This window comes from Mesoplodon bidens (assembly GCF_964165515.1).
Source record: "Mesoplodon bidens genome assembly, chromosome: 3".
Classification (NCBI taxonomy): domain Eukaryota; kingdom Metazoa; phylum Chordata; class Mammalia; order Artiodactyla; family Ziphiidae; genus Mesoplodon; species Mesoplodon bidens.
This window is the reverse complement of record NC_138178.1, coordinates 139,611,086-140,187,801: the sequence shown is the minus strand read 5'-3', so window position 1 is coordinate 140,187,801 and position 576,716 is coordinate 139,611,086. Positions and strand designations below refer to the sequence as shown.

The 576,716-nt window shown below is 37.4% G+C and overlaps 1 protein-coding gene and 1 pseudogene across 2 annotated transcripts; one reads left to right on the top strand and one right to left on the bottom strand.

Annotated features, from left to right (window-relative positions):
* Positions 1 to 106,852: 106,852 nt before the first annotated feature.
* Positions 106,853 to 466,239, top strand: KCNH5 (potassium voltage-gated channel subfamily H member 5; the record flags this gene model as incomplete). Its single annotated transcript, XM_081228128.1, has 11 exons — positions 106,853 to 106,925; positions 144,527 to 144,650; positions 155,307 to 155,413; positions 159,732 to 159,860; positions 184,542 to 184,657; positions 189,773 to 190,165; positions 211,127 to 211,553; positions 353,631 to 353,830; positions 391,591 to 391,843; positions 407,758 to 407,954; positions 465,292 to 466,239. The coding sequence occupies 11 exons, from the start codon at positions 106,853 to 106,855 to the stop codon at positions 466,237 to 466,239; spliced, it is 2,967 nt and encodes a 988-aa protein (XP_081084254.1).
* On the bottom strand, positions 119,665 to 120,540 carry LOC308614454 (ferritin light chain-like; annotated as a pseudogene). The gene has a single exon. The product of its transcript is annotated as a ferritin light chain-like (transcript).
* Positions 466,240 to 576,716: the final 110,477 nt, after the last annotated feature.

The window sequence follows — 576,716 nt, the reverse complement described above, 5'->3', positions numbered from 1 at the left end:
GTATGTGGACGAGGCTTGGTTATTCCTTAGAGGAGAGAAGGAAAACCCTTTCCTTGCCCTCAATTCTAGACTTTTCCAGAACAGATCTTATCCTACTGTTAAGCCATTGTACTTTCCAGGTCAGCTGGGTATGTTGGACAGGTTGTTTACTGCCCAAGGGTGGCTGATTGAGGAATATGGAGGAGGCTAGAATCTAGGCTGTGCCCTACACAGCTCTGCAACCAACTGGGAGGGGCATCTTTTTATAAAGAACACAAAGATGCTGTCCACTTGCCAAGAGCTGTGTCGATAGATTTACCTTTGCATGGACAGGATGCCTTTTCCTCATTAGCATAAAGTGTTATGTGGGCTTATAGCCCAACCTAACCCTTAGACCTCCAAACTGGGATCACCATCCTTTCAGCTGCTGGGCCAGCAGCACCCAAGTCTTCGTCCTGACTGCAAATAGAGAGCTTGTAGGACTCTGCCCAGGGGTGAGAGCACCAAGTCTGGCTCTGAACAGTGTCTCCATTCTGATTAGGGAGGCTTTGCCCTGAGACCCAGGTTTCCCATTTATACTTAAGAGATATACTTTCTTGCCTTATTTTTTGACCCAGATTGATGTCTCAGATACATGCCTGGTGTCTTGGTCCCTTTAAACCCAAGAACCTGTTTTGGTCAATTCGGTGTGCCAAGGAGTCAAGCACTGCCCCTGCTCCCCAGCCTGGATGGTGCTCTGAGTTTCCCCCATGGCTCGTTCCTGCTTGGATCTCAGAACGTGACCTGCTGCAGGGTGAATCTCCCCTTATGGTTCCACTTGCCTGTCTGCACGCTCCTGCCAATTTGTCTTATGTTCCTGAAGCTGACAGCTTGCTAGACCATCTCCTTTCTCTGTTGCTATGAATCATCTGGATACTGCGTTCTCTTTCTTGGCCTGGGCTTGTCCTTAAAGCCTAGCTGTCTTCATTGGGTGGGTCTGGTTCTCTGTCTGTTCTTCCCTAGGGTGCCTCATCCTACCTTAGGGAAGGGGGCACATACCTGTCCATCCTCTGAGATGAGGCGCTTAGTTCCGAGAAGGCCCAGCTTTATGTGACCAAATAACCACTTAAATATTATAATGAATACTTCCTAAAACTATCTCCCTACCAGGTACACAGTGTCTGAAATTCTACCAAAGGCATGGCTCCCTCCAGGAGTCCTCTGCAAAGGTAAGGGACAGTGACCAGTCAGTCACCAGCTGTGCCCTACACAGCTCTGCAACCAACTGGGAGGGGCATCTTTTTATAAAGAACACAAAGATGCTGTCCACTTGCCAAGAGCTGTGTCAATAGGTTTACCTTTGCATGGACAGGATGCCTTTTCCTCATGAGTATAAAGTGTTATGTGGGCTTATAGCTCAACCTAACCCTTAGACCTCCAAACTGGGATCACCGTCCTTTCAGCTGCTGGGCCAGCAGCACCCAAGTCTTCGTCCTGACTGCAAATAGAGAGCTTGTAGGACTCTGTTGCTCATCACCAACACTCATCACCAAAGTTGGTAATATCATGATCTTCCCTAACGACAGGAATCCAGGGTGGTATGTGGGCATAAGAGGTCTGGGGAGAGCCGGGCAGAAGAGACTTATACAAGGAACAAGTAGCATGGGGGCGGGGCACTGAGGACAAATTTCCCATTTTTCTGCTTTTCTATGGTCCCAGTCTTGGGCAAACAGTTCACATAACTTTAAGCTTTGATGTGGTTTGGAATATCATGGAGGCTGAGAGCAGACTGGACAAAAACATTGTCTCTTGGGGCTAATAGAGAAAGAAACAGAAACAGGATTTGGTTATTATTTGGAAGTAAGCAGAAGAACTGAGGAAAGAACCATAACTTCACCAATTCAATAGATTATCATGTAAAACAGGGATCAAAAAATGCCTAGTGTCAGAAATGCATTAGGAACAGAGGTCAGGGAAGGGATGCAGGATTACAGGTAAGTCAACCTGCAGTTAGTCCTCACATCTCCAACATTAAGCTTTGAATGTGATGTACACCCTCAGACTCTCACAGACCGTCTCTGGCACAGGTTGGAGTGCCTCACTTCCTCCATGTTAATATGTTAATAGTATGGACTGAGGGGAAGAGCTTAATATGTGATTACTAGGCCACTAAGTGGGGCTGAAGACCTTCCACTGATTTTTCTGAATCACTAGGGTTGCTTCATGGAAATTAACCTTGAGAGGTAGTGATCCAGAGGGGCAGGAACATGGCTTTGGTGTCAGCCAAGACTGGGTTCTCTCTAGTCCTGGCTCAACTATTGATACTTACTAGTTGTCAGAGCCAGAGCACTTAACCTAAGCCTCAGTTTCCTCATCTGTAAACTGGTGCTAAAATACTAGCTACATCAGAGGGTATTATGAGGATCGCATATATTGTTACATGGTATAATATCACAAGGCTCCAAATAGAATGCCCGGCAGAGGGTGAGTGTGAATGGTGCCTCTGTTTTGGAGGAATTCCCTATTTTCCTACAACACAATCTGTTATTCCTGCCAGCAGAGCTTCTCAGATGTCCAAAGAAGTCAGAGCACTTTCATTTTTGAAACCTCTGGTATATGAAGAAGTGAAATACAAAAGCAGATACACAGTTTACATAATTGTATTTAACAAATCAATGTTGGTAACACATGCATGCACACCCAAATAGTATCATGCAACATGGTTGTATTATTCATGTGATCCTGGTGCCCTACAGGGTGGTCTGGAAGGGATCCAAGTTTAAAGTTGTGTGGGGAATGTCTTTCAGTTCTGTTTGTGTCATTCTGTAACTGAATGTTTAATCTTAATTGGAGATAAAGTGAAATAAAGTGAAAAGTCTAAGTTTGAGACTTGGGCTCATGGCCTTCCTAGCCCCTCATGTGATAAGCTCCAGCATTTAGAGAAATCTGAGCTGTACAGACAGACCACTATTCTGTTTGTTTCTGCTGGTGGAAATCAGAGAGTGTCTGCTGTTCTCTTATCAGTGCAACAAACAGACGAAGTGTAGGCTGAACTCGTCTTTATTTCAGGAAAATTGTGATGTAGAATGAGAACTGGAATAGGAGGAGCACTGCCTTAAGGTTTGATTCCAACGACCAGCACTAGGAGATGCAGAGGAAGGTGCTTTTCTTCCCCAGGATTCAATGTCCTGTCATTTGAATGACAGGGCTGGGATTAGCTCTTCCCAAGGTCTCCACTCTGACTTCTGTGATCCTGTTTGTGTGTGGAGTTTGCACATATGCATGGGGCATGCTTTCTTAAAGGCTGATATAATCTAGCAAAGTACAAGATTTGATCTCACAATTTTCAGGTCAACTAAGTTAATTATAAAAGGTAATAAGTGGGTAGTTAATTAATCATTAAGTTGCTTATAGAGGTTTTTCCTTGAAATAAAATTAATGCTTTTCTTTAGGTCAATCGCTATCTTTACAAGATCTAAAACATCAGGGAAAGCAGTGAATCTAGAGATGGAAGGAGTAAGGAATCAAATCTGAAAAGACTTATGGTTAGAAAGGGATGAGTCTGGGATAAAAATCAATAACAAGGTCTTCAGATACAACCCTAGGACCCCATTAGATGTTTTTCCATTCAGTCTTTACTTCTTTCATTTTTTCACTGTGTTTCCTTTTTAGCTTTATTATCTTCTCTATTTTTGTCCATCCACTATTCCACTTTTGTCTTTTCATTTTTTAATAAATTCAAAGTGTAAAGCATAATGACTTGACATATATCTTTTGAAATGATTACCATAATAAATTTAGGTAAGATCTATCATCTCATATAAATACAAAAAACTTTTTTTCTTGAGTGATAAGAACTCTTAGGATCTACTTTGTACATTTTAAAATTTATATAGTATAAGGTTTAAATTGGCAGATGGTAGAATACTCTTGGACAAGAAGAAAATCCTATCTATGAAAAAATTTTGACTTTTTATTTTTCCTCTTTGCAAACAGTGATTAGGTGGAAAGTGGGAAATATTTTCCAGTAAATAACTCACATATTTGGGTATGTTTAGATGAGGGATGAGAAAATAAATGTATAACTTTATTTGAAGAGGAAGTTAAAAATCTATATTTAAGGTCTTTTGTGAAAGTGATTAATTCATTAAAAATAGGAGAGGTGTATTCAGAGGAAAACATTAGAAAGAAAAGGAAAAAAATTATGCTGTGATTTAAAAAGTTTGAAAGATAAAGAATATAGCAAAAAAGCATTTAATAGAGTTAATTTTTAAAATTTACTTGAATAAAAATCTTTTGGCTAGAGCAACAGATTTCTCTACAAAATATTATTTACATAAGTTATTCAAACATAATGGTAAATTTACTATGATTCCAGATCAAGACAGATCTTGGGTGAGTTATGGGTGTGCCAGTCATGGTTCTCAAATTTCACCCTTGAGAGTTTTATTCCTTTAGATTCTGAAGATCTTTTGTCCCTCTGAGGTCCCTAGTAAAAATTCAAATATTTCTGAAGGGTATGGTTGGTCCTTTATGCGTTTTGAGGGAAAGGGTGGTATCTGAGTGTGGCACAGGACCTGGAAGAGGACTCACAGGGGCATAATCCCCTCTATTTCACCCATGTAGCAAGAACTATATTACCAGTGCTGTGTGGAAGGCTAAAGGCTGAGAGGCAGAACAATAACTCATTAATTCAAATTCTGAGGGTTATCTTGATGAGAAGGGCAGGAACTCATTCTTGGAAAGTGAATGCATAGATTCCAGGGAAAAGAATAATGACCCCCAAGTGCATGGAATACTTGGCGTCACCATTCATAGAGATTTCCTTTGTTCATAACTGAATCCAACCTACTATTTAGAGAAGTCACTAAGTGAATCTGGGGAACTAAAAATTCAGTTCATGCCTTTGGCTAGGGGGTCACTGGGTATCTTTCTCCACCTAGTGGCCAATGGCTCCCGACCACAAAGTTAAAAGACAATTGGTTATCATGGCAATGAAACAGGCAAGGTTTCTTGTTTTGCGATACTAGGCTATCAGATCCTAGAATGAAGAAGATATTTAAGCATATGTTTGGAAAAGCCAGTGGGCGAATTAATAATTAGGTTGGCTTACATAGCTTCCATTGTTCAGTTGACATGCTTTGCATTCTAGAGGAGAAAGAGCAGTCGGGAATGCTTGCTGATAAGTAATGTACAAATAGAGTTAAAGCTTGAGGCCAATTTCATGATATCAAATGTTCACATTATAAAATTCACTTTTCAAGGACAGAAAAAGATAAGAAGAAGAGATGCAAAGAAACTTAAATTATTAGTTTCATGCGATTTTTGGATAACCAGTTTCAATTATGCTCTGGGCACACTGTAGGTGCTCAGTAAAAGACTTTTGTATTGAATTGAATTTGATGGATCTGCCTGTGCCTCAATTTTTAAATTGCTCCTGTTGTTTCTATTTTTCCCAACTAAAATCATACTCCATTAAAAACAAATACATATTTAAAAATACATATGTAATGAGCATTTTTCAGTTGTTTTCATGTTGGTCTCTGCAATATTTGATGCTGTTGGATACTCCGTCCTTCTGGAAACTTTTCTCTTCCTCTCTGCTCTGGTTTCCATGACACCACCCTCTCCTGCTTGCCTCCTAGCTCCCTGGCAGGATTATTTTGTGTTTGCTTTCCCATGTCACCCTTCTATCGTGGTCTCTTTAATACTACTGTGGCCTAAGTTTCTATTCTTAGCCCTCTTCTTTTCTCCATTCAACTTGTCTTTCTCTATGATCACTTATTAATATTTGAACTCTAATGTAGATACTGGGGGTTCCAAAGTCTCCATCTCCAGCTCTTACCCATTCTCTCCTAAGTTCCTGACCCAAATTCCTACCTGTCTGTTGGTTATCTCCACCACAGTACCCTGTAGGCACCTAGAACCCTGTGAAGTAACTGAGCTCATTATTTTGTGCCCTTCTGCTACTTGCACTCTTGCTGGCATTGCCTATCTGGGTATGTGTCATTATTATTCAGTATTCAGGATCCAAAGGATGAATAGTGTTTGTATTCCTACAGCACAGAGATGATTCTGATAGCAAAATTAACATTAATAATAAGAACTATGATTTATTAAGCGGTAACTATTTCCCATTTGCTGTGCTTGGTGTTTCATACATTGTGCCAGATAATTTCTGAACCTAATGCCTACATTAGTTTTTATTGTATTTATTTTATTTTTTTTTTGCGGTACGCGGGCCTCTCACTGCTGTGGCCTCTCCCATTGCGGAGCACAGGCTCCGGACGCGCAGGCTCAGCGGCCATGGCTCATGGGCCCAGCCGCTCCGCGGCATGTGGGATCCTCCCGGACCGGGGCACAAACCCACGTCCCCTGCATCGGCAGGCGGACTTTCAACCACTGCGCCACCAGGGAAGCGCCTACATCAGTTTTTAGTGCAGCTATGATGAAAAGTTCTGTGCTTGTTGCTATTATCACAGCTCAAGGACATGCCTCAGCTCTCCTGCCTCAGGGCTTCCTCTGAAGCTGGGGAAGGCTGCTGAGCCAGCGAACAAGCCAGCCATGTTGTGAGGGGAAAGTTAAGCTCCCAGGAGTGACCCTCACAAATGAGGAGTGGGAGTTTGTGGACTAATGCCCCAGCATTCCATCCTTTAAATGTATAACTCTGAGGGCCATTCTATAAGGCTCTTCAGAATGCTCCCTGCAGGATTGAGCCCTAGTTGCTTGGAGTAGTAACCAGTCCTAGAATGCATCCTTAGTGGGCTTGGAGTTTCTCCCTCGTTAACTTACAATCCTGGCTCTGGGAGCACCTCCCAAACAAGCTACCTGAACCCAAAACTATTTTAGTCTCGACTTTGGGAGAACCCAAATTGAGACACACACATTTAATCCTCACTATAGACCTTCTTATGAACTAATACCAGCCTTAGCCCCATTTTATAGATGAGGAAACTGAGGCACAGAGAAGGTTACTAAACTTGCCCAGGGTTATTCAGCCTACTAGTTGAAGAACTGGCAGTCTGACTCCAGAACCTTCTGTCTGCCAAAACAGCGATCTGAGGGGCAAGCAAGAGAATAGCTGGGAAGGATACCCAATTGGCTCTGATATCCATACATCACTGGCCCTTCAATGTCAATAGATTTTTTTCCTCAGCTTTTTCCAGTTTGATGATGAAAATTCTCAGGAGATTTTTGGTTTTATGAAAAAGTAGAATGGAAAGATTGGCAGTTTTAAATATACATGCCTCTAAAAAAAACAAAGTAGACTTGTATTTTATGACAAATTTAAAGGATATTGATGATTTATAAGGGAAAATAAGAATGATTTTTGAAATTTTTGACACTGTGTACTTGAGGTTAATGCTTGGATGTTCTTGTGGATCTCTTTGCTTTAAAAACAGAGGCATCTAAAATGTTTCCATAAAATGAGCACTCAGCTTCATTGTGAAAAAGCATTTTAAAATGTAGATAAAATGCTGATAAGCATTTTAGAAACATTAATGGTTCCTTGTATGATCATACTGAATCAGACAAAGAAGTCAAAGATGGGAATTCACCTTAATTTACAGTAGCAGATGGGTTTTGAAACTTTTTTGAAATTGGAAGTAAGACGAGGAAAAGGAACCATGCTTTGCCCCAGGTTCTTTAGATACGTGATCTCCTTTCACTTTCCAACAACTCTTCAAATATTCCTGTCATTTTTCTTGTCTGGCAAATGAGGAATTAATTTTAAAGGATTTGACAAATTCCTTTTAAGTCACACAGATATTAAGTGGGAAGCTGGGATTTAAGCCTGGTTTGAGTGGCTCTCCAAACCACACTCCCATTACATTGCCTGGGAAATAGAATGTAGAAACAAGATACAAGGATTTTGCAGATGCATATTTATAATGAGAAATCACTGTATTTAAGTTGTTCCAGATTACATGGTATGCCACCTGAAGGATGATGGTGTGTTATAGGATATGCATAAATACATTTTGGTGGACCTTGAATTAAAGAAGACAGTGACCTCCTATGGAATGGCTACTTGCAAAGTTCTTCTGACAATGTTCACAAGAACAATCAAGGATTCTATATACAATAAAATCTCAAAAGTATTCCAATTTAGAAAGCTACCAACCTTGGCTAAATTATTACATTGAAAGAAGTTAACTTGCCTTGCTTTTATGAGAAAAGTGTCCAATGTGAGATGTTATATTTATTTACTTATTTATTTTTAATTAAAATATAGTTGGTTTACAATGTTGAATTCATTTCAGGTGTATAACATAGTGATTCAATATTCTTATAGATCATACTCCATTTAAAGTTATAAAATATTGCCTGCATTCCCTGTGCTGTACAATATATAGCCTTGTGTCTCATTTATTTTATACATAGTGCTATGTACCTCTTAATCTCCTACCCCTAGCTTGCTCCTCCCCCAGTCCTCTTCCCACTGGTAACCACTAGTTTGTTCTCTGTATCTGAGAGTCTGTTTCTGTTTTGTTGTATTCATTCATTTGTTTTATTTTTTAGATTATACATATAAGTGATAATGTATAGTATTTATCTTTCTCTGAAATTTCACTAAGCGTGATACCCTCCAGGTCCATCCATGTTGTTGCAAAATTCCATTCTTTTTTATGGCTGAGTAATATGCCACTGAATATATATGCTACATCTTCTTTATCCATTCGTCTGTTGATGGAAACATGGATTGCTTCCATACCTTGGCTATTGTAAATAATGCTACTATGAACATTGGGGTGCACGTATCTTTTCAAATTAGTGTTCATTATTTTCTGGATATATACCCAGTAATGGAATTGCTGGATCATATGGTAGTTCTATTTTTAATTTTTTGAGGAATCTCCATACTGTTTTCCATAGTGCCTGCATCAATTTACAATACATTCCCACCAACAGTGTATAAGGATTCCCTTTTCTCCACATCCTCTCCAACATTTGTTATTTGTAGACTTTTTGATGATAGCCATTATGACAGGTGTGAGATGATATCTCATTGTTGTTTTGATTTATATTTCTCTAATAATTAGGGATGTTGAGCATCTTTTCATGTGCTTTTTTGGCTATCTGTATGTCTTCTTTGGAAAAATGTCTATTAAGGTCTTCTGCCCATTAAAAATTTTTTTTTGATAAATTGAGTTGTATGAGCTGTGTATATATTTTGGATATTAACCCCTTGTTGGTCATATCATTTTCAAATATTTTCTCCCATTCTGTAGGTTGCCTTTTCATTTTGTCAGTGGTTTCCTTTGCTGTGCAAAAGCTTTTAAGTTTAATTAGATACCATACCTTTGTCTTAGGAGGCAGATCCAAAAAAATATTGCTATGATTTATGTCAGAGAGTGTTCTGCCTATATTCTCTTCTAGGAGTTTTATGGTTCCAGGTGTTACATTTAGGTCTTTAATCCATTTTTAGTTTATTTTTGTATATGGTGTGAGGAAGTGTTCTAATCTCATTCTTTTACATATAGCTGTCCAGATTTCCCAGCATTACTTATTGAAGAGACTGTCTTTTCTCCATTATATATTCTTGCCTCCTTTGTTGTGGGTTAATTGACCATAGGTGTGTGGGTTTATTTCTGCGCTCTCTATTCTGTTCCATTGATCTATGTGTTTGTTTTTGTGCCAGTACCATACTGTTGATTACTGTAGCTTTGTAGTATAGCCTGAAGTCAGGGAGCCTGATTCCTCCAGCTATTTTCCTTTTTCTCAAGATTTCCTTGACCATTTGCAGGCTTTTGGGGCTCCATATACATTTTAGGATTATTTGTTCTAGTTCTGTGAAAAATGTCATGGGCATTTTGATAGGGATGCATTAAATCTGTAGATTGCTTTGGGTGGTATGGCCATTTTAACAGTATTAATTCTTCCACTCCATGAATGCTGAATATCTTTCCATTTCTTTGTATAATCTTCAATTTGAAATGTTATCTTTCATACTAGTGGTTGGCACATTGACCAAATCTGGTCTGATCCCTGTTTTTGTACATTCCATGAGCTAAGGGTTTTTAAATTACTAAATGGTTTTAAAAAAATCAAAAGAAGAATAATATTTCATGCCATTTGAAAATTAAATGAAATTCAAATTTTAGTGTGCATAAGTAAAGTTTTACAGTCATACTCATGCATCTGTGTATTGTTTATAGCTGTTTTTGCACATCTGAGTTGAGTAGTTATGACAGAGATTGTATGGCTCACAAAACCTAAAATATTTACCCTGTTTTATGCTATTTGGTGGCTGAAGGTAAGACTTGGAGCACTCGTTTCCTATGGCTTAATTTCCTAAAAATCATTAAAATGTCCAATGCAAATACAAACTACACCAGAATACTAATGTGCATGTACATTTTATTTATACATGATTGATTTTCTTCTCCAGTTTCATGATAACACTACCTGAAACTTTATCTTTCAGAGTCAGCTCCAATAATAAATAACTATAGGGAGTGAGGACTGAATTCATATGGGGAGTGGGTCATTCTTTGGAAAGCCATTTGCCTTGTAGGAATCATATTAACAGTGGTTATAATGGTGACCTAGCACTTTAGAGTTTAGAAATCACCTTTATTATTTATTTATTTATTTTGTTGCGGTACGCGGGCCTCTCACTGTTGTGGCCTCTCCCGTTGTAGAACACAGGCTCCAGACACGCAGGCTCAGCGGCCATGGCTCACGGGCCCAGCCGCTCTGCGGCAAGTGGAATCTTCCCGGACCGGGGCACAAACCAGTGTCCCCTGCATCGGCGAAGTCACATTTAATCTTGATATTTAACTTTGTGAGATCATATTATGATTACTTTCTCTTTTGTTTACAGATAAGGAAACTGAGGCTTTGTAAGATTAATTTACTTGTCCAAGATCCCAAAATCAGTAAGTGTCATCCAGACTCAGAGTATTTAATTTTCTTTTCTTTTTTTTTTTGAGAGGAGATATTTTATTGTTAAATGGAAACACTTATGTTTTTATATCTCTAAACTATAAGAATGTTTTGTTATCAAAAAAGTGATGGGAATTTACTTAAAAGAACAGTTTTTAGAATTTTGATTTTATTTTTGGACTGCTTTACTATTTCTGGTGTTCTTCAAAGCAACATCCTTTATCACTATAATTGCCAATATTTTATGCCAATTAAATTTCCAGCAGAGAGAGAGATTTTACAAGTAGTGATGCATGTGAGTATATACTAAAATTATTTTTACTTGTATGAGGAAATATGTTCATTTGATTATAGAAAAGTTTCCATTTTAGTATTTTTCTGAATGAAAACCAATATTTCAAATGAATAAAATATATTAAAAAGAAAAGAATCAATGTCCTAAGGCACATGAATGAATTAACAGTGTCTTCACAAAGAGTTTATTTGGATGTGTAGTTTACTAAAGATATTACTGCAGAATATCAAGAATTATATGAGGTACTGGTGAAAGGGAAGAAGGCTTGTGCCTTTAATAAGTTCATGGTTTATGGAGAGATTAGCATGTGAAGCGATAATTACAATATATCTCAGGTTGATACACGTTATCATGAAAATCTGTGTAAAAGTGCTGTGGGTACTAATTAATTCTGACTGTAAATGGAGAATATTGTCAAAGGATGTGTTGAAGAATTGAGTGAATAGATGGTTTCACCTAAGTAGAAAATATAGAAGAAGGGAAGTTTGGGGGATGGAGAGTGAATGACTGGGTGAGTGGGGTGGGGGTGAGCAGAAGTTATTGAGTTTGGTTTGGACACGCTGAACCACGAACAGTTTAAGTAGGGGCTAGCACAGGAAAACAGATGGTTGCAATATTTTGTGAAAAGGGCTGTGATCAATAGCATGAGGTGCCAAAGGAGGACAGAAGACAGGCACTGACTTTGACCAAGAGAGGAAGTCTAGAAGAGCTTCCTGAAGGAAGGAGCCTCTAAGCAGAGATTTAAGGAAAAAGCAAGAATTGTCTGGATAACATTGGTGGACCGGGGCTGTCATGTATGACTGTGTAGACACTGTAAAACTCCAGGGGATGGTGGTCACATAGACTCAGATGTGATTGGAGTTCTCCTGGAGTTCTTCAGTGCACAGCCTATACAACCATATATGCTGGACCTGTATGGGAACTAGGTATTGTGGGTAGAAAGGAATGAAAGAGGGAGAAGGTTCCAGGCAGAGTAGGCCAGAAGAGAAGATAAGGGCTCTGAGGCAGGAGAAAGCATGACATGGTCAAGGAACTAGAAATGGATTTCAGTTTCTGTTGTGCAGTTCAAGAATGGGATAGGGATGTAGAGGAGAAATCGTTACTGACCCTTTCAAGTGGGTCCTAAGCAAGGATCCTCCTGCCAATAGAATGAGACCAAGTTCAGTAGATAAGCAAAGGAAAGCTTTAGTTTTTGATCAAAGAATGGAGAAACGTGAGCTCACGCTCTAGGGCACACACTCCCTGGCAGGCAGGCTGTAGGTGGGGCTGCCTTATAGGGGTCTTGTCGATGCGGAGGGGGTGGAGTTCTTGTAGGGCAGGCGCAGATGCGCTGTTCAGGATCCAGGTTGCAGTGCGGGCGCAGCATCTCTCCACTCGGCCCACTACCATCTTGAATGGCCCTCCCAGCTGAGGTGTCGGTGCATATGTTTTACACCAGGAACTCTGGTCCGAAGGGCTAGGTGCCAGGCCTCTTCACGCAGGCTCTTATGAGCATGTGAAACTAGACAAGGCACCAAGGGAAAAAAATGGTTAGACTTTATTTTATTTCCCAGAGTCTATCTTTATTTCCTGGGAATTGTTAATGGGCTTTGTCAGTAACAAATCCCTCCTCTGCCTTTTGTCCTCCTAATTCTTGAGGGCACTGAGGGGCGCAGGTCTGTCTTCTGTAACTGCTTCCTGCTAAGTCTGGGCATCGTCATAACCCCTGGTGGAGGAGCAGAACTTCTCCCCAGCTGCCTTTAGATGTGTGTGATTTTCTCCTGGCCTTAGTCCAAACTGTTCTATCCCTGAGTGACCAGCATTTGTTAACCTTTTGGAGACAAAGGATACCAGACAATTTCAGGTGCTTGCTTCATATACTAGCAAGAGAATAATAGTCACATGTCAAATTTTTCCTAAAGGCGAAGGCATCTAGATCTTTTGCCTGAAGACACAAGTGTGCCCTGCTGTCGAGGCTCACTGCCCTGGCCTGAGTATCCCTGGTCATACTTTCGTTGTTTTTCAGAAGAGAAGCTTCAGGTCAGACACTGGTTCACACCAGCAGTCGGGGGGTCCATTGCCCCAGGTTGTCTTTCTGGAGGCTGGGACTTGGGGTCCCCTCTTCACTCAAGTGTGATGTACCCCTGGAGTTACCCCTGCAACTTCAGGGCAGAATGGGTGGTTGGGATTACCAAGTGGGGTCCATTTGCTTAGGAGTGAGCTGATTTTGCCGGCTGCTGGTTTTCCAGGTTTTTAGGTTCACCCAGTCTCCTGGCCGGAACGGGTGCAGGGCCAGGTTGGTGGGTGCAGGCAGCACCTGGTTACCATATTCATGAGGGCTTTCGTGGTTGCTCCTATCTGGAGGGCATACTTGAGTTGTTCTATTTCAAGGGGGTTAAAGTGTCCCTTCTCTTGGGCTTGGGGAATGAGTCTACCATACATGAGTCAAATGCACTAAACTTATCCCTTGGGGCTAACTGCATTGCAGAGCAGGACAGTGGGAAGCAACTTAATCCAACTTTCTTGAGTCTCCTGACATTGCTTGGCTAAGGCCTGTTTCAAGGTCTGATTTGATCTCTCTACTTTCCCCCGATGACTGGGGGCCTCCAGGCTGAGTGCAAGGTCCGTTTTAGCCCAGGGCACTCATTATTCCCTTTTCACTAGAGACACAAATGCTGGACCATTACCACTTTGTAGGGATCCGGGGAGCCCCAAACTGGGGAGTATTTCCTTTTGTAATGCCTTAGCCACTTCAGCTGCCATTTCAGTTGTAGCAGGGAATGCTTCTATCCACTCAGAACATGTGTCTACCAGCACCGAGAGATAACTGAAGTTGCCCGTACTCTGGACATGTGAAATCAGTCTGCCAGTCTTCCCCGGGATATGTCCCTCTGGTCTGAATGGGCCTAATCTAGGGTCTCTGGGGGGGTCTGGTGCTGGGACTGTTCACTGTGCAGATGGCGCAGGTCTCAACTATCTGACTGATTATACTTTTCATGCCAGGAGTTACTATGACCTCAACTAACCGATTACATAGGTCTTCCCTTCTGCAGTGAGTTTCTTGATGAGCCTCCCTGATGGCTTGACAAGCTGCAGTTTGGGGAAAGAAGTATTGCCCATGTTCATTAACTAGCCACACATGGCCTCCTAGATCTCTGTGGAAGCCCCATTTTTGGGTTTTATCTAATTCTTCCTTGTGTGGATTGGGTAATAATTGGATGAATCTGGCCTTTGAGGTATGAGGGGGAGTGGCCAAGTTACTTTACTGGTTCTAGGGCCGTCCTTTTGGCAGTTGCATCCACCTTGTTTCCCTTTATTACCTCTGCACCCACCTTTTGGTGACTCCCCCAGTGAATCACTGCCACCTTTTCTGGAAGCTGTACTGCTTCTAAGAGCTTCAATATACTTAAGCCATGTTTCGTTTGTTTATTCTCCACAGTAAGCATACCATACCTCTTTTCTTCCAAATGTGTTTGTTGGATGGCATATGCTTACTGGGAGTGTGTGTAAACATTTACCACCTTCCCTGTCCTGAGCATTAAGGCTCCTGTGAGGGCTACCAGCTTGGCCTTTTGAGCAGAAGTCCCTGGGGGTAGGCTTCTTATTTCTATGACTTGGGTCTATGAGGTTGAGACTCTTAGGACTGTGTATCCTTCCAGTCTTTTTCCCTCTCTGATAAAACCGCGGCTGTTTGTGAACCATCCCTCTTTGGTGTTTGGGAGAAGTTCACTTTCCAGGTCAGGACGACTGGAATAAATCGTGTCTATGGTTTCTATACACTCACACACCAGGGTCACCATTTCTGTGGGTAGCAGGGTGGCAGGATTTAGTGTGTGACAGTTTTTTATGCTTGTCTAAAATCAGAGCCTGAACTTGAATCAACCTTTGGGGGATAGCCATTCTGTTCCCCTAGAAATTACTAAAGCCTAAACCATATAGTGACTGGCCGACCACACATTAACTTTTCAGCTTCCTTTAGGGTTGTAGTAGCTGCTACTTCCTGTGGGCAACGAGGCCATCCCTTAGTGGTTTGATCTAATTGTTTAGAGAAATAAGCAACCACCAGAGTAAGGGGTCCCAGTTTTTGAGCTAATACCCCAGCGGTTATTCCCCTTCTCTCATGAATGTAAAAGTCAAAGGGTTTCGCAGAATCTGGGAGTGCCAGGGCAAGGGTCTGAAGTAATTGCTTTCTCAATTCTTGAGAGGCCCCTTCACATTCTGAATTCCATCCAAAAGGATCATCATCCTTTCCCTTCAGTTTTTCATATAGAGGCCTAGCTATTAGACTATAGTTAGGGATCAGATGCAGCAAAATCTGGCCATCCCCAGGAAACCCCTAAGCTGTCTTCTAGTTTTAGGAGGGGTGAGGCTGCAAATGGCTTCTTTCCTTTACTGGGGTAGGTTTCTCTGACCTTCTGTGAGAAAGAAGCCTAAGTAGGTCACCCTAGTTTGTTATATTTGAGCCATTTTCTTGGACGTCTTATATCCTTTATCAGCTAAGAGGTTCAGAGTGGCTACAGTATTTTTGTCAGAGGGCTCCCTAGTAGGGCTGGTGATCAGAGTATCATCCACATACTGGAGGAGGGTTCTTTCCTCCAGATGTAGGTCTTTTAGGTCTTTAGCTAAAGTTTCCCCAAAGATGGTGGGGGAATTTTGAACCTTTGGGGCAGGACTTTGCAGCAGAATTGTTGTTTTTGTTGTGTGTTTGGGTCCTGCCACTCAGAAGCAAACATTTCTTGTGACTCTGGGGCTAATGGAATACAGAAGAAGGCATCTTTTAAATGCCTTAAATCTAATACAGAATACCAGGTCCTGGTGGTGGTACAGTGACCAGCAAGGTATAGGGATTAGGAACTACTGGATGTATATCCTCAGTGGCTTCATTGACTGCCCTGAGGTCCTGTACCATCTGGTATTCCCCATTGGATTTCTTTATGGGAAGAATGGGGGGTATCACAGGCTGATTGGCAAGGTCTAATAAGACTGTGGTCAGTTAGGCTCTGTGTAACAGGAGCAGTGCTCAGCAAGGTGTTCCAATGGAGAGGATACTGCTTTCTGTTGGGCCATGTATGTTGGGTTTTAGATGGACTATCAGGGAACTGGCTCCTACAGCTTGTCCTACCCATCCTTGGGCCCAGACCTTGGGATTCACTCCAGCAAGGTTGACTTGCTCTGTCTGCGGTCTGTCCTCAGTCATTAACATTATCGTCTTGTGCCCTTAATCTGAGGGGACAGCAGTCTCCAGTTTGTCTCCCATCAGGTGGATAGTAGCCCCCAATTTATGTAAGATATCTCTTCCTATCAGGATATAGGGCATTTGGAAACATATAGGAAGGAATGGGTAAGCATGTGTTCATCCAATTTACATTCTAATGGCTCTATGCATGCCCGTTCTTGGGCCTTGCCTGATACCCCCATAATTTTACAACTCCTATGACTGAGTTTACCTGATCTGGTGTTCAGAACCGAGTAAGTGACACTGATGTTGACTAAGAATTCAATAAGCTTTCCCCCTATGTCCAATGTCATTCAGGGCTCCTGAGGGTCAACTGGAGTGCCAGCTTAGGAGGCCCCAGCCCCATCATTCTTCATCTATTTGGACCATCTGCCTTTGAGGGTAGTTGCTGGGATCTGCCATTTCTGTTCCCTTTGGGAATGGTGAGGGCATTCCCTCTTCCAGCGTCCCTCTTGTTTACATATGGTACATTGATTGGGTCCTGGTTTCCTTGGCTTGCTATCCTTTGGTGGGGGCCAGGGCTCACTCACCAGAATTGAGAGTCTCTGTGGACAGTTAGTCCAGATTCCCTGCACTGACCAGTTGACAGTGGAGGGCAACAGCCAGTAAGGTGGGTTTGCCTCTGGTCCTTTTTATCCTCTGACTTTTCCTCCTCTATGTCTCGGTTATTAAACACCTGGTAGCTAACCTCGACCAGGCAAGAGGTAGGGCTATCTGGTTCTATTTCTAGTTTCTGAAGTTTACACCTAATGTTGGGGGCACTTTGGGAAACGAAATATGACCTCAGGATTGCATTCCCTTCCAATAACTCAGGGTCAGCGGTAGCACAGATTTGGAGGCAGTCCCTGAGGTGCTCTAGGAATGCTGAAGGCTTTCTGTTGATTCCTGATTGATTTCCTTTATGTTATTCCAATGGATAGATTTCTTTCCTGCTGCCTGGATTCCCTTTAGGATCATATTTTTATAATGGGTCAGCCTTTGTCTTCTACCCACTTTTCCATTGTCTTGGTGGGCCCAGTTGGGTTTGTTATCTGGGACCACTTGATTCCTTGGTCTGAAAATAGCATGACCTCCGTTGTTTCTGTTCTTTGTCTGCTTCCTCCAGGGCTTTTGAAAAGACTGTGGCTTTTTCTTCCCCTGTCAGGAGTACATTGAGGGGCCTCTGGGTGTCAGCCCAGGTGGGGTCATGGGTCTGAAAGATTCCCCTAATCAGACTCAGGAACCCCTCTGGATTTTCCCTCAACCCCTTACTATGAGTTTTCTAGTTATATAGATCAGAAGTAGTAAATGGGGTGTGTACCTGGATAATCCTTCCTTCTCCATCAGGGACGTGTCTCAAAGGGAGTGCTTTTCCTGGTGGGATGTTGGACAATGGTTGATAATTAGTTCTGCTTTGTGTAGTTGCTGGACTGGGTTCTGGGAGTGGGGGCTGGTATTGAGGGGGCCTCTTGGGCCTATGGTCCAAATTGGGACATATGAAGGAACGGAGTAGGGAGGCAGGAAAGAGGGTTATGAGTGACTTTAGTGGAAGCAATGTTAGAAGAATGAAGGGGGTAGAGACTAGCACATCCTAGGTTGAAAAGTGAATGGGAACTAGACATAATGGAGAGAGCCAAGGTATATGTTGACCGAAGTGGAAAAGAGGTCGTTAACTAGAGAGGAAGAAGTTTAGTCAAGGGAGAAAAATATCAATCTGTCTGTCTATACATCTATCTATCTGTCTACCTAGTCTAGTCACCAAGGTGATATGGATCCACAGGCTCTGGATCAGCAGGTGGGTTACTTTTGATACCTGCTATATATTAGTTTCCAGAAGAATCAGAGTGCCATCTTCTGATGCATCAGACAGAAATGAGGAGTTCTGCTTTAACTGCTTTCAACCTGCCCACATAAAGCTGCCATGCTTGAGGGGGAGGGTAGTGCCTAGAAAGCTATGGGAAGCCCCAGAATTTGCTCAGAGAGTTATTCCTTCCTTTTATTACTGAAGATCCACCTCACTTCAGTTCCTGCCTTGGTTCCCTCTTCACTTGGTTCCACTTTCTCATTTTGCTCCATTCAGACAGTTTACTCTGGAAGCAACTTGGAAACTCTGTAGGATACACTATTTCTGTCTGTAGCCCCTTGGTACTACCTGCCTTGCAGAAGGTCCCCATGGTACTGCTGGTGATGTTCATGGCTCTTCTCACAAAGAAAGTGATGAGTCACTGAAGTCATTTCTAGGCATGGTTAGAGACTGATGAGAAAAACCCAGTGGGAGGGAGATGCTTTGTCTTCTTGATTATTGAATTCATTTCCAGGGCCTTCTCAAATTCTTATATTTTTCCTCTTACTTTAAAAAATTATATTGTTGACTCATATCAGTGGAAAAATAAAGCATACACAGAAAATTTATGCCTTTCCTCAAACTCTCTATTCAATCTGTCTTTCTCTCTCTCATTTATCTATCTTGTATAATGTTATTGAAAAATAGGAGCTTTTTTCCCCATAAGTAGTAGCTGATTTTTTATTCTTAGGAAAATGTTTTTTGTTCCACAAATTTTAACTGTTGATGACAGAAGAATAGAGATTTATAAAATTAGAGCCTGTGATTCTGTTAGTCTAGAAAGATCTGCGTTAAAGTTTTAAAAATTATCTCAGTAGTCTTTTACAGTGACGATCAAAAACAAAGAGGTTCCTATTGTGGCTATTAAAGTGTTCAATTATTAAGTATCAATATTAGATATTTGTAAAATGTGTCTTTGAAGAGGAATTAGCAAAACTCCCTGAAGTCAAGAGCTGTTTTTCTTCTCATCTATTTATTTATTCATTCTGTTTTGCACCATTCCCCCACCCACCCTCTATCCCCCCAAACCAAGGGCTTAGTATAAATGCTTGTATATATAGTGGTTCTCAATGAAAACTATTGTTGTTTCAGGTATTTGTTCTATTGATTTTCTGTTTTAACTCATTCATTTCTGCTTTCACCTTTGTTAATTCCTTCATACCACTTTCCTCTGGTTTATTTTCTTATTTACTTAAATTTTTTTGAGCTCCATGCTTTATTTATTTTCATGTTTTAATGATGTAAGTATTTTAAAGCTATGAATTTTCTACTGATCATTACTTTAGTTGTAGCCTATAGGTTCTGATATGTACTTTCTTCATTACTATTGTTTTCCAGAAATTCTATAATTTCTCTTTTCATTTCCCATTTGGCTTAAGAGATCAGGATTTTCTTTTTCTAGGTAGAAGAATCTTTATTTTCTGAATTTTTACTTAAATCCTACTTTTGTTTCATTATTATTAGTGATTATTTTCTATATTATTATTACTATTATTAATTTATTTTTTAAATTGCACTTCACTTTATTGTACTTTGCAGATATTATGTTTTTTACAAAGAAAAGGTTTGTGGAAACCCAGTGTTTAGTGAGTCTTTCAGCGCCATTTTTCCAATAGCATTTGCTCAGGTCATGTCTCTGTGTCACTTTTTAATAATTCAATATTTCAAACTTTTTCATTATTATTATATTTGTTATGGTGATCTGTGATCAGTGATCTTTTTTTTTTAAACATCTTTATTGGAGTATAATTGCTTTACAATGTTGTGTTAGTTTCCATTGTATAACAAAGTGAATCAGCTATATGTGTACATATATCCCCACATCCCCTCCCTCTTATGTCTCCCTCACTCGCTCCCTATCCCACCCCTCTAGGTGGTCTATATTATTTTAATCTTTGGGGACTTATTAAGATTTTCCTTGTGGACCAATAAGTAATCAATTTTAAAGATAAGATGCATTTCTGTTTTAAAATATAAAATGAGGGGGGGCAGAGTCAAGATGGCATACTAGGAGGACGTGGAATTCACGTCTCCTTACAACTAGGGAACCTACCAGGTACTGTTGGGGGACCACAGATACCTAAGGGGATGGGAGGAACCCCCAGTGACCCGGTAGGACATGGGGCATGGGGGGAGTGAAGGGGGAGGAGAAGTGGCGGCGGGACAGGACTAGTGCCCCTGAGGGGTGGCTGGGGGAGGGGAAGGGATCCCATACCTGAAGGGGGAGGTTGGGGGACCACTGGGAGGGCAGAGGATCAAAAAGGAGTATGGCTAGGTTTCCCCTGCCCACTTGGGTCCCCAGGAACCTGCTTAGATCCTGGGCCTGATTCTCTGCCCACCGAGGCCCCCTCCAGCCATGCGGGTCCTGATGGAGTGGGAGAGAGGGAAGGGGGAGCAAAAGTAAAGACTGGACCTCCAGGACTGGCATCCCTGAGGGGTGGCTTGGGAAGGGGTGGAATTCCTACACCCAGCATGACCCACCCACATTTAGGGGTCCGACGGCGATGGGGTAGACCCTGGGGGAGACAGTGGGGGAGGGCACAAAGGAACAGAAGGGAATGGGGCCAGCGCTTTCCCTGTCCACTTAGGCACCAGGGAGCCTGTTGGGCTCCTGTGCCTAAACCTCTGACCTCGGAGCCTCCCCTCCTGCGGCGCAGAACCCAAGCCCTGCCCCTATACCCCCACCCAGGGCCCTGCCTCTACACTTGAAGACCCCCTCTGATACCCCTTCCAACACGCTGGGCCTAAACCCCACCCACACACCCTCACTCAGGGCCCTATTTCCAAACTCTGGAACTCCACATTCCAGATGCCCTCCTTTCGATGTGCTGCCTCTCCCCTTCTGTGCAGGTCCTAAGCAGAGGTGCCACCCTACACTTGAAAGTCACCCCGCCTAGGCCCCGCCCCCAGGGCCTTTTCCAGCTACGTGGGTCCTGAGCCTAGGACCCATCTCACGCTCAAACATCACCCTCCCACCCGCCTAGGTCCTGCCCCACCCTAAAGTCCACCCTTGCCTAAGTTCCACCTCTGCCTAAACTCTGCCCCCATAGCCAAGGCTGTTTTTTTCTTTATCCCTCTTTTAGATTGGGGTTCTGTTTGACCTTGTTGATTCATTTTTGTTGATTCTTTTATATTTTTATTTTTCCTAAGAAATCTTTTATTTTTCTAATTTTATTTTATTCTTTATACTTTGTTATTGTTCTCTCCTTTTGGCTTGTTTCCTCCCACCCCCTTTTTTTTCTTTTTTCTGTTGTGGTTTTATATTACCTTGTTGCAGTTGTTTCAATTATAGTTTTATTTTTCCTAATATATTTTTTATCTTTCTAATTTAATTTTGTTTTTTTATTCTTTGATATTGTACTGCTTCTTTCTTTCTTTCTTTCTTTTTCTTTTTCTTTTCTGTTTTTCTTTTTTACCCTGACATGAAAGTTGTGGAATCTTGGTTCCCAGGCAAGAGGTTGGGCCCGAGGTCCTGTGGTGGGAGTTCCAAGTACAAACCACTGGACTAACAGAGAACCTCAGACCCCAAGGAATATTAATTAGAGTGAGGCCTCCTGGAGGTCCTCATCTCAGCACCAAAACCTGGCTCTATCCAACTGCCTGCAAACTCCAGTGCCGGATGTCTCAGACCAAACAACCAGTAAGACAGGAATAGAGCCCCACCCTTTAAAAAAAGAAAAAATAAAATGACAAAAAAATATGTTACAGACAAAGGAGCAAGGTGAAAACCTACAAGACCAAATAAATGAAGACAAAATAGGCAACCTACCTGAAAAAGAATTCAGAGTATTGATAGTAAAGATGATCCAAAATCTCAGAAACAGAATGGAGAAAATACAAGGAACACTAAACAATGATCTAGAAGAACTAAGCAGCAAACAAACAGTGATGAACAACACAATTACTGAAATTAAAAATACTCTAGAAGGAATCGATAGCAGAATAACTGAGGCAGAAGAATGGAAAAGTGAGCTGGAAGATAAAATGGTGGAAATAACTGTGAGGGAACAGAATAAAGAAAAAAGGATGAAAAGAATTGAGGACAGTCTCAGAGACCTCTGGGACAATATTAAATGCAAAAACATTCAAATTAGAGGGTCCCCAGAAGAAGAAGAGAAAAAGAAATGGTCTGAGAAGATATTTGAAGAGATTATAGTCGAAAATTTCTCTAACATGAGAAAGGAGCAAATGGTTAAGTCCAGGAAGCACAGACAGTACCATACAGGATAAACTCAAAGAGAAACATGCTGAGGCACATTAATCAAACTATCAAAAATTAAATACAAACAAAAAATATTAAAATCAGGGCTTCCCTGGTGGCGCAGTGGTTGAGAGTCTGCCTGCTGATGCAGGGGACACTGGTTTGTGCCCTGGTCTGGGAAGATCCCACATGCCGCAGAGCGGCTGGGCCCGTGAGCCATGGCCACTGAGCCTGCGCGTCTGGAGCCTGTGCTCTGCAACGGGCGAGGCCACAACAGTGAGAGGCCCGCGTACCACACACACACACAAAAAATCAGTCAGGGAAAAGCAACAAATAACATACAAGGGAATCCCCATAAGATTAAGAACTGATTTTTCAGCAGAAAACCTGCAAACTAGAAGGGAGTAGCAGGACATATTTAAAGTGATGAAAGGGAAAAACCTACAACCAAGATTACTCTACTCAGCAAGGATCTCATTCAGATTTGATGGAGAAATTAAAACCTTTACAGATAAGCAAAAGCTAAGAGAATTCGGCCCCACTGAACCAGCTTTACAACAAATGCTAAAGGAACTTCTCTAGACAGGAGAGACAAGAGAAGAAGACCTACAAAAACAAACAGAAGACAATTAAGAAAATGGTAATAGGAATATACATATTGATAATTACCTTAAATGTAAATGGATTAAGTGCTCTGACCAAAAGACATAGACTGGCTGAATGGATACAAAAACAAGACCCATACATATGCTGTCTACAAGAGACCCACTTCAGACCTAGGGACACATACAGACTGAAAGTGAGGGGATGGAAAAAGATATTCCATGCAAATGGAAATCAAAAGAAACCTGGAGTAGCAATTCTCATATCAGGCAAAATAGACTTCAAAATAAAGACTATTACAAGATACAAAGAAGGACACTACATAATGATCAAGGGATCAATCCAAGAAGAAGATATAACAATAATAAATATTTATGCACCCAACATAGGAGCACCTCAATACATAAGGTAAATGCTAATAGCCATAAAAGGGGAAATCAACAGTAACACAGTAATAGTAGGGGACGTTAACACCCCACTTTCACCAATGGACAGATCATCCAAAATGAAAATTAATAAGGAAACACAAGCTTTAAATGACACATTAAACAAGATGGACATAATTGATCTTTATAGGACATTCCATCCAAAAACAACAGAATACACTTTCTTCTCAAGTGCTCTTGGAACATTAGCACATCTTGCTAATTTGGGGTCACAAATCAAGCCTTGGTAAATTTAAGAAAATTGAAATTGTATCAAGTACCTTTTCCGACCACAACTCTATGAGACTAGATATCAATTACAGGAAAAAAAACTGTAAAAAATACAAGCACATGGAGGCTAAACAATATGCTACTAAATAACCAAGAGATCACTAAAGAAATCAAAGAAGAAATCAAAAAATACTAGAAACAAATGACAATGAAAACACGATGACCTAAAACCTATGGGATGCAGGAAAGCAGTTCTAAGAGGGAAGTTTATTGCAACACAATCCTACCTCAAGAAACAAAAAACATCTCCAATAAACAACCTAACCTTACACCTAAAGCAATTAGAGAAAGAAGAACAAAAAACCCCCAGAGTTAGCAGAAGGAAATATATCATAAAGATCAGATCAGAAGTAAATGAAAAAGAAATGAAGGAAACAGTAGCAAAGGTCAATAAAGCTAAAAGCTGGTTCTTTGAGAAGATAAACAAAATTGATAAACCATTAGCCACACTCACCAAGAAAACAAGGGAGAAGACTCAAATCAATAGAATTAGAAATGAAAAAGGAGAAGTAACAACTGACACTGCAGAAATAAAAAGGAACATGAGATAGTACTACAAGCAACTATACGCCAATAAAATGGACAACCTGGAAGAAATGGACACAGTCTTAGAAAAGCAGAACCTTCTGAGATTGAACCAGGAAGAAATAAAAAATATAAACAGACCAATCACAAGCACTGGCATTGAGACTGTGATTAAAAATCTTCCAACAAACAAAAGCCCAGGACCAGATGGCTTCACAGGTGAATTCTATCAAACATTTAGAGAAGAGCTAACTCCTAACTTCCATTTATGATAAAAACCCTCCAGAAAGTAGGCATAGAGGGAACCTACCTCAACATAATAATGGCCACGTATGACAAACCCACAGCCAACATTGTTCTCAATGGTGAAAAACTGCAACCATTACCTCTAAGATCAGGAACAAGACAAGGTTGCCCACTCTCACCACTATTATTCAACATAGTTTTGGAAGTTTTAGCCACAGCAATCAGAGAAGAAAAAGATATAAAAGGAATCCAAATTGGAAAAGAAGTAAAACTGTCACTGTTTGCCAATGACATGATACCATACATAGAAAATCCTAAAGATGCTAACAGAAAACTCCTAGAGCTAATCAATGAATTTGGTAGAGTAGCAGAATACAAAATTAATGCACTGAAATCTTGCATTCCTATACACTAATGATGAAAAATCTGAAAGAGAAATTAAGGAAACAGTCCCATTTACCATCACAACAAAAAGAATAAAATACCTAGGAATAAACCTACCTAAGGAGACAAAAGACCTGTACGCAGAAAAGTGTAAGACACTGATGAAAAAAATTAAAGATGATACAAACAGATGGAGAGATATACCATGTACTTGAATTGGAAGAATCAATATTGTGAAAATGACTATACTACCCAAAGCAATCTACAGATTCAGTGCAATCCCTATCAAACTACCACTGGCATTTTTCACAGAACTAGAACAAAAAATTTCACAATTTGTATGGAAACACAAAAGACCCCAAATAGCCAAAGCAATCTTGAGAAAGAAAAACAGAGCTGGAGGAATCAGGCTTCCAGACTTCAGACTATACTACAAGGTTATAGTAATCAATACAGTATGGTACTGGCACAAGAACAGAAATATAGGTCAATGGAACAGGATAGAAACCCCAGAGATAAACCTACGCACATATGGTCACCTTATTTTTGATAAAGGGGGCAAGAATATACAATGGAGAAAAGACAGCCTCTTCAATAAGTGGTGCTGGAAAAACTAGATAGCTAAATGTAAAAGAATGAAATTAGAACACTTCCTAACACCATACATAAAAATAAACTCAAATTGATTAAAGTCCTAAATGTAAGGCCAGACACTATAAAAGGCAGAACACTCTATGACATAAATCACAGCAAGATCCTTTTTGACCCACCTCCTAAAGAAATGGAAATAAAAACAAAAATAAACAAATGGGACCTAATGAAACTTAAAAGCTTTTGCACAGCAAAGGAAACCATAAACAAGATGAAAAGACAACCCTCAGAATGGGAGAAAATATTTGCAAGGAAATTGACAAGAATTAATCTCCAAAACATACAAGCAGCTCATGCAGTTCAATATCAAAAAAACAAACAACCCAATCCAAATATGGGCAGAAAATCTAAATAGACATTTCTCTATAGAAGATACACAGATTGCCAACAAACACATGAAAGGATGCTGAACATCACTAATCATTAGAGAAATACAAATCAAAACTACAATGAGGTGTCACCGCACACCGGTCAGAATGGCCATCATCAAAAAATCTACAAACAGTGAATGCTGGAGAGGGTGTGGAGAAAAGGGAACCTTGTTGCACTGTTGGTAGGAATGTAAATTGATACAGCCACTATGGAGAACAGTATGGAGGTTCTTTGAGAAACTAAAAATAGAACCACCATATGACCCAGCAATCCCAGTACTGGGCATATACCCTGATAAAACCATAATTCAAAAAGAGTCATGTACCACAATGTTCATTGCAGCACTATTTACAACAGCCAGGACATGGAAGCAACCTTAGTGTCCATCAACAGATGAATGGTTAAAGAAGATGTGGCACATATATTACTTAGCCATAAAAAGAAATGAAATTGAGTTATTTGTCGTGAGGTGGATGGACTTAGAGTCTGTTGTACAGAGTGAAGTAAGTCAGAAAGAGAAAAAGAAATACTGTATGATAACACATATATATGGAATCTTAAACAATAAAAGGTTCTGATGAACCTAGGGGCAGGACAGGAATAAAGACACTGCTGTAAAGAATGGACTTGAGGACATGGGGAGGGGAAGGGTAAGCTGGGACAAAGTGGGAGAGTAACATTGACATATATACACTACCAAATGTTAAATAGATAGCTAGTGGGAAGCAGCTGCATAGCACAGGCAGACCAGCTCCGTGCTTTGTGACCACCTAGAGTGGTGGGATAAGGAGTGTGGAGGGTGTTGCAAGAGGGAGGGGATATGAGGGTATACATATGCTTATAGCTGATTCACTTTGTTATACAGCAGAAACTAACAGAACATTGTAAAGCAATTATACTCCAATAAAGGTGTTAAAAAATTAAAAAAAATAAAGTATAGCAAAGAACCAAGGGAAAAAATATAAAATGATATATATCAATCAGATCTATATTATAGATTATGTTGTGTCAGTATCTGTGTCCTAATTTTTGTTCAAATTGATCTTAGACAAAGAGAGGTAAGTTTAGGTCTCCTATTTTTAGTATTTCAATAGTTCCTACTGTAATTTCTGTTTTTAAAAATATTTATTTATTTATTTGTTTGTTTGTTTGCACTGGGTCTTAGTTGTGGCAGGCAGGCTCCTTAGTTGTGGCTCGTGGGCTCCTTAGTTGTGACATGTGAACTCTCAGTTGCAAAATGCATGTGGGATCTAGTTCCCTGACCAGGGATTGAACCTGGGTCCCTTCATTGTGAGCATGGAGTCTTAACCAAAGCGCCAGCAGGGAAATCTGTGTAATTTCTGTTTTATGAAAGTTGCTACTTGGATTTTTTTTGTGTTTAGACATTGAGGGAAAAAAAGAAGCAGATATTAAGGAAAAAAAAAAATCAGCCCCTGATAGCAGAGAATTGGTGCCTGGCCTGGCTCTTACAGGTAGGCCATGATATTCCACTGTTGAACTCGCACATCACAGAACACCAACATCAGACAAGGTCACAAGATAACGTGAGACAAAAAGACCACTCCATAATCATGTGTGAGCAAAGGTAAAATAAAGAACACTGTGCAAGTCAGAAAAATGACCACACATCCCCCTCTCCCAGCTAACATGAGCGACTGCTCCTTCACTATATTAGTCAGGCTTCTCCAGAGAAACAATAGGATACATATGGACGTATAGAAAGAGATTTAGCATGAAGGGTTGGCTCACATGATTATGGAAGCTGAGAAGTCCCACAGTGAGCTGTTTGCAATTACCAATCACAACCTTAACCCTACTCTGTTCTTAATAAACATTATTAAGATACCCAGTCATAGAATTAATCATTCCCACTTTCGGATACCACCTGATCCAGAGCTAAATCACATTTCCTTGAACCCTCCTCCCAATCACCTAACAGACCCAAATCTTTTAACAAGTCCTCCTTAGGTTACTGAGTCACCCCAAGTTTCCCCCTGAGCTGTGGTCTCCCTTCTTGCAGCAGTGTCAGTAAACCCAACTTGGTTGGTGAGCATAAAACATAACTGCAATGTCTTTATTGTGAACTGTGACCTTGAGCAATATAGTACCATTCTTTGTCTCTTTTGATGCTTGATCTGAATTCTACCTTGTATAATATTATAGTCACAACCTCTGCTTTTTTCTTTCTGTTTTTCCTTTATTTTATTTCTTGTGTTTAAAATTAGTTTTAGGCATGTCTTTTGTATAGAGTTCAGAGGTGGATTCTGTTTTGTGATCCTATCTGAAGATCTTTTCCTTTCAATAGATTACTTAAGCTTATGTACATGTATTGATAGAAAAATGTATATTTGGTCTTAGTTCTGTCATTTTTTGTTATGTTGTGACCAGAGACCCCCAGCAACCTAACTTTGTGTTTATCTTAGGAGCAATGGTTCAGGGTTTGCTAATTCAGTGTCTACAGTGACCTTATAGAACATAATTACCATGAACAATGAGAGTCATCTGTATTTGTCTGCAGACTTTATACTTTAGGAAGAGTTGAGCTGTATAAAATCCTTGAGCTACATACATCTTCTTAGCATGAGTATCTTGTAGGTGCTGCTCTGCTGTCTTCTGTGGTCTTTATTGAATGTTGTTGTCAATAAATCTAATCAAGCTTGTTTTTTCTGCCCTATAAGTGACTTGTTCTTTTTACTGTTTACACAAAAGCTCCTTTTTTCTTATTTTAAAATTCAAATAATTTTGTAGAATATGCCTCAGTATTGACCATTCTGGGTCATCTTTCCCTGGTGCTCTGTGTGCCCTTTCTATATGTAAATTAAGCTCAGTCTGTTTTCCTTCCTCTCTACTCCCCACCTCTCCCCCTCCCTCCTTTCCTTTCTTTGTTTCATTTCAGGAAAGGTTTTTTCTGTTGTTTAAATAGTTTAAAATGTTTGTTCTGTTCCATCATTTTGGTTTTGTTTCTTCATTGACATCTATATCTCTCTATATAATATATAGATCTATATAGATCGATCTATCTATAAATAATATTTTAGTCCCGACTTTTTTAATGTAGTCCTTTTTGCCTCTTTCTATTTTATTTTGCATTTTGTTCAGTTTTCTTTTTCTATCCTCTGTATCCTTACTGTGCTTTTTATGGTATCTGCTCTTCCTTGTATTCCTTGTAGTTTAGTCTTCATTTCTGAAGTGACTTTGTCATTTTTTCTATTTCTTTTCTGAGTGCTGTCAGTTCCTCTTGCCTATCCTCCTGTTATTAACTGTCACTTCCTCTTGTCTGACATCTCTTCTCTGAGTTTTTGTATTTCTCCTTTATAGTTTCAGTTGCTGCATAAAGGTTTAAGATTCTCAGCTGGAATGTTAGGTTGCACTTTTTAACCTGTTTTGTATCAATATTTTCCTGGTGTTTTTACTGTCTGTAAGAAAGGTATCTTGCTCTTTTTCATCTTTTCATCAATGTATTTCCTTGTAGTATCTTTGTGTGAATATAGAGCATCTTTTTTGTTGTTACTCATATCTTAATGAGATAGATTTTTTGTGTGTGGTTAGCAGGAAGTTCCCTTGGAGGTATGAGGCCAGGGTAGATTTCTAGGCTTCACAGCTCTCAAGGGTGTCCTCTCCTGTTGCCCTAGCAAAAGACTTAACAGGTGGCCTCTTGCGAAGTCCCATCTTTATTCATTTCACTCATCAGCCTTGGGCTCACCTAGACTGTTCAACAGGAGGTAGAGCCTTGCAGTCCAACTCACCCTTTTATAATTTTTGTATTTGCTGGTTCTTTCTGAGATCATTCTCCCTCAGGCCTCCTCTGCACATCTTTCCTTCCTTCTGGTTCTGCTCCATCTTTGGGCAGCAATTATTTGCAATTTGAAGTTTTCTGATTTTTGTTTTTCCTGGTTTCATTGAAAGTACAATTGATACGTTTATTTTTCATTTTCCTTGCTCTTCTTTGTGGTGAGAAAGTTTAGAACTAAGATGTTTCTGTGTTTCTACCAAAATCAGAACTCTTCTGGGTTGATGGTTCACCAGAGTCAGAATCAATATAATGTAGTGCTTGTTAGTCTTCAAGCTCATTTGGGCCCCAGCCTTGATTCCCCATTTCCCAGACCTGCAAGCTTATCCCCAAGCCACATTTGAGGTGATGGATAACAGTAATTTTGAAGAAAGATAGGGATAAAGACTCAGACTAAAGCAGATAATATTTTAAAATTAAAAATTTTTTTATTGAAGTATAGTTGATTTACAACATTGTGTTAGTTTTTGGTATACAGCAAAGTGATTCAGTTATATATTTATATAATTATAATATAATTATATATATAATATATATATTCTTTTTCATATTCTTTTCCATTATGGTTTATTACAGGATATTGAATATAGTTCCTTGTGCTATACAGTAGGACACTGTTATTGATTTGTTTTATATATAGTTGTTTCTATATGATAATACCAAATTCTAATTTATCCCTCTCTCACCCCCTTTCCCCTTTGGTAACCATAAATTTGTTTTCTATTCTGTGAGTCTGTTTCTGTTTTGTAAATAAGTTCATTTGTGTCATATTTTAGACTCTAATTGTAAGTGATATCATATGATATTTGTACTCTTTCTGACTTACTTCACTTAGAATGATAATCTCTAGGTCTTTCCATGTTGCTGCAAATGGCATTATTTCATTTTTTTAAATGGTTGAGTAGTATATCTATATATATATACTAAATCTTCTTTATCCAGTCATTTGTCATTGGACATTTAGGTTGCTTCCATGTCTTGACTATTATAAATAGTGCTGCTATGAACATTGGGGTGCATGTGTCTTTTTGAATTTGAATGTTCTCTAGATATATGCCCAGGAGTGGGATTGCTGGATCATACGGCAACTCTGTTTTTTGTTTTTTAAGGAAACTCCATACTGTTTTCCATAGTGGCTGCACCAATTTACATTCCTACCAACAGTGTAGGAGAGTTCCCTTTTCTCTACACCCTCTCCAGCATTAAAAAATTTTTTTTAAATTTTATATTGGAACATAGTTGATTAACAATGTTGTTAGTTTCAGGTGTACAGTGAAGTGATTCGGTTATACATTTACATGTATCTTTTAGGTTATTTTTCCCATTTAGGTTATTACAGAATATTGAGCAGCATTCCCTGTGCTATACAGTAGGTCCTTGTTGGTTATCTATTTTGAATATAACAGAGTGTACATGTCAACCCCAAACTCTCAATCTATCCCTCTCCCCCACCCTTCCCCCATGGTAACCATAAATTCATTCTCTAAGTCTCTGAGTCTGTTTCTGTTTTGTAAATAAGTTCATCTGTATCTTTTTTTGTTGTTGTTTAGATTCTGTATATAAACGATATCATATGATATTTGTCTTTCTCTGTCTGACTTACTTCACTTAGTATGATAATCTCTAGGTCCATCCATGTTGCTGCAAATGGCATTATTTCATTCTTTTTAACTGGCTGAGTAATATTCCATTGTATGTATGTACCACATCTTCTTTATCCATTCATCTGTTGTTGGACATTTAGGTTGCTTCTACATCTTGGCTGTTGTAAACAGCGCTGCAGTGAACAGTTGGGTACATGTATCCTTTCGAACCATGTTTTTCTCCAGATATATGCCTAGGAGTGGGCTTGCTCTCCAGCATTTATTATTTGCAGACTTTTAGTGATGGTCATTTATGGCCAGTGTGAGATGGTACCTTACTGTAGTTTTGATTTGCATTTCTCTAATAATTAGCAATGTTGAGTATCTTTTCATGTGCCTGTTGGCTATCTGTATGTCTTCTTTGGAGAAATATCTATTTAGGTCTTCTTGGACTAAAACAGATAATTTTTGACTTATATTTGCATCTCTCTTCTTTTATGCTGAAAATATTTCCTGATGATATTTCTTATTTACTGTATTTAAAAAGTAACGGTGGCAACATTTCTACTAAAAAGAATACAGCTGAATACAGTTTGTGATTTCTTGACAGTTCCTTTCTTTTGTATATGTTCCCAGAGGGAGAGACACTCAAATATGTTTTAGAGTCACTTGAAATAGTTCTTCTGTATATATTCATACGATCAATTTGATATACTATAAGGTACATTTGTTTCAGTTATTTTTACAGAGCACTCTTTTTTATCTATTTTAAAAAATTATGTAAGAGCATTTACATGGTTCTAAAATCAAAACAATAAAGTACATTCAAAGATACGCTTTCATCCTTGTTGCCTGCACCCTATTCTCTTCCTCCCCTATATATAGCAGTTTATTCATTTTTGGTTTATTCATCAACTGTTACTTTTTCATAAATGCATATTGCTATCTCCCTGTCTCCATTCTTAGATAAAAAGTGTCATGTAATAAATATTGTTCTGAGTTTCAATTTTTTACTCGACAGTATATCCTGGAGATCATATCATCACACAGTAGCAATATATAAAGTTCTCCTTCCTTCCTTCCCTCTCTCTCCTTCTCTTCCTTTCTCCCTCCCTCTACATTTTTCCTTTCTTCCTTACTTTTAAAGATGAGGTATAACAACATAAATACAGTAAAGTGCACAAATCCTAAGTGTTCATTTCATTGAATTTTTTCATATGTATGTGCCTGTGTAACTACTATCAGATCAAGATAGAGAAATTTATCACCACCCAAAAAGGCTCCCTTTTGTCTCTTCCCAGTCAGTATTCCAGAAATGAAATGATTATTTTGATGCCTGTTTTCATGGGATAGTTTTGCCTATTCTAGACATTCATATAAGTGGAATCACATGGATGTATAGTCTTTTACATGGATCACATGGATGTATAGTCTGGCTTCTGATATAATGTCTGTGAAATTTATCCATATTCTTGAGTATTTAGGAATTTGTTCTTTTCCAACACTGTGTAATATTCAGTTAAATGAATATACCACAATTTATTTATCCATTCCTCTGCTGATGGACATTTGGTTATTTCTAGTTTTAAAAAAAGTTTTTTAATTTAATTTAATTTATTTTTTTAGACAGCAGGTTCTTATTAGTCATCAATTTTATACACATCAGTGTATACATGTCAATCCCAACTGCCCAAGTTTATTTCTAGTTTTTGGAGAATATTTTATTTTCGTATGCATATCCAGTTGTTTAAATGACTATGTCTTCTCCACTGAATTCCCTTTGTCAAAAGTCTGTTGACTATGTCTGTGAGCCTATTTCTAGAACCTTTACTCTGCTTTGTTGGTCTGTATCTGTCCTTTCATTAGTACTTTACTGTCTTGGATACTACAGCTTCGTATTTTCTTGAAATCGGGTAACAGGAGTTCTCCAGCTTTGATATTCTTTAAAAGAATTGTTTTGACTGCTTTAGTTTCTTTGCCTTTGACATAAATGTTAGAAATAGCTTGTTGTTATCTACTAAAAATGCTAGGATTTTCACTGAGATTATGTGGAGTCTAAAGACCAATTTGGGGAAAATTCACAACAGCATTGAGTCTTCTGATCCATGAACAGTGTGTTTGTCTCCATTCATTTAGATGTTCTTTGTCCCAATTCTGATTTCTTTGATAAGTGTTGTATAATTTTCAATATAAAATACCTGCACATATTTTGTTAGATTTGTATCTGAGGTGCTATTATAAGTAGTGCTCTTTCTTTAATTCTAGTTTCTGATTGTTAATTGTGAGTATGTTCAAATACAATTGATTTTTGTATCTTGTGATTTTGCTAAACACACTTATTAGTTCTAGGGGCTTTTTTAATATTCAGTGGAATTTTCTAATAGATAATCATGTTGTCTGAGACTAGATGACAAACTCCATGGCTTTTATTTCTTTCTTGCCTTATCAAATTTGCTAGAAATTACCTCTTTTATGCTCAAACTCTTCATGTGTAAAGTTCAGGTGTTAGTCAATAACTTGAGGGGAATTTATATACAGCTCATGGGGCTTGCTTTCCTGAGGCTCCCTACCTTCTGTGATTTTAATTTTCAAGTTTTAGCTCCTTTGGCCACCTGAACTCCAAACTCTTTCTCCATAGCTCATTTAGACCACTGTATTTCTGCTAGGGGTCTATTCCTCTGTTTACAGGAAATGGGAAAGCAACCTCAGGGAAAGAGCCAGATGAATATGCTAAATCTCACCACCTGTTCCTTTCTTCCCGCATGTACCAAAGCTCCATTCCCTCCAATGCCTACAGTTATTTTAAAATATTGTAATTTTTCAGTGGAATGATTAGTTTGATACCGGCTATCCAATTATGGCTAGCTTTTAAATGTACCTATTGGAAGCTTTTAAATGTACCTTTAAGTGAAAGAAACAAGAAAAATAAAAGAAGCTGATATCAAGGATTTGGCTGTACAAGTAATTTTTAGACTTTCCCTTTTCTATATGACTCAGGCTCATACATAAGTATTTAAAGGTGTTATGGAACACCAACCAGATTAAGGAGGAACTGCTTTGGGATTAATCACAGAAGATCTGCAACACTGACATTGTTTGCTACCATTGTACAATGGTTAGAATTTCTAAAGTGGAATCCCAAAGTATGAATATGCACACATGATACTCCAAGAACCTTAGGTTTTTCTGGAATCTCTTGATAACACGAGTCCTTAATGTCACTACCCTTATCTTTACTCTTAGAGTCCAGTCTGGGTACTTTGAGTATCCCTACACTTTTCTTGCTCCAAGCAATGACTCAAGAAGTATTAATCAGAACGATTCTACCAAAATGTTGCTGATTCCTATCTCCGTCTGAAATTTCTATTGCCCTTTTCAATTTTTATCTCCGAACTTGAGGCCATTTCTATTATGCCATAAAATGCTTCCATTTGTTACATCTTCCTTCTAAACAAGGTCTTCTGAGTATGTAGCTATACATATTTAATCCTTTCTGGTTTGTTTTACACCTTCCTTTCATAGACTCTTAGCATTTACATTCTCAATCTGATTTCAGATGAGTTTATACCTTTCCTTACCAAAATACAGTGTTACCTCCCATACTCTGGACCCTATGTAGAGTGTACATTTTTTTCAAGAAAAAGACTTTATCATCTCTATATTTTGTGCCTACCTCAGATTGTAACAGAATCCTTTGGTTCACAGCTGTTCTGTAAATGTGCTTACCAGCTAAATTACAGCATCATATAACATTGCCTTTTAGTTGCTATTTGTATAGTTTTTCAAGGTTTTTTTTTCAGATGTTATTGGTTTCAACCTAAAATTAGCTCCTTCAGTAAACAATTTGAAGCACAAAAGCTGCTCCAAGACACCATAAATATTGTTGATATCAATTGCCTGTTTAGTGCTATAGGACAGATTTTATCAACATTTTTCCATAAACCTTAACTTCAGGGATTTATAATTGCAAAAGTGAAAAAGAATGTAAATTAAATTTCAGGAACTCATAATGCTAAGCTGTTTTGGAAATAGAGTTAGTTCCGCTGTATATGTGTTGTAATTTGTTGTAGAAGTATTGGACACTTGGGTCATGTGGTGTCATGTCTGAGGTGATGGTGGTGGTCATTCTGCCATGCACAGCAGCCCTCATTTGTGATCCATTAATCTTCTGAAGTTGGCCTTCTTGTGACCAGATTAATTGCAGTAGAAAAGTGTGGACATTTTATAATGAGGCTCAATTTATTCTGGAAATGAAGACCGTAAATGAATGTTTTTCTTTTTGTATTTCCTGATAGGACTTCAAATTGAGAGACAAAAATAAATGTTCAGAATAGCTAGAAGTTGGTCCTAGAAATTGAAAATGATCATGAGTTCTTTGAATTACATTTCTGTTAACATGGTGGTCTATTCCTTATTCTCCCCACACTGAGCCTTCCTTTTTCTGTCAGATTAATGTTCCTTCCTTATTCACACAAAAGATTAAAGAGGACATATGAATATGAAACATATTCTTTTCATTAATCAAAGTTTTAATTAATCTTGATAGACATCAAAAGACATACATTTCTCTGTTAGAATTAGAATAATATAATACAACTAATATAAAGTGGGTAGCTTTATTTTAAACATGTAAAAGTATTTAATATATTTCTTTTTTTTTTTTTTTTTCTGCGGTACGCGGGCCTCTCACTGTTGTGGCCTCTCCCGTTGCGGAGCACAGGCTCCGGACGTGCAGGCTCAGCGGCCATAGCTCATGGGCCTAGCCGCTCTGTGGCATGTGAGATCTTCCTGGACCGGGGCACGAACCCGTGTCCCCTGCATTGGCAGGTGGACTCTCAACCACTGCGCCACCAGGGAAGCCCTAATATATTTCTTTATTCTCATTTTAGATGAGGAGTTGTGTCATGGGTGATACTTTCCCAACAGGAATCACCCTGCTTTTTTTTTTTTTTTTTTCCTATAGCAGCCTAACCTTTCCTTCTCTTCGTGGGAATGACAAGGGTATTTGATTGGAAGCAGTAGCTCTGTAGAGGGGGAGAAACGGTATCCAGGTGAAGGAAAATGGAGCTAATTTATTGTGATAATACAGTTAGAATTGTAGTGCTGTAAAAGACATTAGAGATGATCTATTCATGATTCTTACAGATGATGAAAACTGATATTCAGAGTAGAAGTGGACTTGCATGAGATCACATCACCATTTGGATAAGCAGGAATATAGCCAGGAAGAATGTTCTTTACCACTCCATAATGGTCACAACCCACAGTCAGTACTCACACTGCTCTTCAGTAGTCGGGAGCGCCCTCAACCCCACAGGGTATACAGCAAGGGTTCATGAGAGGAATTCCTGCTTAGGGAATTTCATGTCCCAGGGAAACTAGGGCATTCATGCTTCATTTTCAAAGATCTTTGTGACAAGGTACAGTAGGGTCAAATGAGCACCTATGAAGGAGCCTCATTCTCATGCAGGGTATCTGCCAGCTCCCCTCCAGCTACTTGTTCTCACACCTGGTGAGCCAGATCCCATCTGCTAAACCAGGAGCACAGCTCAGGTGAGATTTTCCCAGAGGGAGAGGTAGAGGTAAATGTTACACCAACTCTAACACTGTTGACTTTTCTGATTAGTGCCAGGTGGTTTTGGCATTGTAGATAAAGGCAAAGTGGTTAAATGTTGGAAAGTCTGGTATTTTAAAAATCTGAGAAAAATACAAAAATGATACCAAACCAAGCCAAAAATGATTGAAAAATACTTAAATAATGCCAGAGAAATTTTTTATTCCATCCTCCCTTCTTTGCTCCATGATACCCACTGGCATCAGATAAATGAGATTCCACCTCTTTTTCTATGGTTACACAAACAAAAAGAATTAGGATTTTATTTCATTTTTATAAAAATGAAGCTGTATTCTGCATACTTGATTTCTATCCCCAACAATCATTCTTGGATTGCATTCCATATCAGTGCCCAGCTACATAGTATTCCAAATTATGTATTATAACATCTCTGTGCTGAAGGATATATGTCACCTATGATTTTTTACTTAGAAGTAATACTGGAATGAATATCCTACACCTATCTATGTAATCATGTGTGAGCATTTCCTTTTGCTAAATCTATGGAGGTTGAATTTCTTGGTCAATGCATTTAGGCATTGAAAAATTTTCTAGATATAGACAATTCATCTTGAGGATTTGATATATAGGTGAAAACCAAGGAAAAGGGATAGATCTACATAAAAGTCCTAAATGTTCTCAGTACCAAAAATCTACAGGGATAAAGAAATTAAAATAATTGGCTTTTCTTACTCATTTTGGTATTCACTCAAAGTCGCTTTGAACCAGGGCTCCTCAAGATCATACTCAGACTTGATGATTTGCTAGAAGGACTTACAGGATTCAAAAAAGCTGTTATATTCAGTTATAGTTTATTACAGTAAAAGGATACAGATTAAAATTAGCAAAGGTAAAAGGTGAATGGGTGATGTCCAGGGGAACCAGATGTAAGCTTACAGGTCTCTTCTCCCAGTGGAGTTACATGAACATGCTTGATTCTCCCAGCAATGATGTGTGACAACATGTACCAAGTGTTGCCAACAAGGGGAGCTTACCTGAGCCTTGGTATTCAGGGTTTGTAGCTTTAAAAGGTTTCAGGTTGTTCTTGTAAGCATGCAGCATCCACATGATTAACCTTAGCTACCCACTATTCAACCCCCCAGAGATCAACCTGGTAGAACATGGCCCAGGACCTCATGCATCCAAAAACAGGCATTCACCATGGGTCGCATTATTAACATAAATCATCTGGTCAAACTGATACAATCTGGCCCCAAAGCCTCAGGAATATAAAACCATTATCAAGCAGGACATTCCAAGGGCTCAGAAGTTGTCTCCTAGGAGTTGGCCAAGGGCCAGTTCTCTTGAGATCAGGCCTTTCTTTAGAATGTGCAGGGGTTTGAGCAACCAGGCCTGAGTTAACCCTTTTCTGTACAGGCTCCTTGAACTTTATTGGAGTGATTCTGTCATCATAGGTCTAGATCTATTTGAAGAGAAGGAGATATTAGGGCTAACTGGAGGATGTTTGTTCATTTCTTTATTTTAGGACTGAGGAATTTCTACTTATAATGTGGAGCCATAATGCATGTGGTGGGGTCAGTGTCTGACCAGGGCTGACATAACTTGATTTGAATCCTAGTCTGAGCAAGTCCTGAATTTGAGTCTGTAGAGACTCATTTACTCCCATAAAGATCAGGGATTTGTACATGGGAGCAAAGCAAGACTTTTCAAGGATGGAAAGACAGTCGTGTGTTTGAAAGAAGATGTACTTTTGGGGTATTGGTCCTTGGTCTGGTAAGGAAGAAGTGACATTAACAAATGTTAAATATCCAACACCAATTAATATCTATTTAAAAAACACAAACATTTGCTGTATACTTACTGTATGCAGGTACCATGATATCCAGGTGGAGACAGGACCAACAATTTTTCAAGGTGATAGGTGTTAACATTATAAAACGTTGACAACCCAATCAGTGACCTGGCTCTAAAGAGAGTAAAATCCAGGACAAGAATACAATTTCTTGGTCATACTGAGATAGCAGGCAGAGAATTAAAAAATTGTAAATCCTACTCTTAAAGGGGAAAACAAGAATCTAGCCAGAGATGCTGGTCCAGAAATTAGGAACTTAGATAAGGAATAATAAGAAGAAAGGGTAAGGATTCAGTCACTGGGAGCCTGGGTCACAAGTCAGGAAATCAATTACTGATAAACTGAAGTTTTTTATTAGCATGGAACCAGAAGTATAGCTCAAAGCCAGACTCTTACATTCACTGCGTATTATCAAGATTGGGTTCAGAGCCTGAGAGGGACTCATTGGGTCCATTTGTAGATTAGAGCTATTTGGGGACCAGGTGTGAAGGGCTTTATACCACTCTTGTGCCTGTGTATGGTAACTTTTGTTTTATTAAGAAGAAATGTGTTTTATTTATTAAGTGACAAAAAATTCAGTAAGAGATAGGAAAGTATAGATCCAGTTGACTTATGGGAAGAGGGGAGGTGGATGATATGAATTAAGGGGTGATAAGTCAAAAAACATGGAGGAAAGAGTTTCCTAAAGTGCGGTGATTTTAGGTAGCTTATTAAAGAGATATAAACTTCACTCACTGGACAGCAGGTGGTGCCAATTCTATTCTGGTCCATTCTCAGAAAGACTCATCCCTCCTGTTATGGGTTCAATTGTGTCTCTCCCCACGCTCCGAAAAATGAAAAAAGATATACTGGAATCCTAGTGTCACAGAATGTGAACTTTTTGGAAATACAGTCTTGAAAGAGGTAATCAAGTTAAAATGAGGTCATTAGAGTGGGCCCTAATCCAATATGACTGGTATCCTTATAAAAAGGGGAAATTTGGACACAGAGACAGTAATGCACAGTAGGAAGATGATGTGAAAACACATGGGCAGAAGACAGCCATGTACAAGCCAAGGAGAGAAGCCTGTAACAGATCCTTCCCTCATGGCCCTCAGAAGGAACCAACCTTGCCGATGCCTTGATCTCAGACTTCTAGCTTCCACAACTGTGAGACAATACATTTCTGTTGTTTAAGCTACCCAGTCTGTGGTACTTCATTGCAGCAGCCATATCAAACTAGAGTACCTCCTATATCTGCCTCATGGCATTTCTCATCCTGTGCTCTAATTCCAAGGACATGGTCCTTTCTATCTTTGATCCTTATCTTATATTTTCATTTTTTAATAGATTTTTTTTTGATGTGGACCATTTTTAAAGTCTTTATTGAATTTGTTACAATATTGCTTCTGTTTTATGTTTTGGTTTTATTGGCAGCGAGGCATGTGGGATCTTAGCTCCCCAACCAGGGATTGAACCTGCACCCCCTGCATTGGAAGGCGAAGTCTTAACCACTGGACCACCAGAGAAGTCCCTATATTTTCTTATCTATCAGTTCCCCTTAAAAAATATATTTGAGTAAACACAATAGGTCAATAAGATGTCATATTAAGTAAGTAATTGGATAGGTGGCAAGTAGAATATAGACTAGAGGGAAGTGGAGAAGAAAAATAAAGAATACAGTAAGTAGAACAAACACCCTTGTGAAAACACAGAACCATTCAAGGCTATTCAGTTTCAACTAAGTTGCTGATTAGGATAATAAAAGGAAGGTCAGAGAGAACTAATTTTAAAATCTTTGTCCTGGGATAGTTTGTTCCTTCGCTGAATGAATAACTAAAACAATTCTCTAATATATTTACACTACATTAGTGATAAATTTTGACATGTAGTGATTTTATTTTTGTTATTGTCAATCTGAAATTATATTTTGATCAATTTTTCTTTTTATTTGTAATAGTTTTTGCTTTACTTAGTTGATATAAAAATTTATGGTGGTTTGTTCCTTCTGTTAACGTAAATTTCTCTCTTTGCTACTTAAGTCTTTGTCTGTAGTTGGTATGTGTCCCTGGCTTACTTTTTTGTTCTTTACACTGGATAAATATATCTCCATCTTCTTGTTTTTGACCGAAGTGCTCCCAATTCACTTCTTAGTGTCTGGAAGGCGTTCATGTGGTGTGGCAACTGCCTGGTTGAGGTAGGATCTTATTGTATTTCCACTGCTTCTGATTCCATGAATCACTGTGGCATATGAAAAATCATAATTCCCAGCATCGACTTCATCCAGTGCTCTTCCATTTGCTTCCTTCCTCCAAGGTTCTACACCTAGGACTGTACCTCATGTTCCTTTCCGCCTTCCTAGTTAGTTGGTTCCTTGAAATGGCAGCCTCCTGGTGTGTGTAAAAACAGATGTTGTACTGTTTGAGCAATCTGGGGAGTGGTATTTCAGAATGAATTGCCATCACAGGAGAGGGACTTGCTCAGTTTTCCACTAGTGCAAACATGGAATTTCTAACCTGAGGGCAACAGTAAGTATAATAGGTATTGTTTTTGCCCTCTTTTATGCTTTCTCCCATCTTTTGGTATCAAATTCAACTTTTCTTTGAGAGAATACTCTTTCTCTCTTCCCCAGAGCTGATATGGGGTGGGAATAGGGAAGCAAGTGTTCCCCTAGAGCACATTTTCCCAAAGTGATGCTGTCTCAGATAATTAAATCCTTTCAGAAAGTGTGTAGCTTTGTGTGTCCTCACCCACCCTGCAGTTAGAAAGTGACAATAAGTGATGCGGTTCCACTCAGTCCCTGTGTTTTTAAAAGGTGTCCTTCTCTGCATCTAAGGAGGAGACAGGTGGCTCTGGCATGGCAAATCAGAGAGCGCTGCATATTTCCATAGCCACAGTGATTCATTCAAAGGTGGGGTGTGACCTGGGCAGAGCCAGTGAGACATAATTTTCCCAGGCTGAGAAAGAGATAGATGCTCTTTCTTTTTGCATCTGAGCCCAGGAGAATATGATATTGGAGCTGGTAGGGCCACCACATGGAGCCTGAAATCCATTCAATTCAGCCTTTTTGAGAAAAGGCAGAGTCAAAACATGAAGAGGAGCTGAGTCTTATTAACTGCCTGAATTTTTATGCTAATCTGAGTTGAATTTCTGTCATTTGGAAACAAAGAAGCACTGGCTGATATAGTGGCAGAGGGATGGATTGTCTCTCTACTTTCTTTTTGGTCATCTTGTTACCTACGTTCTGGTAGCAAAGGATGACCCATAAGTCACCAATTATTTTTCATTCCTACTTTAATGGCCTCACAGTTAGTTGAAATTCCTTCCAAATTCTTAGGCTACATTAACAGTCAGCCCTAGTTTTCTCTTTCTGGTCCTTGTACATGTCTAGTGGGGGAGGTTGAGTGAGAATTAATGAAGGACTCTTTCAGATGCATTTTAAACTGGAATGGTGATGCTGATGACTGAGCTTTATCATGTTCTCATTTGACAATTTTTCCCAGTCCTCTCATGTTGATCCCTTATTAATTAGACTTTTTAAGTTTGGCTGCATGTAGCAGAAAAACCAAGTGAGAGTAGCTTAATCTAGTTATGTTTTCTGTTTTCCTTACGTAAGGAAAAGTTGGAGGTAGGCAGGGTAGGGACGGCAGGGTGGTCTAGGTTGTCATCAGGGACCTGACTTCTATCTTCTGCCCAAATATCTCAAGCATGGTCCTCAGCCTTCGGGTCTCAGGGCCTTGATACAGAATTCCAGATGGAGAAGAAAAAGACTGAGGAACAAACACCATGTGCCAGCTGAGTGAATTGTTTAAGAAAGCCTTCTTGGGGCTTCCCTGGTGGCGCAGTGGTTGAGAGTCTGCCTGCCGATGCAGGGGACACGGGTTCGTGCCTCGGTCCGGGAAGATCCCACATGCTGCGGAGCGGCTGGGCCCGTGAGCCATGGCCGCTGAGCGTGCGGGTCCGGAGCCTGTGCTCCGCAACGGGAGAGGCCACAACAGTGAGAGGCCCACGTACTACAAAAAAAAAAAAAAAAAAAAAGAAAGAAAAAAAGAAAGAAAGCCTTCTTGGAAGCCCTGCTGAGTGACTTCCACTTACTTCTCATTGGCTCAAACTGTCACATGGCCACTGCTAGCTTCAAAGGAGGCTGGATAATATAATTTCTTAATTGGGCACATGGGTGCTCCAAAGAATAACAGTGTTCTTTTAGTAAGAAGAGAGAGGCTAGGGCTTTCCTGGTGGCACAGTGATTAAGAATCCACCTGCCAATGCAGGGGACATAGGTTCAAGCCCTGGTCCGGGAAGATCCCACATACTGCAGAGCAAATAAGCCCGTGCGCCACAACTATTGAGCCTGTGCTCTAGAGCACACGAGCCTCAACTACTGAAGCCTGCGTGCCTAGAGCCCGTGCTCTGCAACAAAAGAAGCCACCGCAGTGAGAAGCTCACTCACAGCAACGATGAGCAACCCCTGCTCGCCGCAACTAAAGAAAGCCCGCACCCAGCAACGAAGACCCAACGCAGCCTAAAATAAGTAAATAAATTTAAAAAAAGAAGGGAGAGGAGAATGGGTAATTGATAGGTGGCTGGCAAGCTAATCTATAAGGAGAATAGGTACTGGATGGGTAACTAAAAGTCTCATCTGTGAAGTCCTTAATGCAACAACCCTTTCTAACGTACTCGGTGCTTTGTATCTATTCCTGTATTTTTTCGTTTTTATAAATATTCTCTATTTTTTTTTTTTTTGGCCTTGTGTCTCTTTGCTACAGTGCTCTGTTTTCTGAAGTCTCTGAAGCTCACACATACTCACATATTGAAGGATACGAGTAGATTGTATGTTACTTGTGTTCAGAATTGTATTTTACGTATTTAGGCCATGGAAGGACCAGTGGTATGCTGGATCCTGCTCTACTGTCTCCTGAGAGTTGGTTGTTAAATTTTCAGGAATTTTGCAAGATGGCTGTTAAGCACAGTCATCATTAAAAAGTAAATTATGTAAACTTACAATGAAATAGTTATATTAAAAACAAGGGAAGAAACTTACTTCCTAATTATTTTACTCTGTAATTATCCCTATGCTCTTGAGGTTACTTGTATTTAATCTGTGTGATGAAAATTAGATAATAGCATGCTACTGTGTATCTCTTCCCAATTCTGAATTCAGTGACATCATGTTGGTAGCTGGAAGGGGCCATCGTGGGAATATTTACACCATGGAAATCAGCAAACACTACAAATTAAGGCTTGAATTATTATTTTGTTGATTGTCTATCTAGACCTAAGAAAGTGGTGGAGGAAAGGCTAATAATGCAGATTAAACTTAAGTTTGTGATGTTTTTAGCTGTTTCATTGTGAATAGCACAAAAGAAGGAAAAATATTCTTTCAGTATTAGGAAATTATTATCTGGTTCAGCAGAGTTTGTTCACATAATTGGCAAACTGGTAAAGTTTCAACATACATCTTAATTGTTTCATATTCATCTTTCTCACTAACAGTAACCAAAACATCAACCAAAATTCAAGTCAGAATTACACTTAGAGAGCCAGTTGTTAAGCAGTTACTAGTATGTTAGTTACCAGCAGTTACCATGGGTGGAGCCTAAAGGGGAAGGAAGTTATATTCTTGACTTCTAGACTAGAGTTAGTATATGTTGGAAAGAAACATCGAGAACTTGCTTTACTTGTCAAGAGTCAACACAGCATCTCTAGACTCCGATTCCAGCTTCTGTCTGCCTCTTATGCTCAAATGGAATCTGCCTTGTACCAGGTTCACTGACATACTTTGATAATATTCTTTACTTTGTCTGTGGTTTTCTTAAGTTATGCTTATTTGAACAAAGGGCTGGTTTGGAGTTTACCTACCTGTTTACCATTCATGAAGAACAAAGATTACTAAATGAATAGTCAAACAGGAAGGTGGAAGCAAGAATTTTGAAGTACTTTACCTGAACATTTGTAAATGGTTTTGTTTGCTGATGTTGCTAATTAGCTAACCATTAATGCAGATCCTGTGCGCCTCCACTTGGCTGAGTTGTGTCAGTCACTAGGTGTGTTCAACTTACTAAAAAGTAATGTCATTGTATATCCTTACAAATCACCTATAATTAAGACTTTTCACTAATTCAGGTTTTTCTTCAAGTAGACTCAAACAAGTATTATGGTATAGAGTTAGGCATAGTTCTTAACTATTATACAGTAAGTTGCATATAAGCTCACTGGAATGTATTTCTCACTGTTGTCAAAATTTTCACATTTTTTATCCCTTGAGAGTCATCAGCCTCTAGTATCTTTGTGTAGTTGTGTGTGCATGTGTGTGTGTGTGTGTGTACAAGCTAGAGGAGGGAAGAGTCTTGGGTCTTCTCCTCCTCCTTCATTCACTGGATCACTGCTCTTCTGAGTCTTGTCTTCCCACCCACCACTCTTCATTCTACCACTAGACATGGCTGTCGTTGCTAGAGTTAAATCCAACAACAAAAAGTCCATAGTACCTTTAAGACAGTGTTGTTCCTGTCTCAAGGGCCACTGTGGAGAGGGTTGTGGAGAAGGTAGAGGTAGTAAACACTTGTCAGGGCTCACTTCTCTTCGTGTTCCTCCTCATTTTCTTTAAGGACTTCACTGTGCTAAGTTGTATGAACAACAAGGATTATATAAAAGGAAGATATTTAAAAGTTTATTCAAAGTGCTACCTTTCCCATGGTTCTATAGAAATGTATCCAAGAGCCTAAACCATTGTCAGCCACTTTGTGGGCCATTGTCACTTCCCTGTAACATTTCCTAACTTTATTTTTGTGTCCTCAGGTTTACCTTCTCTTCTAATTTCCTCAGGGTGAATCTCTGCTCATCTTTTGGAAACCTTTTCCACAGGGCCAAGTGTGGCTTCAGGATCTATCTCTTTTACCCAGTAGTACATTTCTCAAAGTTTGAGTAATGTAGTGTAGAGATATGCCTTAGGGGCTCTAGGGAGACAGTGTAGGATGGCTTTTGAAAGGACTTCAGTCTGGAGTCTAGTCCTTTCCCTTTCAAATCTCTCTATTAAGATGAGTGCAGATGTGCTCTTCATATTCCTTTTTGAGTAATATTGATAAAAGTTTCTCTCTCTCAAATATACACACAACACTAAGACACACATGTACCCTCTATAGACACATATAAATTCTCAGAAATTAGTTTAGTATAGTATAACTTCACAGATGGAAGAATATTCTCAACTACATTTTAATTTGTGAAGTCACTTATCTCAAAATATAAGATTTCACACTTTTATGCAGAGCATAATTCACTCATCTTCATTCATTCCTCTCCATTGCCTCTAAATTTTGCCCCTTCAGTCTCACTGAAGATTAAAAACCAACCAAATGGTATATTCATCTTAAAGAAAGCATTTAATGAAAAAAAGCCCCAGCTTGTGAGGGCTTCATTAAGCCTTCAGGTGACTTGTCAGCTATTTCTTTAGTTTCTATCTGGATTGGAGAAGGTTTGTTTTTCCATTCGCACAACTCTTCCCCATCAAGCAATCTTTTACTCATTCTTTGTGACCAACTATTGGAAGCTTTTCTCAACTCCATAGACAATTGGTCACTCACTTCTCTTTGCTCCTATATTACTTTATATGTATCTCTTCAACAGTCTTGGTCACCTGGTAATTATTTTTTTATATAATGGTCTAGATTGTATCGTCCAACATGGTAGTCAGTAGTCACATGTGGCTGTTTAAATTAATTAGAACTAAGTAAAATTAAATATTCATTTCATCAGTTGCATGAGTCATATTCCATGTGCTCCATAGCTGCGTCTGGCTAATTGTTACCATAGTGGTAAAAGAAATTATACAACATTTACATAATCACAGAAATTTCCATTGACCAAACTGGTCTGTACTTCAGACTGTGAACTCTTGTATTACCAATCTTTGTGATCCTGGCCCTTAGTGTAGTGCCTGTAATAGATGCTCAATAAATGCTTGTTGAATAAATGAATGATGAAGAATTCCTTTATGTCACTTCTGAAGTCTAAGTTTTCTACAAAATTTCAATCTCTTTTTTATTGGAATGAAGAACCTAGAGTTTGTTTCTGAAGTTTTAAGAGTACACTAGACGTCACAAAGAATGAGTAGGAGATTGCTTGATGGGGAAGACAGGTACAAATAGAAAAACTAAACTTCCTCTAGCCCAGAGAAAATCTGAAGGAGTAGTTGATACCGAATCTGAAAGCTTAATGTAGTCCTCACAAGCTGGGGCTCTTGAGTGGCTTTTGAACAGTGAGGACTTTGCCTGGCAAATAAAATAAGAAAAGGGATTTGAGGAAGATGCACAGAGACAGGAACAAAAACAGGTTCAAAGAAATTTGGGGTGGCTTGTCCATGAGATGGTACCTAGTGTTGGGCCAGGTACTGTTCCATATACTTTACATATATTACCTCACTTAATTTTTAGGGAATAGTATTGTCTCCATTTTTCAGATGGGAAGACAGAGGCACATAGAAGTTAATTTCCTTGTTCAAATAACTCAGGAAGTGACAGAGCCAAGATTCAAACTCAGGCAGTCTGATTTCAAAGCCTAGCCTCTACATCTATAAGTAAGACTACCTCTCCCCATGAGTGGGAAAGGCTTAGAAATTAGGCTGGAGAAGAAATGAGAGCCAAATCATGGTGGGGCTTTCAGGGCCCCCTGAGGTGCTGAACTTTCCATAGCTGTGGGAAAAAACTGTTTGGAGCTTTGTTTTAGAAATATCATTGTGGCTGTAGGAGAGAGGATTGACTACTGGGGGGAGATGTACTACCATGGGATTTATTACAAAAACCTGGCCAAGAAATGGTATGGGTAGTGTACAGGGGGTAGGGTGGAAAGGAGTTGGTTTGAGAGTGATTTAGGTGTTTTTCTCATTCATAAAAAGAGCTGAATGGAGGAAAACACTCCAATTGTTAGCTGGATGTTGTCATCTACCTGCGATATCCAAAATGTTCTAGCTATCTTGTGACCATCAGGGGATGGTCCTGCTCCTGCATGGTAAGTACGCAGAGCAGAGAGAAGAAAAGAACCCAGAGGCTTTAGGATGTATTCTGAAGCTGAAATAATTGGTCCAAACCTGACTCAAAGCTGCCTTTTCCTTGGTTTTCTAGTTATGTGACATAATAAAATTTTTAATATTTAAACCTCTGTTAGTTGGATCCTCCATTACTTGTAGCTAAAAGGATCATAATAGGTTCAACCACTCTTCTGGCATAAAGGTGATGATCCTCAGAACCCATTCATTATTTTACTTTATTTTATTTTTTTAACATCTTTATTGGAGTATAATTGCTTTACAATGGTGTGTTAGTTTCCACTTTATAACAAAGTGAATCAGTTATACATATACATATGTCCCCATATCTCCTCCCTCTTGCATCTCTCTCCGACCCTCCCTATCCCACCCCTCTAGGTGGTCACAAAGCACTGAGCTGATCTCCCTGTGCTATGCAGCTGCTTCTCACTAGCTATTTTACATTTGGTAGTGTATATATGTCCATGCCACTCTCTCACTTCGTCCCAGCTTACCCTTCGCCCTCCCCGTGTCCTCAAGTCTGTTCTCTAGTAGGTCTGCGTCTTTATTCCCATCCTGCCCCTAGGTTCTTCATAACCATTTTTTTTAAGATTCCATATATATGTGTTAGCATATGGTATTTGTTTTTCTCTTCATTCATTATTTTATACATTTAATAAATGTTAATTGAACATGTATGTGCCAAGCATGGCCCAGGTGCTTAGGCTACAGTGGAGAAGAGCACAAGTATGGAGCTGATGTCATGGAATGTTGTAAAAACAGAGAGAAACTTAGTGTGTCTGGAGCTGAGTGAGTAGGGGGGAAGAGTATTGTGGGACACAGAAAGATAGGCAGGAACCAAATTATGCAGGTAGAAAACATTGAAGAATATAAAATGAAGGAGACATGATCAGATTTGAAGTTTTAAAATGACATGCTACCTTCTGCAGAAGCACTGAAGAAAGTTTAGAATAGGGGCAGAAAGGGAAACTATTTACGCTAGTCCAGGTAGAGATGAAATTGGTTTGAACTAGGGTGGTCACCATAGAAATGGAGAAAAATATGTGACTTCAAGTTATAATTTAGTGGTAGAATCATTAGTACATGATGATCATTTGGATCTGGGCACTAAGGGAGAGATCATTGTCAAAGTTGACTCCAAAGTTTCTAGCACTAGGTGGAGAACAGTCCAGCTTTCTAGATAAGGAACACTAGAGAAAGAGCAGATTGAGGTATAAGATTGAGGCATAAGACACAAGAATTCATTTTTGGACATGTTAAATATGAGACAACTGTGAGACATTTAAGTGGAAATTTTAAGAAATAAGTTAGAGATGTAAGTCTGGATCTCCAAAAAGGAGTCTGACAACTAAACACATGGGATTGCAAGATGTCTGCTTATAGGTCTTTGGCCAGGAGATATTTAACAATAAATAGGAGCAAAGTTAACAGGAAAGTGAACCTATGCTCTCAGCCTTATCCTGGTAGACTTCCAACAATGCGAAGTAACCCGCATCTCTATGTCATAGACACTCCTATTGACACAATTCTTAGAATATATCTCAAACTACTTCTTTTGCCCATCATCACTGCTACCAATATAGTATTTCAACTGGACCAATGCCATAGACTCCTCATATCTCTTGGTGGAGATGAACAAGGCAATTAGATGTGTGGTTTTGGGAGTCAGGAAAGAATCTGGAGTAGAGATGTAAATTTAGAGTCATTGGAATAGGTAGGAGTTGGTAGACAAGGGATCAGGGTAGGGAGTATTCTAAGAAGGAGGATAATGTATGAAAGCACAGAAATATAAGGTATTATTGGTTTGGGGAACTAAAAATTAAAAAAGGAAACTAACATTGAGTACAATTAGTTACTGGTGGGGAGGGGGAACCTGGGGCGAAGTGAGAGTAACATCGACATATATCCCCTACCGAATGTAAAATAGCTAGTGAGAAGCAGATGCATAGCACAGGGAGATCAGCTCTGTGCTTTGTGACCACCTAGAGGGGTGGGGTAGGGAGGGTGGAGGCTCAAGAGGGAGGGGATATGGGGATATGTGTACACATATGGCTGATTCACTTTGCTATACAACAGAAACTAACACAGCATTGTGAAGCAATTATACTCCAATAAAGATGTATTAAAAAATAATATGGTACATTGTTATTTAATCAATATAGCTTAAAATATATATGGGTTGGCACATAGTTCTGGGTGAATGGGAGAGATAAGGCTGATAAAGGGGCAAGTATATGGCCAGTCTTGCATGCTACACAAGGTATTTAGATTTTGTGCTATAACTCGATTTGCTTGGACGGTGTCAGAGGAGGCTTAGATGAAGAGGAAAGAAAAATGTTCGTTCAAATTCAACAAATAATTATTGAGAACCTATTATGTAAGCTCTGAGTGATAAAAAATGAGGCCAGACTTGGTTCTGACTTTTGAGATGATCATCTGGTCAGGAAATGAGACGTGCAAACTAATAACTACATAATGAGGTGGAATGTGAGGCCTGAGGGCTTTAAAGTCAGGAAATGTGGGAAATAAAGATGTTCCAGGGAAGGTGGGTGAAGAATGATGGGCATAGACAAAGCTTTTGTGCATATGCAAGTGCATTTGTTGTCTGTGCAGAAGAAGAAAGGACTGAGATTTTCGTAGAGCATGTGGTGCAATCAGGAAGGGATGAAGACAGAATTTGTGAGTAAATGAAAGTCATTCCATGAAATCCAAACAATAAAGATCCAGATTTAAAACAGATAAACTATGTTACCAAGTGATATTTGGTTTTATGAAGGAAGTCACTGTAGAATAAAAGCAGTGCTCTCCCCAAAGATAAGAGAGAATTTTATTCAAAAATTTTTCTTTATATAACTTTCTAGCTCTAACTCAATGCAAGGTCTGTCTGTCAACCCCACACACATGCCTCTAGCACTTCTCTTTTGGCACACTTGACTATACTGCTACATCCCATTGCCTGAACCTGTAAACTGTATCAACCCCAAAACAACTAGGGGCACACACAAAGTAGAATTAAAATGTAGTAATGAAAATAGATTAATAGCTTGAGCAGGTAGTTTGGGTGGCTGCTTTGGGGGAGGCTGATCACTTTGCTTTACAAGATAAGGTTATTGTGTAATGTTGGTCAAAATCTGCCCAGGGGAAGCAAACTGCTTTTATCTGTACTGCTGCTGGTTGGCAAACCATTAGATTGATTTTTGTGTTTGTTTGTTTATTAATTCTCCATTAAACCTGGATAATACTATAAGCATAAAGCAGCAAGCTTAAAATTAGAAAAAAATTTTAACTTACTCTGAAATCATGGTAATACTTTGTAAAGGAGAAGGAAAAGCAAAACTGTTTGTCAAAGCTAGTTATTTTGCTAGAAAAAATTGGAAGGTTCATAAGGTAAAACAAAAAAGTTTTATTTTCATAGCCTGGGATTCAGAGCAAACAGGAGGAAAAAAAGAAAGTCTAAAGATCTTACTACTCATTTAATAACTAGTCCAGTGTCTATTTTAAAAAATTGCAGAATTAAGACTTGGATTCTGAAGAGGTGTGTGTTTTCAGAATACAGGTCTATTGACGCCTGTATTTCAGAATACAGGTCTATTGACGCCTGTTAACCGTGAGCTTCCCAGATTGGAGGTACACTATATCTTGCAGTTGCACGTGTGTGCGTGTGTTTAAAGCTTTTGCTAAACTGGATTTTTTCGTACCAATCTTACAGGAGGATTTGTGGAATCCTTTCCAGATATAATATTGCATTATTGTAAAAGCTTTACTCCCCTTATCTTTGTGGGCAGAGCGTCAGAACGGACTGCATATGAGGATTAAAATCAGCCTGTCCTGGAGTCAAATAAACCGGGATGGATTACACAAAACATTTTAACAAATACTGGAGGTCCTGGCTTGCCTTTATCTTTTACCTCTGAGATTTCAGAAAGTGTTCCAAGAATATCAATTGGAGGAAAACGGAAATCAGATAAAAATTTCAGCAGCCATGAAGGCTGAACTTATGTAAAACATTGATCTTAGTTTCAGGCACCATGTAAATGCTTTAAAAAAATAGTAGAAATATTCTTAGGTCTTCCTGCATTGGTGAGATGGGGCAGCCCTAGGCCTTGCCCTATGCTCTGCTCTACCCAGTCTCTGTCAGAGGAGCTCATTGCCATTCCCTGGTTTCCTTTGTAACCTACCTACCCTACCCTAGTGTGGGTCTGGGCAGTTTTCAGCTGCACTTCTGAGCTTACCTCACATCCGGGGCCATCCCACTGCCTGCGATGCTCTAATTGGAAGTTCTGGAACGTCTCTCATTCCATGTGGCTAAAACATAGACCAGTCTCTTTGTTACTTATTTGTTATGGCTAAAGATTTTGTGGGAAAATATTAACTTAAGAGTATATTAATAGTGTGGTCTAGTATTAATATAATACTTTTTCTCTAAAATGTTATAACCTAAGAACAGTTTTGGCCTGCCAGTGCCCCTAGAGAATTAGTAACAATGCCTCTTGCTACCTCCATTTGAAGACAGGTGTTTTCTGTGTAATTAAATTATTAGTAGGTTATAAGTAATTCCTTAATTAATGTTAGTAAGAGTCAGTTAAAAAAAATCCTAACGACAATGAACAGCATCTGACTTTTGAAGTAGGTAGAATAATTTACACAGGTGAGAGAAATAAACCTCTATTTGGGAGCTGAGAGAGGAGAGGGAAAGAAAAGAGAGGAAAATGGGCTGTTGTCCTGTTCTTCTGGACACACAAATCAGGGAACTCAGAGAAGCTGGTCCATTATTGAGCACATGAATGAATCTTAGAAAAGCAGCAATGCCCAAGCCAAGCCACAGGGAGCAGAGAGCTGAAGTGCTCTGAAGATTAAAGACGGGAATTGAGTTTCAGAGGATTCCTGAGGGAGGAGAACTTGGGAAGCAGAGAAGCATCAAGTCTTTAGGGAATATCTGATGTTCAAATTTTGATTGCCACGCAGTACATGGTACTCAAACTTCATGCCTTGCGTTTTGGGTAGAGATCAAAGAAAAGAGGTGGTGTTCTTTCTCTGACACAGAACTTGGAGGACAGAGAAAGCATGTCTAGAAAAGACAAAAGCAACCTCTTTTACTTTCTCTCTTTCTACTCTGCCTCACTTAGGGAGAATCCCTGGTGAGGATGGGCAAGGTAGCCCGCTTCCACTGCCTGGGCATTGAGAAGTGCCTTCCTAATCTCTAAGGGCATCTGAGTTACACCTGGCTGTAGATGCCAGCTTGTTTGGCATTTTCAAAGGGAATTTTAGAAATTAGAAAATTATCTTTGGAGGCATCCTGTCCTGGATTTGAATCTTGGATCTGAAAATATATAAAACCTATATGACTATGGATACATTTTAAGACTTGTAAAAAATGTTTGACTCCTCACCTATGAATGAGGGGCAATGATCCTTGCCCCAATATGTTGTACTGAATTATATAATATTTTTCAAGCAAGTGGCACTGAGCCTGATATGTGATAGGTATGCAATACACAGTACCTTATATTAATGTCAGCAGATTGGGTTTTTATAATGAAACTTCAGGATGCACTAAAGCTGAGGCAGGAGGAAGCATGGAGGTGGCTCACCCATTTCTCCTCTTGCTCTTTCCTCCTTTTTTTTTTAGAATCTAAATTTTTTATTTTTTGGGGGGTGCATTGGGTCTTCGTTCCTGCACGCGGGCTTTCTCTAGTTGTGGTGAGTGGGGACTCCTCTTCATTGTGGGGCTCAGGCTTCTTATTGCGGTGGCTTCTCTTGTTGCAGAGCGCGGGCTTTAGGCACGCGGGTTTCAGTACTTGTGGCTCGCGGGCTCTAGAGCGTAGCCTCAGTAGTTGTGGCGTGCGGGCTTAGTTGCTCTGCGACATGGGAGATCTTTCCGGACCAGGGATCGAACCCGTGTCCCCTGCATTGGCAGGTGGATTCTTTTTTTTTTTTTTGCTGTACACGGGCCTCTCACTGTCGTGGCCCCTTCTGCTGTGGAGCACAGGCTCCGGCCGCACAGGCTCAGCGGCCATGGCTCACGGGTCCGGCTGCTCCACGGCATGTGGGATCCTCCCGAACTGGGGCATGAACCCGTGTCCCCTGCATCGGCAGGCAGACTCTCAACCACTGCGCCACCAGGGAAGCCCGGCAGGCGGATTCTTAACCACTGAGCCACCAGGGAAGTCCCTCTTCCCTCCTTTTTAACCTTCATTATCATCTGTTCTTCTGTATCAACTGGCATTGGAATGATGTAAGAATCGAAGCCAGGTGGTAGTTCCAGGTGGGTAAGGATTGCTAGCAGAGAGCAAAGAGGAAAGGAAATGCAAAGATGGGCGCTTAGCAGCAAAGAGAAATTTCCTTGGTCTTCTTGGTCAAGGCAGCATTTCCTGTGCTCACTTGGCTGACAGAGGAGGGATGCTCCTCTTTACCTGATCCTATCTCAATCCATCCTGTCCCTCGGGGCAGCTCCTTGTAACTTTGTCTTGGGCACTTTTCTAACAGGCGCTTCCCACAGTTGTCACTACCACGCATTAGGGGTGGATGGAGGTGGGAGGAGGGACTGGACTGTCCTGTGGTTATTGGATCCCCACTGCAGCTGGCTAATTACAGGTTGGCCCTACTGATTTATCATACAGAGCATGTCAGGAGGTAAAACAGCTTCCCACAGCCTGTTTTCTGTCCGTGGTGCCTGGGCCTCTTCTGCTCTGGACAGCCAGTTCCTGCACCTCTGGGTCCTAAATTCTATCTTCACAGAGGTTTCTTACGATTTTTGGTCTTCTGAGTTCCATTGACTTCTTCTGGGCATTTCCAAGTCTCAGTTCAAGGATGAGAAGGCTCAGTTCTACATGTGTCATCTTTTCCCACAACTCCCTTTGGAAATGTTCTTTTTTGCATCTCTGATTCTGCTCTGATATACTCAGCCTATTAGAAAGTTTAATTTTTTAACAGGTCTTTTGAATCTGAATGAGTCTACTCAGTATTGTGGAACCTTGGTTACACAGATTAGGTAGGAAGGGAGGGTGACATTGATTTCAGATAAGGAGAAACTCCATTAGGTGCTCATTCTATGTATTGGAGAGGTATTTTATAAATTGTTAAATGCATATTTTAAAAAGTACTTGCAAATTGACCCAAAGTATAATTTGAGAAAATGGCAAAGTGTCAAGCTTATCACTACACTCTACAGGCTGGGCATCATCAGAATCATCAAGGTAGAGATGTCTTTTTATTTTAAGATCACAGTTAAGTATTCTAGATACAAGATGGAATAACAGATATTAAGAGCCTTCATCACAACATGCAAATAAGCTGTCTCAAGAGGTGAAGAATGTTGGCAATTTAGCTGAATTTGTTTCCTTTCTTGAGGAGTATTTGATCATCTGAAGGCACTGTGTGAAGGAAAACATTATAACTGCAAATCATGCCTTTATGAGAAACAGTGAAAAACCTATTCAAATCGGCTTACTTGCTACATCAGCTTTCTTGTACTACGGAACTTCAAAATGTAATTACTGGGCCAAACAAAGATAATGAATTTAAAAAAAAAGTCATAGAACCAAGAAAAATCACACTCCCCAATGTTTCCTTGGTGGTGTGTAATCCACACTGCTTCCACCCAATAAACAATCCTTTGGGTTTTCTAAAGCTTTATTAATATTACAGTAAATTAAGTATCCTCAGAGAGTGATTATTTTCCCTTAATGAGTAATAATAATTGTTTTGTGCTGGCTTAACATGGCCGCTTTTCTCCAAAGAACTGATAATCTCTGTACTTTTGCTGCACTTTTGTGTTTATATTTGTGATTTTATTTTTATCCTAGGATATTTCAAAATGAGATTATTACATATGCTATATCTGTGTCATTCAAGTGAATTTGTGAGACTAGAGAAAACATTAAGTGTCAGCTGGGCCATTTACTCTCTGTGTTGTCTTGGTCAGGTTAATTAATATCTTGTACTTTCATTTCTTCATCTGTATAATGTGACACAACACATGGCGCTTTTTGAAGACAAAAGAGACTATGAATGTGAAAGTTGTTAAAGCATGATACAAAATACAGTTATTAGTTGTTTCAATTATTTATAAGATAATAATTACCACCATGTGAGAAACAGGTTTATATCATTTACTCTCTCATATTCTGAGTTTTGGAGCATGTCTGCCTCAACTCAGAGGCAGACTGTATTTGAATCAAAATACACAGTGGTAAAAGTCCTTATTTCTAGTTTGAGCTTCTACAGTTACCTTCCTTTTTACTTCTCAGGAGTATATCCCACTAATGAATGATCTGAGGGAAGAGAAACTTCAGCACTACCCCACATACCCTACGACCTGTCTCTGGTGTATCCATCCTTTAGTGTGTACTTTACCTGTGAAAACATCTTTCTTCATAAGTGACCTTCATGCTAACAATCTGTTGCCTTTTAAGAAATTTATTCAGTTTATTTGACTTGATCTATCATCAAGACTCCTGCTTGAGCTTAAGCCATTATGTCCACTGATAGATTTGCAAACCGACATTTTACCATATCTTTGGGTTCTGCATTCATGGTTTGTGTGGTTCAAGTGGTTCCCCATGTAGCATATTTGCCCTTTTCTGTGATCATTGTATAAAGCAAGCACACCAAAGACTTAAGTCACTCATCTGCCCAGAAGGTTAAATTTGGTTCACTCCTTGAATTTTTTTGTAGGACAAAGGGCCTTTAAAAGATGTCTATATCAGTATTAGTTGCTTTGTTTTATTCAATTGACCTCACCCATTTTAGATGGTTTTCAAAAACTTGTTCTATGAATTTTGTTGCTATGATTTAAGTTTGTGGACCTCTGGAACTTATAACAATGCTCTTTTGAAATGATGGAGGCCCATCTCTCTGACTAGGTTTAAGCACTCCAGGCCGGTGTGCAGTAAGATTCACAGTAGCCTGGAGACACTGCCTGGACTAATAGTTATATGATCCCCCAAAATGTCGTACTTAACTGGAAAATGAAACATGTCATACTCTTACATATTTGTCTTTTATCTTCAATATTGTGACTTTGTAGAACATCTTTATTTGATCTATCTGTAAAAAATTTTTTACAGAAATTTCCAAGTGTTCTCATTTGGATTTAAGAGGTCCTTATGCTACCACTTTCAAGTTGATGAAATATGAACTCTTTAAATCCATGCCTTAAAGCAAAATGTCTCAAAGAGATAAATTCCTAAGAAAGATATGCTGCAAATTGAAAGTTATAATTCATTTTCATAGGAAGACAGCAGGGGTTATTTTGATTTTAGATCATTTTATTCTGAATTTCTAAATATTCTATATCAATTTCCAGGCACTTGCTGTATGTTTTTGCCTGCATATAGTCTTCAGTAATTTTTGAAATATGAGTTGTTGGACTACCTTTGTGACCTTAATGGTGCCTTCTGTTCTTCTTTGACGAAGGGGACTTACATTCATTGAATACTAGGTCCTGGGTGCAGTGCTGGGTATATTACCTGCATTATCTTATTTAATCCATAGAGTATTATTATGAGGAAATATATTATTGTCCTTATACAAATGAAAAAAGTGAGGAAAAGAGAGCAACATATTCCGGCATAATAGTAAACAAACTAGTATATGACAGAACTTGGATTAGATGTCAGACTCTGAAGTTTATGATCTTTCTATTATACCAGGTGGAGGTAAGAATGTTTTAAAGAAATCATCCAATTATAGTGAATTATCACAGTGTGCATAAATTTAATGTGTAGGTGTGTGTATGTATTTAATGATAGTCTGCCAACTTGCAAGTAAAGCTTTGAAGTATCTTGGAATCCCAGTGTATGTAGAGACCACAGTTACAGAACCTAAACATGGCATGGTCTAGCATTTGCCTGCACTGCTTAGTCAGCATGGATATGACCCCCTCACATAACTTTGGATGCAGCGATCTTGCCTTTGGGTGTTTCCCTCTGCTGACATCTAGTGCAGGGGTATCATTGCTAATAAATGCAAAGAATTTAGAAAACTGGAATTTAGAAAACTCTAAGTTACCATGAAATTCAGTGTCAGTGCTGTCCTGCTGGTGGGACTTTGAATCACTATGGGACCTAAAAGACGTAAAGTTAATTTAATCAGCCTGAGATGAAGCCAGTGGTCTGGTTACAGACAGTTTTAGAAATCATCACTCAGGACCCAGTACTGATAGTGATTCACACTTCCATCCCTCTTGGAAGGAATAGGAATCCTGAGTGCTGAACAATGGGAGGATTAGGCCTTTTCATGATGACTCATATTTTTTTTTTTTTTTTTTTCTTTTTGCGGTATGCGGGCCTCTCACTGTTGTGGCCTCTCCCGTTGCGGAGCACAGGCTCCGGACGCGCAGGCTCAGCGGCCATGGCTCACGGGCCCAGCCGCTCCGCGGCATATGGGATCCTCCCAGACCGGGGCACGAACCCGTATCCCCTGCATCGGCAGGCGGACTCCCAACCACCGCGCCACCAGGGAGGCCCTCATATTTTTAAAAAATAAATTTATTTATTTTTGGCTACATTGGGTCTTCATTGCTGCGTGCGGGCTTTCTCTAGTTGTGGCGAGAGGGGGCTAATCTTCATTGTGGTGCACTGGCTTCTCATTGCAGTGGCTTCTCTTGTTGTGGAGCATGGGCTCTAGGCACGCAGGCTTCAGTAGTTGTGGCACGCGGGCTCAGTAGTTGTAGCTCACGGGCTCTGGAGCACAGGCTCAGTAGTTGTGGTGCACGGGCTTTGTTGCTCCACGGCATGTGGGATCTTCCAGGATCAGGGCTCGAACCCATGCCCCCTGCATTGGCAGGTGGATTCCTAACAACTGCACCACCAGGGAAGTCCCGATGACTCAGATTTGATACAGAAGAAGATTTTAATTCCCCAATTGAATGGAGACTTGGAAAATGCAGGCTTTTCTTATGGCTCTAAATTAGTAATGTGACATATAGGTAAAATAACCTGGGCAATATGTGGCTTTAAAAATTATTAAAAATAGGGCTTCCCTGGTGGCGCAGTGGTTGAGAGTCAGCCTGCCGATTCAGGGGACACGGGTTTGTGCCCCGGTCCGGGAAGATCCCACATGCCGTGGAGTGGCTAGGCCCGTGAGCCATGGCTGATGAGCCTGCGCGTCCGGAGCCTGTGCTCCGCAACGGGAGAGGCCACAACAGTGAGAGGCCCGTGCACCGCAAAAAAAAAAAAAATAAAAAAAAAAATAAAAAAAAAATAAAAAATCTACCTTTGCTTGAATGTGGAGAAACTGATCATGTAAAGTATAATAACTTCCTATGCAGGGGAAATTATATATGCATATATATAGACAGAGGGTTAGATCCATTGATCCATCGATCCATCCATTGATTTATCCATCCATTCATCCATCCATCCATCCATCCATCCATCCATCCATCCATCCATGTGCAACATAAGAATTAACAGTAGATTATGAGATTTAAGTTGGTTTTCTTCTATGGTCAATGGAACAACTGCAGTAGTAAGATTGAATCAGCAGTACTAATATCTGGATAAAAAATTAAAAAACCCCTCAATACTTGCAGTGACTCCAATAAGGAATTATCCTGGCTCTGTGCTTGTATTTTTTCATTAGCAGAACAATGCTGTCCATGACTTCTCAACTGTCAGAGTCAGGAATCAGAAATTCTACTTTAACTCCTTTAAGTTTCCCCACATGTAAAACAAAAGGGTGAATTAAGTGATCTCTAAGATCCCCGTGAGCAGCTCAGTATATATGGAAATAGCTTTTTTTTTTTGAAGTGACCTTATTTATTTATTTATATTTTTGTGCACTCTATACAAACATACATCTCACTGATATGAAATCAGGTTTCTATAACCTATACATTTTTTTTCCTTTCATGTAATTTTTTTAACATCTTTATTGGAGTATAATTGCTTTACAATGGTGTGTTAGTTTCTGCTTTATAACCAAGTAAATGAATTATACATATACATATGTCCCCATATCTCTTCCCTCTTGCATCTCCTTCCCTCCCACTCTCCCTATCCCACCCCTCTAGGTGGTCACAAAGTACTGAGCTGATCTCCCTGTGCTATGCGGCTGCTTCCCAAGACCTATCTATTTTACATTTGGTAGTGTATATATGTCCATGCCACTGTCTCACTTTGTCCCAGCTTACCCTTCTCCCTCCCTGTATCCTCAAGTACATTCTCTAGTAGGTCTACATCTTTATTCCCGTCTTGCCCAAGGTTCTTCTGACCATTTTTTTTCTTTTTTTTAGATTCCATATATATGTGTTAGCATACAGTATTTGTTTTTCTCTTTCTGACCTACTTCACTCTGTATGAGTGAAGTAGGTCAGAAAGAGACTTACTTACTTCACTCAGTCTCTAGGTCCATCCACCTCACTACAAATAACTCACTTTAATTTCTTTTTATGGCTGAGTAATATTCCATTGTATATATGTGCCACAACTTCTTTATCCATTCATCTTTTGATGGACACATAGGTTGCTTCCATGGCCCGGCTATTGTAAATAGAGCTGCAATGAACATTTTGGTATATGACTCTTTTTGAATTATGGTTTTCTCAGGGTATATGCCCAATAGTGGGATTGCTGGGTCATATGGTAGTTCTATTTTTAGTTTTTTAAGGAACCTCCATATTGTTCTCCATAGTGACTGTATCAATTTATATTCCCACCAAGAGAGCAAGAGGGTTCCCTTTTCTCCACACTCTCTCCAGCATTTATTGCTTGTAGACTTTTAGATGATGGCCATTCTGACCGGTGTGAGATGATACCTCATTGTAGTTTTCATTTGCATTTCTCTAATGATTAATGATGTTGAACATTCTTTCATGTGTTTGTTGGCAATCTGTATATCTTCTTTGGAGAAATGTCTATTTAGGTCTTCTGCCCATTTTTGGATTGGGTTGTTTGTTTTTTTGATATTGAGCTGCATGAGTTGCTTGTATGTTTTGGAGATTAATCCTTTGTCAGTTGCTTCATTAGCAAATATTTTCTCCCATTCTGAGGGTTGTCTTTTCGTCTTGTGTATGGTTTCCTTTGCTGTGCAAAAGCTTTGAAGTTTCATTAGGTCCCATTTGTTTATTTTTGGTTTTATTTCCATTTTATAGGAGGGGGGTCAGAAAGGATCTTGCTGTGATTTATGTCATAGAGTATTCTGCCTATGTTTTCCTCTAAGAGTTTGACGGTGTCTGGCCTTAAATTTAGGTCTTTAATCCATTTTGAGTTTATTTTTGTGTACGCTGTTATGGAGTGTTCTAATTTCATTCTTCTACATGTAGCTGTCCAGTTTTCCCAGGAACACTTATTGAAGAGGCTGTCTTTTCTCCACTGTATATTCTTGCCTCCATTATCAAAGATAAGGTGACCGTATGTGCGTGGGTTTATCGCTGAGCTTTCTATCCTGTTCCATTGATCTATATTTCTGTTTTTGTGCTAGTACTATAGTGTCTTGATTACTGTAGCTTTGTAGTATAGTCTGAAGTCAGGGAGCCTGATTCCGCCAGCTCCATTTTTTGTTCTCAAGATTGCTTTGGCTATTCGGGGTCTTTTGTGTTTCCATACAAATTGTGAAATTTTTTGTTCTAGTTCTGTGAAAAATGACAGTGGTAGTTTGATAGGGATTGCATTGAATCTGTGGATTGCTTTGGGTAGTAAAGTCATTTTCACAATGTTGATTCTTCCAATCCAAGAACATGATATATCTCTTCATCTATTTGTATCATCTTTAATTTCTTTCATCAGTGTCTTATAGTTTTCTGCATACAGGTCTTTTGTCTCCTTAGGTAGGTTTATTCCTAGATATATTATTCTTTTTGTTGCAATGGTAAATGGGAGTGTTTTCTTGATTTCACTTTCAGATTTTTCATCATTAGTGTAGAGGAATGCAAGAGATTTCTGTGCATTAATTTTGTATCCTGCTACTTTACCAAATGCATTGATTAGCTCTAGTAGTTTTCTGGTAGCATCATTAGGATTCTCTATGTATAGTATCATGTCATCTGCAAACAGTGACAGCTTTACTTCTTCTTTTCCAATTTGGATTCCTTTTATTTCTTTTTCTTCTCTAATTGCTGTGGCTAAAACTTCCAAAACTAGGTTGAATAATAGTGGTGAGAGTGGGCAACCTTGTCTTGTTCCTGATCTTAGAGGAAATGGTTTCAGTTTTTCACCATTGAGGATGATGTTGGCTGTGGGTTTGTCATATATGGACTTTATTATGTTGAGGAAAGTTCCCTCTATGCCTACTTTCTGGAGGGTTTTTATCATAAATGGGTGTTGAATTTTGTCAAAAGCTTTCTCTGCCTCTATTGAGATTATCATATGGTTTTTCTCCTTCAATTTGCTAATATGGCATATCACGTTGATTGATTTGCATATATTGAAGAATCCTTGCATTCCTGGGATAAACCCCACTTGCTCATGGTGTATGATCCTTTTAATGTGCTGTTGGATTCTGTTTGCTAGTATTTTGTTGAGGATTTTTGCATCTGTGTCCATCAGTGATATTGGCCTGTAGTTTTCCTTCTTTGTGACATCTTGGTCTGGTCTTGGTATCAGAGTAATGGTGGCCTCGTAGAATGAGTTTGGGAGTGTTCCTCCCTCTGCTATATTTTGGAAGAGTTTGAGAAGGATAGGTGTTAGCTCTTCTCTAAATGTTTGATAGAATTCGCCTGTGAAACCATCTAGTCCTTGTCTTTTGTTTGTTGGAAGATTTTTAATCAGTTTCAATTTCAGTGCTTGTGATTGGTCTGTTGGTCTGAGTGGTCTGATTGGTCTGAATGTTTTCTATTTCTTCCTGGTTCAGTCTCAGCAGGTTGTGCATTTCTAAGAATTTGTCTGTTTCTTCCAGGTTGTCCATTTTATTGGCATATAGTTGCTTGTAGTAATCTCTCATGATCCTTTGTATTTCTGCTGTGTCAGTTGTTACTTCTCCTTTTTCATTTCTAATTCTATTGATTTGAGTCTTCTTCCTTTTTTTCTTGATAAGTCTGGCTAATGGTTTATCAATTTTGTTTATCTTCTCAAAGAACCAGCTTTTAGCTTTATTGACCTTTGCTATCATTTCCTTCATTTCTTTTTCATTTATTTCTGATCTAATCTTTATGATTGCTTTCCTTCTACTAACTTTGGGGTTTTTTTGTTCTTCTTTCTCTAATTGCTTTAGGTGTAAGGTTAGGTTGTTTGAGATATTTGTTTCTTAAGGTAGGATTGTATTGCTATAAACTTCTCTCTTAGAACTGCTTTTGCTGCATCCCATAGGTTTTGGGTCATTGTGTTTTCATTGTCATTTGCTTCTAGGTATTTTTTGAGTTCCTCTTTGATTTATTCAGTGATCTCTTGGTTATTAAGTAGTGTGTTTAGCCTCCATGTGTTTGTATTTCTTACAGATTTTTTCCTGTAATTGATATCTAGTCTCATAGCATTGTGGTCGGAAAAGATACTTGGTATGATTTCAATTTTCTTAAATTTACCAAGGCTTGATTTGTGATCCAAGATATGATCTATCCTGGAGAATGTTCCATAAGCACATGAGAAGAATGTGTATTCTGTTGTTTTTGGATGGAATGTCCTGTAAATATCAATTAAGTCCATCTTGTTTAATGTATCATATAAAGCTTGTGTTTCCTTATTTATTTTCATTTTGGATGATCTGTCCATTGGTGAACGTGGGGTGTTAAAGTCCCCTACTATGATTGTGTTACTGTCGATTTCCCCTTTTATGGCTGTTAGTATTTTCCTTATGTATTGAGGTGCTCCTATGTTGGGTGCATACATATTTACAATTTTTATATCTTCTTCTTGGATTGATCCCTTGATCATTCCATAGTGTCCTTCTTTGTCTCTTGTAATAGTCTTTGTTTTAAAGTCTATTTTGTCTGATATGAGTATTGCTACTCCAGCTTTCTTTTGATTTCCATCTGCATGGGATATGTTTTTTCATCCCCTCACTTTCAGTCTGTATGTGTCCCTAGGTCTGAAGTGGGTCTCTGGTAGACAGCATATATATGGGTCTTGTTTTTGTATCCATTCAGCCAGTCTATGTCTTTTGGTGGCGCATTTAATCCATTTACATTTAAGGTAATTATTGATATGTATGTTCCTGTTACCAGTTTCTTAATTGTTTTGGGTTTGTTATTGTAGGTCTTTTCCTTCTCTTGTGTTTCCTGCCTAGAGAAGTTCCTTTAACGTTTGTTGTAAAGCTGGTTTGGTGGTGCTAAACTCTCTCAGCTTTTGCTTGTCTGTAAAGGTGTTAATTTCTCCATCAAATCTGAATGAGATCCTTGCTGGGTAGAGTAATCTTGGCTGTAGGTTTTTCTCCTTCATCACTTTAAATATGTCCTGCCACTGCCTTCTGGCTTGCAGAGTTTCTGCTGAAAGATCAGCTGTTATAACCTCATGGGGATTCCTTTGTGTGTTATCTGTTGTTTTTCCCTTGCTGCTTTTAATATGTTTTCTTTGTATTTAATTTTTGATAGTTTGATTAATATGTGTCTTGGCATGTTTCTCCTTGGATTTATCCTGTATGGGACTCTCTGTGCTTCCTGGACTTGATTAACTATCTCCTTTCCCATATTAGGGAAGTTTTCAACTATAATCTTCAAATATTTTCTCAGTCCCTTTCTTTTTCTCTTCTTCTTCTGGGACCCCTATAATTCGAATGTTGGTGCATTTAATGTTGTCCCAGAGGTCTCTGAGACTGTCCTCAATTATTTTCATTCTTTTTTCTTTATTCTGCTCTTCAGTATTTTTTTCCACTATTTTATCTTCCAGCTCACTTATTCGTTTTTCTGCCTCAGTTATTCTGCTATTGATCCCTTCTAGAGAATTTTTAATTTCATTTATTGTGTTGTTGATGTCTGCTTATTTGCTCTTTAGTTCTTCTAGATCGTTGTTAAACGTTTCTTGTATTTTCTCCATTCTGTTGCCAAGAGTTTGGATCATGTCTACTGTCATTATTCTGAATTGTTTTTCAGGTAGACTGCCTATTTCCTCTTCATTTGTTAGGTCTGGTAGGTGTTTGCCTTGCTCCTTCAGCTGCTGTGTGTTTCTCTGTCTTCTCATTTTGCTTAAGTTACTGTGTTTGGGGTCTCCTTTTCACAGTCTGCAGGTTCGTAGTTCCCATTGTTTTTGGTGTCTGTCCCCAGTGGCTAAGGATGGTTCAGTGGGTTGTGTAGGCTTCCTGGTGGACGGGACTAGTGCCTGTGTTCTGGTGGATGAAGGTGGGTCTTGTCTTTCTGGTGGCAGGTATGTCTGGTTGTGTGTTTTGGGGTGTCTGTGGCCTTATTATGAATTTAGGCAGCCTCTCTGCTAATGGATGGTATTGTGTTCCTGTCTTGCTAGTTGTTTGGCATAGGGTGTCTAGCACTGTAGCTTGCTGTTCGTTGAGTGGAGCTGGGTCTTGACGTTGAGATGGAGATCTCTGGGAGGTTTTCACTGTCTGATATTATGTGGAGCTGGGAGGTCTCCTGTGGACCAGTGTCCTGAACTTGGCTCTCCCACCTCAGAGGCACAGCCCTGACGCCTGGCTGGAGCACCAAGAGCCTGTCATCCACACGGCTCAGAATAAAAGGGAGGATAATAAATAAATAAATAAATAATAAAATAAAGTAAAATAAAATAAAGTTATGAAAATAAAAAATATTAGAAAAAAATGTTTTATGTAATAAAAAAACCCCACAAAAACGGACAGACAGAACCCTAGGACAAATGGTAAAAGCAAAGCTATACAGACAAAATCTCACACAGAAGCATACACATACACATTCAGAAAAAGAGAAAAAGGGAAAAAAAAAATTATATCGTTGCTCCCAAAGTCCACCTCCTCAATTTGGGATGATTCGTTGTCTATTCAGGTATTCCACAGATGCAGGGTATATCAAGTTGATTGTGGAGATTTAATCCGCTGCTCCTGAGGCTGCTGGGAGAAACTTTCCTTTCTCTTCTTTGTGTGCACAGCTCCCGGGGTTCAGTTTTGGATTTGGCCCCGCCTCTCCGTGTAGGTCGCCCGAGGGCGTCTATTCTTCGCTCAGACAGCACGGGGTTAAAGGAGCCGCTGATTCGGGGGCTGTGGCTCACTCAGGCCGGGGGGAGGGAGGCGTACGGAGTGCGGGGCGAGCCTGCGGCGGCAGAGGCCGGCGTGACGTTGCAGCAGCCTGAGGCGTGCCGTGCGTTCTCGCGGGTAAGTTGTCCCTGGATCACGGCACCCTGGCAGTGGCGGGCTGCAGAAGCTCCCGGGAGGGGAGGTGTGGAGAGTGACCTGTGCTTGCACACAGGCTTCTTGGTGGCGGCAGCAGCAGCCTTAGCATCTCATGCCCGTTTCTGGGGTCCTCGCTGATAGCCGTGTCTCGCGCCCGTCTCTGGAGCTCCTTTAAGCAGCGTTCTGAGTCCCCTCTCCTCACACACGAGGAAACAAACAGGCAAGAGAAAGTCTCTTGCCTCTTCGGCAGCTCCAGACCTTTCCCGGACTCCCTCCCAGCTAGGCGCGGCGCACTAGCCCCCTTCAGACTGTGTTCACGCTGCCAACCCCAGCCCTCTCCCTGCATCAGACCGAAGACCGAGCCTCAGCTTCCAGCCCCTGCCCGCCCGGGCGGGTGAACAGACAAGCCTCTCGGGCTGGTAAGTGCTGGTCGGCACCGATCCTCTGTGCGGGAATCTCTCTGCTTTGCCCTCCGCACCCGTGTTGCTGCGCTCTCCTCAGTGGCTCTGAAGCTTCCCCCCCTCCGCCACCCGCAGTCTCCGCCCGTGAAGTGGCTTCCTAGTGTGTGGAAACCTTTCCTCCTTCACAGCTCCCTCCCACTGGTGCAGGTCCCGTCCCTATTTTTTTTTTCTTTTGCCCTACCCAGATACTTCCAAAAAGCAAGTTTCTTGCTTTTTGGGAGGTTTGAGGTCTTCTGCCAGCGTTCAGTAGGGTAGTGTTCTGTAGGAGTCGTTCCACATGTAGTTGTATTTCTGAGGTATTTGTGAGGAGGAAGGTGATCTCTGCGTCTTACTCTTCCGCCATCTTGAAACTCCCTCAAGAGCTGATTTTTAAGTCTGACCTATGTTTGAATCCTGGCTTCATTCCTTTCTAGTTATATAATTCCTCTGTGTCTTGAATTTTGTCTGTAAAATGAGAATGTAATATTATTTCATATGGCTGATGGAAATATTAAATTAGAATAACAAAAATGGTTTAGTGCACTGTAGGTACGCAAGGGATCTTTTTGTTTCTATAACTATAGGGACTAATTGAAATACTAAAAAGTTAGCTATTATTGTGGCTCTTTATTTTAACGGTTCAGATGAAACTGGTAAAAAGTATAGTATTACATGGGCCAGTAGACAACAACTGCATTGAAATAAGCTGTGGTTAGGAGAGAAATATCTCACAGGGCTGCTGTGGAAATTAAGCAAATAGAACATTTTTAAGTGGCTTGTGGTTTCCTCCATTCAAAATATATTTACTGAAAGGGTGTGTGTGCTGGCACCATGCTGGGTGTACATGGGTGTGTAAAACCAGACGAGGTTCCTGCTCTCAGGAAGCTTACAGTCTAGAGTGGGGAGACTCTCATTATTCAAAGAAGCACACTGAAGAACCACTCTGTAGCCTCTTCCCTTGGGAGAATAAATCCACATTTGTTCCAAAGGGATACTGATTATGGTAGGCTTCTGGTTACTTGGTGGCGAGTCAGGAGTAGTGCATGTGAAGTGATTTTGATAGAAGGAACTCAAGATCCTGTTCGCCCCAGTTTATCATGAGGGCATCTGTGAGCTGACAAAGGAAAGTAGCCAAGAACTGGGACCATTTTAGAGACCTGGGGAGACTCTGCCTCCTCATGGTCTGCCATGGTCTCTGTGCTCATGGTGTCTTTTTCTCTTCGTGGTTTTTTTTGCCTCTTAACATTGGTTTTCCATGACCTACCATGGCCCTGACAAGATTTCATGGCTTTGTTCCAGCTTCTGCTCACTAGCAGCCTCATTATCTTAATAATGTCTACTTAAAATTTCCAAGAGAGACAACTTGGATCTCCTCACCTTTTTGCTCCAAGTCACACCAGAGTCCCTGACCAGCATGGAATGCTGCTCCTGATTCAGATCTACACTCCTTAGCCTATCAGTTGTGGCCAGGGCTGCTGGACTAACTATCAGCAGGAGGGGTGAGTAGGGAGGCCCTGGGTTGTTTACTGTGGGTCATCAGACCTCTACATAAAACCTGGATGAAATATTTACTCAGGCTATTGGCTTCATATACTCACCAAAACACTTTTTGTTAACTCACATATCTTCTCACGTACGTGACCTTGGGAACATGGGGCTGAGAATAAGTTATGAATGCAGTGGTGGCTGGAATGTAATGCTCATGCCACTGAAAATTAGTACACGGATATTTGGTCTGTAGATTCATCTCTTTTTGGGCAGTGACCACCAATCTGACCAGCCTTAGGTGTAATGACAAAACTGAATGTGCAAAGTGGAGAAACACACACTAGAATGGTAACCTTTCCAAGAACCAGGTTTGGTTTTGGAGTCTTTAATCTCATAGCATTTGAACTTGACCACACTCTTTGAGTTCAAATTTGAGAATTAATTTGTTGGGGTACAATATTTGAAATTACTTTATCTACAAAAGTAATACAGAATAAACAGATAAATAAAATACAGATAATAAAAATAGCTTTAATCCTGCTACTGAGCAATAAGTGCTAATCAAATTTTTATGTAATCCTTCCCCAAAGGGTGAAAGAATGTGTACAAAATATACATACTGCTACACTTATAAAAATGGGATTATACTGTTTATACTTTTGTAGTCTGTTCACCTCACAATATTTCTGGAATTTATTTCCATCTCTCTAAATGTTCTTTTAGTATATCTTTATTTATTTTAACATCTTTATTGGAGTATAATTTCTAGTATACCTTTAATGGCTAATGGCATCCTGTTGTATGAACAAAACATATACCTCCTAAATTGTTAGGAAATTAAATGTAGCTCTTGTTATTACAAACAATATTGGAACGAATTATTTTCCCTAAATATTTGCCAACCTCCATGAGGACTCCTTTGGGGTACCAGGTAGATTTGGTTGATGCTGTGCCCAGATACCCTTTACTAGACCAGTGCATCCATCCCCTAGCTGCAGTGTTTTGGTTGCTAATGACTCACAGCTACTCGCTTTCATCAGATAGATAACAGCTCTCAGCTAATGGAAACCTGCTTTCTAAAAGGTTACAACTTCAACTGTTGATGGCAGCTGCAAGCCAAAGACTGACTAATACGAGGATATATAAGACCAATCCTCTTGATTCAAGGTGGGGCCACTCGGCAGGGGCAGTTTAGGCTCCAGAGCTAAACTTTATCCTTACTTGACTCTTTCCTCCCCCAGAACTGCAGTCCTCACTCTCTTAAAAATTTTCCCAAAGAGCAGTCCCTCAATACATTATATGCACTAGAATCCAAGAGTCTGGCTTTGTTTCTTGGGAATATGACCTAAGATAATATGAATACCTAGATGATACATTAAGAAAGAGAGCATGCATAAAGGGCCATTGAATTTTTAAATTACATCTTTACTGAGAATAAAATTCATGTACTATACAATTAACCCTTTTAAAGAAATCAGATCAGGGGTTGTAGAATATTCACAGATATGTTTGATCATCACCACAATTTTAGAACATTTCATCACCTCAAAAAGAAATAGTTTAGCACTCACCCCTTTACCCAACCATCCTTCCCAGCCCTAAGAAAGCAGTAATCAACTTTCAGTTTCTGCAGATTTGCCTAATTTGTATATATCATACAAATGGAATAATATGATTTGTGGCTTTTTGTGACTGGTTTCTTTCACATAGCATAATGTTTTCAAGATTCATCTATGTTCATACTAAAATTTCATCAATTGCCTTGTCTTGTTCTTGGAGAGAAAACATTCAATATTTCACAATTTTGTATGATGTTAGGGGTCTTAGATGCCCGTCCCTTATTAGGTAAAAAAAAGTTTCATTTTGTTTCTTACTTGCTAAGATTTATTATAAACAACTGTTGAATTTTGTTAAATGCATTTTTTGCATTTATTTAAATGATCGTGTGGTTTTCCCCCTTTATTTTTTTAACACAATGAATTACACCAATTGGGTTTTAATGTTAAACTAAACTTACATTTCTAGGGTAAACTCCACTTGGTCATGCAGTATTTTCCTTTTTATTTTGCTGGATTTCATTTCCTAGAATTTTCTTAAGGAGTTTTGTAACTATGTTCCTGAAGGATGTCAGTCTTGATAAAGCTAAAAGAGATGAATTTGAGGCCATAAGTTTATAATGCACACAACGATTGATTTGAAAAGCAGTGTTGAAAGTTTTGACAATTTGTATGAATTTATATATAAAAAAGACTTACAAATCCTCTATTGCAAGTTGTCACATAGATTAAATTCACAAAGAATAAAACTAGAATTTGAGGGCTTTTAGCTTTCTTTTATGTAGCAAAGGTATTCTGTGTTCAGATAACAGAGATTTCTTTATTAATAAATTGTTCTAACTCTGTGTTTTTGAATACTTTTAAATAACTTTGCAAAGGTATTATTTATTTTCTTAAAGTTAAAAATATTAATAGTTATGGTTACATATTTTAAAATGTTGCATGTAACTATTTCTTATCTTTGGACATTTATGACTTATCTTCTGTATTTTTCTGACAAGTCATCTGGATTTTGCCTTTCCCAAACTCAAACCCCAAATTCATAATAATAAAATTATTAAGATGGTCTTTATGTCTAAAGTATGTTTGAATTTCCTGGAATGGCCATCAGGAAACTCAAAGATTTCCTTCTCCTTCATCATTATAAAAGAAAGTGTATAGGAATAATTATGCTTGCTGGGCATTCTCTACATTTTAATTAATTCACAACTATTGTGAGAGCTCTTTTGTTTACCAAACACAGGATAAAGGAACAATATGTGAAATCAACAACTCAGAAGAGAATTTCAGCCTTCCTAGGGTATTTATGTATAAATAAAATATGTTAATATGAATAGATCTCAGTGATTATGTTTCTTTCATATTAAAATAAACATTATCATGTTCATGTACAAAGGCTGACAATTTCTCCAGAAAGGTTTTGTTTCTAGGTTTTAATACTCTTGTCAATCAGGGACAATTATAATACAGTTTATGGGATATATTAAAGGCCTAGAGGTATGTCAGGTTTCTCACTTTTCATAATATAATCTTTCTCCCAGCATAATCAGTGACTAAATTTTTATAAAATTGATTATGTGTTATAGCTCAGTAGAAGGTTCCATTCTCCTTCATTCTGATATTGTTAGCTGTTATAATAAATTAACCGGAGCATTTAGTTTTATTGTCCACAGGGGTTTTTGCTGCTTCTTTTCATTCCCCTAAGGGTCTCTGATTGTAAGATTAGTACCTGGAATGTGTCTTTTGAAAGGAACACCAAAAGAATCTGAGTAAGGGACTGTAACAGTTTCTTCCTCTCTCCCTCTCTCCCTCTCTCCCTCTCTCCCTCTCTCCCTCTCTCCCTCTCTCCCTCTCTCCCTCTCTCCCTCTCTCCCTCTCTCCCTCTCTCTCTCTCTCTCTCTCTCTCTCTCTCTCTCTCTCTTCCTTCCCTCCTCTTGGGATGCACTCTTGGAAAACTGTCACCATATTGTCAGGAAGGCAGGCCATATAAAAGTGTTCTGGCCAACATCTCCAGCTAAGGTCTCAACCCACGGCCAGCATTAACCATTAGTCAAGTGAATGAGCAAGCTTTCAGATGTTTCTAATCCCATCCTTCAAGTCATCCCAGCTGGTGCCCAGTAAATCAGGGATGAACTGTCTTTACCAAGCTCTGCTCAGATTACAGATCCATGAGCAAATTAAATGTTGTTTTGAGCCACTAAATTTTGTAATAATTTGTTATGCAGATACAGTAACTGGAACTGGTTTTTGGTCTGGAACGCAGTAACTGGAACTGATAGTATAGGGGATATATTTATAAGTATCACTGACCTCACCACCACCAACAGGTGACTGAGTCAGTGTTCCCACAATGATTTGGGTTCAGAAGCAGAAAACAACATAAAGCAGGTTGCTTCTTTCCCAGATCATTGGCACAAGACTCCCAGATTCCAAGAGCCACTGATTTCCATGAGCTTCTTGGCACTTTTTGTTTGTTTGTTTGCTTTTATCCTCTTTGTTATTGTTACACTTTTATTTAAAAAGTATTAGTAGGCAACCCTGTTCTTTCGTCACAGTAGTCCCAAATGTTTTATCCTTGACAATTATGAGATATGTGATTAATTCTTCAAATACTGCAAAGTTGAGTAACTCATACCCCAAGTAAAGGAAAGGACAATTGGTTATCTAAGGAGGATCGAAATAGATTATGGGATATATAAGTATGCTTCAAACTTTAACGATAATCTTTGTCACTGGAAGTAGAAGTCTACAAAAATGTTTTTGATGTATTGGAAAATTATTACTCAGGGTAACCACCAACAGAAACAGGTGGAGGATGATTTCTGCATACCGGAATAAACACTTTTTTTTTAATAAGTTAGAAATGTCTTAGTCAATCTGCTAAACAAAAACAGGTATAAATACTTTAAAAATTAAGTATAGCCAACTTACAATATTATATTGGTTTCAGATGTACAACATAGTGATTCAATATTTTTATATAGATTATACACCATAAAAAATTATTATAGTATTATTGACCATATTTCTTGTGCTGTACATCCTTGTGAATTATGTATTTTGTAACTGTAGTTTGTACCTCTTAATCCCCTTCATCTATTTTGCCTATCCTCCCACCCTCCTCCCTTGTGGCAACCACTAGTTTGTTCTCTGTATCTGTGACTCTGTTTCTGTTTTGTTATATTTGCTCATTTGTTTTGTTTTTTAGATTCCACATGTAAGTGAAAACGTGTGGTATTTGTCTTTCTCTGTATGACATATTTCACTTAGCAAAATGTCCTGTAGTTTCATCTATGTTGTTGCAAATGGCAAGATTTCATTCTTTTTAATGGTTGTTTAATATTCCCTTGTATGTATGTGTGTATATATATGTATACTACATCTTCTTTATCCATTTATCTGTTGATGAACACTTAGGTCGCTTCCATAACTTGACTATTGTAAATAGCGGTGCAATGAACATAGCTTAGGGGTCCACATATCTTCTCTAATTAGTGTTTTCCTTTTTTTCGGCTAAATACCCAGAAGTGGAATTGCTGGATAATATGCTAGTTCTATTTTTAGTGTTTTGAGGAACCTACATACTGTTTTCCATAATGGCTGTATCAGTTTACATTCCCACCAACAGTCTACTAGGGTTCCCATTTCTCCATATCCTCATCAACACTTGTTATTTCTTATCTTTTTGATGGTAGCCATTCTGACAGGTGTGAGTTGATATCTCTTGTGGTTTTGATTTGCATTTCCCTGATGATTAGTAACGCTGAGCATCTTTGCATGTATCTGTTGGCCATCTGTATGTTTTTGGAAAAAAATGCCTGTTTCGGTACTCTGCCCATTTTTTAATCAGATTTTTTTTTTGGATATTCGGTTGTATGAATTCTTTATATATTTTGGATATTAACCCTTTATCAGACATATCATTTGCAAATATCTTCTCCCATTTAGTAGGCTGCCTTTCTGTTTTGTTGGTGGCTTCCTTTACTGTGCAAAAGCTTTTTAGTTTAATGTGGTCCAATTTGTTTATTTTTGCTTTCGTTGCTCTTGCATAAGGAGACAGATCCAAAAAAATATTGCTAAGATTGATTTCAAAGAGCATACTGGCTATGTTTTTTTTCTAGGAGTTTTATGGTTTCAGTTCTTAATTCATTTTGAGTTTATTTTTGTATATAGTTTGAGAAAATAGTTTAATTCTTCTATTCAATATTGTTTAATTAGAGTTTAGTTGTTACTAGTACAGTTAAACTTTCTTATGTTTATTAGATTGAAAAAATTTCTTCTGTTGTGAATTGAATGGTCACATTGAATATCTTTCTCATTAATGGGGTGTTCATACCTTTCTATTGATTTGTAAGAACACCTTATGTATATTAAGGATATTAATTGCTTATCTATCATATATTTTCACACAATATTTAACTTGTAAATTAAAAAAATTTTTATAGTGTTCCAACATACAGAAACTTGTAATTATTTTTTTTGTCACTCGATCTAATCTTTTCCTTTATGATCTGCCTTTGGTGTTAGACTCAGAAAATCTTTTTAAACTCAAGATTACAAATAACCACTTTCTTGTATACATTTGTTATTTCAATTTTTAAAATTAAATATGTATATCAGATGTGACTTTTTTCTATGATTAGGATATAAACAGGTTATTTTTATATTTATTATCATAAAGCACAGCAATTAAGATAATTTATCCTCCAATTATTTTATTTAGTTGTAATATAAACTTTATGATGACTATGAAAACACATTTTCCATTAAATATTTTAGTATTTTTAGAATCATCTTTTTGAATTCCTACAGTAATTTCACCATCTTTCCAAAGTGTGTTCTTAATTTTTCCCTTCTTTTCATTCATTGCATACTTATTTATTCACTCACCAAACAATTGTTGAGTCCACTAAATACAAAATGCTGTGCTAAACCTTTCTACAACATATTATCATGTTACTATTAGTAATGTACTAGTTACAACTAAAGCAAGAATCATACGTGTTATAGACAAGGCTGTAATTTAGTTACATATGGGAAATGTTGCCCAGCTTATTCTTATTGAGTTGCAATGTAGATGACCTAATTTGGGCAAAAAATATTTTAATACATATTATAAAAATATTTATTACATATCTGTCTATTTTGAAATTACTGAATAAAATGTATCAAAGTTTGAAAAAAAAACTATCCTGGTGATTTAAAATAAAGATCTAATCCTATACATAATGGAGAAAATTATAAGCTCTAAAATGAGAGTTGTAGAAGAATATGCTATCATTTATATTTAATGGTAAAAAGAATTAATGTCTGAGGCCTATAAAGCACAAATAAAAATATCATAGGGAGAATCATAAATAATGACAAAATTATGAATTCCTCGTGTACACATTATGTATACAACTTATTTGTTCCTGCTAGAAGTTGATTTGTTCTTTGGTAATAATGATACTTGTAGCTCTGTATGTCTCAGATGCTTAAAAATAATTTCCAATCTTGAGACTGTATTAACATGGAAATATTTACAGTTTCTTTCTGAGTGCATTCTCAAGTCTCCTAAATTGACTTTTGCCCTCTATTTGAAATGCTGAAATCCTGTCCATCCTTTAAGGTCCTGGTTATTTTGCACCCTGTGTCAGGGATCTCCAAGACCACACTACAGTTCCATGATTCACTAGAAGGACTCATAGAATTCAGAAAAGTTATTATATTCTTGGTTGTAGTTTACTATAGTGAGAGGATACAGATTGAAATCCACAAGGTAACCAGGTGCATAGGGTAGAATACAAGAGAGACCAGGTACAAATGTCCAGTTGTCCTCTTCCAGTGGAGTTGTATGGACAGTGCTTATTTCTCCCAGCAATGATGTGTGACAGCATGTACAGAGTATTGTCAACCAGGAAAGCTCACTTGAGCCTAGACCTGCAGAGATCTAATTGTAGGTGAGCTAGATAGGTGTGGATCACACATGTGGCTACCTTAGTTACTCAGTCTCCAGCTCATCGGAGATTAAACTGATTCAGTATGGTCCAAGGCACCCCCCCCACCACTGCCAATAATGCACATTGTTGGCATAAACTATCTGGCATTGGCCCAAGGTCCAGGTGTACAAAGACAGTGTTATCAAGCAGGATATTCCAAGGGCTTAGAGGTTATCTCGCAGGAGCTGGTCAAGGATCAGCCTTTTCTTTGTAATGTGCAGGGTTTGGACAACCCAGGCCTGCTGAGTTAACCCTTTACTGCATGTGTCCCATATTTGACATGCTGAAATCCTGCTCATTCTCTGAGGTCCAGATGATTTTGTACCTATCCATGAAGCTCTTCCTGATTCTGTCTCCTCCACTGACTGGCAACAACTTCTACCAGCATTATATGTTTCAAAAGCACTTTTTATTGAACTGGTCTTATTATAATACATAACAATGTGAAAGGGAGTTATAAATTAAGCTAGTGCACAGTGTTTCTTCCCAGCACCTGGGACAAAAGCTTTCATGTAATAGGTGTTAAACGTTTACTGAAAAGAATTACTGCTATCTCTGCTCATGTTTTTGTGCTCCTACTAACTGGTGAACTCATGATCAAGGACCATCTCGTGTTCATTTATTTGCTTTCCACAGAGTTTAAGGCCTTCTGTGGAATGTGATGGTTAATGTTACATGTCAACTTGACTAGCCTAAGGAATGCCCAGAAAACATTATTTCTGGATGTGTCTAAGAGTGTTTCCAAAAGAGATTAACATTTGATTCAGTAGACTGAGTGAAGAGTACCCCCTCACCAATGAGGGGTAGGCATCATCCAACCTGTGGAGGACATGCTAGAACAGAAAAAAAAAAGGAAGGCTGAATTCTCTCTCTCTCTTCTTGAGCTGGGATATCCATCTTTTCTTGCCATTGGACATCAGAGGTCCTGATGTTCTCAGGCCTTTGGATTCCAAGACTTACATCAGTAGACCCTGGTTCTCAGGCCTCAGACTTGGACTGGATTATACCACCGGTTTCCTGGTTCTCCAGTTTGCAGATGGCAGATTGTGGGACTTTTTGCCATTCTGTAATCACATGAGCCAATTCCTATAATAAATCTCTTTATAGATATAGATATAGATGTAGATATAGATATAGATAATCTCCTATCGGTTCTGGTTTCTTTACAGAACCCTGACTAATACATGGAGCTAGGGATCAATATATATGTTTTTAATGGTATATTCATGAAGCATTGGTTACATAGAAAATGTTATTTAATCCTCACAAAGCCCTATGTAGTAAGTACTATTATTATTTTCACTTTAGAGATAAAGGCTAAATCTATGGCCACTTAGCCAGCAAGCAAAAGAACTTGGACTCAGCTGCACAGTCTGGCTTCAGGGCCCTCACTCTTAACTGCCTCAGAGCCTCTCTGTTCTGACCACAGTGCTACAGTACTGCTGGTGACTTCTATTTTATTTTTTTTTTAACATCTTTATTGTAGTATAATTGCTTTACAATGGTGTGTTAGTTTCTGCTTTATAACAAAGTGAATCAGCTATACGTATACATATATCCCCATATCTCCTCCCTCTTGCGTCTCCCTCCTACCCTCCCTATCCCACCCCTCTAGGTGGTCACAAAGCACCGAGCTGATCTCCCTGTGCTATGTGGCTGCTTGCCACTAGCTATCTATTTTACCTTTGGTAGTGTACATATGTCCATGCCACTCTCTCACTTCATCCCAGCTTACCCTTCCCCCTCCCCGTGTCCTCAAGTCCATTCTCTAGTAGGTCTGTGTCTTTATTGCTGTCTTGCCCCTAGGTTCTTCAGAACCTTATTTATTTATCTTTTTAGATTCCATATATATGTGTTAACATACATAGTATTTGTTTTTCTCTTTCTGGCTTACTTCACTCTGTATGACAGACTCTGGGTCCATCCACCTCACTACAAATAACTCAATTTCGTTTCTTTTTATGGCTGAGTAATATTCCATTGTGCCACATCTTCTTTATCCATTCATCTGTCGATGGACACTTAGGTTGCTTCCATGTCCTGGCTACTGTAAATAGAGCTGCAATGAACATTGTGGTACATGACTCTTTTTGAATTATGGATTTCTCAGGGTATATGCCCAGTAGTGGGGTTGCTGGGTCATATGGTAGTTCTATTTTTAGTTTTTTAAGGAACCTGCATACCGCTGGTGACTTTTAAAAGACTGCCTCACCTTCCAAAAATATTGAACATTAGTTTTGACTTATTTCTTAAGCTATGGTTTTCTTATATAACTACTGTTCAGGACTACATTGTCTTAGTTTAAAAATATGCATCAGTGACATTTATTAGTCAAGTAACTTAATTTCACTGTCTCTGAGATTTATCATCCCACTGAGGTATACACTGTTAAATGTTGATGACTGAAATTACCATGTTATCTTTCAACAGTGGAAGCAGCAGGCAGAGCAGAATAATAATTTTATTTTCTGTAAACCCAGCATTGTCACTATCTATATTAGGCATTCTAAAGAAAAGGGAATTTAATATATAAGACAGTGCAGAACACAAGAAAGTTCTTTCTATTTGGCAACTGTTACACTGTTATAATTTTTTAAAGCTTTGCCTACATGGGTGGATTAACACTTGACTGTTTCTACTTCAATTCAGTTAAATTAATCATTATTTTTCTACCTCATGCATCAGAAGGTAGATACTTTTATGATTGACAGAAATCCTTGCATTTGAAAACTTCCAGTAATTGTTGAATACTCCTTGAAGCTTCCAAGTTCAACAGTATTTCATAAAACTATGCAGTTGGCTTTCCAGGTTTTAAAGCAGATAACATACATAATTTGATTGTTTACCCTCTCTTCTGCTTTGTAAACAGAAGTACATTCTCTCCTCATTGGCAATATGCTACTCTAGCATAGACCCTAGGGCAGAGAGCCTAGTCTTTTCTGTTGCACCATGGTTTCTATTTAAAACATGGTTTCTTGCTCCTATCTCACTGTCAGACTGATTCCTCTTGAACAACAGTAGCAAAAATGATAACACTGTTAAGTCTCTCAAGTTTAGGCCCCCCAGGCCACAGACCTATTTAAAAAGAGGGAAGATGTATATTAATATCAATAGTTTCCCCATTCCTCTCCATTATGTAGTGGGTCTCTCTGGTTTCATTTCTATTCCTCTATCTCTCTGACCACACCCTGCCTCTGAGTCTTTTGCTGCCACAGCCAGTGTTTGGTGTCTATAACACTCCAGGCTGTATTTTCTCCCTTCCCTTCCTCCCCTCCCCTCCCCTCCCTCCCTTCCTCCCTCCCTTTTTCCACCCTCTCCTTTCTTTCTTTTTTCTTTCTTTCTTTCTTCCTTCCTTCCTTCCTTCCTTCCTTCCTTCTTTCTTTCTCTTTCTTTCTTTCTTTCTTTCTTTCTTTCTTTCTTTCTTTCTTTCTTTCTTTCTTTTCTTTTCTTTTCTTTTCTTTTCTTTCTTTCCTTTCTTCTCAACTCAGCACTACAGCTTTTGCTCTGATATTTCTTTTCTCTCTTCTTTGCTTATTCATCATTTGAGTCCCAGGATCAACCTACTTTATGAAAATTTTCTTTTACTCACAGACTCTGTCTCCTATGTTCCCATCCTACTTTGTCCATTGCTTTGTAAAAGCAATTTTTGTGTATTGAGGTAATTGAACTGCATACATGTATTTTTCCTTAGTGAGACTGTAAATTTCTTGAAGGGAGAACCTTGTAATAGTTCTCTTTTGCATTCTCATTGCTTATCACAGTGACGTGCAGAAATTTTTTGTTGAATGACTTAATGTATAATTCAAAAGCACAGATTTAATAATTAGACCTGGGCTGGAATCTCAACTCTACAACTTCCTTGCTGTGTAAACTTAGGTGAGCTCCATATCCTCTCTGAACCTCCTTTTTATTAATTAAAATGAGGACATTATGATCTTCCCCACAGGGTGATTGTGCAGTTTAATGAGATTATGTATATAAAGTTCCTAACAGAGTTTAGCATGTATTTTTCTTCTAATAGATAGATAAAAGTAGTTTCATCCCCAACATTTGCAAAATATATGCTCAGTTATGTCAAAAGGATCAAATATAGCAACTGATGATTGAATGTGAGAAAAGAAAGTTATGTTAGAATTGGATATTTGTTACTGGGAATTTATAAAATGAATCATCTACATGTTGATTGAAAATTGACCATCCAAGGGTAGAGGTGGGAATTAGGACTATCGGGTAGATTTATCTTAATTTTATCTTGTAGAGGAAACTGGAAGCAATTTTTCCCTTTGTCTTTATGTGACAAATTACAGTGTTGTCCACAGTGTATGTATGTAGAGTGTACCTACGGCAATAGGTATATTTCCCTGTATACCTGCTGGGGTTGGATACCTGGTTTATCACTTCTTTCATTCATTCTTTTCCTATTTAAATTGGCTAGAAATCTTTTGGTTGCAAGTGACAGAAAACATAATTCAAACTAGCTTAATCAATCAAGGGAATGATATGTCACCCTGACATATCATTATATATGTCAGATTTAGATGCCAAGGATGTACGTGTGGGTATCAATTGGAAGCTACAATTGTTGACCCATTGTAGCTCTAAATTCCTCTTTTTAAGTACAAAAATCACTGCTTTAATTCTAGGCTTCATACTACACTGACTAGGGGAAAGAGAGAAAGCTTCTTCTTCCCAGGAGTGTTTAGTAGTCTTTCCACATCTCTTTGGTTCTGACTAAGTAATGTGCTCATCTTTAAACCAATCATGGTAGACAAAGTAGATAGGAAATGCTGACAGACTTAAGCGAAATAGACTCCTCTCCCAGAGCTGGTCGTGTAGTGGGGTCAAGGCCATCTACACCATGTAACTGAGTTTGGGAGATGGATGCTACCAAAGGTGCTTTGGGTACAGTGGAGAAAGGAGAGGGGGTGACAGGGGAATACATTTCAGAGAAGGAGCAAATAAATACCCCTTCCACATCTACTCTATACCTGGCACTGTGGTGGTAAATGCTGCTATTTTTTTGGCAGCCCTGCTCTCTTTCTGTTTCACAGGTAGAATCTTGGACAAAAGAGAATGCAGAGGAGGTAGGAATGGAATATTCTTTTTTAAAGTGTGCTAAGTAGTACACGTTAATAGCATTATCCTGAATGTTGTTGAGAAGGTGTGAGCTTGCTTGTAATTTAGAATAGAGTCATTTTCTTTCATTTGATTTTTGTTACCATGGGCAGATATATTATGTTGGGTGTTTGCTCAGTTAAGTCCCTTGGGAAGCCTCCTTTTCTCCAACAAAGAGGTGCTTTCTGTTTCCTTTCATATGGAATATAGTTTAAAGCAGAATGGATTTTGAGCATTCCTGACAAAGTGAGTGGATCTTTTGAACATGACATATGGAAAAATATTTTTTAAATCTTAGAGATGGTTCCAGCTTTTTACTTCCTGATTTTATTTCAGCCTAATTCACCTTGTTGCACATAAGACAAAGTGAATTGAAGAGTTATTAACAAATTATAAAAATCTATTGTGTTAATAAACATAATCTCACTCACTGGAAATTTTATTCCAAATACTCCTATTCTAGGTTTCATAGGTACCAGAATGAAAATTTCTTTCTTTCTTCACTACATTTCGGTCAATTTTTCTACATTTTAAATATGAAACATAAACATGAATGTGTCATATAGTATCTAATCATTTTACCAGAAGAGAATAATTTTCTTTATATGATTATTATTATTTTGTAAGATATTAGTGAATATCTGGTTCAGATTTTACAAAGAAAATTTAAAAGACATCAGTAGTGAATCACAAAATAAATAGGAATCATACAAGTGAAGGTTTAATTTTGTGGATCTTTGTTATGGGCTGTATTGTGTCTCCCCAAACTCATATGTTGAAATCCTAACATCCAGTACCTCAGAATATGACTGTATTTAGAGATAAGGCCTTTAAAAAAAGGTGATAAAGTTAAAATGAGGTCATAAAGGCAGACCCTAATACAATCTGACTTATAAGGAGAGGAAATTTGGACATAGAGAGACACTAGGGATGCACCAGCACAGAGGAAAGATTATGTGAGGACACAAAGAGAAGGTGGCCATCTGCAAGCCAGGGAGAGAAGCCTCAGAAGAAACCAAACCTGCTGACTGACACCTTGATCTTGAACTCCCGGTCTCTAGAACTATGAGCAAATAAATTTCTGTTGTTTATGCCAGTCTGTCTGTGGTATTTTGTTACCCTAGCAAAATAATGTAATCGTCTATAAATGTGTATCTAAAGCCAGGTTATTTCCTTGTGAGTTTATTGAGGTCAGGAAATAGGGTGGATTTGTCTGTGCTTCCTCAACATCTAACCAGAGTCTGGCCCAGAGTAGGTACATGGGAAGTGTTTGTTGAATTGAATTGAATAAATAGAAACCATGTTTTGATCACGGCAGTGGCAGAGCAGCTGACTGCCAGCCTGGCTCTTTCTGGTTTCCACCTGAAGTTTCCAGACTGTTGTCTGTTTGGTTTTCCCTAAATAAAAATGGCTGTTTTTGTTCTTTCTGATTATAAAGATGTAAAAGCATACACATATAGAAATGTGTGTTCATTGTAAAAAATAACCTGGTAATGCATCAAAGTATGAAGAAGAAAGTAGAACTCATCCAGAATTTCACCACCCAAAGTAACTGCTAATCAAATTTCAGAACATATGTATTTCTCAAGGCTTTGAGGGGGTTTATATCAATATGGTTATTAATTTTTCTCTTACAAATACATGACATGACTTATATGCACTTGTTTTTGTAATATGCCTTTTCCATATAATATAATTTGTTTATCTTCCATACTAGAAAATAAACAAATATAAATTTATGGTAGCAATTTCAAGTGGCTGAATTATATTACATTTAAGGTATGTGCAATAACTTATTTAGCCTAGCCCCTACTGATAGTAATTGGGTTGTTTCTAGTATTTTCCTAATATGAATACTGCCGTGAGGATTTAGTCTTTTTGTTGTGGTTCTTATTATCCCTCTTTCTACTTCCAATCTCTTTATTTATGAAAAGAAGAAAGTATAAAACAACACACTCTGTAATTGTGGAACAGGTAATGTAGACACAGAGGTAATATATTGATAGATGCCTTAAGAGGAAATCCTTGCAGAATTCCCTTGGCTGGGATAGTTCCATCTGCTCCCAGGACCCAAAACCTTTCCTGGGAGCTCCACACTCAACTTTCAATTTCCTTCCTTGCTGTCTCCATTTTGGATATACCAAATTCAAAATGTCCAAACTGCATCTTCTGATTTTGCTTCTGAAACATGTCTTTCACTAATGGATCTTTCCCATCTCAGCCAATAGTGCCATTGTTCACCCAGTTGCTGACGTCTGGAACAGAGAAGTTATCCCTGACTTTTCGCTTGTCCTTACTTCCCACACCCATTTCATCAATGAGTCCTTGTTGATTTTACCTCCAAAATTTATCTCCAACCTGCCCTCTTCTTCCTATCTCCACTGTTCATTTTGTGGCAGGACACTTTTACCTCTTGCCCAGAGTATGGTAACAGCCTTCTCGTTGGTCCCTCTCGTTTGTCCCACACTCTCCTCTCCGTTTCTTCCTGCTGCAAATTGATCATGCTACACCCTACAAATAAAAGCCTCAATGGGTCCTCTTTGTACTCTGCAAGGAAAAGTTCTAACTCCTTACCTTGGTCTACACACTGAATGATATTGCATTTGTTTATGTCCAACATCACTTCGCATTGCTCTCCCCTGCATTACGCCACTGCAGCCCCACTTTCTTACAGTTTCTTTAACATCCCAAACTTTTCTGCCCCTGCAGCTTATTACATGGGCTTTCCCCTCTGCCTGGTCTGCTCTTCCTTTTACTCCTTTTGGGCTTAGGTTCTTTCCTCCCTCTTAGTGTGCAGCTTAAATGTGACTTCCACAGAGAGACTTTCTATAAACTTTTAATCTAAAGTATGTCCCCTTTCCCTTTATTTTTCTCTTTGATCTCCATCTTTTGTTTTTTCCTTTCTTATAACTTTTTTTGGTAATTGCAAATACTTCACATCTTTATTGGTTTTCTTACCCATTGTCTCTCTCCTCTACTAGGAGCCATGCTTGGATACCAGTGCCAAAGACCTTCAACCTGCAGGCTTAACTCCACTCAGAGGCTGAGGCAGTCTTAGGACTGAAGGAGGTATGTCCCCACCAGATGTGATTTTGCTGCCTAAGCCCGAGATGTGGTGACTGGGGTGAGTGCTAGGGGCTTGCAGCATATTGAGCTGCAACTTTCGTCCCATCCCCTTCTCCTGAGAACCTATTCATATGATGGGGCTTCTGTCTCCAGTTTGGGTTTAAATTTCAGTCGCCAGCTAGGACTGATGGTTCCTTGACTACAAGCATATCTTGGAGATACTGCAGGTTCAGTTCCAGACCACTGCAATAAAGTGAATATCACAGTAGAGTGAGTGACAGGAATTTTAAAAATTTTCAGTGCATATAAAAGTTATGTTTACACTATACTGTACCCTATTAAGTGTGAAATAGAATTATGTCTAAAAAATTATATACCTTAAATAAAAAGTACTTTATTGCTAAAAATGCTAATCATCATCTGAGACTTCAGCAAGTTGTAATCTTTTTGCTGGTAGAGGATCTTGCCTCAGTGCTGATGGCTGCTGGCTGATCAGGGTGTTGGTTGCTGTGCCCATTTCTTGAAATATGACAACAGTAAAGGTTGCTGTGTTGATTGACTCTTCCTTTCACGATTTTTCTTGTAGCATGCAATACTGTTTGGTAGCATTTTATCCACAGTAGAACTTGTTTCAAAGTTGGAGTCAGTCCTCACAAACCCTGACAGTACTTTATTGACTGAGTTTATGTAATATTCTAAACCCTTTGTTGTCATTTCAACAATCTTCAAAGCATCTTCACGTGTTTGTTGGCAGTCTGTATATCTTCTTTGGAGAAATGTCTATTTAGGTCTTCTGCCCATTTTTGGATTGGGTTGTTTGTTTTTTTGCATGAAAGAATGCTCAACATCATTAATCATTAGAGAAATGCAAATCAAAACTACAGTGAGATATCATCTCACACCAGTCAGAATGGCCATCATCAAAAAATCTAGAAACAATAAATGCTGGAGAGGGTGTGGAGAAAAGGGAACACTCTTGCACTGCTGGTGGGAATGTGAATTGGTACAGCCACTATGGAGAACAGTATGGAGGTTCCTTAAAAAACTACAAACAGAACTACCATATGACCCAGCAATCCCACTACTGGGCATATACCCTGAGAAAACCATAATTCAAAAAGAGACATGTACCAAAATGTTCATTGCAGTCCTATTTACAATAGCCAGGAGATGGAAATAACCTAAGTGTCCATCATCAGATGAATGGATAAAGAAATTGTGGCACATATATACAATGGAATATTACTCAGCCATAAAAAGAAACGAAATTGAGCTATTTGTAATGAGGTGGATAGACCTAGAGTCTGTCATACAGAGTGAAGTAAGTCAGAAAGAGAAAGACAAATACCGTATGCTAACACATATATATGGAATTTAAGAAAAAAAATGTCATGAAGAACCTAGGGGTAAAACAGGAATAAAGACACAGACCTACTTGAGAATGGACTTGAGGATATGGGGAGGGGGAAGGGTAAGCTGTGACAAAGTGAGAGAGAGGCATGGACATATATACACTACCAAACGTAAAATAGATAGCTAGTGGGAAGCAGCCGCATAGCACAGGGATATCATCAGCTCGGTGCTTTGTGACTGCCTGGAGGGGTGGGATAGGGAGGGTGGGAGGGAGGGAGACGCAAGAGGGAAGGGATATGAGAACAGATGTATATGTATAACTGATTCACTTTGTTATAAAGCAGAAACTAATAAAAAAAAAAAGAAAAAGAAGCATCTTCACCAGGAGTAGACTCCATCTCTAGAAACCACTTTCTTTGATCACCCATAAGAAGTGACTCCTCATCTGTTAAAGTTTTATAATGAGATTGCAGCAATTCAGGCACATCTTTAGACTCCACTTTTAATTCTAGTTCTCTTGATATTTCCACCACATCTGCAGTTTTCTATTGAAGTCTTAACCCTTCAACGTCACACACGAGGGCTGGAGTCAACTTCTTCCAGACTCCTGTTAATGTTGATACCTTGACCTCTTCCCATGAATCACAAATTTTATTGATTGCATCTAGAATGGAGAATTCTTTTCCAGAAGGTTTTCCATGTACTTTGCCCAGATCCATTAGAGAAATCACTATCTATGGCAACTATAGCCTTATGAAACGTATTTCTTAAATAATAAGACTTGAAAGTCAAAATTACTCCTTGATCCATGGGCTGCAGAATGGATTTGTGTTAGCAGGCATGAAAACAGCATTAGTCTTGTTTGTGCATCTCCATCAGAGCTCTTGGGTGACCAGGTGTATTGTCAATATTTTGAAGGAATATATATTTTTTCTGAGCAGTAGGTCTCAACATTGGGCTTCATATATTCAGTAAACCATGTTGTAAACTGTTGATGTACCATTATCTATGCTTTGTTGTTCCATTTATAGAGTAAAAGCAAAGTTGATTTCACATAATTCTTAGGGGTTCTAGGATTTTCCGAATGACAAATGAGCATTGGCTTCAACTTCAAGTCCCTAGCTGCATTAACCCCTAACAAGAGAGTCAGCCTGTCCTTTGACGCTTTGAAGCCAGGCATTGACTTCTTCTCTCTAGCTATGAAAGTCTTCTTCCAATAGAATGCTGTTTCATCTACACTGAAAATCTATTGTTTAGTGTAATGACCTTCATTAATTATCTTAGCAAGATCTTCTGGATAACTTGCAGCTTCTACATCAGCTGCTTCACCTTGTACTTTTCTGTTATGGAAATGACTTCGTTCCTTAAACCTCATGAACCAACCTCTGCTAGCTTCAAACGTTTTTCTGCAGCTTCCTCACCTCTCTCCTTTCATAGAATTGAAGAGAGTTTGGGCCTTGTGCTGGATTAGGCTTTGGCTTAAGGGAATGTTGTGGCTGGTTTGATCCTCTATCCAGATCATAAGAACTTTCTCCATATCAGCAGTAAGGCTGTTTCACTCTCTTACCATTCGTGTTCACTTGGAGTAGCACTTCTCATTCCCTTCAAGAACTTTTCCTTTGTATTCACAATTTGGCTAACTGTTTGGTGCAAGAGGCCTAGTTTTTGGCCTATCTTAGCTTATGACAGGCCTTCCTCAGTAAACTGAATCATTTCTAGCTTTTGATTTAAAGTGAGAGAAGTGTAACTCTTCCTTTTACTTGAACACTTAGAGGCCATTGTAGGGTTATTAATTGGTCTAATTTAAATATTGTTGTTTTAATAGGGGGGCTCAAGGAGAGGGAGAGAGATGGGGAATAGTCGGTCAGTGGAGCAATCAGAACACACAAAACATTTATCAATTAAGTTCACTGTCTTCTGTGGACACAGTGCATGCCCACAAACAATTACAATAGTAACACCAAAGATCATTGATCACAGATAATCACAACAAATACAGTAATAATGAAAAAGTCTGAAATATTGCAAGAATCACCAAAATGTGACACACAGACATGAAATGAACAAATGCTGTTAGAAAAATCATGCTGATAGACTTGCTCGATGCAGGGTTGCCACAAACCTTCAATTTGTTAAAAAATGCAGTGTCAGCAAAGCACAATAAAGTAAGCCTGTATAACCATACCAGGCTCTCTCCCTGAAATTGGACTTGTTCCCAATTCCATCCCTAGCCATTGGCTAAGATGCTGCCTCTAATCAGAGTATTCTCTTCTACTTGTCCTTCTACTCCTCCCTGCCTGTTTCACCACCTGACTGAAAATTCTACTACTGTCTAGAGCTTCCTGTCATGCTTCACTCCCAGGTATAAATGATAACCTACACTGGAATCAAACTCTCCACTATCCCTTTGGCTATTAGGATTTGGATTGCTTGCTGTCCAGTTTCATTGGAGCCAAACTGTAGGAGGAGGGGTTTTGAAACAAATAGTTCTGAATTTGAACTCTGGTTCTGACACTTATTAGCTGTGTGATCTTAGACAAGTTATTGATTTCTCTGAGTCTCAGTTTCACCATCTGTAATATGGGGGTAAATAATATCTACCTTGAAAAGTTGTGAGGATTAGTGAACCTATGACAAGTAGCTAATGCAGAGCTTAGCATATAGCTGGCACTCAAGCCTCCCTACCCTGCCCACTCTATCCTCTATCCCTAGCTTCCTTCTCCCATTCTACTAGCCCATGGCACAGATTCCGTCCTTTGACTACGGAGTTGCATGGGCTATTTCAGACTGTTCTTTCTCTCTTGATCTGAGCTGAGCTGACTGCTCTAACTTCCTGAGTTTATGTTTTCTTTTTGGCCCATATCCTTTAAACAAAAACTCCTTTTTAACTGCCTCTAGTTTACACATCTCAGCCACTTTGATCTATTTCTTTCTAGCATAAGAGCCATTTGTTCTATTTGGAGGTAAGATGCATGCCATAGTTTTTTCAAAGAACCCTATAGTCATCTCCAGAGAAGATGTTGGCTTAGTCTCCCCGAAGATGATGTGTAGGGTGGATTCATTACATTCACATGCAAAAGATGTTCTTTTGAACAAGAGTATGATGAATTTTTAAGTGCACAATTTATTTATTTTTTTCAAGGTTACAATTAGCATTACATGACCATATGACTTTTCTGGAAGGCATAAAGCTGCTCTCTGGAGCCCAGCACCCTCAGACACCTTGGCAGGAATGGCGGGGATCCCATATGTTTCCTCATTCCTCCTAGACAGCGCTGACATTTGGGGATTTATTCTTAGAGTTTGCTTCTTTGAACATGTTTGGTTCAATTAGTCTACTGAAGCTGAGGTGGAATAAACTGTTTTTTAAAGAAGTGGTACCATATTCAGAACAGGATGTTTGAGACACAACAGATGGGCTTGTGATCAGGCTAAATTGCCATTTATCACATTTAGAGTAAACTTAAGTAGATCCACAGCACTTAACCCAGTTTCTTAAAAAGTAGAAGCTCAAGAAATGCTGCTTAGAAGAAAGAATGAATCATAAACAACTAATGGCTGGAAATCTATTGACACCTTAGGGAAAAGAGAATATTTAAATAAGTTGCAGATCATTTAATCTTAGAATGTCAGATGTACTACAGTGTGAATAAATTGTCACTAATTTTCTTTTCCGAGATTAAAAGGTCAGAGCTGCTTTACGTGGTAGTGGGTTACCATTTGTTGAGGACCTACTGTAATGGACATCTACTCTTTTTGTTTACCCAGAATCTCTGTTCCTTTTGAGGAACTGTGCCTATCGTCGTAGTCAGTGAGATGATCGAATATAGTATTGCCTAGCACATGTTCCACGCTGAGCCAGTTCCTGTACTGTGTACCCTACACAGCCATTCTTGGTACAGGCATAGACATGCAGATGTGTGACCCAGGTAGTTCTCATCAGGGTCTTCCTCTGGACTGAAACATAGATATTGAAAAAAGAGGTTTCTATTTGAACTGGGATTACTATACTCAGAATTGGTGAGTCTGGGCATTAGATGCAGGTAAATGTTTAATGGCCATCTCTGGCTGACTTCCAAAAAATGCATGTAATATATATATATATATATATATTTATTATAAAGTCGACTGATACAAAAGGCATGTAGCACATAATTTTCAAGAAATATTAAGTTATTCAGTACTCTTTCTTATGAATTCCTTATAGCCCATTGATTCTCACAGGATACTTTCACTGATTTTTGCTTAACTCTTGAGTTTGTGGTCAACCTATGGTTGTCATTGAGGATCATGTAGGTCCAAAATAAACACTGGTTGATATTTTCATTTATCTTAATGATAGAAATCTAACAATGAAGCTATATGCTAGATTTTACAGTCATGCTAGTGATATGAGTGACTTCTTTGTTGAATTGTTTAACAGTTTTTGAATACTGGAAGAATATTTCCTTAAATGTTTTGTTGCTATTTGCAGTGTGACAGCTATAGACATGAACACTTTAAAATGTAACCCCCATTATTTATAATCTGCATTTTCTCCATCATTTAGATAATCAACAAAACAGTAAATCATTTAGATTATCATTTAGATAATCAACAAAACAGTAAATCAAACCCTGATTTGTAGCATTAGCCAATATCCATGGCTGACGTCAAGGTTCCAATGTGACATCACTGAACATGGGGTTGAAAATTGATGTGCAGTAGCACACCAGTATAGCGGATTTCCACTGTACAGATATAATAGGAATCAATAGCCTTAAGAACATGGATAATACTAAAATGTAGTAACATAATTAGGAAGTGAATTTTGAATATTGATTACCTTCATTTTAATATAATTCATTTAATTGCAAATTACTATAATTTTTATTAATGATTATTTTTAGCCACTCACTCACTAGATCCCTGAAAATTTAAAAGTTGGCTTTCACAAGCCAGTAGAAGCTAGTTCCAGCACATCACTGAACATGGGCTGTTGTGTGGATAATTCCTTCACCTGATAGAGAGGATCTGTCTGCAGAAAACAGGTTCCTCCTCAAGGGAAGCACTGTGGAGAAAGGGACCAGCAGATGGGATTCTGCCCAGGGATTATCTCCATTTCTTTCTGTTTTCTATCTAGATGGACCCAGACTTTTGTTGCTACCAAATAGTCCTGAAATGTGGAGAGTTCTGTACTTTATATTTATTACTTCCATTTAAAATGGCCTTCATTTTACAGGTGAAGTATTTTGGTTATTAAACACTGTCTCATTTAATCTTGAGAACAATCTATAAGATGTCTGAATGCATGTTTTCCTTTGTTCTCATTTTTCCGATAAGCCATGAGAAGTTAAGTGACTTGGGCTTGGGTGAATTCAAGCCCAGTTCTGTCTGACTGCAAAACAACTTCCTCAGCCTGCTTTCTCAGCAAATGTAGGTTTACTAAGTAGCAAATATATCAGCATCTGTAAGATTACTAAGCTTCTGCCCTAAAGAAAAGAAAACATCTGTTCACTGGCTTCTTCCACCTCTTAGCTCCCTCCCCAGTCTGCCATGATTCCTTAAAGCTCCCTTTTTGGCATTTCTTAGATATTTCATCATTTAATCCTCTTGTTCTCTCAAACCTAGAGATGTTAACAACTTAGGGAAATAAGCTTAGGGAACTAATATTATCCTGAAAGAAGGCAGACAAAAAAAAGTACATATTGTATCATTTATATACTATTCTAGAAAATGGAAACTATAGTGAAAGAAAGCAGATCAGTGGTTGCCTATGGACCAAGAAGGAGGGATGGATTGTAAAGGGGTAAAAGGAAACTTTTGGGGAGTGAAAGATATGTTCACTACTTGATTGCGGTGATGATTTTAACAGCATGTATGTCAAAAGTCAATAAATCCAACACTTTAAATATGTGTAGTTTATTGTATGTCAATTATACCTCAATATAGCTGTTTGTTTTTGAAAACAAGTTGCTTTATACTTATTCCCTAGACATTTTAAGTGTGTGTGTCTATCTTTCAGACAGACTTTTGCTTTGGTTTTTAATGATCTATTTAAACAACTGACAGTGAACATTAACTAGAAACATTAAAGTCAGTAGTAACATGAAATATTAATATATGCTGTGGTTTTTGTTTTTTGTTTTGTTTTTTCGGTACGCGGGCCTCTCACTGTTGTGGCCTCTCCCGTTGCGGAGCCCAGGCTCCGGACGCGCAGGCTCAGCGGCCATGGCTCATGGGCTTAGCCGCTCCGTGGCATGTGGGATCTTCCCAGACCTGGGGCACGAACCCGTGTCCCCTGCATTGGCAGGCGGACTCTCAACCACTGTGCCACCAGGGAAGCCCTTGAAATACTAATATATGGAAAGGAAAAACAAAACCCCAATCTTATAAATCACGATTGAGTCATAAAATCTGTAGCCTTTTACCATGCTCCTGCTTACAAGTCAAAATGTATATTGTAGAAATCAATGAATATGTAATGTTTCACATTACATATGTTTTTTCCATTAGCCTGTATTTTTAAAGATCTTTTCCATATTTCTACATAGTCCGTGAATTTGTCAATTCTAATGGAATTTTGCTTAAAATTAAATTAACATATTATGATTTGCTTGTTGATTTATTCATATCTAAAATTTGGGTCATTTACGTTTACTAGTAAGAATGCATAGTTTAGTTTTAGCAATTTTTATAAATTTATTTTTTCATTTGAATCATCCGCTTGCCATATATTATTGATATTCCAATGTGACATAGGGGAAAGGACATTGAACATGGTGTCTGAAGAACTGGGTTGAGCTTTGACCTGCCACATACTGGCTGAGGATCTTCTAAAAGTCACTTAATATATCTGGGATATTTAAAAAATATGAGCAATAAAAATAGTTATACTTGTTCTATTAATCTCACAAGGTGTGGTTGAGAATCATGGAAAAATTTACAATTATAATTATTATCCATTAATTTATTGGGCTATTTTTTCATTGGAACCTCTTCTATATAGATTTGTATTCATTCCAAGCAGATTTTGAAGAAAAAAATGTTTCCCAATCATATTAATTATGAATAATTTTTCTCATTCCTTCAAATTCTTCTTCATCTCCATTATGCTTTCTGTGTGTGTGCAGGTGATATAGTTTGATGTAATCAAACCTGCTAACCTTGTTATTTATAATTTCCTATGCTTCAGAAATAATCTAGAAACCTATTTTAAACAGTTTTAAAATATTTAACTGAGTAGTATATTTGGAATTTATTGTGGTATATGATGTGAATTGTGGCTAGAAATTAAAATCTTTAATTCTACACTAAAATTTTCTCAACAGCATCGAATAATTAACAAATGAATTTACTTTGTGGCCTGCATGTTCTAGGTAGGCACTGAATAAGAGCTACAGAAACATATATATGGAAGACTCGATCTCTGACCTTAAAGAGTTCATAGTGTAGTGAGGGAGACAAGTAGGTAAAACCAATAACATATATGATATAATTTCAGTGGGTTTCACTTTCTCTCCTTCCTGGGTGACCTATAGAGCATGTGAGAATCATTCCATAACATGTCCATGTGCCCATCAAGGTGTGGGGAATTTCTCTGCTAATTAAGGTCCTATCTCTCCAACAATTTCTCCTCTATGGCCTTCTTGGCTTCCTAGAATTCTACCCAGGAGATGAGGCAGATCTTGTCTTGACTCCCATAAACCTATTGGAGTTTTTGTGATTTTCCTTGGAAATCTAGGGCTCTGCCCACTTTGCAGCAGAGATAGGATGTTCTTACTCTTTGCTTCCTCTCCTGCTTGTCTCCCTTCCCTGAACACAGGGAAATTTTTTCTCATCTAGGCTGGAAGTGAGAGCATTAGGGATAGCTGGTTCCTTTTTGTTATTTACCAAATAACAGTGGTTAACAGAATAGTTAAGCATTTGGACTCTGAAGACAGAATACCTGGGTACATAATCCTGGCTACATCGCATACCAGTTTTGTGACCTTGTGTAAGTTACTTAAATTCTCTGTGCCTCAGTTTCATTTTTTGGTTCAATGGGAATAATCTAAACACTTACTATAGTGCCTGGCACATAAATGTTCAATAAATATTTGTTTAATTGAATGAAATTCAGTTTTCCTCTACTAAAATTAAATGATATTAAATGAGAAAATGCCTGATAAGTACTTAGAACAGTGTCTAGCGCCCAGTAAGAGTACACACAGCCTTTATTATAATACTTTTCTTGTTGCATTTCTGCTTTTCCAATGCCTAGGACTTTGAAATTCGAAAGTCAAGAAGGGGTGAGTTATGGTGAGGAGCAATGATGCAATGATAGCAAGAGAGTAACAGTAAATATAGGGGTTGAAGGGGAACATTTATTAATCTTTCAAAAATATAATCTCTTTATATGCAGGGATCTCTTATTTTGTTTCCCCAATCATGATCTTTTCTTTGGGAGTGGACACCCTTGTCTTATTCCTGATTTTAGAGGAAATGCTCTCAGTTTTTCACCATTGAGAATGATATTTGCTGTGGATTTGTCATATATGGCCTTTATTATGTTGAAGTAGGTTCCCTCTATGTCCATTTCTGGAGACTTTGCATCATAAATGGGTGTTGAATTTTGTCAAAACCTTTTTCTGCATCTATTAAGGTGACCATATGGTTTTTATTCTTCAATTTGTTAATATGGTGATTCACATTGATTGATTTGCATATATTGAAGAATCCTTGCATCCCTGGGATAAATCCCACTTGATCATGGTGTATGATCCTTTAAATGTGTTGTTGGATTCGGTTTGCTCGTATTTTGTTGAGGATTTTTGCATTATGTTCATCAGTGATATTGGCCTGTAATTTTCTTTTTTTGTGATATATTTGTCTGGTTTTGGTGTCAGGGTGATGGTGGCCCCGTAGAATAAGCTTGGGAGTGTTCCTCCCTCTGCAATTTTTTTGGAAGAGTTGGAGAAGGATAGGTGTTAATTCTTCTCTAAATGTTTGATAGAATTTGCCTGTAAAACCATCTGGTCCTGGACTTTTTTTTGTTGGAAGATTTTTTAATCACAGTTTCAATTTCATTGAAATTGATTTGTTCACTGATTGATTTGATCAGTGTGTTCATATTTTTATTTCTTCCTGGTGCAGTCTAGGAAGGTTGTACTTATCTAAGAATTTGTCCATTTCTTCCAGGTTGTTCATTTTATTGACATAGTTGCTTGTAGTAATCTCTTATGGTTCTTTGTATTTCTGCAATGTTAGTTGTAACTTCTTTTTCATTTTCTAGTTTTATTGATTTGAGTCCTCTCCCTTTTTTTCTTGATGAGTCTGGCTAAAAATTTATCAGTTTTTTTTTATCTTCTCAAAGAACCAGCTTTTAGTTTCATTGATCTTTGCTATTCTTTTCTTTGTTTCTATTTCACTTATTTCTGCTCTGATCCTTATGATTTTTTTCCTTCTACTAACTTTGGGGTGTTGTTTTGTTCTTTTTTCTCTAGTTGCTTTAGGTGTAAGTTTAGGTTGTTTATTTGAGATTTTTCTTTTTTCTTGAGGTAGGATTGTATTGCTATAAAAGTCCCTCTTAGAACTGCTTTTGCTGTATCCCATAGGTTTTGGGTTGTCGTGTTTTCATTGTCATTTGTTTCTAGGTATTGTTTGATTTCCTCTGATTTCTTCAGTACTTTCTTGGTTATTTAGCAGTGTATTGTTTAGCCTCCATGTGTTTGTGTTTTTTACAGTTTTTTTTCCTGTAATTGATTTCTAGTCTCATAACGTTGTGGTCGGAAATGATGCTTGATACGGTTTCAGTTTTCTTAAATTTACCGAGGCTTGATTTGTGAAGCAACATGTGATCTATCCTGGAGAGTGTTCTGTGTGCACTTGAGAAGAACGTGTATTCTGCTGTTTTTGGATAGAATGTTCTATAAATATCAGTTAAGTGTATCTGTTCTAATGTGTCCTTTAAGGCTTGTGTTTCCTTATTAATTTTCTGTCTGGATGATCTATACATTGGTGTAAGTGGAGTGTTAAAATCCCCTACTATTATTGTATTACTGTCGATTTCCCCTTTTATGGTTGTTAGTGTTTGCCTTATGTATTGAGGTGCTCCTATGTTGGGTGCATAAATATTTACAATTGTTATATCTTCTTCTTGGATTAATCCCTTGATCATTATGTGTGTCTTTCCTTGTCTCTTGTAATAGTCTTTGTTTTAAAGTCTATTTTGTCTGATATGAGTATTGCTACTCCAGCTTTCTTTTTTTTTTTTTTTTTTGTGGTACGCGGGCCTCTCACTGCTGTGGCCTCTCCCATTGCGGAGCACAGGCTCTGGACACGCAGGCTCAGTGGCCATGGCTCACGGGCCTAGCTGCTCCGCGGCATGTGGGATCCTCCTGGACGGGGGCACGAACCCGTATCCCCTGCATCGGCAGGTGGACTCTCAACTACTGCGCCACCAGGGAAGCCCTCCAGCTTTCTTTTGATTTCCATTTGCATGGAATATCTTTTTCCATCCCCTCACTTTCCATCTGTATGTGTCCCTAGGTCTGAAGTGCGTCAGCATATATATGGGTCTTGTTTTTGTATCCATTCAGCCAGTCTGTGTCTTTTGGTTGAAGCATTTAATCCATTTACATTTAAGGTAATTATCAATATGCATGTTCCTATTACCATTTTCTTTATTGTTTTTGATTGTTTTTGTAGGTCTTTTTCTTCTCTTGTGTTTCCCAGCTAGAGAAGTTCGTTAAGCATTTGTTGTAATGCTAGTTTGGTGGTGCTGAATTCTCTTAGCTTTTTCTTTCTGTAAAGCTTTTGACTTCTTTGTCGAATCTGAATGAGATCCTTTCTGGGTACGGTAATCTTGGTTGTAGGTTTTTCCCTTTCATCACTTTAAATATGTCCTGCTTCTCCCTTCTGGCCTGCAATATTTCTGCTGAAAAATCTGCTGATAACCTTATGGGGATTCCCTTGTAGGTTATTTGTTGCTTTTAATATTTTTTCTTTGTATTTAATTTTTGTTAGTTTAATTAATATGTGTCTCGGTGTGTTTCTCCTTGAGTTTATCCTGTATGGTACTCTTTGTACTTGCTGGACTTGATTGACTGTTTCCTTTCCCATGTCTGGGAAGTTTTCGACTATAATCTCTTCAAATAGTTTCTCAGACTCTTTCTCTTTCTCTTCTTCTTCTGGGACCCCTATAGTTCAAATGTTGGTATGTTTAATATTACCCCAGAGGTCTCTGAGACTGTCCTCATTTCTTTTCATTCTTTTTTCTTTATTTTGCTCTTACAGCAGTTATTTCCAGCATTCTATCTTCCAGCTCACTTACCCATTCTTCTGCCTCAGTTATCCTGATATTGATTCCTTCTAGTGTATTTTGCATTTCAGTAATTGTGTTGTTCATTACTGTTTGTTTGTTCTTTAGTTCTTCTAGGTGCTTATTAACTATTTCTTGTATCTTAATTCGTGCCTCCATTCTATTTCTGAGATCTTGGATCATCTTTACTATCATTACTCTGAATTCTTTTTCAGGTAGATTGCCCATATCTTCCTCATTGATTTGGTCTTGTGGGTTTCTACCTTGCTACTTGGTCTGCAACATATTTCTCTGTCATCTCATTTTGTCTAACTTACTGTGTTTATGGTCTCCTTTCTGCAAGCTGCAGGGGTGTAGTACCTCTTGCTTCTGTTGTCGGCCCACTGGTGGGTGAGGTTGGTCCAGGGGCTTGTGTAGGCTTCTGAGTAGGAGGGACTGGTGCCTGTGCTCTGGTTAGTGGAGCTGAGTCTTTTCCCTCTGATGGGCAGGGCCACATCAGGTGGTGTGCTTTGGGGTATCTGTGAGCTTAGTATGACTTTAGGCAGCCTATCTGCTGATGGGCGGGTCTGTGTTCCTGTCTTGCTGGTTGTTTGGCATGAGGTGTCCAGCACAGGAGCCTGCAGGCAGTTGGGTGGAGCTGGGTCTTGGTGTTGCGATAGATACTCACTCAGGCCAGGGAGGGTATGGTGGCCACAACTGAGGTGTGAACTAATTGCCCACGGCAGCATAGACCAGCAGGCAGTTGCAACAGACTGGGGCATGCTGGCTTTCACTCCAGGCTTATTTTGTACTAGTTCATAATCTCAGAAGAAAAAGTTTCTCTTTCCAATAGTTTCAATAAAAGTTCTGTGGTTGATGGTCATTGGAAAGTGCTGAGTTGCTTTCAGTCTTTGTGTTACAGCCTCCTTTGCTGCTGTGATGACCCTGGCCAGAGCCACCTCCTCAGCGTGTCTTGCTGCCTCCATGCCCCAAGCATGGGCAGCCAGAAACCCCATTTGTCTTTGTTAAGTCTGAATTATACATTTTTAGTCACATGTTATAAGTTTTCCTATTATTATGAATTTCCCTTTTTCTAGCTCTCTTACCTAGAAAGCTTTCCTCCTTCTTCTCACTGAGGGTACCCATCAAAGGGGACAAATAGAGGCTGATGTCCAGTTCACAATAATCTTACCAATTGATGTCCTTGCCTTAGACCTATGACTGTCCAAAGAAGACTTCTTTTCTTAATTCTCACAAAGATGCCAAAGTGGCTAGTGGCAGCTCTGGTGAGAAGATAATTAGGATTTCAACTGTATTTGTGATCTTTTCTTTATAACAGTGAGGCAAATGCTACAATTGAAAAAGCATATGGTGGCACTAGAAGAAGACACAGGAAGGGCTCTTTACTAAGTCTTGGAGAATCAAAGAAGGCCTTTTGGAGGAAATGATATCTAATCTATGATCTGAAAGAATATGCCTGGTGATATAGGATGTGGGTAAAGGAAGAAAGAGAGAGCATGGTAAGCACAAGGAACAAAAAGGAGTGCAGGGTGCAAGGAAGTATGAGGATGTGGGGTTGCAGTGGGGGATGGTGAGTGTTGAGACTGGATAAGTAAGCAAGAGTCTGATAGGGAAGGCTAAAGAAAGCCTAGCTAAGGACTTTGGACTTTCACCTGAGGACAAAGAGGAACTTAGAAGGGTGACATAAATAGATTGATGCTTTAAGAGCTTTAGCTACAGTGCAGGGTGAAGAATGAATTGGGTGGAGCTTGGAGATGGAGATGGAGATGGAGATGGAGAGGAGTATGGCAGGAAAACAGTGTAAGCAGCAAGACAAGTTTAAATGACTGTTGCAGTAATTCAAGTGGAAGATGAGACCCTGCAGTGTTTATTACTGTACCATAACCTAGTCTATCCTGACTGATACAAATTACGAATATGCTTTAGGTACATGAAATTGGGGTAACAATAATTCTCAACCCTGATCTGACCTTGAGCAGTGCCAAGAGTGATAGTAAGAAGTGGGCTCTTTAAGAGATCTCTAGATGGTAGAATGAAGAGGATTACCTGCCAGGGGTAGGGATAAAGAAGCATTGAAGTTATTGACTTGACAACTAGGTGGTTGGAGGTGGTACACACTAGATGCAGAGAATGCTTGGGCAGGCTGCAAGATGATACACTTGTTTTGGATATGTTGAATTTGGGATCCCTGTGAAATTGTCACATAAAGAGAGTCAGTCAGCACATAGGTAGGCATGTCTAGAGTTACAGGAAAGACAGTTATATTTTGGAATTCAGAAATTTGTGGATTTCTATATATTCATATCTCTCCTATAAGGATTGGGGACAGCAATTCCTGTTATCAAACACATTAATGTCTATGCAGCAAAATATATCAATATTCACAGCAAGTGGGATAAAGAAAAAGTACAAATAGCTTCATGACAATTCAGGTCAGCCTTTTCTGACAAATGAGTTTGTGACAAATTTATGAAAAAAAAAAGTTTAGGATTTCAGAGTTTTCAATTTTAGAAATGTTACAAGATACAAGACTGCCTACCACTACTATCTCATTTAATTCTTAAATCAACCATATGAGGTAGGGACTATTACTGTTCTCTTTTTACTAATAAAGGAACTCAGGCACACATGGGTTAACTAAAATGCTGAGGTCATGCAATCATTATTCAAAACCAGGCAGTCTAAGGCATGAGAATATTTCAAGTAGACGGGGGTTGGAACAGAGTCAACCATCATAGGCAGGTAAAGTGAAATTAAGAATGAAATTGCCTCACTTGATTTGGCAATTTAAAAAAGGTCTTTGGGAAGGCAGTTTAAGGGAAGTAGTGAGGTGGGGACCAATCCGTGGTGGGTTAAGGGGTAGATAGGAGACAAGGAAGTGGAGACACCTACTACAGACTACTCTTCTGAGAAATTGACATGAAGGGATGGGAGCGATGGAACAAATGCTGGACTAAAAGGTGAGTTAAGAAAGCATTCTTAAAGCTTATTAGATGTTGAAGAGAGAGGAATGAGGGGACAGTCAGTAAAGTGAAGTCCCTCCAGAGGCATGAGTTAATAGGATCCAGAGTGCTAGTGCAGGGATGGTGAGGGGAATTGCTTCCTATTCACCTAGAAGAAAGAAGAAAAGGAAGAGAGAGCCAAGGCAGGAAGTCTAAGAATTGACAACATCACCTATTCTCTGTAAGTCATCCTCTGAGACTGAGAGTTGAGAAAGTTACATCTGAGGTGTGAAAAGACAGAAAAAGCTTTGAGAAAGCTACTGTAGAGAATGGAATGGATAGTTGACTAGGGATGTGGATAAGGATTGGGCTGCATAGAGAGGCAACTTGATTATGGAGGCCTTGAGTTTATAGTGCATCAGGCTTGGAAGTTTTGTGATTCTCTCCTGAGAAGCTCAACAGCTACAAGTATGAAGAAACTCACAGTTGGATATATTAGGGTTGAGTCTTTGCTGGATGGGTGTAACCATAGGTCTGATCCTTGAGAGTTGGGGATCTTGGCACAGTATCTAAATCCCAGAGATTCTCATAAAGTGCAGCATTGCTCTAGGACAATGGTTCTTAAATTTAATGCACATTGAAATCACCTGGGGAACTTTAAAGACTACTGATGTCTGAGTCTCATGCTCAGAAATTCTGATGTACTTGGTCTGGGGGCTGTGGCCTGGACATTGAGATTTTTATAAGCTCCCAGGTGATTCTAGTATATAGTCAGGGAATTATTGTTCCCCTATATTCCTGTACCTAAAGTAAGTTCATAATCTGTACCAGTCAGGGTAGATTAAGGTACAGTACAGTAAGAAACAGTGCCAAAATCTCAGTGTCTTAACACAACAGAAGTTTATTTCCTGCTTATATAATGTCTACCGCAGGTCTAGGTAACTCTTCCTGCAATTGTTATCCTTGTGTTGCTCGGCATTCCATAGTCACTGAGGTAGCAGAAGAGGAGTATCAAGAACTGAGTCCTGGCTCTTATCTGCTTTTACTAGGAAGTAATACACATCCCCTCCGTTCACATTTCATTGACCAGAATTAGTTTATGGCCATAACTAATTTCAAGGAAGTGGAGAAGGCACCTGGTTATTGGTGAGCTTTAGTAGTGACCACCACCTAGAGTTACTACTGTAAATGAAAGTAGAAGGGGATGAAAAGGGTTATTTACTTAACAAACACTTACATGGTCCTTGTTCCATGCCAGATATTATTTAATAGCTATCGAATAGGATCTCATTTAGCCCTTGTAACAGCCCTACTAAATAGGTAATTTTTAATCCCCATTTTACAGCAAGGGAAATTAAGGCTAAATAACTTGCCCTAGGTTATATAAGTGGCAGGGGCAAGATTAAATTCCAGGCAGTCTAGGTCCAGAGTTGAAGCACTGAACCTCTATACAATACAACCTCTATTCTCCTTTCTCTCAACTTGGATTCTGGGGTGGGAAGGAGAAGGAGGAAGGTTATAAGTTTAAGTGTGGGACTGTGTAAGAAAAGGAATCAAACAATCATTTGGCTATTTCATTGCTAGAGCAGGGGTAGGGCTCTGGGGGAGGCAGAGAGTGAGATTCGGAAAATAGACTGGGAAGGAGGAATGTTTGGACTGATACTGCTGCTGCTGACACCACCACTCCTGGCGGCCAGGATGGAGAGCAACTTCTGGCTTTCTGTTTTCTTCCTTCTGCCATTTCTCCTTCAGAGCCACCCATTTAGCATCTGCAGATTGCACCTTAGACCTCTGCTGAGGTTAGCTCAGAAACAGAGAGCAGGGTTAGAGAGAAAAATCATCCCCCTAGAGAGCAGTGGGTGGGCCATTTTCACATAAGGGATCAAACATTGTCAGACTGGACCGATTTTTAATGCATTTTTGAGGGTTTACACATAATTACAGCTACTGTCAAATAAACGATATTTTAAATCCTCAAAGGAGGATTTGCTTGATAAAAGAAGCCTTCAGCAAACCTATAGTAATTACAAACCATCATTTCCTAATATATCAGTTTTCTAACTTCACTCTTGTCTTGGTTACTGTTAAACTGGAACACACATGCAGCTCAGCCAGCTTTCCTTCATTTCATAGCTGTGACTTAGGAGTTCGCGAACACCTCTGGGTACTGGAACTCTTCGTTCTCACAGACACCACCACTCTAATTACAGTACCCCAAGACAAATGCTTCTGCTTTAAAATGGAATCTCTGCAAGGAAACAAACAAAAAGAAGCCCTTTGTGTGGCATTGAAGCTTTTTGATTCCTGTCTCTCTCACCTGTATATGCTGTGGCTTGGTTACAAAAACTCTGTCTGCAAAACACTTATAAAATGCTGTATTGGCACCTGCTGCAATCTGCCAGCATATTCCTTAGGGCCAGTCGGTCCATACGGTGCCAGTGCTGCTCTGTTTCCTTAACTCTATGTTGATTAGGAGCTATTGCAAGTGATTACCAGCTGTTGCAAGTGATTCTCTCTAGTGCTGCAAAACCAGTGATGGCAGTAGAGATAATTGGATGTTGCTGGTTGTTACCACACTATGCCAATATCAGATTATTTTCTATTATTTACAAGGAGCTCTCACCACAGGATTAGAAGACCCAGTTCTAGCCATGATGTACCTCTAAAGCACAGTGTCATCTTGGATTAGGCACTTCATCTCTCTGGGTCTTGTTTTTTTCTTCTGTAAAATGAAAATTTAAACTAGAGGATTAAGAAAAGTGTGTAAACCAAGGATTTGACACTTTATAATGACCATTTTTTACAATAATTAAAATAATTCCAAAGTTATAATGCTATGCAGTTATTAAGGACAAAGAAGAAAGGATAAATGTCATTTTAATTAAATCTGCAGATGGAAATAAATGGGGAAGTTCTACTAGTAATTGTGTAACTGTGTCTTAACAGAGTCCAAAAGAGTTTCCTCTTTGGGAAGCGTGAGCTAATGCACCCAGAGAGGAGTGATTAGGAACAGGGATATTTATACTAGATGGGAAATGCTGGCAAGCTGAGATTTTATATCAATACCCAGAGGCGAGATGTGGGCAGCTGATGATGTGCAAAATAACATATAGATTTGAGATATCTCCTGTTAATGGTGATGATGGATTTATCATATGTTAGAATTCTAGGATAGCAGTCTATGAAATATATATATTTTTATACATATTTATATATATTTTATTTTAATTTTATATACATATAAAATCAGCTTGCTTGTTCACCACTTCAGTCTGGGAATGGCTGATTAGTCATGGTCTGTACAGTAGCTTAGTCAACATAAACACAGGTCACACAAGACCCACCAGAGGAGAGGCAAAATCCAATTGTGTGTCTAAGCTCAGGTTTCGAGTTCCCCTTCTGCTTGAGGCAGGAGCTAGGTGGACTCCAGGCTAGACATTTACAACTGGCCTCCTATTCACACTTCCTGGGGTGAGAAGAAAATGGGCTCCGGGCCGGACGTTCATTACCAGCCCCCTGTTTACGTTTCCTGAAGCAAGAGACAGATGAGCTCCAGGACTACATATTTATGACTGGACTCCTGTCTATATTTTGAGATCTGCACCTCGATATAGAAACCAGCAACAGAAATAGGGTTAATAACCAGACATTGGACATTTTGATGGCAGGGACAGAGTGGGACTAAACCCTATTAAAAGATGAAGAGGTCATACATTTCCCATCCTTGGGGCAAGGGAAACATTGCACATATGCAGAAAGACTCCTTGGGGGTCAAAAAGGACCCATAATATGTGATGCTAAGGCCATCCCATAGGCCTCCGGGCTGTAATCCATCTTGGAAAAAAGTTGCTCATGTATGTTGGGGAGGGTCCTAGGGCAGGGCAAGTGTGGAAAAAGAAACCAGATAATTGGCCAAAGGTAAACAAAGACCTGGAAGAACTGTGGTATATAGATGACTTAACCACCTCTTTATTTCGCTCCTCCTCATTAGGGAGGACGCTCACCCCCTTTCTCTCCAGGTGTGCATCTCTGCCTTGCTTTTGTCTTAACTAAACAGTTTCTCTGTGTGCTCTCCCACTTGCTGTTGTGCTGTGTCTTTAATAATAAACTTTGTACCTGTTTTTTTTTAACATCTTTATTGGAGTATAATTGCTTTACAATGGTGTGTTAGTTTCTGCTTTATAACAAAGTGGTCAGTTATACATATACACATATCCCTATATCTCTTCCCTCTTGCGTCTCCCTCCCTCCCACCCTCCCTATCTCACCCCTCTAGGTGGTCACAAAGCACCGAGCTGATCTCCCTGTGCTATGCGGCTGCTTCCCACTAGCTATCTATTTTACGTTTGGTAGGGTATATATGTCCATGCCACTCTCTCACTTTGTCACAGCTTACCCTTCCCCCTCCCTGTGTCCTCAAGTCCATTCTCTAGTAAGTCTGCGTCTTTATTCCCGTCTTGCCCCTGGGTTCTTCATGACCATTTTTTTTTTTTTAGATTCCATATATATATATGTTAGCATACAGTATTTTTTTCTCTTTCTGACTTACTTCACTCTGTATGACAGACTCTAGGTCCATCCACCTCACTACAAATGACTCAATTTCGTTTCTTTTTATGGCTGAGTAATATTCCATTGTATATTTGTGCCACATCTTCTTTATCCATTCATCTGTTGATGGACATTTAGGTTGCTTCCATGTCCTGGCTATTGTAAATAGAGCTGCAATGAACATTTTGGTACATGATTCTTCTTGAATTATGGTTTTCTCAGGACATATGCCCAATAGTGGGATTGCTGGGTCGTATGGTAGTTCTATTTGTAGTTTTTTAAGGAACCTCCATACTGTTCTCCATAGTGGCTGTATCAATTCACATTCCCACCAGCAGTGCAAGAGTGTTCCCTTTTTTCCACACCCTCTCCAGCATTTATTGTTTCTAGATTTTTTGATGATGGCCATTCTGACTGGTGTGAGATGATATCTCATTGTAGTTTTGATTTGCATTTCTCTAATGATTAATGATGTTGAGCATTCTTTCACGTGTCTGTTGGCAATCTGTATATCTTCTTTGGAGAAATGTCTATTTAGGTCTTCTGCCCATTTTTGGATTGGGTTGTTTGTTTTTTTGATATTGAGCTGTATGTACCTGTTTTTTTACAGTTCTTGCCTCTGTGAGAAATGCATTTTTCACTGGGGGCAAGAGCCAAGGGGTATGGTGGCTAGGATTCCTGGTTTTCATCCAGGCTACACAGGTTCAGTTCCTGGGCAGGGAATTAAGATCTCGCTTCACACCACCACTCACCGCTGCCTGTCCGAGATCACCCTTGTACACACCCGGTCAACTGCAGGAAGGGAACTGTAACCTCAGCCACATCTCTGACTCCTGTCATGGCAGGCCAACCACAAGGATCCAGTCTGTGCCTGAGTCCCTTGTTATTTAACTAAAGACACCCCAACACAGTTAGAAGGTAGTCTGTCTGTAGGGAAATAAACTTGCACCACAGCCGTGCTTGGGGTAGAAAGCAAGGCTAGACTAGTGTTATTGTACTGAGTCTCTTGATTTTGTGTGGAAAGAATCCTAGCAGAGCAAACTGCTCTTTACCTTGCATCAACCTTCTGGGTTTGCTCAGCCGCCCAAGCACTGCAGGAACGGGTGGAAATTGCAGAGGAGAGGGAGAAAAGGATCCCAAGATGAAGCCTGGATTCTGGCTGTGTATTTATGTGTCTCTCAGCTACAGGCAACGGCCCTTACACCGACTGCTCTGGAGAGGCACTGATGGTAACCTGAGGCCAGTGATTGGTAATCTAGGGGTTTAGGTGAGACATCGCCCCCACTCCCCCATCCGCCTTCCTCCTCGGGTAGGAGCCGAGCAGGAGTTGTTTCCTCTGACCCCTGTCGGGGAGATTCCCAGATTCCTGCTGTCTCCGGGTAACCTAACCTTGACCGTTCCTAACAGGGGTTATCTAGCATATTCTTATCTAGCAAAAGGGGACGCCCCCATCCAACTCTCCTTTCGCCTTCCTACTTAACACTTTGCCTCGCCACCAACCTCTGACCTGGCCGCAGCGCACTTTCTGTCCTCACTCCTTGACCCCGTTTATGCAGTCGTCCTTTCTAGACAGGCCCGGGCGAAGCCTCTGGAGGAGAAGCCGTAGATCAGTTCCTCTCAAACTTGAGCGGGCATATTTATCCGGAGGGCTTGTTAAAACATTGTTGGCCCTCGCTCCCAGAGTTCCCGGTTTCCTAGCTCTTGGATAGAGCCTGATAATTTGCATTTTTAACAAGTTCTTAGGAGATGCCGCCAGTCCGGGACCACTTTGAGAACCAACGCCTTAGATAAAAGAAGGTGTCGGTGCCGCGGCGTGAGCTCCTCCATTTCTTTCCATCTCTTTCCCCGGTCCCTTCGCACTTACGCTATTTTCCCTTCTCCGTCATAGACTCTGGCTTTTGGACTCTGTTTCTAGCGGTTCCCCTCTTGTCGCCGAGCGTTGGTAGAGAAATTTCCTGCCCACACTCCCCAGTCCTGTGCAGCGTCCCACCCCCCGCCCCGCCTTTACTGTTTTTCCACAGCAAACGCTGCCCGCTGCACTCTCCCTCTCTTAGGTGTGAATTATTCACTCTCTTCCCTTACTCCTTGCATTAAGTGCAACCTTTTCCGCAACTTAGCAGTGGCTGGGCTCGCTGCTCGCCTGTGCGCTCCGCAGCCCTGGGAAGCATCCCTGTACTGCCGCCACGCTCCTCCGCGCGCCAGACCCAGCCTGGGGCGCCGGGGCCATTCCCGCTCCTGCTCTGCGCTCCGACCCTATCTGGCTCGGGCTCCAAGGTGTGGGCCAGGGCGGGTGCTGAAATCTCCTCTGTTGAGCTTCGGGCGCCGAAGCCCAGAGGGGGGCGGTAGCAGCGTCAGGTGGCTGCTCTGCGTCCCCGCGCGCCGCTCAGTCAGTCCCTGCTGCGCGCTCAGCCCGGACTGGAGCGGGAGATGATCAACACCTCCGCCCCGGCAGCTGCGTCCCCGGGAGCAGCCAGGACTCGGGACCTTGGCAGGAGAAACTGAGATGTGAACCCTCCGACTGCCCATTGCCCTCTTTGGCATCCTGCCTGCTTCTCCCACTTCCTCTCCCACTCCACGGCCCCACTGGACAGCGAGCGTTTGCCTCGATCTCCGGAGAGAAAGGAGCGGCCACCAGGCGCACAGCCGGGCAGAAGTTGGGCTCAGCTGGGCAGCGCTGATCCAGCTGCGCCGGAGGGGTAGGCTAGGAAGTGGGAGAGGAAGGCGCAGTAGAGGGTCTGGGGGATAGGGCTTTGAGTGGGCTTTTCCTGCTCCCCCGGCCCCGGGGTCGGGGCAGGGGGAGAAATGCTGAGCCCGCGCCTAGGTGATCGCCACCGCGACAGCAGCCTCAGCAACAGCTTCAGCATCAGCACCGGCGGGACAGCGACAGCGGGGGCGGCGCAGGCGCACTGTGCCCCGCGGAGCCTGCAGTTCCCGAGCCCCGTGTGCGGCACCGCCACAGTCTGGGCAGCGGCGGCCGGGGTAGCGCTACTACCATGAACTGCCTGGTCCTCCTCCCCAGAGCTGCTCATCCGGGTCGGGCTGGAGATACAGTCAGGGGACCCCGTCGCCGCCGCCGCGCCCCCTCTTCTTTGGGCTCGATCTTCTCTTCCACCTTTTCCTCTTCTTCCTCCACCTTCTCTTCCTGCATTCCCCCCTCCCCCGCCGCGGATCCTGGCCGCTGCTCTCCAGACCCAGGATGCCGGGGGGCAAGAGAGGGCTGGTGGCACCGCAGAACACATTTTTGGAGAACATCGTCAGGCGCTCCAGCGGTAAGAAGAGTTGCAGTCAGAACACCCCTCCACCTCCATCCTGCCAACCCACGTCCCCCATCCTCCCCGTCCCATCCCTCTCCCAGGGCGGGAGGGGAACGCAGACCGCCCTACCTGGCGGCTGCAGTTAAAAGATGAACCTGATTTTAGGTGGGAGTGGGAATGAGGTGGCAGAGGAAAGTTAGTTGCATCCCCTCCCCAAGACGTACTCTCCCCCCTCCCACCTGTCCAGAGCCCAGAACTGCAGGAAGCCCAGGGGGAGCAGCGGCTAGGGTGTAGGTACATCTGGAGAACAGAGTTGAGTTTCGCTTTGTTGAGGGATATCTTTTTTGTTCATCGTTTCCCTACATTTTTAAACAAGTAGGCTGAAGAGACTGATCAAATTCTTAGAGTTAATCTCAGTGGAAGGGTTCCCTCAAGTTGGGAATGGCTGTGAAAGTGGCTAATTAAGATTTAGTCTCTGGAATGGCTTTCAGGCCCAATGGGCACCGTTGAAAGGAGCCTTGTGTATGAGAGGGTAGCTGGAGTTGAACCTAAGAAAGAGTCAGTTCTGGAAAAATGGGAAGGCAATTATTATGGTCAAATTTGTGTTTAAAGTTTCTTTTTTTTTCTATTTTGCATTGGTCTATATTGATCTATATGGTATATTTGATTTGACTTAAACAGGAGAAATGTAGAAGGGAAGCAGTAGCTACTGTGCTTTTAAAGTAACTGGAGAAAGAATTTTAAAAATGCCATTCTACCTTGCTACTGATGTTAGGGTTTTCTTGCCTTAAAGTGTCTTTGAATTGCCATCCATTTATGCATTCATTTCCTCTAAGATATCGGAATGGGGATGGTTATATATTTCACATTTTAGGACCTTATAAACTTTGCATTTTACTGAAATCTACATTTTCTACTTGCTTTCAAATCTTTTATATAATTTTCAATTTTAGAAGCAAGATATGTAAAATATCCATTAAAGTGTTTTGTTTTTTCCTTCAGAGACCTGTTATTATATTTTGAGATCCTTTGCTTGGAGAATTATGAGAAAGACATTTCTGCATGTTGATTACAGTAGATTTTGGACCAAAGCAGTGGAAATACTCTATGCAATTCCATAATTGTTTATTCATTCATTCATTCATTCATTCAATGAAACAATATTTATTTGGGTGCCTTATACAAGAGACACTCTGTGGGGTCCTTTGGATAAAAAAATGATTAAGACACTTCTGCTCTCAAAAAGCTCCCTCCTTAGTGGCAAGACAGAGGCACACTCAAATGATAATAAATAATTAAATACAATTATGCTCTTCCTGAATTGGTAGATTAGGTTATATTAATTCCTAGGATGATATGATCTCTTGTAAAACTAGGCTTGCAAATATTTCCTCTGATTTGGGGACTATATGTAAGTGTCCCAAGGTATTTTTCATCAATCTCTGATATGGTATTTGGTTTTCATTTGAGGCTTTTGACTTTATTTCTTCACCTTTGGTCAGTGCCTGATACTATACAAGTAGTCTTGAACAGACTTTTTTGGGTTCAAAAAAAAATAGCTAATAGGCCTGGTTTAGTGTAAAAAAAAACCTATAATACTTTTAGCCATTCCAGTGTGATTTCAAATGTGTGTTTGATTTTTTATGATAATATAAAATATAAATTCCTCATGGTAGCCAATTTCTATGTTTATACATTACTTTCTTATATTAATATTGTACAGAAACCTAGAGTACAAGGAGATATTACTGTTGAAACAACCAGTTTGGGAAATTTAAAGGTTATTGGAATTAGCTATTTAAGGTATATCAGTCTGTTTTTCAGCTTTCTCATCCTCTTGGGTTATTTCAACTCCATGAAATTTGGTCTGTGAGAGGACAACTCTTAAAGAATAAAATCTGGAGGCTCTCTATTGCTCTGCGTGGTAACCAGAAAGTAGATGAGAATTCCTTGGCTGAAGTTTACTCATATAGCATCTTTGGTTGAAACTTCTCATACAGACTGAAACTATGAGCCAGTTTGTAGAATATCTTTTATTTCTGATATACCATGAAATTAAGACTTACGTTATGTGGCTTAGAAAGAGCTGCTTCTGTTGCCTCCATTTTAAATCTACCATCCAAGTCAATGAATGTTTTATCTTTTTTACACTTCATGTTATAATTGCTTCACTGGTTCAATGTTTCTTTCCATGGATAGCACCAAGTACAAATGAAAATTTATCTGTTTTTGCATTTTAAGTATCACCTCTAATTGCTTATGGCTAACTTTTAATACCACTACTCAAAACCTCTGAGCTTTGTTTGAAATGTGTTAGATATTTGAGGAAAGTATATGAGCATGTGTATGTAATCAATAACGGAAAGTCTCAGTGCCACTTGTACAGGAAGAACCTCAGAAATTGAGAATTACAGTATTAAATTTTTCTACACATTTATGTGCGAGTATCCCACACTTGTTGCCATTTCTATATGATTTGGCAGAGAAATAGAAAAATTCATTCTGAGAAATTGTTTGAGATTAACAGAAAATTCCCTTCAGGGTTCTCACAGATGGATTGAGTTTGTCACCGTGAAGATTTCATTATTCACTAACTTAACAACATTGAAAGAGAAGTATTGGCAGAGCTTTAGTGGAAAAGAAAAGAGGCAGCACTCCTAATATAGCTAAGACTTGAAGAAAGATGGGTTACTTTTACCCCATGAAGTGCTTCTCTTTCTGATACAACATCATTTTCTTCTTATGAAAATATCAGATCTTTTAGTGAGAGTCTGAGTAGAAGCGTATCTAGAGATACACACAGATAAACATACAGACAGGTATCTACCCAGACACAAAGGTAGATGCAGAGGAAGTAAACTCTCTCTCTGTCTCACACATAGAAAGAGCAAAAGAGAGAGATGTTAAAAGTAGCAGAAATACAGGGAGAGAGGGAAGGAGAGAGAGGGAGGGAAGGAGTGTGGGAGGGAGAGGGAGGGGGGAGAGAGAGAGAGAGGGAGAAAAGGAGGGATACTAGATACGAAAGGGCAATGGACACCAAGAGAAAACGTCAAGCTTTTATTTGTCCATGGTGATCACTAATGAGCTGAAATCTCAGCCAATTAGAAATCTATCAGAAAACTTCTTGATGCAGAAAAAAAGAGCAAGAAGTATGGTATATTTGGGTATAGCTTTTAAACATGAGGATATCCTAATAAAGTTCCAAACTCCTCAGTTGCAATTTCCCAGAATAACAGTGCTGTATTCTTTGCCTTAGAGTAGCACTGTAGCCTATTTGCTGTTATTTTACACCTCTTGAGATTGGCTTTTTATTTTTCTTGTTTAGTTGACACAGTCTGTTATGGGAAAGCATTTCAAATTGTCATTGGTGATTCAAAGTCTATAAAATAAAATAATGAGGGCCATTGAGTAGGATGGATACAAACATACTTTATAGCCAAATTCCAAAATAGTAGAAGTAGGGAATTCCTCTCGTTAGTTTTAAGATAAAAGATAAGATCATTTTTAGACAAATAAAAGGAATTACAGTCATTCTTAACATGTGATTCTAGTAGGTATAGAGTACACATTATTACTCTAAGAAATTGTAAAGGTCAAAAGCATAAATGCAGTAGCAAGGTTTAGATACATTTTTGGCTAGTAGAATCAAAATATGTTGCTAGGAAGGGAAAGTTTGGGAACCATGTGGTAAGTTCATTACCTGCGTGCAGTGTCTCATAGTAGGCCCCTGTCCAAAATGCCTACTGACCGAATCTGTGTCTGGAACATTATCAGGCCATCTTCCCTTATTTAAACCTTGCATAGTATTTATGCAAGCTATTCACCAATATATTTTGGGCCATAGGGAGCAGTACACTTATGGGTAGAGGGTAGGTACCTGAAAGAAAGCAACAGTTTTTTAAGACTTTTAGGTGGAATTTTCGATTAAAACAAAACAAAACAAAACATTTCCAAGGCCTTCAATCTGATTATTGCTTTGGGCAGTACATTTTATATATATGTTGTCTTTGATTCCTTAACAAATAGGCAGAAATGATTAGTTCGGGTGACAGTAAACCTGGTTGCCATCTCGAAAATTTTTAACTATAAAAATAATGTCTTTTAAATTAGAATTTACTGTTCTTTAATATTTTAAACATTATGAAAAAGTAGAAATGTTTTTCTCTTTAGAGAAAAAAGGGGACCAGGAAAGAAGAAAACAGAAAAGGCAGTATTTTATGAACCACTTAACCTTCAAGAGAAGTTGAATATACTCAATTTTCCATTTTGCCTGAAATACCTGGTTGCACAAGCACTTTCTTTACTCAGTGCTCTTACCTATAGGAAAATCCAAAATCATTTTTGTGCTATAATTAATATTTGTAAAAACTAAGATCTTAAATGAGAACCTATAGGAGGGGAAATAAGGGAGCTAGTGATTTGAAAACAAAACAAAAAAGAAATACTAACTCATAATTCTCATCCAATTAAAGAAATTGTGGAAAACAAATGGATTATTGTGGGGTTTTTTTGGTATAGAGTACTTGATATTTTTTCTTGAAAGATCTAAAATACTATTCAGGAAATGTTGATAAAACCACTTAGAGTTTTTGAAGCTTTGGTTTACACAGTCTTATAATGTATCACTTTTACCTTTAAAATATCATAGAGATTGAAATTATATTGACAACTTCCTAAATTATATTTATAAGTAAGCCAGAGGATTGTCCCTTGCTTTAGAGTCCACGCTGCCTTGTATAACAAATGCAGTACTTTGTTGACTAGAGAGTTGCTTGTCCCAGGACATTCTTGTGTTCACTAGAAATTGCTCTGTTTGTTTATCTTTTGCTTGATACCAGAAGTAGAGTATATAAGAAATCCACGTGCCTGGCCATCTGTCAACTGCCCTACTAAAAGAAACATAAAACAGTATTTTTGTTAATAGAAGGGAGTGGCTATGATTGTTTTAACTGATGGTGACTGAGTACATTTCTATAAAGGAGTCTTTTAGTTTAGTCAATATTTATCTTTTACTTTCATTGTTAATAACAGCTGCTTGGTAGCATAGAGGAACAACGCTTCCACCTTCTCTCCAGTGTCTGGTCTAGGAAAAGTTGTACTGTTCTCCAGAGCGCTGTAGTTACGATTCACCACAAGAGGGCACTATAGGTTCTGCCACAGGTGAACTAAGTAGTTAATATCTTTCTGTTTCTCTTTTCTGTCCTTTTCCTCAAGTTTGATTGGGGGTTAAAATCAACTCAGTTAGTTCTTACTCTTGGCAGAAAATATCTAAAACACAAGACATATGGGAAAGTGAAATGAAGAAAGGAACTGCAATCTTATATTAGTTGATGGTGACCTATGTTTTGTGACTGAATGTGGTATTAGTAAAAACAGTTTATGGAAACAAATTCAAATAAATTTTAGACTAGTAGAGTATTTACTTTAGCAGATGAACAAAATTTTATTGTAATAAATCATCTCAGTGTGGTGATAATATGTATGAAATATAAAGTTTTGTAGAATAATAATGTATAAATAATGTTCATACCAGAAGGATGAATATATATTTTCTATTTCAACAAAAATTTTCCTCATCAGATGTCTTGATATAATTTTGATTAAGTTGGTGAAGTAGAATCAGTTCATGACAGTGCTTTGATCTTATTAAAAGATAGTTTACAGATTTACAGTTACTTACCTAGGGTATTATATGATTCTAGTATTTTGATGTTATCCAAACTTTAAAATACAGAGCTAAAGTAAATATTCTTCAAAGTTCTTCAAATTTACTAAACTCTCAAAAAATATGATTGGAGACATATTACTTTAAGAGGTTCTATTTCCTGTCAGTCATCAAGTCTGAATCTTGGTTTTAGGGATTTTTTTCTTTTTGGTAGGGTTAGAAACCATATTTTGAGAGATGTTCTGAAATGTCCCAAACAAAATCATTTTTAATGGGAAAAATTAAAGTATGCCATACAGCACTTTTATGAAGAACAGAGATACATAGTGAAATCAAATGAACATGAATAACAAGTCACAAAACCAGTGGTAATTATTGTTGTGGAAATTGAGGTCAAAGAAAGTAGTCTTGATGTGCTGTAAGAAATGGACATTTGTAAAACATTTTTCTTTACTCATAGAATTTTTAAAACTCCAGTCATATGTTCTCACCACACACACAATAAAAGAAAACACTAGCTATGTGAGATGATGGACATGTTAATTATAGCTTGATTGTATACTTATATCAAACCATCAAGTTGTACACTTTAGATACTTTTTTTGTTTGTTTGTTTTTTTGCGGTACGTGGGCCTCTCATTGCTGTGGCCTCTCCCGTTGCGGAGCACAGGCTCCGGACGCACAGGCTCAGTGGCCAGGCTCACAGGCCCAGCCGCTCCGCAGCATGCGGAATCCTCCCGGACCAGGGCACGAACCTGCATCCCCTGCATCGGCAGGTGGACTCCCAACCACTGCGCCACCAGGGAAGCCCTAAATATATACAATTTTTATTTGTCAGTTATACCTCAACAAGGCTGAAAAGAAAATCCTTAGTGTGTTCCACTAAATACCCTAGCTTAATAATGTATGATATAACTCCTTTTCATTATTGAAGAATGACTAAAAAGAGTAATTTAAATAGTCTCATTTTATATAATACAGAAGTTTTAATATTGTAAAGGCTTGGTCTTGAAAGATACTTGATCAAATGAAAGCTGTGACAATACTGTCACATATATCAGTGTGTTAGACATTACTTTAGTATTTGGTTGTTTATGGATACTGTTACTAATACAGAGAAATATTTGTGTACATTCTAGATAGTAGTTTTGTGATATGTTAAGTTTTCACATGGGAAAAGATAGGAAAAGTAAATAAAAAGTGAAATAGTTTATAAAGGAAGAGTGGTTGAAAAGCTGCTTGAAATTTTATTGAAATGGATTTCTCTCTTTCTTGGGTATGGTCCCATTAGAGAAACATAAGTACAAAGTCCTATTGATTTCACAAGTTATATGATTTGAGATCTGAGCTTAGGTGCACAATCAGCAGTTTCTAGAGGTAATGACATGTAACTGGGAAGTTGTGGAAGTGTTGGTATATGGACTAATCTTGAGGATATGGGTTATACCTTACAAATGCACATAGCACTAAGTACTAGTTGAATAAATGTTTTTTTTGCTATTGCCTCCTAAACTAACCAAGTCTAGAACTGATATTTTTTCTAAAACACTGCTGATTAAATCTATTAAGTAAGCTTGTGTCAGTAATTGTATAGTTTAAAATATTTAGGTAACTGATGTGTATATCTGAAAATGGAAATCATATTGTACAGGGAAAATCAGATGGGACTTATGAGAGCATCAGAGGTGAATTCGTGTATGTGATCTCACACTCATCTCTTATTCCAACTTGATGTACAGCTGAAATATTTCCTATCATTTTTGTTCTAATCTCCAAGGGCTTAAAAGATAGATTTTTATACAGGAAATAACTGTTTAGAAATTTGTTGATCCTAATTATTGTTTCAAAGATGATTTTGCAGTTAGGAGTTATTGATGGTAAGTTTTATCCTTGGGAATTGATCCGTACCAGTTTATGTATCTTCTGAGTGAGTTCTGCCTTGAGAAGCAGCTTGCAGTCCTGTGCACTATCCAGAGGAAGAGGCAGAATAGATTTTGGCTTTTTAGAGACTGCATGGCCAGCCTCAGATCACCAAGTTTAACTGAAAATCAAGCAACTCACTTAGATTGAGGGCAAATTTCATCTTTATCCTGATCTTTTCTGTAAGCCTTGTCTGTCTGCTGGCATACTTTTGATTTGGGACAAGTTATAGCACAGTGAGTTTATTTTCACATATTTATGGCATTGAGAGGATAGAGGGAGTTTTCAATGAAGGCTAAATAATCCCAGAATAAACTCCCCTAAAAATAACTCCCATCCTTTTGCTTGATGTTCATACTCTTTCTAGTTAATCATTCACTAATTCAACGTATATTGTTGAGTGCCCACTATGTGCTAGGCTCTGATCTAAGCACTGGGGATGCACATTGAGCACAACGATAAAAATAACATTTCTCCTTTTTTTTTTTTTCTTTCTGTGAGGGGCAGTGTGCACACTGGTAGGCACCATAGGTTCTGGAGGCTTGCATTAAAGTCCTGGCTCTGATGCTCACTAGCTCTGTGACTTACTTATCTATACCTAGTTTTCTCCTTTGCAAAATGCAAGTAATAAAAGTGCCTAGCTTATGGTGTTGGAGTGAGGATTAAATGAGGAAATACGTGCAAAGTGCTGAGAACAGTGTCTGGCACATAACAAGCACCATATCAGTTATCAGTGTGGTTAGTTATTGTTATTAGTTAGATGTTTAAAACTTGGAATGCACCATCTGTAGCTGATGCCTTTAATTCTTGGTCACCATTTCCTTTTGCACCTCTTTTCAATGGATTTCTATCTAAACCGTAATGTTGAAACTTCTAGAAGTTGACAGGTGAGCATTCTTCTTGTGAATCCAAAAACCTTTTATTTGTCCATATTTTTCTGGCTCTGTAGGATTTAAGACTCTGCTCCCCTACCCTCTCCACACTAGTTCATCTTTTGGCTTTCGTGACTTTTCACTTTCTCCTGCCCTTTTCCCTTCCTTTTTCTATACCCTTTCTATTCCTTTTCTATCCCCTTTCCCCTCCCCTCTCCTCCTCTTTCCTCTCCTGAAGGATGGTTGTCATTCAGGTTTAACCTTCAGCTGTCTTTCTTCCATCTTTACCCTCCTTTTCAGAGCAAGTTTGTCCTCAGTCATAATTTATAAATGTATCCTATCTGTTCTCCAGTCCTGTATTTCCAGTGGCCTATAGAATTTCTCTTGTACACCTCACAAGTTATCTAAAACTCGGTGTGCCCAGAGAATTGAAATATCATTGGTTTTGGCTTCAAATAGACTTACTTTTTTGGTATTTCCCCATTTCTGTCAAAGGTGTCTTTAATATTTTAATCTTTTAGTCTAGAAATATTAGGGTCTTTTTTGGCTTCCCACTCAGTGTAATATTAGTCTTACTTGCTAATCAGATTACTGATCCCTAGGGGTAAGAATTTTGCCAAGTAGTTTTTTCTTACCCTTTATAAGCGCTGTGTGCCGAGTGAGTGAATTCCTGCCCGTTCACTCTACTGACTCAGGGCATGAAACATGTCCATTACCGATATCATATACAGCCAATGTGTATAAGTATGATGGACCAAAGGAGGAGTAACAGGTTGAAAGAAGAGTTGCCTCACTACTAGGCCCAGAAACAAAAGATCTCTGAGAGTGAGGAATGAAAAGTGTGATATGTTCTCCTTGTTCATTCCCAAGCAGCCTCTTTTTCTACTAGAGCAGCCATCATCAAGGTAACTGGTCATCTTTCTGGAACTCTGTGGGGCAGAGAACAGTGCTCTCAACAGAGCAAAGGCATTTCCATCTTGTCTTGACACAGACTTCTGTCCTGACTCTAGCCATTACTCTTGGTGACATCCTAGGGCTCTACAGGATTATAGTAACTACCTTGTGGGTTTGCTGGGAAGATTCAGCAAACCCACAAATGTAGCGGATCTTGCACTGTGCCTCATTATAACAAGGGCTTAATAAATATTCACCTGTTCCTATTTTCTCTGAGGTAGGGGAGATTTACTTTTCCTTTTTTTTTTTTTTTTTTTTTTTTTTTTTTGCGTTACGCGGGCCTCTCACTGTTGTGGCCTCTCCCCTTGCGGAGCGCAGGCTCCGGACGCACAGGCTCAGCGGCCATGGCTCACGGGCCTAGCCGCTCCGCGGCATGTGGGATCCTCCCAGACCGGGGCACGAACCCACGTCCCCTGCATCTGCAGGCGGACTCTCAACCACTGCGCCACCAGGGAAGCCCCACTTTTCCTTTTTTTTAACCTGAAGAAAGCAAAGTATTAAATAGTTAAGGCTTTCCTAAGTCTTAAACTGGTGGATCTGAGATTAAAGGCATTTGGATTCACTTTACCAAGGGCTTACTTATTTGGAGAAAAAAACCAAAACCAAAACAAACAAATAAACACCACTCTTTCCCCCAACAAAAAAAACTACTACTTACAGTCAAAGAAACATCAGTTCTTTTTACCTCAGTAATTGGCAGTGCTTGGAGAAGCTGAAGAAGAAGGCAGAAATTCAGCCTCTTTTTGTAACTGCCTCAGTGAAATCTGGCCAAAGGAGAGAAATGAATTGAATTTGTGGTCTGTATCTTTCCCTTGAACAATTAGCTCCTAATGCATAGATAGTAGAAATTAAAAAAAAATAGGACAACGCTTTAGAAAATTAATCAGATTGTAAATGCATTCAGAAAAGCCTCACTTCTATTTTTTCTACCAGGTGTGGAGCTTAGACTAGTCTTTAATTGAAATTCTCCATTAGTTATCTTGCTATTAGTATTTGATGGCCTTAAAAAGTTAACTTCAAAGAAAATAGAATCCCTTTAAAACAGCTGCAGTTCATTTGCCAAAACAAGGTTTGCTTATTTGCAAGATTGAAAAATGATGCTTAAACATTAAAAATGTAATACTTTATTCCCCCTGACAAACATATCTTGACTGATTTAGCTTTTATCCAAGATTATATAACTAGTGAATGTTTTAAGTCCTTAGGTATTTTAAGAAATATCATTGTAATGAAATTCAGTAAAAATTTGTTCTTATCTACAGCAGGGTAAAGGTTTTCTGTTGTACTATGAGACTACGAATCTCATAGGCCATTATTGCAGTTATCTTTTACTTTTAATGATTCTGACAAGTATACTTTTTAGAAACACATCTTTCATGAACAAAACACCAGTGATTAAAAGTAGAAACTTTGAACTGTTGAACATTTGTGTGTGTGTGTGTGTGTAGAAATATTTTCTATAACAAAATTGCTATTATTCCTACCATTAGAATTTCAGGAATTTAAGTTAAAGTATCTCATGAATTCTGAACCACTTTGGCTAGATGGAAAAATGATGAATTTAATGCCATCAAAGAAACACAGAAACTTAAAAATGTACCTTTGATCTTGAGGGAGATGAAAAGTGAAGGCATATTTTTATCTTTGATGACAGCTGAAAAAGTTTGAATAAATTAACAGATATTTTTTGCATATTTCCAACTTCCACAGTGATGGTCTCCTTAATGTCGCCAATTATCATTATATAATAATTAGTCTCATTGTGGAATGAGACAGGTACAAAGTGTATGTGTCTACACACACACACACACACAGGCACACACACACATTTCCTTGATATAGAGCTGTAGGATAAAAGTGTATTTGTAAGGACATGAAACATACCAGTTTTATATTCTGTTATTGACATAGTAGAAGTGGGTAATGAACCTACCAGAAATCAACATTGTGGATGTGGGCATGACATATAAATTATTTATGCTTTTGTTTAGCCATCTATGCCAGGATTTTATTTAACCCAAATAAAATGTGCTATATGTGCTTCAAGGATAATTCTGCTGTTACTGTTCTCTGAAACTTAAATATATCTATAGATATCACTCACCCACTTAAGACAAGTTTAAAAAGTAATATATGCTCCATGACTTAAATTCAGAAGTTTCCAGAGTTCAGGAAAATCTGTGTCAGAACACCTAATTTTAATTTTTTTACAGAATTGTCAGTTCTTTGAAGAAAAATACCTAGCAAAATTCATATCTATATTCTTGACAATGTCTAGCATTGCTCTAGTAATTATTTATTGGCCGTATGACTTTAAATAGGAATAAGAATTTTTATATTTGATCATTCAACAAACTTTTGTGGATATACAGTGATGAACCAACAGACATCGTCCCTGCCCTCATGGAACTTGGAGCCTGGTGGGGAGATAGGCATTCAACAAGCCCAGACAAAATATAAATTACAGACTGTGGTAAGCACTTTGAAGGAAAAAGGGAGGGTGCTGTGATCAAGTGTAACAGAAACTAATTTTGATTGGGAGATGGTGTCAGGGAAGACATTTCTAAGGACGTAGTGTTGCATTGAGGCCTAAAGTAAGAGGTAACTAGATGATGAGTGGGCAGAAGAATATTTCAGGCAGAGAGAAAACATGTGAACCATCCTAAGGAGGAAAGAGAAAATGAGTGGCTAAGTTTGTGAAGCTTAAAAGCCAGTGTAGTTGGATTGCAGTGGGCAAAAAAAAGAGGAAGGTGGGAAACAAGGGTGGAGAGACAGAGGCTTGACTATTCCGGGTAAGGCTTCTGCATTGTATTCCAAGTGCAGTGGACAGATCTCCTGGCCACAGGGGTCACTTGCTGTATAACAGCAAGTTGGGTTGGAGGGAGGAACGGTGACAGTAGGGGACCAGCCAGGAGACTGTTGCAATTGTCCAGGCAAGAGATGATGGTGGGTTGGCCTGGGAAGTAGCAGTAGAGAAGGAGAGAAGTGGATGCCTCTGCTGGTAGAATTATTAGGGTTTAGTGTTGAGTTGGATGGCATGAATGAAGAGGTGTGAAGGATGACTTTCAGGGTTTTGGCTCAAGCATCGGGCATAGAGAGAGGTAAGGATGGAGATGAAGAAAACTAAGATGGAGAAAACTGGGAGATTGCCAGGTTTGTAGTGAAGCTCTAGAGATCACCTGCATTATCACTTTGTTTTCTAGCTCCCTTTTCATTCCCTTGAAGTAAATAAGAATGCAGCCAAAGAGAGCTTCTTAGTTCAGTGAGACTGTGTACAGAGGTGATTTCTTTTCTTTTCTTTTCTTTTTTTTTTTTTTTTTGCTGCAAAAAGCTTTACTGTTTCCATTTGGTCCAAGGCTTGGGAGAGGGCTCCAGTGTGGTTAACAAGCTGCCTACTGGCTGCAGAGAGGGGCTTCAGGCAGAAGCCCGGACACCAGAGGGGCTCCTCAAAGCCCACTGGGCTCTGGAGGCTCCTAGTCGTGCTTGAGGGTGAGCCTTTCGAAGAGATACTCGCCAGCCCAGCCTGGGGACCAGCCAGCCTGCGGAGGTTGGCCAGGTGGTCACCATCTTCTTGATGAGTTTCACCTCCTCATCTAGGAAGTGGCTCTCCAGGAAGTTGCAGAGGTGGGGGTCTGCGCGGGCACAAGCCAGGGCATGCAGATCCAGAAGGGCCTGGTTCAGGTTCTTCTCCATGTTAATGGCGGCTTCCATAGCGTTCTGAGTTTTACCCCACTCATCTTGAGATGGCTTCTGCACGTCCTGGAAGAGGGTGCGGCCGCCGCGTTGGTTTTGCATTTTCAAGAGACGCTCGGTGCTCTCTTGCTTCTCTTCGGCCAATTCGCGGAAAAAGTGGCCCACGCCCTCCAGAACCACATTGTCGCGGTCGAAATAGAAGCCCAGAGAGAGGTAGGTGTAGGAGGCCCACAGATGCATGTTGACCAGGCGGTTGATGGCGGCCTCCACCTCGGTGGAATAATTCTGACGAATCTGGGAGCTCATGGTTGATCGGTAAGAAGGAGTTCGGCTCAAAAAATGGTGTTGGCTGGTCCCGGTGACCGAGGACAGCTGAGTGGCTGACTCCGAAGGTTGGAGGGGGGATAGATGAGTGGCTGACTCCGAAGGTTGGAGGGTGGTTGGAGGCTGGAAGAAAGGGCGACCCTGGGTCTGTTCCGTCCAAACACTGTTGAAGCAAGAGACAGACCCGGGGAACCGCCGAGCGCAATCTACAGAGGTGATTTCTGTATTCTCCTGACAGAGGTTCAGAAGAGTATCACAAGCCAGATAATTAGCTTGGTCGGTCTGGTTGTTCTTGTGGGTTACAAATATGTAACTTCAGATTTTAACAGGAGGCTAGTTCAGATGAGAAACAAAGTAAATTTTTTTTTGTATGTATGTATATATGTTTCTGAAGTAGGTTTTTTAAATTGAGGTATAGTCGATTAACAACATTATATCAGTTTTAGGTGTACAACATAGTGATTCCAAATTTTTATAGATTATACTCCACTTACAGTTATTCTAAAATATTGGCAATATTCCCTGTGCTATACAATATATCCTTGTAGCTTATTTATTGTATACACAGTAGTTTGTAGCTCTTAATCTCCTACCCCTCTCCCCACTGGTAACCACTTAGTTTGTTCTCCCTATCCAAAATAAAATTTTGAATAAAACCAAGATTCCCAAACCAAATCTAACTTTATAATGAATATTTGACAATCAGCATTGTTGAAATACCCTCTTCAGTACTTTTTACAAAACATTAGTGATTGTTGCATGAGCTTCATTGTGTTGCTTTTAAGCTCCAAATTTCCATCCTTGGCCACTGATTTTTGGAATGTGAATTCTTTAGCTCTTTGAATCAGAGAATTGCAGAGGGTGGGGTAATACCTGGAACTGTGAGCACCTGCACTCAAGTCCTTCCCTCATGGAGGCCCTGGGGTTCTGCGAGAGTGGCTGGAAATAGCCCTTAGCTCAATTTACCGGTTTCTGCCTATACTTCACCTCTGCTGCAGGAGGTCTATGCCAGGGTTTTAGGGCTTTCAGAATAAGGGTGATGATTTCTGGGTGGTGTGCTTCTCCAAGGTTAGGACTAAATGAATATAATGTGAGGGGAAATCTGGTTGACTTTTCTCAGAATCAGCACTAGACCTTGGAAAAAGAATAAGTTAGTGAATGTGTTTTATTCAGTGTGTTTGGTTTCTTTTTGTGAAGTCCTTTCCTTTCTCACCTCCATGTCTTGGTTCTTCCTCAGTACTCTAGAATTTTTTTGTGCCTTAGCACTTCTTAAAAAATCTGAAAACTTCTCTGTGCTTGTGTTTTGAAACTTCTCTCTAGGGTAATTTGCATAAAAAAGATGAGAGGAAGAGAGAGGTTTAACCCCCCCAAAAGGTGTTCCACACTTGTTAATGTCCATGGAATTTCTGGATCAGAGAATGGGGTAGTTTTCATAAAAACAAATGAAACGAAAACCTAAATAACCATCTAGTCATGCCAGATACAGGTAGTGTTGGAGCAGCTCAGAGGAAAAGATGCTTTTCCTGGAATTGCTATAGAAAGGAAGAATACATGCTTTTATATTGTTTTCATTGACTGAATATAGCCTTTCTTCTTCCAGAAACTTCTGCCAGCAGAATTATTGACCTCATGGTTTATATGTGATCTCCTTTAGGAATGGAATTAATATGTAGTGGTATTAAATTTTAGTTACTTTCCTTGGTGTCTGAAGAAATAGCACTGTAAAGAGGAAGTGCTTCCTTTATATTAAATGAAAACAAAAGTTTAAACAGCAGTTCAGAAATACAGTGATGAAATAGAAGGTCTTAGACAGCGAGACCTAATTCTGTCTTTCCCCCCCACTAGATGCCCTTTTCCTATGTTTGCTGAGTCCTCTAACTTCCCTGGCCTGCTTTCCCATCCTTAAAAGGAAAAAAAGGATGCACAAGATGAGTGTAGTCATGAGCTTGGGGAATCACCTGATGATCTTGCTAAAATGCAGATTCTGACTCATCAGGTCTGGAGTGGGTCCCAACTTCTGCATTGTTAATAAATTCCCAGGTGATACTGGTCTACACTTTGAGAGGCAAGGTATGAGAGCAAAATTTCCCAAACCTGGTTGAGAATGAGACTGACCTCTGAGGCTGTATTTTTGTGTTTCAATCCTAGGGAGTCAATTCAGTGTGTCTGCATTAGAATTTAGCAATCTGTAGATTCTATTGCAGCTGCCAGGATTTAGGCGTTATTGCAGTAGATCAGGGCTTCTCCACCCTGGCTGCATATTAGACCACATGAGAAGATTTAAATAACTTATGCCTGGCTCTCACTCCAGACCAATTAAAACCAACTCTTTGGGGCCTAGAATGAGTAACTCCTGTGGCCCCCTCCAATTCTCCTCAACCTCCATCCCAATCGAATGAATAGTCAAAATTGAGAAACACTCATAAGGATCCTAGTGGGCATTTTGAATTAGGGGCTTGCGATTTAGTTTTTGACCTTCTAACACTTGAGGAAAAAGTGCTTGTTTTATTTCATGTCCATCTCTGAGAGGATACTCGATGGTCTTGAAAGAATATAATAAGATGTTTTAAAGCTTCAAGCTCTTGCACAGATCCGATTGAGAATTTGTCCATTTGTAGGATTATTGCTTCTGAAATGTTTTACTGGACTACTACCACTTGGTAGGTATAATTACCCAATTCTTACAGCACTCATACAGGAACATCTGTGTATTTAAAACATTTGGACATGATTGTTTAGAAACATCATCAAGGACTGAAACAGTCTGAATCCCAAGGAAGGTTTAATTTTTCAGAATTCATGGCTGTTGCTGTGCTAAGAGCTGTGAGGACAAATCAGAACTGGTTTCCCTAAACTTGGTTGATGAATGTCAGTGTATTTGTGCTGCTATTACAAAATACCATAAATTGGGTGGCTTATAACCAACAGAAATTTATTTCTTACAGTTCTGGAGCCTGCAAGTTCAAGATCAGGGTGCCAGCATGGTCAGGTTCTTTTGAGAGCCCTCTTCCTGATGGCAGACTGCTGGCTTCTCAATGTGCTCTCATCATTATTATAAGGGCCCTAATCCCAATCATGAGGGTCTCTCCATCCACATGATCTCATTGAATCCTAATCAGATCTCAAAGGTCCTACCTCCTAATACCATCACATGAGGGGTAGAGTTTCAACATATCAATTTTGGGAGGACACAGGCATTCAGTTCATAACAATGAGGATGATGATGGTTACTAAGAATTCTGGGCAATTTCTTTAATGACTTTATGTGTCCAAAACTTCTGAGCTGGTCTTGCTTTCTAGATTTGCAACTAGTTCCTTTGTAAAGAAGTTATCCTTCAGTAAGCGTATTGCTTTTCTCTGCCATGTTTTAAAGCCAAAGGGAATTAAAATTTTCTGGGAAGCAATTTTAATTACTCTGCTATCTTGTTCTTAATATTTGTTAATAATACCAGATTTCACATTCACCAAAACAATAATTTTCGTGACTATAGGGAAATGGAACAGTTGTGTGAATATTTCATATACACATATTGCATTTCAACTAACAGACAAGTTTCCGAAAGAAGCTCCTGGACAATTTAATACTGAGCAACTTCCCTTCGAATTTAGCTTTTAACATTAAAAAAATCTGTTGCCACTTCTTCTTTCTCTCCCCCTTCCTCCTAATATTTTATTTTGTAGTTTAGCGCTCAGTATAATTTTATACGTTTTGGTTTGCAGGGTCAACATTTAAAAATTTATTTTTTCTAGGTTCCTTGTTTATACACACACACACAGCTCACACACAGAAAGCTCTCTCTGAGTATATAATACAGTTGTAAAATAATCTTATATATATAATAAACAATAACAGTTTATAGTTTATAAAGAATTTTTACTCCAATGGGTAGTTTATAAAGATTTTGCCTAACCCCTATCAAACTACCACTGGCATTTTTCACAGAACTAGAACAAAAAATTTCACAATTTGTATGGAAACACAAAAGACCCCGAATAACCAAAGCAATCTTGAGAATGAAAAATGGAGCTGGAGGAATCAGGCTCCCTGACTTCAGACTATACTACAAAGCTACAGTAATCAAGACAGTATGGTACTGGCACAAAAACAGAAAGATAGATCAATGGAACAGGATAGAAAGCCCAGAGATAAACCCACGGACATATGGTCACCTTATCTTTGATAAAGGAGGCAGGAATGTACAGTGGAGAAAGGACAGTCTCTTCAATAAGTGGTGCTGGGAAAACTGGACAGGTACATGGAAAAGTATGAGATTAGATCACTCCCTAACACCATACACAAAAATAAGCTCAAAATGGATTAAAGACCTAAATGTAAGGCCAGAAACTATCAAACTCTTAGAGGAAAACATAGGCAGAACACTCTATGACATAAATCACAGCAAGATCCTTTAGGACCCACCTCCTAGAGAAATGGAAATAAAGACAAAAATAAACACATGGGACCTAATGAAACTTCAAAGCTTTTGCACAGCAAAGGAAACCATAAACAAGACCAAAAGACAACCCTCAGAATGGGAGAAAATATTTGCAAATGAAGCAACTGACAAAGGATTAATCTCCAAAATTTATAAGCAGCTCATGCAGCTCAATAACAAAAAAACAAACAACCCAATCCAAAAATGGGCAGAAGACCTAAATAGACATTTCTCCACAGAAGATATACAGACTGCCAACAAACACATGAAAGGATGCTCAACATCTTTACTCATTAGAGAAATGTAAATCAAAACTACAATGAGATATCATCTCACACCAATCAGAATGGCCATCATCAAAAAATCTAGAAACAATAAATGCTGGAGAGGGTGTGGAGAAAAGGGAACACTCTTGCACTGCTGGTGGGAATGTGAATTGGTACAGCCACTATGGAGAACGGTATGGAGGTTCCTTAAAAAACTACAAATAGAACTACCATATGACCCAGCAATCCCACTACTGGGCATATACCCTGAGAAAACCATAATTCAAAAAGAGACATGTACCAAAATGTTCATAGCAGCCCTATTTACAATAGCCCGGAGATGGAAACAACCTAAGTGTCCATCATCGGATGAATGGGTAAAGAAGATGTGGCACATATATACAATGGAATATTACTCAGCCATAAAAAGAAACGAAATTGAGCTATTTGTAATGAGGTGGATGGACCTAGAGTCTGTCATACTGAGTGAAGTAAGTCAGAAAGAGAAAGACAAATACCATATGCTAACACATATATATGGAATTAAAAAAAAATGTCATGAAGAACATAGGGGTAAGACAGGAATAAAGACACAGACCTACTAGAGAATGGACTCGAGGATATGGGGAGGGGGAAGGGTAAGCTGTGACAAAGTGAAAGAGCGGCATGGACATATATACACTACCAAACGTAAGGTAGATAGCTAGTGGGAAGCAGCCGCATATCACAGGGAGATCAGCTCGGTGCTTTGTGACCGCCTGGAGGGGTGGGATAGGGAGGGTGGGAGGGAGACACAAAAGGGAGGGGATATGGGAACATATGTATATGTATAACTGATTAAATTTGTTATAAAGCAAAAAAAAAAAAAAAGATTTTGCCTACATTACTCCAATCTCCATAAACTACCCAGAGTGGTAGGTATTGTTATGAGGAAACCAATAACCTAATTAAAACTCCCCAGGTTTTTCACAGCAGCTCCCTTGGTAGTATTGAGACAGGATCTAAATGCTGGCAGAAAATTTGGGGAAAGGATTTTAATGATAATTTGATTGTTATGACTATTTACCAGTTGATGACTAGTTATGTGAAGGACCTAGCACTCTAGTTGATTTTCTCAATTATGGTTTTATAAAACATTCAGAAATGATAGGAGCAGTTCTTATGCTTGTCTTCATAAACCCAGAGCACATATTGCTAATGCATAATTACTAAGACCTTGAGGTAAGGGCTAGTATGCACAGAGTCCAGTTACTTTACTCTCTGTTGGTCTAAATTAATGGAATCAAACTTGAAGCATAAAGATAAATGGAGAGCATATTTCCTTGACTATTTTTTAAAACTTAAAAAAAACTTTGAGTTGGTAGGTTTGATTGATTATGCAAGCAAATACTCTAGAGCTTACTTAGCAATTATCTGAATTGTCCATATTCTATGTTATTGGTTAAAATCAAGTATATATTTAAAAAAATAAGATTGAAGATAGGCAATATCTTAACAACTCACTTTTTTAAATTTAATTTTTATTTTATACAGCAGGTTCTTATTAGTTATCTATTTTATACAAATTAGTGTATATATGTCCATCCCAATCTCCCAATTCATTCCACCCCCCCCCACCCCTACTTTCCCTCCTTGGTGTCCATATGTTTCAACAACTCACTTTTGATTCCAACTTCTAAGTTCTTTTTCCTAAACCACTCCGCCTTCATGCTAATATGAATTGAACTCCCCCTGCCGTGAATTGTTTTAGGACTTACCTTTCATTCCTAGTCTTCTACTTTTCTGTCTAAAGCAAAAAATGAGGCACAGTTTCCCCTAGAAGAGGTTTGAAGTTGCAAATGTCTCAGTCAAGAATTAGAATTTAAGGAACCTGGGTGCTAGTTCCTGCTTCTGACCTCCTGGGGCACTTGGTGCTTGGTGAGTCTCCAACTCACTGTGGGATGGAGTTGCATGTAAACATCTGGCCCAACCTGGCAGAGAGTAAGGGCTCTGCTCCCGGTTGCTTTTGTTATTAATTTTGTTAATACACAGAATTACTAGGATGTAAGTGAAATAATAGATCAACAGCAAATGGATAGTGAGAGCAGGGCCCTGCTGAGCTGGAGTCTTAATTTTCCCATTGTAGAGCTATTGAAAATGGTACGTTGGGGTGGGGTTACATTTTTGATAGCAGTGTTAACTAGGAACAGTTAGAACTTCTGATCTAAATCCTAAAAAATGTCTAGAAAACAAGTCTGTTTATGAGAGAGGGAGGTCTGCAAGGCCTTTGGGGATAGTTTGAAGCAAGTTTTTAAAACCATGAGATACAACCCTCCATAGGGTGTAGATCCATTTAATGGGTCTTGACTGGCGCACTAAAAAATTGAAATAGAACAGAAATAGAGTACATCTCATGTAGTAAGAGTGTTGTCTGAGAAATTTTTTCAGTTGTGTGTACATGTGTGCATGTGTGTAAACACACATTGAGTCACTATGTAAAATTTGTTTCTTACTATGAGCTTCAATTAAAGAAAGTTTGAAAAACACTGATTTGGATAGTTTCTGGGGAAAGAAGGCCTCCTGCAGTAGACCCTTTAATGTTTATGGTCCTTCTGTTTTAGAACTGTGGGATTCTCTTTCCTGGGATACTGACAGTTCCTTTAATCAATAAGTAATTACTGTATTGTGACTATTGTATGCATAGTAGGCATAAACTTTATAGTTCTGAGGACTGTATCGTCTATTTGAGAAGACAAAAAATAGCATATATGAAAGCATATATGAAGTATTTAGAGAGGCACTTCATACTAAATTTCATGATATCAATTATATAAAGAGAGATCCCTGCAAGAATCTATGAATGCATTTGTTTATTGATATAGTCAGACAATTAGCAAGCATATATTAGATGCCAGGCACTGTGTTAGGTATTGGAGGATCAAATAGAACTTACAGCTCAACAGGCAGATATGCATTAATCATTTCATGACACAAATAGGTGTCATGAGGCTGTCAGAAAATTGCAACTTTGATAAGGACTTTGAGTGAGAGGTACATCATGTCTAAAATTATTAGGGATGACCTGGTCAGAAGGTCAGGGAAAGATTCACTAGAGTCGTGACGATTGAGTTAAGATCTAAATAAATGTAGGTGTCAACCAAATGCGGAGGGAAAGCAATGATGTTCAGGCAGAGAGAATGTCAAGTTAAAAGGTCCCCCTATGGTGGGAGAGGACTTGAAACTTACAAGAAAAAAGAAAACATCAGTGTGGCTGTCATACTCGGGGCAAGGTGCAGAATGGTGAGAGTTGAGGTTTGACAGACTCTGAGGTCATTATAGGCCATGCAAAGTTGGGAGAGTTCTGAGAGCCCTGACAAGCTATTGACAGATGTTAAAGCAGGGAGGGGATATGACCCAGATCGAATTTTGAAAAGACCTACCTGGCTTCAGTGTGGATAATCTATTGAAGGAGTCACTCAATGATTCCTTCACTGAGAGGGCCTGAGTAAACCGATTAGGTAGCTCTTGGCATGGTCTAGGGGAGAGATGATGGAAGCTTGGAGTTGGGAGATGATGATGAGGATCTAGAGAAATGGAGAGATTTGAAAGGGTTCTAGGAGATAAAATTAATAAGATTTGGTAATAAATTAGCTATAGGGGTAATCAGAAGGATGTTGAAAGATGGCTTCCAGATTTCTGCATAGATGGTGATCTCATTTTCTAAGATAGGAAACACTGGGAAAGCATCTGATTTGGGGAAATGACAGGTCATGGACATGTTCTACTGAGGTAAATTTAAGCTATCTATGAGGAGAGGTGAACCTGGATATAAAGATCTAGAGTTTATAGAAGAGGTCTTGTTTGGAGATAGAGTTACTGAATCTATGGAGATAGGTGAAAGCAGAAGAGGAATGGACATAGAGGAGCTTTAATATACTCACTGGATAAAGAGTATTGAGTCTGCAAAGGAAATAGAAGAGTGTCCAGAGAACCAGGGAATGTTCTATGTAAGCTAAGGACTGAGACATTTTTAAGGAGGGAGTGGTTACCAATGCTTCTGAATTATTAAGTAGAAAGGGGTAAAAAGTGTCCTTTGGATTTGTTGACATGGAGAGATTATTGGTTACCTAGGTTGTCTTGAAGCAGTGAGGACGTAAGCCAGATAGGAGTGAGTTGAGTGAATAGGGGCTGAGAAGATAGAGCCAATGAGAATAGACAACTTTTATGGAAAGTTTGTCCTGTGAAGGGTTGGACACAGACAGATATTATGGTAGCCAGAGGATGTGGATTCAGTGGTAACCACTGAATGTGTCATAGAGAGGGGAGAGTAGAACTGGTTCTTAAAAGTTTTGATAGGCAAAGGGATGAAGAAAAAGTATTTCAAGTGGATAGTAGGCATCATGAGTGAGCATCTTTTGGGGATATAATGAGAAAACTGACCTAACTGCGATAGTATGGACTTGAGGAGTAATGAGAAATATGTTTGCACAGGCAGAGAGGATGAGGCTGGATTTCAGAGGACTTTGTGAGTCTGGGAGAGGATTCAGTGATGTAAACAGTTGGGAGACTTGTTCTGGATGAAGAGTGGTAGGATGGAGGCAGGGCTTGAGGGGGACAAATGAATGTTAGTCTGAAAATCAGGGAGACCATGTAGCAAGCTATATGCGCTGCCACAGCTACATAGTCATGAAGTGAGGAACATATGGATTAGAGAGGTTAAACTGACTAGGACCTGACCTGGGCTAAGAAGGGAAAGAAGTTAATTTTTGATGATCATATTACAAATATTTATAATTGATGCTATATTTAATGAAAATATATATTTATAGAAGAGTTTATATTTTATGAAGCATTTTTGCAGGAATAAGCTCATTTTAATCTCTACTCTAATCACTGTATGTACCAAGGAAACGTAGTATTACCATTCTTATAGCTAGGGTTCAGCTCAAATGCCACTGGTTTCCTAAAACTTGTGGTTCTCTAGCCCTTTGTCCTTCTTGTATTTTCTTTTAAGTTTGAGGTATACCTTATATGAAGTAAAACATACAGATCTTGTATATGGTTCAATTAGTTTTGGCAAATGTATATACCTCTGTAGTTTATATCTCAATAAAGACAGAAAACAATTACCTTCTCCAGAAAGTTCATCAGTCCCTCTACCATCAGTCCCTCTACCATCCCATCCCCCTCAGAAATCATTGTTCTGATCTCTATCACCATAGATTGACCTTGCCTATATTTAAACTTCATATGAATGAAATTATAGTTTCTGACTTCTTTAAATCATCAATGTTTTTCAGATTAATTTGTGTTGCTGCAATCTGTCAGTGGTTTGTTCCATTTTAGAGCTGAGTAGTATGTCTTGTATGAATATGCCACAACTTTTAATCCATTCTCTTGTTGATGGACATTTGCATTGTTTTCAGTTTTTGGCTACTGTGAATAAATCTGATGTGAACATTTTTCTACAAGTTTTTTTGTTATCATATCTTTTCATTTCACTTGAGTAAATGCCTAGAAGTGAAATTTCTGGGTCATAGTTGAATATTTAACTTTTCATGAAACTGTTTTCCAAAGTGATCATACCATTTTATATTCTCATTAGCATTTTGTAAAGAATTTCAGTTGTTCCATATTTTCATCAACATTTTTGTATTATTAGCCTTTATAATCACTCTAGTGGTTAAGCAGTGATAGATCATTGTGCTTTTAGTTTGTATTTCCCTAATGCATGATGATGGTGAGTGTCTTATTCTTGTGCTTATTGGCTATTGTACATCTTCTTTTGTGAAATGTCTGTTCAAGTCATTTGCCCATTTTGTTAATTGGGTCATTTGCCCTTTGGTAGGATTTTTCGGGCCTACTTTGGATAGGAGTTCTTTCTCAGGTATCTGCATTGTGAATATTTTCTCTCAGTCTGTGGATTCCCTTTTCATTTTCTTGACAGTGTCCTTGAATGAGCAGTTGATTTTAATTTTGATAATGTCTAATTTATTTATCAATACTTTCTTTTATGGTGATTACTGTATGAGTCTTAGAAATTTTTGTCTTCCTCAAAGTTGCAAAGATTTCCTTCTATGTTTTCTTTTTAGTTTTCACTTTTGTGTTTAAGTCTATGACCTGTTTTAAATTATTTTCGTGTGTGTGGTGTGAAGTAAGGGTCATGGTTCAATTTTCGCTTGTATGGATAGCCAGTTGTTTTAGCACAGTTCATTGAAGTTGTCTTTATTAATGAAACTGCCTTGGCATCTTTGCAAAAAATCAGTTGACGTTTATGTAAGGGTCTATTTCTGAAGTCTTTAAACTGTTTCATTGATCTATTTGTCCTCACTCCAATTTCATACTGTATTCATTACTATAGTTGTATGTTTCTCCAACTTGGTTCTTCTTTTTCAGGTTTTATTTTGGGTTATTTTAGGTAATTTGTATTTTCACAAACATTTTATAATTATTTTGTCAATTACTTCAAAAAAGCCTGTTGGTATTTTCATTGGGATTGTATTAAATCTATAGACTGATTTGTAGAGAATTGAAGTCTTAAAATATCCAGTCTTTCAATTCGTTCACATGGCATAGTTCTCCATTTGTTTAGAAGCCATTTGTAAGCAGCTTTTTTTAGTTTTCACTCTAGAGGTCCAACATGTATTTTGTTAAATTTATTTCTAAGTATTTTATACTGTTTGATATCATTCTAAGTGAAATTGCTTTTCATTTTCCAATTGTTTAATGCTAGTTAATAGAAACAAAATAGATTTTATATTGACTTTATGTCTTGTAACCTTGCTTAATTCACTCAATAATTTTAGATATCCTTTTGAATATTCCTTAGGATTTTCTACATAAACAATCATGTCATCTGCAAATAGAAAAAAATTACATTTACCTTTAAACATTTATATTTTCTGTAGTTTTTTGGTTTGTTTCTCTCTTTTTCTTTTTTTTCCTTTATTTTCTCAGATGGACCTCTGATGAAATGTTGAATGTAAGGGTTGAGAGTATATATCATTGACTTTTTCCTAATCTTAGGGGGAAAATATTTAGTATTCTAGCTTTAAAAATGATGTTAGCTATGGATTTTTTAGGAGGTATCCTCTATCAGTTTGAGGAAGTTTTCTTTTTTTCTTAGTTTGCTCAGATATTTTAACCATGAATGAGTATGAATTTTGTCAAATGCTTTTTTCTACATCTATTGAGATATAATCATATGGCTTTTCGTTTATTCTGTTGATGGATTGCATTGATTGATTTCATAATGATAAATCAACCTTATGTTCATGAGATAAACCCTACTTGGTTACGATCTATTTTCTTTTTAATATATTGCCGGATTCTATTTGCCAATATTTTCTTCTGTATTTTTGCAACTACATTCATAAGATCTATTGGTCAGTAATTCTTTCTTTAACAGTCCTTGTCAGATTTTGGTATCATAATAATGCTAACCTCATAAAACAAGTTAAGAAATGTTTCCTCACCTATTTTCCGAGAGTTTGTGTAATATTTGTACTATGTCTTATTTAAATATTTGAAAGAATTCCCTGAGCCCATAGCCATCTGGGCCTTTAGTTTTCATTAAAAGATACTAAGCTATTCAAATTTTCCATTTCTTGTTGTGCCTGTTTTTACAAGTTTTTTTCAGAAATTTAATTCATTTCATCACAGTTTTATAATTCATTGGCAAAATATTGTTTGCACTGTACATTTATTACCATTTGCTATGTGTACTATATCCAGTGATGTCTCCTCTTTCATTCTTGATGATGGTAACTTGTGTTTTTTTGAAGTTTACTCTTTGAATGTTTTCTATTTCACTGATCTACATTCTGACCTTTATTTACGTCCTTCTATTTAATTTGGATTTAATAGCTATTATTTTTCTAGTTTCTTCATAAAAGAGTTTATATTATTGATTTAAACTTTTCAAAAAAATAAACCTTTAAAATGAGAAATTTCTCTCTAAGCACTGCTTTAATTGTATACAACAAACTTATTATCATCCAGATTAAAATATCTTCTATATTTCTGTTGATTTCTTCTTTGACCCAGTGGTTTAGAAATGAATTGGGTTACATCCAAATACTGTAGATTTTTCTAGATAATTAAAAAAATGATTTCTGATTTAATTACTTTATTTTTAAATTAGTTTCTGCTTTATAACAAAGTGAATCAGTCATACATATACATCTGTTCCCACATCCCTTCCCTCATGCATCTCCCTCCCTCCCACTCTCCCCATCCCACCCCTCCAGGCGGTCACAAAGCACCGAGCTGATCTCCCTGCGCTCTGCGGCTGCTTCCCACTATCTATCTACCTTACGTTTGGTAGTGTATATATGTCCATGCCTCTCTTTCGCTTTGTCACAGCTTACCCTTCCCCCTCCCCATATCCTCAAGTCCATTCTCAAGTAGGTCTGTGTCTTTATTCCCGTTTTACCCCTAGGTTCTTCATGACATTTTTTTTTTTAATTCCATATATATGTGTTAGCATACGGTATTTGTCTTTCTCTTTCTGACTTACTTCACTCTGTATGACAGACTCTAGGTCTATCCACCTCATTACATAGCTCAGTTTCGTTTCTTTTTATGGCTAATATTCCATTGTATATATGTGCCACATCTTCTTTATCCATTCATCCGATGATGGACACTTAGGTTGTTTCCATCTCTGGGCTATTGTGAATAGAGCTGCAATGAACATTTTGGTACATGTCTCTTTTTGAATTATGGTTTTCTCAGGGTATATGCCTAGTAGTGGGATTGCTGGGTCATATGGTAGTTCTATTTTTAGTTTTTTAAGGAACCTCCATACTGTTCTCCATAGTGGCTGTACCAATTCACATTCCCACCAGCAGTGCAAGAGTGTTCCCTTTTCTCCACACCCTCTCCAGCATTTATTGTTTCTAGATTCCTTGATGATGGCCATTCTGACTGGTGTGAGATGATATCTCATTGTAGTTTTGATTTGCATTTCTCTAATGATGAATGATGTTGAGCATTCTTTCATGTGTTTGTTGGCAGTCTGTATATCTTCTTTGGAGAAATGCCTATTTAAGTCTTCTGCCCATTTTTGGATTGGGTTGTTTGTTTTTTTGCTATTGAGCTGCATGAGCTGTTTATAAATTTTGGAGATTAATCCTTTGTCAGTTGCTTCATTTGCAAATATTTTCTCCCATTCTGAGGGTTGTCTTTTGGTCTTGTTTATGGTTTCCTTTGCTGTGCAAAAGCTTTGAAGTTTCATTAGGTCCCATTTGTTTATCTTTGTTTTTATTTCCATTTCTCTAGGAGGTGGGTCCAAAAGGATCTTGCTGTGATTTATGTCATAGAGTGTTCTACCTATGTTTTCCTCTAAGAATTTGATAGTTTCTGGCCTTACATTTAAGTCTTTAATCCATTTTGAGCTTATTTTTGTGTATGGTGTTAGGGAATGATCTAATCTCAAACTTTTACATGTCCCTCTCCAGTTTTCCCAGCACCACTTATTGAAGAGGCTGTCCTTTCTCCACTGTACATTCCTGCCTCCTTTATCAAAGATAAGTTGGCCATATGTGCGTGGGTTCATCTCTGGGCTTTCTATCCTGATCCACTGATCTATCTTTCTGTTTTTATGCCAGTACCACACTGTCTTAATTACTGTAGCTTTGTAGTATAGTCTGAAGTCAGGGAGCCTGATTCCTCCAGCTCCGTTTTTCGTTCTCAAGATTGCTTTGGCTATTCAGGGTCTTTCGTTTTTCCAAACAAATTTTGAAATGTTTTGTTCTAGTTCTGTGAAAAATGCCAGTGGTAGTTTGATAGGGATTGCATTGAATCTGTAGATTGCTTTGGGTAGTAGAGTCATTTTCACAATATTGATTCTTCCAATCCAGGAGCATGGTATATCTCTCCATCTATTTGTATCATCTTTAATTTCTTTCATCAGTGTCTTATAATTTTCTGCATACAGGTCTTTTGTCTCCTTAGGTAGGTTTATTCCTAGATATTTTATTCTTTTTGTTTCAATGGTAAATGGGAGTGTTTTCTTGATTTCATTTTCAGATTTTTCATCATTAGTGTACAGGAATGCCAGAGATTTCTGTGCATTAATTTTGTATCCTGCTACTTTACCAAATGCATTGATTAGCTCTAGTAGTTTTCTGGTAGCATCTTTAGGATTCTCTATGTATAGTATCATGTCATCTGCAAACAGTGACAGCTTTACTTCTTCTTTTCCAATTTGGATTCCTTTTATTTCCTTTTCTTCTCTGATTGCTGTAGCTAAAACTTCCAAAACTAAGTTGAATAAGAGTGGTGAGAGTGGGCAGCCTTGTCTTGTTCCTGATCTTAGTGGAAATGGTTTCAGTTTTTCACCATTGAGGACAATGTTGGCTGTGGGTTTGTCATATATGGCCTTTATTATGTTGAGGAAAGTTCCCTCTATGCCTAATTTCTGCAGGGTTTTTATCATAAATGGGTGTTGAATTTTGTCAAAAGCTTTTTCTGCATCTATTGAGTTGATCATATGGTTTTTCTCCTTCAGTTTGTTAATATGGTGTATCACATTGATTGATTTGCGTATATTGAAGAATCCTTGCATTCCTGGAATAAACCCCACTTGATCATGGTGTATGCTATTTTTAATGTGCTGTTGAATTGTTTGCTAGTATTTTGTTGAGGATTTTTGCATCTATGTTCATCAGTGATATTGGCCTGTAGTTTTCTTTCTTTGTGACATCCTTGCCTGGTTTTGGTATCAAGGCGATGGTGGCCTTGTAGAATGAGTTTGGGTGTGTTCCTCCCTCTGCTATATTGTGGAAGAGTTTGAGAAGGATAGGTGTTAGCTCTTCTCTAAATGTTTGATAGAATTCGCCTGTGAAGCCATCTGGTCCTGGGCTTTTGTTTGTTGGAAGATTTTTAATCACAGCTTCAATTTCAGTGCTTATGATTGGTCTATTCATATTTTCTCTTTCTTCCTGATTCAGTCTTGGCAGGTTGTGCATTTCTAAGAATTTGTCCATTTCTTCCAGGTTGTCCATTTTATTGGCATAGAGTTTCTTGTAGTAATCTCTCATGATCTTTTTCATTTCTGCAGTGTCAGTTGTTACTTCTCCTTTTTCATTTCTAATTCTATTGATTTGAGTCTTCTCCCTTTTTTTCTTGATGAGTCTGGCTAATGGTTTGTCAATTTTGTTTATCTTTTCAAAGAACCAGCTTTTAGTTTTATTGATCTTTGCTATCGTTTCCTTCATTTGTTTTTCATTTATTTCTGTTCTGATCTTTATGATTTCTTTCCTTCTGCTAACTTTGGGGTTTTTTTGTTCTTCTTTCTCTAATTGCTTTAGGTGCAGGGTCGGGTTGTTTACTGGAGATGTTTCCTGTTTCTTAAGGTGGGATTGTATTGCTATATACTTCCCCCTTAGAACTGCTTTTGCTTCGTCCCATAGGTTTTGGGTGGTCATGTCTCCATTGTCATTTGTTTCTAGGTATTTTTTAATTTCCTCTTTGATTTCTTCAGTGAATACTTCGTTATTGAGTAGTGTATTGTTTAGCCTCCATGTGTTTGTATTTTTTACAGATCTTTTCCTGTAATTGATGTCTAGTCTCATAGCATTGTGGTCAGAAAAGATACTTGATACAATTTCAATTTTCTTAAATTTACCAAGGCTTGATTTGTGACCCAAGATATGATCTATCCTGGAGAATGTTCCATGAGCACTTGAGAAAAATGTGTATTCTGTTGTTTTTGGATGGAATGTCCTATAAATATCAATTAAGTCCATCTTGTTTAATGTATCATTTAAAGCTTGTGTTTCCTTATTTATTTTCATTTTGTATGATCTGTCCATTGGTGAAAGTGGGGTGTTAAAGTCCCCTACTATGGTTGTGTTACTGTCGATTTCCCCTTTTATGGCTGTTAGTATTTGCCTTATGTATGGAGGTGCTCCTATGTTGGGTGCATAAATATTTACAATTGTTATATCTTCTTCTTGGATCGATCCCTTTATCATTATGTAGTGTCCTTCTTTGTCTCTTCTAATAGTCTTTAGTTTAAAGTCTATTTTGTCTGATATGAGAATTGCTACTCCAGCTTTCTTTTGATTTCCATTTGCATGGAATATCTTTTTCCATCCCCTTACTTTCAATCTGTATGGGTCTCTAGGTCTGAAGTGGGTCTCTTGTAGACAGCATATATATGGGTCTTGTTTTTGTATCCATTCAGCCCATCTGTGTCTTTTGGTGGGAGCATTTAGTCCATTTACATTTAAGGTAATTATTGATATGTATGTTCCTATTCCCATTTCCTTAATTGCTTTGGGTTCGTTATTGTAGGTATATTCCTTCTGTTGTGTTTCTTGCCTAGAGAAGTTCCTTTAGCATTTGTTGTAAAGCTGGTTTGATGGTGCTGAACTCTCTCAGCTTTTGCTTGTCTGTGAAGGTTTTAATTTCTCCATCAAATCTGAATGAGATCCTTGCTGGGTAGAGTAATCTTGGTTGCAGGTTTTTCTCCTTCATCACTTTAATTATGTCCTGCCACTCCCTTCTGGCTTGTAGTGTTTCAGCTGAGAGATCAGCTGTTCACCTAATGGGGATTCTCTTGTGTGTTATTTGTTTTTTTTTCCCTTGCTGCATTTCATATGATTTCTTTGTGTTTAATTTTTGACTGTTTGATTAATATGTGTCTTGGCATATTTCTCCTTGGATTTATTCTGTATGGGACTCTCTGTGCCTCTTGGACTTGATTAACTATTTCCTTTCCCATATTAGGGAAGTTTTCAACTATAATCTCTTCAAATATTTTCTCAGTCCCTTTCTTTTTCTCTTCTTCTTCTGGAACCCCTATAATTCGAATGTTGGTGCATTTAATGTTGTCCCAGAGGTCTCTGAGACCGTCCTCTGTTCTTTTCATTCTTTTTTCTTTATTTTGCTCTGCATCAGTTATTTCCACTATTTTATCTTCCACCTCAGTTATCTGTTCTTCTGCCTCAGTTATTCTGCTATTGATCCCATCTAGAGTATTTTTCATTTCATTTATTGTGTTTTTAATTGATGCTTGATTCATCTTTAGTTCTTCTAGGTCCTTGTTAACTGTTTCTTGCATTTTGTCTCTTCTATTTCCAAGATTTTGGATCTTGGAAATAGAATTTTGGATCAGCTTTACTATCATTATTCTGAATTCTTTTTCAGGTAGACTGCCTATTACCTCTTCATTTGTTAGGTCTGGTAGGTTTTTATCTTGCTCCTTCACCTGCTGTGTGTTTTTCTGTCTTCTCATTTTGCTTATGTTACTGTGTTTGGGGTCTCCTTTTTGCAGGCTGCAGACTCGTAGTTCCCGTTGTTTTTGGTGTCTGTCCCCAGTGGCTAAGGTTGTTTCAGTAGGTTGTGTAGGCTTCCTGGTGGGGGGGACTAGTGCCTGTGTTCTGGTGGTTGAGGCTCGATCTTGTCTTTCTGGTGGACAGGTCCACGTCTGGTGGTGTGTTTTGGGGTGCCTGTGTCCTTATTATGTTTTTAGGCAGCCTCTCTGCTAATGGGTGGGGTTGTGTTCCTGCCTTGCTAGTTGCTTGGCATAGGGTGACCAGCACTGTAGCTTGCTGGTCGTTGACTGAAGCTGGGTGCTGGTGTTGAGATGGAGATCTCTGGGAGATTTTCGCCGCTTGATATTATGTGGAGCTGGGAGGTCTCTTGTGGACCTGTGTCCTGAAGTTGGCTCTCCCACTTCAGAGGCACAGCACTGACTCCTGGCTGCAGCACCAAGAGCCTTTCATCTACCCGGCTCAGAATAAAAGGGAGAAAAAGTAGAAAGAAAGAATTAGTAGAAGAAAGAAAGAGAGAGAGAAAGGAAGAAGGAAAGAAAGGAAGGAAGGAAGAAAGAAAGAAAGAAAGGGGGGAGGGAGGGAGGAAGGACGGAAAGAAAGAAAGAAAGGAGGGAGGGAGGAAGGAAAGAAAAAGAGTGAATGGAAGAAGGGAGGGAGCGAGGAAGGAAAGAAAGAAAGACGGGAGGGAGGGAGGAAGGAAAGAAAAAGAAAGAGTGAAAGGAAGAAGGGTGGGAGGGAGGGAGGAAGGAAAGAAAGAGAAAGAAAGAAAGGAGGGGTGGAGGGAGGGAGGAAGGGAAGTTAGGAAAAAAAGAAAGAGCAGGTAAAGTAAAATAGAATAAAGTATAAAATATAGTAGCATCATTAAAATTAAAAAGTAATTATTGAAAAAAAAAACGGACCGATAGAACCCTGGGACATATGGTGGAAGCAAAGCTATACTGAGAAAATCTCACACAGAAGCATACACATACACATTCACAAAAAGAGAGCAGGGGGAAAAATCGAAAATCTTGCTCTCAAAGTCCACCTCCTCAATTTGGGATAATTCGTTGTAAAAAGAGGAAAAGGGGGAAAAGTCTGAAATCTTGCTCTCAAAGTCCACCTCCTTAATTTGGGATAATTCGTTGTAAAAAGAGGAAAAGGGGAAAAAGTCTTAAATCTTGTCCTCAAAGTCCACCTCCTCAATTTGGGATGATTCGCTGTCCATTCATGCACTCCACAGACGCAGGGCACATCAAGTGGACCGTGGAGCTTTAATCCGTTGCCTCCGAGGCTGCACAGAGAGATTTCCCTGTCTCTGCTCTCACAGCTCCCGGGTCTCAGCCTTGGACCTGGCCCCGCCTCTGCGCGTAGGTCGCCGGAGGGCGTCCGTTCTTCGCTCAGACAGGACGGGTTTAAAGGAGCCGCTGATTCGGGGGCTCTGGCTCACTCAGGCAGAGGGGAGGGAGGGGCGCGCAGTGTGGGGTGGGCCTGTGGCGGCAGAGGCCGGCGTGACGTTGCACCAGCCCGAGGCGCTCCGTGCGCTTTCCCGGGGAAGCCGTTCCTGGTTCCCGGGACCCCGGCAGTGGCGGGCTGCACAGGCTCCCCGGAAGGCGGGGTGGACAGTGACCTGCGCTCGCACATAGGCCTTGTGGCGGCGGCAGCAGCAGCCGCAGCGTCCCACGCCCGTCTCCGGGGTCCGCGCCTTTAGCCTCGCGGCTCGCGCCCGTCTCTGGAGCTTCTTTAAGCAGCGCTCTTAATGCCCTCTCCTCGCGCAGCAGGAAACAAAAGGGAAGAAAAAGTCTCTCGCCTCTTCGGCAGCTCCAGACCCTTTCCCCGGACTCCCTCCGGGCTAGCCGTGGTGCACTAACCCCTTCAGGCTCTCTTCCTGCCTCCAGCCCCAGTCCTCTCCCTGCGCTCCGACCGATACCCGAGCCTCAGCTCCCAGCCCCGCCCGCCCCGGCGGCCGAGCAGACAAGCCTCTCAGGCTGGTGTGTGCCTGAGGGCACCGATCCTCTGTGCCGGAATCTCTCCGCTTTGCCCTCCACACCCCTGTTGCTGTGCTCTCCTCCGCTACTCCGAAGCTTTCCCCCTACGCCACCTGCAGTCTCCGCCCGCGAAGGGGCTTCTAGTGTGTGGAAAGCTTTTCTCCTTCACGGCTCCCTCCCACTGGTGCAGGTCCCGTCCCTATCCATTTGTCTCTGTTTATTCTTTTTTCTTTTGTCCTACCTTGGTATATGGGGAGTTTGTTTCCTTTTGGGGGGTCTGAGGTCTTCTGTCAGCGTTCAGTAGGTGTTCTGTAGGAGTTGTTCCACGTGTAGATGAATTTCTGATGTATCTGTGGGGAGGAAGGTGATCTCCGCGTCTTACTCTTCCACCATCTTCCTCCGCTCTCACCTGATTTAATTACTTTGAAGTCAGAAAATATACTTTAGTAATTTCAATACTTTGGAATTTATTGACAATTTTTGTGGCTCAAAGTCAGTTACATCTTGGTGGAATTTCCACACGCACTGGAAAAGAATGTGTATTCTGTAGTGTAGTGTGGGGTGTCCTATAAATGTCAGTTCGTTTGAGTTAGTTGATAGTGTTGGTGTTGGTCAAATGTTCTATACTCTAAATCAGTTCTTCATCTGGTTGTTCTGCTAGTTAAGGCAGAAGGTTAATATCTTCCTTTATTATTGTGAAATTGTCTATCCTAGTTATGTCATTTTTTTTCTTCATGCATTTTGAAGCACTTTCATTACTTTCATATGCATTTGGGAGTGCTGTATCTTCTTAATGAATTGACTCCTTTATTATTATTAAATGCCCCTCTTTATTTCTATTACCCTTTGTCTTCAGCTACTTTATTTTGTATTATCATGGGCAGACTTACCTTCTTATGCTTAGTATTTGAGTAGTGTATTTTCCCCCACACTTTCACTTTCAATTTTCAAATTAAAAATTTTTTAAAGTCTTTATTGAACTTGTTACAATATTGCTTCTGTTTTATGTTTTGTTTTTTTTGTCCCTGAGGCATGTGGGATTTTAGCTCACTGACCAGGGATTGAACCCACACCCCCTGTATTGGAAGGTGAAGTCTTATCCACTGGACCACCAGGGAAGTCCCTATCTATCTCTTTATACTTTAAATGGCTCTCTTAAAATACTAGACTATCAGTTTCTATTCTTTTTTAAAAATCCAGTCTGAAAATTTCTGTCTTATAATTAGTGTGTTTATTCCATTTACATTTAATGTAATACTTGATATAGTTGGATTTAGGGCTACCATCCTGTGGTTTATTTTCTATTTGTCCTATCTGTTGTTTGTTTTTCCCTTCTTGACTTTTTTTGTGGAGGTTATTGTTATTATTATTGTTACTATTATTATTTTTTCAGCTAAAATACCTATTACATTTGTTTTATTGTGATTCTGCTGGCAATGGTTTCTCCCAGCTTTTGTTTCTGAGCATGTCTTTATTTGACCTTCAATTTTGAAGGATATCTTTGCTCTCTAAAAGTCTAGGTTGATAAACATTTTTCTCTCAGTATTTTAAAGATGTCATTCCATTGATTTCTGGCTTCCTTTGTTTTTCATGCTTTGTATGCTGTAGTTATTACATCTCCCCAAAATATAACACATATAAATAATGTATCTTTGTTTTTGATGTTTAAAAACTTTTTCCCTTATTTTTCATTAGCAATTTTACTGTCATCTTCCTACTGTTGCTTCCTTTGGTGTATCTTGCTTGAGGTTTACTGAGCTAAGATCTCTGTGTTGCTATTTTCCATGCTATTTGAAAAATTTTAGTCATTCTTTATCTAAATAACATTTGTGTCCTATTCTGTTTTTTTCCCCCAGACTCAGCTACATATATTTTAGATTGCTTGATATTGTCTCAGGACATCTTTTCAGTTATTTTCTCTTTTTGCTTCAGTTTGCAATAATTTACATTGATATGTTTTTAAACTGTCCTTTCTTTTTTAGTGTCCAATATATTGTTAAATCTATTCAGTTTTTTATTTCAGAGATTGTATTTTTTATTTCTATGTTCCCATCTCAACCTCTCTATTGCCTATTTTTTCTCTTGATTATTGTTACAGTTTCCTGTTTCTTTGCATGCCTAATAATTTTTAATTGTATACGGACATTGTATTGATACAATGTAGAGATTTTGGACTTCATTATTTTCCTCTGAAGAGGATTTCATTTTATTTTAGCAGGTGGTTAAATTACTGGTGTGTCACCTTAATTATGACTTTAATTTTTTTTTTTTTTTAGTATGAGTCTATTTTCTACATTTTTGATCTTAGTCTCAGGTCATAACCCTTTATCCTGAGACTTGATTTTTATTCCTGAAGTAAGCCCTTCTGTGGAATTAATGGAAAGCTCAAGGTATTTGCCAAACTTCTCTAACTTGATAGGACTCGAACTCCAAAATTTCTCCTATAGCTTTGGGAAGCTGATGAAGTTTCTGCCTACCTCTTTAGCCTTCTAGTCATTGCAAGACATGATGGGTTCCTTGTAGTCTCATCCTATGCATGCAGTTTAGGTCACAGAGGAGGATTTGAGGTAGATTTATATACAGGTTTATGGCTCCATATGTTAAAGGAATTCCACCTTAACTTCAAGCTGCTTTGGCAGTCCCAAATTATGACCTTTGACTTTTTAGCCCCATAAGACTTTTCTGTTTGAGCTCTATCACCCATGAACTATACAAACTGAGATGTGCTCTCAGGGGAATGGACAGTTAAATGAATATCTCACCTAATGTGTCTTCCTTTTTTCAAGGGTTTGTCTTTTCCAGTTTCTATCCACTTTTGATTGTCTTTTAGTGCCTTGAAACAGATTTTTTTTTCCCATATGTTGGCCCATGCTTCTTGATTTGGCATCTGTTCTTGTAAATTGTACTTGGTTACATATTTGTTTTTCTTAATATGTAAGTTGTTTGAGAGTAAAGGGCATGGTTTATTGATCTTTATTTTATCCCATTGTCTGATCCAGAGCAGTACCTTTTACTAAGCAGCTACTTAGTCAGTGACTTGCATTGTTATTTATAAGAAGAACAACTGTGAGTCAGAATTTAAACTTCAAGTCATCTACTCATAAGTTAATTTCTCTTCAGTACACCACTCAATATGAGTTCAAAGAAGATTTTTTTAGGTAGATTTTTTTTTTTTCGCGGTACGCGGGCCTCTCACTGTTGTGGCCTCTCCCATTGCAGAGCACAGGCTCTGGACACGCAGGCTCAGTGGCCGTGGCTCACGGGCCTAGCCGCTCCGCGGCATGTGGGATCTTCCCAGACTGGGGCACGAAACCGTGTCCCCTGAATCGGCAGGTGGACTCTCAACCACTGTGCCACCAGGGAAGCCCTAGGTAGATATTTTGAAGTATAGTATTCCCTTAAAAATCTACTTGTAAAATATTGACATTTATTTTTAAAATAATTTTGTTTTATATTTTAATATTGTTTTAATTTTGATGTTAACATATATATCATTTGACCTACAAAACTGCTAAAGTTACTGCCTAAAACTGTTGGATTTTCAATCAAGGTATATGCAAAAGATATTATTTTTTGTATTAATTTTTATACCTAAAGCAAAACCACTTCTCCATGCAAAACAGACCAGAGGTGTTTCTTTTATTTAGAATAATGGTAATTTCCAAATTCTGTGTAGCATGTGGTTGAAAATAATGTCTTTGAATCATTTTATTTTAAAAAGGGACTTTATTTAAAAATTTGATTTTAAATTAGACTTCTCTAGATCAAACTGATGGACAAAGAATTTGTCCCATCATGTCAAAATTACATTAATACAATTTTTGGATGAGTCATCCAAATTTGTCTGTGTTATTAAGTTTATTATTCTCAGTTTGTAGAGAAGTGACTATAGCCCTTAGTCTTAATAAATTGAACTGTTTTTAGCTGTGATTATTATAGTCATTAACATTTATTTAATATTAACCATGCTTTGTTTTCATAGTGTAGTGTTTACTTGAATGCAAAGAGTATTGTAAACTGGCTTCTTTTCAATGGAGTTTTTAGTTTATATGGAAATCTTGTACTCATTGCAGATCTCACTTGCTGATCATGCTAAACTAATAATGCCAGTTTCAAGGATACGTTTTATTATTTGTACCATAACAAACCATAGTTATATTTGTTTATTTTTATGAATTTGTTGTTTTAATTACTTGAAAGAAGTACATTGTTTAATGAAGCTAAAAAACTTCCCTTTTCTTCTTTCTCCTTTAGAATCGAGTTTCCTACTGGGAAATGCCCAGATTGTGGATTGGCCTGTAGTTTATAGTAATGACGGTTTTTGCAAACTCTCTGGGTATCATCGAGCTGATGTCATGCAGAAAAGTAGCACTTGCAGGTAGGTAAGAGAACAGCTCAGGAATGTTTTCTAAAGTTTAACTAAATGTTGAATGTGGTTAAAAGGCTTAAATTTACTTAGACTCACTGTGATTTGGTCTTGCACCCAGTTCTTGGTACAGAGCTCCCAAAACTCTTGGAATTTCTTGTTATATGTTAATGAGGTGACTTTTGGAAAGCCCTTAGGTAACCTAAAGACGGGGTTGGCTGCCAGAGGAACCAACCATGTGATTAGTACCATGCCCTCTCCCCAGTCTCCTGGAGAGGGGCTGGAGGTTGAATCAATACCAGTGGCAATGAGTTAATCAATTATGACTGTGTAATGAAGCCTCCATAAAAACTCAGAGGACAGGTTCTGAGGCCTTCCAGTTTGGGCAACATGTGGAAGTGCCGAGAGTGGCATGTCTGGTGAGGGCATGGAAGCCCCATACCTTGTCCTGTGCATCTCTTCCATCTGCCTGTTTCTGAGTTATATCCTTTTATAATAAACCAGTAGTCTGGTAAGCAACATGTTTCTCTTAGCTCTGTGAGTCTCTCTAGCAAATTATTCAAACCAAAGGAAGAGGTCATGGGAACCTCTGATATACAGCTGTTTGTCAGAAGTACACATAACAACCTCTGCTTGTAACTGGTGCTGAAGTTTAAGAAGGGTGTCATGGGAACCTCCAATCTGTATTAGGTGGGTCAGAAGCACAGGCAACGACCTAGGCTTGTGACTGATTCCTGAAGTCTGGTGGAGGGTAGTCTTGTAGGACTGAACCCTCAATGTTTAACCTGTGGAATGTGATGCTATCTGCAGGTAGGTAGTGTCAGAATTGAGTTGAGTCATAGGACACCCAGCTGGTGTCCCTAGAATTGCTTGTTGTTGGTATAGGGAAACTCTCCACCACCCACTACACACCCAGATTGGAATTGGTAACAGAACCTATGAAAACTATAGGGTAAAAATTATATTAAAATGTTAAGGAGGCTAAACTGTCAATAGAAATACATAGTTTAAGAGCCACCGGTGAGAACTTTTGCAAAGAGCAATATTTTTGCATAACTGTGAATTTATTAATTCATTCAATAAATATTTTTTGATCACCCTCTATGGGCCACAAACTATTCTAGGTGCCAAGCGATCAAAGGGACATCCTATATCAGAGGAACATTGATGTCATCAGCACTTCTTGAGTTGCTAAAACTGTATTGAACAAAGTAGAGGCAACAACCCCAACCAAGTAGGACATGGTTTTTGAACATTTTAAAAAATCAAAATAAAGTTCTTTCATACTGTGTAAATCACACATACTTTGTTATGTTGGTACATTGTACCACTGCTATTTTGTTTGACTTATGTAAAATAGAATCTGGCATTTATATTATTTATAACAATTCTTTTAAAACATTCCATATCTGTGAGCTTAAAGAGACTATTACCAAAAAAGATCATAAAAAAGAAAAGGAAATTCTATATAAGGAACCAATTTAGAACCGAAAACTTTTCACAATATTTCAGTAAGGCCAGATGGGATGTTTTTCCCTTGAGTTAATTTTTCTTTAAAGCTCACACTTAACTAAGTACCAAAATCATGTTATTTTAGAACTGCAAGGGGTCTGAATTATTTTTTACTCCATATTCGTTATTTTTCAGAGGAAAAACTGAGTTAGAGTTAGGTTAAGGGATTTGCCCAGGGAAACAGTGATTTATTTATCTTTTTTTCTACCCATTTGTGCTGCAAAACATTATATGCATACACATATATATTCTACATCTTCATGGAGGGTAGGGATTTCATATGGGGTCTAAACCTGACTATACATGGGAATCACTTAGAGAGGTTTTGCAAAACACAGATTCTCAGACCTCATCTTAAACCTATTGAATCAGAATCACCCCAGGTGGGTAGGTGGGGGCAGAAATCAGTACTTTTAACCAGCAGCTCTGATGATCCTGATGCTTAGCCAGCACTGAGAAATTATCTGTTCAAACATCCTCTTTCTTCACTTATCCTCTCCCAGCAATCCTCATTTTCTCTCTACTAAAGTTGTTCTCATATTCAGCCTTCACTTCCAGGCCTGAAATTGGTAGGTGGGAATGATGAAAAACTGTGGCCCCTCGTTGAGAAACTCTCTTTGGTAGCACGGATGTCTCTTGTGCCTTTTTATCTGCTGGATGGATATTAGCTCTTGGCCTAGCACTGTCACTGAGGTGTGTGTTCTAAATTCTGGGAGGCCAAGGTTTGTATTGAGCATTTCTGCTCCCTTATGTCTGGGCAGGGTTTAGGTTAGGAAAAGGTTAATTTTATGGTAGACCTAACCTGTGGAACAGGTTCTATAGAGAATTCCAGGAAATGTAGATGCTCCCATACCTATTTCCTGACCTCCCACCATCATCATGCCAGGCTTGTTTCAAGTTGCCATCTTCTACCTGAAGGTGCTCATGACTTTTCCTCCTTCGATTCCCTATAGTTCATCATTTGGCACCATCATATGGCCCTAAACTAGTTTTTCTTATCCCTGGGGTTTTCATCGCTATTGCTCTTGTTGTCATTTTGAGATGTATTGCTCTTCATATCTGGATATATTGTAAAGTCATGCTCACATCTCTTCTTGCTTCCCATGTATCTGCCCCTATACCCCAGCCTGTTTTCTTTGGCATGTGCAGTTTTTCCTATAAAAGTTCATTAAAAAATGCTGGCATGTTGTAACTGTATATTCTCTCCCCTTAAAGCATTGCTTTCCCTCCTACCACCAGTGCCAGATTATACATGCCTTGAAGGTAAGGATTCCATCTTGTTCACTTTTGTATGCACTACAGGACACAGCTCAGTGTTTTGTGTCAGTATTGTTGAATTGGTTGGTTTGTTTTGCAATAAACCCTAACCTAGGTCTCACAGACTTCTGTATAACATGTTTTTATTTATTGTATTTTATCCCAAGTGTTATGGTATTTGAGGTGGGTAAGAAAGCAGAGAGATTTGGATTATGTTACACTTTTTCACTGTGGGAAGATGTATGCAAATCTCCCCCCAGTTCTTCTTCACTTTTGTTAGAGATAGTATTTTCAAAATACCAGTATTCTTTTATTTTTTTAACATCTTTAGTGGAGTATAATTGCTTTACAATGTTGTGTTAGTTTCTGCTTTATAACAAAATGAATCAGCTATATGTATACATATATCCCCATATCCCCTCCCTCTTGAGTCTCCCTCCCACCCTCCCTATCCCACCCCTCTAGATGGTCACAAAGCACCGAGCTGATCTCCCTGTGCTATGCGGCTGCTTCCCACTAGCTACCTGTTTTACATTTGGTAGTGTATATATGTCAATGCTACTCTCTCACTTCGTCGCAGCTTACCCTTCCCCCTCCCTGTGTCAAGTCCATTCTCTACGAATACCAATATTCTTTAAAAATTTTTTTCTTGAGACATAGTTAATTTACAAGATTATATTAATTTCAGGTGTATAACAGTGATTCAAAATTTTTATAAATTATACTCCATTTAAAGTTATTGTAAAATATTGGCTATATTTCTTGTACTGTACAGTATATCCTTGTAGCTTATTTATAAATCGTAGTTTGTACCTCTTAATCCCCTACCCTTATCTTACCCCTCCCCTCTTCCCTCTCCCCACTGGTAATCACTAGTTAAACATAACAGTATTCTTAACACAATTATTACTTGATTGCACCAAATGCCCATTGTGTTCTGCTAATCTAAAACTTGCAAGCAATTGAATGCTCTCACAGAGCAATGAAGACTAGCATCTGATATATGAGCAAGTGTTTGAATCCTATCAGGTTTTCTTAAGGCATAGTTTATTTTAGTGCGCGCCCCTTTCAAACTTCTACATTCCGTTTAAAAATTAAACTACACCCATTTTACTTTCATTGAAGCACTTTTTAGAAGAATGAAGACCTGGAAATAATAAAAACGTCTGGTAGTATATTTATTAAAAAATATTATGGCAAAGCCCTAACTTCCTACATCATATGTTGGAAGAATAATGACACTGAAAGAAGCTAACAACGTATTACTAAGTAAAAAAATCAACCAACCAGCCAAATAAACAAAAAAGATTTCAAAACAATATCTGCATCATGATTCCAATTTTTTTTAACATATAGTTGTTTTCCATTTCCTGTATAAATCTATAAAAGCCTTTGAATATGATACACAAGGAAACAGAGGGAGGAAAGAAACTTTTATACACATTTAGAAATACAGTGTTAAAGCTAATGTTATACAGTTTTGGAATCACTGAATTCCAGTTGAATATGGAGATAAATAATTTGATACTGAGGGTAGCCTTATAAACAAATCAAAGAATTTTACTGATTTTAATAATGACAAGTTTTAGACAAACATAACAGAATAAGAAACTACAAATCAGTGAGTATCACTTTGTGAGGAAAAAATGTGAATACTTTATGTGCTGAAAAAGAGTCATCTTTGTATACAACTTGCACTAGATGGATTAACATTGATAGGATTAAAGTGGTAACTGCATAAAGATTACATGTCCTATTTTTAAAATATTCAAATGTGAGTTTTATGGAAAATGACAAATATTAATTTGTCATTTTACAATATCAAGAGGCTAAGATTATTTATACATTACATATTATTATACATTATTTATACATTTGTATATTTATTCTGTTTTCTTATTTTTTTCCTTCTTTGTCTTTCCCAGTCCTTCTCCCATTAGACCAGGTGCATAGAATCAAATTAAACATACTCCTCAGTTTGTCCCAGTATTATCATTTGGATCTCTCTGGGCACAGTCTATTTATTTTATTTTAATTTCCTTTTATTTGTTTTATTTTGTTTTATCTTCTTTTCTTTTATTTATTTTCCCCTTCATTCCATTCCCCTTCATCTTCCATAGTTATTCATTTTAGTGTGTTCATTGTATGTCTTTCTAATCCATCTTCCATGTGTTTAATAAATACGTGTATTCTTGAAATGATGTTGCTTTGTGTGTGTTTGTTTTTAAGGCCTACATAATTCATACCGTGCAGTAAGATATACAGTTTCTTACTCTCTTCACTCACCATTATGTTTTTGATATTTTTTAATGCTGCTATGTCATAATCTATTTCATCATGTCTGACTGTTTTATAGTGTTCCAGTGTCCTCACAGCCTTCATTTTCTTTATCCACTTTACTAGTCTTGAACTCCAACTTTTGACACTTTGTTATTCCAACAAGTTGGAGGTAAACATCCTCATACACAACTTCTTGTGTTCCCATGGGAGAAGTTGTCTGTCTCTATGCCCAGAAATAGGATTGCTGGATAGTAGAATATATGCAGAAATTGTAGATTAACTGCTGTCAGATTGTTGTCCAGAATGGCCCTCTGTTTGTACTCTCAGCAGCCATGAGCAAGGGTTTTCCTATATCCTTGCGCTTTATAATAGTAGCTAAATTTCTATTTAAAAAATCCGATGTGTGCCATGTACTGTCTCATTTTTATTTTAGCTAAAATTTCAAAAAATATTTTAATGAAATTTCTGGATTCCTAGGAAGTTCAAATATTCATTTTACTCTTCAATAATTTCATTTCCAAGCTTTTGGACTGTTGCTCTTTATTGAAGAACACAAAATGTATTGCGTGTTTGAAGGAAATTGTATGTAGATATTGGGGGAATGGCATTTAAAAACATCTGATCTTATCTCAGGACCCTTAGAAAGCCCTGACATTCGAGACATACTGTCATAGGTCAGGTAGAAACCACTTTAGCATTTTACCCTTGACTAACCTGAACCTTTTAAAAACCTGTTCTACTTCTTTTTAAATTTATTTTTCATTTATTTATTTTTGTTTTTTAAGATAAAGGGGTGAGAAGAGCAGTCAGATAGGTAGGGAAGATTGGAGTAGATAGATGCTTTCAAATACAGTTTTTTTTTTTTTTTGGAAGGCCCGTTAATAATTCTTAACCAAACTATCAAATTAGACGATGAAGCAGAGATGTTAAGAGCCACTTTATTGGATGTATTTTCACAGGTAGTTTTATTAACGCAGGGTTACCTCAGTCAACAAGAGAAAATTACACATGATGGATGTCAGTCAGTCTGGTTCCATTTGGCTGAGGGCTCTGCTTCACAATGAGCGAAAGTGTTGAAACATTCAGTGTTGACTGAATGTTTGTGTGCTTATTAGTCCAGGAACATTGTTGACCATTAGCAGATTAAGATAGATTGGCAGCACTCATGATTAGATTATATATTTTTTCAGTTTGTAAGATTCCTTTCTCCTTTGGATGTCTGTCAACATTATAGCCATACTTACTGTCAGGTGTTATAACGAGGCTGGTTTGTGAGATTTTGATGGCAAAACAAGGGATCCAAAAATAAGTAAATCTTGCTATAAACCAAACCACCTAGTCTTAGAAGTTTCCTAGGGTGGGATATACTGCCAAATGCTCAGGCAAGCTGGATATGGCCCAAGCCAGGCCTCAGGAAATCTCCCTTACTCCCAAGATCAAGTCTTCCCACAAGTTAGTTGTGTGGCAAGGTAAGTGACCAGATTATCCAGCAGCAGGCCCTGGGTGAATTTATGCCTCAATGTCATGGGCTCACAAAGAAAGAAGACACACAAAATGATGTGTGTATCCCTTTAAGACACAGGGACCCTGCCCATTAGCAGCCATGGCCCAACCCTTGCCCTAGAATTGTAGAGGAGCAAAGGAGTAGGGTTGGGCTGGAGGGGCTTCTAACCCCACCCATAAGAAGCATTCCAGTAATAAGTCATTGTACAGCACATTATAATTTGCAACTTCATGTGCATTATCCTTTTAATCCTCACCCTCTGAGCTATATTAACATTACCATCATTTTACTGATGAGGGAACTAAGAAGTTATACGACTTGGCCATGAGCCTTACAGATTGTAAGTGGTCCTCTAAGTGCAGTGGTCCTCTGTTATATTGTGGCTGCTCCATATTATAGCAGGGATAGATTGCTTCTGTGCATCTAATTTTATTTTCCTTCCAATAAGAACAGTGCAGTTGTAGAAGTCATTTATTATTACTGAAGGGGAGCTTGGCTATCTAAGAGAGAAATTGGAAGTTCTGTAATTTTTTAGTATTCCCATTATATATTCCTGGAGGATATTCAATAAGAGACATAAAAAGTATTTAAGATTATTATATAGATATATAGTTTCTAAAGTCTGATGATTATCATTTCTAAATCTTGGTTTCCTTCAAATTCCATTAACCATTCAAAGACTGCATTGAGCTTCAGCCATCTGCCATCAGGCTGCAGGAAACCTCGGTAAAGAAATTCAACATTTACACATAAAAAATGCTGAGCAAGTAAGCAAATGTGCCATACACATAAAATATGCAGAAGCATTGATTTAGTCATTTTGGTTTGGACACCTTTGGGTGGAAACACTTTCAAAGTTTGAATTAATCTCCAGAACACTTGCTTTGGAAGGTTGGATAATACATTTCAGACATTCTTTCAGGTCATTTTGAAATATCTTTTGTTATGTAACTGCTGCATTTTACCACTTCAAATATGTGTTCTGTCTCTGGAAATACGTAGTTTTAAAACTTAAAATAAAAAGATGAGTGAAACTGCGTAAGAAATAAAACCTATTTTTGAAAAATTATTCAGAGTATAATAAGCTGGGATTTTTTTCTTAAAATGATCCTATTTTCTTAGGACAGTCTATTTTAGCATTGGGAGGGCTAAAGAATGGGTTATAGAATTTTCAGAGTTTATTTGAGAAATTGCTTGTTTTCACCTTCTCTTCAGCATTTTAGCTGAATCAGACTTGTGTTGTATTTCTTCTTAAGTGGTATTATTACATCAATTTCTAAGACAGTTTCTTCTTTTTAAATTGGAGTTGTAACATTTTTAATCCTATTCGAGTTAATTTTTTACCATTTTTATCCTAGTTGCTTGTTATATTATAGATGATTTCTTTTTTATATTTTTCTGTTGGCCAATTATGAATATTGTGTTTTGGTTTACTGAACTATTGACTCTGACATTTAGTAATAGGAGTAAATACTTTCTCTTTTCTTTAAGACCACAAACATTTATTTAGTTTAATTACCCTTATTATTATTTTTTTTTGTATTTTTACTGTTTTCTCTTTATTAGTGTCTTTAGGTTAAAAATAACAGTCAATAAAAAAGTTTACTTGTCTGTAAAAAATATTAACAGTATTAAATAGTGTTTTATTTGTGGGGAGGAAAAGAGGGTGACTTTGTGCACTTTAACTGAGGAATTCTAATTTAATTATAATGCCCTCAGGAGATTTTCATAAAACTCGCATGAGCTGAAACTCAGATTTTGACAGGAACAGTGGCTTTTCAATGCCCTCTGAAGCTTCATGTGTTAGTCTGGCTATAGGATTATGGAGTTAGAGTCTGTCATCCTATTCTGATATTCTCTTGTTTATTTTACTATTATAATGACAATTAAAAATTCCTTTTTTATAAAAGAGAAAAGTATTGTATTGAAAATGCAGATTGGACAACCTTTGGTTTGCCTCATCTACTTTCTTAGTTTTTAGAATTCTAGTTGCTTAGGTTAGTGTTAACATAAGATGGGTCATTACTCTGTAATTTTTTGGAATTTTTGAATTTTTATTTACTTATTTTTTAATACCGCAGGTTACTCTGTAATTTTTAGTTGTGATATAGTTTCATGGTTGAATGCTGCTAGTTTTGCTGGCTCTTGCTAACAAACTATGCTTTTCATGTTGTAAACTTTCTAGATTGAGACATTCAGGAACAGATTTCCCATGAGGATAAAGAATCTTAACCTTCAGGGGCCTTTACTTGAGTGCATATCTTTCAAGCCTCTGTACCTAATTTTGTTTTATAATTTTGCATTCCTTTCCTTAAAGACGGCCCCTAAAATTGTATAAGCTTCAGGCCCCGCCACACTTGGATTTACCTCTGGCTGATAAGCTACTTTATTGAAAACTCGAAGAAAAGCAATAACAAAGATATACTTGAGCCTTCAAAAACTTAGTCAAGTGCCACACATTTTTTCCTGGTGGAAGAAATGGTCTGGACAATTATAGCAACTAGTAGAACTAGGTATCTGAAACCAGATGCACAACTGATGATTGGGAAAGCATCAGGAATAGGGTTTTATAAGCTTGTAGTTCTTGACTGAGTTCTGTTTTGTAAATTCTCAGACTATTGGTGAGTTTCTCATAGAAAAAATAGATAATTTAAAATGTTAGGAAATGTTTGTGGTATGTGGAAATTCACTCTTTAATCTATGTTTTGTATGTGCTGTAGTAATAGCATATGTCTCCTTCAGTTTCTCTTCTTTATTTTCCCTCCATTGGCTCTACTTGTACATATTTCAGAAAAATCCTCATAAATAGTGAGAATGCCAATGCAGTCTATGTGTAATACAGTCTTCACATTTCATTGTAGTATGGGAGTGTAAAAAAGACCATGCAAGCTGAAACCATGTAATAGGATATTAATACTCAATTGAAAAATTATGATTGTTCTGTGACCGCTAACAGTGTTAAAGCATTAAAAAATCTCTTACTGTTGGTTATAAGTGCAGGGAAATGAAAATAATAGTCAAACTAATATTTATTTTGTACATTAGAGTATTTAGTGATCTATATAACATTAGAAACATTGAAAGTGTTTCATTTCTTTGTAAAAAGCTATCACAAGTCATTTGAACAATTCTTACATTCTCATAATATATTTTATGATATGAAGAGAGCATTTTTTTTTTTTTATCTCTTAGCAAACAGTCATACTCGTTTTAAGTTTGAATTCCACTTTCAGTATCGTGAATTACCTCCAAGGGCTCCTTTAATACGAAGATTTTTTTACTGGTATGACTTCCTCTGGAAAACCTTGGTCTTTCTTGTAACAGGCCCTTTCCTGATTTATGTTGATAAGTTTGTCCTCATTAGGTTCCTCTGCCTGCATATATAGAGCCTCTCAAATGACAGCAGTGTCAACATTCCCACTATTCCTATAGAAGAAATAACTTCATTTATGTTTAATCTGTATTTCACTTCCAGCATTGTCACTTTACATTTCTTTGGTAGACTTTAATCTTTGATGGTGAATTCCTGCTTTTGTTTATCCATTTTTGTAAAATGTCATATTAGTTTACCACTGAGAGACAAGGAGACAACACAACTACACACTTCTTTCTGTGCATGAACTGGGTAGTAGTAGCACAGTAATACTGACAGGCTTTAAAAGAAGTGGTGTGATTTGTCACTGATTGTAATGTGTACTTGCTATTTACTAGTGACTTGTAGACTGATGAGCTAGCAACAAAGTTTATACTTCATGCTATCATTCAGTTAGTATACTATGAAAACCAAAATTTGAACTGTGTTATTGGGAAACTGGTATTATTTAACTAAAGCATAGTAACTAAAATTGCTGCATATTGGACTTGTGTAAAGTGAAGACTGCTTCTCTCTCTCTTTCTCTGTATGTTCAAAATAACTTCTAAAGCTAGATTTTAGCAGGAAGTTTAGCAGTCATGGTTAAAACATGGTTTAAATATTTCAGTTCATTTTGTGGGAGCAACATTATATTTTGTAACTAAATCCGAATACTTAATTAAAAAAAGACAAATATATGATTTTATGTTAGCATTTGAAAAGGAACACAAAACTGAAATGGATTGTTTGGTGTTTTTTCCAGTTTTATGTATGGAGAATTGACTGACAAGAAAACCATTGAGAAAGTCAGGCAGACTTTTGACAACTACGAGTCAAACTGCTTTGAAGTTCTTTTGTACAAGAAAAACAGTAGGTATCTATATTACCAATAAGGTGTGTCAACTCTTTATTAATATTACGTCTTGGTAAGTGGTAGTTAAGCTATAGTGTAGAGAGAATATAAAACTTTTATTGCTTCTCTTGGCAGGAGGTACTTGTAAAAATTAGATAGCAAAATTAATAAATAATACTTACAAAAAGCAACCTTTTGAGGACTGAAAGAAAAATATAATGCATTTTGAATGTGATTTTTTTTGTGTCAGGTGGCAAAATGTTCTGTGATTAATACTCATGGTAAAGATCCTATAGTTGTGACAGCAACTAAAAATGACAGAAATTCATTCATTTCTTCTTACAGTTAAAGGGAAAGTTGATTGGTGTCAATGGGTATGTGTGATTACCTTTCTACACATATGTAGATGACGTGAGTATATGGTATCTACCTGAGGTGAATCTTTACCAGTATGGCTGTTTGCTAGACTCAGACTGTTTTTGTGCTAGACTTTTGAGTGGAAGTAGTCATTACTTTCAGGATGGGCCACTCACATCTGGTAACTTTGTGTTGATTGTTGTTTGCTGTTCTCCATGATGGGATTTGTGGGTGGTCAATTGTCTGTTATATAATCACATAAGACCTCATGATATGGGTCTTAGGCAATTATGGGAGAGTCTGATGAGACTCTCCATTGAAGTTTGGAGGAAAAAACCAACCAAACAAAAAACCAACTAGTACACTCATCAACCAAGTCTCCTTTCTAATTTGTTTTCTTTGAATTGTCACTTACTTTATTTCTTTTTTGCTGCATTTCCAAACAGTTTTTTTTTTAAAAAAGAATAGTCACTGCATAAGATGAGTCAACTTATTTAGTGTTAATGTTAAATGATAACAAAGCCAATTATTATCTTTAGTGGAAATTGATGGTTACTAAATTCTTCCCCAGTTCAGGAAGCATTCTAGCTTCAACAGGAAGCGCTTGTACTGTGTTTAGTGCTGGTTGGGTTTTGTGGAGCATAATTTATCCTCTCCATTGTACCTTAAACATTTGTTCTCTATGGAATATTTAGAATTACATTTAGGTTTCTCTTTTTATTAATAGACCATCATAGGGATAATAACAACCATAGACATTGCTTCACAGTAGTAGTGAAGTTCCATTACCAGTATCACCTGGTTATGGGAGCACCGGTCTTCAGTGGTTTTATTTAAGGAACGTCCTATCATCTTATCTTTCATTTTAGAATCAAGGCTGAAAATGTATTTCTCTTTGACATCATAGCCAAATGTCCATTGGCTTACCAACTAGAAAACAATCCATTCTGAATGATCAGCTCTGTCTTCTACAATAGAAAAGCCAGTCTCTAGGTGCTTTCTGGTTTTTTTTTTCACTAGGTCCAAATACATACTGATAAGCTGTAGTAGACCCATATGCCAAAACTCCCTTTCATTTTTTTTTTTTTTTTTTTTTTCTGTACCACGAGTCTTGTGGGATCTTAGTTCCCCAACCAGGGATCAATCCTGTGCCCCCTGCCTTGGAAGTGCAGAGTCCTAACCACTTGTCCACCAGGGAATGCCCCCTGTCATTTTCATATAGGGTTGTTATCCCTCGAATGACTTCAATATGTACCTTGAGTTTAGCAAGTAATTTAAGAATATTCCGTATTACTAGGGTCATTTAACCCTGGGATTTAAACAGAATAAATGAATCTTTTTCTGATTTTAAAGCTTCAAAGCCAAGTCCATAGTTTCTGATTTTCTCAAAAATACCTTTGTGGAAATTTTGTTTTGTTTAGATCCTTTAAATCATGTTAACAATAGCTTTAATATTACATTTCCAAAAGTTTCCTTCCAAGGTGGTTTGGATAGTTTGCTTTATTTTAATAGCTTGTAATAATTGTCTGACCTTTGTTCAGGCCTGTCTGGTTCTTTTCAGATCTATACAGTATCTATAAACATGTAGCTGTCTGCTTAGAGCCAGTAGGAGTTATGGTCCATAGCACTATAGATTAAAACTCCTGTCCCTTCTGGAAAGTATCTGCATTGAGTTTTTTTTCTTTAATATGAAGAATAGATATTATCCATGCATTATAAGGCAGTTCTACTATACTTAAAAGCAGCTTTAAAAAATCTTGTAAATAGCTAAAGACTTTTGAATAACAACTGAAAAAAGTGTGTTCTTCTGACATTTTTTAATGTTAGAAAAATTCACATGCCTGTAGAGAACTGTTTTGGGAATGCCTGAATGCCAAGTCCTCCCAACACTTCCATTAAATAATTAGCTAAACACCATTTGCAGACAGGGAGATTGAGGTCTCTGATTTAATATGTGTCACGATCGACATTTCAGTTTGCAGCCTCTATTCTTTAGGTCCATTGCTCCGATTAACAGTGGGCTGCTTCTACTGTTGAGAAAGAAGCAGTGGCTCTGGGATGATGACTGAAAATGGATCTTTCTGTTTACACAAAGGCAGAACTGTGATATCTAGGGCAACTCCAAATAATCAACGCCAGGGCACTGCCTCGAGTTTCCAGCAGCTACAGGCCTCTCTACCTAACCCTCCCAGACTTCCTGTCTCCTTGAACCCCAAATCCAGAATATGGATATTTCACCAATCACTCAGCAAAAACTCAGCCTACTTGGAGAAGTCAGAGACTGTGACTAAACCTGAAAATAGTATACCGTGATACCTGAAAACAATTTTTAAAACAGCTCTGACTAAATCCCAAAATTTGAAAAGTTGCTGTTTTCATAGGACGGTATGAACTGTAACATCATCTCTTTCTGTTCAGATTTCTAGCAGACCTTGGAAAACGACTTGTTTTTAATACCCCTTTCTCTCTGTTTATAACCTTGCTGCCTCAAGCTCACTGTGTTGGAACAGCCATAGGCCATGTATCTGCTAGCGTCTGGGCCTGGTGATTTGTCAAACTCTGTACATCACTCACAGTTCCTGGACACACTGTGTAAAATAAGAAGCAGAAAACAAAGAACAAGCCTTTCTGGGAGATGGTGTGATTGTTTTTGAGGTCCCTGTCTCATCCTGTAATCATTTTGGAAAAGGCCATGTCCTCTGTAGGCCCCCTGGGGTTGCAAAGGACCTGGTTGTCTGAAATGAATATTTATAGAAATCTCCTCTCTCGAATTCCCTGACTTCTAGCACCCAGTAGTTAAGTCGCCCATTCTTGGGTAAATGGCAAATTCCCCTTTGTGGTGATATCATTACCTGACAATTTTTGGCCACAGGTGTGGAGGTGCTTCTTATTGGTTTTCATTGGAAGTCACTAACAGGCTATCAACTCTCACCTAGAGATTATTAACAGCTGCACATTTCACTCCCCAAATCCCAAACTGACAGAAGACTTTATGTCTTTAAGAATGAATATTTGGAGAGGCTTTACTGCCTGTGGCTTGGAAAGACTATCATGGAAAATGTGTCTTTTTGATTCTGATGGAACATTCCCTCAGTGTTTTATCATTTAATGGGTAATTACTCCTTTGAAGGCATTTCTTGTGTCTTCAGATATTTATTATTTGACCCATTGCCAGTTTCTAATTTGTCCAAATCCTAAGCCTTGAATGCTTTGAAACTCTGTGTCCTCTGGAGTCTGTAGGAGCCACTGTTTGAAGAACATGGTGACAGAGACCAGCCTCATACTTTGAGCGAGGGAGGTTGGAAGCAGTGTCTCATGAAGATGCCTGAGACTTTCAAGGCCTGGGGACATTTTTTTTTTCTTTAACACTGCCTTAAAGGCTTCAGGTATAGCTCTGTGTACATCAGGCTTCTACTGTTGCTGACATCGTATCTCTCTGATGTGGGGATGTGGTCAGAGCCACAGAGTTATAAGTCTGTCTGACTGATGAGAGAGTCTTGAGATAGAAGCAACATTTCAAAAGTTTCTCAAAGAGGAATACTTATCAGAGCATCAGGTATTGATGTTGAAGTCGACTGGAAAAACTTCTCAAAGTGACAAGGAGGAATGCTCACACTTGGTGAGACTATGGAAGGGAGGTGGTGAGAGCAGCAGTGGTGTAGGGACCCAGATCTAAAGGTGATGCTGGCATTGCTTAAATAGCAAGACTGCCTTTATTCCACTGCATTGTGAAATGACACCCCATGCTTTACTTTCAAATTTTGATATTTTGGGTTGAAAAATATGTTCATTAATTTTTGAGCAACTGGTAGTTGATATAAAATGAAAGGTGTTTTGATTCTTTTCAGCAATTAAAATACTATTGTTTTGGTGCTGATTCCTGGCATAGAAGTTGGCAGCTGAAGGAGGAAGGAAAGCGGGAGATGATTTCATCGTGGTGGTTATGTCACGCTCTGTTGTCCTTTCTCTCTTTTACAGGAACCCCTGTTTGGTTTTATATGCAAATTGCACCCATAAGAAATGAACATGAAAAGGTGGTTTTGTTCCTATGCACTTTCAAGGACATTACATTGTTCAAACAGCCAATAGAGGATGATTCAACAAAAGGTAATTTTCAAAAGAATCACCATACTTAAGGATTAGCCTGTCATTTAAATATATTATTATTATTATTTTAACAGCATCCATTGGTTGAACTTGAAAACAAAATTTTACTGTGTGGCCATTCTTTTGCTTTATTCATTCTAGTAATTGTCCAGAATCATTTTATTCAATCATATTGTTTGAATGGAAGTAGAACATTGAAATATTCATTGGTTAACTTAAATTATAAGTTAAATTATAAGAGGAATTGAGATGAGATATAAGGAAGAGATTTCATAGAGCATTATTAATTTTGAATCAATATAATGGGAGTTTCAACACCTTCTATCATACTTAGCTTTAGAAACAAAGCTTGTGGGATTGTTTGGGTGATGTCCTATTAGAACACAGTTGATTAGTTGAATTTTGTTACATTGATTAGAGCTTGATTAGTTGACTTTTCCAGGTTACTTTTCTCCCTTTACTTATTTGGTTTTTGTAGACTCTCTTGGGTAGATGTTGTTTAATTATGTAAAGAACAATTTTGTCATTCAGAAAGCGGCTGGCAAAATGCAAACATTCTGATTGGAGTCTTATTGACTATAATATTCAGAGAGGCTGCTATAGAAAACATTAGTCAGTGGCATGTGCTTTTACCCCCTTTTATATGTAATTTACTCTCATTTTGTTCTCTCCAATTATGTTTAAATTAGAAACTGGTGTCATATAAATGCAGAATTTCAAATACCCTCAGAAGATTTTATGAAATGTTATTTTTAATAATATCTTAGGGGATTGAAAATGAATGTTTTCTTTACATTTAGCAAACATTGCCTTTTCTTACCTCTTTAAAAAAACTGGCACAGAAGTTTTAATCTTTTCAACTGTAATCATAGTCATAGAAAAATTGCATTAGGTTTATTCCCTGCATATGAATTCATATGTATATTATGTAAGTGTGTGTGTGTATATACATATGCTTAGTTTCTGGTTAGCAACAAATTGCAAGAGGAATATTTTATGATGGGCAGAGCATTTAAAGTATGAGAGAAATTCATTTGTGACTATTTCTGAAAATGTGTGTGTTAAATAATCTCCTGGAAGATCGAATATTCACTTTTTGACATGTACTACCTGTTTCTCTGCCTTTACTCTTAGAGCCAGTGTCTAGGAAGTTTAGGATAAATTTAAATACTATTTTAAAATAGAATAGTCTTTTAATGGTGTTTAGGTTTAATGCTCCTTCATTTTAAAATTCAAGATGCTCCATCCAATAGCAGTAGAATACATATTCTTCTCAAACTTACATGGAACATTCACTAGATAGATCATATTCCGGCCATAAAACATACTTTGACAAATTTAAAAGGATAGAAATCTTGCAAGGTATGTTGTTAGATCACAATGGAGTTAAACTAGAAATCAATGAGAGAAAGACAACTAGAAACCCCCCAAATATTTGGAAATTAACACATTTCTAAATAGCCCATGGGTTAAAGAAGAAACCTTAAGATAAATTAGAAAAATATCTTGAACTAAATGAAAATTAAAATATAACATATCAAATTTCTGAGATGCAGCAAAAGCAGTGCTTAGAGGAAAACGTATGTCATTAAATGCATATATTTGAATGAAGAAAGTTATAAAATTAATAACCTAAGCTTCCACCTTAGAAAACTAGACAAAGAAGAGCAATTTAAGCCAAAGCAAGCTGAAGACAAGAAGTAATAAACTTTAGAGTAGAAATCAATGAAATAGAAAACAGAAAAAACATTCAAGAGAATCACTGTAACTCAAAGCTGACTCTTAGAAAAGAATATTAAAGTTAACGAACCTCTAGCCAGGCTAACCAAGAAAAATGGAGAAGACACAAATTACCAATACAAAGAATTAAAGAAGGGCCATTACAACATATTTCATGGGCATAAAAGCATGTAAAGAAATACTTTGAACTACTTGATAGCCACTGAATTGATAACTTAGTTAAAGTGGGCCAATTCCTTGAAAGACACAAACTACCAGAACACACACTAGGAGAAACAGGTAACCTGAATTGTCCTATATCTATTAAATAAGTTAATAATTAATAAACTTTCCAAATAAGAAGTGCAGATGGTTTCATTGGTGAATTCACAGTCTCTTCCAGAAAATAGTAGTACAGAGAACTCTCCTAACTCATTTTATGAGGCAGCTGTACCATCATACCAAAACCAGAAGACATTACAAACCAACATTTCTCATGAATGTAGATGTAAAAATCCTCAACAAGAGTAGATTGCAATGACATATTAAAAGAATTACACATAATGACCAACTGGGATTTCTTCCACATATGCAAAGCTGGTTCAAAATTCAAAAAACAATCACTCTAATTCATTGTACCAACAGCAGGTTAAAGAAGAAAATTCATTTGATCATATCAGTTGGCATAGAAAAAGCATTTCACAATACCCAACACCTGTTCATGATAAAACTCTCAGCAAAGTAGGAATAGAGGGGAACTTCCTCAACTTGATGAGACACATCTATGGAAAACCTGCAGCTAATAGCTGACTGTATCTTAAAGTGCTATATATATTTTTAAAAATTTTTATTTCTTATTGGAGTAGAGTTGATTAACAATGTTGTGTTAGTTTCAGGTGTACAGCAAAGTGACTCAGTTATACATATATACATGTATCTATTCTTTTTAAAATTATTTTCTTATTTAGGTTATTACAGAGTATTGAGCAGAGTTTCCTGTGCTATACAGTAGGTCCTTGCTGGTTATCTATTTTAAATATAGCAGTGTGTACATATCAATCCCAAATTCCCAATCTGTCCCTCCTCCCCACCCTTCCCCCCTGGTAACCATAAGTTCGTTCTCTAAGTCTGTGAGTCTGTTTCTGTTTTGTAAATAAGTTCGTTTGTATCATTTTTTTTAGATTCTGCATATAAGCAATATCATATAATATTTGTCTTTCTCTGTTTGACTTACTTCACTTAGTATGATAATCTCCAGGTCCATCCATGTTGCTGCAAATGGCATTATTTCATTATTTTTAATGGCTGAGTAATATTCCATTGTATATATATATCACATCTTCTATATCCATTCATCTGTTGATGGACATTTAGGTTGCTTCCATGTCTTGGCTATTGTAAACAGTACTGCAATGAACATTGAGGTGCATGTAACCTTTCAAATCACGTTTTTCTCTGGATATATGCCCAGGAGTGGGATTGCTCTCTAGCATTTATTATTTGTGGTTTATATATATGTCAATCCCAATCTCCCAGTTCGTCCCACCCCTCTTCCCCCCTTGGTAACCATAAGTTTGTTCTTTACATCTGTGACTGTATTTCTGCTTTGCTGATAAGTTCATCTGTACCATTTTTCTAGAATCCACATATAAGTGATATTATTCGCTATTTGTTTTTCTTTCTAACTTACTTCACTCTGTATGACAATCTCTAGGTCCATCCACCTCTCTGCAAATGGCACTATTTCATTCTTTTTTATGGCTGAGTAATCTATTGTATATATGTACCAGATCTTCTTTATCCATTCCTCTGTCTGTGGACATTTACATTGTTTCCATGTCCTGGCTATTGTAAACAGTGTTGTAATGAACATCGGGATGCATGCATCTTTTTTGAATTATGGTTTTCTCTGGATATATGCCTAGGAGTGGGATTGCTGGGTCATAGGATAGCTCTATTTTTAGTTTTTAAGGAACTTCCATACTGTTCTCCACAGTGGCTGTACCAATTTACATTCCCACCAACAGTGTAGGAGGGTTCCCTTGTAGACTTTTTGATGATGACCATTCTGACTGGTGTGAGGTGATATCTCATTGTGGTTTTGATTTGCATTTCTTTAATAATTAACGATGTTGAGCATCTTTCCATGTGCCTCTTGGCCATCTGTATGTCTTTGGAGAAATGTTTATGTAGGTCTTCTGCCTATTTTTTGATCGGATTGTTTGGTTTTTTGATATTGAGCTACATGAGTTGTTTGTAAATTTTGCTAAAGAGCTATATTTTAAAATAAAATATAAATGATTGGCATATGACTTGTGACCTAACATATTCTTCAAATGAATTTCTCCTGCTATCACACATGAATGATAGTCAGACTGAGTAAAAAACTTTTATGTCATAGACTTTTCCCTCAAAAATATTTACACTTTTATTTACATTTATATTTGATGATTATTGTTTTTTCTCATTTACTTTAAGTGATTTCATGGCACAGCTAAAATTGGCCAAGAAAAGTATAGTACTTTCTCACAGTTCTGACCTGCTGAACGTTAATGATGGTGTCTATTTATGGAAACTGAAAGTTGGCAGCATTTTACAATGAGGCTGGGGAAAGGGTGCTAATACTGAAGGGCTGACCTTTATTTCTCAAGTTAGTACCACTCCATTTATCTGCCTCTACCTCCATCTCTCTGCCTCCTCACATCCACTCATTGAGCTCCTTTTCTTTTAAATGCATAATTTTATTCTTACAAAAATGAACTCCATTTAAACAAACTCCAGACAACTCAGACCACTTGATTTTTGAGCTATGTGTTCAATAGAGATGTAAATTAGAATTTTTAGGGAAAATCAAACCCCATTGTGAAAAGCATTAGAGTAAAATATCTCTTTCCAGTGCCAGAATTTGTAGTGGAAGGGCTTATTTTAAATAGACTATTATTTTGAGACTCCTCCACACCTTTCAAATACATAACAGATTTCTGAAAAAGTATTGCAGAATGTAACTATGAATGGTGTATATAAGCTACTTTCTATTATTCGTGCTAGTTGTAAATATATGCAAAATTCAAGAGAAATAAAATATTTATGACCTTAAGCAATCGTCCTACTATCCCTGTGAAGTAGCAGTAACAGAAGGTATGTTTTGAAAACTTGGCACAAAAATGTGTCTTTCAACTTTTTAAATTGAGCCAAGGGGACCATGGAACTTTTGGGAAAGAGCAGATGAGATTTCATGATAATACCATAATATCAAAATGATTTGAGTCTAGAGCATTGAACTTGGACACAGTTATCTTACTTTTGATTCAGCCTTGGGCAACAGAGTTACTTAACATGAGCCTTCTCATGACTCTTCTAGGAGTATTTATTCTTTTCGTTTATGTTATCTATTTTTTTTTTCCCAAGCAAAAATGCTGATTGAGCAAACATTATGGTGCAGAGACTGTTCTAGGTCCTGGAGATACAAAGTTCCTTCTGTCACATACTAATGGGGGGAGGGGGAGGCACGACAAATAAGTAAATATATAGTGGAAGCTTTGTTCTGATTGCTCTTATTTTCTCAGTAAAAGAGGAAACACAGTTATCAACTGAGAGTAAGGATGGTGAGGAGGTGAGGAGGAGGCATGAAACAGCTGTGTAGAGAGTGGAGCAGTGAGTGGCCAAGGTTAAATTCAGCAGGTTTGCTGTGCAGCACTAAGGTCCATGTGAGGCTAGTGGTCATACATTTCATTAGTATCTATGAGCATGATTATGTGTTTACTCCACCCGTGTTTAGTCACAGGTATATAGATGCTGAAGTAGGTGAGCTGGATTTAACCAGAGTGGGGGTTTAGTCAGGTGAGCAAGATGAAAAGAATCAGGGAGCTCAGGGATCAAGGATAAGGGATCAGGGGGCCAAGGATGCTTGCAAGGGAGTAGGTTGAGGGTGTTTGCAAAATGTTGAAGCAATACTTAGGTAATAAAGCCTTGGCCTAGGACATAGGAAATAGTGTTTTAGGATGCAGAACAAACAAGGAAATTCACACATTGGAGAGCCAGGATATAATATTTTTCATCCCAGAACAAGGGCATTTTACCTTCTTAATGTGAAAAGGGGCCAGTGATTGGAGCAAAGGCCCACATCCTTTGAAGATTCGACAAAATCTCCTTCTACTTATATTGGTATTTTTACCAAGAAACTCAGACATATGGGTGAAAGACTTGACTAAACTGGCTAACTGTGAATTTTATTTCTAAATTGTATCTCGGATAGTAACTATAGCATGATGGCAGACAACTAGTTTGAGCGCAGCTCTTATAATGAATCCTATGATCACCAAAACTTCATTCTAGATTAATATTTCCCTTTGAAGTGAATGGCACTGAGTGATGCCAACAATATCTTTGACTTATACCATGATGGTTGGTAGCAGAAACTATTGAAGGGAAAGAAAACCAGCTTTGATGGAGTAGTTAATATGTGTCAGGAGCTTTGTATTCTTTTTTGCTCATTCCTATAATTCTGAAAATTAGTATTATTATCTCCATTTTACTGTTGAAGATCCTGACGCCCACAGTCTGACTGATTTCCAATCTGATGTTCTCTCTATTACACGATGCTGCCTCGTCCTTTCCAGCGGAAACATATTGCTGGGGATTGGCCACCCTAATCCCCTGCTCTTCTTTTTCCCTACAAAGATGAAGCACAAGTTGAGGACACTCTCAACTTGTGCTTTTGTACTGTTTTGAATCAACGGAATTTACTGATAATAATTCAAAGAGGCAAAAGTGTTTTTGTTATCTTTTGTTTCTGGTATTGAGGTCTTACAACTGTTGTTCAGATTATCAGTCAGTGGTACCTGATACATCATTTATAATAATACAAAGGGGAAAAATTACAGCCAAGAAATCCATTCTGTTGATTATCCCTATGTGTTCTAAAAGAGGTGGTCTTAATCTCTGCCCATTTATACTGTACAGTATTTTCAAAGAGATTCCAAAACTGCCAAGACACTTACAGTGTGAAATATCCTGTGCCAAATAGTTAGGGCATCTTTGTGCCAATAATTGAGAAAAAAAACCTTCCTGTAGAATGAAAATAACAGCAAAAATAGCAACCTTCCCCTTGTAGGAAGCCAATGGTTTTCTTTAGAGAGTAAACAACAGATGACATATGAGTAATTATACCATGTGGTCTCTATGGCCAAGAGTATAATTGTTTACCTAAGCTTTTTTCTTATAGATTAGAGTCTTGTGTTGCAGTCTGGTAGATTGATTGAACTGCCTCTGTGACTTCCTTTTATTTTTAAGATTAGGCAGTCCATGACAAAGAGGTTGATTGCAATCCAATAAAGCTAAACTAATGTTTTATTAAGAAGGAGTTGGCATCCTGAGCTTTTAGGAGAACAAATGTTCTCATAATGCCATGAACAACTTATAGAGCAACTATTAGGCTCTTCATATTCAGCAGTCTGTTCACATTGCCCTGTATCGACCACATCTAAGTAACATCAGTGAACTGTGCTGAATAATCAGTCACACCAGTTAGATCTCAGTAAAGGCGAGATCAGTAAATGTACTGTTGGGAAAAGTTAGAATTGCTGATGTGTCTTTTTTTCCTGACCTAGACAGTGTGGCTGCTCAACTTTTTCAAAGTTTGACTGTACAGAGGGCGTTGCTGACAGATCAGATGAACTAATCTATCTAATAACATGGGCAATTCCAGATGTGCCCAAGAGCACAAAGGGATTAGCATAAGGAAATTCACTGGGGCATTGTTAGTGATAGTGAAAAATCTAGAAACCACTTAAATGTTCATGAATAGAATATATACATGATCAGGAAAGAGCAAATGCCTAATTCTCTGAGATAATAAAGGTACAGGCAAGAATCAGGTGCCATTGTGGGTGGGTCTTGAGGTGGAGGTGACAGAAGGGAGGTTGAAGGCTGTTGTGTTTCTTGTGTCTTCAGTTCTTTGATTTTTCTTTTCTTAACTTTTTTAAAATTGGGATATAGTTGCTTTACAATGTTGTGTTAGTTTCTGCTGTAGAACAGAATGAATCAGCTATATGTATACATATGTCCTCTCCCTCTGGGGCATCCCTTCCACCTCCCTCCCTCCCTCCCATCCCACCCATGTAGGTCACCACAGAGCACCGAGCTGCGTTCCCTGCACTATACAGCAGGTTCCAACTAGCTATCTGTTTTACACATGGTAGTGTATATTTGTCAATCCCAGTCTCACAATTCATCCCACCCCCACCCCGTGTTCACACATCTGTTCTCTACATCTGCGTCTCTATTCCTGCCCTACAAATAGGTTCATCTGTACCATTTTTCTAGATTCCACGTATCGGCATTAATATACAATATTTGTTTTTCTCTTTCTGACTTACTTAACTCTGTATGGCAGACTCTAGGTACATCCATGTCTCTACAAATGACCCAATTTTTTCCTTTTTTATGGCTGAGTAATATTCTATTCTGTACATGTACCACATCTTCTTTATCCATTCATCTGTCGATGGACATTTAGATTCCTTCCATGTCCTGGTTATTATAAATAGTGTTGCAATGAACATCGGGGTGCATGTGTCTTTTTGAATTATGTTTTTCTCTGAGTATATGCCCAGTAGTGGGATTGCTGGGTCGTATGGTAGTTCTATTTTTAATTTTTTAAGGAACCTCCATACTGCTTCCCATAGTGACTGTACCAATTTACATTCCCACCAACAGTGCAAGAGGGTTCTCTTTTCTCCACACGCTCTCCAGCATTTATTGTTTATAGATTTTTTGATGATGGCCATTCTGACTGGTGTGAGGTGATACCTCATTGTAGTTTTGATCTGCATTTCTCTAATAATTAGTGATGTTGAGCATCTTTTCATGTGCCTCTTGACCATCTGTATGTCTTCTTCAAGAAATGTCTATTTAGGTCACCAGCCCATTTTTTGATTGGGTTGTTTGTTTTCTTGATATTGAGTTGCATGAGCTGCTCGTATATTTTGGAGATTAATCCCTTGTCAGTTGCTTCATTTGCAAATATTTTCTCCCATTCTGAGGGTTGTCTTTTCATCATGTTTATGATTTTCTCTGCTGTGCAAAAGCTTTAAAGTTTCATTAGGTCCCATTTGTTTATTTTTGCTTTCATTTTCATTACTCTAGGAGGTGGGTCAAAAAGGATCTTGCTGTGATTTATGTCAAAGAGTTTTCTTCCTATGTTTTCCTCCAAGAATTTTATAGTATCTTATCTTACATTTAGGTCTTTAATCCACTTTGAGTTTATTTTTGTGTATGGTGTTAGGGAGTGTTCTAATTTCATTCTTTTACATGTAGCTGTCCAGTTTCCCCAGCACCACTTATTGAAGAGACTGTCTTTTCTCCAGTCTCCTGTATATTGTATATCCTTGCCTCCTTTGTTATATATTAGGTGACCATAGGTGTGTGGGGTTATCTCTGGGCTTTCTATCCTGTTGCATTGATCTATATTTCTGTTTTTGTGCCAGGATAATACTATCTTGATTACTGTAGCTTTGTAGTATAGTCTGAAGTCAGGGAGCCTGATTCCTCCAGCTCCATTTTTCTTTCTCAAGATTGTTTTGGCTATTCAGGGTCTTTTGTGTTTCCATACAAATGGTAAAGTTTTTTGCTCTAATTCTGTGAAAAATGCCATTGGTAATTTGGTAGGGATTGCATTGAATCTGTAGATTGCTTTGGGTTGTATAGTCGTTTTCACAATATTGATTCTTCCAATTGAAGAACATGGTATATTTCTGTCTGTTGTGTCCTCTTTGATTTCTTTTATCAGTGTCTTATGGTTTTATGAGTACAGGTCCTTTACCTCCTTAGATGTGTTTATTCCTAGGTATTTTACTCTTTTTGTTGCAATGGTAAATAGGATTGTTTCCATAATTTCTCTTTTTGATCTTTTGTTGTTAGTGTAAAGGAATGCAAGAGATTTCTGTGCATTAATTTTGTATCCTGCAACTTTACCAAATTCATTAATTAACTCTAGTATTTTTCTGGTGGCATCTTTAGGATTTTCTATGTATAGTGTCATGTCATCTGCAAACAGTGACAATTTAACTTCTTCTTGTCCAATTTGGATTCCTTTTATTTCTTTTTCTTCTCTGATTGCTGTAGCTAGGACTTCCAAAACTATGTTGAATAATAGTGGTGAGAGTGGACATTCTTGTCTTGTTCCTGATCTTAGAGGAAATACTTTCAGTTTTTCACCTTTGAGAGTGATGTTTGCTGTGGAATATCTTTTTCCATCCCCTCACTTTCAGTCTGTTTGTGTCTAGGTCTGAAGTGGGTCTCTTGTAGACAGCATATATATGGGTCTTGTTTTTGTATCCATTCAGCCAGTCTGTGTCTTTAGGTTGAAGCATTTAATCCATTTACATTTAAGGTAATTATCAATATGTATGTTCCTACTACCATTTTCTTTATTGTTTTGGGTTTGTTTTTGTAGGTTTTTTCTTCTCTTGTGTTTCCCACCTAGAGAAGTTCCTTCGGCATTTGTTGTAAAGCTGGTTTGGTGGTGCTGAATTCTCTTAGCTTTTGCTTGTCAGTAAAGCTTCAATTTCTCTACCTAATCTGAATGAGATCCTTGCTGGGTAGAGTAATCTTGGTTGTAGGTTTTTCCCTTTCATCACTTTAAATATGTCCTGCCGCCACTCCCTTCTGGCCTGCAGGGTTTCTGCTGAAAAATCAGCTGATAACCTTATGGAGATTCCTTGCATGTTAATTTTTTGCTTTTCCCTTGTTGCTTTTAATATTTTTTCTTTGAATTTAATTTTTGTTAGTTTGATTAATATGTGTCTTGGTGTGTTTCTCCTTGGGTTTCTCCTGTATGGGACTCCCTGTGCTTCCTGGACTTGGGTGGCTATTTCCTTTCCTGTGTTAGGGAAGTTTTTGACTATAATCTCTTCAAACATTTCCTTAGACCCTTTCTCTTTCTCTTCTTCTTCTGGGACCCCTATAATTTGAATGTTGTTGCATTTAGTGTTGTCCCAGAGGTCTCTGAGACTGTCCTCATTTCTTTTCAATTCTTTTTTCTTTAATCTGCTCTGCAGTGGCTATTTCCACCATTCTGTCTTTCAGCTCACTTATTCATTCTTCTGTCTCAGTTATTCTACTATTGATTCCTTCTAGTGTATTTTTCATTTTGTTTATTGTGTTGTTCATCACTGTTTGTTTGCTCTTTAGTTCTTCTAGGTCCTTGTTAAACATTTCTTGTATTTTCTCAATCCATGCTTCCAATTCTCTTCCTGAGGTTCTGGATCATCTTTACTATCATTACTCTGAATTCTTTTTCAGGTAGGTTCTCCATTTCCTCTTCATTTATTTGGTCTTGTAGGTTTTTACCTTGCTCCTTCATCTGTAGCATATTTTTTTGTCGTCTCATCTTTTTGGATGGGTGGGGCTGTGTTCCTGTCTTGCTCATTGTTTGGCCCTAAGCATTCAGCACTGGAGTTTGCAGGCAGCTGGGTGGAGCTGGGCCTTTGTCCTGAGATGAGGACCTCCGGGAGACCTCACACTGATTAATATTCCCTGGGACCTGAAGCTCTCTGTTAGTCCAGCAGTTTGGACTTGGTGCTCTCACCACAGGAGCTCAGGTCCTACCTCTGGCCTGGGAATCAAGACTCTGCAAGCCATGCAGTGTGGCAGGAAAAAAAAAAGCAACAACAGAAAAGAGCAGAACAATAACAAAGAATAAAAATTAAAATAAAGTTAGAAAAATAAAAAATATATTAGAAAAAATAACAATAAAAATGAAACAACAACAAAACAGAACCACAGCAGCAAAAATAAAATAAAAGAAAATAAAAAAGAAAATTAAAAAATTAAAAACTTAATAAAAATAAAAAATTCCCTGGTACCTCCTTTATCAGTGTCCTTGCCCCCATGGTGAGCTACAGCCTACCCTTGCCTCCCTTGTAGGCCTCCAAGACCTCTAGGTAGGTCTCTGGACCCACTTTTTCAGCCCCACCTCTGCATGTGTTCTTCTCATCAGTGTTTCTTCCTGGAGCTGGCCTGGAGCACATGTGCCCATGCAGACCAGCTGGGGCACAGGCCTCCACAGGTGCACCCACAGGGGCCAGTGCAGCTAGAGGAAAACTTGGAGAGGGGTGGCATTTGGCCCACCTGGACCCATGTCGCCAGAGGAGGCCCTGTCAGGGGCGGCACTTAGGCTGTCAGGACCCGCATGGCCCTTGGAAGCTTTGGTGAGGGTGGGGCTCAGGCCCAGGACCCACTCGGCCGGAAGAGGCTTTGTTGGGGCAGTGCAGGGCTGTCGGGACCTGTGTGGCCCATGGTGGCTTTCAGGGAGGCCAGTGCTCGGGCCTGCTGGGAACTGCGCGGCCCGTGGAGGCTTTGTGGGGGGTCAGTACTCAGGTCCACTGGGACCCATGCAGCTGGAGGAGGCCCCAGCTGGAGGAGGCCTCAGCTGAGGCAGGGCTCAGGTCTGGGACCCACACGGGCAGAGGGAGCCCTGTGGGGGACAGGGCTCAGGCCTGGGACCCACGCAGCTGGAAGAGGCCTTGGCAGGGCAGAGGGGGGTGTGCAGCTCAGGCCTGGGACTCCAGCAGTCTTGACAGTGCCCAAGCAGGTAGAGGAGACGTGGGCTGTGTTCCCTTCTGATTCCCTGATCCCCCGAAGGTCCCTCTTCTTCCCTGCTGATCCCCTTGCTGTTAGTGGGCCCCTCCAAGTGTGGTAACCTCTCCCCTCCCCCAGCCCCCCCTTAGGTGTGCTGGTCCCATCCTGCCTCCACTTTTCCTCCCCCTGCTCCTTACCACATCTTACCTCATCACGTGGGGATTCTTCACATCCCCTTAGGTGTCCGAGGTCCCCCACCAGTGCCTACTAGGTGCCCTAGTTATGAGGAGATGCTAACTCCATGTCCTCCTACTCTGCCATCTTGACTCTGCCCCATCTTATGGTTTTTCAATAATATATTTGATAAGCTAATCTGCTGAGAGTGAGGACAGAGGGGTGGCATAGGGTTCTTGAGAAAAATGCTAACTGTTTAGAACTGAGGACTGCAAGAAAGCCCTAACCAGAGACAAAAAGATCACTGAGCAGTTCAGGGAGTGCATCTTTTTGTGCTCCCTTTGATTTAAACATGAAACAAAACACTCCTCAGCTTTGCATTTGTTTTCTAGCTCCAAGGGCATTTTGATATCAAAGCTCATAAATGGTTACTTGATTAGACCACTGCCTTTGCTTTCTCTAGGAAAAATCCTTCCCAAGTATTTCCTCCTAAACTTCTCTCTTTGAGTAAGTCTGAGTCAGTTTGACAACTGTCACCACCTTTTTTTTTTTTTTTTTTTTTCTGTTAGCAGCTCCCCACTCCTCTTTTTGAGGGAAAAATTATAATCCTCCACACACATCCTCCTCAACCCTCTACCACACCATTTCTACCTTCTCCAACCCAAAGCCCTTCTTTCACAATACCAATGAGTTATATTAGTATCTGCTAAGAGCTGAACATATTTCCTTCCTTATATTCTAATTTTAACTACATATAATGTGGCATGCTGTGTTAATTTCTATTTAACTTTTCTACTAATGTTCTCATTCATTCATTCAAAAATTTTTCTAGTGCCCAGTATGTGCCAGTCATGGAACTAGACAACCAGGGATAGAAAGAATAAGATCTGGCACCTAAAAGTCATATCATGCTGTAAACTCTCTTTTCATCTATGTTTAAGGGTGGTCTCACTCAGAATACACTATGTGAAAATTTTTTTTTTTGCATTTTTTTTATTAGTTTCTGCTTTATAACAAAGTGAATCAGTCATACATATACATCTGTTCCCACATCCCTTCCCTCATGCATCTCCCTCCCTCCCACCCCTCCCCATCCCACCCCTCCAGGCGGTCACAAAGCACCGAGCTGATCTCCCTGTGCTATTCGGCTGCTTCCCACTATCTATCTACCTTACGTTTGGTAGTGTATATATGTCCATGCCTCTCTTTCGCTTTGTCACAGCTTACCCTTCCCCCTCCCCATATCCTCAAGTCCATTCTCAAGTAGGTCTGTGTCTTTATTCCCGTTTTACCCCTAGGTTCTTCATGACATTTTTTTTTTAATTCCATATATATGTGTTAGCATACGGTATTTGTCTTTCTCTTTCTGACTTACTTCACTCTGTATGACAGACTCTAGGTCTATCCACCTCATTACAAATAGCTCAGTTTCGTTTCTTTTTATGGCTGAGTAATATTCCATTGTATATATGTGCCACATCTTCTTTATCCATTCATCCGATGATGGACACTTAGGTTGTTTCCATCTCCGGGCTATTGTGAATAGAGCTGCAATGAACATTTTGGTACATGTCTCTTTTTGAATTATGGTTTTCTCAGGGTATATGCCTAGTAGTGGGATTGCTGGGTCATATGGTAGTTCTATTTTTAGTTTTTTAAGGAACCTCCATACTGTTCTCCATAGTGGCTGTACCAATTCACATTCCCACCAGCAGTGCAAGAGTGTTCCCTTTTCTCCACACCCTCTCCAGCATTTATTGTTTCTAGATTCCTTGATGATGGCCATTCTGACTGGTGTGAGATGATATCTCATTGTAGTTTTGATTTGCATTTCTCTAATGATGAATGATGTTGAGCATTCTTTCATGTGTTTGTTGGCAGTCTGTATATCTTCTTTGGAGAAATGCCTATTTAAGTCTTCTGCCCATTTTTGGATTGGGTTGTTTGTTTTTTTGCTATTGAGCTGCATGAGCTGTTTATAAATTTTGGAGATTAATCCTTTGTCAGTTGCTTCATTTGCAAATATTTTCTCCCATTCTGAGGGTTGTCTTTTGGTCTTGTTTATGGTTTCCTTTGCTGTGCAAAAGCTTTGAAGTTTCATTAGGTCCCATTTGTTTATCTTTGTTTTTATTTCCATTTCTCTAGGAGGTGGGTCCAAAAGGATCTTGCTGTGATTTATGTCATAGAGTGTTCTACCTATGTTTTCCTCTAAGAATTTGATAGTTTCTGGCCTTACATTTAAGTCTTTAATCCATTTTGAGCTTATTTTTGTGTATGGTGTTAGGGAATGATCTAATCTCAAACTTTTACATGTCCCTCTCCAGTTTTCCCAGCACCACTTATTGAAGAGGCTGTCCTTTCTCCACTGTACATTCCTGCCTCCTTTATCAAAGATAAGTTGGCCATATGTGCGTGGGTTCATCTCTGGGCTTTCTATCCTGATCCACTGATCTATCTTTCTGTTTTTATGCCAGTACCACACTGTCTTAATTACTGTAGCTTTGTAGTATAGTCTGAAGTCAGGGAGCCTGATTCCTCCAGCTCCGTTTTTCGTTCCCAAGATTGCTTTGGGTATTCGGGGTCTTTCGTTTTTCCAAACAAATTTTGAAATGTTTTGTTCTAGTTCTGTGAAAAATGTCAGTGGTAGTTTGATAGGGATTGCATTGAATCTGTAGATTGCTTTGGGTAGTAGAGTCATTTTCACAACATTGATTCTTCCAATCCAAGAGCATGGTATATCTCTCCATCTATTTGTATCATCTTTAATTTCTTTCATCAGTGTCTTATAATTTTCTGCATACAGGTCTTTTGTCTCCTTAGGTAGGTTTATTCCTAGATATTTTATTCTTTTTGTTGCAGTGGTAAATGGGAGTGTTTTCTTGATTTCATTTTCAGATTTTTCATCATTAGTGTACAGGAATGCCAGAGATTTCTGTACATTAATTTTGTATCCTGCTACTTTACCAAATTCATTGATTAGCTCTAGTAGTTTTCTGGTAGCATCTTTAGGATTCTCTATGTATAGTATCATGTCATCTGCAAACAGTGACAGCTTTACTTCTTCTTTTCCAATTTGGATTCCTTTTATTTCCTTTTCTTCTCTGATTGCTGTAGCTAAAACTTCCAAAACTATGTTGAATAAGAGTGGTGAGAGTGGGCAGCCTTGTCTTGTTCCTGATCTTAGTGGAAATGGTTTCAGTTTTTCACCATTGAGGACGATGTTGGCTGTGGGTTTGTCATATATGGCCTTTATTATGTTGAGGAAAGTTCCCCCTATGCCTACTTTCTGCAGGGTTTTTATCATAAATCGGTGTTGAATTTTGTCAAAAGCTTTCTCTGCATCTATTGAGATGATCATATGGTTTTTCTCCTTCAACTTGTTAATATGGTGTATCACATTGATTGATTTGCGTATATTGAAGAATCCTTGCATTCCTGGAATAAACCCCACTTGATCATGGTGTATGATCCTTTTAATGTGCTGTTGGATTCTGTTTGCTAGTATTTTGTTGAGGATTTTTGCATCTATGTTCATCAGTGATATTGGCCTGTAGTTTTCTTTCTTTGTGACATCCTTGCCTGGTTTTGGTATCAAGGTGATGGTGGCCTCGTAGAATGAGTTTGGGAGTGTTCCTTCCTGTGAAATTGTTTGGAAGAGTTTGAGAAGGATAGGTGTTAGCTCTTCTCTAAATGTTTGATAGAATTCGCCTGTGAAGCCATCTGGTCCTGGGCTTTTGTTTGATGGAGGATTTTTAATCACAGTTTCAATTTCAGTGCTTGTGATTGGTCTATTCATATTTTCTATTTCTTCCTGAGTCAGTCTTGGCAGGTTGTGCATTTCTAAGAATTTGTCCATTTCTTCCAGGTTGTCCATTTTATTGGCATAGAGTTGCTTGTAGTAATCTCTCATGATCTTTTGTATTTCTGAAGTGTCAGTTGTTACTTCTCCTTTTTCATTTCTAATTCTATTGATTTGAGTCTTCTCCCTTCTTTTCTTGATGAGTCTGGCTAATGGTTTATCAATTTTTTTTATCTTCTCAAAGAACCAGCTTTTAGTTTGGTTGATCTTTGCTATCGTTTCCTTCATTTCTTTTTCATTTATTTCTGATCTGATCTTTATGATTTCTTTCCTTCTGCTAACTTTGGGGGTTTTTTGTTCTTCTTTCTCTAATTGCTTTAGGTGCAGAGTCAGGTTGTTTACTCGAAATGTTTCCTGTTTCTTAAGGTGGGATTGTATTGCTATAAACTTCCCCCTTAGAACTGCTTTTGCTGAGTCCCATAGGTTTTGGGTCGTCGTGTCTCCATTGTCATTTGTTTCTAGGTATTTTTTAATTTCCTCTTTGATTTCTTCAGTGATCACTTCGTTATTGAGTAGTGTATTGTTTATCCTCCATGTGTTTGTATTTTTTACAGATCTTTTCCTGTAATTGATGTCTAGTCTCATAGCATTGTGGTTGGAAAAGATACTTGATACAATTTCAATTTTCTTAAATTTACCAAGGCTTGATTTGTGACCCAAGATATGATCTATCCTGGAGAATGTTCCATGAGCACTTGAGAAAAATGTGCATTCTGTTGTTTTTGGATGGAATGTCCTATAAACATCAACTAAGTCCATCTTGTTTAATGTATCATTTAAAGCTTGTGTTTCCTTATTTATTTTCATTTTGGATGATCTGTCCATTGGTGAAAGTGGGGTGTTAAAGTCCCCTACTATGATTGTGTTACTGTCGATTTCCCCTTTTCGGCTGTTAGTATTTTCCTTATGTATTGAGGTGCTCCTATGTTGGGTGCATAAATATTTACAATTGTTATATCTTCTTCTTGGATCGATCCCTTTATTGTTATGTAGTGTCCTTCTTTGTCTCTTCTAATAGTCTTTATTTTAAAGTCTATTTTGTCTGATATAAGAATTGCTACTCCAGCTTTCTTTTGATTTCCATTTGCATAGAATATCTTTTTCCATCCCCTTACTTTCAATCTGTATGTGTCTCTAGGTCTGAAGTGGGTCTCTTGTAGACAGCATATATATGGGTTTTGTTTTTGTATCCATTCAGCCACTCTGTGTCTTTTGGTGGGAGCATTTAGTCCATTTACATTTAAGGTAATTATTGATATGTATGTTCCTATTCCCATTTCCTCAATTGCTTTGGGTTCGTTATTGTAGGTACATTCCTTCTGTTGTGTTTCTTGCCTAGAGAAGTTCCTTTAGCATTTGTTGTAAAGCTGGTTTGGTGGGGCTGAACTCTCTCAGCTTTTGCTTGTCTGTGAAGGTTTTAATTTCTCCATCAAATCTGAATGAGATCCTTGCTGGGTAGAGTAATCTTGGTTGCAGGTTTTTCTCCTTCATCACTTTAATTATGTCCTGCCACTCCCTTCTGGCTTGTAGAGTTTCTGCTGAGAGATCAGCCTTTAACCTGATGGGGATTCCCTTGTGTGTTATTTGTTGTTTTTGCCTTGCTGCATTTAATATGATTTCTTTGTGTTTAATTTTTGACAGTTTGATTAATATGTGTCTTGGCGTATTTCTCCTTGTATTTATTCTGTATGGGACTCTCTGTGCCTCCTGGACTTGATTAACTATTTCCTTTCCCATATTAGGGAAGTTTTCAACTATAATCTCTTCAAATATTTTCTCAGTCCCTTTCTTTTTCTCTTCTTCTTCTGGAACCCCTATAACTCGAATGTTGGTGCGTTTAATGTTGTCCCAGAGGTCTCTGAGACTGTCCTCTGTTCTTTTCATTCTTTTTTCTTTATTTTGCTCTGCAGCAGTTATTTCCACTATTTTATCTTCCACTTCACTTTTCCGTTCTTCTGCCTCAGTTATTCTGCTATTGATCCCATCTAGAGTATTTTTCATTTCATTTATTGTGTTTTTAATCGATGCTTGATTCATGTTTAGTTCTTCTAGGTCCTTGTTAACTGTTTCTTGCATTTTGTCTATTCTATTTCCAAGATTATGGATCTTGGAGATAGAATCTTGGATCAGCTTTACTATCATTATTCTGAATTCTTTTTCAGGTAGACTGCCTATTACCTCTTCATTTGTTAGGTCTGGTAGGTTTTTATCTTGATCCTTCACCTGCTGTGTGTTTTTCTGTCTTCTCATTTTGCTTATGTTACTGTGTTTGGGGTCTCCTTCTTGCAGGCTGCAGATTCGTAGTTCCCGTTGTTTTTGGTGTCTGTCCCCAGTGGCTAAGGTTGTTTCAGTAGGTTGTGTAGGCTTCCTGGTGGGGGGGACTAGTGCCTGTGTTCTGGTGGTTGAGGCTCGATCTTGTCTTTCTGGTGGACAGTTCCACGTCTGGTGGTGTGTTTTGGGGTGCCTATGGCCTTATTATTTTTTTAGGTAGCCTCTCTGCTAATGGGTGGGGTTGTGTTCCTGCCTTGCTAGTTGCTTGGCATAGGGTGACCAGCACTGTAGCTTGCTGGTCGTTGACTGAAGCTGGGTGCTGGTGTTGAGATGGAGATCTCTGGGAGATTTTCGCCGCTTGATATTATGTGGAGCTGGGAAGTCTCTTGTGGACCCGTGTCCTGAAGTTGGCTCTCCCACTTCAGAGGCACAGCACTGACTCCTGGCTGCAGCACCAAGAGCCTTTCATCCACCCGGCTCAGAATAACAGGGAGAAAAAGTAGAAAGAAAGAATTAGTAGAAGAAAGAAAGAGAGAGGGAAAGAAAGGGAGAAGGGAAGAAAGGAAGGAAGGATGGAAAGAAAGAAGGAAAGAAAGGGAGGGAGGGAGGAATGAAAGCACAAGGAAGAGTGAATGGAAGAAGGGAGGGAGGGAGGAAGGAAAGAAAGAAAGAAAGACAGGAGGGAGGGAGGGAGGAAGGAAAGAAAAAGAAAGTGGAAAGAAGAAGGGTGGGAGGAAGGGAGGGAGGAAAGAAAAAGAAAGAAGGAAAGGAGGAGCGGAGGGAGGGAGGGAGGAAGGGAAGGTAGGAAAAAAAGAAAGAGCAGGTAAAGTAAAATAGAATAAAGTATGAAATATAGTAGCGTTATTAAAATTAAAAAGTAATTATTGAAAAAAAACGGACCGATAGAACCCTGGGACATATGGTGGAAGCAAAGCTATACAGAGAGAATCTTACACAGAAGATTACACATACACATTCACAAAAAGAGAGCAGGGGGAAAAAAAAAAAATCTTGCTCTCCAAGTCCACCTCCTCAATTTGGGATAATTCGTTGTAAAAAGAGGAAAAGGGCGAGAAGTCTGAAATCTTGCTAAGTCCACCTCCTTAATTTGGGATAATTCGTTGTAAAAAGAGGAGAAGGGGGGAAAGTCTTAAATCTTGTCCTCAAAGTCCAGTTCCTCAATTTGGGATGATTCGCTGTCCATTCATGCACTCCACAGACACAGGGCACATCAAATGGACCGTGGAGCTTTAATCCGCTGCCTCCGAGGCTGCACAGAGAGATTTCCCTGTCTCTGCTCTCACAGCTCCCGGGTCTCAGCCTTGGACCTGGCCCCGCCTCTGCGCGTAGGTCGCCGGAGGGCGTCCGTTCTTCGCTCAGACAGGACGGGTTTAAAGGAGCCGCTGATTCGGGGGCTCTGGCTCACTCAGGCAGAGGGGAGGGAGGGGCGCGCAGTGTGGGGCGGGCCTGCGGCGGCAGAGGCCGGCGTGACGTTGCAGCAGCCCGTGGCGCTCCGTGCGCTTTCCCGGGAAAGCCGTCCCCGGGTCCCGGGACCCCGGCAGTGGTGGGGTGCACAGGCCCCCCGGGAGGCGGGACCCGCGCTCGCACACAGGCCCGGCGGCGGCGGCGGCAGCCCCAGCGTCCCACGCCCGTCTCCGAGGTCCGCGCCTTACCTGCGGCTCGCGCCTGTCTCCGGCGCTTCCCCAAGCAGCCCTCTTAATGCCCTCTCCTCGCGCACCAGGAAACAAAAGGGAAAAGTCTCTCGCCTCTTCGGCAGCTCCAGACCCTTTCCCCGGACTCCCTCCGGGCTAGCCGTGGTGCACTAACCCCTTCAGGCGCTCTTCCTGCCGCCAGCCCCAGTCCTCTCCCTGCGCTCCGACTGAAAGCCGATACCCGAGCCTCAGCTCCCAGCCCCGCCCGCCCCGGCGGCCGAGCAGACAAGCCTCTCGGGCTGGTGTGTGCCTGAGGGCACCGGTCCTCTGTGTCAGAATCTCTCCGCTTTGCCCTCCGCACCCCTGTTGCTGTGCTCTCCTCCGCTACTCCGAAGCTTTCCCCCTACGCCACCTGCAGTCTCCGCCCGCGAAGGGGCTTGTAGTGTGTAGAAACCTTCCCTCCTTCACGGCTCCCTCCCACTGGTGCAGGTCCCGTCCCTATCCTATTGTCTCTGTTTATTCTTTTTTCTTTTGCCCTACCCAGGTATGTGGGGAGTTTCTTGCCTTTTGGGGGGTCTGAGGTCTTCTGTCAGCGTTCAGTAGGTGTTCTGTAGGAGTTGTTCCACGTGTAGATGAATTTCTGATGTATCTGTGGGGAGGAAGGTGATCTCCGCGTCTTACTCTTCCGCCATCTTCCTCCGGGCCTCTCGTGAAAATTTTTAGAATGAATAATTAACATTTTTCTTTCAGTTTCTTTCTGCTGTTTAATCAATGATAGTCCTATTTTTACCATGGAGAAAAATGTTGGTGTTTTATTTTCACAGTTTTAAAATTTTTTCTTCCTTTAGGAAATTGAAATAAGGTAAAGGGATGAAGTATTTCTTGATTTTATTGACTTCATGTGTAAAATGAGATATGCCTACACAGGCACATTTGTTTCATATTTAAATGAGGAACTGCTGCTTCCTCATTAAGAAACAGTAGTGTGTGCTCATGATGCTTGAAGTAGAAAACCAGAGGATGACAATAAGCATTCATCATCGTGTTTCTCCTTCCTCACAAGTTTACTTCTTTTTATGATCCTAGAAAAGGAGAGAACACATAGCATTTGATGATTTGTGTTCTTTCATATGTTATTGAATTCATTCCTTCAATATCTCCTTTTATTTTTTGAAAATATTTTCTGAATAAACCTTATCACACACAGGGATTGGATATGTGTGTGGGGGGTGGAGGTAATAGTGAAGGAGGATGGTGAATCTCAAGTGTCTGATTCGGACAGCTGGAAATATCATGGGGCCATTCACTAAGACCAAGAATACATTAAATATGCAGAGTTGGAGATGGGGGGAGAAGGTGATGATAAGATTGATTTTGAACATGTTAAGGGTAAGATGCCTGTAGAACATCTGAGTAAGAGGTGGCCAATGGCCAATTAGATACATAGGTCTAGTGCTTAGAAGAAAAGTCTAAGTTGGTGATATAGATTGCATGATGGTCTTTTGCATTGATGTTGAATTCTTAGAGAGTTGGTGGCATATCTGGTACTTCTTTGTTTCTCCAGCGCATTGCACAGGGCAAGCCTTAGGGTTGCATACAATTCCCAAAGCCTAACATTTTCTGTTCTAGTCACTAGGATGAGGCCCATTAATGAAAAAGAATAAAAGATCTTCTATTAACTAATGCCAGTTTACTTTCTTTCCCAATCCAATTGTTGATACCATAGAAAGAGCTAAATTGGTGGAGCAGTACAAAGCCTAATTGAAGTCAAAGTTAGATTGAAGAATAGCAGTAAAGTATGATGTCACCTACCTGGTATGGTTTGAAAGACATTTGGTTGGTGCCTGCCCAGGATTTCTTCTTTCATTTTCTGTCACATTGTCTGAAAGTTCATCATTACCATTAGAGTCATTGCTTTGGACCATCAGGGGTTTTCATTTTTAAGGAGTTGTTTGGTAAATACCCTAGTTAAAGGTAATACCATGGATAGAGTGTTCTGCCTATGTTTTCCTCTAAGAGTTTGATAGTTTCTGGCCTTACATTTAGGTCTTTAATCCATTTTGAGCTTATTTTTGTGTATGGTGTTAGGGAATGATCTAATCTCATACTTTTACATCACAGCAAGATCCTTTTGGACCCACCTCCTAGAGAAATGGAAATAAAAACAAAGATAAACAAATGGGACCTAATGAAACTTCAAAGCTTTTGCACAGCAAAGGAAACCATAAACAAGACCAAAAGACAAACCTCAGAATGGGAGAAAATATTTGCAAATGAAGCAACTGACAAAGGATTAATCTCCAAAATTTATAAACAGCTCATGCAGCTCAATAGCAAAAAAACAAACAACCCAATCCAAAAATGGGCAGAAGACTTAAATAGGCATTTCTCCAAAGAAGATATACAGACTGCCAACAAACACATGAAAGAATGCTCAACATCATTCATCATTAGAGAAATGCAAATCAAAACTACAATGAGATATCATCTCACACCAGTCAGAATGGCCATCATCAAGGAATCTAGAAACAATAAATGCTGGAGAGGGTGTGGAGAAAAGGGAACACTCTTGCACTGCTGGTGGGAATGTGAATTGGTACAGCCACTATGGAGAACAGTATGGAGGTTCCTTAAAAAACTAAAAATAGAACTACCATATGACCCAGCAATCCCACTACTAGGCATATACCCTGAGAAAACCATAATTCAAAAAGAGACATGTACCAAAATGTTCATTGCAGCTCTATTCACAATAGCCCGGAGATGGAAACAACCTAAGTGTCCATCATCGGATGAATGGATAAAGAAGATGTGGCACATATATACAAATGGAATATTACTCAGCCATAAAAAGAAACGAAACTGAGCTATTTGTAATGAGGTGGATAGACCTAGAGTCTGTCATACAGAGTGAAGTAAGTCAGAAAGAGAAAGACAAATACCGTATGCTAACACATATATATGGAATTAAAAAAAAAATATCATGAAGAACCTAGGGGTAAAACGGGAATAAAGTCACAGACCTACTTGAGAATGGACTTGAGGATATGGGGAGGGGGAAGGGTAAGCTGTGACAAAGCGAAAGAGAGCCATGGACATATATACACTACCAAACGTAAGGTAGATAGATAGTGGGAAGCAGCCGCATAGCACAGGGAGATCAGCTCGGTGCTTTGTGACCGCCTGGAGGGGTGGGATGGGGAGGGTGGGAGGGAGGGAGATGCATGAGGGAAGGGATGTGGGAACAGATGTATATGTATGACTGATGCACTTTGTTATAAAGCAGAAACTAATAAAAAAAAGGTAATACCATGGGAATTATCAAATGGTCTTAATGGAGTCCATAATAGAGCTTTTTGGGATACCTAGAGAAAGGATAATTGAGATAGGAGCAGAGTATGGCTCCTTTTGTTCTACTTGTTCACGTCTCATTGACATTTCCTTGAAGTTAATTAGCTTAATAATGAAAAATTAATGATTTTAATATTTGAAATAATGGAAGAAATTTCTTTCCCATTAAATTCACATTCCTTCCCCTCATAAGTTAAGGTTACTCCTCTTTTGGAAAATATTATTAAGGATTCTAGATATTCCAAAAATAATCTTTAAATATCAATGAAATTGTTAATAAGAGAGAACCTTTGCTATGTTACAAAGAAGATGGAGGTGTGTGATAAGAACCATAGTATGTGAGATTTGTTGAAATTGGGCTTTATTCTCTTATGTGTATATATCTTCACATAAGTATACGATAGGACTGTTTTTATTAGGGTAATACTACCTGCTATAGTAAATAACCCCCCAACTTTAAGTGGTTTAACACAATATAAGCATATTTCTTGCTCATATAACAATCCAAGGAAGTTGATCTTTGACATATGGCATTCTTCTGTGCACTGATTCAGTGACTTTGCCATCCCCTGGGATCTTGTCACTTGCATCCAACTGGTAGAAGGATGGAGAAAATATGGAGAAGTTTCACTTGCTTCTTAAGTTGTTGCATGCATGGATGTGACACACATCAGTTCTGTCTCAATCTATTGGTGAGGACTAGGGACAGGCCCTCACTTAGATGCAGTGAATGCTGGGAAATGTATTCCTGGCTGGGCAGCTGTCTCCCAGTAACAAACCTATACAATGCAAGGGGGAGGACAGAATTTTGTGGACAACTAGCTACCTGGCTATAGGGACTATTTGATAGATATGAGCAAAACACAAAGATCACACATGAAGATTACTTACTATTTTATAACTGCACTTGAAATATATGATGATGTCTGTGTAGAAATTAAATGCTTTAGATTGATACTTTTCATTAGTTCCTCATGTTATGTTATTTCTGAGATCCCTTGAATATTAGCAAGAGTGTAGGCTTCCATATTCATTACGTGTGAAAAACTGAGACTTTCTTTCCTTATTTTTAAGGTTGGACAAAATTTGCCCGATTGACACGGGCTTTGACAAATAGCCGAAATGTTTTGCAACAGCTCACGCCAATGAATAAAACAGAGGTGGTCCACAAACATTCAAGACTAGCTGAAGTAAGTACGAGATTAACTTTACTTCCCAACATGGTGGTGGTCATACATTTTTTCCCCCACAAATGTTTCAATTATTTGAAACATTTATTATTATAAATGGCTATTATTTTACAAACACTTATATGCTAATTGATTTTTCTTTGTAGAATTATAGAAATTTACTATATTTCTTTTTATGCTCTCCTACTTTGGAAATGGGAAGGTAATTTATGACATCCCAGGTGATGTCTGTACAGAATGAAGTTTTCTTTGAGCAAATGAGATAGGGAGTTCACTCATTCGTTAATTTATGTGTGCAGCACACACTTATTGAGGGTTTGCTCCATGCTTGGTACTCTGCAAAGGATGTAAAGATGAATAGGCCATTGGCCCAATCATCAAGGAGTTAAAGATCCAGCAGAGGAGGGAGGGGTTACCTGAATAAGATGATACCTGGGCTGAGTGAATCTTTTTTTTTTTAATTGAAGTATAGTTGATTTACAATGTTGTGTTAGTTTCCGGTGTACAGTGAAGTGATTTAGTTATATATATATATATATATATATATATATATATATATATATATATATATATATTATAGATAATATATATATTGTATGTACTCTTTTTCTTATTCTTTCAATTATAGGTTATTATAAGATATTGAATATACAGTAGGACCTGTTGTTTATCTATTTCATATATAGTGGTGTCTGCTAATCCCAAATTCCTAATTTATCACTTCCCCACCTTTCCCCTTTGGTAACCATAAGTTTGTTTTCTATGTCTGTGAGTCTGTTTCTGTTTTGTAAATAAGTTCATTTGTATCATATTTTAGATTCTACATATAAGTGATATCATATGATATTTGTCTTTGACTGACTTGCTTCGCTTAATATGACAATCTCTAGGTCCATCCATGTCACTGCAAATGACATTATTTTATTCTTTTTTATGCTAATATTCCACTGTATATATATACCACATCTTCTTTATGCATTCATCTGTCAATGGACATTTAGGTTGTTTCCATGTCTTGGCTATTGTAAATAGTGCTGTTATGAACATTGGGGTGCATGTATCTTTTTTTTAAAATAAGTTTATTTTATTTATTTTTGGCTGTGTTGGGTCTTCATTGCTGCGTGTGGGCTTTCTCTAGTTGCGGCGAGCTGGGGCTTCTCTTCGTTGTGGTGTGCGGGCTTCTCATTGCGGTGGCTACTCTTGTTGCCGAGCACGGACTCCAGGTGCGCAGGCTTCAGTAGTTGTGGCTCATGGGCTTAGTTGCTCCTCAGGCATGTGACATCTTCCTGGACCAGGGCTTGAACCCGTGTCCCCTGCATTGGCAGGCGGATTCTTAACCACTGCGCCACCAGGGAAGCCCTGTACTACTTGATTTTGAAGCTACTTTCTTTTCTGCCTTTGGTTGTCCGTTTCTTTCTACAAATCAAGCTAAAGAGTAGGAGCTTGTTTCTGTGACTGCTGACTTTTGCAGTTATGATTCTTACTGGGTCTTAACTTATTTAGTTTTTCTTTCTTTGTTAACACAGTTGGGCAAGAACAAGAGGAAAGAGACCATAGAGAGGAAATTTTTCTGCCTTAGCACCCTGAATCACTCAGGATATTTTTTTCTTCTATATCAAATGGAAAGTTCCTTTCCGCTTGACAGCTCATCATTTTTACTTTTACTTTTGAGGAACTTTCATTCCTGTTTCTTCCCATCTGATTTTTTTTCCTTTTTTTTTTTTTGCTTTGCCTTTTGATTATTATAGTTTCTTTATCAGTCATCCCTAATTCACAAACCTGATTCAAATACAAAACTGCTTTCTGTCAGGTCTTAGGCTAGATTTCAGAGAACATGTGGAAATAAGAAGGTTTTCAACAGAGATTTAGTCTGTATGTGCTCTTAGATCTTCAAAGACTGACCTAGAAAAAGCACTAAGTTAGCAGAAAGATATAATTTTTCCAGTTGTACTCAGAGTCATATAATTTGCTCAGCTTGAGTATTTGGATTTGCTGTTAAGTTTCAGGCTCTTTCACTTTTTCCAACACATATAAATTTTATCTTAATTCCACAAGGCCCCCTAAATTTGGAGCTGATCCCCACTTTCAAAGATCCTGGTCTCCATGTAGGCAGTTCATCTGTTTTCCACAGGTTCTGACATCGTGCTGATTGGCTTCAGCTTCTCACTTGTATCTGTGGTACTGAGTCCTTTAGAGTCAGTGTGCTCAGATATTCAGAGAGAAAGAACATGTCTGTTTCAGTACAAAAATACATCAGTAAATGTGATTTCATCCCCCCTCTACCTAAGGCTTATTGCTTCTGAAAGTACAAATGAAATAACAAAGCGAAGAGTTGTTACTCACTGCCTTATAAAGGAGTCCTAGAGATGGGGCTGAGATTAAAGTAGTGCTTTGCATATGAGAAAGCTCAAAGCTGCAGCACATAGTGAATCCCTTTCTTTGTTCTTGTTGCCATTCTTCTCCTCTCCCTGCTGATCCTCCTTCTCTTTTAGCAGTTTTGGATTGCTTTACGAATGCAAGTCACCTTCTGAAGAACTGAGTTATGAATGTCTAAAGAAATATAAGCAAGGGTTTTTATTTTGAACTGTACATTATAATCACCTGGAAAGATTTTGAAAATATAGATTCTCTGGGAACCAACACAAGATGAATTTAATTATTTTCTGGCATGGGGTCTGAGTATGAGTATACTTTATTTTTTAAAACTTCTCCAGAAAATTCTAGTTTGTAGCCAGATTTAAGAAATACTGAACTCAAGAGTGATTTCATTCCATCTCTAGAGGAGACATCTTACATTTTTCCAGGGTGTTGAGCAGGGCCGACATGTCTATTAACACAGTGTGTAGGGCCCACATGATGTTTGAATTTCTACTAATAGTAGGAGGAAAAAATGAACTTTTAGGTAAAAGAATTTTGAATATATAATATTAATTTATTCATCTTTGTAAAAATACAGTTGTAAAATATAATTTTTATTTTGTTATTTTTATGGAGGAAGGGGTCTAAGAAGGCAAAAATACCCAGGACCCATGAAGGTCCTAATGTACCCTGGCACTGAGTTTATTTTCTAAGTACAATTTCCTTGTGCTCAAACTATAGACTGTAGTAAAATATTAGCATTGAATATTAAGGAAATTTTCATGTTTAACACAGTGAAATTAGAATGAATAGATCAGTGGTTGAAAAGTGAAAGAGAGGCCATAGTTCTGTATGATTCTGTGTATGTAATGCTTTGTCTCAACATGAAGCTTACCTGCCTCTAGGATAATTTGTTGCTAAGTAATTTAAGACCTTATGGCAAAAGTATGACTGGGGCACTGATAATGAGGATAAATATGTAAAAATCTTTATAAATAGTTCTTATAACTCCCAAACTTAAAGCAATAATTATAATATACACCTAAAGAGAATATCAGTGATGTTTTTCACACTTCAAAACAGCAATGATTATATTATATTATATGCTTAGTTTTCAGTTATGTAAGTTCTATTTATGAGAGACTTTTCAGGATAAATCTCAAGTTTCAAAAAATGCTAGTATACTTATTTTGCTTTGTAGCATAAGAATTACATGCTAACAGGTATTTTTGTTTACATCTATTTGCACATTCACAAATTTAGTGCATTTATGATTTTATAATTTGAACTTGTTGACTCCTACTTTCTGGGTCCCATTAGTCCTAGGGACACTAAATACTTGGATGCATAAGATGGTAAAGCTGCTGAAAACATTGTTTATCAAAGTCCCACTTACAAACTCCTTAATACATAGGTTTACTCAGCTTTAGCTTCATTGATGGCATGGAGCAGAGGTCTCTGACCTGCTGCTTCAACTCCTTTTCACAATTTCCAGGTTCCAGGTTCTGGAAGGAAGTGCTAAGTCCTGTGTTTGTTACCTTTGCCCAGGGTTGCCCAGACCTCTGCTCTTGCTCTGTCATCCGTTTTTTCTCATTGTCTCTTTAATGAGACCTAATCAGAGTAAGTCAAGGTTCATATAACATTACATTGAAATTTTTCCATTTGTCGAAAAGGTATGGAGAAGCAAACCTGAATATTTAGGGTTTTTTTTTTTTTTTTCCTAAAGGGAATTTGCCTCTGGGCAGGAAATCCAGTATTCTTTAAGTCCTGATTGAAAGGAAAAAAGGGAAAAGCAGGTTATAACATTCACACCCCTGATATTGCTGTGCCAGTCATTAGGGCCCTGGCTGAGTCCCACACAACAGCAAGATCACCAACAGTGGGGCCCTGGGGTTCAGCAAGGCTGTCAGAATCAAAGTTATGCTCCTTGAGGTGCCAAATATGTGAAGAATGGATAACGGTGAGTCATGCAAATAACAGTTGGGCAGTCAGTGAGAGATGTGTGATTCTAGGCAAACCTGCAAAGTGAGCGTGCAGAACTTACAGAAGTGGGTGACCAGCAGTGCTGTGGATCAGTGCTGGTGCTGGAGGAGGTCATCGAGAGCATGGGACTGAGAGTTGACCCTTCAGCTGGACCCAGGCAGTTGGAGGCTCCTTAGCCACACCCTTGTCCTTGGAATGTATACTCTGCTCACCATTCCCACAATGGGGGCCATTTTCAAGAATGCAGGCTTGAGAGAGTACGGTGTTGTTGAGACCTTCAGGTGTTGTTGTGACCTTCAGTCACACCTGTATATGTGACTGAACCCAGTTAAGACTTCTGTATAAACTTTTAATATTTGGTGGGTGAGTTCAGAGATCTACTGGTCTTGTGGCTGCCCAATAAAGCCTTGTAAGTAAGTTCCCTTGCATATTAAAACTGCCACCTAGCAATCTGGAGTGGTCTGCCACTTTCTTTGGTCTCTCCCTGCCCTCCATGTATGGGGGCCAGTTTTTGAACCAACAGTTGGCCACTGGAGAGAAAGCCAAAGGGAATGGCAGACAGATCAACTTTGGTAGAGAGATTGGACATGGAATGACTTTGAACAAACCTTGATACAACTTAGGAGAAGAGGGAGATGAAACTACAGAGCCTGACTGGCCTTGAAACCAGGAGTCATGATTAATAGGCTGTGGTTTGGCTGTCAGTAAATTTGAATTCATTACTAACTGTGCAGAGATGTCCGGGTCATTATATATACATTTTCTCTCTTTTAGGTTCTTCAGCTGGGATCAGATATCCTTCCTCAGTACAAGCAAGAAGCGCCAAAGACGCCACCACACATTATTTTACACTATTGTGCTTTTAAAACAACTTGGGATTGGGTGATTTTAATTCTTACCTTCTACACCGCCATTATGGTTCCTTATAACGTTTCCTTCAAAACGAAACAGAACAACATAGCCTGGCTGGTGCTGGACAGTGTGGTGGATGTTATTTTTCTGGTTGACATTGTTTTAAATTTTCACACGACCTTTGTGGGACCTGGTGGAGAGGTCATTTCTGACCCCAAGTTGATCAGGATGAACTATCTGAAAACTTGGTTTGTGATCGATCTATTGTCTTGTTTACCTTATGACATCATCAATGCCTTTGAAAATGTTGATGAGGTAAGTTCTTTTTCTTTTTAGTACTTGAATCACATGTTTTGAGAAAATTAGGATAAAAGGAGTTTACAGATAATCCAAACTTCTTTTTAGCCACCACTTTCAATCTTCATCCTACTAAACACTTGCCATAAATTATCATATTTGATTACCTTATAATTTTCATCTGCTTTTTTTTCTTGATTTCTGGTTGAAAATACTGATTACTAGAAAAACGGCTATGGTTGGAGGTTGTGGTTGAAAGAGGTGGAGCAGAAGAAAAGCCACAGCATTTGGAGTCAAATGTGGTTTATGAGCTAGATAATTGATTGAAAGATGATGAAATAGATGTGTGTTTTGGTTATTTTTTTGGGAAAACTGTGGCATTTTAAAACTCTGTGCACCCATAGGTCTTTTGACTCCTTTTCCTCCAGATAGCAGTGCTTGAGTTAACAAAAAGATACAGAAAATTTTATGGAAGAGAAATTCTTGAATTTTTGCCTTTTTGGTTTCTTTTTTATAGTTTTTGCTTTAAATTTTGTCTAAGTACATTTGTGGTTAGAGACTATATTGGATGACTTCTGATGTCTGGTCACATTCAAGATTCTGCTTATTCAATGTTATCTGCACAATGAGAAATACTTAAAACGTGTAATATCTTGGAAGACCATTATATTCAGAGCTTCTTAGCTTCTAACCTCGTAGTGGATGATTTTCAACTTGCTACCCGAAGGATGTATATAAATGAGTCAATATAGAATGTATCTATTATTAAAATATGTTCATAATAATAATTACAAACTTAATTTCCCTGAAGATTTTACTCTGTCCTCATAGACTGTTCAGATGGAAAATTCTGCACTACATTGTTGTCATTGTGTGTGTATTTGGGAGATAGTTTGCAACTTTTCTTCAGTAACTTTTTCCATAAAATTTCTGCATTCAATCAACTTTAATGATATTAAAAATATTTCCCCCCGGGGCTTCCCTGGTGGTGCAGTGGTTGAGAGTCTGCCTGCCGATGCAGGGGACACGGGTTCGTGCCCCAGTCCAGGAAGATCCCACATGCCGCGGAGCGGCTGGGCCCGTGAGCCATGGCTGCTGGGCCTGCGCGTCCGGAGCCTCTGCTCTGCAGCGGGAGAGGCCACAACAGTGAGAGGCCCGCGTACCGCAAAAAAAAAAAAAAAAAAAAAAATTTCCTGAAAGTTAAGTATAGACATTGTATTTTGATGCTGTACATGTAATTGTTACTTTAAAAATTGGGGGAAAAAAGGAATCGTAGTAATTTGTTTTCTAATTTTAGATTTTACCTACATCAAGCTTTTTAAGGTATATTTATTTCTTCCCTATTTACCTTCTGGAAGGGTTGAGAGGGGTTAATTTTGAAAATGGTAATCATATGATAAGAAGATAATAAGTAGTATTTATATGTTCACTTACTAAATGGATTAATATATTAAGATCAATGCATTAAGATTTCCATTATTTAGAACATAGGCATAAAGATTTTAATAAAAATAATTAAAAGATTGGTTTAATTCATAGAAAAGTAAATACATTAATCAGATTACATAATAATAAATGCATTTAATATACCATACAAATACATGAAGAGATCCTCAGACTTACTAATATTAAGGAAAATGCAAAGTAAACCTACAAACTACACTGACATACCATCATTTACCACACACACTAGATTGGTGAGAAGGTGGCTAAGGATGTGCACTGCTCAGATCTCCTTTCATGAAAACCTGCTGCATGGAGCACAGTTAGGGGATTCCTGGATGTGACTCCTGGTTTGGGAAAGCCAATCATTAGCATCTCTTTCAAACTCAGCATTCAGTGCTATCACACTATCACACTCGTAGCTTGAGACTGGCCACAGTGGGAGTATTTACACCCAGAAAGTCACAAGTGCTATGAATAAAAACTTTTCTTTAACTTTCTGTAGAATTAGTTGTTAATTATTTACCAACACACCACTGAACACAGTTGACTGACACCTGCTATGGTTTTCTGATCTGCTGCAGGTCACACATCGAAGCCATATTTCCCCAACATTGTGCCCAGCCAGTGACTAAGAATGGTGGTAACATTATGATTAGTTTACTCCTGCTCAGTAAAGAGCTCCTCTATTGAGCAACTTTTGCTCTGGGACTCCCCATTTACCTGTGCTGTGGTTGAGGCTCTTTCTACACAACTCTTCCTCCCCTCTTTACAGGTTTCAGACCTGCATTGTGGTCTGAAGGTTCCTCCCTCCTCCGTTTCTCCTTCATAGGCATTTATCTCAGTAAAAGTCTTGCATATCTAACCCTGACTTGGCATTACTCTGTCAGGGACCTGAACTGATGAAGCGATGGGGTGAGGCCTCTCATACATTGCTCCAGGGAATGTTGGTAAAACTTCCATGAAGAATAATTGGCAATATCTCATTTTTAAAAAGAAAAGACGCTAGGGGCAACCACCAGGGGCAATCCCCTTCTTTAAGGGATTCTTTGTTACTTGCTTCCATCACCAAACAGCAAGATTATGTACCTACCTCTTGGTTTTTCAGTTTTAGGACTTGTCTTTGACTTCTCACTATGGAATTTGAAGTTTTAGCCTCTTTCTCCCTGCCCTAACTGTATATATGCACTATTTCTATCACCTCAGTCTCAGAATATAGGTATACCATCCTTTTGGTTCCATAAATAGTAGGTATTTATATCATTACTACTACAAATATGCTATTTATAGCTGAACCTTCAACATGCTGTGATTACTTTTCCTTTTCTGCACTTTCCATTTTCCTGAGAGTTGGTTTTATCATTTGCTTAGTTTTATGTACTAATCACTAACTCAGTTGCTAAGCTCTATGCCAGTTGTCTAAATCTCCCTCCAGTACATTGATAGAAGTAATATTCTATCAACATTATTTTCTTAAACAGATCTCTCTACACTCTACCCTCCCACCTGATGGACAGTTTGGCTAGCTATAATATCCTAGGCCAGAGATAATTTCTCCTCAGATTTTGAAAGACACAGTGCCATTACAGTCGACCTTCTAATAATTCTCTTAAGAAACTTTAAACCGTTGTGACCTGTGTTCTCTTTCTGGAAATTTGATGTATCTTCTCTGTCCAGGGTTCTGAATCTTTCCAGTAATATGCTTTAGTGTAAGTCCCATTTTCATCAGTTTTGCTGGGCACTGACTGGGTAGCCTTTTTCAATCTAGAAAAGCATGTCTTCTGTTTTGATTTTTTCCTTATGATGATTTTCTCCATCCCTTTCCCCCCTCTTTTTCATTCTCTCTCTTGCTGGAATTCCTTTTGTTCTTATACCTACTAGACTTCTCCTCTGATTCCTTTTTTTTTCTTCCCTTATTTTCCAATCCTTTATATTTTTGCTGTACTTTCTGGAAGATTTTCTCAACATTATTTTCCAACTTTTCTCGTAACTAATAATGCTTTTTTTTTTTTTGCTTAAAGTTTTTTTGGCTTAATACTAATAGACCTAAACTAGCATTTGTATAGTATTTGATATATGTATTTCTATTATTTAACTTTTTATCATTCTAGATTATTATACTCTAGTTGTGTCTTTTATAAAGAGTCTATACATTCTAAGAGTCTTTCTAACTGGGAAGTTTAGTCTATTCACACTTATTGTGATTAATTACCTTTTGATTTTCTTAGAGCATCTTATTTTCCATTGTAAAATGCTTTTTCTTCACTTTTCTCTGTTTTTATTTTTGCTTCTTTTCTGCCGTCTTTTGGATTGATTGAATTTTTTAAATCTCCTGGATTTCCTCTACAGGATTAGAAGTTTTTCTGTTAATTGATTACTTTTAATATTTTTAGCATCTGTATTTTACTTATGAGTATCTTTGCCCTTCTAAATAAATCAAGGGCTTCTGTTTACCTTCTCATCTTTCAAACTAGTATTGTCTTATATTTTGGTTCCACATTATTTTTAACTTTCTCTTTCAATTATTGGAGGCCTTCTTTAGGACATATTTGTTGTGAGTCTTTGGGATGGTGACGCTGGGTCTCAGTTTCCATATCTGTAAAAAAAGGGAAGGAATGCTTGACTTTTTTACTTCACACAATGGTTTTAAGGAATAGATGGGAAAACAGATATGAATGATTTTTGTTTGTAGAATTGTGCATGTCTGAGGGGATATTATTATTTCATTTGTGTATGTCTGTTTCCTCCGCTTGGTGATAAGCCCTGTGATATTGAGGGATGTGTTCCATCTCCTTGGTAGTCCTTCGTTGCTCTTAGTACATATTGGTGACTCACCGACCTGAAGCAATAAAGTGTTAGCAAGGTTTTCGTAGATTGTACAATGACATAAAACAAAATAGAACTTAAAAATGAGAAATTGAGCTAGTGGTGGCTTGGGAATAGGAGAGTATGAGTCTGAAGATCACAATTTAATCCTTTGACATGCTACGAATGCAGAATGACTTAGAGGACTTAATAACACTTTTTGTATTCAAGATTGTCTCAGTCAACATGCTCTCTTAAGGCAACTTGATTTACTAGGAGTTCACGAACTGGGTATGACATTCTTTAAGAGAACTGTGAGGATGGGAAGACAGAATCCATTAAGGAAATAATTCTGTTTGAAAAGAAGTACGTAATGTAAATTTCCTAGAAACCATAACAGGGGGTAAAAGATGTTATCACCAGGAATCCAAGGAATAGAAACAAGCTCTTTTGTAGCATGCATTTGAATACAGCTCTGGGAGGTTAGGGGGAACTGAATTATAAGACATCAGAGAAAAATGGGGCAGCTTCATGTAACACACAGTTTGGTAGCCTGAGTGGACTTAGGAAATGCGATACATGGGGAAATCAGGGGACAATGAGCGGTATTAGTAAGTGGTAAACATGATAAACTAGGTTAGAACAAATTGAAATTGGAAAAATGTTCACTTATTGTTTCAGGAGACAAAATGATTGGGACAGTGACTGCTAAGTTGAAGTATTATAAATATTTTTAATTTCCAGGGAAGTTTATGGAAAATAATTTTCTAAATTATTATTTTCTTGAATTATGCTTGTCAAGTGGCCACATGTGTTGCTTCATTTTGGCATATCTGTTTACATAGCAAATTTTTATCTCTTGTCTAGTCATCAAAACAAGAATTGGAAATCAAAGAACCTAATTATACTCATAGATTTTAGAGGCTTTTTGTCCCCTTTTGTGGAATTTCAGATGCTCTACCAAGAATAACATTTTAGAAATTGCTATTTAATACAATTTTATCACCATTACTTTTTTATTAAAGCCTGTAGGTAATTGAAATAATGTTTGAGTGGTAAAGGTAAGGATTACATAGTATTTTTTTTTTTAGTTTTACTAGTTTTAATCTTATTAAACCCATAGAAACTTTGCCAAGTCTACCTTAGAACTGATTGATTTTTCTTATCAATGTGTTTGCTCAGCTGATAATAGACTTTTTTAAAAGAGCCGTTTTAGGTTCATGGCAAAATTGAGAGGAAGGTACAGAGACTCCCCATACAGAGATTGCCCCCACACATGCATAACCTCCCCCATTATCAACACCCCCACCAGAGTGAAACTATATTGACATATCATATTGCTAAAAGTCCATAGTTTACAGTAGGCTCACTCTTGGTATTGTACATTTTATGGGTTTTGACAAATGCATAATGGCATATTGTAGTATCATACAGAGTAGTTTCACTGTCCTGAAACTCTGTGCTCTGCCTATTCATCCTTTCTTCCCTCCTAACCCCTAGCAACCACTAATCCTTTTATTATCTCCACAGTTTTGCCTTTTCCAGAAAGTCATATAGTCGGAATAATACAGCAGGTAGCTTTTTCAGATTGACTTCTTTCACTTAGTAATATGCATTTAAGGTTCTTCCATGTCTTTTCATGGCTGATAGCTCATTTCTTTTTAGTACTGAATAATATTCCACTGTCTGGATGTATCACAGATTGTTTATCCATTCACCTACTGAAGACTATCTTGATTGCTCCTAAGTTTTGGCAATTATGAGTAAAGCTGCTATAAACTTTTTTATGCAGGTTTTTGTGTAGGCATAAGTTATCAGCTCATTTAGGTAAATATTAAGAAGCATGGTTGCTGGATCATATGGTAAGAATATGTCAGTTTTGTAAGAAACTACCAAACTATCTTTCAAAGTGGTTTTACCATTTTATGTTTCCACCAGCAATGAATGAGAGTTCTGGTTGGCACACATTCTCACTAGCATCAGTGTTTTGGATTTTAGCCATTATAGTAGATGTGTAGTGGTATCTTGTTGCTTTAATATGCAATTTTGTAATGATATATGAACATCTTTTCATATGCTTATTTGCCATCTGAATATCTACTTTTGTCAGGTGTCTGTTCAGATCTTTTGCTCATTTTTAATTGGGTTCTTAATTTTCTTATTGTTGAGTTTTAAGAGTTTTTAAAAATAGATTTTAGATAATAGTCCTTTATTATTTGCAGATGTCTTTTGCAAATATTTTCTCCCAGTCTGTAGATTGTCTTCTCATTCTTTTGACAGTATCTTTCACAGAGCAGTTTTTAATTTTAATGAATTCCAGTTTATTAATTATTTGTTTCATGAATTATGCCTTTGGTGTTACATCTGAAAAATTATCACCATGCCCAAAGTACCTAGATTTTCTCCCACATTATCTTCTCAAAATTTTATAGTTTATGTTTTACGTTTAGGTCAATGATCCATTTTGAGTCAATTTTTGTGAAGGGTATAAGGTCTGTGACTAGATTCATATTTTTTTGCATTGGATGTCCATGTGTTCTATCACCATTTGTTGAAAAAAACTATCTTTTCTTTATTGTATTGCCCTTGCTCCTTTGTCAAAGATAAGTTGACTATATTTATGGGGGTCTATCTGGGCTCTCTATTCTGTTCCATTGATCTATTTGTTTATTTTTTTCCACCAATACCACAGTCTTGATTACTATAGCCTTACTATAGTTGAGTGTCTGTCCTCTGATTTTGGTCTTCTCCTTCAATATTGTGTTGGCTATTTTGCCCAGTTTTTATCCCTCCACATAATCTTTACAGTCAGTTTATTTATATACACAAAATAACTTAATGGGATTTTGACTGAGATTACATTGGTAGCTTTAGATCAAGTAGAGAAAAATTGACATCTTGACAATATTGAGTATTTCTGTCCATAAACATGGAATATTGCTCCATTTATTTAGTTCTTTTTTGATTTATTTCATCAGAGTTTCATTGTTTTCCTCATATACATCTTGTACTTTTTTTTATTAGATTTATATCTAAGTTTTTCATTTTTGTTGTGCGAATGTAAATGGTATTGTGTTTTTAAATTCCACTTGTTCATTGTTGGTATATAGGAAAGTGATTGGCTTTTGTATGTTGACCATATATCCTGCAAATTTGCTTTAATTGCTAATTAGTTCCAGGATTTTTTTTTTTTTCTGGGTCAAGTTGTTTGGATTTTCTGCATAGACAATTATGTCATCTGCAAACAAAGACAGTTTTCTATTTCCCCTTCCCAGTCTGTATACACTTTGTTTCCTTTTCTTTTCTTGTTGCATTTGCTAGGACTTCCAGTATGAAGTTGAATAGGAGTGGTGAGAATAGACATTCTCTACTTGTTCCTGATCTTAGTGGGAAAACTTATAGTTTCTCACCATTAAATATGATGTAATATGATATAAGCTGTAGGGTTTTTGTAGATGTTCTTTTTCAAGATGAGGAAGTTCCTCTCTTTTCCTAGTTTTCTGAGAGTTTTTATCATGAATAGATTTTGCATTTTGTCAAATGCCTTTTTTTGCATCTATTGATATGAATATATGATTTTTCTTCTTTAGTCTGTGATGTTATGGATTCTATTAATTGATTTTTGAGTGTCGAACCAGCCATGCATACCTAGGATAAATCTTACTTGGCCATACTATATAATTATTTTTATATATTGTTGGATTTGATTTGCTAATATCTTGTTGAGGATTTTTGCATCTATGTACATGAGAGATATTCTTTTGTAGTTTTCTTTTCTCATATTGTCTTTGCTTTTGGTATTAGGGTAATGCTAGCCTCATAAATCTGGGTTAGTTAGTATTGTTTCTGCTTCTACCTTTTGGAAGAGATTGTAGGCAATTGGTATAATTTCTTCCTTAAATATCTGGTAGAATTCACTCATGAGCCCATCTGGGCCTGGTGCTGTTTTGGAAGGTTATTAATTTATTGAATCAATTTGTTTAATAGATGTAGTTCTCTTCAAATAATCTATTTTTGTATGTGTTTGAGTTTTGGCAGATTGTGTCTTTCATGGAGTTAGTCCATATCATCTAGGTTCTCAAATTTATGGGCATAGAGTTGTTCATATGATTCCACTTTGTTGTTGTTATTATTATTATCCTTTTAATGTCTGTGACATCTGTAGTGACATCCTCTCTTTGATTTGTCATGTTAGTAATTGTGTCCTCTCTTTTTTATTTTTCTTAGTTAGTGTGGCTAGAGGTGTATCAATTTTATTGATATTATCAAAGAAAAGGCTTTTAAGATTTTGTTGATTTTCTCTACCAATTTCCTGTTTTCAATTTCATTGATTTTTGCTATATTTTAATATGTCTTTTCTTCTTGTTACTTTGGATTTAATTTGCTTTTCTTTTTCTAGTTTACTAAAGTGGAAATTTAGGTTATTGATTATAGTTTTTATTGCTTTCTAATATATGCATTCTAAGTTATATATTTTCCTCTAAGTACTGCTTTGCTGCATCCCATGAACTTTGTTAAGTTGTATTTTCAGTTTCAGTTAATTAAAAAAGCATTAAATTTTACTTGAAATTTTCTCTTTAATCCATGTCTTACTTATAAGTGTGTTGTTTAATTTCCACATATTTTTGGATTTTCCAGGTATATTTCAGTTATTGATTTCTAGTTTAATTTCATTGTGGTCCAAAATCAGGTATTGTATGATTTCTATTGTTTTAAATTTGTTAAGGTGTGTTTTATAGCACAGAATGTGGTCTATCTTGGTGAATATTTTACATGACCTTGACAAAGATGTGGGTTTTTGTTGTTGTTGTTGTTTTGCTGTTGTTGTATAAAGTAGTCAAAGATGTCAATAATAGCCAGCTAATCGATGGTGCTGTTGAGTTCTGCTCTGGCCTTACTGATTTCTGCCTGCTAGACCTGACCATCTCTGACAGAGGGATATTGAAGTATATGATAGTGGATTCATTTTATTTCTCCTTGCATTTCTATTAGTTTTTGCTTCACATATTTTGATGGTCTTGTTAGGTGCATACAATATAAGGATTGTTATGTCTTCTTGGAGAATTTACCCCTTTATCATTATGTAATGCTCCTGTTCATCCCTGATAAACTTAGTTAGTCTGAAGAGTATGAGACTTTTAATGCAATGAAATGTATTATCTCTGGGATGATTTTACCTTCTATATGGGACTTTCTTAGTTTCTTATTAGCCTGCTTTAAAAACTTTTGCTGCAATTTTAAGTCCTCCCAGTTCTTCTCTGCTTAAGAAAGCACATTAATAACACTAGTGCTTCTAATAATAATAAAAAACCATTTATATTTTTATCGATGATTGGATTAGTGGTTTATCAACACTTGTCTTTCATCTGTGTGCTCAGGGGAAGGTTTATGAGCGACCCTATTTTGCAACCTTCAATTCTACTTCAAGTTAAGAAGTCAAATCTAACAAAGATCTTTAGGAAACTAAGGGTTAGACCCTGTGCTCATTTCCGGAGGAATCAAAATTAGACCTTATGCTTCCTCAGTGCAAAGACTCCGTCTTTCTAATAGCCTGGATTTGCAGTGCCTGACACATAATTGCCATACTATATATATTTCTGGAGGAATCAAAATTAGACCTTATGCTTCCTCAATGCAAAGACTCTGTCTTTCTAATAACCTGGATTTGCAGTACCTGACACATAATTGCCATACTATATATATTTCTATTAAAGTGAATGAGGGATTGAAGCTTACAATGTTTCCTAAATATACCTGTTTCTTGTTAGTAATGGAAAAGTTAGGGCCAAAGGGCAGTCTTTGTGGCATAACCTATCTGTGCCCCAAACTTCTTCATTCAGACAGTAGGACATTATCCTTTGGCCGCTATGCTCACCTCTCTGTTCATAAGTTCCTTTCCATGAATATTCTCACTTAAATAATCTTCCAGTCATATGACCTACACTGCTAGCTTTCCATACATGTTTAGAGGTTACCTTAGGGTTTAGGTTCCTAAGCTGGGATCTCCCACTAGGAGTGCAAAACATTGTAGACTAATGAATACAAAGGTGTACAAGGCAAAGTCACTGAACTCAAATGTACCTACCTTCTAGCTTGAGAGAAAAACTTTCTCAAAAATTATTCAAGAGTGTGAATAAAGGAGGAGTCAGTGTGAAGGAGGAGATGAGGTAAGGATTTGGAGAATGGGTAAGAGTCAGCCACAGGTTCCAAATTGGAGGATAGTGGCAGTAGGCTGAACTTTAAAATTCTATTCCAAGTGGAGATTGGCAGTACAGAATGGTAATAAACAGATTTAAAGATCGATATCTTTTTTATATTTGAAAAATTTGGTGATGCTCCATGATATATTCTTTGCATTAATTTTCTACAGAGACAAAGCAGTCTGCCTAACTGAGGGAATTAGCTTTGGGAGGATAGGAAGTTGCAAACAATCAGGATAGCAATAGGATTCCTTTATTTGATTTTGTTGCTTACAGGAATAGAAATTTTTATCCAAACTGATCTTCATTCATGATGAAGCCTTCCTATTGTTAAACATTAGGGAATAATTCTGACATGGAGGCAAAGAAGGTTGAAATATATTGCAATATGTATACTATAATCCTTAAAATTTTTTGCCTTAACTATCTATGGTTACTTGCATAGAAATTGCTCTTTATCTTTCTGCATAGTAATTATCACTATGCTTGAGAATACATCATTTCCTCACTCTTCTTTGAAGGAAGTTCTAAACCTCCATCCCTACTCCCTTTGGTCTTTCTATTACTTCATTTTATTCCATGATTTTATCTCTGCTTTCACATAACACATGCTAACTCACAAGGAACATGTTTATATTAGAAATTTTCATCTTTAGGAAGTTTGTTTATTATACATTGTGGATAAAGGGTTAACAAAACTATTTCTCCTTCTGCATTGACAAATTTTACCTTTAATCAACTGTCTTCCTTTGTTCTCCCAGGGACTGATGAAGGAAATACGCTATCTATGTTTCTAGGCTGTATTACTTATATTTAAAAAAGATCTCTGATTTGTAAATTACATCTGGACTATGAAGAACTTTTAATGAGCTGTAAATAACCTGATGAGGATACCACAGCTTAAGGGTTCCCTGATTGATACAACTCCAAGCATATCCCTTGTGGAATTCTGAAAGCTATACCTGTGTTGTTATTATAGGTGCTGGGTTGGGTGACATTTAAGCCTAGACCTGAAAGATGAGTAGGATTAACTAGGCAAAAGGAGTAGTTAGCGGGTTAGGGAGAGTGTTTTTAAAATTCTCTTTTGGAGACCCCACCAGGTGAGAGAGAACATAATTTTTTTTTTTTTAATTCTGTAAGGCTTTTCTTTTTTTTTTTAACCCCACATTTGTTTATTTATTTATTTTTGGCTGTGTTGGGTCTTCGTTTCTGTGCGAGGGCTTTCTCTAGTTGTGGCAAGTGGGGGCCACTCTTCATCGCGGTGCGCGGGCCTCTCACTGTCGCGGCCTCTCTCGTTGCGGAGCACAGGCTCCAGACACGCAGGCTCAGTAGTTGTGGCTCACGGGCCTAGTTGCTCTGCGGCATGTGGGATCTTCCCAGACCAGGGCTCGAACCCATGTCCCCTGCATTAGCAGGCAGATTCTCAACCACTGTGCCACCAGGGAAGCCCGAACATAAAATTTTTGAAGAAAGGAAATACATTTTCTATAACTGGAGTACAGAGAGCAGAAGACAGAGATGCACAAGGGAGACTGGAAAAGTAGGCAGGGGCAGGTTGTATTAAGGAGTTTGGATTATTGTAAAGGTGGCAACAAGTTACTGAAGGTTTTAAAACATCTCCCAACCTGGTTTGCTTGTGCATATATCATGATATTTGAAAAAAAAATCGAGACTTAGGCAATATACCTCTTTTTTGGTGTATATTTTGATCATGCCTTATATTCACTCTGCACCAATGGATATTAATGAGAACATTTTTTTCCATAATAAGAAACATTTAAAATTAGTATATCATGGATATTGCTTAAAACAGATGTCTGTCTATCTATCTATCTATCTATCTATCTATCTACTATCTATCTACTATCTATCTACTTATGCCACTGTGTATTGATAAGAATATAAATAGACTAAAACACGTGGTATGTACAAGTTATTTAAATTGAGTTTCTCTACTGAAGCATATTAACTAATGCAGGGAGTAATTAGTATTATTTCTCCATGGATCTCTTGGTAACATTAGTTGGAGAAGTGAGTTCTGAATAGGAAGGAGGCAATAGAACTTGTTATATGGGTTAAAGATGCAGATAACAATTGTAATTTGCTACATTTTCTATTTTACTTAGTTTTCTTTCAGTCTTTAAATTGTACTCTACAAAAGGAAATGGAAATGGACTATTTAGTCATTCATATACAAAATCTACTTAGAATAAGACCCCAATGCTTATAAAACAGAGTGGTTTCTATATAATTGCCTGATATTGTGCTACCCATGAAGATTAAATAACTATTAATTATTAATTACAATATCAGTGCTAGAGGAGTCAGAAATTATTATGAGAGATTTCTGTGTTGGTTAGTTTATTCTTTAATTAGTGTATTCATTTTCTTAATAAATATTTGGTGCTTACACTGTGGCAGGGAGTTCTAGAGTGTGTGCTGGGGATAAAAGAATGAACAAAACATGATATGAATACACAATCAGAAAGAGACAAATGGCACAAAGGGAACATACCTGATCCTTTGAGATTATATAATGAAATGACCTGCTCTAGACCAAAACAGATTTTAGAACAATGGAAGCTATCGTATGATTTTAAACTATGAGTGACTTCAAAAGATAACTCTTATATAGTGTTCAGAATAGAGTGGACGGAGTCAAATGAACGCCTTAAGATTTATTAGAACACTTCCTTAGGTCTAGGAGAGAGATGCTAGTAGCATGGTTTAAGATGGTGTCAGTGGCGATGAAGAAAAGTGAATAAATTGGAAAGATATTTAGGAGTTAAAGTTAATAGGGTTTTAAGATAAATTGGGTATGGGAGATATCAAAGAAAGGGGCAACATGAATACTTCTTGGTTTCTGGTTTGTGTAATCAAATGGCTAGTGCTTATATTTGCTTATATATTAGAAAAGAACCAGGGGCAATGTCTGGAATGGGAAGGTGGAGGGGAGAGTAGTAACATTTTTTTTTTTTTAATGGGAGAGACATGAGATATTTAAATGTCTATGGGAAAGATGTAGTTGAAGGGGGAGTGGCTGGATTTTTGAGCAGAGGAGAGAAAGTTTAAAATATATTGGATAGATGAATTCATAAGAAAAGTAGTAAAATTGCTAGGTAGTTAGGAGATGTTTTGAGATTGATGATAATGAATATCTAGTGGAATCAATCTGCCCTATTGTATTACTTTCTTAAGCAGTTCTTAAACACAGCCCTGAAGAAAGCTGATAATTGAGTTAGAATTTGGGTTTTGATACAGGTTATAATGAAGAGACAGACATGCTAAGGAATTCAGGATGTATGGTGTTGTTGAAATTATAGGGCCACATAAAGAAGAAAATGGAGAATGGAGGGGTTAATAGATTGGGAAAAAGCAGATCTGTCAGTAGACTGGAGATTCAATAAAGTTGAATGTTGATGTAATTGGACGGTTTAGCTCAACATAGAAGAAGATATGGTCAGAATACAAGATGGTTCAATTCAAGATTTCAGAGCTGGAAAATGTTTTATATATGAGAAATTTCAGACTATGACCGCGGGAGTGGGCATCTAAGGAAAAGTGAAAAGATTGTTAGAGATGAATTGGTGGAGAAATGTGAGGCCAGGTTTTCAGTGGGGTCATCCACATGGAAACTGAAGTTACTCAGGGTGAGGGCAAGCTTTAGGTGGGGTTGGATTTAAGAACTATTTAGGAGGTATATGAAGTAATAACTTGGAGTTCTTTGTTCTCATGGAATATTTACTGGCATAAATTCTTGCTAAGCAAAATAGTGACACGTTTCCCAATACAAAAGGTAAATAATATCTAACAATTGCATATTAAAATTTATTTTATATATTCATATCTTACCTATTTGGAAGTATGTTTTGTTAAAATGAGACTTCTATATCACATACATATCTATGTTGCCCCCATTTTAAGTCAAACAAGTATGAAATACTGTGCACATAAATACATGTGCTTTCCTCACATTTGTATCAGTTAGCTTTTTTTTCCCACATAACAAACTACTCCAAAACTTTATGGATAATAACAATCACCATTTATTAAACTAATTTTCCTGTGACCTAACTGAGTGATTCTGCTGACTTTGGCTAGATTTGGCTTATCTCAACTAAGTTCACCCATACATCTGTGGTAGGCTGCTGAGATGGCTGGTGACTAACTGATCCGGGATGGCTCAGATGGATGTCATAGGGCTGCTCCTATGGTCTCTCATCCTCCAAAAGCCTAGTTGCCATTCTTCATATGGCAACTTAGAATGGCCATGGGTTCTAAGACCATGACTGGAGGCTATGCTTCTTGAGGTCTAGGCTTGGAACTGGCACAGTGTCACTTATACCACATTCTGCTGGCCAAAGAAAGTCATAAGGCCAGTCTAGACTCAAGTCAAGATGGGGAAATAGACCCTATCTTTTGATGGGAGAGGTTGCAAAGTCACATTGCCAAAGGGTATGGATGCAGGGAAGGAAGTGACCCGAGCTATTTTTTTCCAAACAATCTACTACACACCCTGTGTGCGAGAATGCTAGACGTAGGTGAAAAACCAAGCAACTCGATGTTATAAGTCCGTACTCCTGCTCTCTCACCCCCACTTAATTGTCATGTGTCCTTGGACAAGAAAGTTCTTTGATCATTCCTCTTTTGTTTATAAAGCAAGGGGGGAAGAAGGTAGGAAAGAATACTAGCTGAGTTATCTGCATACTATCCTTAGTGATAATCAAATGAGAGAATTGATTTGTATTTTAAATGGCTTTATCATTGTAAGCCATTATTTTTATACTGATTACATCCCACATCTCTTTAATGTGGCAATCCACAAACATATCCTGAAGAGTTAATAACACTGAGATATCTCCTGGATATTTTTCTTTATGCTCCTATGGCCTGAGGGGCTTTTCAAGTAAGGAAACTGGCTAGAAAGGAAGGCTGATGACTGAAAGTTCTCCATTAACCCTGCTGTGTTCTATTATGCATTTGATGTGTTTGATATTCTCTTCCACCAGTGGAACCCCAGGGATTTGTGAGCTAAGAGCTCAGAGGTTGGGAGAGAGACAGAATGCCACTGGAGTGCAGAGGAAGGCACAGGAAGATTGGCAAGCATGGAGGGAAATTAAGCAGAAAATGAATGAGCAGCCAAAACTGGTGGAGAGCACAGAATCAAGAGGTTGTTGTAAAAAGGTGTTAGTACAGAAGCGAGTCATTTTATTTTGGCCTGTCAAAGTATCCAGTATTACCATATGGGTTAAATTAAAATTCCCAACAGGGGATTAAAAATAATTTGAGGGGACTTCCCTGGCAGCCCAGTGGTTAAGACTTCACCTTCCAATTCAGGGGGTGTGGGTTTGACCCCTGGTTGGGGAGCTAAGATCCCACATGTCTCGTGGCCAAAAAACCAAAACATAAAACAGAAGCAATATTGTAACAAGTTCAATAAAGACTTTAAAAAATGGTCCACATAAAAAAAAATCTTAAAAAAAATTATGTATATAAAAAAGTATAATTTGAGGACCAAGCTAAAGATTATGAGGGTGAGTTATAAAATAAGTAGAATCTCTTATTTTATATAGAGTTGAATATGACACCTCTTCCCCCCTCCCCAAATCACATGATGCAGAAGAAATCATTAATCTGAATTATGTACCGTGGTGAAATGTTAACCTCAGCAACACAACAGTGACTAATGGATTTTCCGTAACATTGTTTTGATATTTAAATAAGACGTTCTTTAAAAATTACATCAATATTACATGTAGAGCTCAAGGAATTTCACAAAGCAAACACACCTAGTAATTCCTAGTAATGCTGCTGTATTAGGAAACAGAATATTACCAGAGCCCTCTCATGTCTTGCATAGTCACTACCCCTCCCCAAACAAAGGAAGCCACTTTGACTTCTAATAATGTCTTATCCCTAAGAATAGTTCCATTTGTATTTAAACTTTTATAAATGGAATCATGCAATATATACTCTTTTGTGTCTAGTCTCTTTTGCTCAGTATGATACTTTTTAGATTAATTCTTGTTATTTCATATAGTTCTAGTCTGTTCATGTTTATTTCTAGATAGTATTGCATTGAGTGAAGGTGCAATAATTTATTTATCCATTCTACTGGAGATGGACATTTGGACTGTTTCAAGTTTTAAGTATTTCATCAAATTTTAGAACAAAGTCATTAACTTTGAGTTTTGATTATAGTAATTGCATTAAATTCTTTTGGATACAAAACAGTGGAGAATGAGATAGCTAAAAAAAAAACTTTCCAAATAAAGCAAACACTTCTGTATTACTCATTTTGAATAACAGTTTCTGGTTTGATAAGTAGATGAAAGGGACACTGTGGACAAATTAAAAGGTGAAACTTTGGGGTTATGTTTGAGAGCAAAAAGGAGTTTGGTTTGACTGGAGCACTATTGCTTGGCAAAGGCGTGGTTGGAAATGACCTGGCAGTGTGGACAGAAATGGGTTTGTGGACCTTGAAGGCGTGTAGAAATTGTGTTTAATGTCTATAATGAGCCCATGGAGGATATGCTCGATACTGTCTTTTAAGAAGATTAATATTGCAGTGATAATTGGGATAAGGACAGGAAGACTGCACAGCCGTTGGCTATTATGGGAAATGCACGAAGAATCTGAAGGACTAGGTCCATTCCTTGCTAGCTGTGTGACTTTACACAAGTCGTGTAACCTGTCTGAGCTTTAGTGTCTGCCTATGAACAGTGGAGATAGGAGTCCTGGTACTGTGAGAATGAAATGAGTTGGTCCATGTTAGAGAATTGCAGACTCTCTAGGGTTCTGGGGCCTCCACAGACCCCTAAGTGGGCCACTGCTGGGCCTGGGTGGGAATAAATGGGAGGCAAGGTATTTAATCTCCTTTGTTCAGTCTTATAGAGACTGCCTGTATTTAAGCCAATACTGCTGGTACAAATGTGATTTGTTAAATTGCACATTATGCTCTAGATATAGTGAGGTTCAGAATGAGGTCAGACAGTGAAGTGCAAGGAGTGTGGACAAGACTGCCTATATTTGATTCTTGGCCCCTCCTCTTACCAGCTGCAGGAACTTAGTCAAATTATTTAATGTTTCTAGGCTGTGTTTTAGTAATGATACCTATCGCATAAGATTATTAACTATGCCCCCTCCCTGCCCCACCACACACTCAACTCACCCCACCCACATTTTCTTGTGTCATAAAAAGTTTTTCATACATTTATTGAACGTATTGACTGCTTAACCTATTACCATATGCCATACTTTGTAATTGACACTAGGTATATTCTTCAAGGGGTTTAGAGTTTCCTGGGATACCATACATGCAAACAGAGACTTGTAATAAAGTGCTTTTATGATGATTGTTGTAATAGAGATGGGCAAAGGGTACATGATAATACAAAATAAGGACACCTAACTCTCACAGTGGGTGTAACAACGAAGATGGTGGGGGAGGAAAGAAGATGTCAGGGAAATGGACATGGAGGAGAGAGTCTCTGCCATAAACTATAAGTAAGACCCCAACCACCAAGACAGTGGGAGGGAAGAGTGCTTTAAGTACAGGGGACAAATTGTTAATGTGGCATGAAACAGCATGGGCACTCGGGGAACTACACATAGTTGAGCATGGCAGGAGTCTAGACAGCAGAAGGAGGACTTGCTGGGAGAGATGCTGACCAGACAGGCAGATGCTAGGTCCTGAAGGGCTTTGCATGTCATAGTAGGGAGTGAATACTAGATTCTATAGGTAATGAGCTAATACTAAAGATTTTAGACCAGAGAGGGATATGATTAGATATATATGATGTAAAACGATAGCAGGCTGGTAGCCTTTACAGTGTGATCACATAATTAAAGGGAGTGAGAACAGAGGTAGTATGGCTGATGGAGAGGCTATTCCTGTCACACAGTGAGAAAAAACATGAAGCCATGACCAAGGCATGGCCTTGAGATTAAGAAAGAAGAGATATTTTTGAGAGATTTATTCAGGTATATTTTGAGCACTTTGAATGCTGAGATCCTCAAGACTTGATAACCGGTTGGATGTGACAGGAAAGTGGGTGTTCAGCCCAGGTCTGAGAGACTGGCTTCATAATGATGTTGTTCCCAAGAGTAGGGACATATTACCTTTTGAACGCCTATGGAATATCTAAATGGAAATGTACAGCAGGTATTTGGCTTCTGTATCAGGAACTCATAGAAGTCAGTTGAAACATGGGCATGCAGTAAATCAACCAGGAGAGGCTGAGGGTAATCGTAATGAGAATCCTAACACATAAAAGAAGCATGGATAAGGTTAGCTCCAGAAAATGATTTTGAAAGAGATGTCAGCTGGGGAGTTGGCTAAGATCTAGGAGAAAGTGGTGACATAGAACCCATGACAGAGAGTTTACAATACTTACCAAACATTTTGTAACATTTGAATAATATTGGACATGGCTATAGAAAATGGTGCTTTTTGATTAAGTGGAGTCCAGAGTAGGTACCCCTCAGGGTGGATCACCTCCTCTTGGAGAGATCTGCCTACATCAGAGGTCAGGAGAGTGTGTCCTCCTGTTATCTGGGCCTAATTCGAGTGGGTCCTGATTCTTTACATTCTACTTGAGGGTTGTGACTAGTTTTTAGTTTAAATGGGGTTAAAGGTTTCCTCTCTGTTTTTTCTTCTTTTGTTTTTAGCTGTGTTTAGAAAAAAGAATTCAGTAGAAATAATTTTCTCTGTAGTATTGTATTGGCCAAAAAGTTCGTTCGGGTTTTTGTAAGATCTTATAGAAAATCCCGAATGAACTTTTTGGCCAACCCAGTATTTAAATAGAACTAGCACAGTTCCTTTAAAAATTGGAGTTAAGTGGAGGACAACATCTACAATAACACTATTTTTATTTTTTAATTTAACCCTCTGAGTTTTTCATGCATTTTGACTATGGGTTTCTTTAGAGCAGAAGCAAGCGTATTTGTCTTAATGTCCCCAGGACACAACTCAGAGCCTGCCATATAGAAATGCTCAACAAAAACGTATTTTTGTCTTTCTTGTTCATGATTATGTAGTTCCTTTTTTAAGAGCTTCCAAGCTCTCTTGAATCTTCTTACCTTTCAACATCTCATTTCATTGAATTATGCCAATTCATCTTCTGAATTTTATTAATGCTACTCTTACTGTCTAAAGTTCAATATCCCTGCCTTGCCCAAGTGTTCAAGTGAAATAAGAATTGATTTAAGGCTGCGTATATGCCGCAGCATTTGAGAGTAGGAATAGAAATAGAGCCAGGCCTAAGGTTATCGAGGTTGAGACAGAAAACTGTCCGGATGCTCCTGTTCCTTTTTTGCTTCCATAAGGTCTCCTGTTTTTACTTCTCTTTGTTTTCTCTCTCTCTATTTCAAATTTTTATTTTGCAAAATTTCAAATATATACTATCATATAGAGTATAACCAAATGCACTCCCAGCCTTTTTTCACTGTAACTTTATGATGCCATAATTAGAGTCTCATTAATGTTACATCTGTTCTACTATACCAACCAGTTCCTCCCTGTTGATCAGACTTAAGTTCAGAGTAGGTTATGTCAGATGCCTTGTCTCCTCCCTGGGATATAGAATTAGAAGTAAGGAAGTCATGGATTCTGTGAGACTTGGAGGTGATGATCAGATGAGAGGGTCCTGGGTCACTGCTTTATCTTTCCCTCATGCACCAGGAATGGCTTTACCCTCTCTACCTGGGTGGCTTATCACATGCTTCCTCAAAAAGTAACTTTGAGAACTTCACTGATTGAATAAAGTCTATGCTATGTTTCCATTTGGATAATGCTATATTTGATGTTTTAAGCTCTTAACAAAATATGAATTTTCTTGCTGCCATTCCCTTATAGTATTCTTTTCACTGACTCTTGCCAGAAGATGATAGAGTTTTGTAGGTATGTTCCCATTCTAGGTTCAACTCTTCACTTTTTCACAGCTCTACAAATTTAGTGCTTATCATAACTGTGGCAGGAGGTGGTGGAAATAATGGCATTTGCTCATTTTAATATACACAGAAGTATTTCCTGTTTGCTTGACAGTAAAACTAGGATTCTTTTTTCAGAAGTTTTGCTGTTCATAACATTTATAAAGTAAGAAATAAAATTAAATCTTTTAGAGTACAGGAAAAGTTTTGTAGGAAGAAGAAATAAAAGGTCTAAATTCATCACCCTATTTCTATACTCTTGAGTATATTGCCTTTGAGCTATTTTCTCCTTTGGTTTTTCTCTGTGCTATTTATACTCCAGTTATGAAAATAAGCTCCGTCTTCCTTACCTAATGAAAAGGTTTTTTATCTAATAATCTACAAATATCTTATTTCCAGGTGGGAAGGAATCTGCATTTAAAACGTTTCTTTATCACTTCAGCTTTCTGTTGTTGTTGTTGACTTAAAGTCGGAGCTGTAGTATGTGTGTGTTCTTAGTATATAAATGGTGATTGAGTTCATTAAGATGAACCACTGTATTGTTTTCCTTAGCCTTTTCTTTTCTGAAAGTGTTGTGTCATTTCTTTTTTTTTTAATTCAGGGAATCAGCAGTCTCTTCAGTTCTTTAAAAGTGGTGCGTCTCTTGCGACTGGGCCGTGTTGCCAGGAAATTGGACCATTACCTAGAGTATGGAGCAGCGGTCCTTGTGCTCCTGGTGTGTGTGTTTGGACTAGTTGCTCACTGGCTGGCCTGCATATGGTACAGCATTGGGGACTATGAGGTCATCGATGAAGTTACAAACACCATCCAAATAGACAGTTGGCTCTACCAGCTGGCCTTGAGCATTGGGACTCCGTATCGATACAATACCAGTGCAGGGATATGGGAAGGAGGACCCAGCAAGGATTCACTGTATGTGTCCTCTCTCTACTTTACCATGACAAGCCTTACAACCATAGGATTTGGAAACATAGCTCCTACCACAGATGTGGAAAAGATGTTTTCCGTGGCCATGATGATGGTTGGCTGTAAGTATCTTTTATTTTCTTTTTTTAAAAAAATTATTGTTGTTGATAGTTCTCCAGGCTCCAGTCTCTGACAGGAGTAAATGAAACTACTTTGTCTTCAGAAAAATGTTTAATTCATATAATTTACATTGGTTTAATTTTTATTCAGCCTTAGAAAATAAAAAGGCAAAATAACATATTATACTTTTTAGAATGTTTTAGCACATGCAAAGTAGTATGAATGGACTGATACAAAAATTAGAATGGGAACTCTTTGATTTAATTCTGGTCATAGCATTGTACCGGGCAGAGCTATTTCCAAAAGGAGACCAATATCTAGAAAGGCAGCATCTGGCATATTCCATAGGTTTTGTGGGCAATGCATAAAATTCTGAAAAAGTAGACAGGATCTGATGTGAGATACCCTGTTTAGAAAATGTTTTATTTAATAATCAGTTTTATGTAGGCTTTTACAATTAAGACTAGGCAAAGAGTTTATAAATCTAGTCTCCATTACAAAATTCTAGCTGGAATATATTCCGGTCTGAGAGAATGAAAGTATTAGTAAATGTAAGCTTATTCAGCAATGACAAAAGTGTCTAGGATGTAGCATACAGATCTGAGTACTAAATGTCTTGATGACATTCTTGGGAGTAGAATTCTCTCTACAGGAGTGAAGGACCAAGTATTCTATCCTCAGACTGAGACTGGATGATACAGAAGATCAGAATTAAGGAAATACATACAAAAGAAAATGTTGAAAAAGGAGGTTTTTGAGGGAGGCTTCATCACCATATACACCCTCATGTTGACTTTGATGATTTATCCAAACCTAGTTCTAAGACCTAGAGTAACCTTAGGACTGGAGGGTTTTTTTTGTTTTGTTTTGTTTTTTTGTGGTACACGGGCCTCTCACTGTTGTGGCCTCTCCCGTTGCGGAGCACAGGCTCCGGACGCGCAGGCCCAGCGGCCATGGCTCATGAGGCTAGCTGCTCCACGGCACGTGGGATCCTCCCGGACCGCGGCACGAACTCGTGTCCCCCGCATCCTCAGGCGGACTCCCAACCACTGCGCCACCAGGGAAGCCACACGCGGGATCTTTTGTTGCAGCACGCGGGCTTTTCTAGTTGTGGTGTGCAGGCTTCTCTCTAGTTGTGGTGCATGGGCTCCAGAGCGTGTGGGCTCAGTAGTTGCAGTGCGCGGGCTTAGTTGCCCCGTGGCATGTGGGATCTTAGTTGTCCAGCGGCATGTGCGGTCTTAGTTTCCCAACCAGGGATCAAACCTGTGTCCCCTGCATTGAAGGTGGATTCTTAACCACTGGATCACCAGGGAAGTCCCAGGACTGGAGTTATGATTAGTGTTATTAGCACCTTTTAAGCCTCTGGGTCATGGTAATTGGTTTTCGGTCTAAGCCATCCTTTTTGAGATACCACATTATAGAATTTTATATTATGACACTAATGGTAAAAATGTTAGAGTCCAGGAATGTCGGCTGACTTGTGAAAGGTCCATATCTTGGGTCTAAACAAGGTACTTTTCAGAGTTCATAATGTCTGCAAGCTATTGGTCACCAATGTTAACAGTTGTTTAGCCTTCTGTACTCCTTTGTACAGGTACAGAAACAAGAACACACAGGTTCTCTTCACTGCTTAAAAGTAACAGAGGGAGAGTGAGAATTCCAAGTGCTGTTTCCTCCAGAGGCTTTTAGGAGGAAAATGTTCTTACAAAGAGATCTTGATGATCTCTTAATTAAACTACTGCCTACACACTGAAAGTGGTAAGATGTACTGGCAAAAATGGTGCTTTATAAACTCAGAAGACAACATTTTGTCAGATATAGTATTTATTACTGTACTACTTTTAATATTTATATAATGCATTTTGCCTTATACTTGAGCATAGTTAGATTAAAAAATTTATTTTGAATTATAGATTCACTGGAAGTTGCAAAGACAGTATAGAGAGGGCCTTTGTGCCCTTCCCTTAGTTTCCTCCAATAGTTATATCTTATATGACTCTAGTACAAGATCAACATTGGCATTAGTACCATGTGTGTATATAGTTCTGTGTTGTTTTGTCACATGTGTAGATTCTGTAACCACCTCTGAAATCAAGACACAGAATTGATCCATTACCACAGAGATCTCCCTCATGTCACACTCATGGGCTTCCCCCAAGCCTCCCTAACCCTGGCAACTACTGATCTTTTCTTTATCTATATAATTTTGTAATTTTGAAAATGCTATATAAATAGAATCATGCAAAGTGTGATTTTTTGAAATTGGCCTTTTCCACTCAGCATAAGTCCCTTGAGATCCATCTGAGTTGTTGAGTGTATTAATAGTTTGTTCCTTCTTATTCCTGAGTAGTATTCCATGGTTTGGATATACTGCTGTTTAATCATTCATCTATTGAAGGACATTTTGATTATTTCTAGTTTTTGGCTATTACTATAAAACTTCATGCACATTTGTGTAGTTTTTTGTTTGGACATAAGTTTTTAGTTCTCTGGTATAAATACCCAGAAAAGAGATTTCTGGGACATATAGTGTCTATTTATTTTTTTAAAGAAATTGTCAAACTATTTTGCAGAGTAGACATACTAGTGTAGTTTGATTTTTCAACAAGAGAACAACAGAAAAATAAAACCTATGTAGAGTTGAAGGACACCATTATTTACTTTGTTTCTCAGGCCCCAAAACTTGGGAATCATCCTAGTTTCCTGTTTTTCTCATGTATTACATCTATTCATAACAAGTTTATTGGCTTTACCTTCAAAATACTCCATTCAAACCACTTCTTCAGAAATTCTTCTCAATGCTACCCTCCTATAAAAAACCACCACAATGCCAATCACTCTTATTCTCTTCCCTTTAATCTTTTCCTTCATTGTATCTACCAAGACCTGAAACCATGTTTACTCTGTTTTTCTTTTCTTCAGAATGTAAGCTCCATGACACTAGGGGCTTTGTCTACCTTTTTTGCCTCTATATACTCAACTTCTAAATAATAAAGATGGCAGACCGAGAAGATGGCAGACTAGTGTACCCAAAAAACCATCTTATCGGGGTCTGGATGCCAGTTTCTTTTATAGAACAGAGAGGTGAAGAGTTGAGGAAGAAAAGTAAAAAGGCCATTTTTCTTGCAAAATCTTCTTGCTTGGCCTGCATGCTCAATCTAAATTTGTTGTATGAATGAATGAAGTTGAAGGTGTCCCTGATGATTATAATAAGAATCTCCTGTCATTGAATCCATCCCAGTTAGGTCTCTGATGAATATACATACAAAAAAATGCACACTCTTTGAATTTTAGCCATGATTCCTTTGTGAAAGCCCTGGTGAGCTCACCTGTATTGTCTGCCTGTGGTAGTGTAGCAGCTCCGTCAGCTGGATTGCCCCAATCTTAAGTCTCTCATGAGGCCTGATAATAAGTTCTGAGAGGCTAGTCCTTAGAAGCACCAACAACCCTTTCTCCCACCATTTTTTTTTTTTTTTTTTTTTTTACCATCTACGTTCTGAATTTACCTACATTGGAAATTTTCACATAGATTCAGTTGAGTTTTCATTACTTCGTTTAGTTCAGAGTTGGTCCCATTCTTCTCTTCTTCATGTATGGCTAATTATACTGCTATATCAAAATGTCTTTCTCCTCTCTTCGTCAGTTCCTGTCTTAATTTCAAGATGAAGTTCTGGTCATAAAGTGAATCCTTTTCTTCCTGAATTTCTGCTATCTCCTTTCAACACCTGAATAAACCAATATCTGACACCTTTTACCTCTCGAATTTGGTTTTCTTTTTATGCCTCTGAACAAATCCAGCTTCTATAGCCAGAGTGTTCCAAGGAGATGCCTTTTAATTTCCTTCTTAGTTCTTGGGTCCTTAGTAATTTCATGGAATATTTCCTTTGCAACAACCCAAGAAGCTGATAGAAAACTGTTAAGACCCATGAAGTGTTACAGTAACTTCCCACAATTCCAAAACTTATTAGATACACATGCACAAAATATCAACCAAATGTGGCTATTTCAGCTGTTTGTGATCTTAGTATAATTTTTTTCCTGAGATAGTGTTGCCAAAATCTTGGCTCCCTGTACACCGATGCCAAAGTGAGATACAGAGACAGAGTTTTGGAGGAGAAAGAAAGGGTGGCTTTATTCTTTGCCAGGCAAAGAGGGGAACACAGCAGGGTAGCACCTCAAGAACTATGCCCCACTCCCTGGGGAATAGGGAGGGGTCTTATAGTCAGGGCTCATGATCAGGGGTATATGATAAGGATCAAGGTGGTAGCAGTCCTGCATTCTTCTTTCTTCTGCAGTTTCAAAAGGGTGGGGTTGCTGGCAAGATTAGGGCGTGTGCAGGGTCTCAGGTGGTCACTCTCCTAATCTTGATGAGTTTCTCTGGTCCCTTTAATCTTGCCTCAGGTGGTTTCCTGGCTACTCCTCCCTTGATTTGCAACTGTTCAAATCTGCCCTTTGGAACTCAGGGAAGGTCATGGAGGCTGGAGTCTTGCCTATAAGAAATGGGGGACAAAAATGCCTCTGTGCCTGGGAGCCCCATAGGGTCCTGGTCAGTTTCAATAGCACCAGGGAAAACAAAGGAAAAAAAACCATCAGTGTTCTCAAAACCTAATATGTGTTACCAGCCACAGACCTAGCCAGGGATGTAGCGTGCGCGCACGTCTGTGTGTGTGTGTGTGTGTGTGTGTGATGGAGAAGGGGAGTAAGGGAAGAGGGAGATAGAAAACCCGTTTATGCTTTCAGCTGTGCTAGGATCTAGTCAATCTGTGCCGGCTATTTGAGAAGCACCACTCGTAACCTTATAACTCAATAACTGAGAAGGATGTTTTGTCAAAAGTTGTTGGAGATACCAAGTGCCTATTTTCTGTTGAGAAAGTAATCACTGCTTGTAAATGATAGCTTCATTTTTCTGGAGAAAGTCATCTGAAATTTTTGTGCCTTCCAGCAAAATTTAAAAATTCCAGTGGCAGCAATTCCAGTTCCTAGAGATTTTCTGAGCCCTCTTCTTTCTTTAATGGCCTTTCCTCTGAGACTCCTCGGTTCTTTCTGTTACTGAGTCCAAGCTTGCTCTGTTCACTGCGAGACAGGCCAATAAATCGGTAAACGAGGTGTTGAGGCAAGGAAAGACGGCAGACCGAGAAGATGGCGGACTAGTGTACCCAAAAAACCATCTTATCGGGGTCTGGATGCCAGTTTCTTTTATAGAACAGAGAGGCTTCGAAGAGTTGAGGAAGAAAAGTAAAAAGGCCATTTGTCTTGCAAAATCTTCTTGCTTGGCTTGCATCAGGGAGGGGATGTGTTAATTTCTTCTTTTCTGCAGCCATTCACAGGTGGGCAGGGTCAGAATATCTCTCTGTGAGCTGAACAAAGGCCTTTTAGTTTGTCAGGCAGAGGGTCAGGGTTCCCTGTGGCAGGCCATTATGTATACTTACAGCTGTAGATAGTGATTATGATAAGAAAAGCAATGAACAGCAAAGGTAAAAGTTAAAGAAACAGAACCAACATGGAGTCAGAATTCGCTCTTCCCTGTTAGATTTCCCCTTGATGCTAAATTGCACGTAGACTCTGTCCTGGACCACAGTCTCAAAGGTCTCCTTGTTGATATCAGACAAATCTTCAAACAAAGTTTATGACCATGGCCTCCCTTCAATCCCAGTGACCTTATGTTTCCCCTTGATCCCTTCTATGTCAGCAGGATCCCAGAGTATTTCTCTTACCTGCTATCTAGGGATTTCTTAGGCTTATATCCTTTGTTCCTACATTCCCTCAAGGTAGAGAACCCTCCTGCTCAGATTCCAGATCTGGAAGTGTTGTGTCTTACATAGGCCTACCACCATGTGTTTTTTACTTCAAATTTGTCTTCTCTTAGTTTTGGCATGCTGTATGCCTTGAGTGCACTCCTTGGTTCTGGTAGCAGCCATTACTACCCCAGGACAGTCAGTTCTGAGTGAACCTGACTACTCTGCTGATATTCATGAAATTCACTACTAAAGGGCTTTTGTAAAAAAGAGCATTTTCGAAGTTTAGTTCTACAGCAGTTGTGGAGAATAGCATACCTTATTTTTTAGATCAAGATGTGGGTAATCTCTGCTAATTTGCTCAGTAAATATTTAGTGGTGCCTTCCTGAAATATTTTCAAATCCATTTCATTTGTATAATCTTATTATTGAGCCCCTAGTAACTTTCTTTTTTTCCCCAAAGATTAGCAGACTGACTGATTTTGCTTCTATTTAGAAAGCACCTTCATACACTGATGATTTGTTTTGATGGCTATAAAACAAAGGAATATGAATTGGAATATTCTGATATGATTATCCTTTTTGTCTTAATGTATTTTTATGAATCCTCTTTTAAAGATTTATCAAGAAAGCAATTGCTTAGCTCCTTCTTCATTACTAAGTAATCACATAAAATATTTTAGTTTAATCCAACAATTATAAAAAACTTTACATTTGCATCTTTCACTACAATTTTATAAAAAAAGAAACAAAATAAAAATATGAATAACTTTTTGCCATAAATCATGTCCAACCATAAATTAGTTTGCTTTTGTTTGCTTTGTTTTGTTTTAATATACTATAAAATATTAAATACATTAGTAAACATGTAGTCAGTATATTTCAAAGGACTATAAGTATTTGGGTATTTATTTTATTTAAAAACATTTTTCACTCTTTCCATTGTTTCATTGTTTCACTGTTTCCATTGTCTGCTTAGTTGCTAAATTGAGGCAGCCTACCTCACATGGTATATGACACTCAGAATCTGTCCTGGTAGGATGCCATGCAAACTAAGTCCTTAAAAGTAAAGCAAAGCAAAATGAAAAACTACAAATATGAAAATATGAAATATGGAAATTGCCGAGGTTTAATTGGTAGAGAGGAAACCCAGTTATAATAATGCTAATCTTCAATTTTTTTTTTTTTTTTTTTTTTTTTTTTGCCGTATGCGGGCCTCTCACTGTTGCGGCCTCTCCCATTGTGGAGCACAGGCTCCGGATGCGCAGGCTCAGCGGCCATGGCTCACTGGCCCAGCCGCTCTGCGGCATGTGGGATCTTCCCGGACCGGGTCACGCACCTGTGTCCCCTGCATCGGCAGGCGGACTCTCAACCACTGCGCCACCAGGGAAGCCCTGCAATTTTTAAATAGGATGTAATCCATGATAGCTCAAACAGTCTAAGGACTTTCTGTAATTCATTGGCAAATGGTTTAGCACATTTAGAAGAATAGCATGGGAGTGGGATGTGTATGACAGGAAATTTGAATCTCCATGTGGGTGGTTAAGAGCCACCAGGGAGCACTTAGTTACACACTGGTCACTCAGCATTATGCAGCGGAGACTGATGCCACACATCATATTCTCCAGTTCATGGGCTCAGTTAGCACTCTCTGTGGGGTTCAGATAAAAGCCAAGCTGAGATTATGGGCATTGCCCTCAAACCTTCCATAGGAAATGGAAATAAATACAAGATGGTGAGACTCAGAGATTGGGAGAATACAGAATAAGGTGGAGCAAAGGCCTGTGTGACCTTGGATGGTTTTTGGATCTCTTTGAGTTTTAATTTTTTCAAGTGTGAAATGAAGATTTGAGAAAAAATGACTTTTAAGGTTCCTTTCAGTACTAACATTCTGTATATCTAAGATTCGGTTAGTGCAGTTGTGCCACTGTCCTTAGAATTGGACTGGTTATTGGAGATGAGGTTAATATGGAAAAGGAAGGGGTGTCACTTAAAAGTTTTAGTTAGGGCTTTTCATATACAGTGCATATTTTGTTTTATGGAGAATAAGATGTGTCTTATATGGAATATATTTAATAAAGAGTTTAGAGGAAAGAACTTCAGGGAATATTATGGAGAAAAAAAGTATACTTTTGGAAAGAAAAGTGTTTTTCCATATAGAAGTTATGAAGCTAGGAAGACTGGAAGGCATTTGCCTCAGGGCATAGGAATAGACCCCAGGGAGAGTGCCCAGTGGGGACTCTGAAGGATATTTGGCCTGGATGGATATCTAGGCAGGTTAAAAGTGAGTTGTTACACTTTTCCAAAATTAAAAAAAGTTTCTTTACAAATCTTAACATGAAACTTTAGATGACACAGATACAATATTAAGTTATATGTTAAATTTTTTCTTGCCCTCACTATTGTGGTGTAGGTAGGAAATGGAGTGTGAACATCCTGATTTTTAATTCTGGTTTTAGTTTTAACCAGATGGAGGGAGCTTTAAGCTTAATGTTTATTTTAGAACTGGGTCAATTCTTTGTATCTGCTTTACCCCTGCTTGTAAAAAAGACTTTTTCTTTTTCTCTTCTCTTTTCTTTAATGAGCTGAGTATCCCATGAAGAAAAATATTTCGTGGAGCCCAAAGTTCAGGGTTATAGGCACCTTTTTTTATGGTTTAGTAGTTTCAGATGTACAGTCCAGTAGTTTGAAAAAGACTGTGAAGTGGACTTTACTCCCTGTTTCTTATTCAAAATAGAACTTGTATCTTTTGCAGGAATGTTCTTTTATACTCATGTTTCTTTTTATGCCTAGTCACATTTTCACAAAACCTCTCAGATTCTACAAAGTTTGAGTTTTCCTAGAAAACAACAGGAAATTTTCTCATTCGCCTATTAAGTAGCCCACCTCTGTGCAAGGATTTGGTCTCTGGAACTACCTTGTTCTCAAAATTATTGGATTTATTCAGCATTATGCCAGGTGTTCTGGTAGTTATTGGTATTAGGGAGACAGCCTGGATACTTCCTATCCCTCAATAAGTTAGCGGTATGGTGAGTGTCAGACAAAAAAATATCACTGAATCCTCTCTCTCTCTCCCTCTCTCATTCTTTTCAACCCCATCTCCATTCCCATCTCAGTCCCCATCCCCATCGCCGTCCCCGTCCCTATCTCTCCATCTCCATCTCCCTCTCCATCTCCCTCTCCATCTCCATCTCTATCTTCATCTCATCTCTTTTTGTACTGTGAACTAAGAGCTAAGACTTTGAACAGGTGGATAAGGAACTTGGGATGAAGAGTAAGGCTGGTAAGAACAGAGTCTCTGCTTGTCCTGTTTATTGTATTTTTAGCACAAAGTATTGTGCCTAGTTGGTAGCTGTGCTAAGTAAACATATGTTGAATAAACAAATGAATAAACAAGTCCACCTGCCTCAGCCTGAGTAATCCAGGAAGGTTTCTAGGAGAAAGTGACTCTTGAGCTCAGAATACAAAAACAAGTCAGTGAATGAGGCAGGATTTAGGTACTTTCCAGGTAAAGAGAACCCATGTGAAAAAACATAGGAATGAACTGGGTTGGCCTTTTTTGCTGCACTCTGTGTATTTCACTTTGGCTTGAAGAGAAAATAGATGTGGATGGGGAGGAAGAAAGGAACCAAGGTGCCAAAAGGCTTTGTATAGCTTGAGAAGGAGTTTGTCTTTTATCCTAAAGATTACAAGCTAAAGAAGAAGGATTTTATTCTTCAGTGCGGAAGATAGATTGGAGGAGATACAGACTGTGCGCAGAGAAGCAAGTTGGGGGCTGTGGCAGTAATCTAGGAAAACAAATGAGGTGGCAGGGATAGGGAGGATGACGGTATGGCTTAGAATTGGTAAAATCTTTTTTTTTTTTTTGTAAAGGGCCAGATTGTAACTGTCTTAGGTTTCAAGGGCCATAATGTCTCTGCTGCAACTACTCATTGTGCTGCTGTGGTGCTAAAGCAGCCATAGACAGTACACAAACCAATGAGCAGAGCTGTGTTCCAGTAAAGCTTTAAGCAGGTGGCATTTGGCACATGACCCATCGTTTCCCATGGTCTAGCACAGACAGTATCGGCTGTAAAAAGACCATGGACTTTGGAGTCAGACAAATCTAGGTTCAATCTTTTTTTTTTATCACTTATTAAGAATTTACATCAATTATCTAAACCATCATCTGTAAAAGAGAGATAATAGTCCCTACATTACAGAGTTATTTGAAATACTCAGTAAGAGATTATATGTAAAGTTGCTGAAACATTGTTTTAAGTTGTTATGGTGATCAAACGAATGAGTGAGATACGGTAAAAGGAAGAGTTCAAAAGGACTTGTAGATTTCTGGGGAATTCAGCTGAGTGAAAGACAAAGCTCTTTTCTGGGGAATTCAGCTGAGTGAAAGACAAAGCTCTTTTCTAAGATGAGAAAGAAGGGGCAGGTATTACTGGGACAAGAGTGCAGTTCTTTTTTGGACATGTTGAGTGTGAGGGGTCTTCAGGTCATTTGTTAGAGAAGTCCATGGGGTTAGAAGTGATAGAAGTAAGAAGTGTGGCTTTTGGGTTCCAGAGACATGAGGCACTGAGAAATCTCTTTAGGAATCACAGTGTAGAAAAAGGAATTGATGTCAAGAGCATGCAAGATAGAGTCAGAATGAAACTGGTCAAGAGTGGACCCTGGAGGAAGGAGAGCCAGAGAGGTTAGGAAGAGAACCCAGAGGGGTAAAAAGGAAACATGGATCCAGAAGAAGGGTTTGTTGCTAACAAAGAGTGAGAGAGAACTTCAAGAAGTAAGGGGGAACAGCAAGACAATGGATATTGAATCAGGGGCGATCTGGCTGGAATTAGGAGGCCATGTGACCTTCCATGAGTAGTTTCATTGGATAGTTGAAGAGAGAGAGCCACAGGGGCATTTGTCTTTATGAGCTCTAAGTCTTTTTTTTTTTTTTTTTATATGTGAAGGAAAATAATTTTAATCAGTAGCCATTAACCTAGTGCAGGTAGACTATGCTTGTACAGTATTTTTCACTACCAGTGTTGTTTTTATCTGAATCAACTTCCAAGTTCAATAAAATATATTTAAATAAATTAGATTATTAGGTGTGTTATGTATGCATGGAGTTTCCTTTCATGTTACAAAATAGAAAACAAAAAACTGGCTTTGAGAGAAGTTTTTATGAAATCCCACTTTCTACGAACAGGCATTTTAGTCAGGGGAGAATTTTATTTACTGATGACTACAAGATGATTTGGGACCTTAGAATAAATTTAGTTTTGATTTCTGTGAATGTATATTGCCTGGGACAGGTTGTTACCTTGTAGGAGAAGTGGTGCTCTGCCGTAGAGAGCACTGGGGACTTGCATGATCCTTACATAGGTAGTATCAAGGATCAGTGGACGTATGATTTAAATTTTGCTGGAGATAAAATAGTTAGATTTTGTCCCACAGGTTGAAGGACTAACAAGTCCATAGATGAATATATTTTAGAACATGTTAAGATAAATATCATCCCCAAAGACCTTTATGCATGGATTTAAGAACTGCTTTGGAATGCTCCAAGAGGGGATTTTCTTTGGGGCAATTTCTAAGCCAACTAGTTCCCAAGTGACTGCTTCTTACCTACTTATTTAATTTTTACAAAAATTGTAGTGACTGAGGTAGGCCTCCCTTAGAGTTCAGGTGCCAGGCACACGGTCTTGAGTTTGGGCTCTGTGTGTAGGAAAGAAGATTTCTATGGGATGAGAACTATATCCAGGTTGACTCTGGAAATATTGGAGGCTTTTAAAAATTCTCTTTGAAGATAGTTCTGGAACTACCCTTTTAGATCCTATCTTCTTTAAAGTCAAATTTATATTTAACAACCCCCAAATGGCTTAATATGTGAAAGTCTAATTAGGGAGACATACAGATTTAAAATGAATCTGTAAGGGAAGGAAACTTAAATTCATGCCTCTGGTTAGACTTTAGCAAAGCAGACAGGTCTAGTGTTGACTCTTTTAATGAGCCTTTGGGGTGGAAACCAAGACATTGGGAACTTTTCTTATACTGAGCTGCGTATGTGTTTGCCTGTCAGATTCCTTAGAAAAGGCCTCAAAGGACCTTCATAGTAGGTGTGTTCCCCCAACTCCTTCCCTTAGGAGGGCCAGTCTTGAGAATAACATCACTTCCCTTCACCTCTCCCCACCATTACTCACACTGACTCTCTAGGTTCCATTATCCCTAAGCAATTCACAATCTGGATCTACCTGCCTCTTTTGCTCCTGTTCCAGGATTGCTGAGCACTAGCTGGAATAAACCACACAGCCCTGCGTATACGTGCCACTAAAATGCGTGGTTCACAACCTTAGGGATCTTTACTTATTTTAGGTCATCTCCTGCTCCTGTTTGCTGAGCAGCTATTCTTATGCAGCTCGCAATGTTTTCTTTCCACTTCTTTAAACCTATGACGACCCTTCTCCATCTCAGTAGATGGCCCTCCTTTTATTTCTCTGAAAAAGAAAGGACAACTGTAGCAAACATGCACTCCTTTTGTTCCTGACCCCCTTCTGACAAAGGCAGGGTAGAGGAGGGGTGGGGGTGAGAGGGAGGGGGCGGGCAACATGCACCAAACCTTGTAGGCCAAGGTAGTGGCTTTTCTTCTAACTCAGATGGGGGGACTTTTGAAGGTTTGGGGCCAAAGAGTGGTATGATTTGTCTTATGTTTTATAAAGATCAATCTGGCTGCTACGTGGGAAATGAGCTATCAGGGGACAAGGATGCAAGAGGGCAGACAGGTTAATAACAGTCAAAATGAGAGATGATGGTGGTAGTAGTTAGAATTGATTAGATTCTGGACAAATGGTTAGGACCAATAAAATGTGAGGGTATGAGAGAAAGTGAAGGTCAGCATTTACTTTTAGGCTTTTGGTACAAACAACTGTGAAGCTAAGTTGTGCATGGTCATTTGTCATGTCTAATGGGCAGTTACATGTATGAACCCAGAGTTCTGTGAAGTGGTCTTGGGTGTGGACATAGATATGCTTTGTCTCTTGATATTTTATTTCCTCCAATTTTTTGCCTTTCTTTTTTCTGTGTTGTCCATCTCTCTATCATTCTACTGGCTCTTTCTCATCAGCCCATAAACATGGTCATGTCTCTCAATCCTAAAAATACACGTATGTGAATAAAACACTTGACTTTGCACTCTCTTTAACTATTGACTATCTACCAATTCTTCCCATTTTAAGTAGGCTTCCTAAAGCATGTGTCTTTACTTTCTTATCTCCATTTTCTACCTATTGAAAGTGGACTTCTTCTTCTGTACCACCTCTCAAAGTACATTTGCCAAATTTCACAAACAACTTTACATGCATATAGAGACATCTCCCTTGGCTTTGTTGACCTAAAAAACAAGAATCCAGTTCAAGAGACAAAGTGTTTATTTGGGATAAAAGAATTACAATTGAGGGTATACAGATATAGGTAGAAACCTAGATAGTGTTCTGATTATATGAGAGGGGCTCAGGGTTTTCTCTCATGAGAAAGAAAGGAAGATGAGGTAAGTTGTAGTTTTTTAGAAGTGTTCATTGGTACAAGATGATGTAAAGCTAGATTTGTACTTCATTGATTGGTCAGGTGACATAGTCACTAGGTAAATGTTCATTTATCAGTCCTTTCAATAGACAGGATATTCTGGTTTCTTTTGCTTACTTCTTGGAATGGTGGCAGATTGGTCCAGTTCAGAGGTACACAAAATGGGACGTACAAGGTTATTCCTCTGGAATGGTTGTTCTGGCTCTATTTTAAATGGCTCTACTAATGTCATCTTTCACAGCTTCTTTGATGTTTATCTCTCCCTGGTTCCCCTCCCACTGCTCTGGCTAATTTCTTCTCTGTTGCTTTGTTGGATCATTATATTCTGTCTGTCTCTTAAATATTGAACTCTGTGATACTGGCAACAAATTATTGAAAGATCAAGGGCAGCTCTCCTGATAGGCTGAGCAGTGTCTCCCTACCAGGAGTGATTTAAGGGAGCCAGCCATCTTTCAGATATATCCCTGATCACTTCACCTGTTGCTCCCTGCTTTGCACGTCCTTCCCTCCAGAAGGCCCCTGTGAAACTGTCATTTTGTTCTCTGAAAGGTGGAAGTCTCTAGCCCCCATCAGCATGTCAGCACAGACATGTGCTGTGCTGACAAACTAGCTCACTGTCACAATGAAGAGAAAAGAGATGCTGAGATTTCAAAGGAGGGTGGAGAAAGCATTTGGAGCATGGGGTGCTGCTTGGCAGGCAGGGGTGGAAAGGAGCTAAGGTGATGATGCCAAGAGGGAAGAGACTCTTCCAGAAGGATATTTTTTTCTTCCTACCTCTATGGTGGGAGAATAATCAGGGATTGATGATTCATGCCCCCTTTCTCTGGTTTCCTGCCATGAGAACCTTCTTCCAAAGCCTGTCTAAAGTATCCCTGCCCTTTATTTATATCCCATTATCCCTTTATTATGGTCTGTAATTATATTTTTTTATTCTTTATATATTTACTGCTTGTCTCTCCAGCTAGAATGGGAGCCAGGAAGACAGGGAGCTTGTCTGTTTGATTCAACTCTGTATCTCTGTTGTAACAGGAACATAGTAGGTGCTCAACAAATTCTTTAGAAATTAATGAATGGATTTTGGTACTCCATATGTGAAAAGTTGTAAATTAAGAGCAAAGCAAAACCATACTGGTTCTCCAGAACTGAGATTTTAGTGGTGGGTTTAAATAGATATACAGTAAAACTTAGATATATGAATATGTGATTGACTTCAGTTTTCTGTAACAGAGCTCACTTAGTTTGTGACCCACACCCCCCTACTCTTTTCTACCTTTTAAAGTGCCCTTTGATGCTGCATCTGTCCTGTGGTTGTACCTGTCACTCTGTGTCTGTCATGTCCCAGAATTCTGGATGGGAAGTAAGATACACTTCTCTGCTGTTTTCAGATTTTCCCTCAACCTATTTTAGGTTTCTTTTTTTCACCTATATTTCTTTCCATTCTGCCCACCTAGGTTTCACTGCCCCTTCCTCTGACCCCATGTTTTCTGGGAAAACTAAGATTTAACAGTAAAAACAAAGCACAATAAGAATAACAACAAAAAAACCATTTGCTATCTCAGGGGCCTGGCACTTGCAAAGGAAATCTATGCTTTCAAGATTATTGTTTTGGCTATAGGATTGAAAAATGTCTAATTTGAAATTCAATGCTATGCTGCTTTCTTTGTTCTCAGCTGTATTTACACTTCCCTTGAAAAGTGACTGCCACTGTTTCAGTGGGAGGATGGCAGAGGGGCCATTAGGAAGAGCAAGGGATTAGAGGGACGAAAATACTGTGTGCATGTATGTATGTGTGTGCGCGCACACACATACACACACAATCTCACGTGTTCCTCATCCTCAATCATAAGTGAGTTTCTGGCATAAATGAATGAATTTGCCACACTCCCAATCTCTTTCTTTTCATTGCTTATAGAAGGGAACCACCTGGGAATTTAAGTGGTTTGGAAACAACCATATGTACCATAGACAGAATTTGATGATAAAGTTTGAATATTCTGTTCTATAGAGGCAACATAAGGTTAGGACTCTTTCAACTTAGGTCAGAAGCAGAGATAATCATTTTTTGGTTTTTGTTTGCTAAAGAAAGAAAATCATATAAGTGTATTTTAGAGAAATACGCATCTTAAAACAAGTTAAGATAATGGAAAGTGTTTCCATTCACCGAAAGAGAGATTTTACTGGATTTTGACGTTTCGTGAGAGGCTTCCTATAGCTGTGTGACTCTAACGGTTAGTTTAGTCATTAGAGAGAAATTCCCAGAGGAAAAAAAAGTGATTGTAATGGAAGTTGGTTAATATGACAGCACCAGACAAGACAGCTGAGATAAACAAGAAAGAACCCAAGTCACACAGAGGAAGGGACGGAAATCCCAAATATTTTCTGAACCTCTGGTGTTCCTGGCTTCTTTTTAATTTAATTTGCAAGGTAATTCAGATTATCTGCCTGTATTCTTTTTTTCTTAATTTAATTTTTACATCAAAGTAGTACATACACATAAAGAGTCAAATAGTACTTTAAGGTTTATTTTGAAAAATAGAGGTTTACTTTTCTCCAAGCCTTTTCCCACTTCCCAGAGACTACTTTAAAATATTTTTACTTTTGGGGTAATATTTATCTTTTTTTCCTCTAAATACCATGATTATTGGAGAGGATTTTCAGTTTCAGTCATTAGCTATTGACTTACATCTTTGGAAAATGCCCCCTGTCCCTTAACCACCACTTCATACACATATATACATTTCCAATTTTCTATCTTCTCAGTATATTTAGATCATGCTTTTGATTGAATCAATAGTCTGTGTTCATTTTTATGACTTGCAAACACTATTTCTATCTGAGTTGTGTGGTATTCTATCATTATTTTCCCATGCCACATTTGGTTTTCCCCAGGGTAATTATCGTCATCAAATTTTTTTCTTAGTTTTCCATGTGCTTCTCTTTATTTCATTTCCAAAGTCTCCTGTATTGTGTAGCTCTTTCTCAATATGCTCATATTAGGTAGGGATCAACATCTTGTCTTTGGAGGCACCTTTCTTGGAGCCTTCTGACTATTCTGACCTAATCTCTGGAGCCTGATCCACAGCTCTCAGCCTGATACCTGCCTTCATCCATGATCTTCAGGATTCCCTTTGCCTTTCTCTTTTATGGACTCCTTGTTTTCTATGTCTGTTTTCAAGAAACAACTCTTACAATATTAGTCTTCAGAGAAAGGATAGATAAAAGACATTTGGGCGGGGGGAGGATTATACATGTTTTAAAATGGCTTTCATTTATCCTTACACTTAATTGAGAGTTCATCTAGGTAGAGATTTAAAGGTTAGCAATGATTTTATGTCATAATTTTGGGTCATTCCTCCTTTGAATTTTGAATGGAACTATTCAGAAGACTGATTCCAGTTAAGAGTGTTTTATTTTTTAAATTGAGGTATAATGGCCTATAACATTTTTATTAGTTTCAGGTATATAACATAATAATTTGGTATTTGTATACATTGTGAAATGATCATCACAATTAGTCTGGTTAACATCCATTACCTTACATAGTTACAAAAAATTTATTTCTTGTGATGAGAACTTTTAACATCTCTGTTAGCAACTTTCAAATATGCAATATGATATTATAGTCACCATGCTGTACATTACATCACCATGACTTATTTTATAACTAGAAGTTTGTACCTTTTGACTCCCTTCACCCAGTTCTCCCACCCTCTACCCTCTGTCTCTGACAACTGCCACCAACCAATCTATTATCTGTATCTGTTAGCTTGGTTTTTTCATTTTTTGTTTCTGTTTTTTTTTTTTTTTAGCAGGATTTCATTTTTTCATGGTTGAATAATATTCTATTACATATATCTATATACCACATTTTCTTTCTCCATTTGTCCATTGATGGGCACTAAGGTTTGTTTCTATATCTTGGCTATTGTAAGTAATGCTACAATGAACATGGGGATGCATATATCTTTTCCAGTTAGTGTTTTTATTTTCTTCAGATAAACACCCAGAAGTGGAATGGCTAGATCATCTGGTATTTCTATTTTTAAGTTTTTGAGGAATATTTGTACTGTTTTCCATAGTGGCTGCACCAATTTCATTCCCACCAACAGTGCACAATGATTCTCTTTTCTCCACATCCTCACCAACACTTGTTATTTCTTGACTTCTTCGTAATTGCCATTCTAACTGGTGTGAGATGATATCTCATTGTGTTTTTAATTTGCATTTTCCTGATGATTAGTGATGTTGAGCATCTTTTCATGTACCTGTTGGCCATTTGTATGTCTTCTTTGGAAAAATGTCTATTCAGATCCTCTGCCCCATATTTAAATTGAATTTTTTTTTTTGCAGTTGAGTTGTATGAGTTGTTTATACATTTTGAATATTAACCCCTTAAAAGATACCTGAGTTGCAAATATTTTCTCCCATTCAATAGGTTGCATTTTCATTTTGTTGATGGTTTCCTTTGCTGATCAGAAGATTTTTATTTTGTTGTAGTCCCACTTGCTTATTTTTGCTTTTATTGCTTTTGCTTTTGGTGTCAGATCGATTCAAATCTTGATGCTTGTAAATAATATATTTTTCTCTCTTCTTACTTTCTGGAAACCTTTAAAATCTTTTGGTACCGAGTATTAGGAAATACTATGGTGATGTCTTTTTCTTTGGTTCTGTTTTCATCCACTTTTCTAGATTCTCAATGGGCATGTTTCATCATTTGGATATACCTATTTTTCACTCCTGGGAAATTTTCTTGAGTTATTTTCTTGACAGTTCCTCCTTTTTCTTATCTTTATTGAAAATCCTACTGTTTGGAAGTCGAGTCTTCTGGATTGATTTTAAAATTTTCTTATCCTCTTTCTATGATTTTCTGTAATTTTATCTTTTTTTTTTCACTCTATGGTCTAGAAGTTTTCCTCAAGCTCATTTTCTAATCCTTCTACTGAATTTTTTTTTCTCCTAGCCTATGTTAATTTACAAGAGCTCTCGAGCTTTATCTTTGTTCCTTCTTATAACATGCTGTTTTTGTTTCATAACTTCAAAATCTCCTCTTTTCTCTCTGAGGATGTAAGAGAGTTTATATACAGTTTTCATATCCTCACATAGTTTCTGTTTCCTTTAAGTTGATTTTTGGTTTGTTGGTTTTGGTCTCTGTTTCTCATGTTGGAGGCTTTATGCAGATGTCTAGGAAGCCTGGCTTTCTTTTTATGGCTAAATTTGTGACTGTGGCCTTAATGTAGGGAGATCTGATTGGGTCATTTTGTGGCGAATACTCAACATCACTATTTTTTACTTCATTTCTGTTGGGCTGCCCATTTTCCCAGAGAGGAATTTTTCCAATTTCTAGTCTGGATATTCCTTGTTTCTAGTTTTCTGGGAGCTGAATGTGGAAATAGAGCTAGGGGTTTGACATTCAGTTTGTACACTTTCAAATAATCCCCCTGATTTCAGTATGCTACCCCTACTTGAGACTCTCCCTAGTCTTCAGCTGAGGTGTGAAATGGACAATTGCCCAGCTCTGTGGAATTAAGAAGGCATCTGGGAGATGGATATCCATCTACTTTTTGAACAGACTTTCAACAAATCCTCCATTTTCAGCTCCCTTTTGCCCCCTCACTTCCAGAAGTATCTGGGGGTAGCAATTCCTGGGATATTTGGAGGTTCTGTACTGCAGATCAGTTTGGTTCTTGGCTTTCCCTCTGCTGGTTTAAGATTCAGCTTTCTTGGATCTGCTAAGTCAGTTACTACTTGTCCTATGCTTTCCAGCTTTCAGAAGTTTTTGTTGTTGTGTGTTCTCCTATTTTCTTTGTCCTTGAGGCATCATAGTTTAAAAAATCCATTTACTGTTTTTTTTGTGGAGTTTTGAGAAGAAGCAGAGGCACATACATGTGGACAATCCTCCATATTGACCATATTGGCTGAGCCTTTCTGTCTTTTTGCATGGTTCTCTCAGTTATGCTGGTTCTTACTTCTCTTTCCTTTGTTTATTATCCAGATTGATACAGCTCTTGATCTAAAAATTTTCACTGCTATTTACCATTTGTCTCAAGCTACTTGGTTAGTAGGGAATATCCCATCCTTACTAAACCCATCAGAAGTCCACTGCTATAATATCTGTCTACTTAACCTGTAAGTCTGCTCCACTGTCTGCTTGGCCTCTCAGCTATGCTCTATGGTCCCTGATCTTTGGAAGTCCTGTGCTGTTGTGACAATCTCTGCTCAGTCATTCTCTCTGGCATTCTTTCCCCTTGTATTCATTAGAGCCAAGCTTTCTCTTATACTACATTAGTCCTCAAGCCCATCTCCAGCAGAGCATCTTTTTCCAATCCCTTAAATATATAGAATGACACTGTAAAAATGATCAAATACTCTGTCATTAGCTAGATTGAATTGGGTGGGGGTGGGGTCTAACCTTTTCATGTAGGTTTATACTTTAGAATTAAAGGGAGGCACAAAATTTATCAGTATCATGGATGAAGCCAGACCAAAATATATTCACTTTCTTAAAGTCAGGATTCTGTTATACTCTTAGGACTAGAAGTGGTTGGCAATAAAGGAGTGAAAGGGAAAACCACTCTCAGTACTGTGGCCTAAATTTAAGTCAATCAGTGCTAAATTCCTCTTCTATCAGCCTTTAATAAACAGCATTCTATAGTCCACAGTGAATTCAGCACAGTGATGTTTGGATTTTGTTGATAAACCTGTTATTGGTGTTTCTCAGTTTGTATTTGCTCTGAAATACTGTCAGCTGGAATACTTCACTGAGGCAGTCAGTGTGGGATGGGAACATATGTGCCTTTGATGAAAGCTACTTTGCAGTGAAAATCACTGGGATTTCTGTGAAGCTCTATCTTGTGAACATTGTTATATTAGCACTACCTTCAAAATATTTGGCTTGAGTCTGAAATCCTAAATAGGTTTATAGAGTACAGGCCTACCAGCTGAGCAGGAGTAAAAATGAAATGTTCCACTATTGTGTTATGTGGAGCTTTTCTGTTGTCAGATAGAACTTTGAATACATAAATTTTAATCAAGAGAAGCCTGACTAATAAAAAGCATCATGGTTAGTGGTAAAAAGTAAGCTTTAAAGGCATTATGATTAAAGGCTGTGTCCTCATTATAAATCAAGTAGCCAGAATTTCTGGAATGAAGAAGGGAGAAAGTGGTGTGGGATGAGGTCAGAAAGGTAATGGGACCTGATCATTCAGAGCCCTGGAGACTATGTTATTTTGTGGACGGGAACCTCAAGAGTGTTCTGAGCAGAGAATGACATGAATTTGCATTTTAACAGGATCACTCTGGCCACTGTGTTGAAAGTTAACTCTAGGTGACAAGGGATGGAAGAGACAACTCAGGGAAATTCTTGCAGTAATTTTAGTGAGAGGTGATTGTGGCTTGGATAAAGATTGTAGCAGTGGAGATAGAGGGCAGTGGGTAGGTCCTAGTTATATTTGGAAAATCACACATGGTGCATTTTTAAATTAAAGTACAGTTGATTTACAATATTACATTAACTTTAGGTGTGCCAGCATAGTGATTCAGTATTTTTGCAGATTATACTCCATCAAAAGTTATTACAAGATGATGGCTAGAATCCCCTGTGCTATACAATATATCCTTATTGCTTATCTATTTTATACATAGTAGTTTGTATAAACTACTCTTAATTCCAAACTCCTGATTTGTTTCTCCCACCTTCCCTCTCCCCTTTGGTAACCACTAGTTTGTTTTCTATATCTGTGAGTCTGTTTATGTTTTGCATATATATTCATTTGTTTTTCTTTTTTTTAGATTCCACATGTAAGTGATATCATACAGTATTTGTCTTTCTCTGTCTGACTTATTTCACTAAGCATACTATTCTCTAGTTCCACCCATGTTGCTGCAAATAGCAGGATTTCATTCTTCTTTATGGTGAATATTCCATTGTATGTATATGTATATATGTGTGTGTATGTATATATATATATATCTCCACATCTTCTTTATCCACTCATCTGTTGATGTGGGCTGTAAAAGGAAGAGAGAAATTAAGGAGGATGCCAAGTTATTTATTTTTGTTTTTGGTTCTCTGCACAGGTAGGGATGGAGATGATTATGGGGAAACAGAAAGGTGTTTTTTTTTTTGAGCGAGATGTAGAATTAGGAGTTAAATTTTGACAAGATATAAGTTTGGGATGTTTGTTAGACATATAAGATGTCTAATAGGCAGTTGGGTGAGAAGTCTGGATTTCAGGGGAGAGATTCTGGCTGGAAACATATGCATTTGAGAATTGTTGGTATCGAGCTGATATTTAAAGTCTGGGTGAGACTGGTTGAACTCCACAGGATTGAATGTAGATAGAGAAGTGGTCTAAGAAATAAGCCCTGGGGCATTCAGATATTTAGTGGTCAGTAAGACAAGGTGAAACCAGCAAAGAGATGGGAAAAGGTGCTTTGGAGGTAGGAAGAAATCTAGAAGTAAAGTGTCCTGAGGGCAAGGAAAGATGAGTGAGCATCTGTGGCAAGTGCCACTTACAAGTCAAACAGGACGACACCTGGGAATTGATCATTGAATTTTTCAGTCTGGAGGTCACTGGTGATCTTGATGGAATCTCTCTCTTCCTCAAACATCTGTGACAAGAGCACTGTTTTCTCTTTGGCAAGTTCTCCACAGTGTCTTGGGATGAAATCTGATGGGGCCAGAACACATCAACTCTTTTAGAGCTATTGATGTTTTGCTTTCTTTTTTAGTCAGTTTGTCTCCTGTTGGGTTTATGTCTTCTCTTAGCAGTGCTCTTTATAATCTATACCCTAGTCTGAATATCATTCTGCCTGAAGTAGAGGACAGGCCAAGCAGGGGTCAAGGACTTATGTATCCTTTGTGTCATCCATCATCATTTATCTCCAACCCAAGAAGCAGGTACTATGGACTGAATTGTTTCTCCTCAAAACACATATGTTGACGCCCTAACCCCCATGTGACTGTGTTGGCATTAAGGCCTTTAAGGAGATGATTAAGGTTAATTGAAGTTAAATGAAGTCATAGCATGAAGCCCTGATCTGATAGAACTTGTGCCCTTATAAGAAGAGGAAGAGGCCACAGAGCTCTTTCTCCACCATGTGAGGACACAGCAAAAGGCGGACTGCTGGAAGCCAGGAAGAAAGCTCTTACCAGAACCCTATGCTGGAGCCTTAACTACCAGCCTCCAGAACTAAGAGAAGATAAATTTTTGTTGTTTAAGCCACCCAGTCTATGGTATATTGTTATGGCAACCCAGACAGACTAAGATAGTGGAGCTCTGCTTTCTTTCTACTATTGATTCTCAGCATTTTTTCAAACATTAGTTCTCTGGGGACTTTATATCTCTTAACAATCTAGTTAACAATCTAGTTTACTGTCTGCATAGCAATAACTCTCCATTTAGGCTTTGAAATATTGGCAGCTTCTTTAACTGAATCCAACATAGTACTTTGTGCTGAAGAGCATCTAAAAGTTTCATAAATCAGAACAGTTATGAAGATGTACTCCTAGCTTATCAGGCTCTTTTGCATTGAATTACTTTAACTTCCTAGAATTAAAGGTTGGGTTGCTGAGGCAAGCCTATCTTTCTTGCCTTCCTTGCATCCTTTTCTCTCCTCTCACCCCCTTATTTTCTTTCTGTACTAATCACTTGCAATATTTCCTGCCTGAAACATTTTGAAATGTTTACTCTATGGTATTCCAGGATTTATGAAACATTCATCCGGTATTGATCAATATGTAGCATTTGTAATTTTTAAAGCCTTTGTAAGCCTGTAGTGGCAAGAAGAGCTTATCTATTTCTCTGGTTTATGCATTAACAACAACAAAAAAGTCAGTACCTGTGAGGTCTTTTCTCTGATTCTTCCAGATTTTATTTTTCTTAATATGGGCATTTCTTTCTTTAATATTTTGTCAGAAAGCACTAAAACATTAAACAATTATTCGTAGTCTCTGGAAATCCATAATTGGAAATCTAACTTCAGATTCCAGAATTATGTCTACAAGGGTTGATTATAGGCTGCACTGTGGCTATGTGGTCCAGACTATGGACCATCCCTATAACATAGGGACAAAAGGGAATGGCTACTCACTGGGAATTTAATGGTTTAAAGATACCAGGTGTATGTGCCAGGGGCAGTGGAGGGGTTGGTTAATACTATAATTTCTCTATCTTCTACCTGTGAGATGTAGAATGAATATGTAATATCTGTATTATCTATATGTATATCCTATGTAACATGTATCTTATTATATATAAATATATATTTTAGGCTGACACTAATGTTGAAGGATATTTATTATGGTACTCAGGGGAAAAAATAAAACAGTGTACTTGTGGAGAATTTTCAAAAAGGAAGAAGAAACATTTAGATGAACAGTTTAATATGCAAGCTATGGTTACACAAAAGAAAGCCCATATGGTTTAATGTCGTACATTAGTTTGTTTTAAACCTTTTGCAGTTTATTTTTGATTTAAAATGAATATGTGCCTTAATTAGTTTTGAAGTGGGATATGGAAGCATATGTTTTTTAGTTAAACACAGAGTAATTTATGTGGTATTCTCTCTCTTATTCTTGGTGCTAGGTCTTCAAGTTAACCAAAAAAATGTCGTCCAGAGACCCAGGTCAGCCCATCCTTATTGTGTTGAGAATGTGGTGTTTTTTTTTTTTTCTTCTTCTCATTACACTTTAACTGAAAAGAAAGAATTTCTAGGTCTTCATTCATCTAATAATCAAACACTTATTTGACAAATTTTGTATTTATGTATATCTACTATGTAATACAAATTTATGTGTGTCCACAGTGCCTTAATGCCTTAATACCAGAGATATATTTATCTTTGTCTGGCTATCTTTTTTATCTATCTGCCTATCTATCTATCTATCTAATAGAGATAGGTATAGATATAAATATAGATATCTGGGCCTAAGGATACAAAATGAAATAGAATCCTTTTCCTGCTCGCCAAACCTCAGGGATATCAAAGAAAAACTGCCTTATGAAGTTGAATATGGAAGAAGTAAAATTTAGATACCTGAATGCACTCATGTAAGGTGGAACTCAGAATGTATGTCCTCTTCATCATTGTCTCTTGGAATAAACCAGAAAAAGAGCCTTGGTTATATAGATATAATCATACAGTCCTATGTGTGTTATAGTGTTGTTATGAGGTCAGATGAAAGAACACATAATGAACATGTTTTGTTTTAAACTTTTAAGCACAAAAAATTATTGTTGATAGTCTCATAATTCTCAAAATCCAGCCCCTGTGTGTCTGTCTCTGTCAAAAGGAGGCAAGTTAAGATGTATTTTATTCATCATATCTGGGCCCAGAAGGCTGACAGGTGAAAGAATCTGTTCTTGCGCATCCTGAAATCAGGTCATAACCAGCCTGGTGGACACTGAGGGACAGGTCGGTCCTGATTCACTGAAGGCCTTGAGAACAGCCAGTGAGACAGTGCAGAGCTGTTTCTGTGTGGTTCTCTGGTGTGATGCTTTCCCCAGGTTGGTTGTTTGCTCTTCCTGTGTCCAGAGCTGTGTGGCTCTAGAGAGTCATTTTGTGGTCATGAAAAATGATGTGGCTTTTTGGAGATTTCCTAGGATGTTGATGATGCAAAACTTAGTCAGATTTCCCAGGATGCTGATGACTCAAAACTTGGTCAGACCAGGCTGGAATTGTCTCTAAACTTTTCTCGACCGCTTTCAATTTCTAGGTATGAGTCAAAGCCTTTCCTTCTCCTTACTAATAGTCTATCAGACACTACATATCAGTTAGGGTTTTGAAATTCTATCCACAAAGTCATGAAAACACAAATCATACTTTCCTGTGTTTTAAAGAACAAGCTTAATTTATCTTCCATTTATTCATAGGAATGATAGGTTTTTAAGATCCTATTTTTGATTTGCTTTGGATTAATGAGCAGATTTTTGGTAGCAAGAGAGTGAAAATGGAGCCCTACGTCCTTGCAAATGTGTTTAACTACAAACCACGCTGAGCCACATTTGACCATTTTTTGTTTCTGAACTAATGTCAGCCTCTCTAGTCTGCTACAGAACGTGTTTTGCAGCTCCACAACAAAGGATAAAAATAAAATAAATGTTTGGGAAAGCACTTTGAGATAGCTAAAGATAGAGAGCCACACAAAAGCATACAGGCATTGGTAGAATCACAAATTAATTGTGCTGCCTTTAAGTGGTAACACCGAACAATTAATGCACTTAATTGCTTTATTGAAACAAAAAGCTCTTTCATAGTTTGCATGATTTCTTTTGTGTAATGAGAATGTTCATAAATTTATAAGTGAGTGCATAACATCTGATTTAGGGAGTTTTGGTAATGCATCTCTGTTTTTTAAATTTTCAGACAGCATTTTTCTTTCTTATTTTATACATTCAGAACTGAGTTCCTAATGAGATAAATTATTATAAATTGTTGGGAGGGGGAAGGAAGTGAAATTATTTTTAAGAAACTAACAGCTTTGAATAATTTATTGGTGTTTCAGATTTCATGTTTACTGAATCTTATTTTTGAGACAAATTTTAATTTCTTGGGAACATAACCTAAATAAGTTTATTGTGAGGAATTTTTTCAAAACACAAAACAACACTGAGTCCAGTGGTTTTTGAGTTGCATTGGAGAGTTGAAGATTTCTGAGGGGTCAGCCTGGAACTGGAAGAGGGGTGGGGGAGGTGAGCAGGCAGGCACCACCCTGGATGATCCATGAGGATTTTGCACCTCACTGTAATCTGGCACTTAAAGTGCTCTGTACGTTGGAATAAATGAATGAACAAATTGACCCCCACCCCTCCATCCCTGCTTTAACTTGAGAGACTCAGTTCTTCCCATTTTCTTTACTGCACTCAGAGTAAGTTTTCCAAAGTTCACTAGAGCAGTTCCAGAGATGATGTAAAATATTCTCTGGGGGGTCCTGCCCTATTGCTGCTACGCACACACACTGAGTGTCCTGGCTACTCTTGCTGTCATCTGCCTTCTCTTCCACATTTCTCTCCACCATTCTTCCTAGACCTCTAGCTCCCCTGTACCACTAGCCCCAGTGGGAGTCGGTGTCCTAAAGTGCTGGTCAAGCATCAGTCTCTATTTCCCCATTGCACTGGCACAGTGATCAGAAACACTGCCAACCAATTATGGAGATGGGCAAGCTCCCTGAAAACTGTCATGCACTGTGTAAATGCAAGGTATTAGTAATAGTTTTATATAGGAGTTTATTGATTTGTTAAAGTAACTGATATCATCTTGCCAAAATTGGGCACCCTTAGATACCCTGGGATCTTGGCTGTCTGGTCTACCTTCCTAAGCCTTCACTGACCTCTCTACTTTTGGTTTGGAGATATTATATTTAAATTTAATCACATTCAATAGACTGTTTGACCTTTGGTATTCTGAGACAGAGAGAATTATTCATCCTCTCACAGTGTCCTTAGGTGATACATGATGAGCAGGTAGATGATAACAGTAGTAAATATTTAATGTACTTCCATGACAGGGAAGGATGATTCTTTACAGTATCTCATTTTACAGTGAACAGCTGACTTTTTTTAGGGTGTCAGGTATGAATCTAAGTGCTTTACATAATTTGACTCATTTCATTCCCATAATAAGTTTCTCGGTTAAGTGATATTATTGCCCATATTTTACAGGGGAGAGAAACTGAGCAAAGACAGATTGAGTAACTTGTTGAAAGCCACCCAGCTTGTAAGTCATGGGACTTGGTTAGGCAGTTTTCCTCTAGCCTAAGATGTGAGATGCTCTCAGTTTAATCATCTCAGCAATACTGTAGTTTCTTTTTATATTTTCCTTTTCATCCCTGTGAATCCCAGAATGATTTTCTAACCTTATAAAGCATACAGAAAAAAAAATCCTAGAGCAGTTACATTGTTATTAAAATATCATCTCTAGGGAAGGAGCTATAATATTTGTTTGCTAATAAGATGAAAATAGCTTCATTTTTTCTGGTTATAAAAATAATACATACTATTGAAGACAATTGAAATAATACAGAAAATACAAATGAGAGATCATATCACCTGAAGTCCTACTACCTAGAGGTATTTGGGTGAATACATTTTCTGAAATTTCTCCATGTACATATACCTATAGCTTTTTTGTAAGTAAGACAATACTATACATATTGTTTTGTAACCTATTCATATGCTCTCAATGTTTTAGGAATGTCTTTTCTGGGGCAGTGACTATAGGTATATACCATGTTTTTTTTTTTTTTTTCCGTATACCATGTTTTAGAATGGTTATGTCATACTGCTTTGTTTGGCTGTAACATAATGTATTTAAGCAGTCCCATATTGATGAACATTTAAATTACTTCCAACATATACATTATAAACAATATTATAAAGATGATTTCCACAAATCTTCTGGTATGTCGACAGTTGCCTTTTGGGGAGTGGAAGTGGGATTGTTGGCACAAAGGACATTCATATTTTTTTGGGGGGGTTTATAGTGCCAAACCTGAAAGGTTGTAACAACTTAACACTCTAGCAATATATATTTTAGTGTGCCCGTTTCTTTTGTTTCTTTCCATTGTTGATTTTGTCTATTTTAAAATATCTTTGCCTGTTTGATAGTTGAAAAAAATTTTTGTTTTTATTTCTGATACTTCAGTGATTAGTGGGGTTGAATTATTTATTATGCTTATTCACCATTTATATATATGTATTGCAAATTATGTAACTATTAATGTCATCTATCCATTGTTTTTTCTAGTTTGTGGTTTCCTTTTTATTGATTTTTGTTATCTTTTTTTTTTTTTTACATATTAAGGATATTAGTCTTTCGTTTATCCTATGTGTTGCAAATATTTTTTTTCCAGTCAGGGGTTACTTCTTCCACCTTGTTTAGTAGTATACTTATGATTTGTCCATTTATTTATTTATTTATTTATTTATTTATTTATTTATTTTGCGGTACGCGGGCCTCTCACTGTTGTGGCCTCTCCCATTGCGGAGCACAGGCTCCGGATGCGCAGGCTCAGCGGCCATGGCCCACGGGCCCAGCCGCTCCGCGGCATGTGGGATCCTCCCAGACCGGGGCACGAACCCGTGTCCCCTGCATCGGCAGGCGGACTCTCAACCACTGCGCCACCAGGGAAACCCTGATTTGTCTATTTATTATTTGCCATAAACATTTAAAAATTTTTATGTGATCAAACAAATTTTTTAATGGATTCTTCTGGATTTTGAGGCATTCTTAATAAAACCTCCTTTACCCCAACATTGTAGAAATAGCTTCCTCTTAACAGGACACAGACCCAGGCAATGTAACTGTCATTTATTTGTCAATCACTTTTAAGTTTACTAAGCTTTCACAAACACTTTCTCATTTAAATTAGTTTATAATTTAATATTACTTTTAACATTTTTCAGATGAGGGAAATCAGATGAAGAGGATAAATAATATACCTCAAATCACACATCTAGTAAGGATTAGAATGTAGGTTAGTCTGATGGCAAAGCCATACTCTCAGCCATGGCACTTCACTATGCTCTCTTACATAGATGGGAAAACAGGAAAAGAAAGGTTAAATGGCCTGCCTCATGCTGAAAAGTATTCCCCCTTTACGATAGAAAGATTAGGAACTGAATTCTTTACTGTTAATATGATGCTTCTTGTAGTAATTGGATTCCAGTTGAGTCTTTTGAAAGGAATTTCAGTGGAAGAGCAATTAGGCATTAAAAGAAAAGAGCTATAGAATATAGCTGTATATATAGAATGTTAAGATTAAGAATAATGTGGGGAATGCTTTGGATTTTAAGAATTAAGAGGAAGAAGTCCAAGTAGTTAAATGAATTTGTGAAAATGGGTCAATGAGAGAGCACATCAGAGAGCTTGGTCCATTTTGAAGCAGGCGTACTGAACAAATTCTTCCCTCCTCTCATTTCCAGTAAATAGTCAGAGCAAGTATTAAGCAGGATTTTACATGTACAATTAGGAAGGACTTTATCCCTGGTATTATACTGGATTTTGATGCAGATAAATTTCTCATTCACAGAACATTTTCAGTCTTCAGGTCAGAATTTACTGTTAGAGTAAAGAGGTATATGGATTTCAGTTGATATCACATCATTAACTATCAGCACTTGTATGAATGCACTGATATTTTCAGCAAGCACTGTATTTAAGACAATACAAAAAGTAAATATTTCTTTTTGCCCCCTTGTCCCTCTCTAAGGATAAGTTTGAATAGGCAGTAGTAAGTGGATAATTTCTGGTCTTGCAATGAGATGAACAGAGCTCAATCTCATCGAAAATATTAGCACATTCAGTGTGGAACAAAAGAAGCTATGTGACAATGTAAAGCTCAGTAACAGGAGTAAAGCAGATCTTAGGCTGACTATGGCAAAACAAAGTGTAACCTCTTTCGTGGCAGTTAAACATATTTTAAGCTGTAGGGTAGGCTCCAGTTTTTATGCTAGTCTGTATTTCCATTTTTTTGGTGTTAATCCTCAAACCCTAATTTCTCAGATTTCTAGAAAATGTGCCACATTACCTCCCATATGAATTGCTTCTAGATCTTTCAGGATTCTTCTCAGTGATTAAGTGGATAGAAGATTTCCTCACTGTACAATGTGGGCTCTGTTATTTTTACCTTCGTGTGGATCTCTTCCCTTACAGTTGAATTGTCAGTCGTTTGTTGGGATCGAGAGCCCTAAAGGATAAGAAGACTGTTTTCTGAGGCTCAGCATTTACTTGCCACACTGAAAGAATAGTGGTGTGACCCTCTGTCGAGTTGTGCTTCTCTCCTTTCTAATCAAACCTTTCAGTTCCAGAGCTTCTTTCTCTGTGTTCTCAAATCCCATTAGTTGTGTTTTCTGGCCCAGAGGTTTTCAGAACAGAATCCAGAGCTTATATGGTAGTGGGGAAAGATTTTTTCTCTTCAGAAAATAGAAGAGGCACCTTGGTGGTACAATAAACTTAATTGTTTTAGTGTTCTAAAAAGGCTTCATTGAACCAGGGCTTTCCCCTGAAGTTAATTAACTTCTCACATCAGGATTGTTTTTCTAATAAAATAAAGCAGTGGCCTTAGGAAGAAGCCAAATTTTTGACATGTTATAAAAAACAACATTAAGGAATTTGGAGGCTTGAGAAATGTACTGACCTTTTTAGCTGTGTCTTCCTTTCAGTAGTGTCCCCCCATCAATCAATTATGCCAGGTGTTGCTGTGTTAAAGAACATGACTGAACATCAGCCACACTTGGATTCAAAGCCTGGCTTTGCCAGTTACTGGGTGAGTGACTTTGGGCAAGTTGCTTATTTCTAAGGCATAGTGTCCTCATTTGTCAAGTGGGCCTTATAATGCCTTTCTCCCATTGAAGTTGCAACTTAAGATTAAATGAGATAGTGTACACAAAATGCTTTCATAGAACCTGACATCAAATAACTGCTCAATAAAAAAGGATTTAGTACTACTATTATGTACTGATTGTTACCAAACTGTTGGTACTTCCATAAACAGCTAACCTTTCTAAATAACTTTTGGAATAACATTTTACCCCATTTGTATATACTTTTGCTTCAACACCATTTGAGGACCTGCCATGTGTCCAACATTGGGATACAGACAGAATAGTATATGGCTCTTGGGAGCTTAGGAGCTCAGGAGATAATGCCGCCTTTACTTTTACTGCCTTCACTAGTTTCAATATCATGTGTAAATTTTCATGGGATTTGTAACCCCTAAAATGTCTACTGGGAAGGAGTAAAAGCCTACACCCCCTAAGAATTCCATTTCTTGCTTTGGTGTTTCTTCATTAGATTTCTTCTACAAATGACAATAGTTCTGGAACTTTACAAGCCTTAAATATTCTATTCAGTGTGGTGCACACCAGAACATATAGTCCCCATTTTCAAGAAATAGGGAGAGAAAGAGTTAGAAGAATATGCAAATTTACATAGTGAGTTGATGGTATTAATTCAATGCAGAAAAAAATAAAAAAGCATAATTAGTTCTACCCAAATAATTGGTGGGAACCTCACAAGAGTTTTGGCCAGTTAAAAATCACAGAGCCAATTAGATAAAAAGATTGTTATTCTTCATATACTGCTTAATTGGAGCAGGGAGATTTCTGGTTGAGACCAGTGGTATATTGATTTGATTCCATAAACATTTATTGAAGGTTTGTTCTGTGCCATGCACTGGCTCAGCTCTAAAAATACAAAGGTGAATAGACAAAGTACCTGTTCTCAAGGAATATAAAATCCAAAATCTAGTGGGAATTTTCCTGATAATTTATGCTTGAGAATTCACTTTCTGTCTTTCTCACTGCTCAAATGGCAAGATATGCACATTTGAAATGTGAATATTCTCATGAGTATTTTATCAAAGTGTTCACTCTTTGTCACCTCTCGTATGACAATATTGCATATAATTGCCGGATTATGAGGGGCATGTGTGTATTTCTACAAATAAACGCTACTATGTTTAGAAGTAGTGTATTAATATAGTGACTGGGTATTCTTTAAAAAGTAAGAGGAGGGAACATAAAGAAAATATCAAAGAAACTCGCTTCATGATAATTTCTAATAAATACTTTTTTCAGTGGAATCATACTTCATACTCAAGCTGAAAAATGACATAAGTAAAGAAAGATTAGGTAAAAGCATGTCATTGATTTCTAGACTGTCAAACTTTAAAACTTATTAATTTCAGGTCATTTTCTAGACTAGTACCCACAGACTGGAATAAGAATATATCATTCTTCTAAAGAAGAATTAAGGTAACTGGGAATGTGTAGGCTGCTCTTATTATGACAGATGGGTTCTTCTTCTACTTTACTTTCTTAAGGATGGTGGTGCTGGAAAATGGACTGTTAGTTTCCTCTACTGTTGTTACCATTCATAGCTTACTTTCTGAAAATCAGAACTGCTGATGATGGATAACGGTTTTGACCTGTTCTTTCTCCTTCCTTTCTCTCCTATGTTTACTGAGCACTTAATGAACACCAGACACTGTACTCCTGGGGAGAATGATGAGGCATGCATAGAACTGAGGTTACATTTGAGGTCAAAGTAGTAGGTGTAATAATGTAGGTGCCCTAAGACCATGCAGTAGTAATTCTGCACTTCCTGGTTGTGTCACCTTGGATCACTTATTGATCTTTATAAGGTTTGTTTCTTATCTTTAATGAAAGGTAACACCTATCTTATGGGTCGTTGTGAGGGTCAAAGATATATGTTAATTTGTTCAGTCACCAAATATTTATTGCGCACCTACTATGTGTCAGATACTGTTGTGGGCTCTTGGAATACAAGAGTGAGCTAAGCAAAGATTGCTGCTCTCATGGAGCCTACATTCTAAAGGGAAGAGACAGGTGATAAATAATAGACATAGTAAATAAGGGAATTGATAGCATATTAGCAGATAATAATTAGCAGATAGAAAAAGGATAAGTAGAGCAGGACCTGGGTATTCGGGAGGGTTGGGGGCAGGGAGGGAGTCAGGTATGTTCACTGAGAAGGTGATGTTCGAAGAAAGACTTGAAGGTGGTGAGAGTTACCCTGTGCATATCTTGTGAAAGCACTTTACAAACAGAAGCAACAGCTGATGGAAAGCACTTTGGTGGGATTGTGGCTGCCATCTTAATATCTGAGGAATAATGAGGAGCAAGCCAATGTGACTACAGCATTGTAAGGGGGATGAAGGGAAACTACACACATGTAATGTGCCCCACACGGTGTTTGACAAATAATAGGCACTATTCAGTTATATTACTACAGCAGGAGGCCAAATGGTCTGAGGTAGGCATCCAACTGTTTTTGTGGAATCAGTGGTATTTAAGATGTAACTTAAAGCATAGATAGGACATAGACAATACGTGCAAATTAGCCTGAATTTTGTTATTTAGTCCTTGAACCAAAAAGGCGCTAGGACTTTACCCCGAACTGTTTTGTCATCCTAGCAACATGATCTAACCAACTCTCTGCTTTTCATTGCCAAAGGTTGGGTACTGTAAGATTTCTTTCCCACTGATATTCTGCATGTTCCTTACGTATCTTCAAAGAGACATGTACATGTAATAAGTGTAAATGTACATGTAACATGTTTTATGTACATGTAAATGTGAGAAGAGGGAAAGGAGATGGTTTCCTTTTCTTGCAATAGAAAGTTCCCAGGAAAAGAACAGTTCTGGTCACTTATATTATAAAGCTGCATTGTAACCATACTTTTTAAATGAAGTTTTATATAAAATCATGATTTTAATGAGCTGTTTTCAGCTGTTTCTCTGTTAGAGGCCAGTTTTACTTAATTTATTCAGTAAGTCCTAGATAACTCATAGACTGGAGTTCTATGGTGGTACAGATCCCTATCACATTCTTTACCTCTATCCCCTCATTGTATCTCTTGAAATTTAAAAGTGTGGTTTGGGGGCCTCTAGAAAATAAAATCATGAGTGAGACTATCCCAGACCACATTAGGCCAACATAAATGGTGACTCACCGTGAGTAACTCAATTGAGATTGTGATTAATGATTTCTATTTTTGTAGAAGGAATATGGTTCACATCTAAGAGCTCTTTATACATCATTAGCAAATTTAATTTTTTATAATAACTCCTGATATATTTTCCTATTTTAAGAAAACAAATTAGTGTTCATCTACTCCTAAAAATTCATCCATTTTCACTCTGTGTATATCCATTACCAGAATTTCTGTGACTGTGTTTTTTTGTTGATACTCTCTCAGACTTGAGGATGAAGTAAGAATTAATTCTTGATTTTTATACACAGGGTGAGGGATTTTAGTTGGGGAGGTTTGAGGCTAAAATTGTTTCTTCTCTCTCCAAGACTCCATGAACCTATTATAGGAAGAAATCCAAGAGCAATTTTTTTTTGAACCTCAGGGATGTATTACTGCCCTACAGTTACTTGAAAGATGAATAAAATTCTGTGACAAACTATGTTATTTTAGGTGATAGTCATGAATCATTAAGAAACCACAGCTTTTTCCAGTATGCATTAAAAGCCATTTTGGCTTGGATTTTGTAGTGTTCATGCTCTAACTTCTCCAGAGTACTGTAATTTTCTAGGGGATTATATAAATTGAATTTCGAGAGTCTCTATAAATTAGACAAACCATTGCTATATTACCTACAATTCTGAGTCAGTTGCCCACCACTACTTGCCAAATACAGAAGTTTCAAATTTATTTTAACATGTGGTCTATTCTTGATTTATGTCACTATTGATTTTTCATGGCTTATTTTATATCCTACACCATGAAGATGCATTCGATTTATCCTGTGGCTTCATTTGTCTTGACAAATCACTGCTCTAATCCCTCCCCACTTACATTTTTACTCCTTGGGAAGAAATTTTTAACTAAGTACTGATTTAGAAGTCATTTTCAAATAGATGTTATTAGAAAATATAAATATATTTGTTAGGTAAATCTACACAGTTTAAGGGAAGAAAAACTTACCACTTTTTGCTCTCTGTAGTGATTAACAATCCCAGTAGGGGTTTAGATTTAGTAGATAAATGTACCAATCCCTGAAACATGAAGGGAAACATACCTTGCTATGTGTAAATTACTTCAATGTTTAAAAAAACCCAAAAAGTTGAAGCATTCCATTCCCTCTTATTTTCACACTCAAAATGGCTTATAAGAGTGGTTAATCTTATATTTAACTGTGTTGCATTTGTGAATGGAAGATTGCTTTTTTAAAGCTAATTATTAAAATAAATCAAGACATAAGAGAAATTAAAAGATAATAGAGCAAGGTAAGAGAATGGAAGATTGATTCTAATGTAATTCAGCAAACATTCTCAGGACTAAAAGATAAGAATAAGATTTGAGCACTCACTCTGCCAAAAGGCAAGGGAAAGAGCTCTGTGGCTGGCTCACAAGTAAGAAAGAAAACAAAAAAAAGTTCTGTAAAGTGTTCAGCAGCTCTTTGCATGAAGAAACCATGAGAGACTGGAAGCTCATAATTTGAGTTCATTGGTGCAAAACTGCAGAAACACAGCTAATCATTTATTAAGACCACCTTGATGTTTCCCTTAGCTCAGTGAAAACAACTGGTTACTCAAAGTCCCCCCTGATGCCCTTGAAACACATCTCATTGGAGAGAGCTGAGTGGCTGACAGGGTCTTGAAGCTCCAGCTGGGTGTCAGGCCTGTGCCTCTGAGGTGGGAGAGCCAAGTTCAGGACATTGGTCCACCAGAGACGTCCTGGCTCCACGTAATATCAAACGGCTAAAGCTCTCCCAGAGATCTCCATCTCAACGCCAAGACACAGCTCCACTCAACAACCAGCAAGCTGCAGTGCTGAACACCCTATGCCAAAAAACTAGCAAGACAGGAACACAACCCCACACATTAGCAGAGAGGCTGCCTAAAATCATAATAAGGCCACAGACACCCCAAAACACACCACTGGATGCGGTGCTGCCCACCAGAAAGACAAAATCCAGCCTCACCCACCAGAACACAGTACCAGCCCCCTCCACCAGGAAGCCTACACAACCCACTGAACCAATCTTACACACTGGAGGCAAACACCACAAACAATGGGAACTATGAACCTGCAGCCTGTGAACAGGAGACCCCAAACACAGTAAGTTAAGCAAAATGAGAAGACAGAGAGACACACAGCAGATGAAGGAGCAAGGTAAACACCCAACAGACCAAACAAATGAAAAGGAATTAGGCAGTCTACCTGAAAAATAATTCAGAGTAATGATAGTAAAGATGATCCAAAATCTTGGAAACAGAATGGAGAAAATACAAGAAACATTTAACAAGGACGTAGAAGAACTAAAGAGCAAACAAACAATGATGAACAACAACAAAAAAATGAAATTAAAAATTCTCTAGAAGGAATCAATAGCAGAATAACTGAGAAAGAAGAATGGATAAGTGACCTGGGAGATAAAATAGTGGAAATAACTACAACAGAGAAGAATAAAGAAAAAGAATGAAGAGAATAAAGGACAGTCTCAGAGACATCTGGGACAACATTAAACACACCAACATTCGAATTATAGGGCTCCAGAAGAAGAAGTGAAAGGAAGGGACTGAGAAAATATTTGAAGAAATTATAGTTGAAAACTTCCCTAATATGAGAAAGGAAATAAGTCCAGGAATAACAGAGAGTCCCATACAGGATAAATCCAAGGAGAAACATGCAAAAAAACATATTAATCAAACTATCAAAAAATAATACAAAGAGAAAATATTAAAAGCAGCAAGGGAAAAAAATAACATAAAAGGGAATCCCCATAACGTTAACAGCTGGTCTTTCAGCAGAAAGTCTGCAAGCCAAAAGGGAGTTGCAGGACATATTTAAAGTGATGAAAGAGGAAAAACCTACATCCAAGTTTACCCATCAAGGATCTCATTCAGATTCGATGGAGAAATTAAAACCTTTACAGACAAGCAAAAGGTAAGAGAATTCAGCACCACCAAACAAGCTTTACAACAAATGCTAAAGGAACTTCTCTAGGCAGGAAACACAAGAGAAGGAAAAGACCTACAAAAACAAACTCAAAACAATTAAGAAAATGGGAATAGGAACATACATATTGATAACTACTTTAAATATAAATGGATTAAGTGCTCTGACCAGAAAACATAAACTGGCTGAATGGATACAACAACAAGACCCATATATATGCTGTCTACAAGAGACCCACTTCAGACCTAGGGACACAAACAGACTGAAAGTGAGGGGATGGAAAAAGATATTCCATGCAAATGGAAATCAAAAGAAAGCTGGAGTAGCAATTCTCATATCAGACAAAATAGACTTTAAAATAAAGGCTATCAGAAGAGACAAAGAAGGACACTACATAATGATCAAGGGATCGATCCAAGAAGAAGACATAACAATTGTAAATATTTATGCACCCGTAGGAACACCTCCATACATAAGGCAAATACCAACAGCCATAAAAGGGGAGATCAACAGTAACACAATCATAGTAGGGGAATTTAACACTCCACTTTCACCAATGGACAGATCACTCAAAATGAAAATAAATAAGGAAACACAAGCTTTAAATGATACATTAAACAAGATGGACTTAATTGATATGTATAGGACATTCCATCCAAAAACAACAGAATACACTTTCTTTTCAAGTGCTCATGGAACATTCTCTAGGATAGATCATATCTTGGGTCACAAATCAAGCCTTGGTAAATTTAAGAAAATTGAAATCATATCAAGTATCTTTTCCAACCAAAATGCTATGAGACTAGATATCAATTACAGGGAGAAATCTGTAAAGAATACAAACACATGGAGTTTAAACAATACACTACTAAATAACCAAGAGATCACTGAAGAAATCAAAGAGGAAATAAAAAAATACCTAGAAACAAATGACAATGAAGACACGACCCAAAACCTATGGGATGCAAAAAAAGCAGTTCTAGGAGGGAACTTTATAGCAATACAATCCTACCTCAAGAAACAAGAAACATCTGAAATAACCTAACCTTACATCTAAAGCAATTAGAGAAAGACGAACAGAAAACCCCCAAAATTAACAGAGGGAAAGAAATCATAAAGATCAGATCAGAAATAAATGAAAAAGAAATGAAGGAAACAATAGCAAAGATCAATAAAACTTAAAGCTGGTTCTTTGAGAAGATAAAGAAAATTGATAAACCATTAGCCAGATTCATCAAGAAGAAAATGGAGAAGACTCAAATCAACATAATTAGGAATGAAAAAGGAGAAGTAACAACTAACACTGCAGAAATACAAAGGATCATGAGAGATTACTACAAGCAACTATATGCCAATAAAATGGACAACCTGGAAGGAATGGACAAATTCTAAGAAAAGCACAACCTTCCGAGACTGGACCAGGAAGAAATAGAAAATATAAAGAGACCAATCACAAGCACTGAAATTGAGACTGTGATTAAAAATCTTCCAACAAACAAAAGCCCAGGACAGATGGCTTCATAGGCGAATTTTATCAAACATTTAGAGAAGAGCTAACACGTATTATTCTCAAACTCTTCCAAAATATAGCAGAGGGAGGAACATTCCCAAACTCATTCTACGAGGCCACCATCACCCTGATACCGAAACCAGACAAAGGTGTCATAAAAAAAGAAAACTACAGGCCAATGTCACTGATGAACATAGATGCAAAAATCCTCAGCAAAATACTAGCAAACAGAATCCAACAGCACATTAAAAGGATCATACACCATGATCAAGTGGGGTTTATCCCAGGAATGCAACGATTCTTCAATATACAGAAATTAATCAATGTTATAAAACATATTATTAAATTGAATGAGAAAAACCGTATGATCGTCTCAGTAGATGCAGAAAAAGCTTTTGACAATATTCAACACACATTTATGATAAAAACACTTCAGAAAGTAGGCATAGAGGGAACTTACCTCAACATAATAAAGGCCATACATGACAAACTCACAGCCAACATCATTCTCAATGGTGAAAAACTGAAACCATTTCCACTAAGATCAGGAACAAGACAAGGTTGCCCACTCTGACCACTATTCTTCAGCATAGTTTTGGAAGTTTTAGCAACAGCATCAGAGAAGAAAAAAATAAAAGGAATCAAAATCAGAAAAGAAGAAGTAAAGCTGTCACTGTTTGCAGATGACATGACTATACATAGAGAATCCTATAGCTCCTCCCAGAAAACTACTAGAGCTAATCAATGAATTTGGTAAGGTAGCAGGATACAAAATTAATGCACAGAAATCTCTTGCATTCCTATACACTAATGATGAAAAATCTGAAAGAGAAATTAAGGAAATGCTCACATTTACCACTGCAACAAAAAGAATAAAATACCTAGGAATAAACCTACCTAAGGAGACAAAAGACCTGTATGCAGAAAACTATAAGACACTGATGAAAGAAATTAAAGATGATACAACTACATGTAGAGATATACCATGTTCTTGGATTAGAAGAATCAACATTGTGAAAATGACTATACTACGCAAAGCAATCTGCAGATTCAATGCAATCCCTATCAAACTACCACTGGCATTTTTCACAGAACTGGAAGAAAAATTTTCACAATTTGTATGGAAACACAAAAGATCCCTAACAGCCAAAGCAGTCTTGAGAGAGAGAAATGGAGTTGGTGGAACCAGGCTCCCAGACTTCAGACTATACTACAAAGCTACAGTAATCAAGACAGTTTGCTACCAGCACAGAAACAGAAATATAGATCAATGGAACAGGATAGAAAGCTCAGAGATAAACCCACGGACCTGTGGTCACCTTATTTTTGGTGAAGGAGGCAACAATATACAGTGGAGAAAGACAGCCTCTTCATAAGTGGTGCTGGGAAAACTGGACAGCTATAAGCAAAAGAATGAAATTAGAACACTTCCTAACACCATACACAAAAATAAACTCAAAATGGATTAAAGACCTAAATGTAAGACCAGACACTATAAAACTCTTAGAGGAAAACAGGCAGAACACTCTATGAGATAAATCACAGCAAGATCCTTTTTGACCCACCTCCTAGAGAAATGGAAATAAAAGCAAAAATAAACAAATGGGACCTAATGAAACTTAAAAGCTTTTGCACAGCAAAGGAAACCATAAACAAGACCAAAAGACAACCCTCAGAATGGGAGAAAACATTTCCAAGTGAAGAAACTGACAAAGGATTAATCTCCAAAATTTACAAGCAGCTCATGCAGCTCAATATCAGAAAAACAAACAACACTATCCCAAAATGGTCAGATGAACTGAATAGACATTTCTCCAAAGAAGAGATACAGATTGCCAACAAACACATGAAAGGATGCTCAACATAGCTAATCATTAGAGAAATTCAAATCAAAATTGCAATGAGGTATCACCTCACACCAGTCAGAATGGCCATCATCAAAAAATCTAGAAACAATAAATGCTGGAGATGGTGTGGAGTAAAGGGAACCCTCTTTCACTGTTAGTGGGAATATAAATTGATACAGCCATTATGGATAACAGTATGGATGTTCCTTAAAAAACTAAAAATAGAACTACCATACGGCCCAGCAATCCCACTACTGGGCATATACCCTGAGAAAACCATAATTCAAAAGGAGTCATGTACCAAAATGTTCATTGCAGCTCTATTTACGATAACCAGGACATGGAAGCAGCCTAATTGTCCATCAAGAGATGAGTGGATAAAGATGTGGCACATATATACAATGGAATATTACTCAGCCATAAAAAGAAACGAAATTGTGTTATTTGTAGTGAGGTGAACGGACCTAGAGTCTGTCATACAGAGTGAAGTAAGTCAGAAAGAGAAAAACAAATACTGTATGCTAATACATATATATGGAATCTAAAAAAAAAAGTTTCTGAAGAACCTACGGACAGGACAGGAATAAAGATGCCAATGTAGAGAATGGACTTGAGGACACGGGGAGTGGAAAGGGTAAGGTGTGACGAAGTGAGAGAGTGGCATGGACATATATACACTACCAAATGTAAAATAGATAGCTAGTGGGAACCAGGTGCATAGCTCAGGGAGATCAGGTTGGTGCTTTGTGAACACCTAGATGGGTAGGAAAGGGAGCCTGGGAGGGAGACCTAAGGGGGAAGAGATATGGGGATATATGTATATGTATAGCTGATTCACTTTGTTATATATCAGAAAGTAACACAACATTGTAAAGCAATTATACTCCAATAAAGATGTTAAATCACAAAAACAAAGATACAAAAAAAAACAAACAAAAAAAACCTTGAGAATGAGAAGAAGAGAATAAGATTTGATTGTTGCCATCACTCAGTTTTCAATTTATTATTATAAATTGTAAAATAATTATTACTACTTAAGTTACTGTGTTTATTATATGTTAGGGGTATTTTAATACATTCTATTGTTCTTTTACATGTAGCATTTCATTTAATTCTCACAACACTAAAGGTAGGCTTATGTATAAATAATCTTTAGTCATATATATATATTTTTTTCAGTATATTTTTCTCATTAGCTTCATTGAGATATACTTTACCTATAATATTGGGCAAGTTTAAGGTGTACAGTGTGATTAAGTGTAACATGTATATATTGTGAAATAAACAGTGGAGTATGTAAAGCACTTTATACTTCTTGAATTTTTAAACAGTAGCTAGTTAAAATCCTTTATCCGCTAACCTGAAATGCTGCTTTTTCACACACACAAAATTTTCACACTGTGCCCACTTATCTTTCTTCTGTTTTATTGATCAAGATGTCAATTTCTGAACCAATGTTATGTTTTGTTTATTTATATATCTTTGTAATATATTCTGATAACTAGTATGGTACAATTCCAAGGTTTGGCTGTTCCTAAGCATTAACTCTTTTATACGAATTTCAGAATTATCTTATCAAGTTACATAAAAACATTCTATTGAAGTCAATATTATATTAAATTTGTGGGTTAAATTGGGATCATTAATATATTTATAGCATCAACACTTTCCTTCCATGCACGTGGTACATCTCAATTTATTCAAGTATTGTTACATGTCCTTTGCTTAATATTTTTTGAGCACATACTATTTTTAGGACACTGTTATAGGTGTTGGGGATACAACATTGATTAAAATGCCCCTACTCTTAAGTAGCTTATATTGTAGTGGAAGAAGAGAGAAGATAAACAAATAAGATTCAAATATATGGTACGTTTCATTGGATAAGCACCCAGAAGAAAAATAAAGTAGGGTGTAAGGAGAGAGAACAATAGAAGTGTGTGTGTGTGTGTGTGTGTGTGTACATGTACATGCATGCACCCTTTTTGGTTAGGGAAATTTTCACTGATAAAGCAACAGAGTTGAATCAGGAGTGTAAGTGAGCATGTGTATATCTTGAGAGAGAGCTGTTTTCCAGAGGGAACAAAAGATGCAAATCTGTGAGGTAAGAGGCCTGATACGTTGAAAACATAGTACAGAGCCCAGCATGGTTAGACTAGAGAGAGAGGGAGAAACATTTTGTAGTTGTCACCATAAAGATCTTGAATACTTTTCAGTCTTGCTCTGAATATCTTTTTTACATTCTTTCTAAAATTACCTTTCTAACTGGTTATTGCGGGTGTATCAGAGAATTTCTGATTCTTGTGTGTTGATTTTATAGCCTGTCACATTACTGAAGTTAGTACTTTAACAGTTGATATCATTTGATTTTCTATTAAGTGACAATCCTGCCTAATGACTATCTCTTCCCTCCTAACTGTATGTTTTATTTATTTTTTCCTTGTCTCAATACATTTCTATGATGCTCAGTAAAATATGTAGCAGTAGCTATGAAAGTGAGCATTTTTTCCTTTCTCTAATTTTAATGAAATGCTTCCAATTTCTCAATAAAACATGATGTTTACTATGTCTTTCTTTAATGAAGCAGGGGAATTTTCCCCATATTTATAATTTGGTAAGCCAATTTTTTTAAAGTAAAAATTTTTCAACATCTCTTACAAAGCTTGTATGAGTGTGTGTGTGTGTGTGTGTGTAACATGTTAATGTTGTAAGTTGCACCTTTATATAGAACTATTTTTCAATTTTCAGACATACATTGATAAAAAGATATTGTGTCTACAGGTGCAGACAATGTTCTAGGCACTTGAGTTGCATCATTGAACAAAAACCCCCAAATTCCTGACTTCATGGCACCTACATTCTAATGATGGAAGGTAGCAAATATAAACAATAAATATAATAAATGCGAAAATTATATTTTTAGTAGGAAGAGATAAGTGCAATGTAAAACAGAGACAGCAGAGCAGACAAGGGGAATCAGATGTGGGGTGTGGGTTTGTACTCTAATTTAAATGGGCTGACATCACAGGTTCTGAGCACAGTGGCATGACCTGTCTTTTGGCTCTGCTCTGGACTATTAGACTCTATGGAGAACATGAGCAGGGCAAGAAGAAGGAGACATGTTAAGAGCTCATTATATTAATAAAAAAGAGATGGTAGAGACAGATCTGGTAAATAACAGTGGAAGTGATGAAGACCTACTTCTGTTTTGAAGTAGAGCTAACTGGGTTTTCTGGATTTTCAGTTGTATATGGGGTATGAGAAGAAGAGAGCGGTTAAGGTTTTTGGCCTGAGTAACCTGATCACAACCTTTCTTTTAGTAAATGGCTAGCTTTGGTTTGCTAATAATTTATTTAAGACTTTGATGATAGTCAAATTAAAATTATGCTGGGATTGTCTGTTCTTCCATAAGCTTTGCCTGGTTATATTAGCCTTTTAAAATACATAGGGCAGCTTTCTGCATGTTTAGGAGAGGTGTGTATGAATTGAGCTTTCTTTTACCTAAAATCTTGGTGAAGCATGCTCAGAAACTCATTTAGACCTTTGCCTTTTTTTGGGTAGTGGAGGGATGTGTCAGGGGTCTCTGAGACCAACCCCAAGTTTGGTGATTTGCTAGAAGGACTCACAGGATTCAGTATTTAGTTGTACTCGGGGCTAAGATTTATTCCAGCAAAAGGGTGCAAAGCACAGTCAACAAAGAGCAAAGGCATATACTAGTGTGTATATGTCAATCCCAATCTTCCGGTGTACCACTCCTCCCCTCCCTGCTGGTAACCAAAAGTTTGTTTTCTACATCTGTGACTCTATTTCTGTTTTGTAGATAAGTTCATTTGTACCCTTTTTTTAAGATTCCACATATAAGCGATATCATATGATATTTGTCTTTGTCTGACTTACTTCACTCAGTATGATAATAAGGACCTACTGTATAGCACATGGTACTCTACTCAATACTCTGTAATGGCCTATATGGGAAAAGAATCTAAAAAAGAGTGGGTATATGTATATGTATAACAGATTCACTATGCTGTAGAGCAGAAACTAATGCAACATTGTAAATCAACTGTACTCCAATAAAAATTAAAAATAAAAAAGGAACAAAGGCACAGGGCATGGGGCAATTTGGAGGAACCCAGGTACAAGCTTCCAAGAGTCCTCTATCAGTGGAGTCACACAGGCTACACTTATTCCACCAGCAACAAGATGAATATATGTGAAGTGTGATCTACAGGGAAGCTCATTAGAGAATCAGTGCCCAGGGATTTTCTTGGTGGCTGGTTACATAAGCCCCTGTGTATAGCATACATTCAAATTCCAGACAGCCAGAAAGAAAGCAGATGTTTAGCATAAACCATACTATTTACACAAACAGTGTAGGCACAGTGAACCACTCATATAAAGTTTTATGTCAGTGTAGGGAGCTGTTCACCAATCAAGTTCCCAGATGGCAACCAAGGGCCAACCTTGCAAACTGAACTTTCTAAGGATTGCAGTCACAGACTTGTTACAGTAACTCTTTTCTGTCCAGAAGAATTGGGTGTTACAGAGATAGGAGGTAGATCATATTGATTACTGTTTCAATTTCTTCTGTATTTATTGATCAATTTAGATTTTTAATTTCTTCATGAGAAAATAGGGGTAATTTTTCCTCAGAAAACTTGTCATTTTAATTTAATTTCAAGTTATTGACAAGTTTATAATACTGTCATATAACTTTGATGTTATTTTCCAGGCTTTGTTCCCTTTTTTATTTCTAAAATTTATTTGTAACTAATCTCACTTTTCTAGATTATACTTTTTTTTTTAACATCCTTATTGGAGTAAAATTGCTTTACAATGGTATGTTAGTTTCTGCTTTATAGCAAAGTGAATCAGTTATACATATACATATGTTCCCATATCTCTTCCCTCTCCCTCCCTCCCTCCCACGCTCCCTATCCCACCCCTCTAGGTGGTCACAAAGCACCAAACTGATCTCCCTGTGCTATGCGGCTGCTTCGCACTAGCTATGTATTTTAACTTTGGTAGTGTATATATGTCCATGCCACTCTCTCACTTTGTCACAGCTTACAGTTCCACCTCCCCATATGCTCAAGTCCATTCTCTAGTAAGTCTGTGTCTTTATTCCTGTCTTAACCCTAGGTTCTTCATGACATTTTTTTCCCCTTAGATTCCATATATATGTGTGAGCATACGATATTTGTCTTTCTCTTTCTGACTTATTTCACTCTGTATGACAGACTCTAGGTCCATCCACCTCACTACAAATAACTCAATTTCATTTCTTTTTATGGCTGAGTAATATTCCATTGTATATATGTGCCACATCTTCTTTATCCTTTCATCTGATGATGGACACTTAGGATGCTTCCATTTCCTGGCAATTGTAAATAGAGCTGCGATGAGCATTTTGGTACATGACTCTTTTTGAATTATGGTTTTTTCAGGGTATATGCCCAATAGTGGGATTGCTGGGTCATATGATAGTTCTATTTGTAGTTTTTAAGGAACCTCCGTACTGTTCTCCATAGTGGCTGTACCAATTCACATTCCCACCAGCAGTGCAAGAGTGTTCTCTTTTCTCCACACCCTCTCCAGCATTTTTTTTTTTTCTAGATTTTTTGATGATGGCCATTCTGACTGGTGTGAGATGATATCTCATTGTAGTTTTTTTTTTTTTTAAATTTATTTATTTATTTTTGGCTGTGTTGGGTCTTCGTTTCTGTGTGAGGGCTTTCTCTAGTTATGGCGAGCAGGGGCCACTCTTCATCGCAGTGCGCGGGCCTCTCACTGTCGCGGCCTCTCTTGTTGCAGAGCACAGGCTCCAGACGCGCAGGCTCAGTAGCTGTGGCGCACGGGCTTAGTTGCTCCGTGGCATGTGGGATCTTCCCAGACCAGGGCTCGAACCCATGTCCCCTGCATTGGCAGGCAGATTCTCAACCACTGCACCACCAGGGAAGCCCTCATTGTAGTTTTGATTTGCATTTCTCTAATGAGCAAAGATGTTGAGCATCCTTTCATGTGTTTGTTGGCAGTCTGTATATCTTCTGTGGAGAAATGTCTATTTAGGTCTTCTGCCCATTTTTGGATTGGGTTGTTTGTTTTTTTGTTATTGAGCTGCATGAGCTGCTTGTAAATTTTGGAGATTAATCCTTTGTCAGTTGCTTCATTTGCAAATATTTTCTCCCATTCTGAGGGTTGTCTTTTGGTCTTGTTTATGGTTTCCTTTGCTGTGCAAAAGCTTTGAAGTTTCATGAGGTCCCATTTGTTTATTTTTGTTTTTATTTCCATTTCTCTAGGAGATGGGTCAAAAAGGATCTTGCTGTGATTTATGTCATAGAGTGTTCTGCCTATGTTTTCCTCTAAGAGTTTGATAGTGTCTGGCCTTACATTTAGGTCTTTAATCCATTTTGAGCTTATTTTTGTGTATGGTGTTAGGGAGTGTTCTAATCTCATACTTTTAAATGTAGCTGTCCAGTTTTCCCAGCACTACTTATTGAAAAGTCTGTCCTTTCTCCACTGTTCATTCCTGCCTCCTTTATCAAAGATAAGGTGACCATATGTGCGTGGGTTTATCTCTGGGCTTTCTATCCTGTTCCATTGATCTATATTTCTCTTTTTGTGCTGGTACCATACTGTCTTGATTACTGTAGCTTTGTAGTATAGTCTGAAATCAGGGAGCCTGATTCCTCCAGCTCCGTTTTTCGTTCTCAAGATTGCTTTGGCTACTTGGGGTCTTTTGTGTTTCCATACAAATTGTGAAATTTTTTGTTCTAGTTCTGTGAAAAATGCCACTGGTAGTTTGATAGGGATTGCATTGAATCTGTAGATTGTTTTGCGTAGTAGAATCATTTTCACAATGTTGATTCCTCCAGTCCAAGAACATGGTATATCTCTCCATCTATTTGTACCATCTTTAATTTCTTTCATCTGTGTCTTATAATTTTCTGCATACAGGTCTTTTGTCTCCTTAGGTAGGTTTATTCCTAGATATTTTATTCTTTTTGTTGCAATGGTAAGTGGGAGTGTTTTCTTAATTTCACTTTCAGATTTTTCATCATTAGTGTATAGGAATGACAGAGATTTCTGTGCATTGATTTTGTATCCTGCTACTTTACCACATTCATTGATTAGCTCTAGTAGTTTTCTGGTAGCATCTTTATGATTCTCTATGTATAGTATCATGTTATCTGCAAACAGTGACAGCTTTACTTGTTCTTTTCCAATTTGGATTCCTTTTATTTCCCTTTCTTCCCTGATTGCTGTGGCTAAAACTTCCAAAACTATGTTGAATAAGAGTGGTGAGAGTGGTCAACCTTGTCTTGTTCCTGATTTTAGTTGAGGTGGGTTCAGTTTTTCACCACTGAGGATGATGTTGGCTGTGGGTTTGTCATATATGGCCTTTATTATGTTGAGGAAAGTTCCCTCTACGCCTACTTTCTGCAGGGTTTTTATCATAAATCGGTGTTGAATTTTGTTGAAAGCTTTCTCTGCATCTATTGAGATGATCATATGGTTTTTCGCCTTCAGTTTGTTAATATGGTGTATCACGTTGATTGATTTGCGTATATTGAAGTATCCTTGCATTCGTGGAATAAACCCCACTTAATCATGGTCTATGATCCTTTTAATGTGCTGTTGGATTCTGTTTGCTAGTATTTTGTTGAGGATTTTTGTATCTATGTTCATTAGTGACATTGGCCTGTAGATTTCTTTCTTTGTGACATGTTTGTCTGGTTTTGGTATCAGGGTGATGGTGCCCTCGTAGAATGAGTTTGGGAGTGTTCCTCCCTCTGCTATATTTTGGAAGAGTTTGAGAAGGATAGGTGTTAACTCTTCTCTAAATGTTTGATAGAATTCGCCTGTGGAGCTATCTGGTCCTGGGCTTTTGTTTGTTGGAAGATTTTTAATCACAGTTTCAATTTCAGTGCTTGTGATTGGTCTGTTCATATTTTCTATTTCTTCCTGATTCCGTCTTGGCATGTTGTGGATTTTTAAGGACTTGTCCGTGTCTTCCAGGTTGTCCATTTTATTGGCATAGAGTTGCTTGTAGTAACCTTTCATGATCTTTTGTATTTCTGCAGTGTCAGGTGTTACTTCTCCTTTTTCATTTCTAATTCTATTGATTTGAGTCTTCTCCCTTTTTTTCTTGATGAGTCTGGCTAATGGTTTATCAATTTTGTTTGTCTTCTCTAAGAACCAGCATTTAGTTTTATTGATCTTTGCTATCGTTTCCTTCATTTCTTTTTCATTTATTTCTGATCTGATCTTTATGATTTCTTTCCTTCTGCTAACATTGGGTTTTTTTTATGCTTCTTTCTCTAATGGCTTTAGGTGCAAGGTTAGATTCTTTATTCGAGATGTTTCCTGTTTCTTAAGGTAGGATTGTATCGTGATAAATTTCTCTCTTAGAATGGCTTTTGCTGCATCCCATATGTTTTGGGTCATTGTGTCTCCATTGTCATTTGTATCTAGGTATTTTTTGATTTCCTGTTTGATTTCTTCAGTGATCACTTCGTTATTAAGTAGTGTATTGTTTACCCTCCATGTGTTTGTATTTTTTACAGATCTTTTCCTGTAATTGATATCTAGTTTCATAGCATTGTGGTCGGAAAAGATACTTGATACTATTTCAATTTTCTTAAATTTACCGAGTCTTGATTTGTGACCCAAGATATGATGTATCCTTGAGAATGTTCCATGAGCACTTGAGAAAAATGTGTATTCTGTTGTTTTTGGATGGAATGTCCTATACATATCAATTAAGTCCATCTTGTTTAATGTATCATTTAAAGCTTGTGTTTCCTTATTTATTTTCATTTTGTATTATCTGTCCATTGGTGAAAGTGGGGTGTTAAAATCCCCTACTTTGATTGTGTTACTGTTGATTTCCCCTTTTATGGCTGTTAGCATTTGCCTTATGTATGGAGGTGCTCCTATGTTGGGTGCATAAATATTTACAATTGTTATATGTTCTTCTTGGATCAATCCCTTGATCAGTATGTAGGGTCCTTCTTTGTCTCTTATAATAGTCTTTATTTTAAAGTCTATTTTGTCTGATATGAGAATTGCTACTCCAGCTTTCTTTTGATTTCCATTTGCGTGGGATATCTTTTTTCATCCCCTCACTTTCTGTCTGTATGTGTCCCTAGGTCTGAAGTGGGTCTCTTGTTTGTAGACAGCATATATATGGGTCTTGTTTTTGTATCCATTCAGCCAGTCTATGTTTTTTGGTGGGAGCATTTAATCCATTTACATTTAAGGTAATTATCGATATGTATGTTCCTATTCCCATTTTCTTAATTGTTTTGTGTTTGTTATTGTATGTCTTTTCCTCCTCTTGTGTTTCTTGACTAAAGAAGTTCATTTAGCATTTGTTGTAAAGCTGGTTTGGTGGTGATGAACTCTCTCAGCTTTTGCTTGTCTGTAAAGGTTTTAATTTCTCCATCAAATCTGAATGAGATCCTTACTGGTTAGAGTAATCCTTTTTTTTTTTTTTTTTTTCCTTGCCATATGCAGGCCTCTCACTGTTGTGGTGTCTCCCGTTGTGGAGCACAGGCTCTGGACACGTAGGCTCAGCGGCCATGGGTTATGGGCCCAGCCGCTCCGTGGCATGTGGGATATTCCCGGACCGGGGCACGAACCCATGTCCCCTGCATCAGCAGGTGGACTCTTAACCACTGCGCTACCATGGGAGCCCTAGAGTAATCTTGGTTGTAGGTTTTCTCCTTCATCACTTTAAATATGTCCTGCCACTCCCTTCTGGCTTGCAGAGTTTCTGCTTAAAGATCAGCTGTTAACCTTATGGGGATTCCCTTGTGTGTTATTTGTTGTTTTTCCTTGCTGCTTTTAATATGTTTTCTTTGTATTTTATTTTTGGTAGTTTGATTTATATGTGTCTTGGCGTGTTTCTCCTTGGTTTCATCCTGTATGGGACTCTCTGTGCTTCCTGGACTTGATTAACTATTTCCTTTGCCATATTACGGAAGTTTCAACTATAATCTCTTCAGATATTTTCTCAGTCCCTTTCTTTTTCTCTTCTTCTTCTGGCACCCCTACAATTCGAATGTTGGTGCATTTAATGTTGTCCCAGAGGTCTCTGAGAGTGTCCTCAATTCTTTTCATTCTTTTTCCTTTATTCTGCTCTGCAGTAGTTATTTCCACTATTTTATCTTCCAGGTCACCTATCCGTTCTTCTGCCTCAGTTATTCTGCTATTGATCCCATCTAGAGTATTTTTAATTTCATTTATTGTGTTGTTCATTGTTGCTTATTTCATCTTTAGTTCTTCTAGTTACTTGTTAAATGTTTTTGCATTTTGTCTATTCTATTTCCAAGATTTTGGATCATCTTTACTATCATTATTCTGAATTCTTTTTCTGGTAGACTGCCTATTTCCTCTTCATTTGTTAGGTCTGGTGGGTTTTTATCTTGCTTCTTCATCTGCTGTGTGTTCTTCTGTCTTCTCATTTTGCTTATCTTACTGTTTGGGATCTACTTTTTGCAGGCTGCAGGTTCGTAGTTCCCATTGTTTTTGGTGTCTGCCCCCAGTGGCTAAGGTTGGTTCAGTGGGTTGTGTAGGCTTACTGGTGGAGGGGCCTAGTGCCTGTGTTGTGGTGGATGAGGCTGGATTTTGTCTTTCTGGTGGGCAGGTCCACGTGTGGTGGTGTGTTTTGGGGTGTCTGTGGCCTGAATTATGATTTCTGGCTGATAGCTAATTGGTGCTGTTGTGTTCCTGTCTTGCTAGTTGTTTGGCATAGGGTGTCCAGCACTGTAGCTTGCTGGTCGTTGAATGAAGCTGGGTGTTGGTGTTGAGATGGAGATCTCTGGGAGATTTTCGCCATTTGATATTATGTGGAGCTGGGAGGTCTCTTGTGGACCAGTGTCCTGAAGTTGGCTCTCCCACCTCAGAGGCACAGCACTGACTCCTGGCTGCAGCACTAAGAGCCTTTCATCCACACGGCTCAGAATAAAAGGGAGAAAATGTAGAAAGAACGAAAGAGGATAAAATAAAATAAAGTAAATAAGATATAATAAAGTTATTAAAATAAAAAATAATTATTAAGAAAAAGAATTTTTAAAATAATAACAAAAACAAAAACAAAACGGACGGACAGAACCCTAGGACAAATGATGAAAGCAAAGCTATACAGACAAAATCTCACACAGAAGCATACACATACACACTCACAAAAAAGTGGAAAATGGGGAAAAATCATATATCTTGCTCTCAAAGTCCACCTCCTCAATTTGGCACGATTCATTGTCTATCCAGGTATTCCACAGATGCAGGGTACATCAAGTTGATTGTGGAGATTTAATCTGCTGCTCCTGAGGCTGCTGGGAGAAATTTCCCTTTCCCTTCTTTGTTCGCACAGCTCCCGGGGTTCAGCTTTGGATTTGGCCCCGCCTCTGCGTGTAGGTCGCCGGAGTGAGTCTGTTCTTTGTTCAGAGAGGACGGGTTAAAGGAGCAGCTGATTCGGGGGCTTTGGCTCACTCAAGCCGGGGGGAGGGAAGGGCTCGGAGTGCGGGGCGAGCCTGCAGCGGCAGAGCTCGGTGGGATGTTGCACCAGCCTTAGTCGAGCTGTGCGTTCTCCCGGGGAAGTTGTCCCTGGATCACGGGACCCTGGCAGTGGCGGGCTGCACAGGCTCCCTGGAGGGGAGGCGTGGACAGTGACCTGTGCTCGCACACAGGCTTCTTGGTGGCGGTAGCATCAGCCTTAGCGTCTCATGCACGTCTCGGGTCCGCGCTGATTGCCGTGTCTCGCGCCCGTCTCTGGAGCTCCTTTAAGCAGTGCTCTTAATTCCCTCTCCTCGCGCACCAGGAAGCAAAGAGGGAAGAAAAAGTCTCTTGCCTCTTTGGCAGCTCCAGACCTTTTCCCGGACTCCCTCCCGACTAGCCTTGGTGCACTAACCCCTTCAGACTGTGTTCACGCCGCCAAACCCAGCCCTCTCCCTGCATCAGACCGAAGATCGAGCCTCAGCTTCCAGCCCCCGCCCGCCCGGGCGGGTGAACAGACAAGCCTCTTGGGCTGGTAAGTACTGGTCGGCACCGATCCTCTGTGCGGGAATCTCTCCGCTTTGCCCTGCCGCACCCCTGTGGCTGCACTCTCCTCCGTGGCTCCAAAGCTTCCCCACTCCGCCACCCACAGTCTCCGCCCACGAAGGGGCTTCCTAGTGTGTGGAAACCTTTCCTCCTTCACAGCTCCCTCCCACTGGTGCAGGTCCCGTCCCTATTCTTTTGTCTCTGTTTATTCTTTTTTCTTTTCCCCTACCCAGGTACCTGGGGAGTTTCTTGCCTTTTGGGAGGTCTGAGGTCTTGTGCCAGCATTCACTGGGTGTTCTGTAGGAGTTGTTCCACATGTATTTCTGATGTATTTGTGGGGAGGAAGGTGATCTCCTCGTCTTACTCTTCTGCCATCTTCCTCCAAAGCCCCTCTAGATTATACTTGCCAAAAGTTTGCCTCTAATTGTAGATTAACATGAAGTTGTAAGCAATAATACAGAGACATCCTATAGGCCCTTTACCCAGTTTCCCCAACGGTAACAGTTTGCATATCTATAGTATAATACCACCGCCAGTATACTGACATTGATGCAATATGTTAATCTTACTGAAGTTTCTCTAGTTTTACTTCAACTCATTTGTTCTATACAATTTATTTTATTGAACAAGATGTAAAGATACCAAACTTCCACCACCTTTTGTAAGCACGCCAACCTGCCTCGTACATAGACACCCTCCCCCATCCTTAACCCCTGGCAGTCACTAATCTGGTGATCTGTTTTCCATTCCTAAGAATTTTTCTTTCGAAATGTTATGTTTCTCACTCAGCATAATTCCCTGAATATTCATCCAAATTGTTGTCTGTATCAATAATTCGTTCCTTTGTATTGCTGAATGGTATTCCATGGTATATATAAATAGACATCTGGCTATTATGAATAAAACTGCTATGAGCCTGTGTTGACAGGTTTTTGTGTGAATATACATTTTCATTTCTCTGGGATAAATGCTCAAGAGTGCCATTGCTGGGTCTTATGGTAATTGTGTGTTGTGTTTGATAAGAAACTGCCAAAATGTTTTCTGGACAGGTTGTACCATTTTAAATTTCCACCAGCAATGCCTGAATGATGCAGTTTCTCCTTACCAGCATTTGGTGCTTTCACTGTTTCTTATTTTATGCATTCTGATAGCTGTGTAGTGATACCATGGTTTTAATTTTTGTTTTTCTGGTGGCTGATGACAGTGCACATCTTTTTATTTGCTTATTTGCCATCTCTTATGTTATTTATTTATTTATTTATTTATTTTTAAATTTTATTTTATTTACTTTTTTTATACAGTACGTTCTTATTATTCATCAATTTTATACACATCGTTGTATACATGTCAATCCAAATCACCCAATTCATCACACCCCCATCCCTATCCCTCCGCGGCTTTCCCCCCTTGGTGTCCATATGTTTGTTCTCTACATCTGTGTCTCAACTTCTGCCCTGCATACCGGTTCATCTGTACCATTTTTCTAGGTTCCACATACATGCGTTAATATACGATATTTGTTTCTCTCTTTCTGACTTACTTTACTATGTATGACAGTCTCTAGATCTATCCATGTCTCAACAAATGACCCAATTTTGTTCCTTTTTATGGCTGAGTACTTTTCCATTGTACATATGTAGGACATATTCTTTATCCATTCCTCTGTTGATGGGCATTTAGGTTGCTTCCATGACCTGGCTATTGTAAATAGTGCTGCAGTGAACATTGGGGTGCATGTGTCTTTTTGAATTATGGCTTTCTTTGGGTATATGCCCAGTAGTGGGATTGCTGGATCATATGGTAATTCTATTTTTAGTTTTTTAAGGAACCTCCATACTGTTCTCCATAGATGCTGTATCAATTTACATTCCCACCAACAGTGCAAGAGGGTTCCCTTTTCTCCACACCCTCTCCAGCATTTGTTGTTTGTAGATTTTTCTAATGATGCCCATTCTAACTGGTGTGACGTGATACCTCATTGTGATTTTGATTTGCATTTCTCTAATAAGTAGTGATGTTGAGCAGCTTTTCATGTGCTTCTTGGCCATCTGTATGTCTTCTTTGGAGAAATGTCTATTTAGGTCTTCTGCCTATTTTTGGATTGGGTTGTTTGTTTTTCTGATATTGAGCTGCATGAGCTGTTTATATATTTTGGAGATTAATCCTTTGTCCGTTGATTTGTTTGCAAATATTTTCTCCCATTCTGAGGGTTGTCTTTTCATCTTGTTTATGGTTTCCTTTGCTCTGCAAAAGCTTTTAAGTTTCATGAGGTCCCATTTGTTTATTTTTCTTTTTATTTCCATTACTCTAGGAGGTGGATTAAAAAATATCTTGCTGTGATTTATGTCAAAGGGTGTTCTTCCTATGTTTTCCTCTAAGAGTTTTATAGTGTTTGGTCTTTCATTTAGGTCTCTAATCCATTTTGAGTTTATTTTTGTGTATGGTGTTAGGGAGTGTTCTAATTTCCTTCTTTTACATGTAGCTGTCCAGTTTTCCCAGCACCACTTATTGACGAGACTGTCTTTTCTCCATTGTATATCCTTGCCTCCTTTGTCATAGATTAGTTGACCATAGGTGCGTGGGTTTATCTCTGGGCTTTCTAACTTGTTCCATTGATCTATGTTTCTGTTTTTGTGCCACTAACATATTGTCTTGATTACTGTAGCTTTGTAGTGTAGACTGAAGTCAGGGAGTCTGATTCTTCCAGCTCCGTTTTTTTCCCTCAAGACTGCTTTGGTTATTCGGGATCTTTGTTTCTCCATACAAATTTTGTTTTTCTTATTTTTTTTGCGGTACATGGGCTTCTCACTGTTGTGGCCTCTCCAGTTGTGGAGAACAGGCTCTGAACGCGCAGGCTCAGTGGCCGTGGCTCACGGTGCCAGCCGCTCTGCTGCATGTGGGGTCTTCCCGGACCAGGGCACGAACCCATATCCCCTTTATCAGCACACAGACTCTCAACCACTGCGCCACCAGGGAAGCCCTCCATACAGATTTTTAAATGATCTGTTATAGTTTTGTAAAAAATGCCATTGGTAATTTGATAAGGATTGCATTGAATCTGTAGATTGCTTTGGGTAGTAGAGTCATTTTCACAATATTGATTCTTCCAATCCAAGAACATGGTATATCTCTCCATCTGTTGGTATCATCTTTAATTTCTTTCTTCAGTGTCTTATAGTTTTCTGCATACAGGTCTCTTGTCTCCCTAGGTAGGTTTATTCCTAGGTATTTTATTCTTTTTGTTGCAGTGGTAAATGGGAGTGTTTCCTTAATTTCTCTTTCAGATTTTTCATCATTAGTGTATAGGAATGCAAGAGATTTCTGTACATTCATTTTATATCCTGCAACTTTACCAAAATCATTGATTAGCTCTAGTAGTTTTCTGGTTGCATTTTTAGGATTCTCTATGTATAGTATCATGTTATCTGCAAACAGTGACATTTTTACTTCTTCTTTTCCAATTTGTATTCCTTTAATTTCTTATTCTTCTCTGATTGCCATGGATAGGACTTGCAAAACTATGTTGAATAATAGTGCTGAGAGTGGACATCCTTGTCTTCTTCCTGATCTTAGAGGAAATGCTTTCAGTTTTTCACCATTGCGAATGATATTTGCTGTGGGTTTGTCGTATATTGCCTTTATTATGCTGGGGTAGTTTCCCTCTATGCCCACTTTCTGGAGAGTTTTTATCATAAATGGTGTTGAATTTTGTCAAAAGCTTTTTCTGCACCTATTGAGATGATCATATGGTTTTTATTCCTCAGCTTGTTAATATGATGTGTCACATTGATTGATTTGTGTACATTGAAGAATCCTTGCATCTCTGAGATAAATCCCACTTCATAATGGTGTATGTTCCTTTTAATGTGTTGTTGGATTCTGTTTGCTAATATTTTGTTCAGGATTTTTGCATCTATATTCATCAGTGATATTGGTCTGTAATTTTTTTTGTTTGTAGTGTCTTTGGTTTTGGTATCAGGGTGATTGATGGTGGCCTCATAGAATGAGTTTGGGAGTGTTCCTTCCTGTGCAATTTTTTGGAAGAGTTTGAGAAGGATAGGTGTTGGCTCTTCTCTAAATATTTGAGAGGATTCACCTGGGAAGCCATCTGGTCCTGGACTTCTGTTTGTTGGAAGATTTTTAATCACAGTTTGAATTTCATTACTTGTGATCGGTTTGTTCATATTTTCTATTTCTTCCTGGTTCAGTCTTGGAAGGTTATACCTTTCTAAGAATTTGTCCATTTCTTCCAGGTTGTCCATTTTATTGGCATAGAGTTGCTTGTAGAAGTCTCTTAGGATGCTTTGTATTTCTGCAGTGTCTGTTGAAACTTCTCCTTTTTCATTTCTAATTTTATTTATTAGAGTCCTCTCCCTCTTTTTCTTGATGAGTCTGGCTAATGGTTTATCAATTTTGTTTATCTTCTCAGAGAACCAGCTTTTAGTTTTATTGATCTTTGCTATTGTTTTCTTTGTTTCTATTTCACTTATTTCTGCTCTGATGTTTATGATTTCTTTCCTTCTGCTAACTTTATGTTTTGTTTGTTCTTCTTTCTCTAGTTCCTTTAGGTGTAAGTTTAGATTGTTTATTTGAAATTTTTCTTGTTTCTTGAGGTAGGCTTGTATAGCTGTGAACTTCCCTCTTCGAACTGCTTTTGCCGCATCCCATAGGTTTTGGATCGTCATGTTTTCATTGTCGTTTGTCTCTAGCTATTTTCTGATTTCCTCTTTGATTTCTTCATTGATCTCTTGGTTATTTAGTAATGTATTGTTTAGCCTCCATGTGTTTCTGTTTTTTACGTTTTTCCCCCTCTAATTCATTTCTAATCTCATAACGTTGTGGTAAGAAAAGATTCTTGATATGATTTCAATTTTCTTAAATTTACTGAAGCTTGATTTGTGACCCAAGATGTGATCTATCCTGGAGAATGTTTCATGAGCACTTGAGAAGAAAGTGTAATCTGCTGTTTTTGGAAGGAATATCCTATAAATATCAATTAAGTCTTTGTGATGTATTGTGTCATTTAAAGCTTCTGTTTCCCTTATTTATTTTCATTTTGGATCATTTGTCCATTGGTTCAAGTGAGGTGTTAAAGTCCCCCAGTATTACTGTCGATTTCCTCTTTTAGAGCTGTTAGTAGTTGCCTTATGTATTGAGGTGCTCCTATGTTGGGTGCATATATATTTATAATTGTTATATCTTCTTCTTGGATTGATCCCTTGATCATTATGTAGTGTCCTTCCTTGTGTCTTGTAACATTCTTTATTTTAAAGTGTATTTTATCTGATATGAGTATTGCTACTCCAGCTTTCTTTTGATTTCCATTTGTATGGAATATCTTTTTCCATCCCCTCACTTTCAGTCTGTATGTGTCCCTAGGTCTGAAGTGGGTCTCTTGTAGACAGCATATGTATGGGTCTTGTTTTTGTATCTATTCAGCAAGCCTGTGTCTTTTGGTTGGATCATTTAATCAATTTACATTTAAGATAATTATTGATATGTATGTTTGTATGACCATTTTCTTAATTTATTTGGCTTTGTTTTTGTAGGTCCTTTTCTTCTCTTGTGTTTCCCACTTAGAGAAGTTCCTTTAGCATTTGTTGTAGAGCTGGTTTGGTGGTGCTGAATTCTCTTAGCTTTTGTTTGTCTCTAAAGCTTTTGATTTCTCCATTGAATCTGAATGAGATCCTTGCGGGGTAGAGTAATCTGGGTTGTAGATTCTTCCCTTTTATCACTTTAAGTATACCATGCCACTGCCTTTGGGCTTGTACAATTTCTGCTGAGAAATCAGCTGTTAACCTAATGGGAGTTCCCTTGTATGTTATTTTTCGTTTTTCTCTTGCTGCTTTCATAATTTTTCTTTGTCTTTAATTTTTGACAGTTTGATTACTATGTGTCTCGGCATGTTTCTCCTTGGGTTTATCCTGTATGGGACTCGCTGTGCTTCCTGGAGTTGGGTGGCTATTTCCTTTCTCATGTTAGGGAAGTTTTCGACTATAATCTCTTCAAATATTTTCTCGGGTCCTTTTTCTCTCTCTTCTCATTCTGGGACCCCTATAATATGAATGTTGTTGCGTTTAATGTTGTCCTAGGGGTCTCTTAGTCTGTCTTCATTTCTTTTCATTCTTTTTTCTTTATTCTGTTCTGCAGCAGTGAATTCCCCCATTCTGTCTTCCAGGTCACTTATCTGTTCTTCTGCCTCAGTTATTCTGCTATTGATTCCTTCTAGTGTAGTTTTCATTTCAGTTATTATATTGTTCATCTCTGTTTGTTTGTTCTTTACTTCTTCTAGTTCTTTGTTAAACGTTTCTTGCATCTTCTCGATCTTTGCCTCCATTTTTTTTCCGAGGTCCTGTATCATCTTCACTATCATTATTCTGAAATGTTTTTCTGGATGGTTGCCTGTCTCCCCTTCATTTATTTGTTTATCTGGGATTTTATCTTGGTCCTTCATCTGGTACATAACCGTCTGCCTTTTCATCTTGTCTATCTTTCTGTGAATGTGGTTTTTGTTCCACAGGCTGCAGGATTGTAGTTCTTCTTGCTTCTGCTTTCTGCCCTCCTCTCTCTGATTATTTTAAAAAACTTACTTCATTTAGTTTATAATTTTATTCTTGATTTAATTAATTTAAACTTTTACCTTTGTATTTTCTTTGAGTTTGTTTTGTTTTTATCTTTAATTTGCAACTTACATCTTTTTGTTTGTATTTTTATTTTCTCTTAAGCATATCTAATTCTAAAATCTTCCTTGGAGAATTTCTTTGGATATAAACCACAGGTTTTGATATATAATGCTCTCATGATCGTTAAGTTTTCTATTTCCAATTTATCTTTAAATTTATTTCTTATTACATGAATTATTTTAGATTACTTTATCTCCACATTTAAGTTTTTGCTTTGCTTTTTCTTTTTTTTTTTTTTTTGCGGTGCGCGGGTCTCTCACTGCTGTGGCCTCTCTCGTTGCGGAGCACAGGCTCCGGACACGCAGGCTCAGCGGCCATGGCTCACGGGCCCAGCCGCTCCGCAGCATGTGGGATCTTCCCGGACCGGGGCACGAACCCGCGTCCCCCACATCGGCAGGCAGACTCTCAACCACTGCACCACCAGGGAAGCCCTTGCTTTGCTTTTTGATGTCTTTTAATTGCAATTTTATTTCATCCTGCCTAGTGATTGTGACTATCATGAAATAAGTTCTTTTGGAATATGATGTATTCCAAAAGTTTTTCAGGCTGTGTCCTGCATGTTTGAAAACAATGTGCATCCTCTGTTGTGTTATATATTTGTAAAACTCTTGGATTAATTATATATATATCTATTAATTAACTTTTAATCAAATCTTCTATGTCCTGTTTAAATATTTTGATTTTTTTAGCTAGAGAGGTGTATTGAAATCCCAATATGTTTGTGGATTTCTCAATTTCTCCTTGCATTTTTTTTACATTTTTCTTAAAAATTATGTTGCTTGCTTCATCAATGTTTTCTTTGTTGATTGTTGCTTTTATCAATATTAAATATTCCTTTTGGTTCTTGTTCTTCTTGCTTTTCATATTGCTTCTTCCCCTCCCCCTCCCCTTTTCCTCCCCCTGTTCTTCTTTTTCTCCATTGCAAAACTTCTTATTTTAATTAACTTTTTCTGGTTGTATCTTTTTCCCCGTCTAATTTCTACATTTGTTTGAAATTTTGCTTTAGATATATTTCTTTTTAACAGTACTGATGAAAACTTGTGATTTAGAAATTATGTTTAACATAGTTATGTTTAATTTGAATTTTGCCAAATTGGAATTATTTTATGTTTCTCATGTTTTTCTCTCTTTCCCCACATTCTTTCCAGACTTTTGCTGAATTGACTATCTTGTTGTGTTTGTTGTTGTAGTTGTTTTTAAAATTCATATTCCTTTTAGTTATTTGAAAGTTTCTCTGGTTGGCATTCTAAATTTTTAATGTACATAGTTAGCCTCTTTTTAAAGTAAATTTATTGAAGTACATTGACATGTAACAATATATAATATAAAAACAATAAACTACATGTATTTAAAATGTAAAATTTTATATTTTGACATATATTTCAAATATATCTGTTTGATTTACATATAATTATATATTTCAAACATGCATATTTGATTTATATAAAAATATGTATGTTGATATATAACATATAATCAATTCAAAGCCCTGCTAAATATATATTTATTTTTAACATATAGTAAAACATGTTTTATGTATATATGTTTATATATATATATATATATATATATATATATTTAACAGGGCTCAGAATTAATTATACACTACTCCACCTTGTCCAAAAAAAGACCTGTAGCATTCTTTTAATTTTCTCCTCTCCTTCCCTATCTCCTGTCAACTAATATGTTGACATTATCTAGAATTTTTTTCATGCTTTTGTAGTTTTGTTGTTAGTATTAACATTCCCTCCTTATTTACAGCTGTTAAGTTTCAGTCCATTCCTCTGGATGTTGCAGTTTTTTTCCCTTTCTTTGTTTAGATGCTGTTTCTCATCTTGCAGGGATTCTCAATAGTTTTCCTGAATGTGAGGTTTGCTGAACGTTCCTCATCTAAGTTTCAAAAGCTATTTTGTAATAGAAATTTGGGATAGGAAGGTGGGACCATGGCATATTCTAAGACTGCCATCTTGATCAACAACTCAGGGGGCACTTTTTGTGTGAACAGGAGGCAGGCAGGTATTTGGAAGTCAGACTTGTCTGTCACACGTCTGCTCATCTCTGCTCCCCTGACTGCTAACAAAGTAGTTGACCTCATTGAGCTTCCCTTTCCTAACCTGTAAAATGGACATCATAGCAGTCTTGTAAAGATGAAATGAGTTGAAGAATGACAAATAGTCTTGTATTACTACACGTTTGTTGCTTAATAAATATTGATTTCTTTTCTTTTCTGGTCAAATAAAATGAAATATTATACTTTTAATCAAACTAAGTTGTAGGCATGTAGACTATATTAATCCCAAGAATTTGTTTAGTTTGTATACATAATTATGCTTGAAAATCATTTAAATAAGGTCTTTGGGGGACTTCCCTGGTGGTCCACTGGTTAAGACTCTGTGCTTCTACTGCAGGGGGCACAGGTTTGATCCCTGGTCGGGGAACTGAGATCCCACGTGCCATGCGGTGTGGCCCCCAAAAAACTCCAAATAAAATTGGTGGGAAAAATATGCTAGTGAAATTTATTTAAAAAATAACTAAAATAAATAAGGTCTTTGGTGACATATTGATCGAGGATACCCTTGGGATGTCTAGGAATGTACCCCCAATATTTTGAAGACAGTGTTGTGGTAGCTGACCCTGTCTTGCATAATGCCATCATGTGGATCCAGCAGTAGGAGGGTATTGACTATCAGTTGATCGCTGAGTTATTTATGATGCTGTTACATAGGGCAGGTGTCCAGAGTAAGGTTCAGGTGCTGCTCTGTTTTGGGCCTGTCACTTGCCACTGTAGCCGGCAACTCAAGTTTGAGAACTTCTTCTTGCTTTACAGAAAACATGAATAAACAGAGAATGACAAAAAGATGTGACTTAGTATTGAGATCCTACTTTCTTTTAATTTCTAATACTTGTTACTCAAACTCCTTGTCTAGGTATCAACTTTCAGTTTCCTGATTCTGCAGGCATTCCTGGATTGCAGCTACTTTGTTTCTTGTTCTAGATACTGATCTCCTTGGATTGTAGGCCCCTTGTTATGTATTAACCTTGGCACTTGCCCTTTACTTCAAGACTTGCATGAAACTGTCAATGAGACCATCATGTAGGAGAGAATACAAATGCATGATAAACTATGAAACTGTCAGTGTGGCACTGCAAAGACAAATCATGGCAGACTTATTTCATTTTCGTCTCTGATAGAGTGACGGGCCTCATAAACAAGGGGGAGTAATGTACAAGATCTATGTTGCTTCCCTGTAATTACTCCTGAAACACTCCAGGTATGATGGGCCATATTTTATGTTTCCATACAGTTGAGAAACAGGATCTTTGTCACTGGACCTGATTAATCTGTCCAGTTTTTCTGAGAGTCTGCATCCAAACTGATATGCTGAATAAGTTGTGCTAACAAAAACCAGGGCAACAGAGCTAAATAAAGAATTAAAATAACTGTCCATTTAAAAAAGACCACGAGACGCTTCCTACATGTGTAAAATTATAGTCAAAATAGCAGGAAAGGGGTTCAGATTGTAAGGTTAAGAAAACACATTGGGGCTTGAAGATGCAAGCTATATCTTAACAAAAAATCCAGGAAGAATTGAGAGGGTGTTGTAAATTTTTCAGTGAAGGATACAACTTTTGTTTTTGAGACACTTTAGGCAAGGTGTTTGAGAATGCTTTGAAGTGGGTTGGATTTGGATCCCCTCCTTCAATCCAGTAAAGTATTTTTATGCATGTGTAATTTCATGGGGAAAGTGGAATGAGAAAGAATACGGATGTCACCAGCAGATGAGACAAGAAAAAAAAGTTTTGTTATTAAATGAAAAAGAAAACAAACTCTCTAATTTGTATCCTACTTGTGGTGGGTGAGCAACATGACTTCTACATGTGGAAGGTGGTCTATTCATTTTTTCTTTATGAATTTAACAATTTCAATTGCAAAGCAAAGGATAAAAGCGCAGCTGAATTCTGTTTGTTGTTTAACAGAGAGATGAATGGGTTTTATATTTTCAGTATCCAATCTTCTTTTTTTAAAAGGGAAGATGGATTATTCTCATTCTTAATGGAAACTGTGAACAGTGTTGACCCAACTGAAATACAGATTTGTGTAAAAGAGGGAAAGTGGTTTTGTTACAGAATGAGCTTCTATGTTTCCTCTACCCCTCAGCTCAATCACTGTTTCATTAGAGAAGTCTTCTCTGACCTCCAGACTAGGTCAGCTCAGCCTTTGATAAATTCACAGCACCAAGTATGTGTAGCTGTCTGTGTGTGACACACATCCACATACAAAGTTATATTTGTGATTTTTAATTTAATCTTCCTCAGTAGACAGACTGTAAGTGCCTCTGAACATAGGCACTCACAAGTTCTGGCTCACTATTTTCTAACCGAAGCCTAGTGTCTGACACCTATTAGACTCTCAATAAATGAATGCGACAATGAATGAGTGAATGTAGTCTAGATACTAAAATACTTCAAAAAAAACCTTAGACTATGAGGATGAATAAAAATGTGGTCATTGCCCATGAAAGGAGTTTTCACTTAAAAAGTTTTATAGTATGTGTATTACCTTTTGAGCAAGGAAGGCAACTTCCCAAATATGTGGAAGAGTCAGAGTGGTGGGTAGGAGGCAATACTGTCATGTTCTGGGTGGGTGGCAGATGAATATGAAGTGGGCCTTGTTCCAGGCTCCGCTCAACCCAGTTTCAGCAACTGTAGCTGAACATGTTTCTCTTTCATCGTGCAATTGAAAGCCTCTTTAAAAGCACTCAGTGGGTCCTTTTTTTTCTTTTTTTTTTTTTTTTTGCAGTATGCGGACCTCTCACTGTTGTGGCCTCTCCTGTTGCGGAGCACAGGCTCCGGACGCGCAGGCTCAGTGGCCATGGCTCACGGGCCCAGCCGCTCCGCGGCATGTGGGATCTTCCCAGACCAGGGCATGAACCCGTGTCCCCTGCATCGGCAGGCGGACTCTCAACCACTGCACCACCAGGGAGGCCCACAGTGGGTCCTTTTGATATAGCAAGTAAGAATGATCAAAGCCATGAGAGAACTAGACGTTGTTGGCTCACCCTGGAAGCCTGGCTTTTTCACTCCCCTCCACTAACAATTGTTTCATGGAACCAAAAGTTGGTTCATTTACTGGAGAGCAGGAAAGGTAGTCGTGATTTTCACAGCAATTGAATACATTTAGATTAATTTTCTAACTTTTGGCGACTTCATGATTTCATGGCTACCTCTTTGTTGGGAAAGTCCAGGACTTGTATCTTACATCTGTCATTTTGTTTTCTCATTTTGTTTCCCTCCTAACAGGGAAAGAGATCTTGGCAAGGAAGAGAAAAATGAGATGGAAAGAATACAAACTTTCATCTTGTAGTCACTATGAAATCAAGTCCAGAATGATGGTGGCTTTCAGGGCAGACATGCATGATTCTCACCTCCTACAGCCTTTTCTCTGTGACTCATTATTTTCCATATTCATTAATAATTTTTGTATTAGGGTTATAATGCAAAGGTTACCAAGTGTTTTCCCTTTCATTTGAAGCTAAAACAAAACAAAAGAGGCTTATTCCAAAGGATCTGATGAACTGGTGAGGTTTTGAGATTTGGAGATAAAAAGGGAAGTTGTGGTTACTTATTTGGACTTCATTAGAAGGAGATATTTTCTTTTCTTAGTCTAGTATGGATTCGATCCCATCTGAACCCAGATGATTGACTTGGTGACTTTTGAAAGACTCCTTAAGTTCTTTGATTTGTGAACAATGCTAAAGAAATAAACTTATACTCAGAAGTGCATCTAGGTCAGTGATGGGTAAATTTTGAATTTGATCAATGAATGTCCTTTATATTATAATCTAAGTTACTTCCATTTCCTTTTAAACTGCCTTCTATCTGAAAAGCAAAACTTGAACACATGAACTAATAATTATTACCGGGGGAAGGATTTGTGGAAGTCAGACATAATCAAATTTCAGATGTAAGACCTCAATTTGGCTTGTGGTGAGGGGAAGTGAATTGAGAAGTACATCCCGAGTTGGAATTTAGTGCTTTTGTCAAAGTCTGGGCTAGAGATTATCACTAGCAGCCACTTAAGCCTCAACTTAAGAAGATTATTATGATTATAATGATTAAGATGATATATCTGTGAGAAATGATAAACACATCTAAAAGAAAACTGTTTTTCTACCTTTGATGAGGGCTTAATTTCTATAGAGTGTGTATGTGTGTTTATATGCCTGTATGTGAGGTGACCCAAGGCAGCTTCTCCAGATCAGAGAAGGTATTGTTTATGAGGAAACCATTGAGGACCATGGGGGACCTGGGTGGGTTAGTGTGTGGGTGGGATTTTGCTGAAAATGAGAGGATCTCTGTGGTTGGAATGGAGAAATCAAACATAACACACTCTCCAATTTAATGAACTAGGATGCTGCTAACTAGGTTTCCTCTGCTTTTACTTCTGTAATAATAACATAAAAGTGAGATAGTGTGACTGAAATCAGTGTGGTGGAGACCCTTCACTTGTGTGAAATAACAGATTCATGCCAATGAAGGAAAAACGTGTAGTGATTGAGAGAAAATATTCTGGTAATCTCATTCTTGATGTGTAGAAAGATTGCTTAGACTAAAATTATTTATATACCAAAGTGGAAACAATTACTTTTCAACTTACTTGCATTATTAATGAAGGTGATGTGTATTTCTGAGGAGGTTGCATTTATAACAAATTCAGCAGGGTATTCTTAGAGTATTTTTATAGGAATGCCACTATTTTTGGCATATTGGAAAACCATACTCTCTTAATTGCACATAAATGTTACAATTCCTTAAGAAACTGATGTAAGAATATTTTTCATTCAAGAAAAAAGACTATGGTTGCCTCACAATATTTTCTGAAAAGTAAACAAATATGATTTACAATATGATAAACTTTTTTTTTTTTTTTTTGGCGGTACGCGGGCCTCTCACTGTTGTGGTCTCTCCTGTTGCGGAGCACAGGCTCCGGATGTGCAGGCTCAGTGGCCATGACTCATGGGCCTAGCCGCTGCACGGCATGTGGGATCTTCCTGGACCGGGGCACAAACCTGTGTCCCGTGCATCGGCAGGCGGACTGTCAACCACTGCGCCACCAGGGAAGCCCATGGTAAACTTTTTGATGTATGGTGTCCAATCAACTTTTTAGTATTAAACTATTATAATAACGTTAGTAATCATACATTTTATATAACTTGATAGCCTTAGGAATGGGCCAAACATCCATCCATCCATCCATTCATTACTTTTCTAGTTACTTCCTTGGGCCATATGAATGATGCAGTCTAGTTTCATATTTGTCGTTGTGAAACAATCTTTTTATTTATTTATCACTGAAACCCTGGCACATTTCCTGTCACTTCTAGATGACTTTTTCTGAGCTCACAGTGACTCAGTGTTCTTCATGGGCTAGTAGAGAGAACTGAAGAGGACCATACATGTTGTCTGACCAAACTTTTCAATGAAATTGAGGTCCAGAGATACAAAGTAATAAGATTGATGATACCAAGACTATTGTTATATTCATTTTAACTGTCTGCATTTCTAGCCCATCTTTCCCTTTAATCTCAGAAGAGAGGTCGCTCCTCATTTATAAAGGGAGAGACTCCGAGTTGGCTCCCATTCCTTCCCTGTCTGGGAGGAACCTAATTTCCATAATAAACACTTGACATATTCTCATCCTGAGATATTTAGCCAAATGGAAACCAGGAATGGATTGAAATTTGGTAGAATAGGGGTATGTGTGTGTGCTTGTGTGTGTGCATGGATGCATGTGTGCATGTGTGTGTGGTGGTGGTGGCGGTGGTTTGAGGACTCCATCTTTTGACAGGAACACAGAGTAGAGGGAAGAGGAAGAAGGGAGGTCTACTGTTTCATTTGGAAAACATTAATTGGAGGACTACAGTATTCTCTTATCCACAACTATTTATTATGCCCTAATGATGGGCCCGACATTTTTTTTTTTTTTCTTTTTTGCGGTATGCGGGCCTCTCACTGTTGTGGCCTCTCCCGTTGCAGAGCACAGGCTCCGGATGTGCAGGCTCAGTGGCCATGGCTCACGGGCCCAGCCGCTCCGCGGCATATGGGATCCTCCTGGACCGGGGCACGAACCCGTATCCCCTGCATCGGCAGGCGGACTCCCAACCACCGCGCCACCAGGGAGGCCCGACCTGACATTTTTTAATTTTGATAAGTTATGAAAAGTCACATAATTTTCATCAATGTATTTATAACAGTCTTATGAAATAAATATTATTACCCACATTTTTTCAGATGAGAAATTTATAGCAAAGAAAAATTAAGTGATTTGTCTAAAGTCTTACCACTAACTGGTGGCAGAGCTAAGATTTAAGCCATATTTCTCCAACTCTTAATTTAAGAAATAAACCTTATTGCTTCTATCAGACCCAACCTATGCTGGTCTTAGAGAGGGAATTATGTCATAGTTTCCAAGAGTGGGGAGATAAATATGCAAGTAAAAAATGGGTATGAAACCTTATACCCATTGGTTAGCAAGATTCAGTTATGCAAAATGAGTAATTTCTATAGATCTGCTGTACAACATTGTGCCTACAGATGACAATAATGTGTTGTACACTTAAAAATCTGTTGAGGGTAGAGCTCATGTTAAATGTTCTTACCACAATAAAGTTAAAAAATTGTATATAGATTATAAAATAAACATCTGTTTGCATATATTTTAAAAAGTATTATGCAGTTGGATGAGGGCAGGAATTATAAGTACTTTTTATTTGTTTGTTAAAATAATTTTTGCTGTGTGATATATCATATATCTAAAGAGTGCTTATCAAATATATATACAGTATCAAAGCAGTAAAATGTACTTACCATGCAGCTTAAAGGCAAAAAAGAAAAACTCTACCAGTGGTTTAGGTGTCATCATGGCCCTTTATAATGCAACACCCTTCCATCTGCCTTAGAGACCGCTATCCTGGTTTTGTTTCCATAGCAAGGAATGTGTCCACACACAATATATTGTTTAGTTTTGCCTGTTTTTGCATTTAGTATAAATGGATTCCTATACTATACGTGACTTGCTTATTTGCCTCAACATTATGTGTTTTAGATTCATTCATCATGATATGTGAGACTGTAGTTCCTTTTTCTCCCACGGCTGAAGTGTTCCATTGTATGACTGCTGCAATTCTTTAACGAGTCCAATGTGAGGTAGATATCATGATTATCTCTAGTTCTATGTTTTGTACAAACAGTGCTTCTATAAACATTTTTGTACACATCTCTCAGTGCACATGCGCACTAAGTATATATATACCTGGGAGTGGAATTGCCGTGCACTTGGTCAGTTTTACAAGATGATGTGAAATTTTATTCCATTACCATCAGATCACTGGGAATGTGATAACTGCATTTTCAGGTTACATTTCTCTGATTATTAATAAGAATTTTTTAAAAGATGAAAATCATTTCATATGTCTCCTACTATAATGGACCTTTTCAAGTCTTCTGTTCATTTTCATTGAACTGTCTTTTTAATTAATTCATTAGATTTCTTTTCATATTCTGAATATATCCTTTATTGGTTACCTGTATATGTGTTGCAGGTATCTTCTCACAGTATGTCACATATATTTTCATTTTCATTCTGGTACCTTCTTATGAATAGATCTTCATTTACTGTGGTCAAGGCAATCTTTCATGGTTTGTGCTTTTGGCATCTTGTTTGAGGTCATAGAAATATTCTCCTATGTTTCCTTCTGCATATTTAAATTTTTTCCACTTTTGCTTAAATTCTAGACAGATCTAGAATTTATTTTTATTAGGAAGTGAGGTAGGGATTTCTTTTTACTTTCCTACATGTGGATAGTCAGTGATTCTAGCACCATTATTGAATTGTTCATTCGCCCCGCCCACATCTATAGTGTTACCTTTTTCATATATCAGGCTTTCATAGATATATGGCGTTTTGGGGAGTTATCTGCCTTTCCATATAATTTAGTGTGATAAGCCACATTATCCAATTTGTATATGTGTTTACCACATGCCAAACACTGTTCTAAGATAACATGTAATCTTTATAAGGAAAGTACTCTTATTTTCCTCAATTTATAGATGTAGCAACTGAAGTGCAAAGACTTAACTCATCCAAGGTCACACTATCCAGAAAGTGGCAGACCCAGCATTCCAGCACAAGCAGTATGGCTCTGTATACTGTGCTGCCTCTCCAGTACTTACTTGTTGCCTCATAGTACTAGAGGTTTATGATTAATGTTAGTATAACGTACAGCAAATCTTCCAATCTGGTGCTGCTCATCTCAGAGTGCTGTGACCTTTCTTGGTACTTTTGTCTTCCATATAAGTTTTAGAATCACCAAGTAAATTTATACACACACACACACACACACACACACAAACAGAGGAATACCTACGAACTGTTGATATAAATTTGATCTTACATTGAAACTATAGGTCAATTGGTAGACAACTGGCATCTCATGATACTAAGCATGGTCTATCTTTCCATGTGTTTATAATTTTCTCCATAAAAGTTTTACATGTCTTGTTAAGCTTATTTCTAAAAACATATGTATAAAATATATTATGTATTATATGTTAACTCATTTACTTCATTTGTGAGCTTCACAAGGACAGAAATTTTTGTCTTTTATTTACCTATTTTTAACTTATGAAGTCCCAGTACATGATCTAGTACATGACACATAATGGCCACTTAATGAATATTTCTTGAACTAATAAATTATAATAACATACTTAAAAACTGTGTTTTCTAACCATTTATAGATATTGAATAGGAAAGCCCTTAATGTTTCTTTATTAAACTTATAGCCAAGTATAATGACAAACTTTGATCATTTCTAAAAATTTGTTGAACATTCTTTTGTGATTTGTATATTATGAAGTACAACATGATTTTTCTTTCAATCCAAACACTTTAATTCATTTTCTCATCTTATTGGAACTAGCTAGAATTTCTAGTTCAGTGATAAAAGCGAATATTCTTACCTTGTTCTAGATTTCAGAAAAATACTTTTCTGTTTTACCATCAATTATGATGTTTGCTCTAGGGTTTTTTAAAAAAATACCCTTTGTCATGTTACAGAAGGGTCCGTTTAGTCTGCTGATAATTTTGTAACAAATAGTCAAATATTATCAAATCCTTTTCTATATTTATTGAGATCATTTTTTTTCCTCTTTTAATCTGTTAACATAGTGAATTCGAGCAATACAGTTTATAATGATGACTCAATCTTGCATTTTTGGAGTGGACTTATTTGGTCATTATGCATAATTATATGTGGATGTGTAGATTTTTATAGATTGTTGAGGTTTTTTTGCTGATATTTTTTGAGAATTTTGCATCTGTATACATAAGTGAGAGTGGCAGTAATATTTTTTTACATACTGCTTGTCTAATTTGGTATCAAGATAAACTAGCCTCAGAAAAAAATAAGACTTTTCCTAACTTTTCCAGATTCTGAAGGAGTTAATGTTAGACTGAATTAATCTGTTTCTTGAATGTTTCATAGAACATTCCTGAAAAACCATCCACACCTGGTGATACCTTTTGTGATAACATTTTAATCCTGATTCATTTTTTTCAATACTTATAGTACCATTTATAATATTTATAGTATCAAGAAAAGGTTTTCTCTTTTTTTGAGCCATTTTGCTCTGTTAAGTTTTGCTAAATTACATTTTGTGAAAATTTGTTTATTCCACATACATTTTCACATTTATTAGCATACAGTTTTCATCTCTGACACAAAGTTGTTTTAAGTCTGCTGCACCATCGTTTATATTTATTTTTAATTATATTTTTATTTATTTATGTTTTTTCCTTGACCAATGAATTTAGGCACTTTTATTCTTTTTTTCAAAGAACCAACTTTTGGTTTGTTTACTGTCTTCATCAGATTTTTTGTTTTCATCTTCATTAGTTCTTACACTAGTTATTTCATTCATTAAATTTCTTTTTATTTTTTTAAAAATTTCTTCATTTGGTTGCTGAGCTCATTTATTTTCAGCTTTTCATCTCTGTATGGTAAGTATTCAGTACTTACTTTCTCTTAGGTTTATCATACAATTTTCATATGTAGTACCATAATTCATCACCTATTATAACCATTATTTTATATAACACTTAGAAAAAATATGATAACTCCTCATCATTTCTAATTTTTATTTTATACTTGTTTAAAGATTCTTTAAATGTTTTTCTTTAAATGTTTTAAATGTTTCTTTAACTGTTTTAAAACATATAATTGTGCCATACATTGCTCTTGTGCATACATGTGAAAAAATATATAAAACTAAATTGGTTAAGATTTTTTTTTTTTTTTTTTTTTGCGGTGCGCGGCCCTCTCACTGTTGTGGCCTCTCCCATTGCGGAGCACAGGCTCCGGATGCACAGGCTCAGCGGCCATGGCTCACGGGCCCAGCCGCTCCGCGGCATGTGGGATCCTCCCGGACTGGGGCACAAACCCGTGTCTCCTGCATCAGCAGGCGGACTCTCAACCACTGCGCCACTAGGGAAGCCCTTGGTTAAGATATTTAATAAACATCTTCACGTCCAGAATTCAACTCTTCTGAATCACTTATTGATTGAGTCATGGACTCTTATTTTGTCCACATTATGTCATCCTCTGTGCTATCAAGAGCTTTTATTAAAGAGTGCTTTACTATTTTTCCTTGGATTTTCTTCCAAAATGCTATTCTGTGAGTTTTGATGCTGGTGCTTTTTTGATCTTACCAGAAGTATGTCACTGGATCATATTTGGTCAACAAACAAGATTTGTATTTCTTCCTCAAATGGTTCTAAATATGAAATATGAAATATGGAGGGTGCAATTTTCTTAAGTCACCAGGAATAACAATTATGTGCAGTTAATGCAATTACATCTGGTCAACTAAAATTGAAAGTCATCATTGATTATAAGATACATAATGATTTCAGAAATATTAAAATGTAAAAAACTGCATGCCTTAGATTAGAAGATAGTGCTCAGCTCTAAGTATTTTCTAATTTCTATTTTGATATCTTCTTTCTTCTTTGACCAATAGGTTATATAAAAGCCTATTTTAACATTTCTAAATGCATGAGTGTTTTATTTTATTTTTGCTATTGACTGCTTACTTAATTGTGTTTTTAGTCAGAAAATATATTATGCATTGTACTAGTGTTTTTAAAATTCTCCAAGACTTGTTTTATGGCTTGATGTAGTCAACTTTTGTCAACATTCCTTGTATGTTTGAGAAGAATTAAATTCTTCAGTTTTTGTGGCTTATGTTATTCAGTATCTTTAATGATTTTTTTATCTGCTCAATAAGTCAGTTAAGAGAGATGTATAAATAGCTCCAATTATCTTTATAAATTTTTCAAAATCTCCTTGTACATTGGCAATTTCTGCTTTATATATTTTAGACCTATATTACAAGGTGCATACTAATTTAAAATTATGTGTTTCTAGGGGATTGAAATTTTGATCAATATGTAGTTACTCTACATATCACTATTATGCATCTAATGTCTATTATGCATTCATTATATCTCTAGCAATAATTTATAATATCTCTAGCAATAATTGTTAAAGTATTAGATCTCTAGCAGTATTTGCATTTATCTCTAACAATAATATTTAGGTGGAGGTCTATTTTATCTGTTATTAATACCATAATTATTTTGATTATAATTTATCTGTTATATAAATTTTAGCCTTTAATGTTCAACCTTTCAGTGTTCTTGCACTCTTTTGAATCTCTTGTGAACAGTTCATAGTTGTATTTTTAAAAAATTCACTTTACCAATCTGGTTTTTAACCAAAGATTTTAGTTTATTTACATTAGTTTTAATTACCAGTACTTCAAAATTCATATCTATAATCTTACCTTGGGTTTTCAATTTTTAATTTTTCTGTTTCTTTTCCTTCTTTTCTGTTTTCTTTTGAAATGAGTTATAACTCTCCTATTTTGGGAGTTATAATTTCCATGTCTATCCTTTTAGTGATTTCTCTAGATATCTTAATCTATATGTTTAATAAAGTCTACGAGTATCTTTACCTTCTTTCAGTGAAATATAAGGGATTTAAAGTCAGCTTCACTCATTCCCTTCTGAGCTTTTTACCATTGTTCTAATCTTTCATTTCTATTTAGTTTTTAATGCAAGAAATTAGGTATCAGAGTTACTAAAATGTACATAATAGTGAATATTTTTTTCTCTTACTTTCTAAAGTGCAATCTTAGAATTTAGTCCTTTATTATATTATATATTACATTATATTCTCCAGTCTGTGTCCCTAACAGATTCTATGCTCCTTAAGACCAAGCATCTGATTTTATTTATTTTTTAAATTAATCCACAGTGCTTGAGAAAATGCAATGTACTTATCAGGTACTTAATAACTCACTGGCTCACTGCCTCATCTTGCAATTATACTTGTGAGTTTTCATTAACTGAGAAAATTTAACATCCAAGTTAAAATATTTAGAGATATTTTTTTCCTTCTATGGTTAGTATTGGTTTTTTATGCTCCATTTCAATGGGACTGATTCAACTGGAAGTTCCAATTACCAGGCCAAGCTGGTGTGGGAAGTAGTGGGTGGAAAGAGAGGTAAAGAGAAAAAATGAGGAATGCAAAAAATATTGTTGTATTTTGTGACTATGTGAAACCAGTAAAACTAATATGGTTCCATTTTTTTTTCATTTGCTGCTCTTCTACCTAACTGTATTCTTTCCCTTTCAAATTATTGACCTGTATGAGTTCTCATAATGTTCCCATTGCTATAGATGAGGCAGTGATACATTTTATTCCTTGGCCTTGTTCTGCATCAAACCAGGCCATAGTAGATCCAAGACAAAGTTCACATCTCTTTTCTTCTTATCCATGATGTTCTTTTTCAGTATTCCAGCATCTTTCAGTTAAAAACCCTCTTTCTTCAGTATGTGGTAAATACCCTTGTTAATTTTTCAGCCTTATCTTTTCTAATTGGTTCATCTAGAAAAACATTTCTTTCCCACTAATAAAAACATTTTTTGCCTTACAATATCTGATCCAAGAATAGCTTAAAAATAAACCTGAATTTCACTTAATGTAATAAAGGACTCCAGATCAGACATCTGTTACTCATTATTTTTAACCTCTGGCTAAAAGTCATGATAATCAGGAGTTATTGCTATTTACTTCTCAGACTGCTTGCTGAGAAGACTCATGCATTGTCTTTAGTCATTTTCAATTTGCTTGTGATGTCAGTAAAGCATAAATAGAATTTAAAACACCAGTTGTTAGTGGGGGACAGGGGACCGTCACCATAAAGCAAGTTAATGATCAAGATTTGTTCTAACCACTGCCTCGAAGTGACCTTTTGTCACCTTACTCAGTTGTTGAAGAGTAATTTGGAACTAGTAGCTTTCAGTAATTGTTTTCTTCTAAAGAGAGGCAGGGTGCTTTTTACGTATATTCCTCACATGTGGTCGTGTGATATTATTTGTACGATCTTCAACAAGTGTCAAATCTTTCATTGAGATTATTTGCTTTGCTGTTACATATAGTTACTGGAACCCAAAAGGGTCAAACGAGGGCTTCCTGTGGCCTCATGAAGATCTTTGTTGCAGAAAATCTTTGAATTCTGATCAGAATGCCTGTAAAAGAAACAGGAATTCATTTCATAGTCTGTAAGTCAAGTAGCAGTTTCATGTGTAAATTCTGTTGATGGTTGGGCAACATATACTATATTGTTCATAAAATTGAACTCTGAATATACCTCAGAAAGACTTTTGAAAACATATGGATCAATCAGCTTTTTACTTTTCCTTTAAGGATACTCCCCATGGTAAGAGGAAGGTAGAAGGGAGATTCCCTCACAATTCCCAATATTCACTGGCAATGCAAACTGAAGAATTGAAGCAGCTATACCACTAGTAGACCTCCATCTTGAGCTCTCCCCACCCCGAAACACTTTTATGTCAGTTATCTACTATTTGCTGACAAAAGTAAATTGAACTGTCTCACTGTATTGTTATAGAGGTCCTTACGCAGTCAAAACAGAATGTAATTCTGGTTGATTCACAGCTTATAGCTGCAGTGACCTATTGACATTTCAAGTGAAAAGAATGATTTGCTTGGTGCCACTAACGACTATGACTTCTGCCCTTCCCCTCCTAGTCTCAGAGTACTGCCATTAAGGAGAGCAACATTGTTGAGATTGTTCTGTAGATTCCCTGTTTCTGGATATACCTATGGACTATTGGATTGAATACACAGCAGAGATTTCCATCATTTCTTCCCACTGGCAAAGCTTATGGTGTTAAAGCAATTCTTCTTTCTATGCCTCTGCCCTTGGTCATCATTTTCCCTACTATGAGAGTGAATTATAAGTCTTTATGCAAGTGGAGTTAGGATTATAACTGCTACAGGAATTCATAGAAAGGAGGGTTCAGTGTAGGCTATCCATGCATGCTAAAAAGAGGTGTTCCTCCTCAGCAATGCTGATGGACCTTCACAAGGTATCTCTTTGGAGTATAAGTCCTATCAGTAGATTTTTGTGAGAAAAAGACATGAATCTTCTGGTTGTCTTAAATTTCAATGTATTCTTATCATATCTCTGAAATAAGAAGACTGTGATCATAAATGTTGCTGCACATGGTGCATTTCGATTTGTTCTTTGCTCCCATCCTGACTCAGAAAATGACTTGCTTTCTTCAAATCATTATGTTGAATGAGTTAGTGTTGACTAATGAGTTCTTTAATCTGCATTGATAGCACAAGGGTTAAATTTGTGTGGCACTAGGTTATCAGAATTTTTCTATAATTTCCTAGGAGCCTGAAGTAAATAAAACAACAGATGACATTTATAATTAATATTAATGCTCTAAAATATCTCAAAATAGAAAGTAGGAAAGAGCCTTCTCATCTCACATTTCCAAAGATTAAAAGGCTTATTTAAAAGTTAATTGTGCACGTGGGAATTACATATTATTTGTCATATTATTAGCTGAGTCTAAAACTACAGAAAGGCCGAATGTCAAGTTTCCTTCCATTATTAAGTTCAGTGTTATGAATTTAAGGTCTTTCTCTCTGTTTCTGACTTATCATTAGAGTAGATTATAGGCTTGGTTATCTGTAGATTCCCAGCTGTAGAATATGAGGGGAATGTATTCACTCAGTATTTTAGAAATTAAATTAAGAGGAGTTATGTTTTGAAATACCTGAAAAGTTTATTGAGCCTTGGTGAGTTTAATTTCAGTGCATTTAATGAAAATCAAAGGTGGATTCATTTAGTTAAGGCCATCAGATGGAGGATACTGTTCCGTACAGGGACTTAAGGTAAGAGTAGAGAATGACTTACAATTAACTTTTGGCTTCTAATTTAGCAAATGGTCAGACAAAAGTTATCTAGAATGGGCTGGATGTTAACCAATGTTAGGTAGCTTTTGTTATGATACAGTGGAAATCATTAGTAACCTTGACTTTTAGGTATTCTGAGGGGTGCTGTTTGAACATTCAGTTTAAATATACTGATAAAAGTAAAGATAGAATAATTTGCTGGAATAAGAAACTGGGATTGAGTCAGTGTTGTTGCTACTTGAGATGGAGGAAATTTATGAGGTGGTGAACATAAATGCAATTACAAATACACAAGAGGACAATAAAGTACTTATATCCCCTAGTTATTATAGCTTTTATTACTTACCAGTCTGAGCTCTTCCCTTCCCACTTCCACACCTCCTAGGATATAGATCCCTTCTCTTTGATACTTAGATTCTGTATGCATGCATGTTTTGTGGTGTTTGTGTGTGTGTGTGTGTGTGTGTGTGTGTTCTAAGTATAGCCTCAGGGGCATAATGTTTAGTTTTAGGTCTTGGTGACTCATATTGATTTGATGTCTGGTTGATCCATGACATTTTTATGACCTTCAGCTTCTAATTTTCTACTTAACCTTCTAATGCCTTTTTGAGCAACTGTCTTCAATACTTGTCAGTAACTAGCTTATCTCCTATGTAGTTATATACTCAATTGAAATACACAGGCACTATGCAGGATAATTTATTGCAGCACAGGATTGTTATTGTGCAGAATTTGGTACTTAATGAGCCAATTTTGTCTCTTATCCAAAACGCTGTAGGTATTAAAATAGTCTAAATGTCAGAATCTGCCCTGGCCTCTCACCTTGTGAAGATTTGATTCTCAAGAATCAGAGAGACAGAGCAGTGGGAACTGGGCCAGCATTAAAAACCCAGCCCTCCCCTGTCAGTTAATGTGATCATTGACTGCTCTCTAGACTACTGCATCATCTTTCCCCCTGATTCTGGGTATCTGGCTCTTGGTTCTTGCCTCTCTTTGCTTCCTGTCCCTTGGCTGTGCTATTCCTGATATTCTGTTCCCCTACAATTGAGCTTCCTTTGGTGCAATCTCTGTCTTCCCAGGCTGGGTCCCCATGTGATGTTCTGCTAGAATTTTGTCCAATGCTCTGTCTTCAGTGTCTAGAACAGTGCTTGGCAGGTGACAGGTTTTCAGTTAATAAATCATGTTGAATGAAATTTACTTACTTTTGTCTCTATCATTTTGTTTTCTTTTTAACTGTCTCACCTTTGCATTTCCATGAGTAGTCTTTGTCATCAGGTATCGAACTTGTTACCTAAGGGGTGATACAGGAACTCCAGACAAAACCCCCTCTTTCTTGAAACTCATGCACATCTAGCTACTTCTAGCCCATGGCAGTCCACTGCATGTTATAACCAAAGATGTTAATGTTACAAGGTGTTATCACCCATTAGAGTGTATTGCAGCTGGCACCTAAGGATAAATTAGAGTCTCCAAGTGACTTCGGCCTCTCCCAAGTTAGATATTTTTATGACTAAGAAGTTCTTAGGTTTTATCAAAGAGCAATTTCAGGAAATTCTTAGATAAGTGGACTTTTTTTTGTATAATATCTACTTGGATTGGGGTCAGTGATCTTTTCGGTGGCAAGAAAAATAAACTTTGGGAAGAGAGACACAGATCCAAATGGATTATATGGATAGATGACAGGAATTCTGCAATCTTAGGAAGTCTACAAGTAATAATATTGTGTAAGTCAAGATGTACACAGACACTTGCTTCTAATATCTAGTGGCTCTATTTCTGCCACTGAGAATTTATCTAATATAGTTCACTGAGGAGAACCTTAAAATTCTATAAGACTGAGTCTTATAGGAATGTGTATCAAATTATTTCCCAACTTAAAACCACAGAAATATAGATCTTAGAGCTGAAATCCACCTTAAGAGATCACATATTTTAGATGCTTGCCTACAGGCAGGTTAGGTGTAATTCGAATTTCACACAAAGCATCCATCTGAGACCCAAAGAGGTTGGATGACTTTCCTGCCAAGGGTGACATAGCAATGCCTTGAAAGAAAATAAATTTCATCTATTGAGTTATAGTCCAAAAGGGAATATATGTTCTCATAATTTTTGTTTAAATTTCCTTTTCATATAAAGCTTTTGAAACAATCTGCAATGTCATAAGAGCATCTTCTTATAACACATGCAGGGCTTTTCAGTCTTTGTAGTTTCAGCTGAATGGGATTAGAGGATAAAATCAAAGATTTTCCCTTCTTTTTTTCGAGGCAGAGGGTTTATGCTCTTGGTATGACAAAGCACAATAAATCCAATAAAATATAGCAGACCTCCAAAGTTATCTGTAGAGACTCAAACTCTTGCTTGAGAATCTTCATGCCAACATTTTTTTAATAATTCTTAGGTAAAGGAAATGTAAAATGCTCTTAGAAGCACATGCATTAGAATTAGTAGAAAGGTTTTGTAAAATTTCAGAGATAACTGAGACTAAACATCTCACTCGCAACTTCCTATTTTAAGGAGGAAGAATTGGGTCCTAAAAATTGATGAGGCTATCTATTTGACCACAATTAAGGAAAAAGCATTGGGGCTCCAAAAGTTTCATGCTGAACTACCTAAAGGCAAAGCTCACAGTAGAACACACTTGTTCTGACCCCAGGGCCAAGGCTTTTTCCATTTTAATGAAGTGAGTCCCCTTCTAGGAACCTCAAACCTTATATCATGCTCAGCATTATTTTATCTGATGTTTTCAGCACTGTGGTTTAAGTTGAAAGTTTATCTCACAGTTCTTTTTTTTTGAATATACCCAAATGATTTTTGAAGCATTAATAACAGGCAATTTTATCTTGCTTTTTTCTTATACTCTGTTCTGTCTTCCTACTTTTGGAAATATTCACCATAGAGTTTCAAAATACTAACATTGATTTGCATGGGCCACACAACTTCTGAACTGAAGTCTTGGGCAGTCCTTATTTGTAATTATAATCTGTAGTAGCACCAGAATATCTAAACAGTGTTATTTTCCTCTTGCCTCAATCAAGAACTGATTTGGCTTGTATTGCTTCCCTGCTGTTGCCAAAAAGACAACACAAACTAAGTGGTATAGTTCTGAAGTCTACCTGAAATCCAGGTTAGTATGTGGAAGTGACTAGGCCCATATTTTGTCAAATTTATACAGTGATAATAGTAAAATAATCATCTCATTTAAATAAGATAGCATAATAACAATTTATATCAGTAAAATTAGGAGCAAAGGGGCTAATTATGTATTCTCCCTTAAAATGTCCTTTCTGTTATTGTCAGAGGACTAGGTAAGCCAAATGTGGCATTTTGCTTGGCATTTTCTTATGTCTAGAAGTATTAGTTTAGACTCTTGAAAAGAACAACTCCCCATATCATCACACTACCAGTTCTACTCATATCTAAATGTTCTGTTATTCAACTATGTCATCTAACAGTCTTATATGTTCTGGCATTAGCCCCTCACATGTTTTTTGTTTTTTGTTTTTTGTTTTTAAATACAAAGATGTAGTAATTTACCCATTTTTATGCTTCTTTCAAAATGCTCCATAATCTCCATAAACCTATTCCAATAGCTGAGTCTTTGGAAGGAAATACACATCCAACCAGGTGTGTATATTAGCATAAAGCTCAGGTTGACAGGAACCATATTTTTCCTGAAAACCATGATTGAAGAAACCAGTTTTACAGCCGAAGAGCTCATGACCAATTTATTTCAAGGTTCAACTCAAGTTTGACAGCTTGAAGAATTTCATGTAGCAAATGGCAAAATATTCTTTTAAAATTTTCAACTGGTATCACAGTCATTGTGGGTTTCCAAACACACCCACAACCCAGTACCAGTTAAAGCCATGGGAAGCATTGCTGCCATAGCCTTGGTGCCACACAGCCTTTAATGAGAGCATGTGACTGATTGTGTTCTTGAAAACCTCTACCCAGCAGGATTCTGTTTTTTGTTAGTTTTAAGTGCAGACCACATGGCATAATACAAAAATCAAAGCACAAATTTTTACATGCTACAAGTATTACAGTTTTTGACCAAACTGCTTCATGCTTGGATGTTATCTTTTGGGTTGATGGGTTCCACAGGAAACCAGCTGTGTAGTTAGAGATGTTTTTGCATGTCTGTACCAAAGTTGCAGCCTGAGGATGCCCAGAAGAGAGATATTCTTGTGTATGTGTGTTTGTGTGTGTTTTCTCTGCAGGTGCTGAATTTTTAAGGAGAGAAGTGTTCAGCTTGAGCAAACATGATTAATAATTGTGAGATGTTTATTTGCAAACAGACAAGTGTTGGCAACACAGACTCCAAAGCAGAAATTATTACATTAGAGAAGTGCTATGGGATTCAGGGCTTCATTTTTTTCCTTACAGGCCTAGCCCTTTCTTCTAACATTTTTTCTTTGGAATTTCAACATTTTATTTATTTGTATAAAACACTATATAATATACTTTCTCCATCTAACTTCATATTTCATTGTGTTTCTCCCTTCTACTATGTGATGATAAATAACAACTCTGAAAAACAAAAGGGTACTTTGGTAATGATCTTCACCATCCTCTCAACAAACTTCTGTCCTTATACCCATAATATTTTAAAGTACTTACTTTTTAACTATCTGCTATTTCTACTGTAATCCAACACTCCCAAGGGCACAGGACATGTCATTTTGTCATTGTCTCCTGACTGTCTGACACAGTTTTAGCTATGATTTTTTATATTATTTGTGAGCTTGGTCAATGACAGAAACTGATAATCTTAGTTATAAACCTTTATCTTTTCATCAGAGTTCTGGAAAATACTTTTCCCTTTTATATTTTCCTATAACATTATATACTCACTATATTCTTAGAATATGGGATATGATAATAATTAACATAATTGTCTTAGAGCTTACAAGAGGTTTAGAAATCATGTTATCCAAAGGAAAGATAATCAATCAAGTTAAGGTCCAGAGAGATGACCTGACTTGTCTAGTGCCATATTGGTAGGTTTTAGTTTCAGTTGTGGGTTGTTTGATTATGTATATGTTGAATTTGGTGGTGTTTCAAGAATCCTTTCCTGAACACTAAGATCAAACGTGGAAATATAATTACTATCATTATCCAATTCATTCTTCAAGAACTGGTCTTTACTTTTTTATTCATTAAAGTAGAATACTTGTTTTTTAAGGATTTGAGATCATCTTTGTTTTTTGTATACTGGCATCCTATAAAGTTATACAAATAATTCATAAATTGATTATGTGCCTTTTAAAATGTCTTTTAAGAAAACATCTAGTTTGTGTCTGAATTTATTTACTTCCTTCTGGAATTGATATAATTTTGTGTTATAGAATTCAGATGAAAATTTTCTGGACTTTGAACTTACACTAATTCAAGCTTAGATTTTTAATGTTTATATCATCAATATTTTCCACTTACTAGCTTATTATCTAGCTTTCTATTCCTTTGTGTTTGTCATTTGGGTTTTTAAAAACAGCTGGCGTATCCATGGCATATTTGTATCCTCTACATATACATACCTCAAAGCTGTGTAAATGGCAAGCCTAGAATAATAATTTTCATTTCTAAGTCAGTTGTTTGGAATGCAAATCACAGACCCAAGGAAGTCAGATTTTTAAGTGTGGGTGATATACATACTGAATGCTACTAGTATCATATTATAGGTACATTACAGGTTAAATGGGGTTTTGTGAGTTATTGTCCAGTTTTATTATAATTTCAATTAGAAAAAAATATTTTTAATGCTAACAGAGAACTTAAAAACATGCCCTTTCTTCAGTACTGGTGATTCTCTAAGTGGCAAAAAGGACTGTGGCTATGAGGTAGATACTTCTGGGATTTAAAACTTGTTAAATTCCTGTGTCTGAATAAGAGAAATCAGATGGCTATGTATATATCCAGATAGTCTAACTTGGGAGCAAAGCACATTTGCCTCCATGGCTTAAAGATCCTTAATGTTCACTCCTCCAGATTTACTCTTTCCACCCATTTTTGTATTATTATTATTATTATTGCTGTAATACATATCTGTGGTGGAAAAAGGAACAGCAAGGTGTAAAGTGAAATGTTAAAGTTTCCCTCTATTATTCCAGTCTACAGACGTAATTAGTGTGATTAATAGCTTCTTGTGTATTTTAACAGAACTTTTATGTACCTACAAGTATACTTCATTAGTTTATCTCAATCTCAGTTTTTCTCTCTGAATACACCATTTACAAGTCTGGTCTTAATGAACACTGGATTGCCGGCATCTCAGTTTCAAAGTGTCCTAGAATTTTGGTATTCTTAATTTACATTCCATGAGTATTTCAAAAGCCCAGAAATAGCAGAAGCAAAGTCAGGGAATCACTGGAGTAGTAATTAGTAAAAGTTTATTTTGCTCTATTATTTTATTTATAATATTGTACACACACTAAAGAGACAGTTTGCAAACTGGGAGCACTCAAACCAAAACATGGAAGGAGGCTCAGGGGTATGTGGTTATAAAGCAGCTTATATAGTGAGAAACCAGTCACTGTTTATTCTTCACAATGATTGGTTATAATATTAGAATTTTCGTAAATGGTAGGGAATTGGTTAGTAGTCACCTCATATCAACCTTGGGAAACAGTTTAAGTTTGCTTATGATTTCCAGAGGCATAAGCAAGAAACGACCCAGTGATTCTGATAGATGTCATTTGGCATATGAGTGGCTGCTGATAGGCATTTAAAACCTTTGAGCATATACAATGCACTAGAGAGGTTAATATGGTGACTAAAAGGGAACAATAGCCAAGAATCAAAAAATTTCCTGGAGCAGAGATTCCCAGGATCCAATATTTAACCAATTAAATAACTTAAATGGGTTATATATTTTTTAAAGTTATTTACATGGGCACACCCTGATGTATTAGCAATCACATATACTCATGATTACTTAGGACAGGATGGATAGGAAGATATTTTATTTCAGGAGATGGTGATGCAGATGAGCTTCCACCTAAATTAAACCTCAGTATGATGTGAGCAATCAGGTATGAGAGGTGTTTCTGTGGTAACAAAAGAAAAACAAAACTTAATAGTTTGAACAAATTATAAATTCAGCTTCTGAGTTTGGAGAGCAGTCAGCTGAAAAAATTTCTAGATTTTGAGTTTGAAGCCTCTCTAGATGGTGGAATGAGGATGGCATTTTCTGTCTAATGAGTTTTTCTGATTTGCAGTTTGAATGCCTTGATGATGTCATCAGGGGTTCTGCTGAGCTTTCTTGAGTGGCCCATACAGCAACAGGCATAAAGGTTGTCCATATGCAACCTGTTGTGTTTTTCTTGAAGTTTACAGGTAGATAAGACCTCAAAGACACTTAACAGGATTAGAATCTGATAATGGATACACTATAGTTTTCTATTAAAACATAATTTTTGATAGTAATTCCATTTTTATCAAATAATACTTATAATGAAACTGATTTGTTTGTGAAATAAGCCTAACCTTATTGAACTGGCTTGATTATATTGATAAGTGGAGTCAGAATAGTAATTCTAGGCATATTCTCAAATATGACATTTCAGTCAAAGTTTTTGGTAATATACAAGGGGCTTTACTGGCTCCATAAAGTCAACCTTGGCTCTTTAAAATTGTCTGGAAATAAAGAAACTCAGATTAGACCTTTAGAGTCTCTTTACGCTAAGAAACTAGGTAAGGACTTGTCCAATTTTGCTCTGTTACAAGGAGAATATATTCTTATTGAATTTATGTAAATGTCTGTATTGTCATGAACAATAAGAATATTTAATAAGAGTTTCAGAATTCTAGAAGTATCAGGTAGGGAGAAAAAGATAAATGTTTCAACCTTTGTTGCAAAGATATACTTTACCAAATTGTTGTAAGCTATAGAAAGCTTGAAAGAACAGAGAAAAAGGGGTTGTTTAAATCTGGAAAACAAAACATTAAATAATTAGCAATGTTTTAAATGAAGTCATAATTATAATCATTATCAGTTCATTCAGGCTTGTGTAATTAATTCTTGTTTTGCTTGATCTTGGGTTAACAGCTTTACGAATCAGTTTTCCATTAAAGTTTTTAGAAATTCTTTCCCAGTTTGATGTTATAATCTTAAAGTTATTAGAAACTTGCATTCTAGAGTGTTTGTCAGACTCTTTCCTATGGATCTCTTTGAAGATGAAGCATTTTTGTAGGAACACTTTTGCAAAAGCATCAAAGTAAAGCAATAACTGTTAGTGACAACAGGCCTAAGAACAGCCATGGTTAAAGATCTAGTGAGAGTTCATAATAATACAATTGTCAAGGAAATTTAGTTATTTTTGTGATATACAATATTTTAAGATAAAATTTAAGATGGAATTATGATACAACATTATATTAGAACATAAAATTTCTAAGAATTTCATGTAATTTCTAATTTATTTTAGTAATATCTATCCTATATAAATATGATCTAAGAAGACTAAACATTACTTTTTGCTTGACAATGTTTCCCATGAAATTTAATACATCAAATAAGCCTAAATTAAATAACAGTTTTTTATTTTTTTATTTTTTATTTTTTTATTTTTTTTTTGCGGTACACAGGCCTCTCACCACTGAGGCCTCTCCCGCTAAGGAGCACAGGCTCGGGACACGCAGGCCCAGCGGCCATGGCCCACGGGCCCAGCTGCTCTGCGGCATGTGGGATCCTCCCGGATCGGTGCACGAACCGGCGTCCCCCGCACCGGCAGGCGGACCCCCAACCACTGCGCCACCAGGGAAGCCCTAAATAACAGTTCTTTTTTTTTTTTCTTTTTACTTCATTCAGAATTTGATTTGGGGAAGTTTGTTAAAAATACCAAAAGATTTAAAACACTTGATCAAATAGATCATAGATCACTGTGAAACAATACTTAGTTATCCATTTAATTAAAGTTACAATTAAAAGATTTCAAAAGCAAATACAGAAAGTTACATAGTGTAAAAAACAGAAAAAACTTCGTTCTTTTAATATTGAAAAAAATGTTTTGTTTTTTTCCTAAGTAATCAAAGACCTGATAAAGACAAGGTGAAGCACAGGAAATTACTTTCACAAGACATAGAATTTTTGTTTCCTAGGCAGATTACATTAAAGGTAAAGAAAAACCTTTGTTTACAATTTCTTATTAAGAGCAGATCAATAATTAAAAATTTTTTGTGATTAAACAGAGAAAATCAAATTCTAATTTTGCACCAGTATACTTTTAGTATTAAAACTTTTTTAATTGAAGTATAATTGATTTACAATATTATATTAGTTTCAGGTGTACAACATAGTTGTAACTGAGTAGGACCCTATGGGGCCTTCCCCGGACAGGCTTTTCCCCCATATCCTCTGCTTTAGCTCCTCTCCGAAGTACCTAGATAACAGTATTTGATGCACATTTCCTGAGTGGTTTTACAGATGTGAAAACCCCCCACCAAATGCAAGATGTTAACTATCAATACTTGATGACCATGAGCACATAGGCCCAGGCCTCCGGGAGCCTAAGGACTGATAATGTTAACCCCCGTGACCACCCTGTTACCTCACCATCAGCCAATCAGAGAATTGTGCATGAGCTGATCACTTACCCTGCAATCCCCCTCCCTCACCTGGCCTTTAAAAACGCTTTGCCAAAACCCTTCAGGGAGCTTAGGGCTTTCTAGGGCATGAGCCATCCATCTCCTTGCAAGGCCTTGCAATAAACCTTTCTCTGCTCCAGACTCCGACATTTCTGCTTGTTTGGCGTCTCTGTGCATTGGGCACAGGAACGTTAACACAGTGATTCAGTATTTGTATACATTATAGTTCATTCAAAGTTATTACAAAATAATGGCTATATTGCCTTGCTGTACAGTATATCTTTGTTGCTTATTTATTTTATGCATAGTAGTTTGTGTCTCTTGCTCCCATAGTGTATCTCACCCCTTACTCTATCTCTTTTTTAACTTAAATAAATTCCTTTCACTCTTAGTCAGCTTGACCACATATAAGATTTCTTTTCTCAAGATCCCTTTTCCACAAACCTTCTGCAACTTTCTATATTCATTTAGCTTTTGTTCTATCTTTTTTCCTTTCTTAGTCTAGAATAATCATTTTAATTTAGGACAAAATTTCTTTCTTTTTTTGCCTTACCAAAAACAAACAAACCCCAAATACTTGTCCTTTATACATTTTCTTTAAAAAAAAAACACATTCTATTTTTCTTACCTACTTATTTTATACTGTCATTTTCTTTTACCCTTATTGTTTCTACTACTTTTATTTTTACATATTGATTATAAATTTTAACATTTGTAATCCTTGCTTTCCAGTGAAAACTAGGAAGCAGGCAATTTTGAACTGTCTATCATTTATTACCATCCTGTAGTAGATTAGCAAATTCATAAATATGTAATCATAAAAACATTTTTGAAGACATATTTTATAGTATAATTTTTTAATGTGACAAGAGACATGTTTATTAATAGCCTCAAATATCTTTCATTTCTCTATAAAAATTAAGAAGCCAAAGGTAGATAAACTTATGATCAATAATTAGTGTTTCAGTATTTTATCTTATTTGGAAATGATTTAGATATTGAATGAGTAAACATTATCTAGTTTAACTTACTATAAACTTTTATCTTATTTACACTTATTTAAATTACTTGTTTTTAACAATTAGCCTTAGATTACACATTAAACAGCTATCATTCTTCTTGTAGACAAATTTTGAAGATATGCCTGCTTTCATTAAAACAACAAACTTAAAGTAGTTTTTATTTATAAAAGATTACCCCAGATCTTGTGAACTTAAAAAACATTTGTGTTATTTTCTAGGGATACTGAATTTTTATAAAAATTTCTCTTTAAGCCAATTAAATACAGCTCTTTAGAAATGGATTATGCAATATCATCTGAAGGTAGAAAAATATCACATATCTAAAACATATGAACATAGACATAAATATACAGACAGATGCAAGCAGAGATCATATAGCTTTTGTTTTAAAAATTCTAGCCATGTCTCGTAAAACTCAAAAGAATAGTTGGATCGAAATTGTATTTCTGGCGGACAAAGTTAACTTTTCCTGCTCAGACAGCCAAAGTTTTTCACTAAAGATTTTTTATTGGCATGCGGAGCTGTTTTTGTTTTGCTTTTGTTTTGTAACATCTTTATTGAAGTATAATTGCCTTACACTGTGTTAATTTCTGCTGTATAACAGAGTGAATTAGCCATACATATCCCCATATCCCCTCCCTCTTGCGTCTCCCTCCCACCCTCCCTATCCTACCCCTGTAGGTGGTAACTAAGCACTGAGCTGATCTCCTGTGCTATGCGACTGCTTCCCACTAGCTATCCATTTTACATTTGGTAGTGTATATATGTCAATGCTACTCTCTCACTTTGTCCCAGCTTACCCTTCCCCCTCCCCGTGTCCTCAAGTCCATTCTCTATGTCTGCATCTTCATTCTGTCCAGCTCCTAGGTTCTTCAGAAACATTTTACTTTTTTTTTTAAGATTCCATATCTATGTGATAGCATAAGGTACTTATTTTTCTCTTTCTGACTTCACTCTGTATGACAGACTCTAGATCCATCCACCTCACCACAAATGACTCAATTTTGTTTCTTTAATGGCTGAGTAATATTCCATTGTATATATGTGCCACATCTTCTTTATCCATTCATCTGTCAGTGGACACTTAGGTTGCTTCCATGTCCTGGCTATTCTAAATAGTGCTGAAATGAACATTGTGGTACATGACTTTTTAAATTATGGTTTTCTCAGGATATATGCCCAGTAGTGGAATTGCTGGGTCATATGGCAAGTTCTATTTGAGTTTATTAAGGAACCTCCATACTGTTCTCCATAGTGGCTGTATCAATTTACATTCCCACCAACAGGGCAAGAGGGTTCCCTTTTCTCCACACTCTCTTCAGCATTTATTGTTTGTAGATTTTTTTTTTGCTTTATAACAAATTTAATCAGTTATACATATACATATGTTCCCATATCCCCTCCATTTTGCGTCTCCCTCCCACCCTCCCTATCCCACCCCTCCAGGCGGTCACAAAGCACTGAGCTGATCTCCCTGTGCTATGCGGCTGCTTCCCACTAGCTATCTACCTTACGTTTGGTAGTGTATATATGTCCATGCCGCTCTTTCACTTTGTCACAGCTTACCCTTCCCCCTCCCCATATCCTCAAGTCCATTCTCTAGTAGGTCTGTGTCTTTATTCCTGTCTTACCCCTATGTTCTTCATGACATTTTTTTTTCTTAAATTCCATATATATGTGTCAGCATACAGTATTTGTCTTTCTCTTTCTGACTTACTTCACTCTGTATGACAGACTCTAGGTCCATCCACCTCATTACAAATAGCTCAATTTCATTTCTTTTTATGGCTGAGTAATATTCCATTGTATATATGTGCCACATCTTCTTTATCCATTCATCCGATGATGGACACTTAGGTTGTTTCCATCTCCGGGCTATTGTAAATAGGGCTGCTATGAACATTTTGGTACATGTCTCTTTTTGAATTATGGTTTTCTCAGGGTATATGCCGAGTAGTGGGATTGCTGGGTCATATGGTAGTTCTATTTGTAGTTTTTTAAGGAACCTCCATACCGTTCTCCATAGTGGCTGTACCAATTCACATTCCCACCAGCAGTGCAAGAGTGTTCCTTTTTTTCCACACCCTCTCCAGCATTTATTATTTCTAAATTTTTTGATGATGGCCATTCTGACTGGTGTGAGATGATATCTCATTGTAGTTTTGATTTGCATTTCTCTAATGAGCAAAGATGTTGAGCATCCTTTCATGTGTTTGTTGGCAGTCTGTATATCTTCTGTGGAGAAATGTCTATTTAGGTCTTCTGCCCATTTTTGGATTGGGTTGTTTGTTTTTTTGTTATTGAGCTGCATGAGCTGCTTATAAATTTTGGAGATTAATCCTTTGTCACTTGCTTCATTTACAAATATTTTCTCCCATTCTGAGGGTTGTCTTTTGGTCTTGTTTATGGTTTCCTTTGCTGTGCAAAAGCTTTTAAGTTTCATTAGGTCCCATGTGTTTATTTTTGTCTTTATTTCCATTTCTCTAGGAGGTGGGTCCTAAAGGATCTTGCTGTGATTTATGTCATAGAGTGTTCTGCCTATGTTTTCCTCTAAGAGTTTGATAGTGTCTGGCCTTACATTTAGGTCTTTAATCCATTTTGAGCTCATTTTTGTGTATGGTGTTAGGGAGTGATCTAATCTCATACTTTTACATGTGCCTATCCAGTTTTCCCAGCACCACTTATTGAAGAGACTGTCCTTTCTCCACTGTACATTCCTGCCTCCTTTATCAAAGATAAGGTAACCATATGTCCATGGGTTTATCTCTGGGCTTTCTATCCTGTTACATTGATCTATCTTTCTGTTTTTGTGCCAGTACCATACTGTCTTGATTACTGTAGCTTTGTAGTATAGTCTGAAGTCAGGGAGCCTGATTCCTCCAGCTCCATTTTTCGTTCTCAAGATTGCTTTGGCTATTCGGGGTCTTTTGTGTTTCCATACAAATTGTGAAACTTTTTGTTCTAGTTCTGTGAAAAATGCCAGTGGTAGTTTGATAGGGATTGCATTGAATCTGTAGATTGCTTTGGGTAGTAGAGTCATTTTCACAATGTTGATTCTTCAAATCCAAGAACATGGTACATCTCTCCATCTATTTGTATCATCTTTAATTTCTTTCATCAGTGTCTTATAATTTTCTGCATACAGGTCTTTTCTCTCCTTAGGTAGATTTATTCCTAGGTATTTTATTCCTTTTGTTGGAATGGTAAATGGGAGTGCTTCTTTAATTTCTCGTTCAGATTTTTCATCATCATTGTATAGGAATGCAAGAGATTTCTGTGCATTATTTTTGTATCCTTCTACTTAGCAAATTCATTGTTTAGATCTAGTAGTTTTCTGGTAGTATCTTTAGGATTCTCTATGTATAGTATCGTGTCATCTGCAAATAGTGACAATTTTACTTCTTCTTTCCCGATTTCGATCCCTTTTATTTCTTTTTCTTCTCTGATTGCTGTGGCTAAAACTTCCAAAATTATGTTGAATAATAGCGGTGAGAGTGGGCAACCTTGTCTTGTACCTGACCTTAGAGGAAATGGTTTCAGTTTCTCACCATTGAGAACAATGTTGGCTGTGGGTTTGTCATATATGGCCTTTATTATGTTGAGGTAAGTTCCTTCTATACCACCTTTCTGGTGGGTTTTTATCATAAATCGGTGTTGAATTTTGTCAAAAGTTTTTTCTGCATCTATTGAGGTGATCATATTGTTTTTCTCCTTCAATTTGTTAATGTGGTTTATCACATTGATTAATTTGCATATACTGAAGAATCCTTGCATTCCTGGGATAAACCCCATTTGATCTTGGTGTATGATCCTTTTAATGTGCTGTTGGATTCTGTTTGCTAGTATTTTGTGGAGGATTTTTGCATCTATGTTCATCAGGGATATTGGCCTGTAGTTTTCTTTCTTTGTGACATCTTTGTCTGGTTTTGGTATCAGGGTGATGGTGGCCTTGTAGAATGAGTTTGGGAGTGTTCCTCCCTCTGCTACATTTTGGAAGAGTTTGAGAAGGATAGGTGTTAGTTCTTCTCTAAATGTTTGAAGAATTTGACTGTGAAGCCATCTGGTCCTGGGCTTTTGTTTGTTGGAAGATTTTTAATCACAGTCTCAATTTCAGTGCTTGTGATTGGTCTGTTTATATCTTCTCTTCCTTCCTGGTTCAGTCTCAGCAGGTTGTGCTTTTCTAAGACTGTGTCCATTTCTTCCAGGTTGTCCATTTTATTGGCATATAGTTGCTTTTCATAATATCTCATGATCCTTTGTATTTCTGTAGTGTCAGTTTTTACTTCTCCTTTTTCATTTCTACTTCTATTGATTTGAGTCTTCTCCATTTTTTTCTTGATGAGTCTGGCTAATGGTTTATCAATTTTGTTTATCTTTTCAAAGAACCATCTTTTAGTTTTATTGAACCTTGCTATCATTTTCTTCATTTCTTTTTCATTTATTTCTGATCTGATCTTTAAGATTTCTTTTCTTCTGCTAATTTTGAAGTGTTTCTGTTCTTTCTCTGATTGCTTTAGGTGTAAGGTTAGGTTGTTTATTTAAGCTTTTTCTTGTTTCTTGAGGTAGGATTGTATTGCTATCAACTTCTCTCTTAGAACTGCTTTTCCTGCATCCCATAGGTTTTGGGTTGTCATGTTTCCATTGTCATTTGTTTCTAGGTATTTTTAAATTTCCTCTTTGATTTCTTCAGCGATCTCTTGGTTATTTAGTAGTGTATTGTTTAGCCTCCATGTGTTTGTATTTTTACAGATTTTTCCCTGTAATTGACATCTAGTCTCACAGCGTTGTGGTCAGAAAAGATACTTGATATGATTTCAGTTTTCTTAAATTTACCAAGGCTTGATTTGTGACCCAAGATATAATCTATCCTGGGGAATGTTCCATGAGGACTAGCGAAGAAAGTGTAACCTGCTGTTTTTGGATGGAATGTCCTATGAATATCTATTAAGTCCATCTTGTTTAATGTATCATTTAAAGCTTGTGTTTCCTTATTTATTTTCATTTTGGATGATCTGTCCATTGGTGAAAGTGGGGTGTTAAAGTCCCCTACTGTTATTGTGTTACTGTCATTTCCCCCTTATATGGCTGTTAGCATTTGCCTTCTGTATTGAGGTATCCCTATGTTGGGTGCATAAATGTTTACAATTGTTATGTCTTCTTCTTGGATCGATCGCTTGATCATTATGTAGTGTCCTTCTTTGTCTCTTGTAATAGTCTTTATTTTAAAGTCTATTTTGTCTGATATGAGAATTGCTACTCCAGCTTTCTTTTGATTTCCATTTGCATAGAATATATGTTTCCATCCCCTCACTTTCAGACTGTATGTGCCCCTAGGTCTGAAGTGGGTCTCTTGTAGATAGCATATTTATGGGTCTTGTTTTTGTATCCATTCAGCCAGTGTTTGTCTTTTGGTTGGAGCATTTAATGTAAGGTAATTATCGATATGTATGTTTATATTACCATTGTCTTTTTTTTTAGCAGTGTAGTTTTTTAAATTTTATTTTATTTCTTTATTTTTGCCTGTGTTGAGTCATCATTGCTGGTAGAAGGCTTTCTCTACTTGCAGCGAGTGGGGGCTACTCTTTGTTGTGGTGCACGGGCTTCTCATTGCAGTGGCTTCTCTTGTTTGGAGCACGGGCCCTAGGCATACGGGCTTCAGCAGTTGTGGCTCTCAGGCTCAGTAGTTGTGGCATACAGTCTCAGTTGCTTCATGGCATGTGGAACCTTCCTGGACCAGGAATCAAACCCCTGTCCCCTGCATTGGCAGACGGATTCTCAAACACTGTGTCACCAGGGAAGTCCGTATTACTGTTTTCTTAATTGTTTTGTGTTTGTTTTTGTAGGTCTTTTCCTTCTCTTGTGTTTCCTGCCTAGAGAAGTTCCTTTAGCATTTGTTGTCAAGCTGGTTTGGTGGTCCTGACTTCTCATAGCTTTTGTTTGTCTGCAAAGTTTTTAGTTTCTCCATCAAATCTAAATGAGATCCTTGCTGGGTGAGTAATCTTGGATATAGGTTGTCCCTTTCATCACTTTAAATATGTCCTGCAGCTCCCTTCTGGCTTGCAGTTTCTGCTGAAGGATCAGCTGTTAACCTTATGGGGATTCCCTTGTATGTTATTTGTTGCTTTTCCCCTGCTGCTTTTAATATTTTTTCTTTGTGTTTAATTTTTGATGGTTTGATTAATATGTGTCTTGAAGTGTTTCTCCTTGGATTTATCCTGTATGGGACTCTCTGAGCTTCCTCTATTTGATTGAGTATTTCCTTTCCCATGTTAGGGAAGTTTTCAACTATAATCTCTTCAAATATTTTCTCCGACCCTTTCTTTTCCTCTTCTTCTTCTTCTGGGACCCCTAGAATTTGAATGTTGGTACATTTAATGTTGTCTCAGAGGTCTCTGAGACTGTCCTCAATTCTTTTCATTCTTTTTCTTTGTTCTGCTCTGCAGTAGTTATTTCCAGTATTTTATCTTCCAAGTCACTTACTTATCTGTTCATCTGCCTCAGTTATTCTGCTATTAATTTCTTCCAGAAAATTTTTTATTTCATTTATTGTGTTGTTCATCACTTTGTTTGCTCTTTAGTTCTTCTAGGTTCTTGTTAAACATTTCTTGTATTTTCTCCATTGTATTTCCCAGATTTTGTATCATCTTGACTATCATTACTCTGAATTCTTTTTCAGTTAGACAACCTAATTCCTCTTCATTTATTTGGTCTGTTGGGCGTTTACCTTGCTCCTTCATCTGCTGTGTATTTCTCTGTCTTCTTATTTTGCTTAACTTACAGTGTTTGTTGTCTCCTTTTCACAGGCTGCAGGTTCATAGTTCCTCTTGTTTTTGGTGTCTGCCCCCAGTGGGTACGGTTAGTTCAGTGGGTTGTGTAGGCTTCCTGGTGGAGGGGACTGGTGCCTGTGTTTTGGTGGGTGGGGCTGGATCTTGTCTTTCTGGTGGGCAGGGCTGCCTCCGGTGGTTTGTTTTGGGTTGTCTGTGAACTTAGTATGATTTTAGGCAGCCTCTCTGTTAATGAGTGGGGTTGTGTTCCTTTCTTGCTAGTAGTTTGGCATGGGGCATCCAGCACTGGAGCCTGCTGGCCATGGGGTTGAGCTGGGTCTTATCGTAGAGATCTAGATCTCTTTGAGAGCTCTTGCTGATTGATATTACATGGGGCCGGGGGGTCTCTGGTGGTCCAGTGTCCTCACCTTGGCTCTCTTAACTCAGAGGCTCAGGCCTGACACTGGGCCGGAGCACAAAGACCCTGTGAACCACACGGCTCAGAAGAAACGGGGGAAAAATTTTTTTTAAAAAGAAAAGAAAAAAATAATTAAAATAAAAAAATTATTAAAATGAAAAAGTAATAAAAAAAGAAGAGAACAACCAAACCAATAAAGAAATCCACCAATGATAACAAGCACTAAAAAGTATACTAAGGTATACATAAAATCAGAAACAAGTCAGTTGCAGACAGCAAACCCCATGTTTACAATTGCTCCCAAAGTCCACCACCTCAATTTTTGGTTGATTCATTGTCTATTTAGGTATTCCACAGATGCAGGGTACCTCACATTGATTGTGGAGATTTAATCCGCTGCTCCTGAGGCTTCATGGAGAAATTTCCCTTTCTCTTCTTTGTTCGCACAGCTCCTGGGGTTCAGCTTTCGTTTTGGCCCCACCTCTGAGTGTAGGTCGCCGTCAGGCTTCTGTTCCTGCCCAGACAGGACAGGGTTAAAGTAGCAGCTGATTAGGGGGCTCTGGCTCACTCATGCTGGGGCTTAGGGAGGGTAGGTAGTTATAATTGGAATGCAGGGTGAGCCTATGGTGACAGAGTCCTACGTGACTTTGCAACTGCCTGAGGCTCACCCTGTGTTCTCCTGGGGAAGTTGTCCCTGTATCACGGGACCCTGGCAGTGGCAGGCTGCAGAGTCTCCTGGGGGTGGGGGGGGCGTGTGGATAGTGACCTGTGCTTGCACACAGGATTCTTGTTGGCAACAGCGTTAGCGTTTCATGCCCGTCTATGGTTTCTAGCTGATAGCCACTGCTCGTGCCTGTCTCTGGAGCTCGTTTAGGTGGTGCTCTGCCTTCTGTGGGCAGACAGGGAAGGAATCCCCTCTCCTCATGCACCCCAAAACAATGGTCTCTTGCCTCTTAGGCAGGTCCAGAGTTTTTCGGGACTCCCTCCCAGCTAACTGTGGCACACTAGCCCCCTTCAGGCTGTGTTCACGCAGCCAACCCCAGTCCTCTCCCTGGGGTCTGACCTCTGAAGCCCGAGCCTCACCTCCCAGCCCCCACCTGCCCCGGTGGGTGAGCAGACCTCTCAGGCTGGTGAGTGCTGGTCGGCACCAGTCGTCTGTGGGGGAATCTCTCCGCTTTGCTCTCTGCACTCCTATTGCTGTGCTCTCCTCCGTGGCTCTGAAATTTCCCCTCTGCCCACCCACTGACTCCACCAGTGAAGGGCCTTCCTAGTGTGTGGAAACTTTTCCTCCTTCACAGGTCCCTCTCAGAAATGCAGGTCCCGTCCTTATTCTTTTGTCTGTGTTTTTTTCTTTTTTCCTTGCCCTACCCAGGTACGTGAGGATTTTCTTGCCTTTTGGGAGGTCTGAGGTCTTCTGCCAGTGTTCAGTGGGTGTTCTGTAGGAGTTGTTCCACATATCTACGTATTTTTGATGTATTTGTGGGGAGGAAGGTGATCTCCATGGCTTATTCCTCTGCCGTCTTGAAGGCCACCTCTCTGAGCTGTTTTTGGAGTCATTTTGTCTTCTAGAAGCTTCTGTGTACCAATCAAAGAATGCATTCCATTGTCTCTGAGAGGTTTGGAATCCTCTCTTTTAAGGGTTCTCTTTAAGATGGACTTACCTAAAATAAAGTTCCCCAAAGTGGCTACTACAGTTCCAAAATTTCACTTGTTTCTCCAAAAGACACAAGAGCTTGGCTCATAGACCAGATGGAACCCATCTTTGTCTCTAGATTTTCTAAGACATCTTAACTGTGAGGAGCTCTGTTTTCCAACAGCAGTTCTAAAACACAGGGAATCACATGTTTTTTCCCTTTTTGAGCAGATTAGGATGACTTATCAAGAACCATTGATAAACAAAATACAGGTGTGCACAATAAAATCTAAGTGCTCAAAACAAAAAGAGAGCAGAGAGCTGGAATCCAAGAGAGACTTACCTTTAAATTCCGGGTCAGTGAGAAATCAGTGAACTCAATGAGCTCTGTGGGTATCAGTACCTGTTAGCTTACTGGCCTCGGAGTCATTGGGGATCTTCTATGGATCCCACTTCTGATGCCATGAAATGTCAAAAGTTTAGGAATAACAGAAGTAAAACCAGTGAATCTCTGAGGCAGTAATCAGTAAAAATTTTTTGTGCACACACCAAAAGGACAGTTTGCAAATCAGGAGGACTCAAACTAAAACATGGAAGGAGGCTCAGGGGTATATCATTATAAAATAGTTTATATAGTGAGAAAGCAGTCACTGTTTAATTCTTCACAGTGATTGGTTATAATATTAGAGTTTTCTTAAATGATGGGGAATTTTTTAGTGGTTACCTCATATCAACTTTGGGAAGCAGTTTAAGTTTGCTTATGATTTCCAGAGGCATAAGCATGAAATGACCCAGGCTAAGTTTGTCTTGCAAAATAAACTAAATTAAGCTTTGCTTGTTTGACTAAACTGGTTTTGTCTGCTCAGGGAATTTTTCAAGGCTGTCTCTGTTTGTTTTTGATTTTAACAAGTAGCAGCAGAGTTATCACTGTCCTGAACTTAGAAGCAGCCCCTAGTTAATCATAATATTCCATACTGAGAAAAACCTATTTTTTTCAGGTGAAATCATTGCATTTCCTGGGTACCTAAGGGACTAACTAATTTACTAGCTTTCTAAACAGGGCAGCTAAATTTTCCTAGACACATTGTAGGTAATTGAATTCTACTGAACTTGGAAATACATCCAATTCTTACTCAAAAAGCTGTCCTGATTGGATCAAACAGTTAAATGGACAAGTGGAGGTGAGAGAAGAACCATACTTCAGAGAGCAGAAAGAAAGTATCTGCTGTTTATCTCCCAGATTAATGAGTGCAGTCTATTGGAAGAGTGAGTGTTACTTAACTCATTAAACAGTTCCCACTGTGATTCCTCAGTGTAATTTCAGGCTAATCTGATGTTCAGAGACTTAAAACTTAACTGCAGAAGCTTATCATTTTAACCTATTGATAAAACTTTCAGGGACATTAGAAAATTTCTTAGGCCATATAGGAGCAAGGAAGTAATACAAAACTAAAGGCTCTTGTTGTGCAGAAGGTACTTAAAATTTTTTTTAGCTTATTTTACTGAATGCTAATTAAGTTGACCAATATGAGGCTAAAGTTTCATGTTTTATTAATAAAAGCCTTGATTGGTGGTGAATTTGCCTCTGTGTCTAATTCTGAAGAGTTATGCTGTTGAATTAAAATACACCCAGGAAGCATGTTCAGTGTGTATAATGGGAAAACAAATTTAGTAAACTGCATGAAGAAAGAAAAGGCAAGAAAATGAACATTCCAAACTCAGTTTTGAAGGGACTGTTCTGTGAGTGAGTGTAGTGGCACTATTACTCCAGGGCACATATTACATTATAGGTTAGAACCACAAAAGCATGTGGCCCTGCTCTATAGTCTATGGCTGTATTGTGACTGTGTTATTAGTGTCACACATGAAGCATGAGTCTGATTATTGAGTGTGTAGTGCATTGCTTGTGAGACTTGGCTAAAGTCCCATGGCTGTTCATAGTTGAGCATAGAAATTACAGCATCAGCTCAATACTGATTCTGTAATTCACATTCACTCTTCTTAGCAGGAATTATTATTTTCCTGAAAAGGACTTTTAACCTCTTGTCCTCCCCAGCTGACCAGGAGGAGAATGAGGTTGAAGAGTGTTCAGTGGACTCCAGAAAGTCCCTAAAAGATTATTAAATGTTTAAAATAAAAGCTTTCCAAGGGTGGTAGAAATATAGTGACCATCAGAGTTATTTTAGGAGACTATATATAAATCTGAGCAGGAGGTAGGGCTTTGAAAGTAGCCTGAAATTTGAACCTAGGCTTCACTGCTCACTAGCAATGTAACTTTGGGAAATTATTTAATCTATTGAATATCCTTCTTCTTCATCTGGATCTGTAAAATATGGATATTTATATCAACTTCACAGAGTATTGTGATAAAAAGTGCTCCTTTTTTTTTTTTTTCGGTATGCAGGCCTCTCACTGTTGTGGCCTCTCCCGTTGCGGAGCACAGGCTCCGTCCGGATGAGCAGGCTCAGCGGCCATGGCTCACGGGCCCAGCTGCTCCGTGGCATGTGGGATCTTCCCGGACCGGGGCACAAACCCGTGTCCCCTGCATCGGCAGGCAGACTCTCAACCACTGAGCCACGAGGGAAGCCCAAAAGTGCTTCTTAAATGGCATTATTACTAGCAATATACACAGTGATAATGAACTGTTTTCCATTTATTACAGCATGAGAGATTTCAGGGATTTCAGAAGTGAGACATGCTTGTCATGAGGATTTATAAATGGTGGAACTAATGCAATCTTCCATGGAAATCTTTAGATAAGTGATGTGTATTTAGTCTCTTTTTGTTCTTCTGTAACTCACTATTGTTTATTTTAGAATCTAAGCTCTTGGAAGCTAAGCACCGTGTCAGCATACCATTGACTACCTCTACTGCCAAATATGGGTAGAAAAATATGATCTATTAGGTGGCCTTAAATGTCCCCTAATGCATATGCATTTTATTGAAACCTTAACAGTGTTTCTATGCAATGTCAATTCAACTGTTGAAAAGTGACAAATTCAGATACATTCAGCTCCTACAAAATGGCTGCAGTTTTGCAGCACTTTTTCCCTTTCTGTGTCAGTGAAAGGAAGGACTGAGCCATATATCAGTGACTGGCTGGCACTAGCACTCTATGTGGAACCTTTGTTAGTTCCAATCAGCTTGGCAACAAACACATCCAGGACTTATTTTTCATCTTCTAAAAATAGGTTCATGTTTCTCAGATGTTTTCAAATGGACAAATACTACACTAAATTTATAATGTCTGTTTCTTATTTTAAAAAAAGAGGAAACAAGTGAATGTTGGGCACAGTGATAAAGTTGCCACTAACGTTAACGAAAGTCTCAACAATCCTCTCTTTTCTGCTTGCCTACAACCCACTTTATCTCTTCCTCTTGTCCCCTAGAACATCTACACATCATCATTTTAATATTGTTCTAAAAACCTATGGTTGCATGTAGTTTCTGGACCACAGGTGACACTAAATAATTTTTTTTTTTTGAGTGAGGATCTCCTTTTGGCTGTAGAATGCCACAATATCCTAACTGGTGTGCCCAATGAGATCAAACAGTTTCTCATTGCACCAGCATTGAAAATCAGATCCTCCTTTCTACTTTTTTACATTGTGAAAGGATTTTAAAAACTCAGTGTTGGATTTTCTTTCTTGAAAATTTTTCTTTTGATATTTTTCCCTATAGTTTGGGGAATTTGGAGTGGTGTGTAAAAGTGCATGTATGTGCATTTAAAAAAAAGGATGGAATTTGTAGTTCTAATATATAATTGCACTACTAATGAGCTATTTTTCAAGTGCCACAGTCTATTCTGCAGAAAATATAATTGCATGTAGATTGATCTCCTAATAAAGAAATGGTTGCAATACGCTTGATTGTGAAACATAAGGAGGAATTGAGATAAAACGTTTAGTTCGGTGCCTCTCACAAAATATCACAACCAAAAACTTCACTGAACATAAACCTAGATCAATACATTTCTGGTAGAAAAAAATTTAAACCCAGCTTGTGAAGCAGCTATGTAATAAACACATAGCTTAGTATGCTTAATGAAATATTCTTTAATAAAAATGTTCTTATGTGGCAGAAAGTGGACACAAAGCCCTGCCCTGGCTCTGTGAATTTAAAACTTATTATATGGACTATATTATGATTAGAAGACATGACTGACACTTGCTTTTGAATATCACTAAAAGCAGAACTATAAAAACAGTCTTTTAAAAATGCACAAAGAAGAAACACAGATAACTTATATGGAAAGAGATAAACACCTCTGTTAATTAACAAAATGCAGACTAAAAAATAAATTCCCAATCAAATTGGCAAAGGTGCAATAAATTTTAATGCCTGATACTGGGAGAGAGCAGAATGAGATAACTGTATCATATTACAGATAGGAATATAAATTGCTACAAGTTCTCTGGAGAGTATTAGGGAATATGCTTCAGGGAGCTTAGAATGTACCTAAATTACCAAAGATGTGGTTGAAGGTAAAGGTTTACCTTTACATTGGAAATAAACTAAATGTTCCATGATAATGGACTGGTTAAATAAATGCCTTTATTCATTTAATAAGTATTTTGTCTGTACTCATTATGTGCCACACACTCTTCTAGTCTCTGGGGATATTGCTGGGGACAGATGACATGCACATGGTTTGGTACTAACTATAGATTATTAGAGTATAATCATGTAGATTACATGGGGTTGTTGGTCATATGGTAAATATTGTAATTTCATAAGAGACTGCCAAACTGTTTTTCAAAGTGGTTGTACCTCTTTGCATTCCCATTGGCTATATATGAGAGTTTTGGTTATTCTATATCCTTTCCAACATATTCTATAATTAGTCTTTATAATTTAACCCACTCTGGTGGGTGTGCAGGAATATCTCATTATGAATTTTTATTTGTATTAGCCTGATTATTAATGGTTTTGAGAATTGGTTTTGTTCTTATTAATCATTCTTTTAATTTCAATTCACCCATTTCTCTTACCACCCACCCCCCACATCTATCAACTACCAATCTGTTCTCTGTATCTATGAGCTTATTTTTTTTCTTTTGTTTGTTTTCTTAGATTCCACATATAAGAGAGATCCTATGGTATTTGTCTTTCCCTGTGTGACTTATTTTACTTAGCAAAATGCTCTCCAAGCCCATCAATGTTTCACAAATGACAAGATTTCATTCTTTCTTATGACTGAATAATATTCCATTATATATATATATATATTTATATATATATGTGTGTGTATATATATATAAATACATATACATACCACATTTTCTATATCCATTCATCCATTGATGGACACTTAGGTTGTTTCCATATTTCCGTATCTTGGCTGTTGTAAACAATGCTGCAGTAAACATGGGGGTGCATATGTCTTTTCAAGTTAGTGTTTTCATTTTCTTTGGATAAATACTCAGAAATGGATTTGCTGATCATATGATAGTTCTATTTTTAATATTTTGTGGAAGCTCCATACTGTTTTCCACAGTGGCTGTGCCATTTTACATTCTCACTAATAGTGCACAGGGTTCTCTCTTCACCATGTCCTCACCAACACTTGTTATTTCTTGTCTTTTTGATAATAGCCATTCTATCAGGTGTGAGGTGGTATCTCATTGTGGTTTAATTTGTATTTCCCTGGTGGTTACTGATGTTGAGCATTTTTTCGTGTACCTGTTGGCCATCTATATGTCTTCTTTGGAAAAATGTCTATTCAGATCTTCTGCCCATTTAAAAAATTGTATTGTTTGTTTTTTTGCTACTGAGTTGTATGAGGTCTTTATATATTTTGAGTATTAGCCTCTTGTCAGATATATGATGTACAAATATTTTCTCCCATTCAGTATGTTGCCTTTTCATTTTGTTGATGGTTTCCTTTGATACGCAGAAGCTTTTTAGTTTGATGTCCCACTTGTTTATTCTTGCTTTTGGTGTCAGATTAAAAAAATCATCACCAAGACCTATGTCACGGAGCTTACTGCCCATATTTTTTTCTAGGAGTTTTATGGTTTCAGGTCTTACAGTCAAGCCTTTAATCCATTTTGAGTTCATTTATATGTATGGTCTAAAATAGTGTTGACATTTCATTCTTCTGCATGTGACTGTCTAGTTTTCCCAACACAATTAATTGAAAAGACTGTCCTTTCCTCATTTTATAATCTTCTATCCTTTGTTTTAAATTAATTGACCATATATGCATGGGTTTATTTCTGGGGTCTCTGTTCTGTTTTTAATGCCAATACCATTCTGTTTTAACTATTGTAGCTTTGTAATATAGTTTGAAATCAGGGCTTATGATTATTATTCATTACTATATCTTTTTTTAAATGAAGGGGTTATGGGCCGAATTGTGTAACCAAAATTCATAAGTTGAACTGCTTAGTACCTCAGAATGTGACCTTATTTGAAGATAGGGTCTTTAAAGGGGTAATTAAGTTAAAATAAGGTCATTATGGTAGGCTCTAATTCATTATGACTGCTGTTCTTATAAGAATAGGAAATTTAGACAGAGACATGCACAGAAGGAAGATCATGTGAAGACATAGGGATAACATGACCATTTATAGGCCAAGGAGAGAGGCCTGCCAGCACCTTGATCTCAGACTTCTAGCTTCCAGACTTGTGAGAAAATAAATTTCTGTTTCTTAAGCCACCCAGTCTGTGGTACTTTGTTATGGGAACCATCACAAACTAGTGCAAAGGGTCTTTGAACTTTTTGACCATTTTAAGTTAAGATACTGGTTTAAAACATATTCTTTATACATTTTTGATATTTTTTGTGTATATATATATATATTGTGAACACTTTCTCCCAGTCCGTGGTGTGAATTTTTATTTTCTAATGATGACACTTTGAAGTGCAGAAGATTTTAATTTGTAAGAAGTCCAGTTTATCAATTTTAAAAATATTTAGTGCTTTTGGTGTTCTGTAGAAATATTTTCTTTTACCTTAAGGTCAATAAGATATTGTTCCATGTTTTCTTTTAGTGATTGTCTAGCTCTAGTTTTACCTTTAAGTCTATGATTGTACTTTGAATTTTTAAAAAATGTATGATGTATGGTAACCATCAAGATTTATTTTCTTTCATGTGAAGATACTGTTTTTCCACCTCCATTTACTGTGGACTACTGTCTTCTCTATTCAATTACCTGGCAAACATCAATTAACCCAACACATGTGGTTCTATTTCTGGACTCTCTATTCTGTTCCATTGATCTATATATCTTACCCATATGGCAATACCATATTATCTTGATAAAGGTCACTATATAGTATGTAATATATAGTATGTTTGTGGAATTTTATCATTCAGGGTTTAAACATATTTAGTCAAACTTGTCTTTAAATATTTCATGCTATTTGATTTTTGAAGTGTTATTTTTTTCAAATTTAATTTTTCTGTTATTTGTTGGTAGTATTTAGAAATAAAAGTAGATTTTTGTTTATTCTCTTTGTGTCTTGCACATGACTATATTCACTTTTTTTTTGTTCTAATAGCTTTTGGTAGATTTCTTAGGATTTCCTATTTGTACAATCATGTTATTTGTAAATCAGCTATCCTTCACCTTTCCAACTAGTATGTCTTTTCTTTTCCTTGCATTATTCCACTGGTTAAGATTTCAACATAATATAAAATACAAGTGTTGAGAGTGAGTATGCTTTACTTCCCATCTTAGGTGAAGGTCTTAAATCTTTCACTATTAAATGTGATATCACCTTTTTTTGTAGATTACTTTTATCACTTTGAAGATATTTCCATCTACTTTTCTGAGAATTTTTATCATTAATGGTTATTAAATTTTATAAAGTGCTTTCTTGGACTCTATTACAATGATTATATGATTTTTCTGCTTTAGTCTGTTATTATGGTGAATTACATTAATTGGTTTTCCAAATGTTACACCAATCTTATATTCCTAGGATAAATCACACTTGGTTATGATATTTATCTTCTCTAAATGTTGCTGAATTTGGTTTGAAAATATTTTATTGACTAGTTTTAGTATCAAGGTAATGCTACCTTCATCAAATAAGTTGGGAATTATTATTATTATTATTTTTTAAATTAATTTATTTATTTATGGCTGTGTTGGGTCTTCGTTTCTGTGCGAGGGCTTTCTCTAGTTGTGGCGAGCGGGGGCCACTCCTCATCGCAGTGCGCGGGCCTCTCACTATCACGGCCTCTCCTGTTGCAGAGCACAGGCTCCAGACGCGCAGGCTCAGTAATTGTGGCTCACAGACCCAGTTGCTCTGCGGCACGTGGGATCTTCCCAGACCAGGGCTCGAACCCGTGTCCCCTGCATTGGCAGGCAGATTCTCAACCACTGCACCACCAGGGAAGCCCGGGAATTATTTTTTAAAAATCTATTTTCTGAAAAAAACTTGCTTAAGATTCCAAACATTTTTTCCTTAAATGTTTGAAAAATTCCCCAGTAAAACCAGCTGGATAGAGTTTTATTTGTGGGAAGGCTTTTAATTTCAAATGTCATATCTTTAATAGAAATTGTGCTGTTCAAATTTTCTATTTTTGTGGCAGTGTGGTAAATTGTGTCATCCATGAATTTAACCATTTCACCTAAGTCATCTAAATCAATGACATATTGTTTACAGTGTTTATTATTAATGAAAGTCTCCACTTTCATTCCTGATATTGATAATTTTTGTTATTCTTAATCAATCTAGAGATTTATCAGTTTTATTGCTTCTATAAAAATAACCATCTTTAGGTTTCACTGTTTTTTCTCTCTCTTTTTTTTAATTTAAAATTTTATTGGCTTCTGCTTTTACCTCTTTATTTCCTTCCTTCTACTTACTTGGGGTTTAATTTAGACTTATTTTTCTAGATTCTTAAGGTTGATCCTTCAATGATCATTCTTGTCTTTCTCTTTTAATATACATATTTAAATTTACAGATTCCCAATTAAACCCTGCTTTCATTTCACATACATTTTTTGATATTTTACATTCTCAAAATATTTTCTAGCTTTCTTTTTGATTTCCCCTTTAATCAATAACAATTTTAAAAGTATGTCATTCAATTTCCAAATATTTGATAATTTTTTCCAGATATTAATTTGTTATTGATCCTTGTTGATCCTTGGTTTAAACTTTCTTTCTTCCTTCTTTCTTTCTTCCTTCTTTTCTTCCTTCCTTTCTTTCTTCCTTCCTTCCTTCCTTCCTTCCTTCCTTCTCTCTTTCTTTCTGTAGAACTTTAATCTTTTAAAAAATTCATTAACATTTGTTTCATTGTATGGCATATGGTCTATTCAGGTGAATGTTCCATATTCACCTGAAAATTAAGTATATTATACCATTGTTAGGAATAATGTTCTATAGTGAGTTAGGTCAAGTTTCTTGATAGTAGTGTTCAGGTTTTAAGTTTTCTTATTGATTTTCTGGTACTTGTTCAATGAATTCCTGAGAGAGGAGAATTAAAGTCTCCAACTCTATTTGTGGGGCTATTTCCACTTTTAGTTCTTGTAGGTTTTGCTTTATTTATTTTGAGACTCTTTTTTAGGTGCATACACATTTAAGATTTTTCTGTATTCTTAATGAATTAACTAACTTACTATCATAAAGTATTCCTCTTTATCTCTGTTAGTATTTCTTGTACTGAAGCCTCCTTTGATAAATTTATCCCATCCAGCTTTCTTATGTTTACTGTATCTATGGCCATTTTAAAATTTCAAACTATCTGTGTCTTTATATTTAAAGTACACTTCTTATAGTTGGGTCTTTTGTATTTATCTAATCTGACTTTCTCTGCTTTTTTAATTGGAACGTTTAGACTTTTTTTTTTTTTTTTTTTTTTTGCGGTACACTGGCCTCTCACTGTTGTGGCCTCTCCCGTTGCAGAGCACAGGCTCCGGATGTGCAGGCTCAGCGGCCATGGCTCATGGGCCCAGCTGCTCTGCGGCATGTGGGATCTTCCCGGACTGGGGCATGAACCCATGTCCCCTGCCTTGGCAGGCGGACTCTCAACCACTGAGCCACCAGGGAAGCCCTAGACTATTTACTTTTAATGTATTGTCACTATGGTTGGGTTTATGTCTACTATTTTGATATTTGTTTTTATTGTTTTTCTTTTTTCCCCTCTTTTCTGCCTTGATATTTAGTGAATATTTTTAAACATTCAATTTTATTGCCTCTGTTGGTTTATTACCTAAACCTCTTTGTTCTAATTTTTAATGATTATTCTATGGTTTATAATATGTAACTTTAATTTATCACCATATTTTACCTTCACACAATGTTTTAACACTTCATATATAATGTAAGAACTTTAAAACAGGGTCTATTTATATCCTACCACTATTCTTGTGCTATAGGCATAATATACTTTACTTTTAAATATGTTGTAAACTCTACGAATATTATTTTAAATAGTCATTTTCCTTTTAAATAAGTTTAAAAATGGTAAAATGTCGTTTATATTTACCCATATATTTATTCTTTCCAGTGTTCTTTATTCTTTTATGTAGGTCTTAATTTTCATCTGGAGTTATTTTCCTTCGGCCTAGAGAACTTTCTTTAATATTTCTTATAGTGCAAGTTTTCAAGTGATGAATTCCCCAGTTTTTATTTTCATGAAGATCTTTTTTTTTTTTTTTTTTTTTTTTTTTTTTGCTGTACGCGGGCCTCTCACTGCTGTGGCCTCTCCCGTTGCGGAGCACAGGCTCCGGACACACAGGCTCCGCGGCCATGGCTCGCGGGCCCATCCGCTCCGCGGCATGTGGGATCTTCCGGGATCGGGGCACGAACCCGTGTCCCCTGCATCGGCAGGCGGACTCTTAACCACTGCGCCACCAGCGAAGCCCAAGATCTTTTTTGTCTTTATTTTTCAAGTATATTTTCATGGGATATCAAATTATAGGTTGACAGATTTTTTTTTTTCACCAATGGTTTTGCAGTTTGATTATGATGTACTTTTGTTTTCTTTTCTTCTGTATTTTATCCTGCTTGGTGCTTATTGAGCCTTTTCAATCTATGGCTTTTGAATTTTCATGAAATTTGGGAACATTTCATCCCTCTTCCCTTAAATATATTTCTCCATCTTCATTGTCTTTCTAGGACTCTAATTACATGTATGTTAAAGTATTTGGCATTGTCTCACAGGTTACTAATATTCTGTTGATAGTTTTAGGTCTTTTCTCTTTCTTTGGTTTGGATAGTTTCTATCGCTATGTCTTCAAGCTTACTGTTCCTTTCTTGTGAAAGAGTCTAATCAGCTATAAATCTTATCCAGTGCATTTTTCATTCTATATTTTGTATCTGGTTATTTTTATACCTTCCCTTTCTTTCCACTTTATGCTTGTATTTTTATTTAAATCCTTAAGCACATTTATAAAAGCCATTTTAAAGTTATTGAGTGCTAATTATATCATCTTTTAATTCTTAATCTATTTATAGATTGATTTTTTTCCTGTTTATGGGTCACGTTTTCTTCTTCACATATCTAGTAATTTTTTTTTTTTTTTTTCGGTACACGGGCCTCTCACTGCTGTGGCCTCTCCCATTGCAGAGCACAGGCTCCGGATGCACAGGCTTAGCGGTCATGGCTCACGGGCCCAGCCGCTCCACGGCATGTGGGATCTTCCTGGACCGGGGCACGAACCCTTGTCCCCTGCATCAGCAGGTGGACTCTCAACCACTGAGCCACCAGGGAAGCCCAACACATATCTAGTAATTTTTGAACAGATGTTGGACATTGTCAGTGTTATATTATTGATTGGATTTTATTGCCTTCCCTTAAAGTGTTTTGAATATTGTTTTTATACATGTTTTTATACACTAATTTGCAGATAAGTTTGATCCTTTTAAGGCTTGATTTAAAGCTTTGTTAGATGAGTATAAAATAAACTTTACTCTTTTACTAGTTTAACCCTACTCCTAGGACATGACTCTTCTGGGTTTTGTAGTGAAAACCTGTCTATTCAGTGAGGTCTCTTCACTCTGGCTGGTTGGAAGGCAAGTCAGTAAAAGCTTTTTATGATATCTGGATTCAGCTTACAGATCCACTAGCTATTTTTGTTTGGTCTCTAGGAGTTTCTCACTATTCATACACAGTATAATATTCAGACAAAGGCTTAAGTGGGGACATATGTATATTTCTGCAGCTTTTTCCTTTGCTTAGCATATTCATTTCTGATCCTTGGTCATGAAAATTTTAGCTTGCTTAGCCTTTCCCAGGTTCTGATCTCAGTCTGGTCAACTCACCTGATTGCTCTCATCAACTTAATTCCCTTTCCTCTTCATTCCCCTCCACCCCATTTTGTGGTCTCCAAAAAGATATCCAAGGAAATTGTTGGGTTCATCTTGTTTATTTTCTGTCCCTCAGAGTAATAGTTATGTCCTGTTTGCTGTCCAACTTCTAAAATCAGTTGTTTCATGTATTTTGTTAATTTTTGTTTTCTCGTTATTTATGATGGGAGGATACGTCTGTTATCAATTACTACATCATGGTTGGAAGAGGGCTTAATGTTCCCTAAAACATATCTACCTTAGTCTTAACTTGTTCAGAGGTGAACTTAATGGGAAACAGGAAGAATCACAAAAAACGAACCTTTCAAGTCTAAATTAGCCTTCTTAGCTTTCCATCTAGTGATACTTTTAAAAGCAGATTTACTACTTTATCATCTTATGGTTATTTGTTTTATGAAGTTTTTAAAACAATAGGTTACTATTTAAGAATAGTACATAAGAAATCTGAAATGAATTTAAGATAGCAAGCAAATCTTGTTGAAGTTTTGGAATTTGGGATTTTGCTGATCATCTGCAGTCATGTTCTTGTCCTGAAAATGCTTAGGAAGTATTTTTCTGGCTTCCAAAATCTTTATATATGCCAATATGATATTGAAGTCAGATTTAAATTTCTCATATAACAACATACAAAGCTGACGAAATTTTACTATTTCTTATTTTAGAAATATAGCTCACTTTTCTTGAGTATTTGTATGTGTCAGCCTCTGTGCAGACCATTTTATATGCATTATGTCATTTAATTCCTTCCTATAACCATGTAGGCAAGGCATCTTATTTTCATTATTGTTGTTATTAATTTTTTATCTGAGGAAACATAAACTCAGAAAATTAAATAAATTTTACAAGGTTACAAACTAGTCTGTGGTACTTTTGGAACTTGAATCCAGATTCATCTGATTCAGATATCCCATGCTCTTAATCTCACGAGCAATTTAAAAGAAAAGAAGCATATTTATACACAAGAGGCTCAGTTGCTTTCATTATGAACTTCTCTGTGAAGTTCAAATCTTCTGTGGTAACAAACACACAAACAGAGTCTCCAGAAAAAACCTCATGTCTTCAGAAATGAAGTTCTAGGAGCTAAACTTTAGTCTGAACTCTGTTCCTTCCTCTATGGAAGGATTTTTTTAGTTTTAAATACAAATTATTTTCACTGTTAGCCTCAAGAGTTTCAGGCCTCCTGTTTGTTTAAGAGTTAGTGGGTATTGAACTCCCTAAAATACCCTGTCATGTTAGAAGCCTAGGTTTAAAATTAAAAATAAAAAGCTAGAGCTAGATCAACCCTTGGAGCTGAGCCATCAGTTGACCTACGCATATACAGAAATCACTTTGTGTCTGTCAGGAGCAGACTGGCGACAGTCACTCACATGGTTTGCAGTCTAAGGGCTGCTCTCATTTCCAGCTACTTCTATACCCTGCCACCTGATCCTTTCAACTGGGGAAAAATACTGAGAAGGATTTTTGGCATTTGTGATAAATGGGTATAAATTTTTATTATTCTACTCCATAGCTCAGAAAAGCAAATATTAGTGTTTGACTTTTTAAGTACCTCCAAACAATAGTTAATGAGATTCAAAGTACTGGGACATTAGACAGTCATCCTTCCCAGATGTAAAGTCTATGATTTAACCAGTTGGACCACTCATTTTTATCAAGTGCCCAAGGATGTATAACATATTGATATGTGCTTGAATCTCTGATTTATGTATAGTTCTTATTATGAGATAAATTATACAAATATTCATAATGACTGAAAGAATTACAAAAGGCATTCATTTCACTCAGAAACAGCCATGTTATAGGCTTATATATTGGTAACAATATAGAGAACTCTGTGATCCACATACACCCTGTAGTTGTGAGCTGCAAGTAAAAATTGGTTGTTAAGCAACTGAGCTTTCAGCTTCTTTTCTCCCCTAGAAAAGCCTACTATTACCCAGTTCTTACAATTGGAATGTGATCTTTGGCAAGGATGTCAATCAGGAGGCTGAGGTGTGATACGTGCTTAACCAGGACAGTGGTAATATGGGTAGGGAGGGGAGGCAGATTTCCCACCTGTAAATGGAGAGTAGTGCCCATTCCCATGCTTGTTAGGATTAAATGGGACTGTGAAAGCACATGTAAACTGTGAAAGCCAGGAAATCTTAGGTGGCACATTTCTTCTTCATAGCGTTAATGACAGCTGTCAGCCTCAGTCACCCAAACTTTTCATGTAAATGTTCAGTTTTAACCTACTGTCAGGTTATGCACTACCTGACAGGAGCCCTGAAGATCTTTTTCATCACATGCTTATTATAGTTGACATTTCTGCCACAATGATGTGCTCAGTAAAATGAACTTAGTGTGGCTTAATTCCATACATGTCAGACTTTGGCAGTGATGATTTATTGAAAAGGTGAACATTTGGTACCTAGTGTTATTAGAAAAGAATGAAACTTAGTCATTTGGGAGATAGAGAAGAAGTTTAGTAATATATCATGCACTGTTTTATGGGATACACGGTGTTTCATGGGATACACCATCTTGAAAATTAGAAAAGTGAGGATAATTTTATAGAATCAAAAATTAAAACTTTTGAAACCTATTAAATCAATGACATTTCTGTTGACCTAACAGGTTTATGTTGGCTCCATTCATTATAAGCACTTACCTAGGTTTTACTTTCTAGCCAGCTCCTAATGAATAGACTGAGGATAGAAAGTTTCTATAGACAGAATGCCCAAAGTTTCTACGAAACATAATTCCCAGGAATCATAAGTGAAGTAATATGTTCTGCTTTTTAAGTTTCCAGATGATGGATTTTTTTCCTTTCTTCATATATCATTACATGGATTTGTTCCTTTAATTTGATAATGATGTCTTACACATTATAATCTCTTGGTGATTACTCATTGAAAGATCCAATCCTGTTTAAACACAGGATGGAATATTATCTTTAAAAGAAGTCAGAGAAGTACCCTGTCATATAAAAAATAAATGCTTACAATTCATGTTTAACATCAGTTAATTTATTGCTGCAAGCAGTGTACAAGATTCTCCTGGGAAATGCACAATTCATGGAAAATATGTTCTTCTGCAGAATAAATTTACACTTTATGTAGAGATGATAAAAGTATACAACTGAAGTGATTTACAAAAAAGAATTGGGAAGGTACAGATCAACAAAAAGGAAAAAAATACAGACTGATTAGGCAATGTGCCAAGTTATAGCCAGCCCTTCCCAGGCTCTCTAAGACTGCAAGAATATAACTATGTGAAAGTCTACTGACCTAAGTTCAGTTTCTCTGTCTTGCTGATTCTTCCTCATGTCTTTTGGTTTATATTCTAGATCCTCATTATTTCCCTCTTCATAGAGATGGTGTCCAACCTGGTAGCTTGTTTATCTGTCTTTAGTCTCTTTTTCATTCCAGTACAGCTTCTCTAAAAGGATAAAAGTATGCTTTTTCGAGTAGCCTTTTATCCCTGATTCATCAAACACTGACTCGAGTCAATTAGGGAATGCCACTTTAACACCCACAAAGCATAGTGGCAGAGGACTGCAGACAGTCTATGCCTAAAAACCCAATAAGCCTTGGCTAGAGGAAGCAAGGAGACCTGCCAACTCACATATACTATTCTTCACCTTGCTCTCTGCCACTGCCTAGATCTTTAAAAAAAATTTTTTTCTGTTTTTAACTGCATCTTTTTTTTTTCACATCTTTATTGGAGTATAAATGCTTTACAATGTTGTGTTAGTTTCTGCTGTACAACAAAGTGAATCAGCTATATGTATACATATATCCCCATATCCTCTCCCTCTTGAGCCTCCCTCCACCCTCCCTATCCCATCCCTCTAGGTCGTCACAAAGCACAAATTGATTTCCTTGTGCTATGCAGCAGCTTTCCACTAGCCATCCCTTTTACATTTGGTAGTGTATATATGTCAATGCTACGCTCTCATTTCATCCCAGCTTCTGCTTCCCCCGCTATGCCCTCAAGTCCATTCTCTATGTCAGTGTCTTTATTCCTGCCCTGCCCCTAGGTTCATCAGTACCATTTTTTTAAATTCCATATATATGTGTTAGCATACATTATTTGTTTTTCTCTTTCTGACTTACTTCACTCTGTATGACAGATTCTAGGTCCATCCACCTCACTACAAATAACTTAATTTTGTTCCTTTTCATGGCTAATATTCCATTGTGTGTGTATATATATATATATATATATATATATATATATATATATGCCACATCTTCTTTATCCATTCATCTGTTGATGGACATTTAGGTTACTTCCATGTCCTGGCTATTGTAAATAGTGCTGCAGTGAACATTGTTGTACATGTATCATTTTGAATTATGGTTTTCTCAGTGTATATGCCCAGTAGTGGGATTGCTGGGTCATATGGTAATTCTATTTTTAGTTTTTTATGGAACCTCCGTACTGTTCTCCATAGTATCAATTTACATTCCCACCAACAGGGCAAGAGGGTTCCTTTTTCTCCACACCCTCTCCAGTATTTATTGTTTGTAGATTTTTTGATGATGGCCATTCTGACCAGTGTGAGGTGATACCTCATTGTGGTTTTGATTTGCATTTCTCTAATGATTAGTGATGTTGAGCATCTTTTCATGTATTTGTTGGCCATTTGTATGTTTTCTTTGGAGAAATGTCTATTTAGGTCTTCTGCCCATTTTTGGGATTGGGTTTGTTTTTTTTGATATTGAGCTGCATGAGCTGCTTATATATTTTGGAGATTAATCCTTTGTCAGTTGCTTCATTTGCAAATCTGCATTCGAGGTTGTCTGAGTGTTGTCTTATCGTCTTGTTTATGGTTTTCTCTGCTCGGCAAAAGCTTTATGTTTCATTAGGTCCCATTTGTTTATTTTTGTTTTTATTTCCCTTTACTCAAGAGGTAGGTCAAAAATGATCTTGCTGGGGTCTTCCCTGGTGGTGCAGTGGTTGAGAGTCCGTCTGCTGATGCAGGGGACACAGGTTCGTGCCCCGGTCTGGGAAGATCCCACATGCCGTGGAGCAGCTGGGCCCGTAAGCCATGGCCGCTGAGCCTGCGCGTCCGGAGCCTATGCTCCGCAACGGGCAAGGCAACAACAGCGAGAAGCCCGCATACCGCAAAAAAAAAAAAAAAAAAAAAAGATCTTGCTGTGATTTATGTTATAGAGTGTTCTGCCTATGTTTTCCTCTAAGAGTTTTATAGTGTCTGGCCTTACATTTAGTTCTTTAATCCATTTTGAGTTTATTTTTGTGTACAGTGTTAGGAAGTGTTCTAATTTCATTCTTCTACATGTAGCTTTCCATTTTTACCAGTACCACTTACTGAAGAGGCTGTCTTTTCTCCATTGTATAGTCTTGCTTCCTCTGTCAAAGATAAGGTGACCATATGTGCGTGGCTTTATCTCTGGGCTTTCTTTCCTGTTGCATTGATCTATATCTCTGTTTTTGTGCCAATACAATAATGTTTTGATTACTGTAGATTTGTAGTATAGTCTGAAGTCAGGGAACCTGATTCCTCCAGCTCCGTTTTTCTTTTTAAGATTACTTTTGCTATTCAGGGTCTTTTGTGATTCCATACAAATTGTAAATTTTTTTTGTTCTAGTTCTGTGAAAAATGCCATTGGTAATTTGATAGGGATTGCATTGAACCTGTAGATTGCTTTTTCTAGTATAGTTATCTTCACAGTATTGATTCTTCCAATCCAGGAGCATGGTATATCTCTACGTCTGTTTATGTTATCTTTGATTTCTTTCATCAGAGTTTTATAGTTTTCTGAGTACAGGTCTTTTGCTTCCTTAGGTAGGTTTATTCCTAGGTATTTTATTCTTTTTGTTGCTATGGTAAATGGGATTTTTTGCTTAATTTCCCTTTCTGATCTTTCGTTGTTAGTGTATAGGAATGCAAGAGATTTCTGTTCATTAATTTTGTATCCTGCAACCTTACCAAGTTCATTGATTAGTTCTAGTAGTTTTCTGTTGGCATCTTTAGGATTTTCTATGTATAGTATCGTGTCATTGGCAAACAGTGACAGTTTTATTTCTGCTTTTCCAATTAGTATTCCTTTGATTTCTTTTTCTTCTCTGATTGCTGTGGCTAGGACTTCCAATACTATGTTGAATAATCGTGGCAAGACTGGTCATCCTTGTCTTGTTCCTGATCTTACAGGAAATGCTTTCAGTTTTTCACCATTGAGGATGATGTTTGCTGTGGATTTGTTGTATATGGCTTTTATTATGTGGAATAGGTTCCCTCTGTGCCCACTTTCTGGAGAGTTTTTATCATAAATGGGTGTTGAATTTTATCAAAAGCTTTTATTGCATCTATTGAGATGATCATATAGTTTTTATTCTTCAATTTGTTAATATGGTATATCACATTGATTGATTTGTGTATATTGAAGAATCCTTGCATCCCTGGGTTAAATCCCACTTGATCATGGTGTATGATCCTTTTAATGTGTTGTTGGATTCTGTTTGCTAGTATCTTGTTGAGGATTTTTGTGTCTATGTACATCAGTGATATTGGTGTATAATTTTCTTTTTTTGTGATATCTTTGTCTGGTTTTTGTATCAGAGTGATGGTGGCCTTGTAGAACGAGTTTGGGAATGTTCCTCCCTTTGCAGTTTTTTGGAAGAGTTTGATAAGGATAGATGTTAACTCTTCTCTAAATGTTTGATAGAATTTGCCTGTGAAGCCATCTGTTCCTGGACTCTTGTTTGTTGGAAGATTTTTAATTATAGTTTCAACTTCATCATCTGTGATAGGTCTGTTTGTATTTTCTAATTCTTCCTGGTTCAATCTTGGAAAGTTGTATTTTTCCAAGAATTTGTCCATTTCTTCCAGGTTGTCCATTTTATTGGCATATAGTTGCTTGTAGTAGTCTCTTATGATCTTTTGTGTTTCTGTGGTGTCAGTTGTAATCTCTCCATTTTCAGTTCTCGTTTTATTGCTTTGAGTCCTCTCCCTTTTTTTCTTGGTGAGTCTGGCTAAAGGTTTATCAATTTTGTTTATCTTCTCAAAGAACCAACTTTTAGTTTTATTGATATTTGCTATTGTTTCTTTCATTTCCTTTTCATTTATTTCTGATCTGATCTTTATGATTTCTTTCCTTCTACTAACAGGGTTTTCTTTGTTCTTCTTTTTCTAGTTGTTTTAGGTGTAAGGTAAGATTTTTTATTTGAGATTTTTCTTATTTCTTGAGGTGAGCTTGAATTGCTGTGAACTTCCTTTTAGAACTGCTTTTGCTGTGTCATATAGGTTTGGATTGTCATGTTTTCATTGTCATTTGGTTTTAGGTATTTTTTAATTTCTTCTTTGATTTCTTCAGTGATCTCTTCATTATTTAGCAGCACACTGTTTAGCCCCCATGTATCTGTGTCTTTTACTGTTTTTTTCCTGTAATTGATTTCTCATCTCATAGTGTTGTGGTTGGAAAAGATGCTTGATACAATTTCAGTTTTCTTAAATTTTCCAAGGCTTAATTTGTGACCCAAGATGTAATCTATTCTGGATAACATTCCGTGTGCACTTGAGAAGAAAGTGTATTCTTCCACTTTTGAGTGGAATGTCCTAAAACTATCAATTAAGTCTATCTTGTCTACTGTGTCATTTAAAGCTTGTGTTTACTTATTTATTTTCTGTCTGGACGATCTATTGGTGTAAGTGGGGTGTTAAAGTCCCCCACTATTATTGTGTTACTGTAGAGTTCTCCTTTTATGGTTGCTAGCATTTGCCTCATGTATTGAGGTGCTCCTTTGCTGGGTGCATAAATATTTATAATTGTTATATTTTCCTCTTGAATTGATCCCTTGATCATTATATAGTGTCCTTCCTTAGCTCTTGTAATAGTCTTCATTTTAAAGTCTATTTTGTCTGATATGAGTATTGCTACTCCAGCTTTCTGTTCATTTCCATTTGCATGGAATATCTTTTTCCATCCCCTTGCTTTCAGTCTGTATGTGTCCCTAGGTCTGAAGTGGGTTTCTTTTAGACAACATATATAAGAGTTTTGTTTTTGTATCCATTCAGCCAGTTCATGTCTTTTGTTTGGAGCATTTAATCCATTTACGTTCAAGGTAATTCTCCATATGTATGTTCCTATTACCATTTTCTTAATTGATTTGGGTTTGTTTCTGTGGGTCTTTTTCTTCTCTTGTGTTTCCCACTTAGAGAAGTTCCTTTAGCATTTGTTGTAAAGCTGGTTTGGTGGTGCTGAATTCTCCTAGCTTTTGCTTGTCTGTAATCCTTTTGATTTCTCTGTTGAATCTGATTCACATCCATGCTGGGTAGAGTAATCTTGGTTGTAGATTTTTTCCCTTTCATCACTTTAAATATATCATGCCACTCCCTTCTGGCTTGTGGAGTTTATGCTGAGAGGTGAGCTGTTAACCTTATGGGGATTCCCTTCTATGTTATGTGTTGCTTTTCCTTTGTTGCTTTTAATATTTTTTCCTTGTTTTTAATTTTTGATAGTTTTATTAATATGTGTCTTGGTGTGTTTCTCCTTGGATTTACCTTGTATGGGAATTTCTATGTTTCCTGGACTTGATTGACTATTTCCTTTCCCTTGTTAGGAAAGTTTTTGACTATAATCTCTTCAAATAATTTCACAGACCCTTTCTTTTTCTCTTCTTCTGGGACCTCTATAATTTGAATGCTGGTGCGTTTAATATTGTCCCTGAGGACTCTGAGACTGTCCTTAATTCTTTTCATTCTTTTTTCTTTATTCTGCTCCCTGGCAGTTATTTCCACCATTTTATCTTCCAGCTCACTTATCCGTTCTTCTGCCTCAGTTATTCTGCTATTGATTCCTTCCAGAGAATTTTCAATTTCAGTTATTGTGTTATTCATCACTGTTTGTTTTCTCTTTAGTTCTTCTATATCCTTGTTAAATGTTTCTTTTTTTTTTTTTTTTTTTTTTTGCTGTACGCGGGCCTCTCACTGCTGTGGCCTCTCCCGTTGCGGAGCACAGGCTCCGGACACACAGGCTCCGCGGCCATGGCTCGCGGGCCCAGCCGCTGCGCGGCATGTGGGATCCTCCGGGATAGGGGCACGAACCCGTGTCCCCTGCATCGGCAGGCGGACTCTCAACCACTGCGCCACCAGGGAAGCCCTAAATGTTTCTTTTCTCCATTCTGTTTCTGAGATTTTGAATCATCTTTACTATCATTACTCTGAATTCTTTTACACTTTTTCTTTTTCACTTAGGTTCACGATTTCATCTTCATTTATTTGGTCTTGTAGGTTTTTACCTTGTTCCTTCGTCTGTAACATATTTTTTGTTGTTTCATTTTTTTTTTTTTTTTTTTTTTAATGGATGGGTCTGTATTCCTGTCTTACTGGTTGTTTGGCCTGAGGCATTCAGCAGTGGAGTTTGAAGGCAGTTGGTTAGAGCTAGGTCTTTGTGCCGAGATGAGGACCTCCGGAAGGCTTCATTCTGATTAATACTCCCTGGGGCCTGAAGTTCTCTGTTAGTCCAGTGGTTTGGACTTGGCACTCCCACCACAGGAGCTTGGGCCTGACCTCCAGCCTGGGAACCAAGATCCCACATGCCATGTGGTACAGTTAAAAGAAGAAAAAAAAAGGAAAAAAGGAGCAGTACAATAACAAAGAATAAAGAATAAAATAAAATTAGAAAGATAAAAATATATATTAGGAAAAATAAAAATAGAATTGAAACAACTGCAAGAAGTTGTTGCAGCAAGACAAAACCACAACAGAAAAAAAAAGAAATCAGAACAATAACAACTTATAAAGAATAAAATAAAATTAGAAAAATAGAAGATGTATTTAGAAAAAATATATAAATGAATCAACAATAAGGTAAAACAGAACTCCAACCTAAAAGAAGAAGAAAAATAAAAGGCCTTGTCTGTGGAAGGCCGAGTTTAGATGAAGGGTGGACGTTATCCAGGGGTGGGGTTTAGGGTGGCATGGGGCCTAGGCAGGGTGACATTCAAGCATGGGGCGAGGCCTCTGCTGAGGACCTGCATGGAAGGGGAGAGGCAGCACGTCCAAAGGGGGGCCTCTGGAGTATGGAGTTCTGGAGTTTGGAGGTAAGGCCCTGGATGAGGGTGTGTGGGTGGGGTTTAGGCCCAGCAAGGCTGGAGGGGATCTCAGAGGGGTGTCTCTGAGTATAGGTGTAGGGCCCTGGGTGGGGGTGTAGGGACAGTGCTTGAGCTCTGCACAGTAGGAGGGATGGTCCGAGGGCAGAGGATTAGACCTGGGAGGCCAACAGGCTCCCAGATGCCTAAGTGGACAGGGGAAGTGCTGGCTGCCTTCCCTTCCATTCTTCTATATGCCCCGCAGTGTCTCCACCAGGATCTTTCCCCATTGCTGCTGAACCCCTAAACATAGGTGGGCTCCGCTGAGTAGTAGGAACTCCTCCCCTCCCCCAGCTGCCCCTCTGGGCTGCTGGTCCCATTGGTACAGCCTTTACTTTTGCTCCCCCTTCCCTCCCTCCCACTCCCTCAGGACCCACGCAGCTGGAGTGTGCCTTGGTGGGCAGAGGATCAGGCTCAGGACGTCAGCAGGCTCCCGGGAGCCCAAGTGGGCAGGGGAAACATAGCCACACTCCCTTTTGATCCTCTGCCCTTCCAATGGTCCCTGAATTTCCCACTTCGGCAAGGGATCCCTTCCCCTCCCCCAGCCGCCCCTCAGGGGCACTGGTCCTGTCCTGCCTCCACTTCTCCTCCCCCCACTCCCCCTCCACATCCCACATCCTACAGTTGATGGGGGTTCCACACATCCCCTTAGGTGTCCGTGGTCCCCCACCGGTGCCTGGTAGGTGCCCTAGTTGTGAGGAGATGTGAATACCATGTCCTCCTAGTATGCCATTTTGACTCCACCCCCTAGATAATTTTCTGATCAAATTCATGTTTGACTTCACCACCTGGAACTCCTACTCTTGCTTTAGTTACAGGTAGGCATTATCTTTCATTAATAGTTCCTTCTCTACATCAATCTGTGATACTGGTTGATGTAGCACTACCAGTTTTCAGATTTCATAAAATGGGTTCCTCAGTTGCTGGCCAGTGTTAGCATCCTGTGATTGTGGCAACAGTTTCTCATATGCTCCAATGTCTAACCCTGCTTCTTCTTTCTACTGCCATGATTGTAAAATGGTTTTGCATAGAGATCTGCAAAGTGTTTGTACATTTTTTTTCTTTTTTCAGTTATATATTCACCTTTAATTTTTTTAACAACTTTATTGGAGTATAATTTCTTTACAATGGTGTGTTAGTTTCTGCTTTATAACAAAGTGAAGCAGCTATACATATACATATATCCCCATATCTCCTCCCTCTTGCATCACCCTCCCACCTTCCCTATCCCAACCCTCTAGGTGGTCATAGAGCACCAAACTGATCTCCCTGTGCTGTGTACCTGCTTCCCACTAGCTATCTATTTTACATTTGGTAGTGTATATATGTCAATGCTACTCTCTCACTTCGTTTTAATGGGTGGGTCTGTATTCCCACCCATTAATTTTCTTCCCCCTCTCTGAATCCTCAAGTCCATTCTCTACATCTGTGTTTTTATTCTGTCCCACCCCTAGGTTCTTCAGAACCATTTCTTTATTTTAGATTCCATATATATGTGTTAGCATACAGTATTTGTTTTTCTCTTTCTGACTTACTTCACTCTGTATGACAGACTCTAGGTCCATCCACCTCACTACGAATAACTCAATTTCGTTTCTTTTTATGGATGAGTAATATTCCATTGTATATATGTGCCACATCTTCTTTATCCATTCATCTGTCGATGGACACTTAGGTTGCTTCCATCTCCTGACTATTGTAAATAGAGCTGCAATGTACATTGTGGTACATGACTCATTTTGAATTATGGTTTTCTCAGGGTATATGCCCAGTAGTGGGATTGCTAGGTCGTATGGTAGTTCTATTTTTAGTTCTTTAAGGAACCTCCATACTGTTCTCCATAGTGGCTGTATCAATTTACATTCCCACCAACAGTTCAAGAGGGTTCCCTTTTCTCCACACCCTCTCCAGCATTTATTGTTTGTAGATTTTTTGATAATGGCGATTCTGCCTGGTGTGAGGTGATACCTCATTGCAATATTGATTTGAATTTCTCTAATTAGTTATGTTGAGCATTCTTTCATGTGTTTGTTGGCAATCTGTATATCTTCTTTGGAGAAATGTCTATTTAGGTCTTCTGCCCATTTTTGGATTAACTTGTTTTTTTTTTTTTGATATTGAGCTTCATGAGCTGCTTTTAAATTTTGAGATTAATCCTTTGTCAGTTGCTTCAGTTGCAAATATTTTCTCCCATTATGGGGGTTGTCTTTCCATCTTGTTTATAGTTTCCTTTGCTGTGAAAAAGCTTTTAAGTTTCATTAGGTCCTATTTGTATATTTTTGCTTTTATTTCCATTTCTCTAGGAGGTGTGTCAAAAAGGATCATGCTGTGATTTATGTCATAGAGTGTTCTGCCTATGTATTCCTCTAAGATTTTATAATGTCTGGGCTTACATTTAGGTCTTTAATCCATTTTGAGTTTACTTTTGTGTATGGTGTTAGCGAGTGTTTTAATTTCATACTTTTACATATAGTTGTCCAGTTTTCCAAGCACCACTTATTGAAGATGCAGTCTTTTCTCCATTGTATATTCTTGTCTCCTCTATCAAAAATCAGTTGACCATAGATGTGTGGGTTTACCTCTGGGCTTTCTATCCTGTTCCATTGATCTATATTTCTGTTTTTGTGCAGGACCATACTGTTTTGATTACTGTAGCTTTGTAGAATAGTCTGAAGTCAGGTAGCCTGATTCATCCAACTACGTTTTTCTTTCTCAAGATTGCTTTGGCTATTCAGGGTCTTTTGCGTTTCCATATAAATTGTGAAATTTTTTATTCTAGTTCTGTGAAAAATGCCATTGGTAGTTTGATAAGGCTCGCATTGAATCTGTAGATTGCTTTGGGTAGTATAGTCATTTTCACAATGTTGACTCTTCCAATCCAAGAACATGGTATATCTCTCCATCTATTTGTATCATCTTTAATTTCTTTTATCAGTGTCTTATAGTTTTCTGAGTACAGGTCTTTTGCTTCCTTAGGTAGGTTTATTCCTAGGTATTTTATGCTTTTGGTTTTAATGGTAAATGGCAGTGTTTCCTTAATTTCTCTTTCAGGTTTTTCATCATTAGTGTATAGGAATGCAAGGGATTTTTGTGCATTAATTTTATATCCTGCTACTTTACCAAATTCATTGATTAACCCTAGTAGTGTTCTGGTAGCATCTTTAGGATTCTCTTTGTATAGTATCATGTCAACTGCAAACAGCTTTACTTCCTCTTTTCTGACTTGGATTCCTTTGATTTCTTTTTCTTCTCTGATTGCTGTGGCTAAAACTTCCAAAACTATGTTGAACAATAGTGGTGAGAGTGGGCAACCTTGTCTTCTGCCTGACCTTAGTGGAAATGGTTTCAGTTTTTCAACATTGAGAATGATGTTGGCTGTGGGTTTGTCATATATGGCCCTTAATATGTAGACGTAAGTTCCCCCTATGCCTACTTTCTGGAGGGTTTTTATCATAAATTGGTGTTGAATTTTGTCCAAAGCTTTTTCTGCATCTACTGAGGATTTTTGCATCTATGTTCATTAATGATATTGCCTGTAGCTTTCTTTCTTTATGACATCTTTGTCTGGTTTTGTATCAGGATAATGGTGGCCTTGTAGAATGAGTTTGAGAGTGTTCCTGCCTCTGCTATATTTTGGAAGAGTTTTAGAAAGATAAGTGTTAGCTCTTCTCTAAATGTTTGATAGAAATCGCCTGTGAAGCCCTCTGGTCCTGGGCTTTTGTTTGTTGGAAGATTTTTAATCACAGTCACAATGTCAGTGCTTGTGATTGGTCTGTTTATATTTTCTTTTTCTTCCTGGTTCAGTCTCGGAAGGTTGTGATTTCTAAGAATGTGTCCATTTCTTCCAGGTTGTTCATTTTATTGGCATAGAGTTGCTTGTAGTAATCTCTCATGATTCTTTGTATTTCTGCAGTGTCAGTTACTTCTTTTTCATTCCTAATTCTGTTGATTTGAGTCCTCTCCCTTTTTTTCTTGATGCGTCTGGCTAATGGTTTATCATTTTGTTTATCATCTCAAAGAACCAGCTTTGAGTTTTATTGATCTTTGCTATCATTTTCTTCATTTCTTTTTCATTTGTTTCTGATCTGATCTTTATGATTTCTTTCCTTTTGCTAACTTTGGGGTTTTTTTTGTTCTTCTTCTTCTTCTTCTTTCTGTAATTGCTTTACGTGCAAGGTTAGGTTGTTTATTTGAGATGTTTCTTGTTTCTTAGGTAGGATTGTGTTGCTATGAACTTCCCTCTTATAACTGCTGTTATTGCATCCCATATGTTTTGGGTTATTGTGTTTTCATTCTCATTTGTTTCTAGGTATTTTTTGATTTCTTCAGTCATCTCTTGGTTATTTAGTAATGTATTGTTTAGCCTCCATGTTTTTGTATTTTTTACAGATTTTTTCCTGTAATTAACATCTAATCTCACAGCGTTGTGGCCAGAAAAGCTACTTGATGTGATTTCAGTTTTCTTAAATTTACCACTGCTAGATTTGTGACTCAAGATATGATCTCCTGGAGCATGTTCTATGAGCACTTGAGAAGAAAGTGTAATCTGCTGTATCTGTATGGAGTGTCCTATAAATATCAATTAAGTCCATCTTGTTTAGTGTATCATTTAAAGCTTGTGTTTCCTTATTTATTTTCATTTTGGATGATCTGTCCATTGGTGAAAGTGGGATGTTAAAGTCCTCTGCTATGATTGTGTTACTGTCGATTTCTCCTTATATGGGTATTAGTATTTACCTTATGTATTGAGGTGCTCCTATGTTGGGTGCATAAATATTTACAATTGTTATATCTTCTTCTTAGATTGATCCCTTGACCATCATGTAGCGTCCTTTTTTGTCTGTTGTAATAGTCTTTATTTTAAAGTTTATTTTGTCTGATATGAGAATTGCTACTCCAGCTTTCTTTTGATTTCCATTTTCATGGAGTATCTTTTTCCATCCCCTCGCTTTCAGTCTGTATGTTTCCCTATGTTTGAAGTGGGTCTCTTGTAGACAGCATATACGCGGGTATTGTTTTTTTATCCATTCAGCCATTCTGTGTCTTTTGGTTGGGGCATTTAATCCATTTACATGTACGGTAGTTATCAGTATGTATGTTCCCATTACCGTTTTTTAATTGTGTTGGGTTTGTTATTGTAGTTCTTTTCCATCTCTTGTATTTCCTTCCTAGAGAAGTTCTTTTAGCCTTTGTTGCAAAGCTGGTTTGGTGGTGCTGAATTCTCTTAGCTTTTGCTAGTCTGTAAAGGTTTTAATTTCTCGATCAAGTCTGAATGAGTGCTTCCCTGGTGGCACAGTCGTTGAGAATCTGCCTGCTAATGCAGGGGACACGGGTTCGAGCCCTGGTCTGGGAGGATCCCACATGCCGCAGAGCAACTAAGCCCGTGAGCCACAACTACTGAGCCTGCGCTTCTGGAACCTGTGCTCCACAACAAGAGAGGCTGCGATAGTGAGAGTCCCCCGCACCGCGATGAAGAGGGGCCCCCGCTTGCCACAACTAGAGAAAGCCCTCACACAGAAACAAGGACCCAACACAGCAAAAATAAATTAATGAATTAATAAAAAAACTCCTACCCCCAACATCTTCTTTAAAAAAAAAATGCTGAATGAGATCCTTGATGGGTAGAGTAAACTTGGATGTAGGTTTTTCCCTTTCATCACTTTAAATGTGTGCTGCAACTCCCTTCTGGCTTGCAGTTTCTGCTTAAAGATCAGCTGTTAACCTTATGGGGATTCCCTTGTATGTTATTTGTTGTTTTTCCCTTGCTGCTTTTAATATTTTTTCTTTGTGTTTAATTTTTGATAGTTTGATTAATATGTGTCTTGGCATGTTTTTCCATGGATTTATCCTGTATGGGACTCTCTTCTCTTTTTGGACTTGATTGACCATTTCCTTTCCCATATTAGGGAAGTTTCAACTATAATCTCTTCATATATTTTCTCACTCTCTTTCTTTTTCTTTTCTTTTTCTGCGATCCCTATAATTTGAATGTCGGTGTGTTTAATATCGTCCCAGAGGTCTCTGAGACTGTCCTCAATTCTTTTCATTCTTTTTTCTTTATTCTGCTCTGCAGTAGCTATTTCCACTATTTTATCTTCCAGGTCACTTATTTGTTCTTCTTCCTCAATTATTTTGCTATTCATTCCTGCTAGAGAATTTTTAATTTCATTTATTGTGTTCTTCATCATTGTTTGTTTTCTCTTTAGTTCTTCTATGTCCTTGTTAAACGTTTCTTGTATTTTCTCCATTCTAAGATTTTGTATCATCTTTACTATCATTATTCCGAATTCTTTTTTCAGGTACACTGCCTCTTTCCTCTCCATTTGTTTGGTCTGGTGCGTTTTTACCTTTCTCCTTCATCTGCTGTGTGTTTCTGTGTCTTTTAATTTTGCTTAACTTACTGTATTTGGGGTTCTCCTTTTCACAGGCTGCAGGTTCATAGTTCCTGTTGTTTTTGCTGTCTTCCCCCAGTAGCTTCCTGGTGGAGAGGACTGGTGCCTGTATTCTGTTGAATGAGCCTGGATCTTATCTTTCTGTTGGGGTGACCACGTCTGGTGGTGTCTTTTGGGGTGCTGTGACCTTATTTTGATTTTAGATAGCTTCTGTGCTAATGGGTGGGGTTGTGTTCCTGTCTTGCTAGTTCTTTGGCATAGGGTGTCCAGCACTGTAGCTTGCTGGTCATTGAGTGGAGCTGGGTCTTATTGTTGAGATGGAAATCTCTGGGAGAGGTTTCGCTGTTTGTTATTATTTGGAGCCGGCAGGTCTCTGGTGGACCGATATTCTGAACTCAGCTCTCCCACCTCAGATGCACAGACCTTATACCTGGCCAGAGCACCAAGACCCTGTCAGCCTCATGGCTCAGAAGAAAAGGGAGAAAGAAAGAAAGAAAAAATGATATAAAATAAAGTTATTAAAATAAGGAAAATTTAAAAGTTATTAAAAATAAAAAAGTCAAAAAAAAGAAAGAAGAGAGCAACAAAACCAAAAAACAAATCCACCAATGATAACAAGCACTAAAAACTACTAAAAATAAATAAATAAATAAATAAACCTACAGACACACACTAGGACAACTGGTAAAAGCAAAGCTATACAGACAAAATCAGACAAAGAAGCATACAGATACACTCACAACAAGAGTAAAAGGAAAAAAAAAAATATATATATATATAAAAGCAAAAGAAAGAGGTCAACCAAATCAATAAACAAATCTACCAATGATAATAAACTCTAAATACTAAACTAAGATTATCTTAAAACCAGAAACAAATTAGATGCAGAAAGGAAACCCCAAATCTCCAGTTGCTCCAAAAGTCCACCACCTCTATTTTGGGATGATTTGTTGTCTCTTCAGGTATTCCAGAGATGCAGGGTACATCAAGTTGATTGTGGAGATATAATCTGCTGCTCCTGAGGCTGCTGGGAGAAATTTACCTTTCTCTTCTTTGTTCCCACAGCTCCTGGGGTTCAGCTTTTGATTTGGCTCCGCCTCTGTGTTTAGGTCGCCTGAGGGCGTCTGTTCTTCACTTAGAGAGGACGGGGTTAAAAGAGCAGCTGATGCGGGGGCTCTGGTTCACTCAGGCTGCGGGGAGGAAGGGGTACAGAGTGTGGGGCGATCCTGCGGCAGCAGAGGCCAACATGACATTGCACCAGGCTGAGGCACGCCGTGTGTTCTCCCAGGGAAGTTGTCCCTGGATCACGGGACCCTGGCAGTGGTGGGCTGCATGGGCCCTCGGGAGGGGAGGTGTGGATAGTGACCTGTGCTTGCACACAGGCTTCTTGGTGGCTGCAGTAGCAGCCTTAGCATTTCATGCCTGTCTCTGGTGTCTTCACTTATAGCCGCGGCTCGTGCCTGTCTCTGGAGCTCATTTAGGCTGTGCTGTGAATCCCCTCTCCTCGCGCACCCCGAAGCAATGGTCTCTTGCCTCTTAGGCAGGTCCAGACTTTTTCCTGGACTCCCTGTGGCGCACTAGCCCCCTTCAGGCTGTGTTCACGCAGCCACCCCCTGTCCTCTCCCTGGGACCTGACCTTTGAAGCCTAAGCCTCAGCTCCCAGCCCTCACCCAGCCTGGTGGGTGAGCAGACAGGCCTCTTGGGCTGGTGAGTGCTGGTCGGCACCGATTCTCTGTGCGGAATCTCTCCACTTTTCCCTCTGCACCCCTCTTGCTGCACTCTCCTCCGTGTCTCCGAAGCTTCCCCCCAGCACCCCCGTCTCCGTCAGTGAAGGATCTTCCTAGTGTGTGGAAACTTTTCCTCCTTCACAGCTCCCTCCCCTAGGTGCAGGTCCCATCTCTATTCTTTTGTCTCTGTTTTTTCTTTTGCCCTACCCAGGGACGTGGGGAATTTCCTACCTTTTGGGAAGTTTGAGGTTTTCTGCCAGCATTCAGTAGGTGTTCGTAGGAGTTGTTCCACATGTAGATGTATTTCTGATGTATATGTGGGGAGGAAGGTGATCTCCACGTCTTATTCCTCTGCCATCTTGAAGGTCTCTGTTCGTAGGTTTTTAATGAACAAAAAGCGTTCCAAGAACAAACAAGTATGAAAAATGCTGTCTTTACTGCAAGGTTTCTCAGAGCTTTTGATGTGGTAATATGCATTGTGATATGCTAATGTGAATTGGGACTCTCCCAGAGGGAGAACTAATGTTAAACTTATTTGATCCAGAAAATTTTTTTAAGACAAAACATCTGTTATCATTACAGGGAATTACAGTGTTCCAAAAGAATACAGTTTGCAAATTTTGGACTGCACTGTCAAATCAAATTCCTTACACCTTGACCAACTCATTTTGCCTTCTCTAGAAAATACTTTTCTCATCTCACTCATATATTTTTAAAAAATTCTCTGTTCATTTTAAACCCTCAGGGTCAGCAAAAAAAACCCAAAGTGGTTTCAGCTTCTAGAGCCTTGGTTTTATAGTTTATGCCTACTCAGATGAATGTAAAAAGGAATTTTGGGAAGAGTAATACTCTAGGCCAGGAAGAAATGACATGATTCCTTTTAAGCATCACATCAGGCAGTTTGAGAGCTACAGTCATCCAGTAAAGTGATTGTGTAAGCCCTTGCAACACGAGATGGTAGGGCACGTAAACAGGGAAAACATATGAGTTCAGATGTTAGTTGAGATCCCATGAATGGACAGAATTCCTCACAGAGTGAGCTCTGATGCAAATGATCATCAGTTGCCCACAGACCTTGTCTCTTGTAATGAGGGAAGGGGCCACAGAAGGAGGAATTGGAATAAAGGTGGAGTAACCCATGGTGTGTCTTGTTTACCTGGGACAGCCCTCCTTAGCCCTGCTGTCCCAGCATAACTAATAAGATTGCTCTCTTTCACTCTCAGAAAGGTCTTGGTTTGACTGATTAATTGTACAGACACTTCAGATGAGGGAGAAGACAAGAGCCAGTAGAGGAGCTGTGTGTCTTAAATGTGAAGGAGATAAGCATTACTTAAAGGGAAAAGAGTAATGAAAGTTGTTAAGGGCAATGTTAAGTCACTGATGATGAGACTGACCCAAGATTTGAATGTAGAACAGTTTCAGTAAGAAAATAAGGTCAACCTGTTTAGTTTTGATCTTATTGACTCTTTAGGGCATTTTGCCAAATGTATTGTTATTTAATGATCGGGCTTCTTACAGTGTTAATATCAGATTTCTGATGCATTGTTTAGAAGATTTTTAAGAAACATGAAAAAATTCATAATCATTATTGAGCATAGATTTTTACAATCAAATTGCTTCAAGTATTAGTTAAAAAATAAAAATATGTGTATAGAATTGTATATCCGTATATCTCCCATAATGCTTTGCATTGTTTACATGCAGTAAGCACTTAATAAATGTATGCTTGATATGTTGATGCATACTCTGATTATTGGCCAGTGCAAAAAAGGCCTAAATATAATTATAAAATAGCTAAAACACCTTCTTAGAAGTTTTGATCATGTGTATACAATTTGATGTCTTCTATACAGACACAAATTAATTATGCCATTTCACCATAAGGGACAGAGTCTAGTTTAGCTGCTGTAATTTTTTCATGTTAGTTCGCCACTTTTGTCAGTAACCCACTTTGTTGAAGAACATTCTAATTATTCTTAGGGATTATGAAGGAAGTAGATGATACTCGCTCTGCATTAAAGAGCTTAAAGAATAAATTTATTTAAGGATATATTGCCTATCCTTTGATGAATTGTTTGCTATGCATTACATGAAATTTTAATAGGTAGTAAGATCATTCAGGTACCATACAGGCAGCTAGAGAGATACATAGTCAGAAAAATCCAGCCTCCCACCCCTTTATTTATAGCCAAATGAAATTAACTTTTGAAAATTCATTCACTGGGCAAAACTCTGACTTGGTTGGAAAAGAAGTTAAGGATGTGGTTTCTTCTTTCATAGCTCACTGTAGGTAGGGATGTGATAAATTAGCTTATGGAAGAAATACAAAGTACTGAGTCTGGCAGATAGAAACTTTTCCCCATTGTATAGATCCCATAGGTTCTCTCAGAGTGCCTTTACCTTAAAGGCTATGTGTATACATTAAACTTTTTTTTTTTTTGCGGTACATGGGCCTCTCACTGTTGTGGCCTCTCCCGTTGCAGAGCACAGGCTCTGGACGCACAGGCTCAGTGGCCATGGCTCACGGGTCCAGCCGCTCCGCGGCATGTGGTATCTTCCTGGACCGGGGCACGAACCCGTGTCCCCCACATCGGCAGGCGGACTCTCAACCACTGCACCACCAGGGAAGCCCTACATTAAACATTTTTAAGGAGAAAAATAAAATCTCAGCATTTTAGTATTTTAGGAAATTTTTCCAGGTGGCCATGTGCCGACTGTATTGTTACAGAGACTGGAGATAGAACAGTTAGGAAGCTTTTGTGGTAACCTATCCATAGGATGAAAAGACCAGATTCTGGGACCTTAATAGGAAGGAGACTGTGAGTTTGAGCTATTCTGAAGGCAGAATGAAAAACTCTTTGGTAAGTGATTTTATAAATGGGTCATGTAGAGATTGGAGCCAACAATGGAGCTGAGAAGATCAGTGGTGCTCTTGACCAAAATGTCTGCCAGGCAGAACTGTTCAGAGTTTCACCTTTGAAAAGATGTAACTTTGTTTTCATTTCCACTATGTAAAGGGTTTATAGGTTATATGCATTGAGGAGATGCTCACAGAATGAAATTTACCATATCTCATCTCCTTTTCCAGCTCCAAAATGAAACCTGTATTCCACAACCCAAAAATCCGCTTTATCTGGTTTGGAAACTTGATGTTTAGTGTGGTTTCCAAATTAGAAGGAAGCAGGAGAATAGCAACAAGCACACAGACCCCTGGACCTGGGCAATTTACTCTGCCCAGTGCTTTAAAGAAGGTGTTCAAAGGCTGCTGATAAAAGACATTTATTTGTTCCTGAGTTCAGTGGGCTGACCGTAATATTTGAGAAAATGGAAGGAGGGGCCTTATGAAGGTTGTTACATCATTAAAAATTGATGACAGAGCACCTAAACTATATTGTGATGGAGTGCCAATGGATGCAGCACTGACTTAAGAATATACAATTTGATACAACTGAATATACAATTTAATCTCCCCATCATCATCATCAGGATGATGGGGAGCTTATAGATGTAAGAATATATGTAATTTGAGGATGATTATGAGCAGATTATAAATGTTAGATTTGTATTACTCATGTTCCCTGGGTATTTTGCCTTCTAAGATTCACAAATTAGAAATTCCATTACTAAGTATGTATCCAATTTTCTTGAATTTTTAATTCTCTCAAAATAAACATTAATTCCTGAGTAATGTTGATGTGTATCATAATGTTTAATAGTGTATCACAGTGAATAAGCATAAGCAGAGTAAACTAAAAATTTCCTTTTATGTTACAGAGATATTACTCAGTAAATTTTCTTTTCTACTGCATTAAATACTATTTGAGTAATGTTGCAACCATAGCAGATTTAAGGGCTTTTGCCTGTATTCAACCATATCCTAGTTTAGTGATGGGCCCAGAATATCTCTTGGTACTTATCATTTAAGGGGTGCATGCTGTTTCTACTTGGTCTATATTCTAGCCCTTGCGGGTTCTTAATTATTTGAGATCTGATGTTTACACTTAAGAACTTTTGGTCAGATCTATGATTAGTAAGCAATTAATATTGGCTACAGAAGTCTGCTGTGGGGTAGAATAATTATTATTTGCAACATTAATCTTAAAGCTGATAAGGGTGTTAGGTTGTGTAGTTGTTGAGACCGAAGCTCTGATCTGATTCTGGGCAGATTAATTTCCTGAATGTGTTCCTTATATTTTACAATGAGGATAAAATAGTAACTTAGGGTGATTGTATGAATTTCGTGAGATAATGTACATAAAGCTCATAACAAGTACTAAGTAAAGGTTTGCTATCACCATTAGCATCTCAGGTTTCTTGATCTTTTATGTATATGTCACCTGGGAATTAATCTAATTGCTCTCTAAAAAGATTTATGGCTTCTACCATTTTAAGAAATACAAGTAACTTACTCTTTTTGCAAATTTTGACACTTCTTTATGCTTATTACAAATATAAAAATAAGTAATGCCGAAGTTTAAAGAACATCAAAATCACCGCAAATCCTATTGCCTAAATATAAGAACTGTTAACATTTTATAAACATCCTTCTAGTCACTTTCTTATGTATACCCATAAATCAACCCTCCACACACATATTCACAGATATAATATTACAAAGAATGAAATTAAGAAAACTTTTTATAATAAAATGTGCTTTTAATTTTTTTCAGATAGATCCCCAGAAATCCCCATCATAATCTTAATGGCTTCCTATTTTTCAGTTTTATTGCTGTGCCATCATTTGTATCACCTAATATTTATTTTTGAACATTTTACTTTTTTCACATATTATAAACAACACTTCAGTGATCATTTTTGTGTGCTCATTTTATAATGTCATAGTATAACTTCCAAGAAATGGAATAATTTGTCTAAACTATATCCATTGAAACTTCTAACCCATACTTAGTATAGGGATATTTTCTTGATTAATTTCTGATGATATCTTTATCTACAATATTATACTATGACTTAAAATGTATTTATTTTTCATAAACTACTAAGTTCCAGTAACTTATGTCCCCAGGTTCTAATATTCTTGGTATTAGAATATTGGCAAATAATTTTCACTGTAGCAGTAACTTTTGTGATTTATACCTCTTAACAGCTGTTTTGTTTTTTGCCTTCCATCTCTTCAGACTGGCAAATCAGAATACTTTAATGATATTCTCAGTCAGATTTGACCTGGGATGGTTCTTATGTACTTGCTGTTTGCTTTGCTTTAAAGTTAATTCAACTTCTATTTTTCATTTGTTCAAAAGTTAGGTGTTTGGAACTATGTTGTCAATAGACAGATACAAAGGAGTTTAAAAGGTAATTGCTTTCAAGAACTTCATTATGTTTATAGCATGATATGTTAACACATATAGCGGAATATAAAAATATAAACCAAGGCATATAATTACTCTTTTAAGGAATGAGGTATTGATAGGTTCTGTAGAAGAATAGGAGAAATTCCTTTACCTAGGATAATCAGAGAAGGTTTTATAAAGGAAATAATAAGCCCAAAGAGTACCTGGGATTTAGGAAGGATGAAGGAAAAGGGAGAAGGCTTTGTATCAGTTATCTATTGCTGTGTAAGAAATGACTCCAAGACGGAGTGACTTCAAACCACAATGATTCATTATTTTTCATGACTCTATTGGTTGACTGGATAATTAGTTCTTCAGTTCATTTCCCTCAGGTAGCTACATATAGTTGGCACCTTGGCTAGGGACAAGGTTCAGCCGGGACCACTGGATAACTGTACCTCTCCATCCTTGCTATCTTGCTGTCAGTATATTCCAGGCTTCCTCATGAATGATGGTCTCAAGACAGCATTCCAAGAAAGCAAAAGCAAAACAATTAAGTCCCTTAATGTCTCTGGAAATTGCATAATATCATCTCTGCCTTATTCTACTGGAAGTCATAAAGCCAGCACAGATTAAAGGAAGTAGATTCCACCCTTTGGTGGGAGGAGCAATAAAGTTTCATTGCAAAGAGATGTGCATACCAAGATAGGAAAAATATATGGTCATATTTTGAGATCCATCACAAAGGAACTGAATGAACAAAGATTTGGAAGCAAGAATAAATTATTTGGAGGTTCAGCAAGAAGACAGGTTATGACACTATTTTTCAGAATACACGAGAAGCTCTTGGCTATTCCACAGATACTGTTCTTAGGGACCTCAACAGTTTATTTAGGTTGTTGGCAGTGCCACTTTACTCTTTGTGTCTTGGATCAATAATACTTGTGATTTGGTAAAGAGATATTTCAATTTTGTATTTAATACTATTACAATTTTGTATTTAGTGTTCCCATATTAATATAAGTATAATAGTAATAACCCCTTTATAGATATATAGAAAGAGTAAGTGATCTAATGTTATCCTCTGTTTATTGCTTCTTTTCATATTCTGGTGCTAAAGATTAGAGAAGTGGCTTGCAGGTATCATTAATGAAAAGCATTTATGAAAATTACTGGAAAACATTGAAAATGTCTCTCTAGTACAAAATAAACAGAGAACAGCTGTAAGTAAAAGAAATTCCATTTTTCAACATAGTGAATCCATTCTGTACTTACTATATTTTCTCTTTTTTTCCCCTTTTTTCTTTTCTGTAACTGATAAAAGTAGACTTACAGCTAGGTAGAGTGATCTGTTATTTGCATTTTATAATTTGAAGGGCAAAATAAAATCTCTGAATCAAATCATTGAACCACTGCAGTATCTGAATCTCACCATTGTTGTTTCCTTGTGTTTTAAAGGGTTTTTTTAATAAAAAAGATATAATATAAGAATATATATAAATACCCTGAAAAATACAACTAATAAATGAATTCAGTAAAGTTGCAAGATACAGGATTAATATGCAGAAATCTGTTGCTTTTCTATACACCAATAAAGAACTATCAGAAAGAGAAAGTTATCCCATTTAAGATCATATCAAAAAGAATAAAATACCTAGGAATAAACTTAACCAAGATGGTGAAAGACCTATACTCTGAAAACAATAAAACATTGATGAAGGAAATTGAAGATGATCAAATAAATGGAAAGATATCCCATGCTCTTGGATTCAAAGAATTAATACTGTTAAAATGGCCATACTACTCAAAGCAATCTATGGATTTAATGTAATCCGTATTAAAATACCCATGATATTTTTCAGAGAACTAGAACAAATAATCCTAAAATTAATATGGAGCCACAAAAGATCCTGAATTGCCAAAGCAATATTGAGAAACAAGAACAAAGCTATAAGTATCACCCTCCCTGACTTCAGACTCTATTACAAAACTACAGTAATCAAAACAGTATGGTTCTGCCACAAAAACAGACACATAGTTCAATGGAATGGAAATTAACCCATACACCTATGGTAAATTAATCTTTGACAAAGGAGGCAAGAATATACAATGGAGAAAAGACAGTCTCTTCAGCAAGTGGTGCTAGGAAAACTGGACAGCTACATGTAAAAGAATGAGATTAGAACATTTCCTCATGCTGTATACAAAAATAAACTAAAAAATGGACTAAAGACCTAAATGTAGGACTCAAAACCATAAAACTCCTAGAAAAAAATAGGCAGAACACTCTTGGACATAATATTTTTTTGGATCTGTCTCCTAAGGCAAAGGAAACAGAAGCAAAAATAAATGAGACCTAATTAAAGTTAAAAGCTTTTACACAGCAAAAGATACCATTGACAAAATGAAAAGATAACCCACTTAATGGGAGAAAATATTTGCAAATGATATGACTGGCAAGGGGTTAATATCAAAAATATATAAACAGCTCATACAGCTCAATATCAAAAAAAAAAACAAGTCAATCAAAAATTGGTAAAAGGCCTGAACAGAAATTTTTCCAAAGAAAACATACAGATGGCTAACAGGCACATGGAAATATGTGCATCACTAATTATTAGAGAAATGCAAATCAAAACCAAAGTGAGATATCACCTTCCATCAGTCAGAATGGCCATCATAAGAAAGTCTACAAATAACAGATGTTGGTGAGGTTGTAGAGAAAAGGGAGCCCTTGTACACTTGTAGGAAAGTAAATTGGTATACCCACTCTCAAAAACAGTGTGGAGGTTCCCCAAAAAACTAAAAATAAAACTACCACATGATCCAGCAATCCCACTCCTGAGTACCTGGAAAAAAACAAAAATGCTAATTTGAAAAGATACATGCACCCCAATGTTCATAGCAGCATTATTTTACAATTGCCATGGTATGGAAGCAACCCAAGTGTCCATCAACAGATGAATGGATAAAAAATACATGGTGTATATATACAATGGAATATTATTCAGCCATAAAAAAGAATGAAATTCTGCCAATTTAAGCAACATTGATGGACCTAGAGAATATTATGCTTCATAAAATATGTCAGACAGAAAAAGACAAGTACTATTTCGTATCACTTGTATGTAGAATCTAAAAAATAAAAGGAATGTATAGAGCAAAATAGAAACAGATTTACAGATATACAAACCAAACCAGTGGTTACCACTGGGGAGTGGGTAGGGGAGAGGGACATGTTAGGGTTACAGGATTATGAGATACAAACTACTATGTATAAAATAGGAAAGTATTATACAGCACAGGGAATTATAGCCATTATTTTGTAATAACTTTTAATGGAGTATAATCTATAAAAATACTAAATCACTATGCTGTACACCTGAAACAAATATAGTATTGTAAATAAACTACACTTCAATAAAAAATAATAGTCATTGCCATATAATTATTGAAACTATTTTGATGTAGTCAGTTTTTATGATAATCATGGGATTAGCTGTAAACTGTTGAAATGTGTCCAATACTATGCTATAATTTTGATAAATTTAAAAAATGGTCCCTTCTGTATATCAACTTATCTTACTAGTTGAGGGTTAATTCAAGTAATGATTCAGTCAACTCATTGTATTATGTGGAATTCCTCCTTCAAAATTCTAACGTCCCTAAGAGGGATATTGTATTAAATAGTTTTCAGTATTTAACACTTAATATAAAGTAATTAATGAGATTAATTTCTAACAAAATAGTTGGCATGGTTCAGGTACTAGATGAAATGGGGCATGGATTAAGTGAAGACTGGGAAAGAGAAGATATCTGTTTCATAAGTGGATGCCTAGAGGCAGCTTACATATATGGGTAATTGCAAAAGAGCATCCAGGGAAACCAGGAGCCATTATGAGACAGCTGGAAGGAGAATAAAACTTCGAAATTGGAGATCTGATGATCAGCTTCTTCACTTGGCCAACTGGAGTGATTTCAAGTATTTTAGCAGGCTGTGTGATACATATAAAATCATACATTGGTGGAATATTCTCCTTCCATGTCTTAAATATCATTATTAAAGGTGGACTTTAGTGAATAGCAATAGAAATGGAAATGATGGATGAACCACCTATGTGGCTTTAATGGTTACCAGAAATGCATTCTCATATCAATATTTTAAATTGCTTAGTCTAAGGCCAATTATTACTTGCCAAGATTTATAAAAGAAAGATAATTAGGAAAAGTAAATGTTGGATGTCAACTTGAACAGGCACAAAAAGTCTAAAAAATATAAATCATTAATAAGAAGATGAATAGCTGCAGCTTGACCTAAGGAGCAAACAAAATGAAGTGACTGGAGAACACAGTTTATTCAGAGAACTGGATATCATCATCTGATCTGTTATCCTGAGCAACTCATAAGATTGGAGGCAGAGTTACAATTAATTAGCTAAACATAGATTTTGTTTGACTCTGCAAATTGTTTAACCCTGAGAAATAAACTATATTTAGTTTATATACTTGGAATGGCTATAAGTTTATTTGTGAATTTTTGTAAACTATGGAAAGGAAATGATCATTAGCCTCCTTCCAAAGCATGTGAGTTGGGAGAATTAAAGAATAATGCCATTTGCAGCAACATGGATGGACCTAGAGGTTTTCGTACTGAGTGAAATAAGTCAGACAGAGAAAGACAAATATCATATGATATTGCTTATATGTGGAATCAAAAAAAGTGTACAAATTATCTACAAAACAGAAATAGAGTTACAGATGTAGAAAACAAATTTATGGTTACTGGGGGTAATGGGAGGGAGGGATAAATTGGGAGATTGGGATTGACATATACACACTACTATATATTAAATAGATAACAAATAAGGACCTACTGTATAGCACAGGGAACTCTACTCAATACTCTGTAATGGCTTATATGGGAAAAGAATCTAAAAAAGAGTGGATATAATTATATGTATAACTGATTCACTTTGCTGTACACCTGAAACTAACACAACATTGTAAATCAACTATACTCCAATAAAAAATTTTTAAATAAATAAATAAATAAAATTAAGGGCCCTGATAAAAAATAAAGATTAATACCTTTCTATAGGAAGTAGTGAATACTATTTGAGAGCAGGGATCATGTTGAATCCTTAGTGACTATTGTAGTGGCTGCATGTAATAAGTGTTCAATAAATATCTACTGAATTAAATGATACATGAATGAATAGTGAAATCTGTGATTGGCTATATGGCATTATTCAGTCTTTTAACCTTTGTCTCTTTTTGAGAACATTAAACATTCATTCATGACTTTAATATATACATTATGAAAATAATAGGTGTTTTTAAGTACTAAAATGTATTAAATGTTAAAAAAACATTCTAAAATATGCTGTTAGGCTCTGATGTGCATCGTAAGGAGCTCGCTACCCTCCTTTCCCAGGTTTTCTAATCAGTTGAGAATCAGTCTGTTTTATTAGGCTATTAATAAAACTACTTATTAGAATATTAAAGTTGCATAACTAGTCAAAATTAATGGCTTAAAACAAGAACAGCCATTTATTTCACTCATGAATCTGTAACTTATGCAGGTCCAGGAAGGCATGACTTTCTGGTCCACGTGTTATCAGCTGGGATGGCTTGAATGGGTCTGAAAAATTCACTTCTTAGTTGGCTCAGCCACATACATGGCTGGTAAGCTGATGTTGTCAAGCTGTGTGCTGCACATACAATCATAGATTGATAGGACATTTCCCTTCCTATCTTAACTATCCTTATTAAATATGAATATCAATAGAAAGGGAAGTGATGGTTGAACCACCTGCACAGCCTTAAGTGTTACCAGAAATGTCTTCTTATATCAATATTTTAAATTGTTCAGCCTAAGGCCAGTGCTTAGCTGGGAGCTCAGCCAAGGCTATTGACCAGAGGCCTTAATTCTTCTCCATGTGGAACTTTCTAGAAGAATGGGCTTCCTCACAACACAGAAGATAGATTCTAAGAGCAGGTGTTCTAACAGTGAGGAATTGGAAGTTTCTAGTTTCTTAAGGCTTGGACCCAGATATTGGCATATGATTATAGTTACTGTAGTCTATTAGTAAAATAGTTATAGAGTATGCCTAGATTCAAGGGAAAGGAATATAGACCCTGCCTGTCAATGGAAGGGGTGTCAGAGAACTTGTAGCCATCTTTAATCTAACATAATTATCTTTAAAATAATCCCCTTGTGGTGAGTAAGAAAAATATAAGACTTTTTAGATAAGACATTTACTAGTGTATATGCCAGAATTACCAATTCATTAAATGTGATAAGCTTATAAAATTAGCTTGTCTTAAGTTGTCTTAAGCTTAAAAGGCTACAGGAGAGCATATAAAAGGCTTATCAAATTTTAACAGATTATTCTAATTATTCCTAGTAAAGTAGGCAAATTACATCTATGGCATCCCATTTAAAGGGTAAAATTCTATAATAGTACTCTGTAAAACTTGCCAGGCCAAGCATGAGCATTCATGTTTGATGAATGACAATAGGCCTTCTTAATTTATTTATTATCTTAACATGGCCAAGGTATGTGTCACCTTAGCTTCTAAATATTTTATTCTCTCACGTGCATTAATAGTATGTGTTCCTTCTATGTTTTTGTATCGCCAGTAGTGAAGTTTGACTTGAAAAAAAGGATGTTTCTGAAAAAATGTTTCCTAGGTTTTTAGTGTGTGAACTTACAGGAAAAAATATCTGAATGCTTATTATGTTCCAGGAACTGGTCTGTATTCTGGAAGTACAGCAGTGAGCAAAATGGACAAGGCCCAGGCCTGTACTTACAGATTTTGCATTTCTAATAGGGAAGGTAGATATCAACAAGCAAATAAATAAATGTGTAATGTAAATTAAAGTAGTGATAAATAAGATTAAGAACACAGGTATAGTAAGGTGGTAGAGAGTTGTATTGAAGGAAGGGGATATTCTTTCTGCTGAGTGAAAAATTAATTGTTTGGGAGCTATTTCCATGATGATGATGATGATGATGTTGACGACAACGATGACACATACATAATATTTCATTGATACTTACTACCTACTGGACTTTTTAAAAACTGATTTATATGTTATATCATTTAGCACAACTCCTTTGTAAAGATTCTAAAGTAACTGTACAGTTGTAAGAGAGGAAATAATAGAATCCTAGAGAGATTTAGTAACTGGCCCAAAGACAGATAGCTAGTAAGTGGAAAAACATATACTCTTAAAGGATGCAAGAATGCTGGTAGAGGTAGTGGGAAGGGATTGTACTGAGGCTCTATTTTGAAGGGAGAGCCAATAGGAATTGTTGATAGAGTAGATGTAGGAGATGAATCAAAGAATGAATTGAAGAATGATGCTTTAGTTTTGGTCTGAGCAACTGGGTGTGGCTTTACAATTTAATGAGATGAAAAGTGCATTTGGTTGTTGAAGAGAAGGTGGTGTAAAATAAGAGTTCTCTTTTGGACTTGTTAGATTTGAATGGCAGTGAGACATTCAAGAAGGCTTGTGTCTCTGTACTTCAGGGGATAGGTTTTACTTTGGGAGTTAGCAGCATAGAGCTAGTTTCTACTAAGATCAATTTCTTTCATTATCGTGTGTCATGTCCCAGGGTCACTCTCATTAAAGATGTACCCATTTATCCTGGGAACACAGACTGTGGTGGGAAGCAGTATTTTTGCTTACTATGGAATATCATACTTGCTGTCACTATATTTTATGAAATGTGTACTAGTCCTAAATATGGGAAATATTTTTAAGGAAGAAGTGGTTTCTCTTCTTTAAAATATACATATAGGGCTTCCCTGGTGGCGCAGTGGTTGAGAGTCCGCCTGCCGATGCAGGGGACACGGGTTCGCGCCCCGGTCTGGGAAGATCCCACATGCCGCGGAGCGGCTGGGCCTGTGAGCCATGGCTGCTGAGCCTGCGCGTCCGGAGCCTGTGCTCTGCAAGGGAAGAGGCCACAACAGTGAGAGGCCCGCCTACCGCAAAAAAAAAAATAAAAAATAAAATAAAATAAAATAAAATAAAATAAAATATACATATATTACATGGATCTGTACATGTGATAAAATTTTATAAAGCTGTACACCAAAAAAATGACTGCATGTAAAAAAATGCTGAAATATAATGTCTATAGTCTGGTTAATTGTATTGTGCCATTGTCAATTGCCTGGTTTTTATAAATTACTATAGTTCTGTAAGATGTCATAATTGAGAGAGCTACATGTGGGTACATGTGGGTATATGAACTTTCTGCATAATTTTTTTTAACATTTCAAGGTAAAAAATTATATATATAATTATGTATATGCTATATATGTATATATAATTATGTGTATGTTACATATATGTATATATACTTACATACATATAATTATATATATAATTGAATGTCTTACCTTAAATTGTGACCTTGATTAGTCCTACCCAGTGCAGGACGCCACATTCACATGAAAGTTGGAGGCAGAAAATATCCTTGTAATATACCAAACTTAATGGGATGTTGATTGTATTCTTCATTTATTAATGCTGAAAACGTTAAATACATTGACAGGGTTTTTTTTTTTTTTTTTTTTTTTTTTTGTGGTACGCGGGCCTCTCACTGTTGTGGCCTCTCCCGTTGCGGAGCACAGGCTCCGGATGCGCAGGCTCAGCGGCCATGGCCCACGGGCCCAGCCGGTCCACGGCATGTGGGATCCTCCCGGACCGAGGCACGAACCCGTGTCCCCTGCATTGGCAGGCGGACTCTCAACCACTGTGCCACCAGGGAAGCCCACATTGGCAGTTTTATTCATATTTTAGTACTTAAGCTTTTCATATGACTAGAATGTGTGCATATTTAATGTACCCCCAAAGATGAAATGTGTGGTAATTTGTTAAGCTAAAAGGCAGTAGTAAGACACTTTGGCAAATATAGCATATTACAGGCATCTTAGGGAGCCAAATGAGTTGAACATGTCAAAATAATAGTTCTGTGATATTTACTGACAACTTAAAATAGCTGGAGACTATTCAAAAACATGATTGTAGCGTTATTTCATTAACCTCTAAAAAGCTCATTATTTTAAAAACATAAATCCTCTTTATGTCTCTTTTCAGGAAATGCAAAATTCTATTTGTTGCATGATTCTTCTACCATTAATTTGTTCACATTATTTCTGTGTTCGTCTTTCTTAATGCCAACAATGATGGAATAGAATGTTAAGTCTGTGATTACCTCTATTTTTTTGTTGTTTTTAAATATAAACAAAGATTTAAAGACCCAGATGGGAAATGTCAGCAGTATATTCTTCCTACTCAGTTCTATCTAACAAAATATCATCTATCTTAAAAATTGTTCTTCACAGGCATCAAAATCCCCAAATAATAGCCAAAAAACCTCAAAACAAAACAAAACAGGCAAAAAAAAACTGAGTAAATGCTTGTAAAATCATAGCTTCCTATTGTGAATTTATAATTTGTTGTACTCAAAGAGCAACTGTTACCTAAAAAACAAATGATTTTCTGAAAATAGATTGAAGATCTTAAGTTGCTTCACTGGCTTGTTGTTATACTAATTCCATCAAGTGGGATTTGGTTGATGAAACTGTGAAATAAAAGTCCATACTTTTGTTTAGACGAGTAATTTTTCAAATGCTTAGAGGAACAAGAATGGAAGTGATCACTGTCTGATATTCCATTTATTTGTGAAATGCTTATGGAATGAATGGGGTTACTAAACATTGTGTTTACTGAATATTAAGGGGAATAAAATATTGCCCTCTTTTCAAAAGAGCTTACTGTTAAAGGAGTAAAATCAAAGGGACAAGATAGGCTGGGAATGGTGTGTGATTGAAGGTGTGTTGATCTGGGGCTGAACTCAATTGCTTTTAAAAGCGTTTTCAAGATCAGGTCAACATTAGTAACCTGACCAGATCTGGAGAGAGAAGAGTTGGTAAATTATGGGTTGAGGGAGGGAGTAGCAGTCAGGGGCATTAAAAACCCCTATTCCTTTCCTAGCCACTGTAGATGAATAACAATGGTTTGCAAATTGACTTTATTCTTAATTAAAATAATGAAATTAAAAAGTCTTATGATACTGGGTTACTGACATAAATTTAATAACTAGAATTTTCAGACACTCCCAAAGTTTCATTTTAACTGTTAATTCCAACCCTATTTCTCTCTAGAATCTTCTAGAAATAGAACACTTTGATTTGTCTTCCCTCCCTATATTTCTGATGTTCTGTCAAAAATATTGATAAGCAGGGAAGTAATCCAAAAGCTGGACGAAGCAAGCAGTGAGAAAGAGCATACATTTCTAAACTGGATCATCAACCTCTCGAAAATTTAAATTGATTGGGCTTCATTCAGGAGGACAGGGTTGGAGGATAACCTTAGTCATAAGGCTAAGAATGTCTTAGGCAAATCATAACCTTGGATCATCTAATTCTTCATGAAATCTATCAACCACTTTCATGTTTTACCACAATGACTAGAGTAGTGCTCACTCATAAAATCATGCTTATCATACTAAAGATAACACTTATTGAGTGAACACCAAATTCTGGGCACTGTGCTCAGGGGTTACCATGCATATGCCGAAAAGTTTATAAAGGCATCTCTGTCAAGTGATTCATTAATTTCACCAATATTCACATCATTTTTTTTCACTTGGGATAGTTGATTTATTTTCATCATTTCTTCTCTTTCAGCTCTTCTTTATGCAACTATTTTTGGAAATGTTACCACAATTTTCCAGCAAATGTATGCCAACACCAACCGGTACCATGAGATGCTGAATAATGTACGGGACTTTCTGAAACTCTATCAGGTCCCCAAAGGCCTTAGTGAACGAGTCATGGATTATATTGTCTCAACATGGTCTATGTCAAAAGGCATTGACACAGAAAAGGTATGGGTTATTATTATTGTTCTTGTTATTAATTTTCTATTTCAATAGGATCTTTAGATGCCCATAGCTTTCCCACTCACATATTACTTGTATAATTGCTTTATAAATGTTACTCTGTGTTTCATAAGTGACATATCAGTCAATCATATTATTTAGTGCTTGGAAGGTGGAAAATGTTCAACCATTAATCATCAATTAGTATTAGTCATCAAACTCAATTTAGGAATTGTGGTTCCTGAAAACAGCTAATTATTTCATTTCCTCAAAACATTCTCATTACCACTCAGGGTAATTTGTCACATTCCTCTAAAATGCTAACTGTGCTGCCATTTCTTTTGCTAGATTTTATTCTTGATTTCTCTTTTGACATTTTGCCCATTTAAAATTAAGAAAGAAACTTCCTTGCTTATAACTAAAAGATTATATGTCTTCTATTCTACCCTCTACTTAAATTTCTCTTCTCTCTATCACATGTTCTATAATGGAACTTATAGTTCTTTGTTTTCCCTTTTTCCCTATGCAAATCTATGAAATGGATATGACCCTTGCAATCCACCTGTCATATCTAATTTCTTGCTTGTCTTTTCATGGAACCTCTTTAAATTGTTCCCATCTAACTCATATTAGGGGCAAAGAAGAAACCAAATTCCTCCTCATGATAAACAAAATCAAATAAATTCTCACTTCCTACACCCAGCTGATTCACATCCAATATAGGGAATGACAAGTAGGGCTTGCACATAAGACTTCTAGAGAAAACTGATCTTAAGCTATTTCACTTTATAAGTATCAGCGAAGGCTTTATTTTTAGGTACTGATTTTTGACATATGATAATCAGATAGCACATAACCTTCCTTGCCACTTCCCACAAATTTTGTTTTTTTTAATCATATGAGGTTGACTTGTAGTTTTTCTTTCAGACCTGCTCAACAAGCACTTTTCAGTGTCAAAGTGAAAGAGCCAATGAACAAAGTAGATGTTTAGTTAGGGGAATTTCATGAAACAAGTAGGAAGTTGTAAGCCGGAGCAGGTGTTAGGAGCAGAGGATTGAGGGGAGATGAAAGGAACAGACTAAAGGGTAAGAGCTGAGGGAGGGAAGCCTTCAGAGAGAGTGCAAGTGAGATACTGGAGGCTAGCTATGTGGAAGAGTTATGAAAGAGGGTGAGATTTGCTCTTCTTTTGACATTTTACAAGATGCAGTTAAATGGCCCCTTAAAGTGGAATGTGTGGCCACAGAGGGGGAAAAGGACAAACTGCATACCTGTGGAATTTGATTAATGGGTACCTGAACTGATATAAGGTTAGTAGGGAGGGAATCCAAAGAAGGAACAGGATCTTCCTCAGGGGTGCACGTGAGAGTGAGTGTTTAAATCGCTAGAAGCAGGATGTTCTCTGAGGTCCACATTCAATGAAACTGAGCTCAAGATGCAACCATTTACCTTGTCAATCACTATCTCAGTCAGAAGATTTTCTTTCCAGAAAATTCAGTGGGGTCTCATGATAGTTGACAGATAACATCAGTAAACGGATGGAATAATAGCCCTTTACATTAGAAAAGTACCTGACCCAGAGCCTATGCCACAGATCTGGTACATGGCAGATTTTTTAGTTCCCTTCTCTAAGTTCCCAGATTCTAAGTTAGTTCGGGAATGGAGCCAATAGATTCTCACAAGCTTCCCCTCTAGTACCTGCTCAACATGATGCAGTTACGGTGTAATATACTGGCATTGGGTGTTTACGGAAGTGCACCCACCATGTAGTTCTTATTAGTGACATTTTTTTGGGTTGTTTGTTGCTCATCATTTGTTGTCACAGATATGTACTTCTGATTGGTAGAATACCCATGGACAAGGGAATAATAGGAAAAAAAATGAGGAGGTTAATGTTAAAGGTGAAATAAAATTTTAATTCACATAAAAAGATTTTTAAAGAAATAAGTAAAAATATTAAAATGAATTAACTTTTGGATAAGACAAAATCATGGATGTGCCTCCTAACTAATGGGAAATCTTTAGAGTAGTGTTTGACCAGTAGGAAGAGCAGATTTAAAGAACCATGGCACATATGAAAGTCTTTGTATGTATTAATGCAATGGAGTACATACAAAATTAAGTGATGAATAAATTTGGCTAGAATATGTAAAACCTCTCACACCAAAAGCTATGGAAACAAAAATGAGATAAAGCAACTGCAACAAATATCACAGGTGAAAGGTTAATTACCTTAATATGTAAAGTGATTTTACAGATCAATAAGATGAATTAGAATACATAGGGAAAAGGAGCTGAACGCATAGATAATTTATAGAAGACAAAAGTACAAATTACTAATAAACATACAAAAAGTCTTATTTTTACTTGTAATGAATAAATATTGAAAGAACAAGAGACTGTCAAATATAATGCCTAATCTTAGCAAAGGCTGTAGTGACTGACACTATCATATTATTCTGCTCTGTGTGTAACTTGGTAGGGTGCTTCTTGAAAACAGTTTTACCAAGATAATATCCTAAATTTAGGGATATCTAGACTTCAGTCCTTATGCCTCTTCCCTTTTCTGTCTAGAATCTCTCCTTCAGTGATATCATACAATCTCATGACTGTAATAATATATGCTAACACCACCCTAGTATACATACTCATCCTGGACCTACTCCCTGAACCACAGATTCTCCTATTCAACTGCCTACTCATATCCAATGAAGTTGTCCAGAACTGAACTCCTAATCATCTCCCATAAACCTGCTCTACTTACATTCTTCCTCAATGCAGTTAATGGAAACTCCACACATCAGTTGCTTAGAACAAAGCTTCCACATTGAAACTTCCCCCAAATCCTATTGGCTCCACCTCCATTTCTCACCACCTCCATTGTAATCAGCTGGTTCAATTCACCATCATGTCCTACCTGGGTTATTCTATAGCCAAGTGATTGGTCTGTGCATCCACCCCTTCCCTGTGTAGGTTATTCTCAGCACAGCAGCCAATGAGCTTATATGGCTTTCATAATAAAGCTTTCTATCTTCTGTCTCTCTCTTATCTCTCATCTCTATCTCTTTTTTATCTTATTTATCTCATCCATCCATCCATCTGTGTATCTAACTATTTTATATTCATCTTTACTTTTGATAATAAGAATGACATTGGTTGAGCCTGTTAAAATACAAGGGTAGAAAAAAGAAAATGAAAGTTCGATGACAGTAATCACATAAATCCTGTAATTGTAGTCATAATCTTAGAAGTGTGGATTTACTTGAGGATAGCTTCAGTAAACAGCATCCGATTTTTAACAGTTATACCATATTTGATATTAGAGATCTCTATTAGACTTGCTGTTCTTCAATAAGTGAAATATTTGTCTTCCTATATGTTTCTTATCTTACATTTTGTTGATTGTTTCTTTCGAATATTTTATCAATGGCGGTTGTTATCAAATTTAACTTTGAGTATGTACTGAAAAAGATCGAAACATAATGTGTGAAATGAAATGTCTTTGTTCTAACGCTTCTCTTGTTAGTTCTGAAACAGCCATTTTTTTTCAGCTGCTGGTACAATAGAATTTAATGATGCATTTCAGCTAATTAGAGAAAACGTTCGCCCCAATTACTGAGATTTCATTCTGTCGCCTCCACATACTTAGTTTTATAGATATTTTGAATTCAGCTTTAACCCACAAGCAAATTAATCACTGTGATTTAATTCAGTCTTAACTTGTCTTTTGTGAATAATGCTTTCTCTAATACAAATTGTGGCATTAAAATCACTACTGATGTGGAGATTGTAGCATTTTTATCATGAAAGTTTGCCTTAGGCAATTAAAAAATATAAAACAGTACCTAGATTAATTTGATTTGGTTGAAAGTATTTTATTGACTACTAGTTACTATAGTTGCTTTAGATTCTTTTCAAATTTAATAACCAAAATACATCCTCTGGGCTTTGCTACTTGCTAACATTCTGTGCAGTTAAAAGACAAGAGAAATGGGTGGAATGAGTGAGGATTTAAAAGGGAAAGAGCAGATTATGGGAAAAAAATAGAAAGGATGATAGTTAACGCTCAAAAAATCTATCCTACAGTTTGAAATGATTTTACTGAGAAATAATTCAAATAAAGTAAATGGCTGGGGACTTTATTTTCAGCTTTAAGACTGTATGAAAAAATATATAACTTGTAGCATGTTGTGTAGGCCACGTATTTCTCATAATACTGGAATCATTTTCAGCTTGTTTTGTAGAATGAAGTTTAAAACCTTAATGTTTTTTATTTTCCACTGTCTAATATTGTTTTTTCTAGCATGTTCTTTGAAGAAACTCAGTAGAAAAAGCTCTTTGGTCTTCATTTCTTATTTCATGGGTTTTGTAATAACCATAAAGTTATCAGTAGGCAGATCCCATTATATGAAAAGTTCTGGCAGAATTATGCAAAACATTCAGGCAGAATTATGCCTTTAGAATGTAAAGAAATTGATTTTGAATATTTTAAAATCTTGGATTATTTTTAAACAAGATCTATAACAGAAGCACTTTACTTCTTCCAAATATAGTAGACAATATATATTTTTTTCTATGAATTAAAGTAACTTTCTTTTAATCAGTTTACTTTTATACAAACATATTTTTTAATTTAAGAAAGCCTGTCTAAATATTTCTTTGTATTCCTAAATGTGAAAAATGGGGATACATTCTTATATATTCATGGTCTCATTATCTTGGTTCAATATTTAAATTATTTAAATGCTTCAAGAAGTTTTTATAGCAATGTACAGCTGAACCCAAGAGTGAAAGCACTAGCCTTCCAAGAAGCGCTCCCCCCAGTTAAATATGCCATGTAAGTATATACATGTGAAGATAGTAAAACAAAACTGAATTGGTCTTAAGATGCATTAATAGGGCTTTTGTCTCTGGATCAAGAGAGGTACCAAGCATCCCAATACAGTCCATGTTATTCAGATCATAGACAAAATATTATGTTCAGCTATCAGCTGGATATTTTAAAAGAAATATTATCAAATGGCAGCACAATTACTAGAAGATAATCATGATGACATAAAGTTCTGGGAATCTTGTTATAAGATGAATAGTTAAAGGAAATATGAAGATTTTGTTTGGCTAATTGAAAACTGTGGGGAGAGGTATGACAGGTGACCTGAACTATTTGAAGTATTTAAAGATGCAGTGGTCTATCTGCTTCAGGAGGAAATTAAGTCCCTGCGGGTAAAGGATGCAGACAGAACATCGTCCAAAATGAACTTGCAGGTCCTGACACTGAAATTACATGACAGCTGTATCTGAATGATTTAGAGTACTATTATATATCATAACCTTTTTACAATAAGAAACATATTCAAGAGATCCTGTATTAAAAATTATAGAATAAAATTCAGTAATGGTTCAATAATTATTTCCCAACAATTTTTTATTAGTACATCTAAGTACTGTAGTTTTACACATGAAACTAATTGGTTTTTCCAAGGTAGCAGAACAAATACCATCTTAAAAAAATTATGAGGACTCAGTATCCCGTTGGGGCTAAGCCAGCCCAGGCCCATTGGACAATTGGCATGTTTTTCCTGTGGTCTTTAAATAAACTGCTTGTTGGGCAAGAGAGACTATGGCTAGTTTATTATTATAGGAAACTATATTTTAGCCTGTTTTGTGAACGCACTATGACCCAAATATCTGAAAACTGTGACTTTTATATCTATACCTATACATGGCAAGGGAATTTAACTATTGTCATGTCCACATGTGCTTCTCAGTTGTTACCTAGTGAAAAATTACAGGGTAAGCATTCAGACTTATTATTGACATTTCTCTTTTCTAGCTGACCTGCAGGCATTACCTGAAAAGGTAGACTTTATCTGAAACCTCAATTATATTTTTCCTTTCATGGATCAGAAGTTAAATAAAATAACACTCAAGGGTTTGTTAGAAACATTATAAGTAGATAGGAACTTTAATATTTTCTGTGATAGAAATTTGAAACATCAAATTATATTTGGTGTGTCATGGCTTTTGGCATGGTTTAAGAGTACTCCAATGCCAGCTTTATATTATTGTTAGCTAATAAAATTACTAGTAAACTTTTTGTGTGTCAGGTAGTAGGCAGTATTATTTTTCTCTAGTAAGGATAGGGAGACACTGTATAACTTAGGTTAAAACCTGAGTGGCTCAAACCTTTCTCTAGGAACAATATTAAGTGCATTATTTTTATGTACCATGTTGAAATTACTTTAGTGCATTAGAATGGACTAGTTTGTATTTCATTTCCTCACCACTCTGTCACTAGCCTCTGAGGAAGGGACTACAGAGTCATTTGATAGCTATAGTCCAGGAATGAGAAAGAGTTGTCCATGTAGGGCCATGGATGACTTGCTCAATAGCCCAGCTTTATCTTGACCATGAGGATTAGTTTCCATGCTCTGTGTTCACATCTACAATGGAGATACCACCACCCACCTTACTTAGTTGTCTAGAGGATGAAAAGTGCCCACATAGTGCCTGCATAAGATAAGCAATAATAAGTGTAATCAAATAATATAGTTTATTGAGGTTACAATCAATTGATTTCCTCCTTTACTAATCATAAACTATAAAAAGTAGGTCATGCCTGGTGTCATTTTCACCTTAGTCTTTGCTTGGTATTCAGTGCATACTGTTGTCTTTATTTTTTTTATTTAAAAATTTTTTTAATTAAAAAAAATTTTTAATTAAAAAGTTTTTAACTTTTGTCTTTAAATATAGATGAAAATAGAAACTCAGTTGGGGGTAGTTTGGATGAATAAAATATTTCTATATATATATACATATACATTGAACACAAATAAAGAAATATATTTTGGGTTTTGGTGAAAAAATTAAATCATGAATGAATCTACATGTTGCAGATGGTGTTATAGTATGAGTAGGTGTTTGTGACCAACCTATTGTTTTGTACTAAGCTGCCTTGATTGATCCATTTTTAAACTCTAACTTTACTACAGTAAATCTGTAGAAATGGCTATTGAAATAACTATTTTTGAATGAGATCATAGTGCTTCCTTCAAATTTTGCAGTTTGCTAGATAAAGGTAGGATTATACAGGTGGTTGGATTTCATAAAATAAACTTAAAAAAAAGATGTTTCCACTACTGTGATTTCTGTTGTTGTTGATATTATTTGACTGTATTTGTTATTTTTAATTTTTATTCTAGAGCCTTATGGCTTTCTACTCTCCATCCACTTTCCCATCTCTTTCCTAGTGTTTATGGTAATGACTAAAAGATGCCAATTTTTGGCTCAGGCTGATTGTTTTTTATTTTATCGTCATTTATATTCTATGAAGTACTAAAAGCTACTTTTAGCTCCTTTACTAGTAGTGCTAAATAACCAATGGTCATCCCTGTCTGGCATAGCAGAAGACAATGAGAAGGTGGAGCAAATAGAGTAAATACATTAAAAGAAACTAAATAATTTTTATGTAAGAAAGAAATTCCTCTAGTTGTTCATTGCCAATTGCCTGAGTTGCTGCTTCAAGCCCTCTGACTGGGCACGGTCCTGGAGTCAAAGAGAGAGATACATTGCTATGCAATCTAGCAACTTTCTCTAAAGTTTGCTTCTTATGAGTCTTGATCTGTCTTGAGACCTTTAGACATTCTCTTCTTTTCTTATATTAACATTCTTCCTCATCTCTTTATATCTCAAACTTTCTTGTGGAAGTCTTCATTTCCCTAATTTCTGCTGCAGTATCTCTAAGACATAGAAGACGTCAATTAAGGAAGGATCTATACTATGGTAGAATTTATAAAAAGGAAAGTAGCCATCTTTTAAAATTTACATCCAAATCAAAGGGAAACATGGTTTTACATTTCAAGATAGATCACATGACAGGCTACAAAACAAGTCTCAGTAAATTTAAGAAAATTGAAATCATATCAAGCATTTTTTCTGACCATGATTCTATAAGACTAGAAATCAGCTACAAGAAAAAAATTGCAAAAAACCCACAAACACTTGTAGGCTGAACAGTATGCTACTAAGCAACCAGTGGATCATTGTAGAGTTCAAAGAACAAACAAAAAAATACCTGGAGTCAAATTAAAATGGAAACACAGCAATCTAAAATATATGGGATGCAGCAAAAGCTGTTCTAAAAGGGAAGTTTATACAAGCCTATCTCAGGAGACAAGAAAACTCTCGAATAAACAACCTAAACTTATATCTCAAGGGACAAGAAAAAGAAGAACAAACAAAACCCAAAGTTACTAGAAGGAAAGAAGTCATAAAGATGAGAGAAGAAGTAAATGAATAGAGCCTGAAAAAATATAGAAAGATAAATGAAAGTAAGGGCTGGTTCTTTGAAAAGATAAACAAAATTGATAAACCTTTAGCCAGACACATCAAGAAAAAAAAGCAAGAGAGCCTGAATCAATAAAATCAGAAATAAAAAGTAGTTACAATCAACAACACGGAAATACAAAGGATCATAAGAGATTACTATAAACAGTTATATGCCAATAAAATGGACAACTTAGAGGAAATGGATAATTTCCTAGAAATATAAATCTCCCAAGACTGAACAAGGAAGAAATAGCAAATATGAACAAATTACCAGTAATGAAATTGCGTCAGGAATAAAAATAAAAACTTCCCAACAAATGAAATTCAAATCAAAACAACAATGAGATATCACCTCACACCCATCAGAATGACTATCATCAAAAAGACCAGAAATAACAAATGTTAGTGAGGCTGTAGAGAAAAGGGAACCCTTGGACACTGTTGGTGGGAATGTAAATTGGTACAGACACTATGGAAAATAGTTTGGAGGTTCCTCAATAACCAAAACATAGAACTACCATATGATCTAGCAATTCCACTCTTGGGTACATATCCAAAGAAAACAAAAAGCATTAATTTGTAAAGATACATCCACCCCAGTGTTTATAGCAGCATTACTTAAAATAGCCAAGATATGGAAGTAATCTAAGTGTCCATCAACAGGTGAATGGATAAAGATGATATGCCACACACACACACACACACACACACACAGGAATACTACTCAGCCATTAAAAAGAATGAAACTTTGCCTTTTGAAACAATGGGGGACCTGGAGGATATAACACTTAGTGAAATAAGTCAGAGAGACAAGTACTGTATGTTATCACTTTATATGTGTAATCTAAAAAATGACTGAATATAACAAAAAAGAAACACTCAGATATAGAGAGGAAACTAGTTGTTACCAGTGGGAAGAGGGAAGGTGGAGGGGGAAGATAGGGGTAGGGGATTAAGAGGTACAAACTACTATGTATAACTTTAAATAGAGTATAATCTATAAAAATTTTTAATCACTATGTTGCACACTTGAAACTAATATAATGTTGTAAATCAATTATACTTTGAAACCGTGGTTTCACAAGGGGAAAAAAAAAGGGAAACATGGTTTTATAGGATATTGTAGTAATTGCTATGGAGTGGTAAATAAAAGTATACATAGTCCCTGCTCTTGTGTTGCTCTGAGTTTAATGTAAGAGGAAAGACTTAAACAACCAGAGTTAAATGTATGATTCCAAATTGTGATGATGCTTGAAATATAATACAGGCAGCTATGGAAGATTTAAAAATAATAGAAGAGGTAGTGGATCTAGTTAAGGTTGGAGGATGTAGGTTTAAGACGGCAATGGAGAAAGCAAAAAATTTGAACAGAAAAGCTTGTTAGAAAATGAAACTTCACATATTTTATAACAGAACTCAAATTACCTATATGCTAATCCTCAAGTAACTGGTCTGAAGATGGAAAACAAAAGGAAGGAGAAAAAGCAAAGGTCTAGTTAGTTCATTAGCTACTTAAATCATTAATTAACTATACATAGACTCTACATTCTATGTGCTATGGAATAATTTGAGCTGAGTATTCATATTGGCTGAAAATCTTACTCTAAAACCAATAACAGCACATACGGGGGCATATGGACGCCACTGGTTCCCCAATCCTGATTAAGCTAATCAGCACATATTTGTTTAGAAATGGGTCTGCTGCCTTTGTGGACAAGTATCAGAGAATACATTCATGACAAGAGCATACTTTACACATTCTGTTTTCATCGTTTCTACCAAGGGTGAATAAAATGTTAGAAAAAAATATTTTTCTAACGATTTTCCCCCTAAAATGTTTATTTAATAGAGATACATGACTTATATAAAATAAGAAGTTAGAGCTAGGCAAAGAAGAAACTATGATACATCACCCATAATCCCACCACTCACAGGAATGTAGCTTGCCACAAACATACAGTACCACTATAAGAAATTACAGAATGAATATATCAATAGTGGTCCTACCATCAAACTTATTACTTATATAGGACACCTTTTACAAGAAAAAGGCCTGATTCTGTAATCAAAATTTGGTGGAGTACTAGAGTTAATATTCTTGATAATAAATTTATCTTTAATTGGTTTTAAGAAAGTTCTTGTAATAAATCTCCCTACAAACTTACAGAGGAAGAGTTTCATTTCTGTGGCTTTTTGAGGGCTATTGTGAAATGTTCAAAGGTAAGAAAAAACAAAATATTCAAAAACAAAACAAAACAAACAAGCAAACAAAAAACCCTAAACAGTCTAATTTTTCCTTTTTGATCCTTAGTTTTAAAGTACATTATAGAAGACTCAAAAGAACTGAGAGAAAACCTCAAATCTTAATTCCGTGAACTTTACTTTCTCACTAATAAAACGTGAGACCTGATATCACTTAATCTTAATATACCTCTGTTCTCTATTGGCAATGATGCATAAGAATGTTAGTGTCAAAGCATGAGCTATTTCACAGAGGTAAATTTTCCAGTTGACTGAAACTTGTACTTTCCTGCACAATTATTTAAGAATCTTGAGAAAAGCCTTTCAAATGATATTACATGTTTTCCTTAAAGAAAATATTATATATTACATGAATTAGGAAAATATTTTCTTCACAAGGAGCGCTACACCTCCTCATGAATTTAGACATGTACTTGTTTAATACTTTAACTCCAAATCCATAATAGAGAAAGGCAGTTTGGTTAATATAATTTTAAGGATAACCTCTTAAAATAGTATATCAAATATTTATTCTTATGTTTGTTCATATTTGTATTGACTTTCACACACAATTATGGACTTCTCATAAAATGAAAATCAATATAAAACAAGACGGTACAACAGACATGCCTAAACACTTCCACATATATATACAAGAAAGAATTAAATACAATAGAGGTGTCTAGCCACCTGGAGTGTCATTTTTACTGAATTTGGTCATATTGAGCTTTTGATTTTCTTGGCAGCTAAATTAAAAAGAGAAATGTTGTCTATTAAAGGAGGCAAACACATTTGCCTAAAGACTAATATATTTCCTTCTAGCATTGAATCCAAATAGGACTTTGTCATGCAAATCTTTTGTTTGCAAGCAATAGAGTATATTGATTAAGATCAGGGATCAGCAAACTTTTTATGTAAAGGACCAGAAACTACATAGTCTAGACTTTGTGGGCCATGTGGTCTTTGTTTCAACTGCTTAACTTTGTCATTGTAGCATGAAAAGAGCCATAGATAACATGTAAATAATGAACACTGCTTGGTCCCAATGAAAGCTTATTTATAGTTGCATTAATTTGAATTGCATATACTTTTACATGTCATAAAATATTATTTTCCTTTTTTCCCACAATCATTTAAAAATGTAAAAAACATTCTTATCTTACTGGCCATACAAACACAAGTGGAAGTCCAGATTTGCCCCTCAGGTCCTAGTTTGCTGACCTCTGCTTAAGATTACTACATTTCTAGTCAGACTGTCAGATTTCTATCCTATTTAATATTGCAGCATCTCTACCCTTAAAGTCCTTAGGTAACTTCCACAGTTTAATTTTCTTCACAGAACTTATCACCACTTGAAGTATTTTATATATATAGTTCATTTCTTTATTTGTTAAATGTGCCACTATTAGAATAAACATTTCATGCAGGCAAGGAGTTTTGCCTCTTTTGTTCATTGCTGAGTAATTTGCACTTAGAATAGTGATTGGTACATGTTAGATGATCAATAAATTTTTATTTTATCAATGGATATAATTCTGGGGTTCATAAGGACATATACATTTGGAAGCCATTAATATATAAAAGGCCTTGAAGACTTAGCTGTGATCACTCAAAATGACATTATAGCTAGGAAAGAGAAAAGAGTTTTGAGAAACTCCTACATTTACATGAAGTATATGAGAAAGGGCCTGAAAGGACATTGATCAGTGGTTGATGATATCAGATCAAAAGCAGAAATATTTTATTTTATGGAAGTCAAGAGAGAAAATGAACAACTATCTTGAAATCTTCTAAAATCTAAATAAAATGTGAAAAATTCTGCTTGGATTTTTCAACATAGAGCATATCTGTGGACTTGATAAAAGCAGATTTATTAGAGTAGTGGAGGCAGATGAAACATTGGAGTGAGGAGGAGTAATGTGTAGTAATTAAGAGTGTGATTTTGGCATAGGGATAATCAAATTGACATATGGTGATGGTGCAAGTTAACGAATCTAAAAATAGCCCCAAACATATGAAGAGACATTATATATGACAGAGATAGGCAAATATACATGAGTGGGAAAGGCAAGACCATTCAACAGACGTTATTGGGCTTAGGAAAAAAGTTCAATCTGACTTCTCCTTCCCACCATATCAATCAATTCTGGGCTTTAAGACTTAAATATGAAAAACCTGTGTCAATTTCATATGGAACCACAAAGGACCTCAAACAGCCAAAATAATCTTGAGAAAGAACAAAACTGGATACATAACACTTCCTGATTACAAAATACTTTACAAGTCTGCAGTAATTAAAATAGTATGGTGCAGACCTAGAGACAGACATATAGACCATGGAACAGAATAGAGAGTTCAGAATTAAATTTGCAAATAAATAGTCAACTGATCTTTGACAAGAGTGCCAAGAATTCACAATGGGGAAAGGATAGTCTCTTCAACAAATGGTGTTTGGAAAACTGGACATTCATATGCAAAAGAATGAAATTGGGATCTTATCTGACAACACACACAAAAATCAAATCAAAATTGATTAAGACATTGCCAAGACAATGACAAAAAGACAATCAACAAAATTTCCCCCGTGTTTTCTCCTAGGAATTTTAGAGTTTCAGGTCTTATGTTTAAATCTGTGCAATGATTTTTGGATATGACACTAATAGCATAGGCAACAAAAGCAAAAATAGACAAATGGGACTGCATCAAACCAGAAAGCTTCTGCACAGCAAGGAAAGCAAATAACAGGTGAAAAGGCAACTTACAGAATGGGAAAAAAAATATTTTCAAACCCTATATCTGTTGAGGGGTTAATATCCAAAATATATAAGGAACTCACACAACTTAACAGTAAAAAACCAAATGACCCAATTTAAAAATGGGCAAAGGTCTTGAATGACATTTCTCCATAAAAAACATACAAGTAACCAAAAGGTATATGAAAATGCTGTGTTATAGAAAGAGCAAAAGGGCTTTAAGTCACCCAGACCATGAATCTTATTGACATTTGTAAAATGGAAATAAGATCTGCATTGTATAATTTTCATAAAGATTAAAATTGTTGGTGTCATTTTCTATTTCTTTCAAAATATGAACCAATTGAATCTAAGAAAACAATATTGAAAACCCTGCCAAGCTGTGTTTGAACCTGAGGAGGAGGATATTTGATTTGCTACTTTAGTAAAATATTAGATACTGTGATTTCAAAATAGGCGTAAGGCTGACTATCCAGGGCAAGATTAACTTTTTTTTTTGTAATTTTTTTAACATCTTTATTGGAGTATAATTGCTTTACGATGGTGTGTTAGTTTGTGCTATATAACAAAGTGAATCAGTTATACATATACATATGTTCCCATATCTCTTCCCTCTTGCATCTCCCTCCCTCCCACCCCTCTAGGTGGTCACAAACCACCTAGCTGATCTCCCTGTGATGGCGGCTGCTTCCCACTAGCTATCTATTTTATGTTTGTTAGTGTATATATGTCCATGAGACTCTCCCACTTTGTCACAGCTTACCCTTCCCCCTCCCCATATCCTCAAGTCCATGCTCTAGTAGGTCTCTGTCATTCCCATCTTACCTCTAGATACTTCATGATTTTTTTTTCTTAGATTCTATATATATGTGTTGGCATACGGTATTTGTTTTTCTCTTTCTGACTTACTTCACTCTGTATGACAGACTCTAGGTCCATCCACCTCACTACAAATAACTCAATTTCGTTTCTTTTTATGGCTGAGTAATATTCCATTGTATATATGTGCCACATCCTCTTTATCCATTCATCTGTTGATGGACACTTAGGTTGCTTCCATGTCCTGGCTCTTGTAAATAGAGCTGCAGTGAACATTTTGGTACATGACTCTTTTTGAATTATGGTTTTCTCAGGGTATATGCCCAGTAGTGGGATTGCTGGGTCATGTGGTAGTTCTATTTATAGTTTTTAAAGGAACCACCATACTGTTCTCTATAGTGGCTGTATCACTTTATATTCCCACCAACAGTGCAAGAGTGTTCCCTTCTCTCCATACCCTCTCCAGCATTTATTTTTTCTAGATTTTTTGATGATGGCCATTCTGACTGATGTGAGATGATATCTCATTATAGTTTTCATTTGCATTTCTCTAATGATTAATGATGTTGAACATTCTTTCATGTATTTGTTGGCAATCGGTATATCTTCTTTGGAGAAATGTCTATTTAGGTCTTCTGCCCATTTTTGGATTGGGTGGTTTGTTTATTTGTGATTGAGCTGCATGAGCTGCTTGTAAATTTTGGAGATTAATCCTTTGTCAGTTGCTTCATTTGCATGTATTTTCACCCATTCTGAGGGTTGTCTTTCGGTCTTCTTTATGGTTTCCTTTGCTGTGCAAAAGCTTTTAAGTTAGATTAGGTACCATTTGTTTATTTTTGTTTTTATTTCCATTTCCCTAGGAGGTGGGTCAAAAAGGATCTTGATGTGATTTATGTCATAGTGCGTTCTGCCTATGTTTTCCTCTAAGAGTTTGAATGTTTCTGGCCTTACATTTAGGTCTTTAATCCATTTTGAGTTTATTTTTGTGTGTGTATTAGGGAGTGTCCTAATTGCATACTTTTACATGTACCGGTCCAGTTTTCCCAGCACCACTTATTGAAGAGGCTGTCTTTTCTCCACTGTATATTCTTGCCTCCTTTATCAAAGATAGGGTGACCGTATGTGCATGGGTTTATCTCTGGGCTTTCTATCCTGTTCCATTGATCTATATTTCTGTATTTGCCAGTACCATACTGTCTTGATTACTGTAGCTTTGTAGTATAGTCTGAAGGCAGGGAGCCTGATTCCTCTAGCTCCATTTTGCGTTCTCAATATTGCTTTGGCTATTCGGGGTCTTTTGTGTTTCCATACAAATTGTGAAATTTTTTGTTCTAGTTCTGTAAAAATGCCAGTGGTAGTTTGATAGAGACTGCATTGAATGTGTAGACTGCTTTGGGTAGTAGAGTCATTTTCACAATGTTGATTCTCCCAATCCAAGAACATAGTATATCTCTCCATCTATTTGTATCCTCTTTAATTTCTTTCATCAGTGTCTTATAATTTTCTGCATACAGGTCTTTTGTCTCCTTAGGTAGGTTTATTCCTAGAAATTTTATTATTTTTGTTGCAGTGGTAAATGGGAGTGTTTTCTTAATTTCACTTTCAGATTTTTCATCATTAGTGTATAAGAATGCCAGAGATTTCTATGCATTAATTTTGTATCCTGCTACTTTACCAAATTTATTGATTAGCTCTAGTAGTTTCCTGGTAGCATCTTTGGGATTCTCTATGTATAGTATCATGTCATCTGCAAACACTGACAGCTTTATTTCTTCTTTTCTGATTTGAATTCCTTTTATTTCTTATTCTTCTCTGATTGCTGTGGCTAAAACTTCCAAAACTATGTTGAATAAGAGTGGTGAGAGTGGTCAACCTTGTCTTGTTCCTGATCTTAGTGGAAATGCTTTCAGTTTTTCACCATTGAGGATGATGTTGGCTGTGAGTTTGTCATATATGGCCTTTATTATGTTGAGGAAATTTCTTCTATGCATACCTTCTGCAGGGCTTTTATCATAAATGTGTGTTGAATTTTGTCGAAAGCTTTCTCTGCATCTATTGAGATGATCGTATTGTTTTTCTCCTTCAATTTGTTAATATGGTGTATCACCTTGATTGATTTGTGTATATTAAAGAAACCTTGCATTCCTGGAATAAACCCCACTTGATCATGGTGTATGATCCTTTTAATGTGCTGTTGGATTCAGTTTGCTAGTATTTTGTTGAGGATGTTTGCATCTATGTTCATCAGTGATATTGACCTGATGTCTTTGTGACATCTTTATCTGGTTTTGGTATCAGGTTGATGGTGGCTTCGTAGAATGACTTTGCGAGTGTTCCTACCTCTGCTATATTTTGGAAGAATTTGAGAAGGATAGGTGTTAGCTCTTCTCTAAATGTTTGATAGAATTCACCTTTGAAGCCATCTGGTCCTGGGCTTTTGTTTGTTGGAAGATTTTCAATCTCAGTTTCAATTTCAGTGCTTGTGATTGGTCTGTTCATATTTTCTATTTCTTCCTGGTTCATTCTCAGCAGGTTGTGCATTTCTAAGAATTTGTCCATTCCTTCCAGGTTGTCCATTTTATTGGCATAGAGTAGTAATCTCTCATGATCCTTTGTATTTCTGCAGTGTCAGTTGTTACTTCTCCTTTTTCATTTCTAATTCTATTGATTTGAGTCTTCCCCCTTTTTTTCTTGATGAGTCTGGCTAATGGTTTATCAATTTTGTTTATCTTCTCAAAGAACCAGTTTTTAGTTTTATTGATCTTTGCTATCATTTCCTTCATTTCTTTTTCATTTATTTCTGATCTGATCTTTGAGATTTCTTTCCTTCTGCTAACTTTGGGGTTTTTTGTTCTTCTGTCTCTAATTGCTTTAGGTACAAGGCTAGGTTGTTTATTTGAGATGTTTCCTGTTTCTAAATGTAGGATTTTATTGCTATAAACTTCCCTCTTAGAACTGGTTTTCTGCATCCCATATGTTTTGGGTCATCGTGTCCCATTGTCATTTGTTTCTAGGTATTTTTTGATTTCCTCTTTGATTTGTTCAGTGATCACTTCGTTATTAAGTAGTGTACTGTTTAGCCTCCATGTGTTTGTATTTATTACATATCTTTTCCTGTAATTGATATCTAGTCTCGTAGTGTGTGGTCAGAAAACCTACTTGATACCATTTCAATTTTCTTAAATTTACCAAGGCTTGATTTGTGACCCAAGATATGATCTATCCTAGAGAATGTTCCATGAGCACTTGAGAAAAATGTGTATTCTGTTGTTTTTGGATGGAATGTCCTATAAATATCAATTAAGTCCATCATGTTTAATGTAACATTTAAAGCTTGTGTTTCCTTATTTGTTTTCATTTAGGATGATCTGTCCATTGGTGAACGTGGGATGTTAAAGTCCCCTACTATGATTGTGTTACTGTCGATTTCCCCTTTTATGGTTGTTGGTATTTGCCTTATGTATTGAGGTGCTCCTATGTTGGGTGCATAAATATTTACAATTGTTATATCTTCTTCTTGCATCGATCCCTTGATCATTATATAGTGTCCTTCTTTGTCTTTTGTAATAGTCTTTATTTTAAAGTCTATTTTGTCTGATATGAGAATTGCTACTCCAACTTTCTTTTGATTTCCATTTGCATGGCATATCTTTTTCCATCCCCTCACTTTCAGTCTGTATGTGTCCCTAGGTCTGAAGTGGGTCTGTTGTAGACAGCATATATATGGGTCTTGCTTTTGTATCCATTCAGCCAGTCTGTGTCTTTTGGTGGGAGCATTTAATCCATTTACATTTAAGGTAATTATCGATATGTATTTTCCTATTTGCATTTTCTTAATTGTTTTGGATTTGTTATTGTAGGTCTTTTCCTTCTCTTATGTTTCTTGCCTAGAGAAGTTCCTTTAGCATTTGTTGTAAAGCTGGTTTGGTGGTCCTGAACTCTCTCAGCTTTTGCTTGTCTGTGAAGTTTTTAATTTCTCCATCAAATCTGAATGAGGTCCTTGCTGGGTAGAGTAATCTTGTTTGTAGGTTTTTCTCCTTCATCACTTTAAATATGTCCTGTCACTCCCTTCTGGCTTGCAAAGTTTCTGCTAAAAGATCAGCTGTTAACCTTATGGGGATTCCCTTGTATGTTATCTGTTGTTTTTCCCTTGCTGCTTTTAATATGTTTTCTTTGTATTTAATTTTTGTTATTTCGATTAATATGTGTCTTGGCAAGTTTCTCCTTAGATTTATCCTGTATGGGACTCTCTGTGCTTCCTGGACTTGATTAACTATTTCCTTTCCCGTATTAGGGAAGCTTTCAAGTATAATCTCTTCAAGTATTTTCTCAGTCCCTTTCTTTTTCTCTTCTTCTTCTGGGACCCCTATAATTCGAATGTTGGTGCATTTAATGTTGTCCCAGAGGTCTCTGAGACTGTCCTCAGTTGTTTTCATTCTTTTTTCTTTATTCTGCTCCCTGGCAGTTATTTCCACTATTTTATCTTCCAGGTCACTTATCCATTCTTCTGCCTCAGTTATTCTGCTATTGATCCCTTCTAGAGTCTTTTTAATTTCATTTATTGTGTTGTTCATCATTGCTTGTTTCCTTTTTAGTTCTTCTAGGTCCTTGTTAAATGCTTCTTGCATTTTCTCTATTCTATTTCCAAGATTTTGGATCATCTTTACTATCATTATTCTGAATTCTTTTTCAGGTAGACTGCCTGTTTCCTCTTCATTTGTTAGGTCTGGTGGGTTTTTATCTTGCTCCTTCATCTGCTGTGTGTTTTTCTGTCTTCTCATTTTTCTTATCTTACTGTGTTTGGGGTCTCCTTTTTGCAGGCTGCAGGTTCATAGTTCCCCTTGTTTTTGGTGTCTGTCCCCAGTGGCTAAGGTTGGTTCAGTGGGTTGTGTAGGCTTCCTGGTGGAGGGGACTAGTGCCTGTGTTCTGGTGGATGAGGCTGGATCCTGTCTTTCTGGTGGGCAGGTCCACATCTGGTGGTGTGTTTTGGGGTATCTGTGGCCTTATTATGATTTTAGGCAGGCTCTCTGCTAATGGGTGGGGTTGTTTTCCTCTCTTGCTAGTTGTTTGGCATAGGGTGTCCAGTACTGTAGCTTGCTGGTCGTTGAGTGGAGCTGGGTCTTGGTGTTGAGATGGAGATCTCTGGGAGAATTTTGCCATTTGATATTACATGGAGCTTGGAGGTCTCTCGTGGACCAGTTTCCTGCATTTGGCTCTCCCACCTCAGAGGCAGAGCACTGACTCCTGGCTGGAGTACCAAGAGCCTTTCACTTTTTACTTTTGAGTCACTCAGGTCTTTGGGCTTTCCCAGAATGTTACTCATATTTTGTTGATAAAATAGTGCAGTAGTAGTTGTTGTTGTTGTTAAGCTATCTTAACCAGTAGACTAGAAACTTCTGAAGGCAGTGGCTGTATATATTTTTTTGTCTATATCTGAAAGACAAAACCTGTTTCTGGCATTCATAGGTTACCATCAGTCCATGAGCAAACGAAATAGGAAACAATGATAGAACTGTTTTAGAGTGCTTTTGAAACTGGTGTAACTCTGTTTTGGACTTGAACCCACAAGCTGGGACAATGTGATAGATAAGAAGTGGATTTATTTAGAGGGAACCACACTCCACTGACAGAGTGTGGGCCATCTCAGAAGGCCAGAGTGCCACCAGGGTAAGGGGTTGTCAGTTTTTATAGGGGTGGGTAATTTCATAGGCTGATGAGTGGGAGGAGTAGTCCAGCTATTTGGGGAAGGGGCGGGGGTTTCCAGGAATTGGGCCACCGCCCACTCTCTGACCTTTATGGTTGGCTTTGGAACTGTCTGGCCCATGTGGGTGTGTCATTTAACTTGCTGATGTGTTACAGTGAGCATATACTGAGGCTCAAGGTCTAGTCCATCTTGGACCTATTTGGTTTTAATCAGTTTATGTCTTTGGGCTATGTCATTCTTTTAAAGGTTGTTCCCTGCCCCTTCTCTCCTGTTTTGCTTTGAAAACCTCTGTGGACGTAGTCAGGAAAGCAGTTATACTGCTTTCTTCATGTATTAGATTAGTTAACACAATTTGCAAAGCTAATATCATTAAAGGATTCATTAACTGGAAAAAAAAATAATTGCATAAAGATTGTGTTCAGGTATAAAGCATCACTAAGGACCAAACAAACTCTTTGTCTAAATGAGATTTTCAGTAGTTTTGAAGTGTCTGGGCATTTAAGAAGATGAAACTGGAATATTTTATAGAGAGCTGTGTTATAAATTGCAAAATTACATCTTGGTTTCCCAAAGCAAAGGGTTTTTTTGCTAAAGCCTTTGGCTTTGTGTTAGAGGCTAATGCCTCAGGTCAGAGGTTTGGCATTTGGTGTACCCTGGGGCAGAAGAACAAACTGTAGTTGTCTCTGATGAGATTAAACTAATCTTCCAGCCAAGGTGGCACATGTAAATCCAGAGCATACAGACAGTTCTCCTACTGAGGGGCATTCTCAAGTATTTTTAGCTTTATGAAAAGTAACACAATAAAAGTGTATTAATGGCACCGAATGCAATGCTCTGTTATTAGTTGATGTTCTAGTAGCTCTGGTTGTTTGAAGGAATATTTGCCCTTCCAGAAAAGGGAGGGAGAAACTTTTAGTTTTTGTCAATACAAAACTCTTAGCTTTATTTAAAAAAAATCTTTTTATTTTGAGATAATTGTAAATCACATGCAGTTGTTAGACACAACATAGAGAGATTCTACCTTTCACTCGGTTTCCCTCATAACCAGGAAGATGACATTGATATGAATCATCAACCTTATTCAAATTTCGCCAGTTTATACACACTAATTTCTGTGTGTGTGTGTGTGTGTGTGTGTGTGTTTGGTTCTACAACCAGCAATTTTATCACAAGCATAGGTTCATGCAACCACCACCACTGTCAAGGTACAGGGCAGTTCTATCACAGGGTCCCTCGTGCTGCCCTTTCACTGCCACAGCCTCCTCCTTCACCCACACCTTCCTAAATCCTGGCAACTGCTAATCTATTCTCCAGCTCTTTAATATTGTCATTTCAAGAATGCTGTATAAATAGAATCATGTAAACTTGTGACATTAGCTTTTTTCGTTGTGTGTGTAACTCCCTTGAGATACATCCAAATTATTGTGTGTATCACTAGTTTGTTCCTTTTCATTACTGAATGGTATGCCATGGCGTAGATGTACCACAGTTTGTTCAACTATCCACCCACTGAAGAAAATGTGTGTTGTTTCCGTTTGGGGCTGTTACAAATAGAACTACTATAAACGTTCATGGACAAGTTTTTGTGTGGATATTAATTTTCCTTTCTTTGGGATGAATGCCCAAGAGTGTAATTGCTGGGTCATATGTTAAGCACATGTTAGTTTTGTATGAAACTACCAGAGTAGATATACAATTCTGTATACCCACCAGCAATATATGAACAATCTATTTTCTCTGCATCCTCGCATCATTTGAGGTTATCACTATTTTTTATTTTAGGTGGGCAGTAATATCACATTGTAGGTTTAATTTGTATTTCCCTAATGGCTAATAATGGTGAACATATTTTCATGTGCTTATTTTTCATCTGTACGTTCTCTTCAGTAAAACATCCTTTCATGTCTTTTGCCTGTTTATTAAGTGGATGTTTTTTTAAAATGTTGAGTTTTGGTACTTCTAATATATTTTAGATATTTGTCCCTTGTTGGATATATGATTTGCAAGTATTTTTTTTCCAGTTTGTTGTTTGTCTTTTCATTCTTTTCAAGTTTTATAGTCTTACATTTTATATTTAAGTCCATGATGCATTTTGAGTTAATTTTTATGTAAGATGTAAGATTTAGGTTGAAGTTTGGCCTTTTTTTGCCACTGTATGTCCAATTTTTCCAGCACCATTTGTTGAAAAGAGTGTCTTTGCCAATATCATTCTGTTTTCATTGCTACAGCTATATAATATACCATAACATTGGATAGAGTGATTCCTACTACCTTGTTCCTTTTTCAATGCTCTGAGCTATTCTAGATCTTACACCTTTCCATTTACATTTCAGAATAAGCTTGTCTATGTCTACCAAAAAACCTTGCTGGAATTTTGATAGGAATTGCATTAAACTTATAGACAAATCTGGGGAGAATTGAACTATTTACTATGTTGGGTCTTCCAATTCATTAATATGGTATATCTCTCCATTAATTTAGGTGTTCTTTGATTTCCTTCATCAGCATCTTGTAATTTTCAGAAAACAGATCCTGTCCCTGTTTTGTTAGATTTACTATTTTATTTTATAAATTATAAATGATATTATGTTTTAAGTTTTCATTTCCATATGTTCATCATTACATTTTAGTTTTTTGAATATTTCTTTAGACTCTCATCTATTGCTTTTCCTCACAGTCAGCACATACCTCCAGCAAAATTTCTAACAATTTGTTGTCTTTGACCTGCCATGTGCAGAAACTAGGTCATGTTTGCAGGATGTGGGGCTCTGGTAGAGTTCCTTGAAGAATCAAGTGATGTCTGAGGGCATCTGTTACATGCAGATCTCACATGCATGTGACGGTCTTTTCTCCTATTCATGGCCAGTTTTACTTCTCTTGTATTCATGGATATTTTCTGGATGATGAAAATTGCAACAAGTTTGATTACTGTCATGTCTGGTTTCTCAGCAATGAAGACATTGGTAGCAAATATCAATGTAAGTAATACATAAAACAAAATTCATTTAGAATTAATTTCCCCAAAGTCCCTTTAATAATGTCAACATAACATGCTATATCAAAAAGATGATCATTTGGTTTCTAGTATATTGCAGAATATTAACGAGTTTTGAAGGAATTTCTTAAACTTAAAGAAACATATGGGGCTTCCCTGGTGGTGCAGTGGTTGAGAGTCCGCCTGCTGATGCAGGGGACACGGGTTCGTGCCCCGGTCCGGGAAGATCCCACATGCCGCGGAACGGCTAGGCCCATGAGCCATGGCTGCTGAGCCTGCGCGTCCAGAGCCTGTGCTCCGCAATGGGAGAGGCCACAACAGTGAGAGGCCCGCATACCGCAAAAACAAACAAACAAACAAAAACATATGTATGTCTCCTGTGCTATTAAATGGGCTCATGTAAATAAGGAAAGTTTGTTTATTTTTGGTCCTTAAAATATTGAAACAGTTTAGTCACCATGACAACATATATACTATTAAGTAAACAGTGAAAAAACTGGCAGTATTTACTGTTCTGTTTTCAGGTCTTATTAACAGTATTGATACAAACTTAAGATAGTAGACACTACATTTAGTGATAGAAATTCGTTATGATGTACCAATCATTTAAAAAAAGCTGTTTCAACTACATGAAGTGAAAAAACATAAACATTGATTAATTATAAATGACCAAGATCTCACTTTGGTTTGGCCTGTGTAGATCAGTTCTCCTTTTCCCAAACATTCCTTAATTATACACTCCTCTGAGCTGCTGCCAATAATGTATTTTCCCTAAAGCTGGCTTCCTTTTTGCAACCTGTTCACCTTTCCTTTTAACTTTGACTGACTAGTGAGTTTGTCTTATTTTCCTGGTGAGATAGGCAAGCAACTTGCATGCAAAAACTGTAACTATTCATTAATGCCACTTCCTATGTATGTTTTACATAAAAATACACTCTCTGCCAGTACTATGTAATTATTGAATGAAATTAGGTAGTTGTGTCTCCTGCAGTGTTCTATTCCATGCATGGTACAACTTAATTCTATCCAAATTTGCCTAATGCTAATATTTTTAGTGGTTGGAAAGTGGTGATAGTAATGATTTTCCATATAGTGTTTTGTCAGAGAAATGTACTCACCCACACTACATACACAAAAATAACCTATACAAATCATAGACATAAAGATCAATAAATTTTTATGTATGTATGTACCATGTAACTGCTACCTAGATCAAGATAAAAACATTTTTATCACCCGAGAAGGCTCATCCCATGCCATATCCAGGCAATTACTGTCCCCTCCTTACTCCAAATAAACCACTATTTAAAAAATTGAGATATAATTCACATATCATAAAATTCACCATTTTAAAATGTACAATTCAGTAGTTTTATTTATTTATTTTATTTATTTTTTAAAATTATTTATCTATTTATTTGGTTGCACTGGGTGTTAGTTGCATTATGCAAACTCTTAGTTACAGCATACATGTGGGATCGAACCAGGGATCAAACCCAGGCCCCTTGCATTGGGAGCATGGAGTCTTATCCACTGTGCCACCAGGGAAGTCCCAGACAATTCAGTAGTTTTTAGTAGATTCACATGGTTGTGTAACCGTCACCACTCTCCAGAACATTTTCATCACCCCGAAAAGAAACTTCATCCCCATTAGCAGTAACTTATTCTATTATCCCCTCTCCCAAGCCCTTGGAAAGGACTAATCTACTCTCTGTCTCTATAGATTTGCTAATTCTGGACATTTTGTATAAGTGGAATCATATGATATGTGGCCTTTTGTGACTGGTTTATTTCACTTAGCATGTTTTCAAGATTCATCCATGTTATAGCATGTATCACTACTTCACTTCTTTTTAATGACTGAATAATATTCTCTTGTATGAATTTACCACATTTTGATTATCCATTCATCAGTTGGTGGGCATTTGAGTTGTTTCCTGTCACCACTATTTCGATGCTAAACTTCACATAAGTGGAATTATACAGTATATATGCAGTATTCACTTATATGGATATATCAGAATTTCTCTGCTCATTCTATGGCTGATGGACACGAGGGTTTCTTCTAAATTTGGGCTGTTATGAAATTTTTGTACCTGTCTTTTTTTTTTTTTTTTTTTTTTTTTTTTTGCGATACGCGGGCCTCTCACTGTTTTGGCCTCTCCTGTTGCAGAGCATAGGCTCCGGACGCACAGGCTCAGCGGCCATGGCTCATGGGCCCAGCCGCTCCGCGGCATGTGGGATCTTCCCGGACTGGAGCAAGAACCCACATCCGTCCCCTGCATCAGCAGGCGGACTCTCAACCACTGCGCCACCAGGGAAGCCCTGTACCTGTCTTTTAATGAACATATTTACAGACTTCTGTAGTATATATACATAGGAATGAAATTGATGGGTTGTAGTATTGGTAGAAGTTTGGTTTTATTAGAAATTGTCAGAGTCTTGGAAGTGGTTGTACTATTTGACATTCCCACTAGAATGGGATAGTCCATTTCACTATCTGATAACTGATAGTCCAGTTGCTCCACATGTTCTCCAGGACTTAGTATATTGTCAGCCTTTTACATTTAGCCATTGCGGCGTGTGTGTATTGGTATCTAATTGTGGTTTTAATTTGCATTTCCCCATACTTAATGGTTTTGAACACCTTTAAAAGTCATATTATCTGTATAGATAATCTCTTTTGTAAATTGCCCAACTCTTTTTAAATTTTTTAAAATTAGGTTTTCTGCCTATATCCTATTGATTTGTAGAAGTTTTTCATGTTATCTGAGATATGACTCCTTTGTAAGATACATGTATTACAAATATATTCTTTCAATCTAAGGCTTATATTTCATTTTCTTAACTTTGAAAATTATATTTGTTGTACATGCTTTTAAAAATTAGTTTTAATATAGTCTGTATGTTGTTTCTTATAATTTACTTATGCATGAAATACTGCCATAGAAAATCTAGGGGGAATATTTGAGTATGTAAATATTCAAGTAACTATACTCTTTTGTCTATTCCAGTTGTCCCAGAGAGCTAAATTCCTGAGACACGTTACTAATAGTGAAGGTTATAATTTACAAGGAAGCTTTTTCTGATATTGCTATCCCATTTCAATTATACAAAATAACAGGCTTTATTCAATAAGAACATATTGATCAGGGTCTAATCTATAAATGTCGACATATTGGGAGAGTGAGTGGAAGAGCTTGATGTTCTTTGAAAGATTTCTGGTTTTATAGTACATAGACATCTTACACATAAACACTGTTATATATACTGTATCTATCATCTATATATGACAGAATTGTGAAAAAATGTTTCAATGTGATCTCAATTGTTCAAACATTGGTATTTTGGTTTATTTTATTAGTTACTCTTCTGCTTAATAATTTCCTAATCTTTTCAAGACAACTTAACTTTCTAGCTGTTATTTTCTGTATGCTTGATTTTATCCATCTGGATACACACATGCACACATATATGGAATTATTTGGAATTAGAAGCAATATAAATAATCAACCCACATATCTTTTGCTTCATTTACTACTCATGACTTCTTTTGACTACCTTTACTTTCTACAGTTTATATTAAATTACATAACTATATTAAATTACATTAAGTAATTTGGAAGAGACCTGATGCATATCTTTAGGAACTGAATGGTAGGTTGAGACATGAGCATTCATAGTTACAATCATTCTGGAAATAATTGTCACTACTGATTTAGTGGCTCCAATTTCTGTTTCATTCATTTTCTTTGGATAATACCTGTCTGTTTGAAAGTAACTTTTTTAAAAAATAAAAGTTATATATATTTAAGATGCATAACATGATGATTTGATTACATATACATAGTGAAATGATTACTGCAGTCAAGCTGATTAACATATCCATTGTCTCACATAATTACTATTTATGTTTGTGTGTGGTTTTAAAAGTAAACTTTAAAAGCTAGAAAGTGTCATAGTGAGTGAAGTAAGTCAGACAGAGAAAGACAAATATGTGATATCGCTCATATGTGGAATCTAAAATAAGGGTACAAATTAACTTATCTACAAAGCAGATAGTTACAAATGTAGAAAACAAACTTATGGTTACCAGGGGGAAAGGGGGCATAAGGGATAAATTGGGAGGTTGAGATTGACATACACACACTACTATATATAAAATAGATAACTAATAAGGACCTACTGTATGGCACAGGGAACTCCACTCAATGCTCTGTAATGACCTATATGGGAATAGAATCTAAAGAAGAGTGTATATATGTATATGTATAATTGATTCACTTTGCTGTACAGCAGAAACTAATATAGCATTGTAAATCAACTATACTCTAATAAATCTTAATTTAAATAAATAAAGGGATCAATTGCAAATACCCACTCTTTTTTAGATTCTTTTCCCATATAGGTCATATCCATGTGGAAAGAACATATAGAACATATTCATGTTTTTTCCAGGCATTAATCAACTTTGCCCTTCCAAAGTAACTCATATGTTGGCTTCAAGAACCGTATATTGATTTTGCCAGTTGCTGAGCTTTATATAAATGGACTTATGTAGAGAATACTATTTCATGTCAAGCTCTTTTTTATCCAACATTATGTTGTTGAGATTCAGGTATGTTATGTGTAGTTGTTACTTCTTTCATTCTTGTTGGTGAGTAGTAGTCCATTGTGTGAATATGCCACAATGTATTTATCTATCTAATGTTTATGGATCTTTGGGTAATTTTCAGTTTGGAGCTATTATGAATAGTGCTGCTACACTTGTTCATATGGTTTTGTCCATATATATAGACATTTCTGTTGAGTGTATACCTACAAGTTAAATTGTTGGATGTTAAGGTATCATATATATATATATATATACAGCTTCTGTCACCAGGTAATAGAAGTACTAATTCACTTCCACCCACAATATAAGAGAGGAACTCATTCTTTTAGAGATGCTGGGAGCATCATTTGTCATAGATGACTTTTAAAAAGATCATGTCCAGATTGTTTCTAGGATGGTTTCCAATCTTCTGCATGATTAATCAAATTACTTTTAAAGTATAATTTTAGAAAATATTTTCACATGTGTAAAAGTGTTCTTATTTAGTCAAATATATGCACATATAAAAATACAGACATGAGATAGAGAATAGAGAACAATAGAAACTCTAAATTTCATCAGAGCCCTACGCTTTGGAAAGTTAGTAGCCCCAAACAGCAGCTTTAACAAGTTAAAAAATTGGTAACAACTGCTATTTGTTTCTTTTCATTGCTCACTTTACTAGAAAACCAAGATCATGAAAAACTTGGTAGAATTGGTTTTCTGTGTTTTTTAAACAAAAACCTTAGGTCTCAATTTTGTATATGAAATCTAATCACAGGAAATTTATCTGTAAAGTGAAACCTATGGATTTTAATCTATAATCTCTCACTGGTTAGAGCAGTCTTCTGTCGCTAAATATGACCTTTTACTTTTAAAAAATGGAAGTTAATTTACTTTGGTTTTATTTCATTACATGGTTCTGAGTTAATTCTCTGGAGGTTTTGATACCCCCAGAAATTCGCAGACTAACATCCAGACAGCTGCTCTCTCTTGGTCCGCATGGCTGCCAGGCTATAGTTAATAATAATAAGGTGAGCTTTCTTTTCTTCCTATAAAATGAATGAGAATTGAATTCCTGTAGAGAACACTACTCCACTTGTTGGCAGTCTTGAACTCCTCATTCCCAGGAAGGATTGTAAAAATGTTTTATGTGCAAATGTCACTTGCCTGACATTTTCCACTAATTTTCACTAACTTAATACCCACTCAGTTGGATTGGTGAGCAGTGATTAATTAACAATGCATAACAATTGCATGAAAGGGAGCAGGAATTCTGAAGAATGTCAACGATGACTTCAATGCCTATCAATTGTCATCAATGTATTTATTCCATTGCCCTAAGAAAACTGGATCATCTTCACTAATCAATTATTACTAAAGATAGCTGATACTATATTATTCCTGATACAGGATTTCATAGATAAACAGTAAAATATTTTAGAGTAGTAAGAGACCTCCAGAGAGAGCCTTGTTTAGTTCACTACCTTTAGGCACTTAAAATACAATTATTCCCATTTTCACACTAGAAATTTGTTGTAGATTGATTAGAAGTGGTCCATCTGTGGTCACTGAACTAGGGAGTAGTGGTAGGAAACCACCTCCACTAAGACTAAAGTGTTCCAGCCTCTGTCTCATGTCACTATACAGTTCTTTTGTTTCAGGTGAAATTGCCATTTGTTTCTCTTTCAAATGAAAATGGGAGATTTCAGAGAGAGATTATTAAAATCATGTAAGATACTCTCATATACTGCCAGTCAAAGTGTAATTTGGTTCAACTTGTTTGGGAAGCAATTTGGCAAGAGCCTTAAAAATGTTTTTATCCATTACTCACTAATTTTACTTCTAAAAACACTGTCCTTAGACAACAAGATATAGGTACAGGGTATTTGTTATGACTTGATTTACGAAAGGGAAAACTGAAAATCTCAATATCCAGTTATAATGCAATGCTTAAGTGAATTGTGTTATAATGATATTAGGGATTATTATGCAGTGACTCAAATTTTGTTTTTAAATCAATATTTCATGGCATGGGAAATGATTATAATATGACATTGAGTGATTATAGCATGAAATAAAACTTTAGAGACTCAAGTTTTATGAAAATGCTATATACATATATAAATATGTATAAATAATGAAGAAATTTTATTTTCTTCTTTATAGTTTTTTGATTTCCCATGTTTTGTATAATGAGTATTAAAATACATTTTAAAGTATGTTCAAAGAAGGAATAAAAGAGGATAACCCTTCTTCCTTTGACTCTAGTCAACCATTTCCTTAGAGAATCTTGATTTAACTTCTTGGTTTCTAATTAAAGCATGTAGGCTCACTCTTCTTCTAAGCTTCCTCTAAACACTAATACCATAATGGATGAAAGTGATGGGGGAAGGAATCTACCTGAGTGACATTTATCAAATGTTCTCTCTATGCTAATATCTAGTTCAGATCCTTTCAAGATATACACTACAACTTATATATAAAATAAGATGACTTCCCTTTGGCAAATAGTAATGGATAAATAAATAATTTGTCAGTGAATCCTCATGTCTTTACTGACACATTCTATATGCATTATATTTACTGGAGCTAAAATGAAAGGGTTTAGTTATAAATGGAAACAAATTTGCAAAGAATTTTGTAGTACACTAAGAACAAGAAAACATCAGAAAGTGACAGATGTTATATTTTATTGCTGGTTGAGCTTCACTCAGGAGCATGGCTTAAGAGCTGGAACTCAACAGTTTTGGATTTTGCAAGTAATTTATTGAGAGGCCTTGAGCAAATCACATAACCTTTATGTTATATACATTTGCATTTTCTGTAAAATGGGGCATTGGACTAGGAACAGTGATTTTTCAAGCTTTTCCTGTCTGGAAGCTCCAGGGAGTCAAGCACCATGAGAATTTTAGCTCATGGATCTAGAGGGCCTGCATGGTAGCCAGCATGTAACTAGCATATAACCAGAGCTCAGTAGCTATGAGTTAAATGAATGAATGTGACCTCTGAAGCCCTGCCTAGGAGTCTGCTTTTCCATCAGAGTTTCATCCAGCATAATTCTGCTTGTATCTGCTTTACATATTGGGCATAATGTAAGATTTCATTTAAAAAGTAAAGGATAATTTTATTGCTGTAAGTAAAATTTTGAAATCTCTAGGACAAAGTCCTTTCAACTCTGTGATAATTTAATGTTACTACAGTGTGATCTTATTTAAAAATACAGATCATAACACCTTTATTCTCATTTTCCACTTCTATACAATACCAAATTCTATGATAGAGTTGTATATAAATTGTATTTATGACGCAGTGAGAGATGGTCTGTTTTTTTTGATGGATGAATCAGAGGTGACTAGACAGAGAAGGAGATGATGGGATATGCCAGTCAAAAGGAACAGCATGTGTAAAGGCAAACAGCCATGAGCAAGCATGGCAACTTTAGAGAGGTGACAAATATCATGTGACTGGGATGCAGGGTTGAAGGAAGGTAGTAAGGGTTGTGGCTGGAGGAGGCTCCCACCATAAAGAGCCTTGTATGCTTGCTTAGGACTTGAGCTTTATCTGGTGGGGAAGCAAGCTTTTATATTTTTAAGAAAGTGAGATAACATGATTATATTTATGTTTTATTAAGAGTTCTCTATAAGGACTTACCATATAACACAAGAAACTCTACTGAATACTCTGTAATGGCCTATATGGGAAAAGAATCTAAAAAAACAAAAGAGTTGTATGTATATGTATAACTGATTCACTTTGTTATATACCTGAAATTAACACAACATTGTAAGTCAACTATACTCCAATAAAATTTTTTTAGAAAAAGGGGTTCTCTAGTCTCAGTGGTTTTTTTGGGTGTTTTTTTAAATAATTACTTTTTATTGGAATATAGTTTGCTTTACAGTGTTTTGTTAGTTTTTGCTGTATAGCAAAGTGAATCAGTTATACATATACATATATCTACTCTTTTTAGATTATTTTCCCATATAGGTCATTACAGAGTATTGAGTAGAGTTCCCTGTGCTATACAGTAGGTTCTTATTAGTTACCTATTTTATATATAGTAGAGTATATATGTCAATCCTAATATCCCAATTTATCCCTCCTTCCCCCCACCTTCTCCCCTTGGTACCATAAGTTTTTTTTCTACATCTGTGACTTGATTTCTGTTTTGTAAATAGGTTCATTTGTACCATTTTTTTAGATTCCACATATAAGCAATATCATATGATGCTTGTCTTTCTCTGTCTGACTTACTTCACTCAGTATGACAATCTCTAGGTCCATCCATGTTGCTGCAAATGGCATTTTGTTCTTTTTTATGGCTGAGTAATATTCCATCGTGGTGTGTGTGTTGTGTGTGTGTGTATATACACATACACACAACACACACATCTTCTTTATCCCTTCCTCTGTCAATGGAAGGGAAGAAAAAAGACCTACAAAAACAAACCCAAACAATTAAGAAAATGGCAATAGGAACACTTATATCAATAATTACTTTAAATGTAAATGGATTAAATGCTCCAGCCAAAAGACACAGACTGGCTGAGTTGATACAAAAACAAGACCTGTATATATGCTGTCTACAAGAGACCCAATTCAGACCTAGGGACACATACAGGCTGAAAGTGAGGGGATGGAAAAAGCTATTCCATGCAAATGGAAATCAAAAGGAAGCTGGAGTAGCAATTCTCATATCAGACAAAATAGACTTTAAAATAAAGACTATTAGAAGAGACAAAGAAGGACACTACATGATGATCAAGGGGTCAATCCAAGAAGCAGATATAACAATTGTAAATAGTTATGCACCCAACATAGGAGCACCTCAATATATAAGGCAAATGCTAACAGCCATAAAAGGGGAAATTGACAGTAGCACAGTAAAGAGTGTGGGACTTTAAAACCCACTTAGACCAATGGGAAGATCATCCAGACAGAAAATTAATAGGGAAGCACAAGCCTTAAATGACACATTAGACCAGATAGACTTAATTGATATCTATAGGACATTCCATCTAAAAGCAGTAGAATACATTTTCTTCTCAAGTGCACAGGGAGCATTCTCCAGGATAGATCACATCTTGGGCCACAAATCAAGCCTCGGTAAATTTAAGAAAATTGAAATCATATCAAGCATCTTTTCTGACCACAAAACTATGAGATTAGAAATCAATTACGGGAAGAAAAAAACTGTGAAAAACACAAACACATGGAGGCTAAACAGTATGTTACTAAACAACCAATGGATCACTGAAGAAATCAAAAACGAAATCAAAAAATACCTAGAGACAAACGACAATGAGAACATGATAATCCAAAACCTGTGGGACGCAGCAAAAACAGCTCTAAGAGGGAAGTTTATAGCAATACAATCCTACCTCAGGAAACAAGAAAAATCTCAAATAAACAACTTAACCTTACACCTAAAGCAACTAGAAAAAGAAGAACAAACAAAACCAAATTTAGTAGATGGAAAGAAATAATAAAGATTAGAGCAGAAATAAATGAAATAGAGACAAAGAAAACAGTAGCAAAGATCAATGAAACTAAAGCTGGTTCTTTGAGAAAATAAGCAAAATTGATAAACCTTTAGCCAGATGCATCAAGAAAAAGAGGGAGGGCTTCCCTGGTGGCGCAGTGGTTGAGAGTCCGCCTGCCGATGCAGGGGACACGGGTTCGTGCCCCTATCCCGGAAGATCCCACATGCCGCGGAGCGGCTGGGCCCGCGAGCCATGGCCGCGGAGCCTGTGTGTCCGGAGCCTGTGCTCCGCAACGGGAGAGGCCACAGCAGTGAGAGGCCCGCGTACAGCAAAAAAAAAAAAAAAAAAAAAAAAAAAGAAAAAGAGGGAGAGGACTCAAATCAGTAAAATCAGAAATGAAAGGGAGAAGTTACAACTGACACCACAGAAATACAAATGAACCGAAGAGACTACTACAAACAACTATATTCCAGTAAAATGGACAACCTAGAGTAAATGCACAAATTCTTAGAAAGGTACAACCTTCCAAGACTGAACCAGGAAGAAAAAGAAAATATGAACAGACCAATCACAAGTACTGAAATTGAAACTGTGATTAAAAAATTCCAGGGGCTTCCCTGGTGGCGCAGTGGTTGAGAGTCCGCCTGCCGATGCAGGGGACACGGGTTCGTGCCCCGGTCCGGGAGGATCCCACGTGCCGCCGAGCGGCTGGGTCCGTGAGCCATGGCCGCTGGGCCTGCACGTCCGGAGCCTGTGCTCCACGACGGGAGAGGCCACAGCAGTGAGAGGCCCGCGTACGGCTAAAAAAAAAAAAAAAAAAAAAAATTCCAACAAACAAAAGTCCAGGACTACATGGCTTCACAGCTAATTCTATCAGACATTTAGATAAGAGTTAACACCTATCCTTCTGAAACTCTTCCAAAAAATTTCAGAGGAAGGAACACTCCCAAGCTCATTCTATGAAACCAGACGAAGATCTCACAAAAAAAGAAAATTATAGGACAATATCATTGATGAACATAGACACAAAAATTCTCAACAAAATATTAGCAAACTGAATCCAGCAACACATTAAAAGGATCATACACCATGATCAAGTGGGATTCATCCCAGGGATGCAGTGATTCTTCAATATATGTAAATCAATCAGTGTGATACACTACATTAACAAACTGAAAAATAAAAACCATATGATCATCTCAGTAGATGCAGAAAAAGCTTTTGACAAAATTCAACACCCATTTATAATAAAAACACTCCAAAAAGTGGGCATAGAGGGACCCTACCTCAACATAATAAAGGTCATATACAACAACCCACAGCAAACATCATTCTCAATTGTGAAAAACTGAAAGCATTTCCTCTAAGATCAGGATCTAGTCTCAGTGTTGAGGTTAGATCTTTGGAGCTTAAGGGGTATCTGTTATGATACCTCTTGATCTTGGGTTTAATGAAACTGGCATCATAAATACTCAAAAATTTTTCTTTTTCAGACCATGGCATTGTTCCTTTTTTTCACACTTGGTTTGCAGAATTCTAAAAACAACCCTTTATATTACAGCCATAGCTCTTCCAAAAAGAAAACTTATTGTCTTAATTAAGAGTCTACTTTGATTTATTTCTATCCTGACATGAAGAGGGGGTAAATAATCAACTTGGGAGTCAAATAAAAGAGGTCACTTTTAACTGAATATGTTCTACTGAAATTCAATTTCATTTGTTTATAACTATGAGATATCCAATGGGGAATATACCAGCGAGAGGTTGGATATGACATTCAAGGCAGAGTACATTGAAACTGCGACCAGTGGACCAGGTGTGAGAGTCATCTTGCATGATAACTTTATTTTATCACTTAAAACTAAATTTTGCCTTGCTTAAGACACTTATTAGGGCTGTCATTTACAGAAAAACAATAACACTATACTCATATTTTGATGACACACATCGTGATAGAGCACATTCTCTATATACGGATTGGGAAGGAGCTTGCCACTAGGGGTGACTTTGGTCTATTTAACACTTAGTTTTAATTTGTCACTTTATGATGTCTGGAGTTTAGTATATACCTTGAGTCAAAATAATGAGGCAATGTCTTAAGGAAAGTGAAAAAAAATGGAAAGATGCACTTAAAATACAATAAAAATCCTCTTTTGATATGCCACTGAACAGGGAATATTGCTAACATTGGAAGATTTCATTTGCAGCATGAATCTTGAAAGAAATAATTAAAAGGGCATAAAATGACTATTACCAAAATGAATCTAAAACAGTGAAAGGTAAATGGGATAGAAATAGATTGATCCGTTTTCCCATTAAGCTATTCAGTGCAATGTTTATGCATGTCTGTATGTATTTTAAAATTGCTTTTATGTTTTTTGCTTTCTAGCACCAGTTTCATTTTCAACTTGAGGAAAATATAATATTAACATTAGTTAAAGTTTAAAATGTATTCAGGCTCATGCTGAAATACTTTCTTAATTCTGCTTGGAACCTCATCAAACAGCCAAGAAACAGAATTCAGGCAGGAGTGGAAAATGAAATTAAAAAAGCAAACTGCTTTTTTAGAGAACTAAAAAAAAAGCAGTAAATTTTGTAGGAATACTCATGTTCAGTAGGGAAAATAAAAACTAGCCTTTCTTTAACTTTTGCCATGTGCAAGACTAAATTGGGCTAACTCAAGTTCTTTCATTTAATTTCTTCAATGAACCTATGAAATAAACACTATCATCCCATTTCGTAGATGGGGTTTAGAGTCGTTAAATAACTTGCCTTAGGTTACAGAGGCAATAAGTGGTAGGTTTGCACCCAGACCCATGTCCTCTTGAGGTTGATCTTTTAGGGTACCTCTAAGTCATAAGTAATGACTTCTAGGCAGCATATGCTTCCATGTCACCTTGGCCATGCCCCTATCGTAGCACTTTTCTCAGTGCATTATAAATGTCTCTTTACACGCCTACCTCCCCCTACTTCATGGTTACCTCCCCCAAAGCAAAGAGCATCTTATTTATCCTTCTAGTTCCAGGAATTTAATGCAGTGGCATGCCCCATAGTAGAAGCCCAATAAGTGCTTATTGAATGACTAATATTGTCAGAAGTCACTAAAAGTTAATATAGTAAAAAATAATTTATATTATTATGGAAAATAACTGATGTGGAAAGTGCCAATTGCTTCTATATCCCTGTTAGGTGTTCCTTTCCTTAAAGATGAACTCTTTCAGAAAGATAGGTGAGCTGATTGTACTGCATATAGGAATTCAAAGGAGTAAAAAAAAAATCCACAAAGATGCTTAAGTGATGTGAGATAGTATCACAGTACTAGGAGAGGTTAAGAGGAGGGATACTGAAATCATCATTTAATGAACGGTCTTTACATTTATCGTGGGCTCGTCTTCTACACATGGAAGCAACCAGCTTTTCATTTCAAACAGAAATTTCCTTTTCATTGATAGTGAACCCCTAATAAAAGGAAAGTCAGGGGATATTCCAAGCCTTAGGTAATTTTTTAAAGGTTAAAATGCAATTAGTGGGCTTCCCTGGTGGTGCAGTGGTTGAGAGTCCGCCTGCCGATGCAGGGGACACGGGTTCGTGCCCCGGTCCGGGAGGATCCCACATGCTGTGGAGCGGCTGGGCCTGTGAACCATGGCCGCTGAGCCTGCGCGTCCAGAGCCTGTGCTCCGCAACGGGAGAGGCCACAACAGTGAGAGGCCTGCATACCGCAAAAAAAAAAAAAAAAAAATGCAATTAGTACAGGAAAGAAAACCATTTTATATGAAAACATTATTCAGTATAACTTAATGAGGAAAAATCAACTTAGACTTCAGCTTGAGGGATTCAAATTCTATCAAAGAAAAACATTTCTGATTATAAGGAATAGTTTACCAAGGGAGTTGGGAGAGGATTATAAGTGAATTTGCACATGCATCTTTAAATTGGGCAGTCTTGACTTCTATAATCATATCTTGCTTGATGATGCTCTGATGATAATGTGAGGGTAATGTCCATTTTAATCTGGGTCTTTAATTGCCCTGTCTGAAAGCTACAGGGAATAAAAGCTCTGTACCCCTATCTCTCTAAGCATGTTTCTGCCATTTGTTCCCTCTTCTAAAGGATACATAGAGCTTATTCTTCTGTTGCTTTCAGCAGTCTTTAGGAGTCAGAGACCCGAATGAATAAGGGCTGCCATGCAACATGATGTGCCCACCTTGCCAGCACTGACGTTGCTAGTTGCCTAAGCCCTACAGAAGGCTGGTGAATATTCTTTTCACTCCCTGAGCATGAATTCATTAGTAAACTGAAAATACATATTTCAGAGTGAAGAAAACACATTGAGAGTGGAGTTATATCAGCCATGTCAAATTGCATGTCATGTTGCAAGGGTGCTTTTGTGGATTTTGTTGTCTTATAACTGGTTAATATGAATCCATCTCCAATGTGTAGTAAAAGTCCATTATCCTGAATTTTGATTTAGTTTTGAAAAAATTCTAAAACAGCAACTAGACTAAAATGAATGTTAATGACCTATCTTAGTTGGCTTTTTGATGACATTATATTACTTTTCTGAGACACTTCCTGGCCATTTTAAGACTCTGTTGTCTCTGTGGTGAGATCCATACCCCCTCAGAGCTTTAGTATATGGTGCTGTATTGTAATAGCCCCTATGCTCATCAGCCCATCCCACTGGATTTTTATTATCTTTCAGAGCAGAGCTGTGTCTTGTTACCTTTTTCCTCAATACATTGTTTTGCAGACTGTGTCATAGTCAATAAGTATGTCAGATTACATTTTTTTTTTCTGAAATAGTCCCTCTCTATTTTCTTCTCACTTATGCATCTCTCACTTTCTTCAGGTCCTTTCCATCTGTCCCAAGGACATGAGAGCTGATATCTGTGTTCATCTAAACCGGAAGGTTTTTAATGAGCATCCTGCTTTTCGATTGGCCAGCGACGGGTGTCTGCGCGCCTTGGCGGTAGAGTTTCAAACTATTCACTGTGCTCCTGGGGACCTCATTTACCATGCTGGAGAAAGTGTGGATGCCCTCTGCTTTGTGGTATCAGGATCCTTGGAAGTCATCCAGGATGATGAGGTGGTGGCTATTTTAGGTACTGTGAACTTTCCTAACGTAGTAGCAAACGTGTAACCGTTTTAGAGATTTTACTTCTCAGGTTTCTTAAGAGAAATTTCCTTTGCTTGGTGACTTTGGAAATTGGGTCACTAATGAGATGATGAATCTCAGTGAAAACTAGTAGTTCCGTTTCAGCAGAGAACATTAGTATTGGTCATAGCTTAATGGGCTGCATGAGGGTTTGGTTAAACTTTCTTTGGCAACATAGGACAGTGCCTTTTAGACTGGAGGTGATCACAGCCTAAGGTGGCTGTACCTCCATGTTGGTAAGTGTGAAAATGGCTTGTGAAATGATTGTCAGTTTAGTAACCTGAGTGTTAGTCTCAGAGGGACAATAGAACCCGTGTAGTTCGACATTTCCTTTTAGAGATGTATAAATTGAGGCCCAGAAAACTTTAGTGACTGGCCCAGCTAGTTAGTAAATGAATTAGGACTTGCATACATATCATCTTACTCTAAACCTCTCCGCTTCCTCACGGTGGACCTAAGTAGTGAGCTGAAAGTGATGAGGAGGTAAATGAATTTGACCCATTATATTGGAATAATCACAATGCAAGTAAACTTAGGTTTTTAAAGCTGGTTTTGTCCATCTACATTTATGAATCAGGAAAGTTATTCAGCTAATAATAAATTTGTTCTAAAATTCAGAGACCTGATAGATAGTTGCACTGATGAAAGAAGACAGTGACAGAACATGTGAGTGACAAAATTTTTAAAAATTACATGTTTGGAGGGCCTCCCTGGTGGCGCAGTGGTTGAGAGTCCGCCTGCCGATGCAGGGGATACGGGTTCGTGCCCCGGTCTGGGAGGATCCCATATGCCGCGGAGCGGCTGGGCCCGTGAGCCATGGCCGCTGGGCCTGCGCATCCGGAGCCTGTGCTCCGCAACGGGAGAGGCCACAACAGTGAGAGGCCCGCGTACCACAAAAAAAAAAAAAAAAAAAAAAAAAAAAAAAAAAAAATTACATGTTTGGGGACAGTGTAATGCATTTTATGTTTTGTCTTGGTAAAAAAAATTGCTAAATGATATTTTAGATCATTTTCTGCTCAAATATCTGCAGCATGAAGTCCACATAGATTAAAAAAGGAAGCAATAATGAGGTCAGAGGAGAATCATTTCTTGTGTTTTTTCAAGTAAAATAAGTTAGAATTGCAGGATGTCAACTCCCTTTTGATCACATTTTTCATGGCTTGTATCTCATGAAAAATGAGCTCAATTTTTAAACTATTGGATTTTTTAGCTACTGAGGTCAACCTACCATAGCTTGAATGCCACTTATTCTCATAAGTAAAGACTGACTGATATATTTTAGAAACTGCAAAAGCAAAATCCAGCCCCAAAATAAAGGACTGATTTCAAAAAACACAATTACTTGAAAAAGACAGAACTGAGAATTGAGAAACAATGACTCTTCATAGGAAAATACAGTAAAATTTTTATTGCTCAGTAAAATTTGTAAGGATTACAGAAAATGATTCAGTGTTGCAAATGACTGAACACTATTGTTTGTAACCCTTTCCTTAACTGTTGAGAAATAATAGTATATTTATGCATAAATTTCTTTTAGAAACTTTTTATTTTTAATATTTTTTTTGCAAGAAAAATGCATAAAGTACTTAGAGTCAGCACTCTGGGTGTGTTTAATGCTGCTTAGTGCTTGTTCTGCTTTGTTTCTTGGAGTATAAAGGAGTTATATAATCCTTCATTAAAAACTGTACATTTTGCCAGAACAATCCTTTGTGGTAAAATGGAGTATATACACACTACAACCGTTCTTGTTTGCTTAAAGAAGAGGATAAAACACAAGCCCAAAACAGGTGTATTTTTTCCTGCATGTTCATGTCAATGGTGGGTGGGAGAACAGACATAAAATATATTACACTAAAGTGAGTACCGTCATGATAAATTACCTTGGCTGTGCACTCATTGTCATTTGCTTTGCCCCATTTTCTTCATTATAGCTTTACCTTGGTAGATTCTTTTCTAAAAAGATGGATGGAGAAAGCCCTGAGTGTAGTACCTCTGGGCTGGATCTGCTAAGCTGGAATCATTTGTTCAGTGAGACAGACAAAATGCATTTTCTTTTCATTTTAAAATAAAATGGTAGTAGGTTTTGCCCAGTGACACAGTAAAAATGAACACAGGGCCCCTGGGTATTGGCCCAGTCTCATCATATATCTGTCATATTTTATTTCTTTGAATGCATGCTTTTTGTTTATCCTCTTTAAAAATCTTGAGATTTCAGAGACTTTTCATCTCTTGGTTTAATGAATCAAATTATATATACACGTCTCTGGCAATCTTTCTTTATCGTGTGGGCCTCTAACAAAGATTAGTTCAGCCAAAAGGCAGTCAGAAGGTTTTTGTTTAAAAAAAAAAAGTTTTGATCTATAAGTGATCTCCCAAAGAGGAGGTAAGTGAGTGGTGGGGAGGCATGGGCTCAAAGGGTCACCTAGGTGCCATGGTGCTGGGCAAAGACACTGTCCTCATGGAGCCTGTGATGTGGGTCACTGGTGATGAGATAGTGATGAGATAGTCATGGAGACAAGCTTTGGGAACTCTGCCTTGGTGTTGCACCTTCTGCTAATCTGGCTTTATAGGAAGGCAATCTGAGGAGACTGTGGACTAGGAGTATGGACTCATGGTGACTTTCTGCAGGAGATGGAGTATGATGTCATACATGAGAGACGACTGCACCACATGCAGTGGTGTGTCTGCCATGGTCTAGATACACCCTTGTGCTCATATGGTTTACGGGTTCCACCCATGAGGCAGCTGAAGTCCGGTGCCTGCTGCCATCTGTGCTTCACCTGAGGGGCATGGAACCTGCCAGAAGGGCCTTCCTTAACGAACCAGCTTCTTGACTTGTAGATCAGTTGTCACACCAGCTCTGTTGTGTGACTTCTCAGTGTGGTTTCCATTGGGGACACATGTTTTCAGATTTTTCTAAACCAAAAATACTTGCTTTTACAATTAAAAAGATTTTTGTTTGTTTGTTTAACACTTAAGATGCTTTAACAATGCTTTAGGAAAAGGAGAGGGGAAAACAGTAACTCATCAGTATCACTTCTGACACTTTGTGACTGTTCATTCCTTTTCTACTGTTTTTTCTTCTTACCTTCTCATTTTTTGCTAGCCTAATTACAAACTTCATGAAAAGTTGCAAAAATTATCAGCATGTGAAGTTTGACATATAGCCTTAGGTTTTCTACCTTACTGAGTAAGTTGATTAGGTCTTCAATATCTTTACTTATTTTTTTTTCCTCTTGATCTATTTTTGAACTGAGAGTGGCATAGTAAAGTATTTTATTATTAAGGTGTTTTGTCGATGTCTCTTTGTATCTCCTGTAGTTTGTGCCGGTTGTTGCTGTGTTATTTGGTGTACAAATATTCATAACTATTATATCTTCATTTTGAATTGTGTATTTTAGCATTGAAATGTGTCCTTTTTCATCATGACCCTTATAAGGGTCAGACAGAAACAGCATCCTCTCCCCCATCTCAGTATACCTCAAAAAAATGAGAATTTGTTTTAAATTGGTCTGATAAATAGTCCTTGCTGTCTCTTACACTGATTTATTTGCCAGTTGAAAGGTAGAAAACTGAAGTTGTTTTAAAATTAATTAAAAATCTCTGAATCCAAAAACCAGGTACAGTGCATTCTTTTGGATCCTTGCCTCTGAACGGTCTCTTGGTAGGTACCTAATTCTTTAGTGTGTCAAAAGTGTTAAGGTGTTTAATGAATAAGTTCTGAAGCAGAACTAATTAATGGAAAGATAAAAAATGTAGTCAATAAATACCTTCTTTTTTAACACTGAGAGGTGGCTTCAAGTTGTTTTCTAAATAGGGCATAGGAAGATAATTGCAGTTCATGTCTTTTTCTAATGTGAAGTTCTTTCAGTTCTTACACCTCCACCTTTTTTTTCTTTTGACCTTCCCACTTTTTATGAAACACAAAGAATTCCAAACTAAGTTCATGATGCATACATAATATTTTATATGCTTTAATATCGTCTTGCTTTTTAGTTTTTACCCTATAATTACTTAATGTGAACAGAGTTATTGGTATGCCTAAAATAGCCAGGTTACTTTTAAGTCTTGACAAAGTATATTGTACCGTATAGAGACTATAAAAATGGCATTTCCCCACTAACTTTAGACCCAACTCCTAAGATATTTGTTTTGCTGCATTCACATTTTGTCTTTTCTCTTCTGTGTTCAGAATAAACACTTTACTTGAGAGAATAAAATATAAACAGAATAAAATACTTTCTCTTCTGTGATTATTAGAGTCATATAGTTGGAATTATTAATATAACACAATCTGTATCTAAGTCTTTTAATTGTAACTTTAAATTCCCAAGAGAACTATGATTGTTTATGTAGGGTTTGGATGGAAGGGTTAGATGGCCCTATCAAGTTGGGGGAAGAGGGCATAAGCGAGGAAGGGAAAGACAGAATTAAATGAACTTAATAATATAAAAAGGGTAATTTCTAGAACCTGGGTTAAGATTCCATTTTAATTAGGATCAGTTATTTAGAATCAGTTCATCTCTTATAAACATTTGTGCATTATCAAAGAAAACATAAGTTATAGTTATCAAAATTCAAAATTTTCTTCTTATTTTTATTCCAAAAAGAAAAAATCTGAGATGTGAAAGAATAATATTGTGCTGTTTTGAGAATTTGTGAAAATGTGACTTTTGTGTTGTGGTTAAGATTTCTTCCCATATACTTGTTATTAACAGTCAAGTGCTTCACACTTTAAAATCTTAAAAGGGCTATCCCCAAGCCCAAGAAAATTATTTTCTTTTGCATCCACATTTCTGTGTTTTGAGATGCTGTACTATGAACCAGGTAGGTTCGCTTTACATATTATGATGATGATGAACTTAGTTAATTTAAACATTTTTATAATAGGCAAACCAGTTATTTGCTTTAAAAAATTGCATGCTTATCTTGTTTTAAACTTTCTAAGTAGTGATTAAAACATTTATCTATGGTTTAAATTATATACTTTAGAATTCCTCAGCATGTAGATTTTTGGATAAAATATAGTCTTTACAATCTGGTAGTTTAGACTTAACTTCAAACCCTCTCTCTACTATCCATCAAAACCAAGTCTTGTTCATTCTATCTCCTTGGTGTCTCTTTAACCTATCCTTAATGTTCCTTCCCATGACCACTGCTCTTAAAATTTTGGTTCTGGGTTGTGGCTGCCATCTGAAAAGTCTATCTACTCTCAATCTGTTATTAACTTCAACCTCCAAATCTATGTTATGCTACCACCACAATAATTTTTCTAAAATATAAAATATCTTGTTAGACTCCTTGTTAGGATTATCATTTTAGCATTTTGGGGATAAAATGTTAGCTCTTAGCATGGCCTATGAAGCCATTTAGGTCTTGGTCTTTGCCCTCCTTTCCAGCCTGATTTGTGCCATTCCCTATTCCTACTCTATTTTCACTGTATTGAATTGCAGGATGTTTCCTAAGCACCAAGTTCTCTCACTGGCAAGCGATTGCATTTACTACTTCCTTTGTTTAGAACATTTTTTCTCCTCTTTTTAATTGTCTGTCTCTTGCTTCTTCATCTTCTTTTACTCTTTCCTTTCTTGCCCTAGTCTGGATCAGACGCCTCTGTTCTGGGCTTCTACTTCATGCCTAGACAGGGTTCTTAGTCTATCTTTTACTTGTTTATACTCCTACTGCATTGTGAGTACTTGAAATGTCTCGCTTATTTTTGTCTCTCTGTCATCTGTGATAGGACCTCTTAAATAGGTTCTCAATAAAGGTTCAGTGAGCCAAATTAGCCAGCACTTTGTTTTGCCATTAAGCAGTTTTTATAATTGTCTTAGTTCTGGGTACCTACAAAAAATTGCTGTATTCTGTTGCCATTTTCTTTATGTTTTATCTTGAGATACTGACTACCCTCTGTTTCTCTTTCATCTCTATGATTTTAGTAAAATGCATTTCCCTAAGACTCTTGCTTTAGCATAGATCTAGTATGGACTGAGAAAATATTTTCCTACTGTTAGCCAGGAAGTTTGAACAAGGAGAATAAGAAAAGATAAATGTTAAATATCTGAGGCCACTAACAACTCTTTAACAAAACACTCCTTCCTTGTTCTCCATCAGGAACTCCCAGTAGCAAGAAAGAATCTAACTTGTACCCTGGTCATTGACCATGGTAGAAAAACTTTATATTTGTGGAAGGGGATTGGCTTTAATTCCTAAAAGTGACATTACTTTTGACATCAACTGGAAGGAATAGGTCTACAAATTAGAATTAATTTTACTAGAAAATTAACATTTAAGAGTTAAAAGTGGTTTATGGAAAGAAAAAATCATATGTGTAGTTAGTAACTGAGCTTGCCTATACTTAAGTAAAATTTAAACTCTATAGTAATGTTTTGATTTTAAGATTTCCTATCAAAATATTTAAAGTATATTTTTGAGAAATGAAATCCAGACCCCTTTGAAAGTCTGATTTAAATACCAATAGTTGTTAAATACTCATTATCTTATAAGCATTATTACATCAAATTCTCTAATTTACTCTGTGAAAAAAGTATTTGCTGTAGTCATCTTATAGATGAAAAAAACCAAGGCTCTGCAGTATCAGGTGATTTGCCCTAGGTCACAGCTAGAAAATAAGTGGTGGGTATAGGATTTGAACCCAGATTTATCTGACTCAATGTCCATTCTCTTAACCATCACATTACAAATGTGATGCTTTCTTTAACAGGAATTTTAAAATGGAATTTTGAAATTATGCAACTAGTTGGTTTAATCTTGACAGAAAATGGAGGGCCTATGTTAACTTTACCAATTTGTTTCCTTTTATTAAAAACAATTTTTTTCTAACAACACTAAGTACCACACCAGTGTATGTTACAAAAAACCAAACATGACCCAAGTATAAGATGGTTAATCAGCTACTAAATATCCACAAATATGGTCCTCCTCCCAGTGACTAGTTTATGCCAGGCAGGTGTTTAGGACTGGGGAGAGCTGGCTCAGAGTGTGAATCTCATGAGCCCTCAGAACACAAGATGAGGATCTTAAGTTCTGCTTATGGGTCTTTCATCTGGGTATTGGAAGAGTTCAGGGTCCATCTAGTTGGTAGGTATTAAAGTGGAAATGAAGCTTTTAAGAATGCTCCAGGATTGCAAGAATGGCCACAAATCTTTGCAGTTTCTTCCATGCAGAGGTGGAGTCTATTTCTCCACTCATTGAGTTTGTACTGGCCTTGTGACTTGTCTCAGTTCTTAGGCTGAATCCTCTGCTCTTCCCATAAATGCTCACAGTCTCTGGACAGAGTAGGGATGCTTGGCCTGCTTTTCTCATTGCTCTTTTTTTTTTTTTTTTTCCTGAGGTCATGGCATCCACGTACAGAAAGCTTCATCTTCATTTTTCCAGATTTCTTATATCTACCTACATATCAGTGTCTTGCTCCCACTCTCCTTCTCTACCCTGCCTTCCCCTAATTAAGCCCATTATTTCATATTTTCTCAAAAAGTATCAAGGATTCTTTTGTCTTTAAGGAATTGAAAACTTAACTAATTACAGGTTTAATAAGTTGGTTTCGTTTTGTCACTAAGAAGATCAAAGCTAGTCAGTTGTAGGTGTTGGTTTTCTTACTTGGTGAATGCCATTGAGAATTCAGTCTTCCTTTTGGTATGCAGAGGGGGAGGTGTTATTGATGAGTACATGCACATCAAAATTACTTGAATTTTTAAGTTTGCAAACTAAAAAACAGATTCAGAAAACTCACAATATAAACATATAACCTAATGAAACTTTATAATCAAAGATCCTGTAACCATTTCACAAGTTAAGAAACAGAACTTTTACAACCCCTGCCCCCCTGGAGAAGTCCCACTGTGTCACCCATCCTAACCACCAAATTTGATTTGCTTATTTCTAAATTTGATGATTAGACTCAGGTTCAATCCCTTTGCAAGACTCTAGGTGGGTGTGTTCTTTCATCAGATGACGTGATTATCTAGTTGCATTTTTTGATGGTGTTAACAACTGTTAACAATGCCTAGATCCATTAATTCACTGGGAGTTGCAAAATGAACATGTTCTAATTTTATATTTTTGTTTGTTAGTTGGAATGCTTTTATAGAGAGAGACTTCCTCTCAACTACTATTTGTTTATTCAGTGTGAAGTTCACATAGGAATGGCCATATATATGCTTGATACTTCTCCATTATATACCAACTTTTAAGATAACTAATTGGTTTCTTATCCTCTGAGGGTACCTAGATAGTTTCTTAAAAATATCCTTATGTACTAATGAATTTAAACAAATGATGAATTTCAGTGCTTTGCAGTTTTGACCATTATTGAAGTGCAAACTGTCCTATCTTTGGCAAGTAAGAGCCTCTTCAAGTTGGCTCCTGTGCCTTTTTGATACAGCAGTCTTTCTTTGCTATGTAATATGACCAGATCCTCATCTTGTATAATTCTGCCCCACACCTGGAATCAGCCATTAGTCATTTCTCCAAGAAGCTTGAATTTGTTTTTGTGAAAAATATTTCACAATCTTTGTCCTACAGATATTCACTGCTACTGAGTTGGTCATTGTCTCTTGGTCCATTTAATAAATAAAATGAAGAGAAAAATATTTGTATGTGTGTCTGTGTATGTGTGTGTAGTATGTATATATATATATGTATATATGAACACATATATAAATAAAATTTCTCATGAGTTCATACAATATATTTAACTAAAACTGAGTACAATAGGGCTTTATCTATCCGTGTCTATATTGCATCTTCAACTACTTCCTTCCATATTGAGAATGCTGTGGATGATATAATTAAAATATTGCATAATTGCTCAATTGCTTTATGCCACATTACAAATATAACAACCTTAGAATAACAGTACTAATGCCATCACCACCAATATGATTACTGAAAATACATAAAAAGATTTTTGCATATGCTTGTCCCATTTTCCCCCATCCATCATTATTTTTAGTAGTTGTACTATATATTGTTAAAGCATATAACCATTGCATACTGTACCCTCTCCCTTTTAACCTTCATTTAGTCTTAATTCTACAAGTAACTGTATAGTTAGTGCTACCACTAGTCTTTATGTCAGTGTCACTCTAAGTATTTTGGTTGTATGAAGATTATTCACTAATAGTAGGAAAAATCCATGGGAGCAAAATTCCCTGAGTTCTTTTATATTGTTGATATAGTTTGTGTCCTTTATTCTTGAAAATCCGTTTTGCTGGATATGAAATTCTTGGTTCACATTTCTTCCTAGAGTATTTTAAATGTTACTCCTTCCACCTCGCTCAGATCAATAGGCAAATCATGGAGCTTTTGTTTTCTGCCACCATATCTTTTGTGTCTTTCTGTCCTCTTTAATCTTGTTGTCACTGCCTTAACTCATGATGAGGTAATTATGAGGTGAGGTGAAATCATGTATTTGTAATCTGTGAAATATCATATGGTTGTCTCACAGTGATGTAACAGTACTTCCTTTGCCACTCTTCACACTGTCATTAGTTCTGCTATTAAAGCATTGGATAGGCCATGACTCTCTTTACTTGAAACACTTTTAGTCGTTCATCTTTTTTTTTTTTTGCGGTATGCGGGCCTCTCACTGCCATGGCCTCTCCCGTTGCGGAGCACAGGCTCCAGACGCGCAGGCTCAGCGGCCATGGCTCACGGGCCTAGCCGCTCCGCGGCATGTGGAATCTTCCCGGACTGGGGCACGAACCCGTGTCCCCTGCATCAGCAGGTGGACTCTCAACCACTGTGCCACCAGGGAAGCCTAGTCGTTCGTCTTTGAAATAGGATGAAGCAGACTGTTGCATTGCATTAAATGTTCTCCCTCTTGGGTGCTGTGTTTTCCCTCTAGACTTGGCCTTCTCTCTATGTCCCATAGGTTTCCAGTATTGGGCTAATACTGCTCATCATCCCCTGGGCAGATCATGCTCATGCTGCTGTTTCACCAAAAGTACTGCTCTTCTCTTGAAGGCTCCACTGTGATTAAACCCAAACACTACTTTACTTGTGAGGTCTTAACTAAATACCCTCAAATTCAAAACAAATGCTTTTTCTTGTGTGCATTCCCTATCCTGATCCTATAGTAATTATTTTATTTTTTCCTATTTTATCATTTTTTGGACATATAATAAGAGTCTTTCTTATTATACATTAAAAATTCTTGAGAACAGCATTTCTATTTCCTGCATGTCTCTATCTCTCCACAGCATAAAGCACATGTTCTATCTGAAGGGTAGTATTAGAGCTAGGGTTAGGATGCTAGATGTATTCATTGAATGGGGTGAAGAGGACAGCCATCATTTCTACCATTTGATAGGTGTGAAGTGTGCAAGACTTAGTTATAATATGAACATTATAATAGGCTTCAACTCTAAATGCTTTCTTAGAAAAAGAAAACAGAGGAATTTCAAGATATAACTGCTTTTTAGTTTAGTCTTTTTCTTGGACGTGTTTTTTATAATATGCTACTAACTTTCTTGATTTGGACACATGTTTGGGTTTCTGTATGTAACCAATTTGTTCTTAACACTAATAGTGCCAAATTCAGGATTACCAGCTTGCTACTTACCATATCTTCTACCTCCTCAGAGGCAGCTACCATCATCCCTTACTTATCTATCAGGATACTCTCTATTTTTTTACGTCTCCTTTATTTTTTAATAGATCTTTATTGGAGTGTAATTGCTTCACAATACTGTGTTAGTTTCTGTTGTATAACAAAATGAATCAGCCATACATATATCCCTATATCCCCTCCCTCTTGAGCCTCCCTTCCACCCTCCCTATCCCACTTAGTAACAGCTATTTGGCTCATTCTTTGTGTGTGTAAATAAAAATTCATAAGCTAAATCAGTGATTTTTCTGTAGATAAGAATTATTGGCTTCTCTAAAAGTGTCAAGATGTATCCATTATAATTTTTCAACAGAATGACTTTGGACATCAATCACTGAAGATTGGCAGGCACCAATTCTAAATATTTTAAAGATTCTATTCTTACACACCAATATAATTTCTAAAGTTTAATGCTCATCATCTTCTTTCTGTTCTTGTCCTTCAAAATATTACTTTATGGCATTTGCTGTCCGTAAATAGTCCAACTCAATTTAAAATCACATAATTTAAAAACTCTTAGTGTTGTTCATTTGTAAATGAATATTTTTGTTCATATGTATTCATAATAAAGTTTATGAGCTGACTACAACAATCAGTTATAGTGAAGGGCTGACTGATAAAAGTAAAAATGTGAATTAAGTCCATTCTGTAGAAGAATCATTAAATAGAGCTGCAGTACAACCTCACATACACTCACAGGAAACTACCTAAGTAAACTTCAAATGCTATATTTTTAGGGATTCGTTGGCTATGATAGATAGCTGTACTCACTCATGAATAACTGAGATAATTTTTATGAATTCATTTTATCTATGTCATTAACTCACCAAACGATGTGTTTCACATTAAAATAAAAACACTGTCTGTAAAACCAGCACGTCAGGGTACTGGCATACCATGATCTGTATTACTTCTTTAATTATGTTGTAACTTTTTGTCTCTGTTTTGTCTTTAAATTTTCCAGTTTTTTTGCTCTATGAATCTTTAACATTTACTTCTGTTTTACAATCCTGTTTCCTGTGGTTTGAAAGTAAAATACTTCATAAGACGATGCAAAGAACTGAGAAAATATAAATAGACCAAACAACAACTTTCATATTGAGTGTGAGCTTTTCTAGTAATTTTAGGGCTTTGGGGGAAGGTTACTTTTCTCAAACTCTAAAATGTTTCTAGCTGAGACTACTTGCACCCAGTGGGAACTGACCTAAAAACTAGCATCAAATATTCTATAGTTATGAGGATGAACAGGATTTCCCAGTCCTGAAAGTGTGCAAAATCTTTGTGATGAAAAAAAAAGGACGCTTCTCTATTAGATAGTCCATGCATAACCACATGTCTTCACAGCTGTGATTCCTGCACATTACTCAGTGTAAATGTGCATAATATTTCCTGAAGAACATTAGTCAGCTCATAAATTAACTGATTTGCAAGACAACTATCTTTCCACAAGTTCCTTAAATGTTTGTTGTGAATTGAGTGACTATTAGGTGATATAGAAAACTGGATAAAGCAAAATAGTTTGAAATGGTTGATTAGATTAATGTCTAATTGATATATTGTGTATCCTAATGGAAATTCTATGTTATAAAACAATTAGAATTGTTTATATGTAATGTGAGTTCTGATGTTTGGAGCAGAATAATTCACATTGATTAATTTCGCTATGTTTCTCTAAACATTTTTAGGGAGAGGAGCAGAGGATAAGTTTTACTTTGGTTGAGTCAGTTAAATTTTTGTGTTACTTTTCAGCCTCATAGACTTTTTATTTCCCCATGATAGTAAAAAAGATAAATAACTTAAATTTAAAATTTTTGATAGAAATATGGTGAGAATTTTAATTTCATCAGTTAGGTAAAATAAAACATATAACAGATATTTGAAGACCTCCACAATTTAAAATGGTCTATATATGGCAAGGGGAAATTTATATATATATTGAGTATTTTTTACCTATTGATGATACACTTATCAATCAACGAATATTTACTGTTCTGCAGATCTGTGTACCTGTTTTATTAAAAAGTATAAGGAAAAACATCTGTGAAAATAATTGCTATTTTAAAATAAAAGATTCATTACAGAAAAATTTAGAAAACAAAAAGTAGAAAGAAGGAAAACAATAAGCACATCACTTGAAGCCAATTGCTGTAATAGCTATGTGCATTTTCTTTTAGTCTTATATCCTTTTTGATTTTTTTTTTTTTTTTTTTTTTGTACGCGGGCCTCTCACTGTTGTGGCCTCTCCCCTTGCGGAGCACAGGCTCCGGACGCACAGGCTCAGCGGCCATGGCTCACGGGCCCAGCCGCTCCGCGGCACGTGGGATCTTCCCGGACCGGGGCACGAACTTGTGTCCCCTGCATCGGCAGGCGGACTCTCAACCACTGCGCCACCAGGGAGGCCCTCCTTTTTGATTTTTAACACAATTTATTATCAATCAACAAATTAATAATAACATAGAATATACTATATAGAATAATAAAACAATATATTTTGGCCCTATCAAGATTATTTTTCTTTAAGAAATTAAGAAATAGTAGACGTTTAATTGAAAATTCTTTTAGTCTTAGAGTTTCAGTTTCATTTTTATGTACTTTATTTTATGTACTTTTTAATGTACTTTATTATAGCTATAACCATAATCATTGTTTGTATCTTTATTTTTTTATTTAACATTATAAGATTTGTATTTCTGCATGTTAGTTCTGAAACTAGTTTTAATTCTATATGAATTTATATATAGATATAGATTTCTGTTTTCGTTGGATATTTTATTTATTTATTTTTGCCAATCTGGAGTTATGATTAATAGCACTCCAGTGAATATTACATGTGTTTGTTCTAAATCTTTTGATTGATTTCCAGAAGTGAAATTACTGAGTCAAAGGCACTAGTAAGTATTATTGTGGTTACTATACATGAAAATCAATTAGTTGAAAAGTGATGAGTACTTATAAATGGGTCAGAGATTGTATTATAAATGATAACTTGAGAAAGTGTTTCAGAAATGAATCAGAGAGAAATGTAATCATTTTTCTCTCTTCAAGATAAAAGCCAGTATAGAAAGAGTAATAATGACAATAGAGGAAAAGGAACAGGAAGTGGATCACTGCCCTGTTATTTCCATAGCACGGGGGACTAAGAAAATATAATAGCTGTTGATCTCTTCTGTTTAAAAAATAATGCAAGTAAATTATAAGACATAATAAAACTCATCCATTAGCCTGTAATGAGAGAAAACCTACTATTTGATGCATTCGCTTTGTGTATACATGTGTGTGTTTCTGGGGAGAAGAGGGTGTATAAAATGAGATAATACTATATGTATGATTTGATATCCTGCTTTTGTTATTTTACATAATGTGAACATTTCTCTGTTACTTTAAAAAATTTATGATATTTAGTGGCTGCATAATATTCCATAATTTATTTATGTTTTCATTCACATTTATCTTGTTTCTACCTTTTATGGCTATTATAAATATCACTTCAGTGAACATTCTTATAAGCAGTTTTGGTACTTCTGAGAATGCAATTAGAGTAAATACCTATAATTGGAATTACTAGTTTAAAAGTAATGCCGTTTATGGATTTCTGAAATTCATCTAAGTGGAGGTAAGGTTTATCTTTTAAATTTCCGTAGTTAAAGTCTCCCTTACGTTACTTTGATGCTGTATAACCTCAGACACCTTATTTGACTCTCAGGTCTCTAGTTATCCTTCCTTGGACAAATATATGACTGTGAGACATTTAAGTCATTCATCAGTGTCATGAACTAAAAGGAATTTGGGGAGGGTCAGGTAACAAATGATACTGCTCAAGATGTATTAAATATCTATTATGGTTATTTTATGCTGATCATTTGATCACATGGTGGTTTTAACCACCTCCTCAATAATATATATGTTTTCTCTCTCCATACCAGAGTGCCTCGTGGTTCTCTAAGGATTTCCAAACTGCCTGTGTGGGGTGGGCAAAGAATCTGTAATCTCAGTCAGCCTCAGCCTCTCTCTCTCTGTCTCTCTCTGTGTCTCTGTCTTGTTCTCTCTCCCTTCCCCTCTCTCTTATTTCTCTGGTTACACACTATCTTTTCTTTCCAGTGGTCTGACTGGCCTGAGGTGTTACAAGTAGTCTTTCTTCTTCTTTTTTCCTGTCAGTTCTGACTTTAATCTTAATAATGAGAGCAGATATTCACTCATCTCTGTGGTTAGAGTGCAGAAAGAATAAATCTTTGGTAGCGTGGCTCTAGGAAGAGTTTTTTTTTACACCTAGAAATATTCCCTGTCTTTTTTCTCTTTAAAACTTTCCCTTTCCTACAGAAGAACAGAGAACACAGTTGACAGCCCTTCAGAAGCCAGGGACACTTATGGAATTGCCTCAGCAGAAAAGCCTTTCAGAACTTAAGCTCTGAAGCTTCTTCATTTCCCTTTGTTTGGGCAACTAAGTACTCTTGACTCAGGATGGTGAACTATTGATTTCAGGTCACCAGTGGGCGTTGCTCTGAAGTGAATAGTTGATTCCTGTGTTCTAGAATTCTAGAATTTTAAAAAGACATCCACATTTGACTACAGTACAGCGCCCTTTATGGAACTGTTTATGGCATAGCAAATCTGGGCCTCCATGTTTTACCCAATTTAGCCTCTTCGGCTCTATTATTATGGACTAGAGCTCTCTCGCTGGCCCTGAGGCCTTGAATAGAGTTTGGCTTGGTGAAAAGAGAAGGATATCCTTTAGGAATCAGTGATGGTGAGGTTTTGTTTGCCTGGAGCACAAGACTTAGTTGCTGAATAATGTATGTTTAACATATGTTGAGTCAGTTCCAGATTTATAAAGGCTGTAATATCCTTGTATATTGCCTCTTACTGTCACTTCTAGCAGAAGGAGCAGAAGAAAGGATGAGCCTAAGACGTCACCTTTGCTCCTTCTGGTCAGAATGCAAAAAGTTAAGGTGGCAGAAGATAATGAAACTATTTGTTAAAATGAGGTTCTTGGCTTCTCTGTTGGATTTCACTTATTCAGGCCACTCCGGATTTCCTTCAAGAACTGAATTTAAGATGATGTTACTTTACATATTATATGAAAATGTTGTACATTGTTACATGTATATAGATGGTGTTATATACTTAGACTCCAAATTATGCTAGACGATCAATACCATATATGAAACTGAATAAAATATCATGACTAGGATAAAAACAAGTGTAGATACTTGAATATCTATATCTTAATTGTTTTCCAGGGAAAGGGGATGTATTTGGAGACATCTTCTGGAAGGAAACCACCCTTGCTCATGCCTGTGCCAATGTCCGAGCACTGACATACTGTGACCTCCACATCATCAAGCGAGAAGCCTTGCTTAAAGTCCTGGACTTTTATACAGCTTTTGCAAACTCATTCTCAAGGAATCTCACTCTTACTTGCAATCTAAGGAAACGGGTATGTTGTCTGGACCCACTTCCACTTATTAGTATCTTATATGCTATTAGTTGAAGAGTGGTAAAGTGATTTTATTTCGTAGTAGCACATTCCCATCAATGTAAAGTGACCTGATTTTTTTCCCCCTTTCTTTATATTTTGTTTACTTTTTAAAGAGGGGATAAAAACCCTGAGTACATGGGTAAAGATTTGAATCTTTATCATTTAAGTGCAAAATGAAAAATAGACTTGAGGAGAAACAAACTGTACTATAATATAATTAGTTAATTCTTGGGGTTTATAATACTGCCATAAAATTAATATCAGTGTCTCTTACTTTATTATGTGGATATTTTAAAGCTAGTAAGGTTAATCAAACTGGTTGCCTACTTTATATTCCTGATTCTCTTTACACCCTCCCTCTCATTTAATAGTCAATTCATAAAGCTCATTCCCCATTAATTCTTTCAAACACACTATCTCAAAAAATAATTAGCCATACTGATATATCCTATAAATAGATTTAGGAATCCTTTACTTCGCATGGCTGCTGCAATTTTAATCTTCTTGCTGTTTTCTTTTTTATTGATGAGTGTGGCACAAATTTAATTTGCATAAAGAAATTTCCTATCTATGACTTATAGGTCATTGGACATTGGCGAGGGCTCTTTTATTGCCAACAGTGAAATAGATGTTTGGATAATAGCACTTAGGGAATTTCATCTAAGATGATTACCTGTCTATGATGAAGTATTTTGAAATAACAAGGCTTCCCGTCCACTAATCCCTTAAATAGAACCTTCCTGCTAGTTAACATGGAGAAAAAAAATCAATCCAAGAGACAATTTAACATCTTTACTGCAGCAACAAAGAAATGTGCATAAGTAAGCAAATCAACGTAATTCTCTACTCAGGGCTCTAAGAGAGGATAAGACTTCAGGAGTCATATTCATACTAGTGTCACAACACTTGATTTATATATGAATAGCAGTTTCAGTTTATATTTTGTTAGCAAATAGTTATTGAGCATCCACAACCTGCAAGACAAAATGTAAAGAGCTGTAGAGAGCATGAGGACTAAATACACAGTCCCCACGCTCAAGGAGATGACAGCCAAGTGTGAATATTATGTGAAATGCAAATATGTGAAACATCTATTTGTACAAGTAATTGAGAGTTAAGGTAATGATAAACCTGGAAGAGGGGTACCAAACAGGACACCTGCTCATTCATTAGGGAAATTGGAGTCCTGTCTAGTATTACACAGAAATATGTCTCCTTAGGTCTGTGTTCTACCTTCTCTTCTACAAGGCTACCTGATGGGTATTTGAAACTCTTATGTCTTATGAAATCTTCCCAATATACATTTTGCCAGTTTTAGAATCTTCCCACATACTACAAGTTTACCAAAACTCAGATCTGTCCTTACAGTCCTCAGGACAGATGTTATTTGTCACTGTCCTCCTCAAAGCACTGTTCTCTACACATCATCTCATCTGATGTTTATAATATTCTTGTGGGGAAAAAAGGGCAGTTATTTTCCCTTCAAACACATGAGGGAACTCAGACCTAAAGAAATTAATATTAAGTAACTGACTGATATATTTGCAATGAAAGGTGTCAAAGAGGGATAATTAAGACAACTCAGCAGTGGCAAATAAATTTTGGTTCTTCAAGATGAGTTAATCACAAAGCTCTATCATCTCTTTTTCTCTTTCACACATCTGAGCATGTGCACATTACACATGCGCACACACACACACACGTTGGTTATAAGAGCTGAGCATACATACCAGCGTGCCTATCTCTGATGGTGTTAGAGACAGAAAACTCATGCTGTTTTTTTTTAATGGGACCCAGGAATGGAGCTCCTGCCTCTGTAGGTGCCAGTGTGCTAGTTATATCACATGGCTTCTTCCCTTGTTCCTTGTTATAACATGTGTCAGGTTTTTTGTTTGTTTACTTTTAAAAAATATTTCTTGCCCTTTTGCAATTGATAGATGGTTTCAATAACTTGAATGTGGGTGTATTGCTAATCAGTGTCACTTTATTCTCAGAAAAAAAGTATTTTCATGAAGAAGAGAAACTGTAAAAAAATGATTCATGAGAATAGCTACAATTTTGAGAGCCTATTTTATAGCCATGCACTTCAACATATTTTGCATATAATAATTAATCTTATTAAATATCAACAACCCACAGATGAGGCAGTATAATCTCCATTTCATTGATGAGAGGTTGAGGTTCTGAGAGTGAGACAGCAAGTTGCCAAATAAATTACGGGTCAGAGTCCATCTCTATCTGATTCTAAAACCCATATTCTTTAGATTATACCATGTTGCTTTTGTTTGTCAAAATAGCTGATTTTTTTCCCCTGCAACAATACCCTACAGGCACACTGTCAACAATGTACAGAGTTTCTCATTCACTCAATTACTTTAACTTCATTCCCTCATTGAGCTATTAACAAAAGTATTTTGTTCTTATTGCTACTATTTTCAGCATTCTTTCAGTGAACATTGGTTGTGAATTGTAGAATCAAGACTATGTCCTTAGCATGCTATTGATATCTCCTAGCTATCATAACCATTAATTAACGGCTAACTCCAAGTTGGGGGAGCAGATTTGGGACTCAGGTTTTCAGGCTTCATAGATTACAGCTCCAGCCACATAAGCACATACAGTGGCTCTGTAGTGTTTAGTTCTCGGTGGCTGTAGTAGGGAGGAATTTGGTAATGCTTTAGCTGCTTGCCTCCATCTCTATTCAGGAGAAATAAGACGTTCGTTATGCAGATATATCTCCCACTAACCATCCTTAGGTCCCTCTATATAAAATTTCTAGAACTATAACTGGTAATTTCATCCAAAAAATAGAGCAGGGGTTGGCAAAATTTTTCTGGCAAGGACCAGAAAAAAGTAGATATTTTAGAATTTGAGGGCCATATAGTTTCTGTCTCAACTACTCAACCCCAAAATTTCAGCGTGATATTAGCTGTCTTAACTTGGGCTGCTATTACAAAACACCATAGATTGGGTGGCTTCACCAACATGAATTTATTTCTCACAGTTCTGGAGGTTACAAAGTCCAGGATCAAGGCACTGGTCAATTCGGTTCCCCGATAAGGGCTCTTTTATTTCTGGTTTGGCAATGTCTGCCTTCTTGTTGTGCCCTCATATGGTGGAGAGAGATAGAGAGAGGAAGCAATTTCTCCCGGGTCTCTTCTTACAGAGACACTAATTTTATCATGAGGACCCTCATGGCCTCATCTAAACCCAATTATCTCCCCAAGACTCTTTCTTCAAATATCATCCTACTGGGGGATTAGGGCTTCAACACATTGATTTTAGGGGAACACAGTTCAGTCCATAGCAGCAGCCAAAGATAGTATATAAATAAAAGAGGATAGTTGTGCTTCAGTGAAACTTTACTAACACAGGTGGCTTCTTATGGTCCTTAGTGTGTCAGTAGCTGAGAGTAGAGGACTGGAAGTTAGATGGAGATGACAGTAGGTATGCAAATAGAATTCTTCCCCTTTGTTAGAAAGCAAATGTCTACTGATTGTCACCCAGCAAAGAGGGTCATAATGAAATGGAAAATGCCATATATAAGAGGTGGCTGCACACAAAAACAAAATCCAAACAAACAAAACAAAAAAGAGGTGGCTACAGGAGCCAGGTAGATAACACACGTGAGTAAGGCAAGGCTCTGTGGCTATGAAGACTGGAAAGTTCACACCATATGTAGAAGGGCTGCTGCTACTCAGTCTACTTGTACATTGCCTTGGAATACCAGCCCACTGTTGCTTGGTCTGCATATTTTTTTTCAGAGAAGCCAGAGGTATGAATTTTTATGTGAAATCACATGAGTTTGGTAACTAATTTACTTTGTCTTTGAAATAGTCAAACAAAACAGATCTGCTTGCCCTTGGTCAACTGTTTGTGAACTGAATGGAATGATTTAAAGAACCCCTGATCTTATCATACTAGGAGCCTGAAATTTTTCCCTGCATCCTGTAAATTTGGATGAGAAAAATTATTATATTGTGATTTTCTTTAATTTCTAAGTGAAATTTAGCCTTTTTTTCAATTATGAAAGTTGATAACAAACTACAGTGTTATTAGAAGTACCAAAAGACATTACAGATATTTTCATAGCATAATGTTTTTGTTGAAGACATCCTAAAATGTTGTTTGCACTCATCAGTACTTAATAATTATGATAGTTATTAGACCTGCTGTGATAATAATGTTATTGTGTTAATAGAAAAGCATATAGATTACTATCTTGCAAATTAGTTTTAAAATTTGATAACCGAATTTCAATACAATATGTTTCCTTTGCAACACTATGTATTTTATATTGTGCATTTAAAGCAGCTCTTCTGGAATGAGGCCTATTCCACAGGCTTTACCAGACTGCTGGAGATTAAGATCCCCCATATGAGAGTCAGAAACTGGACTAAGTTGAGCAAAAGGACTGGTTGGTATATGTTTTTCAATAATAAGAAGACAGTTCTATAGTTTCCAATATGTTTAAACATATTCAGAAAAGGCATAGGAGAGCAACAGAGGAAGGTTGACTCACTTGCTGATTTTATTTATGATTTATTTATTTTACCTATTCAAGATACCATTTCCTGGAATGACTAAATGGTATTTATTAACTTGAGGGCCAGCCCTCAGGGACAGGTCTGAGAAGGCACACAGCACAACCAGCACAGGTGATATGTAAATCTTAAAGAATTCTAATCAGACGTTAAACGTAATCACTGCACTTCTGCTCATTCTGCCTCCTGTTGCACAGTGATCTTTACCATTGTGTAAAAAGAGTAAATGTAGCAAGCCTGACTGCTGGGCTTTGAAAGAACTGCTTACAAAGTGGGCCCTTGGCTGGCATCTGAGAACTTGAACTTCAAGAGAGTTCCCACCACTCTAATAAGAGTGGCTCACGGTACCTGCTACTTATCCAAACAGTGTGGCTTATGCTAAACGTTTACTTTCCTTCAAGGAGTGTGGCATTTTAGTATGTGCCAGACAGGATACCTGTGTGGCTAAACTCCAATAAAACCACTGGACACTGAGTCCATAATGAGCATCCTTCGTGGCAACATCTCACGAGTGTTGTCACAACTAATTGCTGAAGGAATTAGAGAGAGGACACTTGGAGGCGTGTTTATGGAGTGGAGCCCATTGGACATTGATCCAAAATGATGCCAAACTGATGCTTACCCTTTAGTTGTAGTCTCAAAGAAATGCCTCCACTGTTGCTTCAGAGACTTACCTTGCTCCTGGTTGATACTCCTTTTTACCATACATTTCTGAATCCCTTAGGTCAAGACACAGGATAATCTGAAACACCTCAACAGTATTCATTTAACCCTTGTATTAGTCTGCTCAGACAGCCATAACAAACTAACACAGTCTGGGTGGTTAAACAGAAATTTATTTTCTCAGTCTGGAGGCTATAAGTCCAAGATCAAGGTGCTGGCAGGGTTGGTGTCTGGTGAGAACTCTCCCCTTGGGTTGCAGATGGCTGTCTTCTTGTGTTCTCACATGGGCTTTTCTCCGGGTGTGTGTGTGGGGAAGAGAGCGTGAACTCTCTTGTGTCTCTTTTTACTGTATAAGGATTCCACTGGATCAGGGGCCTACTCTTATGACTTCATTTAACCTTGATCGCTTCCTTAGGAGCCGCACCTTTAAGTACAGCCAAACTAGGGGTTAGGGTTTCAATATATGAATTGGGAGGGCAGGTAGGAAACAAAAATTCAGTCCATAACGACCCTGTTTTTTTTTAAATTAAATGTGAAGGAGTAATTTTTAGAAATACTCTAAAATCAACAGTTGTGGCTGATATAGGTCTGTATTACTGGGGAAGTGCTGCAGTATCAGTATTCGGCATTGATTTTTATAACTTCTAGGCAATGCATAATTATCAATACTTGCAAAATATTCTTGCACTCCTACAGTGATTTAAGATTCCTATTTAAACTTAGAAAAATTTCCAAGAATGACCAATACCAATTCTAAATTGGAAAATCAGAAATAGAGGTACCTGTAGCATTCTTTTCACCCCGTAAAGCCAGAGTCCTTTTCCATAGGTGGCACTGTTTTTAAGTAGAGGGCAACTGAAGCCAGCTGGCAATTTTATGGATGAGTGTAGTACCAGTCCTATATTTTAATGTTCCAGTGGTAAGAAATAGTGGTTTAGACTCACTCTTGAATTAGCACAGGCTCAGAACTAAGCAATGTTTTTTCTTTCCCAAAAGCATTCTTATCATGGGAAATCCAGTGGCACAGAATGTCTTTTTTTCTGTGAGCAATGAAGCATCTCTACAGCAATTACCTTTTGTGGATGGAAAACATACTGAAATTGGATATCAAACAGGCCTAAAGTATTTGCTTTGTGTACATGTGGTGCAAACTACATGTATTTCAATAGTCATTACTGGCATCTTTGAAGAAATAGTCTAGGAATGTGATAATGGAAGTTCCAACTTCACTACCTTCTTCCCCCCACCCCCCCATATAAGCTAAACAAAATATGGGAGCATATTCATTCCACAAATCCATGGTTTTTATCCCATGAAAAAGACACTAGTAAAAGCATTGTCCACAGTTGGAACAAAAGATATATGGTCTCCATAAAACTCAAGTATTCTATAGTATCTACGCTTACTTCTCTCACAGCATTGATTGCGGTACTTTGGTTTCCTATTTACGTTTTTGTTTTTTCAACAGAACAATGAGCTTCATAAAGTAGGTATTTTCTATAATCTCTTTATTGCCAATGACCAGAAGAGTGCCTGTAGTGCCTGCTAATTGAAGGAATGAAACGTGAATCAGACACGTTGCCCAGCACAGAATAATCGCGGTCATTCAGAGAAGCAAATGGTACCCTTGACAACTTTGGCAAAGAGCCTTATGAAAATAGGATTATGAAAATGACCGTTACTAACTAGTGTTAAATCACAATTAGAGTTAACTTCCAGCTGCAGTTTCTAACCATTTATGCCTGCAGATTCTGCACAATGATAGTGCTTTCAGAATAGTACAACAATTTTATCACTGTTGAGTGAATTAAGATCGCCTGATGCCAGGGGCTAGGTTTACCAGGATACTGCCTTAATCTTATTCTAAATAACTTTGAAGAGCAAACTTTTTTCTCGCAGTTTCCTTTGAAGAATCTGTATACCACACTTGAATCTGAGCAGAGTGTTGTTATAACTCTCATGACCTCAATTGAGCATCAGGATTGCAGATTCACTGTGGCCCTGCTGGCAGTAGCTCTGCTTATACATTATGGTTTGTAGAACTTTCATCTCTAAACTGATGTAGTTTGCACACCACAGGCATTATCTCATTTGAGCTTCAAATCAACACTGTAGGGAAGTGAACAAAGAGAGATAAGGTGACTTGCTCATGGCCACAGAGCTGATAGCTGCTCTGAGCCTCCAGCCTCAGTTTCCCAACTCCAAGTGGCTCTCATTTCACTGATGGTGGTAAAAAGGAGCAGATTTTCAGCAATTCCAGAAGTTTGTCATGTGCATTTAGGTAAAGCAGAGACCTAATTATGCAGTCTTTTGAGCCCTTAAGCTGCTTCTATTTAGAGCTCTCTGTTGGTCTGCTTCCAGATAGAAAAGAAACTTTTCCACATTTAGTTACCAGGACATAGGTTCACAGATCTCTCACTCTTCAATAATGCCTACAAAGCAGTTAGTTAAGGACAGAGTTTCCTATTTTAGAGCGGGGGCTAGATTCAATAATTTACCAGCATAACTTGACAGTAGATGATACTGTCTGTTGACTTTTTCCAACACTGGAGTTTATTCTGATTGCAAGAAAGTATGTATATTAGTAGTAAACAAGAAGGAAATGAATAAGCCTGAAGTAGACCGAAGAATAGTCAACTAACATAAGAAGGTAGACATTTTATAAATTATTTTTCTTGGGAATTCTCAAAGTAGCCAACAATCATTTGAAACAATCCTTTGTTTTATTTTAGAGCTGAATTCTGCCTGACGGTAGTGCCTTTCTAGGAGTATCATAACTGGATGCCAGACTGTTTATTTCCAGTATGTCTACCACTTCTGAATTCTCAACAATTAATATTTGATGAGGGACCACTGAAAGCCCGGTGCTATATCACACCATCTTCATTTAAAGGAAAATATTCCTTTTGAATCAAGAAGCAAGAATTTCTATTAATATTAAGGCTGAAATGTACATATTTTCTTCCCTAATGCCTTTTGGTATTGATTTAAATTTGGAATGCATGCAATTTTTCCCATCCTAACTTGTTATTTTCTTTTGTCTCTTTTTCCTTCTCTCTTCTGGAAAAAGAAGTCAATGGATGTGGTCGTATGTAAAATATCAAATTTGGATCTGTTTATGGATCTGTATTTTAATGAATTTTTAGGCAGAGTTCTTTTGGGAGAGTTCCTTCCTCGTCAGTCCCCAAGACAACACCTAAATTTGATCATATAGTTTGTTATTATTGGGATTTCTCCCCTTCACTTTTTAAGTGGGATCCACTGACTCAGGCTTTTCTGTCCTCTGAGGTACCTGAGAAAATATAGAGCTCAAAAGACATGTGTTCAAAAGCCTTCCACACTGATTTTGAGAAGTAGCTTTGTAACACTTTATAACAGGACATATTTTGAGAAGAATTTGGTTATTCAGAAGAGGGGTTTCAAGATGCTTATTGTGAATTCAGAGAATTCAGATTATTGCCAATAAAGTAAAATAAATATTGTAATAAAACATATCAGTTTATATAAAATAAAAAGGCTTTTAAAGCATTATATACATTTTACAGATGCGAAAATGGAGAACTGCTCTGTGGTTAGATTTAATTTGTAATAGTTGACTATTATGACCCAAATAGAATCTGCCTTCCTGGAATGTTCATTTTCTTTCCCAGCTGGGAGGTACATTTCACAGATTTTGACATTCTGATCAAGTAATCTTTTCCCAAAGGAATCAAATCAAGTTGTTCTACTAAATAAACAGAGACACTCAGATGACCCAGAGAAGCTGCAGTATTTTCTTCCAGAGAAAGGCCTTCATTTTCTGCCTCTTCTTTCTGAATCAGGTTATACTTGATTCACCCAACACTTTCAGGAGTTGACATTGATTTTACTGGGGTTTGTTCTGTGTCCGCAGTTTTATCCTCTAGAGAGTGATGTCATCAGTAGAAGTTCAGCAGAGGCACTTTCCCTTAGGAAGCTCACACTCTGGAATGGAAACTGCAGGGTAAAAACTGTAACTGCTAATTCTGCATGTAAAAAGTAGCCAGTTTTCCCTGAAGGCAGCACAGAGAGGTAATGCGGGGCATTGAACCCTGTCCAGGAATTTGCTTCCCTCTTTTAACAGCTGCCTTAGCAACTAGTTGAGATATGGTTGTGGATGGCATCATAATTCTAGCATGTTAAATGGGTGACATGTAACACAGGTCCTTTGAAAGTGAGTTTACCGTGACAAGAAGATGTGTGCCCCCTCCTGAGTGAGAAAATAGTGTTTCCTAATGCTTGGAAATTCAGAAACCAGGATGTAGGATGACCTACTTAGCCACTGTAGAGTGTGCTGTCACATGGGGAAGGGTCTGTTATGCCAGCAAAAACCAAGCATGGAAGATCAGATCCATGGATTTATGACTCCATAAAAGGAGGCTGACTGCTGGCTTGTTAATGGCAATGTTCCACACCTGGCAGTCACAGAGTGGCTTGTTACTGAAATAACACACTAGGAGGACTTTTTCTGAGGGCTGTTGGGAGTGAGTATGTGGTGGGGAGCAAAGAAAGCTGCCTGACAGGGCCTCATCCCCTGCATTCTAATGTAGCTGACTTCTCCAAAGTGTTTGCAAAAAAGGGCTTAATGTGGACATTTGCTCTGGTGAAAAAACAATGAAAGTAGATTTGTTTTGTTTTGTTTTGAACATCTTTATTGGAGTATAATTGCTTTACAATGGTGTGTTAGTTTCTGCTGTATAACAAAGTGAATCAGTTATACATATACATATGTTCCCATATCTCTTCCCTCTTGCGTCTCCCTCCCTCCCACCCTCCCTACCCCACCCCTCTAGGTGGTTACAAAGCACTGAGCTGATCTCCCTGTGCTATGGAGCTGCTTCCCACTATCTATTTTACAGTTGGTAGTGTATATATGTCAGTGCTACTCTCTCACTTCATCCCAGCTTACCCTTCCCCCTCCCAGTGTCCTCAAGTCCATTCTCTGGTAGGTCTGCGTCTTTGGATTTGGTAGTTTTGCCAAGCTGGAAAATCTCTGTTGTTGCATTCCTAGGTCATTCTACTTGGCACACTCCTTTTAGAGGGGTATTTTAATTATGAACCAGAAATTCTGTGGAGGTTGACAACAGTAATGAAGCTCAAACAATGCAGAAAGAGAGAGAGAGAGAGGGAGAGAGATGACTTTAAAAATTCAAAAAATCAATCAGGGCAAGTCTGTCAGCAGAAAAGACTTGCAACAAATGCAATTATATGAAAGTGTATCTGATGCTTGGAGGGTAAGCTGGCTTTACTATACCAAACAGGATACAAGAGATTTGTATTTCCAGCTTTTGAACAAACTTTATAAAACAAACACATCAATCTCTGGAAGCACAGGCACCGTTGTATATTCCAGGGTCAAATATCCATATCCCAGAAATAAATTCATAATTGATGCCATAGAACTTTAAATTATTCAGGCATTTTCTCATTTTGTCCAAATCCTCTTTGAAAAAATATGCCCAATTTAAATATGCTATTCTAGTCTAGATTTCAGACAGTGTTCAACACTCAGATGTGTTCCAGTTTGTCAAAGATGCAGTTGATTTATTTTGATTAAAGAATATCAGAAATGCAGTTAATACCTCACCAAAATAAAGTCAAGCTAAAATAAATGACCAGGGTGGACTTCCATGGTGGTCCAGTGGTTAAGACTCTGTGCTTCCACTGAAGCGGGGACAGGTTTGATCCCTGGTCAGGGAAGTTCCGCATGTGGTGTGGTCAAAAAGAGAAAAAAAAGGGAATGACCAGCCTTATAATAAAGGCAAAGTATAGCAATTCATACAGCAAAAAAGTGGTTATTTTAAATGCAAGACAAGGGCAAAGGTATTCCTTTATTGAATTATGAAAAGACTTTTGTTCTCAAAACTTAAAATTTGAGATCACATCTTTAAAATATGGAACAGTGAAATCATCGAGATTTAGACAAATGGAGGAGAGCTTGGGAAAAGAATATATTACAAGGAAAAAGATATGTGGCACTTGAATTGCTATTTTATTAAATCAACTATTCACCTATCCTATGACTTCAGCTCCCTCCTCAAGGATCAGCTTTGCCCCTTCCCCATTCGCCTCCCCCTTGCTCCAGCTGCACGTGATCTCTCCCTTCTCTGAACTCCTGTACCACCCACCACTGTGTCATTTATTCAGTATTTACTGCATGTTGCTTTGTAGGGTTATACGTATTGAACAGATGCCCTGTCCCCATACATTGACTGTTAAGCTCTTAAAGACAGATAAATGTTTATTATCCCATACATCCAACTGTTCTTTGTGCTCCAGCACTTCAGAGATGTTTGTTGATTGAATGACTGAGTACTGATACTGCAGAGTTCATTACTTTAAAGCAATGTGTGCTGCTTCCCTTTCTGGCAGCAGAACCCGATACCCATGGGGGAATAAGTACTGAGAGTAAAGTAGCAGGAAAAGAGGTATCCAATTTATTATTTTTTAAAATTCTGATAACTACTGGGATCATTTTGAATGTATCTTTAAGAAGAATTTGCAAAGATTACATTTTTGAGGAATTAAAAACATTCCTTGGGGGCTTCCCTGGTGGTGCAATGGTTGGGAGTCCGCCTGCCAATGCAGAGGACGCGGGTTCATGCCCCGGTCCGGGAAGATCCCACATGCCGCCGAGCGGCTGGGCCTGTGAGCCATGGCCGCTGAGCCTACGCATCCAGAGCCTGTGCTCTGCAATGGGAGGGGCCACAATAGTGAGGGGCCCACGTACCACACACACACAAAAAAACATTACTTGGGAAATTAAAGATAAAAAATGTGGACTTGCCATTGGATTACTATGAGCAGATACATTTTAACTAGTTAAAACCTGTCCAAAAATAGTAAGGGGAAACGGTAACATTTGGGACTCTCCAAGGGGTACCTGAATTCTCTCTTTGCCAGCAGTAGGTATTGAATTTAGAATGAATCTTTAGTTGTTGTTTTGGTGAAAGGAGAAAAGGGAAAACATGTCCCAGACACATGGCTCCTCTCTTAAACAACTACAGGCAGGAAAAGTGGACCACAGCTTCCACCCAATTCAGAAATAAAAGCAATTTTGTTTACACCCATAGTGAAAGAGCATCTATACTCTTTCCTAGGGAATGTTCCAACATCTGTCTTTGTAAGAACTAGAGAGCCAGCTTCTGGTTCAAGAGTATGATCTTGAGCACATGAGTTTACTTACTATGTCTCAGTTTATACATTTGTATATATACAAATGATATAATAGTCAGTAAATATGCATGGAGTACCTCTTAAGTGCCAGGTACTTGTCTAAATCCAGACTATTTGGAGTGAATTAAACAGATGGGTTCATGTCCTCATGGGGCTTAGGGTCTAGTACCCTCCTCATAGTGTTGTTATGAGTGTTAAATGCATAGAGACCATCCCACGTGAGGCCTTAGTGAAGATTAGTGGTGCTGATGGGGATAATGGTGGTGATGGAGATGTTGACAAGGATGCGTTTCATAAGTGGCAGTGCCAGACTGGTGCCCAAGACCCTCTCAAAATTCTAATGGGAAGAGAAGGTTAACCTTTAGTCTCAGTATTACTGGAGTCTGTCAGTCACTGGTGATATGAAATTAAGAGCAGTGTTAGCAAGGCACCCAGATCTGATCTCTTTAGAAAGCAGAAGCCCCCTCTTAAAAGCCAAATATAATATGTACTAGTGAGGAATTCCATAAGCACCAATGGAATATGCTGAGAATTGTGGAAATAAATGCTTTTATGCTTGCCCAGAATAATGTTGACATTTCCCAAAAGAAATGCCTACTTTCTTCTGTTAACACTAAACAATATTTTCCTCTGCCTTTTTCTAAACTTCACAGATTCAACATATATAACTTCTATTAGGGGTAAAATCTCAGTTGTGGTCCCTAACATTTGATGAAATGATTTGGCTAATGATACATATTAAGAGAACAGGCAGGGGTTGGGATGTCAAGTCCAATTCTTGGCCCTTTTAACCCATGGATTGCATTTCTCTACTGTAAAGTTAATGAACACACTTCCATGCTGTTTTGCTGTGTGTGTGAAGATGAGCATTAGCAAATTTTTTTTGAATTTTATTTTATTTATTTTTTATACAGCAGGTTTCCTCTTATTTAGAACCTCGAGCAAAATTTGAATTGCACTTTTAGAAGTAAAAGGCAACTACATTTTGCTTTCATAAAATTTTAACTTCACCTTCCCTTAACATTCTGGCATCTTTGAAGACTTAATTAAAAAAAAATTATTTGTATCCATTCATCTGCTTGTGAGAAAACATAATAGAGAGGCAACTGGTATGGGAAGAGATCTATTACTTCAATAAGCTCATTCCATTAGTCAAATTTGTCAAAGAAAAGGTGAACTAATAGCTTTCTTTTTTATAATATTCCCTGTAAGAAAAAGTTGCTCATTTTATTCATGTTTGATATTTCATAGTAAATGTAAAATTCATTTTTAATGAAAAATATTCCACAGGGTTATTAATTTAAAGAAATGCAGAAAGGGAGAACTGTCATTTAAAAAGAGCAACCCCTGGGCTTCCCTGGTGGCGCAGTGGTTGAGAGTCCGCCTGCCGATGCAGGGGACACGGGTTCGTGCCCCGGTCCGGAAAGATCCCACATGCCGTGGAGCGGCTGGGCCTGTGAGCCATGGCCGCTGAGCCTGCGCGTCCGGAGCCTGTGCTCCGCAACAGGAGAGGCCACAACAGTGAGAGGCCCGCCTACCACAAAAAAAAAAAAAAAAAAAAAAAGAGCAACTCCTGAATTAGAGAATTAGAGAAAGTACCCAGTCAAAATACAGCTCAGTGAAGTTCTTTCTCCAGGATCCAGGCCAGGCAGTGGAAGTGACCCTTACCTGCACCCTGGATGGCATCTGTGTCGTCTGTGCATGAGCTGCTTTTGCATCAAAGCTTTGGTAACTTAAAGAAGTAACTCTTTGAGCTTATTACTTGTACCTTTTATTATACTTCTTATATTTAGTCCATTTTTCTCACAAAATTGTAAACTACTTGAGGTCAAAGATTGCGAATAGGGTAATCATAGCATCTACAGCAGCATTTTATACTGTGATGTTCAAATAATGTTTGGCAAGTGAGTGAATCAATATTGGAGCTCCTCCTATTTGCAAGAGGATTGAATATAGTTATCATTACATGCATTTACATTCCCCTAACATAAACAATTTCTCTAAGGTTAAAGAGGTTAGATTTTTTTTTTTTTTTTTTGTGGTACGCAGGCCTCTCACTGTTGTGGCCTCTCCCATTGCGGAGCACAGGCTCCGGACTCGCAGGCTCAGCGGCCATGGCTCACAGGCCCAGCTGCTTCGCGGCATGTGGGATCTTCCCGGACTGGGGCACGAACCCGTGTCCCCTGTATCGGCAAGTGGACTCTCAACCACTGTGCCACCAGGGAAGCCCAAGAGGTTAGATTTTTAAAAATCTGTTGAAGAGAAGCTACTGCTATAAAAATCTGCAGCAGAGCCAGACTGTGAAGAAAATTGTAATGTAAATTTTCCCATTGATGGATCCATACCTCCCTCCCACCTTCTAGAACTTCAGGTTTTGCCTCTACCCCGACTCCCCAAGCTTTATTCTCCATGTAGCTTTTTGGAGCTTAGAAATACCCACTCTTCTGTTGACCATGACATCTATCTTTTGGGGTGTTGTAGAGGTTTGAGGGGTCTAAGATATAAAACCCCTATGTCTATCTCATATTTGCAACCAATTGAGAGATTAAAATATCACTATTACTGATAAAGCTGATTGGAGGATATAGCTTTAGAGCTTTATCAAGTGGGCTTTCTAGTACTTTAGCCCTTGAAACAGAAAGATTTACCATCCAGGCACTGATCTGGCTCGGTAACCACAGCTCTCCCCTATGAGGGAAGAACCTGCCCTGATAAACTCATTCTGCAGTAAATAAGCCTAAATGCTTCATCTCTGCAGGAAAGACAGTTTCTAAAGGGGAGAGGAAATGGCTACACTTCTTCTGACCTCACCAACCAGAAAGGTCATTCCTTTTCTGGGGAGAAGGAAGTGAAAGAGAGGAAAGTATTAGGACTATTAGGCTTCTAGAAGTCCTTCCATTTGGATACCTAATGAGGGGAGAGTAACTATTCTCCCTAATGAGTACAAATAGAATCACAGTACTTAATGATTTATAACATATGAGTATAACATAAATGCACAAACTATATAACATGTACAACAGTTATATGCATTTATAATAAATACTTTTATATATACATAAATATAACATACTATATATGTATATAACACACATTTCTTTTAAAGTATCATACATATGTAACATATCACTTATGTATATTTACACTTTAAATGATTACCCCAATCTCTAACATAAATAGGAATTCCAGGAGAAGTGACTATGACCTGAAGGATTGCAGGCAACCTGAAGGAGATTCCATGGGACCATGAACATTTTTAGGGGTGACTTAGATCAGAACACATAGGGAAAAGTGAGGATCATGGATTACCTGCATGAAATCCATTGGGGTACATATTCAGGTTGCAGATTTCTGAGCCCCACTTTAGACACTGAGCCATACTTTACCAGGTACGGGGGTGGAGTGTAAGGATTCACCCCAGGTGATTCACATGCATAGCATGGTTGGAAAGCCATTGTTAAAGTGGCAGCTGCCTAACCTTAAGGTATGCAGAGGGTTGTGACCAGCTTTTGTGATCCCATGGTCTCCACTGAAAAGAGACATGGAAGGTGAAGTTCTTTAGATTGAGTGAAGACTCTTCTGACAATAAGGGTAACCGGGGAAATGGCTGCTCTGTTAGGGAGGTATTGACAGTTCCAAGTGTGCAGCATTTCCTACCCAGAGATTTCTGGCACTTACACCCATACTACGACACATGCTCCATGTGGGAAGCAGGGCACCAACTAATATGCAGTCTGTCTGTATTGTTATGGGCCTCTGTGATGAATACCTACCCCCTCACCAATCCTCAGCCCCCTGCAGCCCTTATCTTGAAAGTCTCTCTGGCCCCTGGCCTCTAACCAAAGTCCCTCTTCCAATGATTATTTAAATAAAAATGGATAAAATATATGTGATTGGTTCTGTGAAAGTTTTAAACCATATATCATATAGATATTTAAAATTATACTTGTTTAGAGAGTTGATCAACTTGGTGCTTTTGAACATGCCATACACTGTTAGGTATTCTGAGGAAATATTGCTTTTGATGGAAAGTCAGACTCATCATTGATTTTAGGTTAAAGTTGCCTTTTCTGACAACCACTTGTAGTGTGAGGACAGCGTGTTATTTTTTTTTTACAAGTGGCATGACTGCTGCTCTGTCTGGGACAACACAGACCTTAAGATGGGGGGGATGAGTGACTCTTTGAGACTTTCCACCTTTTGAGCTTGTGATCTACATAGACAAACTTGAGTAACCAGCTACTGAATTGATTTGCCATACAAGATAACTTTTGTGCATTAAAAATCTGGAGATTTGGGCCTCCCTGGTGGCGCAGTGGTTGAGAGTCCGCCTGCCGATGCAGGGGATACGGGTTCGTGCCCCGGTCTGGGAGGATCCCATATGCCGCGGAGCGGCTGGGCCCGTGAGCCATGGCCGCTGGGCCTGCGCGTCCGGAGCCTGTGCTCCGCAACGGGAGAGGCCACAAGAGTGAGAGGCCCGCATACCGCAAAAAGAAAAAAAAAAAAAAAAAAAAAATCTGGAGATTTGACCTTCACTCTTGTTGTCAACTTGTGTAATATCAGTGTCTTACAGGGAAGCAAGTGTTAAAGAACTCCCTCTGCTAAACTCCAGGTCAAAACAAAAGGTAGAGGTGAAGACTAATTTGTGTAAGTCTGTTGATATGTCCTTGTAGGGACATGTACCTTACACTCTCCCTAGTTACTTATCCCAATTTCCTTACTTCTCCATTCATTACACCTAAGAGTCTTTCAGATTCCAAAACAGATTTTGGATTGGGCATTCTGAAAGCTATGATATTTTACTGGATTTTTTTCAAAGTTTCTGATTCTCTCTCTCTTCCTTTATATCTATATATAGATTTAGATAGCTAGATATAAATATATAGATATAGATCTATCTATATATTTTTTTACTTGATCTGATGTCAAAAAGTCCATCTGGCCATATTCTGAGACTATTTGTGGTGATATGGAAAAAATTCATAGGCTAAGAATGAGAGAATCTATATTTAAACCATGGTAACATTTCTTACTTCCTATCTTAGGTGACCACCTTAACCTCGTGTGCCTCAATTTGGTCATCTTTAAAATTGGAATAGTTATAATATCTGACACTTCTGTAGCTCTTACAGTTTAGAAATCTATTTAAAATGCAATATCTTATGTATCCTTCAGGGATCATATGTCCATTTAATAAATGAGAAAACCAGGACCTACAAAAGCAACGTAACTTGTCAAGATCTCTCAATATTAAATCGTAAAGTAACAGTCCTTGAACCAAAACCCATCTTCAGAAAGTTTACTAATTTTTCCCTTATTTGAATATGTTCTACAGAGCCCAAGGAAGTATTGGAAGAAGTTGTGAGGTATAGCAAAAAGGTTTTTAAAAAAATCAATAGTTATACAAATGTTAAGTTAATATTTAATGAAGCAGGATTGTTTTTACTAATGAAACCCTTTATTTTTACTTTTCTCTTTAGTTCCCTGAGATTAGAAGAATTCAAAGCTGATATGGGATAAATAAATTAATATAGAGGCAAAGCTTTGGATAGCAGTTTAAAGACTGAATTTTTTTTATTTCTTGTGTTAACTAGCCATTCCAAACCAGGCTGAGGCTGTTCTTGGCTCTCGTATTGGATAAAGACTGCATTGACAGCTCCTAACTAAGCATGGGCACTCTGCCATCAGCTTTCTCTTCCCTGATAAGAGAGCTTTCTTTTTAAAAACCATTGCCATGCAGCAAATTTCTAGTGACTTTTACACCTGTGCTGAGGAGAAACATTAGCCATTGTTAAAATGAATAAATGCCCATTATTGCTCACCCTGAATCCATGTTTCGTACATGTGAGGTAGAAATTTCCTTGCAAATTGAGCCCTACCACTCAAAGCTTCTGCCCTTTTGGCTTCTGATTTTGACCTCACATTTGAACCACTCTGTTTTTGTTGACTACAGCATCCTAATACAGATATCCTATATATATCCTACTCTTCCTGGGTAGCAATCACAAGGGCTTTGCATTGCATCTTAGCTACTCCGGAGGATGACTGCTAAGCTCCTCATCATGCTCCGAAGTGCAGGTATACTACATAGTGTGTATACATCCTAAATATGCCCTACAAATTTGGTGCAAATTAGTCTATTTTTGCATGATGTGGTAAACAAACAGGTTATTTTACTTATGTAGATTTAGAAACATTAAAACGCTCAGCAAGTTTGTAAGTTCACCTTAGGTTGTATGGTGCTTCAGCTGCCACTGTGGCTTTACCTTGGAATATAGAGCTTTCTTCCTTTACTCTTTTAAAGAATAGAGACTGTTATAGATTGAATGTTTGTGTCCCCCCAACCCCAGACCCATATGTTGAAATCCTAATCCCCAAGGTGGGACCTTTGGGACATAATTAGGTCATAAGGGGAAAGCCCTCATGAATGTGATTAGTCCACTTATAAAAGAGGCCTGAGAAACTCCCTCACCCTATTCCACCAGGGAAAGGGCAGAGAGAAGGCACTGTCTATGAAACAGAAAACAGATCCTTACTAGACACAGAATCTACCAGCACCTCAATCTTGGACTCCTCAGCCCCCAGAACTGTGATAATTACATGAGCCATTCGGTTTACGGTATTTTTATTACAACAGCCCAAACAGACTAAAACAGAGATCCACATCCAATCAACAAATATGTGTTGAATGACTACCATGTGACAAATGTTGCAAGGGAATGAAAAATAATAATGATGTAAAAAACCTCTTTTGAGGATCAGTTTTATTCTGGGAATTGAACTGGTTACTTTAATTAACCAGGTTGGGGGTGGAGTCCAGTGGAAAAAATCCAAAAATTTACTTCTCTGTAAATATAGGCAAGATAGTGAATTTGAGTGGTAAAGGACCATCCTAGCCTCAGCAGTGAGGTCCAGCTGGAGGTTTGCTTATAAAGGAAAGTTTATGTTTTCATACAGATTTCTGACCATTGCTTTGACAGAGGAAGCAGGGTATTTGGAATGTTTTAATGCAGTGGTTTTCCACCCAGGCTGCAGTCTAGAATCACTATCATTCTGGGAGCTTTGAAAAAAAAGTATGATGCTGGGCCTCACCCTTAGAGATTCCAATTTAAATTGGTTTGGAACAAGGCATAGATATATTTTTCTTTTAATTTTATTTTTTATGTTCCCTGAGTGATTATAATGTGCAGCCAGACTTGAAAACCACTCTTTTAGGTCAGTGATTTTAAAACCGTGCACAAGAATCACTTGGGAGATATTGGTTAAAATTTAGATTCCTGGGGGCTTCCCTGGTGGCGCAGTCGTTGAGAGTCCGCCTGCCAATGCAGGGGACATGGGTTCGTGCCCCGGTCCGGGAAGATCCCACATGCCATGGAGCAGCAAGCCCGTGAGCCATGGCCGCTGATGCTTACCCCTCCCCCCCAAAAAAAATTTAGGGGTCTGCTCTCAAAGATTTTGATTTGGCTGGTCTGAAGTAGGACCCAAGAATCTATCCTAAATTATTATAATTTGGATGCTTCTTGGAAAACACTTTGAGAAACACCACTTTTGAGCTTCAGTTGTTTGTAATCTGATTGGTTGTCTTGTGGAAACCAGACTAGATCTTCTAATTCACTAAAATGAGAATCTAAAGTCAACTTTCTTGGATAGCTAAGGGAGAAGAATGTAGCTATTTTTTTCTTAATCTTTTAAAAATTTCTTGCCCTTTAGACTCATCTATAAAATTAGGTGTTTGCTGTGCAAGAGTGTCTCCCCTCTTGGACATAGACTCAGTCTATAAAATCTTTAAGAGTTTCTGCTTTTGGAATTTATGAAAATTTAATTGAATTATTTTATTCACTTTATTAAAGATTTTTACTTTTTAAAATATAATTATGTTAACTTTAATTAAAATCTGATAATAAAACCTACAAGAAATGAAGATCTTTCAAGAACCTAAATAAGTTGAACCATGTATTATAGGGTACCTTGTACTCTTTTGCTACTTATGACATTAGCTAAACTAAAGTTTCTAAATATATTGTATGCTCTTCATGCCACTGGTTTCCAGATGTTATTTCATTTAATCCTACCAGGCCTTTGAGGAAGATATTACCGTTCCATTGTATAATCCAGAAAACTGAGATCCACAGAGGTTAAGACTAAGTGGATCCCAAAGGCTGTAACACTGATAAGCAGCAGAGATGGAATTTAAGGCCCTGGATCTCACTTGTAGGTCTTTTCTTATACTAAACTGTCTTTAGCTACAGAAAAATCACAGACGATTTCTGTAGAACTAACAATTTACAGAGATTTTCATTTAAACCACTAATTCTGTCTTTTTTTTTTTGCATCGATATGTATTAGAACAGAAATGTAGAGGCTATTTTAAAATGAAAGCGAAAAACAAAACTACATTACTGTGTATCACCAGGGAAGAAGGATTTGATAGATAATTAAATTTTTAGAAAATATCAGCTTCTATTAGCCAAAAGTTTCTTTCTCGTATTCTCTTCTTCTCTCTCTAGCAATACATTTTTAAAAAGTCATTCAAAGTAAGCTGCAAATATCACTTACGTGGATGGATCCTTCTCTCCATGCCTTATATTATCATTGGGTGGGGAGAGGGGACTCAGAGGTCCTACAAGATATCAGAAGAGATATAAAAGCTTTTACAATCTAAAATCTGGATGACTCAATCAATTTTAACTGAAAGTTGGTTTGGCATGTTCAGTTTATTAAAAGAATGAGCCATGGTATGCTAGTAGCTCACTATCTACAGGCAGCCTGTAGTACAGAGTTAGAAGGTCACTCTATCTGCAGTATCATGAGTTTTCCTCTGAATGCTTTTCTCCTATCCTGATCTAGCCTATGGACAGGGCAGGTCCTCGCATTGTCAGTCATCCTCTCATCTGAAAATATAGTCTTATTTTCCCCCTATATCTGAAGCATTAAGTACCTCAGAAAAGTTCTTAAAGAATAGGTACAAGCCACTTCGTCTGTAAATACCCTTATTTTGCTGGGAAAATTCCATTATGAGCCTTCTTCACATAGTGATCTATAGAGTTTAAGATTATAATGCTTGCCCTTAAAAATGTGAGAAGGATGTCTTTTACATTTATAAGCATTTTTCCTTTTTTTCATACTCAGTGAAATCAAGGCATATGTTTAAGTAACTTCTACTTAAAAATAAGATAGGTCTGGAAATTACCAGATTAAGTTTAGTTAAATAAGTAATGGAAGCCAGAAATGAAACTATTAAAGGTTTCCCATGAGTTCTTTGTTTTAAATTGCTGCATAGAGTTTATCAGTCTGTATTGCTCTAAAGAGACAGGGGAAGGCTTTGTATGTTAGTGGATATTAATTTCATTCTTACTAAGGATTATCCCAAAGTGATTTCTTGACACTAAACAATCAGCTGTGTAACGTAGAGTTGACTAAACTTAATTTCTACCACCATATTAAATATCTTTTATTTTATGCGTAGCTTGTCAAAATATATGAATAGCAAGATGAGCTTAACAAAAATAAAGGAAGGAAATCAGAATGAGATTAAAGCATAGGGATGTTTTCCTTTGAGAGTTACATCTCTTAAATGTCACATTCTTTGAACTAGCTTCACAGAATAGGAAGGCTTTTTCAGAATGGGATGAATGCAAGGGGCAAGTTTAAGTGTAATGTTAGAAAATCAGCAGGGGAACAAAATGGGGTAGGGGGCTGGTGAGCAAGAGGAGAGCAATAGATTAAAAAGTAGCTGGAACATGGCCACCTCTGTCTGACCACCTAGGCAAGAGATAAGATGGTCATCATTATAATTGAGTTTATAAGATCAGATAAGACAAATACACACACACACACACACACACACACACACCCAAGGTTGAACAATGGATGGATGGGAGTAATAACAAAAGGTGTGTCCTTCTATAGTCAAATGTATCCTCACAAATGCCTATATACATACCTTCTGTATATTGTGGCCACATTGTTGTTTGAAAGACATACATTGATATCTTAATCCATGTAATGATTCTATTACAGACTCCTACTTGACTTTCTTTCTTCTCCTATCAGTTTAACCAGACCTGACTTGTTTAAATGTGTAATTTCTAGTAAGGAAAAGCAGCTTAGCTATTTATATGGCCTGTTTGTCAAGAGGAAAGATTCTTAGCAGTGCTGATTCAGATGTTTAAACATACCCATCCCACCCCACCAAAAACACTACCTTACTTTGCTGAAAGGTTTACATTTGATTATGTTTTATGTTTATGGCCTATCAATAAAATGCCATTAAAATACTGTTGTAAATCAAACACAATGTTCTACTGGCAATCCTTGAGCTACACAGCAAACTTTCCCTTCAATTCTTCAAACTCCCTGCAGGTTTATATCACAAAGAGTAACACTTAAATCTCATGCCCTGGGTCTATAGGAACATAAATCTTTGTCTACTTATAATGTTTGTGCAGAACTTTCTCATAGAAGTATTTCAATCTGCATGATGGTGCCATGATTGAAGCTGGCAGTCCTTTGTGATTTATAGTTTCAATGGATCACAGAACTGCCTATCAGAAGTTTTCTCTGTTAAGATGGTAAATGTTGATATTTAGTAGACAACATCTTAGACATCCTCCAACACACTGACATATAATTTCTTGTTTTTCAAATGACATAAATATTACTTTAGCACTGCCCTCAAAACTTCCCCTCTAAGAACTCTTAAATACCCTGACACAAACCTCACACAAAGAGCCTTTGTCATTTGAACTAGAGGTTCTAAATCTTTGGTCCAAATCAAGCCTCAAAGAAATCTATTAAATTTCTGAAATAGGATTTTAAATGTTTCTTGTCTCGGGCAATGTGTATTCTTTTTTAAAAATATTTATTTATTTATTTTTGGTTGCGTTGGGTCTTAGTTGCGGCACATCGGATCTCTTTGTTGAGGTATGCGGGATCTTTCATTGTGGCTTGTGGGCTTCTCTCTAGTTGTGGCATGTGGGTTTTCTTTCTCTAATTGTGGCTTATGGGCCCCAGGGCGCATGGGCTCTGTAGTTTGCAGCATGCTGGCTCTCTCAGTTGTGGCATGTGGGCTTAGTTGCCCTGCAGCATGTGGGATCTTAGTTCGCCGACCATGGGTTGAACCCGTGTCCCCTTCATTGGAAGGCAGATTCTTTACCACTGGACCACCAGGGAAGTCCCACAATGTGTATTCTTGAGGGAGGTTTTATGTTTTATTAGCTTCCAAAAAAAGCATGTGCCCTCACAAGAGATTGAACACTTCTTACAATTTAGTTAACAAGACATGCCATACACCACTGTCTTTGACTCTGTCACCATACTATAATTTGTACTGGAGAGAAAGTTTACCGTTGACATTATTAATTTCCACAGATTAAGGATGATCCCTAGGGCTTCCCTGGTGACGCAGTGGTTGAGAGTCCGCCTGCTGATGCAGGGGACATGGGTTCGTGCCCGGGTCCGGGAAGGTCCCACGTGCTGCGGAGCAGCTGGGCCCGTGAGCCATGGCCGCTGGGCCTGTGCGTCCGGAGCCTGTGCTCTGCAACGGGAGAGGCCACAACGGTGAGAGGCCTGCGTATTGCAAAAAAAAAAAAAAAAAAAAAAAAAGGATGACCCCTAAATATCTATATTGCCCTTAAAACCTACTTACAGATAAAGTTATCACAAGTCTGTCTAAATTCTTCTTGAAGTTTGTACTGCTCCTGGTCAAGTTACTTCCACTGCCTGGCATGTCCTACAGCCTCCCTACTTCTCTTCCTTTCAAGTACTTTAAGACCCACCTAAAATTTTGCCATCTCTAAAAACTCTTCTAGAATCCCTCAGTCAGTTTCCCTCTTTCATAATGCACTTTGTGTGTGTGTGTGTGTGAATTCTTTCTATTAACTGCCTTTTATAGTTTGACTTGTATTGATGGCTGTATAGTCCTAAGTAGACTGCAAACTCCTGTAAGGGGGAGACCATGTTTTATTCATCATTGTTCCCTCTATCAGGCACAGTGACTGGCCCTCAACAGATACTTAGGAAATGCTTTCTGTTTAACTGTAGGATGAATTTTAAGTTGATACCAGATGTCCTAAGTATGATTGTAGAATTTGATAGGGAGATGAACGCAAACTATATGTTATCCATGGAATACTTACTTGGCAGGAGTATGTTAGCATATGTAGTGGACAAGGTAAATTGAAGAAACCACAGTATGATATTTTAAAATATTTTCTCTTTCCTTTTTTATGAAGTGATACACTTTCAGGCAATAATTCTGAGTCTCATTCACTCACAATGAGTTTTCTGTGGCCTCAAGAAAGCATAAATGCCCTGGGTTCTTAAGTATTTTGCTATATACCCAAGTATGTTCAGTAACTCTTAGCAAGTAATAGCTGTTAATAATGAATATTGCATTTCCCAGCTCCCACTTAAAAAAATTTTTAAGTCATGCTTGGTGGGGATTTCTTTTACTTTTTCTTTTTTAGAACATATTTTCAGGAAGCCTGACTTCTCAACAATTAAGAATGCCATCTCTTATTACTTGCCTCTTAACATAGAGCATCACTTTCATTCTATAACACTGAGTATTTTAATAATAGCTCATATTTATATAACACTGTATTGATTACATATTTACTTTTATATGTATCATCTAAGTTGATCCTCAGAACAACACAGTGAAGTAGATAGAGTGGATTTTATTCTCATTTTCACAAATGAATAAACAGACTCAGACACTACTTACACTTATCCTCGGTAAGTGATTCCATGGGGTATAGAACCCAGGAATTCTAACTCCAGTGGCAGTCAGTATTCATTCTACTTTGTGCTACTTCTAAGGACCTAGAGATAATCTATTTATTCACTCAATAGATACATATACATTGTGCCAGATTCTGCATGTTCTAGGCACTCAGTGTACATCATTGAACAAAATAAACAAACATCAAATCTTTGTTGAGATTAAATTCATGTTGGAAAAACAACAAATACAATAAATGAAATGTATAGTGTATTAGATGGTGATGGTTAATGTGGAGGAAAATGAAGCAGGGAAAGGGATTAGTGCATTTTCAGAGGGTTGCAATTGTACAGGGTAATTAAGCCTCATGAAAAATTACTCTAGAGGCAAGATGGAGAGAGGCTTATGGATATCCACGGGGTATAAGCAGAGGAAACAGCAAGTGCAAAAGCCTGAAACAGGAGTTTTCTCAGCATGTCTGAGGGACAGAAAGCAGGCCAGTGAGGCTGGACTGTGGTGAACAAAAGAGAGGATAATGGGAGATAAGATCAAAAGGTACAGAGTCTTGGAGTCCACTGTAAGAACTTCGGTTTCTACTCTGAATAAGATGGGACGCCATGGGAGAATTTTGAGTAGAAGACTAGTATGACATGCTGTATGTTTTAAAAGATTTGCTCTTGCTTCCATCTTATACACTGAGTATAGATTATGGGTTGGGGGAGGGGAAACTGTAAAAATGCAGAATGAGAGACCAGTGAGGAGGCTATTGCACCAACCCAAGCATTGGGGGCTGCATTAGTTTGTTAGGGCTGCTTTAACAAAGCACCAAAAACTGGGTGGCTTATAACAGAAATTTATTGTCTCACGGTTCTGGAGGCCCAAAGTCTGAAATCAAGGTGAAGGCAGGGCCATACTCTCTCTGATGGCTCTAGGGGAGAATCCTTCCTTGCCTTTTCTACCTTCTGTTGAATCCTTGGCATTCCTTGGCTTGTAGATATATCACTTCAGTCACATGGCTCTCTTCTCCCTGTGAGTCTTCACATCTTTCCACTGTGCATATCTGTCTCTGAATTTCCCCTTTTTATAAGAACACCAGTCGTATTGGTTTATGGTTCATCCTAATGACCTCATTTTAACTTGATTACCTCAAGTAAAGGTAATATAAATAGTAAAGACTATTTCCAAATGAAGTCACGTTCTGAGTTACTAGAGGTTAAAACTTATATATGTGCATATATGTATTCAATTACTATATACATATATTTCAAAAGTATATACAGATATATATTTCAATTGCTGGATAATTTAAATATATGTATATATATACTTATACATATATGCATATATACATTACATATATAATACCATAGTGACTATTATAATTGCTAATTAGTAGCTATGATTATTTTTGTTCTTAAAATTATTATTATGATCAGATGATCACAGTAGCAACACTGTTTGTAAGAAAACAAGCCTATGTTTTCTTGGGTGATGCAAGAGGAAAACAGTATCCGTGCAGTTGAGAAACATCAGACATCAAATCCCTCTCTTCAGTTCAAGGGGTCCCTAGGGTAGCTCACATGGTGCTAAGTAGTCTTGCCTCACTGTTCTCCACTGCTTTCTCTGCCCTGTAACTGGGATCACTGTCATTCCTGAGCCTACCCAAGTCACTTCCTAACTGCAGATGCAGCTCCATCATTCTTGTCACCTCTTTATGTCACCAAAATTGATTCCATCAATTCTCCCTGTTGACCCTACAAGTCCTTGTGCTACAAAATCCTTCTCCCACTCAAACTGAATATCATTAAGCTATGTTTCCAGCAAGATCTCTAATAGGGTCACAGGTATAGTGATTGGCTATCAGCTCTCACACATGTTGACATGATATCTTCCTCGGTCTTGAGCCATATAAATCCAGCCTGGTGTGATCCAAGGATTTGTCTGCACTTGCCTTAATTTTGAGTGAATACATAGTGTAGGACCTTACACTGGTATATGGCTGCTGCATAAAATATGTCAATTCATGGCTTAGAAAAACTTTCCTATAATATATCAGAATACTAGGTTTTTCATGGATATCCAAAATGTTTCAGTATTCATTTTCTAAGTAGTGACATTGATGTTAAGTTAAGGAGTAGCAAGAAGCTTGCTATTACTAATAATTACTCTTAGTTTACAAAAATTTATGTTAAATATTTGCTTTAATTTTGGTAACTGTGCTATTCAGTGTTAAAAGACGACCAAGTCATGTTCCCTGCCTTAGAGCATTTCAGGTTTAATGAGGTAGAGAGAGATGCTAACAGATAATTTCAGTATACTATTTTAAATTCTCTGAGAGATTTTATGGTGTTCTGGGAGCCCAACTATAGACACTTAGCAGCAGGAGGACAGTGGGAAGGGCATAATGCCAGCAGATGAGGGGTTTCCTGGAAAATAACTGTGCTTAGGCTAAAACACTAAGGACACAATTGAACAACACGGTCAAGAGCAGTTTGGTAAGAGTGACAGATTTCAAAAGGCATGGAGGCATAAAATGTTATGACTTGAACTAGAAATGATAAGCAGCTTGGTATTAATATCACGTAAAGCAGAAGGCATGATAATTCTAGCTACCGAGACTGAGGGTATACGTAAGGGTCAGGATGGGAAGAAAGCACTTGTTTGATTTGAAAGAGCTCAAATTACAGCCATTCAAGGGTCCTAAACAGCGGAGTGGCATGGTCAGATTTTTCACTTCAGAATTTCTCTCTGGTGGAAGCATGAACAGTAATTTTCAATGAATTGTGACTGGAAGATGTTATGGTGGGGAGTGGGGAAGAGAGAGGAGTCTAGGATGAGTCAGACTTCTGACTGAATAAATGGAGCCATCAGACTAGAGGAAAATAGAAGGAGCAGTTCTGAGGCATTTAGTGTAAGGACAATGATTATAGTATTGGCCATGCTGCACTTGAAGTGTCATAGGAATGTATAGATATTTGTGTCTGACATGTGAATAGCTGGATTTGGACCATGTTGGATATGCTTGATGTCTTGAGAGTGGAGGGATTAACATAAGAAAAGCACATAATGTTAGAAGGGCATTGGGCCGGGCTTCCCTGGTGGCACAGTGGTTGAGAGTCCACCTGCCGATGCGGGGGACACGGGTTCGTTCCCCGGTCTGGCAAGATCCCACATGCCGCGGAGCGGCTAGGCCCGTGAGCCATGGCCGCTGAGCCTGCGTGTCCGGAGCCTGTGCTCTGCAACGGGAGAGGCCACAACAGTGAGAGGCCCACATACCGCAAAAAAAAAAGAAAAAAAGGGCATTGGGCCAAGAACTGAACACCAGTGTTTGAAGGGATAATAGTAAGAGGAACCCATGAATGAGCCATAAAAGGAGAGCAAAGAGAGTATCATGGGTCTAAATCTAAGGACGTTAATTTACTAAAAGAATGGAGTAGTAAGCAGTATAAAGTGAAGAAAAAATGTCCAGTAAGATATGGACCAAAGAATGATCACTGGATTTGTCTATGTAGAAACCAGTAATAGTTGACCAGACAGAAACAAAATAGGTTTAGTGTAGGGATGGTGGGACAAAAGCTAAGTTGTGTGGGTTGATGACTGAATAGGAAGCATGTAAGTAGTATCTATATAAACTATTATTTCAAGGAAATTATATCCAACTGGGCCCTAGCAGGAGACAAATGAAGACTCTTATTGGATAATTTGAGGAGGGCTAATAAAAGGCTTATATACGAAGTGTGGGCAGCCCTCATGGTTTCTCCACATAAGGGATAGTGCTACCCATGGGCTACTTACAGCACACCATTATCATCTATTGACCTAACTGAGATAGGAGAAAGGAGAGGGGGGGGAGAAGGGCAGAGAGAGAGAGAGAGAGAGAGAACCTGTATCAAAAAATTTGCCTGTTAGGAGCCATGACCTTTAACCAAGGAATTAAACCAGACCATGGAGACATCCCAAGGAGGAGCTGGGATGATAAAATCCTCACTCTCCTTCCTTCCTTAACTCTCCTTCTAGTGCTTCCCATTGACCAAACCCAATTGAAAGCAAGGCAGAAAGTAGGTCCATTGATGTAATCATACAGGCCAGCATCCAGTGGCCTGGAGGTCGAGAAGGGTGGGGAGTGAATCTGGAGCGGTAAATGGAATATAGTCAGTACAAAATTAGTTTGAGTAGAGCAATAAGAAGATACAGTATTAGCTAAAGTGGCTGCAAAGTCAAATGAAGAGGTTGAGTTTTATGAAATTTTTTTCCCACTATGACAGCATGGGAGAGAACTAAAAGCTGAGGTAAAAAGTCATGGACATGTATACACTACCAAACGTGAGGTAGATAGATAGTGGGAAGCAGCCGCAGAGCACGGGGAGATCAGCTCGGTGCTTTGTGACCGCCTGGAGGGGTGGGATGGGGAAGGTGGGAGGGAGGGAGATGCATGAGGGAAGGGATGTGGGAACGGATGTATATGTATGACTGATTCACTTTGTTATAAAGCAGAAACTAATAAAAAAATTCAAAAAAAAGTCAATAGAAAAGAAGTTCACACTATTGGAGAATTTAAGGATAATTGACAGAGAAAAGTCCTGGAGGATTCAGGTGACAGATAAAGAGTCAAAGTGAAGGGGTAATATTAAACAGAAGGAAGAAAATCTCGTTTTCTCAGATTGGCAAGAAGGAGAGGTAGAAGCCTGGTTGTATTGAATCTTTAGTAAGGGGGAGAGGTAAGAAATTGAGAGAACTGTTGATAGAGAAGATATGATCATCTGCTGGGCATGAGAGGGTGGAATATCTGCATGGATTTGGGGAGAGTTAAGTATCTTTTATTTTTTTTAACTTTTAAAATATTTATTTGTTTATTTATTTATTTTAGTTTTGACTGCTTCGTGTCTTAGTTGCGGCAATCAGGATCTTTAGTTGTGGCATGGGCTTCTCTCTAGTTGTGATTTGTGTGCTCACTAGTTGTGGCGTGCAGGCTTCGTTGCCCCATGTCAGATGGGATCTTAGTTCCCTGACCAGGGATCAAACCCGAGTCCCCAGCGTTGGAAGGCAGATTCACTGGACCACCAGGGAAGTCCCAAGAGTTATATATCTTTTAAATAGACACTGTGGGGAGAAGAAGAAGGAATTGACCAAGAAAGGACATGCCCACTGAAAGCCTGGTTAATGTTGGAGATCCTGAGCTATAACATGTGCCCTATATGTATGACTGAGGGATTTTTCTTATCAGTGGTATATGCACAGCAGCCTGACTGTGTAATGTAAGGCCAGTTAAAGGGATGATTCAGGATACTGGTTTTATCAGATTAGTTTGGTAGTAGGGCAGGACCAAAGGAAATGAGGCCATTGGTGATATTCCCTCAAAACCCATCTTATACAATTGAGATCATTTTATTTTCTCCGTCTTCTTTTGGGTGCTATTTTTAAAGTATATGTGCAACATATATACTTAAACCCATGATAATCGTGGTGTTCTTGGAAATATTTCACAAAATTTAGATGAAATTCCTACAAGTATCATAATCAGCATTTTCATGCTCAGCACAACACGTTTTTTTCTGAAGGTTAAAGCAAGTGTCACATAGAGCAGATAAATATAGTCTAGGTTCAAATTTTAGTAAACACTTGTGCTATATTTATGTATCTACAATGCATGTGGAAGCCATCAATGGTATTTGCTAAATCCATGCAGCTTGTAGCTAACAAATTAATATCGTATCTCAAAAAAGAGAACTATATTGAATTATTGCAATATTTGCTCTTCATTTCTTTTGTTTTTTAAATCAATTTGATTAGTATTTAAAAATGATCAGTTATTATATTTTCAAAATTCTAAAAATGTTAGTTTTTACCAGTAAAGTCAATGGAAAAATGATATTGTTAGAAAAGAGTGTCACATGCTATGGCTACCCCCACCCAAACATATACTTATTGTTTGGAATATAATTAAATATCACCCAGTTTGGTATTGACCTCTGTAGTTTTACTCTACCAGTTTTTAATATGTGTGCCCTTTTGTCAGGGATGAAATCTGCCTATCAGTAAAAACAGATTTTACTTGTATATAATGTACATAATATCAGCAGAAATAAAGATTTCTGTGAGTCTATTATGTTCTCAGATTCATTTAACTAATAAACATTTCCATGTGGTTGTTCTTGATTAGATGTGGAAAGAGGTTTCTTCATTCTGTTAATATTAAACAAGATGAAATAACTTGGAGAGATTTCTTTCCATATAGTGAAGAGTAACAAAGGGAAAATAAAGAGGAGGGGTGTGTCATGTAAATTGATTACTATGCCACTGATTGTATACTTGATCCATGGTAGACATTACTACTGTAAAGTTATGGATTTTGCTCTCTTGCAACCATTTCCCCCATAACTATCAAAGGATGTAAGATAATCTTATCTATAGGAATCACTAATTCTAAGGCAATGCTGGAAATTAAATAACTGTACTCTAATAGCTATTTTATTTTGGCTTTTTAAAAATAAGGATCAGAATATAATACTTATCCATATATTTCTTGTCCTTGCATGCAGTCTATTAAGTCCAAAAACTATATTTTTATTTAAAAGTATAAAAAGTAATTCCTAGAATAAGTTTGTATTCTTGCAAAGTCTGAAAAGAAAAAAATAAAGAGCTGGTTTGCATGCAAAATGTAGATTATTTTAACTTACTCTTTGACTTCAACAAAATAGTATTTATATGACAATATTTAAATCAAACAAAATTCACAGAAAATCTGATAGTTTCTTTGTGAAGGAAATGCCAGCTACTAAAATTAATAGCCTCCCAAATTTCAGTATCATAATAAAATTTTAATTGTCATTTATGTAAAAAATCCAAAGGAAGTGATTGGTGGGTAGTCTTCCACTGCGTGATTCAGGGACCCAGAATTTTTCCATCTTTTGACTCCATCATTCCTTAGGTGCACTGGCCTTTCACTTCTAGCTGACAACAAGAGTGGATCCTGCATGGAAATTATACTAGACTAGGCCTGGACATGATGCACATCATTTCTGTACACGTTCCCTTAGCTAGAGCTGTCATGTGGTAACTTCTGAGTGAGGCAAGAAAATGTCAGCTAGCCTTGTGCAAGGGAAAAAGCGGAAACAGTTTGGTGATAAATTAGTAATCTACTGTGGAGATTGCCTATGCCTTATCCTTCTTCCTGCACCTAGAACACAGAGTTGACAATAGCAAGTCTCATCTAGCTCAAAGTCTGGCATATCCAGACAATGTGCAGTCCTCTTTCTCAGGTTTGAATGTCAAGAGATTGTTTTGAGCCATGTTGAGGCTGAGGTGCCTATTGGCTATCTAAGTGGAGAGGTTGAGCGAGTAGCTGGGTATATGTGGTGTCCATATGTTCCGCTTTGCCCAGGGCAGTCCTGATTTATGCCTATTATCTTGGAATAATTACTAATAGGACCTTCTCTCTCTAAAATGTATTCAGTTTAGATGATATGTTATATGGATATAAAAGCTTGAAGTTTAGACTATGACTACATAAAAATTTTGGTTATTCTTTGAGGTATAGCTGTCATTTAAAATTGTGGACCCTCAGGTACTCTGACATTTAGAAATCAGGAAGGAGAGGAGGATTCAGATAAGGTGACTAAGGCTAGTCACTGGCCAGTGACTAGGAAGTGAACCAGGAGAGTGTGGATGTCACATGACGTGCAGAAAAAGTAGAAATAATAACTGCTCTCATGGATCTCACAGTCTTCTGAAAAGAATGAAACTTTTAAAAAGTAAATTAAATTACATTTCTAGATTAATCTTCCATCTCTTAGTACCAGGAAACTTTGACTCCAGGAATAGAGAATAAATCAAGGTTCTTTTAATGCACCATGGTTTTAGTTTTCTGCGTGTTCTACCAGCTGTGTCCTCTGCCTACACTTCCTTTCATCCTTTATCCCTTTGGTGAATTCCTACTCATAATTCAAGGTCCTTCTCAAAAGTTTAGGAAGCTTTCCCCAAATCCCCACACCAGGCAACATTAGTGACTTCACACAATTGACTATCATTAGTTACTCCTTCCTCCCAAGATCTATCCCAAACAAGCTTATTTTATTCATCATTATATCCTCAGCTCCTACAAGCCTATCATGCACACAGTAAGGGCTCCTATAAATCTTTGATGAATTATAATACACTGAGTTATCTCATTGCATTGTAGTAACATGCTAATGAGAGGATCTACTCCTACTACACTGAGAATCCTTGGGAATGGAACAAGCTCTTATTTATTATTTAAGTAAACTTTTAACTAATAAATAACTCATATATAGCAATGTGTATAAACCATAAGTGTACTGCTTAATAGATTTTTACAAACTGGACACACCCATGTAACCAAAACCTAGCTTGAGAAACAGAAGAGGAAGCATGTCAGAACATTTTCTGCTTCATTACATTCACGAAGACCCACAACCAAGATTTAACTACTGTGCTGACTTTTAACACTTATTTATTTATTTAATTGAATGTTATGTTCTTTAAATTCTATAGTGCTTTACAATTTTCAAAAGTTGCACAAACATGATTTCATATAATCCCATAGTAACCCATTTTTTCCCTCTACCCCTATATTGCTCCTCCTCCTTCCCTCCCCCCACTGGTAACCACTAGTTTGTTCTCTGTGTGTAAGTCAGCTTGTTTTTTGTTTTATTCACTGATTTGTTGTATTTTCTAGATTCCACATATAAGTGATATCATACAGTATTTGGCTTTCTCTGTCTGACTTGTTTCACTTATCATAATGCCCTCCAAGTCCATCCATGTTACTGCAAATGGCAAAATTTCATTCTTTTTTTATGACTGAGTGGTATTCCATTGTATATATACACCACATCTTCTTTATCCATTCATCTGTTGATGGACACTTAGATTGTTTTCATGTCTTGGCAATTGTAAATAATGCTGCGTGAACATTGGGGTGCATGTATCTTTTCAAATTAGTGTTTTTATTTTTTCTGGGTATATACCCAGGAGTGGAACTGCTGGGTCATATGGTAGTTCTATTTAGGTTTTTGAGAAACCTCCATACTGTTTTCCACAGTGCCTGCACCCATTTACATTCCCACCAATAGTGTACAAAGGGTTCCTTTTCTCCACATCCTCATCAACACTTGTATTTGTGGTCTTTTTGATGATAGCCATTCTGACAGGTGTGAGGTGCTATCTCATTGTGGTTTTGATTTGTATTTCTCTGATGATTAGTGATATTAGTGATTTTCATGTGCCTGTTGCCACCTGTATATCTTATTTGGAAAAATGTCTATTTAGGTTTTCTGCCCATTTTTAATTGTGTTTTTCTTTGATATTGAGTTGTATGAGCTGTTTATATATGTTGGATACTAACCCCTTATTGGTCATATTATTTGCAAATATCTTCTCCCATCCAGTAGGTTGTCTTTTTGTTTTGTTGATGGTTTCCTTTGCTGTGCAAAAACTTTTAAGTTTAATTAGGTTCCATTTGTTTATTTTTGCCTCTGTTTCCTTTGCTTTCAGAGATGGAGCCAAAAAGCACTGCTGCAATTTATGTCAAAGAGTGTTCCACCTATGTTTTCCTCTAGGAATTTTATAGTATCTGGTCTTAATCCATTTAGGTCTTTAATCCATTTTGAGTTTATTTTTGTGTGTGGTGTTAGAGAATGTTCTAATTTTATTCTTTTACATGTATCTGTCCAGTTTCCCCAGCACCATTTATTAGACTGTCTCTTCTCCATTATTTATTCTTGCCTCTTTTGTCATATATTAATTAAATGTAAGTGTGTCAGTTTATTTCTGGGCTCTCTATTCTGTTCCACTGATCTATGTGTCTGTTTTTGTGCCAGTGCCATACTTTTTTGATGACTGTAGCTTTATAGTATAGTCTGAAGTCAGGGAGCATGATTCCTTCAGCTCTGTTCTTTCTCAAGATTGTTTTAGCTATTCAGGGTCTTTTGTGTTTCTATACAATTTTTAAAATTATTTGTTCTAGTTCTGTGAAAAATTCCATTGGTATTTTGATAGGAATTGCATTGAATCTGTAGATTGCCTTTGGTACTATTGTCATTTTAACATTATTAAGTCTTCCAGTCCAAGAACATTGTGTATCTTTCCATCTGTTTGTGTCATCTTCAATTTCTTTCACCAGTGTCTTATAGTTTTCTGAGTACAGGTCTTTTACCTCCTTAAGTAGGTTTATTCCTAGGTATTTTATTCTTTTTGATGCAATGGTAAATGGGATTGTTTTCTTATTTTCTCTTTCTGATAGTTTGTTGTTGGTGTATATAAATGCATCAGATTTCTGTATATTAATTTTTTTTTTTTTTGCGGTACGCGGGCCTCTCACTGCCGTGGCCTCTCCCGTTGCGGAGCACAGGCTCCAGACACACAAGCTCAGCGGCCATGGCTCACGGGCCCAGCCGCTCTAGCGGCATGTGGGATCTTGCCGGACCAGGGCATGAACCCGTGTCCCCTGCATTGGCAGGCGAACTCTCAACCACTGCACCACCAGGGAAGCCCTGTATATTAATTTTTATCCTGCAAATTTACCAAATTCATTAATGAGCTCTAATAGTTTTCTGGTATCATCTTTAAGATTTTCTATGTATAACATTATGTCATCTGCAAACAGTGACAGTTTTACTTCTTCCTGTCCAGTTTGGATTCCTTTTATTTCTTTTTCTTCCTTGACTGCTGTGGCTAGGACTTCCAAACCTTGAATAAAAGTGGTAAGAGTGGGGCTTCCCTGGTGGTGCAGTGGTTGGGAGTCCGCCTGCTGATGCAGGACATGGGTTTGTGCCCCGGTCCGGGAGGATCCCACATGCCGCGGAGCGGCTGGGCCCGTGAAACATGGCTGCTGAGCATGCGCATCCAGAGCCTGTGCTCTGCAATGGGAGAGGCCACAGCAGTGAGAGGCCCGCGTACCCCCCCCCACAAAAAAATGGCAAGAGTGGACATCCTCGTCTTGTTCCTGATCTTAGAGAAAATGCTTTCAGCTTTTCACCATTGAGTAAGCTGTGGGTTTGTCATATATGGCCTTTATTATGTTGAGGTAGATTTCCTCTATGTCCACTTCCTGGATAGTTTTTATCATAAATGTATGTTGAACTTTATCAAAAGCTTTATTGCTTTATTTGCATCTATTGTTATGATCATATGGTTTTTATGCTTTGTTTGTTAATGCGGTGTATCACACTGACTGATTTGTAGGTATTGAAAAATTCTTGCATCCCTGGGATAAATCCCACTTGATCATGGTGTATGATCCTTTTAATGTATTGTTGGATTTGGTTTCCTAATATTTTGTTGAGGATTTTTATATCTATGTTCATCAGTGGTATTGGTCTGTAATTTTCTTTCTTTTTCTTGTGATATCTTTTTCTGGTTTTGGTATCAGGGTGATGCTTGCCTCATAGAATGAGTTTAGAAGTGTTCCTTCCTCTGCAGTTTTTTGGAATAGTTTCAGAAGGATAGGTGTTAACTCTTCTCTAAATATTTAGTAGAATTCATCTATGAAGTCATCTGGTTTGGACTTTTGTTTGTTGGAAGTTTTAAAATTACTGATTCAATTTCATTACTGGTAGTTGGTCTGTTCCTATTTTCTATTTCTTCCTAGTTCAGTCTTGGGAGATTGTACCTTTCTAAGAATTTGTCCATTTCTTTTAGGTTGTCCATTTTATTGGCATGTAATTGTTCATAGCAGTCTCTTATGATTCTTTGTATTTGCATGGTGTCAGTGGTTGTAACTTCTCAAGTTAAATCTCAAGAGTTAGCTATTGTTCTGACTTTTAACACTTTAGATTAGTTTCGTATCTTTTTGATTTTTAGAGTTATATAAATGGAATTACACATTACATACTCATTTATATCTGGCTTCTTTCACTCAATATTATTTTGTAGGAGTCATTCATGTTGCCTATAGTTGTGGTTCATTGATATTCATGTAGAGTTTTCTATTAAATAAATATACTTCAATTTATCTGTTCTAGTCTTGATGGACATTTGGGTTTCCAGTTAGGGTAATTTATTATGAACTATATTGCTACAGACATCCTTGTGCATGCCTTTTTATTTACATTTGTACAAATTTTTTTTGGAGGGGGTATATACCTAGGAGTGAAATTTCTAAGTATAGAGTATACTTATCTTTAGCTCTAGTAGATACTCATCAAACAATTTTTACAAATGGTTGTATGAATCTGTACACTCACCAGCAGTTTATGAGAATTCAGTTTTTCTACATCCTCACCAATACTTGTTGTTTTCTTTATCATTTTAGCCATTCTGGTAAGTGTGTAAGGGAAATACATTGTGGTTTTAAATTGTACTACCTTGATGCCTATTTAAGATGAGCACTATTCCATATAATTAATAACCATTTATATAACTTTGTCTTGGTAAGATGCTCACTTTTCTGTTGGAGTCGTCTGTCTTTATTCTTAATGATTTGTAACAATTCTTCATATATTTTTGTGTATGAGTCCTCTATTGGATATAGCTATTTAATTTATCTCCTTTCACTCTGATTATCTTTTGATTCTCTTCATGGTATTTCTCAAAGAACAAAAAGCCTTAATTTTAATGTAGTTAATTTCATTTATTCTTTTTACCCTTTTATGATTCCCACTTTTTGTTTGCTGTTTAAGAAATCTTTTCTTATCCCAAGGTATTGAGATTTTCTCCTATTTTTTCTTTTAAGAGCTTTATGCATTTTGCTCTCCTCATTTGGATCTGTAATCTATCTCAAGTTGATTTTTGTGTGTAGTGTGAAATAAATGGTAAGATATATATTTTTCAGATAGTCCATTTATCATATACCTATATTGAAAACATCACTTTCCCCAGTTTACTGCACCATTACCTTCATCATAATTTAGTGTCCAAATATGTATGGGTCTATTTCTGGACAGTCTATTCTGTTCATTTGCATATTTGTCTATTCATGTGCTCCTATAGAGTGAATAATTGTGTTCCCTCAAAATTCATATGTTAAAACTTAATCCCCAATGTGATGGTATTTGAAAGAGAGGCCTTTGGAAAGTGATTAAGTCATGTGAGTAGAGCCCTCATGAATGGGACTAGAACTGTTATAAAAGAGGCCCCAGAGAGCTTCCTTCCCCCTTCAGTGAAAAGAGAGCCCTATATGAACCAGGAAGTGGGAATTCACCAGATATCAAATCTGCCAGTGTCTTGATCTTGGACTTCCCAGCCTCTGGAACCGCAAGAAATAAATTTCTGATGTTTATAAGCTACCCAGTCTTTAATATTCTGTTGTGGCAGCCTGATAGGACTAAGACATGTGCTATACCACACTATCTTAATTACTATAGTTTTTAATAGGAAAATATGGGCAGTATAAGTCTTCTAGTATTTTTCCTATCAATTAGTTTTGCTTTGGCTATCCTGTGCATTTTACATTTATATATAAATTGTAAAATTAGCTTGTTGATTTTTTCAAAAGATCCTGCTAGGATTTTGATTTGGATTATAACAAATCTGTGAATCAATTAAGGGAGAATTTCTTCCATCTTAGCAATAGTCATTGTTCCAAACCATACACATGGTATGTCCCTGCATTTATTTAAGTCACTTATTTTTGCATTCCATATGCATAATATGTGCCTGGAACTCAGCTGACCCTCAAAAACATAAACTCTCATACGCCCTCTCCTTCCACTCTTATGTCCTCAATCAACTATGATCTCCCATATTTTCCCCTTTTATACCATGTGATTCTCAACTAAAAATACTTAGTTTACTCCTCAGAGATTATCTTTCATTCAGATCCAAAATTCTCTGAAGTATCAACTGGGCTATGTAATCTGTGCTCTCTAAGAAAACAAGGCAAAGACTCTTCTCAAGTTAGTACCTTTATTATTTTACCTATGTTAGTAGGAGACAGTACCTCCTATCACAGTAATATATATGGAATATGAGGCCCTTCCACACAAGGATGACACAACTAGCTAATAATAAATAGAAAATGATAGTGGCAGATCTATCTTGGCTGTATAAACATACTTCCAAATAGAATAACCCACAGATACATGTTTTACTTAACAAATATTAGACTTGGTATCAATATATGAATTTATTTATATAGGAAGCTTCAAGTGAAGTTATCATATATTCTAATGCCATCTAATACTCACATATAATTTTTCAAAATTTGTGCCCCTGTAATGTGCAGAGCCTAGATCTCTTTAACCAGACCTTCCAATGATGACAGCTCAAACTTTACTTCCATGGGCCTCTGCTGGCTTTGCAGTGTGTGTATATGCATGCATGTTGGTGGGCAAGTGTACTGGCACATCTCAATCACTTAATCAATAAACAGCTCTATTCTTTTTAAAACTGTAGTTTCCAACTCCTGACAATTGCAGCACTAAAGAAATGGCCACGTAACTTCTCATACTCTGCTTTGACTAGAATAACTAATTACAGTTTAGTACTGTAGGGACAAAGTTATTAGCTAATACTCAGCTCTAGACACTGCAATTCAATTACTGGCCTACAATCTTTAGAAGCACAAACCTTGGTAATTAGCAGCAAACTTCATCTTATCTCAGCACAGCATGTAAGCAGTTGCCTCTGGAAGAAGCAGAATCAAAACATAACTAAGAGCAGCACATGTATGTATTCTAGATCTATAATTGTTACTGAGGGTCACAGAAGCCTCAGCAGGGCAGGGTTCAATGCAGAAAACTTTGACACTTTGAAAATGAGTCAAGTGTGCTATTTTCTAGCAAGAAGTTGTGTTAGGAATAATTTAAAGAGTGTAAAGTAGATTGTCTTATTTCATAAATTTGAGGATAGAGCTGAAAAGGACTAAGCCTATCACTCTAATAACTATTTAAATAAAGAAACTAAGGTCCAAAAAGATTATGGGACTTGCATACAAGGTCACATAGCTAATTAGATCCCTGGCTAGGACTAGAACTCCAATCTCCAAATGACCCATCATTGCTGTTTCCATTGCACCCTCTAAGCATCAGGTCTCCTGCAAAGGACATTTTCAAGTTGGAAAGAAGCACTTATCACCAATTCTGTTCCTAGTAGCCTTTTACTAAGTTAAACATAAAATTGTGTATAATATGGTACACTACTTTTCAGTCTGCGAAAGGCAGGGATAGATGGTCTCCTTTGCATTATCTAAATGTATTGAACAAATTATTCAAATGGAATAGTGTAGAGATGTTCCAAAGAGGCAGGGTGAAATCACTTTCATATCTAATTTAGCTTTTATGGAAAGTTCAAAAATCCAAGTGGTGAATGAGAGAGGAGAGATTTCTACACAAGAACTTGGTTATTTTGCAATCAACAAATACTTACAGACCCATTCTCAATTCAGCTGGGTGAATACATGCTATATTTATGCCACTCATTAGATTCAACATAAGCAGTTGATGTCTGTTTGACATGGAATAGCTAAATCATCCTAATAAAATAAAGAATTGTTTACTTTAAATAGATATTTAAGTACACCTGATGTTTAGAAGGGCTGAGTGGCTTGGTCAAGTTTATAAAGGTAGTCATTGTCAGAGAGAGTATCCAAACCCTTGCCTCCTGACTCTCAGAGACATTTTTTTTTTAATTTTGCCACAGAATTTTAGTCTAGAAATAAGAGATACCCATGGGGGAAATGGAGAGTGGACTAGAAACCAGAAAATGAGCGTACTGAATCCCGCTGTGAATGACTGGCTGTCCATCCAAATGCCTGTTCACTTGACTCCTCTGAGTTTCAGCTATCAAATTCCACAAAATAAAGAAATACCGAAGGGCTTCCCTGGTGGTGCAGTGGTTGAGAGTCCGCCTGCCGATGCAGGGGACACGGGTTCGTGCCCCGGTCTGGGAGGATCCCACATGCCGTGGAGCGGCTGGGCCCATGAACCATGGCCGCTGAGCTTGCGCGTCCGGAGCCTGTGCTCCGCAACGGAAGAGGCCACAACAGTGAGAGGCCCACATACCGCAAAAAAAAAAAAAAAAAAAAAAAAAAAAAAGAAATACCCAAGAATTATTTTATTTTATGTAAATTTGATTCCAAGTGTAAAAGATTGAAACAGTATTATATTATCTAGACTAGATATACATTTCTAAATCTTTCTAGAGGTTAATACTCCAATGGAGATAATTATTTACCTACTCAATCTGTATTTCCCAACAGCGAAGAATTTGTGTGTGTGATATTAACTAAAAGCTGCATCATTCTTTTAGCATCAAATGCAAAAATTAACACATATTTAAATGTACTATAGTTGGTTTTCCAGACAAAAGCTGTGGAAATTTTCTTTCATTAAGAAAATATTTCTTAAGGTATTGTAACTGCCTTACCTCAGTAATTGTTCTCCCTGAGGCACAGCAATTATCTTACACGGCAAAAGCTAAAGCCACATATTAGGCGTGTTCCTGGGGACAAAGGAATAGTATCAAATGAGATCCAGTAGGGTAATAATATAGCTGAAAGTGCATTGTAAACTACAAAACAAAATTATACATAGCATTAGGAACGTCAGCATGGAATAGTGGAAGGAGCACTGGAGTTGACATCAGGAAATAGATTTCAGTCCCAGCTTGGCCATTTACTAGCTAAATGAGTTTAAGCAAGTCACACAACTTCTCTGACCTTCATCTGTTAAATAGGGATAATAATAATTGCCCTTCCTGATTTGTAGAGTTGCAGTGGGAGAGGGGATGAGGTAACATATGCTAAAGTGTGTTATAAAATGTATCATATTTGACAAATGTTAAATAAACAATGTTATTTTCTACTTGCATACTGAAGAGTTCCATTACATATTCACATGTCAACATCTCCTGTGTATTAAACTTTTAGCCTAGAGTCATGACTTTGGTGTATGCCATTATTAAAGTAATTTAACCTCCTTTATCATTTAATTTCCCTCTCCCCAGTCCTTTGAGCCTTTAAATCCTTTGCATCTCTCTTAAATTTAGATCAGGCATTCCTAAATCAGACTAGTCTAGTTGAGTCCAATAGAACTGGTTGGAAACCACACTTTGTCTCTCATTAGCTGTGTAGACTTGGGGAAGATCTTTAAATCTCTCTAAGCCTCAGTTTTTTAATCTATAAAATGGATTATTGTGAAATTTAAATGAACAAATAATCCATGGGAAATTCTTAGTAAAATTCCCTTAATCCAATATTTTTATTGCAGTAATTCCAGGATGAAAATATGTGGAAGCAATAGCTACTATGAATAGAATAATTATGTTCTCAAAAGCAGTGTAGTCTAGTCATTCATGTATGGGTCTCAGGCAATACTAGGGGCTTTATTCTTACATCCATAGCAAAACATAATAGACATGGTTTTTCTTCATCAGTTTTGTTCCTTTGAACTTGAGTGTGCTAAAAATTCTATACTAAGAATTTTGAAATAAAATAACTTTATTCTTCTGAATCTTCTCCTGAATTTTTAAATGCTAACAAATAGTTACAGTTGAAAATTATAGTTATTTAGAAGGATTCTTTTTTTTTTCTTAATAGTACATACTATGTTGTGTTCAGATTCTGGGGCAATAAATTTTCTTTTATTCTTGTTTAGCAATGCCTTTACAATTATTTCCTTTTTTAATGACAGGTTCCCCCAAATTAGTTAGTTTTGTTTTTGTTTTTACCAATATATCAAGTATGTAAATGACAATTTTCAACTCAGTATACTTAAGACAATGTGGTGTTGAATTCAAATTTGAATCTCCAGTATGTCTGTCTCCAGTAAAACTATGTGAATGTTTGTTTAATTATTACCCCTGCATTGTTCATGACTTATGTAATTATTTTTCTTCTGAGTTAATGATCAATATTTTCATTTGTCTTGGTGAATAGTTATGGAAATAGTCTTAATTTCATGTCTATTTATTGATAAATTTATATTTTTTTCTGTGAGAGGAAGTTTGTGAGTTGAAAGTAATTTTTGGAAAGTTTATGGTTCTATTTTCAGATATTATTTGAATTTTTAATTGTTGGAAAAAACATAACATAAAACTTACCAACTTAAGCTGTACAGTACAGTGTGTTAAATATATTCTCATGTTTGTACCACTGGGGAAAAATGCAATGCTCCTGGGCATGAGCATAAATTGATATCAATAGTGAGACTTTGCCACCATTAATTCTAAAATATGTGGCATTAACTTAGCAGGAGTAGAAATAAGTAAGGATATTGATATTTGTGACTTGAAAAGATGTAGACAGATATTTTCCAGTGACAAAACATTTGGTAAAGTGGCTATCTCTAATTGCCTTCCAATGCTGTATTTCTTTTGGAACAGTTTGGAAAGCAGAATATTAGTAGTGAGTTGGGGTTGTGACTGGTTACATTTAGCAAGGCATGAGAAGAAAGAGGTGATCACTGGCAAGAATTGGCTGGCTTGTAAGCAGGTATGGAAAGGAATTTAGAACAGGGAAAACCAGAAATAAGATTGAAAAGTCATTGTACAAAATAGTCTATTAAGACAGTTTTGTGGCGAAGATCAGATAATAGATATGACTTCCCATCAAGTCCGATGCCTTCAAAGTAGTTTCCATCATGGAGAAAGAGACAGAGGCAGAGAGCAACAGAGAGACATGGTGCCAACAAAGAAGAGGATTAAACCAGGCTTGAGAATTATATCTAGGAAAGAACTTTTTGTGAGGTTGCAGGAGCATGGAATTGACTATAAACAGATCAGAAACTCACTAAATTTTTTAGATAATTATATTGCCAAAGAAACCATAAGCTTGGTCTTAAAAAGTCATTTTGCTATGTGAGCTCAAAACCAAACCTTAGGCCCCAAAATTTGCACAGGCAGGAAGAAGCTGAGGAGGACAAATTCTCCAATCCCCAAATTAGGTTTGAACTATAGAGGGAAAAGGACAAAAAAGAACATCCAAAGAGATAGAATCAGGAGCCACAGAGAACAGTGGATGAGAGAGCTTATCCCAGATAGCACACTGAGAGACCAACAAAGGAATTTACCCTACTGCCAGGGCAGGGGGGCCTCACAATGCCTGCCTGGCAGATTTCATCATTGCTGTGGACCAGCAACTGCTGAGCCTCTCAGCCATTATTCCCTACCCCTTTTTATGGGAGTGTTTAGTCAGTTATCCTGTTCCTGCTCCACTTTTATACATTATGCACATGTTTGTATATGCATGTGTGTATATATGCATGCATATTTGTGTGTGTGTGTGTGTGTGTGTGTCTAGGGGGGCAGATAACTTGTCTTTATAGTTTATAGGGCACCATATCAGGTTTCACCATCTCAGAAAATGGTACTGCTATTTATACTTTTGCTTAGCCTAAAGAAAGACTTTAAAAAAAAATTCTCTTCTCTCAGATTGTTTATCCAGCTCATTAGTCTTACTGGCAAAATAAATCCAGAAGTTGACCACTTGTCACTACCTCCATTTCTGCCTCTCTGGTCTAAGTCACCATGATGTCCCTCCAGAATTACTCAAAAAGCCTCCTGATTGGTACCCTCCTCCTATCATTCCGACCGTACAATTTATTTTCCCCACAGCAGCCTGAGCTATCTTTTTAGAGTGGAAGTGAGACAGTGTGAATGCTCTGCTCCGAAGTCTCCATGGCTTCTCCTCACATTTAAAAACCAAAGTCCCTGGCCTCCTCACCAGTCATTCTCCCCAGGTACGAAGTGCCACCCACTCTGCCCTCCTTACCGTTCCTCAAACATGCAGAGCATCCTCTCAGCTCGGGTTCCCCCTCTCCCCATGGCCATCTGCATGGCCCACTTCTTCATTCCATGACTATCTTTGCTCCAGTAACACTTGCTCATAAAGACCCAACCACTTTGCCACTCTTTATTTTTCTTTGTACCCCACATCATCACCTGACGTTTTATGGAATATTTAAGGGGCTTTGTTTTGTTTACTGATGTATACCTTACCCCAAAACAGGGCCTGAAACATGGTAGGTGTTTAACAAATACTCACAATGTGAATGAGTATCTTGTTTGCTGCTATATCTCACCATTAATGTGTCACAAAATAAATGCCATTAGAGTGTAGAATAGGATGGACCCAATGCTATCTGGGGTGGTAAGTGAAAACCTCCCAGCAGGGCTAGCTCCATGGATGCCCAACCCGTGCAGTCGTGCAGGCCTTGCATTTAGAAGAGCACTGCTCTTGGTTGAACGCTCTGCTGCTGCTCTCTTGAAATTCTTAATAATTTTGAACAAGGAGACCTGCTTTTTTTGTAGTGATATAATTCACACACCATACAATTCACCATCTTAAAGTGTACAATTCAGTGTTTTTTAGTATATTCACAAAGTTGTGCAACCATCATCACTATCTAATTCCAGAACATTTTCATTACCCCAAAAAGAAACCCCACACCTGCTGGTAGTCATTCCCCATTTCCCATATCCCCATGCCCCTGGAAAACATTAATATACTTTCTGACTAAATTTGCCTCTTCTGTACACTTCATATAAGTGAAATCATACAATATATAACGTTCTGTGTTAGGCTTCTTTCACTTAGCGTCAAGGTGTAGCATGTATCAGTACTTCGTTTCCTTTTATGGCTGGGTAATATTCCAGTGTAAAGTTATACCACATTTTGTTTGCTGATTCATCCATTAATAGATATTTGGGTTGTTTCTACTTTTGGTCTATCATGAATAATACTACTATGAACATTCATGTATAAGTTTTTGCATGACTGTATGTTTTTAATTTTCTTGGATGTATACCTAGGAGTGGAATTGCTGGGTCGTATGACTACTCTATGTTTAACTTTTTGGGAAACTGCCAAGCTGTTTTCCACAGAGACTGTAGTATTTAATATTCCCACCAGCAGTGAATGAGGGTTCCAATTTCTCTGCATCCTCCCAACACTTGGTATTTTCTGTTATTAATAATACTTGTTATCTTTTAATTATAGCCATCCTAGAGGATGTGAAATGTATATCATTGTGGTTTTGGCTTGCATTTCCCTAATGACTATGCTGAACATCTTTTCATGTGCCTATTGGTCATTTGTACACCATCTTTGGGGAAATGTCTATTCAAATTCTTTGACCATTTTTATATATTTATTTTTATAGAAGTATAGTGGACTCACGATGTGTTAATTTCTGGTGTATAGCAAAGTGATTCAGTTATACATACATACATATATATATATATATATATATATATATATATATATATATATATACACACACACACATATATATATTCTTTTTCATATTGTTTTCCCTTATAGGTTATTACAAAATATTGAGTATAGTTCCCTGTGCTATACAGTAGGTCCTTGTTGGTTATCTATTTTATATATAGTAGTGTGTATGTGTTAATCTCACACCTAATTTATCCCTCCCCCTCTACAGTTTCCCCTTTGGTAACCATAAGTTTGTTTTCTATATCTATGAGTCTATTTCTGTTTTGTATATAAGTTTATTTGTATCATTTTCTTTTTTAGATTCCACATATAAGCAATATCATATGATATTTGTCTTTGTCTGACTTACTTCACTTAGTATGATAATCTCTAGGTCTATTTGTGTTGCTGTAAATGGTATTATTTCATTTGTTTTATGACTAATTCTTTTTTATAACTAGCATTGTATATATTTTCCACATCTTCTTTATCCATTCATCTGTCGATGGACAGGATATTAGGGTTGCTTCCATGTTCTGGCTATTGTAACTATTTTTAAACTTAAATGTTTTTGTTTTTTAATTGTTGAATCATAATATGTCTTTATATATTCTGTATGCTAGATCAGGTATATGATTTGCAAATATTTTCTCCCATTTTGTGAGTTTTTTTACCTTTGTGATAGTGTCCTTTGAAGCAAAAAAGTTTTGAATTTTTGTGAAGCCCAATTTATTTATTTAATATATTTGGTAGCTTGAGATTTAGGTGTCTAAGAAAGCTTTGCCTAATTCAAGGTCACTAAAATTTGTGCCTTGGATTTCTTCTAGGAATTTTATAGTTTTAGCTCTTACATTTAGGTCTTTGATACATTTGGAGTTAAATTTTGTATATGGTATGAGGCTGTCATCCATATTCATATTTTATTTGTAAATATGCAGTTGCTCCAGCACCATTTGTTGAAAAGATTGATCTTTCTTCACTGAATCCCCTTGGCATCCTTGTCAAAAAGCAATTTACCATAAATGCATAGGTATATTTATTTATTTATGTGTTTATTTATTTAAGTTCTATTCCATTGATGTATATGCTAGCACCACACTGCCTTGATTACTATAGCTTTGTAACAAGGTTTTTTTCCTCATGTTTTTTTTTTTTTTTTAAGATTCTTTTCCCATGTAGGCCATTACAGAGTATAGAGTAGAGTTCCCTGTGCTATACAGCAGGTTCTTATTAGTTATCTATTTTATATATAGTAAATGGTATGTATATGTCTGTCCCAATCTCCCAGTTTATCCCTGCCCCCTTATCCCCTGGTAACCATAAGCTTGTTTTCTACATTCACGACTCTACTTCTATTTTATAAATAAGTTCATTTGTACCCTTGTTTTTAGATAATACATATAAGCAATATCATATGATATTTTTCTTTCTGTGTCTGGCTTACTTCACTCACTATGACAATCTCTAGGTCCATCCATGTTGCTGCAAATAGTATTATTTTGTTCTTTTTTATGGCTGAGTACTATTCCATTGTATATATGTGCCATATCTTCTTTATCCGTTATTCTGTTGATGGACATTTAGGATGCTTCCATGTCCTGGCTATTATAAATAGTGCTGCAATGAACATTGGGGTGCATGTATCTTTTTGAATTATGGTTTCCTCCAGGTATATGCCCAGGAGTTGGATTGCTGGGTCACATGGTAGTTCTATTTTTAGTTTTTTAAGGAACCTCCATACTGTTCTCCATAGTGGCTGTATCAATTTACATTCCCACCAACAGTGTAGGAGGGTTCCCTTTTCTCCACACCCTCTTCAGCATTTATAGTTTGTAGATTTTTTGATGATGGCCATTCTGACTGGTGTGAGGTGATACCTCATTGAAGTTTTGATTTGCATTTCTCTAATTAGTTGTAATAAGTTTTTAAACTGTGAAGTATGAATCCTCCAATTACATTTGTATATTTTGATTTTTTAAGCTATTATGAGTCCCTTGCATTTGCACCTGAATTTTAGGATCAGCTTGTCAATTTCTGAAAAATAAGCAGTAATAATTTTGATAGGAATTGAATTAAATCTACAGATCAATTTGGGGAATACTGTCATGTTAACAATATTAAGTCTTTCAACCCATAAACATGATATGCCTTTCTATTTATTTAGGTCTTATTTAATTTATTTCAACAATGTTTTATAGTTTTTGTGTATAAGTCCTGCACTTATTTTGTTAAAATTTTTCCTAAGTATTCTATTCTCTTTGATGCTATTTTCAATAACGTTATTTTATGAGCTTTATTTTCAGATGGTTCATTACTAGTGTATAGAAATCCAACTAACTTTTTTTTTTTTTTTGCTGTACGCGGGCCTCTCACTGTTGTGGCCTCTCCCGTTGCGGAGCACAGGCTCCGGACGCGCAGGCTCAGCGGCCATGGCTCACGGGCCCAGCCACTCCACAGCATGTGGGATCTTCCCGGACTGGGGCACGAACCCGTGTCCGCTGCATCGGCAGGCGGACTCTCAACCACTGCGCCACCAGGGAAGCCCACAACTAACTTTTATGTTGATTTTGTATCCTGTATTCTTGCTGAACTCCTTTATTAGCTCTAATAGTTTTGTGTGTATGTGTGTGTGCGCGTGCGTGGATTTTCTGTGTACCTGATTATGTCATCTCCAAATCAAGATAGTTTTAATTCTTTTTCATTCTGGATGTCTTTTGTTTCATTTTCTTGACAATTTCCCTGGCTAGAACCTTTAGCACAATGTTGAATAGGGGTGACAAGATGGTACATGCTTTTCTCTTTCCTGAACTCAGGGGAGAGCTTTCAGTATTTTATCATTAAGCATGATGTTAGAGGGCCTGAATTTTTATGTTGTATTTGGTCCTACATATTATGTAGCTGGTCCTGCCTCATAAAGAAGAGCACAGTTGGGCTGAGGATTAAAAGAGAAGTAGGAGCTCCCCAGAAGGTTAGGAGGAGGAGAGAGAACAATATGTGCAATATTAGATTCTGGATCTCAAAGTGATTCAGTGGCTGGTGTGTTAAGGTCAAGTGAGACTGAAGAAAATAGAGATTGGAGGGGCAGGTAGACTGAACCACTGTAGGCTTGCTGACTTTATTAAAGAGCTTTAGTTTTACTTTGTGACTTTTTGCGTGGGACACTATCATATCTGATACACAATAGCAAAGAATGGAATAAAGGAAAATGAAGCTAGAAATTGAGGCAAGGAGGACAAATCATGGATTACTGCAATATTTGAGACAGTGAATCTAAGCCTTGCCAGCTTTACCTTGGAACAGCTATATTCTTGGTTTTGAAGACTTTAGCTTCCTTCTTTTATTATTTTTTTAATGAAAAAACTTTAGTTATAAAAAAATGTAATTGTATCAGTAATTCTAGAATGTCCTGCATTTGCATCTTACTCACCACCCTTATTCACATTAGGCATTTCCCAACACATTAGCAGAATCAAAACATATTCTTTTTCTCACTTCCTTTTTCCTTTCTACTCACCTCCCTTCCTTCCTTTTTCTTTACATTAATCAGTTAATTAATTCCTCAAAGTTTATTTAGGACCTAAGAGGCTAAACTAGATCTGTAACACATTCCTTGTCCCTGAAGAGCCTATAGATCTATGAGTGGCTGAAATGAAGGAAGGCAGCCATATTTCAAACAGAGTGTGATGCATCATTGTTATCCTTCAGTCACACATGGTCACCTACCACAGCTCTGTCACTGTGGCCTTTGTTAAGAAAAGTTTATAGCCTCTGATATATACATGATAGTGTTTAATAAGTACCACTTTGTTGTATTAGTTCAGGTTGGAATGATTGAAAGGACTAGAGTTAGAATTAGTGACTAAGTTTACAGAAGCAGTAAAAAGAACCAAAGAACCAAACCAACTAGATCCTTAAATGTCAGATGAACTGGAGCTGCTGCTTGATTGCATATAGCTATAGATTCCTAGTCAATTCACAGATCTGGAAAGTGATGGGTCATTTCGGAGAGCGCACCTCTATCCTCCAAATTACATAACACTAAATCCATGTCATTAAATAAATGATTCTAACCCCTTTTTTTCCCTTGCCTTTATTGGATTTCAATGTTCAGTACACATTCAAATTATTTAATTTTGATATCCCTTTTATGATCAAATGTCCTACTTTTGAAATGGAAAGCTCAGTTGGCCATGTTCCCTGTTAAGTTTAAGAAGATTTTATCATTTAAATAAATTAAACCTTCTAGCATGGGCTCCACAGAACCTAATGAAGCAAGGAGAAGACAAGCTTAAATGAAATAAACCTCTTTGCTGATAGAAAGAGTACAGACTAATGTGCATTCTACCAATAAATGTGTGGCTAGAATCATAGCCTGGTTCGTGATTTTTCTTTTTTAATTTTGTCCTTAATTTTTTGGTGTTCATTAGCAATTTGATTTGCCATTGAGCAAAAGACACAGAATACATGAAGTGCAGAAGGTTCTAGGTTAATAACACTGAGGAAAAAAAACAAATGTTGCATTTTTTAAAAGCTAATTTGATTATCAAACACCATGTTGATAATCATCGATATATATTTTTTTACATGGTTTAATTCATGTAAGTTGATCTCCTATGAACTTCACTCAGATCCTTTATCATTTCCTAAAATAATGTTTTGGGGGATTTTGTTTTTTAATCTTTGCCTTCTAGGGAAAAATCATCATCATTTCCATGTTATCATTAAGCAGAATTCATCTATATAGCTTATGTATTGAATTATTGAATTAACAGGAATATTTTTGCTTTCTGTATGACACATTACCAATGTAAGAATCAACTGGATTATGAAAACTCTTATTGTTTGGAGATTCTTTCAATTACCAAAAAGTAGCATGCAGATTTTTAAACTAAACTATACACTGTTTTGGAAGGTTTAACTAAATAAAATTTATCAATCTTTCTATTCCTTATTAATTTGAACCATTTTATTTTACATGATTAAAAAGTTAAAGGTAAAAAACACTTCTTTTAAAGGAAAGATTCAGCATGAGCTCAGATAATTTGAGAGTGTTCATACTTGTAATAGTAATGTAGAATAATTTCCATCATATTTTTTATGATGAGATGTAGTCTCCTTAGTAATAAAAATAGATTGTTATTCAAACTTGGAGTTTAGGGTCATAAAGTGATCCTCAAAACTATAAGGACTTATAAGGATGGCTTATTGCATTTAAAGGTTTTGAAATACAGTAAGTTTTGTTTTATTTGTTATATAATGAATTTTTTATATTAAGACACAACAAAAAGCTATCATGCTTTACATGTAAGACATAAATCAACTGGTTGTGACACCTCAGTAGATTATTAGTCTTTAAACCCTGTAAATATAATAAAATCAACTCTTTTTTTGTTTCTTTGTTTTTAATTTCAGGGCCTATATTCTCTTACCTTGCATTAGGAAAGTTTTGCTTTGTCATCAACTAGAAAATAAGTTCTTAATGGATGTCATTCTATTCTTACAATTGAAGGATTCTGATTCAAGTTCTTTAAAGATTGATTTGTGGGTCAAAGATCTGAACCTGATTCTACTCAGCAAGAATTTGTCAACTCTACTTGTTTAACAAGCACAGAGCTTCAATTGTTTGTTCAATTCACCACTTTGAGGAATGGTTCATCATGGCAAATGCTCTATGAAGGGTTACCTGTTGGATGTTAAACTACTTCACCCACTCACCTATCCAGGTTTTCACAGGGTCCAGAAGGTGGTGTCAGAGTTATTTTGAGGAGCTGCAGTAGAGTATAATTGTTAAGACTATTTGTAATCCGACTCCTTGGATTTGTATCCTGACCACTTACTAGCTGTGTGACCTAATGCAAACCATTTAAACTCTTTGTGCCTCAGTTTGCTCTTCCATAACATGAGAATAATAGGACCTGCCTCATAGAGTAGTTATGACAGTTAAATGAGATAATATGTTTGTGACCTCTTTGTTATATGCAAATTTTGATAAGTGTTTTTCAATAAGGCATAATTTCTGTTCTGCAGTCAAAAGAAATAAAATAAATTTAGTCTCATTCAGTAAACTCCATTTAAACCAATAGTTTTTTTAGAGTGACCTCAGGCTTAAAAGCTTGGTTATTGTAAATAGTTTATCAAATCCAGGTGTGAACTCTTAGGATTCTGTCTTCCATATACAAAACCTCATTCTTTCTCATTTCATTTTACATCTTCTTGGTGGCAAAATATGCCAACCCATTTCTATCTCATTTGTCCCTCGATGCAGACTGGCAGCCTGGACCTGTGACAGAATTTTTTTTTTCTTTGTTCTCAGTAGTTTGGCATTAGGAGTCTTTGTTCTCCACTTAATAGTAGCAGTACAAATGCCTTTGTTGGTTCTTGGTGGGGTGGGGCCGGCTGGTGATAAGGGAAACTGGAGAAAGAAGCCTTTTTCTACTGATATTTTACATGGGTACATCATACCCTTAAATCACAAAGCATCCCAAACTCGGTAAGCACACAATAATTTTAAGCAATTATTAGCCATTGTATTGAAAATTTAAAACATAAAGCTGTGGCCTAAAATGTCCACAGATTCTCAGTCTCCAGGAACCCCAAATCTTTCATAAACTGTGAACTTCACATGGCAGTATCAGTATGTCCCATTCAGGTAAATAATGCATGATTTCTTAGTGTGTGTCCTAAATATTGCATGGATGTCCTGCATTTTATCTGACACCCCTATGTGCCCTCCTCCACTGTTCATTTGAAATAGATGTTTTTTTCCCCAAACACGAAGGGTAATCTCAGTTACCACACTGCACTAAGGCTATGTCTTTCCAAGGTTAAGTAACTACCTTTAAAAAGGCAAACAAGGTCAGAGCGGAGTGGGAAGGAGGATGTCATGTCAGTTGATAGAATTAAAGTAAATGCCTTTTCAATGAACGGGGATGATATAGGAATAGAGTATCTGTGTTTCCATGTTTTGATTTGTCCAGTACCAAAGAGTGTTAATATCTTGAAGGTTTAGCACAAGCCCTGTTTACTCAGGAAGCATAAGAAACATGTCAACCCTTTGAAAGACTTCTAATTAAACTCCTAGAACTTTGATGTCAGACTTAGAGATTAGTATTACATTTTAAAAAAATAGCCAATTTCATGTGCCAGTAGAGAAGGAAAAATATGCTGGTATTAATAGACAGTTATTGAATTTAGAGAATATTTATTTTAAAATACAAATTATTGCCACTTGATAAGCTATATTTAGTGTATCAATCTTAATTTAGAAAATGTGCTTTTAGATGGAGGATTGCTTCTCCTTGACTTTTGTGTTTACAGTGATCATCACTAGTATTGGTTTCTAGTATAAGGTCAATGACTATATGTTATTCCTGGAAGCTGCTGAATCTCTAAGAGGTGATGAAAATGTTTTCAAACAGGAAGTATTTTACAAGAGCTCAAGGGAGACAACCAGCATACTTTGAGTGTCTATTATGTGCTGGAGACTATGTGCTTCACATGTATTTCTAATCTAACCAACAGCTTAATGAGAGAGGGTGATGGAGGTAAGTAATTTTGCTAGCGTCATAAAATTGTCTGATTCTGAAAGCACATTAATATAGCTCCCTTGTGAATATTCCTTAAAACCCTCATCTGCAGTTATTTTGTTCTTTAGATGACTGATCAAAAATCTCACGCTTACCAAATTCACGTCTAACTCTGATAATATAAGTGGTAATAATTTCTTACATAGTCAGCCTTTTAAATTTCTCTTGATGGAGTTCTAACTTCTTCCCAGTATTATTTTCAAAATGTATTTTTAATAAAATTTATGCTTACTTATTTGTGAATACTCATCTAACACTACATGTACTATGCATTTAATTTGATATTTGAATTTTAAAGAATATTGGAATTTGAAGAGTCCAACCTCCTCCTCAGTGAAAGTATTACACAGACAACATTCGTATTTCTGTTTGGCTATTTCAGTGGTGTGAGTTTCATGAGTTTTCAAGGCAGTTTATTCAATTAATAGGTAATAGTTTGAAATGAAATTTGTATACTGACTTGGTATTTACCTTCCAGAAACTTCTAAGTATAAATCCTTGTTCTGCCCTCTGGAGCCACATAAATAAATTTAATCCCTCCTCCCACCCAACCCAGGTGCTATGTTGGTAAACTGTTTAACTTTTCAGTAGTTTTATAGCCTAGAAGTCTTACTATTTGGCCCCTAAACAGAGGATGGCATTAAAAATGGCTTTGGATCATATCTATATGATTCAAAAGAAAACCTTACAAAAAATAGTGATGTATTGCAAGGAAAATTAAGAGCTAAATGTTTTATTACATGTAAAAGTATACACACATGTATATATAAACTAACATAAATGTTTACATTTATATATTTTCTATGAAATGGGAACATGAACATAAAAGCAAATAGCTCTGTTCAGTTGTCTCTTTACTATACTCCCTCTCTGATATGCAAGGAAGTGGAACTAAGTAAGCTAAGCAAGCTTCATCAGTGTTTCTATGTTGAATTTTAAGTGTATTGCATCTGTTAACTGGCATTGGAATATTTTTCCCTTTAGAAATGATCTTACCCTATCTTTAAGGGTTTCCTTTATAAAACAAAGTACAACTGGTATCTTGTCACACAAATATAAAGTCATATGTTTTTATTTATTTTCAATGAGATAATTTTATTATTTTTTTAACATCTTTATTGGAGTATAATTGCTTTACAATGGTATGTTACTTTCTGCTGTATAACATAGTGAATCAGCTATACATATACATATATCCGCATATACCCTCCCTCTTGCATCTCCCTCCCACCCTCCCTATCCCAGCCCTCTAGGTGGTCACAAAACACCGAGCTGATCTCCCTGTGCTACGCGGCTGCTTCCCACTAGCTATCTGTTTTACATTTGGTAGTGTACATGTGTCCATGCCACTCTCTCACGTCACCCCAGCTTACCCTTCCCCCTCCCCGTGTCCTCAAGTTGATTCTCTACATCTGCATCTTTATTCCTGTCCTGCTCCGAGGTTCTTCAGAACCTTTTTTTTTTTTTTTTTAGATTCCATATATATGTGTTAACATACGGTATTTGTTTTTCTCTTTCTGACTTACTTCACTCTGTATGACAGACTCTAGGTCCATCCATCTCATTACAAATAACTAAGTTTTGTTTCTTTATATGGCTGAGTAATATTCCATTGTATATATGTACCACATCTTCTTTATCCATTCATCTTTCGATGGACACTTAGGTAGCTTCCATGTCCTGGCTATTCTAAATAGTGCTGCAATGAACACTATGGTACATGTCTCTTTTTGAATTATGGTTTTCTCAGGGTATATGTCCAGTAGTGGATTGCTAGGCCATATGGTAGTTCTATTTTTAGTTTTTTAAGGAACCTCCATACTGTTCTCCATAGTGGCTGTATCAATTTACATTCCCACCAACAGTGCAAGAGGGTTCCCTTTTCTCCACACCCTCTCCAGCATTTATTGTTTGTAGATTTTTTGATGATGGCCATTCTGACTGGTGTGAGGTGATACCTCATTGTAGTTTTGATTTGCATTTCTCCAATGATTAGTGATGTTGAGCATTCTTTCATATGTTTGTTGGCAATCTGTATATCTTCTTTGGAGAAACGTCTATTTAGGTCTTCTGCCCATTTTTGGATTGGGTTGTTTGGTTTTTTGATATTGAGCTGCATGAGCTGCTTGTATATCGTGGAGATTAATCCTTTGTCCGTTGCTTCATTTGCAAATATTTCCTCCAATTCTGAGGGTTCTTTTTTCATCTTGTTGATGCTTTCCTTTGCTGTGCAAAAGCTTTTAAGTTTCATTACGTCCCATTTGTTTATTTTTGTTTTTATTTCCATTTCTCTAGGAGGGGGATCAAAAAGGATCTTGCTGTGATTTATGTCATAGAGTGTTCTTCCTGTTTTCCTCTGTGAGTTTTATAGTGTCTGGCCTTACATTTAGATCTTTAGTCCATTTTGAGTTTATTTTTGTGTATGGTGTTAAGGAGTGTTCTAATTTCATTCTTTTACATGTAGCTGTCCAGTCTTCCCAGCACCACTTACTGAAGAGACTGTCTTTTCTCCACTGTATATTCTTGCCTCTTTTATTAAAGATAAGGTGACCATATGTGTGTGGATTTATCTCTGGGCTTTCTATCCTGTTCCATTGATCTATATTTCTGTTTTTGTGCCAGTACCATACTATCTTGATTACTGTAACTTTGTAGTATAGTGTGAAGTCCAGGAGCCTGATTCCTCCAGCTCCATTTTTCTTTCTCAAGACTGCTTTGGCTATTTGGGGTCTTTTGTGTTTCCATACAAATTGTGAAAAATTTTTTCTAGTTCTGTGAAAAATGCCATTGGTAGTTTGATAGGGATTGCATTGAATCTGTTGATTGCTTTGGGTAGTAGAGTCATTTTCACAATGTTGATTCTTCCAATCCAGGAACATAGTATATCTCTCCATCTGTTTGTATCATCTTTGATTTCTTTCATCAGTGTCTTATAATTTTCTGCATACAGGTCTTTTGTCTCCTTGGGTAGGTTTATTCCTAGATATTTTATTCTTTTTGTTGCAATGGTAAATGAGAGTGTTTCCTTAATTTCTCTTTCAGATTTCTCATCATTAGTGTATAGGAATGCAACAGATTTCTGTACATTAATTTTGTATCCTGCTACTTTACCAAATTCATTGATTAGCTCTAGTAGTTTTCTGGTAGCATCTTTAGGATTCTCTATGTATAGTATCATGTCATCTGCAAACAGTGACATCTTTACTTCTTCTTTTCCCATTTTGATTCCTTTTATTTCTTTTTCTTCTGTGATTGCTGTGGCTAAAACTTCCAAAACTATGTTGAATAAGAGTGGTGAGAGTGGGCAACCTTGTCTTGTTCCTAATCTTATTGGAAGTGGTTTCAGTTTTTCACCATTGAGAATGCTGTTGACTGTGGGTTTGTTATATATGGCCTTTATTATGTAGAGGTAGGTTCCCTCTGTGCCTACTGTTTTTATAATCATGCTTTTTATCTCTCTCCCCCTCCACAGATCATTTTCCGCAAAATCAGTGATGTGAAGAAAGAAGAGGAGGAGCGCCTCAGGCAAAAGAATGAGGTCACCCTCAGCATCCCCGTGGACCACCCGGTAAGAAAGCTCTTCCAGAAGTTCAAGCAGCAGAAGGAGCTGCGGAATCAGGGGTCAACGCAGAGTGACCCTGAGCGGAACCATCTGCAGGTAGAAAGCCGCTCCTTACAGAATGGAGCCTCCATCACTGGCACCAGTGTGGTCACCGTGTCACAGATTACGCCCATTCAGACATCTCTGGCCTATGTGAAAGCCAGCGAGTCCCTCAAACAAAACAACCGTGATGCCATGGAACTCAAGCCCAGTGGCGGTGCTGACCCCAAATGTCTCAAAGTCAACAGCCCCATAAGAATGAAGAATGGAAATGGGAAAGGGTGGCTGCGGCTCAAGAATAATATGGGAGCCCATGAGGAGAAGAAGGAAGACTGGAATAATGTCACTAAAGCTGAGTCGATGGGGCTACTCTCTGAGGACCCTAAGGGCAGTGATTCAGAGAACAGCATCACCAAAAATCCACTAAGAAAAACAGATTCTTGTGACAGTGGGATTACAAAAAGTGACCTTCTTTTGGATAAGGCTGGGGAGGCGCGAAGTCCGCTAGAGCATAGCCCCATCCAGGCTGATGCCAAGCACCCCTTTTATCCCATCCCTGAGCAGGCCTTACAGACCACACTGCAGGAAGTCAAACACGAACTCAAAGAGGACATTCAGCTGCTAAGCTGCAGAATGACTGCCCTGGAGAAGCAGGTGGCAGAAATTTTAAAAATACTTTCAGAAAAAAGTGTGCCCCCGACCTCTTCTCCCAAATCCCAAATGCCGCTCCAAGTACCTCCCCAAATACCATGTCAGGATATTTTTAGTGTTTCAAGGCCTGAGTCACCTGAACCTGACAAAGATGAAATCCACTTTTAATATATATATATACACATATATATTTGTTAATATATTAAAAACAGTATATACATCTATATACATATGTGTGTATATACAGTATATACATATATATATATATTTTCACTTGCTTTCAATATGATGAACACAATATGGATTTTGATATGTAAATATTGCATGTCCAGCTGGATTCTGGCCTGCCAAAGAAGATAATTATTAAAAACTTAGATATCGCTTGTATATTATGCAGTTGACTGCATGTACACTTTACATTTATTTATAATCTCTATAATTTTAAAAGGTATGATTTTTGTTAACCAGGCAATGTAATAGTTAAAGAATCAGGGTCCAACCTGCCAATGTTGCCATGACAAATTTGATCTCAGGCCGACTATATTGAGCTGTCATTTCCTCACTCTTCTGTTAAGTTAAAATTATAAATTAATGCCAAGGAAGCATTCAGCATTTTAAAATGTTAGTGCCATTTTGTGAACGCTTTCCATAGGATATTTTTCTGTAACTTAGTGTTAGGTTATTTTCCCCAATAGGCAGTGTTTGCTCCATTTAAATGACTGTTTTGTTGCCTCAGTCAGATAGCAGTGTGGGATGCTGAGAACTTATTGCTATGAGGTTTGTGCATGAATTGCATTTTTGCTCAACTATACCTCTCCTTTTTTAACATTATACTTAGATAGTAATCATAAACTCTTATGTAAGTTATCCCTACTCCCTCTGTCTTAAATAACAGCCACCATCTTATAAGCTGATTTTATCAACCCCATAAATATGAAACTTAATATAGTGTATATTATAGAAATACTGCATCACAGGGTAAAAGGGCCTTTTAACAACTCATGTTAGAGATGGTGATTTTCCAAAGGTGAAGAATGTTCTAAATTTTTTTTAAAGCTTGTTCAAGGGTGAAGTTAAAAGGCTCTTAGCAAAGAAACAAGCAAACAAAATACATTTATCATATCAAAAATTAAACTAGAATGATATAAAATAAAAAATATAAAGACAAGTTTTTGTAGCTTATTTGTGACTTAGAAAGAATGAAACACGGGTACAGAATTGTTCACACCTGATTCTCTACTGCTTCTAGAGGTAATACATGAAATGTGGTTAGAAAAAAAAGAAAACTAAATCGTAGACGTTAAGTTGCTCAACTCAGACAACTGCTCTTCTATAATTTTATTGTGGTTACAGTTTTCTAAAGCTTTTTTTGCACACAGTTCTACTGCTGGATTTCTGCTGAGTTGATACAATAGACTACCACAGCTCGGACAGATCCACTCATGAAAGGGGGGTACTGAAGACTGAATTTCAGAGTCTTTTGGGCCACACATTCTCTTCTTAGAAAGTGCCTATTATCAACCAAAAAAAAAAAGTAACAAAAGGCTGTGTATAGTTAGACTCTTAAATGCTGTGTATTGAGAATAAAATGCACACTCATTTGTGAGAACCTAGAAAACTTTCTTTTTACTAAAGTTTACTTTATAAAGTTGATCAGAGAGGCATACTTTTAAATTGGTGCATGCATGACATTTAACAGCAGGAGCAGGGCAGTTAATGTTTGCATCAAGTTGAAAATATATAGCAGTAATTTGTATATTATTACATATATGAACATCTGTGCATATATGTTAACATACACAAGATGATAGCAGAATCAAAGGAGATATTTTGATGTATTGTACCCATTTTTATGAGCTTTTTAAACTATCTCTGAGAATCCCCAAACAAGAGCAACAGAACTGAAAAACAAGTTACGACCATCAGACTGGAGAAGTGAAAACCAAAGTGATTTATAAAAACAGTTGATATTTTAAAACTTCTATTAGAGGTTCTTCACATGCCCACAAGATGTGCCTCTTTAATCCAGGAGTCTCAGAACAGATGTTATGTGCCATGGGTTCCATTTTCCTTTCTTTGTGCCCATAACTTCCATTTCTCAAAGTGGAAGTTTTCAGGGGAACACATCTCCATGCTATGCTACAATATCTACCTACCATAGGCACAAGACAGTGGGGTAACCATGGTGTAAGAAATCAACATTGAAATTGAGACTCTGTTGCTTTTATGATGAGGATGGTACCTTTTTCTTGACTTCAGATATTTATTGAATTTCAGGGTATTTTCTATTTAACCATGTATGAGACAAGCTTGGCTAAGCTTTCAAAGTGTGTGGTAAAAATAATCTGAGTACAGAAATGGTTAGTTTAACTTTAGCCATGTGCTTCAGAAATAACAGTTGGTGTAAAGGTATGAGTGTCTGTGAAACAGCAGGGTGGTTTGTAGTTGTGATCCATGCCTTTGCTTATTAGTGTTGCTAATATCTGCTGTGTTCTGACATTGATTCAGAGTTTCATCTAATTGACCTACAATATTGATGTTCATATATAGAGGAAAGAACCATATACTTTAGAACTACTTCATGTTGTCACAAAAAAGGAAAGAGTATCGGTTGCTTATTTATGGTGTAGTTATCACAGTATTCTTTTTCAGCCACCTCTATTCCTGTGTGCATGATATGATAAAATGCTGAATGCACTCTGCTGTTTTCAGCAGGAATGCATGTGTTCAGCAAACATTGTATATAGAGTAGTCTTTTAGGTTTCCAGATTCCACAACTCTTTCCAGTCAGACTTACTCAGATTTGAATGAGGGGTGAGCACTTGCTTTAATATGTGCAGTAATGATACAATCATGTTCTGTGTTGCCTCAACCAGCACATAGACAGTAGATTCTATTTTGGGGGACCAGATGACTGCATGTTTTATTCTTGTACTGTATAGATGCTCTCAGTGCATCCAGAGTAAAATTTTGTATTATTATCTTTCTGAACAATGGAATAATAGGAGTAAATAGATATGTATTTAAAATTTGAACATTTTCCAAAGCAACTTATACACCTTCAATATTTTTCTATGATAATGTATAAGATCAGATGCTGTACCCTGGACAGGTGGTTGTAATGTCCTGTGATAACAGAAGTCAAACAAAAACGGAAATGTGAGCTGAATATCATAATGACAAGTTTTATCAGTCTGTATTAGGATATTATTGTACTAAATGTGATCTAGTAAATAGAGGAGCTTATGATAAAAGGCAAATAGGAACATGAAAGGCAGATGACAGTGCCAAAGCTGCTCGTGTCCCACATTGACATAAATAGTCCTTAGAATGGTCCAGGCATAGACGTTGAATAGAGACACATACTTCATTGTTAAAATGGAAAATTTTTATTATGATACTGGTTTCATCTTACATTAAGTATAGAAGTACGAGTGTCCTAAGTATTCAGTTAAAAAAATTATGTAGATCAGAACAAGAGAATTAGAAAATTTGGGGTTTTAAATTGCTCCTAAGAACAAATATATATTCTGGAAGTACCCAGCACTTTAAGAATATTAATTATGACCACTAATTAAACTGCATTTTGAAAGTTAATCTTATTGGAGCCCAAATGAAAACCAGAGCTTCCATCCTTAAATTTAAGATTTGGTTCACCTGTGAGATCTGACCCATTTGCTGTTCTATTTTAAATAACTAAATTCTTTAGAAACCTTTTTTTTTAAAAAATTAGTCTTCAGAACAGTGACTGTTTTTGAAGTGTGCAGTGGCTGATACTAGTGAAATTATTTGTCATATCCCTAATAAATTCCACTATCTTTTAAGATATCTTATCTATCTCTTCCAAAATTTTATGTAGGTAATAAGAAAATTTGTCTAGAATGTACATATTATACATGGATAACTTTAAAATAAGAATATTTTGTAATCACATGAATGTTGTGTTTCATACTTTCTTATGATAAGTGTATTTCTCTTGTGGTCTAGACGGAAAGGGAGAGAAGAAAGAACAACTTTTTGGAAAACTAGAATTCAAGCCTAGGATGAATATCTGAGCTCTGTCTTGGATTCTGCATCTAGCTTTGCCACAATCGCACTGTAACTTTGGGCAAGTTAACTGTTTTTTGGTGTATCTGGGGCTTCAGTTTCCCTACTGATAAATAATACAATGAAGGTAAGAACGGCTCCCTTCTTTCACCAAGATGATATTAGGTCAATGGAAAATCATCTTCCTCTCAGATGAAAATAACATTAAGACAAGTTATTTTTTTTTCATTCATAGCAGACTAGCCAAGATGCACTTTCTAAATATTCTTCTAGGTTTTAGAGAAGACTTCTCTGGTCAGGGGTTGGTGGGGAAAGGCATAAGTAGCTAAATAATTATTGGTCAGTGGCATGTGAGTATAAGACTTGAAAATTATCTGGGAATATAGAGCTACTAATCAAATAAACATGGGAAGAATGAAGAACTTTTAGGAAGGAAGAGAGAAATAAGAGAAAAAGGCATATGTAAATATTATGATTTTTCTTATTCTACCTAATCATACTGCTCAGCAGAAATTCTCAATTTTGTGAGAAAAAGTAAACAACTTGGTGAATATTCAAGGTATAGTTCATCTTCAACTTTTTGTATGAAAATAATCATGACTTTCTCAAGATAATGGCTCCACATAGGTAGATGTTCTCATAACAAAATTTTAACTATGAAAGAATCCTTTCCAATGACTAATCAGTTTTTCAATGTGTATCTTGAACTGGAAAAAAACAGTTTTAAAAAAGGGAAATCATTTGAATTACATTAGAAAACCACTCATGTTGTATCCTAATGAGAGTGTTTTAATTTTAAAAAGTTATAATTTGTAATTAGTAATATTGGTGACTCGAAGCCACTTATAGCATGTAAAAATTTATTTTCAAAAATGAGATTCATTTTGTTAACAATTGTTCGTTCTGCAAAGACAGTCTTGTAAACTAAGAGATGCAGTCAAACCTGCAGTCACTACATTTGCCATGACCCTTTGAGTAAAGAAAATAGCAAGAGCATGTAGAAACAAAGGGGAAATTTTAATGTACTACAAGAGATATTTAGATCTCTTACTGGGTTTTCTAATCTTTCCATCAAATCAGAATTTTTTAATTGTTATTACAAATTAGGAATTAGGCATTATTTTGAAAACAGACACAATTTCTCAAGTTAAAGGAAGACTAGTTATAAATGCCTGAGACTTTCAAGAAGTATTAGAGGAGGTTTAAGGGGATTGGTCATCATTGACCATGACTTTGTACTATGCGTTGTAATCCTTATGAGTTATTTGCTAAGTGGTCAATAACGTTTATATTTTTATACGCTGTGATGGACCCTTGGCATTCCAACTCACAGTCATATTACATATGTATTTGCATATGTAAATAAATATTTTCAGTCAACTTGCTCTCAGTGTAAACTTTGTACTTAACAGCCTAAATGTTGTTAGCATCTTAGATAATAAAAACTCTTACAGGCGTGGCATGACATTTATTATTATTTAGAGGGTTGATATAGATTAATTTGACATTATAGGAAATATTCTTCTTATCTTGGTCTAGGAAGACATATCAAGAGGTGATACATGTGGGACTACACTATCAGAACAAAAACAGAGTCAGGTTTTAAGTAGGACAGTGGTACCAGACTGCATGAGTTCACAGGAGTCCAAATCAGGATTTGCATTTTCACTTTTGGAACAGATCTACAAAGAAGAGCATAATGGAGGTTGCAGTTTAGTGCATGGAGAGCTAAGCATGGTCACTGGCAATGCTTATGGGTGCAATCAGATCAACTTTGGTGAGTTTATATAGAATTTTTTTTTGTCTTCCCTTAGCTTTACTGGTGTACATTGCTTTACATTACTTTTATTGACTGCTCTGTGTAAGTATGTGCAGTCTTCTTAATGAGAAGGATTGGCTAAGTCTGGATCTTCCATTAGTCATCAAAAAGAAAAAATATATATGTATATATATGGCTGAGGAATAGATGAGGGAACTTGTCAGGATAGCATAGCTATTGAGATTCTAACACAGGCAGGCAGACCCTGGAGAGAAAACTTCACTTTATAAAATACTGACATTGCAAGGGCTATCTAGTCCAAACACAAATTTCAGATATTTCAAGACATGTACTTTTAAAGTTTCCTGAATTTAAAATAATTTTTTAAAATTTCACTCTTATGTAAGTATAAATTTTATTTTTCATAATAGGTTAGAATAAATGACAGAGGTTGAAATCATAACTGTTGCAAGCACAAGGTACCCTATCCCAGTAATGGAATCTTCCTTTATTTCTCCCAACAACTTACCAGTAGAGGTAAGTCACCAAATGTGGTTATAAGTAAGAGGCAAGTTGTGGTCACTGGTATTAGCATTTCCTTTTCCAACTGAATTTTAACCCAAAGAGGTAATGCATGATAGTCAAGAAAAGCAAGAAACATTCAGGGTTTTTTCTATAATCTCTCTTAATTTTTAATATTGGGGTTTGGGTGAGACTATAGAAATATTTTATTTCTAAAATTTATTTTTGACCCACTGAATTTTAAGTAGATTATCCAGATCTTTTAATTTTTTTTTAATTGTACCACTGTTGGCTTCTTGGCCAAACTACTATTAAATGCATTATCCAAATGAACTATTTCAGCGTAGAATAGCAATTTGTATTATTTCCAAATTTAATGAGCCCCTTGTATGTATATTTGCTTCAGAGAGTTTAAATAATTTTCTCTAATGAAAAAAATGTTAATATTCTTAATGTGATTTATTCTATCCTTTGAGATTTTTTTTAAGATAATGTTTTGAGATAAGGAGAAAAAACAAGGTATTACATTATACTCTGGGATCCTCAGCCCAAACCATCTTGTTTTCACTTTGATGATAATACAGCAAGAGGTAACCATGGAAAAGACCATTCTACCTTTGTCAGAACAACTGGGGAGGACCCCAGTGACACTGTATAAAGCTTTTATAGTTAGCTCACTTTCATCCCTGGCTTTTACATTATCACTGTGTTACTATTTAAATATGGTCATGACTTGTGCTACATCTAAATGCATTTGTTCAAAGAACAATTGACCTAAAATTACAGTTGAGCCAGAATTATAACTGAGGAAAATAAAAAAGAGGGTTAGGTATAGCTGTTACTTTCTCTTAATGTGTTTTCTCTGTGTGATGCTCTTAACTATTTATTTATTTATTTAGAGATAACACATTGTCAAAACCATAGTTAAGACTTTAATGAAATATTAGGAAGCATTGTGAAAATTTGTCAAATACTGGGGCTTTAATACATATATAAATGAGTGCTCCCCCATCAACTGAGTTTAGAACTTCTAGTTCTTACCTAGAAGCCCAGGCCCATAAACATTTGGCTGGTTGGGCTCTATCTTCATGGAGTAAAGCCAAGAGGATCTGACCACTCCCTCCTTCATGCATATTTACTAACTTTTGAATGACCAGACCAGTCAAGGCCAAAATATCTAAATTGATGCCTGAATAAACCAGGTTGGGTATTCATAGCAACCAAATTAAGTATTTCACTGCCAAATATTTTATCCTCCTTCTCTGCTAAATCGTCTTTGATGACATGAATTTAACCTCTTCCTTCCATGGTCAGACTCTCTATTGGGATGTTGGACTTTGTGATTAAAACAACATAAAGATTATTGTAAGTCACAGAGGTGTTGGTGTCATGGATCCCTCATTTGCTCTTCAATTTTTTCCAACCAAAGTATGATGGGAAAGATTCCTGATGAGGCCATGATTGAGCAAACAGGAAGAATAGCTAGCAAACTATGCAAAATCACAATAATGATTCATTTTGAATTTCATGTCAAAGACATTTTGATAGACCTGGGTCTTTAATAATGGTATATTATGTCACAGCCATGCATTGTCAGTTTATACAAAAGCCAAATGTACTTTTATTTAAAATCAAGATTATTTAAAATATTTCAGATTTAGAAAAATAGTGGCAAGGATAGGTTTTTTATCTGTGCAGCAATGTTTTCATGTTATGATTCTCAGTGTTCTTTTTCAAAGATGGTATAAATGTCTTGTTCACTTCCATCTTATTGGCAGCACTGGTGTCTTCCATTGAGCAGTTATCTTCCTCCTTAGATCCCATTCACAGTTAAAGAGAGATAAAACATGCATTTTATATTAGGAACAATATGATTGTTACCACATTGAAATTGGAAACCAATTTAGACCCATTTCTACCCTACACATCCACTGTAGTTTATGGGAAAAGCAATGATTCCTAGAAGTGCTTGGTACTCAGACAACACAAAGTAAAATGTGCGTATTTATGATATATTAAAAACTATAGATTTCTTTTTATTCTATGCTCTAGTGACATTGTTTACATTAGTTGCAGCATTTTGTATACTATACTGCAAATTCCTGACTATAACACTAATATTACTATGGGAATTTATTTTTGCAAGTTTGTAAATGTTTTTGCCACTGCAACCATATTGGTGGGAATTTGTATTAAAAATGCCTCTATCTGTAAGGATTAATTCACTGGAAACAATTGATTTATGTATTGACCAAGGAAATAATGCAAAAACTTCATGTGATGTTTTTAATACCTTACGCTAAGCAGTACTAGTTTGCTCTTTTCAAAATTTAATTCATGTTTAGCAAATCATTTTTTCTACTTAAACAAAGGTATTGCAGTGTGTAATATAGAAATTTTGTATGTACTGTTGACATCACCTGATTGCTGAGAGAATGTGTGAAAATGTTTTTAACTTTGTGACTTTAGGGTCAATTCTTGAATACTTGTGATCAAAATTTGATTGTTTCTGGGAAGTTTGTGGTGATTATCACTTTACTTAAGGTTTGTTCTCAAGACACAATCATTTTTAAAAAAGTGAATTGGCAGGTGGAAGTTTCTAACCCAAAAGAATTCTGGGTTTCAGCACAATAAACTGTATTTCATCAGGGAGGATTAACTTTGGTTTTTTTTCCACAATTTATTTAAATGTGAATATTTTTTCATGATACAGAATAAAATGTGCATTTTATGGAACTTGTTTGAATTGAGTCTTTGTTGAAAATTATTGTTTTGAATTTAGTTTAGTAAATGAAAAACTCCCCATTACAAACACATGAAGTGCAGTGGGTTCAGAGAAAACAGTCTTTGATATATTAGTTTAAAATGTTATTTTAAACTTCTATAATACTTTTCCTCTGTACTGACAGTATAAGTAATAAAATTAGAGTCATGTATATGAAGTTGAAATTTTAAACCCTAGCAGTAAGTTTGTTTGAATTAGAAGATATCTCTGTTTCATGAAAGATGGAAAATAAAATCCGGATGGAATTTTGGAGAAAATTTTATTTTTAAATGTGATTTCTTTAATATTTCTTCATTCTATCAGTCTATCAAAAATGTTATTATTTTCCTAACATTATAGGTTTATCCCAGTCTGTGAAATTTAGAAACATGGAGGAAGAATGTACATGGAACAGTAAAGTACTTTCATTTTTTTGAAACATTCATAAATGGTTCTGCCACTAGCCCTTGAGGCATTAAAAGGTAAGGGTTGAATATATAATAAAGACTGTTATAGGAGAATACAATTTTTTTTTCTAGTTGAAGAAATACAGTTTAAGAGGTGCATTTTTGGACACCACTGAAGAGTTACTGGTATCTATTGTTTTTCTGTGCAATGTAACATTTTTGATTGAGAGACAACTAAAGCTTTGTCTTTGCTATGGTTTCATTTAGGTATATTTATAGAGGGTAGAGGTTCTAGAGTCTGCTCTCATTTATACAGGAGCCAAGGATATATGATGATCACACACAACTAAATGAATATCAAAGTAGTGGCATACTTTCTATGCAAAATGTCAGTAATTAACGCTTCCTCCACTCTTTCCCCCTTTTTTCCTTCTTTCCTTACACACACACACACTCAGAAATATATTACAATCTCTCCATGTAAGTTTGGTGGTAATAACTTAATTGAGAAAGATACTTATTTTCAAAATGTGATAAAACATATTATGGAGTTATACGAGATTAAGAGGAGGATGAGATAGAAATTTTTGTCCTATGGGATATTTTCTCCTGAGGGTGTGGTGAAGAACAGAGCATGTATGAACCTTCCAATTCTCAATCTTCTTATGTTAGTATGCTTCTACTCCCAACCAGCAAGGAGGGTTTTGCTTTCTATAAGATTGTTGAAAACAAGTCAGATCCATTTTGCTTAATCTAGGTAAATAAGCATAATGTGCTTTAATTGGATTAAATAAAGATGTGCCCAATGTGAGAAAACCAGAACTGACATTTTACAGCTGGAAGGGACGTTGGAAATGAATCGGCACCACACCTACTTTAAGAAATTAAGAAACCAAGGATTGGAGAGGGTAAGCGATTCTCCAAAATTATATGTATCGTTATTGCGATTAAATAGGAGCTAGGATTAAAATTCAGTTGTCTTGATTCCAATTCCAGTGTCTGTTCCACTATATCACATTGCTGTGTGGGTTTTCCACAATGAACACAAGCACACACACACACACACACACATTTCAGCTAATGCTACTAAAATGTTGCTAGTCTCATCTCTGAGTGTTGCCGAAATGACAGTTGTCCAACTGTGCTATTGACTTAAAGCTGTGTGTTCTTAATTTCGATTTTCTTAAATTAAAAAAGGTGTCTCAGAAAAGGTGTACTCTCCCTTTGATATTGATTGTTATTTAGTATCCTACAATCATGATACTCTCTGTATACCTAAGAGTTTTAGAATCAGAACTTAATAGATCAAGTTTGTTGTATCTGGCTAAGGCTGCAAGTTGGGAAAGAGTTCAAGAAGATACAGGAAGATTGGCTAGTTGCTGACCACCCCAGATTACTGTGTGAGGAGCAGAAACTGGAACTTCTGGACCTCTAGTCTCCTGTGAGTCCATGGGGGTGCAATAAACACTACTTTCCATCTCTCCTGATTCTACTGTCTTCTGGTACTTAAAATTAAGTCTTTAAATGTGTGTGTATGTATATATGTGTGTGTGTTTGGGGAGGATACTTTCCTTAGTTCTTAAAATTCACTGTGACTATTACAATAAAAGGGGAAATGTATGTCTGTCATGGTTTATAAATAACAGTGTTCAATATGGTCAGTTGCTGGTGGAGTAGTGCTAGCATCTTGTCACCTGGAATCATTCAACCCATCAACAAACATTGCTTCTGTGTATGATATGATGACCAAACCGACCAAATACAGCTACACCCAAAGTATGGATCTTAGGGTTGGCTGTCTTCCACATCTGTGAATGTCCTATTCTAACAACAACAGCAAGATTTTGTTGAAATGCTTATGCTAATGACCTTGAGCTATTTAATTTACTGATTGGCAAGAATGCCAAGAACAATTCCTGGGCTTAGGGAGATGGAAGAATTTCAGCTTTTTCATACCTTCTTTAAATTTCCACGCTCTTCACTCTTAACACCGTTCCCCAAATCTTAACAACTCGGGCAAAGAGAGAAGAGAGAAGATTTTCAGAATCCTGATTCTTTCACTGCTGCCCATGCACACTATCTGCTGTTCCCTGTAGTTTTCCACTGGACTCTAAGCAGGGGGAGGAGAAGAAACACTCTGCAGGTGACCTTGAGCTGCAGGCTTTGTGACTCCCTGCCTGCCTAAGGAAAAAAAGGAGGACTAAAGCAAGACATCCAACAATCACCATTAAACTCTCTAAACGACAGGATCTGAGAGGACAGAGGGCAGGGAGGAGAGCTGCCTTTCAGCACATCAGTAGCACACTTCTGTGCTAGTGGGGTTGCCAGGAGCCTTGCTCCTCTTCCTTTCTTTTGCTAGTGGGTACTTTATTCTTTGTTCAGCGTGGAGTAGGTTGGGGCAATGATCAAATGAGATAATAGTGACAGTGCTTTGAAAAGTATAATGGGTTATACAAAACTTGAGATTCTTTCTATTTATTATAAATTAATTACTATTAATTTTCCCAGTAGTCAATTGTAGATCCTAGAACTTATTGAGGAGCCATAAATATTAGTAATGCACATTGACACCAAGTTTCTAGTGAAGTTCCAGGTTTTTTAACCTTCTTTATAGAGAAAATCAGAAAAGATAAAAATTTGTTCAGGCATGGCTTGCAGCTAGAGTGACTTCACTTCCCTGTCAACCGTAAAGGCAAACACATACCACACACACCCTCTCCTGCCCTACCTCCCAATTCAGGAAATAAAATATATTTTTTAAAAACCTCAACTTATGAGCTATGTAATAGCCCTAATTTAATTAATCTGAAATTCTCAAGAAAGCAGTACCATTTGACATTTCTACTTTCAATGAAAATATGAGATCTCTGTTACACCAACTGGAAGTTTAATACTGTTTCAGCATTCTTTCTGATTTATGATTCAGAGCTATATGATAAATTCCCAAAGTTAATGTTAAAGCAGTAGAGAGGCTCCTAGATGTTGAGTTAGTTTAGGACTTTCACCCAACTTTATTTATTTATTTAAACTTCTTATTTTATATGGGAGTAGAGTTGATTAACAGTGTTGTGATAGTTTCAGGTGTACAGCAAAGTGATTCAGTTATACATTTTCCCATTTAGGTTGTTACATTCACCCAACTTATTTAGATACAAGTGCGGTTGGCAATTTAGAGAGGTTATACTGAACATAACACAGGGACAAAAGTTCAATACCAGCAACTACATCCTCCTCACTAAGCCTCCTTTCTGTGCTCTGACAGGATATCTGTGGCTTATACAGAATTACATCTATTGTGCTTTTGCACCTGTTTTTACTGTTTCACTCAAATTGACTTTGATATAGAACCAAGATTCTCACTATTTCATGTGTTGTATATGGATGGATAGATAGATAAGTAGAATTATCTACCATTTGTCAGATAGAGTCCTAGTTACTTTCATGTATAATGCCCCCAATGACCCCATTAGAGAGTCAAGGCCACAGGCTCTAGGTGACTAAAAGGTTTTTCTAAGCTAACATAACTAGAAAGTATCAGAGAAAGTTTTCAAAGCCAGAGTTCTGACTCCACATCAATTTTTTATTTGCCTCAAAATGTCTCTCAGACATGTACTAGATACCTGGTTTACATATAAGCACTTGTAGAAATAAAAGAAATGTTACTATTATTTGTTGAGGGGGGGCTCTTTCATGGTCCATGGTCTTCACAGAAAATTATCACTGCTCTCAGAACTTCAGGGTTTGACCTTGTGCTGTTCCTAAGGCAGGACACAATGTACAGTCTCACCATTGCGTGTGGTCTGCCTCTTAGTTTCTCCTTTGCACAGTGATCCGTGTGGAAAAGCCCCACAGGAATACTGAGATCAGTACAGAATTCTCCACGGATGTAGACATGAGGCTTTTTAAAGAAAAAAAATCTTCCTTTATAGCTTCCCTCAATTCTTAGAAGTGTGCCCTGTGCCCAATGCAGTTACTACAATTAAAAGTCTTGAAAGGGAGGTGTCTGCTACTCTGGTGAGATGGGGCTTGGAGATGCTCTCCTCAGCTCCTTGCCTGGGTGGGCAAGTCAGGCTCTAGGGCTGGCAGAAATCCTTTTTTGAGGGTCCCACCGAGGTCCCTGGTCAGAGTGCTGCCCCTGAGGGAGCAGCTGCTTGGGACTACTGCTCGGGAGCTGCAGAAAGCCTCTGGAATCTGACATGTTATCACTCTGGGACCGTTGGCCAGTTGCTCCTGACTTGGTCACATGAAGGCTTTCACTGTCCCAGTCTCTGAACTGAAGAGAACCAACACTATTAGCATATCTCTCACCACAATGAAGGCAAGGTATTTCAGTGAAGAGTATCAGGAGGACATATACAAATCCCAGACTGGCATGTGCAAGTTCTGAGGAATGGGGGAATAACTAAATGTAACTGGCTGACCTTTGGAGACAGCTAAGACAGAGCTACAACTGGGCAGTGGCTGACACCCAACTCATAGCCCATCTTCTCCAGCCGTGTGGCTGACAGGGTCTTGGTGCTCCGGCCAGCCGTCAGGCCTGAGCCTCTGAGGTGGGAGAGCCGAATTCAGGACATTGGTCCACCAGAGACCTCCTGGGCCCACGAAATACCAGTTGGCGAGAGCTCTCCCAGGTAACTGCATCTCAACGATAAGACCCAGCTCCACTCAACAACCAGCAAGCTTTAGTGCTGGACACCCCATGCTAAACAACTAGTAAGACAGGAACACAACGGCACCCATTAGCAGAGAGGCTGCCTAAAATCATACTAAGTTCACAGACACCTCGAAACACCACCAGGTGCGGTCCTGCCCACCAGAAAGACAAGACCCAGCCTCATTCACCAGAACACAGGCACCAGTCCCCTCCAACAGGAAACCTACACAACCCACTGAATTAACCTTACCCACTGAGGGAAAACACCAAAAACAATGGGAGCTATGAACCTGCAGCCTGTGAACAGGAGACCCCAAACATAGTAAGTTAAGCAAAATGAGAAGACAGAGAAATACACAGACAATGAAGGAGCAAGGTAAAAACTCACCAAACCAAAGAAATGAAGAGGAAATAGGTGGCCTACCTGAAAAAGAATTCAGAGTAATGATAGTAAAGCTAATCCAAACTCTTGGAAATAGAATGGAGAAAATACAAGAAACGTTTACCAAGGAACTAGAAGAAGTAAACAGCAAACAATGATGAACAACACAATAAATGAAATTAAAAATTCTCTAGAAGGAATCAATAGCAGAATAATTGAGGCAGAAGAGTGAATAAGTGACCAGGAAGATAAAATACTGGAAATAACTACCACAGAGCAGAACAAACAAAAAAGAATGAAAAGAATTGAGGACAGTCACAGAGACCTCTGGGACAATATTAAACACACTAAAATTTGAATTATAGTGGTACCAGAAGAAGAAGAGAAATAAAAGGGCCTGAGAAAATATTTGAAGAGAATATAGTTGAAAACGTCCCTAATATGGGAAAGGAAATAATGAATCAAGTCCAGGAAGCACAGAGAGTCCCATACAGGATAAATCCAAGGAGAAACATACTGAGACAAATAGTACTCAAACTATAAAAAATTACATACAAAGACAAAATATTAAAAGCAAGCTAGGGAATATCAACAAATAACATACAAGGGAATCCCCATAAGATTAACAGCTGAACTTTCAGCAGAAAGTCTGCAAGCCACAGGGGTGTGGCAGGACATATTTAAAGTGATGAAAGGGAAAAACCTACAGCCAAGACTACTCTACCCATCAAGTATCTCATTCAGATTCAATGGAAAATTAATACATTTACAGACAAGCAAAAGCTAACAGAATTCAGCATGACCAACCAGCTTTACAACAAATGCTAAAGGAACTTCTCTAGGCAGGAAAAACAACAGAAGAAAAAGACCTACAATAAGAAACCCAAAACAATTAAGAAAATGGTAATACAAACATACATATTGATAACTGACTTAAATGTAAATGGATGAATTGCTCCAACCAAAAGACAAAGACTGGTTGGATGAATACAAAACCAAGTCCCATATATATGCTGTCTACAAAAGACCCACTTCAGACCTAAGGATACATACAGACTGAAAGTGAGTGGATGGAAAAGGAGATTCCATGCAAATGGAAATCAAAAGAAACATGGAGTAGCAATTCTCATATCAGACAAAATGGACCTTAAAATAAAGACTATTACAAGAGACAAAGAAGGACACTGCATAATGGTCAAGGGATCAATCCAAGAAGAAGATATAAAATTGTAAATATTTATTCACCCAACATAGGGTCACCTCAATACATAAGGGAAATGCTAAAAGCCATAATAGGGGAAATCAAGAGTAACACAATCAGAGTAGGGGACTTTAACACCCCACTTTCACCAATGGACAGATCATCCAAAATGAAAATAAATAAGGAAACACAAGCTGTAAATGAAACATTAAATATGATGGACTTAACTGATATTTATAGGACATTCCATCCAAAAACAACATCAAGTTCTCATGGAACATTCTCCAGGAAATATCAAATCTTGGGGCACAAATAAAGCCTTGGTAAATTTAAGAAAATTGAAATCTTATCAAGTATCTTTTCTGACCACAACATATGAGACTAGATATCAAATACAGAAAAAAACCTGTAAAAAATACAAACACATGGAGGCTAAACAATACACTAATGAATAACCAAGAGATCACTGAAGAAATCAAAGAGGAAATCAAAAAATACCTAGAAACAAATGACAATGAAAACATGATGACCCAAATCCTATGGGATGCAGCAAAAAAAGTTCTAAGAGGGAATTTTATAGCAATAAAATCCTACCTCAAGAAACAAGAAAAATCTCCGATAAACAAGCTAACCTTACACCTAAAGCAATTAGAGAAATAAGAACAAAAAAACCCCAAAGTTAACAGAAGGAAAGAAATCATAAAGATCAGATCAGAAATAAATGAAAAAGAAAATGAAGGAAATGATAGCAAAAATCAATAAAACTGAAAGCTGGTTCTTAGAGAAGATAAAAAATATTGATAAACCATTAGCCAGAAAAAAAGGGAGAAGACTCAAATCAGTAAGTAACAACTGACATTGCAGAAATACAAAGAATCCTGAGATATTACTACAAGCAACTCTATGCCAATAAAATGGACAACCTGGAAGAAACGGAAAAATTCTTAGAAAAGCACAACCTTCCGAGAATGAACCAGGAAGAACTAGAAAATATAAACAGACCAATCACAAGCACTGAAATTGAAACAGTGATTAAAAAGCTTCTAAATAACAAAAGCCCATAACCAGATTGCTTCACAGGCGAATTCTATCAAATATTTAGAGAAGAGCTAACACCTATCCTTCTCAAACTCTTCCAAAATATAGCAGAGGGAGGAGCACTCCCAAACTCATTCTATGAGGCCACTATCACCCTGATACCAAAACCAGACAAAAATGTCACAAAAAAAGAAAACTACAGGCCAATATCACTGATGAACATAGATGCAAAAAATTTCAACAAAATACTAGCAAACAGAATCCAACAGCACATTAAAAGGATCATACACCATGATCAAGGGGTGTTTATCACAGGAATGCAAGGATTCTTCAATATATGCAAATCAATCAATGTGATAAACCATATTAACAAACTGAAGAAGAAAAACCCTATGATCATCTGAATAGAGGCAGAAAAAGAATTCAACAAAATTCAACACCCATTTATGATAAAAACTCTCCAGAAAGTGGGCAGAGAGGGAACTTACCTCAACATAATAAAGGCCATATATGACAAACCTACAGCCAACATCATTCTCAATGGTGAGAAACTGAAACCATTTCCACTAAGATCAGGAACAAGACAAGGTTGCCCACTCTCACACTGTTATTCAACATAGTTTTGGAAGTTTTAGCCACAGCAATCACAGAAGAAAAAGAAATAAAAGGAATCAAAATGGGAAAAGAAGAAGTAAAGCTGTCACTGTTTGAAGATGACATGATACTATACACTGGGAATCCTGAAGGTGCTACCAGAAAACTACTAGAGGTAATCAATGAATTTGGTAAAGTAGCAGGATACAAATTAATGCATAGAAATCTCTTACATTCCTATACACTAATGATGAAAAGTCTGAAAGAAAATTAAGGAAACACTCCCATTTACCACTGCAACAGAAAGAATAAAATACTTAGGAATAAACTTACCTAAGGGGACAAAATACCTGTATGCTGAAAACTATAAGACACTGATGAAAGAAATTAAAGGTGGTATAAACAGATGGAGAGATATATCATGTTATTGGATTGGAAGAATTAACATTGTGAAAATGACTTTACTACCCAAAACAATCTACAGATTCAGTACAATCCCTATCAAACTGCAATGTCATTTTTCACAGAACTAGAAAAAATTTTCATAATTTATATGGAAACGCAAAAGACCCTGAAAAGCCAAAGCAATGTTGAGAAAGAAAAATGGAGCTGGAGGAATCAGACTCCTGGACTTCAGACTATACTACAAAGCTACAGTACTATACAGAGTATGGTACTGGCACAAAAACAGAAATATAGATCAATGGAACAGGATAGAAAGCCCAGAGATAAACCCACACACATATGGTCATCTTATCTTTGATAAAGGAGGCAAAGAATATACAATGGAGGAAGAACAGCGTATTCAATAAGTGGTGCTGGGAAAACTGGACAGCTACAGGTAAAATAATAAAATTAGAACACTTCCTAACACCATACACACAAAAAAAGCTCAGAATGGTTTAAAGACCTAAATGTAAGGCCAGAAACTATCAAACTCTTAGAGGAAAACATAGGCAGAACACTCTATGACAGAAATCACAGCAAGATCCTTTTTGACCCACCTCCTAGGGAAAGAGAAATATAAACAAAAATAAATAAATGATACCTAATGAAACTTTAAAGCTTTTGCACAGTGAAGGAAACCATAAACAAGATGAAAACACACCCCTCAGAATGGGAGAAAATATTTGCAAATGAAGCAACTGACAAAGGATTAATCTCCCCAATACACAAGCAGCTCAATATCAAAAAAACAACCCAATCCAAAAATGGGCAGAAGACCTAAATAGATATTTCTCTAAAGAAGATATACAGATTGCCAACAAACACATGAAAGAATGCTCAACATCACTAATCATTGGAGAAATGCAAATCAAATCTACAATGAGGTATCACCTCACACCAGTCAGAATGGCTATCATCAAAAAATCTACAAACAATAAATGCTGGAGAGGGTGTGGAGTAAAGGAAACCCTCTTGCACTGTAGGTGGGAATGTAAATTGATATAGCCACTATGGAGAACAGTATGGCAGTTCCTTAAGAAACTAAAAATAGAACTACCATCTGACCCAGCAATCCCAGTGCTGGGTATATACCCTGAGAAAACCATAATTCAAGAAGAGTCATGTACCACAATATTCAATGCAACACTATTTACAATAGTCAGGACATGGAAGCAACCTAAGTGTCCATTGACTGATGAATGGATAAAGAAGATATGGCACATATCTAAAATGGAATATTACTCAGCCATATAAAGAAATGAAATTGAGTTATTTGTAATGAGGTGGATGGACCTAGAGTCTGTCATACAGAGTGAAGCAATTCAGAAAGAGAAAATCAAATACCGTATGCTAACACATATATATATGGAATCTAAAAAAAAGGTTCTAAAGAACTTCAGGACAGGACAGGAATAAAGATGCAGATGTAGGGCATGAACTTGAGGACACGGGGAGGGCGAAGGGTAAGCTGGGATGAAGTGAGAGAGCGGCATGGACATATATACACTACCAAATGTAAAATAGATAGCTAGTCGGAAGCAGCAGCATAGCACAGGGAGATCAGCTCAGTGCTTTGTGACCACCTAGAGGGGTGGGATGGGGGGTGGGAGGGAAACGCAAGAGGGAGGGGATATCGCAATATGTGTATACATATGGCTGATTATTCACTTTGTTTTACAGCAGAAGCTAATGCACCATTTTAGAGCAATTATACTCCAATAAAAATGTTGAAAAAGAAATAAGTCTTGAAAACATGCTGGAATTTTTCAGGTCTATTCTTTTTAGACCCACTTCTGTTTTGAAAAGCTTTAACACAGCTAACTCATGCTGGAAAGCTATTCCTATCACTTGGTTTTCTGTTTGCCTTTAAGATGAGGAGGCATCACACATCACTTTCACCTGTCTGATGTTACCAAGAGTTCCCTTTCTTGCCACAGGTGCAACCCTCCCAGCCCCACTTAGCATGAAGAGCTCCCCACCTGGCTGGTTCTCTGTCCACCAGAACAGTGCCCTCCTCTCAGCCCTCAACTAAACAGATTCACTTCCCTGCCAACCCATGAGTTTTTTCAAACAAGCCGGTCACATCCTCATGTGGGAACCAAAGATCACTCCCACCCTCTTGTTACTACAAAGCCTTCCCCCCAGGGCCCCTGCTTGTTCTGTTCCTGATTGCAACCCCATTGTGGCTGTACATGGTATGCAGTGTCATTCTCCCCCAGAATGTGAGTATATGTGACTATAACTGCTAGTTTGTCTTCCCAATGTTTTGTGTTGTGCATTTGACCATCTTGTACCATTTGGCATGGTGGATTCTTCCCTCACCAACAAGGTGAATAGGATGCAGTTAGTACAGAGTGTTAATTCAGTTTACTGAAGATAATTTTAATGTCTATCAACTAACATTACTCATCAAAAGTGAGCACATTGTGTCTCTTTTCACTTTGATGGTTTAAATTAGTGACAGTCTCTGTGTCCTGTGGGGCTTTGCAGTCAAATGTGGTGATAAAATTTGATTGGGTATAAATTTTGGATTTTGCCTTTTGACATGTCACTAATATTTCATAATAAAGCCAATTTATTTAGCATAGATGGGGATCGGCCATGCAGCAAAAATCAGTCTCTTTTTATGCAGTTTGAATGTATAGAACAACTCATTTTCCTCATTCACTGTTCTTGATATTGGAGTTTGCTGATGGAATAAAACAGAAGTAATGATACTTCCCTTCTTGCAAATGTCTTTACTTTCCAAAACACCCACTCTGCATTTTCTAGGTATCAACAGATTTATAGTTTATGTGGACAATTTGATAGTGAGAGACATTATACTTTTTCAAAGTTCTTATGCAATCTTTTGACTACTCTAACGAATTTGGATTGATTATTTAGACCATTGGTTCTCAGCTGTGGGCAATTTTGCTCTCAGGGGAAATTTGTCCATTTCTGGGGGCATTTTTGGTTGCCTAACTGGGGCAGAAGTGCTATGGGTGTTTACTGGGTAGAGACCAGGGATGCTGCAATGCATCCTTCCTTGCATAGAATAGCCCCCCATAATAATGAATTATCCAGCCAAATATATCTGTAATACAGAGCTTGAATGTGATATTGTGATTTATAATAAATACATATTTGGTCTTTGTCCCTGTTTCTGGCACAGATGTCCTAAAACTCTTAGAATTTCCTAAGTGATGAGAGTGATGGAGGGGTCTTCTGTTTTGTTAAAGAGGTGACTTTTGGATAGCATCTAAGAAGGGGTCTGGGGACTTCCCTGGTGGTCCAGTGGTTAAGGCTGTGTGTTTCCAATACAGGGCGCACGGGTTCAATCCCTGGTCGGAGAACTAAGATCTCACATGCTGCCGCAGCGTGGCCAAAAAAAGGATGGGTCTGTTTGCCAGTAGAAGCAACGATGTGATTAGAGGGTTGGAACCTTCAGTTCCACCCCAGCGACTTCTGGGGAGGGGGGAGGGGTTGGAGGTTGAATTCAATCACCAATGGCCAAAGATTTAATCAATTCTGCCTAGGTAGTGAAGCCAGCATTAAAACCCCAAAAGGACTAGGTTCAGAGAGCTTCTGGCTTGGTGACCATGTAGAGAATTGAGGACAGTGGCAAGCCTGGAAAGAGTATGAAAGGTGCATGATCTTTCCACATACCTTGCCTTATGCTTTCCATCTGGCTGATCCAGAATTATAGCTTTTTATAATAAGCCAATAAGTAAAGTGTTTCTCTGAGTTCTGTGAGCCTCTCTAACAAATTAATCAAACTCAGGGAGATCATGGGAATCTTTGCTTTATAGCTGCCGTCAGAAGTACAAGTTACAACCTGGACTTGTAATTGGCATCTGAAGTGGAGGGCAGCCTTGTGAGACTGAGCCCTTAACCTGTGGAATCTGATGCTGTCTCTGGGTGGACAATGCTGAAATTGAGTTGAATTGTAGGACACCCAGCTGGTGTCGGAGAATTGTTGAATGTGTGGAGAAACTACCCTCCCTCCAAAGACACATACATATAAACACACACACACACTCACATAGTAATTGATGATCTTATTGAGAAGCACAGATTTAGACTATATGCTGTGTTGCTTGCTCTTTTCAAATTACAAAAACCATAATGTGAATAATTTGACCCACGATGGGTCGGAAGTTAGCTTATTCAGAAGCAGCCACTGAGAACATTTCAAAAAATCGTCTCAAACACTAAAATAAAGGCTGAGGGCTAGGGCATAGCCCACCCAAAATTTTCAACCCTTTTGGTGTATATATAGTCTGTACATCCAACAACCCCTTCCTACCTGTCTGAACAATGCAAAATCCATTCCATATTCTGCCATGATAGAATGGTAATTCTCAGTCAAATGCTACAACTTTCAGCTCAGTATATCCTTTACAGAATATTTGTATCTTTTACATTTAATATTCAAGTTTTCACATATTTATATTGGCTTCTTTCATTTGAAATTTATAGATTGAAAAAAATTTGAATCCCTAACTTTTATTTTAGAATTCATGCAACAGTTACACAACTTTTTTTAAAACATTTTATTGGAGTATAATTGCTTTACAATGGTGTGTTAGTTTCTGCTTCATAACAAAGTGAATCACTTACACATATACATATGTTCCTATATATCTTGCCTCTTGCATCTCCCTCCCTACCACTCTCCTTATCCCACACGTCTAGGTGGTCACAAAACACCGAGCTGATCTCCCTGTGCTATGTGGCTGCTTCCCACTATCTATTTTACGTTAGGTAGTGTATATGTGTCCATGCCACTCTCTCACTTTGTCACAGCTTACTCTTCCCCCTCCCCATATCCTCAAGATCATTCTCTAGTAGGTCTGTGTCTTTATTCCCGTCTTACCCCTAGGTTCTTCATGACATTATTTTTCCTTAGATTCCATATATATGTGTTAGCATACGGTATTTGTTTTTCTCTTTCTGACTTACTTCACTGTATGACAGACTCTAGGTCCATCCACCTCACTACAAATAACTCAGTTTCATTTTTTTATGGCTGAGTAATATTCCATTGTATATATGTGCCACATCTTCTTTATCCGTTCATCTGTTGATGGACACTTAGGTTGCTTTCATCTCCTGGCTATTGTAAATAGAGCTGAAATGAACATTTTGGTACATGACCCTTTTTGAATTCTGGTTTTCTCAGGGTATATGCCCAGTAGTGGGGTTGCTGGGTCGTATGGTAATTCTATTTGTAGTTTTTTAAGGCACCTCCATACTCTTCTCCATAGTGGCTATATCAATTTACATCCCACCAGCAGTGCAAGAGTGTTCCCTTTTCTCCACACCCTCTCCAGCATTTATTGTTTCCAGTTTTTTGATGATGGCCATTCTGACTGGTGTGTGATGATATCTCATCGTAGTTTGGATTTGCATTTCTCTAATGATTAATGATGCTGAGCATTCTTTCATGTGTTTGTTGGCAATAAGTATATCTTCTTTAGAGAAATGTCTATTTAGGTCTTCTGCCCATTTTTGGATTGGGTTGTTTGTTTTTTTGTTATTGAGCTGCTTGTAAATTATGGAGATTAATCCTTTGTCAGTTGCTTCATTTGCAAATATTTTCACCCATTCTGAGGGTTGTCTTTTGGTCTTGTTTATGGTTTCCTTTGCTGTGCAAAAGCTTTTAAGTTTCCTTAGGTCCCACTTGTTTATTTTTACTTTTATTTCCATTTCTCTAGGAGGTGGGTCAAAATGGATCTTGCTGTGATTTATGTCATAGAGTGTTCTGCCTATGTTTTCCTCTGTGAGTTTTATAGTGTCTGGCCTTACATTTAGGTCTTTAATCCATTTTGAGTTTATTTTTGTGTATGGTGTTAGGGAGTGATCTAATCTCATACTTTTACATGTAACTGTCCAGTTTTCCCAGCACCACTTATTGAAGAGGCTGTCCTTTCTCCACTGTATATTCTTGCCTCCTTTAGCAAGGATAAGGTGACCATATGTGTGTGGATTTATCTCTGGGCTTTCTATCCTGTTCCATTGATTTATATTTCTGTTTTTGTGCCAGTACTATACTGTCTTGATTACTGTAGCTTTGTAGTATAGTCTGAAGTCAGGGAGCCTGATTCCTCCAGCTCCATTTTTTGTTCTCAAGATTGCTTTGGCTATTCGGGGTCTTTTGTGTTTCCATACAAATTGTGAGATTTTTTGTTCTAGTTCTGGGAAAAATGCCAGTGGTAGTTTGATAGGGATTGCATTGAATCTGTAGATTGCTTTGGGTAGTAGAGTCATTTTCACAATGTTGATTCTTCCAATCCAAGAACATGGTATATCTCTCCATCTATTTGTATCATCTTTAATTGCTTTCATCAGTGTCTTATAATTTTCTGCATACAGGTATTTTGTCTCCTTAGGTAGCTTTATTCCTAGATATTTTATACTTTTCATTGCAATGGTAAATGGGAGTGTTTTCTTAATTTCACTTTCAGATTTTTCATCATTAGTGTATAGGAATGCCAGAGATTTCTGTGCATTAACTTTGTATCCTGCTACTTTACCAAGTTCATTGATTAGCTCTAGTAGTTTTCTGGTAGCATCTTTAGGATTCTCTATGTATAGTATCATGTCGTCTGCAAACACTGACAGCTTTACTTCTTTTCCTATTTGGATTCCTTTTATTTCTTTTTCTTCTGTGATTGCTGTGGCTAAAACTTCCCAATCTATGTTGAATAATAGTGGTGAGAGTTGGCAACCTTGTCTTGTTCCTGATCTTAGTGGAAATGGTTTCAGTTTTTCACCATTGAGGACGATGTTGGCTGTGGGTTTGTGATATATGGCCTTTATTATGTTCAGGAAAGTTCCCTCTATGCCTACTTTCTGCAGGGTTTTTATCATAAATGGGTGTTGAATTTTGCTGAAAGCTTTCTCTGCATCTATTGAGATGATCATAGGGTTTTTCTCCTTCTATTTGTTAATATGGTGTATCACGTTGATTGATTTGCATATATTTAAGAATCCTTGCATTCCTGGAATAAACCCCACTTGATCATGGTGTATGATCCTTTTAATGTGCTGTTGGATTCTGTTTGCTAGTATTTTGTTGAGGATTTTTGCATCTATGTTCATCAGTGATATTGGCCTGTAGTTTACTTTTTTTGTGACATCTTTGTCTGGTTTTGGTATGAGGGTGATGGTGGCCTCATAGAATGAGTTTTGGAGTGTTCCTCCCTCTGCTATATTTTGGAAGAGTTTGAGAAAGATAGGTGTTAGCTCTTCTCTAAATGTTTCATAGAATTCGCCTGTGAAGCCATCTGGTCCTGGGCTTTTGTTTGTTGGAAGATTTTTAATCACAGTCTCAGTTTCAGTGCTTGTGATTGGTCTGTTCATATCTTCTGTTTCTTCCTGGTTCAGTCTTGGCAGGTTGTGCATTTTTAAGAATTTGTTCATTTCTTCCAGGCTGTCCATTTTATTGGCATAGAGTTGCTTGTAGTAATCTTTCATGATCTTTTGTATTTCTGCAGTGTCAGTTTTTACTTCTCCTTTTTCAATTATAATTATATTGATTTGAGCCTTCTCCCTTTTTTTCTTGATGAGTCTGGCTAATGGTTTGTCAAGTTTGTGTATCTTCCCTAAGAACCAGCTTTTACTTTTATTGATCTTTGTTATCGTTTCCTTCATTTCTTTTTCATTTATTTCTGATCTGATCTTTATGATTTCTTTCCTTCTGCTAACTTCGGGTTGTTTTTTTTTTTTGTTCTTCTTTCTCTAATTGCTTTAGGTGCAAGGTTAGGTTGTTTATTCAGGATGTTTCCTGTTTCTTAAGGTAGGAATGTATTGCTATAAACTTCCCTGTTAGAACTGCTTTTGCTGCATTTCATAGGTTTTGGGTCGTCGTGTCTCCATTGTCATTTCTTTCTAGGTATTTTTTAATTTCCTCTTTGATTTCTTCAGTGATCACTTCATTATTAAGTAGTGTATTGTTTAGCCTCCATGTGTTTGTATTTTTTACAGATCTTTTCCTGTAATTGATATCTAGTCTCATAGCATTGTGGTTGGAAAAGATACTTGATACAATTCCAATTTTCTTAAATTTACCATGGCTTGATTTGTGACCCAAGATATGATATATCCTGGTGAATGTTCCATGAGCACTTGAGGTTTTTTTGGATGCAATGTCCTATCAATGTCAATTAAGTCCATCTTGCTTAATGTATCATTTAAAGCTTGTGTTTCCTTATTTATTTTCATTTTGGATGATCTGTCCCTTTGTGAAAGTGGGGTGTTGAAGTCCCCTACTATGAGTGTGTTACTGTCGATTTCCCCTTTTATGGTTGTTAGTATTTGCCTTATGAATTGAGGTGCTCCTATGTTGAGTGCATAAATATTTACAATTGTTATATCTTCTTCTTGGATTGATTCCTTGCTCATTATGTAGTGTCCTTCTTTGTCTCTTCTAATAGTCTTTATTTTAAAGTCTATTTTGTCTGATATGAGAATTGCTACTCCAGCTTTCTTTTGAGTTCCATTTGCATGGAACACCTTTTCCATCCCCTTACTTTCAGTCTGTATGTGTCCCTAGGTCTGAAGTGGGTCTCTTGTAGACAGCATATATATGGGTCTTATTTTTGTGTCCATTCAGCCAGTCTGTGTCTTTTGGTGGGAGCATTTAATCCATTTACATTTAAGGTAATTATCGATATGTATGTTCCTATTCCCATTTTCTTAATTGTTTTGGGTTTGTTATTGTAGGTCTTTTCATTCTCTTGTGTTTCTTGCCTAGAGAAGCATTTGTTGTAAAGGTGGTTTGGTTGTGCTGAACTCTCTCAGCTTTTGCTTGTCTGTAAAGGTTTTAATTTCTCCATCAAATCTGAATGAGATCCTTGCTGGGTAGTGTAGTCTTGGTTGTATGTTTTTCTCCTTCATCACTTTAAATATGTCCTGCCCTCCCTTCTGGCTTGCAGAGTTTCTGCTGAAAGATCACCTGTTAACTTTATGGTGATTCCTTTGTGTGTTATTTGTTGTTTTTCCTTGCTGCTTTTAATATGTTTTCTTGTATTTAATTTTTGACAGTTTGATTAATATGTGTCTTGGCATGTTTCTCCTTGGATTTATCCTGTATGGGACTCTGTGCTTCCTGGACTTGATTAACTATTTCCTTTCCTATATTAGGGAAATTTTCAACTATAATCTCTTCAAATGTTTTCTCAGTCCCTTTCTTTTTCTCTTCTGCTTCTAGGACCCCTATAATTCGAATGTTAGTGCATTTAATGTTGTCCCAGTGGTCTCTGAAACTGTCCTCATTTCTTTTCATTCTTTTTCCTTTATTCTGCTCTGCAGTAGTTATTTCCACTCATTTATATTCCAGGTCACTTATCCATTTTTCTGCCTCAGTTATTTTGCTATTGATCCCTTCTAGAGTATTTTTAATTTCATTTATTGTGTTGTTCATCGTTGCTTGTTTCCTCTTTAGTTCTTCTAGGTCCTTGTTAGATGTTTCTTGCATTTTCTCTATTCTATTTCCAAGATTTTGTCTTATCTTTACTGTGATTATTCTGAATTATTTTTCAGGTAGACTACCTATTTCCTCTTCATTTGTTAGGTGTGGTGTGTTTTTACCTTGCTCCTGCATCTGCTGTGTGTTTTCCTGTCTTCTAATTTTGCTTATCTTACTGTGTTTCGGTCTCCTTTTTTCAGGCTGCAGGTTCGTAGTTCCCGTTGTTTTTGGTGTCTGTCCCCAGTGGCTAAAGTTGGTTCAGTGGGTTGTGTAGGCTTCCTGGTGGAGGGGACTAGTGCCTGTGTTCTGGTGGATGAGGCTGGATCTTTTCTTTCTGGTGGGCAGGTCCAAGTCTTGTGGTGTGGTTTGGAGTGTCTGTGGCCTGAATTATGATTTTAGGCAGCCTCTCCGCTAATTGGTGGTGTTGTGTTCCTGTCTTGCTAGTTGTTTGGCATAGGGTGTCCAGCACTGTAGCTTGCTGGTCGTTGAGTGAAGCTGGGTCTTGGTGTTGAGATGGAGATATCTGGGAGATTTTCGCAGTTTGATATTACATGGAGCTGGGAGGTCTCTTGTGGACCAGTGTCCTGAAGTTGGCTCTCCCACCTCAGAGGCACTGCACTGACTCCTGGTTGGAGCACCAAGAGCCTTTCAACCACATGGCTCAGAATAAAAGGGAGAAGAAGTAGAAAGAAAGAGGTTAAAATAAAATGAAATAAAGTAAGTTAAAATAAAATAAAGTTATTAAAATAAAAATAATTATTAAGAAAAAAAATGTTTTAAGTAAAAAAAAAACAAAAAAAAACGGATGGACAGAACCCTAGGACAAATGGTGAAAGCAAAGCTATACAGACAAAATCTCACACAGAAGCATACACATACACATTCACAAAAAGAGGAAAAGGGGAAAAAGTAATATATCTTGCTCTCAAAGTCCACCTCCTTAATTTGGGATCATTCGTTGTCTATTCAGGTATTCCACAGATGCAGGGTACATCAAGTTGATTGTGGAGATTTAATCCGCTGCTCCTGAGGCTGCTGGGAGAAATTTCCCTTTCTCTTTGTTCACACAGCTCCTGGTTTTCAGCTTTGGATTTGGCCCCACCTCTGCGTGTAGGTCGCCTAAGGGCGTCTGTACTTTGCTCAGCCAGGATAGGGTTAAAGGAGTAGCTGCTTTGGGGGCTCTGGCTCACTCAGGCCGGGGAGAGGGAGGGGCATGGATACGGGGTGAGCCTGCGGCGGCAGAGACCAGTGTGACGTTGCAGCAGCCTGAGGCGCGCCATGCGTTCTCCTCGGTATGTTGTCCCTGGATCCCGGGACCCTGGCAGTGGTGGGCTGCACAGGCTCCCGGGAGGGGAGGTGTGGAGAGTGACCTGTGCTCGCACACAGGCTTCTTGGTGGCGGCAGCAGCAGCCTTAGCGTCTCATGCCCGTCTCTGTGGTCCGCGCTGATAGCCGTGTCTCGCGCCCGTCTCTGGAGCTCCTTTAAGCGGCGCTCTTAATCCCCTCTCCTCGCGCACCAGGAAACAAAGAGGGAAGAAAAATTCTCTTGCCTCTTTGGCAGGTCCAGACATTTTTCCGGACTCCCTCCCGGCTAGCCGTGGCGCACTAGCCCCCTGCAGGCTGTGTTCACGCCGCCAACCCCAGCCCTCTCCCTGCGATCCAACCGAAGCCCGAGCCTCAGCTCCCAGCCCCCGCCCGCCCCGGAGGGTGAGCAGACAAACCTCTCGGGCTGGTGAGTGCTGGTCTGCACTGGTCCTCTGTGCGGAAATCTCTCCGCTTTGCCCTCCGCACCCCTGCTGCTGTGCTCTCCTCCGTGGCTCTGAAGCTTCCCGCCGTCCGCCACCCACAGTCTCCGCCCACGAAGGGGCTTCCTAGTATGTGGAAACCTTTCCTCTTTCACAGCTCCGTCCCACTGGTGCAGGTCCAGTCCCTATTATTTTGTCTGTGCATTTTCTTTTGCCCTACCCAGGTACGTGGGGAGTTTCTTGCCTTTTGGGAGGTCTGAGGTCTTCTGCCAGCGTTCAGTGGGTGTTCTGTAGGAGTTGTTCCACATGTAGATGTATTTCTGATGTATCTGTGGGGAGGAAGGTGATCTCCTCGTCCTACTCTTCCTAAGCAACTCTTAAGTATCTCTCAAATTACAAATTAAATTAGCCTTTTCTTTTCTTTCTTTCTTTCTTTTTTTTTTGATAGAACCCACTACATTAAGGCTTAAATTGTAGGAGGTGGAATAAATGTTGGCAAAAAATATCTTTTCTGGGCTCATTATTAACAATTTTAAAGGAATGCACCCTGTTTTAATTATGTTGGGATTCCTGCCCTTCATCACCCTCCTCTTTCCCTTCTAAGTTGTACAGAGCTCTGACTGACTCATTAAACAATCTTCGGAAGTAGAGTCTGGGCTTAGAGGCAGAGATATGAGCTTGCCTGTGCACGTTAGTGAAAAAACACATTGAGAGCTCTGCCCACATTCATGTTTCCATTACTGTTATTATTACAAATTCGGACTAAATGTGATGGCTCCTGCATGACCACATGTATACATCATATTCATGTGAGCGGAAGAAGCTTAGGAGACAAATTATATTAACTAAATAGCTATCATTCTCATTTATTTGTTAATAACGTGATTCCTAGAAATATTTCTTGACTCTAGCAGCTTTGCCTCCCTTACCCCTGCTAGTGATTCACACTTTGTATACAAGTGAATTTTGTCTGCTATTAGAATTTTGTTGCCCGATGAAGATCTATTGGAGAAGCTTTATTGCCCCTTTACAAATAACTTTTTTGAAGTGTAATTTAAACAGCATAAAATTCACTTATTATAAGTGTACAAGTCAGTGATTTTTAGTAAATTTATATAGTTGTACAGTCATCACCATAATCCAGATCTGAAACATTCCCATCATCTTAAAAATATTTTCTGGGCCCATTTATAGTCAGTCCTCACTATAACCCCAAGCCCTGGGGAATCACTGATGTGTTGTTTTTATAGATTTGCTTCAACTAGAAATTTTATATAAATAGAATTATACAATATGTATGCTTTCGTGTCTAACTTCTTTTATTGACAATTTTTGGGGGGGTTACTTCATGCTGTTGTACGTGTCATGAGTTCATTTTTATTGCTGAGTACAGTTATATCCCACTTTGTTTATCCATTCACCAATTTAATAGACATTTGGATTGTTTCCATTTTTTAATTTTTATGAATAATGCTCCTCTAAACATTTGCATGCAAGTCTTTGTGTGGACGTACATTTTCATTTGTTGTGGGTAGATGCCCAGGAGTGGAATTACTGGGTCATATGGTAGGTGTTCGTTTAACTTTTAAAGGAAATACCAAAATGTTTTCCAAAGTTACTATACCATTTTACATTCCCACCAGCAATGTATATGATAGTTCCAGTTTCACCACATCCTTTCCAACGCCTAGTATTATCAATTTTTCGGATTATAGCCTTTCTGATGTGTCTGTAGTGTTATCTCTTTGTGGTTTAAATGTGTATTTCTCTAATGACTGGTGATGTTAAGCATCTTTAATTCGCCCTTCCTATATCTCTTTTGGTGAAATGTCTGTGCAAATAGATTGCATTAAGAAAAACTTCAGATTTCTTACCTTTTCCTTTGTCTCTTAATGTCACTATTGTTCATCTTCATAGGATGCCAATTAATTGATTTATGAGCTATAAGAGTATACCCTTTTGAGGTATTTTAGTGAATTGAGGGGAGGTAAGAGAGACTAGCACTTTGCGAAAGTACTAAAAGTTACAAAGCTATTTTAGTGCTTAATGTTTGACTATTTCAAGGAACCCACTTAGATGATTTCCTAAATACAACTAATAGATGCTGGAAAATAATTGTGGTGCCAATGATTTAAATCTCGAAAGAGTTTGTTTATCTCAAAAGCTGATTTTGAAAAAAAATTCAGAAGGAATTTATCTGAATGAAGTCTGATTAAAATATAAGGACTCTCAAAGGTAAAATAATGAACTATCAAGCCATAAAAAGATATGGAGGAAACTTAAATGTGTATTACTAGCTGAAAGAAGTCAGTCTCAAAGGGCTACCTATTATATGATCTAACTATACGACATTCTGAAAAAGGCAAAATTATGGAAAAAGTAAAAAATATCAGTGGTTATCAGGGGCTAGGGGCCAGGGAGGGATGAATAGGTGGAGCACAGAGGAATTTTAGGGCAATGAAACTATTTTGTATCATTCTATAATGGTGGATGCATGTCATTATACGTTTGACCAAACCCACAGGATATACAACACCAAGCATGAACCCTAATGTAGACTATGGACTTTGAGTGATAATGATGTGTCAATGTAGATTCATCAGTTGAAACCAATGTACTACTCTGGTGGGGATATTGGTAATGTGGAAGCTACACATGTGAGGGGGCAGGGGGTAATGGGAAACCTCAGTATCTTCTGCTCACTTTTGCTGTGAACCTAAAACTGCTCTAAAAATAAAGTCTATTAAAAAATTAAAGCTGCATATCTAGGTAAGATATATTCTTTCCAATCCAAGCAACTTATTATCTGGACCAACTCCTGTTTACTTTTCAAACTTACTTTGTCAAATTCTTTATTTTGTGGATAAGTCACTTAGTTGGTTCTATCCACTAGATTCTTCAGCAGCCTGTAGTTTTTATTGGTGTGTTTATTTGTTTGTTTTTTAGGTAAACTAAAATAAAAGATTGTTCTTGCTCTGTAATCAAGGAGACATGGCTATATAACAATACTATCAATATATACAAATATTCTCTTTAGAAAAGTCTTAGTTTGGTTCACAAGCTTAGGAAATGCAGCAATACAGAATTTACTGGTCCACCATTGTTGGTTTATTTTGCAAACTCATTCTTGGAAATTTATAAAGAAAATATTTTTTTCTTTTGACTTGTTAGCTAAGGTTTGTTTTTCTTTGGACTTGTTAGCTAGCGTTTGTTCCCAGAATAACCTAATGAGAAAGAACTTGGACTATTCTGAGCAGAACAGACTTGCTTGCAGTTAGAGGGATTTAGTATTGCTCCAAACTAAGTGTTTTGGCTCACTTTTCTCTGCCACATCTCAAGCCACAGTGAAGTTTTGAAAGAAGATACCTATTGAAATCTGCCACACAATCCTGGGACCCCAGACTGTGATGCTTCTAAATATACTTGTTCTGTGCTTATAAAGCACAGACTGGCTCTGACTAATTTACAAAAATAAATCCCATTTCCATTGGACTGATTCTGTGACCTAATTCTGTGAGGACTAAGACCATATCTCCTGGACACCCTTGTTTCCTCAGAACTTGGCAAACAGCCATGCTTATAGAATATATTCAGTAATCATTTGCTGACTAAACAAATGTTGATTGTTACCATAACATTGTTAAATGTTAACACTGAGAAATGTTGAAGGAATATCTGAATACCTCATTGGCTCCCTACTAGAGAGACTATCTTCTGGCTCAGTGTTTTCAGGTTTCTTTAAGTTTATTCCTTTTGGTGCAATACAGTTAAAATGAAGAAACCAAGATTGTATGTTCTGGTTTGGACCATGTGGAATTACCAGTACATAACTGTGCCATTTTAATTCTCCTGTAATTGTGCAAAAGTAGTTTATTCTACAAACATGCATTAGCTTCATAATGTATAAAACTACTATGCCTAGAAAAGGAGAGTACACAGAGGTAAACAAATAATACAAGGGACTTAGTACAAGTGGAAGGAGTGAGGAAGGAAACGGATAAAACGCTGACTGTGGAAAGAATCACCCTGAAACTTCCAAATGGGAAGATCAGTGATAAGGTCTACCTCAGTTTATACTCACAGAGGTGTAGAGCTGTGAGCAAAAAAGCAGATGGGGGCTTCCCTGGTGGCGCAGTGGTTAAGAATCTGCCTGCCAATGCCGGGGACAAGGGTTCGAGCCCTGGTCTGGGAAGATCCCACATGCCGCGGAGCAACTAAGCCCTTGCTCCACAACTACGAGCCTGCGCTCTAGAGCCCACAAGCCACAACTACTGAGCCCACGCGCCTAGATCCCATGATCTGCAACAAGAGAAGCCAGTGCAATGAGAAGCCCATGCACCGCAACAAAGAGTAGCCCCCTCTCGCTGCACTAGAGGAAGCACCTGCGCAGCAAAGAAGAGGCAACACAGCCAGTAAATAAACAAATGTATTAAAAAAAAAAAAAGCAGATGGACAGAAGGAAATGCTCCTGAGTGGTGTACCTAATACTCAAAGAGTGAGCCCTGCTCCAGCTCAAGAGAGCTGAAGTTGTTAGAATAACCTATACAGAGTTACAGACCTGTCACATGAAGTTTTCTGAGAATAGATATGTTAGTTTACCATATCACCTAAGTTTTTTCCAGAGTCTATTATGGGTTAAGATTTGAAGTTTATGGAAACCATGTTATTTTATTGGATAGAAATTAGATTGAAAATGTGTGGCTTGTATAAATAAAGATGTACCATTTTATTTTCTAATTTAGAAGAGTGTTATGCTATTCCAGAGGTTCACAAGTATTGCAGAAGACACCTCCCCATCTTTATTGTCTGTTAATGAATGAAATTCGTCATCATTTAGTACTACCCTTTGGGAATAGGGCTACAAAGGCTGTTGACATTTTTTCAATTCAAACTGCACGTTAAATTGTTAACAATATATTCCATCACTGATATTTTTAATTAAACTTTTATTTTGAAATAATTATAGATTCATAGGCAGTTGTAAGATAGTACGGAGAGGTCCTGTGTACCCACTTTCCTGCAATTGTTACATCTTACCTGGTTATAATATAATATCAAAACTAGGAATTCAGCATTGGCACAATGTGTGTTTATAGGTCTGTCTTTTTCTCTCATGGGTAGTTTGGTGTAACCACCACTGCAATCAAAACGCAGAACTGTTCTACCACCACAAAGTTCTCCCTTGTGCTACTGCCTGTTCATCACAACCTCCCCCCTGCCATCTCATACCATCCCGCACCCAAGTAGCTACTAATTTGTTCTCTGTATTTATAATTTTGTTATTTCCAAATGTTTCATGAATAAAATCACATATTAGGAGATCTCAGAGATTGACATTTTTCATTCAGCATAATACCCTAGAGATTCACCCAATTCGTTGTGTGTATTAATAATAGCTTATTCCCTTTAATTTTTGCAGAGTGTTCCATAGTATGAGTGCATTGAAGTTTGTTTCACCATCAAGGGTCATTTTCATTGTTTCCATTTTTAGCCTATTACAAACAAAGCTGCTATGATCAATTGTGTATAGGCTTCCTTGAGAACATTAGTTTCATTTGTCCGAGATAAATGTCCAGGAGTGCAAATTGCTGTGTTGTGTGGTAAGTGTATGTGTAGTATTTTAAGAAACTGCCAGAATGTTTTTGGAGCGACTGTACCATTTTACATTCCTACCAGCAATGTGTGAGAGATCCAGTGTCTCCACATCCTAGCCAGCTTTCAGTACCATTGCTGTTTTTCACTTGAGTTGTCCTAATAGGTGTATAATGATGGTGGGTTTACATTTCCCTAACGGCTAGTGATGTTCAACATCTTTTCATGTGCTTATTTGCCATCAGTATGTCCTTTTCAGGAAAGTGTCTCTTCATGTATCTGTCATTTTTTAAATTGAATTTTTTTTATGTTGAGTTCTGTGAATTAGTTATGCATTCTAAATGTGAGTCTTTTTTTGGATGTGTGGTTTGCAAATATTTTCTCCCAATCTATAGCATGTCTTTTCATCCTTTTAACGGGGTTTCTTGGTAAAGCCAAGGTATTTAATTGTGATTAAGTTCAATTTGGAGATTGTTTTTAATAACTAATGCTTTTTGAATTATGTCTAAGAACTCTTCACAAATTCCTGGGTCCTGAAGTTTTTCTTCTATGCTATCTTTTGAAAGTTTTAGATTTTCATGTTTTACACTGAAATCTATGGTTCATTTTAGAGTTAGTTTTTGTAAAAGGTGTGAGATTCACACCTTTTTTGCACATAGATGTTCAGTTATTTTAGAACTATTTGTGGAAAAGTTTATTATTCTTCTGTTGAATTTTATTTGCACCTTTGTAAAAGATCAGCTGGCCTAACTAATGTGTTCCACTTATTTATGTGTCTACTGCTCTGCCAATATTGCATGATCTTGCTTACTGGGGCTATAGAATAAATCTTAAAATAGGATAGAGTAATTCCTCCCATTTTATTCTCATTTTTCAACTTTATTGAAAATAAATAAGTTCAAAATTATTTTCAACTATTCTAGTTCCTTTTCATTCCATATAAATTATAGAATAATCCTCTCTATGTCTTTAGAAAATTTCATTGAGGTTTTAATAGAAATTACATTAAACCTGTATATAAATTTAGGGAGAATTAACGTCTTCACTATCTTGAGTCTCCCAATCCGTGACTATAGTATATCTATCCATTTATTTAGAGATTTTTTGAATATCTTTAATTATCATTTCAGGATACAAGTCCTGTACAAGTCTTATTGGATTTACATATAAGTATTTGTGTGTGTGTGATTGTAAGTGATATTGTATTCTTAATTTGGTTTCCACAAACTTACTGCCATTGTATAGAAATATAATTTATTTTTATGTTTATCTTGTATTCTATGACCTTGCTGAACTTACTCATTAGTTATAGGAGTGTTTTTATAGTGTCCTTGGGATTTTCTATGTAGACTATTACAGCATCTACAAATAAGGACAGTTTTACTTCTTCCTTTTTGATCAACCTGCCCTTTATTCATTTTCTTGCTTTACTGCACTGGCTAAAACAGTTGATGAGAGATGAAAGAACACATTGGGTGGTTAAGATCTTTTTCAGGGAGCAATGAGAAGTTTAACTTGGCAAGAACAAAGGGTACATCTATGTTATTAAACTCTTGATACAAGTGGAGGAAGGGAGTGGAGAGGTGCTTTAGAGTTAGTTACAATGAGAAAGACCCCAAATGCCAGCACAGATGGTAGAAAGTAACACTACATATAGTATATGATGGCTACAAACCAAAGCTTTTCATAGATTATTTTTCTTACTTTTTCCCTCAGATTGGAAGATATCACCCATATTTTACATTTTGAAACTTATTAGAAATTTATTCCCAACTAACAGTCTAGATTCTAAGGTTTTTAAAAAGTAAAATAGCAGAAAGTTTTCTTTTTGGCAGTGGTTTTGAAGTTTTTGTGTTTTTTTAAAGCAAAAACAAAGTATGCTTTTCTTCTTAAATTTATTGTTTTTTTATTTTTCATTTTTTATATTCTCACCTTTGTTAAACAATAATTCATACCTCCTTATAAATTCTCCTTGTCCAGAGTTATCAAATGTTTCTGTTATAGAGAAATCTATTAGAAGATGTTTGAAGGAGCTTCTTCAAACCAAATCAAGGATAAGTTACCAAGGAAAATATTTCTGAATAACATATAAAGATTGACAAATTTTAGTACCCCATTTTCTTACTCACTGTAAATAATAGTTGGTAAAAGAAAGTTGGAAATAACTGCTACTTTTAGCATATTTATTAAAGAGCTATGTAGGTGGAAATTTTGTCAAATGCTAAAAAATACAAACAAACAATAGACAAGCTGAAAAATGGGATTGTAGTGGGTGGTTGAAGCATCTTTCTGCTAAATCATGCCATGAATGCTTCCTTCACATGCAGACTTGCATCATTTCTTGCAGGATTTTGTTGTCATGACAACAAGTTTTACAAGAGCATTTTCAGCTTCCATAGTTAGAAGTGCACAAAAAAGAGTGCACTGATACAATGCAATGATAAAATACAATACAATGATACAGTGAACACAGGTGAGCCTTAGTTATTACATCTGAATAAAAGCCCCCTGCTTTATCACAGTCATATCCTTGAAAAAATTTTAAATGTGATATTTCTTCCCTTTTCAAAGAAAGGTCATTTTACTATAAAGTTTATTTCCTGAGAAAATGAGTTTAAAAGGCTCCAAATTTTTCTCAGTTTAAATGCTATTAGATTGAAAGGTAATTTATGAGTAAGACATGATGACACCTAATACATGAGAGGACTTTGAAGTTATATTCTATTTCTTGTAGAGATGAATTTTGATGATTACTAGTAAGTCTAATATAGTTGAAAATATAGGTTGAACATGAAAATACTGTTAAGAATGTGACGGTAATCTGCACTGGGCAAATTATATTATCTTACTTGAAAATCTCATTAATATAAAAAATAAACCCTCTCAGGTTGTCTTGTTTCTCTTTTGCAAATAACTCCAAGATAAATGGAAAGTCTTTCTTTGTGTTAATTTTAAATGTGTACACCAATAGAGTGTTTTGTAGTTATGCATTAACAGATAATCATCCTCAAATAATCAACACATGAAGTTTTATCTTGGAATGTTCATTATCATCTTATTTCTAAATAGAGGTAAGAGGTGAAAACTCAATATTTTGTGCTCTTTAAAAGCATTTCTTTAATATTCAAATTTCTTGAAGAATTACAAATCATTATTTGAACCAGGAGTATGACTGTATTATAGCAGCTTAACTGGACCCAAATTTTAGTGCCTTTTTCTTCTTCTTCATATTACTTTAAGAATGCTTTTTCTGACTCCAGCTATGTCTCCAACCTATCTTAATAAAAATGCTAATATTCTGAAAGGATTCATTTTTATGATCATTCTAGCTTATCAATTAGAATATTACATACAGTGTATAATAACTTGCAGCTAGAACTTGAGGAAACTGCATAGCTCAGTGGCTAAGAATGTTCACTCTGGGGTAAGTCTCACTGGGTTCTAACCATAGCTCTATCATTTAGTAGGATGTAATCTTAGGCAAGTCTTTTCACCTGTAGGTATTTTGTTTCCTCTTATCCAAAATAGGGCTAGTATGGTTATTCTAGAGCCTTCATGAGTTCCTTTTAGTTTTCAGATTCATCTTCCCAAGGTGGGATTTTAATTCTCATTATCAAAGATGGCTACTAGAGCCCATTTCATCTACATTCCAAGCAGTGGATGTAGGGGAAAGAAGGGAGAAGAAGACATGGGCCCCAAACTTTTAAGGATACTTCATAGAAATACTATACAACACTTCTGATTACATCTCATTGGCCAAGACTGACTTACAGACCCTATTTAGGTGTAAGAATGACTGAGATATGTTGAATTTTAGCAGGGTGGCAATATGGTTGGCCAAATATACTGGGTTACTTTTGCTAAATAGAAATAGCAGAATGGATTTCGGGAGATAATTTCCAACACAAATTCCTAGTAAAATGTTTATAATGCGGCTTTACACTTAATATTCCAAAGTAGTATGTGAAATGACTGAATGCTTCAATTAGGAAAGTAGTTGGTAAAACCATCTTTTTCCTTGGTGTATGAAGGCACAGAGCTGATTCCTTAATGGGTTTGTACAAAGATATTTCTTCAAAATCTGTTATTTGTGAAATATTAAGTTTGATGCTGCTAGGGCTGTAATAGTAAGATACACTCCCCACTTTTATTGGGGTGGTGGGTAAAATAACTAACCATTGTTTAAGGAATGATATGGTAAGTGCTATAAAGGATCTATAAAGGTTTGGATCTCAAGGGAAAGTAAGTGAAACCTGGAATTGGATGGATGGATTAGAAAAGAATAGAATTCCAATGGCTATTGCATTGAAGGGTGGCATTGGGGGGAAGGTAAAGATAAAATATATAACATAAACACAGTTATGGATGTGGGAAATAATGACATTAATTTGGGGGAATGGCTTGACTACACCATGCATGTGTTGGAGAGGAAGACATCAAGCTTAGAGAGGCTAGAATAAAGAGGGCCTTACATGCTTTACTAAATGGAAAATGTGTTCAAAATTCATTTAAAAATGGTGAGCCATTGAAGGTGAAAGCAAGAGAGTGACATGATTAAAATTATGTCATAGGATAATGAATTTCACTATAGTGTATAAAGCAAATTAGAGACGATGAGAAATGGAGGCAAATAAATAAGTATACACTTACCCGAATAGAAACGTACAGATGAGAAGTGAACAGGACTTGGATGAGAGAGTCAGGAAAGGTGCTGGAAATGATAGTCCAGACCAGGTTTACAGATGTTTATGGGGTCAAACTCTGTGGGTTCAAATCCTCCTTAGCTAATTACTAATGGAGTCAACATGGACAGGTGAATTAACCTCATTGCATCAGGTTCATCACGCACATGACGATAGCACCTGCCTCATTGGGTTGTTATGATGATAACAGATTGAATACCAGTCCCTGCCTTGTGGTCAGTAATTTGTGTTAGTCATCACGATTGATATAATAATAAGCATTATTATTTGTTAATTATTAAGTGATTGTAGGGGTCGAGAAGATAGAGGCTGGCAAAGAGTATGGAGGAAGAAGAGCAACAGAGAAGGAGCAATGGCTTAGAGTCCACAAGCAGAGGGAAACTTTGTTTCTAGAGTTATAACCTTTCTATGAAGAAGACAATAAAATGCCAATAGTTTTGGAAAGTAGAACTGCTGAGGTAGCAGATTCAGTAGAGAAGTTAATGGCAGAACCCAGACTGCGAGGGCTTAAGAGGTAAGAAGGTAGTGAAAAAGCAGAGTCGACTAAATTTATCCTATTTGTTTAAAAACAATTGGTACTTAAGGAAAGGAAAGGAATAAGGTTAAGTAGCTAAAGCTGATAACAGAAGAGAGAGAAACTTTTTTAAGATGGGTTTATTTGTTTCTGTATGTCGGGAAAAGGTGAACATGTTGAGAGGTTGTATTATTCTGACAGCTTTTTTCAAGACTTTCCAGGAAAGCATTTTACAAGAGAACCTGGATGCACCCACAGAGGTTTTGCTTTTGTTTCTCCTTTTTTTTTTTTTCTGTTTTTTGGTTGTTTTTTTTTTTTATGATTCATAGCCTTATTACCATTTAGAGGAAAGGCAAGAATATTGTTTACAAATGGAGGCTTGTGATAATCTTGTGAAGTTTTTTGTATGCTTGACGGTTGTTAAATCCTTATTTTCAATAACATATGGATGATAATTTAACAGTGTTCTGTTTCCACAGTTATTTTTCATTCATCAACCAGTAAATGTTCGTTGGTCCTTTACTCTGTGTAGGCAATGTTGGTGCAGTGGGAAACAAAGAAATAAAGGATCTCTGTTTCATTGTGTGCAGGAGACAGTTGGAATGTGGATAAACACACTTTCTAAAACATTAGAGAAATATACTCTAGAGTTTTTTCTAAAAAAGCACAGTTTGTGTTCTTATTTATTTTGGTAGGAAGTTCATGTAGTTTGCTTAAAGGCTTTAAATTGTTTCAGCTATGTTTTGTATGTGATTAATTTATTCCAAAAATTTTAAGACTGTTACAAACAGACACACATATACACACTTCAGTAATGAGACTCATTTGAGAAAATTTCTGTTAGAATTACAGAATATTTTTAAAATGATATTCTTTTATTTTCAAATAACTATTATGATTGCAATTCACTGCTAAAAGCATTGATAAGTAGAAAACACACCAGACCCTATTTTAAAATGTGACTTTACCATTATTATCAGTTACCTACAAGTAGTTTAAGGCTAAATTAGAGATACAAATATGGAATTATCCTAAGTGACAATGTCTTGCTGCATGTTGACATGCACAAGAGAAGTGTTGTGGTCCTATCTTTGCAGGTATGACTGGTGGTAATTATCATCTGTGTGTGAGGCTGTGGCTCAGATGATCAATACCAAGTGGTGGGCCTCACCACACTGTACCCATCCTACATTGATCTTTGATTTGTGGTTGAAACCATTGTCCACTATAATTTTGCATCAGGTAAGTTGCATACATACTTTTGTGGTTTAGGGTTACTGATATGTCTTATTTAGAATCTGTATTCTCAATATTTACGCTGTGGAAGCCAGGGTGTAACCAAAACACTCTGTTGCTAAATATTCCTTACACCTTAGTGAGCAACAGGGCCATTAGGAAACCTGGAGATGCAGTCTTATAGACCACACAATCTGCTTACCATCACAATTCCTACAGGCTTACTTGAGGCCAAAAAGTAAGGTCATACCTTACATTCCGTCTGCTCAGTTAACTACTTCTACAGTCTCATGTCTAGACCTGAGCCTAGAAACGACTCTTAATTAAGTAAAGTATGTCTTTGGTTCTCCCAGGAGCTCTTTCTCCTCTTCATATCCTCTCTTTCTTATAATTTCCTATAATTAGCCAAAGGCTTAATTTCTACATATAAATTCTTGACACTACACAGAGGTATATGCCTTCTTAACAGAGAACATCTTTCATATATCTTGTGAAAACTAAATCAAACCAAACAAAGCAAAAACTATGGTTATTTTGAGTAGGCTGTAGTTTTACACAGCTATATGTTTGTTGCTATGTCTTGATGATATATACATACGTTACTATATTTCTTCTTAACCTGAAAGACCTAAATTCAACTTACTAAATCTCTGTACATCAGTATAGAGACATCTGAATATCTTCTGACCGCTTTCTTATACTTTCTTCATGATAACCTTTACATACTTCAAAGTAGTTGTTTTAAAAGATGCGATTGGTAATTTTGTTTCTTGGTCTCCATTTTTACTTGGAACCCCCATATTTTGGATCATCAAAATATGTAGAAATTCCTCTCCAGAATTTTAGGGAGGCAAACTTCTCCTATTTTCTGGACTCTTCTTTCTTCTTTCTTCCTTAGTTGAACTCCTACAGCATGATAATGACTCCCTGGTATCTAGGATAAATCATGGCATTTGGCAAGAGAGATTTGGGAAGCTCTGATCTAATACCCTGGGAGACAGATGGAGGTCACCTCAGAGTCTTCTCTGACCTTGTGTCCTGGTTCATGCTCCCAAACTAGGTTACTCCCTGTTTCAATTTTCTCATTCCTTAAACCTGATTCCTGGACTTGGTGTCCTGCCTTCATCCCTGACTTGATCTTGGCACTTTCCCATCAATCATGTATTCTTGCCCTCAAACTCCAGGCTACTGCAATGGTCCTGCTATCTGTTCACAGATTCCACAGTGTTCCATTACCCTGTCCAAAACATCATAGTGCTCTGTGTCTGTGTGCTTTTAAGAGATACTCTTTCTACTAGAGGCTGAGGCCAATATCTTGCTACCTTTAGTTCTCCTTGTTCCCTCTCTTCACCTATTTAGTCAGTTGCCACATTGTGTAGAATTTTTGTTCACCATCTCAAAGGTGTCCCTAACTTATCCCATGGCTGTTGCTCTGATTCAGGCTCCCATTATCTCTTATATGAATATTATAATACAAGTGATCTTATTAGCACTGATGGTCTCTCATTTCAACCGGTGTAAGTCCATTCTTCTGTGAAAACGTCCATGATCTTCACTGAAAGAAGTAGTCCCTTCTCCTTTGCTATCTATCTACATAGTGTCTCTATGAGAGTAATAATTACACTGTATCAAAGCAGTATTTGTATATATGTATATTTGTATGTATGTATGTCTAGTGTTATTCTAAGAGCTTTACAAGTATTAACTCATTTAATACTTATGAAAACCTTATTCTACTTTTACATGTGAGAAAACTGAGGCATAGAGATGATGTCATGTGTCCATGGTACCTAGCTAATACCACGACAGAGTCACAATTTGACCTTGAAGTCTAACTTTAGAGCCTTTCACAACCTCTCTAATTAAGATTAATTATTATATACTCTTCAAGGATATTTGTAAATATTCAACAAATTGTACATAAGCTGGCAAGCTTATGTACAGCTGGCAAGAAGCTGGGCTTCTTACTTTAAAGAAACTTTCTATTTTGAGTACTAGATGCTGTTTTAACAGGTTTGTTTTCTCTGCTTCAGTAGAGATGAAGTATCTTTGGATATTAGTTATATTAGTGATTTTTTCACCTAATCTAGGCAAGTTATTAATAGTTCAGGATATACTACCTTGAAATAACTAGTCTTCAAGAAGGAGAAAATAGAGTTAAGAATGGTGGAGGTGGCTATGAAGTACCAGAAGGCCTTGAAAGTAAGCACCGTATTTTATGTGTATATAAGAAGAAGTAGGCAGAAGGTATCTGAGGTCAAAGACAAGGAGAGGCAGTAAGAATAGAGAGAAAATGAGAAGGAAAGAGAAGGATCATTTCAGCTTGTTCAGAGGAAAGCAATGGATTGTAAACTGTGAACTCTGCATTTGTCCTTTTGGACTGGAAATGCCACTACTATTAATTGGACACTAGCATTTTATAAAGAATTATAGTAATTTAGTAGGAGGTATCTTCTATTGAGTTGGTGTAATGTCAAGAGATGGGAAGAAATGCATTTCTAAGGGAAAAAATTGTTAAGTAACCTCAAAATTTCTCCCATAATATTCACTCATGTGATGATTAACTATGACAAGTTTGAAACCTGAACAAAGTTTCAGTTGAATTATTTATCCAAATTTGGTCCAAAGGCAGATTAATATGTGAAACTCTTTCCATTGTCACCAAGAGAGAAATGTTACTCTAAAAATAGCGACTATTAAAACATGTGCTATACTGTGGATAGAAAGTGTCATTCTCCTTGCTGTGCTTTTAATATCTGTAAATATGATCCCTATGGCATATTATCCACCAGGACTATGTTATTTCACCATTGGTGATGTACTTCTTTACCTCCCGTTGATTTATTTGATTAGTAAAAAAAATGAGGGTTAAGGATGGCAATTACTATAAACATTGTCAATAACCAAGACTTGAGACCCTTTGTACATGAAGAAAGATCTTTCTAAAGAAGACTTTTAATCATCTCTCTACTTCCTCTATTCATGTGTAAAAGCATGGATTTTAAAAGCATAGAAGATGAAAGAAGGGGCAAATAAATAGAAGTTTTGCTCTATTAAACTATGATCATGACTTCCTTTTTAACCTTGTTTTTCCATAGGGTATTGCACACTCCTATAAAATATAAAATGAAATGCTTTGGATTATCCTAGTAGCCATGCTTGTCTATGAGGCAACCAAAAATGGCTCTATTTGCTGATTCCCTATCATTAAAAAAAAAAACAACAAAAACAAACAAAAAAACTCCTGAATCCTGCATCTGCTCTATTTATATATCCTTTGTGTAGCAGGCATGCCCAACACGATTATTTCCTTATTCAAGGCTGATAATTCATTTTTCGCAAAAGAAAATAGCTGTTTTTCAAAGATTAGTTCTTAGTATTTATTAAGTACATATTCTGATGCCAGTAAAAAAGGGAAATACATCAAGCTGAACTGATGGTGAAAAGGATGGAGGTGAAAATCACAGATGGCTTGAATCATTTGGATCCCTTGGTACCCCACAATCAGCATTCAAACAAGGGTTTGGGCAAACAGGCACCTCTCCACCTCTTCCTCCTGGATTCAGAATATCTTTGAATCACACTGGATGGTCTTCACAAAGCAGCTGGGCAAACTGCCTTCAATCAAGAAAGCTAGCCAGGGCTGCTAGGGGTGGTATAGTTCTGGTTTGTTCCCTATGCTGAAATATAATGAATGAAGATTATCATTTTAAGAAATCTTAGATCGTCCCTAAACAAAACTCAAATTATTGATCATTTGGAACAGGCTAACTACTAAAAGTGATAAATTACTCATGGCATATGCAGAACTGATCACATCTATGCCTCTGAGGGCCCTTTCCAAGCTGGTTCAGTTTTATTTCTCTGGTGTGAATGCCTGACATACTGTACAAACAGTAGTCTCAGAACTTGGTTTATTTTAGACAGTGGTGTGCTTAGAGTATTTGATCTCTGGAGCAGATCATTTTTTTAAAATACCTTATTCCTCTGTAGAACAAAGAATGTATGGTAATAATATAATAATCAAAAATAATTATTTTAAGATTCTTTCTTTAGTTTTATAACAAAAATTAACAATTAAAAGTGAAAGATAATAACTGATTTAAATAAATTATTCAAATTCTGTAAAACGTTTTACCTATGAACTAAAACTTGCTCTTAACAAAAAAATATATATATCTCACATGTCACACTTTGTTTCACTGTTTTAAACTGTAAGTGCAAATAAAAACAAATTACAAATATATTCTATGCATATAGAATATATGTGTAAAACTCAATAGTAACTGTAGGATTTGTTTAGAACTTAGGTAAACAAAATAGTTTGTGAGAGATATATTTATCACTGATGTTAAGAATTGCCAATGAATGGTGCTAATGAAATATAGACCCTATTTTAGTTGGTTTTATTATTATTTTTCAATTCTGTAGAGTCAAAGCGTCCTCTTATCCTCTTATTGCTGCACCAGGACAAACCTCTCGAACACTGGCCTTGGTACCACTCGGCATGAGAAGATTCCCAGTATCTCAAATTAGCCTCCCCTATGCCCTTCCACATAATTGAAAGTACTTAAGGTCAAGTGAATACTTTTTGGTGTGCAGCAGCCTGTCATTCTTCCTCCTTGCCCACACACATCTCTTTCAAATGGCACTATAAATGATCTTCATGGGATCAGAACTTTTACTATAAACAATTCTTTCTGAAACACCCTGTGAGAACTGCAGTTCTCTTTGATCTAACAGCCAGCCTGAGGGTAATAGATAATACTGGCCATGATGTGATTTATCCCCACGTTTCTTTTAGAATTCAGTTTAACCCAATTCTCTGCTGCACACCAAGCTTCAGGCCTAAGAAACCTAGAGATTTCTCTTTGCTCATAGCAGGACTAGAAGACAGGTTTTCCTAGTCCAGATTAAATACATTAAAATTAGGCATAGATGAAAGTATAATGATCTAACATTTTAAAGCTGTTACCTCCATTGAAGGGGAACAGAAAATAGAATATCTAAAGAAAGGAACATGCATAAATATCATATTAATAGCTTTCTTGCTGGTTAGGACACAGTGAGCAAATAAAAGTAAGTATAATAATTCACTGTAAGACAGAGGATATTAAAATGAATCATTACCAAAATGGGGCCAAAGCCAGTACTGCTGAAGTAGCTTCCTCTTGCAAACTTTATCGTGTCTTGACAGCAAGAGTTTTTATTTGCTGAGTATTGAATATCTATATTTACAGAAATTGTTATTGTTAAGCATGGGATCTAATAATCCAAAAGGCCAGAAAGCTGCATGCTTTTCAAAAATCTCCATTCTGGCTATAAATAGCAGGTAATTGTGTGAGAGTCCTCTTGTACTTCTTTCAAATGTGTGTATGTTGGTGGGGGTGCAATGGGTAGAGAGTTGCAGCAGGATACACATCTGTGACCTCATTAACTTGGGTTTTTTTTTAATTTAATTTTATTTTTTTAAAGAACAGGTTCTTATTAATTATCATTTTATACACATCAGTGTTTACATGTCAATCCCAATCTCCCAATTCATCACACCACCAATCCCCACTGCTGCCACTTTCCCCCCTTGGTGTCCAAACGTTTGTTTGCTGCATCTGTGTCTCAATTTCTGCCCTGCAAACCAGTTCATCTGTAACATTTTTCTAGGTTCCACAGATATGCATTAATATACGATATTTGTTTTCTCTTTCTGACTTACATCACTCTGTATGACAGTCTCTAGATCCATCCACATCTCTACAAATGACCCAATTTCATTCCTTTTTATGGTTGAGTAATACTCCATTGTATATATAGGTACCACATCTTCTTTATACATTCATCTGTTGATGGGCATTTAGGTTGCTTCCATGTCCTGGCTATTATAAATAGTGTTGCAATGAACATTGAGGTGCATGTGTCTTTTTGAATTATGGTTTACTCTGGGTATATGCCCAGTAGTGAGATTGCTGGGTCATATGGTAATTCTATTTTTAGTTTTTGTTTGTTTGTTTGTTTGTTTTTGCAGTACACGGGCCTCTCACTGTTGTGGCCTCTCCCATTGTGGAGAACAGGCTCCGGGCGCGCAGGCTCAGCGGCCATGGCTCACGGGCCCAGCTGCTCTGTGGCATGTGGGAACTTCCCGGACCGGGGCACAAACCCGTGTCCCCTTCATCAGCAGGCAGACTCTGAACCACTGTGCCACCAGGGAAGCCCTATTTTTAGTCTTTTTATGGAACCTCCATACTGTTCTCTGTAGTGGTTGTATCAATTTACATTCCCACCAACAGTGCAGGAGGGTTCCCTTTTCTCCAGCATTAGTTGTTTGTAGATTTTCTGATGATGCCCATTCTAACTGGTGTGAGGTGATACCTCATTGTAGTTTTGATTTGCATTTCTCTAATAATCAGTGATGTTGAGCAGCTTTTTATGTGCTTCGTGGCCATCTGTATGTCTTCTTTGGAGAAATGTCTATTTAGGTCTTCTGCCCATTTTTGGATTGGGTTGTTTGTTTTTTTAATACTGAGCTGCATGAGCAATTTATATATTTTGGAGATTAATCCTTTGTCTGTTGATTTGTTTGCAAATATTTTCTCCCATTCTGAAGGTTGGCTTCTTCTTATCCTGTTTGCAGTTTCCTTTGCTGTGCAAAAACTTTTAAGTTTCATTAGGTCACATTTGTTTATTTTTGTTTTTATTTCCATTACTCTAGGAGGTGGATCAAAAAAGATCTTGCTGTGATTTATGTCAAAGAGTGTTGTTTTAGGTTTTCCTCTAAGAGTTTTATAGTGTCTGGTCTTACATTTAGGTCTGTAATCCATTTAAAGTTTATTTTTGTTTATGGTGTGAGGGAGTGTTCTAATTTCATTCTTTTACATGTAGCTGTCCAGTTTTCCCAGCACCACTTATTGAAGAGACTATCTCTTCTCCATTGTATACCCTTGCCTCCTTTGTCATAGATTAGTTGACCATAGGTGTGTGGGTTTATCTCTGGGCTTTCTATCCTGTTCCATTTATCTATATTTCTGTTTTTGTGCCAGTAGCATATTGTCTTGATTACTGTAGCTTTGTAGTAGAGTCTGAAGTCTGGAAGCCTGATTCCTCCAGCTCCGTTTTTTTCCCTCAAGACTGCTTTGGCTATTCAGGGTCTTTTCTGCCTCCATAAAAATTTTAAGATTTTTTGTTCTAGTTCCGTAAAAAATGCCATTGGTAATTTGATAGGGATTGCATTGAATCTGTAGATTGCTTTAGGTAGTATAGTCATTTTCACAATATTGATTCTTCCTATCCAAGAACATGGTATATCTCTCCATCTGTTTGTTTCATCTTTAATTTCTTTCATCAGTGTTTTATAGTTTTCTGCATACAGGTCTTTTGTCTCCCTAGGTAATTTTATCCCTAGGTATTTTATTCTTTTTGTTGTAATGGTAAATGGGAGTGTTTCCTTACTTTCTCTTTCAGATTTTTTCATCACTAGTGTATAGGAATGCAAGAGATTTCTGTGCATTAATTTTGTATCCTGCAACTTTACCAAATTCATTGATTAGCTCTAGTAGTTTTCTGGTGGCATCTTTAGGATTCTCTATATATAGTATCATGTCATTGGCAAACAGTGACAGTTTTACTTCTTCTTTTCAAATGTGTATTCATTTTATTTCTTTTTCTTCTCTGATTGCCGCTGCTAGGACTTCCAAAACTATGTTGAATAATAGTGGTGAGAGTGGACATCCTTGTCTTGTTCCTGATCTTACAGGAAATGCTTTCAGTGTTTCACAATTGAGAATGATATTTGCTGTGGGTTTGTTGTATATGGCCTTTATTATGTTGAGGTAGGTTCCCTCTATGCACACTTTCTGGAGAGTTTGTATCATAAATGGGTGTTGACTTTTGTCAAAAGCTTTTTCTGCATCTATTGTGATGATCATATAGTTTTTCTTCTTCAATTGGTTAATATGGTGTATCACATTGATTGATTTGCATATATTGAAGAATCCATGCATCACTGGGTTAAATCCCACTTGATCGTGGTATATGATCCTTTTAATGTGTTGTTGGATTCTGTTTGCTAGTATTTTGTTGAGGATTTTTGCATCTATATTCATCAGTGATTTTCGGTAATTTTCTTTTTTTGTAGTATCTTTGTCTGGTTTTGGCATCAGGGTGATGGTGACCTCATAGAATGAGATTAGCGGTGTTTCTTTCTCTGCAATTTTTTGGAAGAGTTTGAGAAGAATAGGTGTTAGCTCTTCTCTAAATATTTGATAGAATTCACCTGTGAATCCATCTGGCCCTGGACTTTTGTTTGTTGGAAGATTTTTAATCACATTTTCAATTTTGTTACTTGTGATTGGTCTGTTCACATTTTCTATTTCTTCCTGGTTCAGTCTTGGAAGGTTATACCTTTCTAAGAATTTGTCCATTTCTTCCAGGTTGTCCGTTTTATTGGCATAGGGTTGCTTGTACTAGTCTCTTAGGCTGCTTTGTATTTCTGCAGTGTCTGTTGTAACTTCTCCTTTTTCATTTCTAATTTTATTGATTTGAATCCTTTCCCTCTTTTTCTTGATGAGTCTGGCTAATGGTTTATGAATTTTGTTGATCTTCTCAAAGAACCAGCTTTTAGTTTTATTGATCTTTGCTATTGTTTTCTTTGTTTCTATTTTATTTATTTCTGCTCTGATCATTATGATTTCCTTCCTTCTGCTATCTTTGGGTTTTGTTTTCTCTTCTTTCTCTGGTTCTTTTAGGTGTAAGGTTAGATTGTTTATTTGAGATGTTTGTTGTTTCTTGAGGTAGGATTGTATTGCTATAAACTTCCCTCTTAGAACTGCTTTTGCCGCATCCCATAGGTTTTGGATCATCATGTTTTCATTGTCATGTGTCTCAAGGTAATTTTTTATTTCCTCTATTATTTCCTCATTGATCTCTTGGTTATTTACTAACATATTGGTTAGCCTCCATGTGTTTGTGCTTTTTACATTTTTTCCTGTAATTGATTTGTAATCTCATAGTGTTGTGGTCAGAAAAGATGCTTGATATGAGTTCAGTGGTCTTAAATTTACTGAGGCTTGATTTGTGACCCAAGTTGTGATCTCTCCTGGAGAATGTTCTGTGCGCTCTTGAGAAGAAAGTATAATCTGCTGTTTTTGGATGGAATGTCCTATAAATATCAATTAAGTCTATCTGGTCTATTGTGTCATTTAAAACTTCTGTTTCCTTATTTATTTTCATTTTGAATGATCTGTCCATTGGTGTAAGTGAGGTGTTAAAGTCCCCCAGTATTATTGTGTTACTGTTAATTTTCTATTTTATAGCTGTTAACAGTTGCCTTATGTATTGAGGTGCTCCTATGTTGGGTGCATATATATTTATAATTGTTATATCTTCTTCTTGGATTGATCCCTTGATCATTATGTAGTGTCCTTCCTTGTCTCTTGTAACGTTCTTTATTTTAATGTCTATTTTATGTGATATGAGTATTGCTACTCCAGCTTTCTTTTGATTTCCATTTGCATGGAGTATCTTTTTCCATCCTCTCATTTTCAGTCTGTATGTGTCCCTAGGTCTGAAGTAGGTCTCTTGTACACAACATATATATGGGTCTTGTTTTTGTATCCATTCAGTGAGCCTATGTCTTTTGGTTGGAGCATTTAATCCATTCACGTCTAAGGTAATTATCGATATGTATGTTCCTATTACTCTTTTCTTAATTATTTTGGGTTTGTTGTTTTCTTCTCTTGTGTTTCCTGCTTAGAGAAGTTCCTTTAGCATTTGTTGTGGAGCTGGTTTGGTGGTGATGAATTCTCTTAGCCTTTGCTTGTTTGTAAAGCTTTTGATTTCTCCTTTGAATCTGAATGAGATCCTTGCCTGATAGAGTAATCTTGGTTGTAGGTTCTTCCTTTTCATCACTTTAAATATATCATGCCACTCTCTTCTGGCTTGTAGAGTTTCTGCTGAGAAATCAGCTGTTAACCTTATGGGAGTTCCCTTGTATGTTATTTGTCGTTTTTCCCTTTCTGCTTACAATAATTTTTCTGTCTTTAATTTTTGCCTGTTTGATTCCTATGTGTCTTGGCTTGTTTCTCCTTGGGTTTATCCTGTATGGGACTCTCTGTGCTTCCTGGTACTTAGGTGGCTATTTCCTTTTCCATGTTAGGGAAGTTTTTGACTATAATCTCTTCAAATATTTCCTCGGGTTCTTTTCTCTCTCTTCTCCTTCTGGGACCCCTATAATGCAAATATTGTTGCATTTAATGTTGTCCCAGCAGTCTCTTAGGCTGTCTTCATTTCTTTTCATTCTTTTATCTTTGTTCTGTTCCACAGCAGTGAATTCCACCATTCTGTCTCCCAGGTTACTTATCTGTCCTTCTGCCTCAGTTATTCTGCTATTGATTCCTTCTAGTGTAGTTTTCATTTCACTTATTGTATTGTTCATCTCTGTTTGTTCTTTAATCTTCTAGGTCTTTGTTAATCATTTATTGCATCTTCTCGATCTTTGCCTCCATTCTTTTTCCGAGGTTCTGGATCATCTTCACTATCATTATTCTGAATTCTTTTTCTGGAAGGTTGTCTATCTCCACTTCATTTAGTTGTTTTTCTGTGGTTTTATCTTGTTCCTTCATCTAGTATGTAGCCCTCTGCCTTTTCGTCTTGTCTATCTTTCTGTGAATGTGGTTTTTGTTCCACAGGCTGCAGGATTGTAGTTCTTCTTGCTTCTGCTGTCTGCCTCTAGTCCAACTCATTAATTTTTAAAACCTATTTTGTGAATTCCAGAAGTGTTAGGACCCCAAAGTTAAATTTAATCAATAAAATTGTTTATCTACATGTTTGTGGCAAAAGAAAGAAGATTTAAGAAACTGGAAAAACACAACTTAATATGGGATAATGGATTTCTATAACTACAGATGAGAAAAGTAATACTTGGGTAAATAATATCTGTAAAATTATTTTACCCCAGTGTAAGTAGTGTAGGAAAAACTGATGGCTCTTTGAATTCAGGAACTTCAGTTAATTATTTAACAGGGTCATAGATGTATATATCACTCAACTCTACTAAATATAATGGTCATGAAAATGGGATACCTTATTTACATATATAGAGTATGTAAGATGTCACTTTATTAAGTACCTCATATATCATATATACAAATATTTCATATATGGAATTATATATATATATATGTATATATATATATATATATATATATATATATATATATATATATATATATATATATATATATATATATATATATATATATGTAATCACAGGTAGGTCACTTAATAATTACCCATTTTTGAGTTTTAGTATTTATGTATATTTTATACACCTATTCACATACAGTTTGTTTTTCAAGCCTCACATCTTGTCACCCCTTCTGGTTCTCCAGATCTTTCTAGCTGCAAGAGTCACTTGACCTCAGTGTATAGCACTGATGAGACCAGTCCTGAATTCTGGCTAGAGTGAGAGAATATCAAGAAAATTCTTTGTGGTTCAACATCGAGCCATTCTGATTTGCCTCTAATCTGGGTGTAAGCTTGAGTCCTAATGACTAACTGGATCTTCATCTTGCTCCTTGTATCTAAATTTTGAGATCAGACATAGACTTAGATCAAACTTCACTAAGAAGTCTTCTTTGACTCAAGCAAAAAGCCCAGACCCAGGCAGAAAAGGTCATTCCTGAATTTGTCTTCCTGAATGTTCTTCTTGCTCCTTCAATCCCTGAGATCTAGTTAACTATGGGTTTGCTTTTTCACTTTGTTCTGTTCTTTGAATTACATGGCATCCAAATTTACTTTACATAAAATAGGTGTTCAGAAAATATTTGATCACCTGGTTTCCAAAATTCTAAACCTTCTACATTTGATTTGCCCTCTGAACTTGGCACCTTCTGGTTCTTTTCTGGCTTATCATTTGTACCAGTCTTAACTCTTCCTCTATGTTGTGAGGGTTTGTCTCCCTGGAAAGTCTTACTGAGAATCTTTGGTACCCAACTATTGGGAGCTTATTTCCTGACCATAAATTTTACCCTGACCACCTGCTTCTCAGCTCGACCTTATTCTAATCAATCTGTTTCCTTCTGGTCCTATCATTTTAATCTATCTCTTTGCTCTGAATTCTTTACCCTGTCCCCAACAGTCCTCTAAAGTTGATGTTTAATGTGCATTGGTTGGGAAGAAAGAGGCTTTATCAAGTTATGCTACACAGAGAAAATAGTACAAAGCTTGAATTTGGTGCCACAGAAACTTGTGTGGCTTTAGTAATTTTATCTTTTTTTTTCCAATTTAATGAACAATGAAGCTTTGTGAGGTTTTAATTGGGCAGTGTATAGCAATGCACCTATATACAGGGCCTGGCATAACTTCTCTGTCATTCAGGATTTGGTCAGAGCAGCAAAACCATCAGAAATGAGATAGAATAAGGGATTAATTAGAGGGGCTTGACATTGTGCAAGTTTGGGAGTTGGTTAAACAATTTATGTATGGCTGTTGGTTTTGCATCTGGTGCTGGACCTGAAGTGAGCAGGGAGTTGGAAAGGAGAGATGGGTGTGAAGTGAACAAGAGCAAGGACAAGTTGTAATACAGGAGGATAAGCGGGAACCAAATAATAAGCTGAAAATTGAGTTAATCTGTCACCACAGCTAATCCTATAATTTAGATGAGGCAGGTGACTTGTAGGAGAGGCTGACAGTCTCTTTCAGAATCCTAAAAATGCACCTGGTTCAGGTGTTAGAGGAACCCAAGGAGGAGATAAGACAGAAGCCAACATGGCGGACCCCTTATCCACAACAACATAGTGAGCTGAACTAGCATCTGACCTGCCAAGCAAAACAAAACTCCTGATTCACTTCTAGAGTCCACTCCTTCCACGAATTTCCCTTGCCGTTAGCCCTCACCCAGAATCATAAAGAGAATTCTAGGAAACACATTTCAAGCTTAGCTAAGCTGGCATAGTACAGAGACTCCAAATCCCTTTCTTTCTTCCCATTTGTGCTTCAAGTCTATATCTCAAAAGGTGTGGTAAAAAATTATATGTAAACTATTTAGGTCTTGTTTAAATGACCTAATTGAATTGGCAATCTCTGTTTCAATCAGCAACGTGAATTTATTCCATTTGTCAGGAAATTTGACATCTGCCCAACCCGATTTTTGTCTTTGTTCTTTAAGCTGGATCAAGTTATTTCACTTCTCTTTGCCACAGTTATTTTGTGTCTAAGATTTAACACTACTTTTGAGGCTATGACTATAGCAATTTTGTGCTTCTTTCAAGCATGATGGGAGGATAATTGGTTTATGACATATGAAGCCCTTTTAAGCTTCTTCAGTGAACAGGGCGGTGGGGGCATCACAGTACCAAACTTCATAAAACTGTTCATTTGATTGTTTTTAATCATCCAGACCCACTGCCAATAATCCTGATATGAACACCATGCATTGTTCTTTCAAGGGCAGTGTTATTTTAGATTTAGAAAGGTCTCCAAAGCTTTTTAAACCTGTTTGAGCTCTGAAGGTCTGCAAGAGCAATGCATTTTCCACCACATTAAATAATACATTCAAGTGTAAGTGGTTTCAAAGAAAAGGGCGCCAGATGAAGCTGCTCTTGCTGTGTCTCCAAGGTGACTGTTTGTCCCGTAGCAATGGGCCTGGCCCCCTCACAAGGCTGGTAACAGTGGCCTTGGTGGAGAGTGACAATGTAATCACTGTAGCCCCCTTCAGAGCTGTCGCTCATAGACTAGATCTGAATAAATTCCTCAAAACATTGAGTTCAGTGGTAGAAAAGGAAATAGCCCACTGCCTGTATCAACCTTGAAATTTAAAATTAAATATAATATATTAATTTTCAAAAGAAAGAATCTCTTAAGAACTCAGATTTACAACATATGCAGGTGCTTGCAGGGAGGAGAATCTGGGAAACACATTCTTGACCAACCTCTAAACAACAGGAGGATAGGATTTTTAAATCCTACTTTAGCTATTAATATTTAAGGATCTCAGTATCCTTTTTCCTGAAAACAATGTAGCATTTCTTAGAATATTTGCAATGTCTAAGTGAAGAATTTATCTGTCATCCCTTTGAATATTGAATGTGTGTTTAAGCACCACATGGAAATGATTGGTAATTTTATTTCTAGTTTCTAAATTAATAGTTTCTAGATCTTCTGGCAACAGGTCTCTAATGTGTCATCTTATCATTTATCAAAGATAGACTACTATATTAGCAATTAATTATGGCCAAACACAAACCCAGTCAAGACCTCTAGTAATAGTCCAGAGGGAAATAAAAGGACCTGAAGTGTGGCAGTGGGGCCAGGAAGGAGGAGGTGGAATTGAGATTTCTTGACTTTGGTGGTCGGGGAATGTACAAAAAAGCCAATTTGGAGGTTTCTAGCTTGGGTCATTAGGTAAATGGTAATTCAGTGATCTGAGAAATAAAATGGAGGAAGAGAAGCAGGCAGGAGATGAAAAGATCAGTTTGTAGCCAATATCTGGAACTAACTGCTGCATCACTGGGTTCATCTGTGGAAGTTCTGAGTGGCTTTCCCATCAGTATCCATTCTCCTGAGCACCAACAAAAACAGTCTAACCTCTCACCATCTGCATTTGGTGAGGGGAATCGCAGCTGCTTTCCACGTCCCCACAGTTGGAAAGCCCCACGATGCTGTCAGCATTTCAGAGTGGTTGGTTGGCACTGGTTCAGTTTGTGGGTGGATTTTATTGTTGTTAATGATAGTGCTGTTGGCTGTTTTCAGGGCTAGTGATTTGTCCGCTACTTGGCATAGGATGCAAAATTGCTGAAATCAGGGCACCTGGGGGAGAATCTTAAAATCGTGCCCTTTTAAAATGTTAACTAATGAACTTCAGTTTGATATTTTACCAGAGCCCGTGGGATTATGGGTGATAAAAACTAAAAACATAAGGTTGATGTGCTGGAAGCAATGATAAAATTTGCTTTTTATGCACTTTTAGAAAATGCATAAATGTTCCAGGTCAGGTGGCACAGTAGCTGTCATAATGTGTTGTCATCTTGTCACTCTTACACTTTATCCTCTGCATAGGATTGTGTTTGTTCAGATTCTCAGTTGCATTAAGCTGCTCCTTATTAGAATAAAATATACTCAGTTCCATAAATACTGAACTAAATTCACTTGGGTATTTTAATACTGGTTTTTATGCCCAATCTTAATAAGCTCAGATGCACAGCTGCATTAAGTGACAATTGAGATGTTCTTTACCTTCTTATATAATGAGTAGAGAATGGAGTTTCATGAATACTGACTTTCATGAATTTTGTGTGGGTGTGTTATACATTTAAATTTTTTTTCCTGTCTACACAGGAAAAGTATAACTTTTAATAGAGTGGCCCTGTCCTTGCATTCTTAGTTCTGTATTATTCAGAATACCTGCCTATGTATAGAATGCACTCAGAATATTGGTTATAGTTGTTACTCTCTATTTGGAGGAAAATGGAGCAAGAAGGAAAATCAGGTTTTCTAAAACATGTTTGGGAAAATTAAATGGATGTATATCTTTTAAGATATCTAAACATGTCATCTTTTAAAACCTTAAAACAACTCCCAGTTCTTGCCAAGATTATCTTACTATAAATAAAAATTTGATTTACGTATCTTTAAAGTTCTTTAGGGCTTCCCTAGTGGTGCAGTGGTTGAGAGTCCGCCTGCCGATGCAGGGGACACGGGTTCGTGCCCCGGTCTGGGAAGATCCCACATGCTGCAGAGCAGCTGGGCCCGTGAGCCATGGCCGCTGAGCCTGCGCGTCCAGAGCCTGTGCTCCGCAACGGGAGAGGCCACAACCACCAAAAAAAAAAAAAAAAAAAAAAAAGTTCTTTAAAGTTTGGTACTATGAGCATCCCTTTGCCTCACCCCTGGACTGTCTGCATCATTTAATTCTTCCTTCAAGTGCTCTCTCTTATCCATCCGTTCCTTTCACGTAGGTCTTCATCACATCACCTCTGAAATTACTGAAAGGCTTTTTAGCAGGACTTCCTGCTACAAGTCTAGTCACTTTTCATTGTCGTATGCCAGTTTAATCTTCTTTAAAATAAGTTTCTTCATATTATTCCTCTTTCAAAAACTGTCTGTGAGTTCCTTTTTCTTACTATGCAGATATGAAATTGAATATTTTAGCACTCAATGATTTTTCACAATCAGAATTATCTCCCTAATTCAATATTTGTATCATTCATCCATTACTCATAAACTGGCATTTTTATTGTTCAATGGCATATCCCTCTTTCCTTTCCCCATGATTTTCCCCTGTTGGAAGTGCCTCCCAACTCCTCTGCCTTTCTGAACTGTACCCACCCTTCCACATTCTGCCTCTAGTCCCACTCCCCTTTGACACTCCCCTGGAACCTTCTCTGACTTAATAATCTCTACCATGCAGTTTAGTATTTAATTAAATGCTATTTTAACATATAGAACTCTGAGGTATTAACTTTCACTGTTTAAAAACTTTAAATTGTGGAAAAATATTTCAACATGTGTAAAAGTAGACAATTTAGTAAAATAAGCATTTAAATATCCAGTTGCCTGGCTCCGAAAAGGACCAACTCCTAGCTAGTCTTGTTTGACTTATGCACCACCTCTTTCCTCTGCCTTAATATTTCAAAGTAAACCTCAGAAATCATTGCATTTTAATTTTAAATATTAATAATGTGAAACAAACTTTTTGGCAGCACTGTTTACCTGTTTTTAATTGCCCTGGGCACCTGAATCTATCCTGCAATAATCAGGAGGTACCTACCCAATCCAAATAGCTATCTCTATCTTCATATTCATAACCATATCTATAACCTATCTATATCTGTATCTATATTCACATGCATATGAATATATTTATATTCATATCTATATATCTATATCTATATATATAAATAGGTATATCTGAATCTGTAACTCTATTTCTATCTCTATATCATGTCTGTCTGTCTATATCAATCTATATACCAGAAGGGATTCACAACCAAAAGATTTGAACAAGCTGAAGCTGGGTTATGGAATGAAGAGACTTCACATTCTGCTATTCATTTAGCATAAGCATAAATAGCTATTATAAATGATATCTTTTCCACAATAAGTTTCTCATACTTGTTTACTTCCTTATTAAAGAAGCATCTTCTCTTCTTATATAATTATACAGATGCTCCCTGAGAGTTCCATGCTGCATTTGACCCACATTAATCTATCCTGAGTTGCTCAGTAATTTTTTCAGGGCCCTTGCCAGGTATTCTTAACTGATACATGAACAAATATTCCCAGTTCACTTTTACACCTTCATCAACCACAATACTAAGGAAGCTTCAGGTCCCTGTAAGATGCTCTGCAAATGCCTGCCACTGATTATTATTGCTCTGGGAAGGAGTGCTCTCCTTATATTTCCCTAGAACCAAGGTTGATCTGAATTCTTTGAAGTCTTTGACCAGTTTCTTCTTTGTTCCACCTTTCTGTTTTTTGTAACTGTATTTTCTTTTCTAGTTGATAGGTAAGAGATACTCCTCTAGGCCAGACGAATAACTTCCCAATTACACTCAGCTGACAGTAGTTCTCCCATTTATTGGAAGGTAGAAATACAGATGTCAGGACACCACCATGACTGTTTCAGTGCAGGGTATTCCTGTTAACTCACTCATGTGTAGACTTCCCTTAGGGGAAAATTCTGAATGGGATCCCCAACTCCTTCTCTGGCAGCAACCATGTTTTATACTTCAATCCAAAGAACACTTCTGAGTACTTACCATGTGCCAGATATTTTATTAGATGTTGGGTCTTTTGGGGTTAAAAAAATCACTGTCCCTTCTACTGAGGGCCTTACAGACAAAGAAAATAATTTGTTTAATAGGGTATTGATCATGCCATTTTTTTTCAATATCTCTCAATCCAACCATTCTGTGTTACAACTGTCCCCAGTTTCCTCTAACTTCTCTAATCATTCATAGTTTGTTCCCACTGCAGGCTCCTTTTTTTCCATCAATTCCTCAAATGTTGGTGTGCTCCCATACTCTGTATTTTGTCTTCCTCTCTCTCTGTGGTCCATATTCTCCCAGCGTGATCTCATATGCTCTATCCTGGTGATTAATAGTGGTACTCCTAACTAAAATATCTCCTTTGCATTCCAAACCCATATATTTCCAATTTGCTGGACATCTTTTCTTTTTCCACCAAATCTTTTACTCTTCTGCCACTGGCACTCCATACGTCCACCAAAGTCTGGCTGTTAGCCCAGCATGCTCCTCCATTCACTCCCTATGTGCAGCCCTGACAATTCTTTTTTCTCTTTCATTTCTCAAGTTCATTTCTTCTCCCATTTTCCATTAACACTTCAATTTTACTAGTTGCAGCTCTCTTTTCTATTCCCTGGGATATTACCAAAACTATCAGATATTCCTGTCTCCTCTTGTCTTCTCTAATTCATTCTTCACACCACAACAGCCTTCATAAACTATTCCATAAAACATAAAGCACAAAAGTAAAGTATAATATTTCCCTGATTAAAAACTTTTAATGATTCTCAGTTGCCTATGTGATAAACTCATATTCCCTATTTAGGACAGGCTCTCCAAATTCTGACTCTGTCTACTTCTCCAGTCTTATTTCATGATTCCACCTCTCCCTACTTTCACATCCCATCTCCACCAACATACAAACATTCACCCAAATCACATGCACGACTTCCCTATCTTTTCTCACTCCTGGGAATCCATTCTGGTACTTTCCCAAGAGAACACATCTTCATTTTCTAAGACTTTGTTCATTTATTTATTTTTTAACCTGAAGTGTTTCCTTCTGCTTATGTAGATTTGATTTCTCACATATTGTACCTCCACTGTGCTGTATACATAATTTCATAAAGCACCAAAGCTGCACTATTGCATTGTCTGTTTGCACATATGTCTTCTACTATAATAGGTTAATTGAAGACAAGAACAAGGTTAAATTCACCTCTGAACTCCTGATACCTAACGGAGCACCTAGTTTATAGAAAACACTAAATGAATGTTTATTGACAGATGGGATGGAAGAATGATGCAAAACTTCCTATTTATTTAATGTTATTGAATTCCATACTTGTATGTTTATAAACTTCATTTTTCGAGGCTTTGATATTCGATTCCCTGAAGAATCTCTACCAGTCTACTCTCCTTGAAGTGACAAATATTGTGATATGATAGTTAACTTTGCTCCTTCAGATGTTAAAAGGAGCATGTTAAAAGTTAGCCATTTTGAGTCTAAAGGTTTTGAAGGAAACATAATTCAAACTTCATGCTGGGTCTTACCGCTGAGTGTAATGGACACGTGGATTTTTTTTTTTTTTGCCGTACGCGGGCCTCTCACTGTTGTGGCCTCTCCCATTGCGGAGCACAGGCTCCGGACGCGCAGGCTCAGCAGCCACGGCTCACGGGCCCAGCCGCTCCGCGGCATGTGGGATCTTCCCAGACCGGGGCACGAATCCGTGTCCCCTGCATCGGCAGGCGGACTCTCAACCACTGCGCCACCAGGGAAGCCCCAACACGTGGATTTTTTGAGTGCCCGGCATCTGCCTTCCCTTCCTATGTTTCCACTATATGTCTTGGTAGGAGGCAGCGCCTGAATCCTACCACAATTCCAGAAAGCCCAGTTAATTCAGATTCAAGCTTCTCTCATGAATGAGATCTAGGCTTGGCTAACGAGATCAAGATCCTCCTGGCATTTTAAACTTGAGGGAGTCACACAAAATTCAGAGACAGTGGGACGCATTCATTTGTGCGGAAGCCACACCCATTTCCCAGGTTGGGTAGCGGCAGCCATGTCCATTTCATCTCCAGTGGCAGAGGAAGAAATATCTTCACATAACATTTCCTGTGGTCCTGGCACCTGCCTGATATTTCCTTGCTCCTGCTTGATTTCATTTGCTAGACTTCTGAGGAGTTTCCCAAATTAATCCAATCTTTTTGATAAAATCCTTCAGCTTCAATTGACCAGAGTTAATTTTTGTTTCTGCTAACAAAATTTACTAATAACTATTGGTGAATTTTATTTATGTAAACCTGTTTAAGTGGAAGGCTATGTGCTAGTATGCCTCTAACTTAAAATGGATGTATTTAATTCACTAAATACACTGAGCACAGTTATTCCAAGTAATGAATACAGAAGCAAACTATTCTAACACAACGCCAGAGAGCAGACTCTGGGTAAATGACATAAGTAATTTACGGACAATAACCTTTGCCTTCAGATATTTATCTTTTTTGTATGCCTTTCCCTAGGTGCCATCTGAAAGGGGAATAGTAGGCAGCTAATGAAGGTGTTCTCTGTGGTATTATAAGCAGTCTCAAGAATAAGGAATAGAGCAATTGTCTGCAATCATAAGCAGATGTTGCAAAGCTCTATAAGCCTTAATGGCTGTTGTTCAATAAAGCTTTTTAGGAGGAAAAAAATCAATAACACTGAAATAAATTATCTATGGGAAACATTTACTCGCCATTTTTCATGAGAAAATTACTGTATGGAGACAAAATTGTGCTCTATGGATACAGTTTGAAAGTTGAAAAGCTGAAAGGATTGTGTTTATACTTGCATGTTTGGCTTTTGTGAGTTTTATGAATTATCATTGGGACATCTATAGAGCCTTTATGAGTGAAAACTATGCATGATGTTAGACTTTAAGTAACCTAAACAATGTGAAAGGAAAACTACAACCTGTTCAGCTGAAATCATGTAGTACTAAATGGAGATGTGGGCCTCAAGATTTGAATATATCAAAACTATAGATTCTTTCCTGTCTCTTAAATTGGACCTCTGGTGGCTACAAGAAAAGCGAGCAATCTATGTGTGAAGCCATCTAGATATTTTCCTCCTATTCATACAACAGATTCATGAACAGGCCAGGCTGTAAGTTAACTAGGAGATGCTGGCATCTTAGCCATATTTTGAAAGTGAAACCTTATAGTCTCTACCAGTGTTTCCCAAAGGATGGCCCTGTGACCACATACAACAAAGTCACTTGGGATGCTTATTAAAAGTGTAGATTCAGGGCTTCCCTGGTGGTGCAGTGGTTGAGAGTCCGCCTGCCGATGCAGGGGACGCGGGTTCGTGCCTCGGTCCAGGAGGATCCCACATGCCGCGGAGCGGCTGGGCCCGTGAGCCACGGCCACTGGGCCTGCGCGTCTGGAGCCTGTGCTCCACAACGGGAGAGGCCACAACAGTGGGAGGCCCACGTACCACAAAAACAAAAGCAAACAAACAAAAAAAACCACATCTTAAAGGAACTTAGGTAAGATTTCACTTGATATACTGAAAGGGATGCGAGATGGAGGAAACAGCACTGAACTTGGACATGTAGAGGTCTAAACTGGAGGTGAGAAGGAGTGAGTTGGCACTGGAATCATTGAGGAAGAGGAATCTAAAGTGAATCGACTACAGTTGAACACGGGTGTGTGGGAGGGGAAACTGGCTCTGCCTTCAAGTTCAGCTGACAATAAATACATTGGTAGTTTGAGTGTGATAATAAGCCTGTTATTTTCTCTGAAAGTCCTGCCCAGGTAGAGTTTTGTCCTCTTACACCTCCCATGCATTAGTGAAAACACAACTCCTGTTATCCATTATTTGCTGAAAGTACCCATGTGGTGAATGTCTTAATACTGGAATTGCCCAAGTAAGATTTTCGGGAAATGGAGAAAGGATGTTTGAAAAATGCAGTCTGCTATTCCTTTGAAATGGGAAACCTAACATTCTTAGTGATACTAGAAACCAGAGATCCTTAATTTGATTTCTTTCCACCACAGATAAAAACATCATGATTGTTTTGCTGCTTTAGTGAGGAGAAAGAGTTACCCATAGGCAAAAAACTGTAGGGGGAAAAGGCAGGAGAAACATTAGAGTTATTTTTCAAATAAAGAAACGAAGAATCAAACCACATTTGGCAGGACCAGTCATTATCCAGGAGGCATTTACTGTTAAAGTGGAAGAGTCTGTTAATCCAATAATAATATTTAGGAAGAAAGTGTAATATCTTTTTAACATAAATAGATCTTCCTATCAGTGTAATTTTTTTTGAATTTCTGAATTTTATTTTATTTATTTTTTTATACAGCATGTTCTTATTAGTCATCCATTTTATACACATCAGTGTATACATGTCAAACCCAATCTCCCAATTCATTACATCACCCGCACCCCACCCCTGCCACTTCACCCCTTGGTGTCCATACATTTGTTCTCTACCTATTTGTCTCAATTTCTGCCCTGCAAACTAGTCCATCTGTACCATTTTTCTAGGTTCCACTTATATGCATTAAAATTCGATATTTGTTTTTCTCTTTCTGACTCACTTCACTCTGTGTGACAGTCTCTAGATCCATCTACGTCTCAACAAATGACCCAATTTCGTTCCTTTTTATGGCTGAGTAATGTTCCATTGTATATATGTACCACATCTTCTTTATCCATTCGTCTGTTGTTGGGCATTTAGGTTGCTTCCATGACCTGGCTATTGTAAATAGTGCTTTAATGAACATTGGGGTGCATGTGTCTTTATGAATTATGGAATTCTCTGGGTATATGCCCAGTAGTGAGATTGCTGGGTCATATGGTAATTCTATTTTCAGGTTTTTGTTTTGTTTTGTTTTGTTTTTTGCATTACACATCCTCTCACTGTTGTGGCCTATCCCGTTGTGGAGCACAGGCTCTGGACACGCAGGCTCAGCAGCCATGGCTCACGGGCCCAGCCGCTCTGCGGCATGTGGGATCCTCCTGGACCGGGGTACGAATCCGTATCCCCTGCATCGGCAGGCAGACTCTCAACCACTGCACCACCAGGGAGGCCCTATTTTCAGTTTTTTAAGGAACCTCCATACTGTTCTCCATGGTGACTATATCAATTTACATTCCCACCAACAGTGCAGGAGGGTTCCCTTTTCTCCACACCATCTCCAGCATTTGTTGTTTGTAGATTTTCTGATGATGCCCATTCTAACTGGTGTGAGGTGATACCTCATTGTCGTTTTGATTTGCATTTCTCTAATAATCAGTGATGTTGAGCAGCTTTTCATGTGCTTCGTGGCCATCTGTATGTCTTCTTTGGAGAAACGTTTATTTAGGTCTTCTGCCCATTTTTGGATTGGGTTGTTTGTTTTTTTAATATTGAGCTGAATGAGCTGTTTATATATTTTGGAGATTAATCCTTTGTCTGTTGATTCATTTGTAAATATTTTCTCCCACTGTGAGGGTTGTCTTTATGTCTTGTTTATGGTTTCCTTTGCTGCAAAAAGTTTTTAAGTTTCATTAGGTCCCATTTGTTTATTTTTGTTTTTATTTCCATTACTCCAAGAGGTGGAACAAAAATGATCTTGCTGTGATTTATGTCAAAGATTGTTCTGCCTATGTTTTCCTCTAAGAGTTTTATAGTGTAAGGTCTTACATTTAGTTCTCTAATCCATTTTGAGTTTATTTTTGTGTATGGTGTTAGGGAGTGTTCTAATTTCATTCTTTTACATGTAGCTGTCTGGTTTTCCCAGCACCACTTATTGAAGAGACTGTCTTTTCTCCACTGGATATCCTTGCCTCCTTTGTCATAGATTAGTTGACCATAGGTGTGTGGGTTTACCTCTGGGTTTTCTACCTTGTTCCATTGATCTATCTTTCTGTTTTTGTGGCAGTAGTATATTGTCTTGATTACTGTAGCTTTGTAGTATAGTCTGAAGTCTGGAAGCCTGAATCATCCAGCTCCATTTTTTTCCCTCAAGACCACTTTGGCTGTTCGGGGTCTCTTGTGTCTCCATACAAGTTTTAAGATTTTTTATTCTAGTTCTGTAAAAAATGCCATTGGTAATTTGATAGGGATTGCATTGAATCTTTAGATTGCTTTGGGTAGTATAGTCATTCCAACAATATTGATTCTTCCAATCCAAGAACTTGGTATATCTCTCCATCTGTTTGTTTCATCTTTAATTTCTTTCATCAGTGTCCTATAGTTTTCTGCATACAGGTCTTTTGTAGCCCTAGGTAGGTTTATCCCTAGGTATTTTATACGTTTTGTTGCAATGGTAAATGAGAGTGTTTCCAGATTTTCCATCATTAGTGTATTGGAATGCAAGAGATTCTGTGCATTAATTTTGTACCCTGCAACGTTACCAAATTCATTGATTAGCTCTAGTAGTTTTCTGGTGGCATCTTTAGGATTCTCTATATATAGTATCATGTCATCTGCAAACAGTGACAGTTTTACTTCTTCTTTTCCAATTTGTATTCCTTTTGTTTCTTTTTCTTCTCTGATTGCCATGGCTAGGACTTCCAAAACTATGTTAAATAATGGTGGTGAGAGTGGACATCCTTGTCTTGTTCCTGATCTTACAGGAAATGCTTTCAGTTTTTCACCATTGAGAATGATGTTTGCTGTGGGTTTGTCATACATGGCCTTTATTATGTTGAGGTAGTTTCCCTCTATGCCCACTTTCTGGAGAGTTTTTATCATAAATGGGTGTTGACTTTTGTCAAATGCTTTTTCTGCATCTATCGAGATGATCATATGGTTTTTCTTTTTCAGTTTGTTAATGTGTATCACATTGATTGAGTTGAGTATATCAAAGAATCCTTGCATCCTGGGGATAAATCCCATTGATCATGGTGTATGATCCTTTTAATGTGTTGTTGGATTCTCTTTGCTGGTATTTTCCTGAGGATTTTTGCATCTATATTCATCAGTGATATTGGTCTGTAATTTTCTTTTTTTGTAGTATCTTTGTCTGGTTTTGGTATCAGGGTGATGGTAGCCTCATAGAATGAGTTTGGGAGTGTTCCTTCCTCTGCAATTTTTTGGAAGCGTTTGAGAAGGATAGGTGTTAGCTCTTCTCTAAATATTTGATAGAATTCACCTGTGAAGCCATCAGGTCCTGGACTTTTGTTTGTTGGAAGGTTTTCAATCACAGTTTCAATTTCATTACTTTGATTGGTCTGTTCACATTTTCTATTTCTTCCTCTTTCAGTCTTGGAAGGTTATACCTTTCTAAGAATTTCTCCATTTCTTCCAAGTTGTACATTTTATTGGCATAGAGTTGCTTGTACTGGTCTCTTAGGCTGCTTTGTATTTCTGCAGTGTCTGTTGTAACTTCTCCTTTTTCATTTCTAATTTTATTGATTTGAATCCTTTCCCTCTTTTTCTTGATGAGTCTGGCTAATGGTTTATGAATTTTGTTGATCTTCTCAAAGAACCAGCTTTTAGTTTTATTGATCTTTGCTGTTGTTTTCTTTGTTTCTGTTTCATTTATTTCTGCTCTGATCTTTGTGATTTCTTTCAATCTGCTAACTTTGGGTTTTCTTTGTTCTTCTTTCTGTAGTTCCTTTAGTTGTAAGGTCAGATTGTTTTTTTTTTTTTTTGAGATTTTTTTTTGTTTCTTGAGGTAGGCTTGTATAGCTATAAACTTCCCTCTTAGAATTGCTTTTGCTGCATCCCGTAGGTTTTGGATATTCGTGTTTTCATTGTCATTTGTCTCTATATATTTTTTGATTTCCTCTTTGATTTCTTCAGTGATCTCTTGGTTATTTAGTAACGTATTGTTTAGCCTCCATGTTTTTGTGTTTTTTACATTTTTTCCTGTAATTGATCTGTAATCTCATAGTGTTGTGGTCAGAAAAGATGCTTGATATGATTTCAGTTGTCTTAAATTTACTGAGGCTTGATTTGTGACCCAAGGTGTGATCTCTCCTGGAGAATATTCTATGAGCGCTTGAGAAGAAAATGTAATCTGCTGTTTTTGGATGGAATGTCCTATAAATATCAATTAAATCTATCTGGTCTATTGTGTCATTTAAAGCTTTTTTTTCCTTATTTATTTTCTGTTTGAATGATCTGTCCATTGGTGTAAGTGAGGTGTTAAAGTCCCTCACTAGTTTTGTGTTACTGTCGATTTTCTCTTTTATAGCTGTTAGCAGTTGCCTTGTGTATTGAGGTGCTCCTATGTTGGGTGCATGTATATTTACAATTGTTATATCTTCTTTTTGGATTGATCCCTTGATCATTATGTAGTGCCCTTCCTTGTCTCTTGTAACATTCCCTATTTTAAAGTCTATTTTATTTGATATGAGTATTGCTACTCCAGCTTTCCTTTGATTTCCATTTGCATGGAATATCTTTTTCCATCCCCTCACTTTCAGTCTGTATGTGTCCCTGGGTCTGAAGTGGGTCTCTTGTAGACAGTATATATATGGGTCTTATTTTTGTATCCATTCAGTGAGCCTGTGTCTTTTGGTTGGAGCATTTAGTCCATTCACGTCTAAGGTAATTATCGATATGTGTGTACCTATTACCATTTTCCTAATTGTTTGGGGTTTGTTTTTGTAGTCATTTTCTTCTCTTGCGTTTCCCACTTAGAGAAGTTCCTTTAGCATCTGTTGTAGAGCTGGTTTGGTGGTGCTGAATTCTCTTAGCTTTTGCTTGTCTGTAAAGCTTTTGATTTCTCCATTGAATCTGAATGAGATACTTGCTGGGTAGAGTAATTTTGGCTGTAGGTTCTTCCCTTTCCTCACTTTAAGTGTATCATGCCACTCCCTTCTGGCTTGTAAAGTTTCTGCTGAGAAATCAGCTGTTAACCTTATGGACCTTCCCTTGTATATTATTTGTTGTTTTTCCCTGGCTGCTTTCAATAATTTTTCTTTAGCTTTAATTTTTGCCAATTCGATTACTATGTGTCTCAGTATGTTCCTCCTTGTGTTTATCCTGTATGGGACTCTCCGTGCTTCCTGGACTTGGGTGGCTCTTTCCTTTCCTGTGTTAGGGAAGTTTTTGGCTATAATCTCTTCAAATATCTTCTTCGGTCCTACCTCTCTCTCTTCTCCTTCTGGGACCCCTATAACATGAATGTTTTTGCATTTAATGTTGTCCCAGAGGTCTCTTAGGCCGTCTTCATTTCTTTTCTTTTCTTTTCTTTTTTTTTGCAGTAAACAGGCCTCTCTCTGTTGTGGCCTGTCCCGTTGCGGAGCACACACTCCGGACATGCAGGCTCAGCGGCCATGGCTCACAGGCCCAGCCACTCCACGGCATGTGGGATCTTCCAGGACCGGGGCATGAACCCGTGTCCCCTGCATCGGCAGGTGGACTCTCAACCACTGCGCCACCAGGGAAGCCCATTCTTTTTTCTTTATTCTGTTCTGTGGCAGTGAATTCCACCATTCTGTCTTCCAGGTCACTTATCCGTTCTTCTGCCTCAGTTATTCTGCTGTTGATTCCTTCTAGTGTAGTTTTCATTTCAGTTATTGTATTGTTCATCTCTGTTTGTTTGTTCCTTAATTCTTCTCGATCTTTGTTAATCATTTCTTGCATCTTCTCGATCTTCACTTTTTCCGAGGTCCTGGATCATCTTCACTGTCATTTTTCTGAATTATTTTCCTGGAAGGTTTCCTATCTCCACTTCATTTAGTTATTTTTCTGGGGTTTTATGTTTTTCCTTCATCTGGTACATAACCGTCTGCCTTTTCATCTTGTCTATCTTTCTGTGAATGTGGTTTTTGTTCCACAGGCTGCAGGATTGTAGTTCTTCTTGCTTCTGCTGTCTGCCCTCTGGTGGATGAGGCTATCTAAGAGGCTTGTGCCAGTTTCCTGATGGGAGGGACTGGTAGTGGGTAGAGCTGGCTGTTGCTCTGGTGGGCAGAGCTCAGTAAAAGTTTAATCTTCTTGTCTGCTGATGGGTGAGGCTGCTTCCCCTCCCTGGTGTTTGTTTGGCCTGAGGTGCCCCAACACTGGAGCTTACCCGAGCTCTTTGGTAGGGCTAATGGCAGACTCTGGGAGGGCTCACGCTAAGGAGTACTTCCCAGAACTTCTGCTGCCAGTGTCCTTGTCCTCACGGTGAGACATAGCCACCCCCTGCCTCTGCAGGAGTCTCTCTGACACTAGCAGGTAGGTCTGGTTCAGTGTCTATGGGGTCACTGCTCCTTCCCCTGGGTCCCGATGTGCACACTACTTTGTGTGTGCCCTATTAGAGGAGAGTCTCTGTTTTCCCAGTCCTGTCGAAGTCCTGCAATCAAATCTCACTAGCGTTCAAAGTCTGATTCTCTAGGACTTCCTCCTCCCATTGTGAGACCCCCAGGTTCGGAAGCCTAACATGTGGCTCACAACCTTCACTCCAGTGGGTGGACTTCTGTGGTATAAGTGTTCTCTAGTTTGTGAGTCACCCACCCAGAAGTTATGGGATTTGATTTTATTGTGGTTGTGCCCCTCTAATCATCTTGTTGTGGCTTCTCATTTGTCTTTTGATGTGGGGTATCTTTTTTGGTGAGTTCCAGTGTGTTCCTGTTTATGATTTTTCAGCAGTTAGTTGTGATTCCAGTGTTCTCGCAAGAGGGAGTAAGAGTATGTCCTTCTACTCTGCCATCTTGAACCAATCTCCCTCCCTATCAGTTTATTTAGCACTTCACATATTTCTGAGATTTGGATTTTTTAAATTCTATCTGCAAACAACTTCTGTCCTTATATTAAACTTGCCTTTTTGATCTCTGAGAAATTTTCTCATATGTATTTTGATTCAGTTACATTTCTTCCTGGATTAGATTCTTGGAATGAACCAATCATACCTAAGTATCTTGGAGAAGAGTGATATGAATCCACCATATCAGTCACCTGGCCTCCCTCGTTTCAATTTAAACATATCATCTTTATCCTGTTTGCCAGTTCATCTCGCTATTTCTTTAGCTCTGCATAAAGAAATCAATTTTACTCCAGGATTGAGAAGAGATTGTTATCAAAGTATGCATATTTTTAAGTCCTAAATTGTATATGAAACAAGAAGTTTGATTTTGTTTCCCTTAGCACAGTTAATCATGTCTTATAAACTCAGTAAGAACACATAATATAAACAAGATAGCAAATAATCTACACATGACAGCATGTTGTCATTTATAATCTTTAAGGCTTTCAACTGCCACAAAAATAAACTAAATCTTTTAGTAATATTTCTAATTCTCATTTTAATTAAAGTTAATTCTTTACGCCAAAGGGTAGGGAAACATATATAATAATTCAACAGTGATATTAATTATTTAAGCTTCTATAACTCTTTAGAATTGTCAAAGTATTTTTCATGATTTTAAACATTTAATTTTTACAACACAAAAACTAGGAAAGCAGGACAGATATTATTTCCTTTTGATGCATGTCATAGCTGAGCTGCTAAATGGCTAGGCTTAGGTCTGAAAGCCAGTAAGAGGCAAAGCCAGAACTGAAATCCTGGTGGGCTTCTGACTTCAGTGAGCAGTGTGCCAAAAGAGTGCATGAAGTAGTGTCTCCTGATTTTTATATAGGAATTCAGAATAAGGCTGCCACTAATGTAAAAAGGTACAAATATATTTCAGCAGTGGATCTTTTTAGTATATTCTAATTTTTATAAAGTAGCTTGTAAGATAGTAAATATTTTTTAAATTTTTATACAATTTTTTTTTAAACAGATTTTTCTCAGCTCTCAAACAATTTATTTATTTATTTTTGGGTGTGTTGGGTCTTCGTTTCTGTGAGAGGGCTTTCTCTAGTTGTGGAGAGCGGGGGCCACTCTTCATCATGGTGCGCGGGCCTCTTACTGTCGCGGCCTCTCTTGTTGCGGAGCACAAGCTCCAGACACGCAGGCTCAGTAGTTGTGGCTCACGGGCCTAGTTGCTCCGTGGCATGTGGGATCTTCCCAGACCAGGGCTCGAACCCGTGTCCCCTGCATTGGCAGGCAGACTCTCAACCACTGCACCACCAGGGAAGCCCCCTATACAATTTTTAAAGGTTACTTTGCATTTATACTTATTACAAAATATTGGCTATATTCCCTGTGTTGTATAATACATCTTTGTAAATAATAAATAGTTTTTTTATAATAAAAATACAGCATAAATAGTAAAACAATAAAGTTAGGCAATTTCTTTTCAAACTTTATTACAAAATGCTTTGCAAATTTAGAAACTGGAAATCAGGATAAAAGCTTAATGACTAAAAGGTGTATACTGAATTGATAGTAAGGAACTGAATAGTAAATTTTAATAAGATAGATCAATTTAAGTACTTATTCTTAAATGGGAAAAAGTAAGATAAAAAAGGAAGAAAACACTCATTTTATTATCATGTATTTTAGAAGCAAACACTGCAATTAGTATTAAAAAATCATTATAACTTTTTAATTTGTTTCCAACAATTTAAAATTTCAATCATTTGGAATACCCTGAATATAAAAATCAGCCTGAAGCCACCAATTCATGAAAAACTAGAGCAAAATCCTTCATATTTTAAAATTATGATATATTTTAGTACTTCTTAGTTTAAGCAAGGAAAATTATCACCATAATATATGACTTGCCTAAAGCCACTTGTATCTTTCCGTTGGAGCTTTTGAGCAAAAAGAATGAATGAAGTTATGGATTGAAAATATGCTAATGTTTTATGAGAACACTAGATGAAAAAAAAATCAGAAGTTGATATGAGACTTCATGAAGGCTTCAAAAAAGTTTCATGATCAAGAGCACCAAAGCACCTTGTTAACATAAGAAAGTACATACATATGTCAAGCAAATAATATGCAGAATGATTTTGGTGTCACCTTCCAATTCTTTCTGTCTAAGGCTACTTCAGTGTATTTAGGAGAAATGTGTCTCCAAATCTCATCAGATGTCTCTTCTTCCATGGTTCTGATTCTGAATTTTGGTGTTCCAAATTGACCTTCACTGGGATGGTCAATTACCTGGATAGTGCTAGGACAGCAATTTCAAGGAAATTCTCAGTCTCTCTTTGCATTTTCATAAAGTTCACAGTTTAAATACATCATCTGTTTAATTCTTATTTTGCCTTTAATTTGCTCTTTACAGTTCTGAGAATTACAACTTCAGGAGACATGTAACTTAACTCCTTCACTGTGTATTATCTGTAAAAATGTCTACAGAGGTCCTATCCCAGGAAATATATATAGTCTGTCATTCCTTTCAATAAAAAGAGACTTTTAACCCCTATCCTCCACACCCCACCATACTGCAAGAGTCATAGAGACCTCATTACCTACCATGCTGCACTCAAGAAACCCTGTCCATCTTGAAGGCCATCCTCCCATTGGCTTTTGATAACTGGAACACCAATAGGTTAGGGAAGGTATTGGCCTTTTAAGCAAGGCATTGCTTAGCCTAAAGAAGTGACGAATGAAATTTTAGGTATTGTGGCATGGTGAGTGGAAGATATTTATGAACAAAAAGGAAAAGCATTACCACATGTGGGTCACTTTCCATTCTTTTGCTAGATACCGTCTTTAGAAAGATCTTCCTGGTTTCCATGGCTTTGCCTTACTGGTTATATTTCCTCATAGAGATGTAAAGATGAATTTGATAGTCACTGATCTCATCTAAGCATTCAAGTTCTTTTCTTTCTAGAGACAGAGCAAGATTAAACTTTCTTTTTTTCTTTTTCTTTTCTTTTTTTTTTTTTTTTTTTTTGCGGTACACGGGCCTCTCATGCTTTGGCCTCTCCCATTGCGGAGCACAGGCTCCGGACGCGCAGGCTCAGCAGCCATGGCACACAGGCCTAGCCACTCCACGGCATGTGAGATCTTCCTGAACCGGGGCACGAACCCGTGTCCCCTGCATCAGCAGGTGGACTCTCAACCACTGCGCCACCAGGGAAGCCCAAACTTTCTTCTTTTGAAGTTAGGAGGGATTGTGTGACTTGCTTTGACCCATAAACTATGATCAGAAGTGGCATGAGTCACTTTCAAGCAGGTACCTTAAGAGTAAGCACACCAGTCACCATACTCCCTTTTCCCACCTTTGTAATCTTGGAAACACAGAGATAGAGCACCTTAGCCTGAGTCCCTGAGTGTGGATGATATAGGGCAAAACTCCCTCCCCAGATGACTCAAAGATAAACAAGTAGCAAGAATATGTGTTTATTGTTTTAAGCCAGTGATATGTTGGTGTGGTTTGTCCTTACAACAAAAGCTATCCTATCCTGACAGGTATAAGAATCAAGTTAAGGGCTTCTCTGGTGGCACAGTGGTTGAGAGTCTGCCTGCCAATGCAGGGGACACGGGTCCGTGCCTCGGTCCGGGAAGATCCCACATGCCGCGGAGCAGCTGGGCCCGTGAGCCATGGCCACTGGGCCTGTGCATCCGGAGCCTGTGCTCCGCAACGGGAGAGACCACAACAGTGAGAGGCCCGCGTACCTCAAAAAAAAAAAAAAAAAAAAAAAAAAGATTCAAGCTGAATACAGTGTAGAACTACTTCAAAATGTTAAAGCTCACATAAACATAAGCTACCATTTCCATGGGGGATGCCTTTTGTTATTCATAAAACAGGCTCTAAGTTTCATCAGTTCATTGTAAGCAATTTGAGTTTTAAGTTCAGTCTTGATTTTTGTGCTTGATCAATCAATAAGGGTTTTGCTAGTAAATATATTGATGAACAGAGAATTCTGGAAGCTGCCTAAGTAACTTCTTTTGTTTCATCTTACTTTTTATTGTGGTAACTGTTTTATAACATTATGTAAGTTTCATGTGTACAATATTTTTCTACTTCTGTATACATTATAGCATGTGCACCACCAAAAAGTAGTTTCCATTTATCATCTTACTCTGGATCCCCTTTACCCATTTCAACCTCCCCTCCACCCATTCCCCTTTGGTAACCACTACTCTGTACTCTATCCAAGTGTTTGTTTTGTTTGGGTTGCTTTGTTCATTTATTTTGTTTTTTTACATTCTGTATATGAGTGAAATCATATGGTGTTTGTCTTTCTCTGTCTGACTTACTTCATTTAGCATAATACCTTCAAGATCCATCCATGTTCTCCCAAATGGCAAGATTTCATTCTTTTTTATGGCTATGTAATATTCCATTGCATATATATACCATTACTTCTTTATCCATTCATCTATCAGTGGACACTTAGGTTGTTTCCATGTCTTGGCTATTGTGTATAATAATGTGATGAATATAGGGATACATATATTTTTTCAAAGCAATGTTTTTGTATTCTTTGGATAAATACCCAGAAGTGGAATAGCTGGATCATATGGTAGTTTTATTATTAACTTTTTTAAAAATTTAAAGTGGGACATTTTATCACTTTAAAGAGAAGCAGAGAAAGCTATTTGGTGGACAATAGATAGTTCTAGGAGAGGGATTGTCCTGATTTTCCACCCCAGGGATACATCAAGATTCATTAACAGAGCAAGAAGCTGTGGACAGCTTTGCTGGCCATCCTGAGGACCCAAGGCAATTTGGCACTCATGTGTCTTTTCGTACCATCTCATTGTCTTCCAGTTTTTTGCTTGGTTATACAATATAGGTCCTGATTAGGTTGGAACAGAGTTTAGGGTAAAAAGCAGTTTCCGTGGATTTCAGGACTGCAGTTCTAAGCTATATTTAAAGTCACAGGTAAAGTCACAGGTATATTTAAAGTCACTATTAATAGTCCAGGCTATTTGGAAGCCTGGAATAAGTAAGAGTTGTGTAACAATATAATGACTGAGAATCTAATGATTTAAAAAAAATAAAAAATAAAATGCATGTCAAAACGAGAAAAGGCCATAAGATGTTTTTCCAGTATGTGCTTCTGAAAGGCTAGTATTTTCTCCTTTCTTTTCTTTTTGTTATATTTCTCTCCATGTAATTGCATTCCATCCTTCTGCTCCATTAACTTTCAAAAGAAGCTATATAACAGGTGCTAGACTCAGGCAATGTCAGAGCCCTACAAAGATCCATTAAGTAATTAACAAACACTTAAAATATATTAACAATGCATCAGTGCATTAAACATATTGAAAAATGACTGTTAGTAATTAGTCATGTTAAATGTTCAGTATATAAGGAAAATGACAGTTGTAACTCTTCCTGCCACCTTGAAAATAAGCAATATATTTATTGATCTGACCTTACAAAGTGAACTTCTAACCTAGAGTAACTGTTTTGACTCTATGACGTTTTCCTATCATTATTTGATGTGTCTAATGGAACTTCTTATATCCTAATGTTAAGTGGTTGCTAAACGGTAAGTAGGCTTTTTTTTCCCTAAAAATGATCCCTAATTATGGATATTTTAATTTCTACAATAGCTCCTATGTGTAGAATAAGGTAGTCAATAAAAGCTTTCAAGGTCTGATCAGAAGAGCAGTCGCTATTTTTCCTTAACCATACTGCTTGATTTACAAGAAAAAAGCTATTCCTTTTGATTAGTTTCCTCCAAGGGTTATTTGCAGAGCACATGTGATGTAGGGCGCCCTACTTTGGGGTGTTTTAAGGACAGTATTCTGATCTCTTAGGCTTAACGAGCAGCGTTTTTTAAATGTGGTCAAGCAATGAAAGCATTCCTTCAGTAGGGCAACCTGGGAGTCCAGGGAGATCAGCTGCTTTCCCCTCAGAGGCATTCTGCCCAACCTGAAGTAAAATGCAGAATTAAGAGAATAAAACTGGGCTAAAGCAGGAGCAATGTACAAAAGAGACACTCAGCTAACAAACTCAGTAGGAGAAAATATTTACACATTTTAATATGCTTAGTGTTTTTATTTTTGTTTCTCACAGTACAACTGTGGGTGTGGAAGGTATCTGCTCAAACATGACCATCTACTTGGAAGGTCTATTTAACATAAAGGTAAAATGCACGAGTGTAACTATATCAACACACACACGAAGATTGGTGTAGTTTTATTTTCTCTTGTGAAGTTTAAATCCCTAAACCTTTCTAATCCAACAAGCTGATAGTTTTTGACTCCAAACTTCCAGTTCACTGCCCTTCCTGAAAGAGCCTTTGTGCTTCTTTAGTCTTTAAGCAGCTTGTGTTTTGCTTAGCTAGTCATCCCAGTTTTTTCCTTTTCTCCATTTCTGCTGAAAGAAAAATTGAGATGCGGCCAAACTCAATGATTTAGGGGACTCAGGGAGAAATGTTCTCACAAAATAGTCATTCTACTTCTTCAGGCAAACCACTGGTGGTTCATTTCAGTGGGTGTCCAAGTTGCTATTGTCTTGCTTGGCAAAATCATCTGAGTTTTGAGATGGAAAAGCATCTAAGTTGGGAACACAGTAAACTAGCCTAGCTAAGAAAAGAAAGTGAAACTGATCATGACAGTAAAAGCAGAAGAACATCATGAGAAAGGATTACAATTACTGAAAGGTTAATTTATCAAGCTAAAGAGATTGAAGATATTGACCAGTCTCATCACAACTCATTGGAAGGATTTGACTTGCTGATTCACTGATTTTTTCCTCCAAATGCTATTTCCCTACTCCAATAATGAGAATATTGTAAGCTTTAAACAGTGAAGTATCAATGTGAATAATAAGATTTTTAATAGATTCACTAAATTGAAAATAAAAGGACCAGGTCATTATTATAGTCATCATATTGCAAATGCAACCTAAAAGCTATCACAAACATGAGACATATTGTATTTTTATTGGCTGTTGATATAGTAGGTAGGTCTGAAAAACATATCAGTTTAAGTGTATTATGTAATTATGGCAATTAAATATCTTCTGTGTTTAAGACAAAATGCAAGCTACTGTATGCTCCATTATATGCACAAATAAAACCCCATAGAAACAATGTAGAAGCTGGATAAATTTACAGAGTCCTCACAGCCAGCATTGACTCGTTACTGGTATTAACTCAAACTCACAATCAAAATTTACTTTTCAAATAATTCTTGAAAGCAGAGCCAGAAAATAATCTGAAAAGAGAGGATAAGAAACTCTGTAAAGTAAATCTACAAAACTTAATTCAGTGTAATGGTTCAGAAAAGTACTGTTGATTATGATTGAGCTTATTCACAGCTTAATCACAATCATTGTACGAACAATTGACAATAGAAATACTTGTTATTTACATCGAAGAATAGCAATCATTACCTTGTAGATATTAATTGTGCACTTACCCTCTGAGCCTCATTTTCCTCATCTGTGAGGTGGGTAAAGTAATAATCCCTATTCCATAGAATTAACATGAGGACCGACTGAAGGTCTATATCACTGATGAACATACATGCAAAAATCTTTAACAAAATATTAGCAATCCAAATGCAATGATACATTACAGGGATCATACACCATGATCAAGTGTGATTTACCCCAGGGATTCAAGGATGGTTCACTATCTACAAATCAATCAAATATGATACATGACATTAACAAATTGAAGAAAAGATCATTTGATTGTCTCAATAGATACAGAAAAAGCTTTAGGCAAAATTTAACATCCACTTGTGATAAAAATTCTCAATGAAGTGGGTATAGAGGGAAAGTGTCTCAACATAATAAAGGCCATATATGATAAGCCCACAGCTAACATCATACTCAATGGTGAAAAGCTGAAAGCATTTTCTCTAAGATCAGGAACAAAACAAGGATGCCCACTCTTGCCACTTTTTTAAACGTAGTATTGGAAGTCCTAGCCACAGCAGACAGACAATAAAAATAATAAAAGAAATCCAAATTGGAAAGGAAGAAGTAAAACTGTCACTGTGTGCTGATGACATGGTATCTACTTTAGTACAAATCCTAAAGATGCACCAAGAAACTACTAAAACTCATCAGTGAATTTGGTAAAGTTGCAGGGTAGAAAATTAATATACAGAAATCCGTTGCATTTATGTACACTAACAATGAACTATCAGAAGGGAAATTAAGGAAACAATCCCATTTACAATCACATCAAGGAGGATAAAATACCTAGGAATAAATCTAACTAAGGAAGTGAAAACTTGGAAAACTATAAGACATGGATAAAAGAAATTGAAGACAACACAAACAGATGGAAAGATATACCATATTAATTCGTTGAATAGGAATGTTGTGAATTTCTAAGAATTTGTCCATTTCTTCCAGGTTGTCCATTTTATTGGCCTATATTTGTTTGTAGTAATCTCTCATGATCCCTTGTATTTCTGCAGTGTCAGTTGTTACTTCCCCTTTTATCATTTCTACTTCTATTGATTTGGGTCTTCTCCCTATTTTTTCTTCATAAGTCTGGCTAAAGGTTTATCAATTTTGTTTATCTTCTCAAAGAACCAGCTTTTAGTTTTATTGATCTTTGTTATCATTTCCTTCATTTCTTTTTCATTTATTTCTGATCTGATATTTATGATTTCTTTCCTTCTGCTAACTTTGGGGTTTTTTGTTCTTCTTTCTCTAATTGCTTTAGGTGTAAGATTAGGTTGTTTGTTTGAGATGTTTCTTGTTTCTTACGGTAGGATTGTATTGCTATAAACTTCCCTCTTAGAACTGTTTTGCTGCATCCCACAGGTTTTGGGTCATCATGTTTTCATTGTCATTTGTTTCTAGGTATGTTTTTATTTCCTCTTTGATTTCTTCAGTGACCTCTTGGTTATTAAGCAGTGTGTTGCTTAGCCGCCATGTGTTTGTATTTCTTAGAAATATTTCCTGTAATTGATATCTAGTCTCATAGCATTGTGGTCGGAAAAGATACTTGATACGATTTCACTTTTCTTAAATTTACCAAGGCTTGATTTGTCACCCAAGATATGATCTCTCCTGGAGAATGTTCCATGAGCCCTTAAGAAGGATGTGTATTCTGTTGTTTTTGGGTGGAATGTCCTATAAATATCAATTAAGTCCATCGTGTTTAATGTAACATTTAAAGCTTGTGTTTCCTTATTTATTTTCATTTTGGATGATCTGTCCATTGTTGAAAGTGGGGTGTTAAAGTCCCCTACTATGATTGTGTTACTGTCGATTTCCCCTTTTATGGTTGTTAGCATTTGCCTTATGTATGGAGGTGCTCCTATGTTCTGTGCATAAATATTTACAATTGTTATATCTTCTTCTTGGATCGATCCCTTGATCATTATGTAGTGTCCTTCTTTGTCTCTTGTAATAGTCTTTGTTTTAAAGTCTATTTTGTCTGATATGATAAGTACTACTCCAGCTTTCTTTTGATTTCCATTTGCATGGAATATCTTTTTCCATCCCCTCACTTTCAGTCTGTATGTGTCCCTAGGTATGAAGTGGGTCTTTTGTAGACAGCATATATACGGGTCTTCTTTTGTATACATTTAGCCAATCTATGTCTTCTGGTTGGAGCATTTAATCCAGTTACATTTAAGGTAATTATCGATATGTATGTGCCTATTACAATTTTCTTAATTATTTTGGGTTTATTATTGTAGGTCTTTTCCTTCTCTTGTGTTTCCTGCCTAGAGAATTTCCTTTAGCATTTGTTGTAAAGCTGGTTTGGTGGTGCTGAATTCTCTTAGCTTTGCTTGTCTGTAAAGGTTTTAATTTCTCCGTCAAATCTGAATGACATCCTTGCTGGGTAGAGTAATCTTGATTGTAGGTTTTACTCCTTCATCACTTTAAATATGTCCTGCCACTCCCTTCTGGCTTGCAGAGTTTCTGCTGAAAGATCAGCTGTTAACCTTATGGAGATTCCCTTGTGTGTTATTTGTTGTTTTTCCCTTGCTGCTCATAATATTTGTTCTTTGTATTTAATTTTTGATAGTTTGATTAATATGTGTCTTGGTGTGTTTCTCCTTGTATTTATCCTGTATGGGACTCTCTGTGCTTCCTAAACTTGATTAACTATTTCCTTTCCCATATTAGGGAAGTTTTCATCTATAAACTCTTCAAATATTTTCTCAATCCCTTTATTTTTCTCTTCTTCTTCGACCCCTATAATTGGAATGTTGGTGCATTTAATGTCCCAGAGGTCTCTGAGACTGTCCTTAATTCTTTTCATTCTTTTTTCTTTATTCTGCTCTGCAGTAGTTATTTCCACTATTTTATCTTCCAGGTTGCTTATTCATTCTTCTGCCTCAGTTATTCTGCTATTGATCCCTTCTAGTGAATTTTTAATTTCATTTATTGTGTTGCTCATCACTGTTGGTTTGCTCTTTAGTTCTTCTAGGTCCTTGTTAAATGTTTCTTGCATTTTCTCTATTCTATTTCCAAGATTTTGGATCATCTTTACTATCATTATTCTAAAGTTTTTTTCAGGGAGACTACCTATTTCCTCTTCATTTGTTAGGACTGGTGGGTTTTTCCCTTGCTCCTTCATCTGCTGTGTGTTTCTCTGTCTTCTCATTTTGCTTAACTTACTGTGTTTGGGGTCTCCTTTTGGCAGGTGCATGTTTGTAGTTTCTGTTGTTTTTGATGTCTCTCCCCAGTGGCTAAGGTTGGTTCAGTGGGTTGTGTAGGTTTCCTGGTGTGTGGGACTAGTGCCTGTGTTCTGTTGGATGAGGCTGGATATTGTCTTTCTGGAGGGTAGATCCACGTCTGGTGGTGTGTTTTGGGGTGTCTGTGGCGTTATTATGATTTTAGGCAGCCTCTGTGCTAATGGATGGGGTTGTGTTCCTGTCTTGCTAGTTGTTTGGCATAGGGTGTCCAGCACTGTAGCTTTCTGGTCGTTGAGTGAAGCTGTGTGTTGGTGTTGAGATGGAGATCTCTAGGAGATTTTTGCCATTTGATATAATGTGGAGCTAGGAGGTCTCTTGCAGACCAGTGTCCTGAACTTGGCTCTCCCACCTCAGAGGCACAGCCCTGACACCTGGCTGGGGTAGCAAGAGCCTGTCCTCCACATGGCTCAGAATAAAAGGTGAAAGAAAGAAAGAAAGAGAGAAAGAGGGAAAGAAAGAAAGAGAGAGAGAGAGAGAGAAAGAAAAGAAAGAAAGAAAGAAGATAAAGTTAAATAAAATATAGTTATTAAAATGAAAAATAATTCTTAAGAAAAAATACTTTTAAGTAATAAAAAATAAAATGGACCAACAGAATCCTAGGACAAATGGTAAAAGCAAAGCTGTATTGATAAAATCACACACAGAAGCATACACATACACACTCATAAAAAGAGAAAAAGGGATAAAAAAAATATATATCGTCACTCCCAAAGTCTGCCTCTTCAATTTGGGATGACTTGTTGTCTATTCATGTATTCCACAGATGCAGGGTATATCAAGTTGATTGTGGAGCTTTAATCCGCTGCTCCTGAGGCTGCTGGGAGAAATTTCCCTTTCTCTTCTTTGTTCGCACAGCTCCTGGGTTTCAGCTTTGGATTTGGCCCCTCCTCTGCATGTAGGTCGACTGAGGGCGTCTGTTCTTCGCTCAGACAGGACAGGGTTAAAGGAGCAGCTGCTTCGGGGTCTCTGGCTCACTCAGGCCGGGGGCAGGGAGGGGTACGGATGCAGCACAAGCCTCCGGCGGCAGAGGCCGGCGTGACGTTGCACCAGCCTGAGGCGTGCCGTGCGTTCTTCCGGGTAAGTTGTCCCTGGATCACGGGACCCTGGCAGTGGCGGGCTGCACAGGCTCCCGGGAGGGGAGGGTGGGATAGTGACCTGTGCTCGCACACAGGCTTCTTGGTGGCGGCAGCAGCAGCCTTAGCGTCTCATGCCCGTCTCTGTGGTCCGCGCTGATACCTGCGGCTCGCGCCCGTCTCTGGAGCTCCTTTAAGCGGCGCTCTTAATCCCCTCTCCTTGCGCACCAGGAAACAAAGAGGGAAGAAAAAGTCTCTTGCCTCTTCGGCAAGTCCAGACCTTTTCCCGGACTCCCTCCCGGCTAGCCGTGGTGCACTAACCCCTTCAGGCTGTGTTCACGCTGCCAACCCCAGTCCTTTCCCTGAGCTCTGACCGAAGCCCGAGCCTCAGCTCCCTGCCCCCACCCGCCCTGGCGGGTGAGCAGACAAGCCTCTCGGGCTGGTGAGTGCCGGTCGGCACCGGTCCTCTGTGCGGGAATCTCTCCGCTTTGCCCTCCGCACCTCTGTTGCTGTGCTCTCCTCCGTGGCTCTGAAGCTTCCCCCCTCCGCCACCCGCAGTCTCCACCTGTGAAGGGGCTTCCTAGTGTGTGGAAACCTTTCCTCCTTCACAGCTCCCTCCCACTGGTGCAGGTCCCATCCCTATTCTTTTGTCTCTGTTTATTCTTTTTTCTTTTGCCCTACCCAGGTACGTGGGTAGTTTCTTGCCTTTTGGGAGGTCTGAGGTCTTCTGCCAGCGTTCAGTAGGTGTTCTGTAGGAGTTGTTCCACGTGTAGATGTATTTCTGATGTATTTGTGGGGAGGAAGGTGATCTCCGCGTCTTACTCTTAACGCCATCTTGAAGCTCCTCCTGATGGTGTCTTAAAACATTTGGTCACAGAAGAATTAAAAATAATTAAACAGATTATGGAAATATTTAGAAAAAAAGAGCAGATATGATTTACTGAAAGGTGTAATAAACAGTGTGAGTGAATGTGAGTGTAAAATACAAAGTCAAGGACTTGGGCCTGTATGACTAGAAAAAAGCTGTTTCCATTTCTGAGAATGGAGACACTAGGAGAGAGGCAGGTTTGAGATGAGTAAAGAGTTCATTTGAGGAAATATTAAGTTTGAGAGGCTTGATAGAATGGAGTGAAGTGGAGATGTCAAGTGACCAGTTTTATATATTTGAGAGTGAAGCTCAGGGTAGAAATTGGTGCTCAAGATGTACATTTGAGAATCATTACCAAAGTGATACTATCAAAATTCATGGGACTGAATGAAATAATCAAAAATATTTATTAAAAAAAGAGATGTGTAAAGCTAAGACCTAGGGCAAACGAATGCTTAGAGGGCTGAGAGATGGGTAAGTATTCGGAAATGTGACTAACAAAACATAGGATGTGATATGAAAGGGCAAAGAAAATGGTATTCTGGAGGCCAGGTGAAAAAAATCAGCCACTGTGTCTATGAATGGTTGGCTGATAGATTGAGGAAGATGAGACCTGAGAAGTCATATTGAAACTGACATAGAATTTTTGTGGAGAGGTGGTGGTGATGATGAAAGCCTGCTTGTGGTTGATTTAAGAAATATTGGGAGGAGATGAAGTGGCGATGGTAGCTAGGGTTTTGCTGTAATAGGAATCACAGAAATGTGTAGTAGCTTTGGTAGAATATGGGGTCAAGGCAGTTTTCTGTTAAGGTGGGATATATTAGAGAATATTTTTATAACTTTGGAAATGTTGCAGCAGAGAGGTACAAATTGAGATGCAGGTAAAAAGTGACAACTGCTGGGGGATATGAAGTTGAGTGCTTGGGTAGAGGTGTTTGGTATTATGATTTATGAAAGAAGGAATGGCATAGTGCATGCATGGAGGGTCATTGATTTGAGAGTGGAAGCATCTTGACATTCTCTTTTTGTTCCTTTTATCAGTGAAATAACAAGGAATTTATACCAACTGAGCTTGAAATAGAAAGCAATATGTCCAGAAAAGGGGAGAAAACATGAAATAACCTATTAGGAGAGTGGGGGAGTGAATAGACAAAGGAATTTAGGAAGATATCTAGGTAGCACTAAGAGCTTTGTCTTTAGACCCTTTAGCTTGGTTGTGTGATTCCACCTGTCACATTCCTCTACTCAAGTGCAGGTGTGGGGTAAGTAAAGAGTTGGATTTAACTAATGATGACAACTATTATGGTAAGAAGGAGAAGTAACAGAGTGAAGAGGGTGCAAGAGAATGATTAGAAAGATAGACCGCATAATATAAACTGGACAAAGAGAGAAGTGAAGAAGAGAAATGGGGTTCATGAATGAAAATGTAATAGTATTTGTGAAGATTTAGTAGTTTGAAAAATGTTTTAAAACTGCATTATGAAGGCTGTTTTCTGGGTCATAGTCAGCATTGTTGAGAATAAACACAAGGGAAGGGGATGGAACTGAATACAAAATACCAGATAGCATCACAGGTAATAAGTGTAAATATTATTTCATAAAATATTTGTTTTAATTATATACATGTGTATATGTATATATGTTTATGTATGCTAGGCTACAATGTAAAATTATTTTTTTAATCTGGGTCCTGGTCAAAGCTCTTTGTAATCTTATTTAAGAGATGTGCTGGGACTTCCCTGGTGGCTCAGTGGTTAAGAATCCACCTGCTAATGCAGGGGACACTGGTTCGATCCCTGGTCCAGGAAGATCCCACATGCCATGGAGCAACTAAGCCCGTGTGCCACAACTACTTTTGTTTTGGAAACAAAAGCAGTCAACATTTTCAACTTTATTAGGCTGTGAATTATGGGATTCTTATTCAGTTTAGATTGCAGGCTGGGGCAGAGAACAGCTCTCTTAGCAGTGCCCTATTTCTTTCCATCTTAGCTTTTTGACTGGTGAGGTCTAGTTTATGTTCATATTTCTCTATCAAGACATTTTTGCTGAAAATGACAAGATATAATCAGCATACACCAAAGAAATCTGGATTTCCTGCCATTTCCCCTAACACTGCAGACTTAATAGGAACAAGGCTTGTGTTTCAAGTTACAGCAGGTGAAAAAGTGGCCAAATATTTCCCCACCACATAACGAAGGTCACCAATTCTCCATGACATTATGTGTGTCATCCCTCTCAAGGTCCTTATAAGTCAATTCTATATTCTAGCATCTTACTTCCCCTTACCAAATTCTATTTAAGGCAAGGATGGCAATTAGCCAAATGCAACAGAGAATACAAATAATAGCTATTTAAACAAATGAGAATTTACCTTATTTTTCATGTAACAGAATAGCCCAGGGCTGCTGAAGCAACTCGTCCTTGACACCAACATCCCAAAATGTATCTTTCCATCTAGTCATCTTTGGTTATTTATCTTTTTCTACCAGCTTTATGCCTATTCTTCTCTACTCTGCTCTGAACTACTGGCAATGGGACTCTGCAAGCTATGTTTCCCAGATTCTTTTGGCAGCTGGCTTCTTGTTAAATTTTGCCAAAAAGAAGTCACTGATGGGAGATTTTAAAGTAGGAGAAAGGAAGAATAATTCTGATTCTGGCTCTGAAAGCACGGGCAGTTGCTCTAGTAGCTGGTGGTTGTACAAGTAGTGGAGACCAGATGACCGTGCATTTACTGTAGCAGGTCAGCTTTTCCTGGATTCCAGCTCTGGCAGGCGTAGCTCCATTTGGAAGTTCGAGCCCCTGTGTGCTAGAAAGTGCAGGTAAATGGGCTCCACTGCAGAGATGGTAGTGGTTTTCTGATTTCAGGGTGACATCTTTTCTTCCTTCTGCTCCTCTAGTCCTTTTCATACATTTTAACTGTTTTCCTGTATTCAATTCTCTATGCTTGAAGTATCTAATTTTTTGTCTTGTTTTGTTTTCCTGAGAAGATCACAACTACTTGATCTCAGGGAAAAGATTATCAAACATAAGAGTCTGAATCGTCTTGAACAAAATGATGAGTGCATTGCCAGTGAAAAGTGTAATACTGATAACAGTCCATGGCATGGTTAATGTTTACAGTTACTTTAAGTATAATCTGTTTGAGCCAGAGAAAGAATGTATATAGAAGACAGAGCATGGGAAACCAATTGAACACTTGAAGATCCTCTGAAGCAGGTGTCTTGCAGGAAGATGCTCATTTTCCCCTAGTATCACCCCACTACTCCTAATTACTTCTAGACCCATAACTTAGAGCCATAGTACAGGAAGTTCTAGAAGGAAACTTAAAACCTCTAACCAGGATAGAGTTGAGTTTGAACTAAACAATAGAAAGTGTTAATGTATAACAGTAGAAACCTGGAAACTATGTGTCGAAATGGATTCTAAGATCTTAGTGAGGGTTTATGGAGATCAGCTTTTTTTTTTTTTTTTGCGGTAGGCGGGCCTCTCACTGTTGTGGCCTCTCCCCTTGCGGAGCACAGGCTCCGGACGCACAGGCTCAGCGGCCATGGCTCACGGGCCCAGCCGCTCCGCGGCATGTGGGATCTTCCCAGACCGGGGCACGAACCCGCGTCCCCTGCATCGGCAGGCGGACTCTCAACCACTGCGCCACCAGGGAAGCCCGGAGATCAGCTTTTAAGTGGAGTTTGTTTAGAGTCTCTCTCACAGTGGGCACAACGGATCTAACCATCATGTGGTTATTTCCTCAGTTCCTAAATACAGAATTAGAATAAACACACACAGCAAATGACAAAATCATCATATTAGTTCAGGAACTCCCCTTCCTTTTTGGTGTGTAAACCAGAGCCAAGGCTTCGTATGTGGGAGTACTGCAGAGATTAGTGCTCTCATTAAAGACTTGAAAGTTGCAGGGGTGATGATTCCTGGCATATTCTCATTTAACTGCCCTGTTTGACAAGTCGATTCTAGAGAATGACTATGGAGTATCGTACATCCAATTAGGTGTTACTTCATTTAGAGCTCAAGATGTGGTATGTTTATTGAAGCAAATTAAACAGCCCTTGACAGCTGATATACATATTGATCATATTGCTTTTTTTCCTCCATATAAACAACAAGGACAACCAGAGGTTAATTTTTTTCACCTGGTGGGGAGAGGGTCCTATCAACCCTTCTCCTTTTAGTTGTAGTAGACTGTGGAAAACCTTGACCCTCCTGACATCACATAGATCACTCATTATATTGACTGGACCTGAGGAGCAGTGCAAGACAGAGATCCTAGAAGCCTAAGTAAGAAAAATATGTCCCGAGTGTGGGAAATGAACACCATGAAAATTCAGGGGTCTGTTTCTTTAGAAAAGTTTCTAAGAGTTCAGATGTGTGGGGCTTGTTGGGATATTCCTTCCAAAGTAAAGGATAATTTTCCTACCATTAAGAAAGAGGCACAGTCATCTCTTTGAATTTTAAAAGCAGGATATACCATTATGAGTGTGTTCTTTTCACTCATTAACTTAGTAACTGACATTTGGGTGAGTCCTGAAGCAAAGCAAGGTCTGAATCAGGCCAGGCTGCAGTGCAAGCTACTCTATCACTTAGGCCTTTTGACCCAGCTGGTGTAATGGTGCTGAAGTCTGTGGCCATCAAGGATGTTGTGTAGACCTCTGGTTCCTGCTTGCTACTTGCCCAGATAAATACTTAATGACTGAATACGGGGTACCAGATGGTCACACAACCTGAGTTACCCATCATGAACTGAATGATATATAATCCAGAAACCATAATGAAATCTATGGACATCAACACTGTTATTAAGTGAAAGTGGTATATATGTAACGGACCAATGACTAGAGTATGGTACTTTTTAATTCCATAGCCAAAACATGACAAATTCAGGATTCAAAGGGTGGAAGTGGAAGAGATTCCTTCCTTTACTACTTTTAATAACCCACTCCTCAAAGTGTTGCTTCCTGTCCCAAAAAATTTGAACTCTACTCGTTCAGAGATCTTAGTTCCTAAGAGAGTGTATGATAGTTTGTATTAAGTTCTTTAAATTCTCTCAGTCCCATAACAGCTTAGTGAGGTAAGTAAAGAAGTTCCCTTCTTAAGATGAGTTTCAGTAATCAGCCAGAGGTCACCCAGCTGTTAGTAGGGGGCAGTGCTGGAATCTGAACTTAGATTCTTCTGCTTCCAAAGCCTGTGCTCTTTCCCACTACATAATTTTAGCCTCAAAGATAACTGCAAAACGCTACCCCTCATCCCTAGCACAATGGAAACCATGTCTTGTTGGCACTAAGGAGCCATTTGTCTGCTTACCATTGCTGTGGAATAACCACCCTAAAACAATCACAGCTTTTAGTTTGTTCATGGATCTGAAGTTTTGGCAAGGCACAGTGGAAATAGCTCCACTCCACTAATGGCAGCTTGAAGCTTGAGGGCTAGGATCATCTGAAGGCTTGTTTACTCACATATCTACCAGGTGATGCTGGCTATCACCTTGGACCTTACTGGGGCCAAAGGCTGAAACACATATACATGGCCTCACCACGGGGCCTGGGCTACCTTACAACATGATGACTTGTTCCCGCGGGTGAGCATAGTAAAGTAGAGAGAAGCAGGTGGAAGTTGTATGGCCTTTGATGACTCAATCTCAGAAGTCACACAGAGTTATAGTCACCCCTCTGTATCTTTGAGTTGCACATGTATGGATTCAACCCACTACAGATCAAAAATATTTGGGAAAAAAATTCTGGAAAATTATAAAAAGGAAAACTTGAATTTGCCTCATGCTGGCAACTATTTACATATCATTTACATTGTATTAAGTATTATAAGTAATCTAGAGGTGATTTAAAGTATACAGGAGGATGTGTGTAAGTTATATGTAAATACTATGCCATTTTATATTAAGGGAGTTGATCATCCACAGATTTTGGTATCCCAGGGGTCCTGGAACCAATCCCCTGAAGATACAAAAGGATGACTGTACTGCTGCATTCTATTTATCCCACAAAGTCTGGCCCAGGTTCAAGAGGAAAGCTGAGAAGATGAGTCAATTGCTTATAACTTGGAGAGCAGATTAGGCCTTTATATTTTTAGCTGTAAGAAATTCCTTAGCAACTCACCACCCACTCTCCCCACCACCATAAAAAAAAGAGCCCACTCTACTCAATGTATCATGTCTGTTGAGTAGTCTGCCAAAGTGTCTCTGAGTACAACAATGAATCTTTACTGCCTTCTTTGAGTGGGTTAATACCAAATGTCATGAAGATTTTTTTTTTTTTTTTTTTTTTTTTTGCAGTACGTGGGCCTTTCACTGTTGTGGCCTCTCCCATTGTGGAGCACAGGCTCCGGGTGCGCAGGCTCAGCAGCCACGGCTCACAGGCCTAGCCGCTCCGCGGCATGTGGGATCTTCCTGGACCAGGGCACGAACCCGTGTCCCCTGCCTCGGCAGGCAGACTCTCAACCACTGCGCCACCAGGGAAGCCCTGAAGATATTTTTTATGAGGAAATAGCAGCACCTTGTTCCCACTCTGTCATAATTTTATAAATAAAGTGATTATTAATTACCAAACTACTTTATACAGGCAGAAAAGTTGAGAAGAAAATATATGAGGAAATCATGTTATATAGAGAGGGTAAAAGCCAGTCTTACTTTGTGTCCTTATTTTCTCCCAGAAGTTGAAGGAGAGATGTAATAGTTTGATATATGATATGCTACATGAGCACTGACACACTAAACAAAGAACAGGGATAGGACAGCAGCACAAACTAGTGAATGACACTCAATGTTTACCTGAGTAATTCCTTGACTTGGTGATGCCAAGTTTCTCAGAGCCTCACTAGCTCATTGACCTTTGGCAAACTGCCCCATACAACTAGTTAACCCCTGTTCCATCATGAGTGTCAAGAGTGAGCCCAGGAGTGAGGGTGGGAGGAGAGGATGCTTGATGTCTTTACAGACTGTTTTCTCATGGTCTACCTCCTTCCTGCGAAAACTCTCATTTCCACACCAACATTGTTCTCTCCCCACGCTCCCCAAAGAGTAAGACCCCTTCCTCACAGGGCCTGTGCTGGGTGATATGTGAAGCACAGGAGGAGATCTCTGCTAACCACCCCATCACATGCAGCCACTTGACCTCTCACCAGAACCCCAGGAAACCAATTTCTTCAGTTTCTCCCTCCATTAACCTGGCACACATTCAATAGGTTGGGACTAGAAATTGATGGCAGAGATAAGCGCTTCCAGACTATTTGTCCCCTGGACACCTCACAGGCAACACCCATGTTTTCAGCTATGCCCAGATGAGTAGGAATCTCAGTATAGGCTTAGTATTGGGCCTCTATTATAAATACTTCATTTTGCAACCCTTTTAAGTCTTTGCAATATCCCCTAAATGTCATGTTGTGTCATGGGTAGTGATGAGATTTGGTGAGTCAGGCAGGACACATGACCTGGAAGAAGAGTCTGAACTGTGGACTCAGGGATTACTCTGGGGGGAAAAAAAGCTGGAAATAAGGACAAGGCAGAGGTGGGATTGTTGAAAATGTAGCCTGAAGCCTGATCAGATATGTAAGAACCAGTCACTGAATAATTACTTCCATTTCCCCTCAGACCCATTTACTTTCATCATGGAAGAGCTAGATAGGGACAGAAGTGGATTTATTGATTACAAAGATTAAACATTTCTAAAGCCTGAATTTTATTACCTCTCTTCTTTTTTTATTATAAATAACAATGGAATTTAGTATGCTATTGTACCCTCAGACCTACTGTAGGACATGCTGTTCTTTCCTGTCCACTTGTGGCAGGATTCATAGTTTTTCTAACAGGTACAGATCCCTATGCCTGACACTGTGAGGAAATGTTATACTTGAGCTCCACTCTTACCTCTCTTAGGCATTTTTTGGAATTGTCTAAAATATAAATACATACTGTCAACCTTCAGCATGATACCAGGCACATAATAGAAACCCAATAAATGTTTCACTGTGAGTGGAGTATAAGTTGATAGAATATATTTGAAGGTTGATTAGGCAGATTAGATAGAAAATCTTTCAATATTTTAAGTTTGTATCTCTTTCATTCCAGAAATTCTATGTCTAGAAATTTATATATAGCTATGTACATGTGTAAAGATGTTCACATTGCAGCCTATCTGTAACAGAGGACAAAAACAAAAAACAAACAAAAAACCCCCAAACTGAAAACAACTAAAAGTCCATCAATATTGGACTGGTCATGTAAATTATGTAACTATTACCTCTCTTCTTGATTTAACTCTTTTGGTAGCTCCCCATTGTTTTCTGAATAAAAGCATAAACTCCTAAATGTGGCATATAAGGACCTCACTAATCAATTCCTTGCCTTTTTAGCCTCATCTCCTGTATTAGTTTGCAAGGGTTAACAAGGTACCACAGGTTGGGTTGTTTAAATAAAAGAAACTAGTTTTCTCATGATTCTGGAGGACAGGAGTCCAAGATCAAAGTGTGGTCATAATTGGTTCTTCTTGAGACCTTGCTTCTTGGCCTGTAGATGGCCTTTTTCTCCCTGTGCCTTCACATGGTCTTTCCTCTCTGTGTATCTGTACTAATTTCCTTTTATGATAGGGACACCAGTCACATTGATTTAGGGCCCACCATAATGAGCTCATTTAAACCTAATTACCTTTTTAAAGATTCTACCTCCAAATGCAGGCATACCTCATTTTATTGTACTTTTCTTCCTCACACTTCACATGTACTGCAATTTTTACAGCTTGAGGGTTTGTGGCAACCCTGGAGCATTGAGCAAGACTATTGGCACTGCTTTTACAACAGCATTTGCTTACTTTGCAACTCTGTTTCACAGTTTGGTAATTCTCACATTATTTCAAGCTTTTCCATTATTATTATATTTGTTATGGTGATCTATGATTAGTGATCTTTGATGGTGATCTATGATTAGTGATCTTTGATGGTACGGTTGCCACTGTTTTGGGACACCACGAACCCCAACCATATAAGATGGGGAACTTAATCGATAAATGTTTTGTGTCTTCTGACTGCTCCATCAACCAGCTTTTCCTCCATCTCGCTCCCTCCCCTCAGTCCTCCCTATTTTCTGAGACACAACAATATCGCAATTAGGCCAATTAATAACCCTAACCATTTAAGTGAACAGAAGACTTACATGTTTCTCAGTTTAAATCAAAAGCTAGAAATTATTAAATTCAGTGAGGAAAGCATGTCAAAAGCCAAGATAGGCTGAAAGGTAGCCCTCTTGTGCCAAGTAGTTAGACAAGTTGTGAATGCAAAGGAAAAGTTTTTGAAAGAAGTTTAAATTGCTACTCCAGTGAATATGCAAATGATAAGAAAGTAGAACAGCCCTATTTTTGAAATGGAGGAAATTTTAGTGATCTTGATAGAAGATCAAACCAGCCACAACATTCCCCTAAGCTAAGCCTAATCCAGAGCAAGGCCCTAACTCTCTTCAATTCCTTGAAAGTTAAGAGAGGGGAGAAAACTGCAGAAGAAAAGTGTGAAGGTAGCAGAGATTGGATCATTAGGTTTAAGGAAAGAAGCATCTCCATAACATGAAAGTGCAAGGTGAAGCAGCAAGTGCTGATGTAGAAGCTGCAGCAAGTTATTCAGATGATCTAGCTGAGATAATTAAGATGGTGACACTAGATAATAGATATTCAAAGTAGACAAAACAGCCTTCTGTTGGAAGAGGATGTCACCTAGGTTTATCATAGCTGGAGAGGAGAAGTCAATGCCTGGCTTCAAATCTTCGAAAAACAGGCTGCCTCCCTTGTTAGAGGCAAATGTGGCTGGTGACTTGAAGTTGAAGCCAGTGCTTATCTACCATTCAGAAAATCCTAGGGCTCCTAAGAATTATACTAAATCTACTCTGCCTGTGCTCTATAAATGGAACAATAAAGCGTGGATGATAATGTATCTGTTTACAACATGGTTTACTGAATATTTTAAGCCACCATGAAGACCTACTGCTCAGGAAAAAAAAAAAGATTTCTTTCAAAATATTACTGCTCACTGACGGTGTGCCTGGTCACCCAAGAGCTTTGATGGAGATGTACAAAGAGATTAATGCTGTTTTCATGCCTACTAACACAATCCATTCTGCAGCCCTTGGGTCAAGGAGTAATTTTGACTTTCAAGTCTTATTATTTAAGAAATACATTTCATAAGTCTATAGGTGACATAGATAGTGGTTCTTCTGATGGACCTGGGCAATGTATATTGAAAAACTTCTGAAAATATTCAGTATTCTAGATGCCACCAAGAACATTCATGGTTCATGGGAAGAGGCCAAATATCAACATTAACAAGAGTTTTGAAGAAGTTGATTCCAACCCTCATGGATGACTTTGAGGGGTTCAAGACTTTAATGGAGGAAGTCCCTGCAGATGTGATATAAATAGCCAGAGAACTAGAAGTGGAGCCTGAAGATGTGACTGAATTGCTGCAATCTCATGATAAAACTTGAACTAATGAGAAGCTGCTTCCTATGGATGAGCAGAGAAAGTGGTTTATTGAAATGGAAACTACTTCTGGTGAAGATGCTGTGAAGATGGTTGAAATGACAACAAAGGGTTTAGAATATTACATAAACTTGGTTGATAAAGCAGTGGCAGAGTCTGAGAGGATTGACTCTAATTTTGCAAGAAATTCTACTGTGGGTAAAATTCTAGCAAACAGCATTGCACGCTACAGAGGAATCATTCCTTTATGGAAGAGTCAATTGATGTGGTAAACTTCATTGTTGTCTTATTTTAGGAGATTGCCAAAGCCACCCCTACTTTCAGCAACCAACACTCTGATTTGTCAGCAGCCATCAACATTGAGGCAAGATCCTCCATCAGCAAAAATATTACAACTACCTGCAGGTTCAGATAATGATTAGCATTTTTAGCAATAAATTATTTTTTTAAATTAAGGTATATACTTTTTTAGATATAATTCTATTTCACACTTAATAGACTACAGTATATTATAAACATAACTTTTATATGAACTGGGAAACCAAAAAATTCCCCTTACTTGCTTTATTTTAATATTTTGCTTTGTTGCAGTGGTCTGGAACCAAACTGGCAGTATCTCTGGGGTATGACTGTATAGTCACATTCTGAGATACTAGTTGTTAGGACTTCAACATAAGTTTTGGGGATACACAATCAGTCCAAATCTCTATTAACCCTTTTTCTCCTTTTCCCTCAAAACACACACACACACACACACACACAATCCTTTAGTTATACCTAAAATTACTATGGATTCTTTTTGCAAATATTGTAACTGTGTTGGAATGCTCAATAAGTCCACTAAACTCAGCTTCCTTAAAAGGCTTCACTGCAACTCTGTTCCTCAGATTATGTTTGCATAGAACCTTCTTTAAAGTTCTATCATGTTGTCTATCACATGGAATGGTACTAATCTATTATCTTTCCCCTACAGCCCATAGAGGTAACAAAGGTGTGTTTGAAGTTTTCCTGCATATAGTAGATGTCCCACAACTTTTTAGTGACTGAATGAAAGTCTATTACTACTTTCTGTACAATAACTAGAAGACAGAATGATTAAGTTAAGGAGAAGGGCCATGAGCAGTACGCTGACCCCCAATTTTTTCTTTGTCCAGGGCTAGGATAAGTGCTACAAGGAATAGAGGTAAAAGGTTGTCATTAAATGCAGATTCTGGTGTGTAAGAGTATGGTAGGGGCCAAGGCAGCATGGAGGTTGGAGCAGCATGGGCTCAGAGTAGGCAAGTCTGGGTTCTAATGGTGGCTCTACTCCCCAGCTCTGCTTACTTTGTGCCTGCAGGTAACTTTCTTGACTTCTCTGAACTTAGTTTCCTCACAATAAAAGTGGTGTTAATAATGACTGTTTTGAGTTGGTGTTGTGAGAATTCAATGAGATAACGTATACAAGTATGTAAAATAATCATTATTTAACCTTTAAAAAGATATTGATATGTAAGTACCCCAGATATGTAAGTGCATTATTAAACATAAAATTCACATATCTTTGTATGGAATTTGCAGGAAGAACTCCTGACTGCAAGGAACCTCACTTTGACATCAAAAATCAAGGTCAAGTCTAAGCTGCAAATATAGGTTCTATGAGTGAGTTTCTATGAGTAAGGAAAAAATGGAGTTGCAGTACTTTTGAGTCATTACACTGTGATTGATGAAGGTCTTAAGCATTGGGATGTTCCTCTTCACATCCAAATCTTTGTGTTATATCATCACAAATAGAAAGTGGAATACTTAAACTTGAGGAATTAAGCCAGAGAAAAGTTGTCTCTTTTATGTGTGTCAAATACCAGGCAAATTGTGCTCTGTGTCAATGATGACACATTTAAATATAGTTAACTCTCTGCCCCAAGTACATACACTCTTAAGTAGAAAATGTTCATTTTGGTCCAATCTGGTTACAGCTTAAGAAAATGGGGTGACTTTGATGTTTCCTATGTCTCCAATAATGTAAATGTCATAGCATAGAAGGTTGGGGCCTGATCTCACTTTTTAGTCTTCTAGTTTCAACTTATAAATAAATAATTAAGGTGATAGGATTTAGCAGATGAATGAAGCTTCATAAATTAAAAATACAAAAAAGATATTGATGAAAAAAGCTTTAATGACACGGAAACATTTTAATAATTAATGGAAAGACAATAAAACTTTTAAAAATTAAATCTACAATATGAACTCAATTATGTAACAAAAATTAGACACATACACACACACAAACACAGACATTTAGAAAAAAAAAGACTGAAAACAAATATTCCCTTATGTTAGTTGGTTCATACAGGAAGCACACATCATGATGGAATTAGGAGTGTAAGTGCTCTGTTTGTCAGGGGAGTGAAAGATAAAAGAAGGAGGAAGCAGGATTGGGTAGAAGTAGCCATTAGACCACTATACAGATCTGGTACCTGTGACATGGGAGAGTAGAGAAAGCCCTCTTCACAAAGCAGATCTGACCATCTTTGCCAACCCAAAAGAGAGCTCCAGAGCAAAGGTGGACCATTAGAGAAGTTTCATGTTAGGCAGAATTAGCTAGGGTCTGGTACCTCCACCATGCTCAGTTATTGGCTGGGAAGAGCATGGCCTCAGCTGCAAAGCTGAGGAGGATCTCCAAGGCGTTAGGGGCTGAAGGCTGGCAGCTAACTACATTCCTTGCAGCTGCACTGAGAGTTCTTTCTTGAAGGGAGATCCAAGTGGCTTATCTTCATAGCTGCCACACCAATTACTCTTTTTTGTTTTTCAAGTATATAATACAGTTTTATTACTATAATCATTATGTTGTACATTAGATCCCCAGTGGTTCTTCATTTATAACTGGAAGCTTGTAGTCTTTGACCAACATCTCTCCTTTTCCCTCGACCCCCAGCCCCTGATAAGCACCATTCTAGTCTCTATTTCTATGAGTTGGGCTATTTTAGTTTCCACATATAAGTGATAATATATAGTATTTGTCTTTCTCTGTCTGACTTATTTGACTTAGCCTAATGCCCTCAAGATCTATCCATGTTGTTGCAAGTGGCAGTATGTCCTTCTTTCTCATGGCTGAATTATATCCCATTGTTATAATACAGTCATTCCCAGGTATCTATGGGGGATTGTTCCAGGACCCGCTGCGAATACCAAAATCTGCAGATGCTCAAGTCCTGTAGTTAGCCCTCCATATCCCCAGTTCTGCCTCCATGGGTTCAACCAACCATGGATCGTATTTATTGAAAAAAATCTGCATATAAGTGGATCCACACAGTTCAAACCCATGTTGTTCAAGGATCAACTGTATATACCACATATAACACATCAACTGTATTATACAACAGATGAATCTTTATCCATTCACGTGTATTGATTTTTAAGAAGAGAAAGAACTATTTCCATTTCCTTCCTCATAATCGTCTCTATTTTTAAAATTTCTTATACTTTATCATTCATTCTCTTTTAGTCAGAAACATATTTTAAATTATGCCCAGAAAAAAACCTTTCAACTTCTTCTATAAATAATAAGACAAACTGTAATGCTAGAACAGTAGTAGTTTTAATAATGATATGTGTAATAACTAATGTTTTATTAATTGTATATTATAGGCCAGTCAGTGTATTAAGTGCTCAATCTGTGTTTTCCTATTTAGTCCTTGTGATTGTGTTTTTCACATTTCATCTGTCAGCATTCTTAGAGGAAAACAATAGAACCTGACTTGGGTTAGCTTAGAGAAGAACTGTGTTGGATGGACATGGGGAAGCTAACAGAGTCTTCAGGAAGGCTGGAGGATGGGGTGGGGAGCCGATACACCAGGGGTGGGAGGAGGCAGCCAGCTCAGATATTGCTTAAGTCTTCTGCTCCTGGATGGCCCAGGCTGCCTCGGCTGTGTTTTTAGTATCATCCAATTCTCATCTCTCCTTATATGCGTGCACTCCTCCTTCCAGAGGCAAAGCCTCAGCAAGAAGAATTGTTGGCCACATGCTGGAGTCTTAACCAATAGGATGGGGGTGGGGTCGGCTTGAGAGGATATCTGGCCTCTTTGACCTCCACGGTGGGAAGACATACAAGTAGTAGATTCCTCAGAAGGAAGCAAAGGAAGGTTGTGTGATGCCAGCTAAAAATAAGGAAGGGAAGGAGAGAGAGAGAAAAGAAAGAACACAAGAGAGAAAAAAGAAGTGGAGAAAAAAATAGGAGAAAAATTCCTTCCATTCCTATTTTATAGATGAGGTAACAGAAGTTAAATCTGTTCCATGTGGCTCACGTTTTGCTCACCACGAGGTTCCAGAAAGAAGAGAATTGTTCCTGAAGTGCTCAAAGATCAGATGGCAACTAAAATGAGGATCTTAACAATCATCCAGGAACTGGGGTGATGAATGTCTCCAAGGGGTGAACACTATGACATGGTAGAAAGAGCTCCTGCTTTGGGTTGAGGAGAGCTGGGTCTCAACCCCAGGACCATAATGTATAAACTGTGTGACCTCGGGCAAGTCATGTATCCTTTCTGAGCCTTGATTTCCTCAGAAATGAGAATACTAAATTGTGCATCTCTGGGTGGATATAAAGTTCAAGCTGGATAATGTGCGTGGATGAGCTCGGAACTGGCCAGTGATATATAAATGATGTGATTTTTTTGCTGTGGACAGTGTGGAAAGGGTCTTGGAAGCTAGAAAAGTAAGTTTCAACTCTTCTTGTCTTTCAAGAAATATCAAGTTTTCTTTTGACAGACCTGAAACAGACCTTCCCAGGCAGTGGCCTATCACAGATAGTTCCAGGCCAGGGCAGGGGGCATGCCTGGCTGTCAGACAGCAGGGTGCTCCCCAGCTGGTTCCCGGCCAACACACCAATGCACCTTGACTCAAGCAAAACAATAGGCTGCTCTGCTCACACTGGGGCTGAGGAATTGTTAGCTCACACCATTTCTGGGAGCACTGCTATGCCAGGTGAAAGACAGGGAGGAGATGGCTGCTTAACAATTTATGTCCTTACATTCTGCTCTTTACTTCACATCCCTTAGCATAAATTATAATCAGGCTTATTTTTGTGAAAAAATGTTTAATGCTGATCTCTATTTCTATAAGTTCATTAAAACATGGAAGTGGTCTATTTTTAGCACTTTTGAGTTCTCAGCACCACACCAAGTGTCTGTCATAAAGTAGTCACTTGAGAAGAATTTAGTGAATAAATTTATGAATAATAAAGTATTCTTGGGAAATTTAGCAATCAAATGTGGTACCACAGTGACTATCATCTTGTGTAGAAATATTTCCTTCCCTTTTAGCATCCTGTAAAAGTGGAATCATAGGAGAGGGAGTTAAGAATTGATATGTATACAAGGTTCTATGGAAGCATTGTATTTTCTCCATTTCAAATTTAGTCAATTATTTGAGTAGCTAATATTGACTGAGATAATGTATTTTGTTTTTCCTTTTTTAATCTCCTTTTTGATTTCTAAAGAATAATACATAAATGAAGTGTTCAAGCTTTGCTTCGTTCTTCAGAGATCCTTTGGGAACACTGTACTTTTAGATGAGACCCCAGAATCTCAGGGACACCACTGTATAAGTACGTGAATGACATTCATCTCCTTAGTGAAGAAAGAGACCAGCCTAGAAACAGTTGGGGGCCATTTTTGAGACGTGCATAAACATTGCCCAACTCACTTTCCTTTTTCTGTGTGCAGACAATTCATGCAGCTAATGACATGACAAATGTAAATTTTGGACAGCTGTTTTCTGCAAGACATTTCTGGAGACTATCTACAATTTACCTCATCAGGCAAGAAGTATGAATTTTCTTTTTGGTTCTTAAGAACAAAAAAAAATGCTTTCTCAAATTCACTCTGGCATTGATTGGGAGGAAAAATGAATTTTAGTAGCTCTGAGATACATTCTCCCCCAACCATCCCTATTAAAAACCCATCAGAAATTCAGAATTATGGTTGTTGCGTGAATTGGATCAATCATGCAATCATGGCACAGTGCTTTGCAGGCAAGCCCAATAACTGATGGTTTACAGCTGTCATGGCACTCCAGTGAGGGTTAATAGGAAACACTCTAGGATGTCTATTAAAGCAACTGGAATGCAAAATAAGAAAAGCAAGCTGAGTATTCTGTCAGAGAGAGGGACCTAATTTAATAGAAAAGTTGGGGTTTTCATGCTACTAACCAAGGCCTGTACTGAAAGGAAGTATTAGATAAATAATGCCCGAGCACAGCTTGGGCTTCTGCCAAAGTGCAAATGGATATGAGGAGAAGGGAGACAGGGCAGCATGTCAGGAAGGACTTTTGCCACAGGTATACAGATAATACCTCTGCCCATTTGGAGATAAGCATGCTTATTCTTTAAATACTACAAGGATTTTTAAGGCCCTTGAAATCATCTTCCATATATGGATAAAGCTGAAGCTATTCGTTCACATGTTTATCGAGCACAGGGAGTATGCCAGATACTGTGCTGGACATTGAAGACCAAAATTTCCTGGCCTTAGAAGCTCAGAGGATAATGAAAGAGAATGTAAACAAACACTACAGCATGTGAAAGGGGAGCTAGACTAGACCAAGTGCTTCATAGAGGGAAGCGGTGTGTCTTCATCTTTGTATATCTTTAGCTCTTAGCCCACTGCCTGGCACATGTATTCAGTTCTTCATAAATACTGAAATTAGTGAGAACAGAGATGCGATTATAGACCTTTATAATATAGGAGTTCAACTTTCCAGGAAGTGACCATTGAACAGAATTGTTGATGACAGAGACTAAACAAGCAAAGAAAGAGACCAAGAATATTCTAGGCAGTGAGAAAAGTATGTCCAAAAGAGGGGAGTGACTGAGAGTGGGGCAATTTCCTAGAACTGCAAAACAGTATTTGTTACACCTGCAGGACAAGATGAATGGTAGGGAATAGTCAGACGTGGGGCTGGACAGGCTACAGGGACTGGATCTTAGAGAATGTCATGCTGAAGAGCTTGCATTTTAACCCTGAGGTGATTGAAAAACCACTGAAGCATTTTAAGCAGGGAACTGACATGACTGGATTTACAGTAGTAAAAGGCCACTATGATAGCTTTATGGAGGATCACTTAGAGGGGCGATAAAATCGTAGGCAGAGTGTGATGGAGAGGTTTTGAAATGATCTAGACAAGAATTGATGGGGGCTTGATGAATAACAGTGGCTGTGAGGATGGAGACAGGTGGACTGATTTGAGAGATATATAGGAGGTAGAACTGGCAAGCCTGGTGATCATACGCAGAGGTGAGAAAGGAAAAGGTGTCAGGAAAAATGCTGAGGGTTCTGACTTGGGCACTGAGGAGAAGGATAACACCATTCATTGATTGAGGTGGTGAACATTGAAGGGGAGAGATTTGGCTGAGGTAGATAATAGTGGTTCTCTTATTTATGTGATGAGCTTGAGGGTCTGGGGAGATTCAAATGGAGATACCCAATAGGTTGTTGAATATTTAGGTACATAGATCAAAAGAGAGCTCTGGACTAATGATATAACTTTGAGAGTCGTTGACTTGTACGACTTGTAATTTTAGCATAGAGACTAGATGAGATCCTGCAGAAGAGAAGGTAGAATGAGAGGAGAGTCTGCAGAGGAAGAAGAAAAGTTCCTCTGAGTAGCTTGTTTAAAATAAGAAGCTGAATAAATAGGAAAAGAAATAAGAAAAAAGGTGAGCATCTAGAGTACATGCATATCCACTAAAGGAGCAGCACTCCAAAAAAAAAAAGTAAATAAAGGATGGGTCAACATGTTGTCTCTAAGAATATTGCTTAATTTTACATTTATTATCTCCAACATTTAGCATTCCCAAATAATAAATCAAACATACCATTCTTTTTTTTTTCCTGTGCAAGATGAAAATGTACCTGTTCAATGATAATATCATGACAGGAGAGCCCCAAAGAAAAATAGCTCCCATTTGGGAATCAGGGTATAATAGCAGCTCACTCCCATCTCTCCTGATAAAGCTCCTGCTGCTTATTTTGGGATACATGTTGTGATAGTGATGGAGGTGGGGTGAGTGGAGTCTAAGAGGAGGAAATCCTGAAAGATGACATAAAGTGTAAAAGGATTTAAGCTTTATATAACTTTGAAAAAGTGTACTCCCTGCAAAGGATGTACTGATTTGTTTCAACTATGCCTGAGGTGGTGATGGGCACCACACTAACAATACGATTTCCGTCATCACCTCCGACACGGGGGTTTTATGGCTTTCCTTTAAATCTGTTTTTTGAGGCTCTGTTTTTATAATGCTCTTCCTCTAATTAACTTGGTTATTTTGAGGATGTAAAAGTCTGCTTTACTTGTCAGCTTTGGTGCTTAATTTGGTGCCTAATTCTCACTTTCAGTGGCATCGGCAATCATCTTTAAAGTGGCAATCACCAAAATGGATTTAGAGTGTCCACCTATTTCCTGTGTGCAGCTGAGGGGCCTAAAATGGTCTAGCTCAGGTCAGATCCAGTGTTGATTAAAACATAAGTTATTCCTGCCTCATTCTATTAAGAAGTAAAATGCTTATTTATACTTGTTTCTGGATATAAACATTTTAATGTACACTTCACCTACAACAAAAAGCAGCATAGTCTAGATATGCATTAAAATGGAATAGTGAGGCCTTGAAAACAAGAAGGAAAGAAACCTACAAACCTTCCTTCAAGGAATAAACTTAAATGAAAGCACTTTGATATAAGCAGAAACTAACACACCATTGTAAAGCAATTATACTCCAATAAAGATGTTAAAAACAAAACAAAACAAAAAAAACAATAGCTTTATTTTCAAACAAAACCACTTTTAAAAGTCCTTTCACACTCATTACATTGTTGCCTCACTACCAATCCTTTCAATGCACGGATTATCATCCCCACTTTACAGATGAAGAACCTGAAGTAGGTGGAGTAAGTGACTTAACCAAGGTCAGAGCTAGAGAAGAGATCAGAAATAAAACCCAGGTCATCCATAGTCACCTGCCAGAAATCATGCTTTATTCCATGGAAATGGAGAACTGGTGATCTGCACTTCTGTTACGTAAGAAATGATTGGGAAATCATACACTTCCAAAGTGCATTGAAAGCCTCTGGATTATCATCCTTAGGAAACAATCTTGTCCAAATAATGACACATTTAGTGTTTGTGTTTTTGCATTTGGTGTTCATTAATTAAAAAGTTCTTAACAATTAGTATATTTCACAGGTGAAATTGAACTGTTCTACTGACAAGAATATTGATTAAATAGTGTAATAAGAGTCCTAGTTTAATTTTTTTCCTTTTCAAACAATGCAGTAAGCCAAACTTACTGCTTCTTTTCTGGTTTGTATTGGTTTTATGAACTTATCTGATGTGAATATTCCAGGGTAGGCAATTTATCGAGTTCACAGTGAGCTCATTAACTGCCAGTATGATCAGGCCATCAAGATGGCTGTTCTCCTGCTCTCTGTACATCCCCCTGCCTGACTAGTCCATGCTTCACCTACACCCTACTCACATAACTAGCCAATCCTCTTAATTATCGGGCTTAATCAGTAACTGCCTACATGCTTGCCCCTGCCCCAGCTGCTGGTTTCTCTGGTAACTGACGAGCCAACCTGACGTCAATTCCCCATCTAACTAGTAGCCTCCTTCTTCCCCCTCGGTAGCGGAGGTGCTGTAATGTCCTGTCTGCCGTCCGCTGTCCGTGGCAGTGTCAGTCCAGGACTTTTGCTTCAAATGTGTAAGATTCCCTATCCAATACATTGTAGGTGTTTCCAGGCTCTTCCTTCACTCTCGCAGCTGGGAAATTACAAGGTTTGCAGGCCTGCAGGGTGCAGGCAAACACTTTCACTGGAGCATATTTTAATGAACATCTTTTGGTAAGTGACAAACATTTTTGTAGCTAGATGCGAAGGTTTTCTTTACACATATATGTAACTCACATGTAATATATATGCATATTCTTTACTTATATATAAATGTACATGTATTGGCAAATAAATTGATAAACAAGTGAATATATATATATATATATATAGAGAGAGAGAGAGAGAGAGAGTGAGTGAGAAAACAGAAACTCAAAAGATAGAAGATCCTGAAGCATTCTTCTTTTATTCTAAAAAGTTTCTAATTCTTCTAACGGGTCAGTCAGAGCTATTCTGGACCAAAACTGAATTGAAGAAAGTCTAATTGGATTCTACACTGAGATTGAGATATTTATTCATTTCCATGTGAAATAAGGTGTATGATATATTTTAGAGCAGGCTTTGCAACAAGCCTGAGTAAGAGTTTTAATGCTTAATTCAAAATAAATAGTTTAATAACTGAACTGCACTAAAGAGCAGTCCAAATTTCTGCTCATTTAAAAATCAATCCAAATTTATGCTCATTTGACTCATGGCTGACCAGGCATTTTTACATTAACTTGTCTCCCAAGCCTTCTATAATCCAGGAAAATGTTTCAAATTTAACTTAAGTTAAATACATTTGTGTAATTGTGTTATTGCAATGTTTTATCAAGTCAAGCATAAGGTATATACTGCTAATAGTTAATGGCAGGAATATTCATACATTAAATATCTCATTTAACATATTTTATATTGAAGTTTATCAATCCTGTTTCCTCAGAAATATAATTTAATCTTGGTTTAAGATGACATAATATTCCTAGGTATTTTATTCTTTTTGATGTGATGGTAAATGGGATTGTTTCCTTATATTCTCTTTCTCATCTTTCATTGTTAATGTATAGAAATGAAAGAGCTTTCTGCATATTGATTTTGTATCCTGCAAATTTACCAAATTCATTGATGAGTTCTAGCAGTTTTCTGGTAACATCTTTAGGATTTTCTATGTATAATATCATGTCATCTGCGAACTGTGATAGTTTTACTTCTTTTCCAATCTGGGTACATTTATTTCTTTTTCTTCTCTGATTGACTTCCAAAACTATGTTGAATAAAAGTGGCAAGGGTGGACATCCTTGTCTTGCTCCTGATCTTAGAGGAAATGTTTTCAGCTCTTAACCATTGAGAAGGATGTTTAGCTGTGGGTTTGTCATATACGGCCTTTATTATGTTGAGGTAGTTTCCCTTTATGCCCACTTTCTGGAGAGTTTTTAATCATAAATTGGTGTTGAATTTTGTCTAAAGCATTTTCTGCATCTACTGAGATGACAATATGGTTTTTATTCTTCAGTTTTTTGATGTGGTGTATCACACTGATTGATGTGTGGATACTGAAGAATCCTTGCATCCCTGGGATAAATCCCACTTGATCCTGGTGTATGATCCTTTTAATGTATTGTTGGATGTGGTTTGCTAGTATTTTGTTGAGGATTTTTATGTGTATGTTCATCAGTGATATTGACCTGTAATTTTCTTTTTTTTTTGTGGTATTTTTGTCTGGGTTTGTTATCAGGGTGATGGTAGCTTCATAGAATGAGTTTAGGAGTATTCCTTCCTCTCCAACTTTTTGGAAGAATTTCAGAAGGGCAGGTGTTAACTCTTCTCTAAATGTTTGATAGAATTTGCCTGTGACGTCGTCTGGTCCTGGGCTTTTGTTTGTTGGGAATTTTTAAATCACAGTTTAAATTTCAGTACTTGTGATTCTGCAATCCCACTCCCAGGCATATATTTGGAGAAAATCAATTTGAAAAGATACATGCGCCCCAATGTTCATTGCAGCACTATTTACAATAGCCAAGACATGAAAGCAACCTAAATACCCATTGACAGAGGAATGGATAAAGAAGATGTGGTACCGTGGAATATTAGCTATAAAAAAGAATGAAATAATGGTGCAAAATGGTGCCTTTTGCACCAACATGGACGGACCTAGAGATTAGCATACTAAGTGAAGTAAGTCAGGCAGAGAAAGACAAATATCATATTATATCACTTATATGTGGAATCTAAAAAACAAAATGATACAAATGAACTTACATACAAAACAGACTCACAGACTTCAAAAACACTTATGGTTACCAAAGGGGAAACATGGTTGGGAGGGATAAATTAGGAGTTTGGGATTAACATATACACACTACTATATATAAAATAGATAATCAACAAGGACCTACTGTATAGTACAGGGAAATCTACTCAATAATCTGTAATAACCTAGATGGGAAAAGAATCTGAAAAAGAATGGATATATGTATATGTATAACCAAATCACTTAGCTGTACACCTGAAAGTAACACAACACTGTAAACCAGCTATACTCCAAAAAAAAAAAATTTAAAACATGTACATTAAAAAAAGATGATATAATAAATGTTATTTTAATACATGGACTTCTTTATTTCAATTTGGAGACTACTGCTTTGCCAGGTTATTGTTATCCTTATATTTCAGAATTTTTCTGGATATTCTTGTTATTTTTTCCATGTGAATTATAGAATACCTTGTCAATCTTCTCTTCTCACCCCAAAAATTTATACTAGTGTTTTTTAGAATCAATTTTATTGAAGGATAATTTACATAAATTGTACTCATTTAAATGAACAGTTGAGTAAGTTTTGGTAAATATGTGTAACTGTATATTTCCTTTACCCCACAAAGTTCCCTAATGCTTCTTAACAGCAATTCTCCTAACCTGGCCCCAAGCAACCACTGATCTGCTTCCTATCACTATAGATTAGAATTTCATGTAAATGGAATTCTACTATATGGACTCTTGTGTCTAGCTTATTTTATTCAGCATATTGGTTTTGGTAGCCATTCATGTTCTTGGTATAGAGTAGTTTGTTTCTTTTTATTGCTGAATATCATTCCATTATATAGGAGTACCACTTCTTTTTTTAATCCATTCTGGAAGCACAAGGACATTTTTTTCTGATTTTTCACAGTGAGAACTCAATGGGGTTCCTGGAGGTAAATCACATGAAAGTGTGGGGATCCCTTAAGAATGGGCCCCCTTGGAAATATCAAGACTCAGACTACTCTATACTGAGCCTCCAGTAGTTCATCAGTTACAGTTTGAAGTGTTCCCACTGATAGGGGCTTCTGCTCTCTACACGTTGTGATTCTCTGTATCTGCATGTCTGTGTCTCCGAATTTCAGAGCAGTAGTTTGTCTTGTGACCTCAGTTCTCTGATGGATCTAAGAAGAGTTGTTGATATTCAGTTTGCTCAGTTTTTTTTTTTCTTGTTGTGATGATAGGAATGACAACTTCTAAGGTCAGCTTGGAAGCTGGAAGTGCTCTTGATATACATTTTTTTTTAGTAATTCACCTCCTTATTGAGTAAAAGAGTTCTTTATATTTTGTGGATAAAAGTGCTTTGTCAGATACATGGATTTAGACTATTTTCTCTTTTAGTTTTATTTTTTAATTGTTCATTGTTAGTATAGACCCCCCAAAAAAAAAGCAAAAGAAAAATTAAAAACCTCATCCATATGGAAAACTAATTTACAACAAAGGAACAAAGAGCATACAATGGAGAAAGGGCAGTCTTTTCAATAAATGCTGCTGGGAAAACTGGACAGTCACATGAAAAAGAGTAAAACTAGACCACTATCTTTTACAGCATACACATAATTAATTCAAAATGGATTAAAGGTCTTGAATATAAGACCTGAAACCATAAAATTCCTAGAAAAAAAAGTAGGGTAACCTTATTGACATTGGTCAATGCTTTTGTGGCTCTAACTTCAAAGGCAAGGGGAAAATAAACAAATGGGACTACATCAAACTCAAAAGCTTTGGTACATCAGAGGAAACCATTATCAAAATGAAAAGGCAACCTACTGAATTAGAGAAACTGCTTGCAAATCATATATCCAATAAGGGGTTAATATCAAAATATATAAATAACTCCTAAAACTCAACAACAAAAACCAAAACAACCCAATTAAAAAGTGGGCAGGGCATCTGAATAGACATTTTTTCAAAGAAGATATACAGATGGCCAATAAACACATGAAAATATCTTCAACATCACTAATTATTAAATCAGAAACACCTCACACCTGTTAGAATGACTGTTATCAAAAGCACAAGAAATAACAAATGTTGGAAAGGATGTGGAGAAAAGGGAACCCTCATACACTGTTGATAGGACTATAAATTGGTGCAGGCACTGTGGAAAGCAGTATGGAGATTCCTCAAAAAATTAAGAATAGAAATACCATATGACCCAGACATTCCACTTCAGGGCATTTATCCAAAGAACACAAAACATTAATTTGAAAAGATATATACAGCATTATTTGCAATACCTAAGATAAGGAAACAACATAAGTGTCTATGGATAGATAAGTGAATAAAGAGGATATGGTATATATACAGCGGAATACTACCCAGCCCTGAAAAAGAATAAAATCCTTCCACTTGGGACAACATGGATGTAACTTGCAGGTATTATGCTAAGTGAAATAAGTCAGAGAGAGAAAGACAAATACTGTATTATTTCACTCATAGGTGGAATCTATAAAAACAAACCAAAAAAATAAGCTGTAGATACAGAACAGATTGCTGGTTATCAGAGGGCAAGTGGGTTAGAAGCTAGGGGAATTGGTAAAAAATTGGTGAAGGAGGTCAACTGTATTGTAATGGATGGTAACTAGACTTACAGTGATCATTTTGTAGTGTATACAGATGTCCAATTACAATGCTGTACACCTGAAACTTAAATAATAAAAAACCCCTGATTTTTGTATGTTGACCTAGTATCCTGAAAACTTGCTAAATTATTAATTCTAATAGCATTTTTGTAGATCTTTTAGAATTGTTTATATACACAATCATGTTGTCTGCAAATATTGTTTTACTTATTTTTTGCTATCGGTCGGTACTTCTTTTTCTTGACTTATTGCACTGTCTAGAATTTAGTCTACAGTGTTGACGGGGTGAGAGCATACATGTTTACCCCATTCCCAGTCTTAAGAAGGAGAGTTTCTCTTTCACTATTAACTACCAAATTTACATGGATGTCCTTTATCAGGCTGAGCATTCCCTTTTATTTCTAGTTTTATGAAAGTATGTGTTTCAATTTTGACTAATACTATTTTTGCAATAATTTTGTTTCCTTGATGAATTAACACTTTATAATTATGAAATGTCATTTTATTTTGTGTTTTAGTATTCTTTGTTCTATAGTCCTCTTTGGTATTGATATAATGACTCCAATTTTCTTGTGTGTTTTTATGATCTATCTTTTTTTATCTTTTACTCTTAAGCTCTATATTTATTTATATTTAAAATATGTTTCATGTAGACAGCATATTTGAGTCTTTTTATATCCTGTATGACAATCTCTATCTTTTAATTTGAGTGTTCAGAATATTTATATTTAATGTAATTACTTACATGGCTAGGTTTTAAGTTTATTATCTTGATTTTTTTTCTATTTGCCTCATATCCTTCATTTTATTTTTCCTCTTTTCCTATGTTCTTTTGGATTAAATTAGTATCTTTTAGTATTTCACTTTCTCTCATTTTGGTTTATTAGCTATACCTATTTCCATTAAATTAGTGGTTGCTCTAGTGTTTAAAATATGCATATTCAGCTTATCCTGTTGTATTTTCAAAGAATAATATACCATTTCCCAAATAATACATGGAATTTAGAGCAGTATATTACACTTTACCCTTCTTATTCTTTGCAGTTTGTTTTCATACCTTTTACTTCTACGTATGGTTATATAGCCAAAATACAGTGATAATATTTTTTTGCTTTCACAGTTATCTTTTAAAGAAACTTAGAAAGGAGAAAAATTGGGGTTTTTTTAAATCTTTTTTCTTTGAATTTTAAAAAAAATTTATTTTACTTTTGGCTGCGTTGGGTCTTCATTGCTGTGTGCGTGGGCTTTCTCTAGTTGCAGCGAGTGGAGGCTATTCTTCGTTGCCATGCATGGGCTTCTCATTGCAGTGGCTTCTCTTGTTGTGGAGCATGGTCTCTATGCATGCGGGCTTCAGTAGTTGTGGCATGCAGGCTCTAGAGCGCAGGCTCAGTAGTTGTGGTGCACGGGCTTAGTTGCTCCGTGGCATGTGGGATCTTCCTGGACCAGGGCTCGAACCCATGTGCCTGCATTGGCAGGTGGATTCTTAACCACTGCACCACCAGGGAAGCCCCACTGTGCTAAATATCCTATACCAACTATTCCAAAATGTCTAGAAGCACAAGTCCCCCTATTATTCTTTTATTTCTATATATTTAAATTGAAAAAAAATTTCCCAAAATATGTTTAATTTTTAATTCATATTAAGAGGTATAAATATGAAAGAAAAACACACTGTGCAGCTGGAAACAATTTGTATGTCTATTCATAAATATACCTTTATGTATTAAAAATATTTTGTATTATGTATACATGCCAGTTACCTTTCATTAACAAATACAAAACCAAAGATGACCAAATATTTGAGGAAAATAAACAAAATGAAAGATATATAACATGAAGTAACAAAAAAAATGCCCCTGAAAAAATTAGAGATTACTACAAGAAAGAAAAATAATTATAATTGGTATCCTCACAGTGATTTGAAATGATACTGCATTCGTAAAGTAAGAACTGACTGATCTGAAATAGAAGTTATCAGAAAACAAAACAACAACAAAAATTTTTGAAATTAAAATATTGGGAAAAAATTCAACATGCAGGATTAAAAAGTACAGATGAACTGCTCTAAGGTTTATTTCAGCATCCCATTAATGCCAACCACCTAGTAAATACGGCAAAATGGTCACAACAGGAGACAGATTTAGTGGTCAGCTCAGCTCAATGTAAAAGTATTATCATCTTTATTAATACGAAAATAACTACAAAATTCTCTCAGCTGTCCAAAGCATCATTTTGGTAAAGAAAGGATAACACATTGCAAGGTATTATGAATAATAAAGTTTTCTCCTTAAAACCATGCTTATGCTATATTTCCTAGCTGTGCATGCTTTGAACTGTTTCTAATTCCATTGTCCTGGTTAGAAAAGAGAAGTCTTTCAATATTTAATTAACACCAGGAAAGTATTAGAATCCATTTAAGACAAAGGAAAAGAAGCTAGAGGTCCTTATCTTGACCAGCATTGCTACATCATGAATCAGAAATTCAGATTAACCTTTATTTAATTGCCTGTACTTTTAGGAGTAAGTTTTTACAAGTAAAATTGAACAGCAGAACTGAAAATTTTGCTTGTATATGATACAATTATAAAATTAGAGTCAGTACGTTCATAAATAATTGTTTGAAGGTTGACAAGAGATACAATAAATGAATTTGATTGTCGGGACCAAATTATTGAGCATGGAAAGTTTGCTTTGCATAAAATTAAATTACATAAACAAAACACTGATGAATGGTTAACACCAGGCCGATGTTTACACTAAATCAAATAAGTTGAGCTACTGTAGACACAAGCTAATACAGTAGAACAGGCTTTGTTTTTTTAGGGTAATTGGTATAAGAATGTTTATTATGTTAAGTATGACTGACAGTTACTTTTTATGAATCATAGTAATGAGCTTAAGTCATCAAAATGTCTCAGATAATCAACATTATCATCTAGCATTTTGTATATCCAAGATATTTGCAGTCAACATGTTTTTCTTTCAAATTACTGTTCAGGGCATTCTTGTGTTTTTGTCAGATCTCGTTACCACTGGTTTCCAGTATACACGATGTTATTTTGCACGTTTGTTTATAAGTTAAGGGTTTTAAATGATAACGTTAAAATGGTGACTTTATTCAAGAGTTTTGTCACCACCATTGTGAAAATAATATGGTTGAATACTAAAAATGTTATTCTCTTTCTCTTTGGGATATTCAAGACTAGTGCTGAGCTATTCTAGAAAGAGTGGCAGTTATGTACTCTCTTATTTCTATTGATCCCAATTATGGAGTTATTTTTGTTTTAAAAGATGTTCTAAATTGCCTTTCTAACCAAACAATGGAATATCTGGCATCAATGCCAAATATATGTCAGGTTGATTATAGGTTTGTGAGGAAGCAACAGTCTTTACGATTATCCTTGAAACATGGACACAGTTATTTGGAATGTTGTAAATTAAAAGAAACGTGCTTTTTTAAAAAAACAAAAAAACAACTTTAATTCCTTGGAGAAGGG